The 406,045-nt window shown below is 39.1% G+C and overlaps 14 protein-coding genes across 19 annotated transcripts in view; 8 read left to right on the forward strand and 6 right to left on the reverse strand.

Annotated features, from left to right (window-relative positions):
• Positions 1-3,794, reverse strand: part of LOC311286709 (tripartite motif-containing protein 16-like) — a 9,180-nt gene extending 5,386 nt beyond the window's left edge. Inside the window, exon 1 of the mRNA XM_084402961.1 lies at positions 3,116-3,794. Within this exon, the coding sequence (XP_084259087.1) occupies positions 3,116-3,688 (573 nt within the window). The 5' untranslated portion in view covers positions 3,689-3,794. The remainder of the gene's footprint in view (positions 1-3,115) is intronic.
• Positions 3,795-18,295: 14,501 nt separating this feature from the next.
• On the reverse strand, positions 18,296-34,831 carry LOC311286719 (E3 ubiquitin/ISG15 ligase TRIM25-like). Its single transcript, XM_084402972.1, has 6 exons — positions 34,175-34,831; positions 20,727-20,822; positions 20,408-20,641; positions 19,777-19,934; positions 19,390-19,437; positions 18,296-19,162 (listed from the first exon to the last, which is right to left on the reverse strand). Exons 1-6 carry the CDS (start codon positions 34,745-34,747, stop codon positions 19,123-19,125), a joined length of 1,149 nt encoding a protein of 382 aa, XP_084259098.1. The 5' UTR covers positions 34,748-34,831; the 3' UTR covers positions 18,296-19,122.
• Positions 34,832-51,150: 16,319 nt separating this feature from the next.
• LOC311286685 (tripartite motif-containing protein 16-like protein) lies at positions 51,151-58,450 on the reverse strand. The gene is made up of 7 exons (XM_084402944.1): positions 57,805-58,450; positions 54,730-54,825; positions 54,411-54,644; positions 53,772-53,931; positions 53,306-53,353; positions 52,137-53,078; positions 51,151-51,216 (listed from the first exon to the last, which is right to left on the reverse strand). Exons 1-6 carry the CDS (start codon positions 58,375-58,377, stop codon positions 52,558-52,560), a joined length of 1,632 nt encoding a protein of 543 aa, XP_084259070.1. The 5' UTR covers positions 58,378-58,450; the 3' UTR covers positions 51,151-51,216; positions 52,137-52,557.
• Positions 58,451-66,747: 8,297 nt separating this feature from the next.
• aimp2 (aminoacyl tRNA synthetase complex interacting multifunctional protein 2) lies at positions 66,748-74,613 on the forward strand. Of its 2 annotated transcripts, none has more exons than XM_084402999.1 (4): positions 66,748-66,947; positions 68,448-68,654; positions 70,552-70,786; positions 73,941-74,613. In XM_084402999.1, exons 1-4 carry the CDS (start codon positions 66,933-66,935, stop codon positions 74,327-74,329), a joined length of 846 nt encoding a protein of 281 aa, XP_084259125.1. In that variant the 5' UTR covers positions 66,748-66,932; the 3' UTR covers positions 74,330-74,613. The 2 variants fall into 2 exon arrangements, with proteins under 2 accessions (XP_084259125.1, XP_084259124.1); XM_084402998.1 differs by having other exon boundaries at positions 66,751-67,055.
• Positions 74,614-84,979: 10,366 nt separating this feature from the next.
• Positions 84,980-99,024, forward strand: cacng4b (calcium channel, voltage-dependent, gamma subunit 4b). Its single transcript, XM_084402982.1, has 4 exons — positions 84,980-85,291; positions 94,867-94,950; positions 95,078-95,218; positions 97,730-99,024. The coding sequence occupies exons 1-4, from the start codon at positions 85,066-85,068 to the stop codon at positions 98,248-98,250; spliced, it is 972 nt and encodes a 323-aa protein (XP_084259108.1). The 5' UTR covers positions 84,980-85,065; the 3' UTR covers positions 98,251-99,024.
• Positions 99,025-113,875: 14,851 nt separating this feature from the next.
• On the forward strand, positions 113,876-125,483 carry cacng1b (calcium channel, voltage-dependent, gamma subunit 1b). The gene is made up of 4 exons (XM_084403019.1): positions 113,876-114,282; positions 119,678-119,752; positions 122,325-122,462; positions 124,198-125,483. The coding sequence occupies exons 1-4, from the start codon at positions 114,042-114,044 to the stop codon at positions 124,428-124,430; spliced, it is 687 nt and encodes a 228-aa protein (XP_084259145.1). The 5' UTR covers positions 113,876-114,041; the 3' UTR covers positions 124,431-125,483.
• Positions 125,484-129,960: 4,477 nt separating this feature from the next.
• helz (helicase with zinc finger) lies at positions 129,961-190,246 on the reverse strand. 3 transcript variants are annotated; one of them, XM_084402881.1, is made up of 31 exons: positions 190,149-190,246; positions 183,380-183,586; positions 182,270-182,306; positions 181,065-181,189; positions 179,676-179,732; positions 179,401-179,449; positions 179,193-179,268; positions 177,400-177,598; positions 175,446-175,553; positions 174,232-174,532; positions 173,178-173,445; positions 171,004-171,343; positions 168,457-168,587; positions 166,580-166,759; positions 166,012-166,113; positions 163,523-163,701; positions 161,577-161,695; positions 160,674-160,819; positions 157,917-158,064; positions 157,567-157,750; positions 154,101-154,329; positions 141,127-141,331; positions 138,604-138,655; positions 136,525-136,703; positions 136,176-136,383; positions 135,769-135,851; positions 135,082-135,544; positions 133,996-134,230; positions 132,887-133,397; positions 131,161-131,389; positions 129,961-130,363 (listed from the first exon to the last, which is right to left on the reverse strand). In XM_084402881.1, exons 2-31 carry the CDS (start codon positions 183,566-183,568, stop codon positions 130,002-130,004), a joined length of 5,694 nt encoding a protein of 1,897 aa, XP_084259007.1. In that variant the 5' UTR covers positions 183,569-183,586; positions 190,149-190,246; the 3' UTR covers positions 129,961-130,001. The 3 variants fall into 3 exon arrangements, with proteins under 3 accessions (XP_084259007.1, XP_084259006.1, XP_084259005.1); XM_084402880.1 differs by having other exon boundaries at positions 166,580-166,864; XM_084402879.1 differs by having other exon boundaries at positions 166,580-166,867.
• Positions 190,247-193,121: 2,875 nt separating this feature from the next.
• On the forward strand, positions 193,122-293,759 carry pitpnc1a (phosphatidylinositol transfer protein cytoplasmic 1a). The gene is made up of 9 exons (XM_084403031.1): positions 193,122-193,300; positions 257,172-257,320; positions 265,870-265,958; positions 267,823-267,830; positions 273,489-273,560; positions 284,006-284,101; positions 289,125-289,280; positions 290,248-290,311; positions 292,397-293,759. Exons 1-9 carry the CDS (start codon positions 193,253-193,255, stop codon positions 292,708-292,710), a joined length of 996 nt encoding a protein of 331 aa, XP_084259157.1. The 5' UTR covers positions 193,122-193,252; the 3' UTR covers positions 292,711-293,759.
• A 2,658-nt stretch (positions 293,760-296,417) lies between these two features.
• dxo (decapping exoribonuclease) lies at positions 296,418-305,815 on the forward strand. 2 transcript variants are annotated; one of them, XM_084429163.1, is made up of 7 exons: positions 296,418-296,763; positions 296,889-297,254; positions 299,182-299,408; positions 299,488-299,704; positions 303,360-303,495; positions 303,746-303,840; positions 304,885-305,815. In XM_084429163.1, the coding sequence occupies exons 2-7, from the start codon at positions 297,187-297,189 to the stop codon at positions 305,012-305,014; spliced, it is 873 nt and encodes a 290-aa protein (XP_084285289.1). In that variant the 5' UTR covers positions 296,418-296,763; positions 296,889-297,186; the 3' UTR covers positions 305,015-305,815. The 2 variants fall into 2 exon arrangements, with proteins under 2 accessions (XP_084285289.1, XP_084285288.1); XM_084429162.1 differs by having other exon boundaries at positions 296,447-297,254.
• Positions 305,816-308,868: 3,053 nt separating this feature from the next.
• Positions 308,869-317,169, reverse strand: slc25a17l (solute carrier family 25 member 17-like). Its single transcript, XM_084429361.1, has 9 exons — positions 316,936-317,169; positions 316,760-316,820; positions 315,596-315,662; positions 313,777-313,925; positions 312,683-312,799; positions 311,441-311,586; positions 311,270-311,365; positions 310,782-310,864; positions 308,869-309,350 (listed from the first exon to the last, which is right to left on the reverse strand). The coding sequence occupies exons 1-9, from the start codon at positions 317,005-317,007 to the stop codon at positions 309,203-309,205; spliced, it is 939 nt and encodes a 312-aa protein (XP_084285487.1). The 5' UTR covers positions 317,008-317,169; the 3' UTR covers positions 308,869-309,202.
• Positions 317,170-320,341: 3,172 nt separating this feature from the next.
• On the forward strand, positions 320,342-326,351 carry anks4b (ankyrin repeat and sterile alpha motif domain containing 4B). Its single transcript, XM_084403044.1, has 2 exons — positions 320,342-320,609; positions 324,935-326,351. The coding sequence occupies exons 1-2, from the start codon at positions 320,449-320,451 to the stop codon at positions 326,040-326,042; spliced, it is 1,269 nt and encodes a 422-aa protein (XP_084259170.1). The 5' UTR covers positions 320,342-320,448; the 3' UTR covers positions 326,043-326,351.
• Positions 326,352-337,546: 11,195 nt separating this feature from the next.
• On the reverse strand, positions 337,547-355,472 carry LOC311301082 (uncharacterized protein). Its single transcript, XM_084425933.1, has 5 exons — positions 355,256-355,472; positions 353,743-353,852; positions 343,372-343,470; positions 342,967-343,137; positions 337,547-338,025 (listed from the first exon to the last, which is right to left on the reverse strand). The coding sequence occupies exons 1-5, from the start codon at positions 355,332-355,334 to the stop codon at positions 337,858-337,860; spliced, it is 627 nt and encodes a 208-aa protein (XP_084282059.1). The 5' UTR covers positions 355,335-355,472; the 3' UTR covers positions 337,547-337,857.
• A 911-nt stretch (positions 355,473-356,383) lies between these two features.
• xylt2 (xylosyltransferase II) lies at positions 356,384-388,928 on the forward strand. Of its 2 annotated transcripts, none has more exons than XM_084408393.1 (11): positions 356,384-356,542; positions 366,367-366,889; positions 367,429-367,604; positions 371,144-371,346; positions 374,624-374,704; positions 376,331-376,547; positions 378,083-378,259; positions 381,577-381,833; positions 382,454-382,649; positions 383,157-383,490; positions 385,241-388,928. In XM_084408393.1, the coding sequence occupies exons 1-11, from the start codon at positions 356,411-356,413 to the stop codon at positions 385,561-385,563; spliced, it is 2,619 nt and encodes an 872-aa protein (XP_084264519.1). In that variant the 5' UTR covers positions 356,384-356,410; the 3' UTR covers positions 385,564-388,928. The 2 variants fall into 2 exon arrangements, with proteins under 2 accessions (XP_084264519.1, XP_084264520.1); XM_084408394.1 differs by having other exon boundaries at positions 356,392-356,542; positions 385,244-387,969.
• LOC311304896 (uncharacterized protein) lies at positions 388,909-401,853 on the forward strand (the record flags this gene model as incomplete). The annotated part of the gene is made up of 2 exons (XM_084432249.1): positions 388,909-389,454; positions 401,707-401,853. The coding sequence occupies exons 1-2, from the start codon at positions 389,221-389,223 to the stop codon at positions 401,851-401,853; spliced, it is 381 nt and encodes a 126-aa protein (XP_084288375.1). The 5' UTR covers positions 388,909-389,220.
• Positions 401,854-406,045: the final 4,192 nt, after the last annotated feature.

Here is a 406,045-nt window from a genome sequence, read left to right on the forward strand (position 1 = left end):
TTGAGACAGTGACCACAGACCTGCATTATATGACTGACAGACAAGAACGGTTTGACCTAAAAATATCAAAATTGAAACTACTGCGGAAACAAAGACACCTACATCTTGGATGCCCTTGAGGTAAGCTAAAACATATCAAAAATTTATTTCAAAGTGAACTATCCCTTTAAAATAGCATGAATAACATGCCCAACGCGCCACTGACTTTAGACTAGGTTTTTCCTGGTCACTGGCGGAATTGTTTTCTAAACCTGCAAAATAGCATGAGGGAACGTTTGCGCCGGAACACGCCTCCTCTTTGCGCTGAACCGCCCCGGGGAGCGCAAGTGTATTTGCTAGTTAACCGACGTGCTTCTGTGGAGGGAAAAGTCCGCTTTGCGCGGGTGCAAAATAGGAATGATACATGCGTCAGTGTACAAAGTCAATTGCGCTGGGTGCAAGATAGGGCCCAATGTGTGTTAAAATGTAACTCTAGAATAGCACTGGGTGGAGAAGAGTTTGTGTTTATGAAAAAATTATAGGTATATTTTATATAGTATCCCATAAAATGCTCTAAAATAAATAAAGCAATACATTCAAATAAATAAATAAAATCTTAATTCATGAAAACTTAAAGATTAACGGGTGTTTTTTGGCAGCCAATCACATCATGCCTCTTTTTCAATGTCTTTTTCAAATGCTGCTTTCTCTTGTTATTAATAACCAGATTGACTTTATTTCTGTCAGACGCTACAGAAGCTCTTATTGAGAATTAACAGGTTTTGGTGTTGACGATTCATTGAATGTTTCATTTAAAGTCACCAGAATCGTGATTAGTGTCAGCTTTATTTGGGCTCTTGACCCTTGACTCTTCAACATTAGTTTTCTCTGATTGCTGTAAATGTGGATTTATTTTAACACATTTGAAACAACAGAAATAATCAAGAGAAAAAAATATGCACAGATGATAAAATTATCATCATGAACATGTAAGATTGTTAAGTTCATCAATAGTTTAATATTTGAAAGATGAAGTATTATTAAAGATAATTTTTTAAAAGATTAGCATATTGCAATTAACTTAAAATTAGAATTTTTTAATACACAGTTCGTACAAAACCTTACAGACTATGGTTTCAAACAGACCTCAAGAATCAGCAAATGAATCTCAACAACGGTGACAAACATAAAGCTTCATGCCGCAATGCATGCTGGGTGCCACCATAGTACAAATCTCATCCATGACTCCCAGCATGAAGCTTTTCCTTTGTCACCATTGTTGAGATTCATACGCTGATTCTTGAGGTCTGTGTTTGACTAGTTTCTGCTGCAGATTCAAATTTTCAGAAAACATTTTTTTATTTTTTATTCTGCACTGCTGGACAGAATGATGTAGTGTCACAAGATTGTTATAACTAACAGCACATAAATAAAATAAATGCAAACCATCCATACACTCATAAACTTGATCAGATCAGCACTTGCTGATTATAACATCATCAAAAAACATCTGATCATATTTTCTCTCACCATAACAAATGTATTTTATTAAAATACAGTTAAAACAGCCAGAGAAAAACTAAAAGAAGATTAAAGGTTCAAGAGCTCAAATAAAGGAGCCATTAATCACGATTCTGGTGACTTCAAATAAAACATTCAATGAAACATCAACATCTAACACTCAGCTAATTCTCAATAAGAGCTTGTCTATGTAGATTCATGATGTCTAAACCATCCAAATGTTCAAACAAACTCTTTATTAAACGTCACTGGACTCCATAAACACCAGTTAACAATACGTTTCAGTGTTCATCCAAACACTCAGTTGTAAAAACACAGGAAGTAACTCTGGCAAATACACACCGACTACAGTCACATGTGACACATATCTGACACAAGTTGTGTAACTATAACACATTAGTGTGTAAAAGATTTCAACACACTTCTGTGTAAGAGGAATAACACATTAGTTGTGTTAAAGGTAATACAAAATGTGTAGTCCTTATAAACACAGAGATGTGTTAAGAATCGACACAGGTTGTGTGTTAAATTTGACACAACATGTGTTGTCCCTGAGCACACACACTACATGTGTTAAAATCTACACAACATGTGTTGTCCTTGAGCACACACACTACATGTGTTAAAATCTACACAACATGTGTTGTCCTTGAGCACACACACTACATGTGTTAAAATCTACACAACATGTGTTGTCCCTGAGCACACACACAACATGTGTTAAAATCTACACAACATGTGTTGTCCTTGAGCACACACACTACATGTGTTAAAATCTACACAACATGTGTAATTTTTAACATCTCTTTTTACAGGTTGTGTTGTTTTCAACTCATCATTTTGAGCGCCGACACTCACCATCACTGTGAATGGTATGCAGTGTTTGCTATGTTCTCAAACTAACAGGCCAGTGTAAATACAAGTTATTTATATACAATATTTTGTCAGTTGCTACATTTTAATTAAATTCAAAGTGCAAACTCTGTTAACTGTTATCTCTTCATGAACTTTTGTCAAGAGCAGCATTATCAATTAGGGGTTGAAGTGTGAATAACTGATTAATGTCCAGTACAGTGAGTCTGTCCAGTCATTGAGCTTGAAACATTGTCTTGTACTTTGTGTGCACATGCATTCTGTACTCGACTATTGATTAAACAGTTAATATTTTAGCATCTGGCCCTTTCGCTTTATTTTTTAATTTAACACAATTTGTGTGTTAAAATGACTTACACAGTGAATGAGTTAAAATTAACACAAAACTAGTAGTCCTGGAGCTCACCCACGGATGTGTCAAAATTTAACACAGGTTGTGTCATTTTTAACACATTCTTTCTAAGAGTGTATATAGTAAGAGTATGTCAAAGTCAGTTACAAAATGTTTTGTATAATGGTGATAATAGCATGCTTCAAGACTCAGCTAAGTGTTGCTAGCATGTTTAGTATGTTTCTAGCATGCTTAGTACACAATAATTATGTGGTTAGTACTGCATTACTGTGTTAACCATGCCAGTTTCTGTTGCCAGTAGGTGGGGCTATGTCTATATACCTTTCATATCTGCATATATATTCATATATATTTCATATCACTGCTTGATCAATCCCTCTCAGTTCATACCTGTTTCTCTGTCCTCTGTGCTGCAGTCGATACCGTTTTGTGGTTTTTATGTTCATACTCTTTACACCGCACACAAATGCATTCTTGATCAGTGACACAGAACATTTCTAGCTCTTTATCATGTTTACGGCAGATCATGTCCTGCAGTCGTCCAGTGGCATCAATCACTTTGTGTGGTTTACGAGAGTGATATTCCTCATGACGGTCTAAATGAGTTTGACAGTAAGATTCCTGACACACCAGACAGGACTTGACGGCTTTGTATTTTCTTCCAGTACAGACGTCACACTCCACGTCTCCAGATCCAGCGTAACAGTCAGCAGGAAGTTTAGTCTTCTTCAGTTTCTCCACCAGTTCAGCCAGAATGGTGTGTTTAGCTAAAGCAGGTCTTGGACTGAAGGTCTGTCTGCACTGAGGGCAGCTGTAGACTCTCTTCTCATCCTCCTGATCCCAGCAGTCTGTAATACAGATCTTACAGTAACTGTGTCCACAGGGAATGGCCACTGGTTCCTTCAGGAGATCCAGACACACTGGACACGTGAACTCATCCTGAGAAATTCTGGCTTCTGCCATTTTACTGCATGAATCCAGAGAGACACAAACACACAACAGCTCAACAACACTTCAGTTTCTGTTTCTCTGAACTGAGGAGTTGAAATAGTTTCCTGGTTCTGTGTTTGAGTGACGTGTGTAAAATAGGCGTGTCTGTAAAGCAGCTTCCTCATTCACACACACACACTTTACTGCTGTGTTTACTGTATGTGTCCTTCAAGTGGAGTCAGAAATATCATAATTACAAGTCTCGAGCTCATGTATGACAGAGTAATGTTTACTTGATGAATAACATCAAGTCAAACTAGTATTGAGGAGCAGGTCAGAAGCTAGAAGCAAGTCATTTAATTATAACAAGCGAGTTTCGTTTTATTTTAATTTCATTTGATGATTGATGTTTCTAGTGTGCAACAGAAATGACAGCTTCTTTCAGTCGGGCAACATGGTGGTGGCACGGACATGGAGAAGGTTTATAGGTTCAACAGCATTACAGTTTTTTACGATTGCTATGACAGATTTTTCAATACTTTTAACAATTTTCCAAAACTCTTAAAGGGATAGTTCACTTTGAAATTAATTTTTTATATGTTTTAGCTTACCTCAAGGGCATCCAAGATGTAGGTGTCTTTGTTTCCGCAGTAGTTTCAATTTTGATATTTTTAGGTCAAACCGTTCTTGTCTGTCAGTCATATAATGCATGTCGATGGTCACTGGCTCAAAACACAAGCACAGAGTCCAAATTAAAACAATTCCCCATCGTCCAAATGAAACAATTCCCCATCATAAGTACACATTGATGGCCTAAGACACGAAACGAGCGGTTTGTGTGAGAAAACGAACAGTATTTATATCGTTTTTACCTCTTATACACAGCCACGTCCAAGTGATCTGATCTGACGTGTACGCAGACTGGTGCATAGATATATACACTAGATGTTGCCTTAAAGACATTCGTTCCAATGAACTGCTGTAGACAAGGCGACATCTAGTGTATATATCTATGCACCAGTCTGCGTACACGTCAGATCAGATCACTTGGACGTGGCTGTGTATAAGAGGTAAAAACGATATAAATACTGTTCGTTTTCTCACACAAACCGCTCGTTTCGTGTCTTAGGCCATCAATGTGTACTTATGATGGGGAATTGTTTCATTTGGACGATGGGGAATTGTTTTAATTTGGACTCTGTGCTTGTGTTTTGAGCCAGTGACCATCGACATGCATTATATGACTGACAGACAAGAACGGTTTGACCTAAAAATATCAAAATTGAAACTACTGCGGAAACAAAGACACCTACATCTTGGATGCCCTTGAGGTAAGCTAAAACATATAAAAAATAAATTTCAAAGTGAACTATCCCTTTAACACAGTTAGCAGTAAATCCATCTGTGTAAGCTATACTTTTAACACATTTCTTGTTGCTTTAACACAAAATGCATACAATTAACACAAATTTAAAATACTTGAACTTCTTTTACACACAAGCTCAAAAAACGATGAGGAAATAATTTATTTCTTCTAGAGTTCATGTTTTTATCCCTTGTGACCCAATATCTGAAACCTCAGGAAGTTCATCTTCATCCCTCATCTTCTGCATCACAATTTTCCTCACATTTTGAACACTATTTTCTCCACTACTAATGTAATTTTCTACATCTTCACTCCTTACATTGTTCACAACCACTCAAAACCACACTATCCTCAATCTGTTCATTTTGTAATGAACCCTGTGTTTGATTATTTCATCTGAAAGGTACTTTTGATGGTATAAAAACGGTAACACTTTAGAATACTGTTCCTTCATTAATGAATAACTACACAGGAACAAATGAGTAATGCACTATTAACATTCTAGTAACTACTATTAACTAACAAGAAACTCTGATTAATGAATTAGTAAGTCACTGATTCTTGAGATAAGGGACAAAAGTACTTTTGAAAAGTGACAAACAAAAAATCGATACTACATTAATTTGAATTGGATATCTTCATAAACACGGGTCTCATCTTTCATACCATGAAAAGGAACAGGTTTTTTATTTAACCACTTTTTATAAAAACACTTAGTAACTTGACATTTGTCAACTCTCTGACACATGAAAATATGTTTTTTTTGTGTGTGTGTGTGTGTGTGTGTGTGTGTGTGTGTTTGATCCGTTCAACAACACTGTAAAATCTTTAAGTGTGTAGAAATGGTGTGCCTTAGCAAGGTTAACTGATAAATTGCATTGTATACACTTTTAATCTTATTTTAGAAATTAGCCATTTTAAATTACCTTCATTTCGTTTACTAATGTTTTCATTTTTAATATATACAATCAGTGGTTTTGTGCACACAAGACACTGATGCATGTAGACAAGTTGGTGTTTTAATGTATGAACTCAATTGAACAAAAGAAACAAATTGTTTTATAAAAATGAAAAACCTCCATCTTACGGTATTGACACACAACTAACGGTGTTGACACACAATTGACAAACTAATCGAGAATCAAACTGATTAAAGATATTTACCTAGTTTTGACATGGCAAAGGGAGAGAGTATCAAACTTCAAACAAAGAGTACCTGGTGACAGGATCTTTAAGGCACACATGAAAATGTCAAAATGTTCCTGGTATCAAAAGAAAAAAGCAAATGTATCTGGAGGTCCTCTATTGGTCATCTATATTTGAACTAAACTGTAAATCTAACAACTGATTTGCAAGAGGACACATTAGGCTGAGAACTAACTAAGAAAGTTATGTAATAGTGTTAATAGTGTACAAATGTTGAAGTGTAACAGGATCCAGAATTCTCCTCATGTATTTCCTGACTCCTTCCAAAGGCTCACTATAAAAATGAAAAGTGAACAATCAGACTCATAATGTCAGTGTTTCTGTAAATCTAAATTGGTTGAAATGTCTGTTGTAATTCCAGCTCTACTTTAACACAGGGGTTCAGACAGGTAATTCATCTTTTGTTCTACAGGGCCTCAGGCAGGTCATTTCTATCATTTGCTTCAATTTCTCTCAACAAGTAAGTAAATATATAGAGAGAGTTTTATCTGTCATTACTGCCTTCAGTGTAGAGCCAAGCATTAGATATTTATATAATAGTTTGTCTAACCTGTGGGACTTGGGCATTGGACAAGAGGTGTTGAACATGCCTACGCTCTATGAAGTCCATAACATCAGGGGCTATGGCATAGAGCTCTCTGGTCCGGCTTGCTTGGAGGGGAAGAGCTGTCCCCGTCAGTATCAAAAGGACATCTTCCACTCCGTCAGCTTACATGTCAACACCGTCAGACAAAATATTTGAGAGAGTTGACAACATGTTTTTTCAACTTAATCATGTCTAGTAAATGGTAGTCATTTGGATTTTCCTCAGTTGCCAGCTGCCACTAAACCAAAATACCAACTTTTATTTCAAAATTCTTGATTTAAATCATCCCTACTTTGAAGACAGTGTTGACACATAAAAGCTGTGACCACAGGGATTTCAACTTGTTTGCTGAATATTTAAAAAAAAATGTAAAACTTAGGGGACCATGTGTTGGACTGCTGCATCCATCAACAGAGAGAAGTCAAAGGGGGTCCTCAGGGTTAAAGCTGACCAAAATATGCCTGATTTATTTCGAATTTGAAAAAATATCTGACGGAGTTGACGTGAATTGATGACACATTTTGTCACAAATAATGCAATGTTCACTGTAAGTATTTTGTCATATTTTATTAAGCCATATTCATATTTGTGCATTCTGGGCGTTTTTTTTTTTTTATTTTATTTTTTTTTGCAGTTTGATACTATGACCTCTACGGAGGACGAGTTCATTTGCATGGGCTTTCATAGTACAGTGCCGTTTTTCTATTAAAGGAACATTAGACTTTTTGGGACTTTAGCTTATTCACCGTATCCCCCAGAGTTAGATAAGTCCATACATACCATTTTCATCTCCGTGCGTGCCGTAACTCTGTCTGACGCACCCACCGCTAGCCTAGCTTAGCACAAAGACTGGAGGTAAATGGCTACAGCTAGCATACTGCTCCCAATAAGTGACAAAATAACGGCAACATTTTCCTAGGAAAATGTTGCCGTTATTTTGTCACTTATTGGGAGCAGTCAGGTCTTCTTTTTTTTTTTTTACAGATCGGGCTTTGGTCGGACTCGGGCTCATTTAGCTTTTCTCCTTTCATCATGCCCATAATTTACGTGCAGAGCGCAGGCTACTGTATGAAATATTGTTATATTGATAATATTATAAAATTATGCAACGCAATATGCGATTACGCGAGTAACGCGACGCGCGTGCAATGCTTTATAGGTGACAGTTGACCATGCAGAGCATCAGGGAGAAGTTGGAGCGGGGAGTTACTAAAAGTTCCCAATTCATAGATGCCACCTACGTTACTACAAATAGAACGCCGCCATATTTACGACCGACTCGCCCGGTATGGCCGCCCAAACTGCCCATTTGAATGAGAGAGAGAGACAGAGATACCTGGAGAAAATTTCAATTTTAGCCTCCGATCCTTATTTGTTACCCCCAGTTTTCTTTAGTTCATTATTATCTGCCCCAGGCTTGCCCCAATTGGCCTTTCATGATATAGAAATACTTAAGTGATAGAGCTTCATGGCGCGCGTTCATGAGAGTCGAGGCGATGTCATGAATGAATGTATGAATCTGCAGCTGTTCGGCTGGCATGAATTAATCTATCTAATCCGAACAGCAGCACTGGCAGAGTCCAGAGAGACACCAGCATCAGCACAGCCAGAGACATCAGCCGAATCATAAAAGACTGCCATATCTGTCCGAAAGAACAGATGTGTTGTGCTCGGGTCTCAGGGGCCGAAGGCTGTTGTGAACGAGAGGCTGAGGCAGTTGGATCCATGTGCAAAGCTTTATTGTAACACACCAGAAGACACTTTAGAGCTGATATGCAACACAAGCAGACAAAACCGAAGGGCAATCCAAACTCGTAGTCAGAAGTGAGCAGATGTCAGGGCAGGCAGAGAAACGTTCGTAAATGTCCAGGAAAACAGGCTAAGATCAAAACCAGGGAAACGTGAATCTTAGAAATAATGCTCGGAACTGTCTGCAGGAATAACACTGGCAAAACAAGACTTCGCAACTAAACAATGGGAAGAACAGTCCAGATATAGGTGAGCTGAAGATGTCCAGGTGATGGTAATGACAGATGATAAGGTGACTGGAATGATGGGAAGTGCAGTTTCTAGAATTCGGGAGATAGTGATCTGATGATTCCAGAGGGAGGCAGCACGGAGCGCTCCGTGACAGAGCCCCCCCCCTGCGAGCGGCTCCGGAAGCGAGGACCTGAACGGCGGCGGGGTCTCCCGCGGGGCCTCGGGGCTGGACGATCCGGGTGTTCTTGATGGAAGGAAGCCACCAAAGAGGGATCCAGAATGTCTTGGGACCTGACCCAGGAGCGTTCCTCCGGGCTGTACCCCTCCCAGTCGATGAGGTACTGGAGAACCCCGCCGCGACGCCGGGAATCCAAGACCTCTCGCACCCGGTACGCCTGCTCGCCGCTGACATCAATGGGGGGAGCCTGCACTGGAGCGACCTCCTCCTGGACCTCCTCTCTCCTGGGAGCTGCCGCGGGCCTGAGGAGAGACACATGGAAAGTGGGTGAGATACGATAAGTAGAGGGAAGTGCAAGACGATAAGACACAGGTGTGATCTGACGGAGGATCTGGAAGGGACCAATGAATCGGGGAGATAGCTTTTTGCATGGGAGTTTTAAACGGAAGTCCCGGGTGGATAACCACACCCACTGTCCCGGGCGGTAACGGGGACCCCCGCGCCTCCTTCGGTCAGCCTGGTGTTGGAACTGGCGGACGGCTCGTTGGAGGTGGACATGCGCAGAGTTCCATGTTTCCTCGCTACGTTGAAGCCAAGAATCGACAGCCGGGAGATTCGTGGGCTCGCCGGCCCATGGGAACAGCGGGGGTTGGAACCCTAGCACACACTGGAATGGAGTTAGTCCGGTGGCAGGCTTACGGAGGGAATTCTGGGCATATTCCGCCCAAACCAGGTATCGGCTCCAGTCCTGTTGGTTCTGATGACAGTATGTACGGAGGTAGCGTGTGAGGTCCTGATTAAGACGCTCGACCTGTCCGTTGGCCTGAGGGTGGTACCCCGAAGTTAGGCTTACATTTATATTTAACTTGGTACAGAGCTCTCTCCAGACTCGAGAAGTGAATTGAGGACCACGGTCCGAGACAATGTCCTCCGGAAGACCATAAAGACGGAACACTTGATGCATGAGTACCTCCGCCGTCTGTAGGGCGGTGGGCAGACCAGCCAGGGGGATGAAACGACAGGCCTTGGAGAATCGATCAACCACGGAAAGGACAGCAGTGTATCCCTGGGAGGAAGGAAGATCAGAGACAAAATCCACAGCTATGTGGGACCATGGGCGTCGAGGAACTGGTAGGGGCTGAAGGAGTCCGGCTGGTTTCAAATGTGAGGATTTGACAGTATTGCAGACGGTGCATTGGTGGATGAACTTGATGACGTCAGCTTTTAACGAGGACCACCAGAAACGGTTCGTGACAAGATGCTGGGTAGCAGAAATCCCAGGGTGACCTGCACTGGGGGTGCAATGAACCCACTGGAGAACTCGAGAGCGGAGTTCAGGAGGCACAAAGAGTCGATCAGGGGGACACTCGGAAGGGACAGGATGGTTCCTCAAGGTTTCCGTAATCTCCGAGATGATATCCCATTGAACTGGCGCAACAATGAGTGTGGATGGCAGAATTGATGTGGGTTCAAACTGTTCACTGGAACCATCGAACTGGCGAGAGAGCGCATCAGCCTTTCCATTCTTAGATCCTGGACGATAAGTAATTTTAAAATTAAATCTGGAGAAGAACAGAGACCATCTGGCCTGTCGAGCATTCAAACGTTTGGCTGATCTAATGTACTCCAGGTTGCGATGGTCAGTGAGAACGGTGAATGGATGGCGAGATCCCTCAAGCCAATGTCTCCACTCCTCGAAGGCGGCTTTCATAGCCAGAAGTTCTCTGTCTCCCACTTCGTAATTCCGTTCTGCAGGATTGAGCTTGCGTGAATAAAAGGCACAGGGAAACATCTTAGCCGGGTTACCGTGGCGTTGGGACAGAATAGCGCCGATGCCAGTATTAGAGGCGTCCACCTCCACAATGAATTCCCGTTCGGGATCCGGATGGTGGAGAATGGGAGCTGAGGTGAACTTTTCCTTTAGAAGATTGAATGCCAAAGTACACTCAGACGACCACTTGAAATGTTTCCCCCCCCCCTGAAGGAGGGATGTTAGCGGGGCCACAGTGATGCTGAAGTTTCGGATAAACCTTCGATAAAAATTCGCAAACCCCAGGAAACGTTGAAGCTCCTTCACAGTGGTGGGTCGAGGCCAGTTCACAACGGCTGTAACCTTGCTGTCATCCATGGTAACACCCTCTGCGCTGATGACATAGCCAAGGAAGGATATGCTGGTTTGATGAAATTCACACTTCTGAACCTTTGCATACAGCTGGTTGTTGATGAGGCGTTGGAGGACAGCTCGCACATCCCGTACGTGGTCTTCAAAGGAATTTGAATAAATAAGGATGTCATCAATATAAACTATGACTCTCTGGCTCAGCATGTCGCGGAATACTTCATTTACAAAAGCTTGGAACACAGAGGGACAGTTCGAAAGGCCAAACGGCATTACCCGGTATTCATAGTGCCCCGTGGTCGTCGAGAAAGCCGTCTTCCACTCATCACCCCTCCGAATCCGAATAAGATTATAGGCATTCCGTAAGTCCAGCTTTGTAAAAAACTTAGCGGTGCGAAGCATCTCCAGGGCTGCGGGAACCAGAGGCAGAGGGTAGCGATATTTCACAGTAACTTCGTTCAGACTACGATAGTCGATACAAGGACGAAGGCCTCCATCCTTTTTTTTCACAAAAAAGAACCCAGCTGAAACAGGAGAAGTAGAGGATGTAATGAAGCCCTTAGCGAGTTGTTCATCTATGTAAGCCTTCATTGCGTCAGTCTCAGGCTGGGATAATGGATATACTCTCCCGCGGGGAGGTAACGCTCCAGGCAACAGTTCGATTGCGCAGTCTCCTGCACGATGGGGAGGTAGCCGAGAAGCCTCCTGCTCACTGAAAGCCTGGGCGAGGTCGTGATAAACAGCTGGAACACCTTGGAGATCTGGATTTTTGATACAATTCTGGGCTGCTTCAGGACCATGAACAGCGGGTTGACAGTGGGAAATACAGTGAGGGGACCACTGAATAATCCTCCTTTCAGACCACGAAATATGAGGATTGTGCTTCTCCAGCCAGGGAAATCCTAGGATTAATGGATGAAGAGGAGAGTGGATAGTGAACAGATGAATTAATTCAGTATGTTTAGTTCCAATGTTAAGGGTGAGCTGTTTAGTGGTGTACTGGACCTGACCCGACCCCAGGGGGCGCCCGTCTAGCGCTGCCACAGCCACACGGGATCCACATGGAATTAGAGATAAATTATGGGCTTTAGCAAAGGCCAAATCAATGAAGTTTCCAGCTGCCCCAGAGTCAATTAAAGCTGTAACTTTCAGAGATTCATTAGTAGTACACAGAGAAACCTCCAAATTGAGAGAATTAGAATAACGAGTATTGGGACTCACCGCAGAAAAATCGCCATGAGTGGGTCTCACGGGACAGGACGCCCTCAGATGGCCGGTTTGAGCGCAGTATAAACATAGATTGTTTCTCCGCCTCCTCTCGCGCTCCTCTGTGGAAAGGCGCGTGAAGCCGATTTGCATGGGTTCGGGCCCGGAGCTGGCGGAGGGATACTCGTTGAAGTGTGTTCTGAGCGAGGTGCGGCGGGCTCGCGAGAGGTTATCCAGACGGACAGCGAGCTCCATGAGTTGACTCAAAGTTTTGTCGTCGTCGCGGCAGGCTAGTTCTCCCTGAAGATCCGCGTGCAGGCCCTTTCGATAGAGGAGTTTAAGTGGATCGTCGGTCCAGCCCGTCTGAGCCGCGAGGGTGCGAAATGAGAGAGTATAATCTGCCGCCGTGGAATTTCCTTGACGTAAGGATAATAATTGCTCACCGGGATCCTTCCCTCCCGCGGCGTGTTCAAAAACCTCTCGAAACTGAGCAATGAAGTCGTCATAACTCGGGAATGAAAGCTCTCCTCCTGCCCAGAGTGCGGTGGCCCATTCCAGTGCCCGTCCCGTGAGAAGAGAACAGATAAAAGCTACACGAGCATCATCAGAGGGAAACAACTGTGGCTGTTGGCTGATGTAAAGCGTACACTGCAGAAGAAATCCCTTGCAAGCAGCAGGTGAGCCATTAAATTTCTCAGGTAGAGATAAACGAGGATTATTAGATGCGGTACTCACGCTGGGTGATGGTGGAACAGGTGGACTGGCGTTTTGAGCTTGATTAGTGGCTGTTGCTTGAGCAGTAAGGGCTTGCATGGTTTTCACTAACTCGTCAGTAATGGAGGTTAGTTTTACCAGTTGTTGTTGATGTACGGTGAGAACTGAGGCTTGAGACGAGAGCTCCGTAGAGAGATGATGTAAAGCTGCTGGATCCGGGGGTGGCGAAGTCTTCTGTTGTGCTCGGGTCTCAGGGGCCGAAGGCTGTTGTGAACGAGAGGCTGAGGCAGATGGATCCATGTGCAAAGCTTTATTGTAACACACCAGAAGACACTTTAGAGCTGATATGCAACACAAGCAGACAAAACCGAAGGGCAATCCAAACTCGTAGTCAGAAGTGAGCAGATGTCAGGGCAGGCAGAGAAACGTTCGTAAATGTCCAGGAAAACAGGCTAAGATCAAAACCAGGGAAACGGGAATCTTAGAAATAATGCTCGGAACTGTCTGCAGGAATAACACTGGCAAAACAAGACTTCGCAACTAAACAATGGGAAGAACAGTCCAGATATAGGTGAGCTGAAGATGTCCAGGTGATGGTAATGACAGATGATAAGGTGACTGGAATGATGGGAAGTGCAGTTTCTAGAATTCGGGAGATAGTGATCTGATGATTCCAGAGGGAGGCAGCACGGAGCGCTCCGTGACAAGATGTTCAATTATAGAGAAGGTTTAATACACACAAATATCGAAATGAAAGAATCTTTCGAGTCGAATCTTTTTGAATGATTCACTCACGATTCGGCTACGATTAAAAGCTATCAAGAGGTAAGCTCATCAGTGATTATAATATAACGACTTAAATTGCAGTTTGTTCGTCACATAAAGCTATAATATGAATAAATAACGATATTAATATAACGGACGAGTCGTATTAGATCACTTTTATGATAATTTTGTGATGTTTTTTTGTCTTTTATTATTATTATCTTTTGCGTGACAGCCCCCAGTAGGCTAACGTTACTCATTCACTTTCATTACATCGACAAGAAGAGTCTTCATTAGGCTACATATTCAAAAATGTCCCTTTGTCTTCCACGGAAAGTAAACTTAAGGATTTGCACATGAAGGTGAGTAAATGACGGCAGAATTATAATTTTTGGAAGAACTAGTCCTTTAATATGCATTTCAAGGCTGAGATTATGCATCGTCTGCAGAGCTAACGTTAAGCCTGGTTCACACGGCAGGATAATTAGGCCGATTTTAGCCCCGATTCACCCCTTCCGACAATCTTAAGGATGCTCCGATTATCGTAAAATAATCTGATCAGATATTCCTGCCGTGTGTGGTGTGTTAAGACGGCTCTCGTCTGCTCGGAAGGAAGTCGGGACCACTCCGATCTCAAATCGGGGATATCCAACATGTTGGATTTTTTTGGCCCGATTTCTCCTCGTGTGTGGTGTCCCCCGGGGACAAACGAGCACGCAGCATGTGGACTGTGGCGTGTAGCCAATCAGAAAGCGATGTGACGAGGCGGTGAGGAACCACCGGGAAACAAAATTAAAACAGCCGGCGGCATGGCGCACCAGAAAGTCCGGTGGACGTCGGAGATGGAGGACCAACGGATAATGTTTTTTTTTTTCGGTTAAAAACAAACTACAAACTATCGCCACTGCATCCTCTTCGTCCACTATGATTGTTTACTCTGAAGTCACGTTTGATCTCGAGGGATTTTGCGAGATTTCCCGTCTGACCTGGGAATGCTCGGGAGTCAAATCGGTTTGTGTGTGATGTGTTGATTTTGCCATGTGGCTGCGCACCACACACTGTACGACCAAAACTGTTAGACCCGTGATTTTTTATCGCCGTGTGTGGGGTCTCTCAGGTTTGGAAAATCGGCCGACAATTTTAAAATCGTCCCGTGTGAACCAGGCTTTACTTACACATGTAACATCTAAAGCGCATGTGACGAAGATGAACTTCAGAAAAATATTTATTACGTTAGATTAGGTAGGTATTAACTAACAGACAGACAGACGGTTATATTCAAAACAACCCCAAATCTTTCTAACTTACCATGATAAAGTGCTTTAACATTTAAACAGATCCAACAAATAAAATGAAGAAAAAACATTATCTGTCGATATCTGTACATTTGATATCTGTCTGTATAATGTTGGGCATTGAGAGTATAATGGAAATATAATTAACCTAAAGAACTCAGGCATTACTGAGACCGTCGGTCGTAAAGATGGCAGCGCAAAGATACAGTGACGTCATGTGAACCGAATGAATACTTCAGGAAAAGCTGCATTTTGAAAGAGTTTTGATTTTACCACAACAAACAATGAGCCTGAAGCCTTCAACAGTGGATGCTATTCTTTTTCTTCACAACACTCGCGAATAAAGAGTGAATGAGTCTACAGTTCAACGGATTTTTTTTCCTTTATTATATTTTTATTATTATTTAACGTTAGCCAGTTGACGAAGAGTTCTTTGAAACGTTGTTCTTCAGTAAAGTTACTTGACATCAAAAAAAGGTAGGTCGTAAATCTTTATTTACTGCTGGATCACATTTGGCTATATAATATTCTCTACTGCATGCTTATGCTTCTCTGTAATGGACAGTCTGTATTAATATTTGTGGGCATAATTGTCGGTGGTGGTAGTTATGTTTGAGGCCTATAATTAAATTTTACCTAGTAGCGTGTGTGTGTGTGTGTGTGTGTGTGTGTGTGCGTCTAGCAGAGACAGCATGCGTCAGAGGGAGCTTTAAGTGATATTGATGTTGGTCTCGGGTCGGGTTCGGGCTGAAAAATTGCAGACGTTTTCGGGCTGGGGCCGGATTAGGGCTTGAACACTACGGGCCAGGTCACGGTTAGGGCTGGATGTTTTGCCCCGTGCAAGGTTCTAGGCAGTGTGCTAGCTGGAGCCGTTTACCTCCAGTCTTTGTGCTAAGCTAGGCTAGCGGTGGGTGCGTCAGACAGAGTTACGGCACGCACGGAGATGAAAAGGGTATGTATGGACTTATCTAACTCTGGGGGATACGGTGAATAAGATAAAGTCCCAAAAAGTCGGCGTGTTCCTTTAAATTACTATGAAATAATAATGCATAATGTACAATATAATGGTAAACCATTAGTAATGTGTCAAGTGTTACTACATCTTTCTAAATGAGTTACTAATTATTTGGATCAGTATTGTAAAGTGAAGATCATGGGAACATACTAGTAATGACTAAAGTGTTACCAAATCCATCAGAAGGAATTACTATTCAATATCTTATGAAAATCTCAAAAGCTTACCGTGACTTCAGTCAATATTAGGGAGTTATCCAGCTTTTCACTTTAGAATACTGATCCAAATAATTACTAGTTCCTTTAGAAGGACTTAGTAACACTAACAAGTCATTACTAGTGGGTTACCGTTACACTTTATTATAAATGATGCATTATAAATGTTAATTATGAACCTGTATATAGTAGTTATCTGGGAGGTATGAAAATCAGAGTTTCTTGTTAGTTAATAATAGTTGCTAGAATGTTAATAGTGCATTACTCATTTATTCCTGTGTAGTTATTCATTAATGAAGGAACAGTATTCTAAAGTGTTACCATAAAAACGATTTATGTATTTATGTTTCACTACAATAAAACTAAATGAATGTGATTTTCATCAAAACAAAGAGCTTGAGAAAAGAACAGATACACATTGTTACTTAACGAACACACACACACACACACACACACACACACACACACACACACACACACACACTGCACACTCACACACACACACACACACACACACACTGTTCTTACTGACCACATGAGGATTTAGAGGGTTTTTTTTCAATTGCTAACAAGCATTGTTCAAAACTGAAGCCACATTTTCAAAACTCTTCACACATTCTGCATTATCAAGATGAATCTTGGCCAAACAGTGAATCTCACCTCCAAAACTCACTCAGAACAACAAAACGCTTCATATATGTCTCAAAATAAACTCGTTCCACCATAACACTGAACAATTCTCATTCAGAGAACATACATTTCACTCATAACAGACGGACCTAAAATCACTAACAACAGGGAGCGTTTCATAAATGTTGAACTTTTATTTTTAACGTTTGAATGTTTTTTTCCCCACATATGTATTCATTATATGATAAGAATAAGACCTTTTCATTTGATTGACTGTATTACAGCATAAAGAATGAATGAGAAATGCAGAAGTTTTTTTTTTTTTCCTATATCTTTAAATATAGTCATTAACATGCAAAAAAATAAAAGTTGAAACAACAACAAAATCCTGAACCACAAAATCCTGAAGCAAAAAAATCAAAAAGCATGTCTAGCACACTGTAATGGCGTATGTGCAGTATTGGAGTCCAGCTGTGTCCGGAGGCCTTTCTGTGTGGAGTTTGTGTGTTCTCTCCATGATGACGTTGGTTTCCTCTGGGATTCCCACACAATCCAAAGACATACAGGACAGGTGAAGTGGAGACTGTAAGTTTGCCCACAGGTGTGTGTGTGAATATGAATGTGTGTGTGTGTGTGTGTGTGTGTGTGTGTGTGTGAATATGAATGTGTGTGTCTCATCCTGTGATGGACCGGCCATTCTGTCCAGGGTGTTTTCCTGCCTCCGACCCGAGACGCTGGGAAATACTCCAGCTTCCCCACGACCCTACAGGACAAGCTTCACTTCTGGAAAATGTATGGAATAGTCGGATGAATGTATGGATGTACAGTACAGTGAGGATTCTAGTCCTCCCTCTCTCTGCCACTCTTCTTTCCTCAGTTTCCATGATCCAGACTAAAAATAGGACTGAAATTAGTTGTTTGGAATAATTATTATTTAATTTCATCGTAAATATTCTGCTAATATTTTATATTTCAATATAATCCCTGCAGAAATGCACAGTTTGCCATAATTCTGATTTGAATGAGCTTTGATCAGTTTTGAAAGCAGTGGAAAAATCTGCTGCAAATATATAGTGTTTTGCAGAAGGTGAAATATGAATGACAAAATTGTTCGTGGATTTTGGGAAATGTAGTCATTGAATGCATTTTGTGTGAAAGTGTTGCACCCTGGAAAAGGGGAAAATAGACGTTATAATAGACGAGAAGACACGGACTCGTTGTTGTCTGTGCGTCAAGCTGTATTTACTTGTGACGCACAACACAGTTTGTGTCAGCTACTGCCTGCAGCCTTTGGTTTCGCCCTAGTGGACATTTCTTGAATTACAATTTATTTTTCTCGAGTTAACCAACAAAACAACAATAAACTCACATACCATTTTGTTTAGTATTGCATAAATCATATATATATATATTTTTAACCACACTACAAAAGCAGTGAAAAAATATTCACAGTTTGGCATAGACTTCTGTTTCACTGAATGTGTGAAGAGTTTTGAAGATGAGGCTTCAGTATCGACCGATGCTTGTTAGCAATTAAAAAAAAAAAAAAAAAAAACTAATGCACACATTTATTCTGATGTGTTATTTCAGTAGCAGAAGTTCAGCTATATTTATGAAAATTAAAATAAGAGTCTCTGTAACATCTCACTGTTACTGATTTATCAGGTCAATGTATTCTGGGTAAAATCTCTCTACAGTCTATTCTGAAACATCAACACAGTTTCACTGATGATTTATAACCAACATAAAACCCAGGATAGAGCGTCTGAGTGAATGTGGTCTGGACTGTGTGGATGAGGCTCATTGTGTCAGAGACGCTGTAGAAGGACAGAGTTCCTGCACTGTGATCCACATACACTCCTATTCTTCTGCTGATGGGCTTTACAGGGAGATCAGTCTTTATGTTATTGTGCCAGAATGAGTAACTGGAGGAAGAGCAGTTCAAACTCCAGGACTGATCATTACGTCCAAATCCACACTCATTACCAAATCCCTTCCTGCTGATGCTCTTATATGACACTGATATATACACATATTCACCACTGCACTCAATCTCCCAGTAACAGCGTCCACACACACTCTCTCTACACAACACCTGCCACCACTGATCAAATCTGTCTGGATGATCAGGATACGACTGTTGTGTGTTAGTGTCAGTAATCACTCTGTTCCTCTTAGACAGACTGAGGTATTCATACACTGTGTTCAGATCCAGAGTCAGCTGATGGGAATCTGATGGAGAGAAAACACATCAGAAACAGGAATTATGAATCTGTCTGATCTTTTAATGTATCTGAACAATGTATCATCAGTGTCTCAGTACAGCTGATCAGATATCCTGTGCAAATCATCATTTACATGATCAATTATAAAACTCTTCTATCATGTTTATTTCTCCTTCTACAGGAAGAACATGAACACATTCAGTGAGTTTTTCTGCTTGTTTCTCAGTGACTTACATTGTAGGAAGTCGTTCCTGGTCTTGGGATTCATGTTGGTGAATGTGACTGTGGAAATAAACAGACATGAACAGTGTGAAGAGAAATGACAAGATAAAATACATCCATTTCTAAGACGTTTCTAATCTGATATTAGATGATGCAGGACTCATTTCTGAGAACAGAAGAATCTCCAGATGCCTCATATATAAAACACACGTATCGGATTCAATCCTAAATTTCAATGGATTTCAATTTCAATATATACAAAGTATTTATTACTTCTAAACCATTATTAATTATTTGTGCGCATGTTTTATAAATCATAGGAACATTTCAGAAACTGTTGTACGTTCATATTTCGGATCATTCTCCACACGTCTGTATAAACGAGGCGCAGGACTTTACCTATCAGAGATCTTCTTGAGCTCCTCTTTGCAGAAATCCTCCAGTTTGTCTCTCAGCTGACGGACAGATTCTCTCACGCCATCAAAAGAGGAGAGAGAACTGAAGGAAACGTCGGGTTCGTCTGTAGATTCAGGAGGTGCTGAGAGAGACTGGAAACTCTACAGAAAACAGAAATCAAAACTCATCATCTCCACACTTCAGCCAATAACCTGCACTATATCAGATCTGAGCGGCTCTTGTTGACTTCACTTCTCTTCAGTGACTCGCTTCAATCCAGCACTTTCACACAATCAGCACATTCTTCTCATATTCATCATTTAATGCTACAAACTCTAGTATTTCACACTTACACTCCTTGTGAAAAAGAAAGTACCGTACTTGTAACAGAAATAATACATTTTAAAAATATATAAGTGCAGATTGGTTGTAATGTTTTCAGAAACTTAATTGCATGTTATTTGCAGTTAAATGAATGTGGAATAGTTTAATGTTGTTATTAAATGCAAATAGCTGAGCTTTAGAGTGTTTTTTTGCCCTGCTTAAGTTAGTCTCATTCTGCTCTCATGAAATGTTTCTCTGTGAGTCTCTTGCTCAAGTCCACTATGATCCAGTTCTTCTAGATCTCTGTTACCTGCAGGAACTGGATGTGATGGTGTGTGTGTGAAAGCTGCTCCAGCTCAGCGTCTCTCCTCCTCAGATCATTGATCTCCTGCTCCAGTCGCTCCAGTCGTCCTTCAGCTCGACTCACTGCAGTCTTTTCCTGATCTCTGATCCGCTGTGTCGCCTCAGAGCGGCTTCTCTCAATGGAGCGGATGATCTCAGTGAAGATCTTCTCACTGTCCTCCACTGCTGTGTGTGCAGAGCGCTGTTACACACACATCACAATCACACAGTGAGTTCAGTGAGTCCAAACTGAGACGTCTCACACTTCTCTTCTTCTCCAGACTCACCTTATGAGACTCCACAGCCTCTCTCAGCTGATGAAGATCTTTCTGTCTCTGCTGGATTCTCTGACGGATCTTCATCTGCGTCTCCTTCAGCTGTTTCTGGAGGACAAACCAATAACAGGGAATGACACATAAAACTACTGTCACACAATAAGGGTTAAAGATCTAGCATGGCAAGTTTATACTGTAGGTTCAAACCACAGATCAGTGAAGTTTGATGTTATTGACGTCATCATCTTTGATTTGGGCTCTGCGTACATGAGTTGATCAATGATTTGATTTGATATGATTTGTGAATCAAAATTGGTCCTTTAAAAAAATAAATACTTTTAAAAGTAGCATTCCTTTAAAAAAGTATATGTGAATAATATACTTTAAAAGAATATACTTAAGTGTGAACTGAATGTAATATTTAGACACGTAGTTGCATGTTAATTGCTATTACATGAAAATGTATTATAGTTTAAATTTATATTTAAAGCAATTAGCTGAACTTATTAGTGATTTCTAAGTACTTCTTCAAATGTTATTTCATAATTCTATTCTTTTTAAAATATAGTTAAAGTGTACTGTCATCTGTACAGACAAGCATTTATGATAAACTAAAATATACTGTAATAATGAAGTTGTACATTAAAAATAAATTAACACTAAATATATATAATAACACACACTACCGTTGTAATTTGTTGTGTCCTCTCTATCTATTGATTTGCTATAGTATCATGTCCACTAGGTGGCACTGATGTGTTTACATGTTCAACTGAAGTAAGAGCTGTGGAGAAAAAGATAAGTAAAGAAATGCTAAGCTACTGCTCGTGTCTGTCTGCGTTTTATCCATACCTACTCCAACTTAACAAGTGGCGACGAGGATGTTAAGATGGCCCTGCTCTCTCTACAACCCCCAGTTGCGTTCCTGGAATGCCCAGGTGAACCGAAACTGTCCTTTGATGCGTGGGAAAAGTTATTTCAGAACTACCTGCTTGCGATCGGCGGAGAAGAGTTTTCTGCCGAGAGAAAGAGAGCACTGCTCATACACTGCTTAGGAACAGAAGGGCAACGAATCTACAATACATTGCCTCTTACTGCTGATACATACGATGGATCGTTACAAGCACTGAAACAGTTCTTTTCTCCTAAGCTGAATGTGGTTTCAGAGAGATATCGCTTTAGACAACGTGCTCAAGCCGTGGGTGAGTCCACTGATCATTACGTTGCAGTGCTGCGCGAACTAGTGAAAACATGCGCTTTTGGAAATATTGAGCATGAAATGATCCGTGATCAGATAGTGGAAAAAACGTCCATGCCTCGAATTCGTGAAAGACTGTTACTAGAGCCAGATTTAACCCTGAAAAGACGATAGCTATTGCAAGACAAATTGAATCGGCAGTAGCAGACGCCAAAGTCATAGCTGACGGGTAATCAAAACAAGTAGCAGCGATTCAGAGGCAAGAAAAGACGCGAATGCAAAAAAAATAAAACAAGGATTAAGTCGAAGGAGGATAAACGGGTTAAGGGACAGCAGCAGTGTTACCGTTGTGGTTCTGCTAACCACCTCACAAATGATAGGTCATGCCCTGCTAAAGACTGCAAATGTAGAACATGTGGAAAATTCGGACATTTCTCAAAGGTGTGTAAGAGAGCATCAAAGTCAGTTAATGAAGTATGCTTGCCTGAAGTGACAGTACTGTGTGTGAATGACTGCCATACAGATGATGGAGCTCCAGTGGGTACTTTTACCATAGCCACGCCCACATCTCCTATACAGACTTGTACCATTAGGATGATGGTGGATACAGGGTCTGATGCATCAATTCTACCGCAACACATATTCAAAGAATATTTCAGCTCATGTGTTCTGTCACCACCGAAAGTGCAGCTTTTGACTTACTCAAAGGAAAACATACCTGTGTGTGGCTCCCTGAGACTGAATGTGACATATTACGGAAAGACTGTTGCTGGTGAGCTTAACATTGTCAAATCAGGAACCCTTCTCATTGGACGTGACTTATGTAAAGCACTGGACATTGAGATTAAGGGTGGTCGCTTGATTGAACCTGCTACTTACTGTGCAATTCTTCAACCATCCAGCATTTCACTTGTTTCTGCTGATAGTCCTGTTTCCGTACCAACTGGCGCTGGATTTGGATGCGCTAAAAATTTCACACACAAAGTGAAGATCCGCCCTGGAGTTAAGCCTATACAACAAAAACTTCGTCACTCAGTGCGAGCAGCAGTGTCAGACGAACTCAAGATGCTAGAGGAGAATAGCATAATTGAGAAGATTGATTCATCTGAGTGGGTTTCTCCTATTGTGGTGTAGGTTAAATGCCTCTGGGTTAATGCGAATTAGCTCAAGGATATAGGGAATTTTAGAAATATTAATAATCATAACTCATGGTCATAATTCATAAATCGCATATAATTTATCAATTATAGGAAATGCCTCGTTCTGTAACTGGTCTTGTCATCCGTTATTCGTCCAGCGAATAAATGTAAGACTATCACAGTTAAGAAGAAGTATTCCTGTTTACAAAACTCCAAGAAAGTTTATCTTCTGGCCACGAAGATAAAGCCTTTTTGGGTTTATAAATTAAAACTACTCAAGGTAGTCTATAGCCTAATATAGAGCCTGTAGCTTTATAGATCTACGACCGAGGTCCTTTCTCAACATTCCAATGCTGAATCCGTTCGTCCCGCTCAGGGTTCGGGAGCCCGCACTGCGGCTTCTCCCGGCCCCGAAACGGACCCGATGCTTCACTTATCTAGCTCCGAGGAGTTAGATATTGTGGGTGTCGAGGCAGAGGAATGTGTGACACCGCCATCCCATTCCCCTGCTTTTGAGGAGCTGCTGGACGTTGTGACGTTGTGACGTTGTGACACCGCAGGTGCAGGAAACGGCTGTTAAAAGTAAGCTGGATGAACGTTTCCTGCAAACCCAGTCACAACCTCCACGCCGTAGTCTGCCATTTTTTCATGACCTCCACACCGAGGTGTCGAGGACATGGAATAAACCCTTCTCCTCCCGTGTTTCCGGTCCCAATACACACATATATTCTGAGATAATGGGAGCGAGGGAGATGGGTTATGGGAGGATGCCGCGGGTGGAAGAGACTTTCGCCTCTCATCTCTCTCCCGATGCGGCGTCATCTCTGCAGGCTCCGGCGCTCCCCACCAAGCCCTGCCGTACAACATCAGCTTTGGTGGGGAAGGCATATATGGCGGCGGGTCAGGCTGGTAGCTGCCATCACACTATGGGGCTGCTTCAGGCATACCAGGCTGACATGCTAAAAGAAATGGATGACAGTGGGGAAGTCTCCTACGACGATGTTCGAGAACTTCGTCGTGCGGTAGACGTGTCTCTCCGTGCCACCAAGGAGACGGCTCGTGCTATCGGCCGCTCTATGGCAGCACTGGTGGCTACGGAGAGGCACCTGTGGCTGACGCTAGCGGGTATCGGCGACAAGGACAGGGCTTGTCTGCTCGATGCCCCCCTCTCTCCTCGCGGCCTCTTCGGCGACGGTGTTAATAATGTCGTCGAGAGGTTTCAGGAGACGAGGAGGCAGTCAGCCGCATTCAAACAGCTGATTCCCCGCCGTCATCCCAAGACTCGCGAGCCTGCCGCCAGGGGGCAGTCTCGTGAGGGTGCCGCCTCTAGCTCCTCACATGTCCAGCAGCAAAAGGAGAGTGTTGCCTCCCGGACGCCCCCGCAAAAGGCCTGGCTCCGGAGGAAACTCTCTCGGTCGAAAGCCCCGGCTCAGAAGACGGATCTGAGGACCGTCATTCAGGGCAGGAAGGCTTCGGCCAAGAGGCCATGACGGGATCCGCAGGCCTCAGAGGGTGTCCCCCTCCGTGTGACATTTTTAAAACTTCGCTCCACGGAGCCCTCAGGAAATCGATGTAACCAAACTCTGGTTACACCCATTTCTAATGAATGTACGGCACTATCAAAAACCCTGTCTCATTCGACCCTCTTGAGGTCTGCTGAAAAAGAGAAGAAAAAGATTCAGTTACGTCCTGCAGTAAACTGCTTCAGGTCACTGTAAAATCTGCTTTATCACCTGAGACTAGCCCAGAAAGACTCATCCCGCTTTCAGATTATTTAGACGCCTGGAAAGGCCTTCCGAATATATCGAAATGGGTTCTGGATATAGTTAAGAAGGGTTATAGGATCCAATTTAAAATTCAACCACCTCATTTTCAGGGGGTGTTGCACACTTTGGTTCCTGCTGATCAAAGCCAGGTGATGGAAGATGAAGTTAATTCCCTTTTAGCAAAGGAGGCGATAGAGGTTGTCCCCGTTCGGGAGAGGGAATTCGGTTTTTATAGCCGGTACTTCATTGTTCCTAAAAAGGATGGTGGACTTCGTCCTATAATAGATCTTAGGGTTTTGAACAGATCTCTGAGGAGATTTAAGTTCAAGATGCTTACTATACCTAATATCGTTCAACAAATTAGATCCGAGGACTGGTTTGTGACGATAGATCTTAAGGATGCTTATTTTCATATTTCCATCATTCCTTATCATAGGAAATTCCTTAGATTTGCTTTTGGGGGAAAAGCTTATCAATATAGGGTTCTTCCTTTCGGCCTAGCCTTATCTCCTCGCACGTTCACGAAATGTATGGATGCAGCCCTTGCTCCATTGAGACTTCAGGGGATTCGCATTCTTAATTATATAGATGATTGGCTAATTCTTGCAGAGTCAGAGAGCCTGGCAATCCAGCATCGAGATGTTGTTTTGCGTCATCTTCAGTGCTTGGGATTAAGACTCAATGTTAAGAAGAGTTCCTTGTGTCCCCAGCAAAGAACAACATTCCTAGGGACAGAGTGGGATTCGCAAGCCATGCGACTCCAACTAACTCAAACTCGTATCGAGAGTATCTTAACTGAGGTCAAGACGATTAGGCTAGGTCAGGCCATCACTGTAAAACGATTTCAAAGAGTTTTGGGCCTTATGGCAGCCGCTTCAGTGGTAATTCCCTTCGGCTTGCTCCATATGAGGGCCCTGCAGTGGTGGCTCAGGACCAGGGGGTTTTCCCCGAGGGGTAACCCCTTCCGCACGATTAGAGTTACGTCCAGATGCCTACGTGCTCTAGTCAGCTGGAAAGATGTTCGGTTCCTGTCTCAAGGCCAGGTGTTGGGAACTTCGGGTCACAGAAAAATTCTGACCACGGATGCTTCCCGCACTGGCTGGGGTGCGGTTATGGAGGGCTGTTTCACCCGGGGGGTCTGGGAAGACCGCCATCTTTCTCGACATATTAATTTCCTCGAGATGATGGCAGTGTTTTTCGCCTTTAGGCATTTTCTCCCAGATCTCAGAGGCCATCATGTCCTGGTTAGGTCTGATAATGTATCTGTGGTCTCTTATATCAACCATCAGGGGGGCTTGAGGTCTCGACCTCTGTGTAAGTTAGCCCATCATATATTACTGTGGTCTAAGGACAAATTTCTCTCTGTGAGATCCATGTATATACCTGGGGTTGAGAATGTGGGAGCGGACACCCTGTCGAGGCAGGGGCCGAGGCCCGGGGAATGGAGGCTTCACCCTGAGGTGGTGAAGCTCATTTGGGAGAGATTTGGCCAGGCGGAGGTGGATTTATTCGCTTCTCATGAGAATTCTCATTGCCCGCTCTGGTTCTCTCTTTCGCACCCTGCGCCTTTGGGCCTGGATGCTATGGTACAGACGTGGCCGAGGCGACGTCTGTACGCCTTTCCCCCGGTGTCTTTGCTCCCTGGAGTTCTGGAAAGAGTAAGGAGGTATGGAGTAGATATTGTTCTTGTAGCTCCATTCTGGCCGACACGGATTTGGTTTTCCGACCTGGTTAGTCTCCTGGCAGGCTCCCCATGGCAGTTACCAATTAGGGGAGATCTGTTGACTCAGGCGGCGGGCTCTTTATTCCACCCGCGTCCTGAAGATTGGAATCTTTGGGTCTGGCCCTTGAGGGGGTTTAGATCTCTTTAGTTCTAATTATGCAGGATAATTTAAGGGAGGGTGAACCCAGTGTTTACTGCCCATTGGCTTCAGTACGGGAATTTCTACACCCTTCCGGGACCTCTCATCCATGTTCAGAGCCTCTATGGCGCATTCTGCCTCCGTATGCTCTGAGGGTGGGCACGTGGGACCGTCCCATAACCTCCATTTGATCCTGTAGCTTCTTGGATGAATCCTGTTGTTGCAGGCTGACAGGTGACCCCTGGCTCCTGTCGGCGCTGCAGGGTATTTTGGAATTATAAGCTTTCTCTCATCCCCGGTCTCTATAGGACCGGAGGCTTTTCATTTTTCAGGTATTTATCCTCTGTTGCATGGACGGTGCAAGAGAGCCTGGTTTTTGGGCTTCCAAAGAAAGGAGTTTTCCCTTTAGACGGGTTAGGAGTTGAAAGAAGGACCTGCTTAGGTTATACAGGTCATATTTCAATTTTGAAGTTGCTGAGGCATCTTTCCCTTACCACACCAAATAAGGATTATGATCCTTAGTCTAGTGGGATTTTGTCAACTCCTGGCGTAGCGCCTCTGAGTGTGCCAGATGTTTCACACCAGGGGCGCCTGTTCTCGGTGGGGGCTAGCTGGTACTCGTTCCCCGTAGCGTTTATATTAGACGCAGCGGGAGTTCCCCGTAACGAAGGGGAACGTCTCGGGTTACTGGATGTAACCCTGGTTCCCCGAGAGAGGGGAACGAGACGCTGCGTCCCTTCTCCCCACCTTCGGGGCGCCACGAGAGCAGCTGCTTTGAACCTTGTCGAAGCTGTCATTTCCTTGTTCCTGTGACCCTTATATAGCGTCCGGGTCACCGTCACATGTGACGTCATGACGCACGATGACGCGCACCAATCCAGATTGGAATAGTTGTATAGTGACTTCAGATAGCGCATGCCGAAGGCATTCCCCCGTAGCGTTTATATTAGACGCAGCGTCTCGTTCCCCTCTCTCGGGGAACCAGGGTTACATCCAGTAACCCGAGACGTTTTCAAACACAGAGACAGTTAAAAGTATAAATGGGTTTATTAATAAAATGGCACACGCTAGAGATTATAAGCTACAAATATAAACGTACGTAAAATGCAAACAATAAAACAAACAAACATTTAAACAAACAAGAAAATATGTGATCAGAATAAAATGAAATGAAAGAAAGAAAGCAAGAAAGAAATAAAGAGATAAGAGATAGAGGGTAACTTAATTCACAGACCTAAAAGCTAGACACCAGGAATCAGCTGGTAGAGAGATCAAAAGATACTTGCAAGTCTGTTCTCTGTTCGGGTGAGGCTGAGACAGCGTCTTCCTGTGTCGCGGGAAGCTTGAAAGGCTCACTGAATTTAACGTTACCGAGAAAGTTCAGATCGTTTCCCTTTTGGAGGGGAAAGGCACGTATGAACTTAGTTGCAAAGACCGGCAGCTTCTACATGACGCGAGGGCATGCGTCCCCGAGGCCAAAGCAAGGCCTGTCCCGCTGGTTCCGCTGGGAGGGGGAGAGCTGCGCGTGGAGGTCAGAGCGAGAGCGAGGTGAGAGAAAAGCGATCGATGAGAGAAGAGAGCGAGGAAACTGAAGGTTTGGACTTTTATCAGTGTCCCAGGTACCGTCCCCTTCTTCGTGGAGGACGAATCAGATGTCGAGATTTTTCCTAGCGGGAAGATCCCTTTGTTTGTCTGAACAGTCTCCTGGCTCGGGTTACAGTGTCGATTGACTTAAACCTTTCGGTTCCAGAAATATGAAGTGTGTAAACAATATATATTACTGCATTCTGCTATTGGAATTCGACTCTGTTAGATTGAGAGAATTTCAGAGATATCAAACGCATCACATGAAGGTTGTATAAATGCAACGTTACAGGAGATATGCAGAATTACACACATTTAAAGTTGTGATTACCACATGACAAAATCATAGACACCCCAATATGACATGGTCATAACAAAAGGCACCTCAGAAATATATCAACATTTTGGTAATGTCTTATGTGGGAAAGTCAATGAAAAATCTGTGTGTGTGTGTGGTGCGTTTGGGATGTGACTCGCTTGGAATGTTTGCCTTTTCCTGGGTCGTAAAGTTTTATGGTCTAGGGTAGGGTTACAAAACCATGATTCTATTTGAGACCCTACATTGGGAGAAACATCCTTTCGATAAACACCTAGAATTCAAAACTACACATTTAGAAAACCAAACCTCTATTATAAGGTAAAACTAATCACACATGCATATAGGAATGTACATACATTGGAAAATAAAATAAAAGATATTTCTCTTATTCTCAGTTATACACAAAGGAGGTTTGTGTGTGTGTGTGTAATGTCACGAGGCTGTAAAGTCGGGGGATACGAGTCACATGGGTGCTGGTAAATTGCCCCGTGGGTCAATTATTAACCAGCAAGGACAAAGACGATGTGTTTTGCCATCACATGATCCACTTAATGCGAAAAGCAGATGTCATTGTTGCTACAGTGGACACAAAACGAAAGAAAAACACAATCTGTATGTGTGTTGATTTACGAGTACCTAACAAGGCGGTGGTACAAGACAGTCACCCCCTACCACTGATCGAAGACATACTGTCTGAGTTGCATGGATCAGTGATGTTCTCTTCTCTTGACCTCAAAAATGCATACCACCAAGTACAATTACACAAGGAGAGTAGAGGACTTACTGCTTTCATTACCCATGAAGGTTTATATCAGTTTTGTAGAGTACCATATGGACTGTGTTCGGCACCATCTGCTTTTCAGCGAATGATGACCATGATCTTAAAAGGCCTTGATGGTGTACAGTGTTACTTGGATGATGTGATTGTCCATGGTGCGTCCGAAGCCATTCACAATGCAAATCTCAAAGCTGTTCTGCACAGGATCAGTGAAGCTGGGTTGAAACTGAATACAGAAAAGTGTAAGTTCAACTTGACGACACTTAGTTTTCTTGGATACAGACTCTCAGCTGATGGTCTGCATGCAGATGATGCTCATGTTACTGCAATTATAAATGCGCCCCCTCCTACTGATGCAGCTACACTACGGTCGTTTCTGGGTCTTAGTGCCTGGTACAGTAAGTTCGTGCCTGCCTATGCTACTCTGGTTGAGCCAATGAGAGCCTTACTCCGTAAAGACTGTGAATTCCATTGGAATACTGCAGCACAAGAAAGTTTTGATAGAGTCAAACAGGCAATAGTGGATAGCCCTGCTCTTTCCTTATTCAATCCCAATCACAGTACAATCCTCTCCTGTGACGCCTCAGACTATGGTGTGGGTGCTGTATTGACTCAGCTGGTTGACACAGGAACAGAAAGAACCATTGCTTTTGCTTCACGTTCCTTGTCTGATGCTGAACGAAAATACTCCATCATCGAGAAGGAAGCACTGTCATGTGTCTGGGCTGCAGAGAAATGGCGTACATGGCTGTGGGGAAGGAAATTCTTACTACACACTGACCATCAAGCTCTGACTACTCTTCTCACGAGTAAAGGAAATAGTCAAGCTGGGTTACGTGTGGCTAGATGGTCTGCACGTTTAATGGAGTTTGACTACAATGTTGAATACTGACCTGGTCCATTGAACAGTGTTGCTGATTGCTTATCAAGATTGCCTCTTGTTAACAATGGACATGACTTTGCGGAAACCATTGAGTCTGTTGCTATGATTTCCTTTGCTTCCAGCGCAATCACCAAGGAAGATTTCCAGTCTGCATGCAATAACTGCCCAGTGTTCGCTAAATTGCGTACATATCAACAGACACGTTGGCCAAAACACATGAAGGATGTTGATCCGGACTTACAGGGATACTTTCCTGTCCGACATGAGCTCGCTGACGTGGATGGATGTATTGTCAGAGGAACATACCGTCTCTTGGTACCTGAGTCACTACAGAAGAAACTCATAGAACTGGCACATGAATCACATCAAGGGATGGTCCGGACAAAGCAAAGACTTAGGCAACTGTACTGGTGGCCAAAGATGGACAATCAGACGGAAGCTCTGATACGTAACTGTCAGACGTGCAACCAAAATGACAAATCTGCGGTGATACATAATGCTCCTCTCAACCCTGTTGAATTGCCTTCTGCTGCATGGGAAAAGGTCTCCATAGACATTGTCGGACCATTCGAAACGGCACCATCAGACTGCAGATACGCAATAACGCTCGTGGACTACTTCAGCAAATGGCCGGAAGTCGCTTTCGCGTCCAGGGTTGACACATCTACTGTTAAACAGTTCTTGATTACTGTTTTTTCTAGAGAAGGAAATCCAAAGGAGTTGGTCTCAGACAATGGACCTCAGTTTATCTCTGCTGAGTTTTATGAGTTTCTGAGAGAGAGAAACATAAGTCATTTCAGATCTGCTGTCTATTATCCACGTGCGAATGGAGAAGTTGAGAGGTTCAACAGAGTTCTGAAAGACTGTCTACAAACTGCTTCAATTCAAGGAGAACCTTGGAAGACGTTCACTCAAACATTCTTGATGGACTATCGAAGTACTCCTCATGGTACTACAGGAGTTACACCATCTGAGTTACTCCATGGTCGATGTATGAGAACCAAGTTACAAATCATGGATTTTCCAGTAAAAGAAGCTGACAGAAACTTGATACGAGAACACGTAAAAGTGAAACAAGACAAGGTTAAACGGTACACTGATGCCAGGAGAAATGCAAAGCCCTCAAGATTCCGACCTGGTGATCTAGTTTGAGTTAAGAAACCTTGGATGGTAAAGAAGGGTGATCAGAAGTTCACACATCCAAAAGCTGTTGTACAGAAGAAAGGTGAAGATTCTTACCTGCTTGATGATGGTAAGGTGTGGAATGCCTCATGTCTTGCTGAAATGCCGAAATCAAGTGGAAGTGTTACTCCTACTGAGGTACAACATGGAACAACAACAAGTCTGTTAAATAGGTCTGTTAGAGTTAGACAAAAACCCATCTGGACCAAGGACTATGTTTTAGATATGTAAGGAAATGCAGAACTTGACATAGTGGAGTTAATATTTGAATGAAAAAACAACACGAAAAGTAAAATTTATTTTGTTGTTTCAAAATACTTTTATTCTTGATTTTGTTATTTCTGTTGTGATATACATACTGTACAGTTGTATTATTTCTGAAAATGGGAAGATGTTGTGTCCTCTCTATCTATTGATTTGCTATAGTATCATGTCCACTAGGTGGCACTGATGTGTTTACATGTTCAACTGAAGTAAGAGCTGTGGAGAAAAAGATAAGTAAAGAAATGCTAAGCTACTGCTCGTGTCTGTCTGCGTTTTATCCATTCCTACTCCAACTTAACATAATTATAATCAAGTACTTTACATGTGCTTTAGTATGTCAACACATCAAAATTAGTGCACTTCTTTAAAGTACGGAGCAAAAGAGTCACATTGAAATATTAAAAATTATTTAAAGGTGCTTTAAAGGAAAACCTTTAATTTGACATTAGTGTATTTATTAAGTGAAACAGTCATGAACATTTACTCTCTTTAAAGGGTCATGAAAACCTAAACCAATTTTTTTGAGATTTTAACAGAGGTTTGTGTGTTGAACACCATTGAAGACAATGTTAGCATCTGTTAGATTTAATAGTAGGGGGGAAATTTCATCTTCTGGGTTTAAAATCTTCATCATGTCCAGAGCACTTATTTTAAAATATTTAAAATAATCTAATTTAATACAGTTATATTTTTTCAATGTAAATTATTTAATTTTATTGGTAACAGCCTAGTGTCTAATTATTTTAATTGAATATATTTATCAAATTTAAGAATTTGAAATGAAAGATGGAGCATACATTTTATAAAATTAGGGGAAAATGCCCTTTATAAAGGTACAAAAAAGTGTTTTCAAACAGTGATGTAATGAAACATTGACAATTGAAGGGAGTAAAGCCTCTGTTTAGGCTATTAAGGAAATGTAATTTTGCCAAAAGAAGAACTTTTATTTTAAATAAATGTTCATTTTAAATCAGCCTACTTCAGTGTGATATGTTACCATATTATCATGCTTAACACTAAGAATTTGAATAATTGTAATGTGATGATCAGATGCAGATATCTAAATCAAAGAATATGGGCGGTTTGCGGGTGGATTATTTATTTTTAATAGTGGATTCGGGTGACTCAAAGTGCACCAGATTAATGAATTTATCTTTAAAATGTACAAAATTTTCTTTCTGGGGGGCATGCCCCCAGACCCCCCTAGAGATACCGAGCTCCACCAACAAAAAAATGTGGGAAACACATTAGGCTATATGATAATCTACCAAAAAAATACACATTTAATTATCTTATTATTAAAATACATTTTTATGATTTTACCACCTCCGCCTGATTTTGAGCCAGGAAAAAGGCAATAGGCTTCTTGTAAAGGTATTACTTTTACTAGTAATTAGAATGGTATTTCAGTGCACTTAACTTCTAACTTTTGGAAGTTGATCAAAACAGTTCTCTTTTGGATGTATAATAACAATGAGATATTCTGTAGCCTACTGATTATCAGTTTGTCGCATGTTTAGACCTTGTATGTGTGTTGCACAACACATGTTGCACTTGGCGATCATGGTGGGGATTGATATGGTAGTGGACCATGATGGTCATAGAAGAAGTGAAGGAGCAGTACCCCCCAATTATGGTGGGGTAATTCGCACTCTGGTCACTGTCCATCTTTATTATGTGGGTTTAGGGGGCATGTAGATCTAGGCTATGTAGGCTACGGATGTTTTTTTTTTGTTTTTTTTTAGCGGAAAAATTATTATTTTCAAATATATTATGCATTTATAGTGTGTATAGAAACCATTTTTATGATTACTGTAGGCTAATATATGTAGCAGGGCATTCAGTTACTTTTGAAAGGACAAAAATAAGGTGTCCTTGTATTTCATTAGACTTTAACTTTGCCAGCTATAAAAAAAATCGAGCATTTCCTCACGTTTTACCACTGATTTTTAGTGACAGTCGATATGCATGGGCCACTGGCGATAACAGTTTCCCCCCCTCCCCTCTCTCCTGCAGTGCTATACCACACCCACTCCCCTCCCTTCTTATCACAGCCATCCACGCCCATTTAAGTTGCATTTTTCAAAAAGATTGTGAGCTAGACTTGAGCTGAAAGAGGGGGTTTCATGACCCTTTAAGTGCACTTAAATGGCCTTTCATTTCAGTAATATTATATTATCTGCAAGCACAGTTTTATCTTTTAAATATACTTTTACTACAAGTGCACGTCAATACAATTAATCACACTTCGTTTTGAAACCACTAGTGGTTAAGATTACTTCTATGTTTTTTATCCTTTTTGGAGCTTGAAACTTTTGAACCTCTTTGACTTTCAATGTATAGAGTAAAATAGACATTCTTCAAAATATCATCTTTACAATCTACAGAAGAAAGTGAGTCAAACCGGTTTGGGACAACATGAGTAAATGAGTGAGTAAATGAAGACACTTTCATTTCTGCGTGATCAATCTCTCTCAGTTCATACCTGTGTCTCTGTCCTCTGTGCTGCAGTTGATACAGTTTTGTGGTTTTTATGTTCATACTCCTTACACCGCACACAAATGCATTCTTGATCAGTGACACAGAACATTTCTAGCTCTTTATCATGTTTACGGCAGATCATGTCCTGCAGTCGTCCAGTGGCATCAATCACTTTGTGTGGTTTACGAGAGTGATATTCCTCATGACGGTCAAAATGAGTTTGACAGTAAGATTCCTGACACACCAGACAGGACTTGACGGCTTTGTATTTTCTTCCAGTACAGACGTCACACTCCACGTCTCCAGATCCAGCGTAACAGTCAGCAGGAAGTTTAGTCTTCTTCAGTTTCTCCACCAGTTCAGCCAGAATGGTGTGTTTAGCTAAAGCAGGTCTTGGACTGAAGGTCTGTCTGCACTGAGGGCAGCTGTAGACTCTCTTCTCATCCTCCTGATCCCAGCAGTCTGTAATACAGATCTTACAGTAACTGTGTCCACAGGGAATGGCCACTGGTTCCTTCAGGAGATCCAGACACACTGGACACGTGAACTCATCCTGAGAAATTCTGGCTTCTGCCATTTTACTGCATGAATACAGAGAGACACAAACACACAACAGCTCAACAACACTTCAGTTTCTGTTTCTCTGAACTGAGGAGCTGAAATAGTTTCCTGGTTCTGTGTCTGAGTGACGTGTGTAAAATAGGCGTGTCTATGAAGCAGCCTCCTCGTTCACACACACACTTTACTGCTGTGTTTACTGTATGTGTCCTTCAAGTGGAGTCGAAAATATCATAATTACAAGTCCTGAGCTCATGAATGACAGAGTAATGTTTACTTGATGAATAACATCAAGTCAAACTAGTATTGAGGAGCAGGTCAGAAGCTAGAAGCAAGTCATTTGTAATTATAACAAGCGAGTTTCGTTTTATTTTAATTTCATTTGATGATTGATGTTTCTAGTGTGCAACAGAAATGGCAGCTTCTTTCAGTCGGGCAACATGGTGGTGGCACGGACATGGAGAAGGTTTATAGGTTCAACAGCATTAAGTTAAAGAGTGCAAACTTTATCATTCAACTGAACTGCACATTCATTTTAGACCCTTACGTTAAATGCTCTTGTGCCGTCTGTGCAATAAATGCACGTCCTTGAATGAGCGCTGTTTACGCGGGTTGAATTGACGTAGATCAGCGATCATGAGTGACAGGGCAGGGGCACTTCAGGGGCCAATCAGGTATCAGTTGGGGCCAGCCTTGGACCGGGCAATGTTTTTAAATCATGCTGAGTGTTTGTTGCCGCTGTTGTCAGTGGCGAAGGGCAACAGTGTTTTCTTGGCGCTCGTGCACTTCACACAGACTTCACTTCAATCTGTCGCTCAACACCGTGGCGGAGACTCTCTATTCGTTCCTGTGAAATCTCAAAACAAATTACGTGTCCATGCTTTTGACAAACAATCACTGATGAACATCTTTGGTTTTAATGGGAAAAAACAACAACTATATGATCTGACACCCTAGTCAACAAAAGTTCTTCCACCAGACCATTAAAGAAAGTGAAGGCAATTATCAGAAAGCTAGCAATAGCAAGTATAGCTTAGAAAGCATAAGATCCCATCCTCCCTTCAGAGCGTCTCCAAAGCCACGTCTCCTTCAAAACACACAACTCACAAAGCAGAGTCTGCAAAGCGTCACGAGATGAGAGACGGTGTTAAATTACCTGATGTCTCAAAGCACATAACATCACATTAATAATGAACATAAACAACTTAAAGAGCTCTGACCTGTACCACTTGACTGCTGCAGATTCATTTCGCCGTTGATAGTCTTGCCATTGAAACGAACCACTCTGAGTATAACGTCACAGGTTTCCATCTCTTCAAAATTACAGTAGTTATGGCGTGAGCGCAGAATAATCTCGCTGTTTTGGTTCAGGAGGAACTGTAAAAGGTGGCTGATGTCTGCGCGAGCAGGTGCGTGGAGGTATGAAAATACACATGTTGACAGGCAGGTAGGACATTGTACAATCGTATAAAGAGCAACAAAATCTTGTGAATTTGTTAACATTAGAAAGAAATAGCCTACCAAAATATCAAAGCACTGAGTACTGGATCAGTTTTGCAAATTATGTTTTTAGTTTCTTTTATTAACAGAAGTGGAAATGCCTGTATGAATGTTATGGAAGGTCAGCCAGAACACCCTAGCAACCATATACTGTAGCAACACGCCGGCAACTGCTTAACAAGAGCCTAGCAACCACCCAGCATATCCTAGCAACCATCTTGCAACACTTTAGCAAACACCCAGAACATCCATCTATTCTGAACTAACTTCAAACAATTTTCCCTCATCCATCCATCCATCCATCCATCCACATTTCAAAAGTTCACACTTACAGATAATCAGATATAGTATATATTATAATGTGTCCTAAAGAATAGTCTGTCGGTGTAAGGAAGATGTAGGCTGAGTGGAATCCATAAGCGGATCTTTATTAAAGGATCTGAGCATAAAATCCAAACAATAGTCACAACTCGCAGTCAGGTCACAGGCCTTGGTCGAAGCACAGGTAAAACAATCCAATGGCAGACAAATCCAAAAAACAGCAATCCAAAAGCATGAGTCAAAAGGCAAAACAATGGTCATAACTGTAGTCATCAATAGAGAATGGTAGAACGCTTAGTAAGGCAGAGAACTGGCAATACTTCTCAATAAGGCAGTGATAGCACATGGCTGAAATACAGGGTGACAGGAAATGATGTGGCAGGAACAGGAAGTAACAGAGTTCAATATTCAGGTGATGGCTCCCTCTGATGGACTGGTGCCTGATCAAACGTTACAGTCAGCAAGTGTGTGAGAGATGTGCCGTGTTTGTGTTTCAATCATCATCTCATCACGTTTGTCTACGGTCTCGTAATTCAAGTGTGCAAAACTAATTTATTCAATCAAATCATTTATTTCTTCTAGAGTTCATGTTTTTCATCCCTTGTGACCCAATATCTGAAACCTCAGGAAGTTCATCTTCATCCCTCATCTTCTGCATCACAATTTTCCTCACATTTTGAACACTATTTTCTCCACTACTAATGTAATTTTCTACATTTTCACTCCTTACATTGTTCACAACTGTTTTATTTCATTATTCAAAACCACACTATCCTCAATCTGTTCATTTTGTAATGAACCCTGTGTTTGATCATTTCATCTGAAAGGTACTTTTGATAGTAATAATAAAAACGGTAACACTTTAGAATACTGTTCCTTCATTAATGAATAACTACACAGGAACAAATGAGTAATGCACTATTAGCATTCTAGTAACTACTATTAACTAACAAGAAACTCTGATTAATGAATTAGTAAGTCACTGATTCTTGAGATAAGGGACAAAAGTACTTTTGAAAAGTGACAAACAAAAAATCGTCACTACATTAATATGAATTGGATATCTTCATAAACACGGGTCTCATCTTTCATACCATGAAAAGGAACAGGCTTTTATTTAACCACTTTTTATAAAAACACTTAGTAACTTGACATTTGTCAACTCTCTGACACATGCAAATATGTTTGTGTGTGTGTGTGTGTGTTTGATCCGTTCAACAACACTGTAAAATCTTTAAGTGTGTAGAAATGGTGTGCCTTAGCAAGGTTAACTGATAAATTGCATTGTATACACTTTTAATATTATTTTAGAAATTAGCCATTTTAAATTACCTTCATTTCATTTACTAATGTTTTCATTTTTAATATATACAATCAGTGGTTTTGTGCACACAAGACACTGATGCATGTAGATAAGTTGGTGTTTTAATGTATGAACTCAATTGAACAAAAGAAACATAAATTGTTTTATAAAAATGAAAAACCTCCATCTTACGGTATTGACACACAACTAACGGTGTTGACACACAATTGACAAACTAATCGAGAATCAAACTGATTAAAGATATTTACCTAGTTTTGACATGGCAAAGGGAGAGAGTATCAAACTTCAAACAAAGAGTACCTGGTGACAGAATCTTTAAGGCACACATGAAAATGTCAAAATGTTCCTGGTATCAAAAGAAAAAAGCAAATGTATCTGGAGGTCCTCTATTGCTCATCTATATTTGAACTGAACTGTAAATCTAACAACTGATTTGCAAGAGGACACATTAGGCTGAGAACTAACTAAGAAAGTTATGTAATAGTGTTAATAGTGTACAAATGTTGAAGTGTAACAGGATCCAGAATTCTCCTCATGTATTTAGTAAATATATAGAGAGAGTTTTATCTGTCATTACTGCCTTCAGTGTAGAGCCAAGCATTAGATATTTATATAATAGTTTGTCTAACCTGTGGGACTTGGGCATTGGACAAGAGGTGTTGAACATGCCTACGCTCTATGAAGTCCATAACATCAGGGGCTATGGCATAGAGCTCTCTGGTCCGGCTTGCTTGGAGGGGAAGAGCTGTCCTCGTCAGTATCAAAAGGACATCTTCCACTCCGTCAGCTTACATGTCAACACCGTCAGACAAAATATCTGAGAGAGTTGACAACATGTTTTTTCAACTTAATCATGTCTAGTAAATGGTAGTCATTTGGATTTTCCTCAGTTGCCAGCTGCCACTAAACCAAAATACCAACTTTTATTTCAAAATTCTTGATTTAAATCATCCCTACTTTGAAGACAGCGTTGACACATAAAAGCTGTGACCACAGGGATTTCAACTTGCTTGCTGAATATTTAAAAAAAATATGTAAAACTTACGGGACCATGTGTTGGACTGCTGCATCCATCAACAGAAAGAAGTCAAAGAGGGTCCTCAGGGTTAAAGCTGACCAAAATATGCCTGATTTATTTCTAATTTGAAAAATATCTGACGGAGTTGATGTGAATTGATGACAGATTTTGAAAGGCTGTTGTTAATGTATAATTAATGCAATGTTCACTTTAAGTATTTTGTGATATTTTAATAAGCCATCCAATTAACCTTATATTCATATTTGTGCATTCTGGGCATTTTAAAACGCTTTTTTTCTTCTTCTTTTTTCAATTTGATACTGTGACCTCTACGGAGGACGAGTTCATTTGCATGGACTTTCATAGTACAGTGCCGTTTTTTTATTAAAGAAACACTTCGACTTTTTGGGACTTTAGCTTATTCACCGTATCCCCCAGAGTTAGATAAGGCCATACATAACTTTTTCATCTCTGTGCGTGCCATAGCTCTGTCTGACGCACCCACCGCTAGCCTAGCTTAGCACAAAGACTGGAGGTAAACGGCAACGGTGTACGAATAACAAGGTCACATGAGACACAGCCATCTTCTAACCGTATTCACCTTATTTTCGAACGCGGAAGTAATGGGTCCAGTTTCCGGTTTTTGTGCGGCACTTCCGTTTCCTCGCTTCTCTGGGCTAACTAACGATATCGATCGCGAAGGATTATGCAGAGTTGACAGAAAAATGTTACACATGCCGTAGCAGATGAATACAACAAATAACTAAAGCCCCGCCTCACCCAGGTCGGGTACTGGACCTGGTTGAAAACACTCATGCATCTAGCTGGCAGATTGCCAAAACTTCGCCGGCGCCTTCAGCACCGCCCTAAACACGGTCGAGCCAACGCTGGACTAAGTTAATATATCTATGGAGGTAGGCTATTTTGTCATGTCAAATGTATTAATAATGTCATCAGAATGCAACCAAAGCACATGATAGCAATAAGTAGATCATAGATGGCTATAAATAATTATAAATCATACAAAATAAATGCCATGATGATCATGCCATGATGACTAGATTTTATACAGGGGTTACTATAATGATTTTGTTTCTCCTTGGAGTTTTTATTCAGACTTCGTAGCCCAGCCACTTTTCTGGTATCGGGTGGTCTTCTGTAGGTCTTGTGTTCACGAAATGAAAAGAACAAACATACGGTCGTTTCTTCAAATGGGCTGCGTGGCCTGTCCGTTATATCGGCTCCCATGTTAACCGGTTATTTAGAGCTTGCACACTGCCTGCGTGACACGCGCGTCTCAGGGAAAATGCGTGCATGCTAGAAATAGAATCGATGCCTATTTTTCACGCGACACGCAAGCGTTTTGGAAGCGTTTCCAGGCAAAATAGAATAGGAAAATATGTTCATTTTGATATGAATACATATTAATAAATGACATTTTGATGTTTGAATTTAGGTTTTGACATAAATGCAGATATAGCCTAAATGTAAAAATATATATATATATATTATCGATTTTCAAATATTGCACCTGTCAATACAGAACGAAATATTCTGTAGCCTATTTTGCCGTCAATACTGCCGACGTTGTCTTTGCTGCTATATATTTATGTTTAACATTAAGTGCCTTCCACAACTCTCTCCCCATATGTCGAATATATCACCAATGAGGCTTATCATGTCACCTAGCAGCAGCAACGCCTCGTCAGAGACGTTTCTGGTGTGCAAAGACATAGAAAACACCAGGGCCGTGCAGAGACCTCTGGAGGGGCAGGTGCTCAAAGTATAAAAGGGGGGCACATGGAACAAGGCTTTAAATGGGGCTGTGCTTTTCCTGGCTTAAAATGAGGCGGAGGTGGTAAAATCCTAATAATGTATTTTAATAATAAGATAATAAAATGTGTATTTTTTTGTAGATCATCATATAGCCTAATGTGTTTCCCACATTTTTGAAAATTTTGTACATTTTAAAGATAAATTCATTAATCTGGTGCACTTTGAGTCACCCGAATCTGCCCGAATCCACTGTTAAAAATAAATAATCCACCCGCAAACCGCCCATATTCTTTGATTTAGATATCTGCATCTGATCATCACATTACAATTATTCAAATTCTTAGTGTTAAGCATGATAGTATGGTAACATATCACACTGAAGTAGGCTGATTTAAAATGAACATTTAATTAAAATAAAAGTTCTTCTTTTGGCAAAATGACATTTCCTTAATAGCCTAAACAGAGGCTTTTCTCCCTTCAAACTTAAATTGTCAATGTTTCATTACATCACTGTTTGAAATCTCTAATTTCTTGTATCTTTTATAAAGGGCATCTTTCCCTTAATTTTATTAAATGTATGCTCCAACTTTCATTTCAAATTCTTAAATTTGATCAATATATTATAGTTATTATATTATAGTTACCAATCACATTAAATAATTTACATTGAAAAATTATAACTGTATTAAATTAGATTATTTTAAATATTTTTGAATATACAAAAATAAGGAATGTTGAAAAGATGATACTTTATGAAACTAAACCGCCAGTAGGAGGCGGCAGGCGACCGTTTTAATGAGCGAGTCATTGAGTCATTCATTCAAACGATTCGTTCAATCGGCTGATTTATTCAGAATGAGGCAGTTTGTGAATGGGTAATTGAATCTTTGACTTAACCGATTCGTTCAAAACGCTGAATCATTCAGTAATGCAACAAGTGTTGCTGTGAGATGCGCGATGGTTCTGCGGTGATATTTGTTTGGAACTATTTTCGCTGCTGAAACAGAACAAAAACAGTCATTGTGTCTAAAATGTAAGTGACTTAATTTTAACTATTTGTTTATTGACCTGTTATGAAATCAGTCTCGGTTTTAATCTTGATGGCATTCAGGAAAACAGTTACTTCTACAGCCTACACACTGCAATATAAACAACATCTCTGCATGCTCTCTTCACGTCATCCTTGTAAAATAATAATAATAAGTAAACAAACATCAAAATCACTTCGCTGAAAATGAAACGCCACTTACCAGCAGCCGCAGATTTTAAGATATCTTCTGGTACTGCGCGTAGCCGCGCGAAATTAAAGAATGTGCGTGCAGCGTGAGGAATCGTTCCGGATGAGTTCGTCAGGTGAAAGGTCATCATGTGGATCATTTCATTTACGGCTAAATTAATATTTATTAATTTTACTAATAGTTAGGTTGGGCAGGCATCCACAAAAGGGCCTTTAATTACAAAAAAAGGAGAGGAAATTTTGCCTTGACAAAAGGGCACTTTGGGCACCAAGGGGCAAAGGGGCAGGTGCTCGAGCACCCAACGCCCCCCCCCCCCCCCCCCCCCCCTCTGCACGTGCCTGGAAAACACCACGCAACAGAAACGCCACGCAGCCAGTGTGTCGCCGGTCGTATAGGGCGCCTGATTATTAAAATGTCAATAATTCGATGATTAAAACACTCCTGCTCCAAGTAAATCTTTCTTTTGTGCCAGTTATTATGACAACCTCTAACTGCACAAACAATCCCGGTCTTCCTCGAAGCCATAACGATGAGTTTGTTGTTACGAACAACGCTCGCCAGTGACCGGAAGTGCCTTACCGGAAGTCTCGCACAAAATACCGTCAACTGGCTGCGTCCGTATTTCCGTTAAAAATAAGGTGAATACATACTGGGAACTATATTTTCAGAAGGCGAAGCACTGCTACTTGGGCGGAGTGACTTGGCCAGTATGTATACGGTTAGAAGATGTCTGTGTCTCATGTGACCTTGTTATTTGTACACGCTGTGACTATACAAATCACAACATGTAAATAGGACAATGTTGGTGTTATTTTGTCACTTATTGGGAGCAGTTGGGTCATTTTTTTTTTTTTTTTTACAGATCGGGCTTTGGTCGGACTCGGGCTCATTTAGCTTTTCTCCTTTCATCGTGCCCATAAATTACGTATGGGCTACTGTATGAAATATTGTTATATTGATAATATTATAAATATGCAATGCAATATGCGATTACACGAGTAACACGACGCGCGTGCAATGCATTAGGTGACAGTTGACCATGCAGAGCATCAGGGAGAAGTTGGAGCGTGGGGAGTTACTAAAAGTTCCCAATACTTCAGGAAAAGCTGCATTTTGAAAGAGTTTTGATTTGATTACCACAACAAACAATGAGCCTGAAGCCTTCAACAGTGGATGCTATTCTTTTTCTTCACAACACTCGTGAATAAACAGTGAATGAGCGCCTACTCAGTTCAACAGATTTTTTTTTGTGATCAATTATTTATTTATTTTCTTACAATCATTATGTACACATGGAGAGGAAACACCTCCACAAGAAAAAAAAAAAAAACCTTTGGCTGATTACATCATCATTAAAAAATATAACAGAGGCACAGTAAAGTTTTGCTTATTCTGGAACCTGTTTCTTTTCTCCTCCCCATTTCCAACCCAGCCCGAACCCCCCCTCCAACCCCTAACTAGATTCGCTCAAGGTAATGAACAGTTAAAAAAAAAAAAGGGGAAACACACACACACACACACACACACACACACCTCTCGACCCTTTCCCACTGCCACCCGTCCATCCTTCCTCCATCATTATGATATCCACAGAGATCCGCATAACATCATAGAACACAGAACAGGACATTAAGTATTATGTATATTAGATAAATATCTCATACTTAAAAGTATCAAGCACATCCTGACTTCTTCCTTCAAGTTATAAAATCCACAGAGGTCAATACAATATTCTAGATAGTAATAACATAAAACTGAATAAAGAGTATGTACAACATGGAGCTAAGACATTTAAACATTACACATTGTATACATTAGATGCACATAAAAAAATAAAAAAATAAAAAACTGAACAGCATATATGTATGACAAATCAAGATGTAACCAAAAAAAAAGGGAAAAAGTCTGACCAAATCTACATCATTTCATTTATTTTATCTAATAGCTCTGACCAACAGTCAATATTAGAGGTATTGGCATAATGTAAACGTGCTGTAGAGAGCTCTAGCTGAACAATATCCCGGTAAGAAGAGAGCCATTTACTTACTAACAATGTATGTGGTGGTTTCCAGCGACAAACTATCATTCTTTGGCAGCTGTCAAACCAGCCAAAAGAAGACGCCTATTGTTAATAGTTAGCTTTAGAGACGATGTATCATTGAGCAGAAGCAAGCATGGTGAAGGAGGAATGGGTCCTTTGATAATACTAGACATGATGGATGAAACACTATGCCAAAATCTATTGACCTCTGGACACTGTCACACCATATGGTAAAAAGTAGCAATGGTATTGTCTGGACAAAAATCACAGTATGGGTTATCTCAAAGTTTCATTTGCTGTAATCTTCGCGGGGTTTGATAAGACCTATGGATTAATCTATAATGTATCATTTGATGATCAGGGTTTCTAGACGATAAGGATATGTTTGACCAAACCGCGCACCAGTCTGGGTCCTGGGAGATGTTAATATCTGTCTTCCAGAGTCTGATAAAAGATAAGGGCTAGTGTTAAGCTTTAGTTATAAACTTATATAACTCTGAGACAATACCATTAATTTTACCCTTAGTGTCAAAGATTACATGAAAGGGATGATTCCCCAACTCGATACCCCAAGGAACGCCCTGAGCACGCATTGCTGTGCGTAACTGTAAATAAAAATAAAAAGTGCCCGATAAATTATACGCTATCTCTAGGTCATGGAATGCACGAAGACCCTGTTCCCCTATAATGTCCTTGAGGACACAGACCCCTCTATTGCTCCACTTAGGGAACATAATTGGTTTCTTCTCAATTAAAAGTGAATGATTGTTGAAGATAGGGGATTGAGCGAAGAATGTGTTTGGGATTTTGCCAAATCGGTGGACTTTATGCCATACCGTTAAAAGATAAGAGATTATTGGTCCAAAATCACGTTTAACTATACTATGGGGTATATTAGAATATACCAGACTAGACAAACAATATGGATATATTAAACGTTCTTCAATGGGACGCCATGACACCAAAATCTCTGGATAGCAAGTGAGCGCAAAACAAAGCTCCAAGAATACCACTCAAAATTGGGCAAATTGACACCTCCTGATAATCTATGTCTGTGTAGAGTAGATGCTTTGATTCTGGGGTTTTTTCTATTCCATAAATAAGAACTAATGATTGAATGTAGCTTCTTCCAGTAACCACCCGGTGGAGCTAGGGGGATCACACTGCTCACAAAATTAACACGAGGCAACATACCTCTGTCTGTCTGTGTGTCTGTCTGTCTGTCTGTCTGTATGTGTGTGTGTCTGTTAACCGCATATCTCTCGAACCGTTAGTCCGATGGATTTCAAATTCGACATGGTGTCTTGCCACGGGCACGAGTAAGTGTTTGACGTTGTTTGGATGAGAAATGCAAAAGATATCGTTAAATATATCATTTTTAGAAGGTTGTGGTTTAAAAATAAACATTCTGACATAAACGCTCAGTAAGCTACACTGTTTACTTTTGAATATTATAGTTTGGTTCCAGAATGTGATAAATCCATTTTGATTAATTTGAGTAAAAATGTGTTTTCTTTACCAAGAAAGTGGCAAGATGAAAACCACTATTTTCTGTTTCAAACTTACACATAGCATCTTTACACATAGCAAAATTCAAATCCAGATTTTGATTTTCACAGACTTATTATAAAAAAGAAAAAAAAATTCCCAAAAATGCAATAAATTCATGACACTTTCTTTTCCAAAATGCAATTAATCCATTGAATCAATATAAAAGTTTTTTTTAATATGAAATATCTCCTGAACTTTTTTGTTCAGCGATCAGCTCACAAAAACTGATTTTGCACGGGCACTTTGCACTCTGCTCCCTGAATCAACGCGCTTATTCATTTGTGGATGTAAACTGAATCTATAAGTCAGCTATGCTGTTTACTTCTGAATATTATATTTCATTCTGGTGCGCTTAACGTTATCGCTACTGTGTAATAGTAGCCTATGCTATTCACCAACTAAGCATATCCTATTCAATGCGTTCACAGTCTCTTTCACGGGCATCATTTGTAGTGGCCTATACACAAACTGTTTGCTCAAGCATAGCGTTTTCTCGGAGTTCACTGTGTGCTTTCTACCATGCACAAATAAAAATGTCACTGAACTTTTGCTGTGTAATTGTAACAATGAGCACTCAAACACACCAAACCAACAATTACTAAAAACACACACAAAAACTGATTTTGCATGGGCATTTTGCACTAGTTCATCTTAATGACTGAAAGTCTGGACTGAAAAGAAGTAGGGAGCATCCCCCATCTATTCAAGTCACCCTCTACATTTTTTTGAACTTTATTATAGTTGTCAGCAGTTAACTGGTTGAGTGAGGGACTGATAGACACTCCTAGATATGTAAAACTACTAACAACTGGAATATCGAAAAGTGGTATCTGGTCATCCAGTCCCCCCAACAGCATAAAAGCCGATTTTGTCCAGTTTATTTTATAGCCTGAAATACTGCTGAAGTTCTCAAAAATTTTAAGAAGATGTGGAAGGGATTTAGAAGGATTTTTTTGTAAAAATGTAAATGTCATCAGCATACAAAGAGATGCAATGCGGTGTGTCTTGAATAATAATTGGTTCTAAAGCCTCCGACAGGACGATCTTGTAACTGGAAACCTAGCTGAGCAGTTGCTGCCCGTTATAACGACTGCAGAGGGGTTAATATTCAATAACTTTATCATGGAGATAAAGCTATCACTAAAACCCATGATTTGAAGGACAGACCACAAGTAACACCATTCCAGCCGATCAAAAGCCTTCTCAGCATCTAATGAAAGAATGGCATTTTGATCTTCTGAGTTCGAGGCAAAATCTATAATGAAGCAAGCGACGAACATTATCTGATGCTAACCTAGATTTAATAAACCCAGTTTGGTCATGGTGAATTAAATGGGGCATGTAGCGCTCTAAACGTGTAGCTAAGACCTTAGCGTAAAGCTTGACTTCACAGTTCAGAAGACTTAGAGTCCTATAGGAGGAACAGTCATGAGATGGCTTGCCCTTCTTAAGTAATAGAGATATTATTGCGATATTTGAACTGGCAGAAAAAGAGCCTTTATTAATAGAGAAATTAAGCATATTCAGCAATAGAGGTCCAAGCTGAAGCCAATAGGCCTCAAACAGTTCTGGTGGTATTCCATCCAGGCCCGGAGACCTGCCTCTGTTCATTGCTTTAATACAGTAGCTAATCTCAGTTCTTCCAACTGAATGGGTGCCTCTAAGGAACATACAGCTTCAGGAGGCAATTTAGGTAATTGTAATGATTGGAGGAATTCAGAACAGGCTTTATCATCATAAGGCACCTCTGACGTGTAAAGACTTTGATAGAATAGTTGAAAAGTATCATTAATGCGTACCGGGTCAGACGTTATATCCCCCTCTTTAGTCCTTATAGCTGAAATCTTTGCTAGGTCATAATTTTTCCTTCATTTATATATATATATATTTTTCTTTATTATATTTTTATTATTATTTAACGTTAGCCAGTTGGCGAAGAGTTCTTTGAAACGTTGTTCTTCAGTAAAGTTACTTGACATCAAAAAAAGGTAGGCCGTAAATCTTTATTTACCGCTGGATCACATTTGGCTATATAATATTCTCTACTGCATGCTTATGCTTCTCTGTAATGGACAGTCTGTATTAATATTTGTGGGCATAATTGTCGGTGGTGGTAGTTATGTTTGAGGCCTATAATAAAATTTTACCTAGTAGCGTGTGTGTGTGTGTGTGTGTGTGTGTGTGTGTGTGTGTGTGTGCGTCTAGCAGAGACAGCACGCATCAGAGAGTGCGCATCAGAGAAAGCTCAAAGTGATATTGATATTGATGTTGGTCTCGGGTCGGGTTCGGGCTGAAAAATTGCAGACGTTTTCGGGCTGGGGCCGGATTAGGGCTTGAACACTACGGGCCAGGTCTCGGTTAGGGCTGGATGTTTTGCCCCATGCAGGGCTCTAGGCAGTGTGCTAGCTGGAGCCGTTTACCTCCAGTCTTTGTGCTAAGCTAGGCTAGCGGTGGGTGCGTCAGACAGAGTTACGGCACGCACAGAGATGAAAAGGGTATGTATGGACTTATCTAACTCTGGGGGATACGGTGAATAAGATAAAGTCCCAAAAACTCGGCGTGTTCCTTTAAATTACTATGAAATAATAAAATATATACAAAACTAAGGGTCTAAACATACACAAGTCTTTCACATCCAACTTTTAAAGTCTTTTTAAATTAAATCATTTATTGTTTTTTGAGGCAAATTGCAACATTCTGATGGGGGACATTATTTCCCTTATTTCAAGAATCAGTGAAGTAATAGCGCTCAGTTTAATTTGGTAGTTCACTATTAGATAATCAATATTTTTCATACTCACTGAGGACTACTAAGAACTACTATATACAGATTAATTATTACTATTAATAATGCATAATGTACAATATAATGGTAACCCATTAGTAATGAATCAAGTGTTAATACATCCTTCTAAATGAGTTGCTAATTATTTGGATCAGTAATCTAAAGTGAAGATCATAGGAACACACTAGTAATGACTAAAGTGTTACCAAATCCATCAGAAGGAATTACTATTCAATATCTCATGAAAATCTCAAAAGCTTACCGTGACTTCAGTCAATATTAGGAAGTTATCAAGCTTTTCACTTTACAATACTGATCCAAATAATTACTAGTTCCTTTAGAAGGACTTAGTAACACTAACAAGTCATTACTAGTGGGTTACCGTTACATTTTATTATAAATGATGCACTATTTATGTTAATTATGAACCTGTATATAGTAGTTATCTGGGAGGTATGAAAATCAGAGTTTCTTGTTAGTAAATAGTAGTTGCTAGAATGTTAATAGTGCATTACTCATTTATTCCTGTGTAGTTATTCATTAATGAAGGAACAGTATTCTAAAGTGTTACCATAAAAACAATTTATGTATTTATGTTTCACTACAATAAAACTAAATGAATGTGATTTTCATCAAAACAAAGAGCTTGAGAAAAGAACAGATACACATTGTTACTTAACGAACACACACACACACACACACACACACACACACACACGTGCGCACTCTCTCTCTCACACACACACGCACACACACACACACACTGTTCTTACTGACTACATGAGGATTTAGAGGGGTTTTTTTAATTGCTAACAAGCATTGTTCAAAACTGAAGCCACATTTTCAAAACTCTTCCCACATTCTGCATTATCAAGATGAATCTTGGCCAAACAGTGAATCTCACCTCCAAAACTCACTCAGAACAACAAAACTCTTCATATATGTCTCAAAATAAACTCATTCCACCATAACACTGAACAATTCTCATTCAGAAAACATACATTTCACTCATAACAGACTGACCTAAAATCACTAACAACAGGGAGCGTTTCATAAACGTTGAACTTTTATTTTAAAACGTTTGAATGTTTTTTCCCCACATATGTATTCATTATATGATAAGAATAAGACCTTTTCATTTGATTGACTGTATTACAGCATAAAGAATGAATGAGAAATGCAGAAGTTTTTTCTATATCTTTAAATATAGTCATTAACATGCAAAAAAATTAAAGTTGAAACAACAACAAAATCCTGAAGCAAAAAAAATCTAAAAGCATGTCTAGCACACTGTAATGGCGTATGTGCAGTATTGGAGTCCAGCTGTATCCAGAGGCCTTTCTGTGTGGAGTTTGTGTGTTCTCTCCATGATGACGTTGGTTTCCTCTGGGATTCTCACACAATCCAAAGACATACAGGACAGGTGAAGTGGAGACTGTGTGTGTGTTTGTGTGTGTGTGTGTGTGTGTGTGTGTGTGTGTGTGTGAATATGAATATGAATGTGTGTGTGTGTGTGTGTGTGTGTGTGTGCGTGTGTGTGTGTGTGTGTGTGTGTGTGTGTGTGTGTGTGTGTGTGTGTGTGTGTGTGTGTGTGTGTGTGTGTGTGTGTGTGTGTGTGTGTGTGTGTGTGTGTGTGTGAATATGAATGTGTGTGTCTCATCCTGTGATGGACCGGCCATTCTGTCCAGGGTGTTTTCCTGCCTCTGACCCGAGACGCTGGGAAAGACTCCAGCTTCCCCACGACCCTACAGGACAAGCTTCACTTCTGGAAAATGTCTGGAATAGTCGGATGAATGTATGGATGTACAGTACAGTGAGGATTCTAGTCCTCCCTCTCTCTGCCACTCTTCTTTCCTCAGTTTCCATGATCCAGACTAAAAATAGGACTGAAATTAGTTGTTTGTAATAATTATTATTTAATTTCATTGTAAATATTCTGCTAATATTTTATATTTCAATATAATCCCTGCAGAAATGCACAGTTTGCCATAATTCTGATTTGAATGAGCTTTGATCAGTTTTGAAAGCAGTGGAAAAATCTAAAATGCAAATATATAGTTTTGCAGAAGGTGAAATATGAATGACAAAATTGTTAGTGGATTTTGGGAAATGTGGCCATTGAATGCATTTTGTGTGAAAGTGTTGCACCCCTGGAAAAGGGGAAAATAGACGTTATAATAGACGAGAAGACACGGACTCGTTGTCTGTGCGTCAAGCTGTATTTACTTGTGAACTAATTTCTTTCTTTTTCAACACAATATTTTGTATACATTAGTTCACATTAATATGCAGACGAAATCAGCAATGCTTCAATGTATCTTCAGTGTATCGCAATGTATTACAACAGTCACCATAACTGTAATTTAAATACATTTTTTGTACACATTTTTATAACTTCACTTTTATAACTGTGAATTTGTATAAGCACTAAACTCCATTTTTAATATTCAGTTCTTTATCAACTTTTCTATAACTTTGACACTAAAATAAAATGTAACACTATTTCAGCAGTCAATTACCAATAAACAGATTAACCATGAAATACAAAAAAACAACATGGACTATATGTTCCACATAACATTTGCTCATTTTCTCCTAACCATTTCAGTTAATAAATGGTTAACTTTTACATTACAGTTAAACAAGGACATAAGATACATTCAGTTTTGCCCACAATTTCCTCGTGGTTAGCGTGTCAAACACGATAATTAAGCCATCAAAAACCTCACATTTTTCACATATGTTCAGAGAAATAACCAGCTTTACAACCACTGTATAGTCTTAACTCATGACAGAAATGCAATAATTAATAGTCTATACCTGGAAAGGGGGAAAATAGACGCTATAATAGACGAGAAGACACGGACTCGTTGTTGTCTGTGCGTCAAGCTGTATTTACTTGTGACGCACAACACAGTTTGTGTCAGCTACTGCCTGCAGCCTAGAGGTCTGCACTCCCGCGGGAGTCCCGCGGGACGCGACGCAAAACAGTGCGGCGCGGGACAAATTTTGAAAGGTCATTGCGGGCGCGGGCGGGATGATCCGGTGCACTTGCGGGTGCGGGCGGGAGGGATGATACGCTGCACTCCCGCAAATTAAATATTAGTGTAAAGTAAAATATATAAATGGTTAAAGTAGCGTTCATAATTTGTACTTGTGAGAGAGATTCTGTTTGTCAGCAATAAAAACGTTTTAAGCAATCTAAACTTGTGGATGTTGTCGTTTGGGGTAGAGGGGGGCGTAATCTCACGCACACTTGTTTAGAGACAATTCCTTCCCGCTGCTCCGTGTTCGAATACTTCATTCAAGTTCAAAATAGACATCATGGACGAGGAACAGACTCAGAGCACCTCAGATATAGCCCTAAGCGCTTACAGTGTAAATCGTCAACCGCTGAACTTTTAGTCATCCTAACAACAAACAGAGCATTGCGTAATGTAGTGCATCAGAGCAGCATCAAGAATATCAAGTGCGCAACGCTGCTCAACGCTGCAAAAAAGCACATCGCTTTAATGCAAAATGGAAAAATATAAATAAAACTGTAATATGCACATGATTAGGTAATCACGGCTGCTGTAATCTTATTCACATTTCTTTTTCTGATTAATTGTTTTGCTCTATGAGAGACACAATTTAACAAAATTATTCGGGGCTAAAAACGTCCTAGCGCCGCCCCTGATCCTGCCTGCCGTCTTGCGGGCATTTGCGGGCGGGAGCGGGACATAATATCACAGATGCGGGCGGGAGCGGGACTAAAAATGACAAATCTTTGCGGGAGCGGGCGGGAGCGGTACTAAACACTGCGGGAGCGGGCGGGAGCGGGACTGAAAATTGTGTCCCGCGCAGGTCTCTACTGCAGCCTTTGGTTTCGCCCTAGTGGACATTTCTTGAATTACAATTTATTTTTCTCCAGTTAACCAACAAAACAACAATTAACTCACATACCATTTTGTTTAGTATTGCATAAATCATATTGATATTTTTAACCACACTACAAAAGCAATGAAAAAATATTCAGTTTGGCATAGACTTCTGTTTCACTGAATGTGTGAAGAGTTTTGAAGATGAGGCTTCAGTATCGACCGATGCTTGTTAGCAATAATAATAAAAAAAATAATAATAATGCACACATTTATTCTGATGTGTTATTTCAGTAGCAGAAGTTCAGCTATATTTATGAAAATTAAAATAAGAGTCTCTGTAACATCTCACTGTTACTGATTTATCAGCTCAAAGTATTCTGGGTAAAATCTCTCTACAGTCTATTCTGAAACATCAACACAGTTTCACTGATGATCCACAATCAACATAAAACCCAGGATAGAGCGTCTGAGTGAATGTGGTCTGGACTGTGTGGATGAGGCTCATTGTGTCAGAGACGCTGTAGAAGGACAGAGTTCCTGCACTGTGATCCACATACACTCCTATTCTTCTGCTGATGGGCTTTACAGGGAGAGAAGTCTCTATGTTATTGTGCCAGAATGAATATCTGGAGGAAGAGCAGAACAAACTCCAGGACTGACCATTACGTCCAAACACACACTCATAACCCCATCCCTTCCTGCTGATGCTCTTATATGACACTGATATATACACATATTCACCACTGCACTCAATCTCCCAGTAACAGCGTCCACACACACTCTCTCTACACAACACCTGACGCCACCGATCAAATCTGTCTGGATGATCAGGATACGACTGTTGTGTGTTAGTGTGAGTAATCACTCTGTTCCTCTCAGACAGACTGAGGTATTCATTCACTGTGTTCAGATCCAGAGTCAGCTGATGGGAATCTGATGGAGAGAAAACACATCAGAATCAGGAATTATGAATCTGTCTGATCTTTTAATGTATCTGAACAATGTATCATCAGTGTCTCAGTGCAGCTGATCAGATATCCTGTGCAAATCATCATTTACATGATCAATTATAAAACTCTTCTATCATGTTTATTTCTCCTTCTACAGGAAGAACATGAACACATTCAGTGAGTTTTTCTGCTTGTTTCTCAGTGACTTACATTGTAGGAAGTCGTTCCTGGTCTTGGGATTCATGTTGGTGAATGTGACTGTGGAAATAAACAGACATGAACAGTGTGAAGAGAAATGACAAGATAAAATACATCCATTTCTAAGACGTTTCTAATCTGATATTAGATGATGCAGGACTCATTTCTGAGAACAGAAGAATCTCCAGATGCCTCATATATAAAACACACGTATCGGATTCAATCCTAAATTTCAATGGATTTCAATTTCAATACATACATAAGTATTTATTACTTCTAAACCATCAAGGGATGTTTGTGGCTGTTCTGTAGAGTTGATGAACTTGAATTAAAGATGAACTGTGATTTATAAAGTGGGATGCGTTTAGGAAAAATATTTGTATGTTTTATAAATCATAGGAACATTTCAGAAACTGTTGTACGTTCATATTTCGGATCATTCTCCACACGTCTGTATAAACGAGGCGCAGGACTTTACCTCTATCAGAGATCTTCTTGAGCTCCTCTTTGCAGAAATCCTCCAGTTTGTCTCTCAGCTGACGGACAGATTCTCTCACGCCATCAAAAGAGGAGAGAGAACTGAAGGAAACGTCGGGTTCGTCTGTAGATTCAGGAGGTGCTGAGAGAGACTGGAAACTCTACAGAAAACAGAAATCAAAACTCATCATCTCCACACTTCAGCCAATAACCTGCACTATATCAGATCTGAGCGGCTCTTGTTGACTTCACTTCTCTTCAGTGACTCGCTTCAATCCAGCACTTTCACACAATCAGCACATTCTTCTCATATTCATCATTTAATGCTACAAACTCTAGTATTTCACACTTACACTCCTTGTGAAAAAGAAAGTACCGTACTTGTAACAGAAATAATAAACCTTAAAAAATATAAGTGCAGATTGGCTGTTGTTTTCAGAAACTTAATTGCATGTTATTTGCAGTTAAATGAATGTGGTATAGTTTAATGTTTGTATTAAATGCAAATAGCTGAGCTTTAGAGTGTTTTTTTTTTTTTTTTGCCCTGCTTAAGTTAGTCTCATTCTGCTCTCATGAAATGTTTCTCTGTGAGTCTCTTGCTCAAGTCCACTATGATCCAGTTCTTCTAGATCTCTGTTACCTGCAGGAACTGGATGTGATGGTGTGTGTGTGAAAGCTGCTCCAGCTCAGCGTCTCTCCTCCTCAGATCATTGATCTCCTGCTCCAGTCGCTCCAGTCGTCCTTCAGCTCGACTCACTGCAGTCTTTTCCTGATCTCTGATCCGCTGTGTCGCCTCAGAGCGGCTTCTCTCAATGGAGCGGATGATCTCAGTGAAGATCTTCTCACTGTCCTCCACTGCTGTCTGTGCAGAGCGCTGTTACACACACATCACAATCACACAGTGAGTTCAGTGAGTCCAAACTGAGACGTCTCACACTTCTCTTCTTCTCCAGACTCACCTTATGAGACTCCACAGCCTCTCTCAGCTGATGAAGATCTTTCTGTCTCTGCTGGATTCTCTGACGGATCTTCATCTGCGTCTCCTTCAGCTGTTTCTGGAGGACAAACCAATAACAGCGAATGACACATAAAACTACTATCACACAATAAGGGTTAAAGATCTAGCATGGCGAGTTTATACTGTAGGTTCAAACCACAGATCAGTGAAGTTTGATGTTATTGACGTCATCATCTTTGATTTGGGCTCTGCGTACATGAGTTGATCAATGATTTGATTTGATTTGTGAATCAAAATTGGTCCTTTTAAAAAAAAAAAAAACTTAAAAGTAGCATTCCTTTAAAAAAGTATATGTGAATAATATAGGCTACTTTAAAAGAATATACTTAAGTGTGAACTGAACGTAATGTTTACAGACACGTAGTTGCATGTTAATTGCCATTGCATGAAAATGTATTATAGTTTAAATTTAAAGCAATTAGCTGAACTTAACTGGAATTTTTAAGTACTTCATATGTCATTTCATAATTCTATTGTGTTTTAAATATAGTTAAACTGTACTGTCATATGTACAGAAAAGCATTTATGATAAACTAAAATATACTTTAATAATGTTGTACATTAAAAATATATTAACTTTAAATATATTGAATAACACACTACAGTTGTAATTATAATCAAGTACTTTGGTATGTCAATCAACACATCAAAATAAGTGCACTTCTTTAAAGCATGACAAAAGAGTCACATTGAAATATTGAATATTAAAATGCACTTTAAAGTAAAACTTTTAATTTGACATTCTTTCATATTCATATAAGTGAAACAGTCATGAACATTTACTCTCTTTAAGTGCACTTAAATGGCCTTTCATTTCATTAATATTATATTTTCTGCAAGTACAGTTTTTATTTTAAATATACTTTTAATTTGAAGTAAGTGCATGTTAATACAATTAGCCTAATCACACTTCATTTTTAAACACTAGGGGGCGGTTTCCCGAACAGAGATTAAGCCTAATCCTAGACTAAAATTGCCCTTTAAACCAGATTAACAGAAATCTGCTTTCTCGGTCAAGGCTTTAAATAGTCCTAGATTTAGTTTAGTCCAGAGTTTAATAAGCTGATTTCCTGGAGGAAGACTAGAGTTACTCCAGGACTAAATCGATGCTTAAATTAAACCTACCAGGAGGCAGGTTTAACTTCAGATTAACATTGTGTTTCAAAGTGGACATGTGTATTACTTGGATACACACACACACACACACACACACACACACACACACACACACACACATATATATATATATATATATATACACCGTTCAAAAGTTTGGGGTCAATAAGATTTATAATGTTTTTAAAAGAAGTCTCTTCTGCTCTCCAAGGCTGCATTTATTTGATTCAAAATACAAACAAAAACAGTAATATTGTGAAATATTATTCCAATTTAAAACAGCTGTTTTCTATGTGAATATACAGTAAAGTGTCATTTATTCCTGATCAAAGTTGAATTTTCAGCATCATTATTCCAGTCTTCAGTGTCACATGATCCTTCAGAAATCATTCTAATATGATGATCTGATGCTCAATAAACATTCATTATTATGATCAATGTTGAAAACAGTTGTGTACAATTTTTTTTCAAACTTCTTTGATGAATAGAAAGTTCAAAAGAACAGCATTTATTTAAAATAGAATATTTTCTAACATTATAAATGTCTTTACTGTAACTTTTGATCAGTTTAACTCATCCTTGATGAATAAAAGTATTGATTTATTTTATTTCTTTCTCCTAAAAATAAAATAAAAATTCTTACTGACCCCAAACTTCTGAACGGTAGTGTTTAATGTTACAAAAGCTTTAGATTTCAGATAAATGCTGTTCTTTTGAACTTTCTATTCATCATAGCATCATGAAATAAAAATGTAAATAGCTGTTTTCAACATTGATAATAATCATAAATGTTTCTTGAGCATCAAATCATCGTATTAGAGTGATTTCTGAAGGATCATGTGACACTGAAGTAATCAAAACACTGGAGTAATGATGCTGAAAATTCAGCTTTGATCAGGAATAAATGACACTTTACTGTATATTCACATAGAAAACAGCTGTAAAATTGGAATAATATTTCACAATATTACTGTTTTTGTTTGTATTTTGAATCAAATAAATGCAGCCTTGGTGAGCAGAAGAAACTTATTTTAAAAACATTAAAAATCTTCCTGACCCCAAACTTTTGAACAGTAGTGTATATATATATATGTATATGTGTGTGTGTGTGTGTGTGTATATATATATATATATATATATATATATATATATATATATATGTGTGTGTATATATATGTGTGTGTGTGTATATATATATATATATGTGTGTGTATATATATGTGTGTGTGTGTGTGTGTGTGTGTGTATATATATATATATATATATATATACATTACAAACAGACTTCCAGCATTTCTTTTCTTTTATTCCATAGCTGGTGTATGTAGTTTATTTAGCTTGCTTAAAATCATTTTCTCTTGTTTAGTACATTTTTTTTTTGATTGCAGTCTTTTTCTGATTCCATTGTTTCCTTGGATTTGCTTCTCAGTTCTATGCAATTTTAAGCTTTTCTTGGTTCATTCCATGTTTAATAGGCAACCTCTATCACGCTAATTCAGATTAGCACAGTTGGTTTTAAATTAATCTGGTTTATTTTAGTTCAGGACTCCATAGTCCAGGTGTAACTAATCCGTACTTAAACTGTGTTACAGAAAGCCATTTTTTAAGACACGATTAACTATTCTAGATTAAGGCCTACTCCTGGCTTAATTTAAACCCTGTCCGGGAAACCGCCCCCTAGTGTTTAAGATTAATTATATGTTTTTTATCCTTTTTGGAGCTTGTAACTTTTGTACCCCATTGACTTTCGATGTATAGAGTAAAATAGACATTCTTCAAAATATCATCTTTACAATCTACAGAAGAAAGTGAGTCAAACTGGTTTGGGACAACATGAGTAAATGAGTGAGTAAATGAAGACACTTTCATTTCTGCGTGATCAATCGCTCTCAGTTCATACCTGTTTCTCTGTCCTCTGTGCCGCAGTTGATACAGTTTTGTGGTTTTTATGTTCATACTCTTTACACCGCACACAAATGCATTCTTGATCAGTGACACAGAACATTTCTAGCTCTTTATCATGTTTACGGCAGATCATGTCCTGCAGTCGTCCAGTGGCATCAATCACTTTGTGTGGTTTACGAGAGTGATATTCCTCATGACGGTCTAAATGAGTTTGACAGTAAGATTCCTGACACACCAGACAGGACTTGACGGCTTTGTATTTTCTTCCAGTACAGACGTCACACTCCACGTCTCCAGATCCAGCGTAACAGTCAGCAGGAAGTTTAGTCTTCTTCAGTTTCTCCACCATTTCAGCCAGAATGGTGTTTTTAGCTAAAGCAGGTCTTGGACTGAAGGTCTGTCTGCACTGAGGGCAGCTGTAGACTCTCTTCTCATCCTCCTGATCCCAGCAGCCTGTAATACAGATCTTACAGTAACTGTGTCCACAGGGAATGGCCACTGGTTCCTTCAGGAGATCCAGACACACTGGACACATGAACTCATCCTGAGAAAATTTGGCTTCTGCCATTTTACTGTATGAATACAGAGAGACACAAACACACAACAGCTCAACAACACTTCAGTTTCTGTTTCTCTGAACTGAGGAGCTGAAATAGTTTCCTGGTTCTGTGTTTGAGTGACGTGTGTAATATAGGCGTGTCTGTAAAGCAGCTTCCTCATTCACACACACACACACACACACACACACACACACACACACACACACACACACACACACACACACTTTACTGCTGTGTTTACTGTATGTGTCCTTCAAGTGGAGTTGAAAATATCATAATTACGAGTTCAAAGCTCATGAATGACTGAGTGAAGATTTAGGCTACTCACGAATGCATATGTCTATATACTGTGTCAAAGTAATGTCAATATGTCAAAATGTACAGTTCTAAGATAACACAGATCATGCTAGCTAACATCATGTATTAATTTAGGCACAAACGATGAGCTCATTAACCCTTTCCCCACCAGAGACTTTAAAAAAAATTGCAACTGCCAGCGTTATTGATCATTTTCAAAAAACTTTCATGGCCCCAAGAATATTTTGTTGAATGAATATCTGAACATACAATATATCAAAATAAATAACAGATCCTCCAGCTTTAGGCATCATTTTTTTATCCACACTTAAATGTGGGTAAGTTTCATAAAAACAACATTTTAAACAAAAATGTTTTCAAAGACTACAACGTGTTGATTTTATCGCTTCTTTCTGCTTCTTGTTTTGCCTGTGTTTTGATCATAGACAGTAAAATAAAGGTTTTGATCAGGAGATTCTGTCCTCTTTCAGAAGATGTGTGATAGCGCCAGGGCCGGATTGGGACACATTTTCAGCCCTGGAGTTTCATGCCTTAGACCGGCCCACTTTAGTTCCCGACTGACTATTAAAATAATGTAATTAAACCCTCAGTATAAGGCCCAATCTTTCAAGGGCTATCTGGCACTTCCCCCAATATGAAGCTTGTTTCCGCCACAAAATAAAAATAAATAAATGATAATTGCGACTTTTTATCTCACAATTGCGAGTTTACATCTCGCAATTCTGACTTTATTTCTCAGAATTGCGAGATACAAAGTCAGAATTGCGTGAAATAAACTCACAATTGTGAGATATAAGTCCTATTCTAAGGGGGGGAAAAAGACGGACTTTTATTTTTCTCAGAATAGTTTATCTCACAATTCTGACTTTATAACACGCAATTGCGACTTTATATCATGCAATTCTGACTTTATATCTCCCAATTGCGTGTTATAAAGTCAGAGTTGCGTGATATAAAGTCACAATTGCGAGAAAAAAAGTCAGAATTCTGACATTATAACATCGTAATTATAATTCATCGTATTTTTCAAAAATATCATTTTCTATTCAGTGCAATATCAGTACACAGGGTTTTATAAATACAGAGGTCCCAAAAGTGATCTAGGGGGTTCGGGGGCATATTATTTTTCCACTGTCATTGGCAAAGAACATCTGACTGTGTTAAATAGGAATCCATTGTAATAAAGTTATTCTCATTATTATGCAATAGGCTATTGCTCTACCTGCTCTCCTCTCTCATCTCCATCTCCTTCTCTCGTTCTTCTTCTCTCAGTCTCTTTATCTTTACCTGTAAATCTACCCTTCCTGAAGATGAGCTTAGATTGATACAGTCTTTGTAAAGTGATTATTTATGTCGGTCGTTTAAAATTTCTATCGTAAAACAGCCGTTTAGTTTAGCCACTTGCACCTTGTCTCGTGAAGCGTCGCGTTGGGATTCGCGCGCGGCCGCGGCTCGCGCTTCTGTGAACTTAAATCCCGCTTGCTTTGATCGGTCATCTCAAACATTTTGCCATTGCCGACGAGCGGTGTTTGAGTGCTGAAGCAGCTCAGATGATGAGGTCGGTTATCGTCGCGATATGCGAATCATTGCAGCAGGTAATATTAGGCAATTATTTCACAACGTTCATACACTCAGGAAAAATGACCGAGGTCCGGATCTCGGAGACCTCAATGGTCGGTACGGCCCTGACTCGTAGGCTATTGGCCGCTTTAGTTTCTAGAGATATTTTATTATTCTGGCCTTTTCAGCGCCGCCTTTGCACCTATAGGCTATTATCCATGTTTTGTATCTCTTATTTTTTGTTCGCACATCTCTAACAAAGTGACTTTATTTTTATTTTTTGTGGGGCTGCGATAAAATAATAATAAAAAAAAATTGTGGGGCTGCGCTATGACTGGACCCATAAGGAAAGCATTCAACCCAGTGCCATGACAACACCGGCCCTCCTGGCCAATAAAACAGACCGGCCCACCGGGAATTTTCCCGGTTCTCCCGATTAGCCAATCCGGGCCTGGATAGCGCCCCCTACCGTATAACAGTGAAAACACGGAAAACTGGAAAATTCCGTCAGTGGAAAGAGTTAAAGCAATTATTACAAGCTGTGATCATAATGATTACAATATACAGAAAATTTGGCAGTTTTGTATGTTGATTCAGAGTTGGCATCATCTGATGTCCTCGCAGGGGTTGGCGTCCTCTCTTCACGAGTGTTGGATCATCTGAAATCTTCATAAGAGGCTGGATCCAAACTGGAGCTGGCGTACTCAGGATCCCGAGGTAAAAACAGAAAAGCTAATGGAAAATAATCAGCGGAGCTGCTGTTCATAATATTTCAAGTAATAGATAATCATGTTGTTTTTGATCTGATAACTGGAGAATAAGGTTATGAGGTGCATGTGAATGATTGGATAAAGAGATGTGTCTTTAATCTAGATTTAAACTGGGAGAGAGAGTCTGAGCCCTGAACATTATCAGGAAGGCTATTCCAGAGTTTAGGAGCCAAATGTGAAAACACTCTCCCTCCTTTAGTGGACTTAGATATCCTAGCTACTACCAGAAGCCCAGAGTTTTGTGATATTAAAGAGTGATGGATTGTAGGGTGATAGAAGATCAGTTAATACACAGGAGGTTAAACCACTTAGGGCCTTATAGGTCAGTAGCAATACTTTTAATCTATACAGAACTTAATAGGTAACCAGTGTAGAGATGATAAAATAGGGGTTATATATGGTCATATGTTCTTGCCCTGGTAAGAATAGCAGCTGAACTTTGCACTAACTGTAGCTTGTTTATTAAGGATGCAGGACAACCAGCTAGTAATGCATTACAGTAATCCAGTTTAAAGTTCATGAATGCATGAACTAACTTTTCTGCATCAGAAACAGATAGCATGTTTCGTAGCTTAGCAATGTTTCTGAGGTGGAAGAAGGCTTTTGTAACATATTAAATATGATTTAAATATGAATATGAAATATATAATATGAAGTTATCTAATATACAGTTGTGGTCAGAATTATTGGCACCCCTGGTAAATATGATCATAGATGGCTGTAAAAATGAATCTGCATTGTTTATCCTTTTAATCTTTCATTTATAAAAATAGCAAAAATCTAACCTAAAATAATTACAATTATGGGTAAAATCACATTATGAAATAAACATTTTTCTCCAAAACAAGTTGGCCACAATTATTGGCACCCCTAGAATTGTTTAGGAGTAAAATGTCTCTGAAGTATATTCCCATTAATATTTTCATTTTTAGCACACCAGGGTGACTAGGAACGTGACATTGTCACGTTGTCACAGGTAGGCTACGATCTAAACCACTTTAATGCCTGTCCCTGAATACCAGTGTAATTTTGTTATCCATTTAAGAGAATGTCATGATCTATAGTGTTGAACACAGCACTAAGATCAAGTAAAACTAGTATTGAGATGCAGCCTTGGTCAGAAGCTAAAAGTCAGTCATGATGGGGCCTGAATCCTGAATTAGATTTTTCATACAGTAGTGATTGCTATCAGGATGTGAAAGAGACTTCACAGAGAGGGAACAAATCACCTACCCTGCTTTCACATGATCGCTTTATGCGAATCTTTATATTTTTTCACTAACGTGAAGAATCTCGGAACAAACAACATATTGTATTATAGATGAAAGGATAAAACATGACTTCGATAAATGAATGTTGATAAATTAAACTCAATGTAAGCCTACTATTGAAATTGATTTCAGGACTCCTGTCCCACCCACTTTTTAAAACTAAGTTACGCCACAATTCACTATTAAACCTCCGAAATCGCTGCTCAGCTTGTGAACTTAATTTCCCCGACGACTCACACACTCACTCACTCACTCACTCACACACACACACACACACACACACACACACACACACACACACACACACACACACACACACACACACACACAGCTGCATCTCAGCCACCACAAACACCGTTCATTCTCTTTTCAAATCACATCTTGCACATTTCAAGCAACGCATGTTTTCATGTGGCATCTAAATTTTACGATTAATAATTTGTTCTGTTTATCATTTTGAACGTTTGCTTCATATTTCCGCAAATATGTTAGCGAAAATGAAGTCACATACTCACCTGTTCACCTGTGATCCTTCGGAAAAGACTTGGTTAATCATCCACCATGAACATTCTGACTGTGCTATTGCTTTCCTACATTGTCTTTTTCTGCTGCATGTCAAAAAATGTTTTAACATTATTGTTAGCGGGCGAATGGCTTGGAAATAAAGAGGGGGAAAGAGCTGTAAACCTGACAAGGGTGCTTATGGGAAGATCTGTGTCATGATCCTGGCAAATTAAAATCAATCAACATGGGTAAGAAATGTAAATTATAAATGGATAACAATAGGCCTACACATTAGTGAGTCAAGTCAAGTCATTTATATAGCTCTTTTAAAGGGACTATGTGTAGCTTTTTAGGTATTTTATTATCTTAAATCAATATTTTTATTAATAAATATGCCCTCAATGGTGTACAAATACCTATGCCAATGATCAGACTAATCCTCGTAAACGAAGAATTTATTATCTTTATATACATGGGACGGGTAGGTCCACAGAGGCTTCCATGTAGTTCTGCCATCTTGAAAAACTATAATAGCAGAGAGGGACAAAAGGTACTAGACCAACGCGTTTCCACAACGCGTTTCGTTCAGAGCCAGCGTCACGTGACTGAAGCCAGCAGAAGCGGAGGAGCAGAGCAGTGAGAGGCGCTTGTCACTGCCGCGGCAAGTTTAAAAGGATGCACTGCACGGTTATTTATACACCGTTCATTCATACATATGTTGAGTCACAGGATGAGTCCTCATCATTGAAAAAGTCCAAAATAGACCGTAAAAGGAAACGTGACCGGAGATTACAAAAACAAGGGTTAATGTCGGGATAGCTAATGCAGGAGAAAGCTTTCAAAAGAGACCCTGAAGTTGCCTGTTTTCTTCTCGACAGGTAAGTCAATGTTACGGTCTTAATTACAAGCTTTTTTTTCATTGCTTGGTTGTGTACTTTATTATATAGACAGTAGAACATTTATAGTTAAAAGTTAAACAGGCTCTTTGATGAATAGCAGCTATTGAGTAAAGTAACGTTAGAGAAGGCTCTGATGATGATGATATCTAACAATGCACGTACTTCAAAAAATATAACGAGTAAAGAAGGCATTACTACTAATTACCATAGTTAATGTTTTTCACAGTCAGTAATTCATACTGTAACATTCTTTTATTTGTTGTTTTAAGTTTCAGTTTGTTTTAAATAACAAACCTGTTCACCCGAAGAAAAACTGGAAGTGCTCTTATAAGACATCCTGTCATAGCTTTTTGGTACATAGCGGCTACCGTAGATGCAACGCGCATTTGAAAAAGTGAGGTGCTGGAGAGCATTATTCGTTTGAATGCAAAATACAGTTTCACCACTAGATGGGAGAAATTCCTACACACAGTCCCTTTAACAATGTAGATTAAGCATATAATTTACGGTAACAGAGATTGTTTTGGCTTTATAGCGGTTCTTTAATAAAGTTATTTTCCAGCTAAAGTTAGTTTCGATTGATTCGCTTCCGTCGCAACGATCATTTGTTATTAAATTCGGGGTCACTAAGACGACACCATTCTCTCTACACAGACTTTAAACGCGAACCTGTGAGAAACGCTGATGGCGTTCACATGCGCATTAAGAACTGGTTCTATAGTTATGTGCATTTGAATATACTGTATGTGCGCAGGGTCGTAATTCCCTACAAACCAAGCCTAAATAAAGTAGGCCTACTGGTCTTTCCTTATAAATTTTGATACAGAATTTTATTTTATTTTATCACTTCGGGGTAGGTACGCGAAACGAATTTTCCTGACAACGCTTTATCTGTAGAGTGGTAAAGGGATCCGCCATAGGGAGTGACTAGCTGGCACTTCAGCACTGCGTTGACATGAGCATAATTGAAGGTGTTTGTATTTCTGTGATGATGACATTTCATGAAGACAATTCTTCTTTAATATTGCAGTGCCAGGAGAAGAAGCAGGAGAACAAAGGGCAACTCTACAATCCCCACTAACAGTAATAATAGCACTGACAGTTGCCACAGTTGCAGTAATAGGTGATTCAGTAACATCAGCAATAGTTGCAGCAGTAGTAGGAGCAGCAGCTGGAATAAGCATTTTACAATCACTATGAAGCAGAAGCCAGAAAAAGAACAGCAGATATAGCAGTAGCAGCAGGAGTAATCAGAGAATTACTGGGAGGTGGACTTGCGGCAGGAGCAGGAACAGGAATTAAAGGATCACAACAGAATGGAAAATCACTGACACAATCATCTGTGAAGGTAAGAGTGCAGATTGGTGTGGCATCCTGTGCAATTTATGCCTAGGAGCCCAACTAATGGACACACTAATCACTGTTATGGTGACTTCAAATGAAACACATTAGAGTTAAACCTCTGTTTTTAAACTTTTGTAGACGTCTGACAGAAATAAAGTCAGTCTGGTTAGTAATAAGTGAAGCTGTTAATGCTGTTTGTGGAGTTGATTAATCCTCCTCTGCTGAGATCTTCACAGATTTAATGTCTTCTTTTGTCTTCAGTGGATTTCATCTTAGACTGTGTCTGAAGTCAGTTGTAGTTCTTGTGTTTCTGCTCGTCTCTTTTTCTGTTCTCTTCTTTCCTTCAGTGATTCTGCTTGTTAACAGGTTTATTAAGGCTGAGATGACTCCATATGTAATATACACAGACTTTGTGGCTCAGATAAGGTCCAGTTCTGGTTTATTTCTTTGCTCTTGGCTTGTGGCATTGCTATGGCCTGCTTGTGGCCCAGATCTGGCAAACAGGAGCGCTCCACCCAAGTGCCATCCTTCCACGCTGCATGCAGCATCCCACAAGTGCCAGATGTGGGCCGGATCTGGGCCAAAACAATGTTGCTATCTGGGAGGGCTTGGGGTGGCAGAACAGATCACAGGTGTGCTGACAGAACACAGTCCCTGAGCGGATGAACACACACACACACACACACACACACACACACACACACACACACGCACACACGCACGCACACACACTGCACAATAACATACACAGGCTGTATGCTAAGACTCCGGGAACCATAGTCACACACATGACTGAACACATCCCAGTCTGTCTGTTTATGACTGCGAAACTCAAGCTGTGATAACAACAGAGATTGGGGTTCTCAGTTCTCACACCTTTTGACCAATAAATGTCCACGACTTTTACAGTTGCTTGTATTTACTGGACAAAGATTTTCAAACATCACTGAAAACTATCACTGTTAACTGTCTTTCTTGTCTTTTCCAGACAATTAAATGGCTTATATAGCCTAATATAAGGTATGCTCCTTGTTTTCACTTATTTGTAATTGATAAATAAAAACACATTATCTGTAAGGTGTCTAAACTACGAAGAATTGAAGTGTGCAATACATTAATGTCAATATGCTGCTCTGAATTTTCCCTCCAGTCTCATATATGTTGTAGCCTGCCGCCCTCTGCTGGACACTAACCAGACAGTTGACGGACCCCAGAGACTTCTGCAGAATGGGGGGAAAATACACTATGGAAGTCAATGGAGCCCATCAACAGTTTGGTTACCGACATTCTTCAAAATATCTTCTTTTGTGTTCAGCAGAAGAAAGAAACTCATACAGGCTTGGAACGACGTGAGGGTTAGAGTTAATGATGACAGAATTTTCACTTTTGGGTGAACTAACCCTAATCCAATATACGGTGAGAAATTCAAATGATAAAAAAATACAATGTAATGTAATATAAAATTATATAATATAATGTAATGTAATGTAATATAATATATAACATTATATAATATAATATATAACATCATATAATATAATATAATATAGTTTCATATTTTGCTACAAGTCTACAAAATTTAAAAAATCAGCCAGTTCTGAATTAACTAAAGCAAATCTTTGCCAAACACTTCTGATATCTAACAATTTTAAGAAATCCTAAAAAAAAAAAAAAAAATTTCATAAACAAAGCAGATTTCAGCCTCTGTCGTCACTGCGCGCGACCTTGGCTTCGTGCTTTTCACTCACACCGGAAATGACGTGCGACGACCTCGTTCTCTCGCTACTCGGCTACTGTTAGCTGGCTGCTAGACGGACAAACCCCGTCAAAAAACAAACATATCTGGATCCCGTGCTTTTATTTTGGCACTGGAGTGCGTTGGTCACCCGTCGTCGTCATGCCCATGTACCAGGTAAAGCCCGTCAGTCCCGGTGACATAAAGATTGATTTGCCAACGTGCATGTACAAGTTACCGAATGTCCACGCGCAGGGAATGAACTGCAGCGAGCACGCGCTTCAGGTAATCACATTAACGATCAATTCAGCATTCAGATGCCACACACCAGCACTAAATCATGAAAATGCGTATGATACACAGTTTCTCTGTTGCGCCAGACAGACTGGTCTTGCCACTCTCACTCAGTATCAGTCTGTCTGATGTAATACACACATGCAGATTGGGTATGATTGACAGCTGCAGTGTGCTCTGGAATGAGAGGTTGGCCCTCCAAATGATATCTTCCTGAAATTACACTTTCAGTTTAATACACTATACGGCTTACCAGCGACTAACAACATGATTCATACTAGAGTAAGACAAAATGATTATGAAATGGTAAATTGATCTAGTTATATACATTACCTGTCAAATGTTTTGGATTTGTTAAGATTTTTAAAAGAAGTCTCTTCTGCTCAAAGAGGCTGCATTTATTTGATAAAAAAAACAGTAATATTGTGAAATATTATTACAATTTAAAACAGCTGTTTTCTATGTGATTATATTGTAAAATGTAATTTATTCCTGTGATTAAAGCTGAATTTTCAGCATCATTACTCCAGTCTTCAGTGTCACATGATCCTTCAGAAATTATTCTAATATGATGATATGATGATCAAGAAACATTTCTCATTATTATCAATGTTATTTACATTTTTATTTCAGCATTCTTTGATGAATAGAGAGTTCAAAAGAACAGCATTTATCTGAAATAGAAAGCTTTTGTAACATTAAACACTACCGTTCAAAAGTTTGGGGTCAGTAATCATTTTAATTTTATTTCTTGGGGGAACGAAATAAAATAAATCAATACTTTTATTCCTCAAGGATGAATTAAACTGATCAAAAGTTACAGTGAAGACATTTATAATGTTACAAAAGATTATATTTCAAATAAATGCTGTTCTTTTGAACTTTCTATTCATCAAAGAATCCTGAATTTTTTTTATTTATTTTTTGATATTGTCAACATTTGACATTTTGAATAACATTGATATTGTTATTTGAGCATCAAATCCGCATATTAGAATGATTTCTGAAGGATCATGGGATCAAGGAGTAATGATGCTGAAAATTCAGCTTTGATCACAGGAATAAATTACATTTTAAAATATATTAAAATAGAAAAGTCATTTTAAATTGTCATAATATTTAACAATATTACCTTTTTATTTTTTATCAAATAAATGCAGCCTTGGTGAGCAGAAGATACGTTTTTTAAAAACATAAAAAATCTTACCAATCCAAAACTTTTGACTGGACGTGTATATATATTAGGATCCACTTGCACTTAGTTTAATGCAGTCAAATGTAGTTTTGTAGTGTGTAATAGTATGTTTGAGAGGGAGTCCATGCAGTTGCATGTAAACCGTCTCTTGTTTTGTGTGTGTGTGTGTGTGTGTGTGTGTGTGTCAGAACGGGGAGGTGGATCCGGCTGTGAAGGCGTTGGAGGAACGTCAGGATGAAGTCCTGAGAAGACTGTATGAGCTCAAGGCGACGGTGGACGGGCTCACGAAGACCGTGACCACTCCTGATGCTGACCTGGACGCCACCACGCTCTCTCACGCCCCTGTCAAGTCTGTGTTCAGAGGAACCGCTGATCTAGACTCCCTACTGGGCAAGGTCAGCCTTACATGCGCCATTAGGCATTTTACATTATTTACCCTAAAGGGATAGTTCACCCAAACATGAAAATTAGCCCATGATCAGTCCCACATTTCAATACAGTTGCAGCAAACAAACACAACCGGGTTAGCCAGATTGACATGTTTAGACTGGCATGTTTAGGCATGGCTTGAGGAAAACATCTGAATTTGAACCATCCTAATGTAGCTTAAAGGGATAGTTCACATCTATCCATGATAAAAGTGCATCTATCCATGATAAAAGTGCATCTATTCATGATAAAAGTGCATCTATCCATGATAAAAGTGCATCTATCCATGATAAAAGTGCATCTCTCCATGATAAAAGTGCATCTATCCATGATAAAAGTGCATCTATCCATGATAAAATTGCATCTCTCCATCATAAAAGTGCATCTCTCCATCAAAAAAGTGCATCTCTCCATCATAAAAGTGCATCTATTCATGATAAAAGTGCATCTATTCATGATAAAAGTGCATCTATCCATCATAAAAGTGCATCTCTCCATCATAAAAGTGCATCTCTCCATCAAAAAAGTGCATCTATTCATGATAAAAGTGCATCTATCCATCATAAAAGTGCATCTCTCCATCATAAAAGTGCATCTCTCCATCATAAAAGTGCATCTCTCCATCATCAAAGTGCATCTATCCATCATAAAAGTGCATCTATTCATGATAAAAGTGCATCTATTCATGATAAAAGTGCTCCACGTGTCTCCAGCGTGTTAATAAAGGCCTTCTGAAGTGAAGCGATGCATTCGTGTAAGAAAAATATCCATATTTAAAACTTTATCGACTAAAATAACTAGCTTCCGGCAGACGGGCGTACGCAAGTCGACTGGCGCCAAAAGAGTAACCCTTGACGATGTGTGACGTAGGATGTAGGAGTAGTGTAAGCTTTGACGCCTCTCGCGGTTCAAACACACAGGGCTGGGCAACAAACTCAAGCTCCTCCCACATTTCTCTTTAAAAATTCTCGTTTAGACTTCTAATTCGTTACTGGTGTTTTGTTTTGCTTTATCCTCTGCGCTTCCGCGTTCGTCAATGCGTCAGGTCGTGTTACTCTTTCCCCGTAAATCGATGCATACGGCCGTCTGCCGGAAGCTAGTTATTTTAGTCGATAAAGTTTTAAAGCGCATTGAAATGTGGGAATGATTCTGAAATGGTGATGTTTTAAAGGGATAGTTCACCCAAAATTTAAAATCCTGTCGTCAAGTTGTTCCAAACCTGTACGAGTTTCTTTCTTCTGCTGAACACAAAGGAATATATTTTGAAGAATGTAGATAACCAGACAGTTGATGGACCCCATTGACTTCCATATTTGGAAAAAAAAAATACTATGGAAGTCAATGGGGTCCATCAACTGTCTGGTTATCTACATTCTTCAAAATATATTCCTTTGTGTTCAGCAGAAGAAAGAAACTCGTACAGGTTTGGAACAACTTTAGGGTGGGTGGGTAAATGACAGGATTTTCATTTTTAAGTGAACTACTCCTTTAAATGCAGTTATGACGACCTCTATAATTCAAGTTATGAGGACAAAAAATTAAAAATCCCTTTATGAGTTTGTTTTTTCTATTATTTGTCACTATCGCACAGCACAACTGTTTTCAACACTGATAATAATCAGAAATGTTTCTTGATAATCAAATCATCATATCTGAAGGATTTCTGAAGGATCATGTGACACTGAAGACTGGAGCAATGCTCAAAATAAAAAAATTAAATGTCAGAATTGTGAGATTTCCGTTACAATCCCAAAGCATGAGATTCATAAACAATTGAGTGATACGTTTAGTGTCCGTTTGAAATATTCACATTCTGTAACTCTTCAAACGTGCTGAGTTGACCCGTTCCTCATTGTCCTCCAGGACCTGGGCGCGCTGAGGGACATCGTGATCAACGCCCACCCTGCCCGTCCTCCTCTGTCGCTGCTGGTGCTTCACGGTCTGTTGTGCCAGCGGTATCAGGTGCTGTCCAGTGTGCATCTGCACTCCTCTGTGCCCGGCGTGCCCCCGCCGCTCATGTCCTGCCTGGGCCCGCGACACACAGACAGCTACGCACGCCAGCGCTTTCAGCTGGGCTTCACTCTCATATGGAAAGATGGTGAGAGCGTACAAAAGAGAGCAGAGCATGTCTTACACCGTGTCCTAACCAGACGCGATGTGATAAGATTCCAGCGACAAGTAGTTTGTCTGTCCACACTAGACACGACACGACTGCGAGTTGCGGAAAAAAAAATCAAAACCCACAGCCAATCAGAACAGCGTGTGGGCGGAGTCTCGCGGCGAGTGCACAGCATCAGAGAGTAATCGTGCAAGAAAATGGATAAATAGCTACATAATCAAACTCACAATTATTACACCATTTACACATTATTAAAAATACATAGGCTACTGAGTTACTAAAACAATCTTTGTCAAATAATACACTTGTTTGTTCACAGTTTGAACGTTCTTGTTTCCATGTGTTTAATTTCAAGATCTGAGGTGAATTCTCCATTGTTGCTTTTACAGCTATAAAGCTGGAGCACTAAATGATATTCAAAGTCACATTACACGCTTTAAACATTAAATAAAGCACATAAACAGTACCTGAGAGTATTATTGCCACACTTTGTGTTTGTTGTTACAGCGCGACGTCGCAGAAAATAGAAACCGTTTCTAAAATAGAATTGTCGCGTGTCGCCGTCGCGGCTGGTTAGGACGAAAACTCTGATTAACATGGAAAAGACGCCTTTTATCGCACGTCGCGTGTAGTTAGGACACGGTGTTAAAGGGTTAGTTCACCCAAAAATGAAAATGCTGTCAGTAATTACTCACCCTCATGTTGTTCCAACCCAGTCAGACTTTCGTTCATCTTCGGAACACAAATGAAGATATTTTTGATTAAATCTGAGAGCTGGATCACCCCTCCATAGGCTTCAATGTAATTGAAACTCGCCGGCCCAGAAACGTTAGTAAAGACAACGTAGTGTAACAGCGCAGCGCTTCTGGGTTGTACGTCAGAGCGTAGGCTCACTATTGGCCGATTTGTGTGATGCTGGCCAATAGTGAGCCTACGTTCTGACTTACAACATAGAAGCGCTGCGCTGTTACACTACGTAAATACACTCAGGCCCACACAGTAGAAAATGAATAGTTGAATAAAGTCGTTATTTTTGCGCATTAAAAGTATTCTCGCCGCTTGATAAACTTAAGATTGCGCCACTGTAGTCACTTTGACTATTTTAAACATTGTCTTTACTAACGTTTCTGGGCCGGCGAGTTTCAATTACAGAGAAGCCTATGGAGGAGTGAGACAGCTCTCAGATTTAATCAAAAATATCTTCATTTGTGTTCCGAAGATGAACGGAAGTCTGACGGGGCTGGAACAACATGAGGGTGAGTGATTACTGACAGCATTTTCATTTTTGGGTGAACTATCCCTTTAGTTCAAAAACAAAAAAAACAAAACCAATAAGCTTGAAAAGAAAGCAATTGGTTGAAAGTGGAAGTGCCACTGAAATATTAAAGGCAAAAAGCCTGAAGAGTTTTGAAAGTGTTTGTGGTGTGCAGTGCAGTGTGTGGTCTGATTAACTTTTCAACATTAAATTTCATGCAACATCTCGAAGGCACTGTCCTACATATTACAGTGTAGTGAGATCTTGGGTTTTTCCATCATACATTTCTTCTGTAGGGCTCTGGAAGTGAAAATCTCATTCATTTTCTCTGTAGACACGATTTTTGGCAATGCTTTCATGGAAACCGAAAGTCGGTTTGATTTCGATTTAATAATAATAATAATAATAATAATAAAAGGTACTCTACTCTTCAAAAGTTTTTGAAAGAAGTCCCAAGGCTGCATTTATTTGATCAAAAATACAGTACAATACTGTGAGATGATTCTTTACAATAAGGTCTCATCTCTTAGTTACTGCAACATAAACTAACAATGAGAAATATATTTTTTTTACAGCATTTATGAATGTCAGTTAATAAAACAAATTGCACATTAACTAAACAGATGCAAGTTTGGATCTTAAAAAATGTAATAAATGTTAAGATTTAGTGCTGGGCAACGAATAATCGCGATTAATCGCATCCAAAATAAACGTTTAACGTTTAATAAACGTGTGTGTGTGTGTACAAATTATTTTGTATATATAAATACACACATATGTATATTTAAGAAATATTTGTATGTGTATTTAAACATAATTTATATTATATATAAATAAGACATTTTTCTTAAATATATACATGCATGTGTGTATTTATATATATATATATATATTCAAAATAATTATACACAGTACACACACACATATGTAAACACAAACACACTAGTTAAGATTAATAAATGCTGAAGAAGGATTGTTCATTGTTAGTTTATGTTAACTGATGTAGTTAACTGATATTAACTAATGAAACCTTATGGTAAAGTGTCACCTTTTTTTTTTAACACTTAATTATAAGGTGACACAGTTACAAGTTACTACATGTACTTACTATAGTAATAATAACTGTAAATTAGGCATAATTACAAATAACCCTAACTCAATAGTCAGTACATGTAGTTAATTAATATTACCCAGTACTTATTTGAGTTAGTACATTGTGACTACGTCACCTTAAAATAAAGTGTAACCAAAAATGATATTCCCTTAATTGTATATTACCCATAAGCTGTATGTGTTAGACAAAATGTAGTTGCAGTATTTCGTTAAAGGGATACTTCACCGATTAGTATTAAGCTTTGTATCCGTAGAAACCCGTAGTATTTTCAAATGACCGTACTTCCCTCCCTCATGTCCCCCGAGACGAGAGATTTCTGTATTGTGTGTCTGGAAAAAGCGTCATTTAGCATCATCAGAGGCTTTTTAGTCCAGAGGCGAGAGACTTCAGCCAGTAGGAGGAGCTCGTTCTGCATGTTTTCAACCCGCCCATAGGGGGATCTCACGATAAAACGCCGTCTTTTTTCAGTTTCGAGTCGACTAGTAGCCTAGTTGTATCATTTCTTCCGATACTGCCCTCTGTAACCGGTAGGCGTGGCTTGGGGAGTGGCCTCGTAGAGCAGCGAAGCAAGTGCATTCTGGGAGTTGTTGTCTTTCATCCACATGAGCCAAAAATACATTTTCTGGCTTTTCTCAGTCTAGAAGGCTCCAACTTCTAAAATAATTTCACATTTCTACTGCATAAATGACCCAATTTAAATACACATTGATCTTTCCAGCGGTGAAATACCCCTGTAATCGTTGCGTGGTCTTGTCTGGTTTCAGTGTCGAAGCTGCAGATGAAGTTCAGCACACAGAACATGTGCCCGATCGAGGGGGAGGCCAACGTGGCGCGCTTCCTCTACCGTCTTTTGGGCGCCGACCCCCAGGACCCGGTCTCCGCCACGCAGATGGACAGCTGGATCGACACGGCGGTTTTCCAGCTGGCCGAGGGGGGCAATAAGGAACGGGCGGCCGTGCTGAGGTCACTGAACGGGGCTCTGGGACGTTCTCCGTGGCTCCTGGGCGAGGGATTCTCCCTGGCCGACGTGGTGTGCGCCTGTTGCGTCCTGCAGACCGGCGAGAGCGGCTCGGCTCCTGCAAACGTACAGCGCTGGCTCAAGTCCTGCCAGAACCTGGGCCACTTCCACTGCGTGTATCCGTTACTGCAGTGAGCGAGAGCTGTGAGGTCGGTACCGCAGGTCAAAACGAGGAACGCCACTGTCAATCGTGTAATGAAAAAGGGAAGTGCAATGTGACATCATCAATAACCAAGTTCTGCCAACGAACACTGAGCTCAGGTCTGTAGGATGACGTGTGGTGATGATGTCATGTTGATGATTATTTAACTGGAGTGGATCTGGAACTGATCCCAGGCCAGGTCAAACTCTCAGAGAGAGGGCTTTACTGTAAAACACAACTCCCTCCCGCCTTGTGCCTAATAAAACGCTTTAAAGATGTTGTGTGTTTCTGTTGCGTACTGAATGGGGTGTTAAAGAAACGGCAGCTCAAAGACCTGCAGGTATGTGATGTCTTCTTCGTCAAACCTATTAAACCTTTTCACTACGGGTCAGACGTTTACGGATTGATTTCTTTCTTTTTTTATTATACAGCCGTATGTAAAGTAGAACGATTGCTGTCATGAGTATTAGACCAAAAGGATGGCAGTTTTATTTAGTTTTCTATTTACGGTGTTCTTTATAAAGCAAAATACACTCTTTGGGCTCAGCAAGATAAAAGAAAAAAGAAAAAAGATTGATACTCTTATTCAGCAAGGACATTAAAGTGACCATAAGTGACAGTAAATGCAGTTCAAATTTGAAATTGAAATTTCGGTTACAAATAAATGCTGTATTTTTTAATACAAAAATCAAAATTCTGCTTTGATCACAGGAATAAATTACATTTTACAGTCTATTCAAATGCAAAACAGTTCTTTAAAATTGTACTTTTGTAACATACCAACTTTTGTATGATAGTGTAGCTTTCAGATGTTGTAACGTCAATTGATTAAGCAAAACAAGTGTAGTAAAAAAAACTCGATTTTTTTTAATATATAAAATATATATGGTATTTGAAGTAATTGGCAAAATGGCATTTGATTTATTATAACCAGAATGGCCCAATCAAAGAGTCTGCGATACTTAATGTAACCTGTGGATGGCAGTGAAATACTCAACTCAATCCACTGAAGTCAATTTCCCTTTAGGCAAAATAATTGTAATTTCACAGCTCTCAGATCTTTTCACACACTATACATATCAAATCACACTTTATCAAGGTGAAAGGTTTAAAAATATGATGTAAGCTATGATTGGACTCCTGAATCGACATCTCTACACACTGGAACCCAGACTACAGCCACATATTTTCCTCTAAAATCAGAGTGAAACGGGTTGTTAAGAATATTTATCAAATCCCTAAGCAGAGTATACACACTGCATGGTTTAGGTTGATATGAATGTTGATCCAGGAACTTGCCCAGTAGTTATACAGTATGACACTGACCTTTACGGCAGATAATGAAAATAAATAAAACGTTAAAAAGTATTTTCTCCATATAGACCTGTTACATTATAGTTGTAAAAAAAACTCCCCTTAAAGTCGGCATGAAGCGGAAGTTGCGATAGACTTTTCTTCCCTTTTGTGACGTGATTCCGAGTGAAACGACTTCTCGAACAAGAACGAATGTTGGGCGGGGCTTGATTTTGTTCATGTGGATTTGATTGGATGGTTGGATGAAGGTGGTTTGCTATTAGTGAATCACATGTGAGTGACAGGTTGCCCCGCCCACACGCCAGTGAAGAGAAGAGAAGAGAAGAGGAGAGCTGCAAGAGGGAGGGGAAGTTCATGGTGATTTTAATATAGGAATATTTGTTTCTTTGTCATTTAGGCTACAAGCTAAAGAGGTTAAAGATTCCAGGATGGTATTATATCAGCCTAGAGTCAAGAGCTGAATAAATCTTCTCTTGTTAATGATCAAATTAGGCTACCTACAGTACCTTTAGGAAAACACTCTGTTTTCTTTCTTTCTTTCTTTCTATTCTATTATATTCTCTATTCTATTTTTTCACGTATGCTTCTTGATGTTCGAGTTATTACTCCTCGAGGTCTTGACAGCTGTGCCCAGCACGCTTTTATTCACAGGATAGCTGTTGTGGAATATAATGGCAGGCATTCATGTCTGCTTGCAGGAGTAAAACTAACCCGACGTCTCGATTAGCACTCTGCTCGTCTGTGATGTTACTCTAGGGCTTCAACTAACACTGTTTAAGCCATGCATTTCATGAGGTTTGAGAAATATCTGATTTTTGGACTTGGGGGAAACGGATCGGTCTGTTTCTGGCTTTTCATTTGTTAATACAGTGTTCCAGCTGTTCCATGAAAGCTAAACGTCTAGTAATAACTATTTTTGGCTTTCGGAAAATTTCCCTTCCCAAAACATCTGGAGCTTTTTTTTCTTCTTCATCATAATAGGTTGTGAATGATGTTTAAGAGAATGTTTCCTTAATGTTCTCTAAACTTGGGAACCAATGTGCAACCATTTTGCAACTTTACTTGAAAAATCTGCCATTTCTTTTTTTGATCCAATAATCAAATAAATAATCATTCAAATAACCTTCATAATAGCCTATGTATGATTACATGACTACAAGATTTGTTGTAGCATGCATTTATCTAAAATTGTAACACAATATAACATAATATCGATTTTACATTTCTTTTACTGATCAGCACCATAACAAAACATTAATAAAATTACATTGAACTTTGTCCTTGTGCAGAATACAGTATAAAGCCAAATAAATATATTTGTGTTGCATAGCAACAGTCTGTATTGTCAGGGACTTTAATATCCACAAAAAAAAAAAAAAAAAGTTTAAATAATTTAATTTTGATGAAAATGTTTGTCCTTTAATAAAATATGTTCATATTTAGCCTAATACAATAGATACAAAAACTCGTTTTGGACTCTCGGTGCATTAGATAACATTTTGTTATGTAACAGCACGGGCGTAATTTCCTATGGGGACAGGGGGGACATGTCCCCCCCACTTTTCAAAATCCCGTTTGTGTCCCCCCCACTTTCAAATTCGTTTGTTATTATTTTTATTTTTTTTCGTACACCGTCATCGCCAAGGAGGAGCAGGACACAGAGAGCCTGTGCCGATGCGCGCTGCCGCGTCCAGGAACGTCGCGTCCACACTCTAAAAATAGCTCACTGAAAGTTCTAATGTGCAGGCAGCTCTCCTGACACGCACACGACGCACAGACAGCGCGCCAGAATCCAATTCACTTTCGCGCTTGAACGAACAATAACACACACATTTATGCCAAAATGCCCGTTTTGTCGAGTATCCTCACAAGAACAGTCTTAAATGAGTTAAATAAAAGTCAAGAGTAGAAAATTAAATGCGTGAGATCCTCTCAGCGGCTGGTCTTAAAGTGACAGCAGCCACTTATTCTCTCTGTCAGTAAAGTTAACCAAAGAACAAAGGGAACAGAGAAAATTACTCACTGATCTTGACTAAAGAACATTTGTAGCTTTAATAAGGATTAATCTATATGTAATTACAATTTATGCAGTGCGGACTATTTGATAACCTTATTCAATTTCTGTATATTTCATACATGTTAGACAGGAAAGGCACAGGTAAATATGACATTTATTATAGGTTTAAGTGAGGATTGTTTAAAGTTCACTTAAATTAAAATTTGTTATATTTTTGTTTAAAATTTGGGGGGGGGGGGGGGAAATCATTTTCATCGAGACATCAGTAGCCTATATTAATAGGCTATCAGTGATACTGGCCTTCATTCATTAAAAAGATGCTATTAAACAATTATTTAAAATATACTGTCTTAATGTTGTTTCTACATTACAGAGGAAATTGAGTTGACTTTATTTCAATTTTATTTACACACAAAACATTAATAGTGAACATTTTTGACATAAAATGATTCTCTCAAGTCTTGGCAATCTATTAAACAATAAAAAAAGTCAATAAAAAACCCCCATCTTTTTGTTATACATAGTTTAGTAGCCTACTATTCTTTTTGGCAGAATTTATCATTATAATCAACTTAATTATTTTCAAAATTATTATTATTATTAATTATTTTGTATCACCATAGTCCCTGAATGTATGTAAATGCGGGAAATGGGATTCAAATCGAAAAATGTTCCCCCCATTTTGTGTCCCCCCCACTTTTCAAACCAAAGTTACACCCTAGTGTAACAGTGACATTCAATAAATGTCCCTTCGATATTACTGACCACTGTATATTTTATGTAGCCTATTTACACTCCTGTTCAAAAGTTTGAGATTAAGGATGCGTTTACACTACATTGATGTACTAAAAACGCATTTTTCGCGTTTCAAATTACCCCTTTTGTGTCCGCGAAAACGATTAAAAACGCTGTATTATTCATGCCAGGCCAGTAGATGATGATGTCACTTTGTAAAGAAACATGTAGCCCCGCCCCTTTTCAGCGCTGCGTACGTTGTCTTTTGACTTCCGGTCTGTATTTTCACAGCGATTTTGCGTGTTTATTAATGAACGGCTCGTTTTAAAATCTTCCCGGTCGACTGACATTTGTTAAGTCATCTGCTTTAAACATTACAGTCCTCATGATAACTTTCGGTAACTTTACATTAAGTAAATCCACTTCAAAAGCTAATTACTCCTGGACAGCAGCGCCATAGAAATATACAGAGCGACCGCAAAAACGGAAGTTAAAAGACAATATTCTAAAGACGGCGGCGCCCTCGTTTCTCTGGCTCATACAGGGGGCCAATGTTTCGGAAAAAACGGAAGCTTCCCCGGGCGCCGCCATTGATTAGCAGACCCTCACCTGCTGTTAGCATTCCATTGACTCCCATTGATTTTGGCGTCACTTTGACAGCGAATAACTTTACATCTGAGGCGTTTAAAGACTCCATTTGTCCATTATTATCTAAAGAAACATGAAAGTGTATAAAAGGCTCCATTACCTTACGTTATGGCCCCGTAGAAGCAGTTTTTGTAAAAATAGGGTAACGATTGCGTCATAACCACGCGACTCTCTGTCGCACAGTAGAGAGATTACCGTATGGACAGGAGGAGAAGCTCGCGGGCAATCAGGGGGACGTGGAGGCAAAATGACAAAATAATTAATCAGAATACTTAGCAAAAGTTGCTCCTGCTCCTGCTCATGGACAGCTCCTACTCACACTCTCCGTCTCTGCGAGTTTCAGAAGGGAATGATTCAGATTTCTCTTGGCACAGCTACTAGAAGACAGACGGGTTGCTCATGTCACATCTACGTCGTAAAGCTCAGTTTGAGTCTGCGCATTACGCTCGACCATCAGGAAGTGAGTGCTTCTAATTGACTTCACTTTTCTCCGTTGAATCCAATGGGGTCACAGTGTCCATTTATTTAACTGTCTATGGGCACATAAGGTCTAAAGACTGAACACGTAATACACATGACGTCACCAAAATTCACGGTTTTGTTTATTAAACGGAGAGGATTACAGTATCCCAGACAGCAACATCATATCGGGGCACTATGTTGCTTTCCGGGATAGATTTAAAAAAGGCCCCCAAAACACCATTGTAGTGTAAATAAACGCCTAAACGCTTAAAAGGGTAATATTTCACAATATTACTGTTTTTAATGTATTTTTGATCAAATAAAAGCAAACTTGGTGAGCATGAGAGACATCTTTCAAAGACTTTAAAGATAATCTTACGACCCCAAACATTTGAACAGTTGTGTACATCCGTATTTGTGACAGCAAGCATTATGTAAAAGGCTGCCTGACAGTTCTAACCTTCATTCACAGTCAAGGTGAAATATGCACAGAAGCTTCTTTCAGAAAACAGCGCTGTGTAAAGGTCCGAGTGCTCGACCAGCTGGTCAGACCGTCTTCTCTCAGAGCATCATGCTCAACCTGCAGCTTTAATTGGTGTTAACATCACATTTCCAGGCTTGTTTCTCACCCACCGCTCTTCAGTTACCACAGTCGCATGCTGGCAACATAATCTCAAGTGCTTTCATTTACACGGCATACATCAATATATAGCTGTGAAGACACGTGGGGTTTGTCTGTGGCTATGCTGTTCAGGCAGTGACATTTCAGAAGAGTTTGTGTTGTCACTCATCTATTCATTTAAATGATTAGGCTTATACTTTGGTTAGAGTTATTTTTTTCAAAATCCCACCCCTAATTAAACTACAATGTGTAACTCATCCCACAACACATGAATGATAGCTCAAATGTTGAGTTCTACTCATTTTGAATAGAAGTGTGCTATTGCTTTTTTAAGTGATCACACAACCAAAATATTTGGTTACACTTTAGTTCAATAGTCCACTTTAGACATTCTACTAACTAGAAGTAATTCTGTCAATTAGCAGTCATTGAAGTATTGGTAGACTGTTAGGTTATGGTTAGGCGTTAGAATGTCTAAAGTGGACTATCGAAATAAAGTGTTAGCACATATTTCCATAGACATACACATGTGTCATATCTAGAAAAAAGAAGAGCATAGAGACTTGGGGTTGGGCTTTCTTTTTTTTTTCTTTGGGCCAGTGAGCAATCGCTTAGTAACCACTAGAACACCTTAGCAACTGCGCATCAACTTGCTAAAAACCATGCACCACCCCATAGCAACTCCCTGGCTACCATCCAGATCATCTTCACAAAATATATTATATTATATTATATTATATTATATTATATTATATTATATTATATTATATTATATTATATTATATTATATTATATTATATTATATTATATTCTTCATCCATTTTCCAAACTGCGTGTCCTATGCAAGGTTGCAGATATGCTGGAGCCTATTATTCTATTCTATTCTATTCTATTCTATTCTATTCTATTCTATTCTATTTATTCTATTCTATTCTACTATATCATATGCAAGGTTGTAGAGATGCTGGAACCTCTTCTATTGTATTGTATTCTGGTGTATTGTATTCTATTCAACATCCATTTTACAAACCGCTTGTCATATGTAAGGTTCCAGAGATCTTCTATTCTATTCTATTCTATTCTATTCTATTCTCCATCCATTTTCCAAACCACTTGTCATATGTAAGGTTGCAGATATGCTGGAGCCTAGTATTCTATTCTATTCTATTCTATTCTATTCTATTCTATTCTATTCTATTCTCCATCCATTTTTCAAACCACTTGTCATATTTAAGGTTGCAGAGATGCTGAAGCCTATTATTCTATTCTATTCTATTCTATTCTATTCTATTCTATTCTATATCCATTTTCCAAACCTATGTAATGTTGCAGATATGCTGGAGCCTATTATTCTGTTCTATTCTATTCTACTCTATTCTGTTCTATTCTATTCTATTCCACATCCATTTTCAAAACCACTTGTCCTATGTAAGGTTGCAGAGATGCTGGAACCTCTTCTATTGTATTGAATTCTGGTGTATTCTATTCTATTCTAATCTATTCTATTCTATTACATTATATTACATTATATTACATATTCCAGATACTGATTAGACAGTGAAGTTGTTCTAATCAATTAAAGTGATTCTACATCGAAGTGTAGAAAAACTCAATGGTAATCGGAAACATCATGCAAACCTATTTTTGAATGTATTTTTCTCTCTCTTGAACAGAGTGTTGAGAAGCAGCTCGCTGTGAATAGATCATTTCCATTTGCTTCCTATTGATGAAGGCCTGTGATCATCTCGACCGACTCAATCAGTGTGTCTGCATTCAGCGTGCTCTGAGTGCTCACAGACACATTCTCCATCGATCCACTGGGGTGATCACACACTCATCTGGGGGTCCTGCTCATTTTCTCCACCCCGACTATACTTATTAGACTATAAATAACAAAGATAGACTACAGCAAAGCTGTAGACACACACTGTGTCTATATTGTGATGGGTTCCCTGAGAAACATTCATATTGCTAATGGATTTAATGGCTTCCATGTTCAATAGTGCAATTTTTGTGTAAAACGTGTTAAGCTAACAAACAACCAGCTGTTGACGTAATGTCTGTTTCCCAGGAGAGACTGATTAATTGTTTTGCTCTGAGGGTCTGGCTGGACTAGATTGAAGGAGAACAGATTTATCAGGTACTTGACGCAAACTCAGTAAACAATCGATTTTTAATGTCTCCCAATAAGAATCTATTTGATTTTTCAGAGCTCAGAAGATTCAGAGGACTGTTTCATCAGAGCATGTTGCTTTAACTGCTGGACAAATGTTATTATTGGTTTGCTTCTCTGATGTTAAGCCACTAATCAAATAAGTACCCTGGTTCTACCAAGGTTTTTTTTTTTTTTTTTTTGTAACGTACTATGTAATTCTTGGAAATACTTTAGAGAACCATGTAAATAGTGTGACTCATAAATTAGAATGATTCTATCAAAGTACCATGGTATTACAATCTGAAGCCATCACTGCGATACTGGTTACAGTTTTAGTGGTGTAATCTGTAATCAGTAGCACATTTCAGAAATAATCAACCCAACAGTGTGTAAAAGCACTAGATATTTTTGCCGCAATAGATATCTCGGTCTGGTTTTTTTTTTTTTTTTTTTTTAACCCATAGTTACTGTACTAAACTATACTTAGTTACTACTGAAACCATGCATCAATTTATATTACAAACCGCTTGTCTTATGCAGGGTCGTGGGTGATGAAATCATTTCTGGTATCAAAACTCCTTTGCCACACTCATCAACATTAGGTAATACAATATATTATTACTATTAGCTGATATTATTACTTGCATTTATAGTAAATGCATTAAATAATTACTGGAATGATTATTTGGCAAAGATTAGTTAATATTTACATAATTGGATCTCTCTCCTATTATACTATATTAATTCTATTCAATTCTATTCTGTTCTATTCTATTCTCCGTCAATTTTCCAAACCGCATGCATGTATGTTTGCAGGGATGCTGGAGCCTATTATACAATATTAATTCTATTCTATTCTATTCTATTCTATTCTATTCTATTCTATTCTATTCTATTCTATTCTATTCAGAGTGCTCCAGCCTGATTCCAGCCACATTCTCCATCGATCCACTGGGCTGATCACACACTCATCTGGGGGTCCTGTTCATTTCCTATTCTATTCTATTCTATTCTATTCTATTCTATTCTATTCTATTCTATTCTCCAATTTCTCAATTTTCCAAGCCACCTGTCCTGTAGGTTTGCAGGAATGCTGGAGCCTATTATACCATATTAATTCAGTTCTACTGCCTGTCCTAGGTTTGCAGGGATGCTGGAGCCTATTGTACAATATTAATTCAATTATATTGCCTGTCCTATGTACGTTTGCAGGGATGCTGGAGCCTATTATACCATATTAATTCTATTCAATTCAATTCTATTCAAATCAATTCAATTCTATTCAATTCTATTCTATTCCATCATCTATCAATTTTCCAAACCGCCTGTAGGTTTGCAAGGATGCTGGAGCCTATTATACAATATTAATTCTATTCTATTCTATTCTATTCTATTCTATTCTATTCTATTCTATTCTATTATCCATCAATTTCCCAAACCACCTGTCCTAGGTTTGCAGGGATGCTGGAGCCTATTATACAATATTAATTCAATTCTACTGCCTGTCCTATAGGTTTGCAGGGATGCTGTAGCCTATTATACCATATTAATTCTATTCTATTCTATTCTATTCTATTCTATTCTATTCCATCATCTATCAATTTTCCAAACCGCCTGTAGGTTTGCAAGGATGCTGGAGCCTATTATAACAATATTAATTCTATTCTATTCTATTCTATTCTATTCTATTCTATTCTATTCTATTCTATTATCCATCAATTTCCCAAACCGCCTGTCCTAGGTTTGCATGGATGCTGGAGCCTATTATACCATATAAATTATATTCTGTTCTTTTCTATTCTATTCTATTTCCTAAATTGCCTGTCATGTGTAGGTTTGCAGGGATGCTGGATCATATTATTCCATATTAATTCTATTCTGTTCAATTCTCCATCCATTTTCCAAACCACTTGTCCTATGTAAGGTTGCAGAGATGCTGGAGCCTATTATTCTATAAATATTATATTTTATTCCAGAAATGATTTAATATAGAATATACTTAAGCCTAATATATTTACTTAATCTGAGAGATGAGTGAGTGTTATTTATTTATTTCCAAATTTGTTACTATATATTAAAATATTAAGAACACAAGTTTTCATAAAACACTATGAGACTACATTTCATATAAACTATTTTGAACAGGTGGATTTTAGCTGGATCTCTGTATTAACCAATCAGAGTCCAGGAACAGAACTTTCCGTTTTATAAATTACATTTTGAAGTTCAGCTCTTTGTCAAATATTTGTCAAGAAATACGATAAAATTACAATCGGCTATATTAGTAGTATTTGTTTCAATCTATTTATTTCAAATCACAAAAGCATCAAACCTGTACTTTAATGTATCTGACTCTATCTCTTTACTCTGTTTTATACTCATTTAATGCGGCGTTTAAGCATTAAAACATCATCATGATCGCGAAGAGAAGCGAGAGCATCATCTTATTCTTCAGACCATGTGTGTTTCTCATTGGTTAGTGTGACTGAAGGTGTGGTTTGAAGATCGCAATCCCAAATCAAAGCCATCTGAGTTTGCAAAAGAGGGATTTGATTATAGGAAATGGACAAGGTGATGACCAAAACTCCTAATAAAGCCTAGAAAGCAAACACCATTATGTGAGCTGAGAGCTGCTCACTATATCAACAGCAACATGTGGATGAGACGCGCTCAAGTTTCCTGATCACACCGACTGACTGAACAAAGCGGCGCGAGCGCGAGTCAAAACATGACGCTGTGTGGATTATTACTCTTGCTATTAGTATTATGAGTGGCCATGGCGTGGTGTGACCGTGGGAATCAGATGCTGCTGGCCACCGTCGGGGCTTTTGTGGCGTTTAGTTTGATGAGCATCGCTATCGGGACCGACTACTGGCTTTATTCTCGGGCTTATATCTGTAACGCCACCAACAACATCAGCACGGACGACGCGCAGACGCAACCCAAGAAGGTCCGCGGAGATCTCACACACTCCGGGCTCTGGAGGATCTGCTGTATAGAGGGTACCATGTGCTTCACATCCTTTCTTACACTTGAGTTTTAAAAAGAGAGAAAACTAAGTTCATTGTTCTGCCTTTGTCTTCAGACAACCAAGGCTTGCTTTAGGAGGCTTTTGTTCTTTTTCTACATTCAAGTCAACTCAAAACAAAACAACATTTTGGTTTCTCACAGTCAGATGCTTAGTTATCGTTGCCAAGTTCACCCAAAAATAAAAATTCTGTCATTAATTACTCGCCCTCATGTCGTTCCAAACCCGTAAGACTTTTGTTCATCTTTGGAACTCAAATTAAGATCTTTTTAATGAAATCTGAGAGATTTCTGTCGCTCCATTGACAGTCTACGCAACTACCACTTTCAAGCCCCAGAAAGATAGTAAAGACGTCATTAAAGTAATCCATGTGACTCCAGTGGACTCCCAAGTTCTTCGTTTGTGCAAAGAAAACATAATTTACCACAAAATATTAATCTCCTGTGTTGTGTTGACGCGAGAGCGGACATTGTTGCGTGAACGCGGATCTGAGGTTAATATTTTGCAAATAAAGTGGTTAATTGACTTTTTTTTCGCTAATAAAGCACTCGAGTCACTGGGTTAAACAACTGGCGTCACTTGGATTACTTTAATGACATCTTTACTAGCTTTCTGGGGCTTGAAAGTGATAGTTGCGTAGACTGTCAATGGAGGGACAGAAATCTCTTAGATTTCATTAAAAATATCTTAATTTGAGTTCCAAAGATGAACAAAAGTCGTACGGGTTTGGAACGACATGAGGGTGAGTAAATGATGACATAATTTACATTTTTTAGGTGAACTAACCCTTTAAGTGTGTGTGTGTGTGAAAGGGGTTGAACCTACCCAGAGACACTCAAGTTAACCCAACAGCCTTTAGAAAAGAAACGTTGTGAGACCAAATGGAAAATTCTAATGAAAAGTTTCTCAACTGTGCTCAGATTTGTCAAGATGCCAAAATCTGAGCTCAAATATTTCTCATCAAATAAATCCAAGACCAAATTTTTATAGATACCAGTATGACGATTGTCGCATTTATGTCTATTTAAAAGCCGCCCATTTTAGGAGGAGCATCTGAGACAAAGATGATAGATATCTAAATGAAAGAGCTTAGCCTTCCATCCGCAGGATCCGTCAACCGCTCATCCAAACTCTTTCACTGGGGTTGGATCTCTCTCAAGTTAACATAAGTTGACGTTCACTTGGAAGGGAGTGAGAGTGCCCCCCCCCATTTCTCTCTGTTGACACCAGTGGGTTTCTTGAATGGACAGAAAGGCGTAATCAGTCCACAGATTCTCTTTCTTTCATTTGATGCTGTTGCTTGGAAACAATATGTCTGAAATCACTATGGTAACGTGGCCAATTGTTTAAAAATAGATGAATCTGTTGCTTCTATTGATTGTCCATAGAAAAGAAAAAGACAGACAGACACTCAAGACAGACAGATGTTTAATAACACATATATAATTTCGTGTTTTTCCCACAACGTGTGCAGTTTTGGCCGAGCTTTCGTCAGATGGTGACGTCATACATGCGTTCATAGGCTAAACAAGGACATCATAGGTGATGAGCAGCGCTAACTTAATACTTTATCTTTTTATAAATCTCTAATGACAATGTCATCTGGCTTCATATTAAGAGCAGAACTCATATTGACAAGAAAATCAGGTAGTTTTCAGGAAATTAGTTGACACCAGAAATGAATCACTGCCTACTTAGTGTAATGTCATTTTTTAGTGTGGAAATATTGGAAATAGTGGAAACTTCCTCAGATCTATGTAGAAAATGCTGCTGATTTTCAAAGTATTTACTTATTTTATTAAAACTGATCAAAATGTGTTTGGCTTAGCTAGCATAATTTAATTGTTACCCCATTATTTCCCTGAAATGTTTATAATGCAATGTAATTCAAATGTAAATAAAATAATTAATAAAAAATAAAGTAAAATAAATTAAATAAACACCTGAACTGTGCCATTGATAAAATAAATAATAAAATAAAAGAATATCTTGATGTTTATTAAAGTTGAATAAAAAAAAAATGTAAAAAAAATTGTGCCATAAAAAAATAATAAAATAAAATAGAAACATAATTTTGAGGTTTATTAAAGTTCAATAAAATAAAATAAACACCTAAACTGTGCCATAAAAAATATATATCTTGAGGTTTTTTAAAGTTTAATAAAATAAAATAAACACTTGAACTGTGGCATAAAAAAATCAAATCAAATCAAATATTATCTTGAGGTTTACTAAAGTTTAATAAAATAAACACCTGACCTGTGCCATACAAAATAATAAAATAAAACAAAACATTATCTTGAGGTTTATTAAAGTTTAATAAAATAAAATAAAAACTTGAACTGTGCCATAAAAAATCAAATCAAATCAAATATTATCTTGAGGTTTACTAAAGTTTAATCAAATAAAATAAACCCCTGAACCGTTCCATAAATAAAAATAAAAATAAAATAAAACATTATCTTGAAGTTTATTAAAGTTGAATTAAATAAAATAAACACGTGACCTGTGCCATAAAAAATTAAATAAAACAAAAAAAACTTGAGGCTTATTGAAGTTTAATCAAATAAAATAAGCACTTAAACTGTGCCATAAAAAAAAAAAAAATCCATACCTTGAGTACAGTTAATTGACTATGGTTATAATTCTTTTGTTTGTGAGATGAGGGGGTATTGGAAGGGAAGAGCAGTCACTTTTGCCATTCCCAGCAATGCGCAATAGATCTGTAATTAAATGCAGCGTCTGAAAGGCCACGGAGTCTCTAATTATCCGTCGGGTTTGACTTCCGCCACGATCCACGCTGGAGAACATAACCAGCTTTGAGCACGTGCCAGGTTCCCTCCGGTTACCTTTCCTGAATAAACCTCAAATAAAGGGTGATATGTCACACAAATACAGCACAGCTGCAAAATGCTGCTTTGTATTTAGTCATTCCTTTTGTAATACTTTCATGCATTGGTGAGTATTCAATTCAGTTCACATTTATTTGTACAGCGCTTTTCACAATACACATCATTTCAAAGCACTCCACACTACAATTTCGAGTGATCTGTTATCAGAGGTAACTGTCTAAGTCGTGTATTTCAGAAATGTACATATACAAAATCACAGTTAGCGAAAAAAGGTATTAATTTAAACTGTGTAATAATTTAATGCAGAAATGAGCTTATTGGAGTAATGAATACTTGTTTGTTAACAAATGACTATGACATTAATAAGGACGACACGGTTCTCCATATTGACAGATTTAAGATGACAAATAAGCCGAGCCAAAGAAAAGCACACTACCCTATAGCAATCAAAGCAGCGATTGGTTCTTGGACAAGGCGGACGATTGGCTGTCCTGCGCCGATTCACAATTACGAGAAAATGCTGGAGGCGGTTGAAGACGTGGAATGTGGCAGCTGTTTCCTCGTCCAGTGGGGATGTGGGTTCGCGTGGCAGGAGGCCGAGGGCTTTTGGCATGGGGGAGAGTATAGTGTGATGCTGTCTGCTGTATTAGACCACAATGAAGATGTCAAAGGCATCCTTGGAGACATTATGGAAATCAGATTGCTGGATCAGACCTGAGGTTGCCATGGAGAAGACATGCTCAGCGATGAGCATTGTTACCTCCAGGCAGGCCACAGGGACCAAACGCTCATTTTTTCTCCTATCTTGCTCTCCTTCTCCGATTGTGTCTCCGTGTCAGTCAGGCGAGGTTCCTTATTTTGTCTTTATGAGGCTGGATACGCTTCAGTCACTGGGCCAATAACCAGCACCTATAAATCAGAAGCTCCAGCGGCTCTAAAAATAAGCTCCTCTGGTTGACTGTACACACTGAGAGAAGTTATAATGTACAAGATAAAGTCTAAGAGCCTGTTAGAAAGTTTGTCAACCAACACATTGGAAATGTCAGATTATTTTCCTATTATACTTTTTTCAGTTTTTCAACTTTACTTGAAGTGTAATGTTGCTGTTTGAGCATAAAAAAGATCTGCAAGGTTACTAAGTTCAAAGTCCCCTCCAAAGGGAAAATATTTTATTTAACAGAATCCACTTTTCAAGAACTACAATGAACGGTTCGTTTGGACTACAACGTGATTTTTCCGGATCTTTTGAAGTCAAAACGCTAGAGAAGATGAAGTAAAGTGTTGGCGCTGTTTTTTTACAACCCGTTAAAAGTTTGTCCTAAGGCTGACGAACTTAAGCCGCGTTTCCACCAAAATTACCCGGAACAATTTGTCCCAGGAACTTTTTTTCCCCCAGACCTGTTGCTAGCCGCGTTTCCACCGCGGTCTAAAGTACCGTGAAGATTAGCCAAATAGTCCGGTGACGTAGGACTGCGCTCGACTTTACAGTTCCCACTGGATTTCATCCTCTGAATTTAAGCTTAATAAAGCCTGAACCTCGTCGTCGGTCCATCTGTCGTATTCTTTAAACTCCATTGTTGATTCGAATAGCAGACGACTGTTACTGCACGCACCGCAACAGATCGTGGAGTCAACCAATCAAAATGTGGTATGAACTCAACCAATCAGCATGTTCAACGCCCAAGTCCCACCCCTGAAAGTTCCTGAACTTTGAAAAAGTACTACCTCGCGAGCAGGGACTTTCGGATGGGGAAATATTTACCCAGAACTTCATTTAGACCCTGGTTCCCGCGGAGTACCACCCCTTAGTTCCTGGGGAAAGTTCCTGCGGTGGAAACGCGGCTTTAAAGAGGTTAAAATGTGTTTTTAACAATGTTTCTGAACATTATAACCTCAACATTTGTCTGTGCGCTGCACATTTTACGTAGGAAAGCTTCCAGTAGAGAGTACAATGCAGTCTATACGCACAAAAGCTTCTCCTGAAAGACGTAGCCGTTCCCATTTATGGATCACAATTTGTAAGTATGTCTTATTATTTGTAGTTGTGTTTTCTATGACCAGTTCCAATTATACGTTTTATTTAGTTGCTATGATAGCTATGATGTAAAGGAAGGGCAAAGCTTTGCCTCCGCTAGCCTGCTAATTAACATTACAGTATTGATGTAGTGTTTACATTAGCTTTTGTAAGCTCTTGCTTTTGTAAGACTGTTCACCACTTAGTAGTAGTAGCCTTTATTGTCACTTAGTCACAAGTACTAGCGAAATTAGCCATCAACCTGTCCATACAAACATACATACAATATGACAAGGGGGTAGACAGGACAGGAAGACAGGGGATTGAGGGAAAAAATACAGCATAACATGAGGAGAGATTTAGGAACTAGGAAGACTTAGGAAAATTACCCATGATTTTATGATCGATTACTGTTTGTATTACCATAGTTTTCCGACAAATATGATTAAGTGGTGGATAACATCATATCTATAAGAAAAATACAAAAAACAGACCACTCTGAAACGCCCTGTGAAATCAGTGCTTGCAAAGTCCCTTCTTGAAATCTGTTCTACACGATCCTCTTGTTTGTTAACATTGTCAGGGTCTGAATCAGGCTCGAATTGTTTTGAAATTGACGCCAGCCTTAATATTTGCATCTGAGTATGAAGCTCGTGGTTATGAAGGGGTGGGACATTTCCTGAACACACGCTAGGTGCTGCCAATCACAACATACTGGGCAATCTAACCAATCACAGCACATTTCGTATGTCGGATGCATACGACAATGCATTCAAACCAAACTGGGGATAGAGGAGCTGTAATAATGTAAAATATGTGAAAAATAATGTGTTTTTTGAACAATCAAGCATGAAAACATTTTCTAGTACACCCCAAAAATAAAATCAAGACTTTGTAAAAGGTTGACATAAACAGCAAGGATTTCGAAGAATGAAAAATGTATGATGTACATAGAAGAAATATCTCAGATTTGCCACTATTTCTAGGTCACTAAACAAATAAGCAAATTTGTGGCATGAAGCATTTAAACTGTACAAAATGTCAGAATCTCTTGCTTTCTTTGAAGCACCAGATGCTCTTTGGATCATTCTCAAATCATGCTGGAGATCATGATCATCAGGTTTTTCACATGCAAATTCCAAATACTTTTATTGTAAGATATATATATTGGTTTAAAATAATGATGAGAGATATTTAAAGCCTTGCAATCAAATAAATTGTGGACAATACATTGAAAGATATTCTATATGACTATATTCAGTATTACTATATGACGTTCAATGTACAGTGAAAAAATATCAAATGCATTGGGGGGTTTTAACTAAAAAGTATAGATTTATATCTCATCATATCATATCAGTTATCTGTCATAATAATTCGAATTATTTGCCATTGATATTGGCAAACATTTCTATATCTGCATCCTCCTTAGATTCAGCTATTGGACAGTATCCTATTGTTGATGGATATTATTACACACAGTAAAGATTATTCTGATATTTTATTCTGATATAGTACCATTGTCACAGTGTAACTTTCATACATAGGATATTAAGACACCTATTCTGATGGTTTAACAAATCTTTGTTTTTATTTCGTAAGAAACCATGTTTTTAGAGTCAGCAATAAATTGCCTTTGCGTCCTATTTTACTTGCATAATGTGACATATATCAGAGTGAAACATGATATTTCATGCAATGTTGAGTGTGACTACACATTGGGAATTGATTAGATGATGAAAATTGGTCTCTAAATGAGAGGCAATTGCTAAAGAAATGAAAAATAAAGTTGTTGCAAAGCTGGAACAACTTATAATTTTGATGGAAAATTCTTTTGGAATAATATGCATTGAAGATTTTTTTCAGTTGGTATTTTATAACAGGTTGGGTATTATTTTTAGCAACTGTTTATAGGCAGAATATGTGGCATACTGTTTAGGGATTTCAAATATATATATTATTTTATATAAAGGCTTTTTTTAACAGAGGTCTCTTTTTTTTTTTTACAATGACATGACTAGAAACACATGCCCCATTTTCTCAGACCTATTTAATTCTAATTAATTTGCTCCTTTTTTAAACTCTAGACCCAATTAATGGCATGCTGGGTCACACAAAAGCTGTGTCACTGAGAGTAGACTCCACATGGAGACAGACAGAGAGAGGGAGGTTTGATATGTTACAATTTATGATAGAAGACCTAATGAACACATATCTCGATTAAAGTGCCCATAATTAGCTTTTTCGAATATTACCTTTCATGCAGTGTGTAATATAGCTGTTTGTGACGACAAATAAAGTTATTGTCTCCTAAAAGAAAGAAGCGATTCTGAACTGCCTGAAATAAGTTGTCAGTAATTCCAGTCTCACTTCCTGTTATAAATTTGTTTGAAATACATTTGCATAATGCCAGCCAATTGTCTTCATTGGCTGCCTGTGAACATCTACTTTTACCCTTAAATACTGTAGTTGTAGCTGAAACTGAAAGAGTTTGGTTTGTGTTGTCGACATGTCGAGAAGACACTGTTTTCTGCACTATGAAAGCAAAACCACTTTAATGCATTTCCAAACGACGAGGACTCGCCCTCGAATTGATACGGTAAAACCGACACCATCATTACGGTTCATATAACTGTGATAAATATAACTATGACCCGGAGCTGAAATTCAGATAAGGTAAGAGGCGTTTAGTTTCCGACATGCTCTGTGACCTGTAGACCAATCACAAACAGACTGGGCCTTCTGACAAATCAGAGCAGAGTAGACCAATCACAACAGACTGGGCCATCTGACCAATCAGAGCAGAGTAGACCAATCACAACAGACTGGGTCATCTGACCAATCATAACAGAGTAGACCAATCACCAAAAGACTGAGCCATCTGACCAATTAGAGTAGACCAATCACAACAGACTGGGTCATCTGACCTATCAGAGCAGAGTAGACCAATCACAACAGACTGGGCCATCTGACCAATCAGAGCATAGTAGACCAATCACAACAGACTGAGCCATCTGACCAATTAGAATAGACCAATCACAACAGACTGGGTCATCTGACCAATAAGAGCTGAGTAGACCAATCACAACAGACTGGGCCATCTGACCAATCAGAGCATAGTAGACCAATCACAACAGACTGAGCCATCTGACCAATTAGAATAGACCAATCACAACAGACTGGGTCATCTGACCAATAAGAGCCGAGTAGACCAATCACAACAGACTGGGCCATCTAACCAATCAGAGCAGAGTAGACCAATCACAACAAACTGGGTCATCTGACCAATCATAACAGAGTAGACCAATCACCAAAAGACTGAGCCATCTGACCAATTAGAGTAGACCAATCACAACAGACTGGGTCATCTGACCAATCAGAGCAGAGTAGACCAATCACGACAGACTGGGCCATCTGACCTATCAGAGCAGAGTAGACCAATCACAACAGACTGGGCCATCTGACCAACCAAAGCAGAGTAGACCAATCACAACAGACTGGGCCATCTGACCTATCAGAGCAGAGTAGACCAATCACAACAGACTGGGTCATCTGACCAATAAGAGCCGAGTAGACCAATCACAACAGGTTGGGCCATCTGACCAATCAGAACAGAGTAGACCAATCTCAAAAGACTGGGCCATCTGACCAATTAGAGTAGACCAATCACAACAGACTGGGTCATCTGACCAATTAGAGCACAGTAGACCAATTACAACAGACTGTCTGTTGTCTGACCAATGTACAGACAATTACAACAATGTCTGTTGTACATCTGACCAATCAGAAAAGAGTAGACCAATCACAACAGACTGAACCATCTGGCCAAACAGAGCAGAGTAGACTCTTGGAAATAAGGGGTTTAGAGAGAATGAGTCCTTGATCAAGCCGTTCCAGACTCTGTGAGAAAAGAGCTGATGCTGCAATGTATATTATGAAAAAGTAATATTAGAGTTGCCTTTTATTGTGGCCAGCCTAAGGCACACCTGTGCAATAATCATGCTGTCTAATCAGCATCTTGATATGCCACACCTGTGAGGTGGATGGATTATCTCGGCAGAGGTGAAGTGCTCACTAACACAGATTTAGACAGATTTGTGAACAATATGTGAAACAATATTTTGTGTACATAGAAAAAGTCTTAGATCTTTGAGTTCAGCTCATGAAAAATGGGGGCAAAAACAAAAGTGTTGCGTTTATAATTTTGTTCAGTATATAAACAGTTCTAAGCCTATTGACTTGCCATATGTCAAGCACACTTTTACATAGAAAACCAGATAAAAGGGACCACTGTAACCATTCCTTCTGAAATCAACCATTCCTTCTGAAATCATTCCTTCTGTAAAAACAGTCATCTCCATCAGGACTTTATGATTGGCTCAAAGCTCAAATAAGTGGCTTGTACATTCTCATACTGGAAATCATAGACTTTGTTGTGTAACTCTCCGGAAAGGGCTGTATGTGTGAAAAGACTTTAAAGTCTGTCACTGAACAACAAGGGTTACATATTTCAAGTCCATCGTCTACTGCTTCAAAACAGAACAAATTGCTACCAAATGGAGGATGTCTTTTTATTTTTTTATAGTTTGTTCTGCTGACCAGTATTCTAACTTTGGCTTGGTGACTTGCATTTATTTGCATGTCCTCACAACTCTAATCTTGACCGGTTTCATATTTTTGTAGGTCTCAACAAAGGAAGTTGTTACCGAATCAATCATTTCCCAGATGATAATGATTACGACACAGACAGCTCTGAGTATCTCTTGCGTGAGTGACATTCTCTTCACTCAGGAATATTAGTGTTTCTGTCTATATCTCAATGTGGAAATTCTTATCATGTACTTTTTGAAATGTTTCTCAAGTAAAAACTGTGTTTATGTGTGTGCGTGAACAGGTATTGTGCGCGCCTCCAGTGTGTTCCCCATCCTCAGTACCATTCTGCTGTTGCTGGGAGGGCTGTGTGTCGGGGTGGGACGCATCTACATCAAGTGGAACAACATATTACTCTGCGCAGGGATACTGTTTGTGGCAGCAGGTAAACATTGCTAATGACCACCTGCTAACATGCCCACAGTGGCCTTTCAATTGACTTTAGACATTTTTAGCACCATTAAATACAATTTGTTCACTGAATATAATTGTAATATAATATAAGCCAATATCCATGCTCTGATATTCCAACTTATCCCTGCTGTTACTGGCAGGTTCACTGGAAATGAGGTGGGCAACAACTCCTCCACTTTTTTTTACCTGTTACTTAACTGAATTTAGTAGGCTGATATAGCTTATACTAAAAGTGCCTTCCTTGTATAGTTTCATAACCCGATACATGTGAAGATGATGAAAAGACTCTTTATCTAAACAGTAAAAGATTGTGTTAAATACTTAAGTAAAAGCAATGCTTGATAGGGTTTACTTGCAGCATAGTGTGTCTTGGCGGGTCTTGCATTAGCAACCGATACTAATTACCACAATACATCAGCATGTCTGCTATATTGGAAAGGTCAAGATCCACCTTTAAAACCAAGGAGGTTTATAATGCCTGGAGAAAGCTATCTGTTAGCATTCCCATTCATCTCAGAATTTTTTAGCCAGAGGTTGAAGTTACAACATCTACCAGCAGGGGCTAATTGGGCCATGCTAAGGTAACAGAGGATAGCTAAGAAGTGCTGTGGAGGTAAACCTCACTCCCCTGGCCTCTAGAGGCGCACTAGAGGCTGCAGTCTTTACCACCTTTGTTAGCATACCCACCACCCACCACTATGGCTGATGCTGGTTTAAATCCCGCTACATTGGTGCCATGAACTGGATGGGAGGGATGTTTAGGCAGGTGAGTGTAATGGGGCCAGATAGAAAAAGCTGTGCAGGTAAACCTCACTCCCCTGGACTCAAGAGGCGCACTACAGACTGCGGTCTTTACAGACTGTCTCTACAGACTGCGGTCTTTACCATCTTTGTTAGCGTGCCCACCACTGTGGCTGATACTGGTTCAAATCCCACTCAGAGTGATGCAAGTAGGACCCATTACATTGGTGCTGTGACCTGGATGGGAGTGATGTTTAGTGGGGTGAGTGTAATGGGGCCAGATAGTAAGAGCTGTACAGGTAAACCTCACTTCGCTGGCCCAAAGAGGTGAGCTAGCAACTGATTCTAGAGGCTGCAGAGTTTAGTATCCTTGTTGGTTGACGCTGGTTTGTATCCCATTCTGAGCGGTTCAAGTAGGACCAGGGGTACACCATGGGTAGCCAACCCTTCCTCTGCAGAGCTTTCTTCCTGCTGAGTTTAGTGCCAACGCTAATCATACACACCTGAACCAGCTTATCATGGTGTTCAGGATTACTTGACAGTAAGGTGTACTGGAGCAGGGCTGGCTTCCCCCGAGTTACCCAGCCAAACCTTGACCCCTTGTCATAAACACATGCAGTTGATTAGATATTTACAGCCTGTAGCAATTGTCATGCCTACTTTAGTATTCTCCCCTGTGAAAAGTTTTCCCATTTTGTCTAGAGTCTGTGTCATCAGTTCATACAACCGCAAGCTGCTCAATGTTGTGGCATTTTTGTCAGTGATATTACAATAGGTTGAGTAGTGATTACTTCTGATGACCTCAACCTGCAGTGTTAACCTTTCAAATATGGTGGTGCTGTTGATGTATCCCATTCAGCCAAATGTAACATCTTAAAGGGATAGTTCACCCAAAAATGAAAATTCTGTCAGTAATTACTCACCCTCATGTTGTTCCAACCCTGTAAGACCTTCGTTCATCTTCGGAACACAAATTAAGATATTTTTTATTAAATCTGAGAGCTGGATCACTCCTCCATAGGCTTCTAAGGGATTGAAACTTGCTGGCCCAGAAAAGTTATTAAAGACATCGTTAAAATAGTCCAAGTGACTACAGTGGCTCAATCTTAAGTTTATCAAGCGATGAGAATACTTTTTGTGCGCAAAAAGTAAACAAAAATAACGACTTTATTCAACCATTCATTTCCTTCTCTCTGGGCCTCGAGTGAGTTCACGTAGTGTAACAGCGCAGCGCTTCTGTGTTGTACGTCACACGTAGGCTCACTATTGGCCAACGCTGGTCATGTGTGTGATGCGTGTGACATACAACACAGAAGCGCTGCGCTGTTTTACTACGTGAACTCACTCGAGGCCCACAGAGAAGGAAATGAATAGTTGAGTAAAGTCGTTTTTTGCGCACAAAAAATATTCTCGTCGCTTGATAAACTTAAGATTGAGCCACTGTAGTCACTTGGACTATATTAACGATGTCTTTAATAACTTTTCTGGGTCAGCAAGTTTCAATCCCTTAGAAGCCTATGGAGGAGTGATCCAGCTCTCAGATTTAATCAAAAATATTTTAATTTGTGTTCCGAAGATGAACGAAGGTCTTACGGGGTTGGAACAACATGAGGGTGAGTAATTACTGACAGAAGTTTCATTTTTGGGTGAACTATCCCTTTAAGTTAAATAAAGTCATAAATCTGTTATATTGCTTTTCAAGGCATTATGCTTATGCCTGGCTCTGTTTTGTGTCTGGCAGGTTTGAGCAACATCATCGGTATAATTGTCTATATCTCCAGCAACACCGGTGACCCCAGTGACAATCGTGACGAAGACAAAAAGAGCCAGTATTACTACGGTTGGTCGTTCTATTTTGGAGCGCTCTCCTTCATTGTGACAGAGGCGGTGGCTGTTCTGGCTGTCAGTATCTATATTGAGAAGAGCAAAGAAGTACGATTCAAAGCACACCGTGAGTTCATCAAGGCTGCCTTGTCCTCTTCGCCATATTCCCGCATACCCAGCTTTCGCTACCGCCGACGGCACTCGCGCTCTAGTTCTCGCTCCACGGAAGCATCCCGTGAGGCGTCACCCGTGGGCATGAAGATGGTGAGCTCGGTTCCTGTAGGAGAGATCAACATGTACACATTGACAAGAGATCCCCTTAAGTCAGGAACGGACAGCTCCTACAGCCCTGACCACGATTCTGGATTCCTCCAAGTGCACAACTGCTTTCCCAAAGACCTTAATGATGGTATCAACAGGAGGACAACACCTGTATGAGGACACACACTGGAACGGAAGAGATCAAGTTAAGGCCATACTGAATGGATAGCCAGTGGAGCTCAGTGGTCTGTGGCAGGTGCCAGAGGAAGCGATACTCATTGATGAAGCAAGCCGACCAATGACGTCTGTCATCGGTGAAGGAGAAGCACTGTGTAAAAGAAGAAAGGATTTGATCTCGACATTCAACAATCATTGCAAACGCGCTAATTAGTTTTTCTTGTTGTGTTGTTCCTCACATATAAACAAGAACTCTCAGAGACCCATCTCTCATCAAAGGGCAAGACACGCAAATGTAAAATGGATGATCTTTTGACGATATGGTGCAGTGCTTCAGATATTGCCTTTGTGTAAGCCAGTCCGTTCCCTTGGTTGAGAATAAATATCGGTACAGTGCCATACTCTCAATGTTTACCAATATAATGACTCTCACTTTATGAGATGGTGCTAAAGTAGACTCACAGTTAAAGCCTTCACATCATTATGTGTTCATTACAGACCCAAGTTGAATACTGAACGCCCTTGTTTGTGTCATATGTTTGTAGCCACAGTTGTCTAGCCCTATTCAGTGTGCCTATCATCTTGGCAGTGTCAACTGCTCAACTAATCTGGAGCCACTTTTTTGTATATATATTTTTTTGCTGTACAACTAGAAATAACAGTTGAATTACTAAATAATCACTGGAATTACTAAATATTCATTGGAATTTAGTTTAGGAGATTTATGACTACTAATTGTGTATAACCCCCTAATGAAAAGAGAAGCTTGGATTTTCATAATGTTCTGACTGGTTTGTGCTGGTCTGGTGCTTTCCTATCTAGTGGAAAAACTTAGGCCCTGTTTACACCTGGTATTGAGATGCGTTTCAGTCTATCGGATCACAAGTAGACGAGGGAGACGCATTCCCGTTTACACCTGGTGTTTTAATCCATCTCTTTTGTCCACTTTCAACCACTTCTGTCCCAATTTCTTTGAGGAGAGGGTCTATGGGGGGGTAAATGTATGGGCTTTTTCAGATCTTTCGATCTAATGGACAAAATAAGCTCACGCAATTTACATATGAACATGCCGGGAGACAACTGAAAAACACACGGAGAGCAACAGCTTTTGTTTCTGATAGCCACGCCAAACGTTGTGAATGTGTGTTAGAATCTTGGGTCTTCAGCCAACAAAGTTTAAATCCCGTCAGACTAGCACGCTTCCCATAACGTTTAAGTGTTAGGTCAATAGGCGGTCTTTTGTGGCTGTTTGAACACATTCAACTACATGAGCGTTTAAACTACGAAAGCACTCTGGTCCAATGCGTTTTCGACTCCCTCTGGAAGTGGTCAAAAGTGGACAAGCTCAAAACGTTTTAGGCCCCGTTTACACCTGTATTTAGCGTTGTCCACTTGTGATCTGATCAACCTAAACGCATCTTAATACCAGGAGTAAACAGGGCCTTAGACATGCTGTTCATCAGCAAAACGTGACCAAGGAAGTCTTGCTGGTTAAAGCCAGTATTAAAAATGGCATTTGCAACCCATTTTACTTCTGTCATGTAACGCATTTCTGAGTGAAATGTAGGGACGGAGCATGAGTAGAGCCAGAGAAGTGGGTGAAACTTACATGACTTTGACGTCAGCCAAAAAGAAAAATGGTTTCAGCTGCATTTTTGAAAGATTACAAAGACAATGAATGATCATAACAACATTTTTTGAGTCATGCACAATAAGACTAGGGATGTGTATTAAGAAAGAAAATAGGTCCGTTTTGATTTCATGTTGTTTTTAAGCTAGTTTAGAAACCGGTTTAGACTCCAGTGTCCCTTGCTCAGCACCAGCCTCCAAAACATATGATGGTGACCAGCTCTGATGGTCTTTTCCACAGGGATGAACAGCAGTATTCAACAGGCCTCAAGTTTTATACATCACTTTGAATTCTGACTGCCATTGATAGTCAACAAGTGTCAGTAGTTAACCAGCCAGTGCCGTTGCTTTCCATTGTGATTCTGTCAAAGAGTGATATAATTCCTCAGCCTTCATCTCCATCAAGGGGTTTCACCTCTTCTTAAAAGCTTGGTCTTTGCCTGAATGTGGGTTAAATACAGCCACTCCTTCTCCGGATGGCCGTGCCGTCTCTGAATGGGGCACCTTTGGGGATCTGACATTGTTTGAGTCCACTGATAAAAGGAGTGCTGAGAAATGTCAGACATATGGAAATAAAGGACAAGGGTTGAGCCGGTCAGCCCTCAGAAGCATCTCAGCGACCGCTGATAAGTATCTATGGTTGAGCAGTATGAAAGACATCAGTGTGGCCAATCCAGCCCTTTAGAAGACCATTCGAAGTGTCTTAGCCTCACCAGAGCCTTATGCCTGGATTTCTCTTTGCGTTGACAATATAACCTCATCTCTCTTCTTTGTCACCGCTGGTTTTCCTCTCCAATCTCGCGTCCTTAGTGAAGAGTCTTATCGCTTTTTCCCACTAAGGTCCCAGAAGACTGCATTATCCGTGTGAGTGGTCAAATCCATGTTGCTTAAGAGTGTTTCCTCACAAAAGGAGAGGTCGCAAAAAGATGTACATATCTGGTAGGTGTTTCACTAAATTGAAGCATTTACAGCTACCTTTTCTTAGTAAAGCCACTTTGACACAAGCTTTTGAGCTATGGCTCTTTGTAGAATGGTGTGTGGTGGGTAGATGTAAATGTTTGCATGTTATTCTCTAACCCATTGACTTTGTGTGCTTTTAACAGTATTATTAACAGGATGACTACAGGATGCCTCACTGCCAAGCATCGCTCACTATAAATACCTGTAATGTTCTCTCTGTTCATCAAGGAAGGCATTTTGTCCTTCTGGTTTTATTGATTTGCTAATGTTGTTCTCAGTATTTCTCTGTATCAAGGACAAAGCCAACATATCTTTGCTCACATAAATAAATTAAATTGAGGTATGGTGTCTCGCTCGTGCATATTTGCTTTGTTATGTGACTGTTGTGCTTTGTAACAGGACTAGGAGTAATTCTGATCTTACAAATACTACACAGCTCAATAGCTGACTATATACTCAAAATTAAGAACATAATTCGAAAGTCAAATTTTTTTTTTTGAAAGGCATTTAATGCTTTAAAGTGCATCTTTGCTGTTCTACCTCTATAAATAATGCCGAATTCTTGGACGATGAAACAAAATGAGGAAAGTCATGTTAAATGTAAAACCGGGTCAAAATGTCAACATTTTGAAACAATTTCTGATACAATCCAGTGACACTAGGTTCCTGTCTCTGAACTGTTTTGACATGTAAATGAAATAAATGAAGGTTTCCTTGCCCTTTTGTATAAATAGTGAGTCTGGCCTTCCAGTGACATGTATGAATGGTTTGAATCGATGCTAAGTGAATTGCACATTCCTCTTTCCTCTCCATTAAGTGAATATGTGCTAAAGACAGGCAGGTTGTTCATTTATTTTCAAATTAAGGACATAGAAGATTCAATTTTTTTTTTTTAACACCCACTTAAATACAAGGTGAAGAACATCAAGTACTCACAACACTGATAATTAGTGAGGTTTTCCTTAATACCACTATCACAATTGCTTTTAGGATAATGGATGTAAAGAATCCCATATTAGTGTGCAGATATTCCCTTCCTGCACCATTTGTGCTACAAACAAATAATACAGTATCATGTGGCATGTTAAAGAGAGGTGTGCTATTACTTTTCTAAGAGATCATCCTTGCCGTTTTAGCTTGGCAATCAATAAATGCCACACTGAAAAAAATGGTAACATCTAAATGAACCTTTTTTGATCCAAGTCAAAAAATATTAATTAACATTGGTAGATCAGGCTAAATACATTTTACCAACAAAACCATCTTTATGGGTCAAATCAGGGAGAAATAGCTCGTTAAGGTAACAGTTGCAGGTTACTACTTTTTACTGAACATATCTTTTGAACAGAATATTATTATGGTGGGCTAAATTAATGTGGGGCGGTAAGAAGACGTCGTAGCAAGCAACACAATAACTGTCACCATTATGTTCAGTTTAATTCAGTTCAAGGACTTTTAGTTTGTATTTCTCCAGTTCATGCCTTCCTTTGATTTCCCGCCACTTTAGCTACTATGGTCACGTCATTATTAGTTCATTTGTTCCAACTTTCTATTAATTTACCTTGTTTCGTTCACTATATAGTTACATCCCTGTCTACACGACACTGTTTTCAACTAAAAACGTAAAAAAAATGCATGCGCTTTGGCCGTTTGTTTACACGACAACGGCGTTTTGGGTGCCTGAAAAAGTGCACGTTTTTGAAAACGGTCTCCGTGTAAACAATAAAAACGTGAATCTGTGAAAACGATGACTTCATGCACATGCGTATTACGTGTCCAATCTCTAGTGTTTCATCGCCATCTAATGGCCTGGCAGCAGAATACAGCGTTTTTAGTCGTTTTCGCGGATCCGTGTGAATGAGGATCGTTTTGACAATGGTGTCGTCTGTACGCGGGAAAACTCAAAAGAAAAAACTTCTCAGTTTTAACGATATCGTTGTCGCGTAAACGTACCCTAAGTCTGGTCACGATCATGTTTAGTTAGTGTTTGCTAACGCCTGTTTTTGAGTATACTTGCTATTAAACTTTGTTGAGAACTTTATTCATCTGTCTGCCTGCAAACACCCCGTGACACTAACATTGCAACGAGGAAAACTATTCTTCAACATGAAATTCGTATTCTCTAATGATACAATTTTTAGCAAGCCCATTCGTGACCTTGCCAATGAGTGTTTGTCTCCATCCCCTCTAATGTTCTTCATTTGTTTGCTCAGTATTAAGTCCATCTGAATGTCCCTGATCAGCCATATTCTGCCCGTCGTGTCTGTGGCACAGATTAAAGCTGAACGGTACAAACCGATTTGGTATGCGACCGTTCTATTTCCAGTGACCTTTATGGAGATGGCCCTGAGGGCTTGGGTAATCTAATTTAGCTTGAATAATATTGCCTGTCATTAGGAAAAGCATACAGTTTATCCAGCTCCTCCTTCAGCATCGCTGCATATAATCTGAAACCAATCACCACTGTCTTTCCATTAGGAAGCTAAAGCATTTAAAAGAATCAAATTGTTAGCCATTTAATTTGAATTCAAAGGAGGCTAACGATACGCTCGCGACAAGATGAGATTGATTCCGCGTTGTGACTGTCATGTACTTGAGACATGTTCAGTAAAGTGTCCGCCGTATCAACGATTGTAGACCGGTTTCCAGCTGTGCTGTGCGACGGTGTCACGCTGAGGTTAAGATGCTGCTGTGTTGACGTTGATTGTGACAGACTGGGCGAGATGTTTCTCATCTGCAGTTAAGCTGTTGCTTGTGACCCTCAAACATCAGGCACTGTGTGATAAAACTCTTAAGCAGTAAACCCCGCTCCGCGTCGTGCCAAACAACGCCCCTTAGCTGTTCTAAATCCACTGTAAAACGCGGCTTCAAGGGGCTTATTGCTTTTATAAAACGGTTACTCGATAAAAATATTCATTTTAATATTTATTTTATTCATAAAATAAACACCAGCAACAAAAAATATAACGTTAAAATACATTTATTCCTCCGCCAAGCAATGTAGTTCCAAAGACGTTGCTAAGCAACACATGCAGCAACAAAGAATCACAAACGGCAGTTGCGCAGTGATACTGATTTAATGCGGTCACAGGTGTGTGTTTGTTGAGTGATTTACAACGGCTTCGAACGCGGCTCAACCAATCAGAATCAAGGACTGGAACTATCCGTTTTATAAAAGAGCATTGATCCTGTATTCACAAAAAAAAGAAAAGGTGTTGATTTAGCAGAGAGGTCAAGGTTTGGCAGGCTAGCCTGGCCCTTTTAGCAGCTGCTGGTAGATGCGAAAACTAAAAGCATCTTTCTTCTGCCAGTGAGCAGATTTCAAATCGTGTGCTTCCCTTGTGGAAAAAGTAGTGTGCTTAATTGTTTTGGATGTGCACTTGTAGTGTACTTTGAAACTTAAAATTATATTTTTTAAAAAGTAATAAAAACCTACTTGAGTGCCCTTAAAAAGAGAGACACTTTCATGACTGTGTTTCTTAACACACTTAAGTAGACTTTTAAAAAGTGCACTTTGTAATAATGTCAAATTAAAAGTTTTACATTGAAGTACATTTTAAATCATTATGCTTTTAATAAATATTTCGTTGTGCTTTAAAGAAGTACACTTGTTTTGATGTGTTGACTAACATACTAAAGCACTTGATTATAATTTTAACCGTATAGTGTGTTATTCAATGTTACATTCAAAACGTTATAACATTATTACAAATGTGTAATTACTATATTTAAATACATGACATACAAATTTCTATAGAAATGACATTAAAGTATATTTTAGTTTACTATTATTTGCTTGTCAGTACATTTAGCAGTAACGTTAACCGTATTTCCAAGACAACAGAAGTAATTATGAAATTATGCATAATGATAATAATGGGTCATAAAAGCACTTTTGAGTTCAACTAGTTGCATTTAATATAAATTGCTAAACTATACAAAATGTTTGAATTTAATTGCAAATAACATTACACTGAATTTGCACAAGTATTTTCTTTTAAAGTGTAATATTTCTGTAATAAGAACTCTCTTTAAAAGTATGCTACTCTTTTTCCTGAGGGTCCTGAGGCAAACAAAATGCCATTGAGTTGAAAAGGAACAATGCAAACATTCAGCTTTCATCAGGCCTAAAATAGATCTTGGATTTAGCATTAGAAACCACTGTTTACTTTATATTGAAAAGGGCAGCTTGAACATTCTACTAAATATCTTTTGTGTTTCACACAAGATATAAAGTGTGTTTGAATGTGAGTAAAATTGTAAACTTGCTCAGTTCAAACAAATGTAAAAGTAAAACTGCTTTTTGACTTTAGTTTTTTGGTCTGCCGTTACTTTAAGACCTGACGCACGGATCCAATTTGGGACACACCCGATTTATTTATTAACTGTTTACGTTAACTTAAAACATACCCGACTGTATTTGCGTGGATACTTGCCAGGACGTGCATTGTGACATATTTTTGACCAATCAAGCGCAATAATCCTTGAAAGAGAGCTGAATTCACGGACGCATGCTGTCTGAAAGGTGGCTTTCTGTGCGCAAACTTCAGTTTTTTTTTTCCTTTTGAATAATAGACACTTATTAGACTTTTACCAGGAATGTTAAGACAGTTAATAGGGTTAATTTTGAATTCATCTTGGTTTCAAATCTCAGTTTTACTCCTAAACAAAGGCTTCTGAGTCAAGTGCAATGGTTTGACTAAATCATCAAAAAGAATTGTTCAAAGATGCAAATCACAACATCACTTTTCAATACACCTGCGCCTCTATTTTTAAATGTCACCTGCAGAGAAGCAAGGCCAAACACATCATTTGTGTAACATCTGCTCAGTATTTAGCAAGCCATTTTTAACAACCCATTCCATTTGTCGCTCACAGGTAGGACAGAAATGACTTTCTAATTAGGAGGAGTACATAACCCATTTTCACTGCTTAACACTTTAGACTGGGAAACAACTGACATACATGTGGTGGTCCACTGTATAATTCAGACATCATAAGTGGAGGTGAATGAAAAGGTTAAAAACAGCATCAATACAGTGATAACTCCAGAGAAAATATAAGTCTATTGATAAGTGGTCTGAATTGAAACTTGATAATGAAGTTATTTTGAGAATCACTGTGAATGATCTATTCAAAACCAGCATACAATCATACTATGGAAGACGATTTCCACCACATAAGAAAATAAAAATCACGCTCTGGTATGACATAGGATGTCATAATTATGAGATAAAGAGTCAAATTTGACAAACTAAATCATAATTATAAGATTACAAGTCAAAATGATGACTTATAAAAGGCGAAATTATGACATACTAAACTGAAATGATGACTTGAGTTGAAATTATGTAAAAATGCCGAAATTATGAGAATGTCAGAATTATGAGATGAAAAGTCAAAATTATGACATAAAATTAAATATATAAAAAAACATCAATTTTGAATTCTCAACTTTTAATGTAATAATTTTCATAATTATGACAAAAGTCAAATTATTAGTTAAATGTCAGAATTATGACATAATCGAAATTATAATTTAGAGGTTCAAAATTATGTCAATTATAAGATAAAAAAAATCTAAATTATGACAAATTATGAAATTAAGTCAAAATGAACATTAAAGTCATAATTATGAGATAAAATTCAAAATTATGACAAAACGTCATTTATGAGATAAAAAGTTGAAATTAAGACATCAGTTTTGACATTATCTCATAATTATGATTTTTAACTCATAATTTCGATTTAGTATGCCATTTAAATTTTGTATAAATTTAGACTTCATGATTTAGACTTAATAAAGAGCAGTAATAATTCTGACTTTTTACGTTATAATTTCAGTTTAGTATGTCATAATTTCTAAGTAATTACATTTTGTCATTCAATTTTGACTAATACTTTTGACTTTTAAAGTCATAATTCCAACTTTGTATACATTTAGACTTTATAAGACTTCATAATTTACTTTTTAAGTAATAATTTTGACTTTTTACATCATAATTTAGATTTAGTATGTCATAATTTCTACTTTCTAATCTCATAATTGACTTTTAAAGTGACCATTTCGACTTCATCTCTTAATTATGACTTATAATTATAATTATGATTTACCAGAGCATGATTTTTTTCTTTTGTGGCGGAAATGGGCTTCCATAGTCATGCAATCTTGACCTTTAACATGGAAAATAACAATAAAGGGACAGAATTTCATCAGAACAATAACACTGAATAAAAGTTGGGATAAAAAAAGCTGCCCATATGTAGATGTAAATGCTCACTGTTGTTGAAGCAGGAGCGGCGTGTGTGTTTGGAAACAACCTCTGCCCGGCATCTAAATCCCTGTCGCAGAGCCTGTGGATGAAAAATACATCTCCATCTCAATTATCATTTACACATCAGGATCAGGGTGCATTCCCGAACAGTAACGCCTCACCTCAGGATGGCTGCTCTTTTTCCACCTTAAGCAGTCCAATTTTGATGTGTGCCAAATGTGTTTTGGGCGGCGAAAGACTTGAAAAATGGGCCAGAATCTTGATAAGTGGGCCACAGTGATTTATAAAAAGCTCAGACTAAGATGTCGGTTTATGTTATGCTACATCATCAACACATACGTGTATCTCAAATGCGAGGGACACTACAGATGTTCACATCTTCTACAGTCAGTGGCAAAGAAAATGATTCAACAAATAATCCAGTACCTGGCCTGTAGACCCGTTCGCAATTTGGTGTTGGGGGAATTTCTCAATTGAACTGAGTAAGTGGGTCCCTAGACATGAAAAATCACTGAGGTGCTCGTCCGCCATAGTGCCACGAATTACGTAATGGTCAAATCAAATATGGCCGCCATCGGATGATGATGATAATGCAACTTCTTTGTTTCTGAGTGTATATACACATGTAATACCTCTATTTAGACTTATTATGGTATGTGGAATTCATTTCTGATATTGTTATGGCCATATTGGCTGACTTTTTACCTTAAAAGGTCATGGTCAAGGTCATTTTCCTATTCTTAAGACCTTTGCCATAACTTGGCCATTATTAGGAATAAAAAAAAAACAGATGCAATAAGTCTAATTCTACTAAATGTGACATTTAACATTCATTGCTAATATTGTTTTTAACATTAAGGATCATCTTGTCATTGAAATGTCAATGTCAACATCATTTTTCAATAACTCGATTAAGATTTCTTTTTTTATAGTCACTTTTTATTGTATTTTTTTCCACAATGATTTTTTATTTATTATAACAAGACATGAAGAGAAGAAATGTAACAATTATAAACATCCCTTTGAACTTTTTAATTGGGTGTTAGTACAAATGAAACTATGTAGCAATAAAAGTGCTACAAATTACATCATACCAAATTAACTAAAAGTGCACCATAGTCTGATATCTCTCAAAGTGTACTGTATGTGTGCATGCATGTTAGTGGGATGGGTTTTTACAGGATAATTTTTCCATGGCAGAATACGGTGCATGAAACTCCAGCAGCACGACAGCCACATCGGCGATTGTCACACTTGCCTGCACACTTACATACTGTGAGCAGACTTGGTGGTAAGGGCTTCAGACATTTTGATGGCAGGAGTGTGCCAAAGTGCTCCTTCCATCCATGTTCCGTTGGCTCTAGTCTTGCTTTGGCGTCCTTGGCTGTTGCAAGCAAGTGGCATGCCGTATGAACCAGAAAAGCCCCTCGTTGGATGTGGCCTCTAATCCCACTACTTGTGGGAGGGAGAGCGTCAATTCCAGCACTTCCACTGATGTATATTTCTACCCTGAAGTCATCAAATGTCTTAGCTGTTGTAGTTGACCTAGCCCCAGCCCAGACACACACCAAGTACTTCTCAGCCAACGCTGCATCTTGCTCTGTCAAGATGTCTCCCTCTCCAAAGTTGGCTAAGTATTGGACTGGGTCAGAAGCCATAGCAGCATGTTTAGTCCCTACCTTGCTCATACAGTCATCTCCTGTCAGGATATGTGCTTTAATCACTGTCTTTGTCAGTGACGCTCCAAGATGAGAAACTTGTTCTCCTCAGATGCCCAGAACTTGTCAAGTTGCTGAGGGATGGGTGTGTGTCTGTTCATGCCAATGATGTTGATGCCTGTTGTTGAGTCTGTACGCCACATGCCTTCTTTCAGGGACATCTCGATGTAGGAATTTAGTACAAGATGGATGAACTCCGGCTCTTGGCAGAGGGATGATGTTGAGCTGATGATGGCATTGATGACCACACCTAAAGTAGGGAATTGTGCTAGAGGCATCTGTCGCATCTTCGACATGAAGTCTACCACAACATGAGTGGCATAAGTAGACTCAGGACTCCATTGGTTGAGATCAAGTCGAGGCTCAATCTCACTGACAAGTTTTGACTTGTTGACATGAGCTGGAAGGTCACCATCAAACAGGGGAGATGCTGAAAGCACATCATGAGAAAGTATCTGCCGGATACTCATGCCCCGCTCCTTAGCAATGTCCATACTCCTATGTGCCTCGGCCATGTCTTTGGATGAGACTAACTTCTGCTCCTTCATACTGATTGCTGGTGTCTTCTGTGGTTGTTCGTTGAACTGAGGTAGTTTTCTCTTTGATACAGTTGTGCTCATTTTCTTGGTCTTCTCAACTAACCTCTCCTGCCTGTACGAGCAGTAGACATGCTTCCCATTTTGGAGTCAGTTGAGCAAGCGAGGAGCGACACCTTGGTCAACAGCCTGCTTGGTGAGCAGACTGTGCAGTGGAACACTGAGTATGGATTCTGCTGCTCTAGCACAAAGTCCAGCAGCTTTGAAACATTTTGGTTGAATGTAAGGCGGTGAGTGGTGCTCAGTGCATGCTGGAGATGGCATTCTGTCTGTTTCAAAGTGTGGTTGTTGGTGAGAAAGTTGAGGATATCAGTGATCATCCCAATCTCATGGAACAAGAGCTCAAACTCTGCTACAGTATTTGCATTGTGTGTGGCTCCTACTACATAGTGACCTCCAGGACCCTTTGACACTCACTGAATGGTCTGCTCGACCTTCATGTCACCTCCCACAGCACAGAACCAGCCAGGGCCATCCTGCACAACCCACTGGCCTATAGAGAAGCGCCGGTAGAGCTCAGGATGTGTGAACTCTAGCACCTTGATTTGTTCAAGATACCATGACCCATGACGAAAATGGTTTATGCAGTCACATTCTGCAAAGATTGGCATAGAATCCTTTATAGCAGCCACGTGTAGGTTCCAGTTTCCTTCTCTTTCGGAGACTACAGCATTTTTGATGATGGCCACCAATTCCAGCCAAACTCCAAAGAATTTGCAGAGCTCTGACTTTGCTTCACACTCCTTCTCAAACTCCAGAAAGTCCTGATTCAACTTCTGCACTAGTTCAATCAAGGCTTCAAACTGCTCTGGGCAACGTTGATTTGCAGCCAGTGTAGTGTGCAGTGCCTCTACCTGTGCTAGCACTGGATATTCTGCTTTGTCCTTGTGTTGCCAGAACATCTCCCACTGGAGCGACCTGACCACATCCTCCACAATCAGCATCCCAGTGAGAGCACGGACATAATGACTCCCATTTAACACCGACTCTATCACGCCAGGTCCAAACACTTCACACTCCACCAATGCATCATCCAGGCCAGAACCTCAAAGCAGTTTTCCCTAGCATCTGAGTAGAACACGGGTCCAATGGAAAGGGCCCATGCAGAGAAACAGATCCTTGAACTGTTCTGTCTCATGCAGGTAAATATCTACAGCCAGGGCAAACACACTTTCATCACACCAAATCGCCATTGACGCCTGATTCAGTTGTCTGCGAACACTCTGGAAGTTGGTGAGGCAATGTCTGACGGTGGCACGCTCAGTAATGGGTCTCGGTATGACAGGTAGGAAGCCAACACGCATCATCGGCACCACAGCAGATGAGACAAGTGTGTGCACAGCAGCCCATATCAGAGGGTCTCCTGCTGATGCACTGCAGCGGATCAGACTGATCAAGAATTCATGCTTTCCAGATGCACTTTTGGCAGTTGCAACATCAAGTAATGTTGCTTGCTTGTTTTCAGGATGCAGCAGCATGTCTGGTGGCAGGACAGGTCGAACCACTGGCTTGGCATGGTGAGGTATCTCTTGGCATGGCAACTTTTGTCTGCAGGATTGGATCAGCATGGCTTAATCCTATGCTTGACACTGGAGGCTTATGAAGGGGTCTGTTCACTGTGGCATCTTGGAACAGTACTAATGCTGCATAGTGTGAACCCTTGGTACCAGAAAGTGATGATTTATCAGCATAATCGGAGTTGTCCATGCCTGCCATAGTATAATCCTCCCTTGTAAAAGTACTTGGTATGGGTGTCTCTCCATCTCCTGAGCATTTCACAGCATAGCTAGCGAGAAGACTGCGGGCAGTTCTGATTGTCTGGTAGCTTGAACATGAACCAATCCTGTTGAAAGTTGTGAGAAGGCTCTTGCTGCTCTTTTCTTTTCTACGACCTTGACCATGCCCTTTCAAGGTCACAATAACCCAATATGGTCATATCAATTGCAGAAATGAATTCAACATACCATAATTAGTCAAAATAGAGGTATTACATGTGTATAAACATTCAGAAACAAAGAAGTTGGATTTTTATCATCATGCGATGGCGGCCATATTTGATTTGACCATTATGTAATTCGTGGCACTATGGCGGACAAGCACCTCTGTGATTTTTCATGTCTAGGGACCCACTAACTCAGTTCGAGTGAGAAATTCCCCCAACACCAAATTGCGAACGGGTCTACAGGCCAGGTCCAGGACTAAAATGGGCAGCTGTGTGAAGACACTAACAGTTATCACGGGGACATTTCTAGGATCTTTATCTACCCTGATATCTAATGGTCTGCAACTAACTGAAACATTCCTACTATGGTTTAAAGTACCTTGGTTATTCCTTACAGGTAATCTTTCAGAACTGAAGTATAAAGTTCCCTCATGTATAATCATAAACAGAAGAATTGACTTTTTTGTTGACTATTCTAATATCAAGCCACATTTGGAATATACAGTAATATACAGTTGCAACACCGCTAATGTGAGTTTATTGTTGTGCATCGAGGATTTTATTCAGTAAATGTGTTGCCATTGTAGTTTATGTGTATGTCTTGTTTTTGGCTCATTTTTTTTTATTTGCTTCGTTTTAATGTGCATTTTTAGAATTTATGCGAATCTTGCCAGATTTTTTTATTGTTTGTGATATCTCAAAATGTGCATAAAAATAGGTGGATGAAATCATAGCTAGTGATGCTTGGCATTGCAAGTGACATCAATAGCTCTTTATATTACGAAAGAAACCTACATAATAGTAAAATTCGAATGCATTTTTTTAAAAATAAATGCTATAACAATAAGAGACTAGAGTCTTAGTCTGCACCTAAAACTGAAATCCATTCTGATATCCAGGTAAAGTTACAGCCTCTCACACTCACTGATGGGGGAAAGTAGATCATCTACTAATAAAAGGAAATTTCCCATGAGCCTGTTGGATCCAGATATCAAGCAACAGTAGCACAGGAAATAATTAAACTGCTTTGGAAAAAGCAAGGCACAAGACAAATGAACACAACAAGTCATCAACATCCAATCATGCTAGGTGAAAATGAAATTCAAGACATGTAAAATGTTAAATGCCTTGGCCAATGCATTGCACCATAACAATTTATTTGAGTCTGTCTTTGTCATCTCAAAATGTTTACTATAATAGATGAATCATCTGTGAGCTTCAACAACAGTGAAATGACAACAAAAATCCTATTCTATCTTCAACTGAAATCCATAGGTATACAAATTGCCTTTTATTTGTATACGTTTTGGTTTTTTCGATTTTTTTTAACTTCATTGGAATGGTACAAAACTTAAAGGTTTTGGCATTTGCGGGGAACAAATCATGGATATGATTCGAAAAGGTTAAATGGTCATGAGAAAATAATATAGTCACACTTGACGGCATTGGAAATGAATTGGAAATGAATTTCATCCAGTGGAAACGTTTGGTACTGCGGCCTAAACAAAATCTGACTGAAAGCAATTTCTCTGATATATCAATCTCAAGTTTGGACCACAACTTGTTTAGATTTATGGCTTTGATTTTCTTGCAGTTTTAAAGTAAAACATTTTTTGGGAAAATATATATTTCATATAAAAATTTAAAATAGAGTTTTTGTGCATTTTTCATGAAAATTTCATGAAAAACCTTTTTTGACCTTTTTCACTTCAGCACTAATCTGCAAAAAAGAGATCAGACTTAAGTCTGTGCTTCAGGATTTATCATCAATTTAAGTTGGAAATTTTCATTTTCTCAAAAAGTGAATAGATTGATTATAACTACTGCATAAATATGATATAGTACCATAACATTCCCTACAAATACAAAATACAAAATACAAAACATTATCGAACTCAATAGTAAAATAATTTCGTTGAAACGACAACAAAAAAGTGGTCACCAGAGGGTTAAATACATACTGAATATAATCAGTATATAATATAATAAAAGCAAATTTAATTAATTAATTAATTAATTAATTAATTAATCTAAAAAAAATCACATAATTCCATCCATTTTCCAAACAGCGTGTGAACTATGGGGTTGCTGGAGCCTATTCCAGCGTCTTGTGCCAGAGGAAGGGAAATACCCTGGATGAATGGCCAGTCCATCACAAAATCGCATACTGCATATGATATTATTAAATAATTTCAGACAGATGGGGAAGCTCAAAAATAGACACATGGTGTCCATCATCTGGTTCTTCTAGACCATTGATTATTATGTAAGTAATCGCATGAGCTGCAGGTTTTACAATATTGGCTAATAAACTTTTTCTCTGCTTACATCATGAAGGCAGGTCTAAAGGCACAGCCCACCAAACTCAATGACTGTCTTACAGGAAGGGGGAGAGAGAGAGAGAGAGAGAGAGAGAGAGAGAGAGAGAGAGAGAGAGAGAGAGAGAGAGAGAGAGAGAGAGAGAACTAGGGCACTATTATCTGGCCTCTTTTTCTTTTTCCAAGCAGAAGCAGAGATTTGTGGACAGCGAGCTGGAGTGAAGAGATAGCGTGTTGCCGTGTGACTTTTACGTTTCCCTTAGAAGTCAACTAAACCAAAGCATCAATTCAAGGGCAGAGGCACTTTTATACTACGGCACAAACTCAAAGCTCACTTATCTTCAACGTTCACCATGCTAGAGGACCAGAAGACCAAGGTGAAGATCACCTTCCTGGTTATCCTGGTGGGCATCTCGTCCATGCTGGCGGCAGTGGTGACGGACCATTGGGCGGTTCTGAGTCCCAGGGTGGAGCAGCTCAACACCACCTGCGAAGCGGCCCATTTTGGACTCTGGAGACTGTGTAAAAAGAGTATCTTCATTGTGGAGGAAGACCCTGAGGGCAAAGGCTGTGGCCCTATCAGCCTGCCAGGAGGTAAGGAAGTTCACATCTACTGTAAGTTATTTCTCATGAACGCCATTAGCACACGTCCAATTGATGTCTAGCCCAAAGGCATGGATCTGTCTTACTCATGACGTTTTTGGAAGAGCACCTCATTCATCTTAAGTTTTGTAAATGGAAATTGAGGAGCAGAAGAAGCCAAGCCTATGTATCATCTTACACACAGTGCAAGAAAGTTCCAGGTGAAAAGTTTTTTTTTTATACTCAAAGAGCTCTGCTGTTAAACATTAATCCACAATATGGGTAGGAGTCTGGTCTTAAAATTAAGGGTATAATATTTTAATAGCACTGTTTTGAATTGCTGAGTGAGGTCAGTGACCAGACTGCTAATGAACTGAACAGGTGCTGATTGGCTGTTTATGATGTCATTAGGTTGTTTAAGACTATAATAGATAGGTTAAGATGATTTATGAGCCGATATGTGGCTTTGGATTAATGGAAGGCAGATGAGCTGTATCTGTATCTACCTGTGGGAGACGGGAAATAACCCGACTGTTCTTTACGCTACTCTAGGGACGGATCAGCCTCATTTCATTCCTGCGCCCAAGCTCATGAGGTCAAATAGATTGAGGAGAAGATGAAAAGAGTATGAAAAAGTAAATGCAATTCACTCAGTAAAGACTGATGAAGTCTGTCTGCATTCATTGACAGAACATTGAATAAATGCATTGAAACCTTCTGTTCCTGACAATTAACCGTCAACTGTGCTCTGCAAACATACTTATGTCAACATTTAAGTCTTGAGAAATACAGATGGCAGGGTATAGATCAAATATCACAACAATTGATAGTTTTGTGGATGGATGATCATAGTATTGAGTGGATGGATGGATGGAAGAGAGGGCTCTGAAACAATAGAAACAAGTGGAATGAATAGGTAATTGGATCCAGGTTGTCTCCTATTTGATGCAGGGGGCAGTAAGACCAGCATCCTCTTATTTGTCACACTTCAGGAAGACCTGTGGGGATAAACAGAGAGATCACTCCCACCATGTGCTCTTGTGAATGTCTGGGGAGAATCTCATCCTTAAGCAAAGCCCCAAGATTTCACATCAACTATGGATGTTGATGGCAGAAGGACATCGGCCTGCAGTTTCAATTGGTTTAAGCCAATTTCCATCGTATCCATAGTTTATCCATTATAGTTACTTATCTTAGACGTGTTGACAACTCACAATTACAGTGGACTATATCTTGTCATCCAGCATGTAGCATCAGCCTCAAATGTCATTGGACCATTTATGGACCGGATGGCCATTCATCTGATGTGTATTTCACACAAAAACGGCAAGAGCTTTCTTAAATCAGCAAGCTCTACGCAATTTCCGGGAATCACATTTTTACAGAATTATTACCAGGTGCTACAGTGAGAACTTCTGAGGAAGGAGAAGTCAAAGGTTTGCTCGCTTAACTAGTTGCTTTGAGCTGAGATCTTTGAAAGGTCAAGACTTAGTAGCAAGTAAATAAGATATCCTTAAGTACACCTATGTATTGCGCTTTACTCTCAGGGATATTTCAAATGTAGCCACCCCTAAACTTCATATAAAAACAGTGATGAGCCAAGAGTGGGTGGTCCTTGACTGGAATAAGCTGCAGTGTGTACTAGACTTTATGGCGATAGTCAAAAATCTGCCCATGCAAGACTATCAATAACATATAAAGAACTAGCCATTATTCCATCGTAGATCTTAACTATAATTTTAGAGCTCATCAATCAGAATTAACAAAATCTGTGGTTTGTCAAACATTTCCTGTATGACACTCACTATTGGAAAATCTAGCATAAACCAGCATGAATTCCATGCTGGTCCAAGCTGGTTTACGCTAGTATAGTGTTGGTCTAGCTGGTGGACCAGCAAACTAGTCATGCTGTTTTCAAGCAAAGCTGAACTGGAGTAGCTGGTCCACCAGCACTACCACTTCCTATGCTGGTGACCAGCAAACTAGCAAGCACCATTCCTTGCTGGTACCAGCATGCAAAACATACCTTATGCTGCTGACCAGCAATGCTGGATTTTTCACAGTACTAGGACTGTTCACCAATGTGAAGCACGACTTTGTTCAAACCAAACCCTGCAGCTCTCGCTTTAGACCATTAGGAGATACGCAGTTCAATCAGGTGGTGGCTTGCAGTCTTGGGAGACACCTGTAGATATTCCTGGCCTAGTGGGAGAATTTTTGCTGGAAAAGGTTAGAAAGCACCTAACCTTGAGGCTCCAGACACCTTACAGAGCGCAGCCGTTCTAAGTGACGTCCCGTGAGACAAGGTGTGGCCCAGTTCACACTAGTCCTGCAAACACCATTGCCTGGGGAGTGGTTAGATTTGGATAGCCTCTTGAACTGCACAGAAGAAGCCATGAGCCAAAAACATAGCATTTAAGCAGTTATATTCCTGCTTGCTCAATGATTCTTGGCTTCACGCCCAGACTTGCTTCTCACAGAGGGAAAAGAAGAGCGGTGAGTGTTGGCGAGACTCATCAAGTTCTTCAAGGGAATCTAGCATTTCACACTCATTCAACGCTCAGGTCTGTTCAAATGACTCTCGATCTTTCCAGTGGAGTTAATTATGTTAAAATAGCCATTTTAAGTGGCTTGAAACAAAATTCTGATACAGCGTTGAAGGATCTAGCCTATTTGTTAAAGAACGGGATAGTTCCCCCAAAAATGAAAATTCTGTCAATTCTGTCACCCACTTCTGTTGTTCCAAACCTGTATGACTTTCTTTCTTCCGTGGAACACAAAGACAAAGATTTTGAAGAATGTTGGCTGCATCAAAACGTGCCATGGCAGGACACTTCTCTCATTTCTTGTTACCAAAAGCATCATAAGATTTTCAATGAATAACATAAACTTAAATTTCTTACACACAAAAAGTTATGGTATGCCTTCAAAACACTTGGAATACAACACACAAGTCAAATGAACGACCATTATGAAACCAATTGACAAACTTTTGTCATTTGTGGAGCTTGATGGTCCTTAGTTCATTGAATGAAAAAGAGCTGTGTGAAGATCCACTGTGAATCTTCTTTTGTTTTCCACTGAAGAAAGAATGTCATTTTGAACAACACAAAGGGAATGACCATTTTTATTTTTGGATTAACTATTCATTTAGTACTTTTGTGTGGCAGGTGTTTTTCCTCTGTTGGTCCGCCAAACTTCTGCAAAGGCACGGAGGCCCCGGAAGAAGTCACTTCCCTTGTGCGACCCAAATATATAAGCACCATTAGCGGGTTAGCTGCTTTAAATGTGTCCTCCTCCTCTCACATTGACCCAGAATCTAACGGTCACTCAGCAAGTTAACAAAAGAGGACACCACTGTTTTCTTGAGCTACTGCTCCATATTTACTGGGATAAAAACAGCACAGCCACCTAACGGTGCTCAAAAACCTCACTCTAAAGGCAACTTGTCAAGCCTAATGGTCTGTTTGCATGAGCCACGAAATGGAGCGAGCTTTAATCAAGATGTAAAAAACTAAAATGACAGCCACTGCAACCCAGCAATCGACCTCCTCCCTGAAATAAGTGCTTCCATTAACAAACCTGCGAGGTCAATGATACGCCCCAAATTGCTATTTTCAGCTCCTCATTTTGCTCGCCGGTGCTGCTGAACTGAAAAGACTCATTCTGCTCTTTTTGAGCTTTAGGTACATTCATGCTGAATAACAGATCTGCCTACATGCAGAGCAAGGGCGCATGGCACAGGTCTTACATTCGATAGGTGCCAGGCGAAAAAAAAAAAGACAGATTTGTCAAGAGTTGCACTTTAATCTGGAACTGATTCATGATCGTTCTGTCCTTGCACGTCTCTGTCAAATGTATGAAGGACGCTGACAGGCCTACTGAAGCAAGACAGGTGAAGAAGACTTTGTGGGATGAGTGTATTGAAATGCTAATTAGGGTTGGGCATCGAGAACCGGGTTCCAACTTGGAACCGTTTAAAAAATAACAATGCCATTGGAATTGTTTAGAAAATTGGTTTTCGATTCCGATCATCTGTTCCAAAGCGCTCAAAAGTGTGGCTTTATTTCACCTTAAAAAAGCCTGGGTCGGCACAGTGCAACACGTGACCAACTTATTTCTTGCACGGGAGGATGCACTACAAATATGACTAAACACCTATGCCTGCATGGTGTACAAATTAACAAGGAGTGTAGCGTGTTCGACGTGCTGCGCAGGTCCACTGTCTCATCCTCCTCGGGCAACCCTGCGCTAACCAACGTTAGTAACGTTACCTCGTCACATTCAGGTAAGTGATTGTAGTGTAACAAAGCGCTTGACCAAATTGCTAATTGTCTGTGACATGTTTTGACTCCACCCCTCAAAGAATCAACTCGAGAATCGAAAAGAACCGAAATCGAAAGGAAGAATCGGAAATCAGAATCGTTCAAATCAAACCGATGCCCAACCCTAATGCTAATGCATGGTATTTTTGCCCAGAAAACTGACCACGACCCAACAAGCGTATTAGCCTACACATGGCAACAAACATTATGGCCAAAGGCTCTCAGAGGCCCGTTGAGAGATGAACTCATCCACAACAGCTTGCGCTAAGGGCCTGTGATGGGAATAGTCAAATAAGCTGAGTAAATCACAGTCTAAAGCAGCACAGCGCGATGCATCCCATTCTCTCGCCTCAGTCAGTCTGCCTTTACTAATAAAGCTAAGACCAGCCTGTTGCTAGGTAACCTTTACATAGGCCTCCCCCCACCCCCCACTTGTGGTGGAGATTTTGGTCCAGCGTAACAAACAGCTCCTCTGTCAGTTCCCAATCTCATGTCTTTTTCCCGGCACAGGGGACGCTGAGATTGCTTTATGATTTTAATCTAAAGAAGAGGTTCCTACCGAATGAACTCTTATTTAACGTGACTTTGCCATTGCCCAGGGATGTACGAGACAAAGGACTCATTTAGCGATTTCGTGGACTTGCAACCTGATGAACACATGGGCGAGAAGCTCATTTCTGGGGGCGAATATTAGTGAATTGTGCAACAAAAAGTGTTGTTATGTCAAGTTAGGGAGGGTGAAATAATGCTAGGAAACAAACATTTCGTCAGCTAATTTTACCCTCTTGCCCAAAAAAACACATTCATAAATACATCATGTGCATCTTATTACAGGATCATGTCATGAATACCAGCAAGAAAGCTTGCGCCACGTAATCACATGCCCTCTGCACATAATTCAGAATTCCTGATCCATTCGATGGACACACACGAATGCCTGGCTTGTTTTCACGCACCCGGCTATGGTCTCTCTGGAGAAAATGTCAAGCAGACTCATTGGTAGTTTGGCTGCATCGTAACGACAGGCTACGGCAGCACCTGCAACCCTCAGCTACAATAACTGTTTTCATCTTGTTTTGCAGTCAAGAACTGCTCGTACTTCAAACACTTCACATCAGGGGAAGAGGCTGAAGTTTTTGAAGTAAAGACTCAAAAAGGTAAGGTTCTCCTCCTTTGAAATCACGTGAGGATATTGCAAAGGCTTGTACTTAAAACCAACCAGAGATGAGTGGATAAGAAGTAAAATAGGAATTTGAATGAACTCAAATAAAATTTGCTGTGTACTGCATCGTTTACAAAACAGACAAGAAAGACACTTCAAATCTTACAGCTTGTTGAGTAGAGGTATAAGCCATCTTTTTACTTCTGCCCGATCAATGTCAAACAAAACCTGTGAACTTGCATTGAAGGAGTGACCCAAACCATATCTAGAAAGCAGAATATTAAAGAGATTTGGGGACAAGCTTATTTTGATTTAGGATAGAAGCAACACTCTCAACACCCTAGAAAACTTACTACAACATGTTAAAAACTACAACTTAGCAATGCATAGGAACCCTGCTAACAGGGTATGTTCTCTGAACTTTGGCTAACATTTTGTTCTCTCATGTTTTGAGCAAGCCTTCTTCCATTAACATTAATAGAATGTTAGTTAACTTTAAAGACCCACTGAAGTGCATTGAAACGCGTAGCATTATTCAATGTGTTGACGTAATTTCCAGTGAAACAGGAAGACAGGATGGGACATATTGAGCAGCTCCTCCCCTTTTTTAAAATAGCCAATAGCGTTTCATTTATCACAGCTCGGCCAGAGCTGTTGAACTGGGTAAAGCCGCAGTTTCCTCCTAATATCGCTTTAAAGTATAGAATTTCGTGCAGAATTAAAATGGGTTCGATATGTTTTCTGGACTGCGCCGACTCGATCATAATGATCTGCTCTGTGATATCGTGTCTCGGCTGCGGACACTAACGTGAAAACAGACTTCATTCGCCCCGATGGAAAACATACACTTTCTGAATCATTCCCTATCCCCTATATAGTGCACTATGTGCCATTCACCATGTAGAAAATAGTAAATGTGTGAACCAAGTGATCGAATTCAGCCATTCAGCGTCAGGGGGCGGGGCTTCAGATTCTAGAGAGCATTTGATTGCACAGAAAATCTGATGAGAAGCTGAATTGAGAGACTAAGTTTTGAATGCTTATATCTTCTAAAAGCTAATTTTTTCATTGTTTTGGAGCAGACTAGCTTATAGATAAGAGCATGGCTAACATATTCATACTAAAAGCCAAAAAAACTTTTGATTTCATGGGGACTTTAATAATGCTCTCAAAACGATACCACAAAATCATTATTTATGCATCGTTCATGGACCTTTTTTTACGGTTTATTTAGACATTGGTCAAACGCTTTTTAAATATTGCTACTTGTTTCAGAATGTTCAGAGAACATTCAAAAGTAACGTTCGCATGCTTCAAAATGGAATGTTCCCTTAACGTTCACATATCCAAGAAAAAACATTTGAAGCATAAGCTAGTGACTCCCAAGATATAATTATCTAGTATATTTGTTATTATTATTTTTAAATATATGCTATATAGTCTTGTTTATCTTAACACTAGAACTTTTTCGCTCTCAGGTAATGTCCACCGATCACAAGCAGTGCAATCTGGCAACCAAATATGGCCAGCATGGCATTACATTTTCCGCCTGCTTGAGCAAAGTGCATCTTGGCCATTTCACGCTCTAGCTCGGTCATTGAGTTAAAGAGGAATAAAGCCTTAAATGCGACGAGACGTGAAGCAAAGCACGAATGCTTCATCGCCACGCAGTTCCCGAGCCACATCTTAAAATGTCAATAGTCATTCACACTATTGATCTGTCTGTATTACTAATTAATGATGTTAAACACAACATTAGTCTAAAGGTCAGACTGATTAGCCAGATAATCTGAATTAGCAGGGTAGATGAAGTCATCCTTCAATTATTTGATTGTGAGAACAAGGTGTCTACAGAGGTGAATGCGGGTTATTTTGGTGAAGGAACTGCATTTAAAACATTGATATTATTAACAAAGATTGAAACAGAAAAATAAGCAAACTTGACAAACCTACCCAAAACAACGAGTAACAGTAACAAAAAATAACTTGTTTTGAGGTTCTGTTCTGGAACTTATTAGAAATCCAACAACATAAATAAATAAATAAATATTATTTTTAATTACCTATCACACAACACAATACACCCAAAGCTACAATTGGTCAAATTAAAGTCTTTCTTTCTCAGTTGGCATGCTAGCAGATTAGTAAAGCACAAATTTACTACATGTGATATTACATATTTGTACATTAGGGTCAAATCAATAACAGACTCTTCACTGGCGTTTATACTGAGTTGGGACGTCAATGGCAGCTGATAAATAGAAGTTCAATGTCAATATACAAAAGCAGGGCAACTTTTGAAGGCTGTATTTACAGGATTTTTAGGAGTCAATATGCGAGGCCATGGCCTAACCTTAGTTCAGTGGAAACTGTTGCATTCTGGGATAGGACAAATCTTGTGAGAAGTCTGCAGAATAGAGTGCTCTGAAAGAGACAGGATTCTCCGTCACACCTGAATGCATAACTTAAGATTTACTTTAATAGTAATAATTCCATTAGATCCCATAAGGCAGCTTGGTCTTGCTTTGATCCACACTCAGACTCACTGTGAGATTTTCTTCTGTCAGAGTACAACATCTCAGCTGCTGCCATCGCCATCTTCAGTTTGGCCTTCATGACCCTGGGCAGTCTTTGCCTCCTGGGGGCTTTTGGGAAGGGCAGAGACTACCTACTGAGACCAGCTGGCATGTTCTTTGCTTTTGCAGGTAAGCACAATGTTAAGCTGAGGTTATACTTTCTTGATTTTTTTTTTTTTAACGGTTTGCATGACTTCTAGTAACATGGTACGGCTATGGTAATACCATAATTCTTGAACGTACAATATTCATGTATCATAGCTCAAACAATGCCATGCTATGTAGCCTACTATCATAGTAGCCTATATGTACAAGAGACCAAGTTATTAGCATGGTACTTTTTGTTGTTGTTGTTGATGCCCTTGTGAAAAAGAAGTACACCTGAATGTTTTTGGACACTTATGCATGTTAATTTGCAATTAAATGAAAATGTATTATAATTTAAATGTAAATTAAATGCAGTTCGCTGAACTTTAGAGTGTTTTTTTGACAAACTTAAGGTCATCTTTATATGCAATTTCACAATTACTTCTATTGTCTTTGAAATATGGTTAAGTTACTGCTGAATGTATGACAAGCATTTATGGTAAACTAAAATATACTGTAATTTCTATTGAAACTTTGACGTCGTGTTTTTAAATATATTTGTAATGACACATTTGTACCGAAGTTGCAATTTAGTATATTTTAAAATATACAAATTTTAAGTATAACATTGAATAACATACTATAGTTCAAATTATACTTTACATGTGCTTTAGTATGTTAGTCAATGCATCAAAATAAGATTATTAAAAACTTTGTCCTTTAAAGTAAAACATTTAACTGACATTATTACAAAGTGCACTTTTTAAATGTCTACTTAAGTGTGTTACAGTCTCTAAGAGCACTTCTTTCATTAAAGGTATAGTGGAAGATTTTCCCGAATTTTAGAAAAGATCCGCCCTCTCCACTTTTTGAAAAAATGCACATGCGCAACACTCTACCTGCTCCCGAGAGGGAACGCCTATTAAACGTGTGCACGAGAGAGCATGCACGAGCCTAGTGCGTGACTTGTGCCAGGGCTAGCATCGCTAATCATAGCTTACATTAACTTTTACTAGCAGTGATTTTAAATGGATTTCTCCAAATAGCATGCCAAACTTTACCTGTCGAGTAGAAACTTCGCGACTGAGGCATCAGTGGGAAGCCCAACCTGTGCTTTTAGCGCACGCCAGCGTGTGAAATATTCTCCCAAAAACACTCTGATCTTGTTTCTTTCTTCAGAGGCCTTTCTCTTGTCATACAATTCGTAGATACTTTTTCTCTTGCGACCCTCAGACATTTTGAAAAAAACCCGGTGAGAACGGCGAGCTTCAATGAATGGCTGAAACCGTAGCTCACCACACATATACACCTGAAAGTGCGCATGCGCAGAAAGCGAAAACTACCTAGGGACGAGCGCGTACGACGGCCTTACGTAAACATATCACCAGAATGATTGACAACTAGGAGGACCAATAGTCTTGATGATCCACCCGGAAAAAGAAAATCCTCCACTATACCTTTAATATATTACATGCAAGTACAGTTTTTTCTGAAAATAAACTTACACTACACGTCCACATTCAATAGAAACTAAACAAACTTCTTTCTTTTTTTTTCACAAGAGTGAATGTTATACATTTATGCAGTAGCAGTTTAACAGTCCACCAACTGGTCAAGTGTCTCGCAGGTCAAAAGCAGTTGAGAGCAATTATACATATTAAAGGACTTGCAGGGTGGTGTAATTTAATGCTGGTGAATCAATAAACCCCAGACACCCACCACAAAACCACCCTCTTTATTCTCCATTTAACCCATGTGACCTTCCTCACCCTCACAGGCCTGTGTATCGTCATCTCCGTGGAGGTCATGAGGCAGTCGGTCAAGCGCATGATTGACAGCGACGAGACCATATGGATCGAGTACTACTATTCATGGTCCTTCGCTTGCGCCTGCGCCGCCTTCACCCTCCTCTTCCTCAGTGGCCTCAGCCTCCTTATCATCTCCATGCCACACATGCCCAGAAACCCCTGGGAGACCTGCATGGACGCCGACCCAGATTCCATAGACTAGTATAGCGTCCACCCCAGAGTAAGAGCGCAACGCAACTGACACAGGAGTCATACTAGCAGTGTGAATGACAATGAGATGCATTGACGCATTGCATTTATAGGTGATGATAGTGATGCATTGATATTGTTAACTAAGCATTGACACAGACGTATAATTATTCCAAGGGATAGGTTATCCAAAAATGTTTTGTTTTTTAAAGTGTCTTTTGTTTTATTTGTAAAGATTCTTCGAAATTTCCCCTTTTGTGTTCCGGAGAAAAACGTTATAAAAGTTTGTAGGCGAGTAAATGATGACCGAATGTACATTTTTGGGTGAACTATCCCTTTAAGATCTACATATCTAACATGAATTTTGTATGTTTTATTGTTTTCAGTAATCTGAAAATATTTGCATGTGCATTCATGCTTATATGCAATAGATGACAGCTTAGAATGTATATTTAGGGACTTTTAGAAGTTTCCGATGTGTCATTTCTGAAACGGTGACATTAAAATGTGCTGATGGACGACTGTAAAAGCATATGGGATCAGGAATGATATCCAGTGATGTATGATCAGTTTCAGTAAATACAGCTTGCACTTTAGTAATCTAATTGCATTACTACTAGTAAAGGTTAATACTTCCCAGGTCATTTAATCTGTGATATATTCCTTTAGCAATGTCACACTTGAACTTCCGGCTCCTGAGTGAGTGAATCTTAGTGATCTGCCTCAAGAAAGACTGTTAAACCCCCACTAACATTTTAATTGTTGATGTTTTTACTATTGAAACAGGAAGTTGGGGCAAGACATGCTGAAGGTCATCCTTTTTTTAAATAGCCAATAGCCTTTCAAAACATGATTTACTTTGTATTATAGATTGTATTCATAATTAAGAGGGAGATATATTTTAAATCTCATTTGATTGTATGTTTGGTCCATTTTACAAGATGACGAGGATATCAAATGTGTACGTATCTTGCTTTATGTTATCAAGGATTGTATTGTACAACTAATAGATGGACTGAAATCCACAAAATGTTCATACATAAATTAATATAGGCCTACTACATGCATACTCAGTGAGCTTATTTTGTTATTCATAAATCTTTGTGATTTAGCATTGCACGGGAGGATATTGAATTTGTAGAAATACGGTGAACCACAGTGACACCTGACAACAACAGGGATGTTTCAGTTTTCATCTTCCTCAGATACACAGAGATACAAAGAGAAACGATGGCGTCGGTTTTATCATATCAACCCTGAGTGCGAGTCCTCAACCTTCGGAAGTGCATGTAAAGTGGATTCGCTTTGTCAGCGCAGAAAACGGCATCTACTCGACATGTCGACAACACGAACCAAACTCTTCCAGGCCTCAGCAACAACTACAGTTTTTGATGGTCAAAGTAGACGTTGCTTGCAGACAGCCAATGACGACCATAGGCTGGCATTATGCAAATGTGTTACATTGGTATGTAGGTATGTAACAGGAAGTGAGTCTGAAACTGCTGACGACTTGTTTTGACAATTCGCTATATGCATATTTCATTTCAGGTTTTCGATAAGCCAGCTCGAGCATTTCCGGTGAACATTCAAAAGGAAAGAAATCAGGTTAAGAAATCAAAAGGTTATAAGGCTGTGTCGCGGTTGTAATTTTAACCACTAACATCCTCTAGAAGTGTTTACAAAGAGAATTTGCTTTTGAAGAGCAGAAAACTGTGTCTTCTCGACATGTACACTACACAAACCAGCTACAGTGCTTGAGGGTCAAACTAGTTGTTTGCGTACATTTGCAGGTCGCGGAAGTGAGACTGGAATTCCTGACGACTCGTTTAGGCGTTCAGAGTCGATATTCTTTCTTTTGGGACACTATTTGTTGTGCACCGTTGACTTTACAGACCATTTACATTCACAGACAGCCATATTACACAGTGCATGAAAGGTAATATTTAAAAAAAGCATAATAGGGGCACTTTAATGTCGCATGACAGATCGCTGTCATTCAAGCGAAGCGGCAGCGAGGATCATCAAGCACACGTGAAACGATCATCTATTCCTCTACTAGTTACAGCATGAATTAAACATGATTGAACATCAGAAAGGTATGTAGAAAGTTGTAGAACAACTTACTGAAATGTATCATGTCTCATGTAATCGATCAATCAGTGTTAAAAAAGGCTGAACTTTATTTTTTGCATCTGATGGGTATTAAAGCCGAATTGTTAGCTGTCACGTTGGGCAAAGGAACGAGCAATAAAGAAAAAAACGGAAGTAAAAGAGATAAGATAGACAATCGCATTTTAGTATCACAACTTTTAAACAGAAAGACCAACATACCTTGTGTAGAAATGGATGATCCATTTCTTTCTTTGATGGTCATCGGAGGGGAAGTGTGAAAACTGACGTGCTCAGCTGTTGTACTAACGACACTGTCGTGTTCATCTCGTTTAACGTTTCAACAACTAAATTAGTGCTAAGCCTATTTAACTAACAATATTCTGACTATGAACAAAGCATTACACTTTATAAAACGGATAGTTCCGGTCCTTGACCTTGATTCTTATTGGTTGAGCCGCGTTCGAAGCCGTTATAAATCACATAGGTAAATCACTCAAACACACACCTGTGACCGCATTGCATAGTATCACTGCGCAACTGCCGTTTGCGATTCTTTGTTGCTGCATGTGTTACTTGGTAAACTCTTTGGAACTACATTGCTTGGCGGAGGAATAAATGTGTTATAACGTTATATTTTTTTGTTGCTGGTGTTTATTTTATGAATGAGATAAATATTAGAATGAATATTTTTGTGGAGTAACCGTTTTATAAAAGCAATAAGCCATTTTACAGTGTATTTAGACAGGGCCGTTTGAAGGAATTTGGGGGCCCCAAGCAAAATGGACATGGAGGCCCCCCCCCCCCCAAAAAAAACATAATATAATATGTAACCATATTCCGTCCGTTCGGAAAAAAAAAGTTGCACTAACTGTTTGTTACAAGCAGCATTTGCCGTCAGGCAGGTAGCTAACATAAACATATTTTTTCTAGCCTACCTGCTGAAAAATTACACCATTTGTACAAGACAAGTGGAGCTATTTTATCCAGTGTAATTTATCACTTAGGCCTACCTCTATCTTTAGGGGTGTAACAAAATTCACGGTTCGGTTCAATACGATACTCATGTGTTACGGTTTGGTATGTTTTCGATACAGCAAAAAGAAAGAAATGCCAATTTCCTTGATTTATTTATTTTTCTTCTTTTTTTAATTAAAACTAGCATCATAAAATATGATTTATTTTTACTTTGAGCAATTCTGGAGCTATAATTGACTCTTCTTAGGAGCATATAAAACAAAACAGCTCCTTGGAAAAAATTTAATGTAATTGTATTTATGTATTGTAGTAGTTATAAACAAATGTTTATTTTAGTTAAGATTAACATTTGCATTGTATTCATAATGTCAAAATAAAACCGAAGTAATGTTACTTGAAGGCATTATAGCCTACTATTCCTGCCAAACTATGTGAATGTTTCTCACTAGATCTCGCAGCAATGTTATTACTTCAGTGGCGAATTCAAATGCTTTCTTTACTGGATCTCTTATTAGAGCTGTGTAGTAACAGTAACAGTGTCGCATGATCACGATCGGCTCGCGCTGCACTGGTCCAAACTGATAAACAACGGTCCGTCAACCACACAATAATAACGAGTAACGTTAGCTCATGTTCGTTCCCGCTTACATTACATTTGCCATTTGATGTTGGGCAATGTTGTGGCCGCGCCGGCGTCTCTACATTATGAGCGCGCTTGCCACGCGCAACGCGCCTACATTTGAAATAACAAAATTTTGGTCGGCAGGAAAAATGATCCAACGAACCGATCGGTTTGAAAACGCGTACCGAACACCGAACCGAAAGCCTCGTACCGAACGGTTCAATACGAATACGTATATCGTTACACCCCTACTTACCACTATCTTGTTTTTTCTTATCCTCGTCTTCCTTTCTCTTCATTATTTTCTGGCTTCCTGAAGCATAATTCCGCTTCATGATGACTGCCGAGGAGTTTTTGTATTTTGCCGGCAGCAGAGATCACGTGATTGGCTGGCTGCTGTCAGCGACTACTGAGGGGGGCCCCCTTGAGGGGGATCCCGATAACAGTGTCATTGCACTTTACTGCATTGACTATCAAAGGGGCGCTCACACAGTTTGTCATTGCATTTTATTCTTAACCAGTCGTTGTCTTGGGGCCCCAGGCCAGCTCGGGGCCCCAAGCAATTGCTTGGTTTGCCTGTCTTGTCGCGACGGGCCTGTATTTAGAACAGCTAAGGGGGTTTTAGGCACTCCGCTCCCCGTCTTGCCTAACAACGCCCCTTAGCCGTTCTAAATTCACTGTAAATCACGGCCTCGCGGGCCTTATTGCTTTGAATGATGGCTGTTAAATCTACCTCAGAAAATTGAAGATACAGCCACACCAACAAGTTTCGTTTTACCGGAAGATTTCATCAAAAATATCTTCATTTGTGTTCTAAAGATGAGCGAAAGTCTGAGGGGTTTGGACATGAGGGTGAGCAAATGATGGAAGAATGATCATTTTTGGCTGAACTAACCCTTTAATAGCTTCATGAAAATGGCCAGTTTGCTTTCTACATTTTTCAACCAGTTTATTTGCCTTCTACCAGTATTAATGACCATTATAATGGTTACTTTTTTAAATATCCTGATCAGGTGAGCAGAAACAAAACCTCTTTGTTGCTTAATAAAATGAGCATTTTGATTTCCATTGCATTATCCAATAACAACCAGACTTCTCGAGAAATCAACTCTCTGCTCAATTGGCATCTTTTCATGTATTTGCAAACATAATAAAAATAAATGTTCTGATGTCCCATTTCATAAGGTTTGATATTTGCCTTTGATATTTTTTTACATTCTACATGTGGATGTGGAGGTAGAATAATAAAGCACACGGTTGTCATCTCATGTATTCATTTATTCATATGTACAGGTTTGAGAAAAGTTTGTCTACATCTATACAACTTTTTATAATATTGTTTTTTATCTGAGTCAGTTCACCACTCAGCTGCAAGCACAAGAAAACACACCAAGAAACTGAACATCATAAAAAAATGCCAGCTGGGAAAAATCACTTCAACAAGTTTTACTTCTGGGAGTGGATGCAAAGAGAGCGGACATAATTACAGGAAAGACAGGCAGCTGAGTGGTCAGCCAATTCATGGTGTTTTTAAAAATCTTTTTTTCAATAAATCTTTTTTTTTCTTTTTTTTTTCTTTTTTTTGTTACTGATTTTTTTTAAATGTTTTTTTTGTCCCAAATGTTTTGGTGTTTCATGATATATATATATATATATATATATATATATATATGCTGATTCGGTTTGTAAAATCACAGATGCCAAACTGTAAAAGAACCAACTAGTACTAAAGCAAGTAAAAAATAATAAAACGCAAAATGTCTAACTATCCCACAAAATCAAAAGACATTTTTATATATTTTTTTAAGATTGTTATTCTATTTTTTTTCAACCGTTTTCCTTTTTAACAGGTGTATATAGTTCATATATATTGACTTACTTAAAATACGTGTAATAGCCATTGCTACTGTTTGAACTGCCTATGCTAAGCTCCTGTAACAGAGAGATGGGGTCACTGTTCTTCTTGACCTGCTCAGGCAGCGGGCGGGGCTTTGGAGGGGCTCGGAGGGCGCTGGCGTAGGACATGGTCGGGGGCTTGGAGTTGCCGGGCCCCTGGGGGCCCCCTGGGCTGGTGTTGCCCCCTCCTCCTCCTCCCGGGTCTGGTGGGGTTTGCTTGCTGGGCATGAGGGGTGGGAACTGTCCGTGATGCTGGAGAGACGCGGCGCTAGCGGGGTGAGGAGACTGCTGGAGACACTCGGCCTTGACGTGCTCATCCGCCACACTCATCGCCTTTGAAACTGAGGAACAATTCGTAAAAGTCGTTATTATATATGTATGTGTGTGTATATATAATTTATTTATATAACATCACGAGGTCAAAACTCAAGTGTCAACTAAAACATTTATTACATATAATGAGGTCAAATGCACAGGTGTTAATGGCATCACAGATAAAGACAAATAACATTAAAGTCCCCCTGTGGTGAAAATCAAGCTTTTAATGTTTATATGTCTATGTGGTGTTTTTAATGCGCTTTAAAACAAACCATGTGCAAATTCATAAGCCAACACCATTGCCTCACGTATTTTCTCCTTAAAACTGCAGTGAACCAAAGACAGTCTCAAAAACAAGGTTTGAAATCGCTGGTGTGAGTGAGTGGAGGCGGGGCTAATTTGCATATTCATAGAACCACTGCGTATACTAAAAATGAGGCAATGGAGTAGAGTTACATTCAAGCTATTTTAAGACATGAAGAACTTTTTTTCCAAGGAAAAAACATTTAAGGATGTCATTTTGATGATTAAAGATGAGTTTCAAGGGATACAATTATTGCCTACAGGGGAACTTTAAAAACATTAATGTTTTCTTGCATTTCGTTTGGTATAGTCATTTCTCAAGTGACTAAATGTTGTTTTGAAAGTTTGAATAGCAAAATTAACTGAAAAAGCAAATGACACTGAAAACCTCCGCACATTCAAGTTACAAATGGCCGTGCCGCTCTTACGTTACAAATAAGGTGCGGATTTGGTTGATGAGAATTTCTTACATATCACACAAATCTATCCTACGCATGCAAAGGTCAATGAAACACACCTAAAACCTCCCTGTGAGGGACGAGGTGGCTCGCTCCGTTACATGGAATGTTGTGGAGAGGAGCGGGGCTCGGGCCAGGCCCGCTGCTGCCTAGCCATAGGTCTGCCGAGGGGTATCTGTAGGAGGGTGTGGGGTGGTCCTGAGGATCCAGGCTGTCCGGATACGGCTGGGGGGAGCTGGAGGAGATCCTCCTCTGGTACAGAGGCCGCCCAGGGCCCCGTGGTTCATACTGAGAGACAGAAAATGAGCGTGGGACTAGGCAGAAACTAAACTCATTTGGATGCATTTCTGTCCAACCCTTTGATTGAAACCATCAAAAACAGCGCAAGTTCATTTGAATGCCAGAGATATGTATTTTTGCATTATTTGTTGTCCTTTTTCAGCCTAAAATTACATGCCAAATCACACAAGTAGCAGAAGTCCAAACAAGTCTACCAAAATAAGTGTAACAAGTGTCATTTTAAAGCAATAATCTGGGCTTTTTTTTACCCTACATTATGCATTTATGCTGTTATTACCACAGACAATACATTTCCACATATCCTTCAGTGTGTATAAATATACAGGAAATAGAGCTGCACGAGTCTGGATAAATTGAGGATCATGATTCATGAACGAAACACAACAACATTAGTCTATTACTGCAGTCTACTTCAAATCATTCATTCAAATAATTAAAATAAAATAAAAAGTTTGAGTGAATAATTCAATGACTCAAAGACTTCACTTGTGTCATTACTGGACGAATCAACATTTTTGAACAAATCTCTTGAATGAATGATTCAATGACAAATTAATTTTTAATAGTTACTTGTCGCCACCTACTGGTGTAAGAATATAATTGATAATCTATATTTGGAGTGTCAAGTTACTTTCAAAGGGTGATTTACTCCATTTTGATCACTACCGTAGATATCAGTGTTTTATCCGAACTATAAACGTTTATCCCAGTACTTCTGTGGTCATTTGAATATTTGCAACACAGAAATGATGATACTGTGTTGTTGAAAAGACTGTTTGTGAAGCTGCTTCAAACCTTTACATAACTGCTCTCTGGATCAGAAAGCAGATTTGAATGTTCGCTATGAGTGTACTTTGTTTGATAGACAGGCGAATCGTTGTCATTAGGAATAAGATTGTGAAGGTGTTTGAATCGAAATTGCGATCTTTCAACGATTAATTTTGTTAAAAGTTAATAAGTGTCATAAGTTAAAAGTAAATACGAGCAATTTAATTTACAATCACAAACAACCATCAAACATTTCCAATCAACTCCTCCGGTCGGTTTTATCCTATTTTAGAGTCTTGAACTTAAATTTAATTTATACAATTGGTGTCAACCGCCTTTTACAAGACATGTAAAAGCTTTTAAAAAAAATCACAAGGGCGAATTTACTGATGTACTTAATGTTGTATAATAAAATGTGAAAATATCTTGTCTGTGTTCACCACAGACCAAAAAAAAAACCATTCAAAACTGACTTAAGGACGAAGGAATTACGTTTTAGTACTCATTTATGGAATATTCCTTTAAAACAAACTCAATTCCTTTCATACATAGTGTCTGCAATTTGTTCATTTTCAATGAGAATTGTCCATTTCAGGCTACATTATGTTGATGAGAGTTCAACTTTTGCAAATATGCACTGATTGCCAATGTGATTATAGACATCGAAGCAGTGAATGAAGTGTGAGGACAATTGAAGAGACCAAAGGCACCACTTACCTCTTCTACGCTGTGCAGGGTGCTCTGCGGGGCCTGGAGCTGCTGTTTCTGCTGCTGGTGCTGCAGCTGCGTGAGGGGGCCCTGCTCTTGCCGGTGCGCCATCGCCTGCAGGCCGAAGGGCATGCCGTGGCCCAGCACGTGGCTTTGGGGTAGGCCAGGGTGGGGCCAGTGGGCCTCCTGGAGGAGGTACTTGACCGGAAGAGGCCCCGCTGTGTGCTCGGGTGGCAGGGAGAAGGAGGCCTGATTGAAGGCTTGGTGCTGCTGGAAGGGCTGACCGCCCATGGGCATCTCTCGGCTGGTGTCGGGGTAGGAGGGCGGAACCGGAGCTGGGAAAGGATTGGGGCCGGAAGTGTGATTTGAATTTGAGGAAGAGGGAGATGGCAGGTCTCCGGGGCTTCTGGGCTGGACTTGACGGTACTGAAGGAGGCGAGACTGAGGAGGAGGCATTTCGGCCGGCTCCCGCTGCTCATACTGCTCTTGAGGGAGCATTTCACGCAACAGACCAGGATATCTGGGTGGAGAGGGAAGAAAAAAAACTCACATAGTCAGAATGGAATACTAGCTTACTACTTACTGCACAGTATATTCTGTATACTGCCTACTATATTATAAAAAAATGGTGGAACAGCAGCATGCTATATTGTGACTTGACCTTAGCAAGCTTTAAAATCATCACGCTAAAGTTTTCCGTTCCCCCAAGAAAGTGTTCACTCGTAAAACTTTTGTAATGCCTCGCAAAACTTTGGCCTTCAAGTGAGAAACCCTGCGTTCGCTGGATCAACATTTGCTCTCCCGAGAAATGTTGCATTCGCTCACAAACCGTTTGTTTGCTAGCAAAACCTTGCTTTCGCTCACAAAGAATGCGTTTTTCAGAGGTACACAAAACGTTTGTGAGAGAATACAAAAGCATTGTCAATTTTGATCAACATTGCTACACTTTTCCTCCCATCTCATATTCTTTTCCATCAGTGTGTCCCTTTAGGGGCTTTGAAGCATCCAGTTATCATGTTGAAAAAAAAAAATATTTACATTATGAAATATATAGTACTGAAATCTAGTATCGTCTGACTCACAAAACAGCTAAACAGCAGGACAAAGAGTCTTCTAACCTGGGCATGGCAGGTCTGGGCTCCTCCTCTGCTGCGGGGCCTAGGCCCCATCCGGCTCGGAGGAGCTGCTGCGGGAGCCGCAGACCCTGCTGGCCAAGATGAGCCAACTGCTGCGCCAGGGGGAAGGGGGCCACACCGGTCTGCAGGAAGGGAGTATGTTCACCCCACTGACCCACACGAGCCTGCTGCTGCTGCTGCTGGCCCAGAGCATCCAGCCCTGAGGAAGCCTGACCATCTGTGACAACACAACAGAGAAAAGCCCTGTGACATGCTGGGAAAACACAAAAGGTCTGTTCACCAAACCCCACCATGACCATTTCAGCAGAAGTTTTCCAAAGAAGGTTAACAAGGGATTCTGATGACCCAAACCATTAAGATGCCAAGTCCAAACAACAAAAAGTTTTAAATATTTCCAAATATTTTCTAACACTATTGGCTGTCGCAAGGATGGGCGCTCTATGATGCTATATCATGCTCTATAACATCTCTATGATGTTGGTCTATGGCTGCCACGACGTCATGACTGTTTTTATCATGTTGCTGTGGGTTTGAAGGATTGGTAGGGCATTGCTATGTGGTTGATAATGTGTTCTGAGTAGTTCTGAGTGGGTTGCTAGCTATTGTGTTCTGCTCTCTATGATTTTGGTCTATGGCTGCCATGACGTCATGACTGTTTTTATCATGTTGCTGTGGGTTTGAAGATGTTCTGGGGATTGGTAGGACATTGCTATGTGGTTGATTATGTGGTCTGAGTAGTTCTGAGTAGTTCTGAGTGGGTTGCTATTGTGTTCTGGGTGGCTGCTTCAGACTCTGTTAAAGGAGCTCAGATAGAATAGTTTCTCTTAGAATAGTTTCTCTTCAATTTTGTGAACAGGCTTTTTACTTGTCCAATTCAAACTCTTGGGCGCAGTACTGTGGAATTTACGAGAAGCCTGAAAGATTGGAACATGGCTTAAACTTGAACCGTCAAAGTTGCTGGCAGAGCAAATTCAAAACTGTCACAAAAGCAGTCGTAATAGACAGTAAAGCACAATAAATCAAAGACAATAATAAAGCCTTTTGAAGCAGTCTTGCGTATGCACATACCCAGAGTATCGCCCAACAGAGAGTCCAAACTCTCTTCTCCAAAGCTGTTGAGGCGTAGGGGCTGCTGGTGCATCTGTGGGGGCAGGCCTCTCACGACACCCTTCATATCCTCAGCCACCCCACCTGGGACTGCTCCCATCGAGCCATCCCCACCCTCCATCCCCTCCAGGACTGGAGACTGCAGTCCGCGGTGTGTCATTGGAGGCCCACTGAAAAACGACGGGGGGAAGGAGGAGGCCTGAGGGTGGATGGGGGCCTGCATTCGGAGGGGAGGTCGGGGGAGCCCATACTGCTGCGGAAACTGGCTGTTTCCGTGGTGAGGGGGGAAGCCGGGATGTGGGGGGGCCAGGTGAAAGTTGAGGGCCCTCTGGGCTTGTGGGTCTTTGCGCATGAGACGGCTGCTGGGGAAGCCCACGTTGGACTGGGGCTCTGGACTCTTGTTATGCACTGATTCTGGGTCCCCCTGTAGAAAGTATAATCATTACCAACGTGTGACTCTAATAGAGGGTGTAAAGGAGTAGGAGAAGTGAAGTGTTTTGAGCATGCAGGGGTTGAGTAAAGATAGATGGTCCATGTTTCAAGTGTTCTTGTGGGAAGGCATAGTGGGTGGCTCCTTTGATTTATTTCAGATTAAACTGGGAAGGACGTTTGATAAATACGAAAAGGGAACGGACGGATGGATGGTACCTGTTTTTCCTTCAGCTCGGGGGCTTTCCTCTCGGGTGTCAGCAGCCTACAATGCTCCGTTTTTCCATTAATGTCGATTTTCCCTAAAGAATGGTAACAAATCAGCACAATACGACCCAAAAAGCAGCGCCTCACCAACAGCCATATATGACAGCTCAAACCTGAGAGTTCACCGAATTAAAAAACTTTCTAAATAAACTTTTACAATGTGGTGTGTAAAGGCAAGTGTTAAGGCACAATGTGAACTGTCAGCCAATGCAAAGACATCTGACATGTAATATATTCTGCTTTGATTCCCACCCACAGTGCATGTGCATTTCTAACCCATGACCTTGGTGTTGCTATTGGCATGCATCAGTTGAGCTTTCAGTACTGTTAAAATAAAAGACTAGTGTTGTGAGTTTTACCATTCCCACTGGGCTCTTGAAGTAGATCTTTCTCAGAGGTGGGCTGCTGGTTCAGGCCCAAAGGAGAGGGGTGACCGAACCCATACAGCACAGGTGAGGCACGACTGGCTGGTGGCCGCAGGTTGAGGTTGTACGCGGCCATGGCAGCCTGGTGACTCATGATGCGAGGATCCACAGCGAAACGACTCTGATAGCCGGGCCAGGGCAACTGGTGAAGAGAAGGTGAGGTTGATACAAGTGCACGAGATGTTCAAGGAAATACATTTACAGTGGATGGATGAGGACCTCCAAATTCCAACCAACAGTAAAAAGAACTAGAGAATGGGCTGAAATGTCTGGCAGAACGTACCGGAAGAGGCATTGGCATTACCATATTGCCCCCATAGACAGCGGGCACATAAAGGATGCTGGCTCCGGGGTCGATTCTTTGAACAGGGCTTGGTGATTTCCCGGAGGCTGGAGCTCCTGCTCCAGGTGGAGTAAAGGCCTGAATCGGGTTCCCCATCAACACAGCAGTGCTGGGCTGAACTAAAGATACAAAAAGATCAACCAAAACTGAGACTAAAGGAATCAAAAGCTATATCATACTAAACAATATTACATTTATACTCTTGGATGGCAAAGCACTGGAGGCCTGACTCATCTCCGACAACACTTCTAACTGATCTTTTGCTCAATAATTGGGTTTTTAACTGTTTTAATTCTATTGTAACATGATGTAGTTTGTGAATTGGAAACACTTTCATCCTAAGCAACCTGGAGAAAACTAATGATGAAATAAGAAGTCTAATAATTTTTCCTCCAATTCACACATTTGCTAGACCCTAAACCCAAATTGGACTGTCACCTACACATTTACCACTGTTAACAAGCAAGAAAGGTGAAAACATGTATTATGGTTGTTTATCTGTTGTCAAAACCAAATTTCTTGGCAAAAAGTACTTGCAAATGTGTGCCAACACTGATCAATAGTTCTAGCAAAATACGTCTCCAAGTCTCATCAGTTCAGTAATTTAATTAAAATATCTATTCTCCATCTGGCGTTCACAACAATCTTTTAGCACTCATTTTTGATAGGAGCATTTCCATAAAACACTTATTTTGTGCACTTCCAGAATGGTACGTTTGTAAATGAAGTTCAAATGAATCATATCCCAGGTATCATTTATCAGTGAATCTCATGAAATTAATCAAGAACATGTCCAGGTCAAATTTCACCCCAAAATAAGAAACTAGAGCGAGAGAGGAAAAGAAAGAAAGAAAATGAATCCAGTTTTTAGGACAATTTTTTAAAAGGCTCCAGGATCACTGCGACCCTACATAGGACAAGTGGTTTGAAGAATGGATGGATGGACGTTCTTGACATGTTTCGTGAGATTCACCCAACAATGATTTGAGGTCTGATCTAAAATCTCTAGTGTGAAAGTTTACGCCCTGATACACCCTTATCTGTACCAATTTCAGGGTCATCCCTGCTTCAGATTGAACCAGTGTGTTAAAAGCCCAACTCCTCCAGAATCATTACGCTACAACCACCCCCGAAATGTCCTCATGAGCGAGCTGGCTCAAGTCATTTGCCCAGACACACACGGCAATCCAAGGGAGTAATTCAGAGAGAATTGGCGCTGCTGCCACACATTATCGGTGGGATCATGTTTTGATTGGGCAAGAAGCGAGGCTGGAAGGAAGCTGGATCCACTTCACTGATCTCGTCTCTCCCCGACTATTCTCTCTCTCGCTCGCTTTCTTCTCTTTCTGCCTCAACAACCACTCATGCGGCACTCTACAAACTAATAACTTCGATTCGTACTGACAGCACTGTCACATCACACCAATAATATCCTCAAATCAGAGGTCAAAAACTGTGAAAATATCTCCTTCACGAGGTGCCGAAAGCTGCTGACCTCTCAATCACATTCTCCAGGTAACTACTCAATGTGAATGTTAAACGAGTAAACTAAAGTGGCTTTTACGGTCTCAGATTAATCTTGAGTGGCTACCAATACACGTTTTTAACACTATAGTGTGTTAAAAGGCTTTGTAAAAGTAATCCATACGAATTGAGTGGTTTAATCCAAGTCTTCTTACTAACTGTTGTATTGAATAGTTGAATAATGTAATTGAGTAGAATTTATCATCTAACAACACATGTAGTATCTTGGTAGTTTTTATGTAATAATGTAGAACAATGCTTGCTTTGTCCCTTTGGCAATGGTTTATTTGTTACCAATTGTTTGCAAAAACATATATAATTGCACACAAATTGACATGTATTGACATGATTACGGTATTACGGCAACCGTACGCTGTAGCACTTCAGAGCTAGAGAACATGTAATGGGAACACATTCATTCAATTAAGTGGTGCCTTGAAAATGTGTGAAAATGTTCAAACCTTCAATATCAAGAGGTCAAAGAGAGAGACTTACCGAAGCCTTCAGGGGGGAAGGGTTCAGTGTGATTGGCCAGCTGTCCTTTCGCCTGTGGAGAAGAGGAAGAGGAGGGTTTGAGTGATTCAGTGCAAGAGGATGAAGGAGAAAGTGAGGGGGAAGGGGGTCTTACAATAGTCACAGGGTCAGGGGGTCGTGCTTCCCCTTTCTGTGCCGACCGTCACCCTGCACACGAGCATCGCCGTGAGGCAGCACTGATTTGTCAAAACGCTTACAATGGTTTACTTCCACATGGTCAGGCAAATCTCGTCTGAGATGTTCTTGATACAAGAGTCGGGGGAGTTGGTTCCACGTGGGTGGAGATCCAGTAAAATGAGGGCAGAGGGCGGTTTGAGGGGGCGGATGATTTCCAAGAAAAACAGCACTAACTGCAAAGATAATCAGCGAATCGAGTGGAACAAACTCTTGTTCTTGGTGCCTGAATAACAGCACCGCCATGTACAAGAAAAAACCCTCGCTTGTAATTTTTTTTTTTTTGTACTGCCAACGACTTCCGAATCAGAGTCCATTGGTGCGATTCGTTGAGAAAGCATGCCTTTTCAAAGCAGATCAATGTCTTTGAGTGCACACAGAATGGCATACTGACAGCATCAATGGGCGATTCAGACGATCTGCTGGCCCGAGTCCTGCAGCTCTGAGCACTGATGCTCTAGGGTCAGCACGTTTGCAGGAACCGCCGATCACGCTAGTCATTTCAATAGCATGTGATTAGCTACTTTCTGTACAAAGCCTGTGAAATTACTGCACAGAAATGGGGACGCACCTGTCAAGAGATGGACGAAATCAATGGCGATGTCTATATATACACCACACTCCAATCAAGATACATCAGAGACCCCCATAACATGGTAGTTTCTTCCCACGTCTGTATGGAAAAGCTATTCTGGACTGAGATTTATATTGTTTCTCTTACCGACCTTTTCCGTTCAAGCTTTTTAGTTAAGGATGCTATAGCTTTCAAAACAGGGAGTCAACCATGGCAAAGCGGTGCTGATCATTGAAACAAATCGCCTTCGTTGTTGTGCTCTGTAAACAAATGCACCGCTCTGGCTATTAAGAACTCCATGATCATTTGTGCTTTCTGTAAATATGACCACTTGGTCTTGACCCCTATGACCTGGTGACATCGTTGTTACAGTGATATGGATACAGGCTGGGAAACATAACAAGATTGTATATTTTGTTTCAAAGTAATAGCAGTTGTGGTGGATGAACACCACATTCGCCATTGATCAGACAATTCTGGGGGGGTCAGAAATTGGTTGCCCAGGGCGAACCCTTCAGCTCACCGTTTCTCTCCATTAACGCAAAACTTGATGCACCTCTTTTACATTTATTTCCATTAAAAAAAGCATAAATTTTTGGTCAAGATCTTGTATTGTCAATGCAAGAGTCAAGCACTCTGTAAAGTCTCCTCCAGCACAACCCAAAGACTTTCAATGAATTTAAGGTCTGGACTCAAAAGGAGACGATTCATGTGTGAAAATGATTCTTCATGCTGCCTCCCAACTATTCTTTCACAATTTGAGCATGATGAATCTTGACATCCTGGAATATGGCCATGATGTGTCTTCCTACATGGTTGTTTAAGAAATGAAAAGCTACACACTCCATCAAATTAGTGTTAGAAGAACTGTTGCCAAACATAAAACATGCCAACATTACTTTTTTGGGCCATGCAGTGTATATATAATACTTTCAGTTCTTCCAAGAAGATGAATGGGAATGCTAACAGAAAAGGTCTCACTATACACATAAAATGTCATGAAAATAATATAAACACAAAATATATTAATTGTCTTGAAAACAGGCTTCCTGTTCTTTATCTTTTCTTTTAATTTTAGGATGAAGTATGACAGGTTGGAGAGGTTTTGAGAGATTCTCCAACAGGACACCTGCACTTTGAAGCAGTAAGTCGAGCAGCCAATACTCGTCTTTAACCAGTCAGGATGACGGAGCAAAGGGGTGAGGAGAAACAGATACAAATTTGAGCTACAGAGGAAAAAAAAGAAAAAGGGGGAAGAGGAAGTCTCCTCAATCATCTATTCTGGCATGTTTACCTTCCTTCCCTTGGAGCTGGGGATTGATTGGCATATATTATTCGTTTCGAGGGTGCGAGAGCTCACTTGCATTTAGACGGATGCTCTCTGCCGCTCGCCGAACCAAAGCCTTTCATTAATGTCAGCGGGGGGAGAGTGTGCATGTCTCCACAACCCAGCACATCATATCAAACCCTCCGCAGTGGACGGCACTGACCGTATCAGAGCAGACTGTGACTGTCGCGTCATTTTTTCCGTGCATGAGAGGATAAACAGAGTAATAAAACTGGCCCATTTGCCAGGAATTGCTTGTATTGTGAGGAGGTCTGAAATAGCTTTTAAAAGCCCAATTGTGACATCCATTGTGTGAAATTGAAGAGGAACGCACTAAAAATCAAAAGGCAAAACAGCTACTGTTACAAAATGTTGGCATCTTCTCATGAGAGTCTAGATTGTCCTGTACCTTGGGCGGGGAGTGCTGGTGCTTGCCGGGACCCTGGGGATGTTGCGGGCGCAGGGCACGAGGGATGAACTCTGGGGCCAGCGGGTTGAGCACATAGGTCTTTTTCAGCTCGAGGGCCTCCAGCTGGATCTTAATCTGTTCAAAGGTAATGCCATGGAGACTCTGGTTCTCATGACAGATGGAGATGAAGGTCTCCCAGAACTTTCTGTGAAGGACCAAACAGATGCAGAGATTTTGAGTGAAGACAGCAATGCACATGCACCAACAACACAAAAGAAAAACTGAGATGGTTCAAGATACAGCAGAAGTTCCCAAACTTGCTGCTAGGAACCACCTCAAGAACATATTTTTTTTAAGGTTAAAATATTAATAAAATTAGACTAGAAGTACTGATATTGAAGTACTAATGCATTGACATGGAACTTATAGTTCAGTAAGCAAGTCATATGTTGATCCAGTAACTGTTTGGCAGATTCGACAAGTCCATTCAGTGAAGGATTTATTGATTATTGAAAATTGAGAGTATTTTTCAATGATTTATTAAAAGAACCATTCAGAGAAAATAAAATAAATTGCACTGCCAGGGTTGTGCAGCATTCAGAATTGAATTGAGAATGTCTTTTAAACTCCAAAAAGCTGCATTTGAATTGAGTTAGCAAACAGAATGCAGAATTGTAATTCAAAGTTGATTGGAAGTAAAATTACAATTAATTGAAACTTGGAAGAAATTAATTTAATAATATCTTTTTTTTAAGAAAAGACAAACTGAGAATGTTGGCTTGACCAATCCCAAACATATAGGTGCAAAGTTACTTATGCACTTTGCATTCACATAGTAGAGTGTCAGTCATCTTCATTTATATAGCGCTTTTAACAATGTAGATTGTGTCTAAAGTGGACCATCAAAAAAATAAAAATAAAAAAATAACAAAAGAGATCAAATGTCATACAATGGCAGAACATGTCACCTACAGAATTTATATAAGGTTTATATATTTCATTTTATAAAATAAATTATCTTTTGTTAACCAGGGTGGAAGAACATTTAATTTCCCAGTATACATTGCAAGTGTTAAACATATTTGAACTTCAATATTATTCCAATTACAAATCAACTTCCTGTGAACTGTTTAGCCTATCTACAGAGAATTGCAAAGCAAAATGTATTCAGTTCATTTAAAATGATAATTTCCCCATTGACTTTCATTACTAGACCAGGCGCCACCAGTTCTAAACACGTGATTCTCGGAATAACTGCAAAGTTTGACAATCATAGAGCAAAAGTTTATCACTTGCACTGTTGCACATGTTTTAGGTCCTGTCAGTTTAAACATTTCAAGCACAAGACGACGCGAAAGAAGTCAATTCAGATCTTGTGCACGCACACACACACACTGAATTCCATTCTCTACCGCAACTATTTGTGCTTGAAGGGACACACACATACACACATAATCATGTCAAAATGCCTGTCTAGGTGAGTAAACAGTCGCTTACGGCTTATTATGTGAACTTAATTGAGAAAGAAAACTGATGTGTATCATTATATTGGATCTGTGTATTCGGTCTTAAAGTGACAACAGTCTAATATTCCTGCTGCTCTTTGTGTCATTAATGTTAATAAAACAAAATACAAAGAGAAAATCTTTAACAAAGATTAATTATATTTAATTTATATACAGTACAAAAATATGCAGTGTTATTTTACATTTGATTATTCAATTTCTGTGCCAGAATACTGTTAGACTTTCATGAAAAGCATAAAGCACTGTTTACTTCATTTGCATCTTTGTTTTATTGTATTAACCTATGCTTGTAATTCAATTTATTAATTTTTTTCGTGCAGATGCACTGCCCTACAAAATCACCCCAATCGTTCTAGAATGATTCATTCTTTCTAAATAGAGCTATTAAAGTCACCAGGTGAAACTGTTTTCATAATCACGATATATATCACAGAAAAACAAAATATCACAATGTCCCCCCCCCCCCCCCCAATATCGTGCACATCCATCTACAAAGAAGATGTGGTGAGTGTCATGACAATGGCAGATCTGCTCTGCATAACCATAACCTTTTCACATTATTCGTGACTATTTAGTGCAGCACAATCAAAAACTAAATGAAGCCCCATTCAAGCTCCAAAATAACAGTCTAAAAACAAGACAGTGAATCAGAAACACTCTTCATAAACATATAACACTTTCTAACACCAACACAGCTGCCCATAACTACATTAGTTATGCTCAATGGTTGTCAGTGGAGAATGATTATATGAAGTGGGATGGAGAGCAAGAGGGGAAACGTGGACATTTTCAGTGGGTTTTAATTACAGCATTACCCAAGAGTTAGAGATACTACAAGCTACTCGTCATTTAAAGTAGTTAAACTGCAGTTAAAGTAGTTATCTATACTACAAGCAAAAGCAGTTTGTTACATTGAAGCCATTTAAGAAGGTAATATCTTATGATGTAATATATAATTTAATCAGAGACGTATTTGGTTTTCAAGCAATGAATGGCCCATTATATCCTGTCAATCAAAAAGGAGTTGGTGAAAATGTGTCAGACTGCAACTCATAGTGTGTGTGAAGAAAAATTGTGTTGTGTTGAATTTAAGGCTGTTGAAGTTAACATGTCATTAACCTGTTAACCGTTGCCAGTGCGCGGGTGCACTGAAGCGTTTTTTTTTATATATATAGTTCAAAGTTACTATCAGATTTAATGTTATACCTTGACAAACTATACATCATTAAAAAGATATAAGACTCAAGTTTCAGTATTTGACCACTATTGTATTCTGAGAAACTTATAGCGACAGTTATTTTTTAATTTGTGTCAGGAGTTATGAAATGAAAAAAATTAGTCGATACCTTTAATATGAATTATGCGCGTCAGCCGCTTTCATTCATAAAAAAACTCCCGTGCTGTCGTCATGACAGCGATACACAAAACAACGTCCTTCAGGGCTTTTAGCTCAAAAATGTGCAGATTTGGAGAAATATTGATAGATATTGATAGATTCTCATAGATTTACATCATATTTCTATAGACAGGAATAATATTTATTGAATTTATACCCAAATGCGTTGATGTAATCATTATGAGCGCTTGGATACTCTGATACTGTGTTTTTAATTCATACCAACAGCCTGAGGGCGCTATATGCACAATAATAGTCCATATATGGAACATGAAGAAGAGCCATGATCATGTGACATTCCAGGACGTTAAAAATAAAGTCATTTGACATGGTCTTGAAAAACATTTAACTAAATCCAGAGTTTTGGACTTATTATCTTCAGATTTTAAACATAAAATGTTTAGACATGTGGCTTTAGCTGTAGTGCATTTCTAGATTGCTACAGTGCCAACTTCAATTTTATTTTCATGAGGATGTTTCATAAAAAATTATTTCTAATAACTTTGAAGCTATTTATAACAATTTTTTTCATTATGACAATAATTAATTCTACATTTACAATAAACTGCCAGGTGTCAGCTTTCAAATGAGATCATACTTGTGCTTTTAGTACAAAGGGTTCATGAACTGTATGTGGGGATTTTTCAAAAGTGGAGTTGCAGCTTAACAGGTAAAAAAAAAAAAAAAGGCTTTATTTGACCCTATGAATCACTTGTAGTTCAAGCCAGGGTTGCCAGGTCCATGGTTTTTCACTACACCAAACATTATTTGTAGCGCGCCTCTATCCAATAATTGTAAAGAGATTTGTGCTTATTACTTCTGACAAGAAACAAAGTCTCAGCTTTCAAATTCCATCCATTTTATCACAAAATTCAAACAATAAATGCCATTTTGACGCTCTTAGATGTCTCATGTAATCGCTCGGTCAGCGTTTCAACCGCAGAAAGACGTCAATAAAACAACTTGCCACGTAACAGCTTGTCAGCTTATGTTACTTAACGTTGCATTTACCTCAGGAAAGTCAGTGTTCAGTTTGTTAGTTGGCTATAAAAAAAACGCTTGAGAGGAGCTTATTTACTGTTAAAGGAACACGCCGACTTTTTGGGACTATTCACCGTATCCCCCAGAGTTAGATAAGTCCATACATACCCTTTTCATCTCCGTGCGTGCCGTAACTCTGTCTGACGCACCCACCGCTAGCCTAGCTTAGCACAAAGACTGGAGGTAAATGGCTCCAGCTAGCATACTACTCCCAATAAATGACAAAATAACGCCAACATTTTCCTATTTACATGTTGTGATTTGTATAGTCACAGCATGTACAAATAACAAGGTCACATGAGACACAGCCATCTTCTAACCGTACACATACTGGGAACTATATTCTCAGAAGGCGAAGCACTGCTACTTCTGCGGAGTGATTTACTCCAACTCTGAGCGAACTCTCTGCTCCTCACCACGGGGCTTCTCAGGTGCTGCGAGCAATTCACTCCGCCCAAGTAGCAGTGCTTCGCCTTCTGAGAAGATAGTTCCCAGTATGTATACGGTTAGAAGATGGCTGTGTTGGCGTGTTCCTTTAATGTATGTTTATATGTATGAAAACTAACTTATGTGCAAATGAGATGTAGGCCTATACTAACATTTCAGTTTTTATTTGAGTGTAATTACTTTACCTGCAAACAAATAGCAGTTGACCATAATGATTTGGGCTCTATTGTTCATTTTAACATCTACTATTATAGTAACGTACCAAAGTGAGAGGGTCCCCTATATAGTTTACAGCATAAGTTGGAAGAGAGATTTTCCCCTAAAGAAAATCAAACAATCGGTATCGGCGGAGAAATTTAGTCTAAGTGCATCTCTACTAGTTACTCTCTAGTACAGATTTCCATCCAATCGGAGAGTCCCACAGGGGTAAAAAGATTAATTATTGATACAGTATGTAAAAACAAGGCACATAACTGGAACCCCCTTGTAAAACAAAATGAGATATTCACATTCAGACCGGAGTTAGTGACTCGGTCAATAGAGTTTGTGCACCACTGCACATCATCTTATTGAGTTACAAATGAATCAAAATCACACAAGCAGGGTAACACACAATGTAAGAACCAAATCCGATCTCACGGGTGACTGGTGAAGCCACACTGACAACATGGAAGGCAGAAATCTGACTGATTCTCTCTCTAATAGCCATATTTCACATCGCTCCAGCTCGGACGGGGGAAATTCACAATCCTGACTCCGGCGACATCAATCTCAAGCAATCTCAGACCTCCACTGTGACTCAGAGCTGGAGAAACTCGATGCGTCACCGTGTAATTTAGCGGCTGGTCTCTCCTGCCTCTGAAAGAGGCAAATGAGGGATCATGTAACATTTTAAGCTGTTAGAATTTGGTCAGTTTAAGGTTGAAAAAAGATGCTTGGAGATAAAGCACGGGTTGGTATGCTTGTGTCACGGTAAAGACAGAAAGCGGTGGACCGAGTTCAGTTTGAGGCCGTGGCTTTTAAGAGGGAGCCGTGAGTAGGCAGAATGTATTGCCTGTGAATATGAGTCAACATTTCTGAAATGTGCCTCACACTATCAAGAAAGACAAGGTGGCAAACTTTTAAAGCAATAAACTTTTACTCACCTTCAGGTCGTTTGATTTTTCTCCCTAGGCCTACCTAAACACCATTAGATTTAGCTGGAGCCAATTTAACAATGGTACATAATATACATATTAAACATAATTTAAGGACTTTGGAACTAGCACTGTCAATCTGCTATCCTGGTTATCAGCCAATCCCAATATCACAAAATACTAGCATTATAATCAGCCTAGTCGACAAATCATGTTATTCCCAGAAAGCATCTTTGTCACATTTTGAACTCAATAGGGCCACTTGTTGAAGACATCATCTACACTCACAACACATTGAATCTCAAACAGGCGATGAAGGGGATTAAGGCTCTGTTTTGTGCTTGGCTTGGTAAAGAAATCAAAGTGGTAATTCACTAGGTCTGTAGATACCATGGTGATTAAAGGGATGGTTCGGAGTAATTTCAACCTAGGGTCCTTTGCAGCATGACCTCGGGCCAAACACCCCCCCCAGAAGCTTTTTTTTCCCCTTGGTTGAACATTATTAAAGTTAGAGCTTATTTAGAGATATCAGCCGGATGGCTTAGTGGATCCAAGGCTGTATCTCGTAAATTACCCCACTAATAATGCCCAGAATGGTACCAAACTTCTACAGTAGTACAAATAGGTTCTGTACTATTTGCAGGCTTTTCCCAAATCACGGAAGTGACCTCGATGTCCGGGTTAGCGGTAGCATAAGCCGTCAGGCAAGTGTTATTTAAATAAACTCCTGATGTACTTACAAACTTTCCAATGCCTCGTTTTATGAGTACAGAACACGCATATGACACCGATTTTCAAATGTTTGCTTTCACTTTAGACATAACCAACTGCGTTTATGCAACCCTTGTGTGTATTTGACAGTATTAGCGCAATAAGACTTGAAAGATAACTTGGTCCAGTAACCAGGCGCTGTTAGACAGGCTTTTAGTGTCTGTGGGCTTCGGGTGTATGTGCTCAGGAAAGCACTTGTTAGAACAGCGCATCAGCACGCAAATGAAATGTTCAACTGGCAAGGCACATGTAACCAATGTAACTAACTGCAGTGTCCCGTGAGTGTAACTTTACCTCTGCATTAACATGATACGTTGCGTTGTACAGTATTGTTGGGACGGTGGCGCCAGAACTGCAACTGAGAGAATGCACTGTTACACGATACTATGATGTTTCTTCAAAAGCAGATCGTGGAGGCATTTTAATCGCCCACGATCAAAAATCGTGATATCGCACACCCCTAATTAGCAGGATAACAAACAAAAGCATCATAAACCTGATTACAGCCCTACGTTGGGCGCCACATTTGGTGCATTATTACTTTATCTTTAAGCACCCTAATTGATGACTAGTTTTAATTTGGTTTAAAGTTTAAGGGTTGATGAATTTGACGTCAGTTTATTGCACAAACCTCAAAGCAGAAATCCAAGTAGAGATGTATTAGTCAGAACATGCACCATCCCTGATGGGAAATCTGAAGCAGTGCTACACATTTTTACACCTTCCAATGTCACACACAACAACACAGGCAACATCAGCACCAGACAGTTTGAAACTTCAGGTTGAGTTAGTGTTTGCAGTACATGTCAACTCTGCAAGCGATAGTTTGTGCCCCCTCCTCCACAGACAGCAGAACTCATTTCAGAGAGTGTGATGAGGCCTTGAGGAAGCGGAACTGATTGAACTAATCAGGAGCTTGATGAGGAGTTGACAAGTCGAACTTACAGTGACAGACTGAATTAGATGCAAAACAGCTTGTAGACAGTGGATTTGTTATACAACAGCCAGCTAGAACTGCAGCAAACACACATTTATCTGACATCGGTGTATCAGGGAATCTCACAAAACCAGTCAAGAAAATGTTTGGGTCAGAAAAAAAGAAAAAAAATTGAGAGAAAACTATATATTTCAAAATAAAAAGAAGCATTTTTTTATTAAAACTATAAAGATCTTCCAATCGTGACATATTTGAACACTAAATTATCATTATCGCAATGCATTTCAAAGAAATTGTTGAATAAAGTCATTATTTTTGTTTGTTTTTTTGCGCACAAAAAGTACTCTTGCCGCTTCATAACATTAAGGTTGAACCACTGTAGTCACATGGACTATTTTAGTGATGACCATTTAATGATGTCTTTACTTAATTTCTTGGCCTTGAAAGCCTATGGCTGGTTCAGAAAGCTCTCGCATTTAAGAAAAAATATCTTTATTTGTGTTCTGAAGATGAACGAAGGTCTTACGGGTTTGGAACGACATGAGGGTGAGTAAATAAATGACAAATTTTATTTTTGGGTGAACTAACCCTTTGTATTTCGTAATGCTGATTTTAACTTACTGAAATGTAATCTGAAAAATCTAATTTGATTGTTTTTGATTGATTGTTTTATTGATTCTGGGATAAAACATTAACATGTTTTCATGAGATTAACCCATATACTGATCTATGAAAATAAATATTTCCAGATGAAAAAAAATAAGGATTCTTTGAAACTAATCACAGCACTTAAGCTGGATCGGTCATCACAGGTCATGTGACGAGGGTAACGCTTCGATTATTGAAGTCTGTTAAGCTGTGGCTCTGAGCTTGTTGAATGGACAGCACCGAATCTTCACCACACACACAGATTTAATTGCCAGGCCCTTCAGCTTGACATTTACTGTGGCCGGTCTCTACCGATTGGTTGATGCGAGTCTGTCTCCATAGCGACAGTGGAGCTGCAACTAGGGAGGATAGAGAGGGTTGCCAGCGAAGTGACAGACAGCTCTCTGAGGGAGTGTCAACACACCCAAGCACATACACAAACACACACACTCTGAATGCCCAACAGCGATACACACTGTCATTTTCATGTCACAAGAGCCAAAACACAAGAGGTCAGAGGTCAAAGGTCACAAGCACAGGGGATTGTTAACTTCCCACCAGCTACATAACATCATTCACTGCTCTCTTGTATCTGTACCTTTGCTATTAGGGCTAGGTTTAAATGTAATAAATAATAATAAAAAAAGCATTTTTTGTTTGGACAATCTTGTATGGATCCCATATGGAAGAGATATCAGAAGACTGACCGTTTAATCAATGGCTAGAAAAAAAAACTAGCATTCTGCACAGCATATACTCTATCCTGCCTACTGTTTTATTAAAGTGGCCCTATTATGCTTTTTCAGATATTATATTGATATAATAGATCACAGATATGTGACCCTGGACCACAAAACCAGTCACATGGGTCAATTTTATGAAATTGGGATTTATACAACATCCGGAAGCTGAATAAATAAGCTTTCCATTGGTGTATGGTTTGTTAGCATAGGACAATATTTGGCTGAGATACAACTATTTGAACATCTGGAATCTGAGGGGGCAAAAACATCGAAACACTGAGAAAACCGCCTTTAAAGTTGTCCATTTATGTTGGCGATTGTGCAGCATTCACTCACACAAATACATGTTTTATATATTTACGGTAGTCTTCATGGAACATGATCTTTACTTAATATCCTAATGATTTTTGGCATAAAAGAAAAATAGCTAATTTTGACCCATACAATGTATTGTTGGCTACTGCCACAAATATACCCATGCGACTTGTGACTGGTTTTGTGATCCAGGGTCACATATTATATGTTTGTGAATGTAAAAGGTCTGCAAGGTTTCAAAAATGAAAGCGCATGATAAATGGGAGTTTTTAGCCCCTTTCACACATGCAGTCTTTACTGGTATATTACCAGTAAGAGATCATGTGTGAACAGGACCTTTTCCAAAATACCGGTAAATTGGTTCCGGCAATTTCCCAGTAAGGAAAGTTGTAACATTAGAAGTAAATTACCAGTAATGTGCTCTGTGTGAACACAGAATGAAGATTACCTGTCTGATCACGTACGAGGTCAGAACGCACTGACATAAGTCTGCTTTGGGCCAATCATAAAGTTCTTATGAGATGACATGATTACTCTGAGTTGTTTACAGAAAGCTTTTAATAGTTTTTCTATGTAAATATGCACAAGATGACCACGTTTCGCAGCTTTTTCAACGTGTCGCACTCAAGCCTTCTCTTCCATTCATCGGCGCTGCGGCTCTGCATTTGGATACCATTATGTGCGTCTTGTGTTTTTAAGGACAAAAAAACTTTCTGTTTGATCATCCATTATGCCTTTCACGCAGACGTCAAAAAATGTTGTCAAATTGACCAGTTAGTGAAACTTAAGCTTCTCATGCGGACGGATGCGGATGCGGACGGATGAAGACAACGGAGCGGCGTTTTAAGATCATTTCCAATGACTGTCATCACAGAATTTACTCATATTTTGCTGCTGATGTGTGAATGGTCTCTTACCGGTAAAAAGCTAGAATGCCGTTGCTTGTGTGAACAGCATATTTGTATATTTACCAGAAAAGAAAATCTGGCAATTTTATGCTAATTTAGTGGGATTGCTGTGTGAAAGGGGCTATTGTCTCCGAAAAGAAAGAACGGATTCTGCCTGAAATGAGTCATAAGCAGTATTACTTCCTGCACAAACTGGGTCATCTGACCAATCAGAGCAGAGTAGACCAATCACAACATACTGGGTCATCTGACCAATCAGAGCAGAGTAGACCAATCACAACAGACTGGGCCATCTGACCAATCAGAGCAGAGTAGACCAATCACAACATACTGGGTCATCTGACCAATCAGAGCAGAGTAGACCAATCACGACAGACTGGGTCATCTGACCAATCAGAGCAGAGTAGACCACCAAAACAGACTGGGTCATCTGACCAATTAGAAAGAGTAGACCAATCACAGCAGACTGAGTCATCTGACCAATCAGAGCAGAGTAGACCATCACAACAGACTGGGTCATCTGACCAATCAGAGCAGAGTAGACCAATCACGACATACTGGGTCATCTGACCAATCAGAGCAGAGTAGACCAATCACAACAGACTGGGCCATCTGACCAATCAGAGCAGAGTAGACCAATCACAACAGACTGGGTCATCTGACCAATCAGAGCAGAGTAGACCATCACAACAGACTGGGTCATCTGACCGATCAGAGCAGAGTAGACCAATCATGACAGACTGGGTCATCTGACCAATCAGAGCAGAGTAGACCACCAAAACAGACTGGGCCATCTGACCAATTAGAAAGAGTAGACCAATCACAGCAGACTGAGTCATCTGACCAATCATAACAGAGTAGACTCTCAGAAAAGAGAGGTTCAGAGAGACTGAATCCTTTATCGAACTGTTTCAGACACTGTGAGAAGAGAGCTGATGCTGAAATGTATATTATGAAAAAACTAAAGCATTCTTTGACCTTGGATGGATGTAAACCTATTGTAGGAGACCTCCAAAACAACATTAGGAACCTTTAGTATAGCATAATAAGGGCACTTTAAAAATAGCATGTGAAACAGTAGTTGATATGGTAGTACTGCTTCATTGCAGTCACATGACTGTTGCATGTGTGACCTCACGGAGTTGTGTTTTAATTTTTCTGGATTTATGATTTAATACAAATGAATGATCAAAAACCAGCAGTAATCAAATGAAGGCATAACACATTAATTTAAAGTGTAATCAAATGAAAATTAAACAACCCTAGTTTAGATGCATTTATCTAAAATGTGTCAAATTCCATCACATTCCACGTTATACAGTAACTCTGTTTTCATGGCTAGAGTCCGCGATTCTGTCAGCGCTTTCCGCATCACAGAAATCATAAGGCCCTACTCATAACTTATGATTATTAGGGTTGGGCACTTTTCCTGTAACAGCTCACTCTCTGACCTTTTGTCCACAGAAATGCATTATTCACTACTGCAAAATGACGAGGCTAGCAGAAGCTGAAGCTGGGACGGTAAACAAGTGCATTAGCTTCACACCGTCCTCCGAACAGAACCCTGAAGAGAGGTGCCAAAAGATTTGATATCCCTTCTGTAGACGCTATGTCTGAAGCGTTCGTGCGTGAGGAGCGTATTAGTCCAAGCTGACAGCGGTGAAGTGCATGATGGGAAGGCAGAGGGACAGCTCTTCCTTTGAGGACTCTGACTACACAGGTACTCACCAAAACCAGACAGCAGTGAGCCACTGTCTGCCCTGCTTACACATCCAGACAGGCTTACCCACACGAAACACAAAGCCCTATTCACATCACAAACTCCGAAAACATTCAGATGATCGTGCGATGACTCTGTTCCCCCCAGAGGTCAGGTCGATTCTTTTACTGTAGGAACAAACCCCATCGACCAGTCACAAAACGCGCTACTGGTCAGAAGTTTGGAATAATTACGATCATGAAGTCTCTTATGCTTACCAAGACTGAATGTATACAATAATATTGTGAAATATTATTATAATTTAAAATAACTGTTTTAATATAGCCTAAAATGTCATTTATTCCAGTGATCAAAGCTGAATTTTCAGCATCATTACTCCAGTCTTCAGTGTCACATGATCCTTCAGAAATCACTCTAATATGATGATGTGATGATCTTAACACTAAGGAATTCATACTTTTATACAGAGGAGAGGATGCATTAAACGGATCAAAAGTGACAGCAGAGACATTTATAATGTTAAAAATGCTTAAATTTAAAATAAATGTCGTTCTTTTGTGCTTTCTAAACACCAAAGCATGAAACAAAATGATTTCCATAAAAATATTAAGCACTAAGCAGCACACACTAAATCTCTTTGTTTATAACAAGAAGCATTTTTTAATAATTGAGTAAATCAGCATAATATAATGAGTTCTGAAAGATGAACACTGAAGACTGGAGTCAGACTAGTGATAATAATAGACTTCTTTCAAAAATATATAAAAAAATATATATAATTTTTTCAAATTATTCCAAACTTTTAACCAATAGTGTGAATGGAATAATTAAAGGGATACTTCACAGATTAGCATTAAGCTTTGTATCCGTAGAAACCCGGTAGTATTTTCAAATGACCGTGCTTCCCTCCCTCACGTCCCTCTGAGACGAGAGATTTCTGTATTGTGTGTCTGGAAAAAAACCTCTGATGACACTAAAATCGTCATTTAGCATCATCTGAGGCTTTAGTCCAGAGGCGAGAGACTACAGCCAGTAGGAGGAGCTCATCCCGCATGTGTTCAACCCACCCAATAGGGGGATAGCGGGATCTCACGATAAAACGGCATCTTTTCAGTGTCGAGTCGACTAGTAGCCTAGTTGTATCATTTATTCCGATACTGCCCTCTGTAACCGGTAGGCGTGGCTTGGGAGTGGCCTCGTAGGGCAGCGAAGCAAGTGCATTCTGGGAGTTGTTGTCTTTCATCCACATGAGCCAAAAATACATTTTCTGGCTTTTCTCAGTCTAGAAGGCACCAACTTCTAAAATAATTTCACATTTCTACTACATAAATGACCCAATTTAAATACAAATTGATCTAAAAAGCCATTTAAAAAGTGTCCGGTTACCTGCAGCGCCCCACTGAGCAGAGAGCGATGGGGTCTCCCACCACGGCCACCAGGGACTGCGCTCGGGTGATGGCGGTGTTCAGCAGCTTGTAGTTGGAGAGGAAGCCGTAGTCCAGGTCTTCAGTGGAGTCCTCCACCAGCTGCTCCTTCCTCTTGATGGCCGTCTGCTTGTGTTTGCAGGTGTGACGGGTGCGGACGGTGCTCAGGAACAGCACCCGGAACTGCTTACCTATGGACAGCAGGAGATACGTGTACTTTATGAGTTGCACACCGTGCTGACATAAGACAATCAATAAAAAGTCAACATGAAACCAGTTTTACTTCGATGAATCTGCAGAAAAGGAGAGTTGTTGTTTCATTAACATTAGTTCAATACATTAGTGACAAACAATACTAGCATGTATTAGTCATAATGTTACATTTACTAAATATTTTAAGTCAAACGTTTTATCTGTTAACATGAGTTAAGGGACTGTGAATTAACACGAACAAACAACGAACAATTGTATATTTATTAACTAACATTAACAAAAGTAAAAAAATGCGGTAAAATATATTACTGAGCTAGTTCTAATGCATTTAAATGTTACTCACTATATGTAAGAATTACCACATATTAATAGTTTTTTTATTGCAAGTGTGTGAACTGCTTGAAACGAAACTACCCCGACTTCCTAGGTTGCCTATGAAAGCGTGCAGACTGATTTGTATTTTTTCAAGTATTCCAAACTTCTTTTTACTTCTGTAAGTGAACAACGAAAGAAGAACTTCGCCGTGAGTGACTTGAATCATGTTCAGTCTTGTGCGCATGTGTACAAGCGCAAGCAATAAGCTGCAGTTCATTTAATGGCCACCGGTGTCGCTAATAACAAGAATTCTACATAGAGCCCCTTTAAGAAATTAATAAGACCTTATTGTAAATTGTTACCAAAATATGTTACTTTTGGAAATTAGAAATGGACTGTAAAAATAAATAAATATTTGATAGTGATTATAATAATAATAATAATGATAATATTAAAACTACAAGTTACCAATATTTCTGTCCTAAATTATTCACTTTCAAATGCTTAATCTCGAGCTTTAAACATAAATCATCCTTGAGCTTTTATTTTGGCAGAATACTCCTCAAATGCAGCAAACTTCTGTCCACAAAAATGTTGGAAATTATGCGAATGTATAAACCTGGTGCATATTGGGTTCCCAATTAGAGTTTGCTGCGTTTACTGTGAACCGAGCCACTGAATACAGCAGGTTATGTCGCAATTGTTGTGCAGTTTTACATGATTAATAATTAGCTTGAACCGCCCCCAACTATTTTCAATGGAAAGTAGCTAAAGCCTGCGCAAAAAGTCACCATGTCGCTAGATAGATGCGCCAACTGTCAGCAGTTTACATCCGTTTTCTCTCCCAATCCGTGTACTCATACTGTATTTTGATATAATATATATATCCATATGTTCAATAAAGCTGTTCTCATTTCCATATTTTCTGTTAATAGAATGGAATGAGTATGGATATAGTGACTGACTACGGATTTGATGCTAGTCGCTTTTTTTGCTAGTCGCAAAACCCCATTTGGGAAACCCTGTTGTACACCAACGAACAACTTCACAGTAAGACTTGGAACGAAGGTGCTTTAAGAATATGGGGTTAAATTTGATTTCATGTTGACCCTGGAAAACTGGAAAGCCATGAACATGCAATGAATGTCACTATAATAACAGAAGATCTCTCTATGAATTACGACAAAAGCAGAACTTCGTGACTTCTCCTTTGTGGTGCCCAGCTCAGATTTGCAGCCAGCCAGAACATGACATGGGTAATGATCACTTAAGATGAATCTCTGTGCCAAACAAGCACAACCTGAGTGCAGGAATTTCTCCATCCATTAAAAAGGTGATTTCAATGCAACAGGCTGAACCAAACAGCATCAATTATGCACAAACCAATCTGGCTTTTCAAATGAAACCCGCGGGACACCAAACACACATTTGGCAGGCTAAATTGCTGTCTTGTAAACTCTCTCTCTGCCACCCGTCTGGGCTGACACATGGGGTCTGGTTTAAAACCTAGTGATCTTCTTCCAGGGGGAGCATTTTAAAGCAGCACAGGCACATTCACAACGCGAACGATGTTCCAATAGTTAGGTGCCTTAATTATGCTGAAAATGCCTCACTTTGACAAAATTGTGAGGTCTGATCAAATGTTTCCCTCCCCGTGAAAGCAATCTTTTTCACTGGTCAGTGGAAACATAAATCCAAGATGGTAAACTATCAGGGCCACATGATTCTCTCGATTAACCAAGCATAATCATCTGAAATATCGGCCTGCTGATTATTTATCGACATTTCCGTTATCTTGCATTGGCAACAAGCCTCCACGGTTGCCAGGTGTCAAGAGTTTAAATCCCCCAATCATAGCTTTTCTCTTAAAGTCGTCATGAAATCAAAATTGACCCCTACTTACTTTGTTAGCGCATATTACTAGTCTTGTGGTGAACAATACAGAAAAAAATTAGTTTGTTGTGGTATTCTTTAATCAAAATCTGAAAAGTTACTTCCGGTCTGGAATGGCAGGAACGCCATTCTCTGATGACGTCAGTTTGACGGCTTGGGTTGAAAACGCTAAACCACTCGCCTCAAACCGTTAGTCCAAGATGAGCGAGAGATGGAGAGGAGGAGCGCTAAAGTAAAGCCCCGCCCTCTATTCAATATTCCGTTTCACTTGGAAATACGTCACAACACTGGAGAAAAGTCGTTTGCAACTTCCGGTTCACTGGGACTTTAAAATGGATAGATTTTCTGCCCAGTGTTTTACTTAATCTTCCCAAAAAGTATGTTGGAGTTTGTAACAATCTCCACTGCAATATTCTGCTCATATGAAAGTGTAATTCAGCCAGTCTATGTTCCTTCACGAGGCCACTTGTGCTTGTACTGCGACTAAATCTACGAGCAAACCTTCTTAGCGACGAACTGTAATAAATCCAAACATGAATCTCGACTATATTGTTTGCGATTGTGGTTGCTCAATAAATGCAACCTCTGTATGACAAGTCAATGTAATGATGTTTTGCCCTTCAACATAATGAAACTCTTCCTCTTCCATCTATGTCATGGAAATAATTACAGGTCTACAAACCAGGCGTTTAAGGAAAGTGTCTACTGTTGGAAAGATTAGCCCCATTTGGTGTGAACTTTGAGCTTTGTAACATTGCAGATCATTTACATGCGCAGAAAGCTATATTATACACTAAAGGAAGGGTAAAAAAATAACAAAAAAACATAACAGGTGCCCTTTACCAATTCCCATCACCCTATAAACTATTAAATAACATGCAATAGCATGGAAAGTAGCTAGTTTTACTTTGCATGCTACCGTGATTTTCTGCAAAAGACAATACAATTTGGGCCATTTGTGCATATTAAAGTACACTTTAGAATTGGTAATAGCATTTTTCACTCACCCTGGACATTGAGCACTCTCTCCACGCTGACCTCTGGCATCCTCTTCTTGCGAAGTTCGGCTCTGATTCGGAAGACCTGGTCGGCGTAGGGCGAGACCACACCGATACTCCCCTCGTCCAGCTTCCCCCAGGCCACCGGCCACTTCTTCCTCATCTCCTCCACCCGCTCAACTATCTCAAACACCTGACAGAGCATTCCCAACGGATTCTCAATGATACCGGTCCAATACACCCATACATCTAGTCACTCTGATATTAGGCCTGTTCGCACCAAATCTAGTGCACTGAAAACTATATGTAACAGATGAAATGAGAAAACAACAACTTGTCAATGGTTGTGTTGGGGTTACCTCAGCGTTGTTGTAGTAAGCAGTGCTGTTCTTCTCTTGAACATCTTCTCCGCGGGCAGTGAAGAAGGTCAGAGGGTAGAAGTCCTTATGGGGCGGCTGCTTCCCGCTGGCCATCAGTTTGCCCTCGTAGAAGAGCTCAGACGTATAGCTGCAGTCAGCCAGAACACACAGTCAGCACTGACAACCTTAAAATAACCATTCAGCTCCACTATCAAGCCCTCTAACTCCAAATACGAAGCTAAAACACTAGATTTCAAATGCTGCCAAATGTATTTATCAGTGCAATGGGTTTATTAACACTTTTTGTTTATATTCCACAATTACACATTGGTTGAATTGGAAATTACGCACCCAAACGTTTAACAGCACAATATATGCAGATCATATGTAAAATGATTCGATAAAAAACAATGTGATGCAAATTTCAGCGTTGAAGACACTCACATCCGTTTTAATTAACAATTTGACGCCAAAGCTCTCCAATCAAGGACGTTTTAGTCATTATTTCTGACTCCTCAAAAGTGGAGAGCACTGGGAGGCATCGGGGATAAGCTATCAGTGAATGCCTGAACACATCCAACACAGACTGGCACTTAATTTACAAAGCCTCAGCGCTGGCGTCAAAATGGCTCCCGCCGCTCAGAGAGGTGTTCCATCTTTGGCGACCATCTTTGTTCTGTTTTGTCAGATTTCAATCTCAAAACACACAACGTGGAGTCCAAACGGGGAATTACAGCATATGTGTTACCACTGGCATTGACTGTACCATCTGATACCCCTTTTCCACCAAGTCAGTTTGTGTGCTGGTTCAGAGCCAGAGCCTAGTTTCAAATCAGTTCTTTGTCTTTCGACACCCAAAGCACCAGCTCTGAACCAGGAAAAGTGGTTCTTAAGTAGTTGGGGTTACCGTGACCAACAAGATGAACAGAAACTTGTGACCGCCATTTTTTTTAAATACCAGCTAATCGAGCTAATAGCAGCTCGATTGTAATCTCAGTCTATGCAAGTTACGGCGAGCTGCACGAACGCGTTGGATTCACCATGTTTGAACGCCGATGTAGGTTCGCAAAGCCATGAGCATCAATAGTAACGCAACGACCGCCATTGTTGATGGAAGGCTTGTTCGAGATGCATTGGAGCGGCGGGAGTGTTTGGAAGCCGAACCATCTCGAACAAGCCTGGTGTGTTTGTGTTTGGCGCTGCCGCGCTAGCGTTGCTGGGCAACATGAGATGTATACAGTGACGTAAGATCTGGCTCTGTGGTGGCTCTCTGGCCTGTGGAAAGGCAAACCGGTTCTTAGAAGGCTCGTCAGTCAAACCAACTCCGAACTGGCAATAGCTCTGTCTCTGAACTAGCACTTGGTTCTTGCTGGTGGAAAAGGGGTACGAGTGTGCGCATGTGGTAATAGACCTCAATTTACGCATGCAATACCTTGTCTGTCCATAAGTAAAATCATCTCATAATATATTCAAAACATGGATTGAAACTGATCCCACTGAGGATTATGGTCGGATATATTTACATAAAAGAATACAGCAATCGGATTCAAAGTCTGGGTCCACACTGAAAATCTGTAATTCAATATGTATCTTAAAAATGGATGAAGCTTGAGTGCTGCTGTCATAACAGAACACTAACATTCATTAAACACTTCACTCTTATTATGTTGATAATGTAATTTGGGATTAAAAAATATCTAAAAATAGAAGCATTTTTACTAGTGGACTAGACTCCTGTATTTTAACATTCTGTTTTAAGGCATTTTAATTGGTTTCCGATCAGAGAAGCTGATGCGTTTCCCCCCCCCCATGTCTCCAGATATTTTTCGCTTTAATTAATTATTCTGTCATAAATGTCACAAGTACTCATTTTAACAAGAGAAATTAAAATGGGAAATACTCCTTTAGATTTGGCATGTTTTTGATGTTTTATTATCATATCCAGTTTCTTCCAACAAGGACATTATTGAACCATTTTGGGTTCATTATAATGGGCATCCAATTTTAAAATCTACCAAAATGCAGATTGCAATAACATCACCAAGAAAGTGTTAATTTTGCCTTAAATGTCCACTATGCTCAAACCTGTGAGACAGGGTTGAATACATTTAAAAGGGCAATATAGAATTTCTGGTGTCATTTTTGGTATCATCATGTTTGCTAATTTAATGTATTCTTTGTGATATTTTTTTCTGCAATTTTATTCAGTGTTTGAGGATGATAAGAATTAGTCTATGTTGACATCCGCTGAATCTGTCTAGACTCAACACGGTAACTTGAATGTACAAAAACACTTTAATCCAATGTACGGCCTTGGACATCAACAACAAAAAATATGGGAAGCATTTTCTCCATTTTAAAAGTTGATGAGTCGATTTATTTTGCTCTCCCAACCATGCACGGCTATTCGGTTTGTTGCTTTTTATTATTTGAATTTAGCATTTCTTTATACCTGCAGTGTGTGACCTTATGAGAATCGACATGTACTTATGTCCTAGTAGTTTAGAACCTCTGGTTCATGTCATACATACAATATATCTACATAGAAACCAACCTAAAAGTTAAATGGAGAAAGACAGAAGCAGAAATGGAGAACAGACAGGAAAGAGAGACACAAAGATGTAACAGTGAGAGACTGCGAGTGAGAGAGAGAATCGTGTGCGTAAATTATGTCGGCAACAACACAGCCCTGGTGTTTTGTGTGTTTGTATGTCTGTCTCTCCTCAGGAAGAGTGGTGTGAAAAAGTTCACACCTACTTGATGATTGCCTCATGGGAGCGGTAGTTTTCGCACAGCATGATCCTGCAGGGGTACTCGGAGGGGTAATGCTCGTACAGCCGGTCCAGAAGAGACACGTGCAGATTCCTCTCCCGCGCAAACTCGCTGTACACAAACGGACTGAGCTGCAAGGGGACAGGAGACCTCAGTCACAATTACATGCGTTACTCTCACACAGCCTTTGGATTCACATACCTCAAGCCAGATGTAATGCGTCTTGACTTTCATTCCTGGATTAACTATTTCTTGAATCTAATCGTTGAATGATGTATTGGCTAATATTTAGCATTTTGACATTTGATAAAAAGTTCAAGTTCTTGCGATCTTGATGTGTACAAACACAGAACAATGATGAGTGTGAGAGCAGAGCTTAGTATCATTTATATATTATTTTAGAGATATCCTAACTGACAGATTTGAGGCCCACCTCCACATGAGAGGAGGTACAGGTAGGGTGTGAGATGAATTTTTAATGCAGCGGGAAATGAGTGTAGCTGATGAGGTTTCTATCTAAATGGCACTTAATTAGAAGCCCATTGGTTCCACTCGGTTCTTCACGCTGGAGTCAGATTTCATTGGTGATTTTAAATATGAAATTTAATTGTAAGCTTGGAGACCAGCTTTGGAGAATTTGATGTTTCCCCATTCATTGCACTTGCATGACTGAATTAGCTGGCCAAAGATGGCCGCCGAGTGAGATTTCTTGCCTTGAAGAGTTAATTAGCAGAAATATTTTAATCTAGGCCAAGATTTTGTGTTGTAGTTTGTTTACTTCAAGTTGTAGTTAACTAAAACATTCATAAATCTTCACTTGTAAACAAACAAAAATGAACCAATGGGTCAAAACTGCCATTCTCCGTGCTGATGTCATCGCTCAGGTACCTGCATATGGTCTCCTGCCAGTACGACTCGGGTGCTATTAGCCGCCAACGCCAATGGCATGATGGTCTCGCACTCCATGGCCTGGGCTGCCTCATCCAACAGGATGTGTGTGAAGATCCCTTTGGAAACACGCATACATGGGAATGAAATATTAATTACATGGAGCTTCACAGAAGGCATTAATAATAGATAACACACACACATCAGCAGCCATTAACACCAAAGAATCTAGCATCCAGCAGAGGGTGTGCACACGCCATCTCACGGGAACAGATGTATAGTCTTTAGTGTAGACGTGTGTGTGTGTGTGTGTGATTGACGGATAACTCTCGGATCTGTCAAGGCTGATGTATCAAACCTTTATACTTTATTCCCTCTTATTTTCCATGGTACAAATTTAAGCAACTTCATGACGATATTAATGCAACTTTTGGCCATAAAGACAAAGTGTCTCCAAGGGCTGACAAAACGTTCAAAGTGGGCGGAGCATTTTACTAAAATGGCTGTAACTTGTGAATGGAATGAGAAATTTCCACAAAACTCAGCACACATATGTAAGAGCTCATTCTGTTGCCGTGTGAAAAAGCACACAGCGACTGGCCACTTGATAGCACTATAACATGGAAAAAAAAAAACAAATGGCTAGAACTACACAACCCAAAGTCTGATTGACTTGAAAATTGGCATGCGGTGTCTTCGTCCAAGGTGCCAAGACTGACTTTGAGGACATTCGCGTATCTCGAAAAACGCTGTCGGCGGTGGCCAATGAAGTTTGGGCAGCCATCAGACAAGGTTAAGACAAGGCCAATCGGAACGAAACTCGCTGGGCCTGTGTGACTCACGGCCCTAGAGGCCTGTGCGCCTTTGCATTTTTCACGTGCGTAAAGGATAGTCTATCACACAGTTTTTCGCACACGGCCATGACATTCATACCACATGGTAAACTCCTCGTTCTGAGCAACTTTGCCTCTAGGACCGCGGCTGTCAATCGTTAAATGCGTTAAATATGGGAGATTATTTCCCAAAACAACTTTGACAAACTAGTCCTAGGTTTTTGGCTTAAAGGGATGGTTCGGAGTAATTTCAACCTAAGGTCCTTTGCACCATGACCTCGAGCCTTTTTTTTGATCAATTTAACATTTGATTGCTGAAGAAAACGATTAATTTCTTTCCCCAAAAAAAAAATTCTTACTGACCCCAAACTTTTGGACTGTAGTGTAAATATCAGCATTATATTCGCTCTATAGACATCAGTAATGACGATTTAACATTCAAAACTTTAAGAAGTTTTTAAAATGTTTTAGCAAAAAAGTGTCTAGGTAAATATTTATACATTTTACTGTATAATGGTGATTAAATATAGTTCATTGAGTTAATTTAATGACAAACAGTGTGGAAAATTAATTGTTGTAATAGACATTTTGAATCTAATTGGCGCCAATGGTTGAAATATTGTTATATAGGCTTATTATTTGGACTCTAAGATATACAAACCCAAAATGTTTGTCACTGGAGGGAATAAACTTCAACCTCTCAAAACACATTAGCCCAATGCCAGAAATCAGTAGTAATGACTTCAAATGAACAGATAAGAAAAGAGGCTAGATGAAATGAAAAAGAAACGGAAAAAAAGACGACAGCATCGAGTGTTAATGATGCTGAGTGTGTCAGACAGGCGAGCCGGGTCTCTTAGCAACAGATGATCCTGTGCGCCGACACAGAGGAGGAAATTAGCCTCTCCTAATAAACTGTTGTGGACCCCGCTGCATCGCTCCTGCAGGAGGGCTTTAATGCGGCCACTTCCAGCTGTGACGTGCTTATGTCACGTCTTTCTGTTTTAATCGGATGTGTACAGATATGAAAACTAGCTACAAGTGATGTGTTTAGCATGTCGAGAGTATTAGGGATGAGATTTGCAGTGTGTGTGTGTGTGTGTGTGTTCAGACCTGGCTCCAGGTCAAGCTGGCAGAGGTACTGGGATGTGCTGAGTGTGACCACAACCACACGGTGGCGCTCTACGTCCTGTCGCGTGGGCATCTGGAAGGTGAAGTACGCTCCGGAGATCAGGCAGTACTGCTGCACCAACGGGTGGACCGTCTTCACCCAGCGGTTCCTGAAGTAAACCCTGAACAAACACAAAGTCCAACATTAAAGAGGCCATTTTATGTGTGTTTTTTTTTGTGCAAAGTCTTGATTCTGTTTCTGGGCCCTTCTAGAATAGGTTTACTACTTATACTAACTCACTCAACCAGGTCCCGCCCCTTTATGTTGCGTATGCCTTGGGCGGGAAATATTTAAATGAGGAATAATGTGACGATCCCGGTAGAAAACGCGAGACTACAATGGAGGCGTTTCAGGGAGTTCAGAAACAGTGACACTGAAATAGAGAATAACTCCCTTTGGAGGGACTAAAGACATTCAAAAAGGCAGAATAGGTCCTTTTTAAAGGGAAAGTTCACCCAAAAATGAACATATGGTCCATTGAGAGATTTCCGTCCATACATAGAAAGTCCATTCTACCAAAACTTTCTTTCAAAAGTTCATGAAGACGTTGTGAAAGAAATCCATATGAATCTTCAGTCTTCTGAAGACACTCAGTCGCTTTATATTCACATATAAACGATAATCGACGCACACACATAGAGCGCACCAAATATGGTAAACGGAAGCTCAAAAGTACTTGAAGTGACGCTGGCAACAGCCCAAAACACCATAGCAACTGCATAGCAATGCCCTGGCAACCACCCACACCACCACAGCGGCAAGTTTGTACAGAAATCACAATTCATATGTTCTTTATAACATTTAAACGTCTAGCTGTTAATATATTTCCCATCCATGACCATGCAGCCCTGCTTGCTTCATCAAAAAAAAATTTGTTTCAGAGGCGAAGTTATTACATTTTGATGAAAGATAAAGAAACCTAACATTTTTATTAGAATGGTATGCACTGATAAACTGTGCACAATAAGACCAGGGTGATTCATCAACAAATTCATATCATTTCATCCATGCAGGCCTTAATGCAAGATCCCAAATCAGAGACAACGGAGTAACAGACTCGTGTGGGTGGTGTGCTGAAGGAACCTTGAACTATGAGAAAAACAGCGGATTTTAAAATAATCTGGATGACTAACATCCTCAAAATTGCATAACAAATTTCCTTCCATGACGTGCAGTTTTTAAATCTTTCAAATGAAACCTAGATGCATCCAATCGCCATTTAGAAAGTCGTTCTTTAGCCAGTCGTCACATTGGGGATGTCAAAAATATCAATTTTAGTTTTAGTAATTAATAAAAAGTAAACTTTTTTTTTTTTTTTTACTAACATCTATATTTTATTTTAGCTTTATTTCAATTAATAAAGAAATACTTTTAATACTTTTAGTTAAAGGACCTATTATGCCTATTTTCACAAGATGTAATACAAGTCTCTGGTGTCCCCAGAATGCATCTTAAGTTTCAGCTCACAGATCATTGATTTTAGCTTGTCAAAATAGCTTGCCCCTTTTCGGATGAGCAAAACACACCGTTTTTGTGTGTCCCTTTAAATGCAAATGAGCTGCTGCTTCCCGCACCCTTTTCCAGAAGAGGGCAGAGCCTTTACAGCCCGTGCTTCGGCTACTCAACAACAGCAAAACTGGAGAATGTCACCCAGCCAAAATGTCAGAAGCGGTGTTCAGCCTTACATGTTCATCGGACACTGATGGAGAGACTCAGGAAGAAGTTTCTGAATGGTTAGTGGATAAATTTATGTACGGTAGCTGTTGTGGAGTTAAGTTGAATCAACTGATTGACTAGCATGTAAACTCGTCATATAAATCTAAAATCTTTCGACTTTTGTGCAAATCCAGCATTGAACTGACCCTCTTTTGAGAAGCAGTCCGGCGTAAAATTATCTGTGTAAATATTTAACACTGACGCCTTTCGTCGGCGATGAAATTCAACCACGGTGTCCTCAACTGCTCAGACGCCGGGAGTTTATGGAGACACTCTTGGTACATCCAAAAAAAGAACATTTGTATTGTTTTTTGGCACAGACATTGTATATCTCCAGCTCTTTATACAAGAAATAAACTCTTACGTAAGAGTATAGGGGGAAATGTGGAACCACTTTTTTAGGAGAGACTATTTATGATTTATGGGGATTATAAAAAAAAATAGGAGTGGGTGGATTTTTACCATTATATACACACACATCTGTGTTCAAACCCCTTATAAAAGGGAATTTTGCATAATATGTAGCCTTTAACAACACTGGCTTTTCTAAATAGTGCCTGAAATAGTGGTGTGTGGCTATTTTGAAAATTACAAGACACTCTTCAGAAAGACACATTTCAACTATAAATATTGCACTTTAAAATGCAAACTATATTTATAATGAAAAGTTGGTATTGTGATAACCTTCCACCACTCCAGATGTGGCGAGTGTTACCTGAGAGGTCGTGCGTGTGGATTGCCAGCCTCCACGTATGGATGAAGGTAATCTTTAATGTACAGATCTGCGGCGCTGTTTGAATGTGTGCAGATCAGAACCCTGGAAGAAAGAGAAAACCACCATCATTAGCCCTCTATGAGACACAGCTGCTTTAATCAGTGTAAAAACCAGCTGAATGACTTAAGCTCAATTCCCCCGGTTCTTCCAGACTATTTTCTCATGGTTAGCAGGGAACGTTTCAGGATCGATACAAGTTAAGGTCTATTGACAACATCTGTGCAGTGCCGTTTTCACCACAGGAAAGTTCGATTCGTCACTCAAAACACACACAAATGTTTTCCACTTACAATAAAAGTCTATGGGGCAAGACATTCTGGAGGAACGTCGAAAATGTCCACAGACAAGTTAAGTTAGCAAATCTGTCACACTAGTCTCAAAGTTTAAGCCTAATGGCTATAGTTTTGTAAAGTTTATCAAGGTGTAATGCCTATCGTTTTCTTTGCGTTGTATTTACTGTTGGATGAGTGGAAATGATTTGAAGGTAAATGGGTTTACGGCTGCTCACCGTGTGTCAGGCTGCTTGAGTATGTGTTTGACAGCCTGGGCCAGCGTGAAGGTCTTGCCCGTGCCGTAGGGTCCGATGATGAGCACCGGCGGGAGGTTGATGGAGAGGGGGGTGGTGATGGCCAGTATAGCCTCCTTCTGCTTGGCATTCAGACGGGGATCCAGCTGCTCATCCCACTGCCTGTGGCACCGGAGGAAGAACTTACACGGGCTACAAACGCACGAATGCGCCCTGCCAACGCAGCTGCCACTCACAGAGATAGAGACGTCTGTGAGTGAGCTAGAGCTGCTGGACAAGCAGATATTATTCATGTCCTGTGTCATTTTAGGAACAGAAGACTTCATCTCACAACTCTCTAGCAAATTCTGACAAATGCAAGATTTAAACTCAGAATTTCAAAATGTCAACTTTTGCAAGAAATCAACTCAGAATTCCAAAATGTTAACACGCTATTGCAGAAAATAAACTCAATTTTAAAATGTCAACACTCTATTGCAAAAAACAAACTCAGAATTTCAAAATGTTAACATGCTATTGGGAAAAATAAACTCAATTTCACAATGTTAACATGCTATTGGGAGCAGAATTCCAAAATCTTAACTCGTCATTGTGAGAAATAAACTCAGAATTTCAATAAATAAACTCGAAGAAAAATGCGAGAAATAACCTCCGAATTCAAAAAAAATAAAAAAATAATTGCAAGAAATATACGCAGAATTTTGAGGGAAATAAACTCAGAATTGCGGGAAATAAACTCAGAATTATGGGGGGAAAGTCAGAATTGCGAGATCTAAACATGCTATTGTGGGAAATAAATCAGAATTGTGAGATATAAACTGAGAAAAGAGTCAGAATCGCAAGATTAGGGATATAAATTTTTTTTTTTTACTTTATTCTGTAGCAGAAACAATGTGGCAGAATTTCAATAAACTCAGAAATGCGAGAAATAACCTCAGAATTCTGAAAAAAATGTGAATTGCAAGAAATAAACTCAGAATTGCGAGAAATAAACTCAGAATTGCGAGAAATAAACTCAGAATTGCGAGATGTTAACTCGATATTTCAAGATATGATCTCAGACTTGCAAAAAATAAAAACTCTGAGAAAAACGAAAAACGAAATTCGAAAAACGAAATTCTATCCGTTTTCTCTTTAGATAGAATTGTGAGAAATAAACTCAGACTTGTGGGATATAGACTCAGAATTGCGGGATATATAGACTCAGAATTGTGAGAAAAATTCTAAAAAGGTACAATTGCAAGATATAAAACAGAATTGTGAGATATGAAATCAGAATTACGAGAAAAAAGTTAGAATCGCAAGAAATAAACTCAGAATTACGAGAAATAGACTCAGAATTGCAAGAAATAAGTTGATTGCGAGTTACAACATCAGAATAAATGGAACAATTTCAATAGGGTCCTCACACCATCGGTGCTCGGCCCTAATTACGGGAAACAAGTCAGAATTGTAAGAAAAAACTCAGACTTACGAGATAATCAAAATTGCGAGATGTAAACTAAGAATGGAAAGATGTCAACTCGCTACTGAGGGAAATAAACTCAGAATTGCGGGAAATAAACTCAGATTTATGGGGGGAAAGTCAGAATTGCGAGATGTAAACATGCTATTGTGGGAAATAAATCAGAATCGCGAGATATAAACTAGAATCGCAAGATTAGGGATATCATTTTTATTTTTTTACTTGTTTATTCTGTGGCAGAAACAATCTTCAATTAAAGACGGTGCAAATCACTTCACTTATAAAGCCAAGCGGGGCTTTGTTGGAAGAGGAACTACTGAAAGGAAACCTCAAGGTGTGTGTGTGTGTGTGTGTGTATAAAGTCACTCATTTGGGTCTTTGCGAGTGCTCGTACCTGTTGGGACTCCAGGGTATTGTGGGAGTGAGGCTGAGATCTGGAAACAGGATACTGTTATCTCTGATGCGATCCAGAGCGTAGTGCATCTCACACAGAGGAAGTCTGTTCAACTGAAACTGCAGCTCCACCTTGCAACCAAACACACACACACACCTGCTGTTCAAACACACTCTGCAGAGACTTTCTCTATTTATTCTCACACTCTTTTTTAGCAGCGCCTGCCATGTGCTACAGACAACACACACAGAAATGAACAATCTCTTTAAGATAAAGGTAATTTAAAAGGGCTTTATGGCCCATTTACATGTAGAGCAATTATGATTAATCTATTATCAACCCACTTGGCTTGTTTCAAAATCCATGTAATGTTCTAGGACAATTTTACAATCATTTAAGGAACAGTGTCAAATGATCATACATGGCAACAAAAGCCCAGCCCACACAGGGATTCCACCAGACAAAAGGATTCAACACTAAATACAGTGAGCGAGTGTGTTATGCTGGAGGGCACCGGGATAAATAGGATCTGTAAAAAAAACGGTAAATTAGGCCAAATCCCGCTCTTTTTTAGGGCAGCCTGCTTAGTAACTGACAGCGTCTCTAGGGTTTCTGCCATCGCAGTTCAATTTACCGCGGTAAACGGCATAAACGCGGCTTAAACTAATTCCCTTACGTATCTCTGGCACGTCTCTCCATCACATGATAACTGAGACTAGGGGTGTGTGCAATACTGACAAAAAAATATTTCAATTATATATTTTAAATAATATTTCCTGTGATTTTGTCAATAACGATAATTAGACGATATTTTGCTGAGTGTGTTTATTGTGTTGGTTCCTTGGCAGGTTTAGTTTTTTTTTTGGCAGGTTTACTTTTTTTTTTTGGCAGGTTGGTTTCTTGGCTTAAGTTTTTGATATTCTTCATATTATGTGGTCATTTTTACCTTTGAAAAGCAATTTTTTAAGCTAATTAACTCTATGCATCTATGCATTGTGTCAAATTCTTACATTTATTCAATAAATTCATTAAGTCGATAAAAGTTGCTAGGGAGTTCTGGTTGGTTGCTAGGGTGTTGCGAATTGGTTTCTAAGGTGTTCTGGCTGGTTTAAATTTCACACCATGCTATTAATACTTGCTAGACTAGGATAATTCCAGTCGCTTAATAAGAGTTGATAGAGGTTACTAGGGTTTTTTCACTGGTCACAAGGGCGTTGCTAGGTTGGATGGTCTGGCTGGTTGCTAGGGTGTTCTGGGTATTTTATAAGAGTACACCGAACTTGCTAGGGTGTTCTGGCTGGTTGCTAGGCTAGGGTAATTCCAGTCGGTTTGTAATAGTTGATAGTGATTACTAGGGATTTTTTAACTGGTCACTAGGGCGTTGCTAGGTTGGATGGTCTGGCTGGTTGCTAGGGTGTTGTGGGTATTTTATAAGAGTAGATAGAAGTTGCTAGGGTGTTCTGGCTGGTTGCTAGGCTAGGGTAATTCCAGTCGGTTTGTAATAGTTGATAGTGATTACTAGGGATTTTTTAACTGGTCACTAGGGCGTTGCTAGGTTGGATGGTCTGGCTGGTTGCTAGGGTGTTGTGGGTATTTTATAAGAGTAAACCGAACTTGCTAGGGTGTTCTGGATATTTTATAAGAGTAGATAGAAGTTGTTAGGGTATTCTGGCTGGTTGCTAGGCTAAGGTATTCCAGTCGGTTTGTAATGGTTGATAGAGATTACTAGGGATTTTTTAACTGGTCACTAGGGCGTTGCTAGGTTGGATGTTCTGGCTGGTTACTAGTGTGTTCTGGATATTTTATAAGAGTAGATAGAAGTTGCTTGGGTGTTCTGGCTGGTTGCTAGGCTAGGGTAATTCCAGTCGTTTTGTAATGGTTGATAGAGATTACTAGGGATTTTTTAACTGGTCACTAGGGCGTTGCTAGGTTGGATGTTCTGGCTGGTTGTTAGGATGTTCTGGCTATTTTATAAGAGTAAATAGAAGTTGCTAGGGTGTTCTGGCTGGTTGCTAGACTAGGGTATTCCAGTTGGTTTATAAGAGTTGATAGAGGTTACAAGACAATAAACTTAAAATATATTGTTAGTATAACAACATTTGTAAATGAGTAGTCATATATTTCTCCATCGTTTTTAATTCGATTATGCTGTTTGCAATGCTTCATGGGATTGTAGTTCTTTCCCTCACTAAAGCTGTTAAGTACACAGTCGTGTACCTTTTTCTTTTGATCCAATTTTGCATCAAATCAAACTTTTTTATGTTATGATCCACCTCGTAGCTGGTTGGTTTGGTTCACGGCTTACAACGCTTTAACCAAGACTACTTTAAAATCCCTATGGGAGAAATGAATGGAAAAATACCTCCGGAACCAACAACGCTGAAAAATTGTGTGGGCACTAATGCACTCTACTGGTTTTTATGGTGTACTGGCTATTTTAAAGGACTAGATAGAAGTTGCTAGGGTGTTCTGGGTGGTTTCCAGGCTTTTTTGGCGAGCCAACACAATTAGCGCATGTGGTTCTAATGGACTGATGTCGTGATATACCTGTAGCTCCTGATCCGCCACCAGCCCCAGCTCATCACAGCAGTTCTTACAGACCCGCAGGAAGATGTAGTCTTTCGTCTTCTCCTCGATCAGGGCTTCGTACACGCGCTCCTTGGCTCCAGAATTCTGGTTCTGACCCATCCGCTCCTTGAAGAGGGGCAGCAGGAGCACAGAGTTGACCTTTGTCATGACTAGCCGTCCAGCCAGCGTATCTTCAGACAGCGTCTCGGTCAGCTTGAACCGAGCAAACAGCTGTCCGTTCTGAGCGTACTTAGCACCGCCAGAAATGCCAGTCAACATAAAGCTCGTCACCAGCTGCAGGTTAACCTTGATGTTGAACCTATGAAGAAAAGAAAACACAACATCGTAACTTGGGATAACTATTCACCAGTTACTGTGAATCACCAACTACTGAACATTGTTTATATGTCTTCCTTATAACATCTTCCTTTGCTTTGAACGTTGTAACTCTGCAACATTACACACTAACTAAAGTCAGAAAAGTGAAATCATAATCAACCACCCCTTTAACTAAATCTGATGTAAAACCCCTAAACACTCGCCATCTTCCTTCAAACTCCCACAAACAACTCTCACTTGCTTACCACCAATGACCTCTAGTGGTAACAAACTGGAATTATTATGAAGACCATTGAATAACATTTCAGAATGCCTTAATTAAGAAACAATATGCAATTTGATGCATAAAGACCCAAGTTTTATGCAATTTTCCAAGAATAAGGGTGCAACGCTTTTATCACCCCTTCAGGAAACAAAGCCTTTCCAAATGACCCGCATGCAAATATATGTACAGAACTAGAAGGTTTGAGAGGTTTATTGCATGAAATCTTCAAAATAAAACCATTTTGAATGTGTTAGCAAGTTGTAAACAAGTTGTCCTTCTGAAGAACTGTATATACCAATAATTTTCTTCTGAGTTTCATTAAATAACTGATACTTTTGGGTGTTTTTGTATCTACCCATGTCAAACCACAAAGATGCATGCTGGTCTACTATTAGGGGCTTTCGCACCGGAGGAACCTTCTCATAGTTTCTAGAACTAAAGGGGCTTTCGCTCCAGGAAGTTATAGGAACTAGCCATTACGGTGGTTCCTCGAGAACTAATGGTTCCCTTAGGAACGTTTTCCTGGTTGAATTCGCACATCCAGTAGGAACTCGGAAGTGACGTAAGCCGCGCTTGTGATTTTTATTTTGACGGCATTGACAACACCAGAGCCACACAGTGCTCGCATTCTCCGTGTTCATTAGTTTACGATCTGTCTAACAGTCCCGTCTAATACGTTATTAGATACAACTGTTATACATAGAAAGTAGACAGTAATGAAAAGGTATTAGCGTATGTCGAGTGGTTGATGTTTAGTGTTGCTGAGCAGAAATACATAATCATGTTTCGCTTGGTCTCCTCAAAGTTGCGTTGGATTTTCGCCTCAGCGTAAAGGTTAAGAGGCCGATCTATCACTGTTTTCCATGTTCGTAGAGTTTGTGGAGTAAATATATAGGCTATAATCTGTGTGTTTACATAGCCTTTTTTTTTTAAATGGCGGGTGCTGGTGTTTCACATGTGTTCGGCCAATCAGTGTACACTAACGTCACGGATAGTTCCTATAGTGCTGGTTTAGACCGACTCTGAAGTAGGAGCTAAATTAGCTTCTCCAAAAGGAGTTCCTAGTTCCTGCGTTGCGAACACGCCTAAACCCGGGTACTTTCACCAATAGTTCTAGGAACTATGAAAAGGTTCCTCCCGTGCAAAAGCCCCTTAAGCTCCTAGAACTACCCCGTGCGAAAGCCCCTATATTGTGGCATTATCAACTTCATATTTACCCACCCGGAGTACAGAGGTTAGGGGAACGTTCTGGGAATGTTAGAATAACGTTCTACAAACCAAAAAACTCGCGTTCTATTTCCGTTAAGAAAACTTTCCTGGCTAAACAAAAAAAGTACTTAAAAAAGAATGAGTTTCATTAAATAACTGGTACTTTTGGATGTTTTTGTTTCCATGTCAAACTACAAGGATGCATGCTGGTCTATTATTGTGCCATTTTATCAACTTCATATTTACCCAGCCCAACATTTCACATTATAAAAGCGAACTATGACTGGTTGATGTTGGCTTTCAGGCGGCTCCTGTGGACCGGACTTGATGGCCTACTCACTTGCTGACTTCTTTGTACTGAGCGATCTCCTCGATGTAGAGCAGGTCGTGCAGACGGGGCTGGTAATTGTCTCTGGTGAGGGTTTTGTCCAGCACGGACTGGGTGAAGAGCTGGTCGGCAGAGAGGGGGATCTGGTAGCGGGTCAGTAGACTGCGCTCTAGATCCATGTTTTCATTGGGGACAAACTCCACGATGGTTTTACACGACGAGTCCCAGCGCTTCGCCGTCATCAGGAGCTGCTGTCGAGCCTGCATCAAGTGCTCCAGATCTGTGGGATTATGGGTAGTAGATTATGATAAATAGCTGATCTAGGGTCCAACTTGACAATATATTGATGGTTAGGATCTTTAGAAAGATGTACATTTCAATGCCAGGACTCAAAATACTGTAAAATGAAAAAAAGTCTGTCATTATTTGCACATCCTCATGTCTAAATATCAATGTAAAGGACATTTAAAAGGAGATCGCTAAAAGATAAACAAACAGGATAAATGTATACTGCATTATTAACATTTTAATAAATATTTGTTTTGTAAAACCTCTAATATTTTTCCGCAATAAATGGTAATTTAGCCATTACAAATTTATGAATAAATATATACACTGCCGTTCAAAACGTTTGGGACTGGTGATTTTATAGTCTCTTCTACTCACTAAAGCTGCATTTATTTGATTAACAAAAAACATTAATTATTATTATCAATGTTGAAAACAGTTTTTTTCAGGATTCTTTGATGAATAGAAAGTTCAAAAGAACAGCATTTATTTGAAACAGAATCTTTTGTAACATTATAAATGGCTTTACTGTAACATTTGATCAATTTAATGCATCCTTGAGTAATAAAAGTATTGATTTCTTTTATTTATTTCCCCCACCAAAAAAAAAAAAAAAAAATCTTAAAGATGCTGAAAATTCAGCTTTGATAACGGGAATAAATTACCCTTTTGTGTTCCACTGTAAAGTCATACATGCTTGGAACCACATAGATACACAGAGTAAAACCATTTCCAATTCTTTAACAAGTAATTCTGAAGCCTTTTCCCGCTGTCCTACCTTCGATGGAGGCGGCGTCCACCATCACTCGCTGCATGAGCACGGGCTCAGAGCCAAAATCAAAAACCACAGTCTGTCTGAAGGTCCCGAAGATCTCTGTACTAAAGGAGACCACCACAGTGTAAAGGCAGTGGTCCATGCCGTTCTGCACCAGGCCGGTTGCGCTCCACTCCTGGCAGCCGCCCTCACACACCTCCTGAGGGACCTGGGCCGACGCGTCCCCGGCCGACACCGCCGTGACCGAGAAATGTGGCCGGTTGGCGTCGTAAAGCAGAGCGATGCGGTGTAGCGTGCGGACCGGCTGTTTGGGACAAAACAAATTCCTGTTTAGATTGGCTGAGAGATTTAAATCAATTTTCAAGAACACTAACACTCTGAATGCAAGAAAAGGCATCCGTTTTAATTACATATGCAGAAAACAGGAAATTCAACAAAGAAAACAAAAGTTTGTGGTGAAAATCAAGCTTTTAACGTTGCTTATATGTCTATGTGGTGTTTTTAATATGCATTAAGACAAACCATGTGTAAATTCATAAGTCGACACCATTGCTGAGTATTTTCTCCTTAAAACTGCAGTGAACCAAAGACAGTCTCAAAAACACAGTTTGAAATCGCTGGTGTTTCTGACGTCACAAACTACCTTGAACCAATCAGATCAACGTGTGATCGCCAACAAGTGGATCTCTGAGCTGGTGTGAGTGAGTGGAGGCGGGGTTCATTTGCATATTCATAGAACCGCGTATACTAAATGAGGCAAGGGTGTAGAGTTACATTCAAGCTATTTAGGAAATAAGCTTTAAAAGGAAAAAACATTTAAATATGTAATTTTGGTGATCAGAGATTAGTTTTAAGGGATAAAATGATTGACTATAAGGGGGTTTTGCATGATAGCCTTTCAAAAGTTTAATTATCACATTAATCCGCGATTCCTGGTTTTCCGTCCCCAAATTTAAGACCTCTTGAAATGATAATTAAGACTATTATCAGACCGCTTAAGAAATGTAAGATTTTTATGACCTTAAATTTTATAAAATTCAAATTTAAGGTCATAAAAATCTTAAATATCAATTTTATCATTGCTGAAATGTAAGTATTTTTCTATAGTAAATAATGTGACTTTTACTTTGAACATTATCAGATATGAATACAAATTTGACTCTTCACACTCTGTGGCTTGTGAAAACAACAACAACAAAGCACTAGATTGTCCAAACCTTGCAGAAGAGCGTGAATGTCCAGGAGTGAGATGACTTCTTGGTGTTCACGGTAATCAAGAGATCGGAGTTGTGCTCCAGCGTAACTCCCTCCACACAGTCATTCATCTGCACAACAACACAAACCATCAAATCAATAGACGAGCAGGAACATCTGGGATGGCTCACATTTAATCGCTTTGACTGTATTGACTGTGTAAAAATATAAACTACACTCCGGTTTCGAGGAAGAGACTTCAGTAACTTCCGAGCAGTGATACACAGAAATATATATATATTTTTTTTACAAAAACACTAAAACCGAAATGAAAGTTATTTACCAAGAGCTGAAAGCAAAAATACATTTTATTTAATAATCAATTAATTAAATCACATCAACTTTTTAATGAGTTTTAACAGTGGCTGTATAGGCTCGGGTATACTTCAATTTTTCGCGTTCTGCTCCGTCGTCTTTCAAAGTACAATCCTTTGGCCGTGAGCGCGGAAAGACAGACGTTAAAATGGTGATTACGTAACACAGTGCATATATTTAGCAAAATGCTCCTCTCTAAAGTTATTTTTTCTACCTAACTAATGAATTTATAGACATTAAATGGCTTGTCTGAGGTAAATGTAGACGTTGTTTACAAGCTGTTTTATTGACGTCTTTCGGCGGTCGAAACACAGACTGACTGATTTCATGAGACATGATATTTCGCTAAGTTGCTGTTTCTTTCAACACCTTCTGATGTTCATTCATGCTCATTTGGTGCTAAAACTAGTAGTTAAAGAGAAAGATGATCGGTTCTCTTCGCTGTCATGCTTAATTAATCACAGCAACTTTTTTATGACATGGTGGATGTAATAAAACTTTCAAACATACATTAAATAATGTCAACAACAGGCTAAGTAAATTATATTAAGTAAGGGTTAATGCCCGACGAGGCGTCCATTGTCAGGTATTAATGGACGACGGCGAGGCGTGAACCGTCCGACGCGCAGTGGAGTCCATTAATACCTGACAATGGACACCTCGAAGGGCATTAACCCGCTTATACCATGGTCACTTGCCAAATAAGACATTTTTAAAACATTAGTTTATATTTTAATTAGTTTTACAATCGAAATCTAAAGTTTTTACAAACAATAACTTGGTTTCCCTGGTTACGCCTGACGGTTTATTTAGCAACCGGAGATATTTATAGTCCGCTCGGCTCGTAGAACCCTTCAGTTTACTGCCTGTTGCTATGGTTACTCACAGCTGATGTCGCCAGCGCATTTATTTATTAATTTCGAACTCTATTTGTTAATTTCGAACTCCTTTACTAGGTGTCCTCTATCACTTTTTAATGGACACCCTGCAGCCAATCAGAATCGAGTATTCACCCAGACCATGGTATAATTATAATTATTATTAAATTAAAAATATTTAGAAAAATTTTCTAGCTGACTATTGAGTTTACGGACATTGAATGGCTATGGTATGTAACAACGTAATGAAAGCTAATATAACATGACATTGTTTACAAGCTGTTTTTTGGACTTCTTTCTGCGGTTGAAACCCTGATTGAGTGATTACATGAGATATAATACATTTCAGTCATGCTTGTGATTACTGGATGGTAGGCACACTATGAAAAAGTTTTGTTCAGGCATCAACTAAAAGATCTTGATTCATCTATTAAAAACGACAAATCAACATTGTCAAGTGTCCACACTGCTGACATGTTTACCTGTTGTAGCTTATCTACATTGTGTGCATGAAATACACTGATGGACAAACCCCGCCATCGGAGAACCGATAATTAACTGTCACAGTTTCAGTCAATGATTTCAGCTCCTCAAAACGTCATTCAAATATTTTCGGTTGCCGAAATTTCGGTGCGCATCACTACTTCAATGTAACCGGTTTACTAAAGGGAAACAAAACACCTCTCTAGTGAACTGTTAAGATATTCGGTGAGGAGGACTGTACCACTCTCTCCGGCGTGAGGGAGTTGATCCATTTCTCGATGAGCGCCTCCATGTAGTTCTCTGTGAAGTGTTTGCCTTCCTGCTGCTGCTTGAGGCGGATGAGTCGAGAGGCGTAGCGCTGCTGCCATTCTGTCAGCTCCTCCTGAGAGTGAGCCGAGGTGCACTGAGCTCCGTACCGACACAGACCCTGCTCTAAAAACCTGACAAAATACAGACAAAACACCAACATTATAATCAGACTTTCACATTAACTTGTTTCACTCACCGGCCAATTTGGCTACTACATTTTTTTAAGTTACTGGCCATTCAGAAGATCTACTAGCCAAAAATAAATAAAGAATTAACCAGATTAACTACGTCACAGCTTATATATATATATATATATATATATATATATATATATATATATATATATATATATATATATATATATATATATATATATATATAAATAAAAGGGCTGCATGATTTGGGCAAAATGTCATATTGCGATAAATGAGCTCAATATTGCGATTGCGATATAATAAACAAATGGTTTCATGAGTCAACTTGCTTGGTTCTCAAGGAAAATAAAAGCACACACAGATTAGTGATAATCTGCCTAAAGAAAAAAGTTCTTTAGTCAAGAGCAGTGAGTGTTTTTCTCTGTTTCCTTTGTTCTTTGATTAACTTTAGCGACAGATATAATTAGTGGCTACTGTGTACTGTCCCTTTAAGACCAGCCGCTGCTGACAGAGATGCGGATCTCACACGCGCCTCATTCTCTCACGAGTCACAACTCTTCACGTTCTGTCTTATCGCGCATGAATGGTTTAAAAGCATTTGCATGAATAAGAGCGGGATCATGTAACACTATAGCCAAAGGACGCCAAAAATTAACAGATGCTGCGTTAATTGCGTTAACAGCGCTAATTTGTTTATTTAATATAAAATCGCAGCATTTTGCGTCATATAATCACGTAGGCTTGACATCGCGATTGCGATATGATTAAGTTTGATTAATTATATATATATATATATATATATATATTAAGTTTGATTATATATATATATATATATATATATGTGTGTGTGTGTGTGTGTGTGTGTGTGTATGTATATATATATATATATATATATATATATATATATATATATATATATATATATATATATATATATATATAATAAAAAAAATATTTCATACATTAATTTCTTCCTCTTTCATCCTTTCAGCCTCATCACCAACAATTTGTTTTAGGTGGACAGATCAATACAGTACAAAGTGTATGTCTTTTCTGTTAACCAAATGCTTTTTAATCTTCGCTATTGCTTCAATGCAACTGAACAAGCACGCCGTTATATGTTGCGAAGTGACGTGTGTGTTCAAGCAAGCCAGATTCTGCGCAATACGCTGTATTTAATATATCGTGATGACTCACAAGTTGAGTATTTGCGCTAAATCTGCGCAGATTTGGCTTACACGAACTATACACCAGCAAAGTGAGTAAACATAATAAGTCACACAACAAATTGGCTAGTGATTTGACAGCGTTACCCGCCACCACAGTTGATTTTTACCCACATTTGGCGGGTGTTAATTTCAAACCCTGATTATAATCGATCATAGAGAGCAACACAACACATGATCTGATCACCTGGACAAGGAAGCGGTGTAGGAAACCAAAAGTTTTGACAAAGTGACAAAATAAATCACACTAATTATGGTACTATTAAAATTTGGCATTATAATTCGGTTATTTCTGGTGTCAGCCACACTAAAATCAGTACTATTTGCTGACAGGACTAGTGTACCTTTTACACAATGTGTATTCCTCACTACTCGTGACCCCACGAGGAGGAGGACGAAACTGCCATCCTTCCTGAACATCTGTCCGGAGAACATCACAAAGAAAGCAAGAGAAAAAGAAAGAGAGATAGCATGTCAGTGCAAACACCAAGCTCACAGAAGAGACAGAACATCAGAGGTGAAAATGGATCCTGGATGTATTGTGGAACTCACCCTCCTCATTCTCTTCAACCACCTCTGACGACATTTTAGTCCTCACAGCCTGCAAATGAGACAAAGCTTCTTGTGATTTATTTGCAAAAACACACACTATCATCTAACATGTCTCTTAGACTCGCACAAAAGCTGTGGCGAGAGGTACTAGTTCTTGGATTATGAAAGTCATTTGAAGTCAAGGGTGACCCATGTGCTTTTCACAGAGAAATGAGAACTGCACATAATTCCTTTCATATGGGAAATACAAGACACTCGTAGTAAATCAAACTGACCTCTATTTCTGAGAGAAGCCTCTTCAGTCTCGTCATGTCTTTCGTCATGATCCCATTCTGTGACAACCAAAATGGTTTAGTTAATTTCAGCAATTTAAAAGTAAATTGTTTACAAGTTTACAATGTAAATGTGCAAGTTTTACAGGACAACTGCAAAAATGGTCAAGGCGACAGGGCTCTTAAAGTTAAGAGCAGAATTGTAAAGTTTAGAGGGAAATTGAAGTTTACAGCGCAACTGTAAACTTTATAAAGCAACATTGTGAATTTTACAGTGCAACTGTACAACTGTAAAGTTTACAGAGCACCTAAAGTCAAGAACAAACTTGAAGTTTACAGTGCAACTGTAAAGTTTACAGCACAACAGTACATTTCAGAGCGAAATGGTAAATCTTACAGAGCACTTACATTTAAAACTGTAAAGCTTACAGAGCACCTAAAGTTGAAAGAAAATTTGCAGCGCAACTGTAAAGTTTACAGCACAACGGTACAATTGTGGGCAAAACTGTCAAGAGCGCCTAAAGTTGAGAGCAAAATTATAGTTTGTAATGTTTACAAAGTGAATTTCACAGTGCAATTGTAAAGCTTGTAATTGTAAAACTGTCAAGCTTACGGAGCACCTAAAGTTGAGAGCAAAATTGTAGTTTGTAATGTTTGCAAAGCAACTGTAGAGTTCAGAGAAATATTTTGAAAGTTTACAGTGCAATTGTAAAGCTTGTACAATTGTAAGACTGTAAGTTCCCAGAACACCTCAAATTGAGAACAAAATTGTAGTTTAGAGCAAAATTGTAGTGTAGTTTACATTTGTAAAGTCTGACCATAACTGTAAAGTTGAGAGCAAAATTGAGGCTTACAGTGCAAATGTACATTTTAGAGCAAACCTGTAAAGTTTACAGAGCACCTAAAGTTGAGAAAATTGTAGTTTACAGTGCAATTGTTAAGTTTACAGCTGTAAAGTTGAGAGCAAAATTGTGATTGGTTACAGTGCGATTGTAAAGCTTGTACAATTGTAAGACTGTAAAGTTCGCAGAACACATTAAATTGAGAACAAAATTGTAGTTTAGAGCAAAATTGTAGTGTAGTTTACATTTGTAAAGTCTGACTATAACTGGAAAGTTGAGAGCAAAATTGAAGTTTACAGTGCAACTGTACATTTTAGAGCAAACCTGTAAAGTTTACAGAGCACCTAAAGTTGAGCAACATTTTAGTTTACAGTGCAATTGTACAGTTTACAACTGTAAAGTTTTTTTTTTTACAATTCCACACATTCAAATTAACTCATGTCCAAAAATAAAAGACAATACAAGCAATCTGAAATACATTTCACGATGTCAATCTGGAGCACAATACATTAAGCCGACTCATTTGGAAAGGAATTCTGGGTTGGTTTACCAGTGGTTCTCCATAGAGTGCCTTAGAGAGAACGCTGCACACTTCCTGTAAGCTTCCGTCCAGTAGCATACTCTGAAGCCCTGCCATGAAACTGCCATCTCCCTTCCCCAGCTCCTCAGCAAACACTACATGAACAAACACACTCGAGAGATCAAACCAGCTCACACACAAACCAGGCATCCCATAATCCTGAGCGGTCTGGTGAGAGGAATGGTTCTACCTAAGAGGTAGAAAACTTCACAGGTAGCACAATTTTGATACTATTTTACGGTTTTGTATTTTTTTTTTGTAAATATGTTATACTTCTACTACAATTAAATATACAGTAGTCAACATTTGAAGTGGATCAAAAACTTTCATCAAAGTTATACATGAATTTTGAACAATACCTGTTCTTGTCCTTGTCTAGCCCTATTCGGACGGGACTAGTTTACCATGGAGAGGTGGTGTAAAGTAATAATTCCCAGAGCTTCTCTGTGATTTTAGTCCCGTCCGAATGTGCCATCTCAGTAATCTTATGGACAATGCCAGTAAAGATTACGGTGACTTTTACCTTCAGTAAAAAGGTCTGGAAAAATGACCCCAGGCAATACTAATCCCGTGCGAATAGTAAATATGTACGTAAATATTTCGTCATTTCGTGTTGAAAAGTAGTTTTCCGCAGTTTTTCAAGTATGGAGACGCTTGAAAAAGCATTGTTGCGTTCTAGACGCTGGGACGAGTCTGTGGCAAAACTTTTCCTCACACCATTCAGATCAGAAAGAAGATCGAAAGCACTTGTTAGAGGCACAAACATCTTTTAGCGTTAGGTAAGTGCCTATTACCAACACAATCCAATCTGAAGTTAAATAATGCATCGTTCGACCGGACATAACCGTTTTATATATATAAAAATAGGTTATATGTGTTTGCGCACATGATATCAGGAAGCAACGTAATACGCACATGACGACAGGAGGGTGACGGCGGTGTGTAAATCGAGTTACTCTCCCACTTCTGCTAGTTTTACTGAGATATCTTATCCCGTGCGAATTGGCCATTAGTATTACAGACGTCCTGTGGTAAAATCACATTACTCCATCTACTCTTGTGAAGTTAATCCCGTCCGAATAGGGCTTTTGATGAACTTTTTTGATCCACTTCAAATGTTGACTAACTGTAGTTCAATACATTCTCAGAGAAGAGCTCTTTTTCCGGTTTCTTACTGTGCTTGCAGTCTTCATCAGCCTGATCGTAGTCTTTCTGTTGAATTAAAAGAACACAAATCGTTTACTTTTACCCCTTCCTAATCAAAACATGCTAAGGGGTGCACAACTAATAATGATGAAAATAAGAAATTATAAGTGAAAATACGGGTACTGTGAAAGTTCCACATTAACTTACACTCAAGCATTTAAACGTTTTGAACTAACTTCATGCAAAAGTTAGAGAACGTTAGTGTAATGACAATTTTATTGACGCTCTGACTATATAGACCTTCAGAACACACTAAATGTCAAACTGAAACCTTTCACCTGATACAATAAATTTAACACACACTTGTTTTATAGTTGTTGGACACTTGAGTCTAGCTGCTGACAGACTAAAAACAGTGTTCGTGCTCGGGTCAAGCTAATCTTCAAAGACGGCTTTATCTTTTAATTAAGAAACACTGCAGGTCAAAGATACAGGGCAGGATATCAACACACATCACCAGACAAACAGGGATATTGTCTTAAAGTAGGCAAAGTTGTTTGTTTTTGTTGTTGTAAAGTAATAATAATGATGCATGATGGATGTCTGTTTGGTGGTCTGGGTATGTCCTGATCTTCAGTGCTGCTATGTCACTTACACACTCCGAATAAGTCATAGATGCCTTAAAACATACAAAAGTAGGATTTTTTTCCCTTAGAAACAAAACTCAAAAGTATTCAATATTTCCCCAAACACGTCAGTAATGTACTTTACACACCTGTATATGCTAGTGTAGATCCAAACCAAAGCAAACCAATTAAAATTTTTTTATCTTTTAGATGAATAAATAACAAATTTCGTTAACAGTGTCCTTGTTACATATGTAACATGTACTTACCATAGTAATAACAGTAAATTATGCATAATTACATGCCAATAACTCTCAACCAACCCCTAATCCAACCCTAACCCTATAGTAAGTACATGTAGTTACTTAATACTCAGTACTTAGTACTAATTACACTAACAATGCCACCTTAAAATAAAGTGTAACCCAAATTTCCATACAAAGCTGAGCCCACTGTCATAAATCCACACATCCGAAAACAACATGGATGAGCTTCTGTGTGGTGCAGTCTCACCAGCTGGAGTCGTGCTGCTATGCGGTAGAGCAGGGCACGCTTTCGGAGGAGGGTCGTGTTGGGGGTCGGGGTCCGGGGCCCCATGGCCAGCAGGGCCTCTGTGCTGTGGGCCACTGCCGCCTCATACTCCTGCCTCACTAATGATCCAATGGCCTCGTCACATGACTTCTGTGGCCTCCTGTCCTCCATGACTCTGGGACAGAGTTACTGTCAGGGGAGATACAAGGGGTTAAACACTTCAAAATTGCCATGTGCAAGTAGCAAACCTCTGTGCCTGGACATTTGCTTAAGCAGTAACTTATACAGCGGTCCTAAAGAGCATCTGGACACATAAGTCATACTTCAAAGACATGGAATATGGAATATTGCAGTGATTTATACATCCACATAATTTTTTTATTTTTTTTATTCATGTGCCTCAATCATTAATCAAAATATCTTCCCCTCCCTCTTGCAGCTCATCTCTTCTCTGATGATGTGTTTACTGGTGTGAGGGCGGGGCAACCTGTCACTCACATGAGATCCACCAATAGCAAACCACAACCATCCAATCAATCCCCCATGGACAAAATCAAGCCCCGCCCTACATCTGTTCTTGTGCGAGAAGCCGTTTCACGCTGATATACCTCATAATAGGGAAGAAAAGACTTTAAATCTGTCTGAAATCTGAATCTAAATTTTCAGTTCACTTGATTATTATTATTCCTCATTAGCCCTATTTAGACGGGATTAGAGTAGATATGTATGTGATTTTACCACAGGACGTCTGTAATACTAATGGCCAATTCGCACGGGATAAGATATCTCAGTAAAACTAGCAGAAGTGGGAGAGTAACTCGATTTACACACCGCCGTCACCCTCCTGTCGTCATGTGCGTATTACGTTGCTTCCTGATATCATGTGCGCAAACACATATAACCTATTTTTCTATATATAAAACGGTTATGTCCGGTCGAACGATGCATTAATTAACTTCAGATTGGAGTGTGTTGGTAATAGGCACTTACCTAACGCTAAAAGATGTTTGTGCCTCTAACAAGTGCTTTCGATCTTCTTTCTGATCTGAATGGTGTGAGGAAAAGTTTTGCCACAGACTCGTTCCAGCGTCTAGAATGCAACAATGCTTTTTCAAGCGGCTCCATACTTGGAAAAACTGCGGAAAACTACTTTTCAACACGAAATGACGAAATATTTACGTACATATTTACAGCGGGTCTATTCGCACGGGATTAGTATTGCCTGAGGTAATTTTTCCGGACCTTTTTACTGAAGGTAAAAGTCGCCGTAATCTTTACTGACATTGTCCGTAGTGATTACTGAGATGACACATTCGGACGGGACTAAAATCACAGGGAAGCTCTGGGAATTATTACTTTACCCCACCTCTCCATGTTAAACTAGTCCCGTCCGAACAGGGCTATTGACTTTGAATCGGCTGTTTTGGTGATAATTACTGGATGTATGAAGTCGGCCCTCCTCAAGTTCACACAGGCGTAGAAAATCACATTACCACACATCAACAACTGGATCAACTAACGCTTGACAACCACAAAGTTTCTCAGCGCTTTTTATCTTGGAAATTGGAATTAATCGGTCAGATGAGATTTTCAAAGTTATGATTTCTATTCAAGGCAGAAACAACTATAAAAACGGTTGAATGTCTATCTGAAAAACTGAAACCTGAGGAATGTACAAAGACACACAAAACTGCACTCAAATACACATTTTCACACCGGTTGCGCTGGTTTGTGCAAATACTATTGTTGTGTGGAGTCATTTTTCCTTTTCTGTAGTAATTAGGTCACAGCTGTAACGTCCATCTGGGCTGTGTTAGCAAAGGCTGCTGGGAACGCTTTTTCCACATTGTTTTTTTTGAGGGAACGCTTATATTCTAAGCAACTCATGAAGCGACATATGTCCTGGATCAACTGATGACCGTCATATGAGCAGACGCCAGCAAGAGTTCGGTTATGACTGGAACTTTCATTACACTATCAAATAAAAGTAAATAAAATAAAGGTCTAGCCTCAGTATTTTGGACATTTTGTGTGTTTTTAAATATGTACAACGGTAGGATCTTTTTTTTATCATTAAAATATAAAGCGTACCAGTGTAAATGATTTTATAATCATTATGCACCATGGTATTTATCAAAGTACAACCATCTGATACCATCACTGCACAATGATAAGGGTGCTCCGATCACTGGAAGTAGTATTAGCCAAAACGATCGATGACATAAATAATACTATTCTAAACAACAATGTATTTTAAGTGTAAATTTTTTTTTTTTTTTTTTTTATGTAGAGATGAGGATCAAGTATCATGAATTGACAACTCTTTATTTATTGGCGTGCAACATATTCAATTCCCTCTCAGAGAGGTGATTAGGAACAGCTTAGAGCTTAACAAATATAACAAATTAAAAACAGAACAGTCTTTATCAACAGAAAGCAATCAAATGTAAAACCACTGTATAAATTAAAGATAGATTAATCCTACTAAAGAGCAGCGAGTGATTATCTCTTTGTATTTTGTTGTTTGATTAACATTGAAACAGACGACAGAAGGAATATTAGGCTTCTGTCACTTTAAGACCGAATGCACGGATCAAATATACTGATACACATGCCACTTATTTCCTAGCCGTTTATGTTCACTTAAGATGTAACCGACGGTGTTTTAAGCGAATACTCACAAAAACGGGCGTTTTGATATTTCTGTGTTTTTCAACTTTTAGGAGCGAAACCTGAAGCTCAAAGTTCACTTTGCCTCTCCGTGTTCCCCTTCGTCTCGGAGCGTGCACAGAAAGTCGCTTGAGGAACAGCATCACATTCACAGCTCAATCTAGTTTTAATAACTCTTTTTATTAATTATCGAACACATCTTGCAGTTTGATAATAGTAGACTGTGTTTTACGACAATCATTGATCTAGCTAATTTAGAAGTTAGAGGGATATTTTCACCGCTGGAAAGGTGAAAGTGTATTTAAATGGGGTCATTTATGTAGTAGAAATGTGAAATTATTTTGTGAAGTTGTGAAGTTGGAGCCTTCTAGACTGAGAAAAGCCAGAAAATTTATTTTTGGCTCATGTGGATGAAAGACAACAACTCCCAGAATGCACTTGCTTCGCTGCCCTACGAGGCCACTCCCAAGCCACGCCTACCGGTTACAGAGGGCAGTATCGGGAGAAATGATACAACTAGGCTACTAGTCGACTCGACACTGAAAAGACGCCGTTTTATCGTGAGATCCCCCATGGCTGAATGAAGCGATGCAATTCTAGCTGCGCATAAAAAAATTCTCTGGGTTTTTGAGTCATCTGATCGGTCTTTATAGAGACCACCGATCAAACTATATCAAGCTAATATCGGCCGATAACGATCGGTGCCTGATCAATCGCAGACAGACAGTATAGAAAGGGTAACAAATAGGGATGTCCCGAGCCGATCCCAAGGGTCGGTATTGGGGCCGTTTTAGTGTTTTGTTTTTTTTACCTGATTGGTATCGGCTATCCTAAGCCTGATCCTTTATTTTACGTCTGCTGTCACGCAGGTGTTGAGCTGTAGGTGGCGGTATGCATGCACTTCAAGTGGGTTTGCCAACCGCCATTAAAAGGAAAAGAAGAAGCTCAATGTGTGTGCGCGTGAATGAGGGGTGCGTCTCAATTAGCTCCCTAACTTCCTAGGTCATGAATTCAGGCACTGCTAAGGACAGTGTGGCTCACTTACACATTGAGACACTGTTTGCTCTATTTTCAGCGACATGACAACTTCCTCATTGAACAACAGCAGAACTGATATCTGTCCGACATTATTTTAATGTTATTAAAAATACATTTTGATAAATACTTTGCTTGTTACATAATTATCAAGTCAATTATTGCCTAAATGTTATTTATATTATGTTCATTACCTGTCTAGCGATGTACGTTTCTGACATGCAATGAAATAAGTAGTGTAGTGAGTCGGCTCACGTGAATTATGTTACGCCCTTCTAAACTTCCGTTAAGGGAACATAGTGAGCATCGATGCTCCCTGGTTTTCGCGGTGCATTGTGGGACTTTTTAGGAAGCGAACGTTTCAGTGCACTGGTAGTATTCTGCGATTGATGCAGCCCTAAAATGGCCGACTCCCTGATGAGCGCCCTGACTACTGAACTAGGAAGCTGATTGAGACGCACCCGAGGTCTCTCTTAGCGCGCCACACACGCACTTTTATAACAAATTACACTGGAAAGTTATTTATTTTCTGTTTATTTTTATCTGCCATCAGACTGTCCGAGACTTCACCGCCATAACCGCGTTGCTATATGTGTTGCGTCTTGCTTGCTCGGACTTGACTGACAAGTAAAATACAATAAGTTTATAAAATAAGAAGTTTACATCAGTAGTCCCATATTCTTAATTGTGACCATTCTAACATTGTAACAGATTTTTAGATCAACACATGTCTTTACAATGTGTGTATATATATATATATATATTTTTTTTTTTTTTACGGAGTATCAAATCATCATAAGAATGATTTCTGAAGGGTCATGTGACACTGAAGAATGGAGTAATGATGCTGAAAATTCAGCTTTGATCACAGAAATAAATTATATTAAAATAGAAAACCATTATTTTAAATTGTAATAATATTTCACAATATTACAGTTTTTCTGTATTTTTGATCATATAAATCCAGACTTGATAAGCAGAAGATTCTTTCAAAAACTTTAAAAATGGTAATGTTTCCAAACTTTTGACCGGTACTGTATAGGCCTATAAATGTATTTACTGTAATTGTTATATAAGAAAAAAATGTTTTTTTTTTTTGTTTTTTTTTTTACATTTGAGTTCCTGCCCCTGATAAAACTCTCTGCACATCTCTGTATAGATTGGATTGATTTTAATAACTTTAATGTAGGCCTACTTGAGGTGTGCACCAAACACTAGAAAATACAAGTATCGGATCGGGGCTCGGTATCGACAGATACTCAATATTCAGTTCAACTCTGATGGGAGGCACAAAAAACTTGATCAGGACATCCCTACCCTAGTAACAACAAACATTATTTATCATGAGTGTGTATATATATATATATAAATGTGATATTCTGTAATAGTGTACAGTACTCTAAATAATTATTTAGAAATGTCACTCGCTGCTTTGCAAATCTATTATTGAAACTATAGTGTCCAACAAAATATCATAGTTATTGTTATATTGTCTAATTGATTTTATATATATATTATATATATATACACACACACACACACACACACAGGAAACTATTACGCAATGTTTATTTTTCTTTACAGTTTACTATCATTCTGTTCTAAAATTTTAGCTTTACACCAGTGCACGAATACAGCTACTTTTATCATAACATCCTTTCTTTTTTTTTACATTTCTAAAATAATGTGGCCTGGGGACTCAATAATGTGCTGCTAATAAACTGCAAACTTTATAAACGTTTTACCACTGAAGGACGAAAATTGTATATATTTAAACATGATATATAAATTTGATGAATCACATGAATTACTGATGTGTTACACATTATATAATTTTCTATTTTATTTTTTAAATGTAGCATAAATGTCTTCAAAAGTTGTATAAATAAAGTTTGTGGCAGGCTGCAAAAAGCAAAACTGAAGAAAATATTAATAAAGTACCATATAATCATGTAACATGATATACATAACTGCACTACCGTTGATATTTGCATAACGTTCAATTTTCATGTTTAACACACCCCGTCCAGGGTCTCTCACTTACACACGCACACATTACGACGGGACTGTCAGATATCACACACACAATAACACACAGTCTTAGCAAACCAACATCTAATTAACCACGAGCGCACCAAACAAGGCAACAGAGGCTCAGTAAAATATATAAACACTCTATATTTGGATTCCGGGTCAGTTAATAATAGATGTCCCGTCTGAGTGTGAGTGTGTGGCCGCGTCTCAAAAGCTATCGAGCTGCCTACCAAGACAACATTAGTGAGGAATCACCGTCACAGACGCGTTCCGCACGTACAAGTTCCATCGTTCGATTCAAATGTTTGACCGGGTCGAATGGAACGCGCGATTCGAACGTTCAAAATCCGGTTCCGATGGACAAAACGTGATGTCTAGGAAGGCAGCCCGCTAGGTTTTGAAACACAGCCACTGTGTCCGTTCAGAAAGAACAACAACAACTGCGTGTGTTCCGCCACATCAACGCGAATACTCACAATCAGCCAAAGCGTGCAGCGAGATTTAATATATGATTACATGACGTTGATGATAATTATCGATCACTTCTACATAAAAGAGGAAGATAATAAAACGCGTATGCCTTCTGCGATGATCGCTGCTCTCATGGCCTTGAGTTCCAGCCGCCCCCGGACACACACACACATATATATATATATATTCACATCATCCTGCAAAATTTACAAAACTATCTTTCCTGAATCTCACTCTTATATACTCTGACTCAGCACTTATGCGTCTGTGCGCGTGTGTGTGTGTGATGATCAACACGGATGTGAAGTGAAGATCGCAGTTCCACGCGAACATCTTTAGCTGCTAGTCAGAGTAGCGCAGCTGCGATCAGGCCTTTTCATCATCACATTAATCGTGCTAATGCGCGCCGCGATACCTCGCCTTCCGACGCGCGTGTTACACGAGCTGACAGCCGCGTGTCGATGGCGGGATCGACGGAGGAGAGAGCCGAGGAGGGCGAACGCCGCGCGGCAGAAAGGTGTTGGAGGAAGTCTGCACTTACCTAGCTTTACTTTCTACGCCATCTTGGATCCACTTGTCAGCTGTCGCAGTGCATTATGGGTCAGATATTTCTGCGCACCGCTTCCTGCCAGCACTCGCTCAGAACCAACACACACTCACACACACACACTGCAGGATTCACGAAACATTCTTAAGAATAAAATTCTTCTTAACTGCTATTTTCTTTGTATTTTCTAACTTAACAAACAAATTTTGTATTCACAAAAACTTTCCTTAAGAATGTCCTTATCTTTGCTTTTTAAGGTTGACAAAATTTGGTTACACTAAATTGTGCATAATTGCATCATGTAATTACATGTACAAGTACATGTAGTTGCTTAATATTACTCAGTACTTAAAGATATTGCACTGTAACAATGACACCTTAAAATAAAGTGTAAAAGAAGGTGACGTAGATACATTGTTACTCAAATAAGTACTGTGTAATATTACTTAACTAGGCTACATCATGTACAGATAGGGTTTGGTTTAGTTACTTGTAATTCTACATAATTTACTGTTATTACTATAGTAAGCATGTGTAGTAACATGTAACCTTATAATTGAATCACAATACCCAAAAATTAATAAGTATTCATATTCCAGAAAACAATCTTCATAAAAATCATCGTAAATAACTAGTTAAAGTCAGGATAACCTCCAACCTGTCTTAAATCCCCAAAGGAACAATCTTACCAACTTCTTGGAATTTATCTTAAGAATTTTCTCAACTTCTTTCTTAAAAGGATTTTTTGTGTATCCGGCCCCATGGGGGGTTCTAACATTTTTATACCCAGGACGTTGATTATGAATCTTTTTTTTTTTTTGAAAATATCTATCTATCTATCTATCATCCATCCATTATCATCCATCCATTATCCATCCATCCATCCATCCATCCATCCATCCATCCATCCATCATCCATCCATCCATCCATCCATCCATCCATCCATCCATCCATCCATCCATCCATCCATCCATCATCCATCCATCCATCCATCCATCCATCCATCCATCCATCCATCCATCCATCCATCCATCCATCCATCCATCCATCCATCCATCCATCCATCCATCATCCATCCATGTCTGTCTGTCTGTCTGTCTCACTTCTATCTATCTATGTCTGTTTGTCTGTCTGTCTGTCAAGTGAGAGAAATAAAATAATTGGCATACATCTACAGATTTAAATGTTTATTTAGTTTTTTTATTCACTTTGGTGCTATTTTCACAAGGCGTATACATTTTCAAAACTCTTAGTGCTAATATCAAACATTTCAGTTAGTACAATACACAAAATCACAAAGTATCTGTTTCACAACACAAAATAACGGTTTCATCTAATCATTTCATTCACAGTAATAGTGATTAGCATCTCTTCTCGTTCAGTTTAATGCATTTGTCTAGTATTTAATCCATTAATTAAGAATTGTGTACATCTGTAGATTTCTACAGATATTGATTCTTTCTATAGAACTTTTTTGCAATTTCCGATATGTATAACCAAATGTAATGGATTTGTTTCACATAGGCTAAGTGATTTATAGATAATAACCACCACTATGTTCAAAGTGTGTGCACACGGCACACGCATGTGTGTGTGTGTGTGTGGGACTGAGAAATTAGAGTCAAAGGGAGAGGAAACAGTCAATGACTGTATACTGTATCAGATGGAGCAGAGATGCATCAGTAGAAGATGAGAAAGATGTCATCAAATACATTTTACATAACAGTAAGTATATGGCATGTGATACTGATTACCATGGTAGAGACTGACACATTACTGTAACTCTCCCTTATAAAGGAGAACTACAGTAGTTTCAGTCATATGTGAGAACATTTACTGTGTTGCCAGCAAACTCTAGCACAAAACCTCATGACAGTTTTTTATTACTTCATCACACCATTTGATAACACTCTAGATATATAGCATCATGGATTAAATTACATAAATTAGGTAATGTAGGCTACGTGTATTTTCTACTGTACTTATTTCAGGAACAAGGCTGATTTGAAACATGTATCTTGCATTGTTTGCTGTTGAATGAACTGATTGTTAAAAGTACTAAACCGAAATAAGATCACACTGTTGTGTTTCATTGATTAAACCTAATGTTCTCATTACATATTACAATAATCTTGTGTTTGAAACAATTATAATGTGGACTGAAATGTGATGAAAGTATTGGTCAGGTTTTGAAAGTATGACTAGCTGTGTGCTTTTTGTACTAAGAGTTTTGAAAATGTACACCTTACTTGTGAAAAAAGTACCAAAACGAATAAAAAAAACCCTCAAAATCCCATTTTTTATTTTGTATTACTAAATACTGATATTCATTTATTCACAGTATCTTTGCATGTTATATCACAAGACATAAACGTGACACAGCTCAGATTAACCGTCCACAAACTTTTTCGCTGTGTTTATTGCAGCGGCTGGTGTGTGATGTTTACAGTCACTAGTGCCGCCTTTCGGTTGAAGGCGTCATTGACCGATGAAAACATTGTGATGCGTTGCGCCACACACACTGCCACAGTGAGTGTGTCTTTCTCCTTGCAAACTTACCATCCCGCGTTAGCGCAGCGGAGGAAACGACAGCTGCACAACATCTCTCACTAGATTAGAAGAGGAAAACAATGCAATAACTCCAGGTGCGCCGTGTTTACTTTGACATTTACTCAGAACAACGCTATATCATCTGTGCGGAGCGGGACGGGACAGGTGCACGGGAAACAGCGGTTCATTAAAGAAGACGAGAGCATATCCGCTTCATTTTAAAGTTTAAAAAACCCATAAACACCGGGACGCTGCGACAATCGTCTTCTCCACTGGATTTCTGGCGTGTTTCCCTGCGCGTAAAAACGCACGAGCATCTGCAAATTCCAAGAGTGAATTCATTACAACATCACAAGCCGCGCGCGCGCGCGCGAACGAACGCGAACGTTCACTGCAAACACAACGGCAAGAGCGTTTCTACAGAAGTGCACTGATATTTTCCATCTTTCTATGTGACAACTCGTGATTGCTTGCATCACCAGATGGCTCGATTGATTTAGATGATCACTGGCACTCGATCTAGCGTGGGAATCATAAGGAGAGGACGATGTTGATGAAGGAATACCGAATATGTATGCCACTAACTGTGGAAGAGGTAAGTGCAATAAGTTTATATTTAGCGATTGATCACTGTTATCGCACGGTGAAATGTTGGGAATGTATAAAAATACAGTTAATTCAACATATCCAGTGACTCATTGGTAAATTCACCCCCGATGACTTTTATTGTAGTTAATTTGCCTCCAAATGGCATTATCGTTTATTTGAAGGCAGTTTACACCAGTTTTTATTGTTTGCAACTTTTCCCTCTCTCCCGGAGATACAGTGCAGACATCCATAGTGAAATCCACTTGGTGGTGCTGTGGAACTTTCCATTCCCATCACTCTTTGGCCGGGATTGGAGTTGTTGTTGTTGCTCATTTAGTGTGGTTTTGACATTGTTTCAATGTACTGTTTAATTGGAAAACAAGATGATTAGGCTACTTTGATAAACTGTTCATTACAGTCATTTGGATGGGTACGGTTTTTTTTTTTATAACGAGTCATTTTCACATAATGGACCTCTTTCAGACCAGTATCATTTATGAAATTGAAAAGCCTGCTGCTGATACAGACATGGTCTTTTATTTTATAACGACTAACTCAATTTGGACTGCATTACATTGGTTCGTTGGGATCGACGGTAACCAATAACGACTTGTATTTTTCTAGACAATCAATCAATTGAAAAAAAGGACTTTAGGAATGGCTGAAATAACAACTTAAATCAAACTTGGAGCTTTGTGGTTTTAGTCTGTTAAAATTGAGCTCATACTTATGCTAGTAAACTCCTAAAAGTTGACTAAATTAACTAATTGACAATAAAAAAGCAGAAACCTCCTGTTTCAGTAGGATATATATGTAAACCTAAAGTCCCCATGAAATCAAAATTGATGTTTTTTGCCTTATAAGCTAGTTTGCTCCAAAACAAGGACAGAGTTCGCATTCAGAAGATAAATGTTCAAAACTTAGTCTATCACTTCCGCCAATATGGATCAATGATTTTGATGACATCACTCTGCACTTCAGCTTCTCATCGGATTTTCTGTCCAATCAAATGCTCTCTAGAATCTGAAGCTCCGCCCCCTACACTATAAATAGATGCGCTGAAATCGGTCACTTGTTTACTGTTTTCTACATGGTGAATGGCACATAGTGCACTGTATAGGGGATAGGGAACGATTCAGACAGTGTAAATATGCTTTCCATCGGGGCGAATGAAGTCTGGTTTCACGTTAGTGTCAGCAGCGTGAACACAGTCTGCTCAAGAGACACGATATCACAAAGCGGATCATATGATCAAATCGCCGCAGACCAGAAAACGTATCGGAGTGCTGTATTTTAAAGTGATATGGAGATTAGGAGGAAACTGTGGCTTTACAGAGTTTAACGGCTTTGCCAAATGTGATGTAAACGGAATGCTATTGGCTATTTTTAAAAAAGGGGAGGAGCTGTTCAACATGTCCCGCCCCATCTTCGTGTTTCAGTGGAAATTACGTCAACACACTGATTAATGCTGCGCGTTTCGAGGCACTTCAGAGGGCCTTTAAATCCACATAAACTATATCCTGAAATATCCATTTTCCCAGTCATTTCATTTCAGTGGCAAAAAGTGCCACAATTTACATGAATTTGTTTTGGGGATAGAAAATATCATTAGCTCAGTACAGAATGAAAAGTCTCCACCGTGAAAAGGAAATGTGTGTGTGTGTGTGTGTGTGTTAGTTATATTAGGTAAGTGTTCTGATCATAATGTCTTCATCATGGGAAACTATTAGAAGTTTCATCTCAATGATTGTAATGTGATCTAAGCATTGTAGAACTAATATCAAGACAATTTCTGTTCGCACTATGGCACCAATATAGTAGCAGATGCTTATGCGCATAAATCTGCATCTCAAATGGACTGACTGAATGTAACTGTAATTGAATGGAATAGATTTTGAGCAGAGAATATCAGATCTATCTGCGCTGTATGTGGCTTTGTGCTTTTGCAGCCCATCTGCTGACTGACACCACAGATGTGTTTTGTGTTCAAGGAAGCGGCATGTTAAACTGCATCATCATTAATATCGGCGCTTAATAAATCGAGGTCCTTTTGCATACTGTAAACAGAGTAAGCTAAACCCCAAATTATGTCCCTGAGGGAGAGGTATAAAATACAATTTTAAAACAATTAGCTTTTTTATGATGTGTTTGTGTACATGTGTGTGTTTTAATAAGAGGGAAAAGCCATCTGCAAGCGTTATGGATGATTGATTTACCTGGCAACGGCTGAGACTGCTAGTTAAAATCTGTTTGATCAATTAAAGGTCTCTTGAGGGGTTACTGAGCCGAGAGCATGATTACAGGTCAAATGACTGGTAGCCTACATCATCCCATTTTCTTGGCTCTTAGAAACAAGTGTGACTCTAACTTTTGTTGATACCCTCTATGTAAAGAGCGAACATTTAGAGGTCCTTGAGTTTGCACATTCTTGAGCGATAAAAACCTCTAAGTCAGACTTAATTAATTATTGATATATAATCATTTGTGAAAAATGACTTGCATGAGTGAAGTGATCAAATGTGAGCGATTCTCCTGAGAATTCCAGTGTTAAATTTTATCATCCAAGCTGATATGATTTCTTCATATACAGCATTCCTCAAAATGAATAAAAACAGTCAAATGCACACTGAGAATATTACGCAAACCTGCAGTAATTAAAGATGTTAAATAACACAAATGGACTTTATGTATTTAATCTCACATTATTTACCAATGTCTGTCTTACATTTACACTTATGCATTTGGCAGACGCTTTTATCCAAAGTGACTTGCACTGCATTTCAAGGTACACATTTACATTCTTATCAGTTCTGGCTTTCCCTGGGAATCGAACCCATGAACTTGGCGTTGCAAGCACCAACGCTCTACTGTTTGAGCGACAGGAAAGCCTTTGATGCTGACCTTCAGTTCAGCCATAAGCAAAAATTATTTTAGTAACCTATTATACTTTACCTAAAAAAGTAACCAAGAGACAATATTAGTTACTTTCTTAGGGAGTAATGCAATATTGTAATGCATCACTTTTAAAAGTAACTTTCCCCAACACTGGGTATTTATAGTTGAAGAACAGACAAATTTTCACATTTAAACATTTTCATACAGTTGTTTTACCACAGATTTAGGGTAGTTTTCCACGTACAGACGACACCATTGTCAAAACGATCCCCATTCACACAGATCCACGAAAACGACAAAAAACGCTGTATTCTGCTGCCAGGCCAGTAGATGGCGATGAAACGCTATATACTGAACACGTAATACGCATGTGCATGACGTCATCGTCTTCAGAGGTTTGCATTTTTGTTTTTGCCGTTGTCGTGTGAAAGAACGGCCAAAACGCATACAAAGTTTTACGTTTTTAGTTGAAAACGGTGTCGTGTAAACAGTCCCTTAGTTCACAAATAACTGACAGTCATGACGTAAGTAAATCTGATTTTCATCTACAATAATAAATGCTCAAATTTGCAATTTCTTTTCATGCTATCAATTAAAATTGAAAGTGAAACGATTACTTTTCTTCAAAAAGTATGAAGTGTGAGGAAACTTGAACATGGGAAACCATTTTAATCTCATTGCTGATTAGGAGAAAACATATAGGATATTAAAGAGATCTCATTTGATTTGACTTCCACACAGTGATAGTTGTTGCTCTTAAATATTTATAAAATATAGACTAATAGTGGCATTTGTGTTGTGTGCCAGTTATGTGTAATGGTAACTGCATCAATTGTTGAACCTCAACTATGAAATAAAAATAGTAACATCTTAATTGGGTGAGAAATTGAGCCGTGACCAGCTGAAGCCCAGGATCTTTCACAGGTGAAAGCAAACACTTTTTCTTTGCATTAATTGGACATTTTCAGCTGAAACTCAAGGCCGTCTTGATAATGGATTGTAATGACTTTCACCAGAGACCTTGAACAGATGAATCTTCACTTATCTAGGGCATAAAGGAACCTGAAGATTTTACTTTACTTGGAAAAAGGTTGTCTATGTTGTATCTTTTGTTCATGTAGTTTGAAAGCATGTACTCTAAGCGAATAATCACATGCCTCCCCTTGAGTAAAGTCAGCATGAAATAAAAATCAAACTACCTATATAAGCATATTATTGATCTTATTGTGACCTAATCATCCATGCACATGTTTGTTATTTTTTTGACGACGTTACTCTTATTTGTTAGATTTTCCTGTGAAAATGACTTTCTCGGGTGACGGATGCAGGACTTCTCCAATCATTTTGCCTGCTTAAATTCGCCCTGTAATCAATAATTGTATCCCTTAAAACTCATCTTTGATCACCAAAATGAAAATGTTTTATGTTTAATGGCTTAAAATAGCTTGAATGTAACTCTACACCCTTGCCTCAGTAAGTGTACGCAGTTCTATGAATATGCAAGTGAGCCCCGCCTCCACTCACTCACACCAGCTCAGAGATCCACTGGTTGACGATCACACGTTGATCTGATTGGTTACAAGGTAGTTTGTGACGTCAGAAACACCAGCGATTTCAAACCGTGTTTTTGAGACTGTCTTTGGTTCACTGCAGTTTTAAGGAGAAAATACTCAGCAATGGTGTCGACTTATGAATTTGCACATGGTTTGTCTTCACACTGCAAGTTCACATTCAGACCTGCCTCTATCCAATCAACAACTGATGCATAGAATCAAGTCCCCAACCTTCTCTTACAATTTATAGCAACTTTAAAGCTACAATATGTAAGATGTTTGTAATAAAATATAAAAAAATCACTTGCACCGTGTGATATATTTCCTGCAGTTGTGTACTTACAATATCCTAAAAGTTCCCAAAGATTTTTAATTTCAGAGAAATTGCAATTTTAAATAATGGCTCGTCCCTGTCCCTCTTGTCGCCTGTCAATGACGTAATATCCGCGTTATCCCTGGTTTCCGCTCGTTCTGCCATAGTAACCATGGCGACAGACGTGGACAACTGCGTTAGCGCTCACGCTGTTGTTGTTTCGTTCAAACATTATGGACATTGGCGAGCAGACTTTGGGACAAAAGGAGAACTAAACCGAGGATCAATATCAGCGTGGCGTTTTCGAGATGCCGAGAGCTAGCGTCCGCGACTAACTTCGACTCGACGAGAGACGCGCAAATGTACATAAAACTAATCAATGTTATATAGCTCAACATGATGAAAAGTTAGAATATGATCAGTATGTTATTCTAATGTTGATCTAGCTCACTGCTAGTCTCATAGACAAACTAACATAGAATAACATTATAACTTTCAACAAACTCAAATGCAGTTTAGTGTGATAGTGTAGACCAAGTGAAACAGCGCTGCGTTAGTTACCTCACAAGTTTCATTCGTCTAATAAACTGACCCTGTGTGAGTATTATTGAGCACTTGCGGGTAAGTTAGTTCGGTAGAATGAAATGTCCTTATTCCTTTACATCCGCAGGACTCGCGTGTGGCGCTGATATCTGTCTCTCATTAGCACTCGCGCCGCTTCATACCTCAGTCATGTTAAACACATCAATGTATTCACTCATCCATAAACATTATCAGATCCTTCGGCATGACGACAAGTTCCATAATTCCGCTTATGCGTCATCAATCTACGCCTTTGTTGTTGTAAGAGGTTAGCGACCCCTAGCGGCGAATCATTTCAAATTGGTTTCTTGAACATGACAATGAGTTCACTGTACTAAAATGGCCCCCACAGTCACCAGATCTCAACCCAATAGAGCATCTTTGGGATGTGGTGGAACGAGAGCTTCGTGCCCTGGATGTGCATCCCACAAATCTCCATCAACTGCAAGATGCTATCCTATCAATATGGGCCAACATTTCTAAAGAATGCTTTCAGCACCTTGTTGAATCAATGCCACGTAGAATTAAGGCAGTTCTGAAGGCGAAAGGGGGTCAAACACAGTATTAGTATGGTGTTCCTAATAATCCTTTAGGTGAGTGTATGTACCCTGTAATTTTTAAAAAGCCTATACAGTTTGTATTGGTACACAATTATTACAAAAAGGTACAAAGTGTATGTTCTCGCTAAATTGCTCCCAAATGTAAGATTGTTGTTTCATAATAGTAGAATAAGTACCCCTTAGTTCTATAATACTTACAGTATAGCCTAAATATTGTTTTATTTCTCCTGGTTGTTACCCCTTTATTCCCCAAACTTTGCATTATTATTGTTCCACTTACATGCAAGTACTTCATAGGTACACTATAATCATCGACAGCTAAGCTGTAAATTCATCTTAATTACGCAGTACTTTCCGAGCTGTAATCTAAAGCGTTACCGACTTTTTTTTTCTTCAGTGGAACACAAAAGGAGAAATTGATTCATGTATCTGATCAAAATAAAGCCACACAGGTTTGGAACGTCATGACAGAGAGGAAATATGGATTTATTTTGGTGGTGAGGATGGGCATCAAACATCACAATGCCCTGTCAGCACCATCCTCCATTTCAGCAGCATCTTCTTTTATTTGAGCACTTATTCTTGGCCACAAGCTTCTGGCTGTCAGTATCTGAAGCAGTGATGACTGGAGGGTTGTGTTGCTTCCTCCGTTACTCAGATTCCTTATGCAACCATTAGAAAGAAATCCTCTGAGCTGCATTGCTAGTCACCAGCATACGTTGTGTTGGATACCAGCATAGGATACTGGTGTCACCAATAGGCTAAACTCCTGCCAGCGTTTAAAAAAGAAATTGCTGGCTATTGCCAGCATTTTTGATTATTTTCACAAAAAATTCATGGCCAACAGAATATTTTGTTGTATGAATATCTGAACATGCAATATATCATTAGAAAGAACTGAAAAAAAGTCCTATATTGTTAAATCAACATGGTTTAAGCAACATATGTGCAACAAAGTTACTACGGTTTTGGGAAACAGTCATGAATCGCTATTTCTACAATGATGCTTTGCACAATAGTAGTTTAGCAGCGAGGTACATATTGTACAGGAAACGGACCCTTGCTCGACTCTTCTCACACAACACAAGTAAATTTTCCATCTAAGAGATGCAGAAATGCATTGATAACTATGTAGTATAATTTAAAGGGACACTTCACCCATTTGCATTAAGCTTTGTATTGTTAGAAACCCAGTCATATATTATAATAAATGTGGATTTTTCATCCATTTTTCCCTGAGATGGGAGAAATAAGGATTTAAGTGTTTTACTTCCTGCTTATTATGACGTAAAAATCATCATTTTGCGTCATAATAAGCAGGAAGTCACATTTCATTGAAAAGTGTAGAGACTACAGACACTCGTTCCTCATCTTTCCCAGGGGGCGGGAACCGCTCACGCTACAGGCCTATTACAGATCAGTGGGTGGGACTTGACTTTCTGAAAACTAAAAGCAATATCCTCCATCTTGTTTGGAAGCTAAGCTAACAGGCGCTGTGGAGACAGATGTAAAGTTATGACAATAGCGGAGGAGAGTGCTCAATATGATATAGAGGAAGAGGATTTCAGAAGTCTGATGCTTGAATCAGGTGTTTGTGGCTACCTTTACAAGCCGCATTATAGCGAAGAGCAGCCGAGGCAGAAGACCTGCCTGCCGCGAACGAGGAGCCCGGACTGGCTCGGGTTAGGGCGGACTGGTGGCGCCGGTGATCTCACTATGCAACTACGAACCGCTACGAACACAGAGATAGAGTCCGACTGTGGCAAAGAATTTCAACAATGACAACTTCTCCTGGATGAAATCTCTGAATCAGACGAGGACACGGACGTTTGTGTTGTGAATCAGACGAGGACACGGACGTTTGTGTTGTGAATCAGACGAGGACACGGACGTTTGTGTTGTGAACTATCCTAGTTTCGCACCGCATCTGACTGAACATCCAGGTAACGTTACAATGCAATAATTCACCACTTCGAAAGAAATACAAATGAAGAGTAATTCACTAATGAGTTCGCCAACTAACTAGACATTTTGTGTGAAATTAATTTCAAGCTCTGGTGGTAGCTAGCCTTGTAGACGGAAGAGTTATTTCTCTTATAGGCAGATATGCGCTTTCTGGATTAGTGGGAGTGGCTTGCGCAGCTGTGCAATGTGGTGCATTGTGGGAGTTGGTGTCTTTCATACAAATGCGTCCTGAAGTTACTTTCTTGCTTTCCTCGGCCAAGAAGGCACCAAATTCAAAATTAATTTTACATTTCGACTACATATATGACCCACTTTCAATAAAGATCAATGTTCCCATGGGTGAAGTGTCCCTTTAATATTATTATTTTTTTAAAGTGAATGGTGCTTGACTGGGAAAAACTGTTATGATGCTAGGGTGTTGCTAAGGTGTGCTTAACAGCATATTCATGCTTGCTTGCTATAGGTCATTGCTAGGCTGTTCTGAGTGTTTGTTTCCATCCCAAAGTCTTTCCAGTCACTCTATATGGCTCATTTCCAATCTTTATTCTTTAATTCTGAGATAAAATCCACAAATATATGTTAGGAGGTTAGCAAAAGTTAATTACATTCACCAATAAATAAAATGAGATCTGCCAATTAACACAAAACGTCAAAAACACAACTCAGCCTGGCACTGATTTGTGAATCGCCGCATGCATTTGTGGATTTTGAAGCATTTCTGGTGGTGATCTATTAAAATATTTATATTGCATGCACTTCTTAAAGCTCTGGTCATAATCAGACCTTTTTGTGTTCAGGTTCTTTTCATTGAAACATCTTTTCCAGCATGTGTTCTTTTTTTGTAACATATCACGGCTTCAGCTCACAGTAAATTTATTCTAAATAGATTTAGAAGCTCATAGGTCGAGCTGGAAACATCTAAAGTGATTACTTTGATCTAAATCCGTTACTGCAGGCTTTCAGCAGTGTTTCAAAGAAGACCGAGACCTGACAAATCCTGACACGCTTCTCTGTACTCACTGTGAAGACATGCACACAGCTACATGTAATGGACTGCTCATGTCAAATGTAAGAGGATGGACTGAAAGGGTTAGATGGCTACTCTGATACTTATTTCCCCCCGTTCATGGCTTGTAAAAAATCTGTGTAAAAATGGCAACTGTGGTTGCCAGAACTTTACAGTAAAAAAAATATACTGTAGCAACATTTTAAGTTTTACAGACTGAAGCTAAATTTACAGTAAAAAACCCTTATATTTCAATAACTGAAATAATTGTAGTATGCCACATTACTAAAAACTGTTTTTTTTTACCTTTATAATATACGAAGAAGGGAAATATTGAACGAGGGAGATGGATATGAAGATGTGAAATGAACAGACTGAGAACTTTATCTTATTAGATAAAATATATGTGGACAAAATTTTCCTTTGGAGACATTTGCTGTTGACAAAAGGTAATCGCAATATGTTATCAATGTCAAATGTCAAAAATCGCAATAATATGGTAAAGTATTGTGATAATGTATTGTGGGGCCTCTGACGATTCCCAACTATCTTAAAAAACACAGGTGGTAAAGAGAGCCACATGATGACTCAAAGTTCATCACAATTATGACTTGACTAGATACTAATATATAGAAATAGCCTACTAAATATACAGAAGGTGCACTGTGTCATACATATAAATACATAACATCATTGTGGTAACACGCATGACATTAAAATAAATAAACATTAAAGACACACTCTTTAACCTTCGACTCTCTAGTGGTTAAAAAACGAAGAACATCGTTTTAGTTGTGCTTCGGCTCTGCGTGACTGTGGATGAATAGGGTAACAAAAAAAGAGAGAGAGAGATTGTCCCACTGCTCATAAAACATTCACCACTAGGCTTAAGAGATATAACCGGTTTAGATTGAAAGGATCTCAAGCTGACTAGCTGAAGACGTTACTGTAGCTTTACCCATTAATGGACACTGTACTTCCTTGAAAATAAGTTCCAGCACAGCGCTACTATAACCATAATGACATGACCCTTCACAATAATGCTTTACAATGAAGAGAGCTGCATATGGCAGTTTATCTGTTCAATAAAATACTTTACTCCTGTTGAGTGATAAAAACACCATCATCTCTGCATCGCTTTTACAACATTTCAAACCCTTCAGTTCTCGCCATATCCAAACCCAAGCCAATGTTGATTCTTGTTTTATTACGAGCTCTGTCGCGATCTCTTTTTGCCAGTAGACGCTCCTCTGTTCAGCTTCTGTTTTTAAACGGGTGAATCCCCGGAGGTTCGAGATCCACCCGCTCCATGTCAACCTTTCTCACTTGTTGTTACAACTAACCTGCCATTTCCACAGAAGACACGCGTCAAAGTACCCGGAGCAACTTTTCTCTATTTATGGATATGACGAGACACGCATGGGCGAGCGATGCATGTACACAATATAAACGGGCTTGCTATAGTGAATCAGGGTAAGACAAAAACAAGTTTTTTTTTCAGAAAAACATCCCAGGATTTTTCTCCATCTAAAGCAAGTGAACCGTAGTTAATTTTTGACTGTTTAAAATCCATAGAGATTTATCCATATGACCTCAGCCAAACATAAGGGTCTTCTCTAGCGAAACAATCAGTCATTTTCAGAATTTTTTTTTCCTATGTATAAATTAAGAAATGTTCACCTTATTCCAGCTCTGCAATGTGCGTCAACCAGACGGTTGAGTTCATGACCTCCTGTGTGACGTTTGCACATTGGGAAGAACTGCCCTATAGTCAAGCATCAAGGATACGCACATGAACGGGCCATTTTAAACAATAAACTGACACACATATATACAGCAACAACCATTCAACTTTTGGATCGCACCTTCTCCACACTTGTAAACAATTGACCTATGGCTAAGCCACGCCCCCTCCACTCACTCGGACAAACAGTCAACATTCGGTAACAGGCGCTAGCGGTAGCTGCCACAGTAGGAGACATTTCACAGGAGGCAATTGATGATTTTTGGAGACAGAAAGATTATATATCATCTCGAAGTCACCAAAAGGGCCTTAACTATACATTGGAGGGTTATATTAATAATTTCATTGTTGAGAAGGTCGATGAAAAGCTTCAGCTCCAGACAAAGATTTACAGGTCACAGTGTACACGTTATAGTTTGGTGCTATTTCGCTTCAAACGCTCGCTTTATATGCGCGTCCTATTCGCTTTGGACGCGCGAATGGATTCAACATGTTCAAGCGTCGAACTAGACATGATACGTGCGAATTTGACGCTCTATTCGCGTTTGGTGTGAACGCAGCATAATGAACAGGCTGCGATGTCAAGATGGCAATGCTGGAATGAGTGTGTGTATCAGAGAGAGAGAGAGGCGCGGGCGCGATCGAACAGTGGAAACAAACTCCATTTTGTTCATACAGGACATCATTACAACTGCAAAGTGTTTAGCCTACTTATATTTGTGTAAAACACAACATTGTGTCTGGCTATTTACAGATACGTTAATGAAGCCAAGTGACATGATGTACAACGCAGCTAGAAGCTAGCCTAACGTTATGTTAGAGATGTTAAAGATGACTTACCTTAGAACAGATGTAGACATCCTTGTTTAATTGCGTTTAGTTGGTGTTGTGGTCTACCGCATAACTTAATCCAGAGCAGACACTTATCTCGGTTGAAATGTGGGTAAAAAATACACACCGTCGCCCAGCCTCTCAGGATACCTAGTGTCGGAGTTGCATGTACCCCATGCACACCGTTTGACCATTTTAAACTTAAAATGACAAGAAAAAACATATAAAAACGAATGAAAACTGACCAACTGCAATGCATTTCAATGGACGTGGAAGCAGAGAATGTCCGAGTGTATGGGTTAGCTATGCGCACTGTGATTGGCTCATCGCGTTTGAGGGCGTGGCTTAGCCATAGGTCAATTGGGCGGATTTTGCCGCTTACGTGAAGCGTGACCTTCCCAAAGTGGGAAAGTAATGAATTTTGGACAGTCAAAAGTGATCCCTTGTTCACTTGCATAAGCTGGAGAAAAATCCTGGAATATTTTCCTTAAAAACCTTAATTTCTCTTGGGCTGAAGAAAGAAAGTAGATACATTGGATGGCCTGGGGGTAGGTAAATAATCAGGACATTTGGATGAACTATTCCTTTAATAAATTGTGTTTTTGGTTTTTATTTTTTTAAATTGGGGCATTTGCTCCTTATTAGAAATAAGAGCATCAGGGAAGTATTGAGAGATGGGGGTAATGGGGATTGAGGAAATGACACCATGGAAATTAAATCACCATGGATTAATGTCACTGACCATTGCATTTCACTTCTGATGAACTGATTTGACCTTTTTACCTAACTATATCAGATGCTACTCCAGAGGAAGATAATGTCTATAATTTTTTTTTCTTTTGAACTGGCCGTGGCCCTTGAGCCTGCAGTAAATTGAAGGTCAGAGAGGTAGACAGCTGGCTTTTGTTGTATTATGAAAGAGCTCCTGCAGACCTCAATGTTGAGGCTTTTTTGAGGTCCCACAAACCTTGCTGGTGAGCACATGGCTAATGGATCGGATCGCAGTCCAGCGTTTCATGTTCGTCCCCATACGTCACGTTCTTTCGACAGTAAAGTTTCCATCGGTTGGCCAACTCCTGGCAGCCGAGATAATTTCTCAGTGGTTCCCTGTGAGAAGTATTTGACCCTAAAGCCCGTTTGAGGTCTGCCCACTGGCACCCTGACAGGAGCACAAAGGTTACAGATGAAAGTGGGGAACGTTAGTGGCGGTGCAAAGGCAAATATAGCCTGTCACTCAGGGCATGTTGAGAAGAAAGCGCATGGACAATCCCTGATGCTTAAAACACGATTGTACTTCAACAACATTCATCTGAATTTATAGTTTCCTGACAACACCAAAGACGGCAAGACAGGCAGATGATCATGAACTGTGTTTTATACAGAGCATAAAAACATCCTCGTGTCGTATGACATGTAGATTTTAGACATTTAAATAGTAATAAAAGGTTGTCTACCTGCCAATATGGCATATTTCATAATTTAACATGTTTCAGTCAATTTCACATATTTTAGTTTGGCAATAGTTCAACTAGTAAAATGTGTAGGCCTACAAGTTTATATAACAATAACATGTTAACTCATGCAAGTAAGAGTAAGAATAAATGACTTGCTTAGAAATCCCAGACAGTGTCCGCCCAGATCCGGGCCACATCTGGTACATGTGGATTCAACGTGGACCAGATGTGGGCCGGATCTGGGCCGACACTGTTGCTGTCTGGGATGATATCCTCAGGTAGATCAATCGCGTTCTTCTTCTGAGGTAAATTAAAGGCTTATTCCTCACTTCGTCGTCTTCCAAACTCGACGAGAAGTAGATGAAACTGACGAAGCTTGATGCTTTGTTTATCGAGGTGGTTGGGGGTGTTTACAGGTTTGTGTGTGTCTCACATGGACGATTACTGTATGAATAGCTTATCATTAATAAAGATAATGAACTCAGACGGGAAAGATTATACCTGTCATTGGTTTCATACATATTACATAAACCGAGTATTTGTTTTCGACTTGCTTCATTTAACGTCCCGCTGTAGTCAATAATTTAACCCAAAATTACATATGAAAAAAATGTCCTCATGCCTTAAAATAGCTTGAATGTAACTCTACACCCTTGCTTCATTTAGTATACATGGTTCTATGAATATGCAAATGAGCCCCGCCTCCACTCACTCACACCAGCTCGGAGATCCACTGGTTGACGATCACACGTTGATCTGATTGGTTACAAGGTAGTTTGTGACGTCAGAAACGCCAGCGATTTCAAACCGTGTTTTTGAAACTGTCTTTGATTCACTGCAGTTTTAAGGAGAAAATACTTAGCAATGGTGTTGAATTATGAATTTACACATGGTTTGTCTTAAAGCATATTAAAAACAGCACATATAAACAACATTAAAATCTTGATTTTCACCACAGGGAGACTTTAAAAGTAGACACAGGCTTTCTAAAGACATGTCTGTGTGGCAAGTATTCGCTGAGTTTCATTTAATTTTTGTGACGCGTTTCATAAAGAAGTTTGCAGAGACTGAGACTGCAGAAAGCACACCCTGTTTGTTTTCTGTATTTTACAAAAGCACAAAGTTTTGTTGTTGTGAGTGTACACAAATAAACCCTGACCCTTTGTAATGATGTATTACTCGTTTCTGTAGGACAAAAAATGATTATTTTTTATGAGTTTTTTTATTCTTTTTGCCGTTATCAGGATACAATTTTATTCTGGCTCACTTTCAATGTTCCCAATTTTAAGACCTCATTCACCCGTGATCGCTGCACGTATCCAGATATATTGACGGCGTCTGTGAACTCACATTTCCAAGAAGATTCCTTCACCATCTGCCATAGATTCAGATTCACGTCACAGACTCGAGCTGGAGCTGAGATTGCACACGAGCAGCCTGAGGCGCAGACTGATTTTTATGAGGTGTGAAGGATCGAGGGCCAAACTGATGTCATTGGCAGTGATAGAAAAGCACCATTGAGGGCTTGAAGATGATGCTTGTGTAAAGAATGGCACTGGTAATGAGGTGCTGTTTGTTTAATGGAGAAACGCCTACAGCACAGAATACAAAGCGTTCGTATCACGTGTATGGTTTGCCACAAAACTTTGCGTGCTAATGCAATTCATAATGTAGTGGAGTAATATTTGAAATGCTTGCATTTGGAGGTCATAGCAATGAAAAAAAAAGCCATGAAACATGCATTTATCTTTGTAGTATTTGATTGGAAAAGAGTCTCTGTCCTTGGCTATGTTCAGAATCGTGTACTACCGTACTACTTGCAATAGGTCTGCTGTATGCAGTACATTTTCTGTATGGATGGAATTCATTTTCTGTTGTAAAGACTTGCAACTTCTGCCGAATTGAGCAAAATACAAGATCACACAATGCAATGCAGTCGACTTGACCTTTCATTTCCACTGTGATGATTTTTTTTTTGCTGTAATTTATATTGAAACTGTTGACAGTCATGTTACATACACAAAATGGAAAATTATTAATTTATGAATCAATTAGGGCTGCAGCAACCAATCAATAATAATTGATAATGAAAATAATCGACAATTAATTATTATTTTTTTTTTTGTGTATGCGCACAATCCACAGAAAACATCCGCACTTTACAGTACTGAATAAAACATTTGTATTGACAAAATGCATCTGAAATATAGTGGAGGAAACGGATTAATCTGTGGTGGTAAAAGTGCATGACCCAAGTTGTCAGAAACAAGAGAATGCTTTATATTAAACGCTTCGGACTAAAGCATATAGTAACGCAACTTGCCTTGAAGTATGTGTGTGCTGTTTAAAGTCAGCGTGAAATATTAAAGGGTAACATTAACATTAAAGGGACTATTGTAAAGGAGTATAAATGTAGTACTGTATGTTCATATGAGTGAATGTGTGTTCCTTCAACCTTGTATCAGTCAACATTTAGTCTTTTGTTTTTAACTTCTACTTCCAAATGGTATGCTATCAATTTAAATTAAGCCCTTTTTTTGGGGGCATATATATACACTCACCTAAAGTATTATTAGGAACACCATACTAATACTGTGTTTGACCCCCTTACGCCTTCAGAACTGCCTTAATTCTACGTGGCATTGATTCAACAAGGTGCTGAAAGCATTCTTTAGAAATGTTGGCCCATATTGATAGGATAGCATCTTGCAGTTGATGGAGATTTGTACATCAGCACATCCAGGGCACGAAGCTCCCGTTCCACCACATCCCAAAGATGCTCTATTGGGTTGAGATCTGGTGACTGTGGGGGCCATTTTAGTACAGTGAACTCATTGTCATGTTCAAGAAACCAATTTGAAATGATTCGAGCTTTGTGACATGGTGCATTATCCTGCTGGAAGTAGCCATCAGAGGATGGGTACATGGTGGTCATAAAGGGATGGACATGGTCAGAAACAATGCTCAGGTAGGCCGTGGCATTTAAACGATGCCCAATTGGCACTAAGGGGCCTAAAGTGTGCCAAGAAAACATCCCCCACACCATTACACCACCACCACCAGCCTGCACAGTGGTAACAAGGCATGATGGATCCATGTTCTCATTCTGTTTACGCCAAATTCTGACTCTACCATCTGAATGTCTCAACAGAAATCGAGACTCATCAGACCAGGCAACATTTTTCCAGTCTTCAACTGTCCAATTTTGGTGAGCTCGTGCAAATTGTAGCCTCTTTTTCCTATTTCTAGTGGAGATGAGTGGTACCCGGTGGGGTCTTCTGCTGTTGTAGCCCATCCGCCTCAAGGTTGTGCGTGTTGTGGCTTCACAAATGCTTTGCTGCATACCTCGGTTGTAACGAGTGGTTATTTCAGTCAAAGTTGCTCTTCTATCAGCTTGAATCAGTCGGCCCATTCTCCTCTGACCTCTAGCATCAACAAGGCATTTTCGCCCACAGGACTGCCGCATACTGGATGTTTTTCCCTTTTCACACCATTCTTTGTAAACCCTAGAAATGGTTGTGCGTGAAAATCCCAGTAACTGAGCAGATTGTGAAATACTCAGACCGGCCCGTCTGGCACCAACAACCATGCCACGCTCAAAATTGCTTAAATCACCTTTCTTTCCCATTCTGACATTCAGTTTGGAGTTCAGGAGATTGTCTTGACCAGGACCACACCCCTAAATGCATTGAAGCAACTGCCATGTGATTGGTTGATTAAATAATTGCATTAATGAGAAATTGAACAGGTGTTCCTAATAAACCTTTAGGTGTGTGTGTGTGTGTGTATATATATATATATATATATATATATATATATATATATATATATATATATATATATATATATTTAGTATGTCTTTGAGGACATTGGGCAGAATGTGGAATAAAAATGTTGTAAACAATAGATTAAAATGAACATTTATTTACATAGGCTTGTAATTTTAGGTTTTTCATCTGATTAATCAAACAAGTAATTGAAGGATTAATCGGTTTATCATAATCATAGTTGCAGCCCTAGAATCTATGACTGGATGCCACTTGAGAAATTAAAAGTGAAGAAATTATTTTCTAGCCTATGTTGACTAAGTTTTTGCTTGTGAAATGCTACTTATGATTATCTCAAAAGTTCTATGATCGTATTTCTGTCGCTAACTATTAAAGGTTTTACCTTTTGAAACCCTGCTAGCTGTCAAGACGTTCAAAAACATTGCCTGCTAACCGCAGAATATTTCAGCATTGATTTGCATATTTCAAATCATACTCTGATGTAAATGAAGACTCCAGCTGACAGGATGGAGAAGTATATTCCTGTCTTTTACTCCCTTGTCTCTTGTCGCCTTTCACTGAAGCTGAACTCTGACGTGAAAATCTTTACCGGATTTTACGCCGTCTAAGGACAGTGACAGTTTCTGAAACACAAAGCATAGCTTGTATGTGCTTGAATAAAGGTGTTTGGGAGCATGCGAGCTGAAGGTCATCACACAGTTTTAAGATGTTGGCTGTAGCTGGTGAATCAGCCGGCACTCAATCGTTTGTGTTCTCCTACACAAGGCCAGCTAATGAAGTCATCCAATCAGGAAGCCCCCTGACTCTTGGACACGCTCATCAAATCAGAGCAGGTCTATCTGCTAGAGAGCTTGCCTTTTGTGATTGCCTCTCTTGCCACCGCTTTAATGTGTTGATAAGAGTGGCTGACTCCCTTCAAGGGGATTCCTGGTCTCTGCCGGCTGATGCCACCATCATTCAGTGAGGCGGTTCTTGGTCAAGGCTTTAACTAAGACAAGCCTGATTAAGAATACGTTTACATAACAACAGTATGCTTAAAACGGATACGTTTTCCTTTGAGCTTTCCACGTACAGACGACACCATTGTCAAAACGATCCCCATTCACACGGATCCATGAAAACGACTAAAAACGCTGTATTCTGCTGCCAGGCCAGTAGATGGCGATGATACACTATAGACTGAACACGTAATACGCATGTGCATGACGTCATCGTCTTCAGAGATTTGCGTTTTTATTGTTTACACGGAGACCGTATTCAAAAACTTGCACCACTTTGAAACCCATTTCCAAAGTTTGCGTTTTCAGGCACCCAAAACGGCGTTGTCGTGTAAACGGACGGCAAAAACGCATAAAAAGTTTTACGTTTTTAGTTGAAAACGGTGTGGTGTAAACAGCCCCTCAGAAAGAGTCTCGCCAAATAAGAGGACACATATATTGGGGACAGCCATTCTCAATGGGGTTTGACATGGGCTTTGAGTTAGAGATGCGCTAATATAAAAAGTCTATACTATAAAAAAAAAAAAAAAAAAGCTGTTAACCCAGCAACAGTCTTGGGTAGTTGCTTCAAATATATTACGTTTACATTTAAATATTCGAAACGTAATCAGTTTTAACACACTGCTTTTTGTAATGCATAAAAAAAAAAAAAAAAAATTGAAAATGTTTCACTGTAAAAAATGAATCATGAGTCTTGTAATTTTCATTAAAAAAATTGAGGTGATCATTAAAAATATTATGTATATTTTATTAAGAAAATTGTGGTTAGGGTTTTATTGAAAATATTGAGAATTTCACTAATAACACCAAGAGATGCATTTTCCTATTTTTTTTTTTAAGGAAACAAACACAATTTTAAGGCTTGAATTGAGGAACTGATAAACCGTTTGAGGTCTTAAAATGGGAAAAGGAAAATGGGCTACCTATTTATTTTAAGAGAATTAGCTCATTTATGTGGTTTTATTTAGAGACACCATTGTTTGTTCCCAGCATGCTTTGCACATGGCTGGAAATGGAGAGTAAATCTTGAAATTAAGTGTTATTTCATGTGTTTTTGGAGAAAGGGAAACATCTGTTAATGTTTAATGTTCAGGTATGTTTGACATTTGAAAGAGTTTCTATTATGTTAAAGTTTTGATCGTTACCATTGTGCAGAAGAGTAGGGCTTATGGTTAGGTTGTGAATAACTGCATTTATTTAATATTATGAAGCATATTGTTATATACATGTAGCAATAACTCTGCTAATGATAGTGCAGTAACAAGTTTGATTCTGTGCTGTTCTAGCAGTATACAGTCTTTTTATAAAACAATATATCTCAAAGTTAAATATAAACAGGGCATATCCATTCACTTAACTTCACACAATTTTGAGAATAAAAAATACTTCAAATAAAAAAGCACATTTCACTAAAAAATTGTGTGTCATAGACTAAATAAATTAGGGCATTTTACATGATTTATTCAGGTAGATTCCAAGAATGAAATCAAGCTTTAACTACTCAAAAATATTATGTGTAATATTGTTACCATAATTTTTTTAAGTAAATAGCAGTAACATTTTTTACAGTGTTCTCTTCAGTTTTATACATCTAACATTAAGAACGGTTTTAGATAATATGCAATCTTATTTAATATAAAATATACATAATGTATAATATTAATGGGTAGCATGTGTAAATATATCCAAAAATGTTGCGTGATGCAGAATGAATAAGATAAAGATACTTTTTAACAAACACAGAGAACAATAAACACAACTGTAACAAAGTTCAAGTTCAGGGAAGAAGGAGGCAGGAACCAGCGAAAGTTCAACATAATTTAATTACATATATATTACAAAATAAACATAAACCGCAAAACGAAAGTAAAGCAGCAGCCCCAAATGGACAAATGTTGCATAAACTAAAACAAAACAATAAAATTAAATCCCATGCCTGGTCCTTTCTCGTCCTTCACTGCCATCGCTCCTTCTTTTATCCTTCCGGAGCTCCTTAGAGGGACTCGAGACCGGTGTTACTCGCAAGTGTTGCTCATTAACACGATAAGGGCTTAAATACAAAGGATGTTAATCAAAGAAACATGGAACAGGTGAAACTAAATCAGAAACCATGGAAACAAACTACAAACTAGAACTCCGGCAAAACGGTAACAGGAAAAACCATGACAAAGAAACTAAACAGAACATGACAATGTAACTACACAGAATACAACTAAATTAAATCTAAATTTAGCGCCTTTTACTTAAAAGTATAAATATAAAAAAGTATAAATAAAATGCCAGTGGGGTAAAAAAAAAAAAAAACGTAATCTAAGCGGAAACAAGATTATTTTTCTTACCCCACTGGCAGATAATTAGCAAAATAAGAAAAAATGCACGTAAATTAGTTTTTCCTCCAGGAAAAAGACTAAATGCCTCATTTGTCTTATGTAGAAAATGCATCTTGATTATATTTTGACAGGAAACGAGACAAAAATACTAAGTAAGAAATGCAATTCATACATTGCACATGTTTTCATAATGCAGACTAAAATGATTAAAATAGCATGTCCTTTTATACAGGATCCTGTAGGTGAGGAGGCTGCTTTCATTCGTAGGGAGTTACTTTTACATCGGGAGACCTCTGGAAGTAACCTAATAATTAAAATTTCCTAGATTTCTGTATGGAGTGGAAGGATGCCAGATGGAGGGCTATCCGAGATATATGCCGTAATCAACACCACAGCTGTTAAATAAACACAAATTATTCACAATTTAGCTGGTCATCTTTATTTCCTGCAAATACAAAAGCAACAGTTATTCTTTTTCCTGTTGGATTGAAATATTCTTCCAATAATTGGTGCAGGTCCTCCCCCCATTTTGCGAGCCTCTGCCTTCTTGATGTTGGCCGAGTAGAAAGTAAAATGTTAATTTCATTACCCTAATTAACAAATGACACGGGTTGGATTAGAGAACATTCAATTATGTGAAAAGAGCATTAGACTATGTGGGAAAAGCTGCTGCACATTGAAATAGACACTGAATGATATTTATTCAATATGTCAATTGTTAGTAAAGTCATGTAGCCTACACCCATGAACCTTTGCTTATAGCTTTAGGCAACCTGAGTTAATTGTTTTTATACTTTTTTTAACTGCTGCCATGTTCTTTTTTCTTCTTTTTTTTTGCCCGTGGGATACCATAAAAATGAAAATTAGTTTAATAACTTACCATTCTGCCAGTTTTCATCTCTGATATTATAACAGTGATTAAGAATTAAACTTGCGTATTGACTGGGAAGTATGCGGACGTCTTTTTGTCGGTTGCTGTTGCCATGGCGAATCTTAATTTCAGAGCTCCATTGATCATGGCTTCTCATAGTCGTGGTACCAAAAAGTCAGAGTTTCCCATCTCAAGGTAAATCAACTCAGAGTTCATGTTTCAACTCCGAGTTGGTTGAACCTCCTTAATGAAACGGGGCCCTGAACACGTTCACTGTTAACAACACCGAACAATGAACTGAGCTAGGGAACTAACAGGTGAGAACTAAACCGTAGAAATGAACTACGAACTAGAACTCAGAGAAAACGGTAACAGGGAAAACTATGACAAAGAAACTAAACCGAACAAGAAAGGATTGTGACAACATATGTATATAATAATGATGATAATATACAAAATAATATTTTAATATAAAATATTTAAAATTCAATTATTTAATTTCGAAAACAACATTGGGTCTCATTAACTAAGCATTCATACGCACAAATTTGAATCGTACGAATGATTTTAAGAGACAAATCACGATTCGCCAAAAATTTCGTAATAAAATGTATTGTAAATTTATGAAAAAAATATCGGAACAACTGAAACTACACGTACGCAAAAAGCACTTACTCTGTACGGCCTTGTAAACGTGTTAAGAAGTTGCATTAATTGTATTATTTAATCCATATATAATATAATATATTAATGAAAATACATATATTTCAGAAAGGAGGTCCGTCGCAAGGGGGATCATCATATTTGTGAGTCCTTGGCTTCAAACAAATTGAAAATGGAAATTTGTATTTCTCAAAACTGTCCCATTTAGCAAAAAAAAAAATAATATACTGAAACTTTTTTTTGGAACAAATGACCATCAGCTTTCCGCAAGATACATATCTGGGAAAGTTCTTCCAGTTTTAAGTCCTTGTTTCTTTCTAAACCCATAAGAAAGAACACAAACGAAGATATCTGTAATCATACATCTTCTGAGTCCATGTAACCAATCCAAGACTTCTGAAAAGACATAATCACTTTTTATGATGAACCGATTTAATTTATGCTTTTCACTTATAAACATTAATCATCAACATCATGCACACAGAGTATCTTAAGCATCAAGCACTCACATTCACATCTGAGCTTCCATTTATCACGTTTGATTACCATATTTGATTCATATGGATTACTTTTATGTTGTCTTCGGTGCACAGACTTTAAGGAGCGAATATTCAAAATCTCTTCATTCGTGTTCCAAAGAAGAACAAAGGACTTATGGATTTGGAACGGGTAATGCCATACACAGAACAACCATTTTACAGGATTTAGTCCAGCAAATAAATGTGCTTTTCATTCCCAGCTCTTTGCAGTGTACACAAGGCCTTTGTTTACTCGCCAAATGGGTCATTAAAACGCATTACTGTCTCAGGCTAACTTCAGATGAAAAGACGGTTAATGGAAATGTGGTTTGTTTGTTTATTAGAGCGCTGTTTTTGACCTGAAGTCGCTCGCAGAGCTCCATCAGTCAGGTAGGCCTCTCAGCACACAAGGTCAAATAAGCACTTCATTTATTGCAGTTTTGTCAGTATTGGCAGAGCTTACCCGTGGACAAAAGCAGCAGATGTCCGAGCAGGCATGGTGCGGGTTGTGGTGACAACGCCATGCTGACAGCACCACCTGTGCGAGGCCTGTCCTTCAGGAGTCAGTGGGACTGTTGAGTCAGGCCTGAGCCATCAGTCCAACAGCTCAGATGGGGAGCACCACGCCAGATACAACAGATGAGAGCTTTGCAAGCCTGGCGTTCACATAACTTAAATAGCAGAATTCTGCTTCTCTTGGTAAGGGTGTGTTCACACTAGTTCGGTTCTCTTGGTTCTTTTGGTCTGGACCAAAAAAAGAAAATGATACATTTAGTCCTGGTTCACTGGTACATTACCTTTCAAATTTCGCACATTGAAATTGCGAATTGAAAATACGGTCAATGGAAACGCATCAATTTCTCTAAAAACTCACATATATTGCAAAAACGTTTTTATGCTCGCATGCGGTGGTTTTTGAGGCAGTTTGAAAAAGGAATATTACAGGAATGCATTTACAGGTCACCTGACGTATGTACAGTCGATCATTGTTTAAAGATGATGTATGTTTGGACCATAGACTGTAAAAAAAAATATGGACGTAGTGTCCGTGACGTCACCCGTAGGTTTCTGAAGAGCATTTTTGAAGCCCAAAGTCCAAAGGCCGTCGCCATCTTGGCAGTCACTCCTGGATAAACGGAAATGGGCGGGATTAGCTGAGGTGACGTTGCGGCTAACAGACAGCAGACAAACGGCTAGTAGGGACAGCAGCGGCAATCCACCTGTCACTCAAGTGGCCACGCCCTTAATTATGCAGAACTTTAAGGCTTAATATAATTTAAACCGATGAGTTATAAAAAAAAAAACTCACCCCCCTCACAGTTGTCTTGAAGGGCAAAATTAGCTATATAGACCAAAACCACTTTTTGTACCAGGCTGTAAACATATTTTTTTTTTCTGCTGTAAAGTTGGCCATATTAACACGTCTATGGGATTGACTCTCTTTTGGAGCCTGTCTCTAGCGAAGCCTGTCTCTATTGCAGTTTAAGTCACTTCCTTGTTGGATTCAACAGAGAGACCAGATGGTTGTCTCTTTTTTTTTTTTTGTGCCGAAGACGTGACAGAGTTCTTCATTAAACCCATAAAAGACCAAAGTATTTCGGGAATACTGGATTCTAAAGAACAAAGTAATGGCAGAATTGATCAAGAGCTTGAAGCAGATATAAGGGAGAAACACGTCATACGTGACTGCTCACAAGTATAACACCGTGTCCTAACCAGACGTGATGCAATAAAGATTCCAGCGACAAATAGTTTGTCTGTCCACACTAGACACGAAACGACTGTGAGATGCGCCAAAATCAAATCAAAACCCACAGCCAATCAGAACAGCGTGTGGGCGGAGTCTCGCGGCGAGTGCACAGCACCAGAGAATAATCTTGTAGCTACTTGCAAGAAAATGAGGCTACATAATCAAATTCACAAATATTACACCATTTACACATTATTAAAAATACATAGGTTACCGAGTTACTAAAACAATCTTTGTCAAAGAATACACTTGTTTGTTCACAGTTTGAACGATCTTGTTTCCATGTGTTTAATTTCAAGATCTGAGGTGAATTATCCATTGTTGCTTTTACGGCTATAAAGCTGGAGCACTAAATGATATTCAAAGTCACATTACACGCTTTTAACATTAAATAAAGCACATAAACAGTACCTGAAATGATCATTGCTACACTTTGTGTTTGTCGTTCCAGCGCGACGTCACAGAAAAATAGAAACCGTTTCTAAAATAGAATCGTCGCCGTCGCGGCTGGTTAGGACAAAAACTCTGATTAACATGGAAAAGATACATTTTATCGCGCGTTGCGGCGTGTAGTTAGGACATGGTGTAAGGGGCTTTCCTTGCCATTTAAGCTTGGATAACATGCCTACGTCTCCTTCGATTAAAAATAATGGCTAGTGCGATGGCTGGGATATACGTGAACCTACTAACATCCATTGCCATGATTTTTGGAACTGACTTATCACGAGATGAAAAAAATACATTTTAGTCGCATAACATCGGTTAATGGAAACGCCGTCATTTCGCAATCTTTTTTTTAACGACATTTAGAAAATATTGCAAAAGTTTTGCGCAAATCTGTAATGGAAACGCGGCTACTGTCATTTTAACACCGAACCTAAAGGTACAAAACAAGAAAAAACGCTTTTATGATGTATATTTCACAACGGAACTTACCGAACATCCAAACCAATGCTCTGTTCTTGGCTAAATGCGCTCGCTGTATATGCGGAGCTACATGTATGGTGGGATTTTTACCAGCTGTAAAGAGCTTATAAAATGTGTAAAGCCATCAAACAGTGGTAGGAATCCCTCGTTCACTCACGCAAATGAAGATCTGCTGCAATGAGACACGGTTCTGATGCCTGTACCGAACTGTGATTGGCAACATAGCTCCTATGGTGAGAAAAACAAGTATGCTTGAGCATTCTGTCCTTTTTAGGGTCGCATTTTTGGTGGCACCAGGGTTCAGATGGCAGCGTTCACACTTATTCAAATGAACCTCACTTAAAGAGCAATCGCACCAGAATTTGTTTTAATCGAGCCAAACCTGCCAAGTGTGAACACACCCTTAGTCAGCTAGGATGGGAATGGTTGTTGGAGGTTGTGGATTCATTTTTTAAAGGTGTGATCTGTTATAGTCTCTTCAGCCAGCAAAATGATGGGACTATATGATCTAGGCTGATCTATCTATATCCTGGCGACCACCAGATCTATCATGATTTACACATTGGCGTTTGAGTAGAGCACCATCAAATTTGCCCATTAAAAACATTGGCAGTGTCTCTCAACCTAGTGAATTGACGAATGACATGGAAACTTTGGTGTAAAATCAACTGAATTGGAGCCTTATGAGCAGCTCCACACTGAATCACCGGAGAACTGAAATACCTGTCATTCACAAGCTTCCGACCTTTGATTGTTTGTTTATTTTAGCTAATGTGACTGCTACCAATAAAAGAGCAGTACTTCGGCTCAGCGTAACATGTTTTACTGCTTTTAAATCAGTGGTTCCCAAGCATTTGGAAGTCCACAAAAATATTCAAGCGCCCCATGACTTTTCCTGTTGTTCATGATTTAAATTAAGAATAATAATGTATATGTCTGTGTATATATGTATATGTATAATGTATATAACATATCTGAAATGCATAACTTGACACGGTCATCTCTGATAACAGATCACTCTAAATTGTATTTTCTGTGAAACGATATAGTATTGTCAAAATTCATATAGAAATAAATGTGAATTGAATCGAATTGAATTGTTTATTTTTATTTTATTTTATTTTTTATTTTTATAAAATAAATATATTTTTATTTCTACCTGACATAATATTTTAGAACTTGGCATAACTAGAAAAAATGTAAATTCATAAAATGTATAAAAATGCCCAAAGAGGTTTTCAGTCATTTATATGACTTTCCCAGATCTAAAAATTATGGAAGCTTGTTTCCGCCAATGAATAATAAATAAATAAATAATAATAATTGCGACTTTTTATCTCACAATTCTGACTTTTTTTTTTATCACAATTGCGATATATCAAGTCAGAATTGTGAGAAATAAAGTCGCAATTCTGAGAAGTAAAGTCGCAATTGTGAGAAATAAAGTCGCAATTCTGAGAAGTAAAGTCGCAATTGCGAGATATAAAGTCAGAATTGCACGATATAAAGTCGCAATTGCGTGTTATAAAGTCAGAATTGTGAGATATAAACTATTCTTAGGTTAAAAAAAAAGTGTCTTTTTTTTCCCTTAGAATTGGACTTTATATCTCTCAATTGTGAGTTTATATCTCACAATTCTGAGAAAATATGTCAGAATTGCGAGATATAAACTCGCAATTGCGTGTTATAAAGTCAGAATTGAGTGATATAAAGTCGCAATTGCGAGAAAAAAAGTCAGAATTCTGACTTTATAACACGCAATTCTGACTTTATATCTCACAATTCTGACTTTATAACATGCAATTCTGACTTTATTTCACGCAATTCTGACTTTATAACACGCAATTCTGACTTTATTTCACGCAATTCTGACTTTATTTCACGCAATTCTGACTTTATTTCACGCAATTCTGACTTTATAACACGCAATTCTGACTTTATATCTCGCAATTCTGACTTTATATCTCACAATTCTGACTTTATAACATGCAATTCTGACTTTATTTCACGCAATTCTGACTTTATAACACGCAATTGCGACTTTATTTCACGCAATTCTGACTTTATAACACGCAATTCTGACTTTATTTCACGCAATTCTGACTTTATAACACGCAATTCTGACTTTATTTCACGCAATTCTGACTTTATTTCACGCAATTCTGACTTTATTTCACGCAATTGCGACTTTATTTCACGCAATTCTGATTTTATATCTCGCAATTCTGAGAAATAAAGTCAGAATTGCGAGATGTAAACTCGCAATTGTGAGATAAAAAGTCGCAATTATCTTTTAAAATGTTTTATTTTGTGGCGGAAACAAGCTTCCATAAGAAATCACGCTTTTATAATAATAAAAACAAAATGTTGAAAAATTGTCTTTATTTTAAGACGTAGGCCTATTGAGAACCCAGAGCCACCTGGTTCAAATCAATCTAATTTGAATTAAAATTAGTAGTGTGTAGAAAGCAAGAGCACAGGTGCCCAGCAACCTTCTGCCATTGAACAGGGCTGGTAGTCAGTCGATACTGAGGTGCGCAGTTTAGACCAGAGCTGTTCAACACTTCATCTGTTAGACAGCGGTGTGGTGTGATGATGTGTGACGAGGAGATAATTGAAATGGATTCATCAGTTGTTCAGAGGCCGTAACTCTGCTGACAGGCTACAGACATTCCTATCAGAGCTCTTGTCTCAGTCAAGGGTACACGACCCACCGCACAATCCGTGACCCGCAGCACCATTCCTTTTCTTTCTGAAGTGTTTTTCACAATCTTTTTTTTTTATTATTTGTTGGAGACCAAAAAAAAAGCATAGTTTTTCTTTTCTCTTTATTTGTATATGTGGCCTTGATTATTCAAAAGTACCTGCACTGAAAAACAAAAGAGATGTGTCCCGATTCCTAGGCTGCATTCTTCGTCTGCGCACGTCGGACAGAGCGTTGTTAAATGGGACGGTCTAGCCATAGCTTTATTTTTTTTATATTTGTATTGTTAGATATTTGAGCTGAAGTTGAAACCTAAATTACCCAATACTTATAGTCAGGGCTTGACATTAACTTTTTTTAGCTGTGGCTAGAGGTTTTCCAATGTGTTTTTTTCTTTTTTTTTCACTGGCCACAATTTTGACACTGATACCATGGGGAAAAAACTGCCATATAGATATTTTTTATATTATCTCATAATTTGGCAGCAGGTTTATTAGGCGTCTGTCACTTTAAGACCTGATGCACAGATCTATTATACCGTTACACATGCGTTTTCTTTCTCAACTATTTACGTTCACTTAAAACAACTGACTGTGTTTACATGATTACTCACCAAAACCAGCATTTCGACATTTTGTGTACACGTATCTGACAATAAGCGGTGAAAAAAATAACTCTTATTTACAAAAGCATAAAATCTGCGGGAATGAGTAAAAGTATGTGCAATACATGCAGTCCCACACTGAAATTCAAGCCTTGTAACCAACGATATTCATCCGGAGCAAATGAAACGAGTGAGTGAGGAGAGGCGGGTTTGTGTGTAACTCTCTGTCGGAGAGAGAGAAAGCGCTGCTGGTATTGTATATCTATTCTGTGGAAAATTAGTAATGGAAGCGTTTCAGATATTTCAGTATCGGTATTGAAAAATCAGTAATTCCTTTTTAAAAGACTGCAATTAATTTTTTATATATATATATATATATATATATATATATATATATATATATATATATATATATATATATATACAGTACCAGTCAAAAGTTTGGAAACACTACTATTTTTAATGTTTTTGAAAGAAGTCTCTTATGCTCATCAAGCCTGCAGTAAAAAAAAAAAAAAAAAAAAAAAAAAAACAGTAATATTATGAAATATTATTACAATTTAAAATAATGGTTCTCTTTTTTAATATACTTTAAAATGTAATTTATTTTTGTGATGCAAAGCTGAATTTTTATCAGCAAGTACTCCAGTCTTTGGTGTCTTATGATCCTTCAGAAATCATTCTAATATGATGATTTATGATCAATGTTGGAAACAGTTGTGCTGCTTAATATTTTTTTTATAACCTGAGATACTTTTTTCAGGATTATTTGATGAATAAAAAGTTAAAAAGAACTGTATTTATTTAGAATAGAAATCTTTTGTAACAATATACACTACCGTTCAAAAGTTTGGGAACAATAACTATTTTTTTTTTAAAGAAATTAGTACTTTAATTCAACAAGAATGCGTTAAATTGATAAAAGGTGATGGTAACGATTTATATTGTTAGAAATGTTTTTATTTTGAATAAATGCTGTTTTTATGAATAAATGCTGTTAACGTTTTACTCATCAATGAATCCTGAAAAAAGTATTCCAAAAAAATATATTAAACAGCACAACTGTTTCCATCATTGATAATAACTGAGTATCAAATCATCATATTAGAATGATTTCTGAAGGATCATAAGACACCAAAGACTGGAGTACTTGCTGATGAAAATTCAGCTTTGCATCACAAAAATAAATTACATTTTAAAGTATATTAAAAAAGAGAACCATTATTTTAAATTGTAATAATATTTCATAATATTAATGTTTTTTTTTTTTTTTTTTTTACTGCAGGCTTGATGAGCATAAGAGACTTCTTTCAAAAGCATAAAAAATAGTAGTGTTTCCAAACTTTTGACTGGTACTGTGTATATATATATATATATATATATATATATATATATATATATATAATTCAACCTGTAAAAGTGGCTAGTAGAAGTGTCTGCGTTACACGCCACTGCATTTGGCAGGTTGGCGGGTGTTAATGTCAAGCCCTGCTTGTATTTAAGTGTAATCCCTTATTTTCTCTCAAAAAAAATCCAGTCGTCACTGGCACACAATGAAACTTGCGATAGGCATCCATCTGGTGTACCCTTCATTGCCCAGGAAACGAAGGACGCGTTTGTAGACCGCATTTCGAAGGAGCCTTCAAATTCGGACAGCCTTTGTCATTCTGCTGTGTCGCATTTGGCCTTCAAAAGAATGCAGCCTCTGAATTGGGATGCGGCTTTGGTGTAGAAACAATTTTCCCTCAGAAATCGATAGTAAATTTCACAAACAATTACACAAAGAAATGGCAAGAACACAATTAATTAAATGTGAAACTTTTTTCATTGAAAAACTGTCTCAGGTTACACAGATATTGTTATATTTTGGGCAAAAATGAGCATTGATTTTCAGGAAGTGCATTGCAATAATGGCATTTGGGTCAGATCTTTTTCTTCTTTGGTATTCCTTGAAAACATCTGAAAGAACATGCAAACGTTTGACATGCAAGAGAAAGGCATTAATACAAACTGATGGTATTTTTTCCACATCCATTTTATTTGCAGTATTTCTCAAATATATTAAAAGTTGTCATATTGCATGATACATGGATGCTATTTCAGTTTGTTCAAAACAGTATGCATCTAATTAATTTTCTTTCTTAGTATTTTTCTTGTTTTCCAGAACAATTTATCAAAACTTTCTTAAACCAAGATACGGTTACTTAAACAAAAATACATAATATTAAGATAAAAAGATTATCTAAATTAAGTGAATATGCTTTAGAAAATCTGCCAATGTGGTAAGAAAAATAATAATCTAGTTTTCCCTTTGAATTAAGTTTTTTTCTTAATCCATCGGCAGATATCTTTTTCTTGTTTTAAGCTTAAAGTCACTTAAATTGAATGTGTTTTTCAGAAAACAAGACTTAATATCGTATGGTATTTTGCTTCAAGTAAATGTATCTTGATTTTAAGAATGTTTAGATATTTATACTGGAAAGCATGAGATTTAAGATAAAGACCCACAAAGACAACAATATACCTTGATTGTATAGGTTCACTTTTATAATGCATTTTCTCATAAAATAGTCCTGTAACAAATATAACAGCAATAGCATTTCACATTTCAATCTCATGTCTCAGCATGAAACCATATGATGGATTCAGATGTTCGCCTGCAACAAAAAAGTATTGCCTAAAATATACAACACTTAATTATTTCAAAATTGTTCTGCTTTAATGTTAAATGTTAAAAGTAAATGTCAAACACCCACACTCAAGCTCAGTGGTATCCTTTCAAGCTTTATCAATTACATATTTTTACATTTTTAAAGACTTTCAGTCAGTCTGCCCACATGTGGTTCTCCGATAATAAACACAGCTCCCTGGAGAATACCAATTTAAGATGCTTTTCATCTTGATTTCTCTATTTAGCTGAAAGCATGTTTTATTTTTGCTTTTTCTGAAATGGAAGTGATACATATAACCACCGCCACAATGCTGGGTTATTATAGATGTTTGCAAGGGTGTTACTGCATGTGTGATTGTTGCTAGGGTATTGTGGTTGTTGCTAGGTGGTTGCTTACTGGCTTAAGTTACAAGTTTAGAAACTCTTTTTCGGGCACATTAGAAGAAAAAAAAAATCATGCTTCAGTAAGTCAAAATGATTACATTCTAAGTCATAATTCTGTGATTTTAAAAAGTCAAAATGATGGCAAACATTGCAGCTTTTTATGTCATCATTTTGACTCATCTCAATACTTTGAATCACCAAAATAAAATAAATGTAGTTGCTCAATCTGAACAGATTTTAACCATTGTAAATGGTTACAAAGAAAAACTGAGAATGTGATATGGCATCAAATTGCAGCGGTTGTGATGTAATTCTATAAATATATAGTCTTATGCGCTGCATGTTTCAGAGTAAAGCACAGCACTGTTCATTCAGGTTCGATTCGCAGTAAATGCTACTCTGCAAGTGCTGTATGTGTGTTTGAGTCGCTTATAATTTGGATTTGGGAATGCAACAAGTGCCAATCATGTAATGTGAATCTGTTGTCAACAAAGAGTAGTGTTAAGGTCTTCCTGCGGTTTTCCGCCAAAATAAAAGCTTAATGTTTGAAAGCAAAGACATCAAGAAAACCATGCAAGTTTAATATTGTGATTTTACTGTTACTCTGTAAAATAAAATATGAAAATGGTGGTAAAATTTTTTGTTTTTTTTGTCCAATCACATGCCTGCATTACTCACTCCAGGTACCCGATATCTGCAGACTGGCTCTGACTTTCAGCAACTAGCACTGACTGATCCAGACTGCATATTGGGGCAAAAATCTGAGCAAAAGTTGTGTAATGTAATCAAGCCTTTCCAGAGAATTAGATGTTGATACTTGATATCAGCTTGTATAATTAGACTAATGATAAAAGTGCTATTTGCTGAGTAAAAACGACATTACGACTGCTTAATTCGATTGAATATAAAATGTAAAGTGGTAAATTGGTTTGGGTGGAGAGCTGAGCATCTAATGTTCAGTGATGCTTCAGTGTCACGCTGTATTTGTAAAGCTTCAGGGGAAGATTTGTCACTTAACAGCATCTACATTCACATTCTCTGCTCAGTAACACCACAAAATGACTGTTGGGATTAGTGTTGAGTGGCTAACAGAGCACACACAAAATGATTCTGTGATTGTTAACAGCCCCTAATATGTGTGTGCGTAATCAGTGTAAGACAAAGGGCTCGTTGAAACTTGCACATTAACCAGCATGTCATTTATGTCTAAATTATCTGTTTTGATAATAATATATTTAACTATATGACAAAGAAAACTATGAGTGAAGAACAAAAATTGGTTACGTGGAATAACAATAAAAATGAGATTTTTCCCAAAAACTGAAACTAAATTCTAACTGTAATTATGCAGTACAGAACGAATGAAAACTGAATTACTTCTGTTATTGTATTTTCAAACAAGGCTGGATGGTCTGATTTAGTATCTTAGACTAACTTCTGATTATCATTGTATTCTTTAAAAGGAACCACCTATTTAGTCAGAAAGGGGGTGTTTGATTGACATGTAAAACAACCAACCACAGTTCGCTTTTTGTATTTGAGATTTGGGGCCGGTTAAGTCTGAATAAATGACACCAATGTTATAAACCAGCGTATTGAAAATAACGTGAAGCCTCAAACAAAACTTGAATATATTTCAAAGATTCTATACCATGAGATGCGCAAACTTTGTCAATTTGGCTTCGTGTGTCACATAGACTGTACAAAACGATGGACGGCGCATCTCCACTTCCTTCCACTGTAGAAAAATGAAGCCAAAATATCCGCCGATTACGCAGTTCGGAGCCGCGGTATCAAGGTCCCGCACATACTCGCGCTCCCGCAGACTTAATCGCAAGAACAGCTGTTAATCATGACGTTACACCTTGTTTTTATAACATCAAGTAACTAACTAACACCAAACTTATTGGAAAGATGTACCTCTGCGTGAAGAGAACTACTTAAAATGACAAAAAAAATATCTTTGGAGAAAATTTTTTTGAAGTGCATTTGGATTTTTTTTTAGTTTGGCTCACATCCCATTCGATTACATGGAGAGGGCGGGGCTTATGAGCTATACTGCAGCCAGCCACTAGTTAAACAATATTTTGGCTCCACTTTTCAGGACGTGTGCGGCACACTTGGTGTATCATCATAAGCAGATAGACACTGGTATGTATGGAAGCTTGTTTCTGCCACAGAATATGCGACTTTTTATCTCACAATTCGGACTTTTTCTCAGACTGCGTAATGTAAACTTGCAATTGCGGGTTTTATAGTCAGAATTGCGAGATATAAACTTGCAATTGCGGGTTTTATAGTCAGAATTGCGAGATATAAACTTGCAACTGCAGGTTATATAGTCAGAATTGCAAGATATAAACTTGCAATTGCGGGTTTTATAGTCAGAATTGTGAAATAATCTTGCAACTGCAGGTTATATAGACAGAATTGTGAAATAATCTTGCAACTGCAGGTTATATAGTCAGAATTGTGAAATAATCTTGCAACTGCAGGTTATATAGTCAGAATTGTGAAATAATCTTGCAACTGCAGGTTATATAGTCAGAATTGTGAAATAATCTTGCAACTGCAGGTTATATAGTCAGAATTGCAAGATATAAACTCGCAATTGTGAGGGGAAAAAAAAGTCAGAATTGTGAGTCACAATTATCTTTTAAATAGTTTTTTTCCGTGGCGGAAACAAGCTTCCATAGGTTTGTGATGTTGGGCCTTATATATTAACGATTTATGGAATCGATCTATCATAACGATTCATGGTCTAAAGCGCAGGGCACAAGTGCACTTAGGGTGTGTCCGAATCCACTTTTGCAAAAATGGTCGGCGCGCCCGGCGCGTGGTCTAAAAGGGTTGTCCCTATTCTCGCGCCATAGGCTTTAGACCAGGTTTCAGTTGGTCAATGGCTCAGTCTATTTCAGTTGCCTTAAAATAGCAACAGTCCAACAATGCACCTGAACACACCTCGTTTTCAGACCAGCAGCCCATGGGTGCAAATGCTTTTGCTATTTAAACAACGTGGCCCAGGACGTGAAAATGATAACTGCGTCGGGCTGAAACTAGCAAAAAACACTTGCGTCACGTTTGCCGCTGCATTGTGCCGGGTGTAAGATAGAGCCCATTATGTTAGACATTAAAATTAAACTGGAGTTAAAAAAGTGATTAAAAAAAAATCCAGAAAATACAACAATATAAAGCTATTTACTACTATTTTACATGAGCCTGATGATTAGCTCATTTAAGGAAATTAAAACCAAAAGTTCAAAAACTATAATAAACTACAATCATATAGGGGTAAGAATCATTTGTTACTTTACTCAGTATATCCAGTATTTTCAAGAACACTTCTGTCTAATATATCTGTAAGGATTGCAGTAATGTGGACTGGGATGAATGGGCATATTATTACTTTGAAGTCCTTTTGACAAGAGCCAATACATTTTCTATGTGAACATTCTTCTAAATTGACAGAGCAATTTGTTCCGTAAGCGTTGTGGCCAGATGAAGGTCGTCACAAAAAGAAAGTGGGTCAAAGCAGACCCAAAATAGCTAATCCAAATATTTCATACAGTCACACGCTGATAATGCCCCATCGGAGGAATGAAAATGACCCTTATGGCTTACGGGCCTCTCTTAGTGACGTGTGCTCTGGGTCCATGGCTTAAGTTAGATCAGATCGATTGAGAAGCAGAGAACACTTTTGTGGCTGCTGTTACACCAGTAATGGATTTGCTTCAGGAAGCTTACAGATTAGCGGTAGATGAGTGTAATGGATTCAGAACCGGCTGTCGATTACAATAGAAAATAAACGCAACTCTGTATTTGTCCAAATAAATAAGCCCCCCCCCCCCCCCCCCCCCCCCCCCCCCCCCCCATTTTACTGTAATTCTTACAATGGATGTCTGTGGGGCAAGTGTACCTGAGGGTTTAAAAGCAGAAATGTGCAACTTACATTTTTGTTGAAGCTCTTAAAGTCCCCCTGTAGTCAATCATTTTATCCCTTAAAACTCACATTTTATCACCAAATTGACACATTTAAACGTTTTTTTTTTCCTTGGAAAAATTATTTGTGCCTTAAAATATCTTGAATGTAACTCTACACCCTTGCCTCATTTAGTATACGCGGTTCTATGAATATGCAAATGAGCCCCGCCTCCACTCACTCACACCAGCTCAGAGATCCACTGGTTGACGATCACACGTTGATCTGATTGGTTACAAGGTAGTTTGTGACATCAGAAACACCAGTGATTTCAAACTGTGTTTTTGAGACTGTCTTTGGTTCACTGCAGTTTTAAGGAGAAAATACTCAGCAATGGTGTCGACTTATGAATTTACACATGGTTTGTCTTAAAGCATAATAAAAACACCACATAGACATATAAACAACATTAAAAACTTGATTTTCACCACATGGGGACTTTAAATAAATTCTTTGTCTATACTGTCCTTTTAGTGGTGAGACTACTTTTCTCGTACTGAACGTGGACACTAGCGTATGCGTATCGGACTTCAAGCTGCACACATATAGTGTATGTACTACGAAGACATTATTTACATCATCCACACTGTACGTGTTTTATAGCGTGCCGTACACTCAAAAAACAAAGTATCTCTTGTGGCTGTACTTGAGAGATGAGTCAAAATGATTGTCTGTGGTAATAATGCCGAACATACTGTCAATAGAGCTTAACTTGTATTTAACCCCAAACATTCCTTGTAAAGACCATGTTCCTAGCGTTAGCATGAAAATAGGTTGCTAACATGACTGTAAAACAGACGAGAGACTTCCCCTTTCCACAGTGACGCATCATTCCCGTATGATTCCTTTGCCGTCCGCTGTTCCTCACCTGTCTCTGGGTTTTCCAGACATAGTTTCCATCAGGAACGAGCAGTTTCCATTGTTTAGCTATATCGAGCTGGAATGTGTAACGGCTGAGGGTGACATGAAGAAATAAGGCGGCCCGTTCACCTCTCACTCTCGCCGGGAATCCGAGAACACGTCGGAAACAAAATGGGAATGATGCTCGTAATAGCGACCCAGAGCTATATATACTGTCCCACTGGCTTCCTGACCCGCGTGCCAATCTGTCACAGTTTGCGGTTGCTTGGTTATTAAATATATAGATGGGTTGACAGTGCTATTCAGAATAAAAGCACATGCTCCTCTGTGTGTGTGTGGGTCAGCTGTAATCTTTTCTAATGCAGCTCAGATCATTATATCATCAGCTCCCCACAGCTCTTTCATCTCTCTGTCACTCATCGTCACGCTCGGAGATTTTCTCGACTGGCCCGGTCGGATTATTTTTACTGCATGAAGGAAACTGAACATGTTGACAGAGAAATCTTTTGCTGTGAACCAGGGATCAATATAAATAGCTTCTCCCTCAGGTGCCTGTCATAAACACAGAGGCTTAAAGATTTACTTAGACAACTAAGACACTGTTCTTTAAATTATTATTACAGTTGACATGATTGATTGCCAATTATAACATTAAAACTTCATAAATATGAATATCATCGTTATATAATAGTTATCGCAATTTTAAATGATACTTTATATGCCTCTATTATGACTTTATATCTCAGTCGCGACTCAGAACTTCATATCTTACATGTATTTCTTTATATCTCGTAATCGGAAAGTGATGTTGTTTCTCACAATCACAACATAATTACAATGTGACATTACATGATATCTCGCAATTCCTTACAATTTTCACTATATCATGCAATTGTGATTCTGTTTCTCATAATAGTGACTATTTTTAACCACATATCTCGCAGATTGTGACCGTTTCTCATAATTGCGAATTAAACCTTGCAGTGCTACTTTATATCTCGCAATTCCGATGCGGTTTGTCATAACTGCAACATAATTACAATGTTCATTTTTGTCATAAATCAATGGGGACTGTGTATGCTAACATTAAATTAAGCATCAAGTAAACAAAAAACAGCCCAATTTACATACTGACATAGTGATGCTTATTGGTATTTATACCATGGTCTGCGTGAATACTCGATTCTGATTGGCTGCATTAAAAAGTGATAGAGGACACCTAGTAAAGGAGTTCTGGTGAAACTGACTGTTTACCGTTCGAAATGAATAAATAAATGCGCTGGCTACATCAGCTGTGAGTAACCATAGCAACAGGCAGTAAACTGAAGGGTTCTACGAGCTGAGCGGACTATAAATATCTCCGGTTGCTAAATAAACCGTCAGGCGTAACCAGGGAAACCAAGTTATTGTTTTTAAAAACTTTAGATTTCGATTGTAAAACTAATTAAAATATAAACTAATGTTTTAAAAATGTGTTATTTGGCAAGTGACCATGGTATACCGTTCACGCCTCGCCGTCGTCCATTAATACCTGACAATGGACACCTCGTCGGGCATTAACCCTTACTTAAAGTCCCCCTGTGGTGAAAATTTGTTTATGTGTCAATATGCTTTAAGATAAAACCATGTGTAAATTCATAAGTCGACACCATTGCTGAGTATTTTCTCCTTGAAACTGCAGTGAACCAAAGACAGTCTCAAAAACACGGTTTGAAGTCGCTGGTGTTTCTGACGTCACAAACTACCTTGTAACCAATCAGATCAACGTGTGATCGTCAACCAGTGGATCTCTGAGCTGGGACACATTCAAGTTCAAAACGGTGCGCAACGTTTTGCTACGGTTTCCGGGTTGAACGTCATGTTTCCTGGAAACGGCGTGCACCGGGGTTTGAGATACGTTTTCTCTTGTTTGGTGGGTGTGTCAGAACTGCAGTCCAATCAGCAGCAACATGTATATAAAGCACGTGGTATAAGTGAACTCGCACAATGGGTTCAAGGAAAGTAATTTACAAATGTGTTTGATGCAGCTCGGTATACGCAACAACTGAGGATATTAGAAGACATGTTTGTCGTAAGTTTTATTGTAAAAATATAGGATATCAACATAATGATGTAGTTGTTTATATTTTTAGCTTCATTGCAAGTGTATGACATTTGGTATAGAAATAAACAATGGTAATTAAGTGCTTTTCCTAAAAATGAGAAAGAAAATACAGGGTATTAAAACAGTATGAACTACAAATAAAGTCAGTATGTGAGGCTAAATAGATGTGTTTTAGTCTGAATTATAAGATGTGTCTGTATAATCCCTTCACTCGATTGGGATGTTCTCTTTTGTTCTGGGCGGCAAGTGCAGTAACTGTGACATCGGGCATATTTTGTAGTATTAAACATGTTTATACCGACTTCATCAGGCTCAGAAAATTCTTCACAAAGAACACAAAGAATGGCCTTCTCAGCTGCCATAGTTGCAACTCTTGCGTCATCAGAACAGTGTGTTCAACGCATCACCGTTTCTGTTTAAAAAACGTTGTGCAACGTTTTGTCGGGGCTGAACGCAGCCCTGGTGTGAGTGAGTGGAGGCGGGGCTCATTTGCATATTCATAGAACCCCGTATACTAAATGAGGCAAGGGTGTAGAGTTACTTTCAAGCTATTTTAAGGCATTTAAATGTCATTTTGTTGATCAAAGATGAGTTTTAAGGGATGCAATTATTGACTACAGGGGCACTTTAACTATATTTAATTAGAGTTTGCTACGATAATAACAAAATGTTGCACCGGGATTATGAAATGGACCGCCCAAATGAATCAATTTACTAAAACGAATTAGATTTCCAAACACTACTTAGCATTGCTTCTTTTAATTACAACACTATGTCAACATGATATCAGCCAAAACCACCATGTTCTCTGCACCGACTATTTCTAAGAACTCGAATCAGTTGACTGTTTATTGACAGCAAGATTACTGAAACCAAGCTGCAAACATTTGAATTTTGCGAATGCCAACATCACCACAAGCTCTTGAAAGACTGCAGCTCTGCTGTCTGCTGGGTAGTTTATCTCACCCTGTGCAGCAATTCACCCTCATGAGGAAACTCCACTGGCCATGAGAGTTCATCAGGCACGGCTTATTAACTCACACAGGCAGGGGTTTGTGGGAGGGAAAGGGCCTTAAACAAGACTCTGTAGACCAGGGTTTTAACTTTGGATCTCTCTCTCTCACACACACACTCACAGTATGTTTTTCACTCTTTCATGATTTATTCAGAGGAAACAACCCCTGTTGAGTCTTTAGTGTCCATCTCTCCATCACTGAAGGAGTGCACAGCCATACGGAGGCAAGAATTGGGCGCGTGACTGTGGAACGAACGATACCCGGTGATAACTTTTGCGTTTGGCATTGCAAATCTAAAGGAAGTAAGCAGACAACGCTGTAATGTGTGTGTGTGTGTGTGTGTGATTGCATCATTGAGAGTCTCGCATTTCAGCTCGAGTCATCCCTGTAAACACCTTTATTTAAGCACAGTGACATTTCCCAGCAGGCACCAGTCCACATTTAGCACATGCTTATAGCACTGGCAGGGCCCTGAGCTGATGGGGGTGAGGGGTGATGCGTGAGCTCAGGCTAGGGGTCATGGGTCATGTGTAAATGGAGGTTTGGTATGCCTGCTCATTTTTAGTTAGACTGCATCAGTAAAACAATGTTCCCTCACCCCTGGGACTGTATTCTTTCGCAAACAATTTTGAATTGATCCACAATAATTAATGCAATTTTAATTTTCAATTTATATGCAACGTTTATGATCTTATATATCATGATTTCAGTTTCTCGTAATTACTAATTTATATCTTAAAATGTGATACATTGATACAACACAATTACAACATGACTTTATATTTCGTAATATCTTGCACTTATGATTTAGTTTCTTGCAATTTGTGATTTAAATCTTGCAATATGAAAATTGCTTCTCTGTCTAATAATTGCAAATTCATATCGTATAATGAGACATTGACATTATATTTTGTAATATCTCACAATTATTGCAATGTGTCTTTATATATTGCAATTGCGACTCAGTTTCTCATAATCACAGCTTCTTATCTTACAATGTGACGTTATATCTCACATGTTGTTTCTCATTATTGCAACATAATTACAATGTGACTTTATATTTCATAATATTACATCTTGCAATTGCCACTATACACTCACCTAAAGGATTATTAGAAACACCATACTAATACTGTGTTTGACCCCCTTTCGCCTTCAGAACTGCCTTAATTCTACGTGGCATTGATTCAGTTTTTTATAATTGCAAATTCATATCTTACAATGTGACGTTATATGTCACATGATGTTGTTTATAATTGCAACAATTATGTTGTGACTTTGTTTCTCGCAATTGCGACTCGGTTTCTCACAACTGCAACTTAAGATCTTACAACCTGACATCATATCTCACATGTTGTTGTTTCAGATAATTGGAACAATTACAACATGACATTTATATTTCATAATATTTCGCGACTACGACTTAGTTTCTTGCAATTTCATATTGCAAATCTTGACTCTGTTTCTCATAATTGCATCTTCATATTTTACAATGTGACAACTCACATGATGTTGTTTCTCAGAAATGCAAATTACTTTCAATGTTACATATCTCGCAATTATCGCTTTGTTTCTTATAATTAAAACTTTTGGACCTGTGACTTCTAGTTTCTCATAATTGTGAATTAAATTAGCATTGTGACTCTATATTTTGCGATTGCAACTCAGTGTTCTTAAAATGTTATATCTCAAGTGATGTTGTTTCTCATAATTGTGACTCATTTTCTTAAAATTGTTACTTATTATGTCACTTTGTATCTCACAGTGTGACTTTTCTTCTTATTTACAACTTCTAACTATCTAACAATCACCTTTTTTTTACTGTGAGGCAGAACAGATGAGCAGAATGAGCCATTAACAAGTGGCATTGCTTCACTGCTATGGTAATCCCTTAATGCTTTGTGATGCAAGCTCAAGCCCTAAAGATGACCAGCCTGGATGATTTTTGAACAGGTACTGATAATTTGGCTATCGGGGTGGTTGAACTGGTTTAGCTGCTCTGGCGTATTTTGGGGGGTTAGTGAAAATACATATACATTCAGCGCAAAAAAACAAACCCACACTCATTCATTCACTCCAGGGGTTTCTATCAAAGAGCCCTCATCCACCCACACTGACCTTTCATAGTCACACATTCTGCTGTTTATCTGTCCTGTCTTTCTGTCTCAGTTTTTCTCATCCATTTAATGAGCCAATTTTGAATCAAATTAGCCTCTCAAAGCAGGTCTACACCCCATGTACAACTAATGGACTGAATGCATGTATGATATATGTGTGTCAGGTAGCGCACATGAATTTGCTCAATGTGGAGAGGAGAGAGTTATGGGGAGGCGACATTAGTGAGCGTTCAGTTATTTTACCCCTGCGGAAGTCAGAGTATTTTGAGGGCTTTTTCTAAGTAGGGGTTGTGTAATTCAGTGTAATGCAGTACATTAGGTGCCCCCCCACCACCACCACCACCTTGCTCATACGCATGGCTCAGTTCATTGAGCTGTGTGATTGAATAAGGTTATGAAATGTGGAAAATGGATGTCGGTAGAAGGTAATCCCTTCCTCAGAGTCTATCATTGGGTAAATTTGGGTTTACGGAAATATGAGGTTCAAGCGTGAAGTGAATCCGCTCATGTTGCTTTGTGTGTGATTAGAAGTAATACGGCTCTTGAAAACCTGTGGAAAAAGTACTTCATATACTTTTCATATACATATACAGTCCACTTTTTAGTTTATTCTTGCCAAGAACCACCCATATAAAAATGAAGAGACTGTCTGACCAACATGTAAAACATCTGTTATAATCGATATGAACACTGATCAGCGAACATAAACAGAAGCTTAACCGTACTTGCTTGATGCGTGAGAATGAACCTCATTGGTTCTTGCTGAAGCTCAAACATGTGCGTAACATGAGAATGAACCTCATTGGTTCTTGCTGAAGCTCAAACGTGCTGCGTAACACGAGAATGGACCTCATTGGTTCTTGCTGAAGCTCAAACATGTGCGTAACACAAGAATTAACCTCATTGGTTCTTGCTGAAGCTCAAACGTGATGCGTAACACGAGAATGAACCTCATTGGTTCTTGATGAAGCCCAAAAACGTGCTGCGTAACACGAGAATGAACCTCATTGGTTCTTGCTGAAGCTCAAACATGTGCGTAACACGAGAATGAACCTCATTGGTTCTTGCTGAAGCTCAAACATGTGCGTACCACGAGAATGAACCTCATTGGTTCTTGCTGAAGCTCAAACATGTGCGTACCACGAGAATGAACCTCATTGGTTCTTGCTGAAGCTAAAACGTGCTGCGTAACACGAGAATGAACCTCATTGGTTCTTGCTGAAGCTAAAACGTGCTGCGTAACACGAGAATGAACCTCATTGGTTCTTGCTGAAGCTAAAACGTGCTGCGTAACACGAGAATGAACCTCATTGGTTCTTGCTGAAGCTCAAACATGTGCGTAACACAAGAATGAACCTCATTGGTTCTTGCTGAAGCTCAAACATGTGCGTAACACGAGAATGAACCTCACTGGTTCTTGCTGAAGCTCAAACATGTGCGTAACACAAGAATGAACCTCATTGGTTCTTGCTGAAGCTCAAACGTGCTGCATACCACGAGAATGAACCTCATTGGTTCTTGCTGAAGCTCAAACATGTGCGTAACATGAGAATGAACCTCACTGGTTCTTGCTGAAGCTCAAACATGTGCGTAACACAAGAATGAACCTCATTGGTTCTTGCTGAAGCTAAAACGTGCTGCGTAACACGAGAATGAACCTCATTGGTTCTTGCTGAAGCTCAAACATGTGCGTAACACAAGAATGAACCTCATTGGTTCTTGCTGAAGCTCAAACATGTGCGTAACACGAGAATGAACCTCATTGGTTCTTGCTGAAGCTCAAACATGTGCGTAACACAAGAATGAACCTCATTGGTTCTTGCTGAAGCTCAAACGTGCTGCATACCACGAGAATGAACCTCATTGGTTCTTGCTGAAGCTCAAACATGTGCGTAACATGAGAATGAACCTCACTGGTTCTTGCTGAAGCTCAAACATGTGCGTAACACAAGAATGAACCTCATTGGTTCTTGATGAAGCCCAAACGTGCTGCGTACCACGAGAATGAACCTCATTGGTTCTCACACGTCAAGCTTCCGTTTGCCACAACTGATGTGTGCATTGTTTACATCTAAATAAAAGTGTTAAATTCATTCTGTTCATAAAGCGATCGAGTCTCTTCAGAAAATTTGGACTAAACTGCTCAATTCATATGGATTGAAGCGACAAATTGGTAGTTGCGTAGACTGACAATGGAGGGATTGAAATATCTTTTTGTGTTTCGAACATGAAGTAAAGTCTTACGGGTTTGCAATGATAAGAGGGTGAGTAAATGATGACAGAATTTTCATTTTTGGGTGAACTATCCCTTGAAGTGCACACCCCATCCAAAAATACTGCAATGAGGGAAAAAAAGTCTAATTCTTCTTATTATAATGTAAAAAATTGTAGTCCTATAAATAGGCTTAATTTCTTTAGGGGTAAACCTTTGCAAGAAGAAAACAAATGTAGTGCATCTCAAAGAGTGCATAATTCACGTCATGTTTGAGCTTTTCTCTCAGAAATAACATGCGCTGGTGATGGTGGCTATGAATCTCTCTATCTCTGAACCCTATTAAAGGTGTGAGAGTGTAGGACCCTCCTAAGTGCTCCTGGCTGTGAGAGTCCAGAGGGAGAGCAGCGATGAGCACCTTCACTGCTGTCTGTCACAGCTGATAGAAAACAACAGTCCTGACTGAGAGAGGTGAGAAACTGTAATGCCTCAGACACAGAGAATAACCAGCTGCAGTCTTTGTCTTAATAAAGGCCTTCTGAAGCGAAGTGATGCTTTCGTGTAAGAAAAATATCGATATTTAAAACTTTATCGACTAAAATAACTAGCTAACCTAGCTTTTAAATATGGATATTTTTCTTACACAAACGCATCGCTTCACTTCAGAAGGTGATTTACAAATTAACCCCCCAGAGACACGTGGAGCGCTTTTATCATGGATAGATGCACTTTTATCATGGAGAGATGCACTTTTATGATGGATAGATGCACTTTTATCATGGATAGATGCACTTTTATCATGGAGAGATGCACTTTTATCATGGAGAGATGCACTTTTATCATGGATAGATGCACTTTTATCATGGATAGATGCACTTTTATCATGGAGAGATGCACTTTTATGATGGATAGATGCACTTTTATCATGGATAGATGCACTTTTATCATGGAGAGATGCACTTTTATGATGGATAGATGCACTTTTATGATGGAGAGATGCACTTTTATCATGGATAGATGCACTTTTATGATGGATAGATGCACTTTTATCATGGAGAGATGCACTTTTATGATGGAGAGATGCACTTTTATCATGGATAGATGCACTTTTATCATGGAGAGATGCACTTTTATGATGGATAGATGCACTTTTATCATGGAGAGATGCACTTTTATGATGGATAGATGCACTTTTATGATGGAGAGATGCACTTTTATCATGGATAGATGCACTTTTATGATGGAGAGATGCACTTTTATCATGGAGAGATGCACTTTTATGATGGATAGATGCACTTTTATCATGGAGAGATGCACTTTTATAATGGATAGATGCACTTTTATGGACTTCAAAACAGAAACGGCCATTCAAAGCTTGGAAGAGCTAGGACGTTTTTTTTTAATATAACTCTGATTGTATTCGTCTGAAAGAAGAATGTCATATACACCTAGGATGACTTGAGGGTGAGTAAATCATGGGCTAATTTTCATTTTTGGGTGAACTATCCCTTTAAGCCATTAATAATTCTTTAGACATAAAAGCACTTGTACAAGAGCAACAAGATCATCACGACAGACTTTCACTCTGGCCTTGAGCCATTGGCCACCTTTATGGTTGAGCCCTGGTTGCAACTGTTCTTACACTGTAAACTCATTATAAATGCCTGTCAGTCAAAGGTCATTTGAGACCCTCCATGTAGTAGTTTTTGAACTAACATCATTGAAAACAGTCATTTCTCATTTCATTCCCACGAGAACATTGCACCCGTGTAGAGTAGTGGATTACAGTGAAATTACGGCAATGTGAGTGGTGTTTTCCACCGAGAGTGAAAGTCAATGAATTCAATCTGACGTTTTAAAATAAACATGCTCCCTGCTGGGCGGTGGGTTGATTCGAGTGCGTTGGGCATCCATGCTGTTTGCTGTCGGAGTTAATGACTTTATTAAATTTTTTTGTGCAGGGCCACTGAGAGCAGTCTCTGAACCACTACTAAAACATCATCAGAATGCATGTCAGTTGCAGTGGAGCTCCCTGTTTTTGCATGCTTTACTTCGCACAATTATGTGAGCGCAAACGCTTCAAGCTACACAAACTCGGTGTATCACAATGTAATTCATGACAAAACGCAAGAATGCATTGTATTCTCAGTGTTGCTGTCAACCATCTTCTCCTTCGCTCATTTTTGTCTTTCATGTAATGCTCTTTCACCGATAATCTTCCCCTCCACTGAGCTGTTAACAGTTGCGCTTGAATCATTGACTCAGTGAGAACCGAATCAGTTTGATTTATGAACGGATCATGCAAGAACTGCTTGATTGAACCCTTAATTTGTCATAATTTAAGGGTTAACAAGGATGCAATAAATTGATTAAAAGTGACTGTTAAGAAATGGATAATGTTACAAAATCTTTCTATTCAAACAAATAAAATCTTTCTATTCATCAAAATATTCAAAAAAAAAAAAATGGTTTTAATATTCTTGAAGACACTGAAGACTGGATTAATGATGAAAATTCAGCTTTACCATTGCAGGAGTAAATTACATATTACAATATATTCAAATACAAAACAGCTCTTTTAAATTGTATTAATATTTCACAATTGCTGTTTTTTACTGTATTTTTGATTAAAATATTGCCATCTTGGCAAGCAGAAGAGATTTTTAAAAACATAAAAACATCTTACTGACCTCAAACATTTGAAGAATAGTGTATTTCCCCAAAAAAATTCCAGTTGTGCACCAAGGGAAAAATGACATTGCTTAAAACAGTGACATTATTAAATTCCCCCTGTGGTGAAAATCAAGTTTTAATTTTGTTTATATGTCTATGTTGTGTTTAAAGACAAACCATGTGCAAATTCATAAGTCGACACCATTGCTGAGTATTTTCTCCTTAAAACTGCAGTGAACCAAAGACAGTCTCAAAAACACGGTTTGAAATCGCTGGTGTTTCTGACATCACAAACTACCTTGTAACCAATCAGATCAACGTGTGATCGTCAACCAGTGGATCTCTGAGCTGGTGTGAGTGAGTGGAGGCGGGGCTCATTTGCATATTCATAGAACTGCGTATAATAAATGAGGCAAGGGTGTCGAGTTACATTCAAGCTATTTTAAGACATGAAGACATTTTTAAAGGAAAAAACTTTTAAATATGCAATTTTGGTGATCAAAGATCAAATTGACTACAGGGGGACTTTAAACAATTCACATTCACAACATCTTGGCTTAATTGTGATATTGTGATTGATTCATGTGATTAAAAAAAAAACCAAGTTTATTAAATGTACTACAACATTACATGAAAATGCACACTGTAAGAAAAAAAAAAATCTGTAGAAAAGCAGATAAAGTCCTGGAAGAAAATAGCGAGTACCTTGTCTGATTTTACAGACATTTCCTTCAACCGCACAACACAACATAATGCAAAGCGTATTTCAAAATACAGCTAAAACACTTCAATAAGGAAATTCTTTCATATTAACACAGTACACTGACTGAGTGTACGGCTTAGTGTGAATGATCCACCTTATGTAACAAACTACTGTCAGATTCAGAGCCTACATGAGGCGTCTTGCACACTCATTGATATGCATAAATGTGCGCGTGTCAGAGGGGGAATGAAAGGGAAGTGTGTCTGTCGTTTTTTTTTTGTTCTGTGACACTGACAGTCTCCGCAGTGCAAACCTCATACTCTCTCTCGTCCTTTCACTGAGATGAGAGCGAATACGAGACTCTTTTAAACAGACGGCAGCAGAAGATCACGTACTCTCATACATCTACTGTATGTCCTGCCAACAGAGAATCTGCACCTTTCCACCTGGATCAGTGCTCATCCATAATCAGCACAAATCAACCATGCAAATCAATAATAAATCATCATTATGGATTTCATTATCGATTAGTCGGCTCTTTACGTTCGTTATCGATTTAGTAAAAACGCATACTGGGGTCAGAAAATAATGCTTTTATTCAACGAGGATGAATTAAATAGATCAAAAATGACAGTAAAGACACTTGTAATGTTACAAAGGATTTCTGCTTTTTACTTTCTGTTCATCAAAGAATCTGGAAAAAATATGTCAGGGTTTCCACAGAAATATTGAGCAGCACAACTGGGGTCTCTTAACCCTTAAATGCGTGAATGTTTTGCCAGTCATGATCATAATTACATATTAGGGTATTTAGCGACCCGGATCTATATCTAACTCAATCTCTACCTGATGCGATAATATGAAACATCAAACATATTCTCAAAACTATCATTTTCAACATCTTCAAAATCAATATTTGGATCGCTGACAGCTTCTTCACCAGATCCACCATCAGGTGTCAGTGACACTAACATTTGATAGCGTTCAGCACTTGCTCTGCAGTAAATCACTGAGTCATTTCAGGTTTTGCTGATGATTCTTCCTATTCTTTTGTTTTCTGCCTGCGGTGACTATGAGTGAAACGTCACTTCATCATTGTGTATCAGACATTGCCACCTTGAGGAATAAATGTGAATTGCAATTCGCACTTGAGTCATGAATGAATGAGGTGGTGGGTAGTAGCTAAATGACGTCCCGGGTACATAAATATTTCTATAGACCTTATTCACATCAGCCCCATCTTTGATTTTTAACGGGAATGAAAGCGAGGCTGTGAGGGATAGACATGTATCTCTTCAGTGGATTGAACTGTTATTTAATGTGTTTTTGGATTGTTCTCATGACAAAACACTGTAAAAATATCTTTCCAAAAAATTTCAGTAGACAAAAACCCCCAGGCAACATGAGCTGTGGAAAATTATAAGTGATCTCAGAGCTTTATACAGCTTTTTACAGCGGATGCCATTGAAAACACGGTAAGTCTATCCCTCACAGCCTCACTTTCATTCCTGTCATGGGGCTGCTCTGAATAATGTCTATTGCATGTCAGTGTACATTAGGAAAGGGGATTTATTTAGTAATTTCACAGGATTGGATGGTGAATCTAAAGCCCCTTTCACACAGAGATTCCAGAAAATACATGGATAATGTGTCCCGGGATTTGTCCCGGGATCGTTTGATTTTGGTTCATTCACACTGCCAGTGATTTTCCGGAATCTATGCGTGCGTTCACGCACATCCCGTTTAAAGACTTGTGATGTCAGGATCTGTTGTAGAAAGGCCAGTCTAATCTTCCGCTACCGCTCTTTCCATTGTAGTCGTGCACTTAGTGGGTTTTTTACGCAGCGTCTGAAGTTTACTAATGATCCGCGCTTTCGATCTTGAGAAACCACGCTCGAGCATTTTTTCGTTCTTTCTTTGTTGATGACAAACACAAACTTTCTTATAAGAGCAACAAAATACCCCTTACGGCATTGGTCCTGGCTTTTGTTCACACAGGGCGCGTTCTGGGACTGATCCCGGCAATGTTACTAGGTCCCCATCCCGGCATCAATCCCATTTGCGTTTACACAGAAGGCACTCTAGCAATTTTACGGCAATTTCCCGGGATCAACGCGCTGTGTGAAAGGGGCTCGCGAAAACTACACCGGAGGTGAAAGGAGATGGAATACATTGAAAAACAAACTGCCTTTTTTCTGCTATCTCACTGTTATCCATTTTGTCCCCTGATGGTATCACAGTGCTTTCTGGGAAAGTACTGTGTGCTCAGGTCTGCAGTGTGTAAAGTGATCATACGGATCACATGCTAAACGTCCCTCAGAGCGTCTACCTGGGCTCTTGACAGCGCGATACAGTTGCTATGTATAGTTGCCATGCAACTAGCGTTTAGAATGTAATCGTGTAAGATATGGTTCTCTTTAGTATTCATCGCATTTCAAAGGATGTTCTATAGCAATATTTCCTGACATCCCCCATGCTGATAAGACCTGCTTAGCTGTTTTGTTTGTTTTGGTGTGCTTGCTTGCTTGTAGCATGAAGGGTTAGTTCACCCAACAATGAAAATGATGTAATCCTCACCCCCATGTTGTTCCAAATCCATATGGTGTTCGTTCTTCTGTAGAAACATGCTGAAGTGAAATGTATGTAAATCATCACAAACAAAGGTCATGTGATTTCAGAAGACTTGGCATTCTGGCGCTCCAATAAAAATGGACAAAAAAGTAAACAAAAGCATCATAGATGTATGCATGACATGTGCACTATGCACATGTCATGCATACATCTATGATGCTTTTGTTTACTTTTTTGTCCATTTTTATTGGAGCGTTACTGGTTGCGTCCCAATTCACTGTCATGGAAAACAGCTGCTAAGCTTCTCCTTTTGTGTTTTTAACAGAAGAAAGAAAGTCACATGTGTATTTTAGCGCAAATTCACCTGTCATTAGGGTGTCAACATGGACAGGTCCTCATCCTTGAAAACCATGAACACAATTACACAAGCTAACGGAGGATACAACCCAAATGGCATTAAAACCCGGTTCACTTGCAATGAAGAAAAACAGGGTTTGTGTCTGTAATTTTGATTTTGTTCCTGTAATGGTTTATTTTTTCTGAAAGGCATTAAAAAAAAAAATGTTGTTCATTAAAAGTTTCTGTAATAATAAGCAAAACCAGTTGAGAACTACTTTGATAGATGGTTTTCTTTGTCTTATGGAACTCTGTCATTGTGGTCATGAAAGCATGCTGTTACTTGTGTAATTGTGTTCCTCTCTCTCTCTTTCTCTCAGAAACGTCCATTAACACGTTTGCTTGCGTCACATTCATGTGCGAACACTGTCTTGTGCGATATTAACACCCCCAGCCTTCCACACACACATATGGGTCTTGTTTCAGCCTTGGGCACTATTATGTGCCAGGAATTATAATTTTTTTTAATTAAAACTAACAGATTCACAACTTTTTGTTATGTGAAGGTCACAATAAGACTGTTTTGGAATTTTGTCGCATTTATTTTTGCTACTTTCAACTACGGTCCGCTGTTTCTTTTATTCATAGACATTGTTTTACCTTTGTCCCAGACTTTCATTCTTAAAATATGAAAATGTATTATTAGGCTACTTAAGTAATCATAAAAAGCAAGTACTTTCCAGCTTCTGTTTATGTTCTCTAATCAATGCTTATATGTGAGTAAAAGTCTAAATTCAATCAGTGCATCATATAAAGTGATCCTGTCTATTTAAGAAAATTTGGACTAAACTACTTGATTCATACGGATTAGTTTTATGATCACTTTATGAACTTTTTGAAGCATCAAAGTAGTGTTTGCATATATGAAGGGACAGAAATCTCTCCGATTTCATTAGAAAGATCTTCATATGTGTTCCGAAGAAAGTCTTACGGGTTTGTTACGACATGAGGGTGAGTAAATGATAACAGAATTTTCATTTTTGGGTGAACTAACCCTTTAAGGAGACGGCCACTGTTGCCTTGGCTTTTGGCTTGCTTAGTTGGGGACATTTAATATTCAACAATATTATTGATCTGCCTTACTTAAGGTGGACGATGATGCAATTTTCTTCTAGAAACAAACTTTGTTGTATTATTTTCATGTTATCAATGTGAAGCTGCTTTTACTGTCTTGTAAAAAGCGCTATATAAATAAAGGTGACTTGACTTGACTTGACTTCTGGAAAATATTCCCATCACCGTTATTTGCAAATAAACACAATACGTTGATTGAGATGCGCTGTAAATGACATTTGCTGGTTCAGAAAAATACGATCGTATTCTCCAGTGACGAATATATATATGTCCACTGGAGGACACAGTAAAAAAAACTAGTAAGAGTCATCCTGAAAGGAAGTTGCGATAGTCTTTTCTTCCCTATTATGACACATATGATAGTGAAACGGCTTCTCGAACAAGAACAGATGTAGGGCGGGGCTTCATTTTGTCCATGGGGAATTGATTGGATGGTTGTGGTTTGCTATTGGTAGATCTCATGTGAGTGACAGGTTGCCCCGCCCTCACACCAGTAAACGCATCATCAGAGAATAGATGAGCTGCAAGATGGAGGGGAAGATATTTTGATTAAAGATTAAGTTTATTGCATTATGTCTTTAAAAAATACGTTTTAGTGCTCATTTCTAAAAGTCCGCAGGGCCGAAAGTGCCCATAGCTGAAGAAACTCCCATAAACACACACTCTCGTTCTCCCATCTATTCCCCTGACACTCCATTGACCCGTGTTATATGCTGTGCTAGCGCTGAGGCTGCACTCTCTCCTGCAGTGATGGATGAGGTGGAGATAACAGCAGCCGATGTGCGCAGAACCTCCAATCATTTCCCTGACAGTCACTCCACCAGTCCTGGAAAAAGGGCACCTTGCCAGGGTCTCCTCTCTCTCAGCTCCTCCCTCCCAGTCCCCCGTGTTCCTGTATCATCCTGCGTCGTTCTTTCACCCTGCCATCACCATGGGCGCTAATGTTGAATCGCGCTAAGAACACATTGCTCACCCCAAGCTCACGGCAACACGATCAATCACACACGTGCGAACACAGGATGCTGTCTCATAAATACAGCCCCCAATGCTTCCTCTGTCAAACTCCGCCGGTGGGCTTGAATTTGATCTAATCAACACTGAGGTGGCTAGGATATCCTAAATAATCACTGCTGTCGAATTTTTTTTTTTTTACCCAGAATGCTCTGGGCTAACAACACCATTTTAAGTGGTTATTAGACCTTGAAACCTCTTGCTTTGACACCTCTACGGAGATGATGATTCTTGTAATAAATGAATGGGGTTTAAAGCATGGTCTTCTTGTTTTTTGGCAAAAAAAAAACAGTGAGTGAGCAGGGCGCTTGCGTGTCATAATGAAGCCATTTGTAATGCACTTGGCGAAAGGAGCAATGAAAGACAGCAATTTCCTCATTATCTTCACCTGAAATTATACTGTGAAAATGCAGCGCTGCACCCGTCACCCCATTAGCTGTTCTTAGAACAGGAATTTCTTGTATTGTTGTTTTTCAACTTATTGTTGGATCTCAACTTTAAAACTTGCCGTCTCTTCTGTGGACTCTGCAGGTTGTCATATTTAACTACTGTATCTACTATTAAACATCCATTTGCTTACGGCCCTTGGCCCAAAGGTATTTATGATGTCCACTTCCCCAAGTGCCCTTTCAAAGGCTCAACAACACTGTTGGAAATTTGCCCTTTATTTCTTCTGTGGAACCGAAAAGAATATATTTTGAAGAACATTTCCACCTTGTTTTGTTCATACAATGAAAGTCAATGGGGTCCAAAATTTTTTTTTTTCAAATATCTTTTGTTCTAAAGGTTTGGAACAACATGAGAGTGAGTAAATGATGACAGATCGTTCAGTTTATGGTGAACTAGCCCCTCTAAACCAGGGGTGTCAAACTCAGTTCCTGGAGGGCCACAACCCTGCAGAGTTTAGCTTCAACCCTAATTAAACACACCTGATCCAGCTAATCAAGGTCTTCTTTACTAGAAACTTCCAGGCAGGTGTTTTTGGAGCTGGTTGGAGCTAAACTCTGCAGGACAGTGGCCCTCCAGGAACTGAGTTTGACACCCCTACTCTAAACCAAAGGTCTGACAGAAATATGCAGCCCGATATTATTAGGAAAACTGTTTTATTCATACGATTCATACGATTTTTTTGGATCCACCCCTAAACCCTCAGTGGGGTTTAAGCAGATTGTACAAAAATTAGCAAATGAGATTGTACGAACTCGTTCGAATTCACAACCAAAACTTAAAGGTGCATTGCGCAAGTCTCTGAGTTTTTGCAGAACTATGCCCCCTTCTGGCGACACGCGAAACTGCAACCAGAGTTGTGCACGCGGTTACGTGGAGTTTGCGTTGGGGTTTGGGATGAACTAGAAGCCGGTCTCTTTGAATCCATCTTCTACTTTTGCAAAAGTCGCTTGAGTTGTCTTGGCTGATGCGGATAATGGCGGCGAATACACAAACCTGCCAGACATAGCCAGGTGAGCGTGAACGCGCATGACGTCACGCCCAGTCGATTCCGACCCGAATCCCTCTTATTTATTTTACTGTACAGGATTATAGAGGCAATCGCAGTGATCATAGAAGGGCTCATTCAGCCCATCAGGCAATTGTTTAAGCATGTATGGGTTAGAAAAATGGGTATTTTTAACATGAAATGTTGCGCAATGCACATTTAAAATGGTTACAAATTTCCACGAGAGTGTGTTTTGAGACATTACGTCTATTCAATAGACTGCAAATCTTGAAGATTTCCATGTTAAAAAATGTACCATGGCATCATGAAAATAGCATGTTTTCCCCCCCAGATATGCATGGTAAAGTACCTTGGGTTGCTATGTAAATACCATGGTCAGGGCTCCTGAAAAGGAGGGGATGGTGTTGGACTGGAACAATTACATATTTTATAACGATTACACACACTTGCTTACTGGGTCTCTGACCATGGTACAGGAATATGGTATTCATTATGTATTCTATATATATATCTAATGTCATGGTACCTCTACAGTATATCATAGAGCTTGTTTTGGCACATGTACCGCATGTTCCTTGCGTGGGTTGATAAGAAACTGTTTTGCTCTTTGTTCTGATTGAGCTTTCTAGAAGAACAGTTGCTGTTTGATTAGCCCCCCTACATCTGATAGGCTGCTTAGCATTGTTAAATAAACGGTTCGCATCTCTCTGGGTGGTTAAGTGCGAGGTATCGGTTTAAAATCAAAGTGTTCTCTCTCCTCGGAAAGGAGAGCACAATTATCACCCAGGCAGCAATGGCTCTGGTAAACGGTGTTTGTTTCTTCTTTAATAAGAGAGCCTGAGGTTTTTTGTAGCTAAATTCATGGGTCTGGTGCGGCCTTAAAAGTTAAAATTCTATCATTCATCAAACATCAAGTCGCTCCAAACTCATTCTGCTTTGTTTTCCATTGAGATGTCGGGCAGAGCATCTAGAGTGCTTATGTTTTTCCATAATGGGAACTAAGACCGTTATGATCCAGAAATACCAAAAAGCAACATGAAAGTGGTCCATTCAAGTTATGCACTATATTTCACCTCTTCAGAAGGGAACAGAATCTGGAAAAAGATTCAAACTGTGGATGCCCTAAGTGTTATTGCAGCACATGACAGAAAAACAAAACAATGAAGTCATTTTTTACAAAAAAAAAAAAAATGGATTACTGAGTAGTTTTCTCAGCACATAAAGCATTAGATTTTTTTTTTTACACCGATCAGCTCTAAAGTGGAATTCAGTTACAACTATTTAGTTGTTTTTAGTTTGGTTTTAATCCCAGAGATTGCAAAAAATATATACATTTCGGTTACACTTTATTTTAAAGTGTCATTGTTACAGTGTAATACATTTAAGTACTGAGTAATATTAATTAGCTACATGTACTTACTATAGGGTTAGGGTAGGATTAGGGTTTGGTTTGCATGTAATTATGCATACTTTACTGTTATTACTATGGTAAGTACATGTAACATATGTAACAAAGACACTGTAAAATAAAGTGTTACCGCGGTTTGTTATTATAGACAGCTGGAGTGCTTGAAGTTGTTCTCGTCAATAAGATCACAGTTGATTTCCCAATCTCCATGGGCACACAATCCCTTAAGCTTTCTAATTAGTAGTGAATGGGCGGAATGTAAATGTGGAGCGCCGCCGCTCAAGGTTTAATGATATAGTGGAGTCTGAGGAGTATTGTGTAGATAATGGCTCTACAGTCATCTGTGACCATTGCTCGCCTACTCTCAACAGCCTGTTGCCTGAGATACAGTCACTCACTTTGTCTTCTCAATAGCGCTTTCTTAGACAATACATCGAGGAGGAAGGCCTTTCTAAAGTGTTTGTATTCAAGTGCCTCTGCACATTGTGTGTGTGTTGTTTCAATCGGACAGGCATCCGAGAGAAAGCTCTTCAGTCACTAAATTAAAAAAAAAAAAATCTTCTTCTTCTAAATATCGATAAAAAACTATTGCAAAATGACAGTGTTTCCATTAACCGATGTTATGCGACTAAAACGTCATTTTTCCTCTCGCGATAAGTCATTCCAAAAATCATGGTGACGGACGTTGGCAGGTTTATATATATCACAGCCACGTACCGCACTAGACATTATTATTATTATTATTAATGGAAGGAAACGTATGTGTGTTTTCCAAGCATTAATGGCAAGGAAAGACCCTTATACTGTGAGCGGCACATATGAGGTGTTTCTGGGTGTTTCTCACTCATTTCTGCTCCGAGGTCTTGATTGTGGCATTTATTTGAGGTTTAGAATCCAGTATTTCTGTCATTCTTTTGTCTTTTATGAATTTAATAAAGAACTCTGTCTCGTATTCTGTCCAAACACACCGCGCCTTCTGAGTCAGCTGACCTTTAAATCCGCAAAAACTGTTTTCATTGCAGTTTTGCGAAATATTCCTTTTTCGAATTGCCTGAAAAACCACCTCATGCGAGCGTAAAAACTTTTTTGCGATAAATGGGAGTTTTTGCGAAATTGACGTGTTTCCATTGAGCGTATTTTCAATTCGCAATTTCAATTTGCGCAATTTGAAGGGTAATTAACCGCGTTTCCATTACCCTTCAAATTGCGCAAATTGAAATTGCGAATTGAAAATACGCCCAATGGAAACACGTCAATTTCGCAAAAACTCCCATTTATCGCAAAAAAGTTTTTTACGCTGGCATGAGGTGGTTTCTCAGGCAATTCGAAAAATAAATATTTCACAAAACTGCAATGGAAACAGTTTTTGCGCATTTACAGGTCAGCTGACGTAGATGACGCGGTGTGTTTGGACAGAATACGAGACAGAGTTCTTTATTAAATTCATATAAGACAAAATAATTACAGGAATAATGGATTCTAAACCTCAAATAAATGCCACAATCAAGACCCCGGAGCAGAAATGAGTGAGAAAAACCCAGAAAAACCTCATATGTGCCGCTCACAAGTATAATAAGGGTCTTTCCTTACCATTAATGCTTGGAAAACACACATACCGGTACATCTCCTTCCATTAATAATAATGGCCAGTGCAGTGGTTGGGATTAGTAGGCTACATAAACCTACCAACGTCCGTTGCCATGGTTTTTGGAATGATTTAACTTATCGTGAGAGGAAAAAAAGAAGTTTTAGTCGCATAACATCAGTTAATGGAAACGCCGTCATTTCACAATATTTTTTTGTCGATATTTAGAAAAAATCGCAAATGTTTTGCGCAAATCTGTAATGGAAACGTGCCTATTGAAACACGGTTGCAGATATTCAGTTACAGCTGTTGTTGACACACACTGTAGTCAGTTCACTACAGCACACGGACCTCTCTGTGCTCGTGATTGAAGTCTTTCTTCAGTGTGCCCGCGAGAGGTTTTCAGCATCAACAAAACCACAGTTTTCTCTCCCCAACACAATCAGGGCTGCCCTCAAGAGCACTCGAAGAGCAGCCTTGACTGCACAATCTAATGACTCGCCATTAAGTAACTCTGTTCCCATGAAACACAGGCACTCCGCAGGTAACGGAGAGCTGCTGTGGGTGATACTCGCTGCGCTTAAAAGAACAAAAAAAAGACTCAAGTTTGCTATCAAAGAAGATCAAGCAGTTGCCTGGGGGATGTGCAAAGCACACACTTCTCTATCCCTGCCTCATTTATTTATTTTTAAAATGTCATTTCACCACCGCCACTTAATGCACTCTCATGCAGTCCGTCCGTCCTCTCATCTCTCCTCACGCCTGTCCGTCACACACAAAGTGAAAGTGGCAGCGATGAATTATTCACCGCCACTTGAACTCCATAGCTGCTCTTGTTCTCTCGCTTTTTCGGCAGATTTAATTGGGTTTCACAGGATAACAATGAGGACAATATCTCATTAATCAAACAAAGGGCCGTGGTGTTTTTTGAAAAAGCTCAGATGAATGGAGGTGAAGGTGAGCATGGCATGCTTCAGGGGAGAGAGGAGATTAAACTGATAGTTGTGTGTAGCACACGGGGGTCGCATCAGGCATCCAATTTGAATGTTTGAAGTGTCATTTCTTCTGTAAGAGGAATTATGGCTGGTTGTGAAATGCTGGGTATCTACTAGGATAGTGGTTCTCAACGGGGGCGTTCAGAGAACAACGGGGGGGGGCGTTGGAAGCAAGATTTTTGAAAGGGTTCATGGGGAGTGTTCTCGAGTTTACACCAAAGATCCAGGCAAGACAGGATTAAACATGTAATTGCTTGCAAAATAATTGCCTACAACATTCTAAAATCTGCCAGTTTAATGCGACATGTAAGCTGTGTATTGTTTCTTTCGCAACAACTCTATTATTTTTCCAGACCAGCGCTCAAGCACTGACTACTAGAATCCAGCGCTGACAAGAATCAGCATTCACGAGCTCAGAAATGTGTTTCGCGCTGACAACAATCCGGCGGTGGCTAGAATCACACAGCGGAGGAATGGAAAGTTGACAAGCCATTAAAAAAGTATTGACTTAAGAACCACTTTTATATGTTTAAATATTTTCAATAAATCATGTTCCCATTCACTCTGGTGACAAATTTTAAAACGAATTAAAAACTAAATTCTATTTATAAGGTAAAACTTTTACATTTTTAGGCATTAACTAATGGCAAAATGTTTTCTTTGTTCACCAAGTAATTTACTGGTCAGGCATTATTGTTAACTCGCAAGACTGCAAGGAGAAAATGAGAATTTGATGGATAATGTAAATATATTCTGTATTAATTCTGCCAATTTTCAAATGGATAAAGAAAAAATAAAATAAAAACTGACAAAAAGTTTTTAAACATGTGTGAATAAACAGTCTCATATGTCTATTTATTTTTAATATAGGCCTACTATTTATTAATTTATTGTTCTATTTTATTTTACATTTTTACATTTAAGAGTTCATGGTAAGGGACCTGGATAATGGATAGGGGGCGCTGGCCCAAAAAAAGGTTGAGATCCACTGTACTGGGATAAGAGCAACTTAAAGGTGAAGTGTCTAATTTTTTATAAAAATGTTAAAATACTTGTTCCTATGGAAGCTTGTTTCCGCCACAAAATGAAAAAAATTAAATGATAATTGCGACTTTTTATCTCACAATTGCGAGTTACAATTTTTATCTCACAATTGCGAGTTATTTCGCAATTCTGAGAAATAAAGTCAGAATTGCGAGATACAAAGTCAGAATTGCGTGAAATAAAGTCGCAATTGCGTGTTATAAAGTCAGAATTGCGTGAAATAAAGTCAGAATTGCGTGTTATAAAGTCAGAATTGCGTGAAATAAAGTCAGAATTGCGTGTTATAAAGTCAGAATTGCGAGATATAAAGTCAGAATTGCGAGATATAAAGTCGCAATTGCGTGTTATAAAGTCAGAATTGCGTGAAATAAAGTCAGAATTGCGTGTTATAAAGTCAGAATTGCGTGAAATAAAGTCAGAATTGCGTGTTATAAAGTCAGAATTGCGTGTTATAAAGTCAGAATTGCGAGATATAAAGTCGCAATTGCGTGTTATAAAGTCAGAATTCTGAAAAAAATTTCTCGCAATTGCGACTTTATGACATATTTTCTCAGAATTGTGAGATATAAACTCACAATTGTGAGATATAAAGTCCAATTCTAAGGGGGGGGGGGAAAGACGGACTTTTTTTTTTTTACCTTAGAATAGTTTATCTCGCAATTCTGACTTTATAACACGCAATTGCGACTTTATATCATGCAATTCTGACTTTATAACACACAATTGCGTATTATAAAGTCAGAATTGCGTGAAATAAAGTCGCAATTGCGTGTTATAAAGTCAGAATTGCGTGATGTAAAGTTGCAATTGCGAGAAAAAAAGTCTGAATTCTGACTTTATAACACGCAAATGCGACTTTATTTCACGCAATTCTGACTTTATATCTCGCAATTCTGAGAAATAAAGTCAGAATTGCGAGATGTAAACTCAATTATTGTTTATCGCAATTATTATCGCAATTGTGAGATAAAAAGTCGCAATTATCTCTTAAAATGTTTTATTCTGTGGCGGAAACAAGCTTCCATATGTTCCTATCCTAGCTTATTGTGAATAGAAAACTACAAGCAAGCATTTTGTAGATCTATTTCCATAAAAAATAAAAAAAGTGGCTGTTTATAATGGTTTCAAAACATTGCTCCGTTTGTTTAACCTGTCATAGCAGCACTAGCTCAACCAATGATGTGAGTTTGTAGTGAGACTGACTGACCAATGACAGGTTGAGGGGTGTGTTTAGGAAACTTGTTTGAGAACAGTCATTATTTTTGCAATTCTGTTTCATCCAGGTAGAATTTACGCACTTGGTCTGTCTTAGCCTTTTCTATCTCTCTATAAGTGCACTCACGTTAGCAAAATTGTGTGCAAAAAAAAACTATTTTGTGTTTGTACATTGTTACGCTACGTTGTCAATAGTGTATTAGGCATTGTATAAAACTCAGCTCACTTTCAAATACAGTTTTTCAAATCAAGCCACTTTCTGTTAGTCAACAGATCGAAGGACTTGAACAACTTGAACCTGATGGGAAATCTTTTACCCTTGCGGGAATTTCCCAGTGGTGTGGATTCCTATTAAAATGACTGGATTTCACTCGAGAACATTTGCTGAACATAAATGTGACAAAGTTCTAGACGATTTGTACCCATCCTTTAGTTCTAAATAGGCTTAAGGGTTAATAGGTTCAGGGTTAGTACCTAGTTATTACAGTTATTGTAATCACTATAATAAGTGCATAGTAAGTACATGTGGAACAGGATTGTAAAATTTTAGTGCATTAATATAATTTTTTTTGTTTTTTGCCATTTTATTTTATAAACTGAGGTTCAAGTACAAGATGGGCCACAGAAACTGCACAAATACATCAGGCTAAAAATATTTTGAATGTTCTTTTGATATCGAAGACATTTAAAGCACCTTTTAGATACATATAGTAGCACTAAAGGAAAAGACACACACTGATTGTGTTTTTACCCGGCCTGAAGGCTTAAAAATGAGAAATACGTCATTCCTGATAATTGACCTATAAATATAACCGCATGAGCCTGCAGGGCTGTGGTCATACTCCGCATGTATGACTGGCTTGATAAGGATCATTGCGTGTCTCCAGTGAGGCAGTAGATGCAGAAAGCTGAGCAGACGCCCGAGGCCTGTTCTGTTCACACAGATAAACAGCTGTCACGGCTGTCATACTCTCCAAAACTTATGATACTGCGTGCTGTATCAGGCAGAGAATAACCCTCGTGATTGTGAGGCTGCGGTAAACTTCCAGTGACTTGTGAAACGGGCTGGAACTTGTTCCTGTGATGGACCGAAGGCTATTTCTAATCTTAATCTGGTCCACATTACAGGTTATTTTGGCAATTAACAGGAGACAATGTTACTTGCATATAAAGTGGCCAAAGTTATGTGAAATTTAGGAGTGGATGGATCTGAAATTGTATCTGTAACTTGATGTAACTTTATAAGTGTGCTTAAAGTCTGCAACTACTTGGATATACATAAAAATAGTAAAGAAAAGTAGTTCACACGTGAAACGGCTTTGTAACTAGAAAAAATGTGGGTCGAGACTGGATTTAGTTTTAGATTGTTAAGAGTTAAGAGTGGTGAAAATCTTTTTTTTTATGTTGTTTATATGTCTATGTGGTGTTTTTAATATTCTTTAAGACAAACCATGAGTAAATTCATAAGTCGACACCATTGCTGAGTATTTTCTCCTTAAAACTGCAGTGAATCAAAGACAGTCTCAAAAACACGGTTTGAAATCGCTGGTGTTTCTGACGTCACAAACTACCTTGTAACCAATCAGGGGTGCGTTTCCCGAAAGCATCGTTGGCCAACTATGGTCGCAAGTTCATCGCAATGTCCATTGAACTCTATTGGTAACGACGGAACTTGCGACCATAGTTGGCCAACGATGCTTTCGGGAAACGCACCCCAGATCAACGTGTGATCGTCAACCAGTGGATCTCTGAGCTGGTGTGAGTGAGTGGAGGCGGGGCTCATTTGCATATTCATAGAACCGCATATACTAAATGAGGCAATGGGTGTAGAGTTACATTCCAGCTATGAGAATAAACTCATGAACCAATTGCAGACAAAAGGTCTATTCACACCGAGAGTGAAATGAAGAAACACTCTGATTCATTCACACTCTGACCATGTCTGCACTATTTCTATCCAGAAGTTATGACCCATAGAAATGTTTTGTACTCGTTTAACTAGAGTTGCCCCTCACACAAGCATTCATTAGCAGTGCCGTCTGTTGTTGTTGCCGTCTCCAGTAGTTTTTTTTTGTCTACTGATTTTTTTTTTTTTTTTTTTAAGACATTTCATTGGCTGGATATTCGGTATGTTGTTAAACAACAGTATGGTCCATTGAACACACTGTACTTATATCCATCACAGCCTTATATTCATTCCTGTCAAAAAAGAATTGTGACGTTAAGGTATATATAGGAGAATCAAAGTCCCTTTCAAGAAAAGTCTGTTCACTCGGCAGCCATATTTGAAGGCAGTTGCAGTAATGCGCCGATTAGTGATTGGCTCTTATATTTATAAGGCGGGACTTAATCCGCCATATTGCACTTTACACATTCTCCCATTCATAAATGAGTGTTCCGTCTTGGTATATCTGAAGTCTTATGCCTAGTTCACACTACATGATTTTAAGCCCGATTTAAGCCCGATTTGCAAGTTAACGAGCTCGCCGACAGGTCAGGCTGTAATCGCGTGCAAATCTGCGGGTGATCCGCGCTCGCCAATCTTTGAGTGTGAAATACTTAACGACGCATCAAAACCCCTCGCTGACACATCGCCGACGCGTCGCCGCCGCCAGAAAAATATCTAGCATGCCAAATATCTGGAATTGTCGGCCGATAGCCTGTGGTGTCACGTGTCGCGACGAGCAACAGCCAATGATCATCTTGTTATGATATTACAAAAGCCCTTTGTATTTGTAACCATCGTTGCCAAACCACAACAGGCAGCTGCTTTTTCATTATAATGTTTTACTCACTTCCAAATCTCTATCTGACAGACAATCCCTGCTGCCCGCGTGTGCTTATCCATCCGTTCACCCATATTCTTTTTTTTTTTCTTTTTTTTCTTTCGGGGTTCTAAACAGATCATTGCACAAACAAAAGGCCTATATATATATATATATATATATATATATATATATGGGGTGTGCGTGTGCCGGTTTCAGAATTGGTGTGACGGTTATGACGTGAGTCAAATGACATAACTCATCGGTTATTATATTGCCTATTTCCTTTTTATTTTATAAATAGGCCTACATGCAATTGGTTGATGAAACATTTATTAAAATTAAGATACAATTTGTACAAAACGAAATTCGTTTTAAATAAATTATTTCTACAAAGCAAAGTGGTAAAAATCATGTCTCACGATTTACAAAACAAAACTTCATTAAGTGGTAAAAACCCAATATAGCATCTTATGATCCTATCTTTTATTACAATTGTTTTTGAGCTAAAATGTAATACACATCATATATACACACTGTATATGTTTCTTTTATCAAACATGTTTGGGGCCAGTCAAGGGGTAATTAAACTGCACGATCAGTTATCGGTAATGATATTGTTTATTATTGCAAATGTTTATTGCTAATGTTTATTATTGGAAATGTTTTTCATTTGTTTAATAAATCTCATAATGATGGCACATCACTATATCATAGTCATAGCTTTTATTTCTATCTCAAATGATTGAAAGAATCAATTACAGTTGGAAACGTATAGACCAATAATAACGCAGACTGTCAACAATTGTTTTTAATTAGTATTTAAACATTCTCTATAATAGAAAAGATAGAAATTTAAAAATATTTTAATAACACGTTTTTTTGCGGTTATAGAGTTCTAATGACGGTGCTCAACTATATATATATATACCAACAATTTTGTCCCGCCGTCCATTTGCCATTGGAATGCGCCAAGACTTGTTGTCAGCTCCTGTAGTGTGTAAGCCCCTGTTGCAGAAGATTTACGTAGTGTCACATAGTCTGAACACCACAACGACTTCAAGACTCCAGAGCAAGTCATGTAGTCTGAACAGCACAGCGATCTGCCGACGTTTAAAGTTGTGTAGTGTGAACTAGGCATTATGCAACACAGAAGTAAGCTCTGCAATTTTGCGAGACTTTCGGTTCACTAGCCGCTGTAGGTAAATGACTAGAAGAATAGCAAAGTGCAGTAATCGGTAAAACTATTTGTGCTACAAACCAGTGGGTTTATAACCATGACAATATATTAAAATAATATGGTAAGAAATACCAGTTTGCAATTTAAAGCAGCATAACGAAATGTTTTTGTATAGCTAAAACTGGAAGTGAAGACTCACTCTTACATTAAAAATGAGGTGGATACATAGTTAGAAAAATACAATGCTGATGATGATCATATTTATGATAGTTATTTTACACTCCATGCATAGGCGTAAAAACCTTTTCTACTTTGGGCTTAATTTGTGGTTAAAATATGTCATGTTTTACTTGACTTGACTTGAACATGGAGGTCCTGACTGTTTTGTGTCTGTGTCTCTAGTACAGGATTGGCCAGCTGTACATGATCAGCAAGCACAGCCACGAGCAGAGCGAGAGAGGAGAGGGAGTGGAGGTGGTGCAGAACGAACCCTACGAGGACCCCACCTACGGCGCCGGACAATTCACTGAGAAACGCATTTATCTCAACAAGTGAGTAGAAATTGTCGTCAGATGCTTGTCAAGCCAAAGCATGAGTTGTTGGTGGTGCATGAGGTCAAGGTGTTTGATGCACTATTTTAGTCAGTCAACACATGTTACACGTTAAAAAAAAAACATCACTTGCATTGCTAAACCGTAACATGCATGTCGACTATCAGCATAAGGTTCACTTTGCAGAATGTTCTGGCCAAGATCCAATATATAAACATGCATGTGCAACGACAAACTGTTGCTTTACTTGACATTTTATAGGTTTAGATCTGATGAACTGGCATCCAACAAAAGTGGCAGCTCATTCAGATAATGACTTTTTTCAGAAATGAATGCAAATTATTTGTGATGAGAGTCTTCTTTTACTGCATGAACTGGGTGGATGTTCAAGGCTTCTAATGCAAGAGTGATCTCTCCATTAACTATCTATTAAGTGAGCCAGTGCTGTTAGCTGCATTACATACATCATTCTGCTGCCAGACGAAGTGAGACCAGCGTCAACCCTGCAGTCATGAGATGATGTATGTTACTGTGTGATTTGTTCATCACCGAGGCATATTTAACGCAGAAAAGCACCATATCTGAGCCACCTTTGTATGTAAAATAGGTCTGTAGATTGTACAGGATGACATTTTATATACCGGTTGAAGTCAAGATTAGTGAATCGGTGAAATCTCACTGGCCCCAAACAGTAGTACACTGGTCTTATTATGCATTATTCATCAGTACATTTAATTTATTCAAATATTTTCATACAATATATTCCATTTTTCACTATTCTTAAGTATTTAACAGCTGACATCACCTATACTAATGTTTACCATTAGACAAACAATTATTTAGCTTCAATTCAGGTCTTGTCATTTCCCAATGGATACATTTATTTTCTACTTTTAATATAATTTGGAAATATGTCACTGACGTAAAATGGGTTGCAAATGCCTTTTCAGACCTACTATCAGATCTACTATTGACTAATTTCTATTTTTTTCCCTGTTGTCTGTTTTTTATTTATTATAGATGTCTTTTAGTACATTGGCATTGAGCCTCAGTCGGGGTCAATGCAGTGCACCGGAGATCCTCAGTTCATTCTCACTGAGAGAGCAGTCTCTAAGCGGCTGCTAGTTTAACAAGAATAAGTAAGGACATGACTAGGGACCCAAACACTTTCCCAGAAATAGCCAGCAATCGGGTTGACAGGACACGGTCCCCCCAGGACTCTGGCCATTCTGGGCACTGATAAATCAGCCGCTCATGCAGATGTGTTTTTGGAGAAACGTTTTATTGAGCTGAGACATCAGTCCCCCTGGAACCAGCTTGATTAAATTGTTCCTCTAAGGGTCATGATTGGCTGAGAGGTGGCCATGACATCACTTCTAACCGGTTCAGACCATGGGCAAAAGCTTGGAGGGATTTTGGGCTTCTGTGAATAAATTCTATCAGACTTGTAGCTCTGCTCGATGCTCTAAAGATTTTGGCTGTTCACAAAATCACTCAATTCAGATATTGTAACCAGAAATATTTGAAGAAAAATCTACCTTGGCTTCTAAGCCCCTTTCACACAGAGATTCCCGTAAATACACTAATAATGTGTCCCAGGATCATTTAATTTTGGTTCATTTACACTGCCAGTGAATTTCCGGAATCTGTGCGTGCGTTCACACACATCCCGTAAAGATCCCGTAGACACATGACATCAATGTGTCATGTAATGTCTGCATCGTCTTAAGTTTGCTTATGATCTGCGATTTCTATCTCGATAAACCGGGCTTGTGCATTTTTTTTTTTTTTTTTTTTTGTGATTCGATCATAAATTGCCGCATCACGTACCATTTCACTAAGCTGGTGAACGATCTCAGCTTCAGCATCATCACTATGGCGGCATTGATCCTGCCTGGGATCCCATCCCGGGATCGATGCCGGACTCAATCCCGGGATGTGTTTGCATTTACACAGAAGGCACTCTGGCAATTTTATGGCAATTTTCCGGGATCAACACGCTGTGTGAAAGGGGCTTAGCTGAAATAAGTACCAAATATACATAGAAAAAAAAAACAAAGTATATCTATATAGAGACATTTAAAAGAAAACTAATAAAAATGTCAAAAGTATCTCCCAATGCATAAAATAAGGCCCTGACCTACAGTTGTTGTTTTTTTCTACTTGAATATCATTTGAAAATGTCACAGAAGTAAAACTGGTTGCAAATGCCTTTTCATGTTGATTTTTATCTACTATTTGTTCATCTCCCTCTTTTCACTGTTCTAGGATGATTTGATGTGTGTGTATATACAGTTGTAATCGAAATTATTCAGCCCCCATTGCAAATCAGGTTTATTGGCGAAATTTACAGACTTTCGGCTCTTTGCAATGAACAAATCAAACAAAAGTAATTGAAATAGCTCAACACAACAAGTGTTTCAAGTGATTTCCCCAAATTCGATGAAAATGCAACTTAATGACTTCCGCCGTTTCAAAATTATTCAACCCCCTGAATATAATCCCTCACAACAGCACAAATCTGCAAAACAGGCGTTGTCTCAAGCACACCTTATGCAACTAATCAAGGGCTTCATTAGTTGCACCAGGTGTGTTTGAGCTAGAACTCCAAGACATACACCATTATTGACTGAAAAGCATGGAACTTTTCGTCCCTATGGATCAGCGGTATGTCTGGAGGAAGAAGAATGAAGCATATGCTGAAAAGAACACTCTGGCTACAGTTAATCATGTTGTGGCTCAGTGATGCTCTGGGGCTGCTTTGCGTCCTCTGGCACTGGAAACCTGCAGCAAGATGGATACATTGAAGTATCAGGAAATCCTAGGAGAAAACGTCATGCCATCAGTGAGGAAGCTGAAGCTTGGGCGTCATTGGACCTTCCAACTGGACAATTATCCCATGCATATCTCAAATTCCACCAAGGCTTGGTTTCAGGAGAAGTCCTGGAAGATTCTACAGTGGCCATCACAGTCACCTGACTTGAACCCCATTGAAAATCTCTGGTGGGATTTGAAGAAGGCGGTTGCAGCACGCAAACCCAAGAATATTACTGATCTGGAGGCCATTGCTCATGAGGAATGAGCTAAGATTCCTCAGAAACGCTGCCAGAAGCTGCTGTCTGGTTATACACCTCGTTTGCAGCAGGTCAGAACAGCAAAAGGGTTTTCTATTAAGTAATGAAGATGCTTGCCATGAGGGGGTTGAATAATTTTAAGATTGTAGAAGTCATTAAAAGTTAAAAAATGTTTTGTAAAAGTAAAATAACTGATTTAACCAGCTTTCTACTATCTAAAAGTAGATATATATATATATATATATATATATATATATATCAGACAGGTTAAAGTGATTATATGATACATTTTCATGTTTTCCTTTTTCTTTGGTGTGTTGTCTGTTTGTGCATGTATAAGATCTGTAAAGCTACAAAGCTCAAAGTCTCCCACAAGAAGATTTATTCTATCTAAAAGAGAAGGCAGACCTAGCTAAAACCCCTCGATCGAATTCTCCCTCACCGAGCTACGTCACTAGATGGAAACATTTGCATAATGCCGCCCAAATGCGTACGCAAAGAAAGAGGGCGTGGCTTCAGTTATCGTTGTATTTATGTCGCCGCCATGTTGTGGAGACACTCTGTTGTTTCAATGTTGTTTGTTCTTACGATCAAAAGTGCAGATATGGATTCCTGTTTACAAACACAGTATCCTCTGTTCTACGCTTTTCAGAATCAGACTCGGGCTCGAAGTGATATGGTAAAACTGACGACATTATTAAGTGTATTTTATAATCGCTTTGGAAGCTGAGGCTCACGATTATGGTAATTTATTTCTACTTGAATGAATTATTGTCGATTATACACGCTTTTGAGGTGTTCGGCCAATCACAACACACTGGGTCAGCTGGCCAATCAGAGCACACTGCGCTTTTTTGGACGGAGGGGCTTTGTATAAATCGAAAGCCTTGGTATAAAGGAGCCACAATAATATACAGTATGTGAAAAATTATGTATTTTTTGAATATGTATTGTTAACATTCTATTACACCCAATACACAAAATAATGATCTTTGAAAATAGCATCATATGGCCCCTTTAAACAAGACTGTCTGAAGATCTGATTTTCTTTTTCCTGTTCAGACCGCAGTCACTTTTGCCAGCACGTCCACACTAGTTGTCATAGTAATGAGGCAAACTTGCGTAGGTTCAGCATGCATGATACTTTAGCAATGCATGTTCCGCCACTGATTGTTTTTCATTAGGGCCGTATCCAAATCTGACATGGGTGTAATGCCAAGTAGTGTACCTCAGTTAAGCAAGAGAGCATTGACTGGTAAGAATGTGTCCTTGGGACTTTTCAAAAGGACAGTTATAGCTTTACAACTTCAAGTTGTTTATGAAGTGAAGCATTTGACATGATCTGTGGTCTTTTTCACCCTTAACATGTCTATTAAGACACACTCCATTCCTGTTGTTATCTACCCCTCCCGTTATGGAGGAAAAACATATTCTAATCAGCCTGAGACACATTACCAAAAATCAGATTTCAGACCATTTTTGAAGTCGGTTTGGATCAGGCAAATTGTATTTCGTGCTCCGACTACAAAAAAACAGAGTTGGATTGGCCTGCTTGTGCGAACATAGGTTTAAAGTGCCCCTATTATGCTATTTTAAAGGTTTCTTGTTTTGGAGTCTCTTACAATAGGTTTACATGCACCCAAGGAAAAAAAACACTTTCATTTTCTCATAATATAGATTTCAGCATCACCTCTTTTCTCACGGTGTCTGAAACAGTTCAATAAAGGATTCAGTCTCTCTAAATCCATTCTTTCAGAGAGCCTACTCTGCTCTGATTGGTCAGATGGCTCAGTCTGTTGTGATTGGTCTACTCTGCTCTGATTGGTCAGATGACCCAGTCTGTTGTGATTGGTCTACTCTGCTTTGATTGGTCAGATAACCCAGTCTGTTGTGATTGGTCTACTCTGCTCTGATTGGTCAGATGACCCAGTCTGTTGTGATTGGTCTACTCTGCTCTGATTGGTCAGATAACCCAGTCTGTTGTGATTGGTCTACTCTGCTCTGATTGGTCAGATGGCCCAGTCTGTTGTGATCGGTCTACTTTGCTCTGATTGGTCAGATGACCCAGTCTGTTGTGATTGGTCTACTCTGCTCTGATTGGTCAGATGGCCCAGTCTGTTGTGATCGGTCTACTTTGCTCTGATTGGTCAGATGACCCAGTCTGTTGTGATTGGTCTACTCTGCTCTGATTGGTCAGATGACCCAGTCTGTTGTGATTGGTCTACTCTGCTCTGATTGGTCAGATGGCCCAGTCTGTTTTGATAGGTCTACTCTGCTCTGATTGGTCAAATGGTGTCTTCTCAGATTGGTCAAAACAGCGTCTTCTCAGCATGTCAACGACACGAACCAAACTGTCCTAGACCTCAGCTAAAACTACAGTGTTTGAGGGTCAATGTAGACATTGTTCGCGGGCAGCCAATGAAGACCATAGCCTGGCATTATGCAAATTTGTTACAAACTTGCTTCGGGTTCAGCAGGAAATAAGACTGCAGTCCTGACCACTCATTTCAGGCGGTTCAGATTTGGTTCTTTCTTTTGGGAGACTATAACTCCATTTCTCTGCGCTTTGATCTTTGAAACTTTGAACCTTTTACATTCACAAACAGCTATATTACACACTACATGAAAGGTCTTATCTGAAAAAGTATAATAGGAGCACCCAGTGAGACAGAAAGACAAATAGTTTTTTTGTTCAGTGGTGTTTTAATTACACACCAATTAAAAACAAGCTTCAAACCTTTGACCCAGTGTCTGAGGCTCAGACTAAATTTAGTTCAAGTGCTTCAGTAGCTCAACATTTGCTTAATAAAAAATGCCTCACAATTTTTAGCATTTCAACTTTTAAGTGTATACACATGTTTGGAATGAGAGCTGTCTCTAGTTCAATGGGTTTTATTTTTATTTTACAAGCCTAAAATATCCTATTTTCCAGTAGGATACCTACAGTAGCAGTTACAACAAACAGATTAAAAATAATTCCCTCTCAAAATCCCCTTCATCTCGTGTGAACTCCAGATGATAAACTAAAGATAAATCAAGACTTAAAGGAGATAAAAGACATGATGAGGAGGAATAGTCCAAATGGATCACACATGAGAGACCAAAAAAGACAGAAGGAAGAGCGAAAATAAGAGCGAGCGTGTGGGGAGGTTGAGATTTGCGTGGGATGGGAGACGGCTGAGCTCCCGCATTTTTAGCACGTGTATAATTTGAGATTTGCCTGTGGGAAGCTGTACCTGCGTCTTCGCCCACAGTCCACCTGCTTTTGCGCTTGTGCGTGCCATGCCACTCACTCAAGCTGGAGCCGTAGTACAAGACTTCACAGGCGAAATCTAGAACATGTTTTGATTCACTTCAGACTGAAATGTTTAAAAAATGGATGGGTTTATTCATTTTTGAACGGATGGAAACAAACAAATCCACCAGATACTTGTAAAAGAATGGGGTTTAGTTCAAATGAAGTGGTGTGTGGATATCCGAGAGGTAGTGCAGGCTCGTTTTTCAATTTTCATTTTAAAACCCCTCAGGATGAAGCTTCCCTCAGGTTCACATCACAGATGTGCCGAGTCATGCGCCAGCGAAATCTGCAAGGCCTGCATAAAACCTTCCTTTATTCCCGCTGCTCAGGCTTTTAGGACTGGCACCCGTCCCAGTTTCATCCACTCTGCATCTGGTTTATTTAGGACACAACTGCGGAAGGGCATGAGAAGAACTTCATCTCCATTTGCTTATTTCATCAAGATGTAAATGTATCATGCTTCCCCAACACAACATTGATTTTATTGGTTTTACCGTCGCATCCAGCAACAATAAGATTAAGTTAAGAATACAAATTCTGTTGTTATTTACTCACCCTGGATACTGTACATGCTTTGGGGGAGGGAAAGGTCATGAGTGAATACTGACTTGATATGACAAGTACTGCATAACAATCCCCTTCATGGACAAATTGGCATACAGATTTGTATTGACAAGAGGGTGAGTAAATAATGACAGAATTTTAATTTTAGCAAATCACAGCCACTGATTATTGAGACACAGGACACAAGATGTTCCACAATTTTACTTGCCAATTTTATTGTATTGACAATTTTACCAAGTTTATAAACAGCAACACTCCCACACAGAGATGAACACTAAAATGCTCTTAACAGAAATTTGTTGTTTTATTATATTTTTTTAGCAGATTTTAGGGGACAAGCACACCACATGCTAAAAAAAGTGTCTGGCGTCAGATACTGTAATGTGCAGAGCCATAATCAAATGATCCCAAATCCCAAATGTCACCCACTACTAGACAACAATCGTACAGTCTATTAAAATGGCATTGCTATTATAAATGTTTACTTTTTTTTTCTTGTATCTCATGGGAAACTTATGGAATTGATTAAAATCCTTGAGTTTTGCCAAATCTATTGGTTGTCAAATAACTGCCCAAATGATTGCCGCTTGCAAAGTTTGAAGTGAATTGTTCACATGAATATTGATTGAGTTCAACAATGTCACAAAATCTCTTTTTATATCATTTTATATAATGGACTGTTTGCGCTGAGCTTCATGATGTACTTCCGACTTGAAATGATACATCTCGCTAGTTTCCAATGTTTCCAATGTGCCGTTGTTCCTGAAACCCATTTTAAAATGAGTGTTTGGAAGAAGATTTTACAGTCTTTTGAAAGTTACCCATCAGGCAATGTCGAGCGTCGGTCGGCTTAGTTTTTCGGTGTGTTCTGCACCGTTGGCTCTAGTCGGACACCGTCTGGGGTTTTTTGGGCCGATTCAGCATGTTGAATAGGCATCGGGCCGTCGGTGAGAGAGAGAACTGTGATTGGCTGTTCAGCTTAGCGAACGAGAATAAAAGCCAAAGTGATGAAAGCGAGTAAAGAAGTTGTTGGAATGCATCTTTATGTATTCTCGGTTCATTCTTAAAGTAGAAGGTTTGATTCTTCAGCATACGTAATACATATTTGGCATGGATAGCTGGCTCAGATAGTGTGATAGCAAGGAATTTTTGGGGGAAAAATGGAAGCGGTTGGTTGAATATCTGAACTTGTTTGCCAGATTTAATCCAAAACAAACTATGTGTTGCACTACTGTACCCTGTCTTGTCCCGTATCTCAAGAATCATTGAAGATTTCAGATCTCTCCAGTGACTGATATGCTGTCTGTTTATCAGTCAAACTCACCATTCACACTCACATCCGTCTATTAGGACTGACTGACTGATTGAAGAGCGTTTTTGCAGCTGCTCTTAAGGAGATTTTGGCAGCGATTAAGGAAACCTGATCTCAGACAGAATGAAAGTGCATCTTCGTCCCTGAGCGTCCATCAGCGCTTCCTCACTGCAGCTATTAGTCTGTCATTACCCCTGTTATTGCAGCGGGGGGGGGACAGGCCGTTTGGCACTGGCGCAGTGAGCTGGCACTCTCTAGTTTCTTCTCAATACTTATCCCTTCCTGTTTTTGTCTCTTTCAGCAAGCTGCCCAGCTGGGCCAGAGCTGTGGTGCCCAAAATCTTCTATGTGACGGAGAAAGCTTGGAATTATTATCCCTACACCATCACCGGTAACTACAGCTACTTACTCTCAGGCGTACTTCCCTGTTGTAATTGCTTAACATCTTATGATACTGTGGCAGTAATACACTCTTCATAGACTAAGATGTTAGATGTTCCAATGTTGGCTATATTCAAACTAATGAATACATATGATAAAATGTAGGCCTATAATCTTTTTTTTCTTTCTTTTTTTTTTTTACAAAGAAAGAGTACACTTGAAATATTGTTGAAATTGTAATTATTGTTGTAATTGTAACATTTTTAATAAAATAGCTAAACATATTTACAAGATAGATGTAAGCGAAATCTTAAATGGTCAATATAAGTATTCTTCTAAATATATTGTCCTTGCATTGTGGCTCAGTCAGTGTCACACCTGAATGAATGGCTAATTATGCAGAGTCATTATGCAGAGTGGGTGGGACAACCCAGGTGTAAACTACTCCTTCACGCCCCCCTCGCATATTGGCTTTCCAAGCAAAACCTGTTTTACACCATTTAAATCAATGTATTTTTTTTTGTGAACGATAAAGCAAGACTATTTTCACATAATTTTGAAGCCAGTACTCAAAGGTACAACATCAATTAGACAAAAGTCTTGTGGACACATATTTAATATGTGTTTTGTGGTCTTAATTCAGCCACTTTCATTTTTATTTTTTCCAATAACCACGCATAAACATTATTCTCTTAAAAATACAAACATCTACATACACGTTGCCTGCATATTTTGGTAGCCCTGTTTGTGCTATATAGAGTGAATTTACACCTTTGCCATTAACATGTTTATAAATAACTGAAAAAAGCACAAATTTCAAGGCATGTCAGAACATCTCAAGGGCTCCAAAAACACCTTGGTCCCCAGAGGGTTAAAGGGGTCCTATTATGCTTTTCCATCTTTTTCTACTTTAGTTAGTGCGTAATGTTACAAAGCTCAACGTCAGACACACTGCTGTGAGCATATAAGATGCTGCATAAATCGATAAATCGATAAATCCTGTAGCAGATCTTGGCAGGTGGAGCTGGGGAGGTGGAGGGGTTCAGCAGAACTCAGTCTGGTTCAGTGTTTGCTGTAGGCTAGTCAGTTTAAATGTTGAGCAAGCAATCTCATTGGATGCTGAATCAGCAGAGGCCAATCAGCTTGTGCCATGTAGTAAATAGTGTGTTTGCTTTCCAATCGCATGTAAAGTTTCAGTCAAAATAGTTTTAGCTTGTGCCATCTAGCGTTTCATGACTGAACTAGATATTTATTTCACAGTCAAACTCATATAAATCGTAAATATTTGTTTAACCTTCTTCTATGGTCAGACTCAGCTCACTCAAGCGTATGATGTACCGAATGTCTGTGAATCAAAGTAAGAATTGACACGATTTTAATTAATAGGTCAATTATTCCTTTAGGTGTGTTATATATATATATATATATATATATATATATATACATCTATATACATAGTCTAAATCTTAAATGTGACATGCAATTGCTGAATGCCATCCTAAGCTTCGTCAGGGTCATCTCTTTGACATAATGTATAAGCAATTACTTTCATCAAGAGCAAATGCTTTAGAAATGACACCAAATAAAAGGAGCATAACACGGACATATCAGAGATGAATGCGTGCCCACACCCTCACCGCTCCAAATACATGCACACTTTTGTCACGTACATGCACACACACATTCAGTGCAGGAAGAGAGCTTCATTTCCCCTGAAGAACTGCAGCTCTTTCTGTTATTGAATGTTTGATGACTGTCATGTGTTTATTGCCTGGACCATTGCCTTTAACATGAAGTCTCTCTCTCTCTCTCTCTCTTTCTCTGTCTGACTCTCTCTCTCCCGGTCTGTTTCCTCCCCCACCGCTGGCTCTCAGAGTATACAGTGAGTATGACTTCTTCTTTTATTTGTGTCCCTGCAACTGAAACTCAGAATGTCAGATGAAATGTACATGCTGTTGAACACAAAAAATATGGTATTGTGCATTTTATGCTTATTAATAAGTTAATAAGATTAATACGAGTAAATGAAGTTTGCATCAAGCCAAATTCCACTGGAATCAGTTGGTGAGTCGAGTCTGTGTTCGTTTCACGTGAATGCAGTGTAGAGTTGCTATTAAGAGCGTTCACAATCACTCGCATTTCTATTTCAGGTTCTGTTTCAGTTACCTTGTCTATGTAGGCAGCACACATCAAGCTCGCTAGGTTTTGGAACGGAGCTACAGTGTCTGTCAGCTGATTCCCCTTAGCCACCAACCATGTTGTTATGCTATCCCAGAATGCACCGTTCTTGTTTTCTGTTGCTGTGCTGTAATATAATTAGAGTGTATTGGAAAACCCTGCAGACCAGGTGTCTTCAAGCTCCTTGGAGACCATATTAGGTTTCATGGAAAACCTTGTGCTTATTCGAAAGAGCAATATATACATTTTAACAACTCAGGACTCCTCTGAGCCTTATGAATATGTTGAAGGTTTAAAGGTTTTGGGATCTTAGGGGCCATTCACACAGAATGCTTTTTTTTTGCATTTAAAAAAAGCAGGGCAGTGGAATAAAAGGTGAACTTATTTTAACTTGCATTTTTAGAATGGCGTGTCAAAAGACGTGGGATGTGAGCGCAACCGTCAAAGACATCATCTCGTGCATTTTTAACCCTCATTTGACCCGAAACTCTTTTTTTTTTTTTTATTCCAAAAATTTAGTGTTCATCGGAGGGGTCCAAGACCCTAGGACGTTTGTCGCACTTGAACCACGAATACACAAAAAAAAAGTTTTGTGGTTGAAATTTAGAAAAGTAACAAATCCTTCCCTCATGGGTCAATTTGACATCCCGAATGCGAGGAACGTTTCAGTACACACAGAAAAACCTAAAAATGCACCGTTACACACCAAACTAAAACTGCTAAACCTTTACCAAAAAATTATTTTATAATGTCTACATGTGTATCTGAATGCGTACTGAAGAGAAACTGACTTTAGGACCCAGCGGAACAGCTCATTTGCTCCAAACAGAGCTATAAGGCCATTTAGTGGCTAGAGTCATGAAATATCATGTTATATTATTATTATTTATTTCACAAGAGGTCGGCAAAGCCACCCAATGTAAGATATCTTGAGCTGAATTAAAAGGGTTATACATGAAATTGAGTTATTTTGAATTTAAGTTGAAAGAATGTGAGGAATGTGCTTAAATTACTATTTATTTATTGATGAAATCTAGTAATTTAAAGGTAAATTTAAAAAAAAGAATAAGAAAAAATCTCCCCCAAAAAAATGGATTAAAAAATAGAAAAAATATTAGCAAAATTAAATAAAATAAGCTTTCTGTTAGAATTTTTTTTAAATAATTAAGTATAATTGGGCTTCGGGTCATTCTGACCCGCAAGGGAAAGATGTGTTACAAAGTGGAAAGGATGAAGGTTAAAATGGAAAAACAATGTAAAATGAGCGTTAGTATGTAAAAACTCATCCAATTGGTGTTTCCGTCTGCATACACTCAAAACATATTTAGGCCTAAATGTAAGATTTATTTATTTGAAGTGCATATATAACAAGACGGGCTGGTTTAAACGAGCGGTGGAGATGTGTGGAGGATTACGGCTTAACTTAAGCTGGATGACAGTCAGTGAATCTCGGAGTGTCTCCGCGCGTTGTATCTGTACCTAGAGATGAATGAGAGAGCTCTTCATCAGAATACCATTATCATAATCAACCATATGCCAGGAACAACAGGATACAAACCGCTCAAATGAGAACAGTGGAAGACGAGAAAGGCCCAAAGGATGTAAAAATGAGCACAAAATGGAAACAGACTACAGTCACTTTTTCCACATTAGGCTGTTTGAGCAGCTTTGAAATGCACTTATTGGCTGAGTGATTATGGAGACTAAAATACATTTACATTTTCCCTTGACATCTTGGATAAGGTTTTTATGTGAAATTGCAGTGAAGACATCAAAGTTTTAATCTTTTATTTTATCCGTCGCTAATTAAATAGAGTGCAACAGTAGAGCTCCGGAAGTACAAACCTTATTCATTTTCGTCATAGAGATATTGATTTTTTAGCAGTAACATAAACCTTTCGAGACAGACCAGCCATGAGCTCAGAGGTTGTTAATTCATGGTATATGCTTCTGTTGAAGCCATGAGAAAGCACAATTTTAACAATAATAAAAAAAAATGACACAATTCCCAGTGAAGAACTACACTACCCATAATCCTGAAGAGAGATTCACCAATCAGAGAACTCACTGTATGTGATCAAGTTGTACACTCTCAAACTACTTATATTTATCTAATTTGCAATAAACGGCTATGGTTCAATAGTTCATTCAGTTACAATTTTTTGCACTATGTTTCTAAAACTTTTTTCTTCCGATCAAACTTTGTAATGGTTTGGTTCATGTCTTTACTGGAGACAAGACTTTACTGGAGAATCGTTTCAAAATCTCCTTGGAGAAAATAAATGGCAAAAAAACCCAGGCTGCAGAAAACATGGGGGTGTTCACTGCTCTGTACTGCCAAAAAAGACACTTTTCAAGATATTCCCTTTACACTCATTTCATTTTATTAGGATACATTCTGTAACCCATCATTAGAATCTCTATGATGTCTTTTAATGTAGTGCGCGCTGAGGATACAGTGGATAAAAGTATAAAACAGACCAAGCTGTTTAAAAATGCACTTTCATATTTAGCTTTTAAAATATATTAAAAAGGTCCAATTGTGGAACGAACACGTATTCCTCATTTAAATAATTCTCGACCAAGGCATACGCGAAATAAAGGGGCGGGGCCTGGTTGAGTTATTTAGTTAATTGTGTTAAAACTGGTGGTTATGGTAAGATGCGGGACATTTCCCAAACATGCGTGAAGCGGTTGACCAATCACAACACACTGATCCAGCCGACCAATCAGAGCACAGTGTTTTCAGAAGGAGGGGCTTCATAGAGACAGAAACCTAACAGAGCGTTACTGACAGACTGGGGGAGAGGAGCTGCAACAATGGAGAATATGAGAAAAATCATGTGTTTTATTGAACATTTCTAGAGCCCAAAAACAACATCAAGACTTTGAAAAAGAGCATAATATGGCCTTTTTTAACTTTAAATGTTATATCAAATAACACACTACAGTTAAAATTATAATCAAGTACTTCAACATGTACTTTAGTTTGTTAGTCAACACATCAAAATAAGTGAACTTCTTTAAAGCATGAAAATAGATAATTAAAATATAATGATTTAAAAATGTCCTTTAAAGTAAAACTTTTAGAATGTGCACTTTGTAATGTCAAATTAAAAGTCTACTCAAGTGTGTTATGAAACAAAGTCATGGAAGTGTCTCTCTTAAGGTGCACTTAAGTGGCCTTTTATTTTATTATATTATATTATTTGCAAGTGTAGCTTTTAAAAATATACTTTTAAGGCTGGAAGTGGCTGCAATAAATTGAATGCATGAATGTTTTCCCCAAATGATTATTACATATTCTATATTTAACACTGATGGATCTCTACCTGTCACGATAATATAAAACTCTCCTGATATTTTAATAACAATTAAAACTACAAAAGAATAAAATAAAGCATATTTTGTTCTTCGGAGCTTGGAAGGGTTCAGTTTGAGCAGGTGTTTTATACCATCATCATGGTCCTCGTCAGAGCTCATTTCAGTACATTCAACATCTCAAACATATTCTTAATATCATTTTCAATATCTTCAAAATCAATATTTGGATCGCTGACAGCTTCTTCACCAGACTCACCATCATGTGACAGTGACACTAATATTTGATAGTGTTCAGCACTTGCTTTGCAGTAAATCACTGTGTCATTTCAAGTTTTGCTGATGATTCTTCCTATTCTTTTGTTTTCTGCCTGTGGTGACTATGAGTGAAACGTCACTTCATCATTGTGTATCAGACATTGCCACCTTGAGGAGTAAAGGTGATTTGCACTTGAGTCATCAGCGACTCAATTATTATTGTGCATAAAAAAGATATACTTACACTATTACATTCCTCGGGTCATTAAAGACCCTTTACACTTTTTACAAAAAAAATGAGAAAACAGACACTCTTTATAATTTTGTTTTCTTCTTATGTTGTTAATAATGAATAGATTGAGGAATACTAAGAAGGTTGATGTCTAACTTTAAAGAATGAACGAGGGGGAGGGTAGTGAATGACGTCCCGGGTCCATAAAGACCTGAGGAATGCGTTTAAGGGTTAGTAGCATGAAATGTAGCTAGCTACTTTTTCAAAAGAGCTTGAGTGTAGTTTAACTATTTGAAATGATGAGTATCTTGTAGTTAAAGTTGTCCAGGAGGATTAGTATGTAGACAGTAGCTGACGAGGAGGCATGCTAGGTTTTTAAATAGAGCCGTAACTCCAACATTGCTTTGCTGGTTTACACCCAAAGGTTTTCACTTCTTCTCTTCTTCTCGATCCTTCGCCCTTCCCCCACTGCAACAGCACTTCCTCCAGCGTTACGTAACTCTGCCTCTATTGATCTCCATAGCGATTGCGGGAGCAATGCTTAATCTAATCAGGCAGCAGTGTGTTGGGTCTCAGAGGGGCTCGTGTGGGGAGGAGGAGGACAGGGAGGCTGTAAATCCAGCGAGGCAGAAAAGAGCTCATCATTACAGCACAACGCCAGGCTCATAAAACACACTCGTACTGAAGCGTGCAGGAACAGTACACCAGATCTACTGAGAGCATGCATGCAGCGTGTTCATGATCGTGACTCGATCTCTCGTGATAGATGTGGAAAATTAGTTACTCGACTAAATAGAATTAACAGTTGCATGTCATTTTCCTGCATAGATATATTTATAAATTGTGTTTGTCCGACCCCCCTACTTGTCTGTTGATTCCTTATATGCAGTGGAAATAAAGTATGCATACTTAAAGGGTTAGTTCACCCAATAAATGGAAATTCTATCATCATTTACTCACCCCCATGTCGTTCCAAACCTGTATGACTTTCTTTCCTCTGCTTAACTAAAAAGAAGATATTTGGAAGAAATGGGTAACCAAAGAGTTGATGGGCCATTTTGATTGATAGTTAGTGTGATTATCTACAGCTGTGTGAACTTGAGGAGAACTGACTTCATATATTCACCATAGGGTCTGTTTACACGACACCGTTTTCAACTAAAAACGTACAACTTTTTATGCGTTTTGGAAACTGGAAACTTTGGAAAAAACGGGTTTCAAAGTGCAACTTTTTGAAATCGGTTTCCGTGTAAACATCGAAAACGTGAATCTCTGAAGACGATGACGTCATGCACATGCGCATTACGTGTTCAGTCTATAGTGTTTCATCGCCATCTACTGGCCTGGCAGCAGAATACAGCGTTTTTAGTCGTTTTTGTGGATCCGTGTGAATGGGGGTCGTTACGGGGGTCGAACGCCAGCTGATTCAAAGACAATGATCAAAAAATGATGAAGACAAGTGAAGTTAGTAAAGAGAAAAGCTTGTTTTGCATTTTGAGTACAGTGATTCAACTCATCTTTGACACATCTAACTTGTTTTCTCCTCTTTAGTGCTCTTTCCTGCCAAAGTTCTCCATCCACGTTGAGACAAAGTATGAAGACAACAAAGGCGTCAATGACAATGTATGTATACTGCATGTTGAGTGAATGTGTCGGTGTGTTTGTGTATGATTTCATCTTTTCTGGTCTTTTCATCTCTAAATCTTTTCTGTAGCGAGAACCGTTTTTCGGTAACTTTGTTTTCCATCGGTTATCTCATTCCACATACATCAACTAGTAAGCCCAGTAGTTTCTCAGGGTCCAGAGTAATTTAATGAAATGAAACGTAATTAAACTTTTTAGGGTTGTGGGTCTGTCCTTGTTTATGTATTACTTTGATTAGATCTGAATTCATTATTAAAGGGATGGTTTATCTTGGTCCCATATTGTCAAAACTGACTTTTTTCATGATAACAGAGGTCTATGTAACTACAGTACCATATAAGTTTCAAAACAGTCAATCCACAGACAAATGAACACAGCCTGCATAAATTAGCTGTGCCTTGTGACTTCCGTATAAATGTGACGTCTATAAAGCAGTTAAGTGTTTCAAAATCAGTGTATAACTAGCTATTAATGTACATATTTTGGAGATTTACTTCGAATTTGACAAAAGTTTGTTTACAGACAGTTTAAATTAGCGTTAACGCTAAATCTGCGTGCAGCATTGATGTAATGGTAATTATAATACTGTCGTCGCCGATTCGGGGTCTGAGTCCGGTTCGAACATATAAGGCTGTATAACATTTCCCTCAGCAATGTCCATCATTACAGGTGTTTTATTTACCTTTCTCGTGAGCATCACCAAGCCACAGCAGGACACAGCATACATGACCCTAGTTACCTGTGGTTGGCCTGGCCGTGCGTCACTCAGAAAACAACAGGCCAATCTGAAGAGAGGCTCATGAATATTAATTAGACAGGCCAAAATCGACCTGTTCTCAGCAGAGCTCCTGAGAAAGGAGCTGTAAAAATATATTGGGATGGTTTTTGGTAATTATACCGCAAATATATATCAAAACCTAAAATAAAACTTCAGAAAAGTGTACAATATGGGACCTTTAAAATGAATATTCTGTCATCAGTTACTCACCATCTTTACTTACCAGATCATAGGATGTCACGCACAAATCTTTTATGCATATTCACACACTTTTATGGTGCATTTTTGTTTAGTAATTTGTGGTGCTCAACAGTACCTGATCTCTGTTGCAGTTGGGCAGAAACCAAAGTTGATATTGTGGCTTTATTCGGACCAAATGCAATGTTTGGATGAACATTTTTTGGTCCTTAGACTTCCACAAAAGATAGATGTACACATTTTAATATTTAGACCCCTTCTATTATTAATTGCTCTCAGAATGTGAAGAGAGTTTCAACCAGTATAGCAAAAAGTGTTAAAAAAATGGCCTACCCTACCTTTTCATTGGTTAAATATTTGCAAAACCCACAGAGAGATGTAAAGGGTGACCAATAGTAATGTTTTATGGAGATACAAGGTTTCCGCCCAACATCGATGATACTTTTCACTGTGTTGAAAAGAGCAGGTTGGACATTCTGTTGGACAACTCATACAGGTTTTAAACAAGGGGTTCAGTAAATGATGACAGAATCGGCCGATTTTTTGATTGCGCAATTCTGGTAATATTTACTGGAATACACACAAGCCAAAAAAATCGCTGGTGATTTGAGTTGGGATTTGCCTTGGACAGAGGTCTGGTTAAGTTTGACTTTTTGAAGAAATGTCTCCGCACACACGCTCACTCGCTTAGAAAGGATTTCTCTTCGTTTTCTTCCTTTGCTCTTGGCATCGAGTTACACTTTCATCCTCTGCCCCAAATGAGAGCTTTTTAAGATCACTCACTGCAAGTGGATAGTTCTTCCTCTCCTGTGATCAGTTTGAGGCATGTGTGTTTGAAGATCTAACATTTGCAAATGACGTGCTTGAACTTACAGTGATTAAATGTGCCGCTGACAGGGTTTTTTGTGTGTGTTCACTGTTCACTGAGTGATGGGATGAGGTAGTGACAGCCGACATTGTTCTCCAGTGTTGCTCTACCGAGAATATATCTTGGAATACAGTAAGTTGGATTGTCATACCAAGTGCTGCACTGAAAAACAAATGAAACTAATGACTAATGATGTTGTGGGTGCTGGATGGTCCGCCTCAGGCCTGTTTCTGCATCTACAGGTGAGAATGAACAGAACGCTGCACTCTTTCTCCATCCGTGCTGAGCTGCCAACACTTCTTTAGTAACTGCGGCTGATGAGCATGAAAACTCATTTGATTAGCCTTGTCCATGGTGCTGAAATCAACACATGAGGGTCAGGCCCATGACATCACACACACAACAGTGATACGGCACCTTGTGAAAACATTCAAATGAATGATTTTATTTCAGCATCATTATGTATTATTTCAGCAATGAAAGCTATCCAGAGCATCAGTTTTTAATCAGGTTTTCCTGCCTCATTTCTCTGTCCCTTGCACAATTAATCCCTCTATTTTAACAAGATGCCGGTTCCCGCTGAGGAAAGGCAGCATGATGCTGTAGTGTTTGTTAGGTGTGGGCAGTGTTAGAATGGCTCCATATCACTTTGAATTTCAGGCTAAAAGCCTTTCAGCTTCATCTGACCACAAAATCTTTTCCCACATCACAGATGGTTCACCATTATGCATTTTGACCTGAAAATTTTACTCTTTTTTTATTTATTTATATATATATATATATATATATATATATATATATATATATATTTCCACTCTATATATTCCCCCATTCCACTCTTTGTGTGTCGTGTTTTTCAGTGAAAAAAACATGAGACATGGATTTCGATGTGTAAATGTGAATGATTCTGTAAATGTATTTCCATTGTAGTGTCGTCTTATGGAATAAAAAATTCTGCATTTGTCGGATTTATGCGCATCCTGGCATTTCCATCCAGCGTTTCTTTTTTTTTTCTTAATGCAATATTCCAAAATGTGCATAAAAATAGATGGAAATATAGCTAGTTAAACACTATCCACCTTATTTTGAACGTAAGAGCGCCACGACCATTTGTAACTTGAATGTGTCTGGCTTACGGTGTTATTTTTCTGTACAAAAAAGTCAATGCAAACTTGTATTTCTTTATCAATATTATTTTAACTTATCTTCTCACACACTGGTTTGTAACACAAATAGTTGTATCGTTTACTGCACTGTTATTCTTAGTTATTTTGGATTTTCCCCCTCTACCTCATCTCACACATTCACAGAAAATATTCACCTTATATTCCAATGCGGAAGCAAGCTATGTCCAAAAATATTTCCTACTGTATATGTGCTTGTTGAGCATTCAATTACAGAACCATGGGCACTTCTTTCAGTTTCTATTTTGGGAAGACTTTCCACTAGACGTTGGAAAATGGATGAAGGGATTTGCTCCGGACACACAAGCAGCAGTGAAGTCAGGCACTAATGTTTGGCGATGGGTCTTTCTCCTGAAGGCGTTCAGTGGGGTCCAGGGGCACCAGCTGTGTTACAACTTAGCCTAGTTTTGACGTAAATGGACACCAAGTTACAACTTACGCACTACGAAATATGCTTGCGTTGCACCATTGAAGTATAACTCTACGTATAAACTTTTTTTTTTATAAAAACAAAAACAAAAAAAGGTTTGCTTTGGAAATTGTTTGGAAAACCCATTTATGGGAATGGAAGAAATTTTATCTTTAAGATGTGTGTGACGATCACATGACAGTAAAAGAGCACACACTAACCTTATTCTAATATGGAATTGTATTGGAATGGTAAAGAGTGTTGGTACGTGACAGGAGGTGTCACCAGTTCTCAGTGATATGTGTCGGGTCCCCGCTATGATAACAGTAACTTTCTCAAATGTTTACAGAACAAGCGGGAACCCGGTGTTCCAGTATCTTTCTCTATATCTGTTATATTACATGCTAGAAAGTCTAAAGTCTTCCCAAGCCGTACAGCAAACCAATCTAATCTGCTGTCTGTTACGTGTCAAACTAAGATTGCTGTGGAGGAAAAAAATAATACTGTCAAGTTTGCACTTTTAAACATCCGATCACTTAAAAAATAAATCACTTCTAGTCAACGACTTAACCGCAAACAACTTGGATTTTATGCTTCTTAATGAAACTTGGCTAGAAGTCCTAAAATGGTTCAGGTCATGCTTAGAAGGGAGAGGTTATTATGTGAGTATAGGAGACCATATGTCTGAGTGGACATCCATGACATGCGGAGTCCCTCAAGGCTCAATTCTTGCGCCACTCCTGTTCAACCTGTATATGCTCCCACTGAGCCAAATAATGAGAAATTGCTTACCACAGCTATGCAGACGACACACAGCTCTACTTAGATGAAGTCAACGGTTGGATGTGCCAAAACTTTCTTCAACTATACAAAGACAAAACTGACGTCATTGCGTTTGGAAACAAAGATGAAGTTCTCAAGGTGAACACATACCTTCACTCTAGGGGTCAAACAACTAAACATCAAGCCAGGAATCCCTGTGTGATTCTGGAGTCAGACCTTAGTTTCCGTTGTCATGTCAAAGCAATAACTAAATCAGAATACTATCATCTCAAAAATATTGCAAGAATTAGATGCTTTGTTTCCAGTCAAGACTTAGAGAAACTTGTGCATGCTTTCATCACCAGCAGGGTGGATTATTGTAATGGACTCCTCACTGGCCTTCCCAAAAAGACCATAAGACAGGTGCAGCTCATACAGACCCAGAAAATAAGAACACATCACACCAGTCCCCAGGTCCTTACACTGGCTCCCAGTTACATTTAGGATTGAATTTAAAGTATTGTTACTGGTATATAAATCATTCAATGGCTTAGGACCTCAATACATTGCAGATATGCTCACTGCATATAAACCCAACAGATCACATCAGCTAGAAACCCCAAGGGTTCACTCTAAGCATGGCGAGTCCGCTTTTAGCTATTATGCTGGAACCAGCTTCCAGAAGAGATCAGACGTGCTCCTACAGTATCACATTCAAATCCAGACTCAAAACACATGTTTAGCTGTGCATTTACTGAATGAGCGCTGTGCCACTGTGCGTCCGACTGATTACACTGTTTTATTTCTGCATCCTCCTTTTGATTCTAAACTCAAATGGCACTGAAAATTGAATAAGAGAGAAACATAAATTACTTAATTGGGGAAATTGAGAGATGAAGCCATGCTGATGAGCTGGGTCTGTGGTGGAGTAGTGAGTTTGCCTCAGTTAAACTCGAGGTTCTGTGGGGTGCGGACCGGATCGACTCATTCCTAGAGCTTCCGAACAAATGGGTTTTTTGGGGTGTGGACTGATGGGACAGTGAACCCGAGGAGTCAGTCCTAGAGCTCCTCCTGTCCAATTTTAGGGAAAAATCTAGTCTATTGGAGACGTCAAATAGATTTTTTAGGCGCGTTGAAAGATCACCACAGACACAGTACAATCCACATGGGATAATCTCCCAGTATAACAAGCAGCTGTACAAAATATGATACACCATTGTTTTGCCAGTTTATCTCTTTTAATTATTTTTATAACTGTATCCACTGTACGTCCGACTGACTGCACTGTATTATTCCTTTTGATTCTAAACTGAACTCAAATGGCACTGAGAACTGGGTAAGAGAGAAACATAAACCACTTAATTGGGGAAATTGAGAGATGAACCCATGCTGAAGACCTGGGTCTGTGGTGGAGTTGTGAGTTTGATGTGTCAATTAAACTCGATGTTCTGTGGGGTGCGGACCGGATCGACTCCATTCCTAGAGCTTCCGAACAAATGGGTTTTTAGGGGTGTGGACTGATGGGACAGTGAACCCGAGGAGTCAGTCCTAGAGCTCCTCCTGTCCGATTTTAGGGAAAAATCGGGTCCATCGGAGACGTCCAATGGAATTCTTAGGCGTGCCGAATAAACACCCCAGACGCAGTGTAAGAGTAAAACTATATGCAAAATAAGATACACCGGTGTTGTGCCAGATGATACGTTTATTCTATGTATCATCTTTTATCATCTTCAATTAATTGTATCAGTATTAATTTATTGATCCTTATTGATTTCGTTTCAAATACAGTTTCTGAATTTTATTTAACCTACATATAAAAACACTTAAGTTATTCATGATTAAGTGGTGTTGTATTTAATGCAATTTTTATTTTTACTGTTAGTTGCGTGAGGCAAAGGAAGTTAGAATGAAGGATAAACTGAAATTCACAGCATTTCAACACAACTTCTGCTTGCGTATTTAAAGGCTGGTATTGGTTCATTGAGAGTAAACGTCATATTATGCGACTATGCGTTACTTTACGGAGAGCTTACAAACTACTAGCTACATTCTGCCTTACGAACAAATGGTGCAACGGAATAAAGTACAGAGTTAGTAACAAACTAGCTAGTGTTTACTTAGCTTCAAGTGTGGACTTTACGTTCCAGTTGAAGAAATAACTTGCGAACGACTGGCACAACCCTACCCAGGTGTGGACCCTGCACAGGCCAGTCAAGTTCTTCCACACCAGACTCCGTAAATGATTAATTTATGAACCTTGCTTTTTTTCTTAATCAACCACAGTCATGCGGTAGATACATGGGGCAGCACTTTGCAGTCTTCAGTGAAGTCCTCATTTGTCTCTTGTTGTTTTGCACCTGCAGAACTCTGTCTGCATCTGTAAGAGGAGAAAGCACAAATCCTTGATCTGTATTCCGCCTCTTCATTGGCGTGAGAGGCTGTTTCTGAATTATTATTTTTTCCCCTACATTTGAGCCATGTTGGCTTCTTTGAAGTTTAAAGCGTGCACTCCAGCATGCATTAGTCTGCGTTGAAGCGTCTGCGTCTACTTTAATGTTGCTTATCACCACCATTGGGAGTCTTTAGAGCTTGTTGTAGATTTGTTCTCCGGCTTTGATAAACAAGTTTGTCCGAGTTTCGTGCTTTGACTCCGTGATGATTTCAGCGTCTGGTTACATCTCAGAAATGAAGGTTGATATTTATTAGAGCCTTTTCAAATGTCCCTTTTTTGTCTTCCTCCCCATCTCTCTTGATAAGGTCCACCATAGCTTGTTTTTATAAAATATTCAGCTACTCTGTCATGTCACCCCCTCTTTTATTCTTTGTTTTTACAATTTCAGGACATCCATTCCTTGCACTCACAGCTAGTGCACTCTCCTTTTGTGTCTGCATTTTAAAATAAAGAGGTTTTATACGTTTTCCCTCCATGTTATCCCTGTAGCTTATGTCACTTGGATGCGAAAAGAATTACAATGTAATTTGCAAAGCCACACAAGTGACATACAACAGGAGAGCCGTTCTCTCACCTGAAAGCACCTGATCCTTTGAAGCAAAGCCCTCTCACCCATTAGAGTCTTTGTTCAACGGGTGCTCTCGGATGAGTGGCAGCCCATGCAATGAATGCACTCGCTGACAGTGACTCGCGTGCAGACCGAGAGCTCCTTCCAGTGGACAGCATCGAGTCTGCAGCTGTAGAAGAGTTGGAGTCTGCTGAGGATTCCTGGGTCTCTCTTTACTATTGATTCAAAAAAGAAATAGTGCGCACGTCCACAAAACTTTTGGCAGATGCTCGATCAAATAAAGCATCGAACTCAAAATAAACAAAATCGGCACACTGCCAAAGAAACTTCAGTTCAACAACAATCATAGAAAGGTACAATTTATATCGGTGTGAACCATCACACCTGACCTCATTAGTGAACTAATTACCCAATCATCCAATGCAGCAACGACCTAATCAAACCCAAATATAACCACTTCGTGGAGGATCTTTACAAAAGTGACTAATTGTGCGTTATCCCACAATTAGTCACTTTTGTAAAGATTCTCCACGATAAACGAGCTCCTAAAATATGGCATATGGTGGTGAGAGCCGACCAAGGGTGCCGTCCAAGTAGTCCCTGATGGTAATTATAGGTGTGGACAGTGTGCACAATGTAATTTCACAAATACATGTCACACCTTTAGCCATCCTCATTCAACAGTAAACAGTTCAAAATTAAGGGAATAATTTCGTGCAACACCAAAAACGTAATTTATATGATCAAATGCCCGTGTGGTTTAGCATACATGTGTAAAACGCAGCGTTGTTTGAAAACTTGCATTGCAGAACATAGAAGTAATATACGTTTGAATGACCAAAATAACCCCATTGCCGTTCATTTCAATGTTTTTAAACACAATTTGTCGACTCTTCGCTACTTTGGTATAGAACTAGTAAGAGTACCCAGAAGGGGTGGTGACATTAATAAGATCTTACTTTTGGGTCGAAACGTTCTTGGGAGCAGAAGTGGCAGTGTGCTCGCTTTATTATTACCCACAACAGAGAGACTTTATATATATAAATCTCTCTCAGTGCGAAAACAAGCTTGTCCATTTGTCACCTGGATATATATATATCCAGGTGACAAATGGACAAGCTTGTTTTCGCACTGAGAGAGATTTGCTGCAGCAAAGCAACCAGACATAATTCACTGTCAGTAAGAATCAAAGATTTGTGATGTGGCAAAGATGAGCTGCTAAGCTTGGAATACACCATTACTTTTAAAATCTGAATACATTTTAAGATTTACTAAACGGGGCAAATTAGTGTGAGAGCGCAATTCCAAAACAACACCAATGGGAGTGGAAAGTTCTGCACGTAATCTACTGACGACACGCAAATGAAAGAACACAGACGCAGTAGGATCATTTCCATTATAATGACCAACGCAATCTACCAGGTAGCGTCTGGTTTAACACGTCCTTTTTTGGGGGCGGTAAATAATGGCGCAAACACCAGTACGTTGACTAATAATAATAATAATAATAATAATTTTCACTGCGTGTCTTTGTGACATTTTTTTACGTCAAAAGAGGGTTTGCGCTGGCGCAAGCTGTTAGTAAATCTGGCTCTAGGCGTCATATTTTCGAACTGTAAATGATTGCAGAGGGAAAAACTGGGCATTATACACTAAACGAATGAGGATCACAGACATTACCAGACTAGTAATTCCCAAAACAACAAACCCGATCAGAAATAGGCACCTCGGTGCTAGGAGACGCATGATAAATAAAACAGTACGTGTTCTAAAATCAAGTTTGAATATCCTCCAAATGCATGCAAAAGAATCTGCTCATCATATACTAATCGATTTTCTGCCCAAAATCTGCAGACTCCTTCTGACTTTTGGCATCTAAGCATCCACTCCAGACTGTAAATCGGGGACAAATCTGTCCAAAAGTCATGTAGTGTATTCCAGCCTTGATGCACAGTATGCTAATGTGCGATGATGTGATGCATCAACTACCAATGGGAGAGCAGATAGTGGAGCTCATGTGATCTGCTGCCTGAAACCAGAAACTAGTGCCAAGTAGCCAGATCTTAGACACTTGGCATCTTATACTGGTCAACTATCACCCTGTAGCCCAAGACTGGTTGCCCAGTGAAGCTAAGCAGGGTTGAGCCAGGTTAGTACCTAGATGGGAGACCTCCTGGGAAACCCAGGTGTCTGCTGGAAGAGGTGTTAGTGAGGCGCTCACCCTGTGGTCTGTGTGGGGCCTAACGCCCCAGTATAGTGACGGGGACACTATACTGTCAAAGATCACCATCCTTCGGATGAGACGTTAAACCGAGGTCCTGACTCTCTGTGGTCTTTAAAAATCCCAAGGGTGTAACCCCAACATCCTGGCCAAATTTGCCTCCTAATCACTCCCATATATACTGATTGGCTTCATCACTGTCTCCTGGAGATTCCCTTCCATACATAAAGAGCTTTGAGTGCAAAGAAAAGTGCTATATAAATGTAACAAATTATTATTAATGTTATGATTGACATAGAACAAGCTTAATTGAATGTGAAGTTCACGGATTTTGAAAAATTGCACTCATTGTGTCAGTATGGGAACTTCTAAACCTGAGGTTCTTTCTTGGCAGACTGTTTAAAGTCCCCCTTTAGTCAATAATCGAATCCCTTAAAACTCATCTTTGATCACCAGAATGACATATTTAAAAGGTTTTTCCTGTCAAAAATTGTCTTAAAATAGCTTGAATGTAACTCTACAGCCTTGCCTCATTTAGTATAAGCGGTTCTATGAATATGCAAATTGGCCCCATCTCCACCCACTCAACATTAAAAGCTTGATTTTCACCACAGGGGGACTTTCAATTTTTTATTTGCAACATGTATCAGACTCCCGGACTGTGGGTGTGACGTCTGAGAATAACTAGCAACCAATAATACAGCAACTTTCCGAGTAAATGCAATGAGCCACAACGACAAGATGTTTTATTGCTTGCTTGGTTTCTAATTCTACTCACAGTGAAATCTCACCCGCTCCACATATCTGTATTTCACACATCAAATATGCTAGTTCATAGTTGCTTTCAGTGTGGACAGATGAAGGAAACGTATTATGTCGCATCTGGTTAAGGCTGAGTTGGAGCATCCAGACATCTTTAATGCTAGCTGGTATTTTTTTCTTTCTCACTAATTGTCTTTCTAAACACCTCTCATTGTCCTCTAGATCTTTGATACGGAGCTCAGAGTGGAAGAAACGGAGGTGTGTTTTATTGACATCGCCTACGACGAGATACCAGAGCGCTACTACAAGGAGTCTGAGGTGAGATATTTCTTTCATAATCCACATAAATGCGTAATCATTAAATAAATTATAAAAGATTTATAATAAATTCCCTCTAAAGTGCTTATATTCGCCTCCATCTTTCATATTCACATCCAATATTTTCCTCACTGACCTCTATGATTTATTCATTTGAGCTCGGTTGATATGGTATTTAGTGCTGATGGGATTTTGTTTTGAAGGAAACAGGGGAGTGCTTCTCCCACATAGAAGAAAACAAAGGAGTATGGGTTATTTTTAAGCCAATCCTGAATTATTAAAGAGGCCCTGTTGAGATCTCTACTGGATACACGTAAGACTCAGAGTCACCTCTCCACTGTACCGCCACAGTAACTCATTTTCACATTCTGTCTCTCTCCTCCTGCAGAGGTGAGCTTAGACAGATGAGAGCAGTGCAGTGTTATCTTCCTCTGGCAGGAGCTTGCTGCTATCTGAGGATCCAGGCCAGCAGTGCTTCTGTTTGAAGAGGGAAAAAAAGCAGAGGTGGAATTAGATGTGGAAGGGAAAAGAACAGCTGCCATTCTGGGACTGACAAGCGTGATCACTCTAGTCCTCATTTAGACAAATAAAATCACTTGTGTCACGGAGAACAACCTCAGCGTTATGTCCTGATGTGGCACGGTGCAACAAAGCAAGAAATGTTAATCTTGTCAATGCTTATTTTGTCAAAAAAAAAACCAAAAAAGCATGCCAATAAGTGACCGATTTAACATTGAATAAAAAAATAACATTGCGAAATATCACCAGCGCACTAACAATGGTTTAAAAAGAAGAAATATGTTGCAAGAAGTGATTCGAATGATCTAATCATAGTATGTTGGGGTATATAGTGAATTAACCGCTTTAGCTGAAAGAGCTAAACACCAGCAAACTGAACCGCATCTGGTTAGGACATGGTGTTATACTTACAGTTTGTGTAATGCACCCACAATGCATTGCAAGGTATAAATAATTGTCATAGATGAGTTTTAAATGGAGTATGACTATTAGGCTGTGTGTCCACCAAAACGTTTTTAGCCAGCTGTAAACGCCTAGCTCTGAGCGCTTTTTTCAGTTGAGACGCTTTGCTTGTTATGATACGGAATATCCGCGAAAGTGTTACTAGTATCTCATTTCACACATATTTTGTTTCTGTGTTGATTAAATGTCGATACAATGTAACGTATTTTCTCTGGCTCTTGTTTTAAATTATTTTGTTCCGTGGTTATGCTTGTTGTTGTCGTCTGTTGACGTCGTACGAGCAGAATGTGGCGGTTGGTCGGTGTGGTATTAGTCCCGCCTCTCCTCCACTGTGATTGGACGGTTGGGTAAAAAGGGACAGTGATGAGCGCTGCGTTTCACCCAAAGTTGAACATTCTTCAACTCTCGGCAACCGGTAAAAAACGCCGGGCGCTAGTGATGTAGTACTCGAGTCCGAGACCGGTCTCGAGACCGATTTCTGCTTTCTCGGACTCGACTCGGACTTGTTCCTTCAAAGACTCGATCTTGACTCGGTCTCGACACTTCAAAGACTCGGTCTTGACTCGGTCTTGACACTTCAAAGACTCGGTCTTGACACTTCAAAGACTCGGTCTTGACTCGGTCTTGACACTTCAAAGACTCGGTCTTGACTCGGTCTTGACACTTCAAAGACTCGGTCTTGACTCGGACTCGGCATAGGCGGTCTCGTCCCCATCACTAGTCCACTAGAATACATACCACTAGAAAATGTTTATTTGCTCTGCATGTCCTAACTATGATTAAAAAAGTCAGGGTGGGCTTAACATGTTGATGACAGAGCAGCACTGTTGAAGCAGTTTAGAAAAATAGGCAGAAGATGATGCATGTAGGGAGTTTTTTAATGATAGTAAAAGCATAGTCCATATTAAGACGTTAAGACTGCTCCTCTAAACAATTCCCAATCTAGCTTAGTCTGTAGGCCTAACTGTTGATTATTAACTGGGGTGATATTAAATCATGAATATGAAAACTGACATGTTTTTATGGTCTCGACTCAGACTTGCTACCTCAAAGACTCGGTCTTGACTCGGACTCGACTGAATTTGAAAACCAACGGACTCGGACTCGACCCTTCAGAGACTCGGTCTTGACTCGGACTCGGCATAGGCGGTCTCGTCCCCATCACTACCGGGCGCTTCAGCGTGAAAAAATGACGTTTTAAATACGCGGCGCTCCCATTGAAAAGAATTGAAAAAATACGGCAGCCGCGTGAAAAAAACGCTTTGGTGGATACACGGCCTAAAGGTGTATTTTAGGGGGATAAGAAATGCCCCCCACCATGATTCTCCCAGCAGTCCTGCAGAGATCTCAACAGTCCTGTGTTGCTGAACAGCCTTTTTTTGTGGATCTTAGTCAAAGACAGCAAAGCTCCCGCTCTGGGGAAGTTCCAGCTGGCATTTTGTGCCCTTCAAGGACACTGCAGGAAGGGGACACTATTTGTTGGGTCGTTCCATACAAAAAACCAAATCCTTTCACAAAGGTCCCTTTCCCTCCGCTGTAAGCCCAAAGAATACTTCGTTTTTTGCACGTAGGCTACGTTATGCGTATAGTGCGAGTGATGCACATTTCATCAACAGCATAATGTGCATACTGTACACGTGCTAATTTATGGAAGCTTGTTTCCGCCACAGAATAAAACATTTTAAAAGATAATTGCGACTTTTTATCTCACAATTGCGAGTTTACATCTCGCAATCCTGACTTTATTTCTCACAATTGCGAAATATAAAGTCAGAATTGCGTAATATAGTTTTTTCTTGCAATTGTGAGTTTATATCTCACTATTCTGACTTTATAACACGCAATTGCGAGTTTTGTATCTCGCAATTCTGAGAAAAGATGACAGAATTGTGAGACATAAATTTGCAATTGCGAGTTATAAAGTCCAATTCTAAGAAGAAAAAACTTTATAACAGGCAATTGTGTGTTATAAAGTCCAATTCTAAGAAGAAAAAACTTTATAACAGGCAATTGCGAGTTATAAAGTCCAATTCTAAGAAGAAAAAACTTTATAACAGGCAATTGTGTGTTATAAAGTCAGAACTGTGTGATATAAAGTTGCAATTGTGTGTTATAAAGTCAGAATTGCGAGATGTAAACTCGGAATTGTGAGATAAAAAGTAAAAAATGTGAGATAAAAAGTTGCTGTATTCTGTGGCGGAAACAAGCTTCCATACTAATTAGTTTGTCCACAAGGTGGCAACCCTAACCCAGCCCGTTGTTTCACAGTCGAAAAAGAAACAGAAAATAGCAACAAACTACTGGAAACTGCAACAACAATAGGTGCCAATGTTGACCTGCGTTTGTGTGAGGGGGTTAAGTGATACCCACAACCTTAGTGTAAACGAGTACTAAGACATTTTTATCAGTCATAACTTCTGGAGAGAAGTAGCGCAGACACTGAACAAGAATGAAACTTTCTAGGGCTATCAAATGGCGTTTACTTTGAAAGGCTACACATTTGGCTATACGCATACGCTAGCACTCACATCCAAACTGAAGTATGCTTTAGGCTTACGTCACGTGCATTAGTCATGGTCAATTGAAGGAATTATTTTTGCCGTTTATGCTGGGACATGTGTTTTTAACAACTTTTGTTTTTGTTTTATGGGAGGTTTTTTTTCCTCTTTTTCACATTAGTCATATGGCATTAACAGCTCAGGTCATTGTGTCAAAAACAATTGTGTCCCATGGGCAAAAATGAAATAATTTTTCAAAACTGCCATTGACAAGAACATAGATGTCTCCAGGTGTAATAGACCTCCTTGATCATGATTCCAGGATTCTTGGCATTCTGGGGAGTTTTTGTGAGATGATTTTGTCTCGAGAAGTCTTGGCAGGGTTGGTAGGATGATCAACAGCTCGGTTTTCAACAGGTTAAGTTATTCAGGCAGAAATGCTTTCCAAAAATGCGATAATACCAGATGATAAATGGTTGTAAGGGTGAAAGGAGAATAAATTCATTGATTATCATCTGCATAAGAATGATAGGGAAAAGCTCTGAGAGGTGATCATTTGGTGAAAAGGGGGGAGTATAAATGGGCCAGGTACTGAACCCTGTGGGTAGTTGGTGTGTAGAGTACTGACGTCAAGTGCTCTGCCCTCTAGAGTGAGTAGAGCAAAGCAATGTTCACTTTTAAATGGAATTCGCTCTCTAATTCTGTGTGCTAATATGCTTTCAGGTGTTCTATCAGCTAGAACTGGATGGCAGATACAGGCATTAAACACAATAATTCTTGGTAGAAATAAAATAAAATACAGCATTTACAAATACAGAAAAAACTAATACAAGGAAATCTTTACAGTAAAACAATATCTAAAAACATTTGCAATTTAACTGTATAATGGGATTTCCAATTGTGACCCTGGACCACAAAACCAGTCACATGGGTCAATTTTTTGAAATTGAGATTTATACATCATCTGAGAGCTGAATAAATAAGCTTTCCATTGGTGTATAGTTTGTTAGGATAGGACAATATTTGGCCGAGATACAATTATTTGAAAATCTGGAATCTGAGGGTGCAAAAAAATCGAAACATTGAGAAAACCGCCTTTAAAGTTGTCCATTTATGTTGGCGATTGTGCTGCATTCACTCACAAAAATACATGTTTTATATATTTACAGTAGGACATTTACTAAATATCTTCATGGAACATGATCTTTACTTAATATCCTAATGATTTTTGGCATAAAAGAAAAATCGATAATTTTGACCCATATAATGTATTGTTGGCTACTGCCACAAATATACCCGTGCGACTTGTGACTGGTTTTGTGATCCAGGGTCACGATTGTCAGAGCCTTGGTTTAGTGTTTTGCATTGTTGGCATGTGCTGGTTCATTTCCCGATCTGGGTCCCACCTTTTCTTTCCATCATCTCCTGTCTTCTTTCTATTCTGCTCTAAATTATAAGTTTCAAAAAGGTTCAAATGTTACATTCTAGTATAGTGTATTTAAATGTGGCTCTGTGACCATTTTCAATTTGTATTTCCACTTCAGGACCCAAGACACTTTAAATCCGAGAAGACAGCCCGGGGTTTGCTGCAGGAGGGATGGAGAGACACGCAGGACCCCGTCATGTGCTCCTATAAGCTAGTGACCGTGAAGTTCGAGGTGTGGGGACTTCAGACACGTGTGGAACAGTTTGTGCACAAGGTCACTTCCACCCTTCCACATGCATATCCCAGACGAGCCCCCTGAAATCCCAACCTTGCAGTTGCTCTCACTGCAGATAACTCAGATCTATAGATAGATCTGTCCATCTGGCTGTGCTTACCATAATATTGCATGGACAAATTCCTGAATCATCATCTTTTTCGTTGTTTTGGAACAACATTTTTGTCAACCAATCAGATTTTAGGGTTAGGATTTTAGGTTGTATCTTTCCGCTGGAGCTAGGGGTTTAACTACATTACTGTTAACCTTTAATTTTTTCTCTGATGTCAGTACTAGATTAGGGTTATTGTTAGAATTGGGGTTAGGGAAGAATTGGAGTGTTTTGACAGCCGGCATTTTGACAGTCAAAAATAGTCGATCTCCGAATGCAAATGAGCTGACTCTGAATTTTAATATTGCTTCTTATATGAGGATCCTTTTTCAAATACAAGGTCAATATTGATTTTCACTAACGACAAAGCAACAAATTGTCCGTGAATTTATATGAAACTAAGCATTAGGAGCTCTCCATCTTTACTCTCCTCCCTGTTACGTTGCATTCGGAGATCGACTATTTTTGACTGTCAAAATGCCAGCGGACGGAAACAACAACGGCTACAGTGAGTTGTTCAATAATCGTTCTTTTTAGTAAACTCTGTGTACACAAACAATGTTCTCAATGCTCGAGTTCATGTGTAGAGCCCCTGGTGATACTTCGAGCAAAGTTTCATGTTGTGTCGAGCCTTCTTAGTGTTTTAAAAATAGCGATTTTTGATGCTATCATAGTCGTGCCCCAAGCACTCCCATTCAAAAGGCAATGTCACCAAAAACGAAAAAACGGTCAATCTTAAAAGTGGCGTTACCATTCTAATTATGCGTTTAAACGAAAGTTTGCCTCGAGTAGATTACCAAAAAGAACCTAGGTTGCATTTTGGCGAGAGTTACCCTTTAACCTGTCTTTCTCTAGGTGGTGAGGGATGTGCTGTTGCTGGGCCATAGACAGGCTTTCGCCTGGGTTGACGAGTGGATTGGTAAGTTTGACCATTGAGCAACCAGTCCTCTAATCAGGGTTGCTGTTTATTCATCTCTTTACCTTTATGGTGGTTTCTCTTGTGTTGACTCTCCCAGAGTCATGACTAACAAACCTCACAGACGCAGAAGGATGTCGTGATCCATAGCTCACAACCGTGTTTAGTCTTGCATGAGTCACTCCAAGAACAAATGGACAGTAAAGAGATGTTTCACTCATCGAAGACCTTGACCAAACTGATTAGATGACTCCTCTTTAAACAAATTCAGTCATGAACACTGAAAGCGTTCAGATTACAAGACATAGAAAGTAAAGCCGTTCTCTCCACACACAAAAAAAGGAGACGGCAAGAGGGAGGGAGGCAGGGTTTATTTTGTCTCTTTCAAGCTTATTGCGTTCTCAGTGAGAACTTAAAAGTGTGTGTCATGGAGATCGCTGCGGGTAGTTAGTTGGTTGAATTAGAGCAGAGGTGACCATTAACCAATCCTGCATTTGGAGGGCCACCTTCCTGCAGAGGTTAGCTTTAGCCCTAATGAAGCACATGAGCCTGAACCAGATCAATCAAGGTCTTCAGGATCACTAAAAACTTCTAGTCAGATAGGTCGGAGCTTAAAGGGATAGTTCACTTTGAAATTAATTTTTGATATGTTTTAGCTTACCTCAAGGGCATCCAAGATGTAGGTGTCTTTGTTTCCGCAGTAGTTTCAATTTTGATATTTTTAGGTCAAACCGTTCTTGTCTGTCAGTCATATAATGCAGGTCGATGGTCACTGTCTCAAAACACAAGCACAGAGTCCAAATTAGAACAATTCCCCATCGTCCAAATGAAACAATTCCCCATCATAAGCACACATTGATGGCCTAAGACACGAAACGAGCGGTTTGTGTGAGAAAACGAACAGTATTTATATCGTTGTTATCTCTTGAAAACAGCACACGTCCAAATGATCTGACGGTGCGGGCGGGTATAGATATATACATAGATGTCGCCTTGGCTACGGTTTCGTTCCAATGAACTGCAGTAGCCAAGGCGACATCTAGTGTATACATCTATACCCGCCCGCGCCGTCAGATCATTTGGACGTGTGCTGTTTTCAAGAGATAACAACGATATAAATACTGTTCGTTTTCTCACACAAACCGCTCGTTTCGTGTCTTAGGCCATCAATGTGTGCTTATGATGGGGAATTGTTTCATTTGGACGATGGGGAATTGTTCTAATTTGGACTCTGTGCTTGTGTTTTGAGACAGTGACCATCGACATGCATTATATGACTGACAGACAAGAACGGTTTGACCTAAAAATATCAAAATTGAAACTACTGCGGAAAAAAAGACACCTACATCTTGGATGCCCTTGAGGTAAGCTAAAACATACCACAATTTTATTTCAAAGTGAACTATCCCTTTAACTGTAGGAAGCAGGCCCTCCAGGAGAAGGAACGAACACCCTTGTATTAAAGGTACTCATTAGTCAGGATTTGTTGGCTAATGGTCTGAAAGAAAGACTATTATAAAACAACAGCCTGTAGAAACATAAAGATTACATGAAATTTGTTACTGTAGCTTGTTAATGGAAACCTTGTGAACATCATATGGAATATGATTTTATATTAGATACGTTTAGTCCAGGGCTGTCAAACTCCGCTTCTGGAGGACCATACTGTAGTACTGCAGAGTTTAGCTTCAACCCCAATAAAACACGCTTGATCCAGCTAATCAAGTTCTTCAGGGCTACTTGAAAACTACAGGTAGGTGTGTTGGAGCTTGAGTTAGACACATATGGAGCCAGTTGCGTAAACATAGCCATTATGTTAAGAACTAGTGCGAACAACTAGCAGTTAGTTGGGGGTAATCAGTCTTACTTTTTCGCCTTTCAATTTAGACCAGTCTACGTTTTTTATGTAACTGACTTGAAAAAGATATGAACCGTCTTAAAGAACTAACTTGTAAGACTAGTCTTAACAGTTCATGCAACCGGGTTTAGTGCAATACATGTTCCATTTGATTGAGGAGACTTTGCCTCCATGTTTAAGATGTCCACTACACACCACTAATCGAACTTTCTTTGCTTGGGTGTTTAAAGACATGACAATGGAGGAAGTGAGAGAATATGAGCGAGCCACTCAGGAGGCCACCAATAAGAAGCTGGGCACCTTTCCCCCAGCCATCTCCATCAGCCAGACGCCCCTGCCAGCCTGCGCTCGCAGCGGGCCGTCCAGCGCTCCCTCCACACCCCTCTCCACTGAAGCTCCAGACTTCCTATCTGTGCCCAAGGACAGACCAAGGAAGAAGTCAGCTCCGGAGACCCTGACTCTTCCCGACCCAGCACGAAGAGACTCTGCCTTCCGCCTTCCCAGTCTCTTTTCCTGGGGTTCCAGCCACCCGCAACCTCAGTAGACCACAGTTCTGGCCTTAGTTTATGACAACACACCCCAGTAATGTGTTTGTTTGACACAACGTGAATCAGTCTCTCTTTAAATACTTAAGGTTTCCCAAACACACACACATATGCACAGAGTGGCTTTTTAACCAGTGCAACCTCATATTTTACACTGGGAGTTAATTTACAATAGGCCAAAAAGTGCATTCTGATTTACAAAAAACTACAGATCACTGTTAAAATATCTCAGGAGTTGTCCCATTGATAGACAGAGCTGAATCTTTTACTTTTTTCTTTTTTGTTTCCTTCCTGCTGAGCCATTTCTTTTCTTCCCTACATATGTTGAATATGGAGAGGATTTGTAGCCACTGTTGTTTTTGCTGTAGTGGTGTATTTAATGGTATATTCTGCTCGGTTAATATTCTCATGTTAACGTCACGTGACTTTTTCTCCTCAGGCTTCAGAATTTCTCACTAAAATTAATATGTGTTTGACATGTACTGTAAATATCTCATTTATAAGAATGTAGGGGTCAATTTGATAGTGGTTTCACTATGCTCTTGTCTTTAACTTTGATCTGTCCCATTCCCATGGACTCCAAGTGATACCAACTTTACTGACCCAGCCCTTTCGCTCGGTCCGTTGTTTAACAATACGAACTGGAACTCGTCTGTACATACTGTAGTTTACCTTCATAATATATTTGTTAGATTGAGGAGCATCTGCCATGTAACTGAGTATCCTGTTCTACATTATAACTGTATGCTATTGGTTTGGATTTCTGTGATGCATTACTATGAATATGAATGAAAACTCAGTCCTCAGAGAATGCTTGATAATTAGATTGTTGTATAATCTTTGAGCTCTAAGGAATGTTTGCTGCTGCTGGCCAATGTATACTTTGTAAATTGGAAAGCTCTTGTACTCTTGCTGGTTCCCCCGCATATCTGTTCTTTTAAACTTAAACACTCTTTTCTAAAGGATTCACAAATGCATTTGCCAAATCTTGGGAAATCGTGCTTTTGATGTCAACTGCCAATGTGAAATTAAAGCATTTGCTACAGTATCTGTTGGGAACTCTACTTCATTCCAGTTTCACCAATCTCTTTGCGGTGTGTGGATATCCTAAGGTTACAACCCTTATGAATGGAAGAAAGTGCAATATGGCGGAATAAATCCTGGGTTTTTTTATGATATTTGAGCATAAGAAACCACATTTATGAGACCGCTTTGGAGAATTTGAAGTTCCCCATTTAAAAAGATAGGAGCTGCACTTGCATGACTGAATTAGCTGCATCAGTCACTAAACTGCCGTTTATAAATCCTCTCCCGTGGCCTTATTGGACAGTAAAGTTCAATATTAGGCACACTTAGGCACAGAATCTCACCGGAAGAAGTAGGTCATCTGGGTACTTTTTGCCTTCTGTTTTAGGAGTACTGTGAATTTGACATACTACTTTTGTCACATACTGTTTTTCACCTACTATATAATAGGATAGTATGTGATTTCAGATGCAGCCTTTGCTTTTACCCTTATTCTACAGGCCATTTTGACTTATGACATGTCAGCCTGATGCCTGTTATTTTTTAAAGCATTAACAATTTTGATCAAGTCTGCGTTATTCTTTAACAGGAAGCAAAGAAAAGGAATATTAATCTCTTCAAACTATATTTTTTTAAGATTAAACTTCACTTTAAATTACTGAAATAATATTTAGTTGCATAACCATTGTTTTTTGATAACTACTGTGCATCTGCGTTGCGTCGAGTCCACCAACTTCTGGCACCTAAACGGGTATTTCAGCCCAGGATGAACAAACTGCATTCCATAGTTCCTGTAAATTTTGGGGTTTTGCTTCAGAAACGGCCACTCCATCAATCCTTTTTGTCTGGAACCAAGATGTTGCTCGCGTACTCGTGCGTTTATGGTTGTTGTCTTGTTGAAAGACCCGTTTCAGGGGCATTTCCTCTTCGGCATAGTCTTCGGCAACATAATCTGCAAGTATTTTTGATGTATTCAAACTGATCCATGATCAACACCGTATGAAAAACATCCCCGTACCATAGTTTTTGCGCCACCATGCTTCACTGTCTTCACAGTGTACTGATATGGCTTGAATTCAGTGCCCGGGGGTCGCCTGACGTCCTGTCAATGACCACTAGACCCGAAAAGAACAACTTTACTCTCTTCAGTCCACAGAATGATAGGCCATTTCTCTTTGGACCAATCGACTTGTTCCTTGGCAAATTTAAACTGATTCAGTTTTTTTTTCAACAATGGTGCTTTACAGGGGCTTCTTGCTGTTAGCTTAGCTTCAATCAAACGTCTTCTGACTGTAACAGTACAGTTAATTTTAGATCATCTCTCATCTTTCTGGAGGTGATGATTGGCTGAATCTTTGCCATTTTGACTATTCTTCGATCTGTTTTAGTAGTTGCTCGTTTTCCCCGCCGTGTTTCAGGTTTTTGTTGCCATTTTAAAGGGATACTCCACCGTTTTTTCATATTTTTCATGACACAAAACAAAACGTTGCGCTTTTCTAAGTGTGTAAAATGGATAACTATATTGTATGGCGGAATACCATAGCAAGTGCTTGGAAGCACTTCGACTTCGGCGCAGTAATATCTTCACTAGAGGGAGCGGGGGCCGGTGAGAGGATTTTTCACGAGTGAAGATATTACTGAGCCGAAGTCGAAGTGCTTCCAAGCACTTGCTATGGTATTCCGCCATACAATATAGTTATCCATTTTACACACTTAGAAAAGCGCAACGTTTTGTTTTGTGTCACCGTCCTAGGTCGAGTTACACTACGCGAGTAACTGTATTTAAATAGGGAAAACGTGGAGGTGTTTGGTAGCTTCTCTGCTTGGCCCATATTGAATGAACTGGGCTAAGCTAAGTGCTAACAAAGTTTCGCCGCAAGACAGAGCGATTTAGTGCACGCACTGAGACGAGAGAGGTATGTATCAACTCGTCTTAGTTAAGGGAATAACATAGTTTAATATGAAAAAACGGTGGAGTATCCCTTTAAAACGTTTGAGATTATTATAGCTGAGCATCATTAAATTTGCTGCACTTCTTTATACGGTTTCCCCTCTCCAATCCACTTTTTAATCAAATTACGTTGTTCCTCTGAACAATGTTTAGAACGGCCCATTTTACTTAGCAATTCAGAAGGAAATTATTTTATATCAATGTAGGAAACATTGCTTCCCTTCTTCCTTCGTTTTTTATTTTTTTATTTTTTTATAAATGTGGATTTTTTTTACGAGGAACATCATAAAATCATATCTCGAATGGTAGTCTAGTCGTTTAAAATTGTTAATGAGCACAATCGCCAAGAAGCAACAATGTGTGAGAGTGGAATGGGATTGATTTTTGAAAAAAAATATTCATAAAATTATCAAATATTTGCAGTAGGCCTATGCAATATCTCAGAGAGCATCGTCATTTGTGTAGTCACTCAGTTTTACTGAAAATATTTACTTAAATAAAAATGGTCTTTGATCAATTTCTTTCCATTACTTTCAGTAAACACATTGTCAGAGAAGAGATGTCGCTGCAAGAGGATGGGGAAGTCATTTTGGCACATTAATAAAAAAATTAAATAATGATGTGCACGGGTAAATCATTAATGAACAATCCAATATTGCATATAAGAATAAGAATTGTCCGTTTTTATTTCAAAGTGATATTTATATTGGCACTTTTTGGGGGACTTTTATTTTGAAGTGTGAATTTACGGGGATTTTATTTTGAAAATGGATTTTCACAGGCGTTGTTTACACGTTTGATACGCAATCAGTATGCTATCTGAGTGAGATATATACATTTAATCATAATTAAGCTAATCGTTCAAGCGTTTGGAACGTCACGACGTACATCAGTTCTTTTGGAACGTAATGACATGTAACACATTCTAGCTGGATGATTATTAAATGCTAAAGGAAGACATGTTAGCTAATGAGAGTAATGGTGCTGCTATCACATAGCCTTGTCAGCTCTCAACACGAGTATAAACAAATGAACTGCACTGAACTTCACTGTCTCTACGGTATTCATTCATAAGGTAAGCATTTGCTAATAATACTGAGATCACAAGTGGTTTTAACTCATCATACACCAATAAAAACACGCCATGGCTCAAAGCTACCGCAGAGACCCACATCATGACTCCGTTTATAAACGATCTAGAGATCCCAGCAGTGATTTCAACAGCGATAAACGACACCGAGCATCCGACGAAGCCCAGCACAGACCAGCCGAGACTCTGAGCGCTCAAAGACAACTGTATGAGAGAAACTTCCCTCTTTACAAGCAGCCAGTGGAGGTGGGCTTCTTCTCGCTGGACTCTCACAGGAACTTCTTCAATGATCAAAGGCAGCTGAGATATTATGTTGAGCCCAGACAAAGTCCGGATTTTAATTTAAGAGACGGATACACCAACCGCTTCGTGAAAAGAGATGATGGCGTGAAAGAGAAGCTTGATCACATGCTGAAGTGGATTCTGGCCAACAGAGACAAGATCAAAACCAGAGACCAAACCTCATCCTCCAGCAGGTAAGATAGGCTACGTATTCTGTACACTATACATATTTTCTTTTTAAGGTTTTAAGAATAACGGAAAATTAAATACAGGCCCACATGAGCTCCGATGTCTAATAATACAAATAAATATATCACGAATTATTAGAGGGTTATTCACCTAAAAATAAAAATTCTTCCATCATTTATTCCCCCTCATGTCGTTCCAAATCCCTAAGACTTTTCGTTCATCTTCGAAGCACAAATTAAGTTATTTTTTTTTAATAACAACTACCCCTTTGATGGTTCAAAAAGTTCATAAAGAGATCGTGACACTGATCCATATGAATTGAGTGATTTAGTCTAAATATTTTGAATAGACACGATCGCTTTATATGATGAACAGATTTAATTAAGGTTTTATTCACATAAATATTGATCAGCGAACATAAACAGAAGCTCAAACGTGCTGTTTGTACATTACGTGAGAATGAACCTCATTGGTTCTTGCTGAAGCTCAAACGTGCTGCGTAACAAGAATGAACCTCATTGGTTCTTGCTGAAGCTCAAACGCGATGCATAACACGAGGATGAACCTCATTGGTTCTTGCTGAAGCTCAAACGTGCTGCGTAACAAGAATGAACCTCATTGGTTCTTGCTGAAGCTCAAACGCGATGCGTAACATGAGGATGAACCTCATTGGTTCTTGCTGAAGCTCAAACGTGCTGCGTAACACGAGAATGAACCTCATTGGTTCTTGCTGAAGCTCAAACGCGATGCATAACACGAGGATGAACCTCATTGGTTCTTGCTGAAGCTCAAACATGCTGCGTAACAAGAATGAACCTCATTGGTTCTTGCTGAAGCTCAAACGCGATGCATAACACGAGGATGAACCTCATTGGTTCTTGCTGAAGCTCAAACGTGCTGCGTAACAAGAATGAACCTCATTGGTTCTTGCTGAAGCTCAAACGTGATGCGTAACACGAGAATGAACCTCATTGGTTCTTGCTGAAGCTCAAACGCGATGCATAACACGAGGATGAACCTCATTGGTTCTTGCTGAAGCTCAAACGTGCTGCGTAACAAGAATGAACCTCATTGGTTCTTGCTGAAGCTCAAACGCGATGCGTAACATGAGGATGAACCTCATTGGTTCTTGCTGAAGCTCAAACGTGCTGCGTAACACGAGAATGAACCTCATTGGTTCTTGCTGAAGCTCAAACGCGATGCATAACACGAGGATGAACCTCATTGGTTCTTGCTGAAGCTCAAACGTGCTGCGTAACAAGAATGAACCTCATTGGTTCTTGCTGAAGCTCAAACGCGATGCATAACACGAGGATGAACCTCATTGGTTCTTGCTGAAGCTCAAACGTGCTGCGTAACAAGAATGAACCTCATTGGTTCTTGCTGAAGCTCAAACGTGATGCATAACACGAGGATGAACCTCATTGGTTCTTGCTGAAGCTCAAACGCGATGCATAACACGAGGATGAACCTCATTGGTTCTTGTTGAAGCTCAAACGTGCTGCGTAACACGAGAACGAAAGTCTTATGGGTTTGGAAAGATATGACATTATATATATCATTATCATTATGTTTTTGGGGGGGCCGCATCACATGCCATTTTACAACCTAAACTAACACTGATCATTTTAATAACTTACTGACCTTGACTCATAAGGGTCTGTAGTAATCTTCTCTATGATATAATTTCCTGTTGTGCGTTTACTTTTTTATGTATTTTTGAATAGATAAAATGAGCATACCATTGACCCCGTTTGCTTGCGCTACGCAGCAGTGTTATAATACATAACTAAAACAAAACAAAAATGAATTACTTGAAATAAAATAAACATTAATATGAAATGAAAACATTAAAATCTAAATATTAATAGAAACTAACACTGCTGCACAGATGTCTTGTTACCGTCGTTGAGTTATCGAGCGTGTTTGCAGTGCTCTAGGTGTGGACTTTGTGACATGGAGAGGACACCTAACCAAGGTCCTGACCACCCCGTACGAGACTCAGGAGGGATGGATGCTGGCCGTCTCCAAGTTCAGAGGCACCATCTACATCAGTGAGGTGGAAACGGAGGCTGCCAGAGCGAATCGAGTGACCCGCTCGGAGCGGCAGGAGGAGATGATGTACTGGGGCTACAAGTTTGAGCAGTACGCCTGTGCAGGTTTGAGCCCGTCCAGTGTTATCAGACTGCTGATGGTGAAGGATCTCGCCGCTGATCGACCACTGTGCTGTCTTTTAAGATGACGTGAATGGCACTCCAGACCCGGGGGGCGTCGTGAACACCAACGAGGCGTTCTGTACGGTGGTTCAGACCCGTTTGGCCGACCACAAGCTGCTCTTCTCCGGGGAGGTGGACTGCCGTGTCAGAGACGATGCTGTTCCGGCTCCGGGGTGTTATGTGGAGCTCAAGACCTCCGCCGAGATCTGCACCCCGAAACAACGAAGTAACTTCCACAGGTGTGTTTTTCATTTGCTTTGTTCTGAAATGGGGATTAAAATTGTTACAATGTTGCAATTTCTTCTTGATTCAGTTTCACGAGGCAACATTTCTAAATGGGCAGATACATTTGTTAAAGTCCACCTGTAGTCAATCCTTTTATCGCTTGAAGCTCATCTTTGTTCACCAATATTATATATTTAAAAAAAATTTGAATGTAACTCGACACCCTCGCCTCATTTAGTATACGCGGTTCTATGAATATGCAAATGAGCCCCGCCTCCACTCACTCACACCAGCTCAGAGATCCACTGGTTGACGATCACACGTTGATCTGATTGGTTACAAGGTAGTTTGTGACGTCAGAAACACCAGCGATTTCAAACCGTGTTTTTGAGACTGTCTTTGGTTCACTGCAGTTTTAAAGAGAAAATACTCAGCAATGGTGTCGACTTATGAATTTACACATGGTTTGTCTTAAAGCATATTAAAAACACCACATAGACATATAGGCTAAACAACATTAAAAACTAGATTTTCACCACAGGGGGACTTTAAAGCTTTAGTTCACCAAAAAATTTTTATGCAGTCACCCTCATGTCGTTCCAAACCCGTAAGACTTTCGTTCATCTTCGGAACTCAAATGAAGATCTTAAATCTGAGAGATTTCTGTCCCTCCATTGACAGTCAACGCAACTACCACTATCAAGCCCCAGAAAGCTAGTAAAGTCATCATTAAAGTAAATCCATGTGACTCTAGTGGTTTAACCTCAACTTTATGAAGCGACGTGAGTGCTTTGTTTGTGTAAAACATAACTTACCACTTTATTCACAAAATATTAATCTCCAACACGTCAATGTGATTTTGTCCGTTCAGACCAATGTGAAAAGACAGCAGATAGGTTAAAGTATAATGCAAACACACTCTCAAAATGCCCTATAACTATAACGATAACCATAAAGATATAGACCTTATACGGCAGAGAAACAAGCGCGCAGCCATCTTTATAATCTTGTGTTTGTATGTCCGTTTTTGCGGTAGCTCTGTATATATGTAGAGTTTATGAAAGTTATCATTGAAGCGGATGTCATAACAAACGTCAGCAGCTTTCAGCGCTGAAAAGGGGCGGGGCTAGATATGGTCTAACTTTGTTCATACATAAAAGAATATTAGTAGTCCACACCAAAATTAATAACGATAACAGCACAGAGTTACAATATCGTTGACTTGATATTGCACTTTCAGAACGATTCTAGCTAATGAACGATAAAAACTGACAGCCAATCAGAATCAAACCTGCTTTAAAGGGCTCGAGCATTATAGTTATCTTTATAGTCATCGTTCTTGGTGTGAAGATAACAACTATAAAGTTTTAATCATTATAATTCTACGAGAATATGGAGGTCCACACCAACTACAACGATAACGACACAAAGGAACCCCGATGTAGTTGGAATTAATTTCAGATTTTTTAATTATTTTTTTTACGGCTAATGAATGATAAAAACATTGACAGCCAATCAAAATTTACTGGATCATATAAAGCGGCAGACTACGAAACATCAGTGCTTATTTAATATCAAACCAAATGTTCTCATCCGCTGTTGTGAGAACGCCAATATAGTTATAGTTATCGTTCTTAGTGTGAATGGGCCTTAACAGTAGGTGGCGCTTAAAAAGCAGTAAAAAAATCGTCTGTTCGTGAGCAACACCAAGTCATAGTTTTATGTAACAGCGCAAATCTTATCTGTTGGCCAGTTTTGTTCGCAGTTTGATCGATGCAATCAGAACACCTCTACATAAAAAAAAAAAAAAACCTTGACACTATGCAAATGTTTGTGTTCGTTTAAACCGATGCATTAGCAGCCATTCGTCCAAATTCAACTGTTTATCGCACCAAATCTTTGCACTGAACATGTAAATTGGTGTGAGTACGGACATTAATGGTAAATCAGCGCTTTCCTCATGTCATTCAAACACAAATTTCTTCACATTTCAATGAATATTAAAGCTGCAAGCAGCATTTATCGGGGTTCAAGCAGTTAAAGGAGAACTCCGGTCAATTTTAACATTGAGCTCATTTTTTTGTACATTTGGAGTGCTGTCAGTACAGAGAACAACGACAAAAATCGGTGTTGCCTACACCGTGTTATCCTCGTTTTAAAATTTGCACCCTGTTGACTTCAATGGGGCAAGTTTTAAACCTGCTTTTAGCCTCTTAACATCCTTGATGTGTCATTACAAGTGCACAGGTCATGTGAGTGATTCCTTCTGAGTGAACGCGGGTGAATCTGACTGCAGTAGATGTGAAAGATATGAATAAAAATGATGTTTATTCAGCCAGCGCACATACCTGTATTTACATCCTGTTTTCGGTCAAAGTCCACAGTAATCGATTGTCGAGTTCACGCGCATAGGTTTAGTACCTACCTATGATCACGCACCTGAACTCGACAATCGACTACTGTGGACTTCGACCGAAAACAGGATGTAAATACAGGTATGTGCGCTGGCTGAATAAACGTCATTTTTTATATATTTCTTTCACATCTACTGCAGTCAGATTGACCCGCGTTCACTCCGAAGGAATCACTCACATGACTGGGCACTTGTAATGACACATCAAGGATGTTAAGAGGCTAAAAGCAGGTTTAAAACTTGCCCCATTGAAGTCAACAGGGTGCAAATTTTAAAAAGAGGATAACACGTTGTAGGCAACACCGATTTTTGTCGTTGTTCTCTGTACTGACAGCACTCCAAATGTACAAAAAAAATGAGCTCAATGTTAAAATTGACCGGAGTTCTCCTTTAAGCACAAAAGCATCAAAAGTTATTAAGTTTTATTTAGCTAGCATGTAATCACTGACATCATAGATGGAAAAGACCATTTACAGCCAATTCAGACAATTTACCATAGGAAATATATAGTTTTCAAACCTTTTTCACAGTTATAGCGCCACCTATGGTCCGATCTCCATGAAATTTTGCATGGTTATTAAGGATGATATGTCACATCTGCTCACTCATTTTTCTGAAGTTCTGAGTTTTCATATAGGATTTATATATGAATATATATTAGCCACCCAAATGCAAAAGTTTTGAAATTATTGATCGAGAGAGTCCAGAGAATTGTCCTAGACTGGTTTGGTTCCAATCGGGCTAAAAACCAGGGACTAGTTCGCAAAAGTAGGTTTTGGACAAAATTCGACATAGCAGAAAATTTGTTCCTGCCTAAATCGAAATTGGAGATAGCCATTTTGTCCGCCTCGAGCCAGGGATCACAGTGGTGTAAGACACTTGAGTAGTTTCCACCTCACTCTAGGACAAACGGTCTAAGAGTTATGAGCGATTTTGTACCTTTGGTTGCTGTAGCGCCACCTATGGGCCAATCGGGGTCATACTCTGATTCTCCCCAAATTGAGGCCTACCATCTGGCCAGGTTTCAAGTCTCTAGGCCTTACGGTTTGGCCTGCACGATGCGTTTTACAAATCCTTACAATTACAATAGGGTTTCAGCATTTCATGCTTGAACCCCTAATTAACACTGTTCTTTGCTGTGGTCAAATGCCACTTCAAGTGTTCAGAGAGGGTTTTTCTCAAGGGTTGAAAACATTTATGGGAAATTAATTAAAAAAAAAAGTTCTTAACAGAAACATGTGTGTTCCTCTTCTTAGGTACAAGCTGCTGAAATGGTGGGCGCAGTCATTTCTTCCTGGAGTGCCACAGATAGTCGCTGGGTTTCGAGACCATGATGGGATAGTGGTGTCTATTGAGACCTTCCAAACCTCAAAAATATCACAACTGATCAAGGTTTGCTTAAAATAACCACGTATTAAAAAAAGCTTCAAGTCCTGCTTGGTTTAGTCTGAAATTAGAGCTCGGTTTCAAACTCAGTGTGAAGCCACAGAAATGGATATTTAGGAGTTTGTGGGAACCATTTTTATGTCATGTTTAATAGAATTGAAATATGTAATTGCAGACTTTTCGGTTCCTTAGAAGGAAGCAGATGTTGATTGTAGAACAATAAAGTGAGATGCTTTCATTTCTCCTGATTCTGTAGAACGAGCAAAACTGCTGGAAGCCGACGGTCTGTATGAATTTCTGCAACGATTTCTTGTCCTTCGTCAAATCAGTGGTCAAAGAGGACGACCCAAGGTATTCCTGAAAATCAAGCCCCATCCTACAGTTATTTTTTTTCCTTCCCCAGATTGAGTATTGTACAACAAGTAAAATGGGTTTGACTTTAAAGCTACAATATGTAATTTGTTTCGCCGCTAGGGGTCGCTAACCTCTTACAATAACAAAGGCGTAGATTGATGACGCATAAGCGGAATTATGGAACTTGCCGTCATGCCGAAGGATCTGATAATGTTTATGGATGAGTGAATACATTGATGTGTTTAACATGACTGAGGTATGAAGCGGCGCGAGTGCTAATGAGAGACAGATATCAGCGAGTCCTGCGGATGTAAAGGAATAAGGACATTTCATTCTACCGAACTAACTTACCCGCAAGTGCTGAATAATACTCACACAGGTCAGTTTATTAGACGAATGAAACTTGTGAGGTAACGCAGCGCTGTTTCACTTGGTCTACACTATCACACTAAACTGCATTTGAGTGTGTTGAAAGTTATAATGTTATTCTATGTTAGTTTGTCTATGAGACTAGCAGTCAGCTAGATCAACATTAGAATAACATACTGATCATATTCTAACTTTTCATCATGTTGAGCTATATAACATTGATTAGTTTTATGTACATTTGCGCGTCTCTGTCGAGTCGAAGTTAGTCGCGGACGCTAGCTCTCGGCATCTCGAAAACGCCACGCTGATATTGATCCTCGTTTTAGTTCTCCTTTTGTCCCAAAGTCTGCTCGCCAATGTCCATAATGATTAAACGAAACAACAACAGCGTGAGCGCTAACGCAGTTGTCCACGTCTGTCGCCATGGTTACTATGGCAGAACGAGCGGAAACCAGGGATAACGTGGATATTACATCATTGACAGGCGACGAGCCATAATTTAAAATTGGAATTTCTCCGAAATTAAAAATCTTTGGGAACTTTTGGGATATTGTATGTACACAACTGCAGGACATATCACACTGTGCAAGTGATTTTTGGATATTTTATTACAAAAATCTCACATATTGTAGCTTTAACGACTCGACTGTGACATCATGTGGTGTTTTTCAGACTGGTGTACCTGTTGGAATGGGAGCCACACAGAGATGTGACCTACACCGTCCACAGAGACTCTCCGTTTACTTTCTTACCAGAGTGGTTCGTGAAGGACACGAGGAGCCATCGTTCACCTCACCACTGACACACTGACCTAAGGAGATCAGTCATTTGTACCTATCATACACATACTGTATCGGTGCTGTGCACAACTTGGCATTGCTTGTGTTTTCTGGATTAAGTTTTGAACCTTGAAAAGGACGGTTTTAACCAACATTGACTTGATGTTCATGTTTTTTTTTATATTGGGATTTTATTTTAGCCTTTGTTGTTATGATGACTTCAAAATGTCCTTTAAATATGTACATTTTCTCTGTTAAATGTTCGTCACAATTTTTTTTTAAATAATTTTAATAGTTCTATAAAATGACTCTTTGGGTCCTTATTCAGGAAACACAAGTTCATTCAATTTTGTGACATATTAAGAAAGATTTTTTAAAACAATGAATGCGACCCTATGACTCTAGAAATATCCAACTTTGTATTATTTTGTAGAGATTTTGCGCTTGACATGCTGAAGAAAATTAGATAGTGGCTGCAAATTAAGCATTTGTTCCAAAGACATAATTTGTGACCATAGTTAATTCATTCCCTCATTTTAGTTCAATTGTGGCCATGGTATACTAACAAATTTTAAGTCATATGGGACAAATTCTTAATTTGTGGCCACGATATCTTGTCATGTGCGGGTCTCTGTACTTTTGTAATATTATCTCAGAAAAGTCACTACTGAGAGGTCTTTGTCCAAAGCTTTTATTAGCATTCACTTGAAGTTTGCGATTCATTTAAACATGCCACAAGTACAGTTAAATAACAGGGGTTATACAAATGAAAGTACAAAATATGTGCTATAAATTTTGAAATAAAGAAACGCAAGTACAAAGTCTTAGTTGCAAGTTCATTATGTAAACTCTTTTAGTTTTTAAATATCGTGTTATATAAGGTCCACAAGACGAACCAGTTTCATTGACACAGCAGGTAAGACATCTGTAAACTCTCAAAAATGCATATTTAAGACAAGTATGGTGTGAACAAATTCACATTGACCTCAAGCTCAGGGTTACGCTGAGCTATGCCTTTCATGAAGGTTACATTGTGCTAAATATCTTTAAGTTAGAGATACATGATTCTGGATAGCTACAATTTTAACAAAAAAAAAACGAATTTACTAGAGGTTCTGACACAATTTGAATCGGTTTGAGTGAATAATTCAACGACTCACTCATAGACTGAATCTGCGTTTTGAATGATTATAACAGTCATTTGCCTCCATCTACTGGTGTAACAATATAATCAATACAGTCTTTTAAGTGCAAAGTTACTTTCAAAAGCTGATTTGCTCTGTTTTGATCGCTATCGTAGACATCAGTGTTGATATCCGAACTATAAACTTTTATCCCAGTTCTTCTGTGATAACTGAATATTTGTAACATAGAAATAATGATACTGTTTGTGATGCCGTTTCACACCTGTACATGACAACTGCTCTCTCTGGCTCAGCGGCAGCGCCAACACAGATCTGAACGTTCGCTGTGATTGCACTTATCAAAGGTTTAATAGACATATCCAAATCGTTTTCATTTAGGAATAAGATTGCGATCTTTTAACGATTAATTGTGCAGCTCTATTTTAAGAGTTCTTAAAGGGATGGTTCATCGGAGTAATTTCAACCTAGGGTCCTTTGCAGCATGACCTCGAGCCAAACACACACCCCCCCCAGAAGCCTTTTTTCCCCTTGGTCGAACATTATTAAAGTTAGAGCTTATTAATAGATATCAGCCGGATGGCTTAGTGCAGGCGCTAATGGATCCAAGGCTGTATCTTGTAAATTACCCCACTAATAATGCCCAGAATGGTACCAAACTTCTACAATAGTACAAATAGGTTCTGTACTCATAAAACGAGGCATTGGAAAGTTTGTAAGTACATCAGGAGTTTATTTAAATAACACTTGCCTGATGGCTAATGCTACCGCTAACCCGGACGTCGACGTCACTTCCGTGATTAGGGAAAAGCCCGTAAAAGTCCTGGCAGAAAGCGATGCATAAGGATGTTGTGTAACGACACCCAGTTCCAGGAGTGCACTCATATTTTGTTGGTAGTACAAGTTTGCAACACTTTCGTCGTTACACTACATCCTTATGCATCCTTTCTGGACCTATTTGTACTACTGTAGAAGTTTGGTACCATTCCGGGGCATTATTAGTTATCTTATTAAATATAACTGATGCACTCAAAATCCAATAAAGATCTTTCAGAAAGTTTTGAATAGAATAATGCCATGAAATCAGCTAACCCAATCCCAAAAAAAGACAAACATCCTCTACATTAATGATTCTCAACCGGTTTTGCTCCAGGACCCAGATTTCACATCGGACATCATCAAGTGGTGCCCAAATTGTGCATTGTACAAAAGTAAACAAAAACAGGCTTTGTGAATATTTCAGAATCGGTAACATTGATTTTGGCGGATCAGAGGACACTTAAAAGCTCCTTTATCCTTCCATTTCACTGATGTTGAAACTAATTTGATTCCAAAGACGATTGCCTGGTTTGTCACGTCACATAGCAGCACATCACTTATAAGACTCTACTGCATTTATTAAAGCACTATACCATTTGTGCCAAAGGTATTATTAATAGATCTCAGTTCGCATGGCAGATGTCTCAAATGTTCATACACTCTCCAGTTACCCACTCTTGTCTACTGTTAGACAGATTGCACTCAAAATTGAAAACTCTGTCATCATTTACTCACCCTCATGCACTTATTAACTCCTACTCTTATTGTGAAACTCTTTTTATACTAAAACCACTCCCTAAAAGATACATTCGAGGTCTTCTGAACTCATAAAACAGTTTTGTATATTGCTGTCCGCCATAGCTCTCAAATTGTATTCACGCCTACACATTTAAACTGGCCTCCCCGACAGCGACACAGTGTCGGCCCAGATCCGGCCCACATCCGGCCCACATCTGGGCTGTGTGGAATCCATACGTACCCGATCTGGGCCGACACTGTGTCGCTGTCGGGGCTGATGTCAATCCATAACTGAGAAGTGCAGTGGAGGGGAAGAACACTGATGTATATTTCAGGCTCTTCCATACACCGGGGACATTTATTTTCGTTACAGAGCTCGTCAGGTTGATGTCGGCTTTTTCTATAAAAGCTTGGACGTTCTGAGAAACATCTTTCATGTTACGCAAAAGAGAAAAATCACATGGGTTTGGAACAACGTTACTTTTATACTACTAGTTTTAGTCATTTTATTATGTGCTTTTGTCTTTTTTTATTTGTATTTAGTTTTATTTTTAAGTTTTAATTTAATTTTAGCACTTAATGTTAGCGTTAATTGCCTTTTTAAGTTTTTCATCAGATTTTTAGATTTTATTTCAGCCTCATTTCAATCAACAAAACAACTTAATTTTCACAGACTGCGATGATGCATATTCAGCTATCAACATCCAGTAAAGATTTTTCATATTTTCAATTTTTAAAAGTCCCCCTGTATTCAATAATTGTATCCCTTAAAACTCATCTTTGATCACCAAAATTACATATTGAATTTTTTTTTCCTTGGAAAAAAAATTATTCACGCCTTAAAATAGCTTGAATGTAACTCTACAGCCTTGCCTCATTTAGTATACGCGGTTCTATGAATATGCAAATTAGTTTTAGTTTAAGGTATTAGTTATAATACATAATAGTTATAATACATATAATACATCATTAGTTATAATATCTTAATACAACAGCAAATTCGACATCTTACTCTTTTCTGAACTTAATATCTCAGTATTGTTTCCCTCTTTTGGAGAGTTGTAGGCAAGCTTTAATAGGCAAATGTGAATAAAAATTTATATTTGCTGTCGAAAATGTTAGTTTTAGTACTGGTTTGGAATGACATCAGAGTGAGTAAATGACAGGATTTTAATTTTGCTCTTAACCATCAACGCTCATAAGCGAACGTCATGATTTGCTTTGGGTTAAGATGTTATAAAAGACTTTTCTGTGGCACATGAAGTTTCACATCAGTAAATCTCTAATTATCTCTTAAGATTCTGATCAAATAAACTTGATCATGTAAACTTTTTTTTTTTTTAAGTAATATGTTTAAAACTAAAGCCTTTTTTCTTGCTTTGACCTGACCTGTGTTAAGGACTGAACCTTACCCAGATGAGCCCATGTTAGTGGAGCAGTGACTGATGGGATACGTGGGGCTCGTCCTGAGGGTGTGTTAGAGAGGTAGTCGTGAACGAAGGCTCCAGTGTGTCAGTGCTTGAGTTTCCTCTGAAGGCCCATGAGTTTGAAGGTGGCAGCGGTGATCTTCTCGTACACCACGAACATGAGGGCCGCCGTCAGCACCGTCTGCAGCAGCTTCGCCTCCAGACCTTTGTACAAACCCAGCAGCCCGTGTCTCCTGTGAACAGAGGACGGAGGACTCTTGAGAGACGTCAAACTAGCACACATCAAAATAAAAAAACACTATTCTGCTCCTTAAACCAGTCATTATGATGATTTTATTATGGCTGGTGACCAATAAATGGATTTTTTTTTAATGCTAAGCATTATACATCATTATATTAAAATACCATAAATTAAGCAATTGAATGAGATTTTCGTTTTGAGCTCTGCTAAAATATGTTTTTAAAGATTAATTGAGTGCTGGATGATGACAAAAGAAATGTAAGAGTTAAAAACAGGCAGGATTGAGCAAACATATCAGCATATACATATTACATATTAGTCATTGAAAAAAATCAATAATACTGGTTGATAACAGTTAATATTAAAGTTATTATTAATAGTCTGAATTTGAATGATTTCATTTAAATTGTCTCTTTATAATATGTCTATATAGTTTTCATTCATTTTAGATTTAATGTATTTTTTATGTTTTTGAAAGAGTCTCTTCTGCTCATTTATTTGATCAAAAATACAAAAAAACAGCAATATTGTGAAATGGTATTTTAAATATAAAATAACTTTTCTATTTTTATATATGTTAAAATGGCTATGTTTACATGCACAACTTTAGTTTCAGTCGGACTGAATTCATCCCGATTGATGAATCTGAACAAGTGTTTACATGAACGCTACACAAGTAATCGGGTTGATGTTTATATGTCACAAGCTTCAAATCAGGTAATATTTTTTGACATGCACACACTGCACGAATATAAAGAGTTTCCCGCTGTTTGCACATAATAACTATTCTCCTATATTGGTTCTTTATTTGTTTTAAACAGCAGACTTAATATTTATGCATTTCTGGTCATAATTTGATTTTGGAGACAATGAGTATGAACCGTTGTGCCGTGCTGCTTATATTTATTACGCAGTACAAATGACACTCCAAATGTCATAAAAATGTCATAATATTTCACAATATTACTGTTTTTTTGTGTGTGTTTTTTTATTAAATAAATGCAGACTTGGTGAGCAAAAGAGACTTCTTTAAAAACATAAAAAATCGCACCGATCCCAAACTTTTGACTGGTAGCGTACATATTTAATATGTATATTGAAAAAAAAAAAAGTTTATTAATAGTCTAAAATATTTTTTTTATTTTTTTTTACATTTAATGGTTTCATTTAAATTGTCTTCTTTTAATATGTCTATATAGATTTCATTCATTTTAATTTCAATTAGGTTTAACTAAATGAAAAATGATTCCTTGGCAACTAGATGATATAAAACATATATATACATATAATATATAATATACATATAATATAATATATATATTATATTTAGTTAACTTTTATTTTATTTGAAGTACCAGAAATGCTTTAGTTTCAGTTAACTATAATAACCCTGAAACTGAGCATTAAACTACAGTTGACTTACTTGATCCGGTCCATGAGCAGAGACACCACGTTCCTCAGGCTGCCCACTAGACCCCCTTTACCGTCTGATTTATACTGGCCAAACTGCAGAGGAAGCAACGGCACATATTACACACAGTGACTGCTTTAAAAACGAGTAATACTGTGTCTACCAGCATCAAGTGCCCCTATCATGCTATTTCAATAGTCCCTAAAGTTGTTTTGGAGTCTCCTGCGATAGGTTTACATGCATTCAAGCTCGAAAACCACTAAAGCCAATGAAGACCATAGACTGGCATTATGCAAATCTCTTACAAACCTGCATAGGTTCAGCGGGAAGAGAGACCAGAATCACTGACGACTCGTTTCAGAATCGCTTCCTTCTTTTGGAAGACAATAACCTTGCAGACCTTTTCCGTTCACAAACGGCAATATTACACACTGCATGAAAGGTAATATCTGAAAAAGCACAATAGGAGCACTTTAATGCAGTCGTACTGATGATGTTACCCTCAGAATGGCCTGAACCGTTTGCAGAGGATACGTTGCGGACGTTGCAACAGCTTTGGCGACGGCACCGATGAGGAAGATCTCAAGGGATGAGATCTGCCCAGAAACATGAAACATTGGGAGTTATCTCACAAACTGATGAATGAAGGATGGCATTTTCCCGTCCCTCACCTTCCGGCCTCCACGTCCCGCTCTTCGTTTCATGGCCTCGTAGAACATGAACTGCACAGCCGGGTTGAACACCAGCACAAGAGACGGCAGCGTCCCGTTCCACAGCGCTCCCACTCCCTCGCTGGATATTATCTGGGAGAAGGCGTCTGTGAGGGGAGGGCAACAAAATCATCCCATTTATTGGTGACATTGCAGACCTATTTTTATTATTACTGATATTATTGCTTTACACCACTGCGTTTTTGAATTCTTGACTCTAATTGGATGACACACATCTCAAAATTGACAATTAATAGTTACATTATTTGATTTTTTTGTAAATATTTTTTGTTCACCCCATTCTTGCAAACATTCTGTCCTCCTTACTGTCTTTCGTAAATACTTTATAAAATCTTTTTTTTTTTTTTTTTTTTTTTTTTTTTTTAGTTTACGTTTTAATGGTTAAATTGAATGTTAGTAATCAAAAATCATATCTAATTAATTGAAATCATTAAACTTGTACCATTTAACAACAATTCATTAAATGTTTTAGCAAAAATGAAATTTTATGCCACTATTAAATAAGTACAATTTTTCCCAACTTCCATTTAATTTGTCCCAAATTATCTAATCAATTGAATTCGTTAAAACTTTAAATACATTTTTTTTGTACATTTTTATAAGGCCCTTTGAAATGTCTGTTCTGGATGTAAAATTTTTATGAATATTTTAAATTGTAATCAAATAAAAATGTAACGATTGTTTGACACAAAGTGCTGCACAACAGAGATTTACTGTAAATAAAAATGTTCCATGTTTTAAAATGAAAACATGGGAGAAAATTGTGTGATATTCCATAAAATAAATTGTATTAATGTTATTATTATTAGTTTGAGAAGTACATTTTACTGTACACTACTAATATATTTTTGTCACAATTTCTTCAATTTCAAGTGAACTTTTATTTTGAAGGGTTGTCGTGAAGACGACAGCAGCTCTGCAGACGAAGGTCATGTGTTCGTGACCATTATATTAATTGCACAGCCCTTCCTTTGATTTATTCATCTAAAATTGGCAAATTCTGTAACATTTCACACTGCAGAAATCATAGAGAAAATAAGTGCAGCATGACTATCACAAAAGATGATCAGATCAAGCTTTATATTTGGGAGGAAGATGCATGAAACTAAGAAATGTGCTTTACTGAACATTGGTTTGGAGTTTAAACCTCATCGGATAAATAAGTGTGTGAGCGGTTCTGACCAAATATGCCCTTATAGTGGGTCTGATGGAGCTCTTCGTTCCTGAACTTTGCCCCCTGAAGCTTCAGTCGTGTGTTCACCACCCACATGGGAGTCGTCAGGAGCACATTAACAGCGCCTAAATCACGACATTAAACAACAGGAAGAAGAAAACAGTGGACGTTATCACATCAATGACTGATTACGTGTTAATTGCTTACAGGTAAATTCATATTTACAATGTCAAAATAACATTGAAAAGTAACGACATAGAAACAACCTAGACAAAACCAAAAACTAATTGCGATATGTCTGATAAAAATTACAAATGTGATTTAAACATTTTTATTTTTTTATATTATTATATATCAATATGGCAATATAATAATAATAGATAATTATTATTATATAAAATGTATTAAATAAAATCAAAATAAATATTACTATTGTACATATTCATTGTAAAATAAAAGTATTTAAGAAAAATAATGTAATAATTTTATTTTACATTACAACCAGTGTTATTTAACTTTTATTTTATTATAGTTTTTATGAACATTTTAAATAGCTTTTATTGTTATATTTTTAGTTTTCATGTGAATTTTAGTTTCATTTTCAAATATTGAAATAGTTTCAAATATTGCTATTTAGGTTTAATTTATTTTTATTTCAGTTTTAGTTTCTATTTATTTCTAGATTGTACATTTAGTGCTTCAGCTTAAACTTAGTTTATTGCCAAGGCAACATTTCTAATTTTCGTTTAACGTTTTTTCAACTAATATTTATATTTTAAATCATTTCGGCTTTATTTCATTTAACAGAAATGTTTTAGTTAACGATAACAACAGTGATTACAACTGGAAAATTATACTACTAATATTTATGTCTTTAATCATTTTCCAGCAGTAAACCATCAAACCTTTATTTTGACAGATAACCGCAGGGAGACTTTTACTCTGAAATGTATTTATTTAATTAAATGCCAGCCTTTGCTATCTCTGATAATCACGCAGAACACCCCAGTAATAGCAAAAGAAACATGGTGGTGAGAGAGAAACACTGTGAAACTGAGATAAAGAGATCGACTGTGGAGAGGGTTCAGCACATTTTCAGTACCTGATATGAAGCCCATGAGCAAATCCGTGGCAGGCTTGGGCCGGTCCGAGACCATCACTCTCTTCAGGGTGTTGAATGTGTAGAAGTAGACGAAGTTAGAGCAGCACAGGCTAGAAATGACCGGAAACCAGCCTCGATACAGAGACAGTCTGCAACACGATGAAATGACATCTTGAAATAAGCAGCCTGGCATATCCAACTGACCACATCAAATGGACTTTTGTTTTGCTTTTTCCCAAACCTTATTCCAAGGACGTTCATATGTGGTTTAACGGTGCAGTGAGCGATTTATGAGGAACAGCCCAAATAAACACACCCCTCCCTTCATTGCTCCGCCCCCAAAACAGCATGAACACACAATGCAGGAGTGGATGTGTCTAGCTAAAACTAAGTAAAACAATGCTTCACGGAAAGCAAAGCGAAGATGGCGAACGAACAGCAAGGAAGCACAAAAAATGTAATTCCGGCACCCGACAATTATTAATTATTTTAATAAATAATTACAAATTTGAATTAAATTAAAATTAAAAATTAAAATACTGTACACGAGTTTATTCAAGCAAGAGTTGGCAGTTAGCCGCCACCAGAATGACACTCAAAACTGTCCTGTTACTAGAGCTCACATTACAACAACAGCATATCTTGGTTCTGTAAAACACAGCAAAACCAACGTTACTCACGTATGGAGCAGAAACAACACAACACCGGCGTCTGTTTTCAGGCCTTCCCGCTTGGGTCTCTCCAGCGTTGGAAAGCTTTTCTAATATTAATGCGGGTCCTAAAGCTCTCTCTCCTCCCCATCATGAGTGGACACGCCCCCTACTGCTGATTGGCTCAGTCTCTCTCTCCTACCCATCATGAGTGGACACGCCCCCTACTGCTGATTGGCACTCTCTCTCTCTCTTAACCATCATGAGTGGATACGCCCCTTACTGCTGATTGGCTCACTCTCTCTCTCCTCCCCATTATGAGTGGACACGCCCCCTACTGCTGATTGGCTCACGCTCTCTCTCCTACCCATCATGAGTGGATACACCCCCTGCTGCTGATTGGCTCACTCTCTCTCTCCTACCCATCATGAGTGGACACACCCACTACTGCTGATTGGCTCACTCTCTCCTTCCCATCATGAGAGGATACGCCCCCTACTGCTGATTGGCTCACGCTCTCCTCCCCATCACGAGTGGATACGCCCCCTACTGCTGGTTGGCTCTCTCTCTCCTCCCCATTATGAGTGGACACGCCCCCTACTGCTGATTGGCTCACGCTCTCTCTCCTACCCATCATGAGTGGACACGCCCACTACTGCTGATTGGCTCACTCTCTCCTCCCCATCATGAGTGGGCATGCCCCCTACTGCTGATTGGCTCACTCTCTCTCTCCTAACCATCATGAGTAGACACACCCACTACTGCTGATTGGCTCACTCTCTCCTCCCCATCATGCGTGGACACACCCCCTACTGCTGATTGGCTCACTCTCTCTCTCCTCCCCCATCTTGAGTGGATACGCCCCCCGCTGCTGATTGGCTCGCTCACTCTCTCTCTCCAGCGTTTCTCAGAAATCACTTGCTGCACCTTTAAAAGGGTGTATGTAACAAATTGTGCAGCAGTGTCTACAAATGTTCACAAGTTCCTTCATTCTCACTCACACCCTCTCTTTAACAATATACAATGAGGGGCATTTGCAATTTAATGAATAAAGTGAATAAGTGACTGAGTCAGTGGTTTTGATCACAGCATATGTTTTAAATGTTCTCTCTCAGCACTGTGTCAAGAGGTCATGATCCGTCGCGAACACTGAACACACAGTAACTCACATGCCTTCCTCCTTCGCGATCTCAGCCAGGATAATGGGGGTGGACTGGGACTTCCGGTTCTCATCCACTGAAACCAACGACAAATGTCAAATATTTGATCATTCTTCATGCCTTTTCATTATTGAGAGGGTGTGACATGTGCAACATTTATACTTAAAAATGTAAAAATAAATTGACAAAATATACAAAATATTTGCATGTGTTCATATTTGAGACATCAGGCTTTTACGGCTCATTTAGTATGATATATGAGAATAAAGTGCTCATACTGGAGGAGGGACATTTTTTATTTTGGCTTATACAGTCAAAAAGTAAGATGAAATTCTGATGCTTGTAAATCAGTGACATCTTTATAACAGTATAGTGACTGCTTGCATTTATATATATATATATATCAGTTGTCACTATATCTCTCAGTCTTAGTAAGGTGATATTTAATGCTTAGTTTTATGATCAAAGCTCTGTAGTTTTAAAACATGAAACATAATACAATGATGATTGAGTGATGGACAAATAAACCTTCCTCAAAAGCCTGATGGATCATATTTTAACATGTTTTTTTCTACAAAATGATGTATGAATAATCAAGTAAAGCTATGTTTCTTCAGTTACAGTGAGTGTTCATCTTGAAATATTATTAACAACATAAAAGTTATTCTTGCGTTTACTTCAGTAGTAAAAATCAGTAAAGATTCCACAGCCGAAAGACGTGTAAACCATGAGCTGAAGGTGGATGTTTATTCAATTACACTAAAAGTTTTTTTACTTTTTATTAGACGACAGAAGGCTTGTGGTAGATTGTGCAAACAAGTTTGTATTATGATGATAATTTATAGCCTTAGAATTTTGCATATCAAATATGAAACAGTTGGATTTCAAGAGATCCATTTATAGATACTATACACACATTTCTAGCTTAATACACAGTTTAAAGCACAGAATAACTAGGAAGTTTTTATTCACTAAAACAATTTCCATGACATTGTTTTAAATTTCATAATGTCCATGATTATTTTAGATTGTACAACTACTTTACTCCATTTATATATAAAACAAAGAAAATCCCCGTTCCACAAATTATTAAACTACATCGTAAATCTATATCAAATACCATTTTTTCACAGCGAAACATTGAGTAAATGATGCATGAGAAGAACAACTGACCCTGAAGTCTGATCCTGGCTGTGTCCAGAGGGAAAAACACTGTCATTGCTGTCACACTGCCCTGCAAGGCAATAAAACACAGTTTAACAAACATCCCACATTCAGGATATTATTACATCACTGGGAAAGACACTAATAAAATATAAGCTACAGTTGTTAGTATGGTGTTTTCTCACCATTGCACCTGCCAGCGCATGCACAAGTGTCTCGTACGACAGCAGGGATACTGATCTGCTGCTGTCTGACATCTCGCTTTTACTCTCTCTTCAGTCCAAAAATCGTGGCTTTATGTAAATTAGCTGACAGTCATATCTAATAACTCCCAGATTAATTCATATTCATTGTCGGGTGCAATCACAGCAGAATCACGTTCGACTTCCGCGTTCGAAACACTCGCTCGCTTCTGTGGCGCGTCCTTCTGGATCCCGCTGCTCTTTAGCGCCCCGAGCGGCGCGGTGATGCACTGCAGTCACAGGCTTGTGGCCCGGAAATCAGAATCCGCCATTCTGGACAATAATCACACCTCAATATTACGGTATTATTATTTAGGACTATTATTATTTTAGAAATTATTGAGACCACAGCTGATGTTTTTGGTCTCTTATTCTCATTAACTATGTATATCTTTGTGGAAATCGTGATACACTACCATTCAAAGGTTTAGTTAAACCTTACGCAAAAATAGGTTTAATCAAGTGTGCTATTATTATACTTTTAATCTAAAAATGAGAAAGTATACTTTCAGTCTACTTTTGGTAACACTTTGTTTTAAGTTGACATCAGCCTACATGTTACAAGTAGGCCTAAACTAACCCTACCATAACGCTAATTAACTACTCAGTACTTAGAGTAACAATGTAACTACAGCTTAAAATAAAGTGTAACCCTACTTTTTATGTAGCTACTTCACAGAATATACTAAGTAGAGGCAGTAAGTAACTAGGGCAGTAAGTAGTACTGACAGAAAAGTCTTAAGTATGTTTGGTCTATATTTGTACTCAATCTTTTGATCTTGTAGTTGTGTTTACACATTTGATTGAGTAGCCTTTTAAATACTTTTTTACCCACATAGTTTTATATACTGAGTATGTGAATTTTTGTGTAGTCCACTGGTAGTGTCCATAGGAATTTACTTAAAATCAACTTAAAGTACAGTTAGTTAAAGGTATATTTCAAGTATAAAAATGAATACCTAAATAGGAACATAATAGTATACATAAAGTGCACAAATATATAAACAGTAAACTATAAGTATGATAAGTTCACTTAAAGAAAACTTACAAGGAAGTATGAAACTACTAGTAGTTTACTGAGAGTATACTTGTCACGGGTGGTTTCTGGAAGGCAGACGGAGACGAGGATATAATTCCAAAACGAAGGTTTATTAGTAATTAAACACAGGAGACAAGGGTGGAGCAGGCTGTGCAGGCGGCCAGGGCAGAGCTAATGGTGGGAGGAGCCAAGGAGGAGACAGGAAAGACTTGGAGCAGGAGGAGCAAGTAGGAATCCAGACTGCAGCCAGCCCATGGTGGAGCCGATGGAGGGAGGAGTCATGGTGGAGAAAGGGCTGACGACTCCAGGGGGCCCACTGACGGAGGCGGAGCAGGTGGAAGTGCAGACCGAGAGCCGACGAGCCAAGGCGATGCTGAGGATCCCGAGGGACATTGGCTCTGGCGACCAAGGCGCAGGCGGGGATCCAGAAGGCCGCGGTGGAGCCGGAGCGACAGAGGACCAAGGTGGAGCTGGAGGGAGTGAGGAGCCCAACGGAGCCAGAGGGACGAAGGGACAAGGCGAAGCCAGAGGAGCGTAGTCCCCAGGCGAGGGCAGGCCAACGAACGACCAAGGCGAAGCCAGAGGGACGAGGGAGCCCGGCGGAGCTGGTAGACTGATGGCCATGGTGGAGATGAGGGAGCCAGGGTAGAGTTAATGGACCAACGGGCCGAGGTGGAGTCTTGGTCACGGAGGCGGAGACCGGGGATCCACAGACCATGATAGAGCTGGAGACTGGCAGACCCGCGGCGACCCCACATCACTGATGGTGGAATAAGGGTGAGCTGAGGGGCTGATAGGAAGCAGCGGAGCCGTGGATGAGGCGATTATGATGGGAGGAGGTGGAAGAGGGAGGCTGGCTCGGGCTCTGGGACAGGCTCAGGCTGAGGGACAGATACAGGCTCGGGGACAGATACAGGTCTTGGGGCAGTTCTCAGGTGGTGAGGCGGCGGCCATCTTTGCCGAGGGCTCGACAGGCATGATGTGAAGAAGCTCTATAAGGGTGGTCTCGACGGGACGAGACTCTGGAAGTCTGGACTCTGGATCGGGACGCGGCGCTCACCAAACACCTGCTAGTGGCTTCCCTCCAGTTCAGTCCATCAGTGTTTGGGAGGTCGGTGGCCTGGTGGAAATTGGCCCCGATTCAGAAGAGCAGCTTGAGGGTTTCATCATCGAGGGGGCTAGTGACAGCTCGGCGAAGGAAAAAAATCCTGTGCTCTCTTGAGCAATGGCGACAAATATAGCCCTGTCGTCCATATGGGCTGGTCCAATCTTCTGTCACGGGTGGTTGCAGGAAGGCAGACTGAGAGGAGGATATAATTCCAAAACAAAGGTTTATTGGTAATTAAACACAGGCTGGCAGAACAGGTAGCATCACACACTAAATATAACTGAGATCAGACAAAGACTGACTGAACAGACGGAACTTAAATACAAACACAGATGACACGGATTAACAGAACACAGATGATACAACTGAACTAATAATGACCATAAAACCGTAACCATAAAAACAAAGGAGCGGCGGGAAAAGAACAAAGGAAAACAGGAACAAATCAAAACACAAACTGAAAGTCCAAACAAGCACTGACATGTGACAATACTTTAAAGTGTACTTTCATAAACACAAAAATCTGCTACAAGTACTTGTAAACTATCAGTATACCTCAGTTCACTAAGAGTATAGTTGCAGTACAAACGAAAAACTTAGTTTATTCTAATGGTTTACTGTAACACTTAAAGTACAATTAAAAGTATAGCCTACTTTTATACACTAGAAAGTGGGCCAATTTAGCCCCAAGTAGTATTGAAAAAGCACTGACAAGGATACTTCTAGTACATTGATACTATTAGTAAACTACATGCCCACTTGACCTGCCATGAAATTTGACATAGAGCTCTCTCACAAACAAAAAGGGAAAAAAAGAATAAAAATATGTATAAGACGTATATAATTAAAGCATGCTGTGTTAGTAAATAACTAACTTTAGTTAATAACTAAATAATTTAGTTATTAAAGTTATTAATAACATAACTTTATGAGTGTCATAAATACAATAACAGGGAAAAAAGACAATGACATCTGCTCGACTGAAAGAACAATAGAAATAACTTTCTTGACCTCTAAAATCATGTCATGACATTCTTTCACTATATTGACATTTAAAATGATCAAATGAAAACTATACCAATAAGAGCAAACAGTTGTCCATATTTATATCACTGATGGCGTGTGACTGGTAACCGATTCCAGCTCAGCCTGGACTTTAGTTTATGACAGTGACATTGGAGTCGTGTCCAGAGTTTCTCCTCCCTCAGACGCAGAGACAGAGCACGCGAGAGGAGTCTGCAATGATGCTCCTGTAACACTTCATGAAATACAGTTTACTTGCTGAAGAAGAGAGATAGTTATTGCAGCCATGTCACGATATCACAAAGCGGCCGTTGATGGCTATTTGGAGCTACTGAAAGAAGCCACAAGAAAAGACCTGAACACCCCGGATGAGGACGGCATGACACCCACTCTCTGGGCCGCTTACCACGGACACATCGAAGCTCTTCAGCTGATATGCAGCAGAGGGTGAGCTCAGGAAACACACAAAACTTCAATATCTACAGCATACTGAGCATGTTCAGTGTACCGATGGCTAGGTTTAAACATTTGATCAAACCTATACATTGAGCTTTCATTCAGAATGAGTTTTGTTTTATTTTAAGTTACAGTTGCAGTTGCTTTGTTTGTCTCACAACTGTTTTTAATCATTGAAGGCCATAGATATCCATGTTACATAGCAAACAATCTATTACTATATAAGCGATCCTTTTGTAATCTAGGACTTTTCATTATTACAGTGGGTACCTTGTGAAAAATAAGTGTGCTTAATTGTATTGAATGTGCACTTGTAGTGTCCTTAATATCTTAAAAGTATAGATAATATAATAATAATGAAACAAAAGGCCACTTAAGTGCCCTTAAAGAGAGACACTTTCATGACTGTTTCTTAAGTAGACTTTTAAAAAGTGCACTTTGCAATATCGTCAAATTCAAACGTTTTACTGTAAAGTACATTTGATGTGTTGACTAACAAAGCACGTGTGAAGTACTTGATTATAATTAAGACTGTAGTATTCAATATCACATTTAAAGTCAATTTATTTTTAAATGTTCTTATTTACACACAATTACATTGACATCAACAGAAATGACATTAAAGTGTATTTTAGTTTATCATAAATGCTTGTCAGTGCATTCAGCAGTAACTTTAACCATATTTTAAAGACAACAGAAGTAATTGTGAAATTACATATAAAGATGTACTTTAGTGGGTCAAAAAGCATTTGCATTTTAAATTGCATTTAAACTGTAATACATCGCAATTGAATTGCAACATGCAATAAAGAAACATTACATTAATTTCACACTTAAGTATATTCTTTTAAATTATATTATTTCCGTAATAAGTACTCTTTTAAAAAAGTATGCTAAAGTGTGCTTCTTTTTCACAAGGGGTTATTATACATTACATATTCCCCGGATTTAACCAGCTTTATGACCTTTGGGCGGTTCCCTTAGAGTCTTTTTGCTTTATGAGAAAATCAATCATCACTCTCAGCAAGAGCAAATCACATAAACTGGCGTCATCAATATAATAGCGTTCCACTGAAATGCTCAGCATGATAAAAAAGGAAAGCTTATTAAAATTACACTATTTATTTCGTTTCTCTCTGGGTATAGCTCTGTGTCCTCCTCTGACTTTCTTTCTCGCATGATCTGCTGCGTACATCGTTTGTAAAATTCCCAGAGTTGATGCCAAGAGTTTAATCAGCCAAATTAGTTATGCAAATCTGGAACAAAAGGCCTCTTCATCTTTCCGGGGTTTACGCAGCATTAGCTCAGGGTAGAGTTTATTTATTCAGTGCAGCATTGGGGCCGATCTCACTCAAAGAGCACTGAATGCCATGGTTGGCCCTCGAACTGTATACAAGCACCTTTCTAAATGTGCCGTGTGATCAAAGCCAGTGAGAGGTGTTTCTGGGTCTGGATGTTCAGAGATAGTCTAAAAGTTATGTCTCTGTCTCTCTTTTTAATGATACTTTTCACAACCTGTGCCTCATCCGCTGATGAACAGATGGTGCTCAGTGAGATAAGCTCTTGTAGATATTGTAATCAGAGATTTTATGGGTGGACCTGTTGGACTTTCATTTTACAGCCGGTTACATATTAACTCTTTGGGTGGATTTAACCTCAAGCATCATATGAGTTACGAGAAAATATGTGAGGGTGGAATTTTAATTGCTGCTGCTGGGGACAAATGAGTCTGAGAGGTGCCAAAGATTGTAGTTATTTTGCTGTTGCTTGATCTAATTTGTCTTAAAGTGCTCATTAACATGTTTATAATTATATTTTTGGAGAAAATGCATACATTTACATGATTTAAAGTTCAAAAAACACTATTTTTCTCATACTGTGCATTGCCTCTTTTCACTCTCTGTCTGAAACTCTTGCTGAATTCGGAACGGCATACTGGTATACTACTCGTGCTACTTTTACCATAACTTTCTATGGCAGAAATAGTAAGAGTAGTGTGCTAGTATGCGGTTTCTCTTAAGGGCCCACCTTCCTAAACAACTTCCTAAATCTTCTCTGATTGGTCAGCTGGCCAAATCTGTTGTGATTGGTCTACCGCTTAGAGCTTGTGTGAGAAATGTAATGCCCCTTTACCATAATCGTTTTTCAGCTTCTGAGGATTCGTGAGCATTTGCAAACAGTATTATATCTATGGGAACATGACATCTGTATTGTCAAACAAATTTGAGCTAAAGTCTGATAATGAGATAATGAGAGCTCCTAGTCATAGCAAAATCATTTACCCAACTGTTTTGGTGACATGGCTAAGCCATGGAAATGGCAGGACTACAATTGAGGCGTTTTAGGCATCAGCAGTGGACTTTGTACCTTGTAACTGTGGATTGTTTACAAGTCACCTTTATTTATATAGCGCTTTTTACAATACAGATTGCATCAAAGCAGCTTCACAGTGATAACATGAAAATAATACAACAAATGTTGTTTCTAGAAGAATATTGCGTCATCGTCCATCTTAAGTAAGGCAGATCAATAATATTGTTGAATATTAAATGTCTCCAACTAAGCAAGCCAAAAGCCAAGGCGACAGTGGCAAGGAACCAAATCTCCATCAAGGTGACAGAATGGAGAAAAAAACCTTGGGAGAACCCAGGCTCAGTCGGGGACCAGTTCTCCTCTTGCCAACGAAAGAACAGTGTATGATGCTGATTCAGGCAACATTACAGGTCAGAAGTCAGATTGGATCAGAACATTCAGAATATTTATCCAGTTCCATCTGGTTGGAAGTCGGAGTCATCACGCCGGTATGGAGACGAGTTTGTTGAGGATCAGTGCTGATGGCTGTTTACAGGCACAAACAGCTATATTACACACTAAAAGGAAAAAGCATATTAAGTTCCCTTTAAGGCCTGTTCAGATAAAGAACAATAACAATAACTATATTAGCGTCCACAGTCTCCACACCAATGGACGATACCACTGATTACTATAAACAGGCAGCAGATATGTAGTCTCTTTAAAGCAGGATGGATTCTGATTGGCTGTCAATATTTGTATCGTTCATCAGCTGTAAAAAAAAAAATGTTGTTCCAACTATATCGTTCCTCTGTGCCGTTATTATTATAGCTGTGGTGTGGGCTTCCCTATTCTCATAGAATTAGAACAATTAAGCTATCGTCCTTGGTGTGAATGGGTCTTTATTCCCTCGTCTTGAATTACAAACTACATTTTCATGATACTAGAGTGCTGTGGATGAATTCTGAACATTGCTGAGCGTTTGCTAACTTCTAGGTTGTTGTAGTTGAGACCAGCTCATTCAAGTCCGAGTCCAGTCGGTTGAGCCCGAGTCAAGAGTGCGACTAAACCCAGACAGCAACATAGTGCTCCGGCCCACGTCTGGTATGCGTTGAATCCACATTTACCAGATGTGGCTGGATCTGGGCTGACACTACGTTGCTGTCTGGGAGAAGTGGATTGAGTCCAATTCCCCTGCTGAAAAATCCAGCATAAACCAGGATTAATTCCATGTTGATTCAGGCTGGTTTAGTCTAGCTGGTAGACCAGCATAATCATGCTGTTCTTAAGGAAAACTGAACTGGTGTAGCTGGTCCACATCATGCAAAGCCTATCTTATGCAGGTGACCAGCAATGCAGGATTTTTCAGCAGTCAGTGTAAATATGCTTTCCTTTGGAGTGAATAAAGCCTGGTTTTGTTGGATCATATGTGCGAGTCGGTACAGATGACAAAACATATGCGTAGTGTTGAAGTACTCAAGACAAAATCCATTACAAAAACCAAGACCATTAGAATATAGACTCGAGATGGACTGAGTCCGACTCACAAGTACTTCATTACTGCTGGGTGGATGCTAAGGCACTGCTAGTTGGTTTCTAGGTTGTTCTCTGTGGTTTCTTAATAGTCTAAGTCAAAAGAGCCCATCCCCAAGTCTCCATGATATTCTCTAGATATGGCTCAAATTTCCTGTCCATCGCTGCCACATCATTTGGAAAACTAACCGCACCTCTTTTCAACAAGCAGCATGATTTGAGGTGCTATTAATGTCCACAGTACAAGCACACGGACAACCCAGACAGCAGCATAGTGTCGGCCCAGATCCGGCCCACATCTGGTACGCGTTGAATCCTTATGTACCAGATGTGGGCCGGATCTGGGCCGACACTATGTTGCTGTCTGGGAAACCCTTAACCCTATGTATGAGATATAGAAATAGTGTTGCAAGCACCATTCATTATAAGTATCAATTTGCTGACTGCTCTGTGCAATAGCTAAAATGATTGTTCATTATTATGTCTTGTAGGGGGGATCCGAACAAAAGTGACATCTGGGGGAACACGCCTTTGCATCACGCCTCTGCAAACGGACACATGCAGATCGTCAGCTTCTTAGTGAACTTTGGAGCCAACCTCTTCGCTCTGGACAATGATTTCCACACTCCCATGGACGTGGCTGCCTCTCGAGACCATATGGACTGCGTCCGATTCCTGGACACCGCGGCCGCCCAACAGACAGGCCAGAACGCCAAAAGGGTAGCGCGTCTGAAAGATCAGGCCACTAAAGATGCCGAGCGCAGAGTGAAGCAGTGCGAACGGGTTAAGAAGAAACATCAGAGTAAGATGGACAAGATGTCCCGAGGCGGCTCGGTCTCGGAGGGAAGTTCTTTTTCCGGCACGGGTACCTTGAGCAGCGTGAACGACGATCAGTTCTCCAAACTCATTGCCGCAGACACCAATGGATCGGTCAGTTCGACGATCAAGGGAACCCTCCAGCGCAAATTTGGGAAGAAGGACAAAGGGACAGTGAGTAGACAAGGGGACGGCAATGTCATTTTTGTCAAGCAAGACAGCGGCTTGCAAGAGAAACCTGGTTTTGTTGACGTCTTCAATGAGCAGGATGAAATTCAGGATGATGATGACGATGCCGAGCAAGGATTGGACGATGAGGGAGCCAGTCAGGTGAAGTCTATTTTTGAGAGGCCTGGTCTTGGGAAAATGGTGTTCCGTAGGAACTTCTCCATGGAAATGGCCATGGACCCTGAAGACCTCCCCATTGGTAATACAGAAGACCTTGGGTTCCTCGTCCGTCAACAGTTGTTGGAATCTGTGGATGAAGGACAGGAGGGATTGGACGAGGATTCAGAGCTGCCTTGGAACCAAGAGGAGATTGGTCTGGATGAGGAAGAGGAGACCTCACACTTGGATTCGTTCTTGGCGTCGATCGGCCTGTTGGATTTTGGTCCTGTGTTCACCCGTGAACACTTGGATCTTGAAGCCCTGATGCTCTGCTCAGATGATGATCTCAAAGGCATCCGCATCCAGCTGGGGCCACGCAAAAAGATCCTGGAAGCGTCGGCTCGCAGGAAGGTTGTGCTGGAGCAGCCTGGCGTTATGAAGGACACCTTCCTTTAATAACGTGTTGCACTCAGTTCTGCTGTACACAGACAATTACAGTTTCTCTCAGCTGACATTACTTTACCATCATGTAGGTGTTATTTCATAGCTGACTTTCTGTGATTTCAATGATTTTACACATTAATTCACACCAGTTAAAATGTCCTTCATGTAGTACAATACGTTTAATCCCACACACATTCGACTTCATCTACAATTTTTTTGAGAATCAACCCTTTTTTCGAAGAATATGTTGATATGTTCATATGTTTTTCATCTCTGAAAAAAAGAACACATCTCTAAATAAATATAACACTGTTCTTTTCTAAAGATGTTCTGTCTGTCTGTCCGTCCATCCACCCATTCATCCATCTATAGGAATTACCAAACACATCCTGTAATTAGAGACGTTATATAGAATATTATAGCATTATATCATTTTATCAGTAACTTCATCTCAGATAATGCATTTGAGATGAAGGAACTAACGTCTGCAGCTCCATAAATGATGTTTTATAAACAAAGTTCGGGAGGAGCACGTTCAGATAATCAATCCAATCTACTTGTCATCAAACAATTACGTCTACCCTAATCAGCATGACAGGAAGCATATATATATTCACTCTGTCAACTCACCTAACATTCCTTGACAGTTTTCAGCATCCCTCCATCACCCCGACTCCTCACTCTTGGCTCATTCTTTTACAGCCAGGAATACGGGGGAGTACTCTGGGTTCGGGCCGAATACCGAGCCCGGAGCCCTCTCCTCGGACAGCACGCCAAATACGCTTTTATTCTATCTGACTTATTTGTAAGTGTGAACTCGTGAACCATGAGAAGCATCCACAGGTCCTTCAAGAAGACGATGAATGAAACAATTAGTTGAAAATTCATCAAGTATGCTGTTGATCATTAAATGCATCCACAATAATGCATACTTTCTTTTCCTCCTGGACTTCTTTTCCATTGCACTGGCATCGACAGCTTCCACAGAGGTTTGATATAGACATCAGAAACAACAGGCATTTTTCATATGAGCAGTTTCTGCTGGGTTTGTGCACTGTGTGTTTGGACTGTTTCAGATAAATGTAAAGAGAAAAACCTGGCACGGTCCCCTGCACTGACGGCGCTGCTTCTTCCACTGCGATCTTCAACAGGCCCTTGCTGGAGCGTCTCCTCTGGCTGCAGTTCTCCTTTTTCAGGCTTGAAACAGTCCTTTGGTTCTTCACATCATCTTCTCTCATCTCCTGAGCTGAAAAATGCCAGTGTAACGCTTCCTGAGCAGCCTGCAAATGCTAGCGAAAACAAAGAAAAGGTCCAACTCCGTTCGAAACAGATGAGATGATATGCATGTAATGACTGTGTAGTGTAGTGCAAGTGTAGTGAAAGATCTATCCAGTAGTTAGTTAACAGTTAGCAGTCGTTCCAAGCCTGTATGACTTTCTTCTGTTGAACACAAAATAACATTTCTTTTTTTGTCTATACAACTAAAGGCTTTCATTGAATGGACTAAAACATTCTTTTAATTCCACAAATGGAAGAAAGTCAAACAGGTTTAAAACAGCATAAAGGTGAGTGAATGATGACACAATTTACATTTTATAGATAGGTAATTAACATTTTTGAGTGTTTAGCCAAATTAAATTAATCCATGAGTCTACTTTAAATTTAGGACTAGGTAGTTGTGTGAGAGAAAACACTAGGTCCATGAATTTTTCTTTCCTGATTTATTGATTGATATGATGTGAATGTTTAACCTGTTCAATGATTTTCAGATGCAGTTCATAAACAGAGAAGAATTGGATCTGATCTATACTGTGTGTGTGTGATGGACCGGCGATTGTGAAGAGTTCAGTCGACACCTGCAAGAGCCCGACAGTTTCACGTTTAATATGGATTATAAGCTATTGAACACTTCAGTGTAAAGTGGAGAGAAACTATACAGTACTTTTATCTTGTAGTTTATCTTGAACTGTAACTCTGTCACTAGCACGTTGTCAATCTAGTGAAAGATCCTAAAATCACAAATATTATTTGGATAACAGCAACAAACCCTTCAAAGGTTCACTTACCAACAGATTCCTTTTGAGTCAAATCATTTGAAATATCAAGAAAGATACGTATAGAAACGTATGAGTTTTGGATTCTTAAAAATAGTTAAATTAAAAGCTAATGCTGACTGAAAGATGTAAAAAAAAAAAGGGTAATTTAAAATGATTGACTGAAAACCAAAAACCTCACTTTTTCAGTTGTGACCGTCTGTGTTTTATTTGTTTAATCAAAACATTCTATTGCTGCTGTATTTGCAACACATTTTCCAACCGAAAACTGTTAAAAATGATGAAACCAGCTGAACTCGCTGAAAGCTGTTGTGAAGACGATTGTTATTGGATTCATTTACTTAACATTTTCATTATTAGTAGTAGTAGAAGTAGTAGTATTATGAGAACATCTGCTCATATAACTGCATAGGTAAAAAATAATTGGGTAAAGCTTTATTGTATTTCAAGAATATATTAGACATAGATGTGCTTTTTGAAGGATATAGGCTATTCATTAAATATAAATATGTAATGTAATGATGCAGTGTTGGGTAATAATGCAATGAATACATGCAATACATGAAACTGTTACTCAGATACATTTCTCATTGAGCTTGACTGTAGACTAATTACATGGATCTGTTGATGAGTGCAGCGCTGGTTGTATGGTTTTACGTGCACACCCTGTGGTTTTAGGGGACCGAACACATTAGATTAGATTAGATCTGAAGGGGTTAGATTAGACCCAGGGTGGGACCTCGTGAAGCTGAAAGTAGGTGGGTGTGTGGGAAGCAGGGGGCGCTCTAGATCATAACCACAATATTTCACAACTGCGTTTCCAAAGATTGACTCACCTACACTCTTCACACTTCAAAATATAAATGTCACATTCAACAAAGTACCAGAAAGTACCATGGCGTATTGGACATGAACCACCGTGTAAACATGAATTCCAGAATCATACTACATGTACCATGGTATTATCATCTGTTACCTTTCACAGGGTTGCTGCACACTTTTTATAGTCAAATGTAAGGCTTTTTAAGACCTGAAGAAATCCGAATTAATATCGTACATTAGGGGTGTGCATATGTTGATATTTTCAAAGTTTTGTTGATAATAATAATTAGAATGTTTTTGTGCTGGTGCCATGGCTGGTTTAAGCCTGTTGTTGACAGCTGAGTCACGAAGATATTCATATTTTTTTTATATTCTATGCATAGTCATTTCACAGCAGTGACAGAAATAAAAAAATGTTATTAAGGGGCAATATTTGCCACCTTAAATTGATATCCAGGGGCATTTTCACCTATATACGGACATTTTTAGATGTATGCATCACCTTTTATGTCAAATTCTAACATTCAAATGAAATTATATTAGAATAATAACACAATACCACTGTTACCAGTCAAATCAAAATCCATCTTTGCAGTGCAGAGGAGACACAGAAGCGGCATCAGAACTGCCATTAATATATTTACACTGCATTTACAATTGCATAAATAAAGCTATAAGATTGTGTTTTTAAATTCAATATTTAAATATGAAATGATTTCTAATTTTAAAGTTTTAATTAAAGGGTTCTTTATATATGAAACTAAAACCGCCAGTAGGTGGCGGCAAGTCATCCGGGTCAGGAGTGTCTCCTCCTGAGGACAGTTTCAAGTTGCCCTCCGGGGTACGAAGGTTGTGGCTTGTGCTGTCGGTCTGGCAATGTCCACATTAGTGGTCCAGGAGCGCCATCACTGGCTCAACCTGGCTGATGTGAGGGAGACCGACAAGTCTCGGTTCCTGGACTCCCCCATTTTCCAGGTTGGGCTCTTCGGCGACGCGGTGGAGAACTTCGCTCAACAGTTCTCTGCTGCCCAGAAGCAGACGGAGGCGATCCGGCACAAAAAAAAAGGTCCTCTGTTCCTGAGTCTCAAGAGGGCCAGACTGGCGGTGTGCGACCCTGCAAAGCCTTGCCACCCTCAGCCCCCTCTAGTATCGCCAGGTGGCAGCCTGGTGCGGTTCAAGGTCCCAACTATGCCTTCTCATGCAAGCTCTATCTCCTAGAAGAGATTCATAGCCATTGGGAACTACAACTTTTTCATCTCTCCTTTTACTTGTATTTTTAATCTGCATACTCCTTGTGTTTCAATTGGTTGTCCATTGTAGGCTTGATGGGAACTGTACGTCTTTTTCGAATTAGAGGTCTTTCTTTCAATGCCTTCACATCTCTGATGTTAATTAAATTAACTTTTGCACCCGTGTCTAATTTAAAAGGCATTATTGTCCCATTAGCCACAAGAGGAACAATCCACTTCAAAGACTTCACTGAATCCTCACTGGAGACACATTTTGCATCATCCTGATTTGTATTCTCTTCGGAAACCATATTCACATAAAATGAGTCACTCAAAGAGTCACTGTCATCTGCCTCCTCCACTACATGCACTTTATTTTCCCTCTTCATGTCTTCTGAAAAACACATTTTTGCAAAGTGTTTCGGGCCATTACACTTCGAACACCTTTTACTGAAAGCAGGGCACTGTCAGTTGTTATCTGAGAAGTTGATAAGAAACTTCTCTCAGTTTCTTATCATAGATACCAAAAACAATCTGATCACGAATCATTGAATATCTCAATTCATTAAAATTACAAGTTTTTGCCTTTATCTTGAGATCTTTAAGAAAGCAATCAAAGGCCTCTCCTTCATGCTGCATTCGCGTTCTGAATACATATCGTTCATATGTCTCATTCTTCTTTGCCAAACAATGAGCATCAAATCTTTCCAATACGTTATCCAGTTTCTTCTTGTCTGCCTCTTCCTCAAAATTAAAGGTGTTATAGACCTCCATGGCATCAGCTCCAGCAATGGTAAGTAACGGGGCAATCTTTCTTTCATCCACAGCAGCTCCTTGTCCAAAAGCGGCAACATACAACTCAGACTCATATTCTCCAATTTGCATCAACATTTCCACACAACTTTAGCGACCCCGGTGGTTTAATGGCGTCCATTGCATTCTTCTGACCCCACTCCTGTTACCATGTATTGTTCAAGAGACAACAAATGTGACCCTGGATCACAAAACCAGTCACATGTCGCACGGGTATATTTGTGGCAAAAGCCAACAATACATTGAATGGGTCAAAATGATCGATTTTTCTTTTATGCCAAAAATCATTAGGATATAAAGATCACTTTCCATGAAGATATTTTGTAAATTTCCTACCGTAAATATATGAAACATTTATTTTTGTGAGTGAATGCAGCACAATCGCTAATATAAATGACCAACTTTAAAGGTCATTTTTCTCAATGTTTCGATTTTTTTGCACCCTCAGATTCCAGATTTTCAAATATCTCAGCCAAATATTGTCATATCCTAACAAACTATACATCAATGGAAACCTTATTTATTCCGCTTTAATATGATGCATAAATCTCAGTTTAAAAAAATGCAACTCTCAATTACAACTCTCTTCCTTAGCAAATGCACTTCATCTTATACAACACATTAGTGCCACCTGCTGGACTAAGTCAGTACTCATCACACAATAGATTACACTTACAAACACCATAATTTTGTTCATTCAGGCCGATTCGAGAACGCACATGAAAAGAAGAGGCGGAATCTATCACAGAATATATCCAACATCATATCCAATCACAACCGATCATATCCAATCATAACGTGATGGAGGCATTGCCTCCTCTCGTGTGACTTTCCCTCATTCATTCTCAATTACCCCCCATAAAACCCATTAAGTTTAGTTTGTTCTTAGTTTCTGTTTTCATGGACTTTTGGTTTGTTATTTTCAATCACATGTTAATTTGTCTTAGTTTCCCACCAGTCATCAATTGTCATGGACACTCATCTAATCATCACACCTGTTCTGTTCATCTCATTATCACTGTGTATTTTAGGGTACGTTTTCACAACAATGCTTAAAACGGAGATGTTTTTCCTTTGAGTTTTTCGCGTACAGACAACACCATTGTCAAAATGATCCCCATTCACACCATAGACAGTAAAAGAAATGAACACAGCAACCCCATTGGATTCAACGGAGAAAAGTGAAGTCAATTAGAAGCTCTCACTTCCTGATGGCTGAGCGTAATGCGCAGACTCAGACTGAGCTTGACGACGTAGATGTGACGTGAGCAACCCGTCTTCTAGTAGCTGTGCCAAGAGAAATCTGAATCATTCCCTTCCGAAACTTGCAGAGACGGAGAGTGTGAGTAGGAGCTGTCCATGAGCTAAGAGCAGGAGCAACTTTTGCTAAGTATTCTGATTAATTATTTTGTCATTTTGCCTCCACATCCCCCCGATTGCCCGCGAGCTTCTCCTCCTGTCTATATGGTAATCTCTCTACTGTGCGACAGAGAGTCACGTGGTTATGACGCAATCGTTAGCCTATTTTTACAAAAACTGCTTCTACGGGGCCATACCGTAAGATACAAGGTAATGGAGCCTTTTATACATTTTCGTGTTTCTTTAGAAATAAATAATGGACAAATGGAGTCTTTAAACGCCTCAGATGTAAAGTTATTCGCTGTCAAAGTGACGCCAAAATTAATGGGAGTCAGTGGAATGCTAACAGCAGGTGATGGTCTGCTAATCAATGGCGGCGCATGGGGAAGCTTCAGTTTCCGGCTGATGGATTACCCCCTTGATTCACACGGATCTGCGAAAACGACTAAAAACGCTGTATTCTGTTGCCAGGCCAATAGATGTCGATGAAACACTAGACTGAACACGCATGTGCATAACGTCATTGTCTTTAGAGATTCACGTTTTTGTTGTTTACACTGAGACGTTTTCAAAAACGTGCATTTTGAAACTCAGGCACCAAAAACGCCGTTATCATGTAAACAAACGGTCAAAACGCCTAAAAAGTTAAAAGTTTTTAGTTGAAAACGGTGTCGTGTAAACAGACACTTTTGAATAAGAAACAATATCAAGTCTATAAAACTCATCAAAACTCCGCAAATCACAAGCGTATCGGTGAGAACACTCGTTTAAACAGCATACACACACCTGAACTTGACTGCACATCATTTTTGACATTATTGATAGCCTACTGCTTTCAATCGTAATGCAACGGACCGGTCTACGGGACATAAATTAAGCCTTTAAATAAAAGGGTGCGGACGAATTCTTCTACACACAATATGACGTTACACTCTGCGCATATGTTTTAAAAAACATATTTTTTTACATATAAATAATCCTAACACTTTTTAAATAGCCCACTTAAAGTGATTATTACAAATAAATGACGCTTAAAATGAATAAATGTAGGGGAAAGTGGGGTGAGTTGTGCCAGTTTTTACTCAAAGTGACTTTAAAGTGAGGCCATGGCAGTAATGCCTTCAACTTAAGGATGTACATATATTTCAGGATGTGGTGTATCCCTGAGAACAATAACTTTGGATCTGAAATAAATTGTTTCAGAAATATAGCTCTTGGGAAAAAAGTGATCTCATGGCACAACTTGCCCCTGGTGCGGGGGAAGTTGTGCCTTTGGGGGAATACATTGGGGTAAATTGTGCCAGTGATTTCTGAAGTAAAACAGAACATTTTAATGTTATGAACCGTAATGCTATATGAAAGCAAGATAAATAGGCCTATTTCACAAAAATGGCCGCCGAGACCGGAAGTAGGGTAAACTCTTTTCCGGTGAAAGCGCTAGCAGTAGCAGTCGGAGGACAAATGCGGAGACTAAAGCCGGCCAGTCCTGTTGCGTACCTTTTTATGTTTGCACTCATAGAAGAAACAACCCTATTTATAATTGCACAGCTTTCCTTGTGACGAAATGTTGAAAAAGCGCTGGATTTGGGCTATACCGAGAGAAGAGGGGCACTTTTTTGTGTGTTAAGCACTTCACGGAGGATGAAGTCCGTGTAACTTACGAGTCTACGAGAGTCCGGTCGTAGATATCTTACACCGCAGGCCGTGCTTTGCAGGTTTTCATGGAACAACTGGGGAGAAGTTAAATCACGCCAGACACAGACGGCAAAAAGACGTGTCTGTGGTGTGAAGGAGGAAGCAGATGTTGAAAATGGAGTGTTGATGCCTGTTCGGGAGTGATGCCCTGACAAAACATGTTTATATTGCACTTGATTGTTATCTGATTTGCACGTCATGCACTTTTATTTATTATTATTAACTGTTGGCAAATTAAAATTGTTTGTAGAAGTTGTTTTCTGTAACTTTCTTAAAAATGAGTGAACACGGATCAGTTTTTCCGTGAGCGGGACTGGAAAACCCGGAGTGGATCAGGAGCGGAGTGATAACAGAACGCTTAGAGTGGAGAGAGGAACATGCTTTTGCTCCACTCCAGGCTTTGACCACATCCCCCTAAGTAGGGTGAATAGCCTACACCTCGTCTTTCCCATTCAAACTAAAATTAAGACATTTATTACACTATTTGAGAAATGCAAGCATATTTATAGCATTAAAATTATGAACAGTGAATTTAAGATAGAAGGACAGGGGGAACCCTGATATTGACGGAAATCCGTCGTATACTCTCGTAGCGACTGAGAACTTCAATCCCTGTATATATTATGAAGTGTATTACTGAATATAAAATTACATATATTATGATATATTAGTAAATATATGTCTCACATTTTTAAATATATGAAAATTCTTTATGTATTATTCAATATATTGTAATATTAACACAATATATTATTCTGTATATTTTCAAATATACTGTTAAACCATTCAATGTATTGATCATTCATATATAGGGAAATATATTTTCTTTTCATAAGGGGACCTGACAGTAAAATGTGATTTTCAAAAAATCAAAATCATGATTTTTTTAAAACATGTAATATCACTCACTTCATTCATGTTTTTAGTCTAACCATTTTTTAATTATTTGCCTTAATTTCATTATTAGACCCTACTAGCAACGTTAGGTCAAATTCACTGTAAAGATGTACAATTCTTAGTTTCATTCATGGTGGTAACATGAAAAATGAGCCATAATCTAGTCACTAGTGGAATATTGCTGCAATCTCCGGGACAAACTAACACTTAATAACATGAAATTTTAACAAAAGCCACTAGATTTCAAACATAGCCTTCAAGCAGACATAATTTCAATTTATTTATTTATTTTGTTTAGCTATAGTAAGTGTGAGCTTAGTCATCAAGTGCCATGCCAAAATGAATGGAACTTTTTTTTTTTTATGTAAGCAAACGTCAAGAATAATTTGTAACCTTTGTCCAATTTCGATCTTGTCACAGCTCCCTGAAAACTACCAGCAAAACGGACAACATCTGCTATTCTTACTTTTGTAAGATATATTAATGATAGAGAAAACAAGCTGTTCACAGTCCATTTTGAGAATGAATGGCGATCGTAGCGGGCGGCGGCGCGACCGGAAGTATCACTACCCTACTTCCGGTCTCGGTCGCCATTTTGTGAAATAGGCCTATTCAATACAAAATTAAGGTTTATTTAGATATTGTCACCCTGGAATACCATAGCATGCGTTTTTCCTACTATGGTCAATTGCATAGGGATTTTGTATTGAACATAACTCTGGATCACAGTGTCATAGAGACAAGGGGGCGGGCTCATTTCACTCAGACGACCAATCAGTCTCTCAGGATCATTGTGAAGCTATCAAGCTATGCCCTAGCAACCATTTAGAGCACCATAGCAACACAATATATGATATTTGTGAATCATTTCAGGCAAAAAGGCTTTGGCAATAGATGCCTGTTGACATAGCGCTGTCTGTGTGACTAGGCTAATTTCTAAACATCCTATTGTGACATAGGCCACTTAAAAACGGAATAAAACTTATCTTTAATAACGTGCAAACTCAAAACTGAAATCAGTGTTAGCTAAATTAAACAAATAGCAGGCAGGCCTAAGTCAATCAATGATGAGGCATGCCCATCTCCTCACTTCTCAAGATTATCCCCTGTGAGTATGTAGGTCTAGGTGGTCTGGATCTGGCACAACTTAACCCAGGCCCTTTGGCACAAATCACCCCAGACCCACAAGTTTGTAAAACTAGCATGATCCAGCAGTTAAGAGCTAACATCATGCTAACTGTATAGACTCATTGTGTAGCCTACTAAAGCACTAAAACATGTGTGAAATGTTTTCAAACTTGTCTATAATTGTTCAGACACTACAATCAAAAAAACCTTAATCATAGAAATTTTACTTTGAAAGGGAAAAAAGTTAGTTTTTTTGCACTAAAATGTGCTTAACTCTCATGCCATGTGTCTCTCTTCTTTGGAGGATGAGTAAAATTTATTGCTTTTCAAAATTATGTGGTCACATGACCAATTTCTTCTATGGTTTTCCAGAAACAAGGGTTGGAACTACTTCCCCCCCCTGGCACAAATCACCCCGCTCTCCCCTAAATGTACAAAACATAAAATCCTGTGAAAACAGGGGGTGCTGCACCCCACTTCCCGTGCCCCTGGTGAGTGTGTGAGTGAGCGAGAGAGTGTGTGCGTGTGTGTATGTGTGCAGGCGATAACTGGTCGGGAAGCAACTAATCTGACATGTTTCTTGTCAACGACAGACAAGATTTTAGGAGTCAAAATCGCATGAAAAGACAACATAGCCTTATTGCACTGTTTCACCCTTCAGTTGTCAGTTGTTGTTCGTGTTTGTGTGTAGACATGCTGATACTTTGCAATCATCTCGTGCATTACCTGAGTTTATTTTAATTAAAGAACCCTTTTTGTTAATTGAAACCTTTTTGAACTCTCCTTCATCTTCTTCGTAACACCCATCACACGGGGTCACAACTATACCAGCGGGTGTCGCTATAGGACAGTGTTACTTTAGAAAAACGAGTGACTTTTACACCTTTTAATGTAACATTTTGTAGTATTTGCATTGTTTTAGTTATGTTATATGGATTATTTTCTCATCCAGTATTTTTTTGTCACCTTTATTCACAGTGGGATAAAAATGAGCACATTCACAAATGGTAATTCAAGAAGAGAGATTCAACAAACAGAATTTCAGCAAGGCATCATTTGGTCCATCAATATATTTAAAAAAAACAAACAAACAAAAAAAAAACACCATGCAGTTTGGTTAAAAACTAAATTGAATTCAAGCTAATTTCCATTCTCTCCGCCTAAAATAATGATAAAATCTGGTCTGTCTAAAGAATCTAATTTGGCAAAAAAGGAATATAACCCTCATACAAAACCACATAATGATTACATATGATGAAACAACAAAAACAAGTAATCTTCCCTGTAATGTCCAAACCATGGCTTCAAATGTCCTTTTTAAGCATATAAATCGGTACAGTACATAAATTGCTACTTTGGTACGAGATGAACCGGCCATCTCTGTGAAAAATGAAACGTGAATAGACTTTATTTGCTTTCTTAATAAATGTCACTAGTGTTATTATGTGTGTGTGTGTAAGTGTGTGTATATAGTTAGTATCAATTATATATATATATATATATATAACAAAAACGTGTAAGCTTGGAAAAGTCGGTATATTAGAAGCAGTTTGATGCTGGTTTTAACAGAGACAGAACTTAAATTCTTGCATATTCTTGTTCTCTTCCTTTTTCCAGTAGTGATGCATTATATTTCTCCTCTCGTAGTGTGCTGGTGCAAGTTATTGCATAGGTCAAGTCTCATCATATGTTGGTGTCTTTTGCAAGCACAGCGTATCCACACACACACACACACACACACGTCTGCTCCAGTGTCAGGGCATCGATAGCTCAACAGCTGTTCATTTCGCGCCGAGGACGGACTGCATTCTTCCCTTTGCGTGAGTGCGTTTAATTAACAGGGTTATTGGGATCTTGTGAGTCTGTGATGGGAGGTAGAGCTTCATAAGCAGGTAAATCTGTGTCAGGCTCAGAGGCCGTAACCGGACGCTCCTCGAGTGACAGGATGTCAATGGACTGGACGGACTGACGAATGCTTTCCTCGTATGTGGGAGGCAGCTGTGGTAAAAACAGATAAAGCATGACTTAAACATATGTTTGACACAAGATAAATACTGACAAAAGCGATTCTGCTTGTGTCACACATTTTTAGTGTTTAACCAAAAGTACAAAACTTCACGAATTACATTTAGGATTAAGAAATGATTGATAATTATTGAAAATAATTAATAATTTTTAAAAAAAGAGAGAGAACCTGCCCAAAATTCCCTTTTTAAATCCCAGTCAGTGGAAAATTGTGCTCACATTCGTCTCCACCCTCAAATAACCATATATGGAGCTTAGAACGCCTAGTTTTGCTTAGCCTCATCTGCATATCATTTGCATATGCATATTCATCCATGTGATACCATATTTAACGGTTTAAGACAGTATGAGATACGGATGTGCCGTCACATTACATTGCTTAAAATCATTTAGTAGCTTATCCTTGCCTTGTTTTTGAATGAATAAATCAAATAGTATAAAATGCATTTCGGAGAAAGTTTTTCTCAATCTTTCCCACTGGCCAAATAGTATTTTTAATTGCTTTATATTTTTAATGGAAACAGATAGGCCTTATTGTGCTTTATTGATCATTCTCAGACCATGAAGTTCTGAAACATTAAAACACAGCATGCCACAGGAAAAGTGTTCAAAAGCAGCGCATCCACTACAAATATTTATATTTATTAGAATATAAAAAATGGTGTAACTTTTCGGTTATGTAATTTAAGTGCTTAACTCCATTAATGAGAATGACATATTTAATCTAAATGTGTATATCAGACGTAAAACATACGTATTTAAACTGTTATTGTGAACATGCACTGTATTTATGATTAGGACTCATAATGAAGATTTAAAGTGGTTTTCCTTTATCTGCCGTCAGTCTCTCAGCTCACCATCCTCCCTTATCGGGCTTATGCTACTCTGAACAATGCCTGAACTTCGTATTTTGAGCACTTCTTGCGTTGTTTTTGCCTCTTCACGATGACTTGCTTAATTTAGTCCTAATTTGTCAGTCGCTTTGGACAAAAGCGTCTGCTAAATGACTAAATGTAAATATAAATGTAAATGTCGCCAAACTGCTCTGTGTCCAAAATGTTTGTACGCATGGATCAGAGTTTGCGTGCAGGTGCCTCAAATTTTCCCGCCAAGTTTGTTTTGATAAATCACAACTTATGCGTCGAAAGTGGCGTACGCCTCTGTCAGGGCCTGTTTTGTACGTACGCAATGGTTATAAATGAGGCCCCAGGCCTGTTCACAATGAACGATAACTTTAACTATAAAGCTTTAATGATCATTCTAATTCTGCAGAGTAACAAAATTGTCGGAATCACTTCAGAACGATTTCTTTTTGACAGTTGAATGATAAAAACATTGACAGCCAATCAGAATCCATCCTGCTTTAAAGAATCACACCAATGGATGATAACATTGGCCTTGTCCCAAATGACAGACTTCATGTGCACTTGCAGTCTTGTGGACTTAACAATGGCCACCGCGAGTGTCCCATTTCAGGTTTCAGAAGGGGGCGCCAATAACGCAAGCCTCCACAGAAGACTTCTACCCGACTTTTAAAGCAGCATTACGTCAGGAAAGTGTGGACTCGGAGGAAGATCTCAAGGGCTCAGGGTTCCAATTGGGACGGAGCCATTCTGTTTATTCTACACTTGCACTTCAGTTACACTGTCTGTGTCGGAAAGCTGAAAACACTGCCTCCCCAGGCAGCATACAGTGGTATGAAGGCAGCAAGGCACATCCGAATCCAGTGATCGTGTCACATCCTGTCTACTGAGACAACTTCATCTGATCAATTTTTGATGGCAGCATAGATGCCTATGATATCCCACAATCCTGTGCGTTGCAGTCTGTGACGGTTGAGTTAAACAAATAAATATGGCATCTGGAAGTTGCCATTGGTGGTCAGTTTGTGTGTAAATGTACGTTTTTAACAAATGTTTCCACTTTTGATGTCATTTGTAGTGAGAAATTACTCTTGTCGTAATGAAATATTCGCTTGGTTTTCACCAAAGCTCGCTCTATTTCTCTCTCTTCAGTATCATGAGGTTTCGTGAGGCACATTCATGCGCAAACAAAGTCATTGCCTGATAAAGCAGCGAGGCAAGAAGTCAGTTGCCTAAGCTTTCGGACGCGGCCACAATTGCAGGGTGTGGTTGGAAGTGGGAAGAATGGGAATGGGACTGGCTGTCAATGTTTTTTATCGTTCATCTGCTGGGGGAAAAAAATGCTGTCAAAGTGATTCCAGCAATATCGTTCCTATGTGTCAGGATCTTTATAGTGGTGGTGTGGATTCTCTTAAAGTTTTGAGTCAAAAACCACTAAGAATACCCTAGCAACACTGTAGCAACCTTAAACCAGTAGAGTGCGCTAGTGCCCGTCCACTTTTTGAGCAGCGTTGGTTCCGGAAGTATTTTTTCCATCCTTTTCTCCCATTGGGATTTCAAAAAAGTCTTGTTAAGGCGTTATAAGGTTATATTTGGAGAAAAAAAAAGTATTCGAAAATTTAACAAAAAGAAAAAGGCACAAGAGTGAAAGAACTACAATCCCATGAAGCATTGCGAACAGCATAATCAAATTAAAAACTTTACGTTAATTGCAAAATATGGCATGTTTGGCTGGTATCGACTCTCTGATTGGTGGAATTTTCTGTACAGCATCATGGGTAATGTAGTTTTGACCGCAAGTTCCTCTGTTCAACATGATTATTTTAAAACTAATACTGCGGGCTGACGGCTTCAACAGAAGCAAATACCATTGGTGAACAACCTCGTAGCTCACAGTCTGTCTGCCTTTAAAGGTTTATCAGTTATCATTAAAAATCAATTTCCCTATGGAGAAAATGAATAGAGTTTTTACTTCCATAACCCGACTGTTGCACTCTATAACCTGAAAACTGCCCACAACACACTAGCATCATTTCTTTGTGAAAATATCAGTTACACTTTACTTAAAGCCTCTATGCATAATGCATTATAAAACAAAATCATAATGTACGTTGTAATGCATTGAATTATTACATAAATAATTGTAACCAAAGTTAAAATGCATTATAATATTTGCACGTTCTTTGTTACATCTGAAATTGGCTGTGTGTCATGTGTTTTCCTGCATTATACTGACGATTATTCATGAAATCATAGAATGCATGATACGGTGCATTACAAGGCATAATTAATGCATTAAATACAATACATAAATGCATTATGCATAAAGGCTTTAAGTAAAGTGTTACCAAAATATATTTTCTTATTATGTAATATTTCTGCAGCTTTGCAGGTCAGTACTTTTCCACAAGATAAAGACCTTTGCACTATGCTAATTCATAATACAGCGCTCAACATTTATTTAAACAAATTCAGCTAGTGATATTACTGCCATTTTATCTGTCTCTCCTTCGCTATCTCTTTATAGCTATTATAGGACAGACAAAACTGTGGCCTTTAGATGGAGAACAAGCTCACTTAGCTCAGGAATATGGTTAATTGGCGAGAGATCGATCCACCCATTGAAACTTGGGAGAGTGAAGGAGAGGACAGACGGACAAAGAGCCGTTCTCTCTGCCAATGTTTACCTTTCAAGACGGTTATTATGTTTGATGTGCATCAATTTCCCTTAGTGTGTGTACTCATGCGTTTCCTGGCACAAAGTCAACATAAAAGGGACATGAAATGCGGAGAGCATGCGTCACGGCATCAGCGCAGGTGAGGGATGCTGGGCCTGTCTGTGCGGCAGTGAATGGCCATTTACATGATATATGATCATGTTACGGAGCAGAAAATAGAGGGTTATTCATATGGAAAACCTATTGTTTCCTTAATTCAGTTAGACTACACCTGCCGTAGATAACCAGCTTAAACTGCAGCCACACACTGCTAATAGACAACACTGTTATCGCTGGCCTTCAATAAAGCAACTACTGCTTAGTTGCCAAACATAAATCTTTTTATATTTTTTTATTTTTTATTATCTAAAGTTTATGTCTGAATGTATATTTGTATATTTAGATGCTGTGACAAGTAATAAACTTTGATTCCACTAGTTAATTTCAAAGGTCCTGCGGTGTAACAGTTTTAAAAACTGCTAATTTTCCATTTAGTCTATTTAACGAATTAATTTTCACAAGGCTCAATAATGCAATTGTGCAGAATTGTTTACAGTTTAATGTCATTTGTAAATTCATGACCAGTCATACTTGTGTAACGCTCGGTTTTGGTTTCTGTATGGAGTTTTAGATTGAAACTCTTTGTTTTCCTTTTGTTTCTATGGATTCTAGAAGGTTCTCATTTGTCGTCATGGCAACTCATTGTTTGATTGATTTGACCCACCTGCTCCTTGTTTAGCTTTTTAGTTACTCTGTCTCTGTGTATATATAGCCCTCCCTAGTGAAAAAAAAGTAGCCTATACTTTAATGTAATGTGTTATAATATTGCGTTACTCCCTAAAAAAAAGTAACTTATTGCATTACTCAGTTACTTTTCATAGAAAGTAATGCCTTAAGTAACTTTTGCGTTACTTTTTCTCACCTGGGCTGGGCTTGCTTTTTTTTTAATAATAATATATTTGGCAAATGTAAAGGCCCTTTCACACCAAAAGTGAAATGAATAAGCTTTAGGTTGAAGGAAATGCACATACACGCCTGTACAGTAGTGAATTTGCATTTCCTTCAGCTTAAAGCTTATTCATTTCACTTTTGGTGTGGAAGGGCCTTTACATTTGCCAAAAATATAACTTTTGCTCTCTTTATGGGAACACATGGGAAAGCAAAGTAACTTACCTTACTTATTTGAAAAAGTATCTTAGGTATTTTGTTGTCAATTTAAAAGTGATGTGTTACTTTACTAGTTACTTGAAAAAAGTAATCCGATTACGTAGCTCAGGTTACTTGTAGTGCCCCACCCCAACACTGAATATAATTTCTATGGCTTAATGAGTCACCTCTGTCACAATAGGTCCGCCGAGGCCGAAGCGGTCGGCTATCATCATGTGGATCTGCCGTTGTCTGTCTTTCTTGCGCACACTCTCGTACGAGGGCAGGCGAGGATGAGCAGGCTCCATTGAGGACAGGTAGTAGCTGCTGGGCACACCAATGAGGAACAAAGAGCCCGACTGACAGCCACAAGCAGAAACAAAACTGATGAAATGAGGAACTGAAAGTAATGACGACAAGCTTTCACCCTTTACCAATGTTGTTCCAAACCTGCATTCCCATCAAGACAATGACAACATTCAACAAAAGTGAAGGAAAAGTATTTTGGTGCCTATTGGTCATACAGGTTTACAACGACATGAAGGCGAGTAAATGACGGCAGAGGGTGAAATACAGTGTTCTTTAGCGCTTACCTGTGCATTGACGTTCTCGTGACCTGTGTCGTGTGTTTGCTCAAAATCAGATGAAGCAACTAGAGTCTGTCTGCTGTTGTAGTACTGATGAGGAGCTTCCTGTTCAACCAAGAAATGACAAGCCTCTGTTAATACACTGTGGGAAAGAAACCTGGCAGCTGTGGTTGTCAGAATAATCCTGTACAAAAATACAGTAAAAATGTAAACATTTACAGGATGACCTGTACATTTTACAGTATAAACCTGTAATTTACAAACAAGAACATTGCAATTTAAACTGGTAAATCCATGAAGCACACTAGTACTTTGTACCTTTAACATGTACTGACAACCACCATAATAACAGTTGGTAAAAGAGGAATCCACATGAAGATGTTCATCACACAAACACAAAACGCCATCATGCTAACACACAGACACAATAACAATGCAATAAACATTCATTAAACAACAGAAGATGTCAAATAAAACCCAAATGTGTGTAACTGGTAACAAAAATGGAACATAATTATCTAAACAAAATACTTTCAAATGTGAAGTGCCACACCGGGAATTATGGGAATGCCAGTTTATAGTTTTTTGCTGTAAATTATAATTTAATTAGCTTTTTTACTTCTAAAAAACAGCATGTAACAGTATTTTACTGTAAAAATGACGAGATATTTTACAGTTTTTTCCCCTATATATAGTACGAGAACCAACTGTTAAACTATAAACAGTGTTTTTTCTGTAGCGTTTTACAATATTCTACAGTTTTCTTTTTTTTTTTTTTTACAGTGTATGACATTTACCGTTCAAAAGTTTGGGTGAGATTTTTTTATGTTTTTGAAAGAAGTCTCTTTTGCTCACCAAAGCTGCATTTAGTATGTGATCAGAAATACGGTAAAAACGTTAATATTGAGAAATATTATTACATTTTAAAATGTTTATTTTATTTAATTTTTTTATGTGAATATATTGTAAAATGAATTTTCAGCATCATTACTCCAGTCTTCAGTGTCACATGATCCTTCAGAAATCATTCTAATATGATGATTTGCTGCTACATTTCTGATTATCATCAATGTTGAAAACTGACTGCTTCATAGTTCATAGTCAGGAGCTCAACCAGCATAATAGTTACAATGTTTTCATATTGATTGCGAGTCAAACCATCCCCAATCTTGATTTAAAGTCTCACACCCCCCCGTCTTTGTCTTTCCGCAATGTCTCTCCTCCTCTTCCTACTTCTGCAATGTTAGAGCCAGACCTCTGGATGGTCATAAATTACTCCGCTAAGGAGAAGACCACCAAGCAACTTCCTCAACGGCTCCCTCCCCTCCCATCCAGCGCTAGATTAGGCAGGCGGGCCCCGCGTGAGGCCGAGGAATTCCTCCAGCCCAGCCGGACACTCAGTGAATACCCCACACCTAAATAGATGCCTTTGTGTCCCGGGACAATACAGTGTCTTACTGCGTCATCAGGGTGCTGAGTAACAATCCCCACACTGGCGTTTTAACGGTCTGCCTCTGTTTTGCACCCTTGTTTCTGCGGCAGGTACTACTAAACGAGCGCACTCCCTTTTACAGGCCCATATGTCACCCGGACAAGTCAGTTAACAGTGTTACAAGTCATTAGTGCACTCGTTGGCCAAAATGTGCAGAGAAGGGTTGGAAATTAACCAGGGCTTGAGGTAAATGCAAGCAGCAAAATGCCCCTTCATGGTTTTATTTATTTATTTATTTATTATCTGTTATTTACATCATTTCACATCAAGAAAAAAATAAGAAATTATATTTTGGACAAAGAAAATTAAACCTGATTTAAGAACATTAAGACATTATTTTCTTTACAATTACTTTGGGCGACAAATTTCTACCATTACTGTGTGGGGACATTTTAATTTGAGTGAGTTATTCACATTATTATTTTTTCCTTAAATACTGTAATACATTTTACAGTACATTTTAAAAGACATAAATACTTTACCAATGAAATATTGTCACCATGGCAAAAAAAATATTAGAATTTTTTTTTAAATAGGCTTTATTTACTTAATGTCAAATATAATTTCTTGTAAATTTGGGTACAAAACATGATACAGATGAGATTCAACCTTATGTAAAAAAAAAAAAAAAAAATAATATTTTTTTGCAATAATAAATGGCTGACTGTACCAAAAAGTGCACGTTTTCAAAAGTTTTGCTTTAAAGTACATTTTAAATCATGTTTTATTAATTATATTGATGTGTTGACTACCAAAGCAGGGTAACATACTAAAGTACTTGATTATAATTTTAACTGTAAATGCATTATTCAATATTACATTTAAAGTATATTTTAATATATTTGTGTCAAAGACAACAGAAGAAGTTATGAAATTACATATGAAGATGAACTTAAGTCAAAAGCAGTTCAGCTAATAGCATTTAATGTAAATTTAAACTATAATACATTTTCATTTCAATTAACATGCATTTAATATCAGTTCACACTGATGTATATTCTTAAAAATATACAAAAAAAAATCTACAAAAGTATATTCCCTTAAATAGACAACATGCTTTGTGTTTTAAAAAAAAAAGTGCCCTCTTAAAGGTAAAAAAAAAGCCCCTGTCAATCAATCCCAGTTGGCAAATATCGTCCCTTAATAGAAACCGGGCCCGAATCTGAGACACAGCTGACGTCTTGGACTCAAGGCAAGAGCTCCTGACAGCTCTGACATCACTCACAGTGACGTACTTTGACCTTTCCCATCACCCCTCTTATTCGGGACACCGGGAGACACGTTTAGTAAATGTGAGGTCAGGGGTCACCTTCCCTCGCTGGTTTTCCCTCTCAACAGTCTCGGAGTCCCCCCAATAAGAGAGACGTTCTTTTGTTTGCTCCTCTGATTCAGGCAGTGTGAAAAAGCAAAAAGCGTGTAAAATCAGTCCTGAAGTCGGGGGAGGACCTCTTCAGCGGTGTGCCTTTTTCACTGCCTGACCTAAAGTAAAACCTTTGTCTCCTGTGATCCCCCCCCACCACCAAAACACTGAACCTAACGATCAGATGGTGAAGACCCCTCAGTAAGAGGACATAATGTCTCAAAATGAGTCGAGTTTCTATAGGAGAGATGATAAAAGAGTTTCACTTGCATTGGCCTGCTGACAATTCCAGCGTAGATCAGCATGAATTCCATGTTGGTCCAGGCTGGTTTGTACTGGTCTATCTGGTGGACCAACACAGTCATGCTGTTGTCAAGAAAAACTGAGCTGGTGTAGCTGGTCCACAGCATGCAAACATGCCTAATGCTGGTGACCAGCAAGTCTTAAAGGTTTAAGAATCGCCACGCAACATTAGAGATTTACCATGTTAAAACCAGATTTCTTCTTCAATGCAAGTATGAGATTATTTCATCCATTTAATTATCCACAAGGTGAAAATCATGATTGACTTGTCCGATCATTTCGTCCGCTTAAACTCCGCCCCTTTCTTACAATCGCATTCAGCCGATCTGCCGCCATCCAATCAACAACCGAAGGATTGAATCAAGTCCCGCCCTTTCTTTTTTTTCATCGATTTCACTCTGATGTACGTCACAATACGGAAGAAAAGAGCTGATGCTACTTCTGTTTCATTGCGACTTTAAAGAGCATAAACAAACCATGGAGCATCTATAGACAACAATTTGCTCAAAACTGACAACTCATAATATGCCACTAGTTGTTAAAATGTCTTTAAAGAGGCCATACAGTATTATACGTGTTAAAGTCAATGTTTTAAAAAAAAAAGTTTTTTTTGGTTAAATGTCTAAAATAATGTCTGTGGTAAATACAAGCTCAAGGGATTTTCATGTTTTATTCTACATAAAATAGATCAGTAATGCCCTCTTGTGATTTTCCCTCTTGTGATTTTTTTAAGCAATTAGGCCTACTTGTTTTGTAAAAAGGCGGTTGATAACAAGTGTCTAAATGGGACTACCGAGAACATTAAAGGGATACTTCACTGATTAGCATTAAGCTTTGTATCAGTAGAAACCCGGTAGTATTTTCGATTGACCATGCTTCCCTCCCTCATGTCCCCCTGAGACGAGAGATTTCTGTATTGTGTGTCTGGAAAAAAACCTCAGATGACGCAAAAATCATCATTTAGCATCATCTGAGGCTTTAGTCCAGAGGCGAGAGACTGCAGCCAGTAGGAGGAGCTCGTTCCGCATGTTTTCAACCCGCCCATAGGGGGATCTCACGATAAAACGCCGTCTTTTTTTCGTTTTGAGTCGACTAGTAGCCTAGTTGTATCTTTCGAACACTGCCCTCTGTAACCGGTAGGCGTGGCTTGGGAGTGGCCTCGTAGGGCAGCGAAGCAAGTGCATTCTGGGAGTTTTTGTCTTTCATCCACATGAGCCAAAAATACATTTTCTGGCTTTTCTCAGTCTAGAAGGCACCAACTTCTAAAATAATTTCACATTTCTACTACATAAATGACCCCATTTACAGTTTTTCTCAATTGTTTACACACAAATACTGGTACTTGAGACACAATGACCACAACATGTAACTCAATCACCAACCCCCTGAACCAATTTTGCTAAACTACAAGCACAATTCCTGCTTTACACTCAAATTGCAGTTCTAAAACACACTTTTTTCAAAACACTACACACAATTCTCTGCTTTTGGCACAATTTTCATGCAGAAAATCTCTTGTTTTCACAAGGAACACACTGCCATTCAAATATGCACACTGACTCATCACATGGGCAAACACCCGTCACACAGTTTTACAATTAGCAATCAGAGCTTTAGCATAAAAGGGCAACAGGTGAGCTCTTCAATGGAGCAATGGATGCCAACATTGGATTTTTTTTTTTTACTGTAACTGTATACAGTCAATTCTTCTGTTGTTTTGTATGTAGACCACTGTATGTACAACTTTGTGTTGGTTGGGATGTACACTGTGTACATTGTTTTTGTGGGAAAAATAAAATATATTTGTTACCGTGTATTTGTGTGTTCTGAGTATAAAAACAATATTCTCAAATATTTTACAACACACTTATGTATGTACTGTCTGTAGTAAGTGTAACACTGAACAAAAGTCATTATGATGAATGGAGAAGAAGTGTTTTCCATTCATCATAGTGTTTTACATTGAGCACATCTGTGTTCAACTGGTTCTTATAAATGTCTATACATACGATGGTTTGTGTGTGTCATTTGAAAATAAAATACCATTTTGAGAAGAAATGTAAAGTTTCATTTTGCAGGAGAATTGAGGGGTTTTGCCCATTGTGTGTGTGTTTTTTGATATGTGTGTAGAGTTCCGAGAATATGAGGCATGCTTTCAGAAAATGTGTGTAAACAATCGAGAAAGACTGTAAATACACATTCATCTTTCCAGCGGTGAAATATCCCTTTATATCCCAGCCGAACAGGTAAACTCATCTAGTCACTAGTCGCTTTCACAGACCCATTGTGAACCCCAAACGCTTGCAAACTATTATAACTCCAACTTTCAAGTTGTGTTCATTTGTGAAGATTACCATGCAAGAGTCATAAACCGTTGGTCAGATCACAGAGCTTATTCACTGCAATAATCCAAACACCAGTGGAAAAATCAGGATGATGCTTCACTTACAGTTTGGCAAACTGCAGTGAATCAAAGACAGTCTCAAAAACACGGTTTGAAATCGCTGTCACAAACTACCTTGTAACCAATCAGATCAACGTGTGATCGTCAACCAGTGGATCTCTGAGCTGGTGTGAGTAAGTGGAGGCGGGGCTAATTTGCATATTCATAGAACCTCGTATACTAAATGAGGCAAGGGTGTAGAGTTACATTCAAGCTACTTTAAGTCATGAAGATTTTTTTTTTTCAATGAAAAAACATTTAAATATGTCATTTTTGTGATCAAATATGAGTTTTAAGGGATATAATGATTGACTACAGGGGGACTTTAAATCTCGAGAAAGGCGGGTCTCCAGGAGTGGGTCTCAGAACCATTGATTTAGTAAGTTTAAATATGGTGGTCACTCCCGAAACTTTACTGTGTGTATATGGTATAATAATTTGGTGTGATCTTTGACACTCACCTACACTAGACTCACATATTAAGAAGAGTATTACAAAATCTTCATTCCATCATCTCAGAAACATTGCAATAATTAGGCCCTACCTTACTCTACCTGACGCTAAAAGGCTTATTCATGCATTTGTTACTTCCAGGATTGACTATTGTAATGAACTATTTGTTGGTTCACCTGCTAAATCAGTAGTGCATCCAGAATTCAGCAGCACATACACTTCACCACGTCAGCACATTACAGGCGTGCTTTATAGCTTGCATTGGCTTCCTGTTCAGTCGCGTATTGCTTTTAAAACTCTCACTCACACTAACACACAAAGCTATGCATGGATATAGCCCCATCTTACATCTGTGGCTTAGTCAGCCTGTACTTGGAACATGATTTTTACTTACAGTTTTTCTCAATTGCTAAGACACAATTTCTGAAACCTTGCTCCATTTTCTGAAAACATTAAACACAAAACCTCATCTTTAAGCACTCTGACTCCTCTTGCAAAATGAAACTTTTGCCTCAAAACTGTTCTCAAATCATAGACAAAGGGATCAAAATGATATACACTATCAAGCAGTCAGTAAACAATACACCAAAAAACAGAAAACACATTGTTCGAAACATATAGTTCTAGAAAGATATCTATGGACCGCTATTCTGTTTGTAGACTTACCCGTGACACCTTACTGTACCATCAAAAAAGTTCAGGGAGAAGTACATTTTTAATCTCAAAACAAATTTCAGATTTTTTCCGTTTTTGATGAACAAAAACATGCTCTATCATAGTAGCTCAAAATTGATCAGAAATGACTACTCTGCTTTGCTCTTTGCAAAGTTTCTTTGTTCTTCCTCCTCCTTGTACCCCTATTTTTACAGTACTGTACCCTGCATCTCACAAACTTGTCCTTTGTGATACTGTAAGTCTTGTTCTTTGTTGATATGAACCTGCAACCAGTCAAAATCTATTGAGCAGTCAGTACTGTTAACAAATGGAAAGCACAATGTTCAGGGCCATACAATTTGTTCATTGTACAGTATACAGCCTACAATGCACTGTACTACAGTATACAATACTAAAAGGGACACAAATCAAAGGAGTAAACATGTGATCAGTGTGCTTCTTCTTGTCTTTGGGCATCATTTGAAACAGGTTAAATCAGTTTTGAGTGGTTGTGTTCAATCAATGACATGTGTTCTCTATTTGTATTTGATCGTTGCCACTTGTGTTTACCAGTATGGATGACATGTGCATTAGAGTGCAGAATGTGTTTTGAGAATGACAATGTGTTTAGAGTTTTGCTGAAAAGTCTGCAAATTGTGTTTTGCCATGTGAAATGGTTTAAGGTATTGACAACAGACGGCACAATTAGCTAAATGAGTTCAGGCAACTGAGAACTTTGTTCAGCCAATGGGTGTTAGTGTTTTAGCAATTGAGAAAAACTGTAATATCCTAATGATTTTTGGCATAAAAGAAAAATCAATAATTTTGACCCATGCGACTGGTTTTGTGATCCAGGGTCACATATAGTCACTGTCATTAGTATTTTACTGTGTTGTACTGTAATTTTGTATTATTTTTGTACTTCTGCGCTTTGGGTTTAAGAAAAGCGCATTATAAATAAAATGTATTATTATTATTATTGTGTGTGTACATTTACCTCATGCCTATCTTCACCACAGGTTAACTTAGCAGACATGTTTTTGCATTTCCTCTTTGTGGAGGCAGTTTCCCTGTGGTACTGAGATAAGGTTAAAGTTCTCTCAGGGGGGACGATTAGGGCTGAAAGTGATCAGGAAAAGGAAAGGCTGAGGATGAGGCATGACCTCAGGCTGAAGTGTGAGCAGATAAACGCTCTCACGACACACATCCTGAGGACTGGACACATTAAAGGAGAAAAGCTCTGACGTGAGGTGAGGTTTCACAGCCCACATTGGAAAGTTCCTGCACTTAACTCTCTGATGCTGTTCTTATTACGTTTTTTTTTGTTCGTTCTTCATCGGAATGGTACGAAACTTGGTAAAGGCGAACACACAAATATTTATGGACATGATTCGAAAAGTTTGAATGGTCCTGAAAAAAATAGTCACACTTGTGCTCCTCATGGTCAAAAATGACAGCATTGGAAATGAACGGGAGACGAATTTCATCTAGTGGAGACGTTTGGTACTGCGGCCTAAACAAAATCTGACCGAAAGCTTATTTATTGAGATATCAAGCTCAAATTTGGAACACAACTCGTGTTCCAAAATGAGTTCCAATTTATGGCTTTGATTTCCTTGCAGTTTTAGAGTAAAACATGTTTTTGAAAATATATATTTAATATAAATTTTTTTTTTTTTTTTTGCATTTTTCATAACAATAAACGTAAAATTCTCCAACTTTTTTAAATTCACTTTTAACACTTTTTTCACTTCAGCAATAATCTGCCAAGTGTCGTCTTTGAAAAGAGATCAAACTCAAGTCTGTGCTCTAAAGCATTCAAATGTAATGCTCTATGCTCAAAAAGTGAATCAAATTATAATTACATTTATAAATACAGCGTAAAAAATAATTCAGTACCATAAAATCCCCTAAAAATATAAAATATTGAATAAAAAACAATATCGAACTAAAATATAGTGCATTGGGGAAAAAAAGGGTCATTTTTGACCGAGACGCGAGGGTTAAAACGCCAATGAATTTTCAACACGTATGTTATTTTTATTTTTTTATGTTTGCTTATAGTGTACTAAAGAAAACCCATAAAAGTATATATAAAAAGCTATAACTTGCAGCTACTGTATAGCCTAATTAATGAAAAACAAAACAATGATACACATGAAACGGCTCTTTTAATTCTTTCAAATAAATAATATAAAATTGGATAAATTATTCTTGCACTGACCAAAGCGTGTAAAGGGAGAAGGTTACAATAAAAACATACATTTTAACATTAGATGTTACTATTGTTTTATATACAATTGTTCTATATGCAGTTTGTAGTGCAATTAAATCAGAAGTAACTGTAATTAAATGACAGAAAAAAGAAGACTAATCAATTACTTTATATTTTCAAATAAGGAAAAGTAATTAATTACTTAGTAATGAGTTACACCCAACACTGAAAGTTAATTTTACAGTGTCCTGTTACATGTACTTACCATAGTAATAACAGTAAATTATGCATAATTACATGCAACTAACCCTCAACCAAACCCTATATAGTAAGGACATGTAGTTGATTAATATTACTCAGTACTTACTGTAAATATATAATTACACTGTAACAATGATGCCTTAAAATAAAGTCTAACCGAAAAAGGTACTAAATTGCAACTGTCATTACAAACGTGTAATTACAAATATATTTTAATACATGACATACATCTTTCACCAGAAATTACATTAAAGTATATTTCAGTTTGCCATAAACGCTTGTCATTCTGCAGCTCACTTTAACCATATTTCAAAGACTATATATATATATATATATATATAACATTATGAAATTACATATAAAGATGTAATACTTGAGTGCGTCAGAAACACTCTAAAGTTCAACTAATTGCAATTTTATTTTATTTAAATGATCATACATTTTCATTTAATTGCAATTAACATGCAATTATTGTCAGAAAACATTACATTTAAGTATATAATTTCAGCGTGTACGTGCGCAGACAGCTTTACTCCTCCACTCGGTTTAAGATTTGATTACTGTGTAACTTTTCCAGGGCACTTGTGACCATGATAGTCAGGGGAACGGTCACGCTGTTTTGTGCTCCTCTCTAACAGAACGGCTTGTTTATCTGACTCACGTAAACCTGCACAGTTTGTGCTCTTCACTGTCAAATCTTTGAGTTTTTGAAGCTTTCTTGCTTACGTTGCTTGAGTTTGTTTTGATATCGCGGCTGACGCTACCAACGTCCAAACTGAGTCACAGTGTTTGCCGAAGCACATGGCGAAGCTCGTGAACGTTTAGCACAGTTAAGAGAAAGATAATATGTAATCTCTGATTGTGTGTCAGCGTAGGCCTACTGAACAGTGTGAGATGTTCTTCATTCGCAAAATAAATATCAAACTAGGTCAGCTGTAACTCTTTAACTGCATTTGATACTTTCATTCGCCCTAAAACTGTCCAGCATCTGATTTCATGTCCTATTGGAAAGGAAAATCCCAAATGACATCTCATTAATATCTCAATTGTCCCTCATAGGAGATAATTTCCCATTCAACTGTAGGCTAAACTCTATGAGCTGCATTCATTTCCAAGCCTCAGGTTTGCAGGAGAAACACTTGACCTGAGGCACTTAATGAAAGTATGAAAGCTTGGATGAAAGGGATTTTCCTCACCATGTCAGTGCCAGATTCCTGATAAACCCTCATTTTGCAGCAGAGAGGAACCTTCCGGTACAGGATCAACAGCAGCACCACGATCATGAAGAAGAACACCAGACAACAGACTGGAGAGACACAACAGACACCGGGCACGTCAATCACATGAGCTCGGAAACACTCTCGCTGCTTCTGCTGTTTTGAACTCATCCATTAAAATGTAAATTTTTAGATTCGTAAAGATTAAAAATAGGCACAATTTATGCAATTTAAAACATTTAAGCATAAAGCATGAGTCTTTACAATCTTGGCAAACATCATTTCTGCATAATAAAGTGTTTTAAGGACTCATGTTATATATATATCACACACATATATTTACACAAACACACACACACACACACACACATACACACACATATATATACACACACACACACACACACACACACATATATATAAATATAGGCCTATATATAAAACACACACACATATATATACACAAACACACACATATATATACACAAACACACACACACACACACACACACACACACACATATATATACATATATATATATGTATATATATTTACATAGTTTTGTTAGATACAATTAACCGCGATTAATCGATTTTGACAGCACTATATATACAGTACATATACAAACATATTATATATCTAATTACTTCTATTGTCTTTGAAATATGGTTAAAGTGAGCTGCAGAATGACAAGCGTTTATGGTAAATTCTTTAATGTAATTTCTGCTGAAAGATGTATGTTATGTATTTACATATATTTTTAATTACACGTTTGTAATGACAGATGCAATTTAGTACATTTAAAATATATTAACTTTCAGTGTTGGGTGTGGCTCATTACTAAGTAATTAATTACTGTCTTTTAATTACTTTTCCTTATTTGAAAATGTAAAGTAAGGGATTACTCTGAATTTTTTTGTCATTTCATTACAGTTACTTCTGATTTAATTGCATTACAAACTGCATATAGAACAATTGTATATAAAAACAATAGCATGTAACGTCTAATGTTACAATGTATGTTTTTATTGTAACCTTCTCCCTTTACACACTTTGGTCAGTTCAATAATAATGAATGCAATTTTATACTATTTATCTGAAAGAATTAAAAGAGCCGTTTCATGTCTATCATTATTTTGTTCAACTCGCGATTGAAATTAGAAAGTAATTAGAAATCCAATACTTTTATAGAAAGATTAATTAATACAGTAATCTAATTACACTGTTGAAGATGTAATTAGTATCTAGTAATTCATTACTTTTACAGTAGCTTACCCAACACTTGAACACTGTGGGTTTACAAACCTTTAAGATATTTTACTGTAATTTATGGTCTCAACCATATACAAACAGAAAACACTAATTTTAAACAACTAATAATAATATTTTTCCAAGAAATTTTGCGACATCATCAGCCCAATTAAGACACTTAACACTGAGAAAAACAGTATTTATATGGATATTATTAACACATCTGATGGTGATACTCACACGCGCCCACGACGACTGTCCGCTGGTCCGCAGAGAGGCTCGAGGTGGAGGCGACAGTTGGGGACAAAGTGCTGGACATCTCTGACAACAAATACAACTTTTCTAACAAGCTGTCTCATAGTAAGCCATCACGAGAGTCCTCTTTCCTTCTTCCCAGCTTCATCTTCAGACACGAGTGAACTGAACGTCAGTCACGACTCACATCCTCCTAGTCCTCGCGAAGCAGCGGCAGCGGATACTCTGTTGCCATCGGTGAATGGACGGAGAATCCTACTATGGCGAAGGCGTGGCTTGTGAATACTAACGAAGCTCGTGACTGGACGCTGCCGGGATGTCGCTAAGCAACGGTTGCAAGGACTAATTAATATTCATGAGCTGATCCTTCATCGTAGTAGGATTCGTTCGCTTTAGGTAAAGGAGGATGTGAAATAGACACAAATAAAGTTGTGAATTTTGTTTATGTTCTAGTTGAGGAATACAGACATTAACGTTATCTTAAAAAAAAAATAAATAATAAAAAAAATTAATTATATGCCATGCTCAGTCTCTTCCGTATCGCTCAAATAGACAAGCTGAAACATTCCATGAACGTTTACAGGTTGTCTTGGAGATAAAAGCAGGACTTTGCGCTTTTATAGAGCGCTGAGCGCCACCTAGCGTTAGCAAACAACTTCTGCGTGTTTTTAAACTGCTACAGAGAGCTAGCAGTATTACGTTCATTGATTCATCTTTCTCATACGAATGTTTTGATTCTTCGGAAATTACCATTTAATATATATAACTACATATTGATACTTAAATATTTGATTATTAGGATGACAGGAGGAGTTGAAGAATTCGTGCATTAAAATGTTTATTTCAAATAAAATTAACAATATATTTTAATTCAGTTCGTAAACAATCCCTCGTGAATTTGTGAATCGTACACTTTAATTTATAATATTTTCACAGCCACCTCGGCATCTCCTCTCTGAACATGGATTCAGATCAGTCTGATTCAGTTGAATGAGAATCATTTGGTTAAAAGACTCTGAACCGCGAAGCTTTCTCAACGGGCATTGACCGGTTCACAGTCTGATTCACTGAGTCGACTCCCTCTAGTTTGCGACTCGCGGCTAACATGACTCGCTGCTGTGTGCGATTCACGGGGGAAAGATGGTCGCGAGCACCCGTGTACAGAAGCTCCTTAGACGTTATAAACTCGCGATCGCGGCCGGTTTAACGATCCTGCTGATCCAGGGGCTGGTGGTATGGAGCTTGCGGAGTCTGGAGGAGGGAGAGGCGGAGGTAAGGCGCTGTTTCATGCGGGTAAATCTGTTTTCCGTGTCTCAGTTACGCCGTTTTAATCTGAAGGTTTATGTTAGCATGCTAAGCTAAGCTAAACCCTTCAGTCCAGTCTCATTAGCTGAACTGTAACTCCAGTAATAGCGACACCGAGTGTAAACAAGCACGTTTATTGCATTACCTGAAAAAGTCGTAGTGTATGAAAAACATATTTGTAGGTGTTATGGTCAAGTGTTGTGTAGGCGGACATTTAGAGTGGTTTGTTTTGACCGGCGTCGGGTTTTAAATGACTGGACTGACTTCACCCATAACAACTCTATGGTTGTGTAGAAACTTAGTGAGATGTCTACGTAGGCAGCATTTTTGGTCATCTTAGTCTTAACCTAGAGGGCCACATACATAGACCGCATTTTTAGGCATCATGGTCTTAAATTCGAGTAAGCTGCCTTTCTACTCAGGATTTGTGGGCTTCAGTGTATGAGACTCTAGTGAGCCTCCTACCTTTTAAACTGCTACCCTTTGGCCATCTGTAGGGCTAGTCTAAAGTGTCCTACCTTGACAGCAGCTTTTTTAACACCATAGGCCACCGACTTTGACTATGATTCCCAAAAATGCTGACTACACTCCTAAAAATATGAGTCCCTAAAGGGTTGTTTCGCAGCGATGACAGAAGAACCATTTTTGGTTTCCCAAATAACCTTTCAGTGAACTGTTCTTAAATTAACCATTTTTTCTTAGTGTGAAGAACATTTTTGAAAATCGCCTTTTTTCCACAAAGAATCTTTTATGGAATGGAAAGATTCCATGGATGTTAAAGCTTCTTTATGGAACAATCAGTGCTGATAAAGCGGGGCTTGATTTTGCCCGTGTGGAATTGATTTGGATGGTTGTGGTTTGCTATTGGCTGATCTCATGTGAGTGACAGGTTGCCCCGCCCTCACGCCAGTAAACGCATCATCAGATGAAGATCTGAGGGGAAGAGGGAGGGGAAACTTATTCTGATTAAACATTATGAGGCACATGAATTAAAAAAAATGATGTGCATGGAAAAATCACTTAAGATAAATACTGCAATATTCCTTAAAAAACAAGATTTGTAGAATACGTAGATGTTCCTTACTGTGTTTTGATGTTGTCTAGTGAGGTCTTATAGCATTTTTGGGTCTTAAAACCTAGTGAACTAGCCTACCTTTCTAGTGACCTGACTAGGAACCGTGCCTGTGTGGCCCAAATTCGATTTTGTGCTTATTTGTGTGACTCGGGTCTGTTTTTATCATGACTGCGTAAACGGCACAAACCACATGATGGAATCTGATCTTTTCAATTCCGATCTGTGCCACTTCCGTATGTGGGACTAAATCCGATACAGGCCAGATGTTTTGCAATGCCACCTCAGTCTGAACGGTCAAATCGAAATTCATGCGACTTTTAAGCATCTCTACTAGATCAGCAATCATCACAATACTGCGCTCTGGGGATGTCCCGATACCACTTTTTCCCTTCCGATACGATAACGATGCCGCAGCTTGGGCTATTTGCCGATACCGATATCAATCCGATATTTTTTATTTTATTCTCTTGAACTAATACTATTACTAATAAAATATATGGAGCACTTTGCTCAATTAGCCACATAAAACATCTCACTCAAATGGAGAACAAATTACTTCTCCAGTATATAGTCCACAACAACAGCTGATAATGAAAGACTGCCACCCTTTATTCAAAAGACTTTGAGATATGTTTGGTAATTGTACCTGAATGAATTTAAAATTAATGATGTAAACTCCTGATGTACTTACAAACTCCTGATGTACTTACAAACTTTCCAATGCCTCGTTTTATGAGTACAGAACATATTTTTGTACTACTTTAGTAGTTTGGTACTTATTTCTGGGCATTATTAGTGGGGTAATTTACGAGATACAACCTTGGATCCACTTCTATCCACCATTCGGCTGATATCTATAAATAAGCTCTAACTTTAATAATGTTTGACTGAGGGATAAAAGGCTTCTGGGGGGGTGTTTGGCTCGAGGTCATGGTGCAAAGGACCCTAGGTTGAAATTACTTCGAACCATCACTTTAATGAATCATCATCATGTGTGACCGTTTTGCTGCCCTTGGATGACTGCAGCTAATAATGTGGTGTAGTGTTTAAACATCCAAGCGGATCAAACCCCAGCAGGCGGGATTCAGGAATGATAATTATTGTGCTCTTGATCAAAACACAGCCTCAGGTTAGTCCAGGATGACTGATCCTGTAATAAATTAACTGTAACTGTAAGTAAACTTGAAAGAATCCTGCATAGCTAATTAGTAAATGTTTAACTGTCTGCTGTTCAAGAGCTCTGGAGTAATATGGGAATACAGTTGGGAAAGGAGGTTACGAGTCGTGACGAGTATCAGGAATGTGCTGGCTGTCGTGTCTGGATTCCTGCTCTATCTGCACTTCACTGTCCACCTGCAGTCGAATAGATTCCCTAGTACATGATCAATGAATGTATTGAGCAAAAAAGTTGTTAAGTAGTCAAAAGTGAACTGAGGGTACGTTTACATGACAATGATCTGCTTAAAACGGAGAAGTTTTTCCTTTGAGTTTTCTGCGTACAGACATTGTCAAAACGATCCCCATTCACACGGATCCAAGAAAACGACTATAAACGTTGTATTCTGCTGCCAGGCCAGTAGATGGCGATGAAACACTATAGACTGAACACGTAATATGCATGTGCATGAGGTCATCGTCTTCAGAGATTCGCCTTTTTGTTGTTTACACGGAGACCGTTTTGAAAAACTTGCACGTTGAAACCCGTTTTCAAAAGTTTGCGTTTTCAGACACCCAAAACGCTGTTATCATGTAAACGAGCGGCCAAAACGCATAAAAAGTTTTATGTTTTTAGTTGAAACCGGTGTCGTGTAAACAGACCCTCAGTATGCAGGTTTTTCAGAAAAAGTATTCCATCGTTCACATGTTTGGGGTCAGTATGAGCTTTAACGATTTTGAACGTCTCGTCTGCTCACCAAGGCTGCATTTATTTGATCAAAAAGTACAGTGCTTTCTATTTTAATATGCTGGCAAAGCTGAATTTTCCAGTCTTCAGTGTCACATGATCCTTCAGAAATCACTCTGATATGCTGATTTGCTGTAAAGTACATACTGAGTGACTTGTTTCTTCACATTGACTTGACAGTTTGAACATTCTTGTTGGCTATAAGGTCATATGATATTCAATCTCAAGGTAAATTGTTTTAACATTAAATAAAGCACATCATTAGGTACGATTATCAGTCATACGTTGTGCAGAAATAGTAACCGTTTCTTAAAATGAGTCATCGTGTATCGCTGTCACCGCTGGTTAGGACAAAAACCCCTGATTAACAAGGAAAAGATATCTTTACCAGAAAGATACCATCTGGTTAGATACATTTTAATCAGGGTTCTTTGATGAATAGGAGGTTTTACTGTCACTTTTGATCCGTTTAATGCGTCTTAAGACGCTGAGTAAAAGTAGAATTACTTAAAAAAAAAAAAAATCTGACCCCAAATTTTTGAATAGTAGTTTTTATAGGATAAACATTAAATGTCCTTTAATGATAATACTGACTTTTTTATATATAATTTCATCCATTTTAGCGACTAGATAACATCTCAATATATTGAGAAGGCCAATAACGGGCCACGTTGAGATGCTTACATGTGCACAAGGCGAGGAAATTTGGTTTAAAGATGTGTTTGAGATGAGAGTGGACTGTCTGAATGGAGTGCTGCCACCCTGAGAAGCTCCCAAAGTTTCTGTCATGGGATGTTTCACATGTTTGCGAGAATGCTTTGCTGCAGCCTTTCTCCTAATTGGCCCTCATGAGAATGCAACCTACCATGCGTCTCTTTCACAATATTGCTTTCCTGTAGTGGGCCTGGAGGTGCTGGACACCTAATGCAGATATTACAGCACGAATCAGTATTCTCTGACTCATTCAGGAACAATGCTTGTTTGATTGATAAAGAAGTATGATGTGCCATTCAGCCCCAAGATGTAGGAATCAGCCTGCTAAATTTAAAGCTCACAACCGGATTTAAGCCCAAACTATACTTCAGTTTTGACGTGAACGTTTACTGACACGGTACTACCGGTTCTGTAGAAAGGCTTTTATGTTTTTCAATTGAAGTATTGACTTGGTACCAAAGTGCGAGAGCTGAATCACGATTTTTTTTTGTTTCAAACAGAGATCTTGATTCTCCCACGATTCTGAACTGACAACTAAACAAAATAACATCTGATTTACTAGAGGCTCTGACAGTGTTAATCTGAATTCATTATTTTTTAAAACAGTTTGAATGAATGGTTCAATGACTCACTTGTTAATACTTGTTTCTGGATGAATAACTGGATGAATCAGCGTTTTTATTTATTTGTAATAAATCTCTTTAATTAATGATTCAATTACATTTTTAAGTCACGTGTTGCCCCCTACTGGTGTAACGATGTAATCGATACAATCGTTATTTGAAGCGCCTTGCTACTTTCAAAAGGTGATTTGCTCTATTTTGATCGCTACCGTAGACTGTTTATATCGCAACTATAAACTTATATTCCAGTACTTCTGTGATAATATGAATATTTGTAACAGAAATAACGTTACTGTGTGGTTGAAAAGACTGTTTGTGAAGGCGTTTCATGACAACTGCTCTCTCTGGCTCAGCCGCAGCACCAACACCGTTTTGAATGAGTACAGGAGTAATGCCAGAGTAATGATGAATGTGTCAAAAAAAAATAGCAAGGAGACACTTTAATTAGCCTATTTATTAATAAACTACTGTTTTCTGAGTCAGTGTTGGCTGCAAACGTGAAGTTGACGATGCTGACTCGCCATCTCTGCAGTGTAGTGGAGAAATGCAATTTTCATATGGATTACATAAGCAGAGAGTATTTGTTTTCGATTAGTAGACATTTCAAGCTTTCTATAGATATATTTCTCGTGTCTGTGAGGCAAGTATACACTGAGGAGTTTCGCTTCATTTATGTGACGCGCTGCTGTTCAGGGAGACAGAGACGGCAGAAAGCGCATCCGGTTTGTTTTCTTTATTTTACAAAAGCACGTTTTGTTGATATTGCGAGTGTACACAAATAAAAGTAGACCCTTTACAGTTTGGAATGACTTATCTGTATGACTAAAAATGACATATTATATATTATAGCCTATATAAAAATGAGTCTTTTTAGTACTTGAGCTCCTTTCCACACTCGATGCGCCTAATAATAGTGCACATTTAATATAGGTTAACGTTAAAGCGAGCGGCCACCATGTAAAGTTGCTTCTACTTGCAGCCATATTTGAGGTCGATGGATGATAGGCGAATACCACAAGGACCCGCCACTAAATCCCTCACAGACTGCATGATTTCGCCACTTCCTTTTATAAAATCTTGGCTGACTAACGTTTAGTCTACTATTAGGGGGAAGCCCTAGTTGCATGCATGCATTACGTCCATACTATGTTGATAAGGAAATCTATGTCATGCGTATGTCTATGTACGCCTAGCGCATGTGTAAAACATTAAATAGCCTACTTAAGACTTTCCAGAATTAGGTTTTATAGGCACATTTGCCATGTTTTCCTTGAACAGGAGGTGCAAAATAGCCAGTTTTTAAAATAAACATCGGTGGCATTGTTGGGGAATGTTAAGTTGTTGTTTTTTTACTCCCTTAAAAATGAACTAATTCACCAACTTATTGCCGCTTTGTAAGCAAATTCATTTGTCAGCAAACTGTTTGTGTGAACGTATTGACCATTATCACGCTGAAATCCCCTCTGAATGACTCTATATTCAGCCCTTTTACAGCCCACCGCTTTTACCACCGCTAAAAAGTAATGAAGAACCTTTACGCACTAGCCGACTAACTGATTGTTTGACGACGAGTCAACCGTCCGAACTGATCCCTACACAAGAAGTTCTCCTTATTCTCCAACCACAGCACATCCACAGGCTTCTTTGACCTCTGTCTCTGAGTCTCAGTGTGATGAAAGAGGCCATTGAGTTCGCAGCCTTTGGTCTCCAAGACTGGAAGAATCAAATACTGCGGGTCATGTGATGTTGCTGTGACCTGTGCTGCTTAAAGCAAGTTAACGATTCTGGGTCTGATTCAGATTTCTCTTTAACAGGCCAGTTTCATTAAGGGACTCCTTTAACAATTCTATTAGTACTTTCGAGAAATATTTCTTATCATTTATTGCATTTACGACCCTTAAGACTGTTGCCAAATGATGATCATTTCAGATTTCACATTTCAGCAAAACTGGTAATTACAATCTGAAATAAAGACTTCAATGATAAATCCAATCCAACATATGGCCATGGTTGTGTATTAAATGCAAATGCTAAACAAATAAAAATGCATTCATTAACTAATTTTCAAATTTACCGTCATATGAACAACTAGTCAACAACTTCACTGATTTAGCTTTTGATTGATTTGCAAGTCATTTGCTTCTAGGCTCTGAATAAGATCTATTTCTTTGTTCCAACCTCTATACTTAACGTGTAGGCTGCACCCAGTGTAGGCGCATTTGACAACGACTCAAACATTCCTGTTATGTGGGTTCATTTTAAGGTTAAAAGTAAACTTTGTTGAGAGGCAGTGTGCGGACAGCTGTTATCTGACTGTTAGCTATACATAACACAAGCTTTAGTCCAACATTGCTTATCTAACAGCACAATATTCTACACGGCACATGCATACATTGGTAAAATCGTCAATTACAATTAGGCCTATATTATATTATTTTTATAGTACTTTTCTAAAATTGAATACATTATTAATATCATGCATATTTAAAATGTCATCCATCCATACAGGGTTCGAAATTAACACCCGCCAAGCGCCAAATGCGGGTAGATTTTCCGTTTGGCGAGTAAATCTCAAAAGGCTATCCGCCACACTGGCGGGTGAATACCAAAATAGTAATGTAATAAAATGTTTATTACAATTGCATTTTGTGATGTTATAAAATATCTAGCATGATGGCTCGGAGTTGTTGTGTTTGCCAGTCACTAATCTGGGGACGAGGTTAGCTAGCCACAGAACGTCTCTAGCGCTCCCAAGTCTCACGAGCTAACTTCCGGTCTGCAGCTAGCTCCCGCTTATTAGCTGTTATATGGTGACATTTACCAGGACTGAGCCAACCTTTGAAACAAAAACCTATACAGACGAAAAGGGGGAGGAATGACATTAAAAAAATAAAAAGTTTTGTGAGACATGTAGGTTTGGAGATAATGGAGTTTCAAGAGGCTGGCTACAGTATGATTCTGACGCTGTCGTGATGAGTTGTTCTGTGTGTCACCAGTATGCCAAAGATAAAAACAGAAACAACTCGTTTGTCATCGGAAATAAAACGATAAACCTTGAGAACATTCGTGACCATGAACACAGCAAGTGTCACATTGCCTGCGTGTCCGTGTTAGATTAAGCTTCAAATGTACTGTTATGAGCACTAGTTCTTGTTGCTCTGTTTTGTCTTCTATGTACTCTTATTCATTGTATCTGACATGTTTCATTTGTTTTCATTGTGTGCCTACTGGCATTTGGCATTTTTGCACTCTGTACAGCACTTTTGGTCAACTACAGTTTCTATAAGTGCTTTACAAATAGAGTTGATTACATTTTGATCAATATATATATAGATTTTTTTTATTATACATTTCAAATTTTGCTCTGGACAATTTTTTATGTTTGTATTCAACATAATACCTTATAATACCTCAATTAAATGTACTGAAATGAATGTATATGTAAAAAAAAAAAAAAAAAAGGCTGTTTATTATTTTGGCCGGTAAAAAATATGCTTGGCTGGTGGATTTTTTTTCATCTACCAGTCCCCGTGGCAGGTGAGCCAAAAAGTTAATTTCGGACCCTGCATCCATCCATCCATACATGCATCCATTCAGTCAAACCAAAAATGATTCAGACACCAGATTTAATTTTTTAATAAAAGATTTTGATATTTTTTTGCTAGTGGGTGCAGGACACGATAGTTCATTTATGTAAGTGAGGATAACAAAATAAAGTAAACTGTGACATTATACCCAACAATTCTTCATACAGTGACTACCAGTCAAATGTATACAAATTTGGGACCAAAATGTATTCAGACACCTTGACCTGACCATGTTTTTCTTAAGTGTTTTTTTTTTCTTTAATTGCTAATGCGACATTTTTACACCACAGACTGAACAAATTGAAGCACTGCATGGTGATTGCTTGACCTAAATTGGTATTATCTAATTGTGTACTTAAATTTAACAGCTGACAGATATTCAACCTGATTCATCTGTGAGACAGACTAACAGAAGGATGGACAAAACCAGTGAAATATCAACTGATTCGATAACTCTGAGTTCTTGTCATATTTTATTACCATTTTCTAAACTATAGCGAATAAACAGTGAAAATGTGAGAAATGTTGAAGGTGTTTGAATAAATTTTGGTTTGACTGTTAATCCCTGAGCTGTGACTGCATTGTATTCTGGGATCACCTTCACGAAGAACACATACTGTGCTGCGGTCCTTGTGAAACAGCTTTCAGCTTTGGTAATAAGTCTATGCTAACTCATGTTTTGAAACAAAGCTGTTGGTTCACTTTGAAACGAGCGAGCTTAAAAGTCCAAACCATTCCAGATAATGAGGCCCACTGGTGCTGTATCGTCTGACGCTGGTCTAGGGCCCCTGGCCCACAATCCATTGTTTTTTGTGTAGTTTTGTGTGGGCAGCAGATGTGTGGCATAGACCCAGCCTTGCTGCGTAATGATCCAATAGCAGGAAGTGGTGGGAATTGCTTGTTATTTCTCTCTCTCACCCACTACATACTTCCAGCACCACATTGGCATGTCATGCGTGGTTGTGGTTTGCTTGTTTTCTTCACACAGGACTAGATTGTTTTAGTTTGTTTGCATACGTTCCTCTTTTTGCAACATTGGAAGCTAGTGGTCGACCAATATACTTATTTTTTTATTTTATTTTTTATGGCCAATATAAATCTGACATAAATATATAACAATTTTGTGAATATTTGCTAGATGACTGCGGTCCGATCAGGCCGAGCACCACAACACTCTTGTAGCCAATCAGCAGTAGGGGGCGTATCTGCTCATTGAGTGGGAGGAGAGAGAGTGAGAAAGTGGGACATTTTGTAGGAAGACTGTTGGATGATAAAGCTGAGATTACCAATGAGGAGAAGCTCAGAGGAATATCTCTGGAAAAAGAAGGGTTATTATGATCAGGCAAGATCTTAGGACTCGTGTTAATACTAGAAAAGCTCACCAGCACTGGAGAGACCCAAGCGGGAAGGCCTGAACGTAGTACATGTAGAAGTGTTGTTCATTGTTAAAGTTAACTAATGTTAACAAATGACACCTTATTGTAAAGTGTTACCAATTTCTTTTTTTCTTTTCTTTTCTTTTTTTGTTTAAACATGGTCTTGGCAGGTTTTGTGAGATTCAGCCTTGCACCCCTGTAGATGCTGTTGTGATAATGGCACTGAGTGTTTTTCTGCGTTGGCCGAGCTGTGAGTCACTATCCCCATTACGAATCTCTGCTTCCTCTTCCCGCCACTAAACAATGCTAAAAATAACCACGACTAGAGACAGGGAAACGACAAAGGGGAAATAAAGCAAACACGTTGTGTCTGTGCTCCCTGAAACGTCAGCAAGTTTGTTCTCGGAGAGTAAAACATCTAAAACAGATTTGATCCTGTTTTCTCTCTTGCGCAGATGTGGAGGGATTTGGTATCACATCTCTGATTCATTTACTGATTTGTTTCCTTTTCAGCGGAAGCACAGGCGGTCGAAGTTGCCCGACCACAATGGGCAGGAGCAGAAAATGGACCCTGTGGCCTTTGACAGGCAAAATGCCCTGTCCGGGGCGAACCACGTCCAGTGGAGGCAGCGTCAGGATCGGCCCGCCGTGACCACCATCATCAGGAGGGTGTCTAGACGGAGAAGCAAGCCCTCGTTGAAGGAGAAGAGCCTTGGCGGGCTGGAAGATAGAGTGGTTGTTGAAAAAGTTGCTCATTACGATCCCTCTAGCAGCCGTAACTTCAGCGAGAGTCAGCGAGGGGAAATGTCCAAAATCCATCTAGTGGCACCCGGAGAGCCAGGCAGCGTCGAGGGTGCTCCTCAAGTCCCGAGCAGTGACTTTGTGCCCAAATGTGAGATCTCGGGCAAGGACGCCCTGTCTGCCCTCCAACGTGCTGGTTCACGACAGTGCCGACAGGAGATCGCCAACATCGTCTGCCAGCACCAAGCAGGACAGCTCATGCCTCAGTCTCTGCCTCAGTTTTGCCCACAGCATGGTAACTGCACTCTTTCATCCGTCATGTACATCCAGTCATGTCCGAAAGTCAATGGAATAGTTCACTTCAAAATGAAAATTCTGTTATCATCTCACCCTCATGTTGTTTCAAACCTGTATGAGTTTCTTTCTTCTGCTGAACACAAAAGAAGATATTTTGGAAGCAGAGAGTTGATGGACCCCATTGACTTCCATAGTAGGAAAGAATAAAATACTATGGAAGTCAATGGGGGTCCATCAACAGTTTGGTTACCGACATTCTTCAAAATATCTTCTTTTGGGTTCAGCAGAAGAAAGAAACTGAGACAACATGAGGGTGAGTAAATGATGACAGAACTAGTCCTTTAATTGGCATGTAATACAGTGCTGAACTTACTTAAACTGGATAATGACTTTCTTCTAGAGCTGCTGTACAGCCAAAACAATCAGTGTTATCATTGTAAATCTGCTTTGAAACAATCTGTATTGTAAAAAGCACTCTATAAAGGTGGCTTGACTTGACATGTATACTTTGTTTGTTTTCTCTCTGTCCATCTTCAGTGATCTCCAGTGCCATCCAGCATGCAGATTTTTCTGACACTGACCTCTCCAAGGTGGAGAACCCGGTCCGGGTGGTTTTCGTACTGGTGGTTCATGGACGAGCGGTCCGACAGTTGAAACGTCTCCTAAAAGCAATCTATCATAAAGACCACTTTTACTACATCCATGTGGATAAGGTAAGTTAGAAGAACCCAACAGGATTTTTCACAAATGGAAATGGTATGAAAACAAAATTTTGCTCAGAATTTATATGAATCTAAGAACAATTTACCATTGTTCTGCAAAATTCAATAGAAATCCACACTATTGGGAATTTCGCACGAGGGCGAAGGATTTTTCCCACACAAATTTCATAACGTTTTAAAGTTGTTCACGCGGTTTCGCAACGTTGACCACTAGAAAGCTGCTTGGTTTGAGAGTGACTTCTGTGTGAGCTGCTTCATACATCGCTACATTAACATGCCTAAAGGGGGTCGCACACCGGACGTGCAGCTCAGCGCCGCAAACACATTATTCTCTATGAGAGTACACACACCGGCGCCGCCTTGCGGCGCCCAGCAACGGCTCAGGACCGTGTTCAAAATCCTGCCGCACCACAGAGCGCCATTTACATAGTTTTATATTAAATTTACATTTATGTGTCTCAAATCGTAGTTAATGTATATACGGACTTCACCCTGTGCTGCAATATACATTTAGTTTTATATTTATTTACAGAAATCAGAAAATTGCTGATGTTATCGGATTTTCAGGTGAGAGTTGTTGTAGACGTGGCGCGGCGCTAGGCTGCGCGTCCGGTGTGCGACCCCCCTTAAGACTTTTGTACTACAGGGCTCCAGACTAACTTTTTGCCTTGGTTGCACTGGTGCGCCTAACTTTTTTATTTAGGTGCACCAGCACAAAATTTGGGTGCACCCAAATTTTTCCTCGGATGTATCACCTTTACCGCCACAATTTTAAGGTCACCTTTTTATCACGCTCTATACACATTCATATATATTATGTAAATGAATTTAAACAAGAAGGTGTAGGTAAAAACTTTTATTTATTTTTTGAAGCACAATTATTAACGGTATTCCTACTCTTACCGATACTGCTTATCGATACAGTACTTTAACTGTATTCTTATGGTTCTTTTTGTTTTATATATAATAAACAAAGATAAACAATAGATAAACAATTAAACAAAGATACACGTTATATAGGCCTACACAGTGCTTTAATTTCAGGAAGGCCTACTACTGTTCAGGCATGGTCTAAAAAGAAATCTAATAAAGTAATAAAATGTAAAATAACACTGTAAAATTTATCATAAATAGATTAATGCTTATCAAAGCTGAAGTTATTCTTTCGAGAGCTGTGAGTGATTTTTCTCTTGTTGTTTGATTTGCAGTAATGGCGCAATCGTCAGCATGTTTATTAGACTGCGGCCCCTTTAAGACCGGGTGCAGATCTAATAGGCTACTGATGCACCATATTCTCCCAACTGTTTCCATAACTACGTCCATTTAAGACATAAACTGTTTTTAGTGAATCTCAAAGCCGGTAATTTTGACACGCTTTTATGTACAATTGATCGTTTAGACGCGCACAATCTGCACATGAAACCGAAAGTATAATTTGCTTGTCTCGGACTGTTTCGGAGCGCGCGCCGCCATGCGAACAACATCTCTTGCGCAGATTTTTGTGTTTTTAATAGCTCTTTCAATTATTAAACGCGTCCCGCAATTTAGCAACAGTAGCTAGACTGCATTTACAACAATCACCGATCGTGCTGATTCTGATTCTGAGTTTTAGGGAGAAATTACAGCGTAATGCTGCGAAGGGAAGAAGTTGCGCGTAGATAGTTTTTAATGGTTTTAAGTTACCTCAATATATTATTTTTTATAATCTTTGGGAGCCGAAATTTAAAATAAAATCAGACTAATATAACAGACCTTAAGTGTAACCAGGCTACGTTTGAATGTTTAATTCTGTCCTCCGTCGTCACTCATTAAGCAGGGCTGTCGTGTTGTGCGAGCTGTGGCATCGCGTGAGAGAAGAGTGTGAGTTCCGTCAAAGGAGAACAAACGCCAACAAATGTTCGTGCAGAGGCAGCGGATGCGAGGACGTTAGGTGCACCGGTGCGACCTAGGAAAAATGTTAGTCGCACACTTACAAAATTTGGTCGCACTCTAGAGCCCTGTACTATACTATATATATATATATATATATATGTGTAACAATAGTATAATTATTTCACACAAAGGCTATTTTAAAATTAGCATTAGTTTCCATTTTTGGCTTTGCAGGTCACCAATTTTTGGTTGCTTTTTGATTTTGATGCATTACTAGTTTGATGCATTACTAGCTTTGAAACAATATGTATTGTGAAAAGCGCTATACAAATACATTTGAACTAGTTTCAGACTAACTGCAAACCACACCAGAGTTCAAACAGTCAGGAGTTCAGAAAGCCACTGTGACCCCAAAACAACCGAACTCAGACATCAAATGGGTATGTCTCTGTTCCATGCCAAAAGCTTTAGTGCCCTTAAAGACAGCCCTGTGGGATTGATTCTTGATTGAAACTTGAGTGTTAGAGACACTCGGTGGCCGTCAGAGAACAAAGGTGTGTGTGTGTGTGTGTAGAGCTGAGGTTTGTCAGAACTTGTGGTAAACCAGGTCCTTTTACTGTAGGAATACTTCTCACACCTTGATACGATTTGGCACAACATCTGCTCAGTCTCTTCCTCTCTACATGCCTGTCTCGTTTGATTCTAGCATTTCAGGTTTTAGCCTCTTAAAAGTAAAGTTCTTCAGAGCTAAACTAAACTCCTGGCAAGAAATCTTCCCTCACCCAGCAGCAGAAGAGTTACGACAGCTAAAACTGCACTGCTGCAGTAACATGCTTGCTGAACAATTTTCATCATATACTAGGGATGTTAACGATTAATTGTCGATAATACATTTAATCGATAAAACTAAGAAAAATGAAGCGAGCTCGCCGGACTTATGTTTGGGACCATTTTACAGCTGTAGCCTAGTTACACCTTCATCATGACTATAAGTTTGCGTGTGCATTCGCAGCCTTTTGTTTTGTGCAAATGTAAGTTGTAATATTGTGTTTATTTTGTGTAGGCCTATCCATATCTGATTTATCTCATATAGGATGCATTTGGTTCAGAATTAACGCTGTAGCAAAGCGTGCTGGTGATTATCTTCAGCGCATGCAGCTCAAACAGCAGTGCACAACTAATAATGACTATGATTGGGATTGTCATATTACATAACATTATAAAGAGAACAATATTGTAATAAAACATTGTGAATTCTTTGGGTTTAGTTGCCGTGTTAACATGAGTTACTGTACACATTCTGAATAGCACACATCTGAGGCGGCGTTGATGACACATTGTACTTGATAATTAAATGAGTAATTTAATAAATAATCAATCACATCGACTCATTTTTCGATCCTACTAGCCCTTTATTTAGATTAAAAACCCTTCTCATTCATTTGGTGAGGAACATGGCGTTCGTTTTGAGCAACATTTGCACTCCCTGTCATGCTGTTGGCTATATGCCTAACATTGCAGTATTAGGCTAACGATTAATTGATCGTTAATTTAAACGGTGATCGATCATGGGAATTTGTGTAAATTGACATCCCTATCATATACTCATCTTCAAGATCATTGACTATCATTGAAGACTGTTATGTTGTCCCTCACAGCGTTCAAACTACATGCATCGGGAAGTGCTTGAGATGGCGGAGCTCTACTCCAACGTGAGAGCCACGCCCTGGCGCATGGTCACCATCTGGGGCGGGGCCAGTCTGCTGAAGGCCTACCTGCGCAGCATGCATGATCTGCTGTCCATGTTGGACTGGAAGTGGGACTTCTTCATCAACCTCAGTGCCACCGACTTCCCCACCAGGTCAGCATTGCCTTAGGTCAGGGGTGCCCAATCCTGTTCCTGGAGATCTACCTTCCTGCAAAGTTCAGCTCCAACCCTGATCAAACACAACTGAACCAGCTAATTAAGATCTTCTGGAGCACTTGATAATTAGAGACAGGTGTGTTAGATCAGGGGTAGATCTGAACTTTGCAGGTAAGTAGATCTCCAGGAACAGGATTGGGCACCCCTGCATCAGGTCATGACTACTCTAATTGGGGCATGCAATGTACGTATGCTTGATTTTGGCAAATGAGATGATCTATGCTGCAGCTGATCAAATACGAGGATTTGTTCAGCTTAGTTAAAATAACATGCGTAATAAGGAAACATGTTGCTGTAAGAAAATTAGAGAAGAGCCCTAGCAGATCTACACAGGTGGAGCTGGGGAGGACGAGGGTAAAACAAGAGTTTTCATATCACGCTGCTGTACGCCGGCTAGGGAATGGTAATAAATTAATATGTGGATTAGGACGTACCTCTGATTGGCTACTTCAGTGGGTTTAGAAGAAAACCTACATGAACTAGTTCACCACACTAATGGCGCTTTTCCACTACACAGTACCAGCTCGCCTCGGCTCGGCTCGGCTCGACTCGACTCGGCTCTGTTTGGTTTTCCACTGTGTAAAAGTTGTACCTGTACCTGCTTCCAGGTACTTTTTTTCGTACCACCTCCGGCGCGGTTCTAAGCGGGCTGAGGCGAGCTGAGGCGATACTAAAATGTGACGTGAAATCATGGCAGACTGCTGATTGGTCAGAGAGAATCATCACTATTCACTGCGTCATCATTGCACGCGCCAGACGCAGTATCCTGAATAAAAAACAGCAAAAACAAAAACAAAAACATCCAAAAACAGCATACACTCAATTAGGGATGCACCGAATATTCGGCCACCGAAAATTTTCGGCCGAAAGACTTTTATCACCGAAACAATACGGCCGAAATGTTGTGATGACGCAAACAGCAGATACCGCGACCTGCACGTGCTTGTCTGAAGCAACATATCTGCGGTGTGGACGTATTTCAATATATCTGAGAGTGACCCACGGACAGCGATTTTCAAAACACAGACATCCCAAGTCTTCCGGAAGTTCCGGGAGTCTCCCGCGTATTGATAGCGGCTCCCTGATGCCCGCAAATTAGTTTAAATCTCCCGGAATCGCGAGCGAGCATGAGCGCGCATACGTAGCGCGCGCGGCAAAGAGAGGGACTGAGAGACCTTGTGTGTGTGTGCAGAGCAGCCGTCATTTCTCAGAGGTGTGTGTGTGTTTACCTTAGCTGTTTATGATTTTTGCAACTCACGTGCATGAGCATATAGCCGTGCAGATATTATTATGGACTATGGCAGTATTGACCTAAATGCAGTTTGTTTTTATGAGAGAACATTTCATTTTTAAACCTTTCTGCAGGCCAGTAGGCTTTTACATTATTATTTAATGTACACATGAGTGGGGTCTAGTTAAACATTTAATTTTATACTTTGCAATGTGCTAAATAAATATTTGCATAAAATTTTAATTGATTTATTCTTTGAAACTTTAATATTAATTTATGCAATTGCAATGCCTTGATTTTAGTAAAGTTATAGTCAAGTTATAGTTATAAAGTCATAGCCATAAATTCAATCGTACTAATAATTGGCATAATTTCTTTCGGTGTTTCGGTTTTCGGTTTTCGGCCTTGGTTTCCTCTTTTTCGGTTTTCGGTTTCGGCCAAGAATTTTCATTTCGGTGCATCCCTACACTCAATTTCCTCCATTGTCCTGTGTGTGTAGGTAGCGGGTGTGTCTCGCGCGTCTCGCGTAAAAGATTAAGTCACGGCAGTTTCCTGCGGTGTCGCTATGACGACCAGGTACTATTGTGGAGGTACTATCTGCAATGGAAAACGGAGCGAAAAGCGAGCCGAGCCGAGCTGAGTCGAGGCGAGGCGAGTCGAGTCGAGCTGGTACTGGTAATGGAAAAGCGCCATAATTGACTTGTCCATGATTTCCCAAACATTTTTGTCAGCTGAACAAAAACAAAAAAGTACATTTTTAAGTTAAGATTTTAATAAATTAGTGACGGATATTCAGATATTCATGGTTCTCTAATGATGGTTTATGGTCACATGACATGCAAGTAAACAGATCAAATGTAAAACAAACATTTTTTTTTTAGCGTTTTATTCAAATGTTTTAATTAAATTATTAAAATATTTAGTTTAAACTCCAATTATGAGTGAAGACAGAAATATATTACTGTTGTAATTTAGAATTTATTAGAATTAATTATAAATTAGAATTTAGAACAAGGTACAAGTTACAATACTCATGTTTATGTCTTAAATTCCTCCCTTTTAAAAGTTCAAACCCTCAAGCTGTAAACATTCAAAATCCTCAAGCTTTTGTTTCGGCGGATACTGCTGAAGTGCTGTAAACTTCCATCCACAAATATGTTCGGAATAATGTGAATGTGTAAATAAAGAGAAACTAGCACACATTGTGTTCCCTTATGCACATCCAGAGATGCAGTTTGATGAGAATCAGCATTTGATGTGACTAAAGCCGCTCTGAGATCACCGCATCATGAGCTGCACGCGTGTAAATGAACACAGTGCCGCACTTCACTCTAAAACATGCTGCGCAACAGATAACATACTTATTTAAATTGCTGCTTTTGATTTGGTAATTGCACTAAGCTATACTATAAAAGGAACAGGATTTATTGATGCAAATAAAACCTATTTAGTTGTTGCAATTTTGCATTTTGATTTGATTAATTATTAGCTGAACCCCAGTTTTGGAAACCAAATTGGATGAAAGCTATTCCAAAAGATAAAGACGACGATGCCTTCAGTGCTGTCTTCCCGGAGAAGGCAATCCCAGAATTCATTGCAAAAACTCGATGCGTATCGAGGAGCCTTCTCGTGAGTTTATGTCTGAGCCGTTCTCATTGTGTGCAAGCGTGATGTTGCTGGCAAATCTGTCTCTTTCTCTGCAATCTGTTTCGGGAGGATTTCTGCAACACATCAGAGCCTTATAATTTCACAAATCTTCCAGCTGTTGATGTGTTTTTTTTTTTTTTTTTTTTAAGTGAGCTAAATCTGTGTTCGTGGCCCGATGCACATGTAGACGTTGATACCGACCAAAATCCTGTCAGCAGCAGCTAATTCCTTCCAGATGAAGACTTCACCCACGCCACCCTGCAGTCAGCGCTGCGCTTCTGACATAATCCCTCGTTTTTATCTCTTCTCTCCTCTCTCACTATCGGTTTCAAACAGGACCAACGACGAGCTTGTGGCTTTTCTCTCCCAGAACCGTGACAAGAACTTCCTGAAGTCTCACGGCAGAGAGAACGCAAGGTAAGCTCATTTTTCGATTCAACTCTGAGGTTACTCCAGGTAAGGTTAGCAGTTCTGATACACTGTCCACATCTAGTGAGGCTCTAAAATGGGAAGGGATTATGTGAATTTAAAAAATTTGGGAATAGAGTTATGAATACGTTCGTTGAATCAAATTGACCAACTCTTACACTGATTTTGCTGTTGAATTTTAAGTCAGAATCCTTATTGACAATATCGATTTCTTGATTTTTTAAAGCCTGAAACGAAGCACAATGCCTGCCATGAGCTTTGTTACTTTTAATATGAAACAATCATCTCATCTCCTCTTTAGTACTAGTTACAGCATTAAATAAATATGGGTGAACATCAGAAGGTATGGTAAAAGAAACATTACAACTAACTGAAATAAATCCTGCCACATGTAATCGCTCAATCAGTGTTTCAACCGGAGGAAAGACGTCAGTAAAACCGCTTGTAAACAATGCCACGTAACGTCAAGTTAACAGCAGAAAAGCAATTCGATGACCATAAACTCAATAGTCAGCTAGAAAAATAAACTTTAGAGAGCAGAATTTTGCTAAATATATGCACTGTATTTCATATTTATTATAGTTTTACTTAACCTATTAGTGGTGTCTTCATTATTTAAATATATGTTTGAATAAATGTCTTATAAACCAATGATTTCAGCCATCATTTAAATGTTTATATTTAATTTTCATTCCTGAAATTTCTTTTCTGTCCATCACTACTGAAAATTCGGTTTTCCATCACAGCAGGAATACATTACATTTTAAAATGGTTTAAAATAGAAAACAGTTATTTTAAACTGATAATATTTCACAATATTTTTGATCAAATAAAGACGCATAATAGACTTCTTTCAAAAACATAAAAAAAATCAAAAACATAAAAAAAAATCTTACTGACCCCAAACTGTTGAACTGTAGTGCACATCGCCACAACAATTATTACAAGTATTCAAAAAAATTGACCAGCTCCATTTGTGGGTCCATGATTAATAACGATGTCCGAGACAGTGAAAAGAAAAGGTTTAAAATTAGTTAAAAATTTCTGTGCCCAATTCTTAAAAATGTGATCTTTATTTACATGCGTTTGAAGAAAATGAAAGCACTGCATTTGATTTATAGACTTAATCATTTATTTACAAGTGGTGTAATGAAGTAATAACTTCTTCCTTACACATTGAATACACATTTTCAAAAATATGAACATTAAAGTTTATTTTTTGCAAAAGTCTGCACTAACCTTTAAGTACTTACTGATCCTTTACACACTAGTCTACAAGGGTCCTCTGTGACATTAATTTCCTGTTTGTTTGTTTGTTTGTTTGTTTGTTTGTTTGTGTTGGTTTTATGACACTGAATTTAGTCAGAATAAAAAACGCAATCAAATAGCTTGAGAAATGCTAATAAAAGTCTGCACCGAACCACTTTATAGCGTTGTTTGTTTCTTTTACTCACGAATTTCAGCCTTTTAATGAGACTCCTGTTGTCATTCATTATGATTTCTAGATATTTATACCGTCTTGACACTTTTGACACGCCTCGCTTGCATTATAATGCAGCCGTGTCAGTGTTTGCGCTGACATCAGTCATCATCCTGCTCTCTCCTGTCACGCAGGTTCATTAAGAAACAGGGTTTGGACCGCCTGTTCCACGAATGTGACAACCACATGTGGCGTCTGGGCGAGCGCAGCATCCCTGAGGGGCTGGAGGTGTCAGGAGGCTCGGACTGGTTCTCCATCACGCGGAAGTTTGTGGAGTATGTGGTGAACTCGCAGGATCAGCTGGTGACGGGGCTCAAGCAGTTTTACACCTACGCTTTACTGCCTGCTGAGGTACTGCCTTTTGGACACATGTACATCCTCTGGTCTTGCCGGCACAAAAAAAAAAAAGTCATTTACTTTAAGGCAAGACACCCCAGGTGAACAGGGTAAAAAATATAACGAATATAAATCACCATACTTAGTTAATTGATTACATTGATAATTGCAAAAAAAAATTGTATTACAAGTTTTCTAAAAATGTTATGTTTAAATATGCAAATTAGGCGTTATCTAATTTAATATGCACTCATTTGCATACATTTCTAGAACAAAAATCTGAGCATTGGATGAAGTCAGGTTCATATAGGTTTGAATCAAGCGTGCCGCACAAGCCCTGAAAAGTGAAGCCAAAACGTCTAGATCGCCCCCCCGGTGACTGGTCCTAGTATAGGTCATAAACCCCGCCTCCCTGTGTTATTCAACGGGAGTTGAGACCAACTAAACTATTTATTACACTTCAAATATCTTTTTTCCGAAGGTGGTTTCTGTCATTTACTGTAGTTTATATCACGCTGATGTAAATTCAAGTCTTTGTTTTTAAAATAAGTTGGTTTTTAGTTAGTTATTTGATGCTATAAAAACGGTGGTGTGATGTCATGATTGACAGCTGTGATTGACAGGTTCTGAGCGAAGTAGTCACTGAAGCACCAACAGACTTTTTTTCGGGGTCTTCGAAGGACTGAGGAGATTGGAGCTTTAAATTTAATATCTAAATTTCTATAATTAATGATTTCACACCGAGAGTGAGGGCGGGGCCTTGATTTCGCGGCTTTACTTCCTGCTCACTACTGCGCAGGTCTGGTCCCGAAATCGCTACTGCGCAGACTCATGTCCAAAGATGTCAGCGCCATATCGGGACACTTAACGGCTTCACTTCTCACCAATGGAAGAGAGTGAAGGGGCGTCGTCCATATTTTTTTTACAGTCTATGGTTTGAATATATTAGAGGCAAATGTTTTTACAGAGGGGATTTTGGAATAAAATGTTGTATAAAATCAGGAAAATTATATATTAACAAACCCCTCTGTAAAAACCTTGAGAATATAGATAAGAATAAAACTTAAGTTTGGTGTATGTAAAGTGCTACTGAAGAGATTTCTGGCTCAATGTAGGAGGAAAAACTCATTTTGAGAAAACGGCCTTTAAAGATAAACTGTAATTAAAATCTACAGATGCAAATAGATAAAGTGCTCTAAGTGATAGTTAGGTTAGGGTTTCTTTCCACTATTCTGAAAAACACTTTATGCAAAGCCAAAAAGCCCAAAATCTCAAAATTGACGGATGCATGAAAACCACTTTATTTTGCCTGTAGTGTCTCGCCTTAAGAAAAATGGTGAAATGACCCCTTTAAAGAAGCAGGTTGTATCATATCCTGCACATCTGGCCACTGTTATTGTGTATTAAATCTGAATCATAAATTCATAAGACTGTTGATGTGATACTCCATGTTAGTTTATTTAATTTGATTGGTACGGCAGTGAGCAGTAAACATTAAGCGCTGTGTCCCTGAGGGTGTATTACATAATTCCTCTCTGTCTGGTTTTCAGTCCTTCTTTCACACAGTGCTGGGAAACAGCCACATGTGTGATACTTTGGTTGACAATAACCTGCGTGTGACCAACTGGAACCGGAAGTTGGGCTGCAAGTGCCAGTACAAGCACATAGTGGACTGGTGTGGCTGTTCACCCAATGACTTCAAACCCTCAGACCTCATCAGAATACAGGTCTGTGAACTGATAAATATATATTAAGTCAGTATTTAAAGGATCACAGTGGGTCTCGTTCACTAAGCGCATGTACATGCAAACTTGTGTGTGAAATCTGCGTGCAAATGTTTTCATGATTCGTGAAATGAAATGTTTTCCTTGATAACATACTCTGGGTGGCCTTATAACCATGTTAGGATGATATTTTATCGTAAATATATTACATCATAAACAGTCAAGGCTCTCTATGCTTACATTTCTTTTTAGAAGCACAGTCCTTTTTTGTAGGGACATTTTTTTTAATAACCTTATTAAATGTCATCTTATGTCAAATTCTTAAATTTATATTTATTTAAATATGAAAGTATTTCGAATATAGAAATATTACGTTTAAATGAATTGAAACGATACTTTAAACATTTAACTTAAAACCACCAGTAGGTGGCAACGAGTCACTGAAGCGTTGCGTTCAAAAATGCAAATTCATTCATCAAAACACCACTGTGTGCTTGTTTCCAGATGTTTAGAACTTATTTAATTGATAAAATTGAGCAAAATCAGACTATAATGTGCCTAAAATGTCACTTAAAGTGTAACTTTGTCGATTTTGAACCTGCTCCGTATTGACAGTGTTGATTAGTATATGTAAATGAACAATGTTTACTCGTTCTCCAACTTCTCCGTGTTACCTGGACCGATAAATTCATGTTTATTTGTCAGCAAAAGACTTTTGACAGCTCCAGGGCTTTTGTGAAAACTACAAATTATTGTTATCCTGCCCACATACAGTTGGATTGACAGTGTCATTAACAGAACAGTTATTGTAAGAGAAGATTTCTCTTTTTTATATATATATATATATATATCTCAATTAAATACATTTTGAAATAAAATAATAATAATAAACGAGGCTCAAACATCCATTTTGTAACAGACATGCATGTTTATTTGAGCACTTCCGTCAATGAAACAACACACTAAAGCCTGTAAAGCATTGAAATAAATATCAGTAAATAATATTAACTCAAATAATATAATAAAGTTAAATATTTTAAAAAGCATTTGTTTTATATTTCCACACAAAGACGCGTGATATACCCTAAGCCTACCGCTCTGTGCTTTGAGAGGGATCAGGGATGTGTTACACAAGCAGGAAAGAGACCACGTCTTTTCTAATATCTTCGTGTTTTCTACTTGTAAAAAGTCTGAAGAGCTTATTTTATCTTCCACAAGGCAAGACATTTAGGCTATGTTTGATTTTGCGCTGCCAGAGAAAGCGAAACTAAAATCACCCGGGTGTGTGAAACGCGCTTTAGAAAGAAACTTGACGTGCCTTACCATGTCTAATAACAAGCACAAACTGTGTTAAAAAGAATTTGACGTGCAAGTATAAAGGTAGGCTATCTTTCCTACAGCGTCTTTCTAGAATGCGAATATAATAGGCCTACTTAAAAGCGAACCAAAGGAAGAAACGCTTATAATCCCCTGCAAAAATGGGTGAGACGTGAGTGAAGATTTGGGAAAAGAAACAAGAGATTCCATGTCCAGTGGAATAACTAATGGAATATTGTTAAATTCGCTGATAATCGGGTGACCGGATCGCAAACCAAAATACAAAGCCGACAAAGCTTAAATTTATGGGCTCACGCACAACTCTCTCAGGCCACATTTTCACATAGCCGGGTATTTAGAGAAACGAATATTTCTCCCCCTCCGTTTTCAAAAATAATATCGTGCACACAACCCGCATAAATACGCCGTCGAGCAACATCATAACTATGCCAAGCCTATGGGCGGCAGTGTAGGGAGAAGGATAAAGCCATGCAAGCCAATCAGAATCCTCAAAATCGACAACAACGAGCGACTTCCAGTTCCTTTCAAAACAACAGACGAGGTTCGTTTGTGTGGACAGACAGCGAAGCAAATGCAAACAGGCCAAAAGCGTTTGCACAGAAGTAAAAATGAGTACCACCTTAACAGCATCCATGATCAAATGGTAGCCAAACAAACTCTAAATATAGGGCGCTTAAGCATTTTCTGGCGCATAATGTGACGTTTGAGAACCTAAAACCCCGTTTCTCCCAGTTGACACGGCAACACATAACCGGCGTTTTCAGAAATCTCCACTTTGGCCGGAGTTTTTAGAAATAATCGTTTTCTGGGATAAAAACGGCGGTTTCGTGTAAATGACAGGCCAAAACGCAGGGAAATATCTGTGTTTTCCCATCGTGTAAATGGGGATGTTTCCATGGCTACGATGTAACATTTAATTGCTAACCTATTATTTCTTTTGTAAACAGAGCTTTGTGCTTCACCCCTGTCATAATATTCATGTAAAACAGCATTCACATACAAAAAAATTGTTTTGGCGGATCAAAGCATGTTTACCGGCACAGCCCTATAAGCGGAACTGACAAAACGCACTGAATCCTTCACTGGAAACTAGGGGTGTAACGGTTCACAAAATTCACGGTTCGGTTTGATACGATACAGTGGTGTCACGGTTCGGTACGTTTTCGATACAGCAAAAAGGAAGAAATGTCAGAGAAATGTCCTTGATTTTTTTTTTTTTTTATATATATATATTTATTAAAATACATTTTATTTTTAAATAAGTGTGAGTTTTCCTACATCTTGAAACTTTTAGTTTTAAAAATGGGGGTAATCTTTGAAGGTTGTACTGCATACCGAACCGAAAGCCTCGTACCGAACGGTTCAATACGAATACGTGTATCGTTACGCCCCTACTGGAAACCGAAAGAAACTCACTCCCAGTAAACGTTTACTCTTTGAATTGTTGAATACATGTCGACACCATTATGACTACAAGTTTACTAAGAAGTATTTCCTACTAAAGCAAGGCGGTATTTGACTCAAATGAAGTTTTGAGATACATATATACGGCAGGGCTAATGATAGGTCTGTAATCTGTGTCTGTATAAAAAGGAGTTTTTGTGGTTTTGAGGATGGATCCTCAAGCTGCGCTGTGAGATCGTCTTTAGAAAATGACTTGTTTGCTGAGAGTGACGGAAGGCTGTAAAGGAAAGGTTTTGCTGAAAGCCCTTAAATGGAGATTGTTTGGGTGAGTTTTATGCAAATTACTAACCTCTGGCACATGGTCGCTTATTTAGAAAGCTCTAAATTTATGATTAGAACGAATTTAAGAACAAATTCATTTGTGTGTGTGCATGTGTTGTGGAAGTTTTTTTTTTTTTTGTGAGAAGTTACAAATTATCCACACAATTATTAGTGAACGAGACCCAGTGTCTTTCTTAGAAATTGTCCTTACATTTGGCACCAATTCAACCCCACACTTTTTTTTCCCCCCACAACAGCAACTAACGCGGCCTACGTTCTTCGCCCGCAAGTTTGAGTCCACTGTGAATCAAGAGGCAATTGAGATCCTGGACAATCATCTGTATGGGCAGTACCCGCCAGGCACAGTGGCACTGAAAGCATACTGGGAGAGCCTGTTCGAACAGGCTGATGGGGTCTCATCCCTCAATGATGTGGCCCTCACGGCATACTCCTCCTTCTTTAGACTGGGCCTCCATAGGCCGGAGACCACTCAAAGCAGTTCTGAGGCCTGCAGGTGACAGTCCAATCCAATTCAATCCGTCCATTTCAGTCCATTCCAATTCAGTCCAGTCCCATTCTTTTCCAGTCAAGTCCCATTCCAGTCCAGTCCCATTCCTTTCCAGTCAAGTCCCATCCCAGTTCATTCCCATGCAATTCCAGTCCCATCCCATTCCAGTCCAGTCCCATTCAATTCCATTCCAGTCCCATTCCAGTCCCATTCCAGTCCCATCCCAGTTCAGTTCCATGCAATTCCAGTCCCATCCCATTCCAGTCCCATCCCAGTTCAGTCCCATCCAGTTCAGTCCCATGCAATTCCAGTCTCATCCCATTCCAGTCCAGTCCCATTGTAGTCTAGTTCAGTCCCATCCCAGTTCAGTCCCATCCAGTTCAGTCCCATGCAATTCCAGTCCCATCCAATTCCATTCCAGCCCATCCAATTACATTCCAGGCCCATCCAATTCCAGGCCCATCCCATCCCAGTCCAGTCCCTTCCTAGTCCAGTCCAGTCCCATTCCAGTCAAGTCCCATCCCAGTCCAGTTTAGTCCCATCCCAGTCCATTCCAGTCCCATCCCATCCCATTCAACTCCAGTCCCATCCATCCATTTGATTAATGTTTTTTTTTTTACCCACAGGTTTGAACCCATTGGCTACCCCATCTCGGTGCACCTGTATTTTTATGACGACCGATTCCAGGGTTACCTGGTCAGGCAGGAGGTGCAGAATGGGGTGACCAGGTCCCGTGAGATGCTGGAGGTGTGGGCTGTTCCTCAAGCAACACTGCAGCTGGAACACAACCTTCATGAGTTTGAGCGCCTCAAACACCTTGAGGTGAGAGGAACAGGGATACGCAGTGTACAGGATTTTGCACACTTCAAATCGACAGATCATTTCTTCTGCATTGTGGCACACTGTAGTGAAACGGGTGATCGAAAAAGAAACAAAGGGGTGTTGATTGGATTGAGGCAGATCTGAATGTGAGCTTGTGGTCAGTTTTAAGAAAGGGGCGGGTTTAAGCAGATGAAATGATTGGAGAAGTCCTGCATATATTACCAGAGAGAAGTCTGTCGTTTCACTGAAGATCCAGTTCTGACATTTTGATTAAATATTACAAGGTCAAAACATTTTTAATAATGAAACTGATTGATGGATGAATCATTCACGATAAGATCAATAACATGCATTTAGAAAATAGTGGATGTCCATTTCATGCCAACTTTGCCAAAGTCAACATGAGAGACCATTCACAACTCATTCTGTATCTCTCTAACATTCTGTAATTTATTGTGTAGGTCTTATATTTCACTGAATTTTTTTGTTCATGCTGTTTTGTACTAGGTTGGAACTGAGTGGGATCCAAAGGAGCGGATCTTCCGTAACTTTGGGGGTGTGATGGGACCTCTAGATGAGCCGGTGGCAGTTCAGAAGTGGGCTCGTGGGCCCAACCTGACAGCCACTATTGTGTGGATTGATCCAGCACAAATAGTAGCAGCCTCCTATGACATCAGCATAGACATTGAGGCAGAGTTCACGCAATACAAGCCGCCCCTGCAGCGCCCCCTCAGGCCTGGAGTGTGGACGGTGCGTGTGCTGCGGTTGTGGGAGCGTGTGGCTGAAGCTCGCTTTCTGGTAATGCCTCTGGCCTTCAAGGGACGTGAGCCCCTGCGCACAGGTGAGAGAGACATTAATGTGAAATATTATTACCTTTTAAAACTAGGGCTGCACGATTAATTGCAATTTACATGAAATCGCACTTAAATCGATTTGGCTTATCGTGATTATGAAATCGCAAAGGCTGCGATTATTTTTATTTTTTTTATGCGCAGCTTGCCAGTGATGTACGGCTCTATGATCAGCAGTAAATGCTGCTCCATCTGAAACTTATACCCATATTCACTTATAAAATAATCACAGCCTTTGTCAAATCGCGTGCGGTTTCATTGCGAATAATTGTGCAGCCCTATTTAAAACAACTGTTTTTTTTTTAGTTTTTTACTGTATTTTACTTGCATCAAATATTTTGAACCTACTTGGTAGCAATGACTGTTGTTGGTTCCTCTGACTATATGTATGAAATTTTAGAATAATTATATATTTACATTTAATCATTTAGGAGACGCTTTTTTCCAAAGCAACTTACAAATGAGGAAAGCAAAAGAAGCAAGCAAACTAACAATAGGGCAACAATATGAAAGTGCCGTGACCAGTCCCCAGTTAGACCAGCGCAGCACACATTGCAAGGTTGCTGTTGTTTTTAATAGATATAGGATAGTAAGTGTTAGTATTAATGGGTCAGGTGTTGCTGAAAGAGATGCGTCTTCAGTCGTTTCTTGAAAATGCCTAGCAGCTCGGGATGAGTTAGACCGGTCAGTCCACCAGCTTGTAACAGACTCAGGGTAAAGGTCAGTGAAAGTGATTTTGTGTCTCTTTGAGATGATGGCACCACAAGATGTCGTTCACTTGGAGAACGCAAGCTTCTGGATGGCACGTAGGTTCTGGAGTAATGAGTTAAAATGTAGGGGAGCAGAGCCAGTGGTTGTTCTGTAGGCAAACATCAGTGCCTTGAATTTGATGCGAGCGGCTACCAGTGCAATTTTGTGAGGAGAGGAGTGACATGTGCTCTCTTCGGCTCGCTAAAGACCACTCTTGCTGCAGAATCTGGATCAGTTGCAGAGGTTTGACAGTGCAAGCTGCCAAGAGAGCATTACAATAGTCCACAGGGTTTTTTCAGGCTCAAAACGAGGCGGAAAAAGATCTTGATCATGGCTAAAGAAAACACTTTTTACAAGCACATATTTTAGGTATTTTAACAATAATAACCCACAGGATTTTGTGAAACTGTGGTGGGTGGACCATGTTCCTGCTATGGGGGTCCGGGGGCAAGAGAAGATGCTCTAGGAATGTTTTCTTTGATTGCTTTTCCCTGAAGAGAGATGCGTTGTTGATAACGAAAGTAAAAGTGATGCAAAAGTGTTGCGTTTTACCGTGAAATGAGAGTTCTGTGTCTTACATTAATGATTTATATCTCATCGACCCGCGACCAACCCACAATTAATTAATTTTTTTATTACTTGGCCCATTTGAGCCGCAGATTATCTGCAGTATCCGCGCATCACTATCTAACTTAGAGAAGGGACACAGGCCGGGAACCCGCAACAGAACCGTGTAGGTGGAAAAGGGAGCATGTGATTGTAGTCGATAGTTTTGTTGATAGCTGGAGGCGGCATGCCTCGTAGTTCTAGGTCAAGAACTACGTAGGTCAAGACAAGAGCTTGGACAAGGAGTTGTGTAGCATGCTCTGATAGGAAGAGCCTGATCCTCCTAATGTTGTATATCTTGAGTATGATCAAGCTTCCTGTTTTATTCTGAATGCAAATAAATATTCATATACTTATCTCTCCCTTCCATTCCCTTCCCTTCAGAAGACCATGGCTGGGTACATGCGGGTCCTCCAGGTAACGTGTACTTGGAGCAAAGCTTCCAGCAGCTCGCCCACGTGTTGAAGCTGCCGCCCAGCGAGCCCGCCCTGCAGGAGGCGCAGAAGAAGACCTCGCTGGTGGGGAAGCCGTTGGAGGCCTGGGTGGACAGCTCTGTGGGGGCTTTCTGGGTCACCGGAGATATTTGCTCTGAGCAGACCTCCTCCTGTCCCTCCATTGGACTCTGCACCAAGACCTCTTGGAGCTCCTTGTCTCCTGACCCCAAATCAGAACTGGGGCCAGTCAAAAGTGGCGGTCGTATTAGGTAGCCTTACAAGCTTGAATAAGTGGAGCAGAGCGGCGAAGGCCCTGAAGAACAGTCCGTAAGAGTGATGTTTACGACTCGTGGTCTTTGAGACCATCCCATTACTAGTTGAGGGCACCTCCTATCGAGGGTTTGAAACTGGTCGAGGGTGAATTTATGAGAGAAAACGTTTAAATTTGCACAAAAAGACTGCCAGACGTGGATATGTACGAGTCTTGCTTTTATAAATCAATGTTCAGATGTCACCTAAATGCGTTGTTACAAGGTTCGGAGTCTTAGCACATAGTTTACGGTGTGGGTTTATGAAACAAAGACCCAAATCTCAACAATTTTACTTTTTGTTTTGTTTTGTTAAAAGAAAAACGAAAAAAACTGTGCACATTATTTTACTCTGTAAAACAGTGGCCAAAATTTGTATTTGAAGCTGTTGGAGGCAAGTTGCTGGAAACCTCTGGCTGTATTGCTATGCTTATTTTGAAGCATTAATATCAAAACTTCAGAAGCAAATTGAAGAAGTGCACTTTACTGTAAAGCAGAGCTCCCCTCTGATTGGCTGAATCTCAGCAGAGGAGGCGGAGCTTGTAGGATCATCACGAATTTCTGCCAATGGAGCGATGCGATTGCTCACTTAACATGTTTCAGATGCAGCGTTGCATGGAATTATTGTATACAGCAACAAAATGAACACTAACGAAAGCCGTCTGTCAGGAAACAAGAATCTGAGTTTTGTAATACTGTGACTTTGTCTTTATGTTGAATGTCCTTTGAGTTGAAAAACACCTCATCTGGAGGACTTGCTTCGTCTGTTACTGCAAAGTTTGCTCCTGCCGCACACAGATTGCAAAGTACGAAGATGTGGATATAAATATTTGAGACTGCCTGAACTGACCCTGCTGAACATCAGTCTGATCTGTCACTCACTGGTCTTGTTACAGTATTTCACACTTAATTCTGGTCTTTCACCAGTTTGGTTCTCAACTACGTATAATTTTTCACTATATTCTACAATTGGTGTAGAACAGCACAAGAGCTGGAGACTTTGTACCCCTTTTTTTTTAAAGGAATATTTCAGCCAAAAATGACATTAATCCTTGTGTCAATCTATATGTCTTTCTTGTGGAACACAAAAGAAGACCTTAAAAATAACGTTCGCATTGTTGAATGAACAAAAAATGACTCGTGTGCAATATTTCAAGTTATTTGCTGATCTCTCCTTGCTCCAAATCTACAAAATTGCATTCGCACTTGTACATATTCAAAGCTACTGCATTACGTTTAGTTATGTGACGCGAGAAACAATGGATGATGGAACAATGGAAACCCAGCAAAATTTGACCTTTTTAAGCACATTTTCTGAAAATGCAAGTTTCCATAAACTTTCACACACCACAGATTTTCATTGAGGTTTTCAAAATTTGCATTAAAATGGTTTAATGGTGTTGAACCTGCACAAAAGCAAGGTTTAATTTATAATTAAATATAAAACCCATTTATAATTTCACCCAAAAATGAAAATGCTGTCAATATTTACTCGCCTTCATGTCATTTCAAACCATAAGACCTTCGTTCATCTTTGAAACACAAGTGAACGGTTTTAAAGAGGCCCTATTATGCCTTTTATTGGGAACTACAAGAAAAGGTTTTCATGCTTGAATGTTCAAAAAACATAATTTTTCTCATATTCTCCATTGTTGCAGCTCCTCTCCCCCCAGTCTGTCAGTAACGCTCTGTTTGGTTCCTGTCTCTATGAAGCCCCTCCTTCTGAAAACACTGTGCTCTGATTGGTCAGCTGGATCAGTGTGTTGTGATTGGTCAACTGCTTCGAGCGTGTTTGGGAAATGTCCCGCCCCTTACCATAACCGCGAGTTTTAACACACTACTAACTAACTCAACCAGGCCCCGCCCCTTTATTTTGCATGTATGCCTTGGGCGGGCATTATTTAAATTAGGAATATTTTGACTCGTTCGTTCAAGACTACAATGGAGGCGTTTCAGGGAGTACAGAAACAGTGACACTGATATAGAGAGTAACTCCCGCTGGAGGGACTTTGCTGACCTTTTTCATACTCAAACAGCGACTTTACACACTAAAGAAAGAGCATAATAGGTCCTCTTTAATGAAACCTTCAAGGTTTCAGTTCTTTCATTGAAGGTTCATTCAACCAAAATCAAAACCACTTCTCCATAGATCGCTCACAAGAGGGAGTGCGCTCTTACATACTGATGTCTTTCAGCTCTGGAATTCAGGAATCTCACACTTGAGCACGATCTTGAAAAATAAACGAAGACCTAAAGCTTCTGGGACAGTATCTTGAGGAGGTCATGACTCTCTCATGAACGCCCACCAGAGATCTATGGGGGAAGTAAAGATATTCACATTATAAAATTGGGATTAAACCACTGGAGTCACTTTTGCAAAAAAAATTGAAGTGTGAAAATTTTGGTTGTATGGACTTTTTATTTCAAACATATCTTCATCTGTGTTTCAAAGATGAATGAAAATCTTCGGAAGGAAGATTTGAAATACAGTGCACGAGTCATATGAGCTGTATGGGGTGGTCTTGTTTTTTTTTTTTTTGACAAGGATGTAAAAAAACATCAGCTTATATTCATTCTGCTTCCTTTTGCCTTCCACAGAAGAAACATGAGGCTGAGTAAATGATGGCAGAATTAACATTTTGGGGGAACTGTCCCTTTAAATGACAAAATGCAGTCGGAATTGGAAAAGATCCGGTTCTATTTAAATGTGTCATGGCTGGTTGTTACTTTTTTTTTCTTTTTTTTTAACCACCCACATTTGTCTATTTCTTGTCATGTGTGCTATTGTGCTTTCTCGCCTTCCAATGAAGACGTCACTAAGAAACATAAGTCAAAACAAATGTGTCTTGTGCGACATGCTGCTTTTATTTGACTCGTATCATGCTTCTTTTACGGTAGATTTTAAGTGCCCACCCCCCCACCTTCCCCCCGGTGTTTCAAAGGGGTTCTTTCAGGTTTTGATTTACTGATCAGAAAACTCTGTCTTTATTGCGTTGGGTTTTAAAGTGTACTTTTTCTCTTCGTGTACATGCTTCGTGTGAAGCTTTTGTGGTATCAAGAGAAACGAGTGGAATGAGGATGTAAAGAATGAATGAATGAATGCTATTTTTGTATTTAAAGTCCTATTTTAACCTGTCAGTGAGTGTTTGAGAGAATGCTGCTTCAGCTTTTGTTTTACCTTCATCATCATCATTATCAGTCTCACCGGGTCTCTATGTGGGACGCAAACACCAGTCCTAAACTAAAAGTTCGGTACACACTGAACCAGAGCCTTATTTTAGGGCTGATGGACAGCAACAGATGACACAATAAAGATGTGAAATCAAGTCAGTCATGCCTTGTTTATTTGTTGTCTGGAAAAGTTTAACTGTAACTGTCAATCCTTCACTTGGTATGACGCAGTCAAATTCATTTTTAAAAGCTTCCTTGTTCAAAAGGTTCTACGCCGCAGGAATGACCCAGGACGTTTTGTCACAGTTTTGTACAACGCCCTGTGCTGCACGCCACAGGAAGCACTACTGTTAAATATTTATCAGCGCAAACTTCATCAGGTTATAAGACTCTCTGGCGCGAGTCACGCATCAGAGACGGGACGAGATAAAGAGACGCTGAGTTCCTCTCAATGACTGTGAAAGATCTGCTGTTGAGGAGCTCCTCGCACATGGAGCTGCTGATGGAGAGCTCTTCAGACCTGGAGGCGGTGGAGCAGGGAGAGCCGGTGGAGCCGGGAGATCCCGCTGATCCTGACAGCGCTTACGGCTCCTCTCCAGTGGACACCGACACAGAGGAGGGACAGACCAGCTCACTCTCCACCAGCTCACTCACACTCACATACAATGAGCAGCTCATGCATAAGGTGAACACTACCATCCTCGTCTATCTGTCTGTCTATATCTTTCTATCTGTTTGTCTGTCTGTCTGCCTATCTATGTTTATCTATCTGTCTATCCATGTTTGTCTGTGTTTATCTATTTGTCTGTTCTATCTATCTATGGGTCCTATTTTAACGATCTAAGCGCATGGTCTAAAGCGCAAGGCACAAGTTCACTTAGGTCGTGTCCGAATCCACTTTTGCAAGTTTAACGACGGTATGGTCAGCGTGCCAGGCGCATGGTCTAAAAGGGTTGTCCCTATTCTCTTAATGAGTAATGAGTGTGTTTTGGGCGCAGCGTGTGTTAAACCAATCAGAGCCTCGTCTCCCATTCCCTTTAAAAGCCAGTTGCGCTCGCACCATGGCAGATTCGCTATTTACATGACGGAATTTGATAGTGGAAAGACCGAAGCCGTCTCCAGAGTGCAAACGGAACTGCTCGTGCGCGAGGTTAAAGTGCGCAAGCAGACCATCTACGGGACAAGCCGGATTCCACCATATCTTTATGTACACAATAATAATCTTTTACATTGTAATCCTTTTATTTGAAATATTTGGAATGTTTGTGTGCTGCTGTGCGTCCCTGTGTGTTTAATATGCAGAATCTACGGGCGTTGTGGACCCGCCTATAGGCGCACATTACTAACACGCTCTTTAAATAACAAAAAAAAATTGCAGTCTATTTCTGTTGCCTCAAAATGGCAACGGTCCAACTATGCTCCTGAACACACCTCGTTTTCAGACCAGCAGCCCATGGGCGCAAATGCATTTGCTATTTAAACAATGTGGCACAAGACATGAAAATGATAACTGCGTCGGGCTGAAACTAGCAAAAAACTTGTCACGCTTGGCACTGTATTGCGCCGGGTGTATGATAGGGCCCTATCTATCTGTCTATCTATCTATCTATCTATCTATCTATCTATCTATCTATCTATCTATCTATCTATCATGTCTGTTTATCTATCATGTCTGTTTATCTATCATGTCTGTTTATCTGTCTATCTGTTTGTTCTGCTGGTTTCTATTAAAAGCTGAATCAGCTGTGATTATGGCTCTCGGGCAGAAAGTCACACTCCCATAGTTTCACAGTCAGTGCCAGAGACTAAACCAATACAACACTGGACACGACTGCATGATTTACACACAGCCTTTAGTCCAGGGAGGTGTTGTACTCATCCTGAGGGGTGACTGGCGTTGTTAGAGAGGTCGTGTTGTATATTGAACAAGTATTTGATACACTGCCGATTTTGAAGGTTTTCCTACTTACAAAGCATGTAGAGGTCTGTCATTTTTATCATAGGTACACTTCAACTGTGAGACGGAATCTAAAACAAAAATCCAGAAAATCGCATTGTATGATTTTTCAATAATTTGCATTTTATTGCATGACATAAGTATTTGATCACCTACCAACCAGTAAGAATTCCGGCTCTCACAGACCTGTTAGTTTTTCTTTAAGAAGCCCTCCTGTTCTCCACTCATTACCTGTATTAACTGCACCTGTTTGAACTCGTTACCTGTATAAAAGACACCTGTCCACACACTCAATCAAACAGACTCCAACCTCTCCACAATGGCCAAGACCAGAGAGCTGTAAGGACATCAGGGATAAAATTGTAGACCTGCACAAGGCTGGGATGGGCTACAGGACAATAGGCAAGCAGCTTGGTGAGAAGGCAACAACTGTTGGCGCAATTATTAGAAATTGGAAGAAGTTCAAGATGACGGTCAATCTCTCTTGGTCTGGGGCACCATGCAAGATCTCAACTCGTGGGGCATCAATGATCATGAGGAAGGTGAGGGATCAGCCCAGAACTACACGGCAGGACCTGGTCAATGACCTGAAGAGAGCTGGGACCACAGTCTCAAAGAAAACCATTAGTAACACACTACGCCGTCATGGATTAAAATCCTGCAGTGCACACAAGGTCCCCCTGCTCAAGCCAGCGCATGTCCAGGCCCGTCTGAAGTTTGCCAATGACCATCTGGATGATCCAGAGGAGGAATGGGAGAAGGTCATGTGGTCTGATGAGACAAAAATAGAGCTTTTTGGTCTAAACTCCACTCGCCGTGTTTGGAGGAAGAAGAAGGATGAGGACAACCCCAAGAACACCATCCCAACCGTGAAGCATGGAGGTGGAAACATCATTCTTTGGGGATGCTTTTCTGCAAAGGGGACAGGACGACTGCACCGTATTGAGGGGAGGATGGATGAGGCCATGTATCGCAAGATCTTGGCCAACAACCTCCTTCCCTCAGTAAGAGCATTGAAGATGGGTCGTGGCTGGGTCTTCCAGCATGACAACGACCCGAAACACACAGCCAGGGCAACTAAGGAGTGGCTCCGTAAGAAGCATCTCAAGGTCCTGGAGTGGCCTAGCCAGTCTCCAGACCTGAACCCAATAGAAAATCTTTGGAGGGAGCTGAAAGTCCGTATTGCCCAGCGACAGGCCCCGAAACCTGAAGGATCTGGAGAAGGTCTGTATGGAGGAGTGGGCCAGAATCCCTGCTGCAGTGTGTGCAAACCTGGTCAAGAACTACAGGAAACGTATGATCTCTGTAATTGCAAACAAAGGTTTCTGTACCAAATATTAAGTTCTGCTTTTCTGATGTATCAAATAATTATGTCATGCAATAAAATGCAAATGATTTACTTAAAAATCATACAATGTGATTTTCTGGATTTTTGGACTTCTACATGCTTTGTAAGTGGGAAAACCTGCAAAATCGGCAGTGTATTATACTTGTTCTCCCCACAGATAGTGTGATCGATTTATTGGTGATGTTTTGTGGGATTCTTCATCCGTCGCTCACACTGAGATCACAAACCAGGCCAACTACTTGTACTGAAAGATTCCAGTTCAATTCTTATACAGCCCGATGTGACTGAAGAACCTTTTAAAGTTATACTTAAAGAACTTTTTATTCTCTGGTTCTCTCTAAATAGATACCAATAAATTGTTCTGAAGAACCTATAATGTAATATCATGAATTATTCAACACGAGAACCAAATTCAGGTTCTTGTTAAGAAGATGATTCTTCACTATACCTAAAGAACCATTTTTAAGAATGTAACCCTCATATTGGGCTATTGTTTCCATACTGTGTTTACTACATAGCTAACTACAGATGATTTGTTCCTTTTTTCAGCATTTAACGTGGACGTGGTGAGGAAGGACGACAGGAAATGAGTTTATTAAAGAAACATTAGATCATGTGCAACACATCAGTTGCTCTGCGTGAGGGCGTTGACTCTGTTTCATGTTGTTGTTTTCTATTATTTAAATGCTGCATGGAAAAACGTTCACTAATCGTGACACTCGTTCAGAACTGCTTAGAAAACATTTTGTGTAGTTATTCAATTAAACAGCAAAGTACACTGCAATGAGATTATTTTGGCTGAGATGATTGGCCATTCAACACATATTACAATGCTTTAGAACAAATACATTTAGGTCACATTGTACTAATGAAGTATTTCAGCAATATCTACAGACGCACAGACTTTGGCTGCGGAAATGCGTGCGTCACCATGGTAATGGCATCCTGTGTCCCCGTCACGTGCCTCGTGTGGTTTGTTCTGTTGTGTTCTTCCTTAATCACGCATTTCAAAGCTGAATGAGCAATGAGGGATTTAAGGAATGTCATGCACGGATGAGATTCGTATGAAATAATAATAAGAGTTTGAAAGCCCGTGGGCTCTGAGTTCGACACGATTCATCTCCTGAAATCATCCCGCAGGTATTCGTTTGTTTAGCCGTGTAAAACAATTCCATTTGACTCTCAAAGCTAGGAGACACTAGATTAAACTAAGCGGAGAACAACCACCAATCTGCCCTCCAGCTGATAAATGCCGGCGAACATGTGCTTTTGCAAGCTCTGGCCGGGTGTGGTAACCATGGCAACCAGTTCAGGATGATGCCCACGTCCTCGGTCAGACCCCACATAGATGTGGCGCTTTTAAAGGGGGGGCGAGTGTGAGACATGGGAGAATTGAACCCTTGAAGGGCACTTCGGGAAGGGGACGTTCCCAACAAAAGTGAACAACTGAATCCCTTCACCGTAGGGTGACCACCTGGTTATCGCTCTGTTGCAGGACAGTTGATTATGGTTATGCGGGACACGTGTGTGAGAGATACATTTACTACTATTATACTATGTAAATAATGCTTTACATTATTCAGAAAGCTCACGTTGGATGATAACGTTTTAAATCGTCTATAAACTTTGTTAATTGTGACCGGCTCTGTGATTATCACTCAATGTGCTAAGGTTTTGAGTGATATACTGGACCTATTCAGTCTATTTAATATAATGAACTGAATAACAGGCTAGTGTAGGTAAAAGGTCACATTTTATACAAACATACAAGTCCCCTGTGTTGAAAACCCTATAACACTTGTGATGTTCACGGTCAAAAATGACCGGCCTACCAAAAAAAAAAAAGCTTATAAATCACTTGTTACACTGTTTTACCACCAAATTTTGGATTCAATCGTTTTGTCAACTTGTTTTCTTTCAGTTAAGACAGGTTTTGTATTTTTTTTTTACAAGAGATTTATAAGCATTTTTGGTTACACTTTATTTGAAGGTGTCAGTATTACAGTGTAATTATATATTTAAGTACTGAGTAATAATAATTAACTACATGTACCTACTATAGGGTTAGGATTAGGATGACGGTTTGGTTTAGGGTTAATTGCATGTAATTATGCATAATTTATAGTAATTACTACAGTAATTACATGTAACAATGACACTGTAAAATAAAGTGTTACCGCATTTTTATGTTATTTTTTTTGTAAAAAATTACTGACCCACAAAAAAAATGCGGTAACACTTTATTTTAGTGTCATTGAACATCACAAGTGTTACAATGTGGGGGGAAAAAACACAACAAATTACAAAAAGTATCAAAATAGATTTTGTGAAGTTGTCAGGCACTGGGTGAGTAAAGTCAGTACATTTTAGTCCAATGCAATAACATTACTTAGCATATTTGAGTACGGGAAAATCCTCTCCGGGTCCCAAAAATGACCCGAACACAACCCGAGGGTTAAGTAGCGACTATTTTCCTTTATTAGATGCTAAACAATAAATGCATTTTTACCGGATCTTGAACTTGTATGTTTTTGTTGTCCTGGCCGATGTAGCTTTATTTAATGAGTTTTGATGAGGTCCACGCTGATTGCTTTGCTTTATCCAGCATCAGCAGAAAAATCCATCTCTACGAATTCATTGATTGGTTATTTTCCTGTGAATACTGTAAATGGATTTTTAAACAGCAATCCCATTTTCAGGATTATATTTCTTATTGTGGTATTGTGATTTCAGGGAAGAAAAAAAAAAAAACAGACATAATTGAAATGCAGGACACTGATTACGTCTTGCCTGACGAGGGACAAAGCTCCCAATTTCAGTGGTCGCCCTACCTCACGAAGGGCCCTTCCACAAGCCCAATAAGCAAAGGGCACATGTGATGGTCACTTCAAGGAAGTAATTTAATTGTTTATGGTCATGTGACCCAGGGTGACAAGTCCTCGCGATTCATTTTAAATCTAGACAAGAGTTGGAGTTAATGTAATAAACAGAATAATTCAAGACTTTTTGTTTCGTTGTGATATATTACACACATTTTCTTCATGCATTTCAGATTATTTTTATAAAAGTTTCATAGGTAAGAAATGTGTTTAATGATTTGTGTGTTTAATGCTTAACTTATAAAGTTAAAGTCCCACTGTGGTGAAAATCAAGCTTTTACTGTTGTTTATATGACTATGTGGTGTTTTTAATATGCTTTAAGACAAACCATGTGTAAATTCATAAGTCGACACCATTGCTGAGTATTTTCTCCTTAAAACTGCAGTGAACCAAAGACAGTCTCAAAAACACGGTTTGAAATCGCTGGTGTTTCTGACGTCACAAACTACCTTGTAACCAATCAGATCAACGTGTGATCGTCAACCAGTGGATCTCTGAGCTGGTGTGAGTGAGTGGAGGCGGGGCTCATTTGCATATTCATAGAACCGCGTATACTAAATGAGTCAAGAGTGTAGAGTTACATTCCAGCTATTTTAAGGCATGAAGTTTTTTTTTTTTAAGGAAAAAAACGTTTAATTTTAGATATCAAAGTTTAGTTTTAAGGGATACAATTATTGACTACAGGGGGACTTTAAGAACAGATCAGGAACACACAGACATATATAAAGCATATTTAAAGACGTCATTATAAATGTACATTTATTTGTATCATATTAACAGCAATAATAAGATATTCCTGTTGTCGCTGCCTAGCTTTGTCGTGGTAATATTCCATGTGAAGCTAACTCAGACATAAAAAAAGAAGGCCGATGAAGACAACGGCTCAGCGTTTAAAGATCATTTCTGATGATTGCTGCCTCACTACTGATCATGTGATCATGTGATCACCATTATGCTTGCGTGTGATGCTGATGCAGGAGCCAGCCAATACTGAGCCGGCGTTCTGACGTATAACCAGGAAGCACTGTTGCTAGGGTCTTGGTGGTTGTTAGAGTGTAGATTGTAGGGTGTTGGTCCTTTCTAGGTGTTAACTATGATTTACTCGGTTGTTGCCAGGGTATTGCTATGCACATGTGAAGGTGTTCTGATGTTGCTAGGGGGGATTTGATGGTTGCTCAGTGTTACTAGATGTTTGCTTGGATGTTAGGTGGATGTTAGTGCATTTCTAGGTCATTTGTTGGGTGTGAGGTCAGTTGTTAGATTATTTTTAGGTGTTTGCTATAATGTACTTGGTGGTTGACGGTGCATTGCTATGCAGATGTTGTTCTGATTGTTGCTAGGGCTTTTCTAGCTGGTTGCTAGGGTCTCAGTGGTTGTTAGAGTGTTTCTAAGTAGATTGTAGGGTGTTGGGAGTTTCTAGGTTTTAACTATGATTTACTCGGTTGCTGCCAGGGTATTGCTAGGCACATGTGAAGGTTTTCTGAGTGTTGCTATGGGGGATTTGATGGTTGCTCAGTGTTACTAGATGGTTGCTTGGGTGTTCCGGATGGATGTTAGGGCATTTCTAGGTCATTTGTAGGGTGCAAGTTGCTGGGGGTTCTTGATGGTTACATAGTGTTCCTAGATGGTGTTTTGGGTGGTTGCTAGAGTGTTACTAGGTGTTTACTAAGGTGTTCCAGATGTTAGGGCATTTCTTTGTAGTGTGTAGGATGTTAGGTTGGTTCCTAAAGCATTTCTATGGGGTTATGATTTACTGGGTGGTTGCCACACTGCCAAGGTGTTGCTATGGCTATGCAGAATTGCAGATGATATACTTCTCCAAATGTTACTAGGGCATTTCTAGGTTTTCTTGGGGTTGTTAGAATGTTCCTGGATCATTTGTATGATGTTAGGCATTTCTAGGCTATAATGTACTTGGTTGCCATGGTGTTGCTATCCAGATGTGAAGGTGTTCTGAGTGCTAGGGCATTTCTAGGTGGCTGCTAGATCATTCTTGGTGTTTTAGGGCATATCTACACTGTTAAAAAAAACCTGTTAAATTTACGGTAAAAAACCGGCAGCTGTGGTTGCCAGTTTTTTACCGTAACCTTTAGTTCAATGCCGTAAAACATAAATATTTATACCGTATTTTTTACGGTAAAGTACTGGCAACCAGCTGGCAGTTTTATACCGTAATTTTTAGTTCGATGATGTAAAACTTTGCAAAATTAGTAAACATTTGCTACCGTATTTTTTACGGTAAGGTACGGTAAATGCAACGGTAAGTTTTTTTTTTTACAGTGTACTTCCAAAATCCGTACATTTAACAGTATATTAATGTAAAATTACATGAAATGTCCCATGAGAGCTATTACAGTTTTTCACTGTATATAGTAAGGGTACATACCGTTAAGGAATTAACAGTTTTTTTCCGTTGCTTTTTTACCGTTTTTTACAGTTAAAATTACGAACATTTTTTACAGTGTAGATGGTTACTAGGGTGTCTCACCATGTTGTTATGCTGTTTCTAGATGTTTGGGTTGTTGCTAGGGCGTCTCCAAGTGGTTGCAAGAGTGTTCTGAGAAGTTCCAGGGTGTTGCTATGCAGATTCTTAGGTGCTTATTATTCTGGGTTGTTGAAGTGATCGCTAACTGGCCCGAGTCAAAAGAGCCCACCCTCAGGTCTCACAACCTATGATATTCGTAGTATATATTATAGTATATATTCGAGTCCTTGGTAAGTTTATGGTATGCTTTTTCACCCCTTTTATTACCATCCATCTGATCGTGGTTATAGTACACCCCTCCTCAAAAAGCTGCGTGATTTCATAGGTTAAACCCCATGTATGAGCAACGGGCTAGTAGTAGTGATGCTTGCCTTTGAAAACAGCATCATCAAACACCCTGACTGATCTCTTGATGAGAAAGCTGTGAGTGAGCAGAGCTGCTTTCTGTCCCCCCAACTAATTCCTGTTGACGCCAGTAGCAGGTGGCAACATGAAAGTGACTAATCTGTCTCTACAACACTAACTATGATCATCTCTCTCGTCCTAAAGCTGAGGCTAGTTTTTCTTCACATTTAAATCACGCTACGTAGATGAGAGAATGCAGCAAAAGGGAAATTAAGACATTTGATTATGCTTGATTATTCCCTGTGTTTGTTTATGGTATACATGTACTTTACACTGTGTTTTTAGCAGAAGGTTGTGAAAAAATATCTGAACCCTGTCGCTTATTTTGCTGTTTATGTTCAAATGTTTTCCATTATAGTTTCATATCTAAGCACAGAAGAAATGATGTAATATGACAACAAAAATGCAATATGCCCAGAACAGAATTTAGACATACATTAAGGCCAATTCACTGTCCCAATGAGTAGGGTGAACACACTGATCCAGCAAAACCCTACAACCATGTTTGACCATAACATGACAATGATCCTTTGCGTTTTTCGCGTACAGAAAACAACGTTGTCAAAACGATCCCCGTTCACACAGATCTCTAAAACCGACTAACGCCGTTGTCGTGTAAATAAATAAACGGCCAAAATGTATAAAAAGTTTTCCGTTTTAGTTGAAAACGGTGTCGTGTAAAGAAACGGTCCCTGAGTTTGCAATTATGCTGTCTAAGGGGCCCGTTTACACAACACCGTTTTCAACTAAAATGGAAAATCTTTTATGTGTTCTGGCCGTTCATTTACACGACGACGGCATTTTGGGGGCCTCAAAACGTAAACATTTTTTAGTGTTTCACAGTGCAAGTTTTTATCGTTGTGTGAATTTGTGAAAACGGTGACGTCATGCGCATGCATATTATGTGTCCAATCTATAGGCACGTAGTGTTTCAGTACAGAGTGACATCGCCATCTACTGGCCTGGCATTAATAATAATGCAGCGTTTTTGTGGATCAGTGTGAACGGGTAGCCTGGAAATCCAGACCCAAATCTGAAAGATTAAGGGTCTGACATCGAGTAATGAAAATCGCCCAACTCGAGGGGCAGCACCATAGACAGTATATAAACTGGACACAGCGACCCCATAGGTTTCAACAGAGAAAAGTGAAGTCAATTAGAAGCTCTCACTTCCTGATGGCTGAGCGTACTGCGCAGACTCAAACTGAGCTTGACGACGTAGATGTGACGTGAGCAACCCGTCTGTCTTCTAGTAGCTGTGCCAAGAGAAATCTGAATCATTCCCTTCCGAAACTTGCAGAGACGGAGAGCGTGAGTAGGAGGTGTCCATGAGCTAGGAGCAGGAGAAACTTTTGCTAAGTATTCTGATGAATTATTTTGTCATTTTGCCTCCACGTCCCCCCGATTGCCCGCGAGCTTCTCCTCCTGTCCATACGGTAATCTCTCTACTGTGAGACAGAGAGTTGCGTGGTTATGACGCAATCGTTAGCAAAATGTTTACAAAAACTGCATCTACGGGGGCGGGGCCATAACGTAAGATACAAGGTAATGGAGCCTTTTATACATTGTAGTGTTTCTTTAGAAATAAATAATGGACAAATGGATGTAAAGTTGTAAGATGTAAAGTTATTCGCTGTCAAAGTGACGCCAAAATGAATGGAAGTCAATGGAATGCTAACACCTGGGCAGCACCAAGCATGCATTTGAAAATCTCACTGCACGCAATAGGTTGGTTTCACGTGACGTCACGCTGCTGCATCGCGAGAGCGCGAAATTCAGATGGAGGGCAGGAAGTGAAATAGCTGAGGATCTGCCGTCTGAAAAAATGCCAATGTTTTGTGTATTTTACGGCTGCTCCAATCGTTCTAATCGAGAAAAGGGAAAGGGTTTTTATAGAGTACCGAAGATTGTCACTCATAAATGTGAGAAATGTAAAAAGTTCACAGAACAACACCGTAAAAAGTGGATTTTTAACGTAAGTTACATCTGCGATCGGGAGGAGCAGAGTCTGTTAATGCCCATGTCTGCAGCGACCACTTCGTCGGAGGTATGTTAGCTAGCCAACGTGTTTTTTGTGTCAGTGTTTATATAGCATTATGTTGTCGTTAAATGCTCATTTACTTAGGTCTCGTTTACACTGTCAGTGAAACGATTTTTTGCTCATATGTGACACAGATCCGATGTGTTCTATGACAGTGAAAACAGGCAAAAAACGCATGCATTCGGATATTTAGAGATCGGTTTCAGGCCTCATTCATATGTGGAAATAAATCGGATATGTGCCAATGCGACTGTCAGGCGGATCGAATTTTCTGAGGCATTAGGCAACGTCTCCGCGGTTAAAGCCAATATTTAAACAATATACTCCCACCAGTCCTGAGATCTCTCTCACACACAATAACTGAAGCATATGTGCAATGATGGCACTTTTCGTCCTCCTTCGCCTCATAATCATGGTGATGTTTGGCGAACTTCGCATACATCGCAGAGCTAGTATCAAGTATATTTCACGTTCGTCCATCTGTGCAAGAGAATTTAACCCTTTAAGCATGCGCGATGTTTCAGATAGTATGGCAAGTGTAAACGCATGAATCGGATATGGGTCAGAGAGTTGAAAGAACGTGTAAACGGACTGTCAAAAAAATCGGATAAAGGTACAATACGGACACTCCGCAACGGTTTCCTCCATAGACGTATTCTCCGTGTTTACTTCCTGCCCTCCATCTGAAATCGCCCCGCCTTCGCGCGTCATCATAATCACGTGACTGAAACCCACCTATTGGATAACACTACAACCAATCACTGTCGTGATTGCGCTGTCACTAGCGCTGTCGTCATCTGTTTAGCTCGCCTCTGGCCCGCCTATATCAGATACACCGATATGATTGGTGCAGCTTGGCTACAAGGGCATAGTTAATGAGCATCATTACTCAATGCCAGAGTGACTCGCTGAGCAAATTCAAATTGTGGTCTCACGAGAAGTCTGGATTTCCAGGGTAGTGAACGTGGATCATTTTGACAAAGTTGTCATCTGTACTTGAAAAACGCAAAGGAAAAACTTTTCCGCCTTTAGTAAATCGTTGTCGCATAAACTAAGTGCCATCTGTGGAATGGGGGAAAAAACGTGTTTTTCAAAAGTTGACCTGATTTTAACTTGAGTTTTAGAACGCTGTGCAAAAGACGAAAGACACGAGCGCAACGGTTATACACGTCCGTAGTGCGTGTTTACATAGAAAAAACAATGAAAAAGTAGCGCATTGGAATGGAATAACCCCTTATACAGTAGGGGGCGCTATTACACATCTTCTGAAAGAGTACAGAAACTCCTGTTCAAAGCACAGGTGAAGAAGATGCAGAAACATGTAATCATATGCATTTGCAAAATAACGCGATCATTAATATTAAACAGCACATAAATAAAAATTGCCTATAATGTTACTGAATGAATTGTGAATGCAGGACGAGGTATAGGACTATGAAGCTTTGGGGGTGTTAATGGACTCGATCTACTCCATCTGTGTTTTGATCATCGTTCTGAATCCCATCTGGATGTAGTCTTTGATTTTCTTCCTCTGCTTTTTTAATGAAACGTACCCACGTTCAAGTGTTGATTATAAATGAATGCATGAAGCATTGTTTAAAAGCAGAGGGTCTGTTCTTTCTTTTATATATTGCATGTCCTGATGTCCAGATATTCATACAACAAAATATTCTGGGGGCCATGAAAACTTTGTGAATATGATCAAAAACGCTGGCAGGGGAAGAGTTAACTATAATCCACGAACACTTGATACCCACTAAAGTGTCACAATACCTTTATCTTCATTATGCCCATCCATCTGTTCATGTCTGTCTGTTGCAGACTATACTAGTTGGAGACAGTGGAGTGGGGAAGACGTCTCTGTTAGTGCAGTTTGACCAGGGTAAATTCATCCCAGGATCCTTCACTGCTACTGTGGGCATTGGCTTCACGGTGAGTCTCTCCGCAGAAGGTCACACCTCGCATTAGACACTCAGATGACATCACTTTACACTGCAAAATAAACAAACATCCTCAAAACGAGACACTTTTACTCAAGAGGCAAAATTACATTTAATATTAAAACTTCACATCACTGCATTTTTTATGCTTTAAACAAGAAAAAAAATGTTTGAAATCAAATATATATATATATATAACAATACTTTGAACATAATTTTCATTAAATAATATTTCAAATGTATTTTAATCTCATGGAATTTATTTGAGCCAGAGCCACAATATATATATAAAAAAAAACCTAGCTAAATGTATAAAAGAAAGGTTTTTGGTAACACTTTACAATAAGTTTCATTAGTTAACATTAGTTAGCATGAACTAATAAGGAAATGCACTTATACAACATTTATTAATCTTTGTTAATGTTAATTTCAACATTTACTAATACTTTATTAAAATCTTGTTAAAGGTTAATTCCGGTATTTAACATTTTAAGTCTATTTTGTAGTTTGTTTTGGATGAACAAGAGTGGTGGACAAAGAAATTGGTGTTCGTTGATGTTCCAAAACAAGTAGAGTAGCGAAATACAGTTTCTGTCGTGTTTTATTTGGCATTTTGTAAAATCCCATTGATTTCTGTTGGAGGACTCATTGCTCGTTGATATTACTGCGCTACCGGGAACGGAAAAGACTCTTCAGACTCAAATATCGAGCGGAAGTTTATACGCGATGTGAGGTATCTGAAAAAATTGTTCCACTATAGAAAAATAAACGGATTGAAATCATACATTGCACCGATATATTTGTTTTTAATCATCAACGAACACCACTAACCACTCGGTGAGTTGAACAGTTTTGAAAACGAACGTTAAGGGTTGTTTTAAAGACATGTTTGTGCATGGCCATAGACTCCCATTCTAAAGCGGTCCTGGGCAATTCTAAAATAGTCAAAAAGTCGAGACAGGAACCATTGTCAAAATTTCTTTGTCCACCACTCTTGTTCATCCAAAACAAACTACAAAATAGACTCAAAGTGTTAAATACCGGAATTATCCTTTAACATTAGTTAAAGGCAGGGTAGGTAGGTTTTTTCTAAAAAACTTTTCCCCAAATTTGTTTAAACTGTCTTTATATACCAATACATAATTAAAATGTAAGTACTCTGAAAAAGAGAGTATAAAAATCAAGTGTCTGTAGTCCTCTCAGGGCTGCAATAAACACAGCTACTTATTCCATTCACTCCCACCCCCTCCCTTCTGGGCTCCTTCCAAAGCCACGCCCCCAAAACACATGACCGCGCGATGCCTACCGCTCAGCTGGAGGACGCGTCTGCCAGCGCCGAGCGGAGAGGAGCGCAGTGCATGTAGTGACATCATATCAGAATCACATGTAATAAAATACCTAACTTTATCATTATGAATATATACAACTAACATGGCTGTTAGTACTCAATATCAAGCTGGCATATCGATACTGGTAAAGTTTAAAATATATTGAGTTTGTTTCGGTAACGAGCTAGTAACATAAGGCAAAGCTAAAAACAGGTTGCATTGATACACGTTTTTCCATTACCATCAGTTACACTGTGATGAAGGTGAATTTCGTGTAAGATTCATAACATATACAGTGTTTTGCATGTAAGAGCTTCCACGATGAAAACACTGTTGGCTCTGATGAGGACTACACTATATTGACTCTCGTCTGACTTCTTGCTTTATCATCCAAAGACTTTTTGGTCATAGCCTTTCCTTTTTTTTGCCTTGTTTGCCTTCGCTGACTGTATATGCAGGTACTGGGAATTTTGACTGCTCTTTCTCTGCCATAATTGTGATTCTTCCTAGCTTCCGTGCCTCTTCGCCTCCTCGAGTCAAACGGGTGCGCGCATGTGGGCAGCTCCTGTAGCGGCAGGGGTGGTAGCCATGGTAACAAGGGAGAGTGACAGTCGCCCAGCCAATCATTTCATTCGGTCCGAATGGAAATAAGTAGCTGTGTTTATTGCAGCCCTGAGAGGACTACAGACACTCGATTTTTATACTCTCTTTTTCAGAGTACTTACATTTTAATGATGTATTGGTATATAAAGACAGTTTAAACAAATTTGGGAAAAAGTTTTTTGAAAAAACCTGCCTTTAATGCACCGTGAACTAACATGAACAAACAATGAACAGCTGTATTTTTATTAACTAACGTTAACAAAGATTAACAAATACAGCAACAAACGTATAGCTCATTGTTAGTTCATGTTAATTAATACATTAACTAATGTTAACTAATGAACCTTATTGTAAAATGTTACCAGGTTGTTGTTTTTTCAGCGCAATGCCATAGAAGAACATAGATGAAACTTTCAGTGAGCAGGGGACATTTTAATAATCTATTGGGGAATGGAAAGATTCCATGGATATTAAATGTTCTTCATGGAATTATACGTGACAATAAATATCCTGCATTAAGTTTGTCTTTTAGATTTAATGATTTGACTGTGATTTGAGTGAATTAAACTGTTTAATGTGCTTTTTTATATCGGACAAACAGCAGAGATCAATATTATAACAGAACTGCTGGGAAAGTAAGAAGGGAGCAATTTTCCTCAAATAATATATAATGTTATATTGTTGCATTTATATTTAGGCTATATTAAGTATACATTTAGGGTTTTATGCAAGGGGGGGAAATTATGATTTTCCCTAGTAATCATATAAGCTAAACTCAGAAATATGTGACTTTTAATAGTAAACACCCTCATCTTTCCCATATCTCTGAAAATGTTGATTGGCACTAATATCAATAGCTTCCATGTTAGCTTTGCCTGCTGGATTAGCTTTTCCATCTTCTGTCATAACTCTCTGCAGAGAGCCGACGGGGTTTCTCAGCACACAGCGTCTGATTACAATAATATGATAATGATCATTTTACTGGGGGCTCTGATTATAATTACAGAGGGATCTATCTGGCCTCGCTTGGATCATCACCGTTTGTTGTTTTTCATCATATTTTTGTAATTAGTCTCAGTGTTTTGTGTGTGTGTGTGTGTGTGTCTAACAGGGTGTTTAATATGTGTGCATAACATCAGCATAGTACACTCTGGAAATATATGATTAAATATCCTACCTATTTAGGGCAGATTGTGCCAAGACTGAGCTTAAAGAAGAAAACAACACAGTACAGTGAGTTACTGTAATCAGATATTGATTGGCTACAGGGCATAAGAGAAAATCATTTTGACAAAATGGCAAACGGTCCTTACAGCCATTCCAAGCACAGTATTCCTGCATATCATAAGGGATCATAACAGGGGGAAAACATACTGTTAAACATCATCTGATAATAAAGTGCTGTGTTTTTACCTAAATAATATATTTGTATTAAGCTTATAACGTTGCTGTTTGTCACTGGATGTCATTCCACTTGTTGGTTAGTAGGGGGCGCACTAAACACACGTTTTTCATACAAAAAGGAAAATTCAATTCATTTGTAACACAAAAGCCTGGTTTCACAAACAGGGCTTAGATTAAGCCAGGGTTGGGCCTTAGTTCAATTAGGGCATTTAAGTAGCTCTTATAAACGTGTCCTAGAAAACAATGGCACATATTTTATTAGGTCTATATCTGTTAGTGCAAGTTGCTTTCAGGTAAAACAGCTCAAACATGCATTTTAGCCTATAGGACTAGGCTTAAACCTTGTCTATGAAACCGGGGGGTTATGCTGTGGAAGTTGTAAAATACACCATTGGAATTATTTATATGCCACAACTTAATCATGTTAGCATAAAGACACATGCAGAGCAATTCCCTGAACATGAATGAAACTGCAAAGAGGTGTTCATATGTCAGGTAAATGATATTAGTTATTCAAAACTACAGTTTAGATTTTATATTATGTTTTGCATTCTGTCAAACCTCATCTGCGTTGGCCGCAGGCGTCGCGACAAACCACAAATGTTCGCCGAAACTCTCTCTCTCTCTCACTCTCTCACACACACACACACACACACAGAGAGAGAGAGAGAGAGAGAGAGAGAGAGAGAGAGAGAGAGAGAAACAGAATAAAATGGTAGAATGGCCGTTGAATTTACGAAGTGGGCGGGGCTTGTAATTTGTCTCTCTATTGTTTCCAAACAATAGTTCATATACTTGAACGCTTGAGTTTGTATTTTCAATTCACATAAGTTTATTAAATGTTCTCAGTATAATTATTCAGACATGAATTATTAATGTCCAGTC

The sequence above is a fragment of the Rutilus rutilus genome (genome assembly GCF_951802725.1).
Source record: "Rutilus rutilus genome assembly, chromosome: 1".
Lineage (NCBI taxonomy): Eukaryota > Metazoa > Chordata > Actinopteri > Cypriniformes > Leuciscidae > Rutilus > Rutilus rutilus.

Excerpts from the sequence above, each read along its gene's own strand:
- LOC311286719 (XM_084402972.1), bottom strand. The coding sequence starts at position 34,747 with ATGGCAGAAGCCAGAATTTCTCAGGATGAGTTCACGTGTCCAGTGTGT. Across the intron at positions 19,935-20,407 it reads ATCACATCCAGTTCCTGCAG|AGTTTCCAGTCTCTCTCAGC; the intron begins GTAACAGAGATC and ends TGTTTTCTGTAG. Across the intron at positions 19,438-19,776 it reads CTCAAGAAGATCTCTGATAG|TCACATTCACCAACATGAAT; the intron begins GTAAAGTCCTGC and ends TTATTTCCACAG.
- LOC311286685 (XM_084402944.1), bottom strand. The coding sequence starts at position 58,377 with ATGGCAGAAGCCAAATTTTCTCAGGATGAGTTCATGTGTCCAGTGTGT. Across the intron at positions 54,645-54,729 it reads AGGCTGTGGAGTCTCATAAG|CGCTCTGCACAGACAGCAGT; the intron begins GTGAGTCTGGAG and ends TGTGTGTAACAG. Across the intron at positions 53,932-54,410 it reads ATCACATCCAGTTCCTGCAG|AGTTTCCAGTCTCTCTCAGC; the intron begins GTAACAGAGATC and ends TGTTTTCTGTAG.
- aimp2 (XM_084402998.1), top strand. The coding sequence starts at position 66,933 with ATGCCCATGTACCAGGTAAAGCCCGTCAGTCCCGGTGACATAAAGATT. Across the intron at positions 67,056-68,447 it reads GCAGCGAGCACGCGCTTCAG|AACGGGGAGGTGGATCCGGC; the intron begins GTAATCACATTA and ends TGTGTGTGTCAG. Across the intron at positions 70,787-73,940 it reads CACTCTCATATGGAAAGATG|TGTCGAAGCTGCAGATGAAG; the intron begins GTGAGAGCGTAC and ends GTCTGGTTTCAG.
- cacng4b (XM_084402982.1), top strand. The coding sequence starts at position 85,066 with ATGGCGTGGTGTGACCGTGGGAATCAGATGCTGCTGGCCACCGTCGGG. Across the intron at positions 85,292-94,866 it reads GAGGATCTGCTGTATAGAGG|GTCTCAACAAAGGAAGTTGT; the intron begins GTACCATGTGCT and ends ATATTTTTGTAG. Across the intron at positions 95,219-97,729 it reads GATACTGTTTGTGGCAGCAG|GTTTGAGCAACATCATCGGT; the intron begins GTAAACATTGCT and ends TGTGTCTGGCAG.
- cacng1b (XM_084403019.1), top strand. The coding sequence starts at position 114,042 with ATGCTAGAGGACCAGAAGACCAAGGTGAAGATCACCTTCCTGGTTATC. Across the intron at positions 119,753-122,324 it reads TGAAGTAAAGACTCAAAAAG|AGTACAACATCTCAGCTGCT; the intron begins GTAAGGTTCTCC and ends TTCTTCTGTCAG. Across the intron at positions 122,463-124,197 it reads CATGTTCTTTGCTTTTGCAG|GCCTGTGTATCGTCATCTCC; the intron begins GTAAGCACAATG and ends TCACCCTCACAG.
- helz (XM_084402879.1), bottom strand. The coding sequence starts at position 183,568 with ATGGAGGACAGGAGGCCACAGAAGTCATGTGACGAGGCCATTGGATCA. Across the intron at positions 179,733-181,064 it reads CACTCTATGGAGAACCACTG|AATGGGATCATGACGAAAGA; the intron begins GTAAACCAACCC and ends TGGTTGTCACAG. Across the intron at positions 166,114-166,579 it reads CTCAAGCAGCCTGACACACG|GGTTCTGATCTGCACACATT; the intron begins GTGAGCAGCCGT and ends TCTTTCTTCCAG.
- pitpnc1a (XM_084403031.1), top strand. The coding sequence starts at position 193,253 with ATGTTGATGAAGGAATACCGAATATGTATGCCACTAACTGTGGAAGAG. Across the intron at positions 284,102-289,124 it reads GCTACTACAAGGAGTCTGAG|GACCCAAGACACTTTAAATC; the intron begins GTGAGATATTTC and ends TTTCCACTTCAG. Across the intron at positions 289,281-290,247 it reads TGGAACAGTTTGTGCACAAG|GTGGTGAGGGATGTGCTGTT; the intron begins GTCACTTCCACC and ends GTCTTTCTCTAG.
- dxo (XM_084429162.1), top strand. The coding sequence starts at position 296,833 with ATGGCTCAAAGCTACCGCAGAGACCCACATCATGACTCCGTTTATAAA. Across the intron at positions 299,409-299,487 it reads TGAGCAGTACGCCTGTGCAG|ATGACGTGAATGGCACTCCA; the intron begins GTTTGAGCCCGT and ends CTGTCTTTTAAG. Across the intron at positions 299,705-303,359 it reads CAACGAAGTAACTTCCACAG|GTACAAGCTGCTGAAATGGT; the intron begins GTGTGTTTTTCA and ends TCCTCTTCTTAG.
- slc25a17l (XM_084429361.1), bottom strand. The coding sequence starts at position 317,007 with ATGTCAGACAGCAGCAGATCAGTATCCCTGCTGTCGTACGAGACACTT. Across the intron at positions 312,800-313,776 it reads GCTCATGGGCTTCATATCAG|GCGCTGTTAATGTGCTCCTG; the intron begins GTACTGAAAATG and ends GTCGTGATTTAG. Across the intron at positions 310,865-311,269 it reads CGGTTCAGGCCATTCTGAGG|TTTGGCCAGTATAAATCAGA; the intron begins GTAACATCATCA and ends CTTCCTCTGCAG.
- anks4b (XM_084403044.1), top strand. The coding sequence starts at position 320,449 with ATGTCACGATATCACAAAGCGGCCGTTGATGGCTATTTGGAGCTACTG. Across the intron at positions 320,610-324,934 it reads CAGCTGATATGCAGCAGAGG|GGGGGATCCGAACAAAAGTG; the intron begins GTGAGCTCAGGA and ends TATGTCTTGTAG.
- LOC311301082 (XM_084425933.1), bottom strand. The coding sequence starts at position 355,334 with ATGTCCAGCACTTTGTCCCCAACTGTCGCCTCCACCTCGAGCCTCTCT. Across the intron at positions 353,853-355,255 it reads GACAGTCGTCGTGGGCGCGT|TCTGTTGTCTGGTGTTCTTC; the intron begins GTGAGTATCACC and ends GTGTCTCTCCAG. Across the intron at positions 343,138-343,371 it reads ACGAGAACGTCAATGCACAG|TCGGGCTCTTTGTTCCTCAT; the intron begins GTAAGCGCTAAA and ends TGTGGCTGTCAG.
- xylt2 (XM_084408393.1), top strand. The coding sequence starts at position 356,411 with ATGGTCGCGAGCACCCGTGTACAGAAGCTCCTTAGACGTTATAAACTC. Across the intron at positions 381,834-382,453 it reads AGCAGTTCTGAGGCCTGCAG|GTTTGAACCCATTGGCTACC; the intron begins GTGACAGTCCAA and ends TTTTACCCACAG. Across the intron at positions 383,491-385,240 it reads ACGTGAGCCCCTGCGCACAG|AAGACCATGGCTGGGTACAT; the intron begins GTGAGAGAGACA and ends CCTTCCCTTCAG.